General features: G+C 43.5%; 9 protein-coding genes, 4 long non-coding RNA genes, 2 other non-coding genes and 1 pseudogene across 42 annotated transcripts; 8 read left to right on the forward strand and 8 right to left on the reverse strand.

The window, feature by feature from the left end:
* Positions 1 to 779: 779 nt before the first annotated feature.
* On the forward strand, positions 780 to 29,994 carry ADGRD2 (adhesion G protein-coupled receptor D2). Of its 6 annotated transcripts, none has more exons than XM_061431280.1 (24): positions 781 to 1,380; positions 2,513 to 2,610; positions 3,167 to 3,230; positions 3,584 to 3,796; positions 4,118 to 4,759; positions 5,147 to 5,245; positions 5,600 to 5,685; positions 5,954 to 6,235; positions 7,436 to 7,547; positions 8,266 to 8,400; positions 8,875 to 8,998; positions 9,611 to 9,716; positions 17,734 to 17,789; positions 18,328 to 18,454; positions 19,859 to 19,962; positions 20,223 to 20,325; positions 20,621 to 20,774; positions 21,320 to 21,453; positions 21,541 to 21,656; positions 22,492 to 22,612; positions 26,680 to 27,103; positions 27,665 to 27,723; positions 28,017 to 28,047; positions 29,698 to 29,994. In XM_061431280.1, exons 2-24 carry the CDS (start codon positions 2,575 to 2,577, stop codon positions 29,703 to 29,705), a joined length of 3,336 nt encoding a protein of 1,111 aa, XP_061287264.1. In that variant the 5' UTR covers positions 781 to 1,380; positions 2,513 to 2,574; the 3' UTR covers positions 29,706 to 29,994. The 6 variants fall into 6 exon arrangements, with proteins under 6 accessions (XP_061287262.1, XP_061287263.1, XP_061287261.1 ...); XM_061431282.1 differs by lacking the exon at positions 29,698 to 29,994 and having other exon boundaries at positions 26,680 to 26,721; positions 26,857 to 26,910; positions 26,989 to 27,103; positions 27,665 to 28,107; XM_061431278.1 differs by lacking the exon at positions 29,698 to 29,994 and having other exon boundaries at positions 780 to 1,380; positions 28,017 to 28,385.
* LOC133256473 (uncharacterized) lies at positions 24,343 to 31,451 on the reverse strand. 5 transcript variants are annotated; one of them, XR_009739225.1, is made up of 6 exons: positions 29,147 to 29,704; positions 28,966 to 29,068; positions 27,251 to 27,391; positions 25,530 to 25,621; positions 24,613 to 24,886; positions 24,343 to 24,493 (listed from the first exon to the last, which is right to left on the reverse strand). It is a non-coding gene; the product is annotated as an uncharacterized LOC133256473 (long non-coding RNA). The 5 variants fall into 5 exon arrangements; XR_009739227.1 differs by lacking the exon at positions 29,147 to 29,704 and adding an exon at positions 30,269 to 31,451 and having other exon boundaries at positions 24,343 to 24,886; XR_009739228.1 differs by having other exon boundaries at positions 24,343 to 24,886; positions 27,251 to 27,358.
* A 1,582-nt stretch (positions 31,452 to 33,033) lies between these two features.
* On the reverse strand, positions 33,034 to 57,935 carry NR5A1 (nuclear receptor subfamily 5 group A member 1). 3 transcript variants are annotated; one of them, XM_061431300.1, is made up of 7 exons: positions 57,714 to 57,935; positions 53,598 to 53,714; positions 53,306 to 53,447; positions 50,530 to 51,155; positions 43,384 to 43,503; positions 41,415 to 41,562; positions 33,034 to 34,776 (listed from the first exon to the last, which is right to left on the reverse strand). In XM_061431300.1, exons 2-7 carry the CDS (start codon positions 53,697 to 53,699, stop codon positions 34,529 to 34,531), a joined length of 1,386 nt encoding a protein of 461 aa, XP_061287284.1. In that variant the 5' UTR covers positions 53,700 to 53,714; positions 57,714 to 57,935; the 3' UTR covers positions 33,034 to 34,528. The 3 variants fall into 3 exon arrangements, with proteins under 3 accessions (XP_061287284.1, XP_061287286.1, XP_061287285.1); XM_061431302.1 differs by lacking the exon at positions 57,714 to 57,935 and adding an exon at positions 55,371 to 55,605; XM_061431301.1 differs by lacking the exon at positions 57,714 to 57,935 and adding an exon at positions 55,132 to 55,212.
* A 9,060-nt stretch (positions 57,936 to 66,995) lies between these two features.
* On the reverse strand, positions 66,996 to 297,227 carry NR6A1 (nuclear receptor subfamily 6 group A member 1). Of its 6 annotated transcripts, none has more exons than XM_061431296.1 (10): positions 294,076 to 297,227; positions 261,597 to 261,638; positions 105,415 to 105,645; positions 95,491 to 95,546; positions 88,929 to 89,083; positions 87,359 to 87,586; positions 85,697 to 85,951; positions 78,495 to 78,616; positions 73,911 to 74,063; positions 66,996 to 72,198 (listed from the first exon to the last, which is right to left on the reverse strand). In XM_061431296.1, the coding sequence occupies exons 1-10, from the start codon at positions 294,173 to 294,175 to the stop codon at positions 72,110 to 72,112; spliced, it is 1,431 nt and encodes a 476-aa protein (XP_061287280.1). In that variant the 5' UTR covers positions 294,176 to 297,227; the 3' UTR covers positions 66,996 to 72,109. The 6 variants fall into 6 exon arrangements, with proteins under 6 accessions (XP_061287280.1, XP_061287281.1, XP_061287278.1 ...); XM_061431297.1 differs by having other exon boundaries at positions 87,359 to 87,583; positions 294,076 to 297,225; XM_061431294.1 differs by having other exon boundaries at positions 105,415 to 105,657; positions 294,076 to 297,225.
* LOC133256475 (uncharacterized) lies at positions 143,181 to 169,114 on the forward strand. The gene is made up of 3 exons (XR_009739230.1): positions 143,181 to 143,264; positions 165,943 to 165,976; positions 169,026 to 169,114. It is a non-coding gene; the product is annotated as an uncharacterized LOC133256475 (long non-coding RNA).
* LOC133256472 (uncharacterized) lies at positions 192,435 to 239,217 on the forward strand. 4 transcript variants are annotated; one of them, XR_009739221.1, is made up of 4 exons: positions 192,435 to 192,525; positions 225,539 to 225,644; positions 237,056 to 237,188; positions 237,997 to 239,217. It is a non-coding gene; the product is annotated as an uncharacterized LOC133256472 (long non-coding RNA). The 4 variants fall into 4 exon arrangements; XR_009739223.1 differs by having other exon boundaries at positions 237,061 to 237,188; XR_009739222.1 differs by lacking the exon at positions 237,056 to 237,188.
* On the reverse strand, positions 262,550 to 276,931 carry LOC133256468 (large ribosomal subunit protein eL6-like; annotated as a pseudogene).
* Positions 297,228 to 300,181: 2,954 nt separating the features above from the next.
* On the forward strand, positions 300,182 to 328,864 carry OLFML2A (olfactomedin like 2A). The gene is made up of 8 exons (XM_061431292.1): positions 300,182 to 300,432; positions 307,669 to 307,932; positions 314,616 to 314,723; positions 317,563 to 317,772; positions 319,825 to 320,071; positions 322,223 to 322,447; positions 323,513 to 323,698; positions 324,586 to 328,864. The coding sequence occupies exons 1-8, from the start codon at positions 300,307 to 300,309 to the stop codon at positions 325,188 to 325,190; spliced, it is 1,971 nt and encodes a 656-aa protein (XP_061287276.1). The 5' UTR covers positions 300,182 to 300,306; the 3' UTR covers positions 325,191 to 328,864.
* Positions 301,080 to 307,740, reverse strand: LOC133256474 (uncharacterized). The gene is made up of 2 exons (XR_009739229.1): positions 307,653 to 307,740; positions 301,080 to 305,709 (listed from the first exon to the last, which is right to left on the reverse strand). It is a non-coding gene; the product is annotated as an uncharacterized LOC133256474 (long non-coding RNA).
* Positions 328,865 to 331,441: 2,577 nt separating the features above from the next.
* On the forward strand, positions 331,442 to 331,514 carry TRNAG-ACC (transfer RNA glycine (anticodon ACC)). The gene has a single exon. It is a non-coding gene; the product is annotated as a tRNA-Gly (tRNA).
* A 5,171-nt stretch (positions 331,515 to 336,685) lies between these two features.
* Positions 336,686 to 336,790, forward strand: LOC133257865 (U6 spliceosomal RNA). Its single transcript, XR_009739726.1, has one exon. It is a non-coding gene; the product is annotated as a U6 spliceosomal RNA (small nuclear RNA).
* A 28,613-nt stretch (positions 336,791 to 365,403) lies between these two features.
* On the forward strand, positions 365,404 to 370,454 carry WDR38 (WD repeat domain 38). The gene is made up of 8 exons (XM_061431308.1): positions 365,404 to 365,927; positions 366,496 to 366,616; positions 368,165 to 368,281; positions 368,398 to 368,495; positions 368,832 to 368,912; positions 369,139 to 369,270; positions 369,392 to 369,541; positions 369,887 to 370,454. The coding sequence occupies exons 1-8, from the start codon at positions 365,859 to 365,861 to the stop codon at positions 370,094 to 370,096; spliced, it is 978 nt and encodes a 325-aa protein (XP_061287292.1). The 5' UTR covers positions 365,404 to 365,858; the 3' UTR covers positions 370,097 to 370,454.
* Positions 370,340 to 374,605, reverse strand: RPL35 (ribosomal protein L35). Its single transcript, XM_061431312.1, has 4 exons — positions 374,422 to 374,605; positions 373,877 to 374,013; positions 372,725 to 372,806; positions 370,340 to 370,530 (listed from the first exon to the last, which is right to left on the reverse strand). The coding sequence occupies exons 1-4, from the start codon at positions 374,422 to 374,424 to the stop codon at positions 370,381 to 370,383; spliced, it is 372 nt and encodes a 123-aa protein (XP_061287296.1). The 5' UTR covers positions 374,425 to 374,605; the 3' UTR covers positions 370,340 to 370,380.
* Positions 374,606 to 379,562: 4,957 nt separating this feature from the next.
* ARPC5L (actin related protein 2/3 complex subunit 5 like) lies at positions 379,563 to 386,898 on the forward strand. The gene is made up of 4 exons (XM_061431311.1): positions 379,563 to 379,852; positions 383,989 to 384,061; positions 385,028 to 385,204; positions 386,346 to 386,898. Exons 1-4 carry the CDS (start codon positions 379,704 to 379,706, stop codon positions 386,406 to 386,408), a joined length of 462 nt encoding a protein of 153 aa, XP_061287295.1. The 5' UTR covers positions 379,563 to 379,703; the 3' UTR covers positions 386,409 to 386,898.
* An 869-nt stretch (positions 386,899 to 387,767) lies between these two features.
* On the reverse strand, positions 387,768 to 431,804 carry GOLGA1 (golgin A1). Of its 6 annotated transcripts, none has more exons than XM_061431286.1 (24): positions 431,675 to 431,803; positions 431,225 to 431,325; positions 430,818 to 430,867; positions 429,651 to 429,949; positions 424,406 to 424,496; positions 422,317 to 422,391; positions 421,286 to 421,383; positions 419,544 to 419,576; positions 417,327 to 417,455; positions 416,668 to 416,837; positions 416,109 to 416,220; positions 409,903 to 410,028; positions 405,505 to 405,600; positions 402,862 to 402,957; positions 401,845 to 401,994; positions 401,196 to 401,291; positions 396,664 to 396,753; positions 395,625 to 395,727; positions 395,366 to 395,520; positions 394,822 to 394,968; positions 391,735 to 391,794; positions 391,024 to 391,194; positions 390,421 to 390,507; positions 387,768 to 389,975 (listed from the first exon to the last, which is right to left on the reverse strand). In XM_061431286.1, the coding sequence occupies exons 4-24, from the start codon at positions 429,783 to 429,785 to the stop codon at positions 389,895 to 389,897; spliced, it is 2,301 nt and encodes a 766-aa protein (XP_061287270.1). In that variant the 5' UTR covers positions 429,786 to 429,949; positions 430,818 to 430,867; positions 431,225 to 431,325; positions 431,675 to 431,803; the 3' UTR covers positions 387,768 to 389,894. The 6 variants fall into 6 exon arrangements, with proteins under 6 accessions (XP_061287270.1, XP_061287268.1, XP_061287272.1 ...); XM_061431284.1 differs by having other exon boundaries at positions 430,743 to 430,867; XM_061431288.1 differs by lacking the exon at positions 431,225 to 431,325.
* Positions 431,805 to 435,855: 4,051 nt separating this feature from the next.
* Positions 435,856 to 560,791, reverse strand: SCAI (suppressor of cancer cell invasion). 4 transcript variants are annotated; one of them, XR_009739218.1, is made up of 19 exons: positions 558,525 to 560,791; positions 557,760 to 557,804; positions 499,959 to 500,090; positions 486,498 to 486,593; positions 485,878 to 485,964; positions 484,327 to 484,425; positions 481,037 to 481,133; positions 479,795 to 479,893; positions 479,489 to 479,641; positions 478,501 to 478,602; positions 477,478 to 477,579; positions 476,101 to 476,179; positions 474,155 to 474,254; positions 472,039 to 472,120; positions 461,342 to 461,414; positions 458,176 to 458,349; positions 457,886 to 457,986; positions 444,883 to 445,081; positions 435,856 to 444,228 (listed from the first exon to the last, which is right to left on the reverse strand). XR_009739218.1 is itself a non-coding variant. In XM_061431289.1 (18 exons), the coding sequence occupies exons 1-18, from the start codon at positions 558,740 to 558,742 to the stop codon at positions 444,935 to 444,937; spliced, it is 1,986 nt and encodes a 661-aa protein (XP_061287273.1). In that variant the 5' UTR covers positions 558,743 to 560,791; the 3' UTR covers positions 435,856 to 444,934. The 4 variants fall into 4 exon arrangements, 2 of the variants coding, with proteins under 2 accessions (XP_061287273.1, XP_061287275.1); XM_061431289.1 differs by having other exon boundaries at positions 435,856 to 445,081; XM_061431291.1 differs by lacking the exon at positions 558,525 to 560,791 and adding an exon at positions 500,720 to 500,806 and having other exon boundaries at positions 435,856 to 445,081; positions 557,760 to 557,789.
* Between the last annotated feature and the right edge of the window lie 891 nt (positions 560,792 to 561,682).

A 561,682-nucleotide genomic window follows, 5' to 3' on the forward strand; every position in this document is an offset into this window, starting at 1 on the left:
CATAAAGCCAATGAATGGCTCTTGGCTGCCCGTCAGACAATACCCAGGCTCTGGGGAGGTGAGATTAGGCAGGGCCACTGTCCAAGCCAGTCCCAATGGCTCAGGATCCACGAGCACACACCCCCAACCCTACAGTACTGGGTTATCTCCAAGAGCAACTCCTGGGAAATGTGACCCCAAGGAAGGGAGGGAGTGAGATGGGAGCCCCAGGGGTGGGGGCGTTGCCAAGGATGGGTAAGGTCATAACTTAGATTACAGGGGGGATTCGGGATGGGACAGGAAGGCCAGGAGGACCAGAAGGCAGACAAAGGAGGCTGGGAGGGGTGTAGTGTAGTGTTAGATGTTCAGCTGCATCCGACTTTGCAACCCCATGGACTGTAGCCTGCAAGGGTCCTCTCTCCATGGGATTCAGAAACCAAAACCCTTCTATTCCCTTTCTTCCAAACAGGGCTTCTCCCTCTCTCCCTGTTTCCCATGTTACCTTTTCCCCCACTCTTTTGTCTGCATGCCTTGTGGGATCTTAGTTCCTTGACCAGGGATTGAACCAGGGTCCTCCTCTGGTGAAAGCCACTGAGTCCTAACCACTAGATCACCAGGGAATTCTGCCTGTGTTACCCGTTGCATGACCTGGATGAAGGGTTCCAGGCCAGCTTCTCCCACTGGCCAGCTGTCTAACCTGGGATGAGAGCTCTGAGTCCTCATCTGGAAAATGAGCATGACGGCCCCTCCTCACATGGGGTTGAAGGTAAAGGGGATGAGGTCTGTAGGGGACCAGTTCAGGACACGCAGGAGGTGAGGTGCTGGATGCTCCCTCCTCATCCTGCCTGAGATGCAAGTGGGGAGTCCAAGATGCCTCGGGTTTCCACAAACTTATCCGAGACTCACCAGGTGCCCTTTCTAATAAGAGTGACTTTACCTGTGTGTTGTGGGGAGTTGTGACACGGTCCCGTCCAGAGACTGATCCCCTCCTCCTCCATGACTCACACACCTCCTGCCGGCCCGCGCCTGCCCAGTCCGGAGCGCACAGGCAGGGGAATCGCCGCAATGGAGGGCTAGGGCCAAGGGGCGGGGTCTCCTAGCGCCGCCCCGCACCCGTTGGTCCTGCGGGAGCTCCTGGAGGAGAGATCGCCGACGCCAACCTCTGGTCCCTGAGACCTCGCAGAGATTGAGCAGATCCCAGGCACCAGGCGAAGCCGGTGAAGACCCGGGCTGTGAACAGGGGCGGGATCAGCACAGGTGAAGGGGAGCCCTTTGCGCCCCCCCCGCCCCCCGCCGGGGCCCATCAGCCTACGAGGGACTCCCCACTGGCCTCTTGTGAAGAAGGGACGTGCAGTGGGGCGACCAAACTTCGCCTCTCTTTTGAATGCCAACGAGTGTTCGGTGAGCAAGGAAGGGGGGTGCCAGGGAGTTTGTGGGGACAAACACGGACAAATGTGAACAGAGGGGCGGGCAGTCAGCAGTTATTGAGTCACACTGTGTGCCCAGACCAGACTCTTAAAATTCCCCAGCGACTTGGGGTTGGGAGTGGGACCCTGGGGGACACAAGTGCTGTTTAAAAGAGGGGAGGAAAGTGACAATAAGTTTGGTGCTTTTCAGAGTCCCAAAAGTGTGACTCTCCGTGTCCTCCCGGGCTGGGGTTTGATTTTCATGCTTACAGAGTTTATCTGGGAAAGGAGAAAGGGAACGAATTATCATTGGTGATGGCTCTAGACTTCCAGGTGACCTGAGGCCGGATGGTGGGACCCAGTGGGGCATGACTTCACTTCCAGTGTTTTCTGAGACCATTTGTGCCTGACCAGGGCTCTTTCAGACCTGAACCCCGCCCCCACCCCCACTAGGCTGCCAAGAGCAACCCCAAATCACCTGTGATTAGGGTCTCCTCAGCTAACTACAGCACCTGGCAGTGGCAGGTCTGCCGCAGGTGCTGGGTGGATGGAGTGACAGCGAGCTGATTTGTAGATGGTGTCTCCGAGGGAGTGGGAGGCCAGTCTGGGAAGGAGGGACAGCGTGGCCAAAGGTCTGGAGAAGGGATGCGGATTGGGGAAATGGGAGCAGTGTGGGGAACAAGGGAAAGGTGGCAGTGTGGGGAAATGATGAGAGCCAGAGAGCTCAGCAGAAGCCTGATTGCACAGAGCCTTGAATGCCAGGCTGAGAAGCACAAAGAACACAAGGAAACCTACAGGGTCGGGAGCTCACTCTCCCTCCCTCCCCTCCCACCTCAGGAGACCCTGCACTTGGTTTCCATCCCTCTCCAGCCAGGGGGCTGTTGCTGTCCCCACCCTCCTCCCCACCAGCTCACCAGGGATACAGTGTTTCCCAGCTGCAGTCCTGGAAGAGGCTCCTGGAGACCATCCCTTTTGTGCAAGTAAATGTCACCCCTCCTGGGGGCCATCCCATCCTGGGCTTCCAGCCCAGTGGGGTCTGGGAGCCAAACAAGGGCCAAGATGACAGAGTGGGTAGCACAGCAAGGCGGGACACTGAGCTGCCTTCCTGTGCTTTTTTCCTTCCTCAGTCTACACCAGCCACGCCCGTGATCTCTGCTGTTCCTCACCTGCTCCTCCTGCTGGATCCAGAATGGCCCCCTGGTGCTACTGCCTCCTAGCCTTCCTGGTACCTGAACTTCCGGGAGGCAGGGGGTGGAGGGGAGGAGGCCAAGGGGATTCAAAGTTGCTAGGGTTCCAAGTGGCCACCTCACATCATGAGGTAACTGCAAAGGTTAAACAAGCTAAGCCCCTGGCACAGAACTAGAATAAAGCATCCAATAGATGCTAGGGCTTCCCTGGTGGTTCAGAATCCACATGCAATGCAGGAGACTCAGATTCGATCCCTGGGTTGGAAAGATCCCCCAGAGAAGGGAATGGCAACCCACTCCAGTATTCTTGCCTGGAGAATTCCATGGACAGAGGAGCCTGGCAGGCTACGGTCCATAGCATTACAAAGAGCTGGACACAACTAAGCGACTAACACTTTCACTTTCACTTCAGATGCTAGGAACAGGCTCAGGGCAATGAAGTGACCTGCCTAAGATCACACTCTGGATGAATCCAGGTCTGACTGCAGGGCCTGCAACCTCCACTGTACCCTGCTGGAGCACACAGTAGGCATTCAATAACAGCACATATGGGTGTGGGGATCTAACTCAGACCCCACCTGTCTTCTCTCTCAGATAAGGAGTCTCTCTGGGACCCCTTCCAACTCTCCAGGTGAATTAAGGAACCCTTGGGTCACAGGTTGGTATGAGGGATGCCCCAGAGAGGCTCTCCCCTCCCCCAGCTCAGCCAGCCCCTGGTCCATGTGCCACAGTGGCCTGGAATGCAAAGGAAGGAGGATGTGCAGTTTAGTTCAGCCCCACTATACAAGCCCTGGGCTGAAAGCATCACTCATGTCCGTCTCATTCCTACCACTACACAGATGACACGACAGACCCAGCAAGGGGACAACACTTGCTAGCATAGCCAGGGTTCAGCCCCATCCAGCCCCGAATGTCTCCAAGCCCAATGTCCTTGGCCCTGTCACCCACTCACCGGGCAAGGGTCAGATGCCCACACACTTCTCCCCCATAGACCCTTCTCCCACCCTGCAGGTCCAGTGGCCCCTGGAGAGGTAGTGGAGACTGCAGATGAAGTGTGCAAGTTCCCAGGGCAGCGGCTGAGTTGGTGGCAGGCCCAAGAGTCCTGTGAGCAGCAGTTGGGCCACCTGGTACTGCCACCCCCAGATGAGCTCCTTGCTGCGCAGCTGCCTGACCCCATTTGGGTGGGCCAAAGAGAAGCCCCTCTGCAAAGACCCCCGCAGAGGCGTGAGTTTGGGCCGGGGCCTGGAAAGTAGGGGCTAGGGGGGAGAGAGCTTTGGTGACCTCGAGATAGCAGCCCACTGTGACAGGTTTGTGGTTTGAGCCCAGAGGAGGTCGAGTCGCAATCTCAGATTCCCTTGTCCTGGACTGTGAGTAGAGGGTTTAGCCGTGGGTTAGGGGCACTGGAGCCCCCATTTCTTCCTTCCCGAGGAGGGAGTCACCCGAAGCGTAAGGGGGCGGGCTTTGCAGATGTGACAATGGGCTGTCAGAGGCGGGACGATGTGTGCAGGTGGGAAAGCTGAGGCGGACGCCTGTGCATCCCCACAGGCGCGCGCTCCACGGCCACACTGATGTTCAGCGAGAGATCCGCGGACCGGGCGGCTCGACTTCGGACGCCTCTGCCAGCGCTGGGGGCGCTGACAGCATGCGCGCACGTGCAGTGGGACGCCACCTCGTCCGACCCGGCAGCACTCTTCTCTCTGGCTGTGCCCACGCTGGCCAACGCGCTGCAGCTTCGAGCCTTCGCCGAGCCGGGCGGAGCCGTGCACGCGGCGCTCGTGGTGCGCGGGCATCACGCGCCCTTTCGCGCTGCCTTCCGAGCGGATGGCCGCTGGCATCACGTGTGCGTCACGTGGGAGCAGCTAGGCGGGCGCTGGTCGCTGTTCGCCGACGGGCGGCGACGCTCTGGGGCGCGGGGCCTGGGCGCCGGCCACCCGCTGCCACCTGACGGCATCCTCGTGCTGGGCCAGGACCAGGACTCTCTGGGCGGTGGCTTCTCAGCGCGCGACGCCTTCAGCGGCAACCTCACCGACTTCCACCTGTGGGCCCGCGCGCTGAGCCCTGGGCAAATGCACCGGGCACGGGCCTGCGCGCCGCCTCCCGGTGGCCTGCTTTTCCGCTGGGATCTGGGCGCCCTGGACGTCACACCCTCGCTGCTGCCGCCGGTGTGGGTGCGGCTTCTCTGTCCGGGTACGGCCTGCCCCGCCTCCTGCTGCCAGGCCCCGCCCACCTTTGGCTCCACCCACCACCTCCTGGCTTCCCTACCCACCTCTGCCAACCGGGCCACACCCAAGTCTGGCCACGCCTTCTCCAGGCTGCCAGTACCTATCTGGTACCTAGTCACAGCAGCCTGGAGGGACTCGCCCCGCACCCCCGCCCCCAACCCCGCGGCCGCCTTGCTCCACCCAGTGCTGGTTGCGGCGCTCCTCCGGTTCCCACGTCGCCTCCTAACTCCAGGATCGCGCGTCCTGGTGCCCCCTCAGGCGTGCAAGTGCCTTCAAGGCCCGAATGGGCTGTGGGTCATGGAGTCGGTGGGGAGCCAGGAGGCGGCTCTGACACCTCTCCCACCCTGGCCAGTGCCCTCAGAGGAGTGCCCTTCGTGGGACCCAGCACCCCACACCGAGGGCTCTTTGCTCTGCCTGCAGCCGCTGCCCTTCCTCTGCTGCTACCGGACAGGTGCGCCGTCCGCCTCTGTTGAAGGGGACGCTGGGTATGGATCAGTGTAGGCTGAGAGGGGAGCAGTTGGCACAGCCTGGGAATTGGGAATCTTCTCAGCATCCTGGGGCCTCGGTGAAGTCTAGACCACAGATAAATGGGGCCATTCTGACCTGGGGGCGAATCCCAGATTGTGGGATTCACCTCAAGAAGGTGGTTTTGCCATTCTGTGCCTCAGTTTCCCCATCCAGGACACTTAAGTCTCCAGACACACCGCCATCAGTGTCCCCATCTTCTGCAGGCGGCACAGGGTGGATGGGGCACCTCTGGGGAGGAGGTTGCCCAGGGCTTAGCCTGGCATCCACTGCTTTGCAGAGAAGTACCGGCGGCTGCAGGACGCCCAGTCGTGGCCTGGCCAGGATGTTATCAGCCGAGTCAATGCCTTGGCCAACGCCATTGTGGTGAGCCCCCTCCCAGGGGCACTTTGGGTGGCCTCTGTGAACCTCAGTGTCCTCATCTAGAAAGGGGACACCCTCCTAATGTGTGTGCAGAATTAAGGTTGTTCATGTACCCATGCATTCTGAGAGCTGCGGGCTCATGAGTAGTTAGATCTGTACCCACCAAGAAGACAGGCAGAGGCCAAGCATGGGCCCTGGTGCTGGGGTGGGGGGCTGGAGGCATCCCCTTATGACAGCCAGACCCACCATCAGTGGCTCCTCTGCCCCACAGCTCCTTCCTGACCCTCTCTCTGAAGCCCACGGAGACCTGTCCCTGACGGAGGCCGCCAACTTCCTGAGAATCCTGGAGGGAGTCCTGGCAAAGGAGGCAGCTCCACTGGGGCCAGCAGCACTGCTGGCTGTCCTGCACTTTCTGAAAAGAGTGGCCGCCCTTGGGACGTGGGAGCCAGAGCCCACGACAGGGCCCTGGGAGCAGCTGGGCCAGGCCGTCATGTCTGTGGCCAGCCTGGTCCTGGAGGAGCCGCTGGCTGGTGTGTGGCTGTCAGTCAGTGAGGTGAGGCTGGCAGGGCTGGGTGCCACAGGGGCCTGGGCTCTGGTTCCTACCTTGTCACCCGTTTGTGTAGCCGTGGGCAAGTCAGCACCCATCTCCGAGCTCCATTTTGCCATCCATCTGGAGAAGCTCCTCGTTTTCCTGTTTTATAAATTGAACTTCCACAAACAACTGCTCTTGAACAACAGCTTCTGAAATTAAAAATTAAAAGCCACTAGTCAACAAGGGCCTCCCATATCCAACAATCACTGACCACCTTAAGTGGGAGGTCCTCTATACTAAGTGTTCAGCCATGGAGAATAGAAGAGACAGATAATGAGGGTGTTGGAAATCTCGTCATGACAGAAGTGGCTGTAGACCTGGGAATCATCAGCTCAGAGAAGGGAGAAAACATGGGGTTGTGAACATCGCCTTGAGAGTTCTGGGGCTTCAGAAGCAGGCATGGTCCCCTGTGACCTCAGAACAGAACTGAAACCTGGGTTTGAGGGTGGGGTGTGGATGGCACAACCCAGGAGGCTGATTCTGTGGGATGTTCACCTCTCCAGGTGGTGCTCCCCATCCTGGGGAGGGTGTAACCCCACATTTTACTGGGGATCTGAGACACTATGGCAGACTGGGGCAAACTGGACTCTGAACCTCAGGTTTCTTCCCTGGAAAATGGGGATGGTCATACCTGCCTTGCTTAGGCAATAGAGAGGAGTAGGTGTAAATTAGGTGACCTGGCCAGCACAGAGGAGGGGTCCCAGCCATGCACGATCCCCATCCCCGCTCTGTCCTCACCAGCACCATCCAGCAACACCCCGGCCCATGGCTTTCTTTAGGAAGCTAAAACTTGAGCACCTGTTATAGATCTAACACCGAGTCAGACCAAAGAAGCAAAAGGCATGGCTCTGCCTTCTGAGTGTGCCCCATTGGCAAGCAACCTACCAGCAGGCAGAGAGCACTGTGGGGCCTTCAGCTTGAGTCGAGGACAGTGTGGCTTAGGACTGGGTTGGAGAAGCCAGAGAAGGTTCATCAGGCAGGGCCTCAAATGTCAGGCTGAGGATCCAGGACTTGATCCTGATGCCCTCAGGCAGAGCCTCTGAGAGTCCAGAGCAGGCAGGCCACCTCCCAGATCCGTGAGAACGTGTTAACCCCAGCGGTCAGGGCAGGTGGCAGTGGGGTGGGGAGAGTGAGAGGGGCTGAGCTGCGGCCTCCTCCCAGGTGGCTGGCGGACCCATGGCCTTGGTGGCGAGTGTGCAGCGCCTGGCACCCCTGCTGAACTCCGTGCTGACCTCCGAGCGGCCTCGAATGCACCTCCAGCACCGCCATGCTGGTGAGCCTGCCCCAATCTGTCCCACACAGCTGGGCTGCGGGTGGGACCTGGGTTCAGACATCCTCCTCAGCCCTGGTAACTGGGAGCTCTCTGACTCCCACAGATACTCCTTTCTGTTCCTGCCCTGGCCCATGCTGTGCCCTCCATCCAGAATACTCTCTCGATCTCCTAGCAAACTCCTGTACATCCTTCAGAACCCTGCTTGAGCATCAGCTCTGCTAGGAAGCCTTCCCCAGTTTTAGCTCTCTCCCAACAGTCAGTTCCTCTCTCTGTTACCCTGGTGTTTTGAACATATCTTTTGTTGCTTTTGTGGCAATTAATATGATTCAGCCTGAAGCTCCCTGAGTGCCAGGGCTGTTTCTGAATCATTTCTGCATCTCAGGACCAGACTCCGTGAATGTTTGTATAACAGATTGAGTGGGCAGGCACTGACAGTCGAACGTCAGGCAAAACTTGGGTCTCTCAGGGGCCCAGTGGTTTCTGGCGGCTCACTGATATTCAGGGTTTGCCCCCCAGCGACTCCCCCTTCTCAGCCACCCTGTCCCCCTGGACTTGGAAATGTCAGATTTACCTCGGGCAAGTTGCTGAGCCACCATCCAGGAATGGTGGCCTCCTGGGTGTGTGGCAGGGAGAGAGGAAGCAGACCCTGCCAGCTGGGCCAGCCCAGCATGAAGACCTGCCTCCTGAGGTGCAGCCACTCAGCCCTGTTTGACCCCAGGCCTGGAGGTGCGGCGCCTACACCTGAGGGAGGCCAGTACGGAGGGCTACGTGTTCACGGTGCCCGGAGGGCATCCAGAGGGGCCCGGCCACATCCTCATCCCTGCTGCTGAAGTGAGGCGGCTCCTTGGGAAAGGTGGGCAAGGCGGACAGGTGGTGGGACCCTCTGGGGTCTGGGTCAAACCTCAGCCCTCAGAGTTCCTAGCTCTGCTCTTCTGAATAAGTCACCGCAACTTTCAGAGCTGTCTCCTCATCTGTAAGATTAGTACTCACCTCACTGGGTTGTTAGGAGCTTAAACACCTACCCCATAGTAGATGTTCACTTAGTCTCCTCCCCTCAAACCGCAAGCAGTTTCTCTGGATGCCACCTGGGGTGGAGGATTAAGATAAGGGGCAAAGGGCTGTGGAGCTGCCAGTTTAAGCACGTCAACTATAGCTGTGAAATTCTGGCTCTGCCCGCTTCTTAACTGTGTGATCTCTAGGAGGTCATTTAACCTCTATGAGCCTCGATTTCTCTGTTTGTAAAGTAGGCAGAGCTTTTCCCTCGGGACCAACCTGTGGTGCCTGCTCAGTCAGTGGGTGGGTCTCAGGCCTCCTCCTGTTCATCCAGGCCTCTCTGGAGTCACCGTGATCCACAGCTGGTTCAGCTCGAGTGTCTTCCAGCACACCCTGGGGGCCCCTGACCAGGAGCCACGGGCCCCTGACAGTTCTGAAGAAACAAGCAGAATGCAGAGGTGGGTGCCACCCAGTAGGCTGCTGAGGGCCTGGATGTCCTCCCCAGGGAAGGCCAGGCCTCTGTCCCCTCCCAGAACCCACCCCCATTCTGGTGGGCAAATCTGCCCTTGGCAGCCGAGGGCCAAACCTGCTCACCCCTGACACACACAGATTTCTAGGCCTGGCAAAGATGTGCTGGTGGGAACATGGCTCGACTCCTGCCTGGGGTCCTGGCTCCAGTGTTGAGTCTCAGGGAGGGAATAGAAAATTAAAATGTTAGTCACTCAGTCTTTGCGACCCTGTGGACTGTAGCCCATCAGGCTCCTCTGTCCATGGAATTTTCCAGGCAAGAATATTGGAGTGGGTTGCCATTTCCTCCTCCAGGGGATCTTCCTGACCCAAGGTTCAAACCCGGGAGGGTCTCCTGCATCGCGGGCAGATTCTTTACCATCTGAGCCACCAGGGTAGCCAAATTGCCAGCAAGAAAGGAGCCCAGGTGCCCTAATTCCCCGCACAGGGCTCTTGCTAATGTTTCTTTGGACTTAGGGGTATCATCTTTGATGACCTCAGCCACGTGTGACCTCTCCCCCACAGACACCTGGTGCCCTTAAAAGCTCCCTTTCTCCCCACAGATTGCTAAGCACCCAGGTGGGGTCAGCCATCATCTCCTCTGAAGTGTGGGATGAAACTGGGGAGGCCAACACAGCTGTGACCTTTCACCTGCAACACCAGGCCCAGGTACTGTGTGGTGCTTCTGGGAAACAGCCACCTGGGACAGTTATCCTGGTTTTGTGCCCTCCACACACAGACACACACACACACACACACACATCCCAATATTTGTTCACTGGAGAACCAAAGTCTAAAACTGTTCAAGAAGAATACACATCCACAAGCCATGCCATTGTCTTTGAGAGGGGGGGAAGGGAAGTAATGCATTGCATGCTTACTTTATGGCAGATGCCTTAAATAAGTAGCATTCATTTAATCTTCCAACTGCCCATTCCACAAACAGGAGCTTAGGGAAGCTGGTGTGCCTGGTGCCGAGCTGGGATTTTGTTATAGTGTTTGTTTAAGTGGCAGAGCTGGGATTTTGTTATAGTTCTTCATGGCTCAAAAAACTGGTGGTTCTTATCAGATCACACAAGGCGATGTGAGAGCCCACCGTGCAGTGTGCTTTGTAAGCATGAAAGTAGCCTGAATGTCCATCAGCAGGGGACTACTTTAAAAGCCTCGTAGGGACTTTCCCAGATGTCCAGCGGCTGAGACTCAGAACTTCCACTTCAGGGGGCACAGGTTGCATCCCGGGTTGGGGAGCTAAGACCCTGCATGCCACACAGTGCACCCCCTTCCCCAACAAAAGAGCCTTGTAGAGCTACAAATAGAATATCAGCTGAGGTTATGTAAGGAATGGGGTATTTTGCTATAAACTGACATGGAAATATCAGCAGGATATGTCATTTAATTCTTTACATGTAAAACGCATTCCTTCTTTTTTTTTTCCCCACCCCAGGCATAAACAGAAAGGATGTGCGAATGAGTCACGCAAGCAATGGAGGGTGTTGCGATGTCCTAAGTCCAAGGGCTGAAGTTAGTCCTTGCCCTGGTGCTGCTGCTACGCTTAGCTCAGCTGGAGCGAGCGGCAATCGCAAGCCTAGCAGCAGCAGGGGGTGGATAGATCGTCAACACATTCCTTCTTGCTTTTGAAACTTTAGAGCATTTCAGGGAAAGTTAGAGTCTGCTTTCCCCAAAACCACCAATCCTGGACACATGTACACACACACACACACACACACACACACACACAAATGCACTCATACACCACAGCTTATGTCTTTTGTATATCATCTCAAGACTTCTTAAAAAATCAATCTGATTAAAGTACATAAATCTACATACACTAAAGCATCCATTTTAAGTGTACAATGTGTTCAGTTTTGACCAGTGTATATACTCATGTACTGCTGCCCCCAGTCAAGATACACAACTTGTCCACCTTTCCCAAAGGCTTCTTCAAGCTCCTTCCCCATCAGCCTTCCCCACTCTGACTTTCCTAAAGCGTCATATAAAAGGAACCAAATACTGTGTACTGTAGTCTGGCTTCTTTTGCTCAAATGTTGGTTTTGAGTATCATCTCTGTTGTTGCCCGATGTTCATTATAATGGTTTTGTATTGACATCTCATTGTGGTTCTAAGTTGCAGTTCCTTGAAGATCAATGATTTTGAGCGTCATTTTATACACTTATCAGGCATTCATATATCTTCCTCCGTTAAATATAAGTTCAAATCTTTTCCCCAGTTTTCATTCATTTTTTTAATTAAAATTTTTTTGAGATGTCATTGGGCTTTTTAAAAAATAGGAAATATTCTTTATTTTTTTTCCCAAAAATGTTTACATTAGTCTGCTATTTGCTTTTCTGATTACTGACATTTCTCCATGCAAACCATATAGATCCTCTCTCTTTTAATTTTATTTTTGTACTCCCTTCACCCTTTTCTCCCTACCCCTGCCCCACGGGCACTGGCAACCAATCTGTTCTCTGTATTTTATGATCCTGACTATTTTTTTATAGAGTCCCATATAAGTGAGATCATAAGGTATTTGTCTTTCTCTGTCTGACTTATTTCACTTAATGTAATGGCCTCAAGGTCCATCATATTGTTGCAAATGGCAAGATTTCATTCTTTTTATGGCTGAATAATATTCTGTTTTATATATGTGTGCATGCAGGTATGACCTAAATCAGATCCTTTACGGTTATACAGTGGCGGTGACAAATAGATTTAAGGGATTAGATCTGATAGACAGAGTGCCTGAAGAATTATGGACAGAGGTTTGTGACATTGTACAGGAGGCAGTGATCAAGAGCATTCCCAAGAAAAAGAAATGCAAAAAAGGCAAAGAAGAAGCAAGAGAGTCCCAGAAAAACATCTACTTCTGCTTAATTGACTACACCAAAGCCTTTGACTGTGTGGATCACAATAAACTGTGGAAAATTCTGAAGGAGATGGGAATACCAGACCACCTTACCTGCCTCCTGAGAAATCTGTATGCAGGTCAAGAAGCAACAGTTAGAACCGGACATGGAACAACAGACTGGTTCCAAATCAGGAAAGGAATACGTCAAGGCTATATATTGTCACTCTGCTTATTTAACTTATATGCAGAGTACATCATGAGAAACACTGGGCTGGATGAAGCACAAGCTGGAATCAAGATTGCTGGGAGAAATATGAATAACCTCAGATATGCAGATAACACCACCCTTATGGCAGAAAGCAAAGAAGAACTAAAGAGCCTCTTGATGAAAGTGAAAGAGGAGAGTGAAAAAGTTGGCTTAAAACTCAACATTCAGAAAACTAAGATCATGGCATTTGGTCCCATGACTTCATGGCAAATAGATAGGGAAACAATGGAAACAGTGAGAGACTATTTTTCTGGGCTCCAAAATCACTGCAGATGGTGATTACAGCCATGAAATAAAAGACGCTTGCTCCTTGGAAGAAAAGTTATAACCAATCTAAACAGCATATTAAAAAGCAGAGACATTATTTTGCCAACAAAGGTCCGTCTAGTCAAAGCTTTGGTTTTTCCGGTCGTCATGTAAGGATGTGAGATTTGGACTATAAAGAAACCTGAGCGCTGAAGAATTGATGCTTTTGAACCCTGGTGTTGGAGAAGACTCTTGAGAGTCCCTTGGACTGCAAGGAGATCAACCCAGTCCATCCTAAAGGAAATCAGTCCTGAATATTCATTGGAAGGACCGATGCTGAAGCTGAAACTCCAATACTTTGGCCACCTGATGCAAAGACCTGACTCATATGAAAAGACCCTGATGCTGGGAAAGATTGAAGGTGGGAGAAGAAGGGGATGACAGAGGATGAGATGGTTGAATGGCATCACCAACTTGGTAGACATGAGTTTGAGTCAGCTCTGGGAGTTGGTGATGGACAGGGAAGCCTGGAGTAAGGCACTCCATGGGGTTGCAAAGAGTTGGACACAACTAAGTGGCTGAACTGAACTGAACATTCTGTTTTATATATATATACATATATATATATATGCCTGCATGTGTGCTAAGTCGCTTTAGCCGTTTCCAACTCTGTGTGACCCTGTAGAATGTAGCAGGCCAGGCTCTTCTCTCTTCGGCAAGAATACTGGAGTGGGTTGCCATGCCCTCCTCCAGGGGATCTTCCCAATCCAGGGATCAAACCCAGACCTCCCACATTACAGGCAAATTCTTTATCAGCTGCTTTCAGGGAAGCCTATATCTATTTCTCTCTCTCTATATATATACACACACACACCACAGTTTCTTTATTCGTTCATTCATCAATGGACACAGCTTGTTTCCATATCTTTGCTCTAGAAAATAATGCTGCAGTGAACATGGAGATGCATATGTTAATATATTTTCTTTTGAAAAAACTTTTTATTTTGTGTTGAGCTGTAGTTGATTAACAATGTTGTGATAGTCTCAGGAGAACAGCGAAGGGGCTCAGCCATACATATACATGTATCCGCTCTCCCCCAAGGCCCCCTCCCGTCCAGTCTGCCACATGACATTGAGCAGAGTTTCATGTGCTATTCAGCAGGTCCCTGTTGCTTACCCATCCTAAATATAGCAGAGTCATATATCATTTCTGAGTTAATATTTTCATTTTCTTGGGTATATACAGGAGTGGAATTGCTGGGTCATAATGCCAAAGAATGCTCAAACTACCGCACAATTGTACTCATCTCACACGCTAGTAAAGTAATGCTCAAAATTCTCCAAGCCAGGCTTCAGCAATATGTGAACCATGAACTTCCATATGTTCAAGCTGGTTTTAGAAAAGGCAGGGGAACCAGATATCAAATTGCCAACATCCGCTGGATCATGGAAAAAGCAAGAGAGTTCCAGAAAAACATCTATTTCTGCTTTATTGACTATGCCAAAGCCTTTGACTGTGTGGATCACAATAAACTGTGGAAAATTCTTCAAGAGATGGGAATACCAGACCACCTGATCTGCCTCTTGAGAAATTTGTATGAAGGTCAGGAAGCAACAGTTAGAACTGGACATGGAACAACAGATTGGTTCCAAGTAGGAAAAGGAGTACGTCAAGGCTGTATATTGTCACCCTGCTTATTTAACTTCTATGCAGAGTACATCATGAGAAACGCTGGACTGGAAGAAACACAAGCTGGAATCAAGATTGCTGGGAGAAATATCAATAACCTCAGATATGCAGATGACACCACCCTTATGGCAGAAAGTGAAGAGGAACTCAAAAGCCTCTTGATGAAAGTGAAAGTGGAGAGTGAAAAAGTTGGCTTAAAGCTCAACATTCAGAAAAGGAAGATCATCGCATCTGGTCCCATCACTGCATGGGAAATAGATGGGGAAACAGTGGAAACAGTGTCAGACTTTATTTTGGGGGGCTCCAAAATCACTGTAGATGGTGACTGCAGCCATGAAATTAAAAGACGCTTACTCCTTGGAAGGAAAGTTATGACCAACTTAGATAGCATATTCAAAAGCAGAGACATTACTTTGCCAACAAAGGTTCGTCTAGTCAAGGCTATGGTTTCTCCTGTGGTCATGTATGGATGTGAGAGTTGGACTGTGAAGAAGGCTGAGTGCCGAAGAATTGATGCTTTTGAACTGTGGTTTTGGAGAAGACTCTTGAGAGTCCCTTGGACTGCAAGGAGATCCAACCAGTCCATTCTGAAGGAGATCAGCCCTGGGATTTCTTTGGAAGGAATGATGCTAAAGCTGAAACTCCAGTACTTTGGCCACCTCATGCGAGGAGTTGACTCATTGGAAAACACTCTGATGCTGGGAGGGCTTGGGGGCAGGAGGTGAAGGGGACGACAGAGGATGAGATGGTTGGATGGCATCACTGACTCAATGGACGTGAGTCTGGGTGAACTCCAGGAGTTGGTGATGGACAGGGAGGCCTGGCGTGCTGCGATTCATGGGGTCGCAAAGAGTCGGACACGACTGAGCGACTGAACTGAACTGAAGGCAGTTTTATTTTTAATTTTAGAGGAACCACTATATTGTTTCCATAGTGGCTGCACCAACTCACATTCTCACCAACAGTGTACGAGGGTTCCCTTTTCTCCATTTCCTCGCCAACACATGTTCTTTCTTGTGTTTTTGGTAACAGCCATCTTAACAGGTGTGAGGAAATATCTCATTGTGGTTTTGCATTTTCCTTATGATTAATGATGTTGAGCGTCTTTTCATGTACTCATTGTCAGTCTGTATATCTTCTGCCTGTGTTTAACTGGATATTTCAGGCTTTTAAATATTTTTGCTATGACAAGGAACTTACCACCTATGTTTTTTTCCTAGCAGTTTTACAGTTTCGTGTCTTAAATTCATGTCTGGTTCTGTGTTGAGTTAATTTTTGTGTATGGTATAAGACAGTGAAGTGAAGTCACTCAGTCGTGTCCGACTCTTTGTGACCCCATGGACTGTAGCCTACTAGGCTCCTCCATCCACGGGATGTTCTAGGCAAGAGTACTGGAGTGGGTTGCCATTTCCTTCTCCAGGGGATCTTCCCAACTCAGGAATCAAACCCTGGTCTCCCACATTGCAGGCAGATGCTTTAACCTCTGAGCTACCAGGGAAGCCTCAAGTAGCCTTATACTACTGGTATAAGACAATAGTCAAGTTTTATTCTTTTGCCTGGAATGAAGTGAAAGTCGCTCAGTCGTGTCCGACTCTTTGCAACCCCGTGGACTATACAGTCCATGAAATTCTCAAGGGCAGAATACTGGAGTGGGTAGCCTTTCCCTTCTCCAGGGGATCTTCCCAATCCAGGGATGGAACCCAGGTCTCCCACATTGCAGGCAGATTCTTTACCAACTGAGCCACAGGGGAAGCCCAAAAATACTGAAATGGGTAGTATTCTTTTGCCTATGGCTGTCCAATTTTCCCAACATCTTTTATTGAAGAGACTGTTGTTTCCCCATTATATATCCATGCCTCTTTTGTCATAAACTAATTGACACAGAGGTTTAGTTCTGAGCTCTCTCTTCTGTTCCATTGATCTACGTGTCTGTTTTTATGCCAATCTCATAATTTCTATATCTTTGTAATATTGTTTGAAATCAGTGAGCGTGATGCCTCAAGCTTTGTTCTTCCTCAATTTTAAAATTATTTGTATTACTATTGAATTGTAAGAATTCTTTATGTATTTTGGATATAAGCATTTTTTGAGCTACATGTTTGTACATAATATCTCCTAGTCTGTGGATTGCTTTTCTTAACAGTGTTTTTGAAAGATAAGTTTTAAATATGATGAAGTCCAGTTTATCAGTTTTTCTCTTGCATGGCTTATGCTTTTTGCATCACGTCTAGGAAAACTTGCCTATCCCAAGGTCACAAAGATATTCTCAAAGGAGTTTACACTTTAGCCTTTACATTTATAGCTTCATTTCAACTCATTTATGGATATTGTGTTGGGTAGGGGTTGAACTTCATATTTTGCTATATCCCATTCCAACACCATTTGTTGAAAAGATTATTCTTTCTCCCTTGAATTATCCTGTCACCTTTTGGAAAATCAATTGTTCAAATATGTGTAAGTCCATTTCTGGGCTCTTTATTCTATTCCCTAGATCTATACACTAATCCTATATGTCCTGATTAATGTATCTGTATGGTAAGCCTTGAAATCAGTTCATGTAAGTCCTCCAACTTTGTACTTCCTTTTCAAAACTACTTTGGCTGGCCTAGGGTCTTCACATTGCTGTATACCTTTGAGACTCAGGCAATGGTTAAGAATCCGCACTTCCACTGCAGAGGGCAGAGGTGATCTCTGGTCAGGGAAGTAAGGTCCTGCATGCCATGTGGCACAGCCAAAAAAACTTTTTTTAGAATCAGCTTGTAAATGTCTGTGGAAAAACCTGCTGGGATTTTGATTGGAACTGCACTGTATCTCCCAAATTGAAATAAGATGATGGAAGAGCATCTTAACAATGAGTCTTTCAGTCCTTGATCAAAGTATGTCACTGAGCTTATTTAGATTTTCTCGCATTTTTCTCAGCAGTGATATCTGGTTGTCAGTGTACAGATCTTGAGGGTTTTTTGTTGGATATACTTAGACGTACTTCTAGTTTGTACGGGCTTCCCAGGTGACTCAGCGGTAAAGTATCCGCATGCAAATGCAGGCGATGTAGGTTCCATGCCTGGGTCAGGAATATCCCCTGGAGAAGGAAATGGCAACCCACTCTAGTATTCTTACCTGGAGAATCCCATGGACAGAGAAGCCTGGCAGCCTACAGTCCATGGGGTCGCAAAGAGCAGGACATGACTTAAAGACTGAGCGTGCATGCACCGCTAAGTAGTGGAGAATTTCTGATGGTTTTGTAAATGGTATTGTTTTCTTAATTCTACTTTAAATTGTTCATTTTAAGTTTATAGTAAGGCAATTGATTTCTATATAATGATACTGTATCCTGCAGCTTTGCTAAATTCACAATACTTCCGGAGGCTCTCTTACAGAATCCCCAAAGGATGGACATTTAGTTCATGCCTAGGATTTTGATATTAACCATAATGCCAGCCTGCAACTCTCCTCATTTCACCTTCTTTGTGCCTTCCCACTGGCATTTTTCTCCAACCCCTGCACCCGTGATTTATGCTGGGCAACCCCCAGCCCCTCAAACACAGGAGGTCACGTCTCCCTGCATCCACTGATCTCTCTCCTTGCCCACGTGCGCTCACATACCTGCCCTGTTCTTGTTGGCTGCCCTTAGGCCTTCCCTCCGAAGCTGGTGGAGCCTGTCTGTGCTTTCTGGAACTTCAGTATCAGGTGAGTTTCCAAGTTCTTTAAATAAGGCATTAAAAAATAAAAAAGACATCCCTCCCACTTGAGGATGAGGCAGGACTCAAGCGGGTTTTTAGCCTCCATTCATCAACTTCTTTGTGGGGGTGGTTCCAGGCCCCACTCAGCTGGGGATAAACTGGGGCAGGAGAAACTGTTACTCAGGAGGTAGTGAGCTCCCTGTCATAGGAGCTATGTAAGCCTACTCTATGGGCTTAGAGTAGGGAGAGACTCATCTGTGGAATGGGTGTTAGAGTTGATGATATATCCAAAACCAGGGAATGAAGATCAGTCACTGTTGCTTAGTAATTAATGCAGTTAATACTGATCACTGGTTTCAGCCCCATCCTCCCATTTCACAGATGGGAAACAGAGACCCAGGGAGGAGCAGTGACTTGCCCAAGGTCATATAACTGGATAGAGGCAGGGCACTGAGAGAGCCCAGGGTTTCTGGAAAGGCTTCCCCCTGCCCCCACCCCCATGTGCAGCCCATCTCAAGAGCCCTCTGTCCCCTACTCACCCCAAGCCCAGACTCAGGGGGCTCCTGGGCCACCACTGGCTGCTCCGTGACTGCCATGTACCAGGGCTCGACCGCCTGCTTCTGCAACCACAGCACCAACTTTGCTGTCCTGTTGCAGGTGTATGACATCCAGGTGAGTGCTGGGGAGGGGGGCAGGGGAAGGTGATGTCAGGACCGAGTTTTAAAGGATGAACAATAGTTGAATAGAAGGGCATGCCAAACAGAGGGCCACCTGAACAAAGGCAGAGTCAAAGTCATTCAGTCGTGTCCAACTCTTTGTGACCCCTGGATTTATGCAGTCCATGGAATTCTCCAGGCCAGAATACTGGAGTGGGTAGCCTTTCCCTTCTCCAGGGGATCTTCTCAACCCAGGGATTGAACCCAGGTCTCCCTCGTTGCAGGTGGATTCTTTACTAGCTGAGCTACCAGGGAAGCGCACGGAGGCTAGAAATGGCAGACCAGTTATGTTCTAGAACTTCGATGAGTCTGGAGCTTTCAGTGCAATGTCTGTGGTGGGGGGTGGTGGTAGGCAAGGTGGGCCTGGGTCAGATCACACAGACCTGGAATGCCAGGCTCACATGCTTGGATGGTGGTCCTGTTGGAGAGGATGTGTGGAAGTGGGTGAAGCATGTTTGCACGAGGGAGCCTGCAGTGCCAGGAGTGAGGCTGGGGTGGTGACAGAGGGGAAAGCAGCGAGGGGCCTAGGAGAAGGGAGGGACCCTGGACCAGGGACCAGTGGGGAGACCGGGAGACTGGGCTGAGGGAGAGGGGGTCCAGGGCCACTAGAAGATGAGAGACTCATTTCTGAGGAGGCTCAGCTGGGCAATAGATTTGGGGGACCACATGTCTGGGGTCCATGGGGCCTGTGGCCTCGTGCTCAGGGCAGGAGGGTCTTAGCTGGAAACAAGAGCTGGTAGGTAAAGCCGTGGCTGAGATGCAGTTGGAAGTGAAAGGAGCTTCGACCACAGGAGCCCTCTGATAGGTACCGGCATTTACAGACTGGGGGTGGGGGAAGCCAAATTCCAGGAGGCCAAGCGAGGTGGGCTGGCTGGAGCCAGAAAAGGACTCAGTGGTCGCTCACCAAGAGGTTGAGTGAGGTGGGCCCGAGCCCAGGAATGCTGGGGTCACTTGGCGTGTTGGGGAGCACACTAGGAAAACATGCCATCTGATGCAGTTTTCCTGTGAAAACAGAGCGTGGACCTTTGACACATCGTAAGTAATTTGTGCCAGCTCCGTACTCCCCTCAGCAGGTGGTCGTCACATGCTGTCTCCTCCCCATGGGTGTGTCGGCCACTTCCTGTCCAGTGCTGAGAAATCGGTGCAAGCCAGCCCCCCCGCCCCGTTTAGGGAGAGCCAGCAGAGGAGGACAGGCAAACACTCATTATTAAGTGCCTGCTGTGTGCAGGCCTGTGCGTTGGGGGTGGGTATGGGGAAGTGGGTGTTGTTCTGGAAGTGGCGGGCGAGCCGGGTGAGGCCTGGTCCCATCAGCGCAGGGTGGTGGTGGGCTCCTGCCTCCGAGGTCTCTGTCCCTCCCCAGAGAGGCCCTGAGGAGGAGTTGCTGCTGAGGACGCTCTCGTTTGTGGGCTGTGGCGTGTCCTTCTGCGCCCTCTCCACCACCTTCCTGCTCTTCCTGGCGGCTGGGTAAGGCGAGCTCACCACCTGCTGTGGCACCCTGGGCCCACCCCACCCCTTGCCAGCCAACCTCCACATCCCTCCTTGGAAGGGCATCCACCCTTGGTCCAGGTAGACCCCGCTCCAGGGCCCCCCCTGGGGCTTGGGCCCCTGTGGAGCCGCCCTCTCTGCCTTCATCAGCCAGCTCACCTGGACGTGGGTGGGGCTGGGGCTGAGGGGGGTGGGGGTTGGTGGTGGTGTCCCCGTTACTACCTCCCCTGTCTGTTCAGGGTCCCCAGGTCAGAGCGGGCCACGGTCCACAAGAACCTCACCTTCTCCCTGGCCTCCGCCGAGGGCTTCCTCATGGCCAGCGAGTGGGCAAAGGCCAACAAGGTGGGCAACCAGCAAGGGGGGGCTTGTGAGCTCAGGGATGGCTGGGAAAACACCTTCAGCCTTTTCTGGGTTGCCCACCCCCGCCCCCGCCCCATGTCTGCACCCGGCTCCCTTTCCAGGGAGGAGTAAGGCCTGGAGAGGAAAAACTGAGTGTTGGAGCTGGGCCCGGGGCACTACCCGGGGACCTCACCCACGCAAACTGCTTTGGGTTGGCAATGCCCGGCATGGACAGGGGACCCAGGGCGGGCCGCACCCATAACTGGCCTCAGTGGGGATCGCCCACCCTGCCGTCCAGGTGGCCTGCCTGGCCGTCACAGCTGTGATGCACCTTCTCTTTCTGGTCGCCTTCTTCTGGATGTTGGTGGAGGGGCTGCTGCTGTGGAGCAAGGTGGTGGCCGTCAGCATGCGCCCTGGCCCTCGGATGCCTCTCTACTATGCCACGGGCTGGGGTGAGGTCCCCCTGCCCCTCACTCTTGTTCTGTTCCCCTCAACCCTGCCTTGCATGGCCTCCGTTATGGCCAACACCCACCGTCCCATGCCCACCACCGTTCCACACTCACCCTCTTCACCATCACCCAGCACTATGCGGTGCCCAGCACCCGTGTCTTGACATAAACTCAGCTCCATCAACCTCCAGCTCTACCCAACTCCAGTTCTTAATCCTCCTCCACTTCGACCACCTCCGCTCCTGGCCTCCAGCACTGCCTCCCTAATCTGGGACCAGCTAAGCCCATGCCAGTCACCAGCCTCCAACTCTGCTGATTCTCAGCCCTAAGGCCTCAACTCTGTCTCAGCTCTTCCACTTCCCAACCGCTCAGGGCTCCGGTGCCACCCACAAGTATCAAGCCCACCCAACCCTACTCCTGGATCGCCCAGTGCCGCCAGCGCACCTGCTACTGTGGGACGGCTGGGGGCTGCCGCTCAGGATGGGGGCTGGCTCCCAGGGAGGACCAAATGGGTGGCGTGGTCCTGAGGTCACTTCTTATTCCCCTAGGTGTGCCTGTGGCCATCGTGGCCATCACCCTGGCCATGTCCCCGCATGACTATGTGGCCACTGGGCACTGCTGGCTCAATGTGCACACAGACGCCATCTGGGCCTTTGTGGGGCCCGTGCTCTTCGTGCTGACCGTGAGCAGAGAGGCCCAGGGGTCCTGCCGGGGTGGGACAGGTCATGGGAGGGGGAGCCCCTTTTGTGCTCTGACACCAGATCTCCAGGCCAACACCTGCATCCTGGTCCGGGTGGTGATTGTCACCGTGTCCAGTGCCCGCCGCCGCGCCCGCATGCTGAGCCCACAGCCCTGCATGCAGCAGCAGCTCAGGATCCAGATGTGGTGAGACCCCAGCTGGGGGAGTCAGAAAGAGGCGGGGGAGCCAGGTGTGAGCACGTGTGAGTCCAGGGTGGGCGTGTGTGTGGCCATGTGCGCTCATGAGTGCAAGGCTATAGATGGGGGTGTGTGTGTGCAATGTGTCCGTGGTGTGTGTGCACACGTGCTCATGTGTGTGGATGGTAATGGAGCCTGTGTGTATATGAGGGGCAGTGTAGACGCCAGCCACTGTCCTGGGGACTCACCATCCACAGAAGGTACTGTCTCTGGTGGAGACAGGTGGAGGCGACCCCTAAATGAGGCAGGCTCTAGAAGTTCAGGTTCAGAGTAAGAGTCTAGGTCTCTACCCCCGCTGGAACCCCATCACTCTATGGGACCATATCTTGCTGGAGGGCCCACCCCCCAACACCCCAGGCCTTCCTCTTTGCCACTCTATCCTCTGCCAAGGGAAGGGCAGCCCAAGCCGGTGGGGCCTTAAGAAGCATGGTCACCCCCCGGGGGCCTTGAGGAGGGCGAAGAGGAAGCCCTTTCAGATCCATGTCCCTTGGACCCACTGTCCAGGCCTCAGCCCTCCCCCTGGACAGCTGCCACTCCCTTCCCTTGAGCCAGGCTTGGGATGAGCCAGGCTTGGAACTGGGATCCCACCTTCCTAGTTCCACCACCCCTACTCCCTACCACTCTGGGTGTCTGAGCTTTCCAGCTACACCCAAGTCCTGAGCCGCGGTCCCTGGTCTGCAGCTCCGGCCCCTTTCCAGATGCATGGCAGGGACTGCCCTCCCCAGAACCCTGTGGGGACCCCCCCGGGGCCCCTAGCCTCCCCAGCCCAGCCTCTGTCCTGCAGGGCCACAGTGAAGCCGGTGTTGGTCCTGCTGCCTGTCCTGGGCCTGACCTGGCTGGTGGGCGTGCTGGTGCACCTCAGCCCGGCCTGGGCCTACGCCGCCGTGGGCCTCAATTCCCTGCAGGTACCTCCGGGCCCTGGGCCACACATGAGCTCCGCGGGCGTGGCTGGCTGGCCAGGGGGCTGGGGAGGGAGTGTCCTCTCTCTCATGGTTGTCACCAAGGCATTGGGGACATTGCTGGGGGGAGGACGGACAAGAGGGGACTGGGTCAAACCTCCAATCAAACAGCAGAACCTCAGGGAGGATTTTGTGGCCCGTTAGACAGCTGAGGAAGCTGAGGCCCAGGAGGGGGTGGCTAAGATGCCTGGCACCCTGACGCTCAAGGGCGCAGCAGAAGTCCCAGCCTCCAGGCTGTGCTCCAGCCACTTCAGGCCTCTGCAGGGAGCTGAGCGGGGCGGGGGGGGCCTCTCCCCTTGGCATCTGCGGGTGGCCTATGTGGGGCAGCATGAGCTACTCCACCAGTGAAAACAGCAGTTTAGAAAAGGTGCTGCTTGGAAGGACATGACCCACGGAAAAGTGCCATGGGACTGCGGAAACCCCACTGTGCGTCTTTCCAGTCGCGTGTCCTGGGGCCACAGAAGTGGGTCAGACCAGGCACCCGTCCTCAGGAGTCTGCAGATCTATGGGGACTCGGGCATGGACACAAACAGCCACCACCAGGGGACTGAGTAAGCGCTGGGAGGGAGGACAGTCCAAGGAGAGCCCACCCTGCCCCTCGGCCTCCCTGCTGCCTCTAGCACCTCTTCCTGTGGTCTGCGACTAGTGCTCCAGGGTCCTGGTCCATGCTATCGTCTCCCCCTGGGCCTTGGGGACTCGCTGCCCTCTGCCGACAGGCGTGGGACTGGAGACAGGAAAAACAGGTGGTGGGGGAAGCAGCAGACAGCTCGGGAAGGATGGGGATCGCGCCCGGAGTGGGGCCGGGAGAGTGAAGAAAACCTGGGGTTCCCACACTCTTTGCAAAGAAGCACGGCTCCCGCAGACGTGGCAGGGCTGAGCAGCTGGGGACACAGACGGACACGGAGAAGCCCTTACGGTCGGCCCACTTAACAGAGAGACCCTGCCCAGGTCTCTCCACCCTGCCTCAGAGTGGGGAGGGCAGCAGTTTCCTGTTGCTATGGCAACTGCTCCAGCTCCATCCCTGCCCGTGGCCCTGCAGCCACAGGGCCAGAGCCGCCCTCACAGCCCTCGCTGCCTCCCTCTCAGGGCAGGTCCCTTCCTCTCTCGGTGTCTCGTTACTTGTCTCTGAGTTTTCCCTGAGATTCCTTCTCTGTCTCTCGGGCTCTGTCTCTGCCACAGTCTCCTCTCCCTGTCCCCTTTTCCTCTGGCGTGGGTCTTACCTGGCTCCTCTGGGCCTCTCTCTACATCTCCCCTTCCGTTGGGCTCTGACCCTGTCTCTTGGTCCCTTCCCCTGCCTCTCCCTCTCTCTGGGTCTCCCTCTCAGGGTCACCCCTCTGGCCCCCCACCCCCAGCCAGCCTCAGACCTTCAGGTCTGGTGAAAGGCTGTCTTGTGATGGGTCAGAAGGCATGAGACCTGAGCCCGCTCTGATGTTCCCGTGACTGTCTCAGGGCAGCTCCCAAGTCAGCTCAGAGCCACGTTCTCTGAGTCCTTCCTGGATGCTTCCCTCTCCAGGCCTGGCCTTTCCCTCTCCTCTCTCTTCCGTCATACCTGCTGTTTCTCCGTGTCGCACTCTCCCCGCTCAACCTCCAGCCTCATCGCTTTCTCACTGTCTTGGGGCATAAACTGGGCAGGACCTGCCCCAGGTGACCAGGGAGCAGGGATGGGGCTGGAGGGATTGAAATCTGCCTGGACTCATTTATTTGCTTTTGGGGGTGATTTGTTTCCGTCTGGCCTCTCTGCCAGGTTTTGTGCTGGAAGAGCAGAGCCTCAGTCTTGTGACAGGTTGGGGCTCACACCTTCCGTGCCTGAGGGTCTTGTTGGAAGGCCTAGACAAATGGAGACAGGCCTCAGTTTCTACATCTGTATAAAGGGAATCATAATCTCCACCTCATGAGATCACTGTTGGGTTCCATTGAGATGATATTTGCAAAGACCAAAGCATAACCTGCTGCAAGATGGTTTCATTCAGCCATTCAGCATGTTCTTCCCCAGTGCCTCCCCTGTGCCCGAGCTGGGCTGCATGCTGAGACCATGGTGGGGCACAGGATCAAAGAAACCACCCTTGGAGGTCTCAGCCTGGGGGCGCAGACAGACACCAGAGCCACACAACTGCAGTACGGTGCGATTGAGACTGAGAGGCACAAGCGGCAGTCAGGGTCGTGTGGGGAGGCAGGGTGGGCATTCCCTGGAGGCAGTGGTGCTCAGCGAATGCCTGAATGCTGCATGGAGAGAGGGGAATAAAGTTTTAAGTTAGGGGAGCACAGTGGAATCAGATGGAGGGAGACATGGGGTCAGGGGAGCTGGTGAGAAATGGCGCAGGAGGGAACATGGGGGCCAGACCATGCAGGGTCCCCAGAGCTGGTGTGAGGAGCTCAGACTTCCACCCAGGCCTGGGAGGATGTTAGACAGGTTGCTGGTGTGGTTGGATTGGAGTGAATGTTTGGGTGTGAGGAGTGGCGCTAGTGGTAAAGAACCTGCCTGCCAATGCAGGAGACATGGGGTTGACCCCTGGGTTGGGAAGATTCCCTAGAGGAGAGCATGGCAACCCACTCTAGTATTCTTGCCTGGAGAATCCCGTGGACAGAGGAGCCTGATGGGCTACAGTCCATGGGCTCACAAAGCGACTTAGCACAAGGACTGAGTCAAAGGAGATGAGATGGGGGACGCCGTGCGGAGAGCTGCAGGGAGAGTACCGGCCGGGTGTGTTGGGCTGGGAGCCCCCTGGGTCTGGCTTAAGGGCAGCGTTGGGGCTGGTAGCGACCCAGTTGGTGCCTGGGAGCTGTGGAGAGTAGTAGGGCTCTGGGGCTCCAGTTCTCAGCCCTGGGAAGCTAGAGGGCCTCAAGGAACCCCACATTACCTCACCTGTGTTCCCTTGTCTGAGCCTCAGGGGAGAAACTGTTGCCTTTTGCATCGTCCAAGTGGAGGGTGAGGGAGTCCTAAGCTCCACCAGCCACCTGCAGGTGGAGGCCCACACTTAGGCCTGGGACACATTGCTCTGTCCCCACCCCCGGCCCCAGGACCCTCTCCATCAAATGGGGAGAATGAACCTCCCTCCACCCCCTGCCATGGAGCTGCTGTGAGGGTCAAGCATGCTGGTGCTTGGTGAGGGGCCAGGGCTTTGTAGTCCTAGAATGTGTGGGGAGGAGCCGCTGTGACTCCGCCTTCACACACAGCAGGAGGCAAGTCCTGGCCGCATCCCGACTTCCCAGATGAAGAAACAGAGACTCAGAGAGGCATTCAGCTAGAGGAAAGCTGAGTGCCAAAGAATTGATGCTTTTGAACTGTGGTGTTGGAGAAGACTCCTGAGAATCCCTTGGACTGCAAGGAGATCCAACCAGTCCATCCTAGAGGAGATCAGCCCTGGGTGTTCATTGGAAGGACTGATGCTGAAGCGGAAACTCCAATACTTTGGCCACCTGATGCGAAGAGCTGACTCATTGGAAAAGACCCTGATGCTGGGAAAGACTGAGGGCAGGAGGAGAAGGGGATGACAGAGGATGAGATGGTTGGATGGCATCACCAACTTGATGGACATGAGTTTGAGTACACTCTGAGAGTTGGGACAGGGAGGCCTGGCGTGCTGCAGTCCACAGGGTCCCAAAGAGTCGGACACGACTGAGCTGAACTGAACAGTCAGGATGTAGTGAGGTCCCTGCCAGGTCTGCTGTTCCTGGACCTCACTTAGCCTTGGAGCTTCAGGAGGTGGTGAGGCCGTGAGGACAGGGCAGGTCAGGGGGTGGGGCGTGGAGGGATAGAGGGCAGAGAGGCTGCCTGCTGACCCAAGACTGAAGGCATGGGATCCGGCAGGGCCAGGCCCTCCTGGTTCTTTTTACCATGGAATGCCACAACTGCCCACTCCCCATCCCGGGTTGGCGGACAGGGCAGGACTTGTGTTCACTGGCCAGTGTCTCTAAATGTCTCTGGGGCTGCCTGTGCTGTGGTGCCAGGCCAGGCAGTGGGAGATGGGGGCCTCCCAGGCGGTCACCCACCCTCACCCTGGGTCTGTCCCCAGGGGCCGTACATCTTCCTGGTCTATGCCGCCTACAACGGAGAGGTGAGTCCGGGGACCCAGGCTGCTGCTGGGGTGGGATGTGGATGGGGGTGGGTAGGGCTTACTTGTTGGGGGCTCTGCACCCAGCCCGTGGTGGTCGGGGAAGGGTCCCAGCCCTGCCCCTGCCCCATCCTCCAGGTCCGGAGCGCCCTGCGGAGGATGACTGAGAAGAAGGCAGCAGAGGCATTCACGGTGGGCAGGCCTGGGGGCCAAGGGGCGGGAGGTCCTACCTCTGGCAGGGATCCCAGCGGTGATGCCCCTTCCTTTCAGGCTCGCTCCAGTCCCACGGGCCCGGGGTTCCACTCTAGACCCTCGTGTCCCTGGGAGGTGGCCAGGGATGACCCCAGAGTCTTGGCTCCACCCCAGAGACACCTGGCTCTTAGAGGTAAGACCACAACCACCCTCCAGTCCAAGTGCTACCCGGTGCCCCAGCCTCCCCAGTGCTCAGCCCAAGCATCTGAAAGACAAGGAGACAGGCCCAGGGAGTCCTGTGGCTGCAGGGCCTGGGGGTGGCTTATAAAAGGCTCCTTACCTCCTACCACTCCACCACCAGGCAGCAGGGGTCCCTGGGGCCCAGCCCAGAGGCAGAGCTTGCCAGAGTTGCCCTCCCTGGGTCATGCAGCAGAGGTGTGTGGGGTTCCTGAAGGCAGGTAGATGGATGGGGTTCGGCGCCCTGAGACAGGGCATGGGTTGAATGACTTCAGGGTCAGGCCAGGAATTGGTATCCCAGCTCCTACTTCCCCTGCTCTGCGCCTTTGGACGAGTTACTTTCCCTCTCTGGGTCCTGGTTTCTTCAGCGCTAATTTACAAGGTGAATTTTTGACTGGATTCTTAAAGAGTTTTTTTTAATAATGAGGTCCCTGTTCAGGGTAGGGGAGCAGAGAGAGACAGCCTCCTGCCTCGGTCTCCTACAGGTTCACCTGCTCAATTGTCTTCCCCCTTCTAGGAACCCATGGCCCCAGGATCCCCACAACCTTCTCCTCCATTGCAGAACCCGAGAGACCGGTGAGGCTGGGTCAGGGGTGGCAGGGCTCAACCAAGGGGCTGGCAGTTGTGACCAGAAGGGTTAGGGAAACCACAGGGATCAGCATGGGGCTGGGGTGGGGGCTTCTCCTGGGGACCCAGGGGGCCTCCTCCGTCAACTCCTAGACTGAAGGGTGCTGGGAGCAGCTGGCAGAACCTGAATGCCAAGGCCCCTGGGGGTGGAGCAGTCATCTCCAAGGTAGCCAAGGGCCCCCAGAGCCAGAGGAGCAGAAGGAGAGGGGGACCAGCCCCTGATGGGCCTCCTCTGTCCTCAGGCCGTGGAGCTGACAGCATTCAAGGCTTCAGGTACGGCTCCCACACCCCGGGTGGGGTGTCCCCCTTTTTCCCTTGGTGCCCGGACAGTCCCTCAGCCCCACTGTGTGGAAATGGAAGTGATTTGAGAAGCAACCCCACCCGGCCTCCCACAGTTTGAGAGGCTCTTCCTGTCTCATTCTGCTCCTTGTTGGTGCCTAAAATTCCCCCACTAGCGCCCGGTGGGCTCGGTCAGTGCTCTGGGGAAAGGCTTTCTTAGGGAGTAAGTTTGGGACCCCTTCCCTGGCCAGTGCTGCTGGGACGGCAGGGAACCATTGGCCTGCCTTCCTCTGTGCGCCCCACGCCCGCCGCCCCACTTCACCCACTCTTAGCGCTCTGGCCAGATGCCTGATGGTCTGAGAGTTCTTCCAAGCCCAACGAGGAGCAAGTACTTTCCCCAAGGCCTCAGTTTCCCCATTGGACAGCTGATGGGGACGTGATGGAGTGGGGGGTGGGGGCCTGTGGGTAGCAGGGCAGGGCCGGGGCCACCTGCTCAAGGAGCACTTATCCTGGTCCGAGGGAAGCCCCTGGGGACCGTGGTCCCTGGCCTCCCACAGTCTTGAACCAGAGACAAGCCTCTGAGGGGCCGACTCAGCACTGCCCCGCCTCCGAAAGCTCGGGGTTCTTTCCAGCCAGGTCCAGAGGCAGGTCTATGGAGCTATCAGTGGGGCTGAGCTCTGTGCTAAACCTGGGCATCTGGTGGCTCCTTTCATGAGGTGACTGGGGAAAACGGGTGTGGTCACCCTCCCATTGTGCCGCTCAGAACGCTGAGGCACAGAGAGGAGCCCTTGACGAGCCAGGGGTCGGGCCCCCACCCCCACAGATGAGGACACTGAGGCAGCAGGAGTCACGTGGGGGTAAGCCTAGGCACATCTGAGCCTGGGTCTGTATGACCCCAAACTCCCAGCCGACCTGCGTCCAGGCGGATGTCCCAGTCCTTCCGTGTCTCAGCTTCCCCTTCTGCAAAATGGGCTGGAGGCGCCCCCTGCAGGCCTGCCGGGAGGGCGCAGGCGTCCTGCAGATGGGGGGCGTGCTGAGCAGGCAGAAAGGCACCCCCCACCCCAGCCTCCCCACCCATCACCCCGCTACACACCTCGGCTCCCAGCCCCCCAGCACCCGCCCCCGCAGGCGCAGCGTCTGTGGGAACAAGAGAGCGGCAGAGGCGCCTCTGCGCTCAAGTGACAGCGCCTTTGTCTCCGCTGAATGGGTGCGTTGCTAAGGCCCCTCGTAGCAACAGAGCCGCTTCCACCTCGGCCTCGGAGGGACCCCCATCCCGCTCCGCCCTCCAGATGCCCTAGGGCCCCCCACCCCACCACGCGACCCACTCAGGTGGCCCGAGCAAGAAGTGCAGGGAAGTGAAGGCTGCCTGCTGGGTATCCCTCCCAGGCCTGCTCCCGCCCCTCCCGAAAGCGCCTGCTGCCCCCCGCCACACACACACCCCGCACCCCGGCATTGCAGGTGTTCTCCGGAGGGAGAAACTGAGGCTCGGAGAGAGGCTGAGGGAGACTGCCAGGGTCACCCAGGCCAGAATCTCACCCAAAGTCTCCCCCAGCCTCAGTTCCCAGCCCTCTCCCCATCTTGGAAGGGTGGGGCCCCATCTTGCTTCTCTGCCAGCCCAACCCACAGGGTACACTTGCCTCCCAGGTTTCTAGAGACAGTGCATGGGGATTTTCCTGCAAGCTCCTCTTGGGGACCTCTGAAAGCCCACTGGGGGCCCCTGCCGACCTGCGTGTGGACCACCACCCTCTCCCAGGGCCTCAGCCTCTCCCTCCTGCCAGGGGAAACTTGGCCCCAGAGCTCCCGTGTACCCCGCCAGGTCCCACGGCTCTGTCCCCAGCTTTCTGTCCGTGACCGCCCCTCCCCTCTACCCTGCCCCTCCTGCTGCGAAGTTCTGACAGCCCCCTGGTGTCTCTGGTAATAAACGGTACTGTAGTGACCTTTCCTTCTTTGGGGTCACCCTGGCCTGGGGAGGCAGATGAGACGCCAGGCTCCCTGGGAGGAGGGAGGAACAAGCTACTCTTTGACTTTTCGACTCAAGATGGACCCCATTTCACCATCAGGGTAGGTGTGGCCAACACTAATTAGCACCTACCTGTGTACCTGGCTGGTGCTGAACCTCAAACCACCTCAGAGTTACCTCAGCCCTGAGACCACCATCACCCCTATTGTACAGAGAAGAACTCTGACGCTCGGGGAAGATCTCCATGACTCATACCTGGGTCTCCTAGGCTGGGTGACATAGAGGTGAGGGGTGGCAGTCGTTGTGAGTAGGAGCCATCCAGGCAGCCTGCTCAGAGGAGACACCACGGCAGGTGGGGTAGCTTCAGGTCAGATGTGTCAGGGCTGCGAGAGGACTTCCAACTCGGAATCTGGCTATGGGTCTAGGTCTTGGCATCACTGATTCTGTGGCCTCGGGCAAGATTCTTCTCTGAGGCCTGGTCTCCTCGTGGGCGGAACCAGTTTCAGAGCGAAGGTGAGCAGGAATGGTGAGGGCTTGGCACCTGCGTGGGCCCCAAGGTAGGGGCTAGGTGAAGGAGAGGCCCAGGGTCTGGTCTTGGGGTGCAAGGCTGTTAACAGCATCCTGCTGACCTCAGCTTGACTCCAGCACTTCTTGGGCCAGAGGCCATGGCGCAGCTGAGGGGCATCAGAGCATCCGCTGGGTGGAAGCGGGGAGGCAGCCATTCCCCATGCAGGTGAGTGGAGGTGGGGTGGGGCTGCATGAGAAGAAGCCCGAGACCCAACAAGGTACAAGCTGCTCCCGGTTCCCTCTGTGACCTCAGGGTCACTTTCATCCTGGGCCCTGCCTGCATTGAGTCTGAGATAAAAATCTATTCAGGGTATAGTTAACCCACCGCACAACACAGGGGTATGGGTATTTCATTCTGGGGCTGGGGTTTGAATTCCTGGAAGCCTAGTCCATCATCTGCAGAATGGGGGACATCAGACCCACTCCGCAGGGACATGGAGCCATCCTGTGTGTTAGTCCCAGTGCCCAGCATGCAAGGCACTCAGGAAAAGTTGGCCATTGCCAAAGAAGGATGTGACAGAGAGCATGGACACACAGACCCTGCAGCCCAGGGGCGGCGATGTCTAAGGTTCCGAAGGTCCCAGGCAGAGAGAGAAGACAGCAGCCTCGGTGGGGAGGAGTATAGTTCCTGCCTGCCCAGGGAGGATCCAGCAGGACCCCAGGAGGAGTGGCGGGCCGAGCATCACTGCTGAGGTTCACCACCAGGGCACTCAGCCTGGCCTGTTAGGCAGAGCCTGCTGCCCACTAATGTGAGAAAGGACTGAAGGGGCCAGACCCTGGAGAGGAAGCAAGAGGGTGGCGCTGAACTGGACGGGGCACCTGGTAGCCCCCACTGCCGTATTTGCAATATCCTGACTCTTCACTCCCCTCCGGAGTGCCTCTGCCTCCCCACACACTAATCATATGGGTGGGGGTGGGAGGGTGGGGGCGGTCAGGGCTGGGAACCAAGGCGTCCTTTCCAGTCTCCGCACCCCCTGCTCCACTTCCTCCCCCCAACACATTGTCTTTGCTCTTTAGCCAAAATAACCTCTTAGGTCTCCAAGGGCTTCCCTCATAGATCAGTTGGTAAGGAATCCGCCTGCAATGCAGGAGACCCCGGTTTGATTCCTGGGTTGGGAAGATCTACTGGAGAAGGGATAGGCTACCCACCCCAGTATTCTTGGGCTTCTCTTATGGGTCAGCTGTTTAAGAATCTGCCTGCAGTGCGGGAGACCTGGGTTCGATCCCTGGGTTGGGAAGATCCCCTGGAGGAGAGAAAGGCTACCCACTGCACTTAGGTCCCCACACACCGCTGGTTGACGCCCCTCCAGCCTTATGCTCACACTGTTCCCTCTGCCTGGACTGCCCCCAACTCCTGTCGAGCTGGCAAACCCCTGGACATCCTTCAAAACTCAGTTTGGAGGACACCTCTCCTGTGAAGACTTCCTGTCCTCCCAGGAGCAGAATCAACCATTTTGTTATCTTGTGCAGTTACACGATGTATCACATCAGGTTATGATCTGATTAAGACACTCTCCCCTACAAGACTAAACATTCCCCAGGGGCAGGAACCAGGGTATCTGAAGGTGCTACTGCCAAGGTGTCTGCCTCAGGCTGCCTCGCCCTAAAAGAAGTGCTTGCTCCTAATCTGCCCAGAGGCACGGGTGGAGCAGGAGTGACTCTGGGAGTAAATTAGGTTGGTCAATGGGTCAAGGATGGAAGCTTGCATCTGTGGTTGGCTTTCTCAGTGTGTGACCCTGGAGAGGACAACTCATCTTAGTTTCCTCGTCTGTAATCTGGGGCTGCCACCTACCAAAGTGACTGCGAAGAGCAGATGGGCCGGACCAATGGACAAGGCAGGTGAAGTCCTGGAAGGGCACTTGGAGCAGACCGGAGGAAGCAGTCCTCAGAGGGGGCCTTGCTCACTGCTGCCACTAGGTGGCTTGGGTTGGGGGGAGTCGGGGAATCAGTGAGAGGGGCCAGGCCCAGGGCCTGTGGGCCTCTGATGGCAGACAGAGAAGAAACGGCCAGCGCCCTGAAGGCAGGTGGGCCCCAGCAGGTGGCCGCCTAAAGTCCCTTGCCCTCTTCTGGATTATAACCCCTGCCTCACGGGGCTCCTGGAGGAACAGTGAAATGACGGGTGGCACACAGCAGATGCTCACTCAATGACTGTTCCCTCCTGCCCAGGGTGGCAGCTGAGATGCAACCAGGGTGCAACTGAGGCTGAGGCTCTGGGAAGCCCAAGCCTCTTCCAGGCCTCCCAGGGTTAGCAGGGACCCAGGGATGAGGTGGGGCCCCAGTAGTGCCTGGTATCCCCCTCCCCAGCCCCCAAACCCCATCTTGCCTCCCCCAGGTTTTGAACCAAAGGTTACCTGGGTATCTCCTTCATCCCATTTGGAGCATGGCCCTGCCCTAGATAACCCAAGCCTATTTGGGAGGCTCTGCTTTGGCCCCAGAATGTAAATAGGCAAAAGTAGCTGGAAACTAATTGCAAAATTTATTCCAGGGCTGCGAGGGTTGGGGGGTTCTTAAGGGCACTTCTCATTTGGGGGCTGGGGGATCGCCAGCCTGGCCAGGGGCACGTGTTTCAGAAGACAGGGGCGGCGACTGAGACAGGGTGCTGGAAGGCGGGGGCAGGGATGCCCAGCGATCTGCAACTGGGCAAGCTGAGCACAAGCTGCGACAGCATCGTGAAAGCGGGACAGACCGTGGACGCCCGGCCTGGAGACGGAGGACACCGAGGCCACTCCCTGGTGCCTGGCCCTGCAGAGGGTCTTTCGGGATGTAGGAGAGGAGTTGAGGTCCAGCTTCAAAGGTGTGCAGCAAGGAACCCAATGGGATGGGGCCAGTGAAAGACGGTTCATCAGCAATGTCCCTGACCTGAAGCCCCGTACACTCTCCCCCCAAGATCACCCCGATTCCCACTCACAGAGACTCTGAGCTCCCCACAGGCCATGTTGCTGTCCACCTAGTGGGGTAGAGGGACAGGCTCTTCTCTGGATTGGAGTGGGGGCTCAGGAATAATGACCCAGCACCACCCCTGGGTACTCGGTATGAGGGTGTCTGGAGAGAAACCACGGGCTGTCCTTGGTGCTAGTGCCCCCAGTCTCAGACCTCAGATCTGTCCCCTGCCCCTCCACATACATACCTTTCAAGGAGCACCTAAATTAAAATCAAATAACAAAACAAAACAAACTTCTTGACTACAGCCTTGCAGATAAATATCAGCCAGGAGGGCCAACTGTGAACAGGGCTAGAATGCCGATTGTGCCAAACCAAACTTCTCCTCTGGCGGGAGAGGGTTAGAAAGATGATTGTAGCAAAATACTTTTCAGATAACAACTGTCAAAGTTCTCCCCTGCAGACGTCAGATGGGGCAGAGGGTTTAGGGAGGAGGTCTTTTTGTCCTAACCAGTCTCCCAGTGTCCTCCAGGGCCCAACAGTCCCCTTGCCTAAGTTTGCAAACTCTGTTATCCTTAGTTTACAAAACAGAGGGCTTCCCTCCTGGTCTCCAGGAGGGTCTGGAGACCCTCTCCTCTCCTGCCCGCTGATGTCCACTTGACCTCTCTCTGCCTCTGCTCCCAGGAGAGGACAAAGGGATGACCTCTGACTCAAGGGACATTGAGGCCCACCAGGGAATCCGAACCTCCTCCCTGGGCCTGGGATCCAGACTCCAGGACAGACAGCTGGGAGCAGGGGGAGGGAAGGAGTGGCTAGCAGCCACCTCCTTGGGGCACTCTGAGTAGCAGGCAAGTGCCAGCAGTGAGTGGGGACCACCTGCCCTCAGCCAGGCCCTGCTCACCCTCGCCCACCTTCCCAAACATGGGGCTTCCCAGAGCTGAGGGGCAGCGGCCTACGTGGTGGGGTCCTGGGTCAGTGTAATAAAAATAAACCACCTGGAGGCCGCGAGGGTGCTGCGACCCGCCCCCTGGCCCCGGCCCGGTCCCCCTCCCCCGCACTGGCCCGAGTTCAAGTCTGCTTGGCCTGCAGCATCTCGATGAGCAGGTTGTTTCGGGGCATCTCGTTGCCCAGGTGCTTGTGGTACAGGTACTCCTTGGCCTGCATGCTCAGCGCCCGCACCTCCACCAGGCACAGCAGCAGCTGCTGGAACTTGTCCCCACAGTGCGGGTAGTGGCACAGGGTGTAGTCGAGCAGGGCGGCGTTGGCCTTCTCCTGAGCCTCCTTCACCAGGCTGTGGTTGTTCAGGAACTTCACATCTGCAGAGGGAGGAGCCGATCACCAGTCCCGTCACATCACCGACGCTGTCGCTGGCTTCACCCACACCAGCGTCCCTGCGATCACCAGAGACGTGGGCACTGCCACCACAGTAGTCTCCCCATCGCCGCCACGGTGCCATGCCCGCGGTTGGCAGACACCGGCACCAGCATCCCTGGTTTTCACCCACATGGTCCCTGCCGCCGTCAACTACCAAACCTCAGTCGTTCCTGCCACCACCAGGGTCGCCATCACCAGCGACACCTTGGTTGAACGCCACCACCAGCAGCAGTCACCACTGCTGACACCCCTGTGGTTGTCACACACTCGGCCACTGCTGGTCACCCAGCCACAAGCACCTGTCATTGCCGCTGCCACCACTGTCATCACGCCCACCGCCGCCACTGTCCTTGCGCCCACCGCCGCCATCACCGAGACCATCGCCAACCTCCCCCAGTCCCTCCTCGGATCTGTCTTTGAACCTCTCGATTTCTTCACTGGCAAAAAGAGCACCAGTAGCATCTACTTCACAAGACGGCTGTGAGAGTTCAGGGAGCCTGTATCCAGAAAGTGCTCAGAGGAACAAGCGTCTGGCGCTTTCCCAAGGCTCCCTGGGTTACTGTCACTGTCACTCCTCCTCTCCCCACGTCCGTGGCCAACACCATCCCCCACAGTCAAAACCATCCTGTCGCCATCGTCTCCAGGGAGTGACTATCCGCATCAGCACCCCACCACCATCATCACCCATCAGCACCATCCCAAGAGGCGAACTGTGAGTGGAGAGAGTGGCAGGCACACTGTTGATCCACCTTCTGACCCATCAAGAGGCTCCAGCACCCCAAGGAAATTCTCTCACGGGGCCATGGGGAGGGGGCCTTGGATGCTCACTGCAACAGTATTTACAGTGATGGGGAGGTGGCCCGGATGGCCGGGCGGGGGCTACACCCCCAGGAGTCCTGTGCAATAGGCAGAAGTAATGGAGCAGACACAGCACTGAGCAAATGGACAAACCCTTAAAAGCCTGGGGCTGAGTGCGGGGAGAAAACAGAATAAAAACAAAAAAGGGAGATTCAGAATGAGATCTATAAGGGAACACCATCTTTGCTGCTGTTGCTTAGTTGCTAAGTCCTGTCTGATTCTTTTGTGGCCCCATGGACTATATTCCGCCAGGCTCCTCTGTCCACGGGATTTTCCAGTCAAGAATACTGGAGTGGGTTTCCATTTCCTTTTCAAGGGATCTTCCTGACCCAGGAGTCAAACCCCTGTCTCCTGCATTGGCAGATGGATTCTTTACTGCTGGGCCACTGGGGAAGCCCAAAAGCCATCTACATAACTTAAAAATGCTTGCAAAGGACTTCCCTGGTGGCCCAGTGGTTAAGACTCGGAGCTACCAACTTAGAGGCATGAGTTCGATCCCTGGTTGGGGAACTAAGAGCCCACATGCCGCCCAGTGCAGCCAAAAACAACAAAAACCAAAATAATAAAAAATGCTCGCACAGAAAACACGGACATTGTGTAAGAACAGGGACAAAACATAAAGAGACAATTGCCGATGGGAGGGAGAGGTGGGTGGCTGGGTAGCTCTGTGTGGACCAGGGACAAAGGAGTGTGGTCCTGCCCAGAGGCCCAGTGAGGAGACAAAAATCAAGTGTCTCCAGTGTGAAATGGATGGTGGTTGAAATCCCAGCCCCACTGCTTAGAATTGGTGGCCCGCGCCCTATCCTCTCCTGACCTGAGGGCCTTCGTCCTCTATGAAAGGGGCCACGCCCCCCTTGAGGCAGGGGAAGCTGCACAGGCGCCTGGCCCCCAGGGTGCCCATAGAGGGCCAGTTTCCTGTCACAGGAGCCCTCCTCAGCTCCTGGGCAGCATCTTCAGCTGGTGCCCTGCCTAGGGGCTACCGATCAGCAGGAACCCACAGATCCTGTCCGCATCCCTGACTCCTAGCCCCGTCTGGCCTGGGATGTGGCAGCCTGTGGTTCAGAAAACAGTCGTCCATCCATTTCCCCTCGGCTCCCACTGCTCGCAGCCCAGCCGCTGCGGGGGAGTCTGGAGCCCAGCATGCGCAGCCCTTGGCCCTTCTAATCCCTCTTAACACCCGCTGCGCCAGGAGGGCTGGATGCTCCTGGCAACCCTGATCCCCAGCCGCCCCCAGCGTGCCCGTCGAGGCCTGTGTTGTCCAAAGTCGGATTTAGGGAAATCCGAGCTGGACCTCGGGCGTATGGCAGGATCTGGGCACTCCCCCGCTCCAATCTTTCCCCCATGATATTCCCCTCCCCTCATATACTAAGTGAACCAGGGTCATGTTCTTCCTGGCCTCCCCAGAATTACCATTAGCCCATAAGGCACCTTTGTGCCAGTTATACAGAAGGTCCCCCGTACCTCACAGAAAGACAGGTGAGGGGCATGCAGGCTGGGTTGCAGGCTCTACCTTCCCCTGTCTAGGCGCCCTTGTTCAGTTAAACAACCTGTCCAACTGTACATGACTGTTCCCTAGCCTGGTCCTCTCCAGACTCATTCAAAGGTCATGGGAAGTCTCCCCACCTAACTAGCCTCCCTGGGGGCAAGAGGTGCCTACCAGTCCCATCCATTTCCCAATCTCTTTTCAACCCCATCTGCCTTCAATCCCTACCATCCCCTGGGCTGGGCAATTCTCCAGTTAGTCTTCTGACAATTTACAATAGGAAGCTGGGGGTCCAGAGAAGGGTAGGGACCAGCTCAAGGCCACACAGAAGGCAAGGGGCCCAGAGGAAACAGGAGGGTGTGGGAAGGACTGGCCAAGATGCTGCAGTAGAGGCAGGAGTGGGAGGGGGCTGGGGAGGACCGGAGCCTCGGCTTTACCAGGATTTACTGTTCCCAGCAGCGGTGTGACAGGGACAGCAGGGCGGAGCACTGGGTGGGGAGGTGCAGGCAAGAACAGCTTTCAGGGACACACCCCTCCTGGCAGCTCTCAGCGGGCTGGAGACCCCACTGCCCCCCGAGGTGGACTGCAGGGCTGGGGGAGGGATGCACCATCACTAATTGAGCCCCAGCCACCACAGTGCAAGACAGGAAAGTCGTTTTCCCAGCACCCGCCGCACCTTCCCTGCCCACCTCCATCAGTTAATCCCTACAGACAGGAAGGCAGGCAGGAAAGGGTGTCCTTCACGCAGGTGTTAAGGACAGTGGAGCGTGCCTGGAGCGCACAGTGGATACCAGAGCTGGGACTCGAACCCAGATCTCTCTGGCTCCCAAGCACTATGGGTAAGCAGGGGTGGGGTCGGGCCTGGACATGGGTTCCTGGGGGATTAGATGACATGATGACCTCATGTTCCATCCAACCCAGGAGTCCAGTCCAAGGACCATCCAGCCTGGGGCCCTTGGTTTCCCCAGGGAGACTTCTGGACTCCCCCTTGGAGGGGAGCATGATCAAGCTATGCCTCTTCTCCTAGCCCCCCTCTAAAGGGACTGCTCTGAAGATTCTCTGGGATGACCATGTGACAGAGCCTACATCCCTTTGGACAACACACCCTTCCTCCCTTAGTCACAGAAACCTGAAGATGTCCCCTCCTGTGTTGGGGGCTCAAATCCCAGCTCACCAGCTGGGTGACCGGGGGCAAGTCTCTTCCCCAGTCTGAGCCTCAGTTTCCCATCATCCGCACAATGGGGGCAAATTCAGCTCTGCGTCTCAGGGCAGCCAAGAGCTGGACCTCATCTGCTGCCCCGCTATGAGCCCTGAGCCGCCAAAGGTTGGAGATGGGCCTGCTCAGCAGTCCCGGGGGTGGGTGGGTTGGGGGGGGGAGCTGGGAGATAGCACCCCCACCTCCGAGAGCAGCCCGCTAGCTCCGCGGAGCCGGGGGCCCCCAGGTTCTCAGAAAAGCCCCCTTTTCACGGTTTAATTGAATATTTGAATAATCCTTTCATTCCAGCGAGGCATAAAGAATGTTGTCCCAATAGCGGTGACTCAGGCAGGCGCCCCCGCGCACAATGGCCCCTCGAGTGGGGCTGCTATTCAGGCCGCCTTTTGTTGGCGCGAGCAGTGGGTAAATTGCAAACGCTTAAGGGAATGCTGCTGCCGCCGCCTCAATGCAAGTCAGGAAATCGAATGTTAGGTCAATCCATTAAGCTTCGATTAAGTCCTCTGCAGAACAATGCCAGCCGGGCCCATCTTCATAAACACCGTGATTGCCAGGAGAGAGGCACTAATTTTAATTAAACCTCCTTACCTGCCTTCGCGCCTGCCTGAGCCGGCTATTTAGACACCAAATGGCACCCTTCTGTGGAGGCAGGCGAGAAGGGGCCGCTGGGCGGAGGGGCAGGGTGGGAGGGCGGGGCGGTTGGAGTCGGGGGACAGTCATTGCAAGGGTTCAAGCTGAGCAGCCCAGGGAGGCGCTGCCCCGGGGTGATGCTCAGCATGCCAGCTGAAGGGCGATGGGCAAGTGGCCACCCCTCTCTTGGTTCCCAGTTCCCTTGGGGACCCCGGTCTGGCTGTCTGGGTGGGATCCTGGGAGTAGCCCCCTCCCACCTTCCAGACTCAGGGCAAATCTTGCCCCTCATCTTGCCCAGATGTATCCGCTTCTCCCAGCCCCACATCCAACCTCTGGCAGGGTTCTGGGCTGCCGTAGGCATCCTTTTCCCATGCTGCAGTCAGAAGGACCTTTCCAAAACGCAAACTAGATCATGATTCTCCTGCTGCAGATTCTTCCCAGGGAAGCTTCAAGGTACTGGCCTGGCCTTCAAGGCCTTGCACAGCTCGGCCCCTGCCTGCCTCTCCAGGCTCCTCTTCACCCTCTCCCTGCCCCACAGCTACACCCGAGCTGTCAGGATTCTCCCCATCCCTCTGCACCAGCTATTCCTTCTGTCTGGAATGCCCTTGCTGCGGCTTGCTTTGTTTCTCCCAGAATACTCCTGCTTGTACAGCAAGGCCCAGTGCAGAGGGCCCTCCTCCAGGCAGATTTCCCCAATATCCAAGCTATCGTTGGTTTCTCCTCTTGGGCCTAGCCCTGCTCACGCTGGACTGCTCAGACTCCTCCCCTAACCTAGAACCTGTCAGCCAGCAGCCTCTGTGGCTCCCTGGCTTCCTCTCACTGTGCACCCAGGAGCTCAGAAAAGCCTGGGTCATAGGTCTTCTCCCCTCAAAGCCCCAACATTCTGGCCCCCACCCGGAGGGTCATTATCATGACCCAGGTCACTCCCCACAAAGAGTGAGATAAAGAGTGAGATAAAGATGGAGAGAGACTTATTCATGCATGCATTCACTTCCTTCCCTAGCTTGCATTGTTAGAGGCAAGATCCTGCCCCCACCCTCCACCATGGTTGCTCCTACCAAGCCCTGCAGCCTTGCAGACAAGCCCCCTCCAGCTACCAACCTGTTGTGCCAGAGTCAGGAAATCCAGCCTAGGCACCCAGGCCCCTGATCACAGCCTAAGCACAGGGCTTCCCCCAGTCAATACTCCACTAATCACCCCACTCCCAGCCTTTATCTTACCCTCTGCTTCCCCAGCTGCCCCGACTCTCGGGCAGGCACACACTTGCCAGACTGTGACTATGATGTCATTTCCCACAAAGACAACGTCTCTGTCCTGCCCTCTCTCCAGGTGACAAGGCATTCACTTCCCTCTGTTCCAACCTTCCATCCCATCTATACCTCTGCTAAAAGATGTATTCCCCCTAGCAAACTCCTACTCATCCTCCAAGACCCTGCTCAGATGTCCCCCTTCCAGGAAGCCTTCCAGGCAGATCCCTTGCTCCCCATCCCGGATTCCCCATCTCTTTGTCTCAGCCCTGATGGTGCTGGGCAAAGGTGTCTCCCAGACTGGGAGCTGCCTGAGAGCGGGGGCACAGCATCACTGGACACAAGGAGGGCACTGGACATAGCTTGCTGGGTGAAGGAGGACAGAGGGAGGCTGACCTGACGAGAACCCAGAAGGAGGGTGGAGACGTGAGTGGCACAGGTTGGGCCAAGATCAGGAGGGCACAGGAGGCAGACACCAGACACTTGTGGAGCTGGGAGAACTGGTGGCCTGGGCTGCCTTCTGCCCCTGCCCGACTTTTTTTTCCTCCTTGGCACTTACCACAGTCTTCCAGGTGACACATTTTACTAGTCATTTCACTAATTTGTATAGTTTACTAATCATATTATGCTTATTGTCTCATCTTCCCTTGAAGACAAGGATTTGGGTTTGTTTCTTTGTTTTTTTGAGTGAGTGAATGAAAAAATGAATGAATGGGCAAAGGGGTCTGGGCCCCAAAGACACCCCTGGAGCAGGGAATTAGGAAAAGCAGGGAACCTCAGGACGGGAACCAGGGGTCAGAAGCTCCTGAAATCACATGGGCATTTTCTGGGGGTGGCCTGGGCACTTCCCTAAGGCTTTCAGCCAAGAATTTACCAAATTCTCAGGAGAAGTCCTTATCCCATAAACGGCAAGTCTTAGACCTATCCTGGCCCTCTGTCCTCCCACACAGAGAAACTCAGGCCCAGAGACAAAGCAGGCCCTGGACCAGGTCCCCTCACAGCTTTATTCACGAAGGGAGGGGGCCTGGCTTCTTCGAGGATGCCCATCAGAGAACCGCTCCACCTTGGGGTCTCTTCGCCAGCCCCACCTCCACCCCACCACCTGTTATCCACCTGACCCCCAGGCCAGGCCTTGCTCAGCCCACTCACCGAGGCTGAAGAGAATGAGGAACTTGAGGCAGACGAACTCCTGGCGATCCAGCTGCAGCGCGTGCAGCTGCAGCACCAACTCCTGCGCCCGAAGCACCAGGCTGTGCAGCAGCGAGCCCGCCTGGGCGGCCACCGTGGTCAGCTCCACCTGGGCGGGCACAGGGCAGGGTCAGCGCCGCAAGGGGAGGGCGTGCAGGGCAGGCACTGGTCGGAGCCTGGGGGTCAGGGGTGCCCCGCCTAGGGGCGGGGCCGGGTGGGAAGTCCTCTCTTCAAGTCCCTGCTCCCCCGACCCCTCCCAGGCTCGTAGCTCTGCTCCCTGCATGGAGCCAAGACCCCCACGCAGCAGAGCTGACATCAGGCAGGTGGGTGCGGAGGGAGCGCTGAAGGGTCCTTCATGCACGAAGAGCGGCCGCCAGATCAGATCCCGTGGTGCAGCAGCTTGTGTGCTGTGAGGTGGCATCTGCAGTGAGTGCCAGCTTGTGCTGGGTGTGGGGGCGGGGGCAGGGCGGCTGTGCCCGCAAACACGTGGATGCGGCCCCATGACTGCCCCGGGGGGCCGCATATGGACACCTGGATGTGGCCACACCTCAGCTCACGTTCACACACATGCAGGGACACACTCACAGGGCGTGAACACACACACACACACACACACACTCTCTCCTATGGTCGCATCACAGGGTAACACACATACATCCACGCGCCCATGTATATGTTCTCACTGACATGGTGAGGGGCAGATCTCAACATCCACCCACTTATGTGTGTGGAGATATCTGCACAATAAAATACAGCCGCAGGGTGCACACACACAGTCCATGGCCTTAGAGATGTCCACCCACCTGTTGGCAGGGGCCAGCACTCCTGCCTCTCACTCACTTCACGTGCACTCACAGGTGGCTAGCTTTCTGCTAGCCGTGGATGGCCTGAGACACCCAGGTGAGGACAGGGGATGAAGACAAAGGGCTTGGGGTGGAGGTAGGGGGTGGGGAGCAGGGCCGTAGTCTCCGATCTCCACCCCACCCCCACTCCAAGCACCTGTGAAACTCACTCCCCCTCTTGTATCCACGCCTCCCCCCCCACACACACACACACCAGGAGAGATGCTCCCTCCTTAGGTTAGACCCTGGGCATCAGCCTCCCTTTCCTTCCTTCCCCTTCCCTCCATTTTCCCTCCACCCTGTCTCAGCCCCTCTTTGAATCATGCCCTCCCAGGTCCCAAGTGTTCTGAGCAGGGGGTGGCTACCTTCGTTTCCTCTTCACCACCCATCCTGCCATTTCCTCAAATACAACCTGGCTGTGAACTTCCCCACTTAAAACTCTTCTGATGCCCCCTGTTTGATTTCAGGAGCGAACCCAACCCCACCATGTCTCCCATCCTGGGGTGCCCAAATTCTGACTCTGAGCTCTTTGGGGCCCAGACCCCTTTGCCCATCCATCCATCCATCCATCCATTCAGGATTTAGAACCTGCAGGCCCCTAGCGAGCCCTCCAGCTTTATCTCGTACCTCATCTCAGCCCCACAGGGCGCCTCCCCTCCAGACCCTCCTCCTAGCGGCCCCCGGCAGCTCTGCAGCCCTAACCTGCCTCTCTGAGCTTGGTTCATGCAGCCGTCTCCTCTGCATGTGTGGAGGTGGGGACTGTCCCGCCACCCCTGTCGCTGCCCGACCAACCCTTATTCACTCTTTCACTACTCAGTGCCACCGCCACCTTCTCCCAGAGCCTTCCAGAGCTCTGAGCTGCTCCCCCAGAACAGGGCTCCCAGAGGCTGGCTCCTCTCCAGGTCAAAGCTAGGGCTGGTCAGAGGGAGGTCAGGCTGGTGGGCATCCCGTGAAGCTGGGGAAAGGGCTGATATTCAGCGGTGTCTAGGGCCAGCCCTGGAGAGGCCTAGGATCTCTTCTGGGCCCAGAATTCTGGAAGGGCATGGTTGGTGGGGGGGTGGGCGGGGGGCACAGTAGGGTCTGGTCACCTCCTGCCCTGTGACCAGCAGGATGCTGCCCTCCTTGCCATGCTGAATCTGACGGTAGATGTGGTCAAAAACCAGCAGCTCGCTCCAGCAGTTTTGCAGCAGTGTCATCTGGTCGGCCACCTGCAAGGAAGAGGCACACCGGGGTCCAGGGTCCAGTCCTGCTGGAGACCTTCCCCTCGCCCCTCTCCCGCCAGCTCTGAGTTCAGACGCTCAACGGTGCACGTGACCCGGGCAAGTTGCCCAGCCTCTGTGTCCAGTCTGCCCATCTGTCTTCCTCATCAAAGTAAGGTACAGGTCTGGCAAAATAATAAGAGGGTCCAGTGGAGGCACGCTGGACTTGGCTGGGCCTGGCTGCAGGCCATGGCTTTGCCTCTTACAAGCTGTATGATCTTAAGCAAATTCTGTCACCTTTGTGGGCCTCAGTTTTCTCATCTGGAAAGTAGGCAAAGTATTAGAAGGTGGTCCGGCACATATTAAGCCCTCAGTAAATGTTAGCGCATAATGTCACCGAAACGCTTTGTGAAGGATTCCTTCAAATGCAAGGGAAAATTAGTGTTAATTTTTCCTTCTGCCCATTTGGCCTGTGGTCACATGTCTAGCAGCCTCAACCACTCCAAAAAGAAGCCATGTCAGAGGGCTTCCCCTGGGTCTTGTGCAGAACCTTCAAGCTCAAGCCTGCAGCCCAGCCCAGGGAATGAGCAGGTGGCTGGCAATGGTCTACATCGGAAGGAGGAACAGAAGGGTACACAGGGCCGATTCTGAGTCCCTAGGCTGTACTCGGGGGCACTCAGTGTGAGGGCAGGGACAGTCTTCCAGCATGGCGATCGCCACACTCTAGCCTGACAGTGACAAGTGGGACTCAGGACCATGGGATGCCAGAACCAGAAGGACCCTCGAGGAACCCCAGCCTAAACTATTTCCAGATGAAGAATCTGCCACTCAGAGAGGGCAAGGGACTCTCCAGGAATCAGAGAGAAACAGAGCCAGGCCAGGGCCACGGCCAGCAGTCTCGGCCCTCAGCTCACAGCAGGGACGACATTGAACCCTTCTGGGTGTTCAGTACGGTGCTGGGTGCAGTGTGTCCTCCTGGGGCCACACAGTGCAGACTCCAGTCCTTCTCAGCATCTGTGGCTCATGGACCAGCCACCGTCTACACAGCGGGTACTCCCTGGGCACCTTCCGGGGCCATGCCCTGCAGTGAGTGCAAACTACAACATCGAGTCGCGTTGTTACAGCTCCACAAGTGTTTGTGGTAAGTACTGCTGTTATCCCCAATCTACGGAAAAAAGGGGGATTCGCTGGTGGCTCAGATGGTAAAGAATCTGCCTGCAATACGGGAGACCTGGGTTTAATACCTGGGTCGGGAAGATCCCCTGGGGGAAGGGAATGGCTACCCACTCCAGTATTCTTGCCTGGAGAATTTCATGTATAGAGAAGCCTGGAGGGCTACAGTCCATGGGGTCACAAAGAATTGGACAACAAGGAGAAAGGACATTGAGCTCAGAGAGATCAACTAACTTACCCAAGGTCACACAGCTCCTTCTGGTTCACTTGTGCTTTTAACCACTAGGTATGGAGGAAGCCCCACCCTTGCCACCCTTGAGTTCAGGGCATGTTCACTACTGCCCCCAGAAAGCCTCCCCCTCCTCCCAACTTGGCAACTACATCATCTCATGGTGCTATTCATGGCTCTTCTTCATATCTTCCCTGGTAACCTGTGGGATCTGCCAGCAGGATTGGTATCCAGCTCATCTCTGGGCCCCCAGAAGAGGGGTGTCAGTTTTGCTTGATGAACAAATATGTGTTCCTCAAGACATACACAGACAGCCCAGAGGAACCACCCTCAACCTGGAGGCCAGAGGCGTCCAGGCAGCCCCCGGCCTGTGGGGAACTGGCCCAGACCTGACCAACTGCCCAGCGGGGGGCGGGGCGTAGAAGCCCCTCTTCCCCTCTGCTCTGCTCTTCTCCTGGGGGTGGCCCTGGAGCCAGTCCTCAGACAGACAGGAGGAGAGAAAAGTGGACAAAGAACAAAGCAAGCTGCCAGACACACAGACAGGTTCCTCCCGGACTCGCCTGCCCAGCCCTTCCCAGCCCGCACAGCTGAGAATAAGAGGAAGGGTCTGTCGCTACCCTGCTCTGCCTTCCCATCCTCCTGCCTCCCCTCACCTCCATGTCAAGAACCTACCACTCCCCCTCCTCTCCCAGCAGAACGTCCGTCCTAGAGCCTCATAACTGTCTGAACAACAACAAAAAAAAACACCCGGGCCGGGGGAACCCCAGGCTCAGGCAGAAGTAGCTCTGAATGGGAGAGGCCAGGAGAGACAGCAGGCGGGGGGCACCTGGCCTTATCTCACCTCAGGAAGTGGCCAGCCCCTGGAGCGCCTGCCCACCCCTTCCAAGGAGGGAGGCGAGGCTCAGCAAGCACCTCAAACAGGCCCCGTTCCCCGTCACCTCCTGCTCGGGGAGTCACACTGGCCGTATTGGCCAACCCAGATGGAGACAGAGGGTGTGCAGGGATGGGCTCTGCCCGCCCCGCCTCCCCACCCACTGGGGCCCTCGAGAGCAGACACCCTTGTGGCTGAATTAAGGGAACAGAGGGTGGGGAGATGGAAGCACATGAGATAAGGGGGAGAATTAGGAGATAAGCTGTGTGAGCTTTGGGCAGAAAGCAGAAGGGGTCACAGTGACCTGGCTGGCCAAGCCCCGGGAGCAGACTCTGTACCCAGACCTCGGACCCCGGGAGTGGGGGCAGCCCTGCCACGGGGGTGGAAGGGGCGCAGGCAGAGAGATGCACTTTGGAGGCTGGGCGTCGGCGCCCTGTGTCTTCTGGTTCCCGCTTAGCCACACACTCGGCCCTGATTTCCTATTCTGAGAGATGGGAAAAATAAATCCTCCCTCTTTTGGTTACAGAAAACAGCGGTGTCAGTCGTGAGGGTTCCCAGGTAAGTTATTCCAGAGACACTGCCCACCTCGCCTGGGTTCCCCTACCCATCAGCTAAGCAGTTGCGCCTTCCAGACGCTTCACTCTCACTTTGCCTAGATGGACACACAAAGATACCAAACACCAAACATTCCTCACACAGAGGAAAGCGCACACACACACACACACACAAGCGCACGCACACACACTCCCCCTTTCATTAAAAGGAAAACCACAGGGCCAGTTCCTCTCCACAGGAAAGCAGGTGGCGAAGAGGCTCATTTAAGCAAAGAGGGCTGGTCTTCACCTTCCATGGGCTTCTCCCTAAGCAAAAGGTTCTTCCTCTACCTTCGCCCTGGCAATCAGGACATTCGTAGTCTCAGCCCTGGGGTCCCTCATCAGCCGGGCCTGTCTGCTGGGCCCACCAGCCGCCCACCCCTTCTGCCAGTCCGCCACAAATCTTCCTGGAGCCTTGACACTTTGCAGCCTGCCTCAGAGACTGGGTATTTATGGGTGCTGAGATGACCTCCCTCCCAGCAGGCCCCCCTCTGGAGTCCCCTGGGGTCTGATCGGTCTGGCGGTCGAAGGCCAGCGGGCTCTGTAATTCTCCAGTGGCTGACAAGCCATGGGCTGGCCGTGGCGCTGTCCCGGCTGAGTGGTTGGCGGGCTGTCATTTGTCAGCCCAGGACTGACAGAGTTACTGTCACTTAAATGAAACTATATATCTAAGCAGTTAAATGTGTTGCCGATTGAGGGCCTCGGAGCAGGGCGTCAAGGGTGCACTGATGTCAAGATGGGTCATTAGGCGTTCTTGGCCCTCGTCTCCACCACCCTGATTGCTGTCTCGCGTCCTCCCAGCTGTCCCTCAGGGGGACTGTCCAGAGAGGCTGCCTGCCTGGGCCCTGCCCCCACTGAGCAGTGCGCACAGGTGAGTTTCTGCTACCTTGCAGGTACAAAGCTGCTTTGGAAGCACAGGGCAAGGTGGGCCCTGTCTTCTCTTAGAGCCCTAGCATGCTCAGAGGAGCATGGACACAATATATCTTTTCTCCTTCTTCCTGTCCTGGCCTGTCCGCCACCTGCAAGGTTAGATTCAGTGGGACAGCAGCAGGGGGTGAGGGAGAGAGCTGAGCCCCGACTCACTGAACACTTCCTGTGCACTGCGCCCTGTGCTAAATTCTTTAACCTGCCCCTGCTCACCAAGCCCTTCCAACAGCCCTATGAGGTGGCCATTATGTCCACTGCCCCCTTTTCACAGATATGGAAAACTGAGGCCCAGAGGATAAAGTCACCAAAGGCACACAGCAGATGAGTGGCAATCTGGAGGCTACACACAGGCCTCCTTGCTTCCAGTCTGTGTTTCTAATCTCTGTGCCACATCATATTTAGCACAACGCAATTGCATGAGATGGAGCATCATGCAGAGACAGAGGGACATCAAAGCTGGGAAAGAGGATGGAGGAGGGGAAGCCCAAGAGGGCATCCGAAGCCCCCAGTATCAGCTCAGCAATGACCTCATGCCTTGCCCTGGGCAGCGAGATGTCATCAGCATCACAGGGGACTGAGTGGGTCTTTCTAGGGAGAGCTCTGGCTCTGTGGTGGGAGCCGGCCTTCCCTGGCTGGCTGTCCATCACCCACCACTGAAGGACCTACTCCTGGTTCAGGCTCTGCTTCCCGCCCTCCCTGCCTCTCCAGCCCTGCCTCAAGTACTGCCTGGGGTTCCCTGACGCGTGATGCCTTTTTGCATTTCTGCACCTGATGTTGTTCCCATTTCCTGGAACACCCTTAACCTTTTCAGACTGCTTTCTGGAGAGGGGCAGATCAAAGAAACCTCTCCTAACTTTCTAAGACAGAACCATTTGCTCTCCTACTGGGCTCCCTTGGCCCCTTTCTTTGGCTCTCAGAGACCTGGGCACCCCGTGCCCTGTGTTGGCGTTATCTATGTGCATGTCTGTCTCCTCCTCTGGCCTGCAGCTCCCTGGGTCCCATCCATTTCACTGTCCCCATGCACAGGCCACGGGTGGCCCCACTCTCAGAGCACCCTCTCTGCTGGCTGCTATGATGCGTCCTGCCCAGAGGTGAGAAATGAAGGGTCAAAGGGGAGAACAGAGTCACTCGGCTCCCCTCCCACTTTTCAGCTTCCCTAGCTCTGGCTCTGCAAACACATCAGCCCAGGACTTATTGGACCAGTGGAAAAGAAGTTCCATATGGCTGATAAGAGGCCCTCTAAGGGCTGGGCTAGTACTTATCTGCAAGTCTCCTTTACAGAGGTTGGTAACCTGGGCTTGATTCAGAGACTCTGGGAAGGGGAAGCAGGAAGGTTTGGACCACAGAGAAGCCAGAAGCAGGAAAAAACACTCAGCAAAGCTGGGACAAAAGCCCTTCCCATCCTGCGTGAAAAACCCCTGAGAGACCAGGATGGCGGCCAGAGGAAGTGCCCTGCCCCTGGATCCAGGGTTCTGGAGGGCCAGGAAGGCTCCGTTCCTCCTCCCCTCTGCACTGGGGGCTCATGGGAGGCTTGGAGGGAAAGCTGGCAACCAATCCAAGGGTCTTGGGACCCTCATCCCCCACTCAGGGCCTCCAGGCATGAGTAGAAGGCAGATGGGACTGTTTGAGGCCCTGCCTCTTGTTCTGTCCATGAGGTCGGCCTAGAGAGGGGGCATGGGTGAGAAGTCCCACCCCACAGCAGACACGCGGCACATCCCCAGACCTCAGACACGACAGAGGCCCTCCATAGTAGAAGCAGAAGCCATCGCTGCCAACTCTTGACTCCCAGAGCAACCCAGGCCCCCGGCCCCACAGTGCCTCATGGGTGCACAGTGCCCAGCCTTCATCTCACCCCTCCCCCACCCCACGTCCAGCCCAGCCCCGGCAGGCAGTGCCCCCGGCCCATCCGGCCACATGCCCCTGGAGGAAGCCCAGGCCTGCGTGGCGTCAGCACTGACAATGCTGCTCAAGGCTGCAGTGGCTCCGCAGGGAGGGCAACAGGCCCTGCTGTTTACAGCCAGGCGGGCAGACCCGAGAGCTGCAGACAGCAACAGGCCTGGAGTAAAGGCCCATCGTGTCTTGGTCTAAGCCTGGGAGGATGGGCTTTGGCTAGGCTTGGGGGTCTCTGAGGTTGGCAGGACACCCTGGTCAGAGGGAGCCAGGGCACTAAAGGGGCAGCTCTCAGCCTTTGAGCGCTTCAAACCACTGGGCGGGATGAGTGGGATGTTCTTCCATGTCTGGCCTTAGTTTCTCCTGCTGCTTTTCTGCTTATTTTAGCCACAGGTATCCCAATCCAGGGGAATGGAAGACCTTGCAGCCAAAGTATCTGGAAGATGAGAGGTGGGCCCTGCCATCCCCTACTTATCCTGGCACCTAGCTCTCCCTGTACACGCACGCACACACATTTACACCTAGGACCAACCACCATAGGGCTTCCCTTGTAGCTTAGTCGGTGAAGAGTCTGACTGCAATGCAGGAGACCTGGGTTCAACCTCTGGGTGGGGAAGATCCCCTGGAGAAGGAAATGGCAACCCACTCCAGTATTCTTGCCTGGAGAATCCCATGGACAGAGGAGTCTGGCAAGGCTATAGTCTAAGGGTCACAAGAGTCGGACACGACTGAGTGACTCAGCATAAGCACACCAACCACCATGCATGAGAAATGCGGGATAGTAAGATGTTTCACCTTAGGTAGGAAGGAGAAGCACCCCAAACTGAGATACTAACACCCCTTCTATGATATCTGAGGCTCGTGGGGAGTGGTGGCCTCTCCAAATGAGCGGACAGGAGGGCCTGGACTCTCTTCCTGATGCTGGGCTGGGACAGCCAGAGACAGCTTCCCCGGGACTCAGCTAGTCCTTTGGGAGAATCTAGAGAAAGAGAAGTGTCCAGAGAGTCGCAGACTGGGAGAGAGAGAGACTGAAGGGACTAGAGAGAGACAGGGAAACAGACAGATAGCACACCAGGGAGAGAGACAACAGAAAGAGGCAGAGATGAAAGAAGCAGAGGCCGTGCGAGATAGATACCCAGGAAACAGAGAAGGGGAAAGAGGGAGGGGTGAGTGGGGAGGAGGGAGAGGGGCAGGAATACTCCTCGCTTCCCCAGGGTGGCCTCCCTGTCCCCTGACACACCTGAAGCCAGTGGGTAGGCTAGTCCCACCCAAGGGGTGTCCAAGACTGAGACTTAGACAGCTGAGAAGACACCCCAGATCCAGCGGCCAGCCAGGTGGGAGGAGGGACTCACCTCCAGCTCCTTGAAGACCATGCACCTGCGTGCCCAGTCCACGATGGAGATGAAGGTCTGGTCGGCCATCCTGCACAGGAGGCTGAAGGGTGCAGGCTGGTCGGGGCGGCCTTTGGCCGGTTCCTGCAGGCAGCCCACGATGCGTGCCCGCACTTGGTCCTCATCTGGCTCCAGCTGCAGCAGCTGGAGGATAAGCTCAGGCACACCAGGCCCCCCCGAGAAGGGCTCTGGGTAGCCGTAGGGTGGCCCGGGCTGTGGGGGGCTGGCATAGGGCTCTGGGTACTCAGACTTGATGGCGCGGCCAGGGAAGGCAGGGTAGAGGTAGCCAGCCAGTGGCCCGTGGGCGCTGGGCACAGCCATAGGCAACGCTGGGGCCCCAAAGTCGCCCAGTGGCCCAGCTGGTGGACCTGAGGCCAGGCCCTTGGGCTCAGATGCATGCAGGCCATGGGGCAGCATGTAGTCCGGTGGGGGAGGGGGCGGCGGGGGCACCCCCACTGGGGGGCCTGTCTCCAGCTTGAAGCCATTGGCTCGAATCTGTGCCTTCTTCTGCTGCTTCAGGGCCCGGTCCCGCTTGTACATGGGCCCAAACTTGTTCCGGCCGCCTCGCATGCGGTCAGCGCGCACAGCTGTGGGCAGAGGCAGAGGGGGGCAGGCTCATCCCCTCCAGGCCACCCTCCCTACCGCTCCACTCACAACTCTTTCCCAAACGGATCTGATTGGGCCTCTCCCCAGCTCCGCACCTCTCATGGCTCCTCCGGTGCCCTTAACCTTCCATTCACAAGAGTCAATCCCCTAACCTGGCATTCAAGGCCCTGGTGCCCTTGCCACGTTGTCTACCCCTCACGAGCCCCAGTCTCCTTTCCTTTCCACCTTACTATCTCTCTGCATCTCTGCTTGGCGTGTCCCCAACCCTGCCTGTGATATTCCTTCTGTCTCAAAGCCTTTCCATCTCTGGTGCTTTACTAAACACCCAAAGTGTTCTGGGTTCACAGGCAGCATCCTCTTCTTACCCAGATGTCTGGCCTCTCATCCCACTGAGTGCTATCATACCCAGGCTGAGAACTTCCAGGGGCCCAGCAATGGGCTCAAGTGCCCAGCACAGGGCCTGGCAGGGAGGTGGTGACGGGAAGTGGACTCTGGTCAGCCTCATTCCAAGGTGGGTTCCCAGGGTCCAGCTGCTTCTTGACTGTCTGCCTACCTCTGTTGAACCCCTGTTGCAAAATGACTCAGGCTTCCTCTGCTGCCTTCAAATTTGAAGCTGAGTTAAGGGCTGGCTGGGGCTCTGGGCTGGGGGAAGGGACCTCCCTTGCTGACCAGATGTCCCTCCGCCTGGCCAAGAATGTGTCACCAGCTGGACCCAACAGGTGTATCTCTGCAGCCGAAGTGTGGCCCCTGCCCCTGCTCAGACAGGACCCCACCCTGAGCTCCCAGAGAAGGGAGAGGACAGGAGAGAGAGGCCAGTGCTCAGCAAGGAGGGTGTCCCGGGGCCCACCCGGCCAATCTTCCTGCCTTGGGAATGGGCAGCCCTGCTCCACTCCCTCTGGCCCAGGAGCTGGGGACCTGGGCTCTGGGGGCAGGACAGGATATCCCCCTTCCATCGGGAGTCCTTCCTCTAGGTGGCAGGACTTTTGGCCCCGGCAGCTTTCAGAGCCACCTTCTACATTGTTTAAAAACTTTAACCAACAGCTGCCTGCTCGGCGCACAGCCCGGCTGGGGCCAGCAGGGTAGAAGCCTATGACTGTCCACCCTCAAAGAACGTGAGTCTTTCCTGCTGAAGCGTTTTTCCTCCCCTCTGGACAGACAGTTAGGGGTGGGGGTGGGGAGACAAGGATGGGCCTGGGTTCTCTGGGAGCACTTGGTCCCCACTGCCCGGCTCTCTAGGGCCTGGCTAGGGACCTGCTGAGTGAATGAACTGAGTGAACCTTCTGGCTGGATGGACGGACGAAGAGATGAGTGGTCTGGGTGAGTGAGGGCTGCACAGTGATGCTGGATGGATAATAACATCAGTAAGGATAACAATAACAGCTAACCTGTTGAGCATTTTCTACATTTCAGGCACCATGCTAGGAGCTTTTCATACAATTCTCTCACTAGCTCAAGGAGGAAGGTACTACTGAAAAGCCCCTTCCCTTGTGGTAAAGAATCCCCCTGCAATGCGGGAGACCTGGGTTTGATCCCTGGGTTGGGAAGATCCCCTGGAGAAGGGAAAGGCTACTTTCCTTTCTCCAGTATACTGGCCTGGAGAATTCCATGAACTATATAGTCCATGGGGTCACAAAGAGTTGGACAGGACTGAGCAACCTTCACTTTCACTTCACATGGGGAGTCTGCAGCTCAGAGGTTAAGGGACTTGCCCAATGTCACCCAGCCTGTAAGTGATGGCACTGGGACTTAAACTCCAGTAAAGGTACTGAAAACCTTGGCTCTGGCTTGGTGTTGGATGTCAGTGGGGGTGTTACAGAACTCACAGAGGGAGGAGCTCTGTGGGGCTCTGCCCCCAAGGGCTGGGGAGAGGGTCCTCTTTCTGGGGTTCACTTTTGGATACTTCCCAACCCCACCCCAGGCTGGTCCTATGCGCATCCCTTCAGCTAAACCGGCATCGGTTCTCACCCCTCCCCCATAGGGAGGATCGGCCCTGATTTCACGTGAAGGACTAACTGCCTGGCCGCAGAAACATCAAGAAGACCTATGGTACCCTCCCCTCACCCCTTCTCCCATCTCCACCCCCTGCCCTCTCGCCGTCAGAGGTCAGGGGTAGGAGGCACGGCACTCGCACCTTCCAGGCGCATCCCCACCGTCAGGCACTTCTGGAAGCGGCAGAAGGGACAGCGCTTGCGCTGAGTCTTGTCGATCTTGCAGCTCTGGCTCTCGGTGCACGTGTAGTGCTTGTTGTTCTGCACCGTGCGCTTGAAGAAGCCCTGGGAGAGAGGGGAGTCAGCGCAAGAGGGGGACAGGCTCTGTCTCCCCTTCCCTGCACCTCCCAGCCGGGCTTTCCGCCGCGTCCCCGCTCGTGGCTCACCCGCCGCCGCCGTTCGCGCCTGTCCCCTGCCGACCAGCTGCCCGCTCACCTTGCAGCTCTCGCATGTGAGCAGCCCGTAGTGGTAGCCGGACACCTTGTCCCCACACACGGGGCACAGCTCGTCCAGGTCCTCGTCGTACGAATAGTCCATGCCCACGGCGTCCGCCTGTGGAAGGAGGAGAGGTTCATGGCAGGGCTGGACGGCCGCTGGTGGTGCGGGGGGACCTGGGCGGGGTGGGTCCTGCGTCCCCGCGGCCGCGCGCCCCTCGGCGCCCTGCTTACGGGCCGGCCCCTGGGCCCCACTGCAGCGCCGGTGGTCAAGGACGCCTGTTGCAGGCCCCCAATGAGAGCGCCATGAGCAGCCGACAGCAGCACATGTGTCCGGATCAGCTCCCGTGCGTGCGGGGCCCTTGCTGGCCCTGTGTCCGCGCTCCTGCCGCGCCCTCTCCCCACCCTCCCAGGGGCTCCTCCTGAGTGGCCCCCCACCGCGGCCGATCTGGGACTGTCAGATTAAATGCGCTTTGATCCGGATTCGTTCATTTAAGAACAAAACCCCGATTCTGAGAAAACGCGATGAGCTCGCCAGCCGGGGAGATGCCATTGAACCCCGGGTGGAATGGGGCCCAAGCGTTCTGGGGATCGGATGGGGACGAGGGAGACAGAGGCAGAGTCTGGGAGACCCAGAGATGGGCAGAGAAGAGAGCGAGAGACACCGACCGTGGCTACTTAACTGAGAGAGTACCCCCGGGACGACGGAGACAACGAAAATCCGAGAGTGACAGAGAGGCATTGATGCAGAGTCAGAAAACCTGAGGGAGACAAGAAAGGTGAAGAGACAGCGAGACAGAGGTAGAGACAGAGAGCAGTGGAGATAGAGAGATGAGAGAACGAAAGAGACACACACAGAGGGCAGAAAAAGAGAGATCGGAGACACTGGGGAACAGAGGCCCGGAGAGAAAACCTCGGAGAGACAGCTGCAAAGCCAGAGACACAGTTGTAGATGAGAGACAGACCAAGACACCGGAGAGACAAGAGAAACCTGGGAGATACCCAGGCAGAGAGACAGAGACACTGAGAGAAAACCTGGAGAGACGGAGGAGCCCGGCCAGGGGTTCGGGGACGGGGTTAGCGGTCGGACCCCGGCCCGGAGCTCAGAGGCGCGGCCCGGCAGAGTCGGACCCGGACAGGCGCTCGAGCTGAGAGGCGGACAACGACGGCACCCGGGAAGAGAGCCCGAAATCGCGGAGCTGCCAGGCCCCCAGGCCAGAAGAGACAAAGCCCGTGGGCGGCAGCCACCGACACCGAGACCGAGGCCGTGCCACCGAGACGGGGACGTCGGGCGGAGACCGGAGAGGTGGGCGCAGCGGGGACAGCGGGCGCCGGGCGTGGAGCTGCAAGCCGGGCGCGAGGCGCAGAGACCTCGGACGGAGACCCCGCGGGCCCCGAGAAAGAGGCCGAGCCCGAGGCGGGGGAGCGACCTCGGGCGGAGAGTCGAAGTCCCCAGGAGGGAAGCGCGGGGAGCCTCGATGGATCCGGCCAGCGCAAAGGGGCGCGACGGCGGCTACAGCCCGCCCGGCGCCCACCTGGCGGCTCCTGCGAGCAGCAGCGCCCCGCGTCCGGCCACCGCGAGCCCCGCACCTCCTGGCCGCGCCGCCGCCGCCGGCGATGAGCCGCACCCGGGCGCAGCGCCGCCCGCCCGCGATGACGGCCGCTCGGGCCGGGGGCGGGGAGGCGGGGGCTCGGGGCTGGCGGCGCGGGGCCTCGGCGCTTCCCCACCCCGCCTCCCCGCCCCCGCCGCCTCCAGGGCCGCTCCGAGGCGCACCTGGGACCCGGGCCCCTCCACTGCCAGTGCGCGCTGCGCGAACCCGCCGCGCCGAGACCAAGGGCCGGCCCCTCTATATGGGCTCTTGCGGTATTCGGGGGCGGAGGCCCGGCCCGCGCCCTCCAACGCCACCGAGACGGGTTCGTGTCTTTCCTCTCACCCTCTCGGACTCCCATCCCCATCCCGGCCCCCGGAGCCCGGGCGCCCGGGAATCTGAGCAGGTGCTGGGCGCCTGGGAGCCTTGGGCCACACTCCTGTGGTGAAAGGAGGCGAGTCCCTGTTTGCAAATCCTGCTTAGTCTTGGTGAGGGCCACGCTGGGGGCGCTGGCCGTTTTGCAGCATGGAAACAGGTAGGGCAAACGTAGGGGACCATGGCCAAGATACCGGCTCAAGGCTAGAAACTGAGTCCCCACCCCACCCCCACCCAGGCACGTTTTCTCAATGGAGATTTAAGCAAATCTCCCAGCCCTAGTTTCCTCATCCGTAAAGTGGGAGTGATGCCTGGACTTTAAGGGTGGCCGTGCGGATGAACGGAAGCAGTGTTGGCAAAACACACGCCTGGCACTGCGGAATCGCTGAAAGCATCCAGATGGGAGATCTGGGGCAAATTCTTCTCCTTGAGCTTCGGTTTGCTTGGCTGGAAATGGGAGTCGTAGTAATTTCACCCTGAGAGTTTTCCGAGGTCTGGTGAGGACTCAAAACCACCGAGGGCGTGGGAGCTGGGAGAATAGAACCCAGGGGCAGGAGAAATCTCTCTCCAGTCCAGTTCTGCGCTCTTACTTGGGCTGGGAGCAGGGCAAGAGAGTGCCCGGCAGCCCTAGGAACAAAAGTGTCCTAGGGACCTCGAGCCGAAGGGCTGAGCCATTGCTCTGAGCTGGAGGGGGTGGGGGTGGGGGGAATCTATTCAGTCACTCTCATTTTTCAAATGTAAAAAATTGAGACCTGAAAGAGGAAGGTGCCCGCTTGCATCCTGCCCCTGCCCCTTCGGGGCATCTAGGGTCCAAGAAAGTGTTGCAAACAACGAAGCCAAAAAGGCATGATCTTCAAGCGGGCAAATACCACAATTAGGCATTTGCAGCTTCGCAGCCGCCCAAAAGGCTCAAATGTGAAGGCTCAGACCCTTGGCTGCGGTCAGCTTCGTCTGGGCCTGTGCCCCGAGGCCTCTGGCTTTAGCTGGAGCTGGCGCCTTGGTCCTGCGAGCCAAGGCCTCAAGACCCCACGCAGACCACCTCCCTTCTCGCTCACCCAGCTGATGAAGGACAGATGCTGTGGCCGACTTGTGAGGCAAGCTCGGACAGGTCACTTGGCTTCTCTGAGCCTCAATTTCTCCATATATAAAATGGAAAAGGTAGGCCCTACAGAAGAGAGTCTGTGGTTTCCGTGGGAGTCCATGGACCGGTCTTGGTGAGGAGGGAGGAAAGAGCGTTATTGCAGACCTCTCCACCCGCTACCCTAAACCCCTGAGAAACCAGAGTGTCTGCAGGAGCTGGGGCGTGGGGGCCGCTGCCACTCAACGGTCAGGGAGGGGCCCTCAGAAAGTGGCAACCAGGAGCAGCAGAGAGGGAAGGGGGTTGAGGGGGAGGGCTGGGCTGGGGAATCCCGTCAGCTCCTCTGGGATGGAGCCCACGGGGGTCTCCTAGACCTTGTTGAGCAGGACTCAGGCAGTGTAAGCACAGGCCTGAGCTGGGGACCCAGGTGGGGTGGGGCCTGGGCTCTGAGCCAGTTCTCTCCTTCCCCTTCCCCTTAGATCCCCTCTCCCAGAGGTTCCACGGTCACTGGCTGGGAGCCCTTGTGTTGACCCTCCAGGCTTCATTGCACCCACTCCTCACAGCCCCAGGTTCTAGCTGGGGAATCACAGCCCCTCACCCACCTACCCAGGGAAGCAAATTCAGACCTGGCCCAGCCACAGAACCCAGAACTGGGACTGACAGATGGATACTAGAGACAGACGACTGAATCCACACAGAGACTCAGAGACATCCGCAGAGACAGCACAGAGTCACAGGCAGGGAGACGCAGAGACCCAAAGACAGACCCAGGGACCATGGACGTACATCCAGGCTATGAGGCTTGGGCCAACGCAGTCCTGGGGACACTCGGCCATCCGGGGACAGCAGGACACCCCACAGATCCCCGTAGGCCCAGCTCCTCCCAACAGCCAGCCAGGGAAAAGAAGGGGTAGTGTGGTAGGAGCGCAGGTCTGGGGAGATCCCCGGCCCCTTTCCTGCCCAGAGGAGCGGGCACCAGTCACTCAGCAGAGCAGGCAGTGGCCGGCCCAGGCCGCAGGGAGGCACTGAGGAGGGAGGCTGGCCATTAGAGGCCTGGGCCCAGGCCCTCACTTACGGAGCAGAAGGCGAGCTCACACGCTGGATGAGGGTGGCCAGTGGGCACCGGGGGTCCGAGGGGAAGCTCCAGTGGCCCAGGTGGGGCGGTGGTGACCGTGGGCACACGGAAACTTCTTTACGCCACGGCGGGCGGCGGGCGGACAGTAGGCTGGCCCTGTCCGTCCGTCCTCCTCCTCCTCCCCGCCCTGGGTGGGGGGGCCACCGGAGGCCCAATTGGTCTCTGCCCCCACGTGACTCTGCAGGCCTCTCTCCTTCTTTGTTGGTGTTTCTCTTCATTTAGGTCTATTTTTTTTTTTTTTTTTTCTTCTCCTAAAAGAAAAAAAAAATACTCCTATCTATCTCGGGGCCGCGGATGGGGGCGGAGGCCAAGGCACTCTGGAGGCCTTGGCCAGCTGGCTGTTCCAGGCCGCTGTGGCAGTGCAGAGGCAGGGACCCCACGTAGGCGGGTAGGCAGCCCCGCTTGTTAGCGACTGGGTGGGAGTGGGGCCTGATTTATGGGCAGCTCCCCCACCCAGCCTGCAGCCCGGCCTCTCTCCCCTTGAATGGCTACCTCCCTGGGGCCTGGCCCAGCGGGGTCCGGCCTGGCCCAGACATGTGAGGGGAGTCAGGTTGGGCTGGCGTGGAGGCAGGGTCACGGATGACTCGACCAGGTGGCCCTGCTGCTTTGGCCTGGTCTTTTTACTCTTTCAGAAGATGAAGAAAGAGGGGATGAAAGGCAAGCAGGTGAGCTGACTGAACACCTCTCGTGTGTACAATTTAGTCAACGTTGGCTTCTCTGGATGTCACCATCCACAGAGGGCTGCTGATAGTCCCGGTCAACAGCTGGGGAAGTTGAGGTTGGGCTGAGACTGCCTGTGGGCCAGGTGGTTGGTTACAGTGGCTCCAGGGATAGGACAAGCGGGTAACTAGACCAGGATAAATAGGGCAGAGCAGAGGGAAGGGATTTTTTTTAAGAAGGTCAGGCCTCCCCATGCAGCTGAGGGTGTCGTCCAATCTCCAGACCCAGACAGGTCCCAGAGGTCCCAGTTGGTCTGCTCTGTGCCCCTCCCATGCATGCCTCACTCTTTTGTGTATTCCTTCATTCGTCTCACATTCACTGAGGGCACACGACGTGCCAAGCACTGGTCTAGGCACTAGAGGAAAGGGAAAGAAAGAAGTCTCTGTCCTCAGAGAATTTACCTCCCAGCCTTTTGTCTTAGGGGGTGGGGAGGGGGCACAGGGGACCATGGAGCAATAACTGGGGAATCCACACACAACCCTTTTCATTTGCGGAAACAGACAAATCACGTAGAACACTTCACTCATCTGGCTTGGAAATGATAAGGGTTTTTCTGTATGACTAAAGCCAACTATATATATATATATATATATTTTTTTTTTTGTAAGCAATTTTTTTCTGGGTTTTTTTTTGACACACCCCAAGTCACATGGTATCTTAGTTCACTGACCAGGGATTGAACCACTGCCACCACCTGCAGGAGAAGTACCGTGTCTTAACCACTGGACCACCGGTGATGGTTTAGTCGCTAAGTTGTGTCCAACTCTTGTGACCCCGTGGACTGTAGTCTGCCAGACTCCTCTGTCCATGGGATTCTCCAGGCAAGAATACTGGAGTGGGTTGCCATTTCTTTCTCCAGGGGATCTTCCCGACCCAGGAATTGAACCCAGGTCTCCTGCACTGCAGACAGATTCTTTACCAACTGAGCTACAAGGGAAGTCCTTAAAGCCAACTATATTTAAAACCTAGTGTGTCTTCCTCAATATGCCATGTAAAACATTGTCCCCCAGTTTTATTGAGAAATAATTAACACACACCATTGTATAAGTTTAAGGCATACAGCACGATGATCTGATTTACATATTGCATTAATCATATTATGAAATGATTAATGCAATAAGACATTTTATTGTGAAAATATACACAGGACAAAACGTTTACCGACAATCATAACTGATTCTGTTGATCCAATATACTCTAACTGTACTGTGATATAATTTGCAACTTATTCCCCAATATGCATGACCTCATAATTATGTCTTTTTTTACCCACAGAAGTTCTTACAGGATACACTTCTCTTGTATATGACTGAATTCAACTAGTATCTCCATTTTAATATGATTTTGTTTCTAGATTGATACCACTCATCCTCTGAATTTAAAAAATAAATATTCCAGCAAATATCCTATTATCACCAACATATTGCTTACATGTGACAACAATGAAAAAACAAGTGCAAAGTCTTTTGCGCTTCTTTTGATGGGATACTTTGTGAAGATTTGGGGATGAAGTTAAAATATTTTTTAGTTTTTACAAATCATGGAGTCATTCTAAAACTACTTGACAAAGTATCTACTACTTGACAAAGTATGAAAAGAGGGGCAAATGTGCTTTCTCCACCTTCTTAAACAGGACAAACAGTGTCTTTCAACATCACAGCACCATGGAAAGAACCAGCCTGGCTTTGCCAGTCTCCTCACAAGGCCTTGAGTCTAGAGAAGAACTGCCAAGGTGCTAGTGGCAGAGACTCAATTAAATCCCAACTCTTCTGTGTTCTTGCTGTGTGACCTGGGACCTCTCACAGCTGGGACCTCTCTCTGGGTCTCATATCCTCTCCCATAAAATGAGGACAACATGAAACAACACACATAACATACTCAGCGGCTGCCTGATATGTCATATATGCTCAGTAAATATTAGCAAAACGCAACCAAACGGACCGAAGGACTGGCAGGTCTGTCCTTAGGGGCCCTTTCTGCGTTGAGATTGCAACATCATCCTGAACACTGTTTGCCCTTCTGTGATAGAATGATTCACCCCCACTTGGGGAACCCTCAAGGAAAGGCTCAGGGCTGATTTATTTCTGAGTCCACAGCAGCCAGCACAGAGCCAGCAGCAGTGTTTGTTGAATGACTGCTTGCCGCTATACCCGCAGGCTGGCTGTGAGTGTACAGTCCTGCTGCTTGTTTCCCTACCTGCCCTCCTTCTCTGTATGCAGTCAGCTGTCACTTTCCACCACTCGGGCTGGGTGTTCCTCACCCCAGGCATGCTGGATATTTAGACATCCTCTTCCTCTATGCCACCCCCTCTGCCCTCAGCCTTACTGGATGAGGGCTTGCTGGCAGTGGCAAGGCCCTAACACAAAAGGGCCTCCTTGGTTCCCTACTAACCATTCCACACCTGTGGTCAGTCTCAGACCCTCTCTACCATCCTGGAGGTAGTTAGTGTTATATTTTCCCCTTTACCTCCCATGAGTAACACTTGAGAGATAAGGAAACTCAGGCTCAGAGAGATGAGGTGTCTTCCCAAAGTCACAGAACAGGATGTGATGGAATTAGGATTCAAATCTAGGCAGGAGGAGCTGGGAACCTGGGCTTGCAGGCAGAGTCCTCTTCACTCCGTGGGAGCCCCTGGGTGGCCTATTTGTCCTTTCCTTCCAGTTCCTGCCTAGTGGTCTCAGGCCATGAGACCCACCCAGAGGGGAAGGAGGAGTGTAGTCCTGAACCAGGCTCCCTCCCTCCGTCCCCAAGTAAACAAAGCCCAGGGTCTCTCTTCTAAGTGGGGACTTTCCCAAAGTGCCAGGCGTATTTCCTGGAGGTGGACAAGGAACAAACAAACTAGAGACCCAGAAACTGAAATGGAAAAGAGAAAGAATAATCAGGCTGGGTTTGGGGTACAGTGTAGAAAGACAGAAAGAAACCACAGAGAGACAGAAAATGAGAGAGAAAAGGGAGACCTCCTGACAGTGTAACAGACACAGAGATGGCCAGACAGAGGGAGGGAGAGACAGACAGAGACAGAGAGAAGAGGGGAAAGCGGGGTGGGGGGTGTTGAGAAGGAATGAGTGCAGAAATGGGAGAGGGAGAGGGAAAGACAAAGAGAGGGGAGAGAGAGACTGGCTGAAGCAGAGAGTGAGAAAAGAGAGAGGAGCAGGGGCCCTGAGCTGGAAGGAGAAACTGTGGATGTGAAGACCCCTCGCAGGGCAGTGGAGGGGGTTGGGCTGCTGGCAGCAGCAGAGGCTGTTTCCGCTGCACCCCTTATCAGCCTGCTGCCAGATGTTCAGATCCGATGCCAATGTCAGAGCAGTCCATAGTGCGGGGTCAAGGCCGTGGCCAGCGGGAGCCTCAGCTGCAGTGTGGGGAGGAGGACTGGGGGGACGGCAGTAGACCTGCTTGCTCTTCCCCCTCTGCCTCATGGCTCTTGGGGCTGGACCACCTGGTCAGGGTGGGAGAGACCAGGTGTCTCTGGGGGCTACTTCTCTACTCTGAGAGCAAGGACTTGTGGAGGCAGAGTGGGGCTCCTGGCAACACGTGGAAATGTACATCCTCGCACACCCCCATAAGCAAGGAAGCACATGGACACAGACTCACACACGTGCACGTGAGTGTGCAAAGCCACACGGGGGACAAGTCACAGTCCTGCTCATCGCTGTTCCACCACAGCACCCCTCTGCTGGAGCCCTGCTCTGCATGGAGAGCTTAGAGACCACCCACCCACCCCGACCCGGTCCCCCACCCCCCAACCCCCTCACCTGAGCCAGGACTACAGCCAGAGCTGGAGAAGTGACTCTGTGGCTGGCAGGGTTGCCAGGGCCCACCTTGGTCTATGAATGAGAATCTGCATGCCCTCAGGACTGGGCTGTGGGTCCTGAGACCTTCTAGACTGTGAGGCCTGGTGGAAACTCCCAGGAGGAGATGCAGGAACTGGGCGTCTGGGCAGTGCTGGGGCTCCAACCTTGGGCCCGGGCCTCTCCGCCATGCTCCTGGAGCGTGCAGCCGCAGCTGGGGCCCCCTTCCTGGGGTAGTTTATCTCACACTGCACACGCTTGGCCCTCAAGGGGTGACCCAGCCTTGCTCCCCACATTCCTCTTTAGCCATGCAGCCAGTGGGCCCCACACAGCCCTGAGACAGGGCCTGTACTTGGGGGTGGTCAGGAGCAACCACTCAGAGACACCCCACTGCCCTCTTGGCCCCAGCCCTGTGCAGCTGTGTCTTTATTTCTCTCTGCTTTTGCCTCTGTCACAGTCTATCTGTGTTTGCCTCCATCTTTCTCTGGGAATGTCCCAGCTTCTAAGATCCTTGAGTGGGACCAAATCTGGAGATACTCTGCTCTTCTGGCTCACAGTGGCCAGCCTCTATAGGAATGTGTAGCAGAAATCAGGCTGCGGGCGAGGGGACGAAGATCTTGGGCAAGTGGAGGCCTAGACTTGCAATGGGTGAACTGGGGTGGCCTGAGCAGCAGAAATCCAGACCCCCTCCCACCCACCTTCCAGGAGACAGCCCAGATGATGGACACTGGTCAGGGCCTGGAACTGGTGGGCTCCCCCATGTACTAGTGAAGACTGGGGGGTGAGGGGCAGGAGGAGGAAGCTGGGGCTGGAGGTCTCTCGGCCTGAGAGCCTCCTTCCTGTTTGTAGGGAAGTGACTGCCTCAGAAAGCTGCTCAGGGGAGGGGAGGGAGGCCATGGCGACTTCCGGGAAGCTGGCCAAGGGCCTGAGGCCACCCTCCCTGTGCCCACATGGGGCCTACTGGCCCTGGCTTAAAATAGTGCAGTTCCTCCACTGCTGCTGCCACTGACGCCCAGCCCAAAACTCAAGAAGGGCTGCTAGCTGCTGCTCATGCTACCAGCAGAGGCCTAGAGCTGAAGGGATTCACCCAACTTTCTAACCCTCCCCAGACTGAAGCCGGTGGCTGTGTCTTGACAATGTGTGTGTGTGTGGTGGGGTGGAGGGATTCAGAAAAAGGAGGCGTTCCTGGGTCAAAACCCTGTATTCAAGTCCTGCTCCAAGACTGACCATCAGCTGTAAGACTTTGGTCTGTCTTGTCTCTTTGAGCCTCAGGTTCCACTGATGTAAAATAGGGTGAGTGCCTGGCTTTTAACCTAATGAAAACACATAGGTAAGCTCCTCAGAACCTTGCCAGTCAAACAGTAGACACAAAAAACGGGAGTTCCTTTTGCCTCTCTTGCTGGCTGTGCCTCAAACTCCTCAGCCTGAGGAAGGGCCTCCTTGAAGCTTTCCTTGGTACCTACACTGCTCCCAGGACTAGGTGTTGAACAGGGAAGGTCTGTGGAAAGGGAGTTTGCAGGGAGGGCAAGGATGGGGCTGTGGTCTCCATGGTGAGACTTGTTGCCAAGGGAACAAGACTCCAAGAGCCCTGGGTCTGACAGTTGGGCACTTTCGCCATAGGATCTCAGAGAAGCTGATTACCACTATGGGCCTAAAAACCTGGTGGGCAGCCAGGCCAAGTGAGAGGAAGCAGCTTCTAGATTTCCTGGGTTTCTGCTATTGGGAGTATGAGGGGCTGCAGCTCCCTCCCCTTCCTTTTAGGGATTGACTTCACAGAGCCTCTCCTTGGAACCAGCTACAGTGAATCCTCCTTAAACCCCCAAGACACAGACACGGTCATCTCCATTTATCTCCCAGGGGCAGTGAGGACCAGAGGAGTATCTATCTGGGCCAAGGCCACACAAGGTAAAGGAAGGAGTGAAATTAGGACTCAGGTGGTGAGACCCCTGGTTGATGTGTATATTGTCACACAAACTGCCTGAGGAAATGACCCCTGGGCAGGGCTCCATGGAGTCACTTTCGACTTCATCCTAACACCCTCCCCTGTTCACCATTTCTGGGGGTTTCTGGCTCCAGACTCTGAAAACCCAGAGCTGCCAGCATACCCTGTTTCCTCCTCAGTTAAACAGAGATGATGTTACCTCAGAGGATTTGCATAAAAATGAATAAGGAAGGATTTCTGCAGATCCTAATAGTGGGCATTCAATCAGTGCTGGTTTTTATTCATTCCTGAGGTTACCTACAAGTTGTATAACCTTAAGCAAACTACTTACCTTTTTGGGTCTTGGTTTTCTTATCTGTAAAATGGGATCAACTCCATAAGACGGCCCTGAGGAATCAGTAATCAAATGCACATAAAATACTTCTCTGTACAGCACTTAGCTTTGCTCTATATATGTTACTTTATTATTCTTTACTTCCAGGTTATTGCTTGGCACTCAAAAAAAAAAAAAAAAAGTTCAGCATTAGTTAAGTAGCAATTTATAAATTTAGAGCAGTGTCCTCAATTTATTCCATGGAACACTGTCCCAATAGAATTTTACCAGGAGCAAAGAATGCTCCATGGTCGAATACTTTTGGTAGACCCTGGGAAACAAAATTAAAGCTTTCTTCAGGTAGGACTTCTCAGAGCCTTTAATAAGCCATCAAAGGTTGGGAACCAATAAGAGGAAGGTAGAAAAAGTGCAGTATTTCCCGGACTTTTGGCAGAACTCCTATTTTTTTTTTTTTGGCCCCTCCATGGAGCCATATATGGGTTATCCATGTTCTGAGAAACCACAACATATATTTGGGACAACAATGCTTTTCAGATCAATTTGCGTCTGTTCATTCATCTCTTATAGAAATTAATCCTTTATGAATTTAATAGTTTTGTTAAGAGCAAAAAGTTCAACCAAAGGCCATTCCTGAGCTTTGTTACAAACTCCAGACATTCACATTCAGCAGTACTTGAGCTGCTACGGCCGAGCAGGGAGGAAGCTTGTTGTAACTTTGGTATCAGATAGACCTGGATTCAAAAGCCAATTTTGTCACTTATTCACGTGTCATTTGGTGTAAATGGCTGAACTTCCTCAAGCCTCAATTTGCTTATGAGTGAAATGGGGTTGAGATCTAAACCTTGCAAAATTCTTGAAGATTACAGGAGTCAGTGTATGTAAAACACCAACCCTAGTGCCTGGCACTCACTAGGCTTTCAGCAAATACGTTCTCTTTCTTGCACCTCTGAATTATCTGTTCCCTCCTGTGGGGCAAGGAAGAATCTACTAATTAGTTCTGCTGCTTCCTTTATTCTAAAACCATCTCTTTCAAACCTCAAGAGCTCTCTGGTTGCTTGTGCTAGAGGAGGCTGAGGTGTGGGAAGGCAGCTGGACTTCCCCTCATTTCACACATGGGATTTAGTCGACTTTGACCAGACTCCTCAGCCTTTTACTTTTATTTCTGTATGTGTTTTTGGCTGTGCTGGATCTTTGTTGCTGCGCGGTGTCTCTCCAGTTGTGGCAAGCAGGGGCTACTCTACATTTGTGGCGCGTGGTTTCTCTTGTTGAGGAGCATGGGCTCTAGGCTGCTCGGGTTGCAGCAGTCGTGGTGCACAGGCTTAGTTGCTCTGTGGCATGCAGGATCTTCGCAAATCCTGGGTCAAGTTTGTGTCTCTTGTGTTGGCAAGTGGATTCTTTTATCAACTGAGGCACCAGGCCAAGCCCAGACTCCTTAGCCTTCATCTTTCCAAACTGAAGACCTTTCATCTCTCCCATCTGTCTTCATAAAACCCTCAAACCAAACACTGCCACTCCTCTGACTGTATGGACTGCAGGATTACAGGACAGTTGGGCAGATCTTAGGTTCAAGTCAGGACCCTGACATTTAGTGTGTGACTTTGGGCACATACCTTGACCTCTCAGAGCTTCTGTTTTCTCAGCTCTAGGAAATTTATTTTCTGGAAAAACAAGTATGAACTGGTTGGACTAGAGAGACAGACAGGCAGGTCACTCAACAGCACATGTGGTCACTGAGGTTTAATTCTTTCCTGAGATGCAGCAGGTGGCTTTCCTTCCTCTAACTCTTCAATGTGGCATTCAAGGTTCCCAAGGGCTTCTCCAGCTTCAACTCTCACTAAAACTCCCACCTGCCCCCATTCCTGCCATGGCAGCCCCTTGTTATGTCTGGGTATTTTTACGCTTCTGACTCACAGCTGGACCTTCAAACATGTTGTTGACCACTCTACCTGGTCTGTCCCCCTCTTCCTGTCTGGTGACTTTCTTCAAGGCCTGCCTTTAATACTCATCTGTGAAGCTCATCCTAAGTCCAGAGACTTTTCAAAGCCTCTATTTTCTCAACTCTAGAAAACTTCATCTATTTTCTGGAAAGACAGGGATTAACTGGTTAGACCACAGTGACATACCAGCCCATACACATCGGCATGTATCAATACATCCTGAGTTTCAATCATGATCCCACTCTGTGTGTGTTTGCCCCTCCCATTAGACTCAGTTCCTCTAGTTGTGCCACTTTCTGGCAGGTTAGTGTCCCTTCATCAGTATTTAACTTTCATTTCTTCATTTACAAAGTAAAGGTAGTAATTCTTGAAGTTCAAGGAGGTTCAGGTTTGTGAAAAGTCCCAACACATTGCTGAACACAGGTCTGAAGGCAGAGCCCACTCCTTAGAACAACCCATCGTCCTGCCTCAGAATCCCAGACATGCTTCACAGACAAGATGCCGTGTGCAGAAGGATTCACATTTATTGGTTCAAATACAGTACCTAACATTTGCTAAACATGCATTTCACACTAATTGGTCACATTTCCACAGGTAGTCAATTCACAGAAAAGGGCCCATTCCTTGCCAGATGGCAGGGTGGGAGGTAGCAGAGGGCCTGGGTAGCAGAGCCCGCCAACTATCACTTGATCATGCAGGACTGATGGAGCCAGGTTGGCGGGCAGCCCTTGGCCGGCCCTTTGGGGACAAGGGCTCAGAGACATCCTGTTTACTCGACTCCTGTACAGGACTGTGGGTAGAGGTGGGCCTCGGGTAGGTAGCCCAGGGGGAGGCTCATGGATGCACGTGCCATTGGAACTCCTGAAGGTGGTGTCATGGGAGGTGGTGCTCCCTGTGCCTTGCATCATAGGAAGGAAAAGGAGGCCTCCTCAAGGGGATGGCTAGTCCCTGGCTGGGCAGGTGGGAAGGACTCCCCAGACATGGCCCAGACATTACAATGTAGCCACAAGCCCCTATCGCAGGCCTGGGATGGCAACACAGACAAAAACACCCAACACTCCAGGGTAGGCAGGGTTTCTTTCTCCACAGAAACATGTAAACAGAGCAGGAGCTACAGTATTCTTTTCCCACAAGATTCCTCAGAGAGGAATACACCAGGATGTCACTCAAGAGGTAGTTTTTTTTTTTTTTTTTTTCATGGAAATTTGAGTCAACAACATTATCATCTAAGACATTTCAGAGAAAGAAAACAATGGTCACCAAAGGGCAAAAATGATCCTTTGGCTGGCAGGGCTGGCTCCAGGATTTGGAAGACTAGCCTCCACCAGTTAAGACAAATTTTTTCTTGGGCTTAAAGCAAGCTCTTGCCTGATTCATGGCTTCCCTTTGAGCCTGCAACTGATTCCTGAGCAGGCTGTAGCCCATTGAGGGCTGCAGGCCGAGAAGGGAGGCCAGATGGGTACTGCATTAGGCAGAGGAACCTGGCATCATGTGAGCCAGTAGAGGCAGGGTCACTGTGGTTCATCTTACAGGACAGACTGAAGTCTTCCCAAGTCTCAAGGGAGCCCAGCTCTGGTCAAAGAGGAAGCCCCACCGTGGTCTGTGGGGCCCCTGCCTCTGAGGAAACAGTCCAGGTCTGGCTCCTAAGCCCAGAAAAGAAGCTGTTGCTTGTGGTAGCCAGGAGATGGGTTTCTGGGGACCCTGTAATTAAATACACATCCCTGAGCTGTGGCCCTAGAAACCCTTGCCTCAAGGCTAACCAGTTTCCAGCACCTGGTGGAATGATTGCCGTTTCTTATCCTGAGACACAGATAAAACATCATTTCACAGACACTGGACATAGATGCATCAAGCTGAGGGAAAAGGGAGGAATGATCAGATGCAAAAGCAGAGGGGAGTGCAGGGGGACTCTCATGGATCAAGTTGGGAAAGTAAGAGTGGTGGGTTTTTAGTGGGGGTTTTTTTTTGCCTTTAAAAAAATTTTTTTTTAACTTTAAAAAATCAATAAAGAAAAATTTAAAGTTTAATAAAAGGGTTGGTCTAAAAAATTGGATTTCTCAAAACAATTGCAGAATTTTAAAAAGCAACAAGAAAAGAAGACACAGACCAGGGGCCCAGAGCTAAAGACTTGGAACCACTGCTCAACTTCCTGCCCTGCTGGGAGGCCAGTCTTTTTACTTTGGCCAACCTTGGACATGGCCTAGATGTTGCCAATACTGGGTTTGTCTGTCTCTATCTGTCCCATTCCCCAGTAAACTGAGAACAAACAAACTAAGGTAAGAAATGGGCAGCAGAGCAAGGCAGCTAGCTCAGAAAGCCCAGGGTTTTAAGGACTTGGTGACATACTGGCCATGGCAAGACTCCGTGCCCTGACAACAGGCGGCAGGTGTGAGGAGGGTGCTGTGAAGTGGGTGGCTGTCATGATGCCATGGAGACCCCTCAGGTGCCTCTACCCCTCCTCCTCTGGATCTGCTTTCCATCCCTGGAGGTTTGCCCACCTCACTATGCAACAGGCCTGGGGGATTGGGTATCCTCTGAGACAGGTGGAGTGCTTTGAGACAGGTTCTGGGGAGTCTCTCCAGACTGAGGGTAAAACCACCAAGCCTGTGAAAGACTCCAAAAGCCAACAAAGGAGCCAGAGAGCATGAGTTGTGGGTGAAGTTCCAAGATTCCATAGTTTTGTCTTGGGTCAAGAAAACATGCAAAGGGAAAGGAAGAGAAAAGCTTGTATGTTTCAATGCAGTGCAATGATTGGGATTCTCCTTTAACACACAGCTTTCAGGGTCATATTTTTATGGTGGAAAGGTTCTCACTCAAAGTGAGTGCTGTTGGTGGCAGGGGATCAGAGAGAGGACAGAAGAGAGGGGAATTACAGACAAGATGCACAACTTTTTTCTTTTCCACTAGCAAAAAGGCTACCTGTTAACCAAACATCATGGAAAGAAAGGCAAAAAACAACACATCAAACCTCCCCCTCCAACCTTTCTCTGTGTCCTTCAAACTGAATTCACAAATACATCTAGTGGCTGACCTAATGTCTCCACACTGCTAGCTACACTCCTACCTTCCTCTCATAATACCTGAGTTTGCGACGCAACACAGTCACTTTACCCTGTTTAAAAAAAGCCCACGTCATAAAAGGACTGGGTGCAGAAGACATTAAAGGCGGTCCACAGGTCAGGCTCCGGCTCGGAACACATGGCCACTTGGCTCAGAGATTCTGCAGGGCTCTCGGCAATGAATGGGCTCTTTGTTCTGTGGAATCTGCTGCAAACATTTGTAAAAATGGATTTGTACAATGGCAACTTGCAGAACCTTTCCCCACTCCACAAATTAACAACTTGCTCTGTTTAATGCTGCAGTATTAAAGAGACATGTTCCTGCCTCATCAGAGAGCAATTCCTTTCAGTACCCGACCCAACCAGTAAAACACTTAATTTAAGAGAAAAACAATTTGAAAAAAATAATGATGATTTGACCAATGGAGGTCTAGCAAAGAAAGATAAGCACACAGGAGCTGTCTTGGAGAAGGGGTCTCTGACATGTGTATCCTCCCCTACTTTGAGGAAAGTGCCTCGGAGTCTGACCTATAGCCAAAGACTGTGATCTAGTTTGGTTAAATAAAAGATCAGAGAAACAAAAATACTGTGAAATAAACAGATACATACAAATCTTCCCATTGACATGTGAAAAACATTCTGGTTGGAGCTTTTCCTGAGGAACATGTCTCTCCTTTCCTTTTTTTTTTTCCTTTTCTCAGAGCAACTGGAGAAACAACATTCAGAAGAAATGCTCTGAGTTTTAGATCCATCAAAGGACAAAGTCTTCACTTTCTGTACCCGTAACAATTCACCGGAAAGAAAAAATTACAATCTGACACAGACTACCTGATATGCACACAGTGTGGTGGCCCTCTGAGTAAGTGTACTAGGTTGGGCTGGGAAGAGAGCAAACGGCCTTTGACTAAACAGGCAAAAAAAAGAGGTCCTGTAGGCCCCTCAAGCCTACCCAGGGATGTAACCAGCTAAATGGCCTGTCTGCTGCACTGGCTGTGGGAGGGACCTGGGTTTAGGCAGGGACAACTGCTGCAGTAAGGCAGAGAAGGAACAAGCGCCTGAAAGAATTCCACGACAGACCTGGTGCGGCTGCTGGCCAAAGCCAAGAGGGTAAGGGACGTTTCCCGGGACTAGGTGGGGCAGGTAGTGAAAGAATAAGGGGTCAAGGCCACACCTGCAGAGGGGGCAGCCAGGCCTTTAGGAACATGAGGTAGTTTAAAGCCCCCCCTTCCCTTCCAGGAGCTTTGGACTCTAGGCTTCCAGACCTTGGTCAGCCAGGCCACGGATACTCTAAGGGGCAGCTGAGCCACGCTGGATATTGGGCTTATTATTCTGAGGAAACCTTATCTTATTTTGGGAGACATTAGGAGAGCCTGGAGTAGAATGTAGGGGTAAAAATTCTGGTCAGGAGATGGGTGAATGGTCCTTCCAGCTGTTTGAGAAAGAGATTGCAGTTTCTGATTCAGATCTGGAGGTGGGATGGGACGGGGTGGGGAGATAAACGGGACCTCCAAAGGAAGAGTGTTCATTCTGTTAGCAGTCTGGCTTTTGTCCCACTAACCTCTGAAGGTGAAAACAGAATAAATCAGTAGTGGGCATCAGGATTTAGAATGACATTTTGTTCAGCTGTTTTTTCAAAGGGTCAATAGAAGTCACGTTTATAAGGGAGAGGCGATGAGTGTGAGGAGAGTAAGCAAACTAGGTAGCTGTGAGTCCCAAGATAGCTTGTAGGCTAGTCCCAAGGATCGCTTATCACCAGGGCTTTGCCTTGGTGAAAAGGTGACAGCGGCAGAAATTAGTACTGGTGGTATGGATGGCGGGGAGCGGAGGCCCCAGAGTGTGATGTGAGCATAGAAACCCTTCTCCCTGAGGACTTGCTTGGAGGGTGGACACCTAACTTAGATTTGGTCACTGTGCCCAACTCTCAACTTCCATGCTTTCCAAAGAAAAGAGATGGTTAACTCCTCATCTCGTGATCTGTTCCCAATGTCTCACTCACTCTGCTTAGTAAACCTCCTAACACCACTTCCCCTTTTATGGTGTGCTCTTTTACCTGGTAATTCTGTAGCTAGAAAAAGGCAATTTGCTCTCTGACAGACAAATATATGAGTCTGCTGAGAACGTGTGGAAAAAGTAGGGTTGTTGACACCCTTCCCTTTCCACTGAGGTAGTCATCTTTGTCAACATTATGGAAATAGTCATCTCAGCCCCATCCCACCCTCTCCCTCAAAATACAAAAGAACTATCTCTAAACAATGACAACACTGTAACATTAAACATCTTCACATTCTGTAAACTGCAAGGAAATGCATTGGCTGCATTCACACAAAAGCATGTGCATCATGTTGAAGGCCATACATTCAACTCTGTCGTGAAATAAATATATAGAAAAATGAGGTTAAAAAACAAGACAAACAAACAAAAACTCTTCTTGCTGTGGAGGCAACTGGCAACGCTGCTCCACAGCCTCCATCTTGGTCTCTCTGGCTCTTTCTTCTGGAGCCTGTCCTGCCCACCCCAGGCGTTAGGGTTAGCCTGAGGAGGGGTGCTGAGGACAGGTCACTCCTTGCCCACACTTGTCTTGCAGGAATGCAGCACCACCTTAAAGAGGAGGGGCAGCTGCTCCAGGGGAACATTCACCATCTTTCCTGGGAAAGGTGGAAAAAGAAGAGTCAGCTTTGGCAGCCAGTGAAATGGTGTGTTTGCCTCCTCTTGGGCTGGGGAAAGAAGAACACTGCCTTTTTGAGTGACTGGGGTGTGGAAAGTGCCAGGACTATTACAAAGGTAAAACAGACTGGGCTAACATTCTAATATGCAGCCCCATTTCGGTGCCCTAGGGAGTCTAGTAATGGTGCAAGCTATAATTCTGGCTACTATCCAAAGAATACTGAACTCTGTGGTAAGTGTTTAAATACATTATCTCATTTAATTCTCACAATATTTCTGTATGATAGATATTATAACTTTTTATACCCATTTTACAAATGAGGATTCTGAAACTGAGAAGTATTCTTAGATGTCCTCTTAGAGAAACTTATATCCTGTTTTATTTCCTAGCAGAATCTTTAACTAGCATTCTATGAAACATTGCTCTTCAGAATGGTATAATGGGAATAAAATGTACTGAGGAAAGAGGTGGAGTTTACAGGGGAAGATAAATTGAGAAATTCAGGGTTAAAATAGGTTTGCTTGTTTTAAGCTGGAGGACTTCTAAGAGCATGCAGTGTGCTAATATACTTTGTAAATATCTGAGGCTACAGTTCTCCCTGACACAGCACTAGAGTTACCGGGGAGTTTTTTTTTTTTAAATACTGATGACCAGGCTCCACTCCATTATCAATTAAGTCAGAATCTCTAGAGGTGCAACCCAAGCATGGGTATTTATTAAAAGCTTCCCATGTAAGTCAAAGGGTTGACAACTCTGTCAGTTCTGTGGGGGAGAGTGGTGTATAATTACTAACTTCTCTCTATTTCATAAAGCACCTGATTCATATCTCGTTTGGAAGAACATAGTTTTGAAAATGCTGAGACATAAACTACCAAAACACTCCTAAAATTCTACCAGTTTATTTAGGTCCAGGTCATATCTCCTAGACTATTCCGTGGCCCAAAAGTTAAAAATTGATTTTAATAGATTGAACATTTTTTCCCTTCAAAAATACATTCCTTAATTTTACAGAAACAATCTTAGCCCAGACATCACAATTCTGAGTTGCCCCTCAGTGTGTGCAAGATAACAGTAAACAAGATTCTTTACCAAACGAAGTAAAACAACAACAGTAAAAGCCAGGATTTTATGTTGAAATGGACTTAATTAAATGTTAAGAAGCTCAGAAGGGGGTCAAGATCACAAAACAACGACAACAAAAGTTGCTTTGTGAACACAGGATCTTTGACAATTATTTTAAAGACACCACTTTAAGTGAAAGATCCTCAAAAACCTATAGGCAATTCTACTCAATAAAATTAATTTTAAAAATTGAGATATAGTTAGTTCACATGCTGTAAAACCCACCCTTTTAAGATATATAATTCAGGAAATGAAGTTAATATGAAAAACTTTGAGCCTGTTTCCCCATCCATAGAGTGGTCAACCACAAGTCTTGCAGAAATTGTTCTGAAGTTGAGTAACAGGCCACCAAGTACCCTGCACTTTACAGGAGCCTAGGAAATGTTAGATTCTCTTCCCTACAAAGAAAAAATAAACTTCTCATTATAATGTAAATTTTTCTGAGGGCAGGGCTAGTACTTCTTTTATTCAGCTGGTGATGGGCCTGGCATCAGCATCCTGAAAACACTTTCCTCATTCCCTTCACAAGTTAAGAACCCAAGGAAGGACTGGAAGCCCAGGACCCGTTACCTGCAATATAGCGAATCTCAGGTAAGCACATCATGAGGTCAGGAAAACGGTTCGGCTGATGTGTATATTTATATTCAGTGAAATCCTGGCAAATGTACCAATATCGTTTGTTCAACTGTTCCAGCTGTGAGGCACTGGTCAGACCCCTGATATCTGTGAAAAAAGACCACAGGAAATGGGAGGGACTTCCGCCAGCTCCTTGAATATGTGTATCTTTCACTGAAAAGTTATTAAACACTGTCTCAACAGGGGATTTTTTTTTTTTTTCTGACATGGAGGAATAAAAGCTCTGGGTAAGAGAAGAGAAATTAGATAAACGAAAAAATTGTCAAGGACTATCACTAGACTGAGCTCCTTGAGGGCTAGGCTGTCATCTTCCTCAACTTCATACTCAGCTCCCAGCACAGGGTTTGGCACAAAACTAGTGGATGCTGAACAAGAGACTGAATAATTTCCCAATTTATCCTTCACAATAGCTTTAAATTTGCTCTTTGCTGGACCCATTCAGAAATCATGCTGACACCTATACTCTCATGCTTGTACACACACTCACACATGGTCTCCTGTGTGCTTCTACTCAAGACTATTCTATTCTAGTTGCCACTGGCATTCTTGGGTCCCTCCAGTTTTTGTTTTTTTTCTTCATATAAGCATATCTTGTTTTATTGTGCTTTGCTTTACTGCACTTCACAGATACTGCATTTTTGACAAATTGAAGGTTTGTGGCAACTCCGTACCAAGCAAGTCTATTGGTGCCATTTTTCCCAACAGCATTTGCTCATTTCATGTTTCTTTGTCACATCAGGTATCTCGCAATACTTCAAACATTTTCATTATTATAAGATTTGTTATGTGAATCTATGGTCAGTGATTTCTGATGTTGCTAAGTCGCTTCAGTCGTGTCCGACTCTGTGCAACCCCACAGATGGCAGCCCACCAGGCTCCCCCGTCCCTGGGATTCTCCAGGCAAGAACACTGGAGTGGGTTGCCATTTCCTTCTCCAATGCATGAAAGTGAAAAGTGAAAGTCAAGTCTCTCAGTTGTGTCCGACTCTTAGTGACCCCATGGACTGCGGCCCACCAGGCTCCTCGGTCCATGGGATTTTCCAGGTAAGAGTGCTGGAGTGGGGTGCCATTCCACTGTAATTGTTTTGGGGTGCCAGAAACTATGCTCATACAAGATGGTGAACCTAATCAGTAAATGCTGTGTGTTCTGACTGTTCCTTTGGCTGTTTCCCTGTGTCTCTCCCTCTCCTTGGTCCTCCCAATTCCCTGAGAAACAACAATAGTGAAATTAGGCCAACTAATAACTGTACAATTGCCTATAAGTGTTCAAGTGAAAGGAAAACTCACATATCTCTCACTTTAAATCATAAGCTAGAAATGATTAAGCTCAGTTTAAGAAGGCATGTCAACAGTCAAGACAGGCTGAAAGCTAGGCCTCTTGTGAGTTAGCAATTGTAAATGCAAAGGAAAATTTCTTGAAGGAAATTAAAAAGCACTACTCCAGTGAACACAAAAGTAACCAGAAAGTAAGACAGCCTTATTGCTGATAAGGAGAAAGTTTGAGTGGTCTGGATAGAAGATCAAACCATCCACAATATACTTAGGCCTAAGCCTCGTCCAGAGAAAGGACAACTCCTTTCAATCCTATAAAGCCTAAGAGAGGTGAGGAAGCTGCAGAAGAAAAGTTTGAAGGTAGTAGAGGTTGGTTCATGAGATTTAAGGAAAGACGTGGTCTTCATAAAAGGGTGAGGTAAAGAAGCAAGTGCTGACATAGAAGCTGCAGCATGTTATTCAGATGATCTAGCTAATAAGATAATTAAAGAAGATGGCTACACTAAACAAAGATTTTCAATACAGACAAAACAGCCTTATGTTGGAAGAAGATGCTATCTAGGACTTTTCATAGCTAGAGAGTAGAAGTCAATGACTGGCTTCAAAGGACAAGCTGACTGTCTTGTTAGGGGCTAATGCAGCTGATGACTTTAAGTTGAGGACAATGCTCATTTACCATTTCAAAAACTCTAATGCCCTTAAGAATTACACTAAATCTACTCTGCTTGTGTTCCATAAATGGAACATCAAAGCCTGGATGACAGGATATCTGTTCACAATGTGGTTTACTGAATACTTCAAGTCCACTGTGGAGAACTACTCCTCAGAAAAAAAGATTCCTTTCAAAATATTACTGCTCACTGACAAAGCACCTGGTCACCCAAGAGCTCTGACGGAGATGTGCAGTGAGATTAATGTTGTTTTCACGCCTGTAACACATCCATTCTTCAGCCCATGGATCAAGGAGTCTTTTCAACATTCACGTCTTACTATTTAAGAAATACATTTCCTAAGGCTATAGCTGCCCACAGATAGTGATTCCTCTGACGGATATGGACAAAATAAATCAAAAACCTTCTGGAAAGGATTAACCATTTCAGAGGCCATTCCTGAGTCACTGAAAGAGGTCAACATATCAACATTTACAGGATTTTGAAACAAGTTGATTCCAACCTTCATGGATAACTTTGAGGAGCTCAAAACTTCAGTGGAGAAAGTAACTGCAGATGTGGTAGACATAGCAAGAGAACTAGAATGAGAAGTGAAGCCTGAAAATGGGACTGAACTGATGCAATCTCATGAAAAAAATTTTAACAGATGAGTTGCTTCTTATGGATGAATGAAGAAACTGGTTCCTTGAGATGGAATCTACTCCTGGTGAAGAAGCTGTAAAGACCGTTGAAACAGTAACAAAGGATTTATTTAGAATATTACATAAACTTAGTTGATAAAGCAGCAGCAGGGTTTGAGAGTACTGACTCCAATTTTGGAAGAGGTTCTACTGGGGGTAAAATGTTCAAACAGCATTGCATGCTATACAGAATACATTGATGAAAGAAAAAGAGAATTCATGTGGAAAACTTCAGTGCTATCTTATTTTAAGAAATCACCACAGCTACCCCAATCTTCAATAACCACCACCCTGATCAATCAGAAGCCATCAACACTGAGGCAAGACCATCCACCAGCAAAAAGATTATGACTCACTGAAGGCTCAGATGGTGGCTAGCGTTTTTCAGCAATAAAGCAATTTTTTTTTTGAGGTATATACTCTGTTTTTTAAGACAAAATGCTACTGCACACTTAATAGACCACAGCATAGTATAAATATAAATTTTATAGGCACTGGAGTCAAGAAATACATGTGACTCACTCTATTGCAACACTCACTTCACTATGGTCGTGTGGAACCAAACATGCAATACCTCCAAGGCGTGCCTGTAGATGTCTTTCTCATGTATGTGTATATATTATATAGTGTGTTCATATACATATAAATACACACAATCCCCTTTCTTCATACACAGAATATATTAATAAATATTCTCTATATAAATCTTACCCTGCCTTTGAGGCCCTACTATCAGATTTCTCTTTCTCCAAGTAGTTGTTACTGATCTCTTCCCATTTAAGCAGTAGAGGGTGTTTTTTGGTAAGATTTTTTAAAAATGTGGACCATTTTTAAAGTCTTTATTGAATTTGTTACAATACTGCTTCTGTTTCACGTTTTGATTTTTTGGCCAGAAGGCACGCGGGATCTTAGTTTCCTAACCAGGGATCGAACCTGCACCCCCTGCATTGGAAGGTGAAGTCTTAACCACTGGACCACCAGGGAAGGCCCTCTACCCTCATCTGAGGCTCAAGCAATGTATCAAGTGCCATCAGAATGTGTACTTCTTGAGGCCAGGAGCCTGGGATCTAATTTATTGCAATGTCTTTAATGCTTGACACAGGGCCTGGCCTAAGGGAGGCACACAGAACACCAGACAAATGCATAAAAGGTGCGGAAGCAAGAGGAGGAGGTTCAGTTAGTACCAAGGGAGGAGTTGGCAAAGAGGAGGGGATCAAGAGTCTCTGGACTAGGAAACTGAATACAGGAATAGACCACTTTCAATGTCACAGGCAGCAAAATAGCCCAGTTCCACTCTAAGCAGCTTACTCACATGCTATTCTGGAAAAAAGGGAACACAAAATTCTCTTGCATATTCTGGTTACCAGCAGCTACACGATGCCACTTCGCAGGTAATACTCTATGTAAATCACAATCACCACTCTTCTAACTAAAGCCATGCTTGATATGGGCGTGAGTTTTTGTGCACCTCCACTCTGCCCTGAAGGGGCCCGTCAGAACCACTGCCAGCTTGTCACAGATTCCTTATCTCCAATAGTTTCATCAGTCACTCTGCTCTTCTTCAGTCACTGGTAAATTTGTGCATATTTTAAATGACGCATGTACTGTCCTTGGTGTCTGTGTTTAAATGCACTAAAACTGACTAAACAAAGCAAATCCTCTTCCTTCCTCTATGAGTTATAGAGGCTGTGGCATTTAGGTTTGAAGAAAAAAATCCAAACCATGCCCTGCACTACAGTGGGGCAGGGTGATGAGGAGGGCAGCGCAGGACTTCCAAGATCAGTACCTGTATGATGCCACAGGCCTGAGGGTAAAGGGGGTAGGGGGGAATCATGAGGGCAAATATCTGCTGGCCAAAGAAAACTAAGTCCTTTCTTCCTATCCTCAGTTACTCACCTTGATTTAGGAAGTTAATTGCTTTCATGCAAGCATACTCCTCATTGCTCACTTTTAGCTGATGGAACTTGTGATACAGGTAGATGAGCCGCTCAATCACCTCCATCCCTTCATCACTAAATCTGGAAAATAGACACAGGTGTTAATAGTGGGCTCTGACTACCAGTGGAGGTAATGGAAGGGAGACAGAAGTCTCCTACAGCTCCTTAAGGCAGATAAGACAGGAAAGAGGTTAAGCTTGGGGGAAATGGGAATCCAGAAGCACTTGTGAAGGACAGGTGAATTCATGGTTTCTCTAGAGGCCAAGGCAGCTCATACAAGCTGCTGTTCTCAAGGTCAATTAGGGTCAGTCAAATTCAAGTTCAAATCCTCCTCCATCACATACAAGCTCTAAGACTTTGGGAAAGTCCTTGGACCCCTCTAAGTTTTGAGGATCTCTTCTGTAAATAACGCTTGCCTGCCTGGGGTGCAAGGCTCAATGTAAATGTAGAGAAATACATCATTAAGATACTGCTGCTGTGATGCAGCCTTCAGTAACAATGGCAGCTACCATGAGTTGTGACTCTATGTGTGCAACTGCCACAATGAAGAAAAAAGCTGCTGACTGTATCTAAGTTCACTGTTTCCAGCAGGGCTACTGGCAGGCCTGACTTCAGCTAGGGAGGGAGGGAAACATAAATTGAGCCTCCATGTCATGCCAGTCTCTGTGCTGGGTACTTTATATGTATGATCTCATTTAATTTAATGTTCTCAGTCCTATGGGCTAAGTGAGATTACAATTACCACTGTACAGATGAGACACTGAAGTTTCAAGGAACAGAGGAGACTGGTCCATAAGCACATGGCTAGCTTGAAACAGACTGAGAACCCTGAATCTGGGCCAACTCCCTAAGATCTTGTTTTTCTCAAAATCCGAAGTGCCCTCCATTAGCAGAGAAAACTCAATGCTGACCATGCTGCTTTCTTTGGATGAGAAGTTAGTTCCTTGAGGCAAAGACCAAGTTTTAGGCAAAGGAGCCCTGGGCTGGGGGACTAATATTCCAGGTCATAGTGGGGAATATCTTATACCAAAAATGGAGATACTCCCAAACCAAGAAGGCAAAGACTTAGTGGGGAAATAGGAGTCTATAAAAGCTGGGTTCAGGCCCAGTGTCTAGTCTTCTTGTTCCAGACAGCTGAGTCACAGAGAAGGTGCTTAGCTACAGAGCTGCTTCCTGGCGACATGTTCAGATCTGGGTACTGTAGCCCCTTGCCAGGCAAGAAGGCCGTGTCTGGGTAGGGTCCAGAACTCCTGGGGATATTCTACTGCTGTCTGGGTCCTATTGCTTTCTGTGCTGACTCTGAAGGCTTTGCAAGGGCTTGGCTTCCTGGGCAAGCAGGACATTTTCTCTTCCCTGGGGAAAGTCTGGCTCTAGTTGGGGCCAGAGGCACCTGCACTTCTCAAGCAGCAGGGGGAGCTGCAGCAGCAGCGACTCGCAATCCAGAGCCCCGCCCCTCTGCCTCAAGGCTTGGCTCCCAGTCAGTTCACTGATTTGAACCAGCATGGCTGACTCTGTTTCTCTCTGGCTCTTGGCCCAATGGCTTTTACAACTTTACTAATACTTTCCCAGATTGGTTGATATATTTATACTTAATAACCACTATAATAACCATATCTACTCTTCTACCATTTGTTGAGTGTTTGCTACTTGCCAGATACTTAGTTAAGTATTTTACATACATTATTTCACTGGATATTCCCAATAAATTCACAAAATGGATATTATAATCCTCTTTGTTCACACATGGAAACAACGGCTCAGACAGATTGTTTACCATACCTTTATTGTGGTCTTATATTTTACCTTCTTGAAAATCTGATAATCTGTGAGATAAGTAATACCACCTTCATGTTAGGGATGAGGATGCAGAAGAGCTGTCTTCCCCAACGTTGCAAGTGAATAACATAAGTAAGTGGTGGTGGGGCCAAGGCTGAACGTTTTCTCATCCCAAGCCTGTTGCTTTCTCAGCATTATGTTGTCCATCTCCTGACCGTCTTGTTCTTAACTGGCAACTGGGAAAGGCCACTGCAGGAGGTCTGTGTTCCCAGAGCAACTCAGTTCAGCGCCCAACCCAGAGTGGGTGCTGCACTTGCTGCAGTGCACAGAACAGCCCCTCCACTGCTTCCAAGATGCTGAGACCTGCAGCAGGCAGTGTGCCCGGGGGGTGAAGATCACTCCTCATCACAGTACTTTGCCAGCTACTTCTGTTCTTGAGACGTAAAAGGCCTTTACTGAAAATGCCCACTAGTATCTGTGTGGAGGGGTAGGGAGGAGATGGGATGGGGTAGGGCATGAAAGAGGAGGATGCAAGTAAAGCAGCAGTGTCAGCATCTGTCTGGTGGCCAAGCAGTGTAGCAAGCAAAGATAACGCGCTCTCCCCTCATCAGTAACCTCTTGCCCCAAGTGCTCACTCTGGCTCTGCAGACCCTGCAGGTGTGTGGCTGGCAGCCAGTCCCCCAGACAGCAATGCCAAACCTATTCCTAGTTGAGTCTTGACCTGAGGGACACAAAAGAACTCCCACATGCCTGGCTTGGGTATATGACCCAGCTCTGCCCTCTCGCTTGGGGGGAGCACATACCCATTTTCCCAAGTTTTCTAGGACAGGCAACCATCATGGACCCCTGGCAGTCATGGTGGGGGGCTGGCAGCCAGCCCGGCAGCCCCCACTCAGTCTCCACAGCCTGACTGCGAAGCTTTCCTCCACACCCCGCATCCCACCCCCTGATAAACAAATTGTTCTCTGTTCCATGGGCCTGCTTTCTCCTGCAGCCGTGCCTCCTCCACATCTGCCCACTCCACAGTTCTAACGCCCCTGTATTCCCTGTCTACAAATTATCAGCACTCAAAGGCAGAAAGCAGGACAAACACACCCATTCTTCTTCTAGGTTACCATTACACAAGCATGCTGGGACAAGGAAAACACGCCTGCAAGGATCCCCCAAACCACTGGACCATTCAGTCAGCAATTGAAGCTGACACTGTGTAAGTTATGTCCCATTAAGGGAGCTGAAAGGCCCAGTTGTCTCTCTCTCATTCATCTAAATGCACCTACTCCCAGAGGCAGTCATCGGCCACAGCCTTAGAGGAACTGCCATCTCAGCACTCATACAGACTCCAAGATGAGAAGACAGACTGTGGCTGCAGGACAGAAAGTCAAACTTTTGAGAAGGCTAAAAAATGTAGCAATGGTAGAGTCTGGGCTTTGGAGCACAACAGATCAAGGTGATAATCTCAACTCCATCTCTTTTAGCTTTGCAGCCTTGAGTTTTCTCTCTTTGAACCTTTTGCTCCTCATGTGTGGAACAGGGATAATATCAGTATGGTCCCTTACGGAAGTGGTGAGGACTAAATAAATAATGTTTGTAGAGCACTTAAGGTGGATTTTGGCACAATAAACAGTCTCTAATCGTTAGCTATTATTATTAACGGCAGCAGCAGTAGCATCACTTCTGTTATCACAACCAAAAGACAAGACTGAGTTTCCTTGAACCTACAGCTAGGGCCTTAGCAAGGAAGCTAGGAGGCAACTTTCCAGAGATCTAGCAGAAACGGAGCTAGTGCTCACAAGATAGACATGCCCATTAAAGTCCATCTAGTGCAAGGCATCTTCTCCTAAGAGTGAAGGAGTCTTGATTAGGGCCAGGAGCAGTCACTGGCTGGTGCTACAATCTGCTTTAAATCAAATTCACCCAGCTCACTGTCTGATAACAGCCTGATTAAGGAAAATGGGCACCATAAATTTGATTCAATATTTGAGAAAAGAAAAGGAGGTGGTCATGTATCATCTGAGAAAAGTCTTTTCATGACAGCAGGAACTCACGTGCATTCAGCAGTTGTGAAAAACTAAAGGCATTTTGGGGGAGTGGGAGTAATGCTGGAGCAGGCAAGGTAGGAAAGAGCTATGGCCAATTACAGACTCCACAGTCTGGGTTTCCGCAGAGTGGGGACTGCCTTACAGTGATGAGCCCGATTCCAAAGGTTCTTGTCCTTCTATTTCCTCTGGCCTCCTGGGCAGTTCCACATGCATCTCAGACTCTGAGTCAATCTCAGACAGGCGCATCTCTCTTTCCAGGCTCCATTATCTTGGTTAAGAGAACTGGTGCCCACTTGCCTGGCAGTATCCCAACTTCTTCACTCACTGAGGTTTACCTCCCACTGACTTTACCTCCCTGACATCTCTTAACTCTGTGCTGCCCTCTCTAATCCCATTGTCACTGTTGCCTTGTCCAGGACTTGTTGACTTTTCCTGGGCTATGGACCAGCTTCTTACACTATATTCTAGCCTTATCCATGCAACCCATCCTGAACTCTATAGCCACAGCAATCTTTGTAAAATGCAACCTGACACGCAATTGCTTCACTTTAAAATGTCCTATGACTTAATACCACTGACACAATAAAATCCAATTTTTTTTTAGATTAGCATTTGAGTACCACGATGACTTGTCTTTCCTGTATCTTTCTCTCCTGTCATTCCTCCCCTCATTTCTCTCACTCTCAGATGTATTCTCCCTATACTCTAATCCACAGGATTGCATTTTGGTTACATGTTCAAACCACTCACTCAGAATCTCTCTAATTTTTAGGACTCTGTGTTATTCTCCTGCCTGCCTCCTATTCTCTATAATCTGCTTACAAAAATTCCTCTACAAGATGCAGCTCAAACGTCTTCTCCTCTTTGGCAAGCATTCCCTGATCATGCAAGTAGAGGTACTTATTCCCTAGTCTATGCTTTCACAGTCCCTCATACGCCCTCCTCGGAGAAGGCAATGGCACCCCACTCCAGTACTCTTGCCTGGAAAATTTCATGGACGGAGGAGCCTGGTGGGCTCCAGTCCATGGGGTCGCTAAGAGTCGGGCACGACTGAGCGACTTCACTTTGACTTTCCACTTTCATGCATTGGAGAAGGAAATGGCAACCCACCCCAGTGTTCTTGCCTGGAGAATCCCAGGGACGGGGGAGCCTGGTGGGCTGCATCTATGGGGTCGCACAGAATCGGACACGACTGAAGCGACTTAGCAGCAGCAGCATACGCCCTCCTCAATCTCCACTAGTATCACCCTGAACTGTAGATTCTATCTGCTTCTATTTGTCCCACAACCCCCTAAATCAAGAATATGAGCTTTCATCTCAGAGTCAGAAAGCATGTCTGCACCATCTGTTATCTCAACACCTCTCCTCCCAGCACACACAAAAGGTGCTCAATAAATCAGCGTCACATCAGAAATGACATGCTGACGTTTAACTTGTATTTTTCCACTGAAGAATTCCATAGTGGAGTGGGAGTACTAACAACGAATCTATTTCTTATCCTCAGAACTCACTTGAGAGCTCAGCTGCAACTCATGTTTCAGAGTTAGCACTGTTCAACAGAACTTTCTATGATGATGGAAATGTTCTATTGTGTATCTGCAATTGTCCGATACAGCAGCCACTAGCCACATGTGGCTCCAGAGCTCTTGAAATGTGGCCAGTGTAGAACTAAATTTTTAATTTTAAGTAATGTAAACAGGCACTTGAGGCTAGCAGCTATTATGCTGGATAGTGGAGCTCTAGATTCTCTCTGCTAAAGGCCCTTTGTAGAAAGTAAAACTTCCCTCACTATTTCAGCTGTTACTGGTCCCTGCCTTGTTCTTTCAGCTCAAGGGATTGGAAAGAGTGGGACAGGGTGTTTTTTATGAAGCATAAAGCCAGGGAACCCCGCACAGTCAGTTCAGGGTCAGTGATCCCTGCCTACCTGAAGAGGGTTTGAGAAAAATCATCATCCCACAGAGGGCAGAAAACACTTTTTAGACAGCCTCAGACTGCACTGGTGGATTCCAGGCAAACAGGGAGGCCAAGCTCACTGGGCCAGCTCTGCAAACTCTGACAATATTAGAGCTGGCTTAGGCTATCCAAACACTCAGCTGGCCCAGAGCAGGAGACAGGAGATTGATGGAAACGAGTGAATTAGAGGCTCAAGACAAGAGGTTAGGTTATCTGCAAAATCAGATAGCTCTGTTTGAGGACAAAATGTCAGCTGGGTTAAAACTCCTGTCATTTACAGATTACCATCAAGACAGTAAGCATCATTAATAAGGAAATATTAGAAAACTGGTGGAGAAAGTACCCAGACTCTTCTATCCCTCAGCTATGCAAAGGGCCCTTGAAGGTGTTGGAGCTTTGTTCCCAGCCCAAGTCTCAGCTTATTATGATGAAGTGGCAGAGGGAGACGTGCAGAGAAGTTTGGGGGCTGGTATTCCACCTTCTCCAGCTTCCTTCCACGGAGGTACCTTTTCTTTTCTTTCTTGGTGTTCTACAATGTCATGACTTCCATTATTTTAAATTGTCTAGTAAAGGTGAAATATTAAAATAGGATTTAAACTTTGTTTTTCACATAAATAAGTCAGCAAGTCAGAAATGTATCAATGAATCATTTTTTTCCTGATTTTGGGGTGTCACCTGCTCTAGGCAAGGGGTTTAGAAGGATCCTAGTCAGTGGAAAACATCAAGAAAGGAGAGTTCAGTATTTCAGTCCCATGATCTTATCTTACTGCATCTGAGATACAGTGAAAGAGCCTAAGATTTCAGTTGGGCAGGCACAGATTCAAATATAGACACTGGGTTCAAATCTAAAACCCTCAAGGGCAAGTCCCTCCAAACTTCAGTTTTCTCATCTATAAAATGGGCATAACAACACCTATAATGCTAGCGGCTGTGAGAAAGACAGACAATAATGTCAAATACCAAGCCCAGTGCTTGGCACACAGTAGGTATTACAATAACTCCAGGGTCCTGTTCTTGGATTGTAAATGATAGTTCACAGCCCCTCACCTTACAGGAAAATCTCAGATTTCTGTTTTTTCCAGATACATTAACTCAGTAATCCAGATGTGATCAAAGTAACAGCTTAGCACTTGCTAAGTTTTGCTGCACATTATCATTTTTTCCTTGCAACTACTCTGTTGGGGCAGTTATTGTCACTACCCTACTTTATGAATTCAGAACCTGAGGATGAGAGATCTGACCAAAGTTACAAGTAAGTCAGCATCTGAGTGAAGATTCGTGCCCACCCCCAGGTGGCTTTAATGCTCATCCTGTGGAGTGCCAGGCACCCTGCCTTGCAGAGATGACAATGGTCTGGTTGCCTGAGACTCCCTCCCCAGCAAGGAGCTCTCACCTGTGTAGTTCTTCATCTGAGGGTGAGTACTTAGCAGTGACATCAGCCAGCTCCCCGAAGATCTGCTTGCTGTAAACAGTGAGGGAGGAGAGCAGGATTAATTCCTGCCAAGTAGAGCTCAGGAGGCACGTGTAATCCTTGATTGAGAGCTCGCAGAAGAAAGGCAGTTTCTTGATCCAGGCAATCTGCCTAAAAAGCAGCTCGTCAGCCAGGCGGCAAAGCAGGGCAAATAGCTCTGCTTGAGTCACAGCATATCTGGAGGGGGTATGGAGAGGGGAAAGTTACTTCAAGTGGCCAAAGCAGTGAGGATGGGGGCCGAGGAGGAGGATACTCCTAAGGGCACAAAGGGTCTCTGGCAGTGGGCTCTTTGCCCTTGACCATGGATCTCCAGCTCCATTCAATTCAGTCTAATGATAAAAGGATAGGACTGGGGCCCGCAGCAAGCTCAGGGCTGGAGGGGTAGGTTTGGTAAGAAAAGGTTACAAAGGGGAAAGGAGGCTTAGACATTTGGGCAGTTGTCAGGAGTATGACTTTTTATGTCAGTGTCCACTAATGCTTCACGTGTTACAAAAAAATTCCCAGTCATTCGTGCACCAGTTTTGGCAATGAAAGCTCCATTAGGGTACCTCTGGTGCCCACTCAATACACGGGTTGACGTAAAACTGAGCCTCGGGGCAAGATAGCTGAAAGAGAATACAACACATTCAGAAGCTTTTCTTGCTCTCACTGCACCCCCTGGTGGTGAGAGTTCAGGAAACTAGAGTTGCTCGGCCCTTCTAAGCTACTGTGCCACGGAAGGAACAGGGCCTTCCTCATCTCTCGGCTGGAGGAAATAGGGTCCCAGTTATCTTTTTCTCAAAGCCCTGTGGTGTGACTCTTCTCCACACCCCAACACCCGATATGTAAAGGTTTGATGATGGCTTCATGGGGTCACAAAGAGTCAGACACAACTGAGTGACTGAACTGAACTCAACTGATGTCTTCCCTATAGGAAGATAATTGAATTTCCTCTTCTGAAACTGGAGACTAGCTTAAGAAATCTCAGGGTATCTTGGGCGGGCGGGGCAAAGGAGGAGATCTAAGCTTAATAACACTGAAAGAGCCTATGGTCCAGGTCAAATGACTACTGAGTACAGCAATGGGTAGGCCTAAATGGCTGAACTATTATCTACTCAAGCAGAGCTGACAGGATTGAGAGTATTTCTTCCACGTACTCAGGCCTGCACACAGAGCACATGGCACTAGGCTACCCCTGAGTATGTTGACTAGGGATACAGACGGGCCACAACCAGTACTATGTTAAGAAGCCTAAACTTAAAGTATGATTATATCCAGAATTACAGCTCATCTCTGGCACAGAAGTGGTCAAACCCATTCCAAGGTCTGGCTTACCTAAATCCAATCAGAAACAAAAGCCCTTTAATCCCAGTTCCGTAGGAAAAGATAAATAGCTCCAGTACTATGAGAAAAGATGTTCAAGAGAAAAATGAAGAGACCACTGACTTCAATGATAAGCACAAATTTGTCCTCTGATGCCTGAGTCATCACTTATTATACCCTGACTCATTTCAAAGCCTGGGGTAGAGAAGCCTGGGATGAAGGTGGGGGTGGGGAAGGGACCACATTGAAGCTGCAGGGCTAAATACAGCAAGGCTCACTCACCCATCTTCAATCAACATGGGTGTGCCCAATGGCTCCAGGTCCTCGGCTGACACCAGCTGATGAATCAGACTGTATGACTGGGGATCCAGGCTTCGAGCTTGTGGGGGCAGAAGTGGCGAGTGGGCAGAATAGCTAAAAAGGTGCGGTATATATTGATAGTGTGGAGGCACAGACATCCCCATGTACTGATCCCTGAACGCCACGAATCCATTTAGTTCCACAGACCTGCTGGAGAGAAAAGTCTCATGTCAAGCAGAACCATCACAGGTCCACTGCCTCCTCAGAGAAGTGAGCCAGGAGGTGGCTCAGGTGTTCTTTGGCTATGCTCTCTGTCTTCAGTAAGCCAGGACCATAGTCAATGGTAACATGTATGTCTCCCCTACTCAATGGGGACTCTGTGCAAATGTGTATAGGCGTGGCTCACCTTTGGACACTCAGGACCTGGCAGAGTTGTACTGAATAAATATTGATTACATGATCTCTTTGCCACATTTGGGGAGTTTCACAGAATATTCATAGACTGTGATGACAAGGTGTTTATATTTTATACTGCTAGGACAACTAAGTCAGAGACAGGCTAAATGTCTTGCCAGACCACAAAACAAATCAGCACCAAGCAAAGAACTTGGCATGTGGCAACAACTCCCTGGACATTCAAAGGAAGGAACAAACTAGGGAACAGATGAATGAATAAAAACGATAATGAAATATCAAGAGAAAGGCACATTCTTATTTTCCCCCCTTTTTGGAGAAATCTAACCATTCAGTCAACTAATATTACCTAGATGAATCTCCTGTAACAGGGCTGGCAAACTATGGCCCATGGCCTGTTTTGGTAAATGAAGCTTTATTAGAACACAGCCATGCTCATTCATTTACCTATTGTCTCTGGCTGCTTTTGCACTACAATGTAAGAACTGAGAAGCAGGTCTGTAAGACCTAGACTGTATGGCCAGCAAAGCCTAAAATATTTACTATTTGGCCTTTATAAAAAATGTCCTATTGTAGAGATTTCTGGAGAAAAGAATCTTCCTTGGTGATGGTTATATTTCACACCTAACAGCTAACTTGAGATACCATTCTAGAACCAAGAGTCTTCAAAAACTGTTATTTCATGATACCAGCAAATCTGACTAACTTGAAAAGTTTTCACTGTTTCTTAAAATTTGTAATGTGAAAATCTTCATTCTTGCTGAGGCAGAGAAATGATAGCTTAGTCCAAAATAGTCAATTCCCGCCCCCCACCCCCCACCAAGTGAAAAAATAGCCAAGAGAAAAGAGCTACAATTAAAATGTCTTTCTGTTAGGTGAAGAAAGTATGGACACAAATAGTGGCTACAGCACTTTAGCAGTCTGCAAGAGAATGTCAACATTTTTCAGGTCTTTAGCTAAAATATGGCTGCAAAATGCTGCTTTGCATTATCCTGACTCCTACCCCAAAAGCCTGAGGAAGCAAGAGTACAGTGGCTGAGACAGATGGGCAGGAATATCAGCCCAGCCCAGAGGCTGCTTGCTTACGAGTCCACTCTGAGTGATCCCCAGATGATGCTGGGTTTGCCTTGAAGCTCACCTGGAGGAGAGTGTAGAGCCGGGTGAGGGCTGGTTGCTCTCTGAAGCCCTGTTCCCAGGGGAACTGTGGTCGCTGTCACCATGGTTGCTCCAATGATTGGCCTCTTCCTCAAATTCTTGCCCAGACATAATCCTTTCGATCTCTTCCTCTGATATCTTTGATAAGGTATTGATATATGTTAGACTGAGTGCTCAGGATACTCTCTGTTCCTTTTTTAGGACTGAGAACTTATTTAAACTTCATGGGGATTCCTAGAACTCTCTAGAGAGAAAACCAAATTTCCTCCCCTCCACTCCCATACTTCAGGCCTTTCTCTCATAATCTTAGGACAGCTTGGTTGCTTGCCTACCAGCACTATGGCTCACCACAGCCTTCCTTTTGCCCATTTCCCCTCCTCTCAAGACACAAAGCCTCTAGGTTCCTCATCATTCCTCTTTGTCCTTCATCTAGTCTTTCCTACTGCTGAAACACCACTCTTCAATAACAAACTCCTACTTGCCCTTTAAGATCCAATTCAAATGTCACCTTCATTTTGAATCCTTCTATTACTAACTACAGATAGAATTTTAGGTCTTTCTTCTATCCACTCATATAATTCCATGTATTCTGAGACAGAATAGCATAACAGTTAGAGAGTTTGAATTTTACAGTCAAATCACCTTTGTTCTAATCCAGGTTCTGCCACTTTCTAGTTGTACCATCTTAGAGCAAGTCATATAATTATGTAAACCTAAGTTCCTTCATCTGTATAGTGGAGAGAATAATAGTAAGTATCGTATAGGATTGTTGTGAGGATTAAATTAGTTAATATATTAATACATGTTTAGAAAAGAGCCTAGCAGATAGTAACTATTATAGAAGGTTGACAATGATATCTTCATTACCACTGGATAATGTATCACAAAAATATCCCCAATAAGACCTCAGGCTATGACAGGATCTAGAAGAAAGCAGTACTCAAATAAATGCACGATGGATAAATGAATAAATGTCCACTTATTAAGTACTGACTATACCACCTTTATACAAGTTTTCTTAGTAAGAAAGACATTTCTAAGCCTATTGAATAAAAGAAATTACAGCTCCAACAAGCAAACTGACCTGCCCATGTCTGAGCAGGAGTTTGAGGAAGAGGCCAGAGCAGCCATGTATGCAGTCCAGTGCTCTAACGACAATGCCATACAGGGAGTGGACAAACACTTCTTCCATAAAGTGTTTAACCCAGGGTTGAGGCCAAGGTGGCTAAAGTCAGCACACAGAATGAGAGTGAGTGTTGAGTAGGAAGAATCAGATGAATTTTTGCTTTTTGTTCCTAAGAAAAGCCTGGGAGGACATTTTCTCCCAAGTCTATCTGACTCAAAATTGCATACTTCTTTGTTGCAGCAGCCTATGAGGGAACCTAGAGCTGCTCCAGTCATAAACACAGGAGACATTTAGAACTGGAAGCCAGCCAACACAGAGGACTTGGAAGGAAAACAAGAAATGTTTACCTGGTGCTCAAGCTGAGTGATTGGTTTTAAGTAGCTTGGACTGCATATTGAATTAGAGGGCTTGTCTTTTTTTATTCAGTCACAAGTAGGCAGGAAAAAAAACCCCAAAACCAAACCAACCCAAATCTTTTTTCTTAGAAGTCCGTAGAACACAGAACATTGTTTACATTTTATGAGACATGCGAAGACAAATGGTGCCATCAAACTACAAAATATCTACTGAGGCTCTGAATGTGTAGCCTCAGTGATGGTGGTGAGAGCAAGACCAGAGCATGGAGGGCATGAAAGTACTTGAGTTTGGTGAGAAGGGCCAGTTATGGCGAAATCCTGCTGATTCTGGCTGGAGTCAAAGTTGGACTGTAGAGTCCCTCCCTGCGGGTCCCCTGGGACACTGAACAATACTAATGCCTTGAACAGGAGATGGGGCGAGTGGGAGTGCCTGAATCTGGGTTTAAATCTCATCCACATTTCCTGTCTGGGTACTTACTGTTGAGCAAATCACTCAAGTTCTCTGAACCTTAACTCCCTCATCAGTAAAACAGAGATAATAACACTCCCTCTTAGCTCCTGGTTCCCTCACTAGATGCTGGAGCAAACCTCACTATCTTACAGGTTTAAGTCAGATAGACTTGGAAGGTTAATCTAAGATAAAATTATTAAGTGCATGAACACAACAGGTGCTCAATAAGTGGAAATTCTATTCCTTTTTAAGTACAATTAAGGACTTGGAGATAACAGCTCTCTCTTCCTAACATACCACCTAGAAACAGAAAAAGACTAAAAGGAAAATTATATGTCCAGTATCAAAACCACAAATGCAATGACAGATGAAACAGATTTTTCTGAGCATCAGCTTCCTCAATTCTGGGGAGAGAGTCTGTAGATGTAAATGACTGAAGATCCCTTGGCATGGTGAGAGAGCCACAGAAGGTACAAAGGAACATTAGGTAATACTGAGGAAGGTTTTCATTGAGGAAATGCTTAAGAATTCTTCCCAATGGATAAACTTTCTATTGTATCTAAATATAAAATGAACAAATACAAATAAAGACTATATGTGAAAAGCCCATAGCTAATATCATACCCAATGGTAAAAAATGGAAAGTTTTTCCTCTAAGATTAGGATCAAGGCAAGGATGCCCACTCTTACCACATTTATTCTAGATATTAATGGAAGTCCTCACAGAGCATTAGGCAAATTTAAAAAAAAGAAAGAAAGAAAAGCCATTCAAGTTAGAAAGGAAGAAGTAAAACTATTTCTGTTCACACAAGACATACAGTCTTTCTATGTCTTAAAGATGTCACCAAAAAGCTATTAGAACTAATCAAAGAATTCAGCAAGGCTGTAGGACACAAAGCCAACACGGAAAATTAGTTGCATTTTTATATACTAACAATGAATTACCTGAAGAGAAAATTAAGAAAGCAATCTCATTTACAATAGCATTAAAAAAGAATAAAATACTTAGGAATAAACTTAACTAAGGAGGTGAAAGAAATTAAAGACACAAATAAATGGAAAGACATCCTGTGTTTACAGACTTAACATTGTTAAAAACTCCATACTCTCTGAAGTGTCCTATAGATTCAATGCAATCCCTATCAAAATTCCAATGGCATTTTTTTCTGCAGAAAAAAAAAAAAATCCTAAAATTCATATGAAATCACAAAGAACCCCAAACAGCCAAAACAATCCTGAGAAAGAACAACAAAGCTAGAGGCCTTGCATTTTCTGATTTCAAAACATATTACAAAGCTAAAGTAATCAAAACAGTAAAGTGCTGGCACAAGGACAGATATACAGATCCCCCAAATAAGCCCAGACATACAGTCAAAATATCTTTGACAAAGCTGCCAAGACTACACAATGGGAAAAGGAGAGCCTCTGGGAAAACCAGCTATCCATATGCAAAAGAATGGAATTAGAGTTTTACCCACACTATATGCAACTCAATGGATTAAAGACAAACATAAAATTAAAAAAGCTCCTAAAAGCAAACATAGAGAAAAAGTTTCTTGACACTAATTTTTTTTTTACATTGAAGTAGATGATTTACAACATTGTGTTAGTTTCAGGTTTATAGCACAATGATTCAGTATTTTTGCAGAGTCTATTCCATTATAGGTATAAGATAATGTGTGTAATTCCCTGTGCTATAAAGTATTATCCTGTTGCTTATCTATTTTATATATAGTAGCTCATATGTGTTAATCCAATAAGCCTAATTTATCAATGAATTTGTGATTATGACACCAAAGCAAAAACAGACAAATGGAATTACATTAAACTAAAGATTTCTGCAAAACAAAGTCAACAAAGTGAATAGGCACCATCCAGAAAATTTTTACAAACCACGTATCTGATAAAGGTTAATATTCAAAATATATAGGGAATTCCTACAACCCAATAGTCAACTAAACTAATCAGCCTGATTAAAAAATAGCAAAATACTTAATAGGTATTTCTCCAAAGAAAACACATGAATACCCAAAAGGCATAAGAAAAGATGCTCAATGTCACCAATCACCAGGGAAATGCAAATCAAAGCCATAATGAGAGATCACCTCATACTTATTTGGATGGCCAGAATCAAACAAACAACTATACAGACAAACAAAAACCCCCAAGAAAACAAGAAGTGCTGGAGAGGATGGGGAAAATTAGAACCCTGTGCACTTGGGTGGGAACATAAAATGGTGTGTAACTACATAAAAATAGTATGGAGGTTTCTCAAAAACTTAAAAACAAAATTACCATATGACACAGTAATCCCACTCAGGGTATTTATCCAAAAGAGTTGAAATTAGGATCTTGAAGTGATATTTGCACTCCCATGTTCATTGTAGCCAAGGCCACTGTCACTACAAGCCAAGAGGTAGAAACAATCTAACTGTCCATCAATGGATGAATAAACAAAATGTGCTACATATTACTTACAATAACCAGGCCATGGAAGCAACCTAAATGTCCATCAACAGAGGAATGGATAAAGGTGTGGTACATATATATGGTGGAATATTATTTAGCCATAAAAAAAGAATGAAATAAAAGAAGAAATAATGCCATCTGCAGCAACATGGATGGGACCCAGAGATTGTCATACCGAGTGAAAGTAAGCTAAAGAAAGACAAATATCATATGATATAGCTTTTATGTGGAATCTAAAAAAAATAGTACAAATGAATTTACGTAGAAAACAAACTTATGGTTACCAGAGGGGTAATGGGTGGGGGAAAAATTGGGAGATTGGGATTGAGAATCTCCTATACTACTACTATCTATAAAATAGGTAACTAAAAGGGACCTATTCTACAGTACAGGGAACTCTACTCAGCACTCAGTAATGGCCTATAATGGGAACAGAATCTAAAACAAGAGTGGATATATGTGTAACTAATTCACTTTGTTGTACAACAGAAACACAACACTGTAAATCAACTATACTTCAATAAAAATTAAAAGCAAAAACCATAGAACAAAACCATAGAGCAAAAACAAAAAACCCAAAATGTGCTATATACAAAAATGGAGTATTACTCAGCTTTAAAAAGGAAGGAATCCTATCATGTGCTACAACATGGATGAATCTTAAGGACATTATGCTAAGTGAAATAAGGCAATCACAAAAGGACAAGTACTGCATGATTCCACTTATATAATGTATCAAAAGTTGTCAAACTCTTAGAAGGGGAAAGTAGAATGATGGTTGTCAGGGACTGGGGGGAGGGAGAAATACGGAATTACTATTGAAGTTTCAGTCACAAGCTTAAAAAAAAAGTTCTAGAGATTTGCTATACAAAATGTGCATATAGTTGACACCACTGTATTGTACACTTAATTTGTTAGGGAGGTATATTTCATGTTATATGTTTTTATCACACAAAATAGAGCAGATATGAATGGAGAGTGAAATATATTAATTTGCAAGACATATACATGATTTGAATAAATGAATAAAAATGTTTGATTAAAAAGAGAATCCAACTGATTGCATATGTATACCAGGCTCAAAGGACAGAAAACCCTCCCATACATCATCAGTGTATGTCTTAAGACAACTCTGAATTCCTGTCTTTCTCTCATTCCCTCACATTCAACTGGATAACTGCTATCAATTTTACCTATTAAATATTTCTTGAATCTATTCCCTTTCCTCAATCTGCACTATTACTGCCCTACTTGAAACCAGTCTATATCTCTTGCCTGGACTTCTGTAACATTCTCCCCCCGCCTCCCGCTTTTTTCTTGCGGGGGCGGGGGGGGGGGGGGGCTCACATGGTATGTGGGATCTTATCTCCCCAACTAGGGATAGAACCCACATCCCCCGCAATGGAAGCATGGAGCCTTAACCACTGGATCACCAGGGAAATCCTATAAAATCCTTTTAACTGCTTTTTCTTTGCCACCAGTTTCACCTACCTTTAACCCAGCTTTTCAAAAACATGTCTTTCCCACTAGACTGAGTTTACAGTACAGGGGGTCTGGTAAACAGTAAGTATTAATTGAGTGAATGTTTGTGGGACTGAATGTATTACCTTCCTCACTTTACAAATAAGGCAATGAACTTTAGGTGGAAATACCTTTAACAACATTGAATAGCTAAGTAGTCTTGCTGATTTCTGCCAGACTAACTACAACCTACAACCTTAAGTGACTGATATAAAAATCCTCTGGCAAATTCCCTGGAAGTCCAGTGGTTAGAACTCCATGCTGTCACTGCTGAGGGCCTGGGTTCAATCCCTGGTCAGGGAAGTAAGATCCCATAAGCCATGTGGCCAAAAAGTTAACAAATAAATTATCCTCCGGATGCTTTAGAACCAGAATTGGGTTAACCTTCTGTAAAAATCCTTTAAGCAAGTTGAGGGATCACAAGAACTTTAATTATTATCTTTATATATTTAAGATTTTCAAAACACATTCATACCCAGGTTGTAAAAGCAGTTTAACAGGAATGAAAGTAAAGCTGGCTCCCCACCAGAAGCAGATAAAAGGATCAAGGTGAGCAGCTTCAGGAGCGTCTAGAGGCTTCAGCTTCCAGGGTGCACCACACAGAGTAAGACCCAGAACTCACCTGGACTGGCCCAATGCTCTTATTCCGGCCTCCGGGCATGCCATCTTCTCTGATTGCTGGAAGTAAATATAAAATAGTAAGAAGCACGCCCACAAGAGAGTAGGCACAAAGAGAAAACTTATTTGGCCAAGAGCACAAAGTAGTAATTGGTGAAGCTAAGATTAAAACACAGGTCTTTCTGGACCCGAAGCACATATTCTTTCCATCATAGGAAGATACTTTTGGACTCCCAAGGCACTGGATACACACACTGTATACATTCAATATGCTCAAAAAACATGATGGCATTATTAGTAGTCCTACAGCTACAAATATCCCACCAGGATGATGAATTTGAAAGCCTTGATAAATTCAAGAAGGTTCAGTTCAGTTCAGTCACTCAGTCGTGTCCGACTCTTTGCGACCTCATGAATCACAGCACGCCAGGCCTCCCTGTCCATCACCAACCCCTACAGTTTACCCAAACTCATGTCCATCGAGTCGGTGATGCCATCCAGCCATCTCATCCTCTGTCGTCCCCTTCTCCTCCTGCCTCCAATCCCTCCCAGCATCAGAGTTTTTTCCAATGAGTCAACTCTTCGCATGAGCTGGCCAAAGTACTCGAGTTTCAGCTTCAGCACCAGTCCTTCCAGTGAACACCCAGGACTGATCTCCTTTAGGATGGACTGGTTGGATCTCCTTGCAATCCAAGGGACTCTCAAGAATCTTCTCCAACACCACAGTTCAAAAGCATCAATTCTTCAGAGCTCAGCTTTCTTCACAGTCCAACTCTCACATCTATACATGACCACTGGAAAACCATAGCCTTGACCAGATGGACCTTTGTTGGCAAAGTAATGTCTCAGCTTTTCAATATGCTATCTAGGCTGGTCATAACTTTCCTTCCAAGGAGTAAGCCTCTTTTAATTTTATGGCTGCAATCACCATCTGCAGTGATTTTGGAGCCCCAAAAATAAAGTCTGACACTGTTTCCACTGTTTCCCCATCTATTTCTGGAGACAAAAAGAATATTTCCACTTTTAAATATAGTATTTTTACTTCTAGGCTAAGTTATCCAATCTATAAAGTCCTTAGGGCATGGTTGGTTGCCTGTAAAGGTAAAGGCTCCAAGCCTAACAGTTACCTGGGATAATTGAAAGGCTGACAGGAAGTTCATTTTCCTTAAAGTAGAAATCATTCTTGGTCCTAGAAGAATACACATTCCAACTTAGACAAGCTTGCATCTAAATCCTGTTTTTGCTAGGTCTGAGTAATTACAAACAAGTCTCTTCATCTCTCTGAATTTCAGTTTTACAGAAAAACAGAGGAATATTGGAACATGTCTTATGGGGAATTGTGAGGGTTACATATAATTTAGCTAAAGCTCTAAGAATAGGGCTTGGCATTTCCTGGTGGCTCAGAAGTCAAAGAATCTGCCTGCAATGCAGAAGACCTGGGTTTGATCCCTGGGTTGGGAAGTTCCCTGGAGAAGGAAATGGCAACCCCACTCCAGTATTCTTGCCTGGGAAATCCCATGGACAGAGGAGCTTGGTGGGCTGCAGTTCATGGGGTTGCAAAGAGTTAAATACGATTGAGTGACTACTTTCCACTTATGAAGTAGGAGGTAACAGTCTACTTTAAAAGGCTACTGTGAATTGGGGGCAAGAAACATATACAGCTAGATATATATTACCTAGAGACATAATGGTTGTTCTCTTTTAACCTAATTTCAAGTTCTAAACATCTTAAAATTACTTGCTGCTGTTTCAGGGCCAGTGACAGTCTTTAGACACTTCTATTTCCAATACTGATATCTCACATATACCTTTGCTTCAGCTCACAGGTACAGAACAAAAATCTATCATTGGCAGGTATAACACTGAATATTTCTCACTTGATATTTCACTCTCAATGTCTTGGAGGTGAAGAAGGAATTCAACATGCTTTCCTTCTTGTTTAAAGTGCCATAAATTTTAAAGATTTACATCTTACCAATTTCTTGTTCTGTTATTTAAAAACTTGTGTTGTCCCTCAACCCCACCTGGAGTAAGAAATGCATATACATGTTAGGTATTGTCATGCGTAAAGTTAACCCACGATTGAAGTATTATTAGTATTATCACTCCCACTGAACAAATAACTCTAATGCTCAGAAAAATATTTTCCTTTGGGTGATAGAAACTAAATATTAGAATCAAGATTTGGAACCCAGGCTATCAGATTAAGACCAACTTTCTTTCCACCACTATAATTTCCCAAAATGTGTGTGCACCCCACTGGAGAAATATAATTTTAGGTTGTGCATAGATAATCTCTTAATTATACATTTATTCTAATGTGCATTAAAAAATACTGATTTTCCATTCACTGAAGTGCTAAAAACTGTTTGAAAATTCACTTTGATATTTTCAAAAAGATAATTTAAAGAAGAACATAAAATAAACAATAGTACTGGTTTAATCAGAGATGGTAACATTTGTTAAAATGGTATGAAACTGCCTGAAGTGTGGGCAACAACATTATGTCATAGTGCCTCTGTTAAAATAAAAATTTGGCTCATACTTTAAAACTTATATCATACTCAGATATACTGATCCTCACAACAACCTTAAAAAGTATATATTAAAAGTCTGTTCTTTACATCTGTACCTCCTTTGCTACAGATATAAAGAACAGACTATTGGACTCAGTGGGAGAAGGCGAGGGTGGGATGATTTAAGAGAACAGCACTGAAACATGTACAATACCGTATATAAAACAGATGGACAGTGCAAGCTCAATGCATGAAGCAGGGCACCCAAAGCTAGTGCTCCGTGACAACCCAGAGGGGTGGGGAGGGAGGGTGGGAGGAGCGTGGCTCAGGATGGGAGGGACACACGTATACCCATGGCCGATTCATGTTGCTATATGGCAAAAACCATCTCAATATTGTAAAGAAATTATCCTCCAATTAAAATAATTAATTAAAAAATAAAACAGCAGCGCGTGCACACACACACAAAGTATACGTTAATATCCTATGCAGTTTAAACAAAAAGGGACTTGTTCAAGGTTACTCAGTTAAGAATTGATAGAACAGGGATTTCAATTTAGGTCTTCTTATTCTAAAGCTGTACTTGTTCCTTGATGCTACACTGAGTTAAGAGCAAGTTTTTCAGCAGGGCTGAGTCTTTCTGGTAGTGAACTTAACAAAACAAAGGGCATTTGGGTAGGATCACAGAAAGAGTTATGCTGCACTTCTCATCTAAACCTAAAAAAATGGCATCAGCTACGGTTCTCCTATCTGCTTAGAAGAAGCACAAATATTTTTCCTGCTCTAGAACGCATTCCTCACCTGCTTAGGGGTGGGCAGCCAACGAAACCAACGAAACCAGAAAGACGGACACAAAGCTAACTACATCAAACCCCTGCTCAAAATCCCCTGGGTTCATTGTGGTCTATGGGTTAATTAAATTCAAGTTCCCATGCTTGGCATTCAAGATTCTCTGGGATCTGGTTCTTATGAGACTCTCCATTCTCATCTTATGCCACAAGTGTTACATTGTACCTATAGAGAACTGTTAGTTCCTGAATATGCCATGCTGTTTTACAACACAGTTTGGCAGAAAGTGAAGAGAAACTAAAAAGCCTCTTGATGAAGGTGAAAGAGGAGAGTGAAAAAGTTGGCTTAAAACTCAATATTCAGAAAACGAAGATCATGGCATCTGGTCCCATCACTTCATGGGAAATAGATGGGGAAACAGCGGAAACAGTGTCAGACTTTATTTTTTGGGGCTCCAAAATCACTGCAGATGGTGATTGCAGCCATGAAATTCAAAGACGCTTACTCCTTGGAAGGAAAGTTATGACCAATCTAGATAGCATATTCAAAAGCAGAGACATTACTTTGCCAACAAAGGTCTGTCTAGTCAAAGCTATGGTTTTTCCAGTGGTCATGTACGGGTGTGAGAGTTGGGACTGTGAAGAAAGCTGAGCGCCGAAGAATTGATGCTTTTGAAGTGTGGTGTTGGAGAAGACTCTTGAGAGTCCCTTGGACTGCAAGGAGATCCAACCAGTCCATTCTGAAGGAGATCAGCCCTGGGATTTCTTTGGAAGGAATGATGCTAAAGCTCAAACTCCAGTACTTTGGCCAGCTCATGCAAAGAGTTGACTCATTGGAAAAGACTCTGATGTTGGGAGGGGTTGGGGGCAGGAGGAGAAGGGGACGACAGAGGATGAGATGGCTGGATGGCATCACTGACTCGATGGACGTGAGTCTGGGTGAACTCCGGGAGTTGGTAATGGACAGGGAGGCCTGGTGTGCTGCAATTCATGGGGTCGCAAAGAGTCGGACACAACTGAGCGACTGAACTGAACTGAACTGAAAGAGACCTAAGAACTAAATACAATGTGTGATTTTGGACTGGCTCCTGGATTAGAAAATAGAAATTGCTACAAGGGACATTGGGATAACAAGTGAAACTTAAATATGATGGGCAATTAATTAATAGTATTGTTGCAGTTCAGTTGCTAAGTCATGCCCGACTCTCTGCAACCCCATGAACTGCAGCATGCCAGGCTTCCCTGTCCTTCACTATCTCCCTGAGTTTGCTCAAACTTATATCCATTGAGTTAGTGATACCATCCAACTGTCACCCCCTTCTCCTCTTGCTCTTTATCTTTTCCAGTATCGGGGTCTTTTCCAATGAGTTGGCTCTTCACAGCAGGTGCCCAAAGTATTGCAGCTTTGGTTTTACCACCAGTTTTTTCAATGAAAATTTAGGGTTGATTTCCTTTAGGATTGACTGGATTGATCTCCTTGCAGTCCAAGGGACTCTCAAGAGTCTTCTCCAGCACCACAGTTCCAAGGCATCAATTCTTCAGCACTCAGCCTTCTTTATGGTCCAACTCTCATATCCATACATGACTACTAGAAAAACCATAGCTTTGACTATATGGATGACTTGTCAGCAAGTGATATCTCTGCTTTTTAACACACTGTAAAGATTTGTCATAGCTTTTCTTCCAAGGAGCATACATCTTTTAATTTCATATTAATAGTATTATGTCATGTTAAATTTCCTGATTTTGATAACAGTGCTGTAATTATGTGAGAAGCAAAGGGGAATCAATCTTCAACTTACTCTCAAATAGTTAATAATACACATTAAGGAAGAGTGACTGAAGCGGGAATCATTTTTACAAAGCTCTTTAAGTTTCTAAGGAGTTTGAGCTTCTTTTCCTTTAAGATTTCTGCTCAAATCTTTTCTCTCTTTCACGGTACTCTGTGTTTATCCTGGTCAAGTGACATGGCAATGCCACAGCATCACTATCTCACAATGTCTTTTACAAACACCAACCTCCTCCAAGAAGGTTGACTTGGAGGACTTTTGAACTAGTTATCTAGCAAGTTATGAGACAACAAAGTTAGGGGAATTTTATATTTCCACAAAACTACTTAATTGATATGAATTTCCCATGTGGATCAGTGTAGTTTCCTCTTGCCCCCAATGATTTTAACAATATTCCCCTCACCCAACTTCCTATCCAGTCTCCCCTATCCCTGACCAACCACAGTCAATTCATCAAACCAGGAAGCATCCTACACCAAAAGGGATATAAGAGAAAAGTAAGACTTGGTCACAGCCCTTGAAAGGATCACTCAATAATGGGGGGAACAGACAAAGAGCACAAGGTGATCAGTACTGTGCAGAGGGCAAAAATGGGTTACGGAAGTACAAGAAGGTCATCGGGTGAGTGCGGGGTGGTGTCAGAGAAGGCTTCTTAGAAGATATTACAAATAAAAACTGAGTGAATAAGTCAGGTGAAGAAAAAGGGGGTAGAATATTCCAGGAAGATAAAACCAAATGTGCAAAGCTGCCAAAACATGAAACATCCTTGAGTTCTTAAGAGAGCTGCTTTATGTGGGAAGAGCACATAATTCTTCCCCCTATATGGAGGGGAGGAAAGGGATGCCAGAGTAGTCTTAAAAATTATTCTGAGGACTCCTGACTTTACCTAAAGACTGCAAGATGTGTGAGAAGAACGTGTATTGGGGGCACTCAGGTAGTAGTGGGGATGAAAAGAAAGGGTCCAGCCTCTACTTTCCACCATTATTTAAATCTCCCTCATTGATTTGTTAACTAATTTCCTGACCAGCCAATTCTGAGTTCTGAAAAGATATCTGTGTCAAAGATGGGGGACATAGCCTGAAGGTACACATGGCAGCTGTATTTTTAAATAGTTAATCTTTAAAATTTGAGGCCAAGTTTAGATTTATAGAACACTGGTAAAATAATACAGAGAATTTCCATATACCCTCACCCAGCTTTCCCTTCTGTAAACTAAGCTTACATAGCCACAGACCATTCATCAGAACTAGAAAATTAACTTTGCACAACACTATTCACCAAAGACTTTATTCAGATTTTCCTAGTTCTACTAATATCCTTTTCCTGTTTCAGAATCCAACCCAGGATCTCACAATGCATGTAGTTGTCATGTTTCCATAGTCTCCTCCAGTCTGTGACAGCTTCTTAGTCTTTATCTTTTATGACCTTGACACTTTTGGAGACTTTTGTAGAATGCCAGTTATTCTGAAGAATATTGCTTGATTTGGGCTTGTATGTTTTCTCGTGATTTGATTGGGGAATGACTCTCTCCATCCCTGTGTGTGTACATGTGCATGTGTGCCCTTCTTAGTGATCATACTGGGGATCCATCATGTCCATGTAAACACACTCATGTTACTCTTGATCTCTTGGCTAAAGAATATCTGTCAGAATACTGAAAAGTACTATTTTTCTTTTTGTAATTACTAAATATTCTGAGACTTTTAAATATTCTAATTCTGTTTAAATCTATGGCCTTTTATTTTAGCATCCATCAGTAGATCTTGCCTATAGCAACTACTATGGTGCTCTAATGGTGACTTTCCATTTCTCTTATTTTCTCTACACTTACTAATTAGAATTCTTCAGTAAGGAAGAACCATCATTCCTCTATTTATTCAATTCGTTTTATCAGTATGAACTCATGGATATTTTATTCTTTGGGTTATGAACTAATATAAACTAACATATATCTATATCTATAGCACATTCTTTTTGGCACCACAAGATGCTCCAGACTCATCTTATATATTCCCTGCCTCAGTCCTAAAGTCAACCAGTTCTCCAGGGAGTCTTGATTCCTTTTACTGATAGTAAGAAACCAAGGCATGGATACTAGGTGTGCTCATTACTCTTGGGGTTGTAACTGCTTCTAGCTCCTCACAATGCCTAGAGTCGGGCAATACATGTATATATACCAAATCCATGTATCTACATACACAACTATTTTTTTTTAATCTATCTAAACATGAATCCATGTTACAACAACCTCTGAGTCTAATCTAGCATCTGAGGTTTCATTCTAGCCTTCCTCTTTCCTGATTTATAACTTCTTTCCGTTTTGAGAAACTCAACTCTCATTATCAACAATATATTTACTTATGTGTTCAATCCCAGTATACAAAGTAGTGAAAGAATTCCTAAACCATAACCTTGAGAGAATCAAATTTATAAATCAGAGTGCTTTGTTTATATACAGTTCTTTTTGTCTTAATAGTATACAATCAAAATGCTATTTTCCAAGGCTAGCTCTTTTCTTCTTCATTCTCTTCAATGAGTCTTTGTGATTTAGTTTTATTATTAGTTAGATTCATTTGCCATAGGCTACAGTTTATCTCCTCCCCTTTCAATAATGGTTGCTCAAAAAAATTATATACAGTAAAATTCACTTCTTTTGTGGTGTTCAGTTCTATAGGTTTTGACAAGATACATAAAATTATGTGTCAAACACCATAGTTCTATTGCCCCCGAAATACTCCAGTGGCAACTGCGATTTTAATTCTGCTTTCTCAGAACCAACCAGTAGGTGGCAGGGTTTCTCTCTGAGACAAAGCCTTCACTGTGCAACTGAGCCTGCCTGCTTGGCATGCAAATAAAGGCAGCTTTACATCCCTCACACCTCCTGTGTCCTTTTCTCCGAGATATGGTTAGACGGTTTCTGTGGATAAGCTTCTTCTTCTCTGAAACAGGCAAATTTGGCTGGAAGCCTCAGAATCTTAACACGCTGAATAAACAGGATGGTTCATCAGAGAACAGTCAAGAAGGCAACCCATAAACATGCTTTGATAAAACTCAATGAAGGCCCTGGTGGCTCAGATAAAGAATCTGCCTGCAATGCAGGAGACTCAGGTTCAATCCCTAGGTGAGGAAGATCCCCTGGAGAAGAGTATGGCAACCCACTCCAGTTTTCTTGCCTGGGAAATCCTACAGAGGAGCCTGGCGGGCTAGTCCATGGGGTTGCAAAGAGTCGGACATGACTGAGCGACTAACAGTCCCACTCTCTCAATGAGGGCAACAAAGGAAGCGGAGAAAACTGGAGACCAAAACCAAATTAGATAAATATGAGACAGATGAATGACCAGACTCTCTCTTCAAGACATTACTTGTTTGGTACTGGGGGATTTCTATAGGATAAACTGACAGTGGGGAAGGGAGAGGATTTTCAGGGAGAGGAAGGACCCCATGGACCAGCGTTTCCTCCATCAGCCAGTGAATTCTTCACCACTCAGCCACCTGGGAAGCCCGTTATCTCTCACCTTTCTTTGTAATAGGCAAGTTTACAATTTTAGAAACATATACAATTTAAAAAATCAGTCTGAAGGATATCTGAGTGTATCTACAAAACCAAAAGTTGAACAATTCATTAAATCTGACTAATCCCCACCCCATACTACTACTATGAGCTCCTAATAACTTGCTGAGTATTTTATATACACTGTCATATTTAACCTTCTAGAGAGCTCTGAAAGTATTATATCACTATAAAGGTAAAGATTATTGAGCATTAGAGACATAAAACAAACTGTCCAAGGTCACAGATCTAGTCTGTCATCAACCTCTGCCTCCTGAGTCTGGGCTCTTTTACTGAACTACATTGCACCACTCTCCACCCTCCATGAGAATATTCCTACAGTTCTGACACTGGCTCTCTCTTTTATATCCAAGTTTTCTCTGTGGGTGATTTCTACCCACTAACAAAACTTTACTACTCTATGCCAACAGCTCCACAAACTTCTACTTGTAGGCAGGGCTTGTCACCTCAGTTCCAATCCAATTTATAGATCCAACTTCCTTAGTGGATGTCTATGGGTGTCCTTCTCAGGTAGTTCAAATTTAGCACCTACAAAGGTCAACATTTTGCCCCACTCTTTATTAATTAATTTACTATTAATTTGAGTCTTCAGTTTCAATTTCTGGTGAGGCCAAATACTCAGTATGTCACCATCCATGCCATTACTTTCCCCTTCTGCTTCTTCTGGACCCTTCTAAAAACTCTCTAGGGGTTTTTCTGCTTCCATCAGCCCAATTCATTCTTCAAAGCTGCCCTCCAGGCCAACTCCCTTAGAATATTGGTTTATTTGTGTCATTTTAAGCTAATGGCTCTTGGAAAACTTGCCAATAAATCCCCAATTCTTCACCAACTTGGATGCAGATTTCTGGGCATGTCTAACCTGAGTATGCCATGATTCTACCAAACAGAATGACAACACATTCAGGGGACCTACAGCTTTCTTGTCTTTTCATATAAAATTCCTACTTCTTTTCATCATGCCCTGAAAAAACTAGTGGAGTATATTAATCCTAGTTATTATCACCTGATTGTTGATTGGGGTCTTGCCACATGGAGCCTGTGCACTCCTTTTCACAGGATCCTTAATGCCTCATCTGTCTTTTACCCACCTAATCTGGGAGATCCTTGTAGGCAGATTCACTTTTGGATTATGAGTACATACACAGTACAAGGCCTGGTATAGACTGTAGGCGTAGGAAATGTCTAACTCCAAGGCTTACTAGCTGACACTGAAGATAAAGTGATGGGTGAAGGGTGGGCAGTAGAGCTGCAAGCACCACTCACCTTTCCGGTTCATCCCCATCTGGAGGCATTTGAGCAGGCGGCAGTACTGGCACCTGTTCCTCTGCTTCCGAGACATGACACAGTTCTTGTCACGACTGCACCGGTATACCCGCTTGTTGCAAATGCTCCGCTTGAAAAACCCTTTGCAGCCCTCACAGGAGATGATTCCATAGTGTAAGCCTGTGGCACGGTCCCCACAAATGAGACAGGTTCGTTGTTCAGCGCGATCATCTGGAACAGAAACTGAACACATGAAAGTTAGAACATAGTGGGAATGATGGCTTTAAGCCTGCAGTTCTAAAAGAAGCAACCCTGGGTAGATCCTGAACATAACCTCCAGACTAACTGGCAGAAGTGGCATCTTGCTGTAGGAACAAACTCCTTCATCTACCTGTAGATTCCACAAACAAAGCCTAACTAAAAAAGACCTCATGTTCTCTGAGTTTCATCATCACTTAGAGTATCCAAATCAGAAATGTGGAAGGCTTTTCCCTCTCCCTTACTTTCTTTAGCGGTAGCCTACCACCTACCCTGTAGGAAGGTGATAAGGATTACTTATCATGTATGTAAGTGTCTAGCATATGGTATACACCCAATAAATGATAGTTAAAATTATTAACCAGTGGAGAAGCTTCCATGCTCAACTATACATCAATTAAAACAAAAAACAGAAAAAAAGAAACCTCCTGGAAAGATTCTGATCAGAGGACAAGGCAGAAGACCAGAGATATGAACCGCACTCAGTCACAAGCAAGGTATAAGGACACAGCCCTCAAAATTAAAGGTTCTTAGTTGTACCCTAGTTCCAGCACTTAGCAGGTGGGTGAACTTGGGCAAATTAAGTTACGTCACCTCTCTGAGCTGAGTTTCTCTCATCTGTAAAATGGGGATTTTACTGTCATCTATATAACATGGATAAAATACTCAAGCACAGTTATTTTATAAAACACTGTGCGTTTTTATAAAATACTCAAGCATATATTTATATATATTGAGTTTATATTGTATAAAATACTCAAGCACAGTATATAGTGCCTGGGCTACCATAGACAGTTAATAAATGATAGCTATTATTTTCATTATCATCCAAATAGGTTCACTCTTAAAGTGATAGTAACATTCCAGAAAAGTATGTGAAAGCAATGTTAAAGAAGGGCATAATGGTATATACAGAAAGGATATAGAGAAGGAACGAGGCTAGCATTTATACAGCCTTTATTATTTGCCAAATTTGAGATATGTCTTTATGATCCCCATTTGTAGTAGGCTAGATAAAGGCCATTCAAAGATATCAGGTCCTAATACCTAGAACCTGTAAATGTTATAAGAAAAAAAAGTCTTTGTAGATATAATCACATTAAGGGCAGATTATAAAAGTGGGCCTACTTGCAATTACTTTTTTTGTTTTTTCCTGCACAACATGGCATGTGGAATCTTCATTCCCCAATCAGGGATCAAACCCTCATCCCTTGCACTGAAAGTGCAGACAGAGTCTTAACCACTGCATCACTGGGAAGTCCTCACATGGTTTTTTAAAATTTATTTTATTGAAGTATAGTTGATCAATTTTGTGTCAATTACAGCAAAGTGATTCGTTATACAGATGTACACTCTTTTTCACATTCTTTTCTATTGTGATTTGCCACAGGACATTGACAATAGTTCCTTGTGTTGTACAGCAGGACCTTGTTTACCCATTCTCTATGTAGTAGTTTGCATCTGCTAATCTCAAATAACCAATCCATTCTTCCCCTACCCTCCCCAACCACATGTCTATTCTCTATGCCTAATCACATACGTTTTTATAAGAGAGACTAGAGGGAGACTTGATATAGATAGCAGAGGATGTGCACATGCAGGAGCACACACACGTGTTCAGGGGAAGGTGATGTGAAGACAGAGGGAAACACTGGCCACAAGCCAAGGACTAACCAGCAGCCACTACAAGCTCAAAGAGGCAAATAATGGATTTTTCCTCAGAACCTCTAAAGAAAGTGTGGCTCTGCCCACACCTTCATTTCAGCTTATTGACTCCGGATTTCTGGCTTCTAGAATTGTGAAAGAACAAATTTTTGTCATTTTAAGCCACCCAGTTTCTGGTAGTCTTTAACAGCAACATAGGAAACTAATGCATTTTTTTTTCATACAAGGACACAGACCTATTAAGAGTCTTGCTCAGAGTCACACAGCAAATAGCAGGTATGCAGAGAAAAGCAGACATATGAGACCACACAGCTAAGGAAATAGGGAAAGACAAACAAAAAGGGGAATTGCCTAGGTTTTTTGAACAGTTCCTAGTTATAGACCTTTCTAAGTCTTTCTGAGATCTGTATTCACTTCCTAACTTTGGTCAAATTGATAAACATGGGAATATCAGTTTCTATAACACAATCCTTCCTTAAGCTAACTTAAATATGTTTATGTTATTTGCAGCTAAAAGAAACTTGGCTAAGATTTCCTATAAAGTGGCACTGGTATAATAAGCATTCCTTTTCTTTTCCTTTAAAAAATTCAAAGGAAGCTCAAGGAAAACATTAGCGCAAAGTTACAATAGCAAATTAAAAAACTAAACCAGGCAAGGCCAAATAGGCCAATGAATGGCGTGACAACAGCACTATGTGTGAGATGAAACCTCTTAAAGTGCTGGGCTTGAGCTGCTGAAGGGGCTTAGAAATAGGACATGGAATACTGTCAGGAAATCGTGATTGGCTCTGGAGAATCTAAATTTTCTTTTTTTTTTTTTCTTGGTTTCTTTTTTTTTTTTTTCTTCCAATTTTATTTTATTTTTAAACTTTACATAATTGTATTAGTTTTGCCAAATATCAAAATGAATCCGCCACAGGTATACATGTGTTCCCCATCCCGAACCCTCCTCCCTCCTCCCTCCCCATACCATCCCTCTGGGCCGTCCCAGTGCACCAGCCCCAAGCATCCAGCATCATGCATCGAACCTGAACTGGCAACTCGTTTCCTACATGATATTTTACATGTTTCATTGCCATTCTCCCACATCTTCCCACCCTCTCCCTCTCCCACAGAGTCCATAAGACTGTTCTATACATCAATGTCTCTTTTGCTGTCTCGTACACAGGGTTATTGTTACCATCTTTCTAAATTCCATATATATGCGTTAGTATACTGTATTTATGTTTTTCCTTCTGGCTTACTTCACTCTGTATAATAGGCTCCAGTTTCATCCACCTCATTAGAACTGATTCAAATGTATTCTTTTTAATGGCTGAGTAATACTCCATTGTGTATATGTACCACAGCTTTCTTATCCATTCATCTGCTGATGGACATCTAGGTTGCTTCCACGTCTTGGCTATTATAAACAGTGCTGCGATGAACATTGGGGTACACGTGTCTCTTTCCCTTCTGGTTTCCTCAGTGTGTATGCCCAGCAGTGGGATTGCTGGATCATAAGGCAGTTCTATTTCCAGTTTTTTAAGGAATCTCCACACTGTTCTCCATAGTGGCTGTACTAGTTTGCATTCCCACCAACAGTGTAAGAGGGTTCCCTTTTCTCCACACCCTCTCCAGCATTGATTATTTGTAGAAGTTGTCAATATTCTATTATATGCATACATTAAAATATATACAAGAACTCTGCGAGAATAGACTTTAAAATGGTTATAATTAATCAATATCTACAAGAACTACACCTCATGGATATGATTTCACTGAACACCTACAACTAGGCAGTGTGCTTTCTTTGTGTTGTGTCATGTAATTCTCATAATCCCATAGATGAGTACAATTGTTATCACTATTTTGTAAATGAATACATTTAGAGATCTCAAAAAAAGTTAAGTAACTAGTCCATTTAGGAAGTGGCTGAGCTTAATCTGCCAGTCTCAGGACTGGTGATCAATAACGTCTTCATACAGCACTTGTAGGCATTCTGTGCAGCATCTCGATGGATCAAGGAGCAAAGGCCCCCCCAGAACAATCAAATACAGACCTTTTAAGAATCTGCTCATGTCTTGTAACATGCTTGCTCTTTTCATAAGCATTAAAGAGGCCACACTGACATCAAAGACTAGAGGGAGATACTTCTCCACTGATGGGTGCAGAGACTAGATTCTCTTGGGGTCCTCTGACTGCTTTCTTTGGCCATAGCTATTCTTATTGCCATGTTTTGCTTCTATAAACCCTTGTCTATGCCACAGACTAGGAAACCAACTCAGACGGAAGCTTCTCAAACATAAATGAGAAAGGCCCTCTTCCAATCAAACTTGTAGCCCTTCAAAGAAGCATTTGGCAAATTTCTCTTATAGCATGTAGGGAAAGATCATAACAGAAGAGTGAATGTTACTCCCTCAGTCCTGTCTGAGCCCACAGACTATAGCTCACCAGGCCCCTCTGTCCATAGAATTCTCCAGGCAAGAATACTGGAGTGGATAGCCATTTCCTTCTCCAGGGGATCTTCCCAACAAAGGGTCTGAACCTGGGTCTCCAGCATTGCGGGCAGATTCTTTATGGTTTAAGCCACCAGGGAAGCGGGAAATAACAGAAGAAGCTATTGTTAACTGAGCACCTGGGTGTAGGCTCTCAGCCAAGCACGTAACACATGTTATTGTGCTGAATCACCACCACAAACCTAAATGAGGTACCCTACTTTATAGGTGAAGAAACTCATGAAGCTCATGAGGTGATATCACTTTTCAACAGTCACCCAGCCAGTAAGAAAGGGAGCTAGGGCTGGGAACCCCAAAGTCTATGCACCTAACTAACATACTCTGTGGCCAAAGCAAGTCAGGTTTATTCAGTCTATGCAAGTAAGTCAGGCCTTTCTCCTCTTGAAAAACAAACATACAAAAGCTAAAAATCCAATGTTTTACTTTGTAAATGAACAAACATAAGCAAAATGTCCCTAAATGGTTCTTGGCCAGATGTCAGATAGGTTTTTGCAACTCCTATTCTTATAAAGGACTTGAAGGGTATTTAAAGCATGTTTACATTCCTTATCTCACCTGTACCAAGACCCAGGCAAGGATTATTTTTATCTTGTAGATATGGGAAAAAAAAATTCGGTCGTGTACCATGCAATGTTCAAGTTTTTACATGTACTATTTATTCATCACAATGACTGTGAGAGGTATCATTATCCTCATATAACCAGGAATCTTGGAGTTAGAAGGGGCCTTTAAAGTTGTCTTGAACAAGTTGACCTGAGGCATGCATTCCCTCTATGATATTCCTAGACAAGGGGTTAGTTACCCCATACTCTACTTGCACATCTCCAGTGGCTCAATAAGGTACTTCATTCCATTCATTCCATTTTAGATGGTTTTAATGGTTCAAAAGTTTTACTTTACACTGAGCCAAAGTCTGTTAACCTGAAGCCTTCCTCATTGCCTTGAGTCATGTGCTTGCGGGCAAAAAATATATGTATAACCTAGCCTAATTCATAAACCAATCATTCACTTAAAGATAAATGGAGTTCCTAACTGTGAATTCTTCTATTTCTTAGTCTTAATCATACAGTATCAAAATTTCTCATAAAACCAAGTAACCAGAACTGAATGGTTTGTTCTCCTTAATTTAAGGCTCAATTAGTCTTATATATTTGCAGCTATCAGCAAACACCAGTAAACACATAGTATTTTATAATTATTGATGATATAATGCTATAAAAATGATATACATTTTATAATGGGAAAAATGAAGCTTAAAGAGGTGAGTGAGTGAATGAAAGTCATTCAGTCACCAGTAAACACATAGTATTTTATAATTATTGATGATATAATGCTATAAAAATGATATACATTTTATAATGGGAAAAATGAAGCTTAAAGAGGTGAGTGAGTGAATGAAAGTCATTCAGTCATGACCAGCTCTTTGCGACCCCATGGACTATACAGTCCATGGCATTCTCCAGGCCAGAATACTGGAGTGGGTAGCCTTTTTCTTCTCCAGGGGATGTTCCCAACCCAGGGCCGAACACAGGTCTCCCGCATTGCAGGTGGATTCTTTACCAGCTAAGCCACAAGGGCAGCCCAGCTTAAAGACGTAAGGAAATTTAATTGGTTATATAGCCAGGAGTGAAACTGAAATCAGAATTCAAAAACTTTCTAACACCATACACAAAAATAAACTCAAAATGGGTTAAAGATCTCAACGTAAGACCAGAAACTATAAAACTCCTAAAGGAGAACATAGGCAAAACACTCTCCGACATACATCACAGCAGGATCCTCTATGATCCACCTCCCAGAATATTGGAAATAAAAGCAAAAATAAACAAATGGGACCTAATTAAACTTAAAAGCTTCTGCACAACAAAGGAAACTATTAGCAAGGTGAAAAGGCAGCCTTCAGAATGGGAGAAAATAATAGCAAATGAAGCAACGGACAAACAACTAATCTCAAAAATATACAAGCAACTCCTGCAGCTCAACTCCAGAAAAATAAATGACCCAATCAAAAAATGGGCCAAAGAACTAAATAGACATTTCTCCAAAGAAGACATACAGATGGCTAACAAACACATGAAAAGATGCTCAACATCACTCATTATCAGAGAAATGCAAATCAAAACCACTATGAGGTACCATTTCACGCCAGTCAGAATGGCTGCAATCCTTAAGTCTACAAGCAATAAATGCTGGAGAGGGTATGGAGAAAAGGGAACTCTCTCACACTGTTGGTGGGAATGCAAACTAGTACAGCCACTATGGAGAACAGTGTGGAGATTCCTTAAAAAACTGGAAATACAACTGCCTTATGATCCAGCAATCCCACTGCTGGGCATACACACTGAGGAAACCAGAAGGGAAAGAGACACGTGTACCCCAATATTCATCGCAGCACTGTTTATAATAGCCAGGACATGGAAGCAACCTAGATGCCCATCAGCAGATGAATGGATAAGAAAGCAGTGGTACATATACACAATGGAGTATTACTCAGCCATTAAAAAGAATACATTTGAATCAGTTCTAATGAGATGGATGAAACTGGAACCTATTATACAGAGTGAAGTAAGCCAGAAAGAAAAACACCAATACAGTATACTAACGCATATATATGGAATTTAGAAAGATGGTAACAATAACCCTGTGTACAAGACAGCAAAAGAGACACTGATGTATAGCTCAGTCTTATGGACTCTGTGGGAGAGGGAGAGGGTGGGGAGATTTGGGAGAATAGCATTGAAACATGTATAATATCATGTATGAAACGAGTTGCCAGTCCAGGTTCGATGCACGGTACTGGATGCTTGGGGCTGGTGCACTGGGACGACCCAGAGGGAGGGTGGGGGAGGGAGGGGGGAGGAGGGTTCAGGATGGGGAACACGGGTATACCTGTGGCGGATTCATTTCGATATTTGGCAAAACTAATACAATATTGTGAAGTTTAAAAATAAAATCAAATTAAAAAAAAAAAAAAAAGAATTCAAAAACTTCTGAGACTGCTGTATTTCCAATCCCCCTATACTTAATTCACATCTGGTATACAGACATCTAAATCCTGAAGTATTTATCAAGTATACCATTAATATATGTCTTTCATAGTCCTTTCCTGAGAAAAGTAGGATTTCTTGAACTCTAGAGTTGGACTTTACATTTGTCTTTGATCAATTTTATCTTTATATAAGAAATTCCATATATCATTCTGGTCTGTGGAACTCTGGGGATCTGGCCACCCGGTATATTAGTTATTTTACCCTCCTCCTTTTTACCTTGTATGGTTAATACTAGATAATATTCATTCCTAACTTTAAAACAATATTCAACAGAAAGTGGCCTCAGGCAAGTTGTTGGAGCCTCTTCTCAACGTGACTTAAGCAAATTAACCAACTGGAAACAGCTGTTCAACTAGTTTGGTCTGTTAATTAGCCAGACACTCTAGTCTGGCCTGCATTTCTCTATCTTATACATAATGATACCATGAATGACTATTAGATGCCTCACTGAAATTTCAGATTCATTACATCTACAGTATTCGTTCACTAGTGAGCTACCATAAAGCAGATGGTTCACAAACATTTAGCACTCTTAACCTATTAATTCAATGTTCTTAACCTGTGTTAGTCTACCTGAAAATACAATGGGAAGAAAATCAGCCAAATAAGCACTTCAAAATGGAGACTATGGGAACATAACCAGTATTTTACAGTAATTTTAAATGGAGTATAATCTACAAAAATATTGAATCACTCACTATGTTGTATATGTAAAACTAATATTGGAAATCAACTATACTTCAATTAATACATACATAAATAAATAAAAGCAACAAAAACAAGAGCACCAAAGAAGAGAGTATGGTGCTTGGTAACTATAGTGCTCAGTAAGATAAGAGACAGAGTTATTGATGAAAATCTGAGGGTTTAAAATATGATAGGTATTCGAAACTCTGACAAGGGAGTTTGCTATCTACACAAATAGCAATGGGTTAAATAATAGTGTAGGAAAGAGAAGACTCTTATTAACTTACAGGGAAACAGAATGTTTGCCTTGATCAGGAATACTAGAAGGTGGAAGGGCTCAGACTGTGTACTCTAAAAATACCACTTCATGTGAACAGGAGCCAGGACTCCTAAGAAAAACATGTGATTTCAGGTTTGAGGGAGAATATATAAAAGATGCCTTTCACACTGTTCATGGGATTCTCAAGGCAAAAATACTGGAGTGGTGTGAGCAGACCTTACAATTAGCTGACAAAAGAAGAGAAGTGAAAGGAAAAGGAGAAAGGGAAAGATACACCCAATTGAATTTAGAGTTCCAGACAAGAGCAAGGCGAGATAAGAAAGCCTTAAGTGAACAATGCAAAGAAATAGAGGAAAACAATAGAATGGGAAAGACTAGATATCTCAAGAAAATTAAGAGATACCAAGGAAACATTTCATGCAAAGATGGGCACAATAAAGGACAGAAATGGCAAGGACCTAACAGAAGCAGAAGAGACTAAAAAAAGGTGGCAAAATAAAAAGAAAAAAGGAAAGAAGAAAAAGAAGAGGTGGCAAGAATACACAGAAAAACTATACAAAAAAGATCCTCATGACCCAGATAACCACAATGGTGAGGTCACTCACCTAAAGCCAGACATCTTGGAATGTGAAGTCAAGTGGGCCTTAGGAAGCACTACTACACAAAGTTAGTGAAGGTGATGGAATTTCAGCTGAGTTACTTCAAATCCTAAAAGGATGCTGTTAAAGTGCTGCACTCAATATGCCAACAAATTTGGAACACTCAGCAGTGGCCACAGGACTGGAAAAAGTCAGTTCTTATTCCAATCCTAAAGAAGGGCAATGCCAAAGAATGTTCAAACTACCACACAATTAAGCTCATTTCACATGCTAGCCTGGTAATGCCCAGAATTCTTCAAGCTAGGCTTCAGCAGTACATGAATTGAGAACTTCCAGATGTTCAAGCTGGATTTAGAAAAGGCAGAGGAACCAAAGATCAAAATTGCCAACATCCGCTGGCAAGGGAATTCCAGATAAACATCTACTTCTGCTTCAATGACTATGCTAAAGCCTTTGACTGTGGATCACAACAAATGGTGGAAAATTCCTAAAGAGATGGCAGTACCAGACCACCTTACCTGTCTCCTAAGAAACCTGTATGCAGGTCAAGAAGCAACAGAATCAGACATGGAGCAATGGACTGGTTCAAAATTGGGAAAGGAGTACATCAAGGCTGTATATTGTCACCTTGCTTATTTAATTTAAATGCAGAGTATGTCATGAGAAATGCCAGGCTGGATGAAGCACAAGCTGGAATCAAGACTGCCAGGAGAAATATCAATAACCTCAGATATGCAGATGACACCACCCTTATGGCAGAAAGTAAAGAGGAACTAAAGAGCCTCTTGATGAAGGTAAAAGAGGAGAGTGAAAAAACTAAGATCAGGCAACTGAAAAACAACAAAAAAATAAAACCACAGTGAAACAAAAAAAAAAAAAAAGAAAGAAAGAAAAAACTAAGATCATGGTATCCAGTCCCATCATTCATGGCAAACAGATGGGGAAAATGTGGAAACAGTGACAGAATTCATTTTCTTGGGCTCCAAAATAACTACAGACAGTGACTGTGGCCATGAATTTAAAAGACACTTGCTCCTTGGAAGAAAAGCTATGACCAACCTAGACAGCATATTCAAAAGTAGAGCCATTACTTTGCCAACAAAGGTCTGTATAGTCAAAGCTATGGTTTTACCAGTAGTCAGGTACAGATGTGAGAGCTGGACCATAAGGAAGGCTAAGTGCCAAAGAACTGATGCTTTTGAATTATGGTGATGGATTAGACTCTCAAGAGTCCCTTGGACAGCAAAAAAATCAAACCTAAAGGAAATCAACTCTGAATATTCACTGCAAAGACTGATGCTGAAGCTGACACTCCAATACTCTGGCCACCTGATACCAAGGGTCTACTCACTGGAAAAGACCCTGATGCTGGGAAAGCTTGAAGGCAGGTGGAGAATCGGGCGACAGAAGATGAGATGGTTGGATGGCATCACTGATTCAATGGATATAAGTTTGAGGAAATTCTGGGAGATAGTGAAGGACAGGGAAGTCTGACATGGTGCAGTCCATGGGGTTGCAAAGAGTCAGACATGACTTAGCAACTGAACAACAACAATACAAAAGATGAGTCTTGTACTACCCTAGACTAACAATAGGGTCATGTCAAAAGGATACAGGGAGCAATATAAAAGCCTCCCACTGGCCTAAAAGGAAGACTATCATCAAAAATAATGACGATGGCAATGGATTAAAACACTTCAAATATTAAAATCAATTCATTTATAATATTAAAACAGAGAACCTCATTAGTTACCACTGGAAGATGCTATGACGCCAACTCATTATTCTGAAAATTGATAAATAAGGGGAAAAAATCAAACAGTGAAGTAAAAACCGTTGGAATCGTTCTCTCTTGCTCCTTTTGCCAAGAGTAAGAGAGGAGGGTGGAAACTAAGAGTTTTTAGAAACTTTTAAGCTTTAATTGAGAAGACTGGAATTAGATAAACAGATTTGTCTGGTGTCAAGGGATCAAGCTTTGGGGGGGGAGGTATAGAGTTGAGCTCAAGGCCCATGGCAAGGTAAGTCTCAACTCAAAGATGGAAAGGAAAGATACAACTGTCAGCTCTACAAAATCTTCTAAGCAGAGGCAGTAGAACATAGAGATTAAGAACTTGGTCTGTAGAGTCAGAATCCTTGGGCTTGAATAATCTAGGGTCTGTGACTTGCTAGCTGTGTGACTTTGGAAAGCTTCTTAAACCTCGCCAGAGGTGCCTCAGTTTCTTTTCTATAAAATGTGGATCAGATTCCCTTCTTCAAGGAATTGTTGTGAGAATCAATGAATTAACAGATTACCTATAAATAACATGGAGCTCTAGCTTCCTCATGGTCTATATTAGAATGAAACAGCTTTACAAACCAACAATATTGTTGACTGTCTTTTTCTTTTTTTAACTTAAAAAATTCCACTAGCACAAAGGAGGAGTATTCAGTTAGTCTGGTGGCAGAGTAAGATAATAACAGATTTCATAGAGGAGGCAAGTTCCAATGTATGACTATCAGTTAGACAAGTGAAAGCAGAGGAGGGCATAAACAGAAGAAACAATTGGTATATAATGTCTTAACTTTGGTGCTAGACACCTCTAACTTGGGTTTGCCTCAAAACAATCTCATTCGCTTTTCAAATAGCCAGTATAGTCCACTAAGCTTCAGCAAGACTATCGAGTTACCCACAAATATCTGCAGATAAATCAATTTATGTCCTACCCTTCTATATGTAAAACAGTGACGATCTGCCCACAAATTTTTTCCTGCAAAATGTTCTCAAGGAGGCTTGCTGGTTACTCATGAGAAATGAATGCAACCACTCTTTCAGTCACTAAGTTGTGCCTGACTCTTTATGACCCCATTGACTACAGCAAACCAGGCTCTTCTATACTCTAGTATCTCCCAGAATTCGCTTAAATTCATGTCCACTGAGTCAGTGATGCTATCTAACCATCTCATGCTCTGCTGCCCCCTTCTTTTGCCTTCAATCTCTCCCAGCATCAGAGCCTTTTCCAGTGAGTTGGCTGTTATCAGGTTACCAAAGTATTGGAGTTTCAGAAACAATCCTTCCAATGAACATTCAGGGTTGATTTCCTTTAGAATTGACTGGTTTGACCTCCTTGCTGTCCAAGGTACTCTCAAAGAGTCTTCTACAGCACCACAATTTGAAAGCATCAATTCTTCCGTGCTCAGCCTTCTTTATGATCCAACTCTCACATTCATATGTGACTACTGGAAAAACCGTGTGTGTGTGTGTGTATTCTTTACCACTAGTTGACTGTAGGGAATTTTGTTGGCAAAGTGTCATCTCTGCTTTTTAATAAGCTGTCTAGGTTTGTCACAGCTTTCCTTCCAAGGAGCATGTGTCTTTTACTGTCATGGCTGAAGTCAGCATCTGCAGTGATTTTAGAGCCCAAGAAAATAAAATATGTCATTGCTTACATTTTTTTCCCTTCCATTTGCCATGAAGTGAAAGGACGGATGCCACGATCTTAATTTTTTTAATGCTGAGTTTCAAGCCAGTTTTTTCACTCTCCTTTCACCCTCATCAAGAGGTTCTTTAGTTCCTCTTCACTTTCTGCCATTAGACTGGTATCATCTGCATATATGAGGCTGCTGATATTTCTCCTGGCAATCTTGACTCCAGCTTGTGATTCATCCAGCCTGGCATTTCTCATGATGTACTTTGCCTATAAGTTTAAACAAGCAGTGACAATACCCGCCTTGTCAAACTCCTTTCCCAGTTTGGAACCAGTTTGTTGTTTCATGTCCAATTCTAACTGTTATTTATTGACCTGCCTACAGGTTTCTCAGGAGGCAGCTAAGGTGGTCTGGTATTCCAATCTCTTTAAGAATTGTCCACAGTTTGTTGTGATCCACAGTCAAAGGCTTTAGCGCTCAATGAAGCAGAGTTGATGTTTTTCTGGCTTTGAAAAGTGAAAGTGAAGTCGCTCAGTTTTGTCTGACTCTTTGCGACCCCATGGACTGTAGCCTACGAGGTTCCTCCATCCATGGAATTTTCCAGGTGAGGGTACTGGAGTAGGTTGCCATTTCCTTCTCCAAAGGATCCTCCTCACCCAGGGATCAAACCCAGATCTCCCAAATTGCAAGCAGATGCTTTTACCATCTAAGCTACCAGGGAAGTTCTTTGGCTGCACCTAAATACTGCATTTTGGACTCTTTGGTTGACTATGGGGGCTACTCCATTTCTTCTGGGGATTCTTGCCCAGAGTAGCAGATATAATGGTCATCTCTGTTATATTTGCCCATTTGTCCATTTTAGTTCACTAATTCCCAAGACGTCGATGTCCAATCTTGCCATCTCCTGCTTGACCACATGCAATTTACCTTGATTCATGGGTCTAATATTCCCAGTTCCTATGCAGTATTGTTCTTTATAGCATCAGAGTTTACTTTCACCACCAGACACATTCACAACTGAGCATCATTTCTGCTTTGGCCCAGCTACTTCACTCTTTTTGGACCTATTAGCAATTGTCCTCCACTCTTTCCCAGTAGCATACTGGACAACTTCCAACCTGGGAGGGCTCATCTTCCAGTAGTCATATCTTTTTGCCTTTTCATACTGCTTATGGGGTTCCTGATACAAGAATACTGGAGTTGGTTGCCATTTCCTCTTCCAGTGGAGCATGACTTGTCAGAACTCTTCACTACGACCCATCCATCTTCGGTGGCCCTGCACTGCATGGCTTGTAGCTTCACTGAGTTATGCAAGACCCTTTGCCATGACAAGGCTCTAAGATTCATGAAGGGGAAATGTAACCACACATGGGCATTATTACCAAGAAAGGTAACATGCTTTTCTTTGCTATAGTCTTCCAAAATTTAGAAATAATCTTAAGAATTTATTTTTAATCAGAAATTATTCTAGAGCAGGAAATAGGAACTATCATATTAAGTCTCATTTCTTCACATGTTAAATAACACTCTGGCGTAGAGAGAGAAGGGCTGATGGAGAGTTCAGTGAGGGTCTATATGGACACTGATTAATCTTTAGAAGTAGAAATGTCAAGTTCCAGATCCATAGAGAGATCTACAAAATAAAGCCATCTTTGTTGTTGTTGTTTAGTTGCTAAGTCACGTCTGCCTCTTTTGTGACCCCAAGGACTACAGCCAGATAGGCTCCTTTGTCACTGGAATTTTTCAGGCAAGAACACTGGAGTAGGTTGCCATTTCCTCCTCCAGGGGATCTTCCTGGGTCAGGGATAGAACCTGCGTTTTGTGTCTCCTGTATGGGCAACCAGGTTCTTTACCTCTGGTCCACCTGGGAAGCCCCTATCTAAAGAAATCTATACCAAATATCATACTTAATGGTGAAAAGCTTTAAAAAAAAACAACAAACCTTTTTTTTGAGATTTTAAGACAAGGATGGTACACTATCAATACTTATATTCAACACTGTACTGGAGGCTCTAATCGGCACAGTAAAATAAGAAATACACAAAAACTAACTATATTTCTATCCTAGTCACAAACAGAAATGAAATTTCAAAAGATACCATTTATAATAGCATCAAAAAATATAAAATACCTAGGATGTAAATCTAATAAAGACATCTCTACAGAAAAATTTTAATGTACTTATTTAACAAACTATTTCTAAGTTTATTACTAAATTGAAGTCTATTGAAGTTTATTACTAAATTGAAAAAGATTCCAGTAAATGGAGAGGTATACTATGCTAGTAGATTGGAAGAGTTATTATTAAGATCCACAGATTTAGTAAAATTCCATTCAACATCCCAAGCTGAAGCTCCAATACTTTGGCTAAAGAACGGACTCATCAGAAAAGACCCTGATGCTGGGAAAGATTGAAGGCTGGAGGAGAAGGGGATGACAGAGGACGAGATGGTTGGGTGGTATCACCGACTCAATGGACAGGAGTTTGAGCAAGCTCCGGGAGACGGGGAAGGACAGGGAAGCCTGGTGTGCTGCAGTCCATGGGGTCGCAAAGAGTCAGACACGACTGAGTGACTGAACAACAACATCCCAACTGTGTGTGTGTGTCTGTGTGTGTATAACCTGACAAGCAAATTCTAAAATGTGCATGGAAATGTAAACGAACAAAACAGAGCAAATATTTAAGAAAAATAAGATGACTTGACCTACCATATTCATTTTAAAGCTGTAGTAATTAAGATATGTTTTACTGGCCTACAAGTAGACAAACAGACCAAAAGAACTGAATGAAGAATCCTACAATATAATCATAAACATGTGATATTTAACCTATTAGTGGCACTGCAGAGCAGTGAGGAAAGTAACAGTTTTCAATGAACAATGTTGGAACAATTAAATGTCTATGTGGGGAAAAAAATGAGACATGATCCTACCTGACACCATGTAAAATACTGAATTCCAAGGAGAAAGCAAACCCAAATATCAAAAGCAAAATAATACACCACTCAAAAGATAAAGCACTAATATAAAGGAAAACATTGGTAACATTAGACTACAGTAAAATGAAGAACTTCAAGAGAGTGATAAGGCAAGTCACGGTATGAAAATAGACATACGTAGTACATACAACCTACAGAGAGCTTATATCCAAAATATATAAAACTTCTATACATCAATAAGAAAGAAGCAATGCAGGAGAAAGCTCGACAAAAGACGTGACCAGACATTTTCACAAAGGAGGCCAAAGATTTTATCCTACTGATAAAAGGCTACTGAGATTTTTAAATAAAGCTATGGCTAGATCAAAGCAGTATTTTAGAAATATTAATTTCACAATGATGTGCAGATTGCCACAAGATGGACGGCATGAGCATCTAGGTAACAGGAATATGGTAACAATCAAATGGCCAGACTAAAGTGAAAAGAAAGTGTAGGGGCCCTAGAGATGGCTTGTTGACTGACTAGATTCCAGAGTTGGGATAAGGACAGGATGAGATAGCAAAGTGATTAAAAAATGAACTCAAGGTGTTAAACGAAGGTGGTTGTGAGAAATGTGATATCACTAATAGAGTAAAGCAAAAGCTGAGTGAGGGACAAAAATCAATGGCTTTAGTTTAAGAGAAGATGCTGGGGGAGAGTCAAGCAGAAGTTTTCTAAAGGGAATTATTTACAGGACAAACGGTTAAGGTAAGAATGAAGGCTGTGGGAGTCATCAACACATGGGAGAGTTGACGCTGCGGCAGCAGACTAGAAATTTAAGGAGGAAAGGCATGTGTGGAGAAGCAGCTGTGCTGTGTGCCACGTCACTTCAGTCGTGTCCAACTCTTTGCAACCCCATGGACTATAACCCACCAGGCTCCTGTCCATGGAATTCTCCAGGCAAGAATACTGGAGTGGGTTGCCATTTCCTTCTCCAGGGATCTTCCTGACCCAGGAATCGAACCTGCATCTCTTATGTCTACTGTACTGGCAGGCGGGTTCTCTACCACCAGCACCACCTGGCAAGCCAGAGAAGCAGCAGGAGGATCAAATGAAGACACAGAGAGGGGAAGGTAAGTTAGGGAAAGAAAGTGAGATGACATGATCAAAGAAGAAAAGGGTAGAATATAAATCCATGATTATGAGAAATATAAGGGACAAAAAAGGTCGCACAAAGAAGAGAACACTATCAAACACAATGCCGGTCAAAAAGTGTGAGGAGAAAAGGCTCAAAGGTCATTGGTGAGAAGTTTCAGTAACTGGTTAGAACAAAAATCAGATTCAGTTAAAAACATGTGAGTGGTAAAGAAATAAAATAAGTAGTATTACTCATTCAAGAATGATGGGTCAGATGGTAAAAAGTTTGCCTGCAATGCTAGAGACCCAGCTTCTATCCCTGGGTTGGGAAGATCCCCTGGAGGAGGGCATGCAACCCACTCCAGTATTCTTGCCTGGAAAATCCCCCTGGACAGACGAGCCTGGCAGGCTACAATCCATGGGGTTGCAAAGACTCAGACACGACTGAGAGACTACGCACAAGAATGATAGAAAAAACTTTTGCAGGAAGAAGCAATAGCTTTAAGCAGATGTTTATTTTTCCTTTTTTAAAGATCCCCTGGAGAAGGAAATGGCAACCCACTCCAGTATTCTTGCCTGGAGAATCCCATGGACAGAGGAGCCTAGTGGGCTACAGTCCACGGGGTCGCAAAGAGTCAGATACAACTGAGCGACTTCACTAACTGCTTTACAATGTTGTGCTGGTTTCTGCCATACATCAACATATTTTTTTAACTAGGAGAAATTCATATGCATTTAAAGAAGATAAACGTAAGAACAAAGCCTTTAAAAAAGGAGACTGTATGTCAGACATATTTTCAAAATAAAAAAAATGAAATAAAATGTAAAAAAATTTTTTAATTTTTATTAAGAAAAAGATAAAGGTACATGTTTTGGGTCAGAAAAGAAAAGTGACTTACTCAAGGTCACATATCCAGTCAGTGATGGATCTGAATCTCAACCTTACTAATTTGCCAAAGACAGACTTCCCATTACAGCTAACTATCTCCTGCTGGGGTGGGGTACAGAAAGAGAAGCATGGCACATATAAAGACAGCCTCAGTGCTGCCACTGCCTTTAAAAAAGAAAAAACACCACCAAAGAAGCAACAAGAGTCACAACAAAATCTGTGCAACTAGATGTATTCTTACCATGCTGTGAGTGAGCACTGAGTACCTTCATATTAGCAACAGGGTCTACCTTAACTTAAACGCAGACCAAACACTGTTATCAAAATGCCTCTTACTCTCATGAGTCCACTCAGCCCTGCTGCTACACAAATACCGCCCCAACCTCACGAAGAGCATTTTACCCATTCCAGTGGCTCAGGTTACGTAAATTACATTTGGAAACTGATTTTTATCAAAACCTGCTTTTCAGACTGTGATGAAGGCCAGATTTAGGAAATGGAGAGTACAGGTGCTCACTAGACTGTGATCAGCTGCACAGACTAAGTACTGACTGCACTCAGTTTTATAGGTTACCACTATCTGAAATGCAGGCTTCAGGTGGTGTGACAAAAATGAAATTGGGAATAACCTCATATATGCAAATGACACCACCCTTATGGCAGAAAGTGAAGAGGAACTAAAAAGTCTCTTGATGAAAGTGAAAGTGGGGAGTGAAAAAGTTGGCTTAAAGCTCAACATTCAGAAAACGAAGATCATGGCATCCGGTCCCACCACTTCATGGGAAATAGATGGGGAAACAGTGGAAACAGTGTCAGACTCTATTTTTCTGGGCTTCAAAATCACTACAGATGGTGACTGCAGCCATGAAATTAAAAGACGCTTAATTCTTGGAAGGAAAGTTATGACCAACCTAGAAAGCATATTCAAAAGCAGAGACGTTACTTTGCCAACAAAGGTTCGTCTAGTCAAGGCTATGGTTTTTCCTGTGGTCATGTATGGATGTGAGAGTTGGACTGTGAAGAAGGCTGAGCACCGAAGAATTGATGCTTTTGAACTGTGGTGTTGGAGAAGACTCTTGACAAGAGTCCCTTGGACTGCAAGTAGATCCAACCAGTCCATTCTGAAGGAGATCAGCCCTGGGATTTCTTTGGAAGGAATGATGCTAAAGCTCAAACTCCAGTACTTTGGAAAAGACTCTGATGTTGGGAGGGGTTGGGGGCAGGAGAAGAAGGGGACGAAAGACGATGAGATGGCTGGATGGCATCACTGACTCGATGGACGTGAGTCTCAGTGAACTCCGAGAGTTGGTGATGGACAGGGAGGCCTGGCGTGCTGCAATTCATGGGGTCGCAAAGAGTCGGACATGACTGAGCGACTGATCTGATCTGACCCTCAAAATGTAATTTGTGAATATACAATTTAAACAGAAATAAGTAAAAATCATAGGATTTCTCCTCTACTAATATACTCTACCTCCTCTACACATACCACTATAAAAATCCATCTGAGGCCACAGATGTAGTTTCACAAAGGACATTTCTAAAAAATGACATCAGTTGAATGAAAACAAGTGAGCAATTTACAAGATTGGTATTAACTGAATGTTTGGGAATTATCCTTCTAGGTCACTGAACAAAAGATGGGAAGAGGCCTGGAAACGAAATGGTTCACAAATTACAATTAACTGAATGCCACAGAAAATAATTTAGGGAAAATATTACCCCATCACTCAACAGGTAGGGGTAAGAACATAACATTTTAGACCAAAGTCCCTATTTCCAACCTGTGTCTTATATGTAGCAATTTTTGAGCTAGGAATCAAGTTTCCATTTGCAATGAAAACAGTTTTCATGTTCATGCAAATTTAGGTTTTCCATTTGGAGGAAAAAAGCCTAGAAGAGCTAGGTTTGTCCTATTTGGATTGTTAACGGGACTCTTCGTTTTTAAGGATTCCTTGTTTATTTAGGAAAAAAGAGACTGAGTCTGAGGCGTCTTCTCTGAGGAGGGGAAAACATATATAGATAGATATTTCATTAATAGATAACTCTGATCCACACATTATACTCTAAACAAATAAGTAATTTTAAAATTGGAAGTATAAAGTAGACACTGATTCACTATTCAATAATCATTACTTCTTGCTTCAAATAATCTCTTGATATTTATTCACTAAATAAATATTTGAGAACTCTGTGCCTCTGGAACTGTGAATTCCAAAAAGATGGCCTTGTTTTAGAAAAGCAGAAGCTGCTACTGCTCATCTGTGTGATAGTGGTGGTGATGAGGGCTGGATATGAAGTGAAGCAGAGGTGTTATACCACATGGATTCATAAGGGTTGAGAGTAGTTACTACGGCTCCTGATGCTTAAATATGGCTCCCTGTAATAAAATATATTGATCTTGGGCACTTTCACTGAAGGGGCCCAGGTTCAATTCCTGGTTGGGAAACGAAGATCCTACCAGCTATGTGGTACAGCCAAAAAAAAACACAAAAAACCAACAACAAAGTAAACACAACCACCCCCCAAACCAAAAACAGACAAGCAAACAAAAAACACCATTCTCATCTTAATCAAGCTGTGGACACTGCCCGATCTGAACCAGCCTGCTGCTGCAGCTGCTAAGTCGCTTCAGTTGTGTCCGACTCTGTGCGACCCCATAGATGGCAGCCCACCAGGCTGCTCCCTCCCTATTTCTACGAAGAGTTTTGAGCCTTCAGAGTTTAATATTCCTAGTTTGCAAAACTGACTTACACAGTACATGATTTCTACTGCCCTTACCACACTGCTCATCTGCCTTCTCCTTTGGACATGTTCCTGCCTGTCAGGGTCACAGGAAAATATGATGCTCACAACAACCTAGTGTGGCTTGATGAATACAAAACACAAGGGGCCTTAACCAAGGCTTCTCCCTCTGTAGTATCTGCCAAGTTGTAACAAAGTTAAGTATGGTTATAGCACACTCTCCCTAAATTTCAGAAGCAGTCATGTCCAGGCCTCCAGTTCTGGGGTGGACCCGTGCCCTTTTCTAGCAAAGTACATTAATCTCTTCAACATATTTGCAAGAGGAACACTGAAGGGAATGTGAAGAGGGTTCTCTTCTGCACATCAAGTGCAGGGATATCCAGTCACAGACCAAGGCTCTCTCTAGGGTTTCTCTGGCATCTCAAATCAAGCAGTGCTTCTGTATATGTGGACCTGGTATCACCCGGCACCCTGTTTGGTTGTTTTGTACTCTCGTGCGTTTGCTTACACTGCTCCTTCTGCCTGGGAGTCCCCTTTCCCAGTTCACCAGCCTGACAAACGCTGACCAAGCTGTCATAATGCCTTTCTGGTTGAAGCCTAACCTGGTAGTCCAAATAGAAATGAGCACTCTTGGACTTCCCTGATGGTTCAGTCGTTAAGACTCAGCACTTGCACTGCAAGGAGCATGGGTTCCGTCCCTGGTGGGCAAAGTTCTGTGTGCTGCACGGTGTGGCCAAAAAGGAGGGGGAAAAAAAAGAGCACTCTTTCCTCTGTACCTTCCAGGATTGCTATTATCGTGCCTCACTTTGTTGCACTTGGGACTCCCTGGTAGCTCAGCTGGTAAAGAAGCGGCCTGCAATGCAGGAGACTCCAGTTATTCCTGGGTCAGAAAGACCCGGTGGAGAAGGGATAGGCTACCCACTCCAGTATCCTTGGGCTTCCCTTGTGGCTCAGCTGGTAAAGAATCCGCCTACAATGTGGGAGACCTGGGTTCAATACCTGGGTTGGGAAGATCCCTTGGTGAAGGGAATGGCTACCCACTCCAGTATTCTGGCCTGGAGAATTCCATGCACTGTATGGTCCGTGGGGTCACAAAGAGTAGGACATGACTGAGAGACTTTCACTTCCACTTTTTTTGCATTTACCTATCTTGCTCTGCTAGACTGTAAGCTCTACGGAGCAGGAAGAGAATCTTCATTTTTCTGTATCCTTATATACATAGCTCAATAACTAAACATAAGGAAACCACTAGTGAATGTCAGCTGAATGAATGCCACAGTTTCTCTACTTGCAAATTCAAGTGCACAGTTTGTAAGAACTCTAGTTGAATAACTGGTGAGCCATCCCAAAAACCTTATGCCAATGCTCAAAGCTCAGTACTTAGCTACCAAGGTTGCTGCCCAGTTCTAAGGTCCTGGTGAAAGAGAGACAAATGAGCATGCTTTAAGTAAAACCACATGTGCCACACTGCCTTACCAAAAGGCTACTTTCACCAGAATTCTGACCAGATTTACCATGCAGGGCCAGAACACAGACATGTTGCATTATGAGATTCACACTCTAACTGCCAAAAAGTCTTTTGTAACTACTTTCAAAACACTGTTCAGAAAAAGTGCTAGAGTCTCTCTGTACTCATTATTAAGACCATAAATTATGAAACTTAAATAATGTACATAAGCATTCTTTCACAATTACACTCACATGATTTTACTAATGTAGCCATCAGAACCACAGGGTTCTGCTTCCCTAAGGCCCTGGATCAGTACTTTCATAAAACTAACACTCCTTCTCCACCACTCCCCAAGACTCCCTAGACATTCATCATTCTCTTTCTTTGGTAAGACTACTGGTTGGTGGAAAAAAAGAATTAAGAAACTAAGTTCAAATATTTTTCAGCATATGACATATGATGATCTTTCCCTACTAAAACATATTCTATGATTGGTAGTTTTTCTTTGGTATCAGATTTGTAACCCTTATGGCAAGTGTTTTAGTGTATATGACTCAGAGGTGTGTGAGGACAAGAGCAGAGGTGCTGAGGGAGAATTAATTTCCACACATTCAAAAGCGACCTAGAATCCTAATGACAATGTGATGGTCAGTTTCTTAAAGTACCATTTAAATATGTGATATGGTTAAAACAGTTGCATGGACTATACCTAAAGACAAGGAAAGAAATTAATTGTAGCACACCATCACCAAACCCTTCTCCTGCCCCATCAATACAAGATATGAGGGTGGTAGATTTTCTTGCTGTCGGCAATCAACAACTATCTCGTGGCACACTTGAAAACCATGAACGAGTTTTTCACACACTTGTGAGTGTGTGCATGTATACATATTCTTATAATAGTAACAACAGCCAAGACTTCATGACCAGCAGCTACTGGATGCCAAGACTTTCATTTACACATTTCTCATTTGCACAGACTCAAGTATATGTATTTAGGGATTAAACAGCCACTGGGATGGTATTTCTTTCTTTATTTTTAAAGGTCTAAAACATGCATTTGCTGTAGAGCAGTTAGTTAATAAACTTATTTTTTACCGTCTGAGCCACCAGGGAAATCCTTAATTAAATATATCTGACATTTAATAAGTTATCCATAACTTATCAGCTCCTTTGAAAAGCAAAGCTAGGTTGCTACAGTCACCACATCCACTTGCTGAAATTTCATGGAAGTAAAAAGTTTTGCTCAATGAACAGAATGCTAACAGAGAAACAGAGAAAAAAGATTCAGTCTCTCTCCACATTTTTACCAACTGCATTCCAGGACTCAAGTTTTATTAAAAAAATAGAAAAGTATTTCAATATTCTACTTTTCACATGTGTAACAGCAAAAATGCTTCAAGAAATGTCTAACTAGTCAAAAAACTAAAGAATATAAGGCCCCAAAGTGCAAACAAAACTTACTGCCAGTTTTGAATAATGTTTTGGCAGCCAAATGTTCTTCCTCTCCCAGCAACTGCCCTCAAAACCTGGTTTTTCCCTTAAATGTTAAATATTTTATACAAGCTTAAAGGTTGCTTTCCATTTATGTGCGTGTATGTGTGCCAACTCACTTCAGTTGTGTCAAACTCTTTGAGACCCTATGGACTATAGCCTGCAAGGCTCCTCCGTTCATGGGACTCTCCAGGCAAGAGTATTAGAGTGGGTTGCCATGCCCGCCTCCAAGGGCTCTTCCCATCCCAGGGACCGAACCTGCGTCTTTTATGTCTCCTGCGTTGGCAGGCAGGTTCTTTACCACTAACACCCCCTGGGAAGCCCTATTACAAAATATAGGTTGTATTCCCACTGCTCTGTATTAATACATCCTGAGCCTACCTTATACCCAAAAGTTTGTACCCCCACACACACTGGAGATGGGAATACCAGACCACCTGACCTGCCTCTTGAGAAACCTGTATGCAGGTCAGGAAGCAACAGTTAGAACTGGACATGGAAAAACAGACTGGTTCCAAATAGGAAAAGGAGTACGTCAAGGCTGTATATTGTCACCCTGCTTATTTAACTTCTATGCAGAGTACATCATGAGAAACGCTGGGCTGGAGGAAGCACAAGCTGGAATCAAAATTGTCAGGAGAAATATCAATAACCTCAGATATGCAGATGACACCACCCTTATGGCAGAAAGTGAAGAAGAACTAAAGAGCCTCTTGATGAAAGTGAAAGAGGAGAGTGAAAAAGTTGGCTTAAAGCTCAACATTCAGAAAACGAAGATCATGGCAGCCGGTCCCATCACTTCATGGCAAATAGATGGGGAAACAGTGGAAACAGTGGCTGACTTTATTTTTCTGGGCTCCAAAATCACTGCAGATGGTGACTGCAGCCATGAAATTAAAAGATGCTTACTCCTTGGAAGGAAAGTTACAACCAACCTAGACAGCATATTAAAAAGCAGAGACATTACTTTATCAACAAAGGTCCATCTAGTCAAGGCTATGGTTTTTCCAGTAGTCATGTACAGATGTGAGAGTTAGACTATAAAGAAAGCTGAGTGCCGAAGAATTGATGTTTTTGAACTGTGGTGTTGGAGAAGACTCTTGAGAGTCCCTTGGATTGCAAGGAGATCCAACGAGTCCATTCTAAAGGAGATCAGTCCTGGGTGTTCATTGGAAGGACTGATGTTGAAACTGAAACTCCAATACTTTGGCCACCTGATGTGAAGAACTGACTCATTTGAAAGACCCTGATGCTGGGAAAGATTGGGGCCAGGAGGAGAAGGGGGCAACAGAGGATGAGATGGTTGGATGGCATCACCAACTCAATGGACATGGGTTTTGGTGGACTCCGGGAGTTGGTGATAGACAGGGAGGCCTGGCGTGCTGTGATTCATGGGGTTGCAAAGAGTCGGACATGACTGAGTGACTGAACTGAACTGAACACACTGGTAACCACTAATTTGTTATCCGTAACTGTGAGTCTGCTTCTTCTTGTATTTTTTAGATAAGTGATATCATATAGTATTTCTTAGTCTGACTTATCTCACTTAGCATAATGCCCTCAAGTCCAATCATGTTGCTGCAAATGGCAAAATTTCGTTCCCTTTTATGGCTGAGTAGTATTCCATTGTGTTTATCAAAAACTCTAAGTGAGGAATTTTCCTGGTAGTCCAGTGGTTAAGAGTCTACACTTCCACTGCAGGGGGCAAGCGCTCAATTCCTGGTCAAAGAACTAAGATCCCACATGCTGTGTGGCCAAAAAATATATAAATAAATAAAAATTAAAACTCTGATAATGTTAATATCTGTTAAATAACATTAAAATTATTTCTCCCTCTTTGTAGCTGAAAAGGGGGAGCTGCAATTCAGGTAAGGAATTATGTCTGATTCACCTGTGTTCCCAGGGCTCAATGAATGTTGGCTACATAAATTATAATTTTAAATACAGAGATAAGAAAATGAATCACTGTTACATCCTCTCAAGTACAAGGCAGAGAGACTGAAGACTCCAAAGTTAAACAGGACAATGATATGCATGTTAATAATATTCCCAACGGTATTACCTCACCAAGTATGGCCATGGCAATCATCTTGGCAACTATTTATCTCCTAAAATACATGAAAGAAAATAAGACTAACATGATTATCCTTCCTTTCCTAATAATGACTTAATCTGTTTGCTCACTCAGAAGCCATCCCTTCTTCCCAACAAAACAACTGTTTTAAAAAAAAAACACCTCTCTTAGGGAAAAAAGCTTCAAATTCTGCAGGGGGGCCCTTACTAATCATTTTTATTAGCTCAGTAATTGGATATGAGCACAGCAGCTGGATGCAGGAGAAAACTCAGTAGCTTGTCTCACTGGTTGTACAGAATTTTCCAATTTCCAAAGGTTCCTCCCCTGATTGCTCCCTACTGAATGGAGGCACTCCCTGAGGACTTTTCTGACTAGAATATAAACAGCACCAGCCATAGCCTCACCCAAGAATCCTCTCCTTTCTAATCTCCCTAAATTCACTACTATTTAAAACTCATTTCAATGTCAAGGCATGTTAAGCATGTGTTGGGCACTGTGACAGAGGTTCTCTTATTCAATTCCTGTAACAACCCTGTGGAGATTGGTATTACCATCCACTGTTGTACATATGAGGAAATGGAGGCTCACAGAGGTCAAGTGACTTGGCCAAGTGACAGAGCAGGCTGCTGAGGTTCTTAACCCAACACTGGGAAGTCTGTAGCAAACCAATGGACGCAGTCAAGTTTTTATGAGCCATCTGGGCAGCACAGGACAAGCCCTTACCATTCAGGCCAAGGGATCTGCTCAGAGGCCATGGAAGCAACAGCAGGTTTTTTGTTCTTTAGTTTTTTGTTTTTGTTTTGGTTTGGTTTCAACGGCTAAAAATCTTATACGAATTCTGATTGGCCCCAACGACAATTCACCAAGGCCCACCAGTCAGTTGACTCCTGACCTTCCATGCTTCTCATCCTAATTAATGCAAGGTCCTTGGATCACAGTGTGAGCATCAAGACCCTGTTAGAGTTAGCAATGACCTTTACATCTATCAGGCTTTTCAAAATATGTAAAACAGCTGTGCATTGAGAACGCCCCCCCCCCCAAACCCTCAACCTTGAAATATGAGTAGATGCATTTTTCCTAATTATGGTGTTTTTAACCAAGTCTTTGAGACATGACTTTTAATGTAACTAAAAAATATCTGAGAAACAGCTTGTTTTTCAAATGCCTAAGCAAACCACTGAGGCATGCAAAAAGAAGATTCTTATAAAGGGACTAATTTTCTTGGCTTAGAGAGACTCAGTAGCAGAGGACACAAAAAGAATGATCTGAAAAAATTTGGGGGGAAGGGAGAATGTTTGGCTTTCATACTTGTGCCTCTGATATCCTTTTGTTCTCCCACCTCATTGTATTAAGGATGCTAAATCAAACATGATTGCAGTGATGTTTGTGTGTGAAAATGACAAAAGCGATGGCCTAAAATCCCAACCTCATCTTGAACCCTGAAGACTTTTATGGCTTTTCCTTCACTAGGCCCTCCCCCTAAAGCACATTAAAGACCACATTGTTCAAAGGGTCATGGTAGGTTTCATACCCCATTTTAATACAAAGTAAATGTAACTGAACTTCCAGATTTTGTTAGTAATATTTGTATTTCTCTGGAAAATACCCATTAAAAGAATTGATCCCTTCTGCGATTCAGAATTACAATGCATCAGAAAGGCAAAAACAATGTTTTTGTGATGATTAAAATTTTCTTTTCATATATCATTTCCCCCAGAAAAGGTGTACAGGTTAGAGATGTGTTAAAAACACCCGAATGATCTTTTGAAGTGTTGATATATTCTCTCAAGCCTCAAAACTGTCCAGGAGAATATGTCAGGTCTCAATTAAAGAAGCATAAAATAAATTAAACTTGGGGCTCTTTTCAATACAGGTCTTCTCTCTCCCCTTACTGCATTTGTGTATCTGCAAGTCACATTATGGACCCCCAGTTAGCTTATGTATTTATTCCTGGGAGATTTTTAACTGGAAGAAGGACATTAGAAGTTCTTTATGATTCCATTTTCCACAGTCGTTACCATCAGTTGTCAACAATAATTTGGGAGTTTAGCAGAAGAGAAGCAGCAAAGACTCCATTACTCTTTCCAAGTGCCATAAAGAATTTGCATCATAAAAATACCTACTGAATTACTGTCTTGGTCCTCTGAAAAAGGATACAGTAAAACAGGAATGTTACAGTTGGGCCTGAAAAATGGGAATTCGAAAAATGAAAATGTGGGCTGAAGTAAAAGAACAAACTTGGTAGTGCTTTTAAAATCATAACTTCATTGGCAGAATTTGCTCACTTTCCCAAGTATTTCAGGTATTTCTGTTTAACATCCATATAATGTGCATTAGGATGTAGCATATCACAACTTCAGTGTATTTTAAAACAAGACCTATGATTTTAGTAGATTTCGTGCCTACAAATCTGGTTTAAATGATCTCAAAATAACACTTAAGAGCATCTGTTTAGCTCAGTTGAAGTTTCAAGAGCCAATACCAGCTGTTGGGGAGGGGAGCAGGATTCCACACATGTGTTATTCAAATCCTAGCCAAATTTTTTTTAAATTCTTTTAATGATGTCTCCAATATCAAGAAGGTAAAACAAACGTTAGAATAAAAAAGAAAAAAAGAGAGAGAAAAAAAAGACTACTTACTCAAAGCTTTGATGCACGTGACTAAGACCAAAATGATCACCCTCTCCAATTCAATACAGTATTAGCATACGGACAAAAGGCATTTAAAAATCAATTTGGAGTTATTTCTAGTGGGGGTTGCCTGATCCCAGCAAGTTGAGGAATGAGAATATTCCCAACATTAAAAGGGCACTCAAGTACTTTTCCTCTTTTAAACAGCAATCTTATTTTCACAGGGAATTCATTCAGTGGCATTGTTTTGGTTTTAGGTGTCTGTCTTGCCAGGCAGGGGCCGTGCAAAAGGGCTACATCTATCTTGAAGTGTGCACAATGGCCTCTCTGCGGCTTGCTCTCTGTTATTGATCCTTACAGATGCTCCAAGGCCCTTCCCCCACCCACCTTTCTCCAAATCCCAACCCCCCATTCTGAAAGATAGCTTAAGAAATAAGACTTCCTGCCTAGCGACTGGCAGGGCTGAAAGACCAGATTGTATGACTCCACAGATCAGGCCTGCCACAGTGAAAGCTTGAATAGAGTTAACCCTCTGTGAACTAAAACAAAACATTTGTATGCCCAGCTGTGACAAAGGTTAATTTAAATGGACAAGGGCCCAATATCTAAAACCAGGCAATGCTTTTTTTACAGTAGCATTTTCACTGATTTCTTTTTGCTTTTTAAGCTTTCAAAGACCTCCTTCAGTAGGGTTAATTCATTATACCTTATTAGAATTTTGTATGGATGATTCAGGTGACATTTTAAAAATTCACTTGTTTTATAAAAGTTCTTGTTTTAGTACCATAGTTATTTTCTGCCAATGAACAGCTAAGAAAAATTGAAGTTTCAATATTTAATTAAGAACTGAGGGAGAACTTTCTGTTCAAACATTTTTTCTCTTTCAGAATGGGTGGACTACATACTGCTAACAGATTCAAACTGGTAGAAAAATATCCAAATCCTTCAGACCTATTCCCTCCAAACTCATATAACTATTGCTCTGGTATCTCTACTTACCCCTAAGCTACTCCAAGGATTGAAAGCAAATCTTCGTAAACTACTCCCTTCTGGAAAAGCTAGTATATCCAGATTAGTTTAACAAAGAATTTCTGTGCCTACTGGGGGAAAGAGAGGAAGTTGTTCAAGATAAAAAATATCAGATCATGCATGTAATTGATAATTTCTGTAAACTTTATTGTTTCCTCCAACTTATAATAAAAACCAATGAAGCAATGCTGGTAAAGTGTTGGGGGAGAATTTATAAGGGAGCATTACAATAAAGTATTACTATAAAGAAGAATTTTGCTGTGAGATAAGTTCCCATTTCTCCAGAGTGGGCATCCTCAGAGTAAGAATTAAACTGCAAAGCTGCCTATGGCAGATGTTAGGCATGCTGCAAGGGGGTGGGAAGCTTTGCTAAGAAAGCATTTCATAGATGAATGTCATTCCTAGAAATATACCAGTGCCTCAAAGAATCTGAAACTCTTTTGGCTATAACTCAGTAATGCATATGAGAAACCAAACTTTTGGTAAAGTCTTAGGCTCTGTATAAACACAGCGAACAAATACAGCAAATCTTTAATACTAAGATTCATTTTCTAGCTGTTTCTTTAGCTGTCTATGTCTTTTCTGGCTCAAATAATAAAGTTTTGGCACACTGGGGTTTCTCACACAAGAGCCTATTCCAAACATACAAATTCAACACTACTTGCTATTAATGAGAGACAGCAAGAGGGATTGAGAGAGAGAGAGCGAGAATATATCCATTTTAAAATCAGTCCACTTAAAAAGAAATTAGCAATGGCTTAGTCTTATACCGTAAAGTATCTAAGTTCCCCCAAAGGAAATGAGGTTGCCTTATCAAGGCCTCAAGACCCCAATACTATCTATAATTAACAGTACTAAATAAGGCTTTGGCAGATGGTGAACTGGATTAGGGAATTTAAAATATAAACAAAGTCTGTCAAGAAGTAAACAGAACAATTTTTTTAAATGTAAACTTTACCTAAGAACTGTGATGTAAAATGAAGTTAAGATTTTTTTCAAGTTACTTAATTTCAATCCATTTTTTCTTTCCTTTCTTCTGCTCATTAAAAAAAAAAAACATCAATCACAATAACCAATTTAGTACAGTTTTCTCTTGTTTTTCTCTTATTTCAAAACATTTACAGTCAGTTGCTATTTACATAAAACTTGTTGGCTGAATTCTGCCAAGACACACACAAAAAAGAACTGGACTGCCTCTGTCTTCCCTCAAGGCTACTATCTGCTCTAAACCTTCAAAGAAAATTTCTAAACCTTAGATTTGAGCTCAGACGGAAACAGTCCGCTCCCTTACCTTCCCATGTCTCCATTTCATGCTTCTCGGAGTCTGTTGGGAAGTTCTATTGCAGCCATGAAGAAAAGGAGATTACAAGACAAGTCCAGCCTGATGACCACTCTTCCGACACTTGGCCAATTTCTCTCTCTTAGCCCGAACTACAACAGTCATCCTCACAGGTCAGTTTACAAGCCAGTCATGTGATTAGAAAGTTCAGGCGCTAAGGTCACAACGTGTACGGAGTTCGTTTATTACCAAAGGTTATCTAAGTGGAACTGATAGACTTATTTTCTTTAGTTAACAATACTGCCTACCATGTCTCTGAAAACTATTATGGAAACATTTAGTAGGAAATACTCCTCCCGTCTTTTTTAAAGCTGAGATTCTTAACTTAAAAGGCAGTACTCTAGAAGGACTTTGTTTTCATTTAAAAGAGTTCCAGTATGTAGGGTTTTTTTTGTTTTTTTTTTTTTAATTTTATTTTATTTTTAAACTTTACATAATTGTATTAGTTTTGCCAAATATCAAAATGAATCCGCCACATAGGGGTTTTTTTATCCTTTCTTTTAAGAGCTATTTTATGTTATATTCTTTTGTAATTTGAATTAAAAGTTTAGAGTTAGAACCTTTGGGAGAAGAAAAAGAAAAACAAAGACTCCGTGTTACGCATGTGTTGGGAGGGGTAGGAGTGGCATCCCCTGCTTTTTGTCATTATAATAAACAATGACATGGCAAATTCTTCTGAGAAAATTAAAATGTGAAGCTCTGAGTTATTTGCAGGGTTCACTTTAACTCCGGCCCTTAACTTTCATGCTGTGGCTATACACACTAGTTTGAAATAATGTGGAGAGAGGGAACTAGGTCTGCAAAATCCTTTTGGAAAGTAAAGGTTAGAAATTTCATCCCCCATTCCTAGTCAAGAATGTAAATCTTGAAAGTAAGCTTCTTGCTTCATTCCTGTAAAACTCCTAAGACATTAAGCAATCATTATGCTATGCCTCCTTGATTTGTGAACCATACCAGTAACACATGGCAGAGCACATCATACCAGGTGTGTGGATACTTGCTCAAACACTGCCACAGATCTGCAGAGGCTGGCAAATCAGAGCCATATGCTAATGACACATGATGTCAAACATTCAGCTATCCATTCAGATATCAGAACACAACATCAGGGCAAGTTCCACTGAGAAGGTGGGATGATCAAAGAGAGACCAGTTGCCAGGGATAAATGCTTTTTTTTTTTTTTTTAATTTTATTTTATTTTTAAACTTACAATATTGTATTAGTTTTGCCAAATATCGTAATGAATCCACCACAGGTATACCCGCGTTCCCCATCCTGAACCCTCCTCCCTCCTCCCTCCCCTCCCCTCCCTCTGGGTCGTCCCAGTGCACCAACCCCAAGCATCCAGTACCATGCATCGAACCTGGACTGGCGACTCGTTTCATACATGATATTATACATGTTTCAATGCTATTCTCCCAAATCTCCCCACCCTCAAATGCTTTTTAACTTTGCAGTGTTTCATCCTATAATCTCCCAGCCTTGGAAATAACTTAAAGGCTAGGCACAGTTTATAGCAGTATTCCATAAAAAAGGAGACTTTTTTGGGGGTGGGAGTGGAATATGTCACTGGCAAATATTGCTACCACTATCACTAGAGGGATTTCCCAACCAAGAGAGAGAACACTAAGTCACCCTACAGTGTAGGGCCTAAAGGGAAAGTGACCAATGATTTAGAGGAGAAAACGTTATAATTTGTCTGCCTAAAAATAAATTTTCTGCCACTGACATCATGCACCTCACTCCAACAGAAACACATCAACCAGCTTTCCCATTCCTATTCTCACTCAAACAAGAGATTAAGTGTAGTGAACCTCTGCTTTACTGCAACAACCTTTGGAGGAAAATATAAAATGGGGAGCTATTGGTTAACCTACTAATATCAGGACTGAAGCAGCATTCTTGATTTTAAAGGGTGTGAAAGTTAGTCACTCAGTCATGTCTGAATCTTAGCCACCCCATGGATTGTAGCCCACCAGGTTCCTCTGTCCATGAAATGCTCCAGGCAAGAACACTGGAATGGGTTGCCATTTCCTTCTCCAGGGGATCTTCCTGACCCAGGGACTGAACGCGGTAGTGGGTCTCAGTAATAATCCTTGATGAACAAATCTTTAACATAGTTTAAGGCAGGTAAGTTTTATCTTTAGATACAGAGTCATATTTCTTCAATATCTTCAGTCCCACAAGTTTTTTGAGAGCCCTTTTTAAGTTCTACTGGGAGGAAAAGGCAGAGAATATGCACATGCACCTTAGTCACCATGCAAATGCAAAAGACAAACCTTAAATCTAAACTCGAGCTCCCAAGATTGTTAAAACAACTATAGTCAAGAAAAAGCATTTAAATAGATTAAAAGGATTCATGGAATTTATCAGTGGGAAGGAGAGAAAAGAGTAAGAAATCAGCAACATTTTCTACTTGCTAATACTAGCTTTGTAATGTAGAAAAAAATTCTACATCCAACCAACACCTGCAATATTTGCATTCTGCATATCTAACAGAATTCAAAAGCTGAGTTCAAATTATGAACAGCAGAACCTCAGTTAACCTTGCAAGAAACTGGTTCAATTTCATTTTAAAGATGGGGAAACTGAGGCCCAGGAAAAGGAAAAAAGCAAGTCATCAGACCACTTGAGAAGAAATCCAAATATCCTAGGTCCCTCATTTCCTCCATAATGCCACGTATCTTGGAAAGAAAACAACAAAGCCTCTTTTTAGATGCCACTATTCAACATTATTTTCATGTTTGTTTATTCAAATGGCAACTTTCAAAGAAGATGGCAGATTTCTAAGCTGAAGGGGGTAATCAAGATGTATTATGTTCAGTCCTTCAAAGTAAAACAAAAGATAGCAATTCTAGTGACTACACAATCACTGGAATCATCTCAGCCTTATTTGCCTTCAAGAAGTTTCAATGATAGTCTGATGCAAAGTGAAAGCCATGTAAGTACTGATAGAGAGGGACTAGTTAGAATATCTCTATCCATTTCAGAAAAACAGAATTATGCAGAAAATATATTAATTTCTTTTTAAACTTGAAAAACCACACAAAAAAACAAAAGCCCAAGGTCTCTAGTTTTCATCTGTCAGATGCTTGATTGCAGACATTTCTTATGGCAAGGACAGGAGTTTAATTCAACTAAACATGAATAATGAAACACAGCCAAATGAAGACCATACTAACTGAGACTAACAAGCAAAGCTCTCAAGTTCAGGAAAACAACAGGAGTAACCAAGAACATACTTAAATATGATTTCTACTTTTGCCATCTATTCCTGGAGTTGGAAAGAGGAGTCCATAGTTCAGGGGAAAAAAAAACAAAAAATAATCCAGAGCCACAAACTAAAAATATTTTAGAAACTAAGGACTAAGGGTTTTCATCCAATCCTACAAACATTCATTGAGTGTCTCCTATGAACTAGGCACTATGCTGACTGAACTGACAGAAATGAATGTTATGAGATTCTTACCTTAGATCTATGTATCAGGGAAATGGATGAAGGAAAATTGATTAGATTGGAGTGGTATGCCACAGAAAGGGAGCTGAACCTTGGTGTTCAACATGTAGACAGGCAGGAAAGGTATTTCAGGACTTGAAGGAAAAAGAATCACAAAAGACTTTTTAATGCTTATGATACAAAATCAGGAACTAAACCTATATGAAGAAGAGTAACATGAATGGCTAGAAAAAAAGACTGCAGGGTGTAAGAATAATCTTGGACTTCCCAGGTGGTCCAGTGGTTAATAATCTGCCTGTCAATGCAGAGGACATGGGTTTGATCCCTGGTCCAGAAAGATTCCACATGCCTCGGGACAACTAAACCCATGTGGCCACAACTACTGAGCCTGAGTGCCTAGAGCCTGTGCTCCACAACACGAGAAGCCACCGCAGTGAGAAGCCCACGCACTGCACCTAGAGAGGAGCCCTCCCTCGCTGCCACTAGAGAAAGTCTACAAGAAGCAAAGAAGCCCTGGTAATATTTTTTAAAAAATCAAGGGCAATTTTAAAAAAAGAACAGCCTTATAAGTATAAGCAAATGCAATGTATGCACCTCGTAAGTACTTTGTGATTTGAACAAATCGATTGTAAAGACATTTTTGAAACAATCAAGTAAATTTAAATATGAGTCGAGTTTTTAATTAGATCAGTTTTCCACCCACAAACTGAAGACCGGGAAAGAGTGAGCCCTCCTTTAAAAAATCTCCGTAATTCTCCAGTCAGGATCTTGTACATAAATTTTTAAAGTATCATAGATCATAGTATGACTAAATCAGTCCCTTTGAAAAAAAAAAAGAAAAGAAACAGATATACAACATATAAGCATAAACACAGCCAACTATTCTGTCTCTTGAGAAGCCTAAACTAGTTGCGACTTATTCAACCCATATGGAACCTCTGCCTACCTTCTTCATAATTAAGCCTAGAGTTTAATGCAAATAAAATACTGCAGCTCTGAATATAGCAACAACTCAAACTGCTGTTAAGCAACATGTACAAATGAAGTAAAAAAGATCACAGAGGTAAAAAGCAAGACTTAGGGGCTGGGCAAATGGCCAGACAGCCTTTCTTCTTTGGTACCCCTAAAAAGGAAGACCACTTGAAACCCAGTAGTTTCTGGATAGACTCTGGCCTAGGCCCTGACTTCAAGTTGTTGTTTCATTTGTCTATCCATGTATTTGTCTGACTGGATGAAAAAAAATGGTCAGATGACACAGGAAGAGTTTTCTGCCTACGAGTAACTCACTTCTGTGTAAGTGAGGACTGTGGACAAAGGTATGCAAGATAAAAACTGTAGCATGAGCTGTGACTAGTCAACGGCTCCCAGGCTCCCTGTAACATAAAAATCCACAATCCCAATGCCCTTTACCATCTAGCCCCTGCTGATCTCTCCAGCTTCATTTACCACTACTTCCTACAAATACCCATCACTCCTGCCATACTAAGCCACTTGTAGTGCAAATATGCTAAGCTATAACATTTGCCTGGAATAACTCCCCTTGCTACTTTCTTATAGCTTCCACTAGCAATAACTCATCTTTCTGGACTCAATTTAAATATCAGCGCCACTGTGAGGTATTCTAACACTCCATCCTCCTAGCCCTCAAATCAGACAGAGTCAAACCACACTCTGTTGCCATGCTGCCTGGATCCCTGGGGCTTCCCTGGTGGCTCACAGGATAAAGCGTTTCTGCCTGCAATGCCAGAGACCTGGGTTCGATCCCCGGGTCAGGAAGATCCCCTGGAGAAGGAAATGGCAACCCACTCCAGTACTCTTGCCTGGAAAATTCCATGGATGGAGGAGCCTGGTAGGCTACAGTCCATGGGATTGCAAAGAGTCGCACATGACTGGATCCCTAAAATATATCATGATAATACAAACTACCTACTGTTTTTACTTCACAGTTCTATGGGGTTGGCCAAGAAGTTTGTTCAGATTTTTCTGTAAGATATTTCAGAAAAACACGAACTTCTTTGCCAACTCAGTATCTTCATTATTAGTCTGAATATAACCCCAAAGAGTAAAGCTTTGGTAATTTCAGAGCACAGTCTTGCATTTAGCATGTATCACATAGCAGGCAATTAGAAGGCTTTTGGTATGTATATTGTGTAGGTGAGCAGGTGGCGTGCAGCTTTTTTTTTGTTTGTTTTTAATGAAACTTAAGAGTGCATTCACAGTCTACTTTCATTTTCACATTTTCTACCTCTTCCATCTTTCTTCAAAGGAGCTTTTTTTTTTTCCCCCTAAAACTCCATTTCAAAGTCCTTATGTGTCAGGCCTTTTGTTTTAAATATGTTTTCTCATTTGTAAACTTGACACCTTATCTTCCAATAAAGAAGATCCAGCACTGGTAAGAAAAGATTTCTGGCCAATATGTCCTATTTACTGAGTTCCTGTATTAGTATGGAAGGATATGTTGCTAATGATCTTCTGATTAACATATGTAATATATATATGTATCTCCTAGATTCCAAGCTATATAAAGGCAGGGACTGTGCCCCTTATTCTTGTTCACCATTGTATACCCAGTGTGTGACACAAAGCAGGTGCTCAATGAATATTTTGTTGATTAGAGAAAGGAAGGAAAGGAGTCGCTTCAGAAAGCAGGAACATGGGAGAGGGAAATAAAATCCTTCAGGAATACAAATATTCACAATAGATTGCCCTAGGCTATTCCTGCAAAGCCAAAACCAGTTCACCCAGCCTCAATTCCAACTCCAGTAAATTCTACCCATACACAGAGCTCTCCTCTAATTGAGGGACTGGTTGTAATAAATCTGAAAACCAAAAGGACCGGTTGTAAACCGGACAAGTGGCAATCCTCCCTACAACCAGTTCTGTCCTTTCTGCTCTACTAGAGATTGAACCTGACTCTCTAAAGATAAGCACACAGAAAAGAGAAGGCAACAGGGCTTAATAATCTTACTTTGGGGTACAGTGTCGTTTCAGCTGGCAGAGGGACTGATTTCTATCAAATAAGATATAACACACATAATCAAATGAGTCAATTCCACATAGCAATTGAGCTCTATCCTGGGTCCTGGACTCATGGACTGCTCCTCTGAGCCTCACATCTTATTATCCAACTGCCTTCTGGGCATCTCCAAGATGCATCGATCATATGCACCTCAGACATGTCCAAATATGTCTGCCCTTTGAAACCTGCTCCTCTTTCTCAGTTTCAGTGTGTACAGCCTCAACAACCCAAGCCAAAACCTGGAACTCTGACTCCTTTCTCCCTTTTACCCCACTTACATTCAAAACCTATCATTCCTGTCTCCTCAAAAGCTACTAAATCAGCCACTCTAACCAAACATGAAACAATCTGAATATCGTTTAAAAAGAATAACTAAAATTAACTGAACACTGTCACCATTGAAGGATGCCAGGGAACTAACACAACCTTTTGAAAATTATTAAATACTAAAAAGGTAAAGAATCAAGTATTTACCCTGCTTTTCCTAAACGAGATACAGCATAGGGTAATCAACAGCAATGGAAAAATTTCTCTTTGTAGAAACATTCCAGCTAATAAGTGAACAAGAAATACTGGAATTAGAATGCTACTATGAAATAATGGGTCCTAGATACTGATCATCAACAGCTACTAACATAACAAAAAGAGAAAACAAGAGATACATATCTTCTGATTGAAGAACTCAGTATCTTGCCCGGAAAGCAGAATCTGAAGATGATCAAGCCTCTATATCCAACTACAAAAATAAAAGTACTATAGACTTCAGAGAAACACACTCATCTACATCAGAAGGATGCCAATCAGCAAAATCTGGGTTGTGGTAAATTCAACAAGACAAATCACCCAACCTTGTAAACTTTAGAGAAGGGAAAAAGAGATTGAGGAGAAATCTATAGATTAAAAAAAGAAATCTTCTAGAGATACATAACTGGAATGCTTATGGATGAGATGATACTTTGGAATGCTTCAAAGTAACATGGCGAGGCGGTATGCCTTCCTAGTGAGACTGTAAACCTTGAGGATATTCTGCCCCGCCGAATTTTTGCATCTCAGAATCAAGCAGCCGCAATCGCCTCTTAGGGGAAGTTCATCAGATTCACCGCTGCTCGGAGCGGTCCTTTCTTTTCCATTGGAGCGGAGAGAGTGCTGCCATGACAGCCCCTGCTCAGCCCAAGAAAATCGTGGCCCCTACGGTGTCCCAGATCAACGCAGAGTTCGTGACCCAGGTGGGCTAGGGCGAGTCTGGTGTGTGTGAAGGGATGAGAACTCTGAGGCCAGGGGGTGGAATTTTCCTCGGGAAGGGAGCACCCAGGAAGCATTTGTTCATCGATTCATTAACTCAAGTCTTTTTACTGAAGTGTATGTGCTGTGTGCCAGCCACCGCACTAGCTCTTGGGGAAACCATGGTTAAAGAGCCTCTGCCCTGAGGAGTTCACATTCCGGGGGATACAGATACATGAAAAGAAAGCTTTTATGTTAGAGTTTGTCGCTCGAGCGATGAAGTCGCAGAAGGAACACCCCAGTCTACCTGAGACTGGCAAGATTTCGTAGCAGAGGTGATGCTGAACTGAGTGTTGAAGGAGGAATAGGTTTGTTCTTATCCTTAGAGTAACCTCGATCTTTGAGCGGAGCGATGAGAGTCAGACAAGAGACTTGCTCCAAATAAATGCGTTTAGGAAGAGCAGTCTCCGACGCTAATGCGTGAGTGCTCCTCTAGAACCCGTTACTGTGTTTTATTGTGAACCGCGGTTGGCTTTGAACAGGGAAATACAATCCCCGGTAGCTCTTAGCAATATTCCTATCCTTATTTGTTGTTTGGGGTATTGACTAACAGTGCAAGTAACTCAAGGTAGAACTTACTACTCAGCAACTTCTCTGTGCCCTGTCTCAGCAGATTTGCCAAGGCAGAAGCATAGGAGTCACTTTGAGTCCTTCTTTTCCTAGCCTGCACTTTGCTACATTCTAAATGTCTCCTAAATCTGTCTGCTTTCTGTGCCCTAAGCCAAGTTTCCATGGTTTTCTTCCTGAACCTAGGTATCCTAACCTGTGTTCCTGTATTTCCACTTGCTCTCCTCAGGCTCATTTTTCATATTGGTTTTTTTTTTTTTTTCATTTTTCATATTGTTGTCAGAGTGATTTTACCCAAGTACAAATCTGATCACCTCACTTATCTTCTTAAAATTTCTAATAAGTTCTAATTGCCCTTAGGATAATGACTGGAATCATCCAACGCGTTTTATAGTCTAGCCTGTGCTTATATCCAGTTTTGTCTGTTATTTCCCCTTTTCTAATTGTGTTTTAGCCATACTAAAAAAAAAAAAAAAAGAAAAAAAAAAAAAACAAAGTAACATGGCGAGGTGAGGGAGGTAAAGACATGGATGGGATAAGATTAGTCACTGGATGATTATTGTTGAGGCTGGGTACATGGATTCATCATACTACTTTACGTATTTTCTGTGTATGCATAACAATATAAAGTTGCTGTTGTTCAGTCACTAAGTCATGTCCAACTCTTAGTGATCCCATGAACCACAGCACGCCAGGCTTCCCTGTCCTTCACCATCTTTGGGAGTTTGCTCAAACTCACGTCCACTGAGTCAGTGATGCCGTCAACCACCTTATCCTCTGCTGTCTCCTTCTCCTCCCCAACTCATACATTTATTTTCATCTCTACCATCCTATTCTTGGCCATCACTATTTCTCATCTGGCTTATTTTGAGAGCCTCCTTATAGGTCTGTCTTGTTGGCTATTTTTTTCTACCTTTCCACTTCGTGTGCATGCAGGCAAAGTTGCTTCAGTCGTGTCCAACTCTTTGAGACCCTATGGACTGTAGCCCGCCAGACTCCTCTATCCAAGGGATTCTCCAGGCAAAAATACTGGAGTGGGTTGCCATGCCCTCCTCCAGTGGATCTTCCCAACCCAGGGCTTGAACCCACGTCTGTCTCCTGCACTGGTAGGTGGGTTCTTTTACCACTAGTGCCACCCGGGAAGCCCTCTTTCCAGCGGGTGTGTGTGTGTTGTCACTTCAGTCCTGTCCAACTCTTTGCAACCATGTGGACTGTAGCTCCCCAGGCTCCTCTGTCAGAGGGGATTCCCAGGCAGAGTACTGGAGCGGGTATTCCACTGCCCTCCTGCGCGCTCTCCTCCAGGGGATCTTCCAGGCCTAGGGATTGAATCCTCATCTCTTAAGTCTCCTGAACGGGCAGGCAGGTTCTTTACCACTAGTGCCATTTCAGAAGGTCCTTTCCACCTCTCCCCTCCCAAATTCATTCTCTACTCTGGCTGCTTTCTAAAACTCAAATCAAACCATACACTCCCATTTAAAAATCTATAAATCTGTAATTTCTTTCAGAATAAATCACCTTCCCAAAGTTAAGAGAGCCTTCCTGATCAAACCTCTTGTCAACTTCTCCATTTTCCCTTCTCATATTCCCAATGCTCTCAACGAAGTGCTATTTGCAATTTCCCAAATGTGCCTCTGCATGCACTGTTTTCCTTCTACCTGGCTAGTTTCCATGAACTATTTAATTCTCAGCTAATTCAGATATATCTTCCAAGAAATCTCCAATTCTTACCTGCTCTAAAGGTTCTAATCCTATGAATTTCTGTAGTTTCATCACGTTGGATGCCTGCCTGCCATGGATCTGTAACCATTCTAAGAACAGAGACATAATTTGATTCATCTCTACATTCCTGGTACCTACTACAGAATCTAGCACAAAATGAGTACAGTCATCCATCCCTAAGCATCCACAGGGGATTGGTTCTAGGACCTTCATAGACACCAAAATCCATAGATGCTCAAGGCCCTCATATAAAATGGCATAGTGTTTACACATAACCTATGTACATCCTTAATACTTGAAATCATCTCTAGTTTACTTCAGTTCAGTTCAGTCACTCAGTCGTGTGCGACTCTTTGCGACCCCATGAATCACAGCACGCCAGGCCTCCTTGTCCATCACCAACTCCCAGAGTTTACTCAAACTCATGTCCATTGAGTCGGTGATGCCATCCAGCCATCTCATCCTCTGCCGTCCCCTTCTCCTCCTGCCCCCAATCCCTCCCAGCATCAGAATCTTTTCTAATGAGTCAACTCTTAGCATGAGGTGGCCAAAGTACTGGAGTTTCAGCTTTAGCATAAGTCCTTCCAATGAACACCCAGGACTGATCTCCTTTAGGATGGACTGCTTGGATTTCCTTGCAGTCCAAGGGACTCTCAAGAGTCTTCTCCAACACCACGGTTCAAAAGCATCAATTCTTCAGCGCTCAGCTTTCTTCACAGTCCAACTCTCACATCCATACATGACCACTGGAAAAACCATAGCCTTGACTAGATGGACCTTTGTTGGTAAAGTAATGTCTCTGCTTTTCAATATGCTATCTAGGTTGGTCATAACTTTCCTTCCAAGGAGTAAATGTCTTAATTTCATAGCTGTAATCACCATCTGCAGTGATTTTGCAGCCCCCCAAAATAAAGTCTAACACTATTTCCCCATCTATTTCCTATGAAGTGATGGGACCAGATGCCATGATCTTAGTTTTCTGAATGTTGAGCTTTAAGCCAACTTTTTCACTCTCCTCTTTCACTTTCATCAAGAGGCTTTTTAGTTCCTCTTCACTTTCTGCCATAAGGGTGGTGTCATCTGCTTAACTGAGGTTATTGATATTTCTCCCAGCAATCTTGATTCCAGCTTGTACTTCTTCCAGCCCAGCATTTCTCATGATGTACTCTGCATAGGAGTTAAAGAAGCAAGAGTGACAATATACAGCCTTGACGTACTCCTTTTCCTATATGGAACCAGTCTGTTGTTCCATGTCCAGTTCTAACTGTTGCTTCCTGACCTGCATACAGGTTTCTCAAGAGGCAGGTCAGGTGGTCTGGTATTCCCATCTCTTTCAGAATTTTCCACAGTTTATTGTGATCCACACAGTCAAAGCCTTTGGCATAGTCAATAAAGAATGGATGTTTTTCTGGAACTCTCTTGCTTTTTCGATGATCTAGAGGATGTTGGCAATTTGATCTCTGGTTCCTCTACCTTTTCTAAAACCAGCTTGAACATCTGGAAGTTCACGGTTCACGTACTGCTGAAGCCTGGCTTGGAGAATTTTGAGCACTACTTAACTAGGGTGTGAGACTTACAATACCAAATATGGACACAATGCAAATGCTATGTAAATAGGTGCTGGTATGCAGCAAATTCAAGTTTTGCTTTTTGGAACTTTCTGGAATTTAAAAAAATTTTGATATTTTTAATCCATGATTGGATGAATCCATGGATGTGGAATCTGCAGGGCCAACTGTACTTGATTCGTATTTGATGAATCAAAAATAAAGTTAAAAGGCCTAGACTTCCAAGGAATCCATAACTCTACAGAAACAGATAATTACAATAAAAGGCAGCCTGAAACTGGATTGTTTTACAGGTATATGTGTGTGAAAGTATTGGTTGTTTAGTTGTGTCCAGTTCTTTGCAATCCCATAGACTGTAGCCTTCCAGGCTCCTCTGTCCATGAAATTTTCCAGGCAAGAATACTGGAGTGGGTTGCCATATCCTTCTCCAGGAGATCTTCCCAATCCAGGAATCAAATTCACATCTCCTTTGTCTCCCGCACTGGCAGGTAAGCTCTTCTCCACTGGGCCACCTGGGAAGCCCTTCTAAGTATATATTTGTCTCTAAACTCATCAAGTTATACACATTTTTTCATACATCAATCATACCTCAATAAAGTGATTTTTTAAAAAGATCATTCTCCCTTCTTTTGTCCAGAAGTAGAGACAAAGAATTAAGCATTCTGAGCAGGTCAACAATGAGCAATTTCTGTTCTCTGCCAAGCTAGATGAGAGTGAGTCAAAACAAATGAGTCAAAGTTCTGTCCTTGAGGAGCTCAAGCCAGTGGGAGAAGAAAATACATAGGTCTTAAAAGAGGGGCAAAATATAAGGTGTGCTCAGAAGAGATGTACTTGTTTTTAAGTACATCTTAAAACAAGATGTACTTAGTTCTTAGTGCCCAGTATATATTTGATTATTTGATGAACTAAACAGAAAGTTGGAAGGGCTTCCTGAAGAGAGTAATAACTGAGTTGTGTAGCTGTATTGTTCAGCTAATAGTATCACAGAGACTTTTGCTTTTTCAGAGATTTTCAAATAAATCTAAAGAAGGGATTAAAACCAGATGTCAGGTAAAGAGAAAGAACTTCCATTTGGTGAACTGGATCACTCCTCTCTTCTGTCCCTAACTCTCAAGAGTCCATCCCGATTCCAGGGAGTGGACCTTAATTTGGAGAGAAAGTAGTGAATTACGCAGAGCCTTCACTGACTTCAACGTGGAAGCAGCTGTATGAGGACAAACCAGTACAGAAAGCTGAGAAAGGACCACCCCCCAGGCCCACAGAGACCAGAGACTTCCGGAAATGCTTTCCTGGGATTTGCCAAGCATCTTCTCTTGGTGCTTGGACCAAACACTAGCATCTCTGCAGGACTCAAGCGGCACTCTAGCCAAAAAGAACAGTATCAGGGCTATAGGTAGTAGGAGTCATATCTGAACACTTGCATTAGTAAACTCTTCTGAGTTATTTAACTGGGTTAGCAGACAGATCTGTTTCAAATCACATCAATGTAAGAATCTGCCTGCCAAGAAATATCCTTAGAAATTACCCAATTCCAATTTCTTTATCCTATAAAGAAAGCAAGTTTCTCCATGTATCCTATCAGTGTTAATGCAAAGTAGTTTAGGTGATTTTTTTTTTTTCACATCTTCCATCATACACTCATAAATTTGTACAACATTTTGCCAAATCACTTTTGGCATTATTTATCAAAACTAAGTCTATTCTTTAAAAGGCACATATCATTTTTTAATCTCTTTGTGACCCCATGGACTTGCTGCCCGCCAAGCTCCTCTGACCATGGAATTTTCCAGGCAAGAACACTGGAGTGGGTTGCCATTTCCTACTCCAGGGGATGCTGCTGACTCAGGGATCGAATCTGCATCTCTTGTGTCTCCTGCACTGGCCGGCAGACTCTATCGCTGCACCACCTGGGAAGCCCTATTTCTTTTTTTTAATAGCAATTTCAATTCTAGAAAAGTATCCTACAGATATACTTGCTCAGGGATGAGAAAACATTCACTGTAGTACTGTACATAATAAATAAATAAGAAAAGAAATTTTATAATCTAATAAACCCATTAGATATATGTAGCTATTACCAAAAATGAGGTAAGTCTTCACAGTATTGGCATGTAAAAAAGTTTGCAACTTACTGTTAATGAAGAGAGATCAGTTTGATCTCTTTTATGAAAACTTAAATATATTTAAAAATACATAAAAGTTACAAATGGACTTCTGCCTCTGGCCAAGATGGAATGATGGGAACTAGTTTGGCTTCCTGACTAGAGAAGACGGAACTGGACAAAGTATATAAAATAATGGTTTTCCTCTATTGATTTGAGATAACAAAGAACAGTGATTCCTAAGGGGAAACAAGGAAACACCTGTGAACATCCCACATAACTGCCTGATGGGGTTCTAGAGTGAGCATCTTGAGAGCTCACATGGTGTCCAACAATCTGCGGCTGGGAGTCCAGGCGAGGTGGCTGGAATCACCAGGGCAGAGGGCTGGAAGAGAGAGCACTACGTGGAGAGAGCATGACTGAGATCTGCAGAGAGTTCTCCTGAGTCTTCAGCCGAGGAAAGATGATTGCACATGTGTGAGGGAACTACCCAAAGCTAGGGAAAGAGCCACCCAAAAGGCGCAGGGAAAATTATTTTCAGGGCTCACAAAAAGCCAGGAATAGTTATTGTTTTCACCAGCCAGAGCAGAAAATGCTCAAAATTACTGAATTTATTTCCTGAAGTTCCTGATTAGTATTTATATATATCATCGACAACTGGCCTTCAAGTATCCCCCTAAAAGCACTGACTGTCTTCTCAGGTTAGCTGCTGCTGTATTGAATTCATACAGGATAGAATCTAAGAGAGGTTGTGACCATTGCTTTGGGGAATGAGAAACCAATTACAAAGTTGCTGCTGCTGCTGCTGCTAAGTTGCTTCAGTCGTGTCCGACTCTGTGCATCCCCAGAGACGGCAGCCCACCAGGCGCCCCTGTCCCTGGGATTCTCCAGGCAAGAACACTGGAGTGGGTTGCCATTTCCTTCTCCAATGTATGAAAGTGAAAAGTGAAAGTGAAGTCGCTCAGTCGTGTCGGACTCCTAGCGACCCCATCGACTGCAGCCCACCAGGCCCCTCCGTCCATGGGATTTTCCAGGCAAGAATACTGGAGTGGGTTGCCATTGCCTTCTCCGAATTATAAAGTTAAGAGGAGCCAAAGTGGTAAGTCCAATAACTGGAGAGAGCAGATCCTAAAAATAAATTTTGCCTCAAAACCCTGACTTTGACAAAATTCACGAATACAAGCAGAAGTCCCCTCTGTAAATTTGGTTTAGTACAAAAATGACTGTAAAGGTAACAATATCATAACCCCTCTTAAATGAACTTAAATTTCATATTGAAATTCTCCCTTTTTTCTTGGATGTTTTTCAAGCCTCTACAACTCTGCCCAAAGCTTGCCTGCCCATTCACCATGTCTTCTTTGCAAGAGACACCCAAATGCATTAACACAATCCTTTTGAGCATATTCCTGGAAAACAACTCTGTACAATAATACTTGTCCTTTTGGTATTAATGATATAATTATGAATTTGAAATGTGATATTGCCCTTTTAATGGTGTTTTCTCAGTCTTGGTGAAGTTTATTTTGCATAAAAATAATATACTTGAATTCCATTGAACATCTCTCTTTTGGTCAAGTTAACTCAAAACTGGGAAACTTAGATGCTTTATCATGTAACACTGAGAACTCTCAAGATAAATGCAGCATAAAAGAATCTTCTGAACTTCTAGGCTAAGACACTGCAATGCCATTATTTTAATGGCTAAAAAGAGAAGTTAAAAAGAAAATGCGTACTTTTTACAGTAAAGGATTCATTATAAGAGTCCCAGTAATCTAAAAGTCAACACCCAGCAGGATAGGCCCCACAGAAGCTGCTGGTGGCAGGCATGTAGCTGGGGTTCTGGAATGAGAGCCACGGACAGAATCAGAGATGAAAGCCTGGTCTATGAAAGGCTCACTCAGCTCCCTTAAAACTCTGAATGTTTTAGAGTTTAGAGTATATGGAGAATTCTACAAAGGCAAGGCACTGGAAACTGTGAAAGGCCAGCAGCAACAGAGCGTTTATTCCAGCTTCAGCAAAGCTGTATTTCATTAAATTCTAGTTATCCCAACCGTCTTCCAACCCTCTCTGTCCTCTCAGAAAACACCTAAGAAACATTTGTGAGGCATACTGAGTTTCTTCTCTTTTTGTTTATTTCAGGAGGATGCAAAAATTTCCACACAGATACTGAGCCATAAATCTTTTTTAAGGAGATAAACAACAGACAAGCGATACAGGTTAAGAGTCAGATGTTCTTAGAATTTGGGTAACTAAAAAGAACCGTAGCAAGAATAACTGGAGCCAGAAAATTCTCTGCAACTTGTTGCTTATATAATCTCAGTTTCTTCACCCATAAAATGGGGATAATTATATCTACTGTTCTAGATCAAAAGTGTTCTGAAGAACCAACCAGAATGTGTGTGGAAACATTTTATAAACAGAAGTGTCAAACAGTTATTATTTTTAGTAAAAATAACATATACTTTAAAAAAAGATAGTTAAGAAAGGACAAACACAATTGGAGCAGAGCAGAGAGGAGAAGGAAGGGCAGCCTGGTCCCAAGTCTATAATCCCAAAGTAATCATTACCAAAAGGGCATACATAGTGTTTTTGTTTTTATGATCTTTCTGAATTAAAACTTCATTATTTTTCCTTTGGCAGTAAAATGGGTTGACAGCTCATGAAATAAGAATTTCATGAGATATATAAAAACTAATCACATATATAAAGTAAACTAGAATATTATTAAAATAAAAAGTGAGAATATATATATATATTTTTTTTTACTATTGAGGGGAGGGAAAGTCTAAGCATAACATGAAACCCAGACATCATTAAGGAAAAGATGATTGTATTTACATTTATATAATAAGTTCTGAAAGGCAAAGCCACCCAAACACACACACACACACATTTACAAATATGAAGAAATCCTACAAATAAGGATTAAGAAAAAGGTAAGCAAACCTTCCAATGGGGAACTAATATGATGAAACAAAGATGTCCTAAAATGACTTCAGTGTCAATAAATACTGAAAGGTCACTAATAATAACTCAAGTTAAAACAACTATTATATACTACTTCTTATCCATCAAATTGGCAAAAAAATTTAAAATGCTGAGAATATTTCACTCGAAAAGGCTTGAGAAAATGAGTATGCTTATACATGTTGATAGTTGATACACAGACTGAATATAGCTTACAGTATCTATTAACATTTAAACTTTGCACACTCTTTGATCCAAAGACCCTTACTACTCTATCTTACAGAAATACTTATGTTCACAAAGATGTATATATATGGATGATCAATGGAAAGTTATAATTTTTTTTTTTTTGGAAAATCACAATTTTTAAAACCTGGAAGAAACTCAAATATTTTTCAATATAAAAAAAGCCAAGAAACAGGGAAATGATTAAGGAGATAAGAAACCTGACTATTTTAGGCCTTACTTGGTCATTTTGCAAGATTCATTCTGGATTTTAGACAGGCTGTCATTAGTGGGCTACCCCTTCTGGGCTAAACCAACAGCTAAAAGTCAAGTGGTTGATCAAAATCTGCTCAACCAGACAGCTGCTTCCAGAGTGCAGGGGCCCTAGGCTCTAGGTCAAGGCTCAGACTAAGAAAGGATAATAAACAATCCATCACATCACATCAGGAATGATGTCTTCCCAAGAGCTGAGCAGGGTCTGACAGCGATTATTTGAGAAATAGGGCTGATCCTGAACTTGCATGACCCTGAGAGTGACTGCTGTCTTAAATTTTGTATTATAGGTATCTCATTTGCTTCACTCTAGTCCTGCTATTGAAAATAGCAATTTACTTGTTAAATAACAAGGATCAAGATATATAAGCCAATACTTTTTATTCTCATCCAAATGTTGTGAAATGAGGTGCTTAGTTTTAAAAAACATAAGTGGGTTTCTCAAAAGGCTCCCTTCCCTCCTTACGGTTCTTTAAAAAGAAAATTCTCAGAAATATCATAACCTGTAGTTGTCACCATCCTACTGGGTGGGGGGTGGGCATCATTTGAGGTAGAGACCTATACCAAGGAGGCAAGTCAGTCTCTCATCAAATCATACAAAGTAATATCTATACTCTATCTGACCTCCTCTATTATAAAGACACCATAGGTGAAAAGGCTGCCTAGGAACTTCCCATCACAGTTGGGGTGCCTGTTTTAGACAGTTGCTACATACGGCACCACCCTTATTGTCCTAGGAAATCAGGTCTGCAGGCGGACCACACATCACAGAAATGTTTTTCAGCAGGCTACTCAAATGTCAAGTATTTGTTTCAGGAGAAAATACAGATATACAACAATACTAAAGAAATATTAGGCACACTGTTTTACTAACTGTATTAATGAAATATCAAGAGAAATTATCCTAGCTTTGACAACTAGTCTTGAGGACTTCCGATTAGCCATTATATTACTTAAGAGGTATGTACCATGGCTGCAACTGGTACATTCTGCTTGGTGTTTGTTTGTGATACATATTTTCATTCTTTTATGTTGTTTTTTACACAGCCAATTTTAGCAGCTATAATTACAATCCCAAGTGTTGGACATCTAGGTTTTATTCTTTTGCTACTACAGATGTTTGGGCTTTCCTGGTACCTCAGACAGTCAAGAACTGGCCTACAATGCAGGAGACCTGGTTTGATCCCTGGTTTGGGAAGATCCCCTGGAGAAAGTATGGCAACCCACTCCAGTATTCTTGCCTGAAGAATTCCAGGGACAGAGGAACTTGGTGGACTATATAGTACATAGGGTCACAAAGAGTCAGACATTGACTGAGTGACTTACACTCAACTATAAATGTTACAATGAATGTCTCTGTACTTGTATATTTTCCAGTGATTGATGAATTATTTTCATAGCGGAAAGTCTTAGGATTAGTTCATGAAACTGGAGACTAGAGAGCTTGATGACTCTGGCTCTGTATAGCCTTGTCAGTTCCTCTAGTGGTCAGACCTATCTAAACTGCTCTGGGTAGCCTACAGTCCACCAGCAGAGGGCAGCATCTCCCAGAATAACAGGGCCAAGAGATGAAGACACCCATCATGGAGAGTGGAGAGGAAAAGGATAGTCAGAAGACAAAGGCAAAATCTACAAGAAAATGCTATTCATGGTTCCCAATGTCTGAAAGATGTAAGATGTGGTAGGCCCTGGCTCCTGCAAGAGAACTATCCAAAACTCTGTGTCCTTGATTCCTTTATTGGCACCAGGATGGAAAACTTACCTCCCCTTAAACAGGGGTATATAGCTCTATACTGGCCACAGAGACCATGGCAACTTGGATCCTGCCAGTAACAGAGATGACAAGAGCCTTATCTTTGGAGAGACTAAAAAACGATAGTATTAGGCTGTTGGTCTCACTCTGGTGGTTTTCATTGAAGGAAAGAATGGAAGCACAAGGATCTATCCCAGCTGTCCAGGTTCTCACCTCCTTTTCTTGGCTTCACTTTAAAGTGAGTTTAAAGTGAGTTAGGAGCAAGGCAAGGATAGTGTAGGCAGCAGTGAGGTGAAAGGTCACCAGCAGGCCAGAGCAGTTAGCGAATAGGCCTAAGAAAATGGAAATAGCTATGGCTGAAATGTCTTAAGTGTTCATTTTAAAACATCAAACAGGTAAGCCAACCTAAGTTAACCTGAATTACAGTTTGGGTTACTCCAATATTGTACCTCTTGAGAGCCCAGATAAATGCCAAATCCTGACCTATCAAAAGGCTAGAAACTACTTAAATTTAGCAGCTATTCAACAATGCCCTTCCCTGATACGTTAACTTCTCTCTAGAACACATACATGATTGATAACGTATAACCACATTACAAAGAAAATAATGCACCATTGAAATGGTTAGGGAAAATAGGCTCTCTTATATGCTTATTTAAACGGTGAAGAGGTCGGAGGGGGTTATTTACCATCTTCAGTGGAGAGATTTAACCACACCAAAACTGAAATGTACAAAGCCTGTCATTTGGAAATTTCACTTTCAGGACCTAAGGCCACAAAAGTAATACCATCAGAAAGCAAGGATATTTGCTATAGCCCTATTCATAGTAGAGGGCTTCCTTGGTGGCTTAGCAGTAAAGAATCTGCCTGATAATGCAGGAGACGTGGGTTCAATCCCTGGGTCGGGAAGATCCCCTGGAGAAGAAAATGGCAACCTACTCCAGTATTCTTACCTGGGAAATCTCATGGACAGAGGAACCTGGTGGGCTACAGTCCATGGGGTCACAAGAAGTTGGACACGACTGAGCAAATAAGCAGCAACAATTCATAATAGAGGGGGAAAAAAGCAACCAAATGTTTACTAATAAGAGATGAATTAAACAAATCCTGGCATAGCTATTCATACAATCTGTAAAAATAATGATAGATCCATAAATCCTACCATGGAATAATCTGTAAGACAAATTAAGTGAAATAAAACAAACTACAGAATAAGATAATTTTTGTTTTTAAAAAACTGCATATTCTGGAAAGTCTCAAAGAACATACACCAGAATGCCCAAGCTCAAATTCTGGCTCTGCCACTTATTAGAAGAGTGACTTAACATTTAGTCCTTAAACTTCAGCCTCCTCCTTCATAAAATAAAGAAAAATAGTATCAACTTCAATGGGTTATTTCATATATATGCTATATGACATAACTGAATTGAATTGAATATATAGGGCAGCACAATGCCTGGCATACAGTAAATGCTCAAAACAGTCAGATGCTAACAATTATTATTACTACCATCACCACCCCCTGGAAAGTGTAATTATGGAGATGACTCACTCACCAAGTTTCATACTTTCCTATATAAAAAAGCATATATACATGCTTGTTTTTCAGAACAAGCATGCATTACTTTTATAATTAAAATATACATCTTTATACTCAAGAGAAAAGAAAACACATGTCCATAAAAAGACTTGTATGTGAAGGTTTGGAGCAGCATTAATCATAATAAAAAACTGGAAATAATCCAAATGTCCATCAACTACTGAATGGATAAACAAAATGTATGTACAGTATATCTGCCTCATGGAGTGTTATTCAGAAACAGAACTATACTATGACATGAACAAACTTCCAAACCATCATGCTAAGTGAAAGAAGCAAGACATGGAGAACACACAGTGTATGCCTCCATCCAGATAAAATGTCCAAAAGGGCAAAACCTCGAGAGAAAGATTACAGGGACAGCCTGGATCAGGAGTTGGGAATAGTATTAACAGTGAAGGGACACAAGAGACTTTATTGGGATGATGATGAAAATATTCTAAAAATGACTTAAGGTAATGGTAAATTTCCCTGGAGAAGGGAATGGCAACCCACTCCAGTATTCTTGCCTGAAGAATTCCATGGACAGAGGGGCCTGGTGGGCTACAACCCATGAAGTCACAAAGAGTCAGACACAACTGAGTAACTAACACAACGACACAACAAGAATGGTAAATTTACTAAATATCACTATTTTACACAGTAAAATGTGCCTAAATGTAGTTTGTTTGTTTTTTTTAAAGTTGGAAAAAGGTATTCTTATAAACCATGCATTAGTCTATGCTCATACAAAGCTTTGCCCCTTGGAAAAAGATTTTCATATGCATTATTCTATTTGACCCTCATAAGCAAGAGTAAGGATCATGCCCTTTGAAGAGAAAAGGAAAACAACGCTCACAAAAGTAACATAACTAGCCTACAGCCACTGTTAGCAAGTAAAGCTACTGGAGCCCAGCTACTGAACGTAACTAAATCAATAAACACGGTGGTAGCAATGTGTCAGACTGCAAGGTCCAGGTATCAGCACCAAACAGTGATCACACCTTAGCTGAATATTGAAGGACAGGGGTTTTTAAATTTTTTTTTTTTTAACTTTTTGAGTAAGTGTATATTTACAAAATTTTATATAAAATGTGCTTTTCCTCCCTTATACACTCCACTAAAACTGAGATCATAACAGACTAATTCCCAGAAGCAACAAGATATATCCTTTTCTTTAGCTCATAAAATGCTCGGCACACAATTGGTTCAACATATGATTTTAACAATGATGAAAAATTATAAGTTTTAAAAGGCTTGAATTGAACATTATTCTATTAATAAATGCATCCTGCACTTTATTTTGTACAGAAAAACCGGAGGCAAATGACAAGAGACAAAATTCAAACCATAAACTACATGGAAGATTCTTTCTCCTCTCCCCCACCTCACTTTTTTTGGACAGATGGTTACTTTTCAGCATTTTGCTTAAAAGTGCAAAAGGCCACCTGCATCTGCAGTCTCCATAGGTCTTTCTAGCATCAGGCAAACAACTAAGAAAACAATGAAGGCCTAGTACAACCAACCAACAATCTCCCTATGGTTTTTTTTTACTGACTAGGTCCAGAGAACTGCAGTAGTCTAAGGTAGGAAGTTAGGCATGAGCAACAGGCATGGCAGAGCCGAAAAGGATGCAGGCTCATCTCTAAACCCCATACCAGAAACGCCCCAGAGAGCTCACAGATATGCTACAAAAATAGCCACAGAAACTTTTCCAACTCCTGCACATGTGCCCTAGGCACAGAGTGGATTCAAACTAACCACAGGAGCTTCTCCAACTCCTTCACATGTCTTCAAATAACCTTAGGCAGTTAGGAGCCAATTAAGGGTTTGTGAATACTCTATACACATATACACTGATTATAACAGATTAATTATGGGAAAGACATGCACAATAGAACCTGCTGTTACGTAACTTGCAATCGTCAATCGGCCTTAAGCATTCACCTATTTGCATTCCCTTTTCACACTGGGATTATTGCTCACTCTCAGTCCTGTCCAACTCTTTGCAACCCCATGGGCTACAGCACACCGGGCTTTCCTGTCCTTCACTATCTCCTGGATTTTATTCAAGAAAGGCAATGCCAAAGAATGCTCAAACTACTGCACAATTGCACTCATCTCACACACTAGTAAAGTAATGCTCAAAAATTCTCCAAGCCAGGCTTCAGCAATATGTGAACCGTGAACTTCCATATGCTCAAAGATGGTTTTAGAAAAGGCAGAGGAACCAGAGATCAAATTGCCAGCGTCCGGAGGATCATCGAAAAGGCAAGAGAATTCCAGAAAAACATCTATTTCTGCTTTATTGACTATGCCAAAGCCTTTGACTGTGTGGATCACAATAAACTGTGGAAAATTCTGAAAGAGATGGGAATACCAGACCACCTGACCTGCCTCTTGAGAAACCTGTATGCAGGTCAGGAGGTAACAGTTAGAACTGGACATGGAACAACAGACTGGTTCCAAATAGGAAAAGGAGTACATCAAGGCTGGATATTGTCACCCTGCTTATTTAACTTATATGTAGAGTACATCCTGAGAAACGCTTTGCTGGATGAAGCACAAGCTGGCATCAAGATTCCTGGGAGAAAGTAATTAACCTCCAATTAAAATAAATAAATTTATATTAAAAAATAAAATATATTTAAAAGAAAAAAAGATTGCTGGGAGAAATATCAATAAGCTCAGATATGCATATGACACCACCCTTATGGCAGAAAGTGAAGAAGAACTAAAGAGCCTCTTGGTAAAAGTGAAAGAGGAGAGTGAAAAAGTTGGCTTAAAGCTCAACATTCAGAAAACTAAGATCAAGGCATCCGGTCCCATCACTTCATGGCAAATAGATGGAGAAACAGTGGAAACAGTGGCTGACTTTATTTTTCTGGGCTCCAAAATCACTGCAGATGGTGACTGCAGCCATGAAATGAAAAGATGCTTACTCCCTGGAAAGAAAGTTATGACCAACCTAGACAGCATATTAAAAAGCAGAGACATTACTTTGTCAACAAAGGTCTGTCTAGTCAAGGCTATGGTTTTTCTAATAGTCATGTATGGATGTGAAAATTGGACTATAAAGAAGGCTGAGTGCCGAAGAATTGATGCTTTTGAACTGTGGTGTTGGAGAAGACTCCTGAGAGTCCCTTGGACTGCAAGGAGATCCAAGCAGTCCATCCTAAAGGAGATCAGTCCTGGGTGTTCATTGGAAGGACTGATGTTGAAGCTGAAACTCCAATATTCTGGCCACCTGATGTGAAGAGCTGACTCATTTGAAAAGAGCCTGATGTTGGGAAAGATTGAAGGCAGGAGGAGAAGGGGACGACAGAGGATGAATTGGTTAGATGGCATCAGCGACTCAGTGGACATGAGTCTGGGTAAACTCCAGGAGTTGGTGATGGACAGACAGGCCTGGTATGCTGCAGTTCATGGGGTCGTAAAAAGTCGGACATGACTGAGCAACTGAACTGAACATGTCCATTGAGTCAATGATGCCATCCAACCGTCTCATCCTCTGTTGCCCCCTTCTCCTCCTGTCTTCAATCTTTCCCAGCATCAGGGTCTTTTACAGTGAGTCAGCTCTTTGCTTCAGGTGGCCAAAGTACTGGAGCTTCAGCATCAGTCCTTCCAATGAATAGGATGGATTTCCTTTAGGATTGACTGGTTTGATCTCCTTCCTGTCCAAGGGATTCTGAAGAGTCTTCTCCAGCACCACAATTAAAAGCATCAGTTCCCTGGTGCTCAGCCTTCTTTATGGTCCACCTCTCACGTTCATATACAGCTACTGGAAAAACCATAGCTCTGACTATACAAACCTTTGTTGGCAAAGTGATGTTTTTGCTTTTTAATACACCATGTAGGTTTGTTATAGCTTTTCTTCCAAGGAGCAAGCGTCTTTTAATTTCATGGCTGCAGTCATCGTCCACAGCAATTTTGGAGCCCAAGAAAACAAAGAGTCACTTTCCACTTTTTCCCCATCTATTTGGTAAAGAATCCACCTGGAATGCAGGAGATGCCGGTTTGATTCCTGGGTCAGGAAGATCCCCTGGAGAAGGGATAGGCTACCCATTCCAGTATTCTTGGGCTTCTCTTATGACTCAGCTGGTAAAGAATCTACCTGCAATGTGGGAGACCTGGGTTCAATCCCTGGGCTGGGAAGATCCCCTGGAGAAGGGAAAGGTTACCCACTTCAGTATTCTGGCCTGGAGAATTCCATGAACCATATAGGCCATGGGTGCAGAGTCAGACACGACTGAGTGACTTTCACTTTCACTCACCATGAAGTGACAGGACTGGATGCCATGATCTTAGCTTTTTGAATGTTGTGTTTTAAGCCAGCTTTTTCACTCTCCTCTTTCACCTTCATCAAGAGGCTCTTTTTAGTTCCTCTTTGCTTTCTGTCATAAGGGTGGTGTCATCTGCTTATCTGAGGTTATTGCTATTTCTCCCAGTTATCTTGGTTCCAGCTTGTGATTTATCCAGCTTGGCATTTTGCATAATGGTGGCAGGTACAAGCCGAATTTTGCACAGGGCAGAACCAAAAGGAGGTGACAGGGAGTATAAAAAGGGAAGCCAGGAGGGATCATTGCCACTCCTTCAGGGTCATCCCACTCCCACATTTTGGGAGTGTACTATCCTCTGTTTAACAAAAGACCTGTTTTACTTGAGCTGTAACTAAGCTGTAAGCAGTCTGCTGTTTCAAATCCTTGCTACAATAAGATAGGAGCCAAGAAACCCTGTCGGCTAGAGCTGTAATCAGTCCACTGTTCCAAATCTTTGTTATGATGCAACAAGAACCAAGGGAGAGAAATAAACTGATCTAACAGTAGGAAATAATTGGTTCCATGTAAAAAATCCTGTGTCTGTACATTAAACAGGGTTGATAATGTGATTGATTTTGCTCACTCCCATTTTAAAGATAGAAAAGTAACCTTGGGCAGGCAAAATGCCAAAGTTTCTTCAGCATTTTCTGTTGATCACAACTAAAAAGAACAAGACTCCTTGAACCATTAATTAAAACACCTTGCACTTAGCCTTGACAACTGTGATAATTTTACCTAATCAGTCTCCGAAAAGAAATACCCAGAGGTAACTGGTAAACTAGAAACAATATAATATCAGCAAATTATAAATCCTGGACCATTTAATATATTTGGGATTTGTTTTTGTCTTTACACCTGACATTATATTCTTTAGGACTTGGGAACCTAAAAGAAGGTAAAGCCTATCAGAGAAAAAGCCACAAACAGGGTGTTTGAATTATGGGCAAACCACAGAAAGCACTATAAAACTTGACAAGGGAAAAAAAAACTCAGCTCAACTCTGGCTCCTGAGGTTTTCTCATGGAGACATAGGTTTGGAACAAGCAAGACAATGTAAAAATGGGCTCAATTTTTACATGATTTTATTACGCACAGAGAAACAGACCTTGGGAAATAGTTCATAAATCCATGGTTGGTGGGATGCCTCAGAAGACTCACACTGTAATATAACCACAGAATCTTAACAAGGGGGCTATGAGCCCAACACCAGACAGCATACTTCTAAAGGTCCAGAAATAGAATTCCTTTGCAACGTGCCAAGTAAGAGGTCTGTCTCTACAGGCTATGATAGGATTCTCTTTGCCCCTGTTAGTAGCCAGCCCTCTTCAGACTGTCAGGCTGGGACATGAGGCCCTTTGCTGCAGTGCTACAATGCTTACAGCCAGACCCACCTCTCCTCAAGCAACAGAATAAAAATAAACTGTATGGCACTAAAACTAACTGCATGCCTACACAGTTGGGGCAAATTCTGGACCCAAATGATACAGAGAGCCTGGAGCAAAAACAGGGTGTGAGGAGCAAAAGGAGGATACTGAGCATGTCCCCTTGTGCACACCACCACCAAAGGGGTGGGCAAAATACCCAAGCAACCCCTCAGGCCTGAGCCCTGGACACTGCCCTACCTTCACTCCATAAAAGGAACAAGCTTGCCCCTCTCCTCAGGAAGTGGAGCAAGGGAACCTGTTGCTTTTCTTGCTGCCCCCTGCTACAGCAGAGACCCCCAATTAAGCCTTGCCTAAATTTCTAATCTGGCCTCTAGTCAATTTCTATTGGTTGGGGATGGTCAAGAACCCTGGTTGGTAACAGCATGGTAAGAAAAAAAAATTATCAGAGTGACGTGACTTGAAGACAGTTAAATATATGATGGCAGAATATTAAGACTTGATTTTTGGTTGGTTCTGAGTTGTCAGAAGATTTCAGAGTGGGAATGGGAACAGGGATGGGGGTGGGAGATGGCAAGTCAAGAGTCAGGAATGAAAGGTGAATCCCTTCACATGGCCAAAAGCAATAATCTATACCGTGAGTCTGAATACTTAGAATCATAACACTGTCTTAATTTCCCCTTCCCACTGAGTAGTAACTAAAGAAATCCCAATTTAATTTTTTTAGTCTTACCTCAGCTATACTATGGGATCTTGAGGCATAACCATTTATCTCTGCTCAAACCAGAAATCTGAAGAACAGATGTCTAGCTCCCCACTGAGGCCTGCTGGGTAGACAACTTCAGACCAGCCCCACCCTCCTACACACCCTCCCACTCCATACTTTTACTTCTACCCTTACTGGTCATGACTTTATGCCTGGCATCTGGCACAGTACTAACTGTTTTAAGTGTATCACCTTACCAAAATCTCAAAAGAAGTCTGGAAGTATACTTATTATCCTTATTTTAGAAATAAAAACACTGAGTCTCAGAGAGGTTAGGTAAATTGCCCAAGGTCAAACAGCTCATAAAGAACAGAGCTAGAAAACAAACCCAGGAATGTCTGAGTACTAAAAACACAAGCTCTTAATGACACTAACATAGTAGTGGTAGCAACTAGCAACAGATTTCAAAGGTATGGTGACTCACTGGGGAAAAAGTTGATCTACTTGTGCAGATGTCCTTGCAGGCAAATATGGAAATTCTGTTTCTTGAGGATCGTGGCAGTTTCCTCATACGTGGTGGCAGCAGTGGGATCATGGACACAGGTAATCTAGGCTAGTAAATCTGTCGTCAACAGATGAGAACATTACCATCTGCCTCTCTCCAGGGTGGCTTTTAATACTAAGCTGCATTTTGATTAAGACTCCTTTTCTATTTCATTTTCTCTCTGAATAGGTAATACACTTCATATTTGGTATCTTCTCTTCCAAATCCCTGTTGACATCATGTCCCTGCCTAGACTAGACATGTGCAGGGACAAAATGCTGGGATGGGAGTTATCCTGGGACACCGACTACCTACCTAAGACCATGAGGCCACTTCCCAAAAGCCAAAATCAAGAAAGTAGGTCCCGTGACACAGTAGTTTCTCCAAACAACATGAAACAACTCTTTGAGATATCAAATACTGTTCAGTCAAACCTTGAGATTTGAGCTTTGCTACTGGCTGTGTCTCTGCAGTTTGCGCAATGCCCTGGGTTTTGCTCCAGATCCGTCACATTGCATTAGTGCCCTTCCTCCTCACTGCTTACAGAAATAACAATCTTGAACATGGCAGCACAATCCATTTGTCCTGCTCTAATTACTTTTTGACATTACTCTTTTTGCTGTTAAAGTTGTTCCTTCCTCTCTTTCTTCTTTTCTGCCTGAGGGCATCATCAGAATCATCTGAAAGGAAGATCTTTAGGTTCCACCAATATATATTTTGTTAACTTTTTATCACAAAACGGTTCCAAGGAGGAGTACAACAGTTCCAAGAAGAAAAGCCACCAGGCTCTCAAAACCATTTCCAGAATTTTCCAGCTGAAACAGAGAGAATGGCCAAGAGGAAAATGTTCAGATTTGAAGTTAAAGGATGTGGACAAACTGTAGCTCTGCCACTCTATGTGACACCGTGGGCAGGTCCCCTAATCTGTCTCAGTCTCAGAACTCCATTCAGACAAGTTGGGTTGTATCTGATAACCTAATAAGAGCTTCTATGGAGATCAACTGAGATAGGTATGTGAAAGTACTATAGAAAGAACTACAGTTGTGTTAATATTAAGAGACACGAAAATAATGATCAATGTTGATAGCAATCTCTGAGTCTTGTGTTTTTCATTAAACTTAGCGTGATGGTTAATTTTATACGTCAGCTTGGCTGGGCCATCAGATCAAACATTTGATCAAATATTACTCTGTGTATTTCCATGATGGATGGAATGAAATTTTTTGAATAAAATTAGCATTTAAATTTGTTAAGTTTAACAAATTTAATTTTGACTTTGAGTATAGTAGATTGCCCTTAATAATGTGGTTGGGCCTCATTGAATGAGTTGAAGGCCTGAAGAGAACATAAAGACCAGCCTCCACTGAGCAAAACAGAAATCTCCAGGAGAGACTCTTTGGACTTGACTGGTACATTGGCTCTACTGGGTCTCTAGCCTGCCAGCCTTTGGACTGGAATTGCACCATTGACTTTCCTGGGTCTCCAACCTGCTGGCCCACTCTGCAGATTCTGCACTTGTAAGCTTCCATAATTATGAGAGCCAAATCCTTATAATACATCTTTAGTTACCTACATGCACATATACACAAACATACACAGCCCATATTGCTTCGGTTGCTCTGGCGAATCCTGACTCATATTGACTAACCTGAGCATGTGTGTACGCTCGGTCATGTCTGACTCTGTATAACCCCAGGGACTATAGCTTGCCAGGCTCCTCTATCCATGGAATCTTCCAGGCAAGCATACTAGAGTGGGTTGCCATTTTCTACTCCAGGAATACACACCTAGGACCTAGTTTTGTTTAGGATTCATACGAACCTGGATACATTAAATCCAAAGGTTTATCTCCAGAGCTCTTTTTGCTTCAGGATGACAGATACTTTTCTATAAATTCATGTGCTCTCAAAGTCACTTTTAAGCCAACTTAAAAGGCTTTCCTCAATAATAAAATGGAGTTTAAAGACAAAGGATTGACATGCTATCCTTATAGGAGAGATTAACACAGGGATTAATACGCTTGTTGGGTTAGTACAAGATTCAGTGTTGTTCTATCTAGAAAATACTTTTGGAAGAAAAGAATACAACATTTATTAAACACTTCTCATGTATTAAATAAGCACTACACTGGGTGTTTCACATATAATGTTATATTCAACCTTAATACCTGTAATACAAAGACATTTCCCATTTCTACAAATGAAAAAAAATTGAGCTCTGAGAGAAGAGTTTGGACATAGGTTAAACACAACTATAATGTGGTAGACCTGGAATCAGACCAACTCCCCATCCACCCATTTCAGACTACAGGACAGACATACTGAATAGTCTCTATCCTAATACGGTAAAAAAAAAAAAAAAAGTAGGGGATGATGAACTTTGATAGACTTGTTTCCTTTTCTCCACTCATTCTTAGATGTGGGGTGACAAAAAGCTCAAAAGGTAGAAAACAAGAAGCACTGGGCTAAAGCAGGCTTTGGCAATCTACAGGCTGAGGGATTTTCAGCAGTATGTCAAACCAAGCACTTTCATTATAGCAAAAGATTGGATATAAAGAGCAACGTCTTGGCAGAGAGAAGGTTTTGTTTTTGTTTTGTTTTTTAAAGAAAGAAACAGAAAGTGCAATGGTCCCAGTCAACTAAATGTAGATGGGAGAAAGACGGTTTGTGAGGTGGGGAGAAGCTGTTTGGTCTTTGTTATTAACCTTAACAAGCCAACATAGCCTCTCTGTGTTGACCGCCTCATGATCAAGTGATAAGTCAAGCCAAAGCCAAGCCAAAGAAGTCTCGTCTCCTGCAGTGCTTCCCTTTTCCCATCTCAAATGGCCTTTCAGGATCCAGCCTTAATTCACATTCTTCCTACCATAAATGCATACACTTAACAGGGAAAACTAATTTTGCATTTTGTATTGTTGTACAGAGCCTGCCAACCAAGGACAGGAACTGGCAGAATGGTAAGTAATGGAACAAGAATTGCTTGCTATTAAGCCAAATAAATTTAATTTCAACAACATTAACACAGGCCAAGTAGACCAGCTGCATGAAAAGGTATTTTCTTATAACAAAGTGTGACAGCAGGTTATTTAAATGTAGCTACTGTTGGAATTACATCACTGATAAAATGCTGCAACTCTAGTCATTTCAAAACATATTCTTTCACCGTGACTATTAAAAATGACTTCAGAATAACTCTGTAATACGGTATCATTACCCCACTTTATCAGTGAAGAAACTGAGGCTCAGAGTGGTAGGCAAGCTCTTAAATGGGCAGAACTAGGATCTGACTCTAAGTTCTGAGTGTTTTTTCCTTTCTCAAGGCAATTGCCCGAAGTTATTAAGGTCCAGTCTGTTAGGCCTATCACTTTCCTGAGGTATCCTGCTTCTAAGGACAATGTCAGATCACCACTAGTTGTAGCATCTTAGACATTCCAATCTAAAGAACAGCAAAGTCATCCCGACCAAGTTCTAAATCATTTAGAATGATTTTCCTAGATAATGTAGTCATTGGAAAAGTTAAGATTTACCTTCAAAGATACTGATTTTTTCCTCCAAAAGTTAGGGCAATTTTATCTCATTAATCATTTGTTACTTTGTAAATCTTTTGTGTACTAAAAGCAAGAGCCTTTTCCTGATGAACATTTGAGATGCTAAAGTAATAACCTACATTTTCTAAATTTTTTCATTTGTATAATCAAAAGAAAAAGTAACAGAACCTGTGAAATGACAGTTCTAAATCAAAATGAGTATTTATGAACACATAAGGTATATGTGGAGAAGGCAATAGCAACCCACTCCAGTACTCTTGCCTGGAAAATCCCATGGATGGAGGAGCCTGATAGGCTGCAGTCCATGGGGTTGCTAAGGATCTGACACGACTGACCAACTTCACTTTCACTTTTCACTTTCACGCACTGGAGAAGGAAATGGCAACCCACTCCAGTGTTCTTGCCTGGAGAAATCCCAGGGATGGGGGAGCCTGGTGGGCTGCCGTCTATGGGGTCTCACAGAGTCGGACACAACTGAAGTGATTTAGCAGCAAGGTATATGTAAATTCTATTTTATGGTACAATACCTACATAACCCCCTCCAATCATATTTTGAATTATTATACCTTTCTGTACTTAGCCCTTCTAGTTTTACCAATCAGCTTCTTCTTAAAACTAGTAGAGGCTACCTGCTGAAAGGGAAAGCAGGATTCTGACATCAGACAGATCTGGGTTCCAATTCTTGCTCTACTATTTCTATACTTTTGGCAAGTTACTCAATTGCTTGGAGTCTCACAGCTTTCTCGTACAAAACAGGGATATCATCCCTTACCTTTAATGGTTATTGTAACATAAAAAATAAATGAACCACTATATTAGGCAAGCTCAGTTCCTGGGATACAGATGGCATTCAATAAATGCTAACAGGTGCTTAATGAATGCAGCTATAAATTATTTTTAAACCCCATAAGAGGTATGTCTATTGTTCCTTCTATGACCTAGAAAGGGGAAATGAAGATCAGTGATATGACATAAAGTAAAAAACTTATTTCCACTTCTAGTATTTCTAGCATTTATTTTTCCCAAATTAAGTTAGAATACTGTTGTAACTGTAAGTGGACATTAAGATGAAATATTTGGACAAAGGGATCTACATTAGTTGATTAAATTTAAAAATTTAAAGACAGTGTACTAAATAGTCTCCAAATTGCTACAAAGCAAATCCATTTTCTACACAGCTTGCATTTCTGCAGCATAGCTTTGAAAGAAATGAAACCACTCTGTAATCCCATAGATTATGTCTAAAAATAGAATGACAGGCCAGCTGTCAGATGCATACGTTGTAGGCAAAATGGGGCCAAGAATCTCTCCCCTAAAATCACTGCAACTCTTTTTGCACTTGCTCCCATAAAAATTGAAATCTATTCAACTCTAGCAACTGCTACTTTCCTTGTGGACTAGGACAAAAGTTTGGAATTCTGAAGATTTATGGGACCTCTTTCAAAATCTCTCCAAATCTGCAAAATGCTGCTCATAACAGGCTTATAACAGAAGTCTCATGTGTGATCTGGAATTACAGCTTTAACACAAGCTCATTTTTCAAAAAAACTTTTGCTTTTTTATGAACTCTTCCTGTCACAGTTATTTAACCTAAAAAAATCAATAAAATAAAATAAAAAGATGCAATGACTGGGTTGGGTTCAAGACTCTGCCATTACCTCACTAGATAGCCTGAGGCACAGTAAGCCCTTTGTGGGCCTCAGCTTTGTCATCTGCTTAATGACAAAGTTGTGGGAGATGTGTGTGTAAGTCTATCTTTCAGCTATGATGTTCTAGGGATTTTCTGAGTCTCAAAATTTCCAGATAGGATGAACAGAAAACAAATACCCTTTTGCAGCTAACCTGTGTTTTAAGCTGCTTCAGTCCCAATTCCATAAGCAAACCAAGAATTCAGCAACCCTAAAAAGGTGAACAGAAGAATCTTCTGTTTCAGAATCTTTTCTACTGACTGTTAAAGAAGCATTGAGCAAATTATTATGGGAAAGGGTAGGAAGTGTCCTGGTGAGAAGAAAGGAAAGTGCCATCTGAAAAAAGTGGACGCACATCAAGGAAATACATACAAGCGTGTGTGCTATGCAGGCCACACATACATTCATTCTATTATACAACCGAAAGTTTTCTATTTGCCAGGGATAGATTGTGAGATAGACAGACATTTAAGAGTCTCACTTTTAACATCTGCTCAAGGCAGGCACAGATCCTGCCCAGGTCGATTTCAAACCCCAACCCTTAACAGCCAAACAGAAAGACTATAAAAAGGTACAGCCTCACATCTGGCACACTCAATACATGCTGGCTATACCTGGAGCTTACTCCAATGCCTGTGAAAGATGGGCATTTCCAAGAAAAATATTTGCATGTTCAGTTTGAGAGAGGAGTTTTTAGGTGAGACATCGAGGATCAAAATACTGTGTCAGCCATTTTGAGCATTCATTTCTTATTTTTTTGTGCTTTTCAGGGAACAGTCGTACCATTATTCAAACACCAACAGCAGAAAATGCAAGAGAAAGGAGGACTAATGTCAAAGTTGTCTACTGTGCACTGTAGAGCTCAGAACCCAAGGGATTTGTCTGTAAAGGACACAGGTTTGGCCACCTAACTATGTCACCACAAGGACAATAAATCTGATGGAAGATGTTTCTCCCACCAGATTATAGGCTTAATTTTTCCTAAACCTCACATACACTATATGTTGGGGAGACAATCTAAGGACTTGAGGAGTTCATAAGGATTCATTCATTCATTCAACAAATGTTTATTGTGTGCCTACAATCCTGGCACAGGATTGATACTGATAGGTATCAGTGCAAACAAGACCGGCATGGTCACTGCCCTTACAGACTAGTAGAAAGGACAAGCATTAAACAATTATATAAAGAAATATTTAATTATAGCTGTGATAAGTGTCATAAGTACACAAGGTATGAGTAACAATGACAGGACCAAACTTGGCCTTGGAGAAGTAGGAAAACATTTAAGTGGTGGAATAAGAGAAGAGTAGGCAGAAGCCAAAGTATACACCAGAAAAGAATCAAACTCATGATTTCTTTCTAAAAAATGGTCTAGCCTTTCTGCTCCCAAAGTCTCACACATATGTCTCTCCTCAGTGCTCTTAGCATCCTGTACTCCTCGGCACTAATGAGCTAATTTTACTCCAGTGTGACAACCAGTTTTATGATTCTATCTCGCTATATTTTTGTTCAGTCACTATGTCATGTCTGACTCTTGGCAACCCCATGGGCTGCAGCACGCCAGACTTCCCTGTCCTTTACCATCTCTCAGAGTTTGATCAAATTCATGTCCATTGAGTCAGTGATGCTATCTGACTATCTCATCCTCTGCCACCCCCTTTTCCTTTGCCTTCAATCTCTCCCTATCTCCCTTACTAGACTGCAAACTACTCCAGCATAGGGATCTCATCCAACCTACTTCTGCATCTCAAATACCTAGCATTGGGCTAGATACTCAGTAAGCCCTCAGAAAATGGTAATTGTTATTGTTGTGATTACTGCCCTTCATACTGGTCATTACACAAATTATACAGCTTTGTTTTATTAATTGAGATCGCTTCCCCCTTGGCAGAGAAACGTCAACAACTCAGTCCCAGGAATAGATCACCTACTACTGATCCCAACACATGCCATTGCTCTCAGCTCCTTTGTAGTGGTGATTTTTGCTTGTTTCCATCGATGATTCAGAGGTATCTTCTCCACTCTTCTGCAATGACTTCCAATGCAAGACTATCTATCAGCCAAGGATAGAAATGCCTTAAAAGGTAGTGATATGAAAATCACAAGGTAGGAACGGGATAGAGTGAAAAGAAGTAGGACACAGCTGTAGTGTTCTGCAGGCTAAAACACAGACTCAATGTGTCACAGAAAATTAAATCAGAGGCTGAATGTTTTTCCCAGTCTCCTGAATAAACATAAGTAAGGCCACAGTACTCCTGTCACTGGCGACACTGTGGCCATGCTAGGTCCTCAGGGACATCTAGTTTTATGTCCCGGGATCATTCTAAACTGGGGAGGCAAGGTCATTGCTCCTCCAGGCTAAATTCTACAAAGCTCCATTTGCCCCAGACAGAAAAGAGAGGATGTCAACTGCTAAATCCATTTTGATAGCTAGAGGAGGATTAAAGAAACTGCACACATGGTGATGTCCAAATCTGAGCAATGAGATTAACCTCCACGTGGACTGCCTGCATCTCACAGAGGTTTAAAACAAAGAGATCTGTCATCACGTTTTTCACATTCAGAATTCAAACCGAAAGGGAAGTCCCAAGTGAGATAGAGCAAATGCACTCTGCCGCCCCAGAATTCCACAGAAACACTAAGACAGGGTCACTGCCCTCTAGAAAGTGTTGGGGAGACAGACCAGGAAATTATCTACGGTGCCCAAGAAAATTACAAACAAGGTGCTAAATGGGAACTCACAGGCAGGAGTGATAAATCTGTGGAGTAAGAGTAGATCTGATGGAAACTTGACAATCAGAAGTAGCATTAGAGCTCAGTTTTGAAGGCGTATGCTCTCAATGGGCAGACAAGGGGGAAGCAAATAGCATGTACAAAGACATGGCAACATAAAAGCAGAGGTTGTTTTGAAAGTAAGAATACTTTCGTGGAGCTTGGATTTAAGGAACATGACAGTGAGTGGCAGGAAAAGACTAAGGGATGTTGAGAGGAAAGCCAGATTTAGAAAGATCTTACATACCAGGCTAAATATGGACTTTTTTCTGTAGGTGGGAACAACATACATTAAATATTAATACAGTTTTGGGATTTCCCTGGTGGTCCAGTGGCTAAGCCTCCACGCTCCCAATGCAGGGGGGCTAGGGTCGATCCCTGGTCAGGGAACTAGCTCCCACATGCCACAGCTAAAGATCCTACATGCTGCAACCAAAACCCAGCACAGCCAAATAAATATTTTAAAAACATATTATTACAGTTTATTTTTACTAAATACCTGCTATGAATGAGGCAAAATGGCTTATATACTTTACTGTATTTAATGTTAAAAACTCTGGTATATGGGTTATTTTTCTCCTCACTGTACACACAAGAGACTAAAGAGAGGTCAGGTAACTCCAATCAGGTCTGTTTGACTTTAAAGACTACACAAAATCTCCCCGAAAAGGATTCTTGGTATAAGAACTCCTAGACTTCTGATTCCAAACAATCTAGGGCTCCTTCCAACATACTATTGGTTATAATGTTAAGTCTCAGAATGACCTCACTTGGATGTATAGCAAACTGGATTGGTATAAAAATGTTCAAAGACCCTTGAAATCACTGGCATTAGACCAAGGGAGGTTCATCTACTCATTCTTAGCAGTCTCTAAAACACAGGAATACTAAGAAATCTAAGATCAATTTTTCCAATGGTCCTTGTCTGAAGGTTTCCTCTCTTGACATTACTGCAGTATTTTACATCAACAGCTATTTCAGGAGACAAGGTGACCAGATTCCCCAAAGCAGAAACAGGAACATAATGAGACTATGGCTTAGATACCACCAAATCTGACACCTGGCCACGAAAACTCGACACAACTCTGTGGAAACATGTCGAGGCTCTGAAGCTCATCAGCTGATTGATTTGATCATGGTACTTAAACTTTCTGAGCCTCAGGTCCCTTATATTTAAAATGTAGTAATAAATACTACCTTTCAGGATAACTATGAAAGCCAAATAAGATAAATCTGGTGAAGAAGAAAGGACTTAAAACCTAAAGCATGGCAGACACCCAAACCTTTCCTACACAAACTTATATTTAGCTAGCATTTTGTCTGCCTACCTCATATGATTTTTGTGAGGCTCAAATAGGGTGATGTCAGCGAAAGTCCTTAAGCAAGTAAAATATAACTACATCATTATAACTAAGTTCAAAACAGTGCTCAGGGCTTCAAAGGGTTAATCCTCAGATAAGGAGTTACACGTATACAAATGAGTTGAATAGAGGTTAAGAAGTAGTAAGCGCTAATAATGAGTTAAGTAGTAAGAGCGGTAATAATAGCTAACATAATTGAGCACTTATGGGCCAGACCTAGTCTAGGTGCTTTACCTACATTGTCTCGTTTAATCCTGAAATAAGCCCTAATAGAGCACATACTATTATGTGCATAGATGTGGAAACTGAAGCACATGATAGCTAGGTAATTTGATTAAGTTTACATAACTAGTAAGTGATGATACCAGGATTTAAATGCATGAATTCTGACCCTACAGCTTACACTATTAGAGATGCAGAGGTGTGAATTAAAGAAGTGGAAAATTAATGCAGTAAAGAAATTCTATTAATGGACTCCTTTAACACTCACATTGTGCCAGGCACTTCAAATGTGAGCTCTCACTGAATTTCGAAAACCCTCTGTGAGCTCAAAACCACCTCAATTTTACAGATAAGCAATAGACTTAATGAGGTTGGGTTACTTGCTCAAGGTCTCACAGCTGTACTTATCAGAAAAAACAGATCTCAAACTTGACCCTATCAGTGTGTAAAAGCACATGCTCTTAACCTCTCCGCTCTCCAGATCAGTGGCAGGCAGTAGTGTTCAGGCTGGGCCCTGGTGGCCAAAAAGAATTTGAATCGCTGATAATGAATTGTGTGGGATTCCAAACAAAGGACACAGCATGAACGAAGGATTACACAGAGGAAGTCTGGGGGCTTTAAAATAAAAATACAATCACTTTATTTTCTAATTCCTAAATCATCAGATAGGCTGGATTTTTTCTGCCATTAAAACATTTTAAATTACAACAGCAGTATATATGTTATGGAATACTGGAAAATACTAAAGAAGCAAAAATAAGAAAGAAAACACATCTTTGAAAAGAAGAGAGCTGTGAAAAATTAGTTGGAAAGGTCATTCAGGGACTGACTGCAGTAGCTCTGGCCTTAACACCCAGGCTAGGGAACCAAAACTACATTCCAAATGCATTAGAAGCAGAGAGGCAGTATAATTAGAGCCTTATGCCATGCTTAAGACAGACTTAAATGGAGAGACAAGAGGCAAGAGGATCAGGGAGGAACCCATTATAGTAGACCAGGTAGAAGTTAAAGGTCTGAGTTAAGAGCAGGCTAGGTACCATGACCAATTTAAGCTCAGACTGAGTCAGACAAAGTTTGAACTTGGCTCCATTACTTACTAGCTGTGTGACTCTGATTAACTTAAATCTCGTGAGCCTCAGTTTAATCATCTATAAAGTAGGAATAATAAAACCCATGTAAAGAGTTGTGAGGATTAAATAAGCTATGAAATGATGTGATTCAGGTTTCTCCATTTCTACACTATTGACATTTTGGGCCTAATAATTCTTTTTTATGGTGGACCTGTCCTGTGCTTTAAGAATATTTAGGAGGATCCTTGGTCCCTACTTACCCATCCCCGACCACTGACCCCAGGTTGAGACAACCAAACTGCTCAACATTGCCAACTAAACTCCAATTGATACATACCTGGCACAGTTTCTGGTATATAAAGTATCAATACATACAAGCTTTTAAAAATGATTGCAGGGAACAAATGGAAAAGGTGGTTACTCAGTCATGAAAGCAGAAATGTCAAAGTTAAGACAGAAATGAATTGTCTGGCTGACAGGATATGGAGGCCATGAAAAAAGAAGGTAGCAGAGGTGACCACAATTTTAATTCTGTGTGATTCATCCCACCAAACAAAATAAGGTAGAAAGGAGAGTGTGCAGGCGTTAGGGATCAAGGGACATGCAAATAAAGATATTTGAAAGAATTAAGAATTTTGGGTCTGTAGCTAAGGAGAAGGATCACTGTAGGTAGAAGGGTCACTGTAGGTCTACGAATCAAAATATTAAAATCACTGTTTATGTCTCTTGGGTTTTTAATGGTTTCAGTTATATCTAATAGTTCCAAAATGAATACTAGTCATATGCCTTAAATACAGAGCTCTCAAGAAAAATAAACTTAAAAGACATGTTTGACAATGAATATGAATAGCCACTGGAGAAGAAAATGGCAACCCACTCCAGTGTTCTTGCCTTGAGAATCCCAGGGACAGGGGAGCCTGGTGGGCTGCCGTCTCTGGGGTCACACAGAGTCGGACACGACTGAAGTGACTTAGCAGTAGCAGCAGCATGAATAGCCATTAAGAAAAAAAATGTATTCTAATTTCAAAAGGAAACATAATCAGAAAAAATGTAAAGCAAACTGTTGTTCAGTCGCTCAGTCATGTCTGACTCTTGGCGACCCCATGGATTGCAGCACACCAGGCTTCCCTGTCCTTCACCATCTCCCGAAGGTGCTCAAACTCATGTCGATTGAGTCAGTGATATCATCCAACCATCTCATCCTCTGCCATCCCCTTCTCCTCCTGCCTTCAATCTTTTCCACCACCAGGGTCTTTTACATGAGTCGGCTCTTTGCGTAGGGTGGCCAAAGTATTGGAGCTACAGCTTCAGCATCAGTCCTTCCAATGAATATTCAGGACTGATTTCCTTTAGGATTGACTGCTTTGCTCTCCTTGCTGTCTAAGGGACTCTCAAGAGTCTTCTCCAACACCATAGTTTGAAAGCATAGATTCTTCAGTGCTCGGCCTTCTTTAGGGTCCAACTCTCACATCCATACATGACTAATGGAAAAACCACAGCTTTGACTATACGGACCTTCGTCGGCAAAGTAATATCTCTGCTTTTTAAATATACTGTCTAGCTTTGTCATAGCTTTTCTTCTAAGGAACAAGGGTCTTTTAATTTCATGGCTGTAATCACCATCTGCAGTGATTTTGAAGACCAATGTCACTGTTACCACTTTTTCTGCATTTATTTGCCATGAAGTGATGAGACCAGATGCTATGATCTCAGTTTTTTGAATGTTGACTTTTAATGACTTTTAAGCCAGCTTTTTCACTCTCCTCTTTCACTTTCATCAAGAAGCTCTTTAGTTCCTCTTTGCTTTCTGCCATCTAGGGTGGTGTCATCTGTATATCTAAGGTTATTGATATTTCTCCTGGCAATCTTGATTCCGGCATGTGATTCATCCAGCCTGACATTTCACATGACGTACTCTGCACAGAAATTAAATAAGCAGGGTTACAACATACAGCCTTGACATACTCCTTTCCCAATTTTGAACCACTCCATTGTTCCATGTATGGTTCCAACTGTTGCTTCTTGACCTGCATACAGATTTCTCAGAAGGCAGGAAAGGTGATCTGGTATTCCCATCTCTTTTAAGAATTTCCCACAGTTTGTTGTGATTCACACAAAGGCTTTGGCATAGTCAATGAAGCAGAAGTAGATGTTTTTCTAGAACTCTCTTGTTTTTTCTATGATCCAACAGATGTTAGCAAATTGACCTCTGGTGCCTCTGCCTTTTCTTAATCTAGCTTGTACATCTAGCAGTTCTCAGTTTATGTACTGTTGAAGCATAGCTTGAAGGATTTTGAGTATTACCTTGCTAGCATGTGAAATGAGGGCAACTGTGCAGTAGTCTGAACATTCTTTGACATTGTCCTTTGGGACTGAAACGAAAACTGACCTTTTCCACTCCTGTGACCGACCACTGCTGAGTTTTCCAAATTTCCTTTCATATTGAGTGTAGCACTTTAACAGCATCATCTTTTAGGATTTGAAATAACTCAGCTTGAATTCCATCACCTCCATTAGCTTTGTTTGTAGTGATGCTTCCTAAAGCCCCCTTGACTTCCTATTCCAAGATACCTGGCTCTAGGTGAGTGATCACACCATAGTGGTTATCCGGGTCATTAAGATGTTTTTCGCTTTGTTCATAGTGATGCTTCCTAAAGCCCACTTTGCACTCCAGGATGTCTGTCTGGCTCTAGGTGAGTGATCACAGCATCGTGGTTATCCAGGTCATTAAGATCTTTTTTGTAGAGTTCTTCTGTATATTCTTGCCACCTCTTCTTAAAATTGTCTGCTTCAAAAACCACTATAACATAGTGACAGGCTTCTTTAGTTTTCCATCCTTTCACAGGAAAACTGAAAAACTGGTCTTTACTGATCCTTCTGAATATTAAAGCAATTTCAGAGCTTTCAACATGTGCCATATATTTTAGAAACATTGGTGAAAAAAATGGTGACTCTAAACCAATGCATGTTCAAATTCCAGTTGTTTGATACCTTTAGGGAAAGTCAGATCTATCTGACTCTACAGCCTCCAGGTCCCCAACAGCCCACCATGGGAACTCTTGCAATCTCTGCCAAGCCACCTGAAGCAAACAAAGACTGCATCTTTGCTTATCTGCTAGGTAGTCTATTCCAAGGCCCTTTCAAGCACTAGGTCAAAGCAGAAAAGCACTGAAACAGATCTGATTCATCTACATACAGTGCTTGTACTTGAATTTTCCAAGATAACAATATTCTGCAGTCTCTGTGAACCAATGTCCTATAAATTTCAATATTCAGGAATTTAAACTAAATCTCCATACAGAAAGCCCATGACACATTTGCCAAAATCTGCAGTATATAAAATATGAAGAGTGAACCCTCAGGTAAATTATGAATTTTGGGTGATAATACTGTATCAACGTAGGTTCACTGACTATAATAAATGTACCCTTCTGGTATGGGATGTTGATGGGAGGAAGTTGTACAATATATGTGGAAGGTAGAATATGGAAACTCTCTGAACTTTCTGCTCAATATTGTTGTGAACCTAAAATAGTTCTTAAAAATAGTCTGTTTAAAACTTGGGGGGAATCTCATATGACATATGTTGTCCTGATTTTGAATTCAGAAAATGTGATCCTTATCAATGTGCAGAGAGAGGACTTATTCTAAGGGCCAGAGACAAGGTCTGAGAAAGCAAGCTCTGATCTTCATGACCAAGATAATCACGATGGTATGATCACTCACCTAGAGCCAGACATCCAGGAACGTGAAGTCAAGTGGGCCTTAGAAAGCATCACTACAAACAAAGCTAGTGGAGGTGATGGAATTCCAGTTGAGCTATTCCAAATCCTGAAAGATGATGCTGTGAAAGTGCTGCACTCAATATGCCAGCAAATTTGGAAAACTCAGCAATGGCCACAGGACTGGAAAAGGTCAGTTTTCATTCCAATCCCAAAGAAAGGCAATGCCAAAGAATGCTCAAACTACTGCACAATTGCACTCATCTCACACGCTAATAAAGTAATGCTCAAAATTCTCCAAGCCAGGCTTCAGCAAAATGTGAACCATGAACTTCAGATGTTCAAGCTAGTTTTAGAAAAGGCAGAGGAACCAGAGATCAAATTGTCAACATCCGCTGGATCATGGAAAAAGCAAGAGAGGTCCAGAAAAACATCTATTTCTGCTTTATTGACTATGCCAAAGCTTTTGACTGTGTGGATCACAATAAATTGTGGAAAATTCTTCAAGAGATGGGAATACCAGACCACCTGACCTGCCTCTTGAGAAACCTATATGCAGGTCAGGAAGCAACAGTTAGAACTGGACATGGAACAACAGACTGGTTCTAAATAGGAAAAGGAGTACATCAAGGCTGTATATTGTCACCCTGCTTATTTAACTTCTATGCAGAGAACAACATGAGAAACACTGGGCTGGAAGAAGCACAAGCTGGAATCAAGATTGCCCAGAGAAATATCAATAACCTCAGATATGCAGATGGTACCACCCTTATGGCAGAAAGTGAAGAGGAACTAAAAAGCCTCTTGATAAAAGTGAAAGAGGAGAGTGATAAAGTTGGTTTCAAGCTCAACATTCAGAAAACGAAGATCATGGCATCTGGTCCCATCACTTCATGGGAAATAGATGGGGAAACAGTGGAAACAGTGTCAGACTTTATTTTTGGGGCTCCAAAATCACTGCAGATGGTGACTGAAGCCATGAAATTAAAAGACGCTTACTCCTTGGAAGGAAAGTTATGACCAACCTAGATAGCATATTCAAAAGCAGAGACATTACTTTGCCAACAAAGGTCCATCTAGTCAAGGCTATGGTTTTCCTGTGGTCATGTATGGATGTGAGAGTTGGACTGTGAAGAAAGCTGAGTGCCGAAGAATTGATGCTTTTGAACTGTGGTGCTGGAGAAGACTCTTGAGAGTCCCTTGGACTGCAAGGAGATCTAACCAGTCCATTCTAAAGGAGATCAGCCCTGGGATTTCTTTGGAAGGAATGATGCTAAAGCTGAAACTCCAGTACTTTGGCCACCTCATGAGAAGAGTTGACTCACTGGAAAAGACTCTGATGCTGGGAGGCGTTAGGGGCAGGAGGAGAAGGGGACGACAGAAGATGAGATGGCTGGATGGCATCACTGACTCGATGGACGTGAGTCTGAGTGAACTCCGGGAGTTGGTGATGGACAGGGAGGCCTGGCGTGCTGCGATTCATGGGGTCACAAAGAGTCGGACACGACTGAGCAACTGAACTGAACTCTTGGAACAGTCACAAGGAAAGGTTAAAAGTAGGAAGAAATGATAGCCGTATCTCAAGTTTTTTAAAAAGCAATACCACTTTCAGTTTCCAGTTGGCCATGTCAGGAGCCTAGAAGTTGCCACTCTGTCCCAATAGGAAAAAACTGAACAAAATGTAAAATCAACAATTCTTCTTAGACACAGCAGAGAAATGAGATCACATGGCAAACCACTGTCCCCAAAATGGAGACAGATACAGACAACAGAGGGGCTTCCCTGGTAACTCAGCCGGGAAAGAATCCACCTGCAATGGAGGAGACCCCAGTTCGATTCCTGGGTCAGGAAGATCCCTTGGAGAAGGGAAAGGCTACCCACTTCAGTATTCTGGGCTGGAGAATTCCATGGACTATATAGTCCGTGGGCTTGCAAAGAGTTGGACACAACTGAGCAACTTTCCCTATCACCAAAGCTGAAACTCATGAGCAGAAAGTTTCATAGCAACCTGTGCCAGGATTAAGAACACATAAGCTGTAGTTGATGAATTGTTGGAGAAGTGTGGATAACTCTGAGAGTTAAACTTCAGAGAGACCCAGTCACAGGATGGCTCCACGCTTTTGTGAGTTTTACCTCCAAGACCTCTACCAGGACCTCACAGTGAGTGTCACAGAAAAATTCCTTCTTGCTTCTGGAATAGAGAGGGGAAAACGACCCCTGAAATATACCAGAGCATTTTGTTCTTAACATGGCCCACATCTGGGAAAAATTATTTTCAGATCAGATCAGATCAGACCAGTCGCTCAGTCGTGTCCGACTCTTTGCGACCCCATGAATCGCAGCACGCCAGGCCTCCCTGTCCATCACCAACTCCCGGAGTTCACTCAGACTCACGTCCATCGAATCAGTGATGCCATCCAGCCATCTCATCCTCTGTCGTCCCCTTCTCCTCCTGCCCCCAATCCCTCCCAGCATCAGAGTCTTTTCCAATGAGTCAACTCTTCGCATCAGGTGGCCAAAGTACTGGAGTTTCAGCTTTAGCATCATTCCTTCCAAAGAACACCCAGGGCTGATCTCCTTCAGAATGCACTGGTTGGATCTCCTTGCAGTCAGAGCCTAACTTGCTAGAGTTTTATCAGAGACTAACCAATTCAGAAGAAGGTAAATACCCAACTCTAGCCTCATCTTGCTTCCCATATGAAGGAAGAATACCCACTTTCAGACCACCCAGCCATCCTGTTCCCCCAAGAGGGGAAAAAAATGAGAAGCACTAGTAAAATTCACTGTTCTGGGGCCCAGGCTCACCAGAGGACTGAGACCTCATCAAAGGACTACAGAATGCTTCCCCTTGCCCACATCTTACCACTACATTACTCAAGGCCTGTTTATAGCAGTTTTTACCTAGTATACTGCATTCAATTTTTAACAACAACAACAACAAAAAAACCCACAAGGCATATTAAACAGCAAAACAAGCATCAGATATCAGAGAAATGTTGGAATTATTAGACCAGGACTTCAAAGAACTATGATTAATATGCTAAGGGCTTTAATGGGAAACAGACAACATGAAAGACAGATGGATAATTTAAGTAGAGAGAAATTCTAAAAAAATTAAAATGAGATGCTAAAAATAAAAAATACTGTAATAGAAATGAAGAAGGCTTTGATAGGTTCATTAGACTGGGCATGGCTAAAGAAAGATCCCTGAGCATAGAGATAAGACAACTGAAACTCCCCAAACTGAAAAGCAAAGAGAAAAAAAGATTACAACAAAAGAACAGACTATCCAAGGACTGTGGGACAACAAAAGGTGTTACATGTGTGTAAATGGGAATATTAGAAGAAGAAACAAAGAAACAAAAGAAATATTTGTGGTAATAATGGCTGAGAATTCCCCCCAAATTAATGTCAGATACCAAACCACAGGGCTTCCCAGATGGCACTAGTGGTGAAGAATTTCCCTGAGAATCCAGGAGGCGTAAGAGATAAGGGTTCTATCTCTGGGTCGGAAAGAGCCCTTGGAGTAGAAAGTGATAACCAGTCGAGTATTCTTGCCCAGAAAATTACATGGACAGAGGAGCTTGGTGGGCTATAGTCCATGGGGCTGCAAAGAGTTCGACATGACTGAGAGACTCCATACCCATTCACTCACCAAACCACAGATTCACAGAAGTTCAGAGAACACCAAGCTCCCTTAAAACTGCTTAAGGAAATTACTACTTGCCATGTTATATTTTGTCAGTGGGCACTTAGGACTCTGTTCAGAATGGTAAACGTGTAAACTTCTAGAAAGCATATAACTTCAGTGGCAGTTATCTCCTGAACATGACCTCTCTATGCATCAGGCTAATAGCCCTGCTTGGAGAGACCTAGTTAGTAAGGCCAAAGCACTGGCCACCAATGGCCTGCCTCAGAAATATCCTTTGGGAGTTCTGGTACCAGCCTAGGTTCAGCTCTCTGTGACCTGAAATTTAGCTCTGGCTTCTTCCTGTAATATAATTTGACCCCACATGGGGTCCAAAGCCAAGTACCTTTTGCTCTATCACCTTCTGCCTAGTAACCATGAGGCTCTGGATCAGCAGATATTCCAAATATCAACAGCCCTAGGTCCCTCCATGTTGCAATCAGCTCCTGAAGATTTTGACAGCCTGAATTTGTAAATGATGCTGACAGCACCATAACACAACTCTAAATTGAATCTGTTTTTAAATTTAACATGCTCAAGAATGATTTTGATACTTAAGAGGAAAAAAGTCTGTCCTAAAGGGTACAATCACCACCACCATTCTCTGAACCCTGGCAATGCCCTTAAGAGGCACTGGAAGTGCTTTAGTGAATACAGCAAATAAGATAATACAAAGAGACAGCACTGGAGCCACACCAAAACAAATCAAAACCCATAAAGACCAAAAACCAAAACCCATAAAAAACACCTGAGTTAGGTTACTGGCTCTGTCTCAGGAATGATGAAGAAGAGACTTAACCTCTCTGTATCTCAGGTTTCTTCATTTGTGTAAGGAGGAAATGACCATGCCAATTCAATAAACATTATAAGAATTCAAAATAACAGTTTTGCAAAGCACCTACCATCCGGCTTGGCCCACTGTGGTTCTCAAATCTTTTTTGTTTTTTTTCCCACTCTACTTTCCCATCTTTACCCTTGGTGTGATCCACGGGAAGACAAAATGGGGGAGGAAAAGTAATTTTATCATATACTGAAGAAATTATCCAAAATTCCTACTTTAATTATATAATCAATCACTAACATTGGACCAGCCTCTTAAAAAAAATGAACTTTCTTGGCAGCCATAAAAGTAATGTTTTATGGCTCATGCCTTCAACCCAATCCTACCCATGTGATTTTACTCTACTCCCTAGCAGACATTGAGGTACCTGACTATTTTTGTCTATTCAAGCAAGAAACTGCTTCAGAAGCTTTGGAGAGTCAACTCCATTTAAGCCCGGCAAAGAAAAACACCTATGCCCAAGTCATGGCAGAAGAAAGCAAAAACAAAAACAAGACCCAGCTGGTTACTAAAGGACATAAGTGGAAGATTAAACTTCTATTTTTCATTGAAAAGCTACTCCATGAAGACAAAAACATGAATCTGTACTGATTAAGTGTTGGAGGTATACAAGGCAAATCCCACACTACACAGGAATAAGAAAGGAGCTCTATTTCCACAGTGTTGGGTTTTCAAAGGCTTCCATCTTATGACATAACCCTTTATTCTTTAAGCCTAGAAATGTCCACTTCTACAAAGTCTCATCAATTCAGAGTTACAATTCAGCTCTGATGTGAAGGTATGATTTGCAAAGTTAGGTACAGTTTAGTTTCCGTCCTAACCTCAGTCACTACCTGACTTTCTGACTGTTTAAGAATCATTTCCTCTCTCTGAGTCTCAATGTTTCTTCTCTGTAAAATAAGGGTAATATGCAAAATAGTTTTGGGGCAGGGGCACTGTAACTGTTCTGTGTCCTGATGGTAGAAGTGGTTACATAAATCACACATGTGTTGAAATTCAAAAAAAGATATAACCAACAATCAGTTTTCCTTTATGCTAACTTGAGAAATAAAACAAATGAAAAAAGTAGGGATAATAACTTTTCTCTCATGGAATTGTCAAGAGAATTAAATTAAAACCTCTGTCAAAAGGGCCTAGAGTAAACCACGTGACTCACAGTAAACAACAAATATTAATTCCCTTCCCTTCCCTTATCCTCCAGGGGAAAGGAGGACATGATTTCTCCTTTCTTTAAAATTAATTCAACCAGTACTACCATAACCAGGTCAGAAAACAGAAGGGCTGGACTCAGACACTGGATATATCCTGTCTTGTAGCTGAGCACTGACTACAAGTTACGTTTCAACAGCTCACTTTTGAGAGGCCATGTTCTCACTCTCAGAAGCTAGGTCTCACACAGCTATTATTTTAAGAAGCCAAGATTAGCTCAGGGCTAGGCTGAGTAATGAGATACAAGTGCTTTGGGAATCTGCTGGTTCCCAGTACAACTAATGAGTAATATCAACTGCATTCTGTCCAAGATACAGAAGACAACTCTAAGTGGCCAACAGCTCTTTGAAAAAGGCAGAGGACATGATCAGAAAAAGAATATTTCTGTCCCACCCTGCAGCCTCTGTTTTAGAAAATTTACATTTTATATAATCATTATTGGGCTTCTCCTGGTAAAGAACTCCCTGCCAATGCAGGAGACAGAAGAGATGCAGGTTCAATCCCTGGGTCAGGAAGATCCCCTGGAGGAGGGCATGACAACCTACTCCAGTATTCTTGCCTGGAGAATCCCATGGGCAGAAGAGCCTGGTGGGCTGGAGTGCACAGGGTTGCAAAGAGTCAGACGTGATTGAAGTGACTGAGCACAGGCATGCATATTATTATCAAAGATCATTATCAAAGGTCATTTATGGTGTTTTAGTTTTGTTCAGATCGACTGAAGGTTATCACCACTAGAAAAGTTATACAATGTACCAAGTAAGGGCTTTAGAATCAAGCTATGGTTTAAGTACCAGCTCTGATATTTCCTTGCTATGTGACACTGGACAAATTATAACCTCTCTGAGCCTCAGATTTCTCCTCTATAATATTTTCAAAGTTCAGGATGCCCCTTAAGTGGGTTTTAAAATCAATTTAGTGGTTTATAAATAACATTTTTAAGTAAAAAGAAAATCAAATGACTATAAGTAATAAGGATAAGTATATTCTGGTTCAAGATGGCGAAGTAGAAGGAAATGCACTCATTGCCTCTTGCAAGAGCACCAAAATGCAAATAGCTGTTAACCATCAACAGAAGGATGCTGGAAACAACCAATAAAAGATAAGCCACATCCAAAGACAAAGAAGAAGTTTCAGCAAGATGGTAGGAGGGGCGCAATCACGATTAAACCAAATCCCATACCCGTGGGTGACACACAAACTGGAGAACAATAATACCAAAGAAGTTCTCCCATTGTTAGTGAAGGTTCTGAGCACCATGTCAGGCTTCCCAGCCCTGGGATCGGACAAAGAGACTGGGAATCTCCAGGGAATCTGACCTTGAAGGTTCAGTTCAGTTCAGTTCAGTCGCTCAGTCCAACTCTTTGCGACTCCATGGACTGCAGCACACCAGCCTTCACTGTTCATCACCAACTCCTGGAGCTTGCTCAAATTCATGTCCATCGAGTCAGTGATGCCATCCAACCATCCCATCCTCTGTTGTCCCATTCTCTTCCAGCCTTCAATCTTTCACAGCATCAGGGTCTTTTCCAGTGAGTCAGTTCTTTGCATCAGGTGGCCAAAGTACTGGAGTTTCACTTCAGCATCAGTCCTGGCAATGAATATTCAGGACTGATTTCCTTTACGGATGGACCGCTTGGATCTTCTTGCAGTTCAAGGGACTCTCAAGAGTCTTCTCCAACACCACAGTTCAAAAGTATCAATTTTTTGGCACTCACCTCACTTTACAGTCCAACTCTTATATCCATACATGACTACTGGAAAAACCATATCTTTGACGAGATGGACCTTTGTCAGCAAAGTACAGTCTCTGCTTTTTAATATGCTGTCTAGGTTAGTTATAAGTTTTTTTCTAAGGTGCAAGAGTCTTAATTTCATAGCTGCAGTCACCATCTGCAGTGATTCTGAAGACCAAGAAAATAATGTCTCTCACTGTTCCCACTGTTTCCCCATCTATTTATCATGAAGTGATGGGACCAGATGCCATGATCTTAGTTTTCTGAATGCTGAGTTTTAAGCCAACTTTTTCACTCTCCTTTTTCACTTTCATCAAGAGGCTTTTTAGTTCTTCTTCACTTTCTGCCATAAGAGTGCTAGCATCTGCATATCTGAGGTTACTGATATTTCTTCTGGCAGTCTTGATTCCAGCTTGTGATTCATCAAGCCCGGCATTTCACATGATGTATTCTGCATATAAATTAAATAAGCAGGGTGACAATATACAGCCTTTACATACTCCTTTTCCTATTTGGAACCAGTCTGTTGTTGTCCATGTCCAGTTCTAACTGTTACTTCTTGAGCTGCATACAGATTTCTCAGGAGGCAGGTCAGGTGGTCTGGTATTCCCATCTCTTTAAGGATGTTCCACAGTTTGTTGTGATCCACATAGTCAAAGGAAGTCAAAGTTTTTCTGGAATTCTCCTGCTTTTTCGATGATCCAGTGGATGCTGGCAATTTGATTTCTGGTTCCTCTGCCTTTTCTAAATCCAGTTTGAATATCCGGAAGTTCATGGTTTGCATACTGTTGAAACCTGGCTTGGAGAATTTTGAGCATTATTTTCCTAGTGTGTGAGACGAATGCAATTGTGCTGTAGTTTGAACATTTTTTGGCATTGCCTTTCTTTGGGATTGGAATGAAAACTGACCTCTTCCAGTCCTATGGCCACTGATGAGTCTTCCAAATTTGCTGGCGTCAAAATTTCAAATTTGCTAGCATATTAACAGCATCATCTTCCAGGATTTGAAATAGCTTAATTGGAATTCCATCACCTCCACTAGCTTTGTTCATAGTGATGATTCCTAAGGCCCACTTGACTTCGCATTCCAGGATGCCTGGCTTTAGGTGAGTGATCACACCATCATGATTATCTGGGTTGTGAAGATCTTTTTTGTACAGTTCTTCTGTGTATTCTTGCCACCTCTTCTTATTATCTTCTGCTTCTGTTAGGTCCATACCATTTCTGTCCTTTATCAAGCCCATCTTTGCATGAAATGTTCCCTTGGTATCTCTAATTTTCTTGAAGACATCTCTAGTCTTTCCCATTCTGTTGTTTTTCTCTATTTCTTTGCACTGATCGCTGAGGAAGGCTTTCTTATCTCTCCTTGCTATTCTTTGGAACTCTGCATTCAGATGCTTATATCTTTCCTTTTCTCCTTTGCTTTTCGCTTCTCTTTTCACAGCTGTTTGTAAGGCCTCCCTAGACAGCCATTTCGCTTTTTGCATTTCTTTTCCATGGGGATGGCCTTGATCCCTGTCTCCTGTACAATGTCACGAACCTCCATTCATAGTTTATCAGGTACTCTGTCCATCAGATCTAGTCCCTTAAATCTATTTCTCATTTCCACTGTATAATCATAAGGGATTTGATTTAGGTCATACCTGAATGGTCTAGTGGTTTTCCCCACTTTCTTCAATTTAAGTCTGAATTTGGCAATAAGGAGTTCATAACGACAGAATGATCTCTGTTCGTTTCCAAGGCAAACCATTCAATATCAGGGTAATCCAAGCCTATGCCCCAACCAGTAACGCTGAAGAAGCTGAAGTTGAATGGTTCTATGAAGACCTACAAGACCTTTTAGAACTAACACCAAAAAAAGATGTCCTTTTCATTATAGGGGACTGGAATGCAAAAGTAGGAAGTCAAGAAACACCTGGAGTAACAGGCAAATTTGGCCTTGGGGTACGGAATGAAGCAGGGCAAAGAGTTTTGCCAAGAGAATGTACTGGTCATAGCAAACACCCTCTTCCAACAACGCAAGAGAAGACTCTACACATGGACATAACCAGATGGTTAACACCGAAATCAGATTGATTATATTCTTTGCAGCCAAAGATGGAGAAGCTCTATACAGTCAGGAAAAAAAAAAAAAAGTATTACTGAGCAAGGCCCAAACTAAAGAGCCTCTTGATGAAAGTGAAAGAGGATAGCAAAAAAGTTGTCTTAAAGCTCAACATTCAGAAAACTAAGATCATGGCATCTGGTCCCATCACTTCATGGCAAATAGATGGGGAAACAGTTGAAAAAGTAACAGACTTTATTTTGGGGGTCTCCAAAATCACTGCAGATGGTGACTGAAGCCATGAAATTAAAAGACACTTACTCCTTGGAAGAAAAGTTATGACCAACCTAGATAGCATATTCAAAAGCAGAAACATCACTTTGCCAACAAAGGTCCGTCTAGTTAAAGCTACGGTTTTTCCAGTGGTCATGTATGGATGTGAGAGTTGGACTGTGAAGAAAGCTGAGTGTCGAAGAACTGATGCTTTTGAACTGTGGTGTTGGAGAAGACTCTTGAGAGTCCCTTGGACTGCAAGGAGATCCAACCAGTCCACCCTAAAGGAAATCAGTCCTGAATATTCATTGGAAGGACTGATGCTGAATCTGAAACTCCAATACTTTGGCCACCTGATGCAAAGAACTGACTTATTTGAAAAGACCCTGATGCTGTGAAAGATTGAAGGCGAGAGGACAAGGAGACGACAGAGGATGAGATGGTTGGATGGCATTACCGACTCGATGGACATGAGTTTGAGCAAGCTCCAGGAGTCAGTGATGGACAGGGAAGCCTAGCATGCTATAGTCCATGGGGTCACAAAGAGTCAGACATGACTGAGCAACTGAATTGAACTGACCTATGAGACTATCAGGTATGTGATGTTCAATATTTTTCAGAATATTTGAAAAAAATCAAGTAATATGGGAGAAATGTTAGCAATTAATTCTACTAGAGTCAGAATATCTAATTACAACTTTATTTAAGAATACTGGGAAAGTTCCTGTTTATTTATCAATTTCAGATTCCTATCAGTATGACTTTAAGTATATTACATAAATTAAACAATGAGTCATCAACATGTGTGAAGGAAATGCTTTTTTAAATTACTGACACTGAAAGATCAAGTGTAATTAAAATTGAATTTTAGCCTAAATTAACACAAAAAAACAAGCATACAAAACCCTATCCAAACAGCAATGTTGTGAAAACAAGAGACTCTTGTTGATGTGGAAAGAGCAATGCAACCAATGGTAGTAGCTCTAGCACTCTTCTAAAGAGGTATCATTCTGCTAGGACAACTAGAGCTGGCCACTAACATACAAAAGCCTTGGCAAAGTCTCCAGCCTGGGAAGGACTCCAGTTAAAGGTATTGTCAGCAGAATTCACTGGTGTTCCAGTAGTTATAACTCTGCATTTCCACTGCAGAGGGTATGGGAATTAAGATTCCATGTGCTTTGCAGTAGTGGCAGGAGGACTCTTCTGCTTAAAACCTTCCAATTTCCCACCATTTGGGGGAAAAAAAATCAAATTTGGGAAAAAATCCAAGTTACTTATCACAGCTCTCAAGACCCTACATGATAGGGTCCCATCCCACCTTTTCAACATGACCTCCTCCCTGCATTCACTCCACTCCAGCTATTCTACTCTTTCTGCTCCTCAAACACACCACACTCAATCCTATTAGTATCTTAGAGCTCTTATATCTCATTCTCATTGCCCAGATCACACTTCTTCAGAATCTTTACACTCAAGGATTCTTCTCGTCATCATTTGTCTTTCAGCTTGTATATTCACTTCCTCAGAGAAGCATTCTTTTTTATTCCTGACTCTTCTTAGAACCTAGAACAGTACAATATAAATATATATATGTATATATATGAAGAACATCGACACATTTGTTTTAGTGCATTCATTTAACTGCAATTTGAAAATAATGTAAGAAAGAGAATTTACATACACAGGAATATCTGCAAACTGAGTTCAACAAGGGATTGTTCAGCCCTATTGAAGGTTCAAGTAATTAACTGGCAAGCTTTCCTCCAAGTATCCACTCAGGAATCATATCTATCACAGGGCTATAGCTCCTGATGCCTAATGAAAGAATAACTGATTTCGAATCAATGCATAGGCTTAATCTGCATTTAAACACACTGATCATCGTCTCACTATTAAGTTTCCATTACAGCTCAGGAGCCAAAAGAGACAAGGTTCATATCCCATTTTTATCTTTTAAATGCTGTGAAGCCTTGAACAAGTTATCTTACTTATTAATATTAAACAAAGATAACAGTACTTATCTCAGAGTTGTTTTGAAAGTTAAATAATGCATATAATAAACATCTGTTAGAGTCTTGCACATAATAAAAAACCAATAAATTATTCTATTATTAATTCACACTCTTCCAACTAATTTTTATTGATATAAAAGGCACAATTCAAAAAAAATTGACCATAGTCCCTGCCCAGGAAGAGCTCACAGTGTAAAAGGAAAAGAGAGTGAAAAGTGAAGTTGTTCAGTTGTGTTCGACTCTTTGCAACTCCAGGGACTGTAGCCTACCGGGCTCCTCTGTCCGTGGGATTTTCCGGGCAAGGGTACTGGAGTGGGTTGCCATCTCCTTCTCCAGAGGATCTTCCCGACCCAGGGATCAAACCCAGGTCTTCTGCATTGCAGGCAGACACTTTACCCTCTGAGCCACTAGGGAAACTCAAAAAAAGGAAAAGATAACCCCATAAAAAATAAGCATAGAAGAATTATATATTAACTCTCATCCAAGAAGCCTGAAAAGAATCTGCCCTGTTCTAGTAAATTTGATATTAGGATCTAGTCAGTCGGAGAAGGCAATGGCACCCCACTCCAGTACTCTTGCCTGGAAAATCCCATGGACGGAGGAGCCTGGTGTGCTGCAGTCCTTAAGAGTTGGACACAACTGAGCGACTTCACTTTCACTTTTCACTTTCATGCATTGAAGGAAATGGCAACCCACTCCAGTGTTCTTGCCTGGAGAATCCCAGGGACAGGGGAGCCTGGTGGGCTGCTGTCTATGGGGTTGCACAGAGTCTGACACGACTGAAGCGACTTAGCAGCAGCAGCAGCAGCAGCAGCAGCAGCAGCAGTCAGTCTAGAGTTAAAAGGCACACCAAAACGCTTCCAACTTATAGAAAGGAATAGCTTTTAAGGTGGTCAGAACAGCTCTGTAAAGAAGCCCTCTTAAGATAACAAGAAGAATGGTCAAGAATGATTGTCTTTTTTAAAACGTATTTTTAAAAATTTGTTGTATTTATTTGGCTTTGTTGGATCTTAGCTGGGGCATGTGGGATCTTCATTGTATCAACTGGATCTTTAGTTGCAGAACACGGATTTTCTAGCTGTGGCGAGGGCTCAAAAGGGCATATGGGATCCTAGTTCTCCAACCAGGGACTGAACTTGAATTCCCTGCACTGTAAAGCTGCAGATTCTTAAATCATTGGACCACCAGGGAAATCTGCGAGAATGACTGTTTTAATAGCCAAAAGGTGGAAGCAACTAAGTGTTCATCAACAGATGAAAGGATAAACAAAATGTGGTCTATACATACAACTGAATATCATTCAACCTTAAAAAGGAAGGAAGTTCTGACACATGCTACAACATAAATGACCCTAGAGGACACTAAGCTAAGTGAAGTAAACCAGTCACAAAAAGATAAACACTGTATGATTCTACTTTTATGAGGTATCTTGAGTAGTCAAATTCATAGAGACAGAAACAATAGTGGTTGCCAGAGGCTGGGGGAGGAAGGACTAAGAAGTTAATGTTATGTTAGGTACAAAGTTTCAGTTTGGGGCAATGATGAAAATGCTCTGGAGAAAATGGCAGGGATGATTGCACAACAATGTGAATGTACCTAATGCTACAAAACTATAGACTTAAAAACGGTTAAAATAATAAATATTACGTTATGTGTATTTTACCACAATTTAAAGAAAAAAAAAGGAATGACTGCTCTGTAGTTTACAGAGAGTGAACATCCCTTTTCTTTGACTTTGATCACTGTTATATCCCACAGTGTATCAACTCAGCTTCTCCAGGTTAAGACAAGAGAATTCCTAGGCAGTCACCATATATAAGATACTACATGACATCTAAGAAATAACAAGTCCTTAAACACCCAAACCTAGAATTTACAGCAAAACTGACAGATGTTACACACTGCCCGTGGATTTATTTCTAAAAGTCTAAAAAGCGCAGAAAATAAACCAAAGTATTTTTATGTCTAAATACCAGTTTAGGATTATATATAAGTTAATTCCTAAAGAGACAAGAAAGTCTCCGGGGTTGGGGGGGCGGAGGGGGAGATCAATTGGTCCATGTAGGGTAGATTTCCTATTATCAGTGCTAAGCTCCCATAAAACAACTTTATTCAATTTTTTTAATGTCAATTTACATTAAACAAAGCAACTTTCATACACTAAACAAAAATGTCACAACCAACAGTCCAAATAATGGTCTTGTTTCCTAGTGGCCCAGAAAGACAGAAAATAAATCCCAAGGACCCTAGTTCAGATAGACTAGAGAGAGTAGACTGTGGTTCTTGCATAATTAACGACTATGTCACAGTTCAATGGGGTAAACACTTCAGTAGCTTCCCCCCAGCAGCTGCCTATGTGATTAAGGACTAGGATAAGAGTGACAGCTTCACAAAGGCAATAGTAAGAGATAAAGCGTCTTCCTAGCACATTCAAAGACTCCAGAATCCCAAACTTCTCTGCTGTCCTTCCATCCAAGAACAATTTATATCATCTAGGAAGCTTCAAAGTCAAATGCTACCTTTATTTTTACCTTATCAAACACATAAAATCACAGCTGGGGTGTGGTCTAGACATAAGCCTTGGTTAAGATCACAAAAATTCTCAAATCAAATAATTGGGCTAAGTTAGAACAAAGTTCATCAACAAGAAGATGATACAGAATTCAAGCCAAGTTGGCTTCCTTCTGGCATTTCAGAAAGACTAGCATTGCTCCAAATACTAGTACATAGGTGTAAGTAGCCTCTGAGTGGGTAATGTCACCAAACAAAAGCAACACCTTCAAAGTCTCTCTCAGTGACTAGAGGCAGCCAGACACTCAAACTGCCAGTCCTGAATTACGGCCTCTGAATGGTGAGGGCTTCACATTTCACTGATCAGGGCACAGCCCAATCAGAAGACAAACCCCAACACTGCCAGGGACCAGCAAATCCGCTTTCTTCCAGTGTGCACATGACTGAATGTGCTTCTGTCCATCATCTGGGTCATATATAGTTCAATGCGAGCTGAGCAGACAGGGCTGCAAGGAAATCTGGCGCGGTTCAATACCTCGTCTAGTCTGGGTTCCAGTACCTTTTTTTTTTTTTTTCAAACTGACAAACTCATTTCTCTACCGGGACAGGATGCTGTGCTGGCTGGGAGTTCCATTTCTGCAGCAAGAATCCTATCTGGAAACACAGAAGTTGTCCTCTAAGCCACAGCAGCTCGAACTTTTTTGATTGTTGTTGCTGCTTTCTCCCATCACCCCCACCCCCTTTTGACAAAGATCCAACTGTAAAAAGTCTTACGTAACAGTTCAGGACTACTTCGGTTCTTTTACTGGGTAAGCACTTTCAATTTTTTTTTTTTAAACTAAAAACCATTTTAACATTGAATCTGTTGAGAGTCTTGACTAAAATCTTTTAAGTAATTTGTGTGGTGAAATACTGTCAGTGGATTTTTTAGTCTCATTTCTGCACGTGCTCCTTTGTTCTCAGAACAGAAGCTTTTTATACACACCCCATAACGCAGCTGGAGAGAGTTATGAAGTCAGTTATTATAAGGAACACAAAGGTTGCTTTGCATTCTTTGCCTTTAGATAATTAATTTCGTATGTGTTTTCTTAAAATGAAGTATTAAAGAAGGGAGAAATTGAATAAACGAAAGAATAAACTGTTGGAAAATCTAGCAAAGTTTGTAGTTTTTACCACCTTTTCTATCTGTAGTTTTGTGTGGCCAAACACTTGTGCCGCCTGGGGCGGTGGGGGTAGAGGCAAGCGTAGACAGAGAGGAACTAAGCCAGACATGGACAAAGGCATGAGCCAAAACCAGACAGTCCTGGCCGTTCGATAGGCCAGCAGTGGGTGAGACAGGTCAGCCAGCTGCAGGGGCGGGAGAGGGGGGGAAAGGGGCATGGATGTGTGAGGTGCTCATGCGTGCGATCGTGACTAGATTCTGAAACTGCCAGCCATTTTCCCAGCTATGCTTTGTGCAATCTAAAGGAATGCATCTTCTCTGAAGCAGTCTTGCCAGGGCCCAGTGATAGCAAAGGAGTGTGATGAATACCACAACATATGGAATCAGAAAATACTGGGATCTGGGGTGGGCAAGAGGGAAACGCAGAGGGTGTGGAAATTTTTTAGTGATCTGGAATGTGTTGAGTGACAGGAAGTGCCCCAAGCTCTCCCCCCTTCAACTCTTCTCAGTCGCGCCTGCTTTTGTCTAACTCTTGTAATCTACACACTACTGCTTACAAAGCTGTCTGAGTTTAAGACAAAAAGAAACATAAAAGGCTCTCTCGTTCCATAGTACCTACAATATGGAAGGAATGTAAAAAGCATGGCCCTTTAAGCCTGTGGACATTTTTTCAGGTATACAGGAGAAAGATAACATAACAATCTTCCAAGGGTAATGAGAATTATGAATTATAGTCAAGCTTCCAACCTAATTTTAAAAAATCCCGATTCTGCTATACTTACAAATGTTTACGATGGTTCCTAATTTGAAGGAGGTTTGCTTGTTTGGTTAATACATTGCATTTGAAGTTGTTTCTATTTTCTTTGTATAAATCTGTGCTTTGGGAGGAAAAAAAAGCAAAGAAGTATTCAGAATGCACTGGAAAAAAGGAGATTTTCCCTTCAATGGTTAGAAAGCACTTTTGCTTGATTTCTCAGAGAAAGCCACTCTCTCTCTCTCTCTCTCATTTTTGCAAATATGCTACAAAGATAACTTTATGTCAGTTAGATGTAAAGTAGAAAACTTTTCACAGAAAACAACAGTACTCTACGTTAAAAACAACTTAGCATTTTCCCAAACTTCCATATTACCAATAGAAACACTACCACTTGAGAGAAAAGTGCCCAAATAGTTGAATGGCTAACTCTACTTCTGGAAGATGAAATGGAAAATTAAGTATGAATAAAATGATACTTGGGAATGTTTCTACCTCCTATCACAAAAAATGTTAGTGGTCAGCCTAGGAGTTAATCTTTCCTAGTATGGCTCTGAGCCTTCATGCCGAGCAGACGTTATTCACATGACGATTCGAAAAGTCCATTCATATATCTCACTACCTGGATTTGAATAGAAACCAGACAGCAATTCTTTAGTTCCAGCCACCATTCGCCCCACTGGACAATAGCGATTTGTTAGCACAGAGTCACAGGCTGTGGGACACAAAGCTTGGAGCTGGAGAAAGATGGGGGATTCAGAGAACAGGAAATTACAGGCCCGATGCACTCCTGGCAGCTCTAAGAATACAAAAAAAAAAAAAAAAAGGGCAACACGGCAATGCCATGTTTAAGAGCTACTTCTAGCTTTTTTAACCACCTCCAATGTCATAAAAGCTCTATTGTTGGAGTACATAAAGTCACGAGTCCCATGTGCTCTCTTTTCTCACTACAGGGAACTTCATTCAATGCCCTGGCATAGTCAGAAAAATCAAAAGCACCCAGAGTTGATTAGTTGTGAACTCTGATAGAAAGGAGAAGGGTATTTTACAAATAAAATGACAGCAAAAAAACATACACTAAGTAACACAAGTGACACATAACAAAATTAATAGGGTCTACAAATTATTTCATAAGACCAAGCAAGCAAAATGAAGCTGGATCTATCAAAACTTCAGGGAAACAAATTCATTTTCAAGTTATCATATAAAATCTATTATTTAATTCCATCCAAAGTTTCTTTGGAAAACATCAATTTAAAAACTAATCTTAGGTAGAATATTTCTGAGTTCTGGGTCGTATTTTCCAAAACAACTAAAATTGAAGCCCTGAGGATTTACTTTGAAATTGTAGAAAGGAAAACTACATTTTCTTTTGTTGGATATCAAACTATTATAGCTTGCTGGCTAAATAAAGAAACCATCTCCACTTTCTCTTTAGATATAAGAAATGACATTACTGGTAATTCTAGGTGAGGGGAGAGGGATATTCTTCGATCTCAATGAGCAGAAGAGAACAGTACATGGGTTTCTCTGCAAGCTCTCATGCTGCAACCTGAGCACCAAGGGGCCAGAATGATGTCCATTTCAAAATGAGGGGACACGGCACAACAAAGTTGTAAATGGTTTTGTTCTTCTTTCTTCTGTGATCCATTAGCAAACACAAGTCCCAAATGATAGCATACCTGAAATACTCATCAGATGAGATTGTGAATGATCAAAAAGTGCTTTGGAAATATGAACTGTTGTACTCTATTTGGTTCTATGGCTTTAGGATAAACACATACCAAATTTTATGTTGTTGAAAAACCAATATGCAACTTTTAAACTACTACTAATTGTTGGATTTCTTCAAATTCTATCATTACTCACCAAACACAAGGATCAATTACAACCTCAAACTATGCTATAATTACATGTGGCTATTTTTATTTGAATTTAAATAAAAAGTAAATAAAATTTAAAATTTCAGTTGCTCAATCACACTAGCTGCATGCATTTCTAGCACTCAATAGCCCCATGTATGTAACTAGTGACTATTATACTGGACAAAGCAAAAAATTGTATTTCGAACCGCAGAAAGTTCTGTTGGACAGTACTGATCTAGAGCATATGCTTGCTAAGTCACTACAGTCATGTCTGACTCTGCGACCCTATGAACTGTAGCCCACCAGGCTCCTATGTCCATGGGATTCTCCAGGCAAGAATACTGGTGTGGGTTGGATGCCCTCCTCCAGGAGATCTTCCCGATACAGGAATGGAACCCACATCTCTTATGTCTCCTGCATTGTCAGGCATGTTCTTTAGCACTAACACCACCTGGGAAGCCCAACTAGACCATGCTTATATCCAGAACACGTTTTTAACTGCACATCCAGCTCGACATGAAAGAAATTGATCTCTAAGCAAAAGCCACAGTGACAAGGTAGTGAGTACTATGATACTTCAGAGATGTCTAAAACAGACATTTTGAAACCAAAGATTTCATTTTTTCCCTTGGTCTATAATGAAGGTTATAAAGAATATTAAGACAGTAATGACAGACATGCAGCAGTGGCCACAGTAGAATGTTCCAGAATGGCATTTAGTGTCATGACTACATGTCTTAACCATCAAATTTACCATCAAATAAAACAGACTTGATAAACATGAATACGAGGTTCTTCAATTTGGATGCATTCTCAACCCATTCTATTCCTGCTTGGTGCAAGAAACTGGTTTTTAAGGTCAGGTGGACATTGGTTGGATTCTTGGCTCTGCCACTTATTTACTATGTGATCTTCAATAAGTCACTTCCTCTCTTTGTCTCAGATTCCTCATACATAAAACGCAAATATTAATGCCTTCCTGACAGTCATTTTAAGGTTCAAGGATCATATATATAAAAGATCTTGAACTCCCGGCACATTAGAAAATACTCTGGAAATGTCAATTCTGTGAAAATACAGTAAGGGCTTAAGGTTCAATTCACTGTCTGAGACTCTTCCCAAACACAGAGAATGGAAATAGAAGGGTCAAGGCTGATATACAGCACAGACAATTCTCTGTTTAAATTTTAATTAAAACAAACATATGAAGATGAAAGCTGTCAACACTGCACAAAGAATTTCACAAAGTCTTAGAAATATTAAATGGACTGAATGAATATAAGAAAATTATCATTTGAAAAGGTAGGTGGAACAACAAATTTTAATATCATGAGGTGTTTTTAATACTAATACTAATTTAATGCTATTTAGTATATAAGAATCATTTCTTAAATTAAGAAATAATATTTCCTGGAGATATTTTTTGAATAACATTTCTACTAATTCTTGGTGATTAAAACAAAAACATGAAAATTCTAATATTGCCCATGACTAAGAAATTAAAATAGCTTCCTGCAGGTATGAGAAAGAAAATTCATGTCTTTTAAAAATCAAAGCCATACATCTAAAACTAACACAACAATGTAAACCAACTATACTTCAATAAAAACTTTAAAAAAGAAAATAAAACCAGTCATAGAAGGAATTCTTGGGCAAGAGCTGTACTATATCTGTACAATCATTTTAATGTTGAAAATAATCTAGCAGAAACTAGAAATAGTAGGTGTTTCTTAATGATGATGCCAAATAACTGAAGAATGTTGAACATGTCACAAAATCTTTTCAGAGCATGAAAAGCAAGAGATTTTCAAAAGCAAATAGCAGAACTATGTTTAGGGGAGATAATGTGCTATACTGTAAAATCCAAAAACCTAGGTTCACATCCAAGAAACTGGCTGGATTAGATACAGCATGAAATTTTAGCTCTGCCACTATCTAGCTAGGTGACTTTTAACAAGTCACTTATAAATCTTTGTTACCAGTGGTGGTTCAAAAAATACATCTAATACTGGAGGCTAAATGACAGAGCACTTGGGAGGTGAAAAATTTTGATCTGCCAGAGACTATTCAAACATGTATCATGCACAGTGCTAGACCCAGGCTGAATGATGAACAAAACAGATATAGAAGTTGCCCTCATGGAGCTGCTAAGTTATTAACTGAGATAACAATTGCTAGGAGTCTCCTCATTTAAAAAATAGTAGGCATGTGAGTTTAGAAACTTTGAGAATGGATCCAATAATTTGGGGAATCTGCCCTGCCATCCTTTGAAGCTGAAGTTCATAAGAATATGAAAGAGGGTACACCCTTAGCTCCATTTGATTCAAGGAAAAAGAGATGCTAAACTATAAGATCTTAATGGATTTCAAGCAATTAAGGAAACACCTTCAAATACACAGAGTGGTTTCACAGTGATCACTACTCAGATCTGTGGCAAACCACTATCTCATACAAAAGCTCAGCTCCTTTTGATAGATGATGATGAAGAACAAGATAATTTCTGCAGGGGACAGCGTAAAGGTGGTCTGAGTTAGGACTGTCTAATTTGGGAAAAGACCATGATACACTGGAGCATTAAATGTGATACATATTTCCTTCACTCCCTCTCCTAAGACTATGCTCTTAGAACTTACCACTTCAATGGTGCATACTACGACCATCATGATTACACAGCTAGCTGTTAGCAACCAAAAATATCTGAGACATGGATGATAAATATAAAGAGAAGGCATGGCTAGGGCTAGTCACAAGTGGGCTTCTGTACAAACTAGAACCATGTCTATGAGGTAACTAAATATTAACTGGATTAACTCTTTTCCAACTGGAATTTAGTCTTTGTTGTCATAGGACTATATCAAGAGTTACTGTTAACAATAGATAAAGTATATCCATATACCACAACAGCACAATGTTATTTCCACAGAATCTGAGGCTCCTGCTATCCAAATCCCAATCAAGAAATACCATTCTAGTTTCTCAATATTTACAGAACTTGGATTTCCAAACAGATTTTTTTTCCCCACCAGCAAGGACCCAATATCAGGTGGTCTTTTGCCTTTTCTTTGTTCACTGAATATCAAAGTCAAGTGGAAAAGAGATCTGGCAAATGTACGTAGAACAAATTTGACAGTTAAATAAAAAAATAGGTTCCCAATCTGTCATATGTTACTGTGATCTAGATTTTGTTAGAAGTACCTCCATTTGGCTTTCTAATAGCATTACATTTTGTCAGGCTCACTTCTCTATATAATCCTGTATTACTGGAACAGACAGTCTCTACTTCTGCTTGGCCACTTAAAAGCTTCTAGGTATACAATTCATTCTTTCAAAGGCTATCTGTTGAATGCTTAGTACATGCTAAGCCTCATTCTAGGCTCTGAATATACATACAATAGCAAACAAAACAAAGATCCTATCCTTCAGCATCACAGTCACAAAGACTTGAACCCAGTCTCAGCTTAAGCACTCACCAACTGCATGACCCTAGACAAATCTGCTTCTCTGGGGCAGGCAGGTGCAGGGCGGGGGGGGGGGTTGGGGGGTGGGGAATGCGGAGGGAATACTACTACTTCAAAGAACTGCTGTGAAAAGTAATTGTCAGTGCCTAGCATAGTGCCTAGAATACCACAGATGCTTGACAAACATAGCTCAAGTTTTACAAATAGAAGATATTACTATTATCCATCCTGCTTTCACATCCATGCATCTGAGAATTACTCTAGTTTTTTTTTTAATAACAAAAGGTTTCAATGGCATATATGTACCTAAAATACATATTTCAGGTGTTAAGAGATAAGCAGAATAAGAGTCATTAATGGATGAACTACTATTTCTGGTTATTAAATAGTTTCTGGTTGCATATGCTAAACACAAGACAGCAAGAATATATGAGAAAAAAAATACTTTGAAGTTAGGATTTTAATGGTGAAATGGATCCTTGCACTCACACAGATTTTAAAGGGTAGGACATTTTATTTCTAGTAGTACACTATTTCAGTCAACTTAATCAGAAATTGTACAGATGAAACATAACTAAAAGATCTGGATTCTCAAGTCTACCACAGACATAAGGCAGGGCAAAGAAAGTATATCTTTTCCTTTAAAGATCATTATAGATAAGCCTCATTGAGAAAGGAATGTCTCTGAAAGAAAATTCCTGGTCAACTATAGTGATATACTTTATAAAATAACTTATAAAATGACATGGAAAATTGTAATGATAATTTAGGATGCACAAAATCGGTATTTTCACATCTGAATTAGTTTCAAATTTTAGGAAGCAGCAAAGAGTATTAAACATGGAGATAAATTTTTGGTTTCCCAAATGCAATAAAATACTATAAATTCTTAGCAAAGCAAGAAAATAACCAAGAATATCACTTATTCAACAAAGCTTTATTGAATGACACCTTTGTTTCAGGTATATGTACAAGAAGACATCTGAAGTCCTTAAGTTCTTTCCTGGAAACACAAGCCTTTAGTATGCTTACCAGTCTGGCCCTCCTACATTATGAAACATATGCCCTGCCTAATTGTTGCAACACTAAATACTTCATACCATGGCTAAAAAAAAGGAAAACCTTTCAGGACACACAATGTACTGAATGATCAACTTAAAAATCAAAATTTCTTTAACAAAAAAAAAAAAAAAGCCCAAACCCAATACAATCTAACTGAATAGATTCCACTTGCATGACCACTTATCGGCACAAAATAATGTTTATCCAAGTACCTAGAGTCAAGAGGAATTCAAATAATGACAGGAAGAAAAAAAAAACTATCACTTCCCATGGACTAATAAAATTACTACCATTTTCATTTCTTCATAATTTTCCCTGTAAATGCTTATTTTCAATCTGAAAAGAGGGATTTCTCCTTAGGAGAAAATGATGATCCAGGTTTCCTGTAGATATTTTAGAGTATGTGTATGTAATAGAAGAGAAGTTGTCACAGTAACTGCCTGCTCCAAAAATGAAAGCTGATCAGCTCATGTGAAAGGACAGATTTCTGGTAAAGTTTTGCATCTGTTAGGACTCTGTTATCTATACATAACTAACATGTTTCAAAAACACACACTTCCTAAATAATAACAAATAATTATTAAAGGTCTACTACGTATCATTTGAAAAGACCCTGATGCTGGGAAAGACTGAAGGCAGGAGGAGAAGGGACGACAGAGGATGAGATGGTTAGATGGCATCACCGACTCAATGGACATGAGTTTGAGTAAACTCCAGGAGTTGGTGATGGACAGAGAGGCCTGGAGTGCTGCAGCTCATGGGGTCGCAAAGAGTGGGACACAACTGAGCGACTGAACTGAATCGAACATATCAGAACCTGTGTAGTGTTTTTCTACACATGCCATTTAATAAGCAAACCACCTCAAGAATCCAGTACTGTTATTAGCACCTATTTTATTAACGAGGCTACTGCAGCTTGGAAAGCTTGTCCATTGTCAAAAGTGCTAGGAAGAAGCAGAGTCCAGATGAGTGGTTCTTGGGAAATTGCTCAGTTCCCTTCAGCAGTTTGATTTTCTATGGTTTGCTGGCACATTTACCTCCCTTTAAAATGTTTTCCTGTCAAAAACTGGGTAAATTTTTTTCTGCTTCTAACTTTGAAAGAACTAGCTTCCAGGATCACGAGAATATGGGACAGTACATTGCAATTTTACATATGATGAAAATAAATTCCTGAATGTCAGCAAGTATATAGTCTAAATTATGCATGGAACTTTTAAAATAGCTAGATATCATTTATTTATAAGGTTTCAAGTCTCAAGAAAAAGTAGAAAGAACTATATGATTTCTCAAAAACTTACTTAAGTATAAACAATATAGTCTAATTCGGGGAAATCCAGTGTTTTCAAAAATAGATTAGTGTCCACTGTACCAATGCTCTATGATTATACTTTAATGTTGTTTAAATGGATATATAATATCTTGAAAGAACGGCATTTCTGGATTACATGTGAACGTGAAAGCCTGTTGTTAACAGTAAAGCAAAATTATCATTAACATTATTTTGAGGTACTTCAGCTTTAATAGTTCCTAGAAATTCTCATTTACTTTTTGATAACAGATAACTAGAATTCTTAATTTTGGGCAGGTAGCAAAATATAGAGAAAAAAGCACAGACAGTGTGACAAAATGCCAAACCATCCCCAAGAAAAAGAAATGCAAAAAAGCAAAATGGTTGTCTGAGAGGGCCTTACAAATAGCTGAAAAGACAAGCAAAAAGCAAAGGAGAAAAGGAACGATATATCCAGCTGAATGCAGAGTTCCAAAGAATAGCAAGGAGAGATAAGAAAGCCTTCCTAAGTGATCCATGCAAACAAATAGAGGAAAACAACACACTGGGAAAGACTAGGAATCTCTTCAAGAAGATTAGAGTTATCAAGAAAACATTTCATGCAATGAAGGGCACAATAAAGGACAGAAATGATATGAACCTAACAGAAGCAAGAAGGTATTAAGAGGTGGCAAGAATACAAAGGAACTATACAAAAAAGATCTCAATGACCCAGATAACCACAATGATTAGATCACTCACCTAGAGCCAGACACATCCTGGAGTGTGAAGTCAAGTGGGCCTTGGGGAACATGACTACGAACAAGGCTAGAGGACATGACAGAATTCCAGCTGAGCTACTTCAAATTCTAAAAGAGGATGCTGTTAAAATGCTGCACTCAATACAGCAGCAAATTTGGAAAATTCATCAGTGGCCACAGGACTGGAAAAGGTCAGTTTTCATTCCAATCCCAAAGAAAGGCAATGCCAAAGAATGTTCAAACTACTGCACAATTGCACTCATCTCAGACTCAAGCAAAGTAATGCTCAAAATTCTTCAAGCTAGGATTCAACAGTGTGTGAACCAAGAACTTCCAGATGTTCAAGCTGGATTTAGGAAAGGCAGAGGAACCAGAACAAATTGCCAGCATCTGCTGGATCATCGAAAAAGCAAGAGAATTCCAGAAGAACATCTATTTCTGCTTCATTGACTACACTAAAGCCTTTGACTGTGTGGATCACAACAAACTATGGGAAATTCTTAAATGGGGTGAGAATACTAGATCACCTTACCTGCCTCCTGAGAAATCTGTAAGCAGGTCAAGAAGCAACAGTTAGAACTGGACATGGAACAACACACTGGTTCCAAATCGGGAAAGGAGTACGTCAAGGCTATATATTGTCACCCTGCTTATTTAACTTATATGCAGAGTACATCATGAGAAATGCCAGGCTGGATGAAGCACAAGCTGGACTCAAGACTGCTAGGACAAATATCAATTAACTCAGATATGCAGATGACACCACTCTTAGAGCAGAAAGCAAAGAGGAACTAAAGAGCCTCTTGATGAAAGTGTAAGAGGAGAGTGAAAAAGTCAGCTTACAACTCAACATTCAAAAAATGAAGATCATGGCATCTGATCCCATCATGTCATGACAAGCAGGTGGGGAAGCAATGGAAATAGTGACAGACTTTATTTTCCTGGGCTCCAAGATCACTGCCAAAGGTGACTGCAGCCATGAAAAGACATTCGCTCCTTAGAAGAAAAGCTATGACAAACCTAGACAGCATATTAAAAACCAGAGACATACTTTGCTGACAAAGGTCCATATAGTCAAAACTATGGTTTTTCCAGTAGTCATGTATGGATGTAAGAGCTGAACCATAAAGAAAGCTTAGCACCAAAGAACTAATGCTTTTGAACTGTAGTGCTGGAGAAGACTCTTGAAAATCCCTTAGACTGCAAGGACATCAAACCAGTCAATCCTAAAGGAAATCAGTCCTGAATATTCATTGCAAGGACTAATGCTGAAGCTGAAGCTCCAATACTTCGGCCACCTGATGCAAAGAAATGACTCACTGTAAAAGACCCTGATGCTGGGAAAGACTGAAGGTGGGAGGAGAAGGGGACAACAGAGGATGAGATGATTGACTGGCATCACCAACTCGATGGACATAAGTTTGAGCAAGCTCCAGGAGTCGGTGATAGCAGGGGAGCCTGGTGTGCTGCAGTTCATGGGGTTGCAAAGAGTTGGACATGACCAAGCGACTGAACTGAACTGATAACAACATGGGTTTAATTAAAGCTTTACTACTAAATTTCTGACTAACATTCTCTGAGCCTCAGTTGCCTCAGCTGTAACATGGGAAAATACTAAAGTTCTTCATACAGCTGCCTTAAATGACAAAGTGCCCAGTGCCCATCAGAGTAGTGTTCAATTATTAATAGTTCTCTTCCTTTAGGAAGTTTTTTTCTTTGAAAGAGCCAGACAGAGTTGTTCCAAGTTTGCTGGTGGATATGATCTAAACAAAAATAGAATTGCACCGCTCAAAATTTGTGGCTGGAAATCACAAATTTAAAGTAAGTTTAAAGTTGGTCTTTTCTTATTCATTCAAATATTCTTATCAAACATTCAATAACAGTTCAATTTATTCATCCAAAGAGTCACTGAAAACTTACCCTATAGCATGTTAAGCACAAAAACGCCTTCATCTTGTGCAAAAGGAGCTCACAATCTAGTAGTAGAGACAAACCTTAAACAGATAACATGGTGTTCTAAGTGCTATATTAAAGAGAAGTTCAGGACTATGGGAGCCCAAATTAAAAGCACGTAACCTGGTAAGGGAAAGACAACTAGGAGGAACATCTGAGATACGTACTGAAAGATAAATGTAATTTGTAGAAAAATAGAGAAAAAGAAAAGGTGCTTTTCAGGCACAGGAAATAGTGTGAGCAAAAAGCACTAACATGAGAGACCAACCTGTGTATTCAAGAAACCACATGTACAATGTTGGTGGAGCTCAAGAGGAATAGAGACAATTGATAGGGTAGGCAGAGGCTTCCTCTGTCAGGTTCAAATAGTGAAATTCATTCCAACCCTATGTAGTAATTCACTAAACTTGTATAAAAAGGGTGACTTTAGTTCAATTTTACAGCTTAATATGTTAACTGTCACTCAATCTGATAGCTTTAAAATATACACACACATACAATACACACACACTTGGTTTTGTGGTGGGTACATGCACTCCACACACTTGTCATTTTCCATCTAGATCAGAAGACCCTGCTTGAGAAACCAAATAAGTTATCTGAATTGGGTAATTACTGAAATATGTATAGTCATTCAAGATATACAGACTTCTCTGGACTTTTGTTGACTCACACAACTGAATATACAACAGACCCTCAATACACACTAAATGGATTAAATTCCAGTGAGTGAGAGAGAAACCTTTCAGATTTCCTGTTTTAAAAAGCCAAGTGGAACAAAGACTTTATAATAATTTCCCCATCTTTTCCGCCCCCTCTAGCCTTCCCCTCACAGGAATTTGGTTAATATGTTTCTTAAGATTTTTGCTTGTTTGTTTTAGATCAGACTATTTTTAGTTGTCTAAAAGTCTAAATACCTAGGAAATGAGAAGTATTATTTTATTACTAAATTACATACTGACATTAACACACTAGGTTAGCTCCATGCAAAAGCATCTGACAAACACCCTCACTAAACCCCACGATTCATTCAAGATTCACTGTCAATAAATACAGACTGGGAACAGGAAATAATATGATTGAGAAAAAAATTAAGATGTATATTTAGTTTGGGAGCCAAGGGTGTACCAAGTTTAGGAGCAATGAGGAAACAGATGTGACTTAAGAATCACTGTATTAGGGCCCCACAGTGAAAGCTTTTGTCAGGTTAAAGTATTTAGACTTTATCTAAGTTGGGGCATCAAGATTTTAAGTAAAGTCAAATTTGCATTTAGCCACTGGGTTAAAGATGAATTAGAGGTAGGCAAGACTGGGTTTCCCTGGTGCCTCAGACAGTGAAGAATCTGCCTGCGATGCGGGAGACCTCGGTTCAATCCCTGGGTTGGGAAGATCCCCTGGAGGAGAGCATGGCACCTCACTCCAGTATTCTTGCCTGGAGAATCCCCATGGACAGAGGAGCCTAGCAGGCTATAGTCCATGGGGTCGCAAAGAGTCAAGCTCAACTGAGCAACAAAGCACATGACTGGAGGCAAGGAAAATACTTGGGCTATTGCAGTAATTCAGATGAATAGATGATGGCTTTGACTACAATGGTGGCAGAAAAGATGCAAAGGCTGTCACATGCTATAACACGGATGAACCGTAAGGGCATTATGAAATAAGAAGCCAGACAAAGACAAATACTGTATGCTTCCAATAATATGGTCTATCTAAAGCAGTCAAAGTTATAGAAACAGAAAGCAGAATGGTGGTTACCATGGATGGGGCTGGAAGGGAAAACGAGAAGCTGTTTAACAAATACAGAGTTTCTGGTCTCCAAAAAGAAAAAGTTCTGGAGATCTGCTGATCAACAATGTGAAATTACTTAACATTACTGAACTGTATATTTTTAAAAGGTTAAGAGACAAATTTTACATTATGTGGGGTTTGCCACAATTTTTCTTTTTAAAGATGTAAACAAGAGACCAGGGCTTGTTTTACTTTGACATTTTGCTCTGTTCAACCTCTGAACAATTCCCTTGCTGTTTTACTGAATTATAAAATAAACATGGCTAAATGAGATCTGATTTGCAGGGCATCAGAAGTTCCACATGATCTCAAGTATCTAAAATACTTTACCTGTCATGCTACTTACTTAACATTTCCTTCATTAAAGTTGCTTTTTAAAATATTATTGTTTAAAGCATGTTTAAAATATTATTGAAAAATAACTCAAAATGTGAGAAATGCTAACTGAATAAAAAGCAAAACCCCACCAATTCTCTCAAAACCCTACCCTTGATCCAAGTATTATTGGTTTGGTATGATTCCTTCCAGCTTTCTACTGTAAATTTTAAAAAGTCATTATTTAAAGCCACTTTTAAGTGACTAACCCCAAGTCATTAACTAGAAATGATCTAACACATAAGTCCTTGAGCCTTATGCTTCTCCTCAAACTTTTAAACCAAGCTTCTGCCTGTTTTTTTAAAATTTTGTTTGTTCAAGAGGAGAAGGGGGTGACAGGAGATGAGATGGTTGGATGGCATCACCGACACAATGGACACGAGTTTGAGTAAGCTCCAGGAGTTGGTGATGGACAGGGAAGCCTGGTGTTCTGCAGTCCATGGGGTCGCAAAGAGTCGGACACGACTCAGCGGCTGAACTGAACTGAACACACTTGTGAAACCGACACTCAAATCAGGATATAGGATATTACTAACTTCTCAGAAAACTCTTCTGCTCCCCCTCACAGTAATTATATCCTCTCAGTAAAGGTACTATTATGACTTCTATCACCACAGATTAGTTTAGCCTATTTTTGAACTTTACACAAAGGTACTGTTGTTCAGTCACTCAGTCATGTCTGATTTGTTGTGACCCCATGGACTGTAGCACAGCAGGTTTCCCTGTCCCTCGCCAACTCCCAGAGCTTGCTCAAACTCATGTCCATTGAGTCATTGATGCCATCCAACCATCTCATCCTCTGTCATCCCCTTCTCCTCCTGCCTTCAATCTTCCCCAGGATCAGAGTCTTTTCTAATGAGCTGGCTCTTTGCGTCAGTGGCCAAAGTACTAGAGCTTCAGCGTCAGCCCTTCTAATGAATATTCGGGATTGATTTACTTTAGGATTGACTAATTTGATCTCCTTGCAGTCCAAGAGTAATCACATATTATATAATCTTTTATGTCTGGCTTCTTTTGTTCAACATTTTGTATAGGAGATTCATCCATGCTGCTGCATACTGTCGGTCTGTCCATATCACTGCCATACAGTATTCTACTTTGTAAATTATATAATTCATTTACCCATTTTACTGGGTTGTTTTTTAATATAATTTTTTAAATTTATTTTTTGCTGCCCTGGGTCTTCACTGCTGTGTGTGAGCTTTCTCGAGTTGCAGTGAGAGGGGGCTCTTCTCTAGCTGCGATGCACAGGTTTCTTGTGGTGGTGGCTTCTTTTATTGTGGAGCACAGGCTCTAAAGCTTCACCAGTTGCAGCTCCCGGGCCCTAGAGCACACAGGCTCAGTAGTTGTGGCACACAGGCTTAGTTGCTCCACAGCATGTGAGATCTTCCCGGACCAAGGATCAAACCCCTGGTCTCCTGCATTGGCAGGCAAATTATTTACCACTGAACTACCAGGGAAGCCCCCATTCTACTGCTGATAGATATTCAACAGTCTCCAGTTTAGTTGTTGCCAGTTTGGGACTACTACAAATAATGTTATTATGAACATTCTCGTAAATGTTCATTCAGCATATACTTTATCCACTATTTGTTGGGTATATGTCTAGAAATGGAACTGCTTATGTTCAACTTCCAAAGATGTTATTACTGAAGAGTTTCAAATGTTTGTACCAGTTTACGCTCTACTTCTGTTGGTAAAGGGTGTTACAGCTGTTCTCTCCAACACTTTACATAGTCAGGGGTTTTTTTGTTATTTTAATTTTAGCTATTCTGGTGGCCATGTAGTAGCATATCATTTTTAAAATTTTTTCATTTTTCTGATTTCTAGTGGTGTTGAGTACCTTGAACCAGAGTTTGATGGGTATTTCGGAGGTAGATTTAATAAATCATAGTGAACAACTGACTGAAGATAAAGAAGAGAAAATCTAGAATGACAAGAAAGATGAAAGCTATTTAGCAAAGGAAAAAGGGGCAGAAAACACACTCCCTTTCTGAAATTATTAGTTCTGAGTTTGCCAATGGGAATATGTGAATTTTGAGATTCAAGACTTGAATGCAGCTAAGATTCAATGACCATATAAAGGTTCTCATGTTAAAAAGTAATTTAAAACAAAAATCTTCAACACCACATGTTAGGTTGTAAAGAAAATAAATTTACAATCCAAAGGAAGCAAAATAAAGATAGACTAAAGTGCTGTATTTAAAAACAGAGCCTTATACATGCTTAAGATTCCTCCCACTATAACTTCTAGGAATGCCTGTGAAGATAATGCAAAGAAATCTACAGAGAGATGAGCCCAGTAAATGGAATTAAAGAAAAATTCAAAGCGTTAATAAAAGACAAATTCACTAAATCAGTTAGACAAGGACCTCCTGTGTTCTTACAAGAAGGCCATCTCTGACACTTCAAGTTTCTCTGTTATGAGAACAAGAAGAAGACGAAAAGCAAGGCTTACAATTAATCAACAAACTATGTGAGGATTATAGATGAGAAACAGATTTGGAGCTAGGCTCTGTCTTCTGAGATTCTTCTCATCACCAGAACATCTATAGCTAATTATTGCTTCACATTATTATGTGGTATCAAGAGCTTGGGGTCTGGATACAGACCCTGTATTTAAATCATAACTCTATCTCTCAGTAGCTATCTGTACATATTTGTACACATATATGTACATACATATGTGTGCATACATATATCTTAAATTTTTTTAATATTGGAATATAATTAACAATGCTGTGCTAGTTTCTAGTATACAGCAAAAATGAGCAGGAGACCTCCTTAGCTATTTGACTCTAGGCAAGTGCACATCTCCAGCTTCAGTTTTCTCGTATCCAGAATGAGAACAGTAATTATCCACAGCACTACTATGAACATTAAATGAGATAATACAAAGTAAAGCAATTAAGTACAATGCCTGACCCATATTAAGTGCTCCATAAAATTTGATATTATCATCTGCAAAATGGGGCCAATTCACACTTGCATTAAGACTGAAAAGAAGTAAAATGACATGTATAATGCCTGTACAGGAGGCACTCAAATGGTAGATATTATTATTACCTCCTACTTTTAGGAAACTGTGTCATTCAACATCAAACTGCATATGAAATGGTATAATGCACTGGTTAAGAACATGATGGGTTTGAAACTCTTGAGTTCAAAGCCTGGCTTTGCCACTCATTAGCTATGTGATCTTGGGCAAGTTACTTACCTTACTGTGCCTTTCAGTTTTTACCTATAAAATTGAAATCATAAGTATCTATCTCACTGGACTGTTGTGAGGATTAGATAACTCTTTTTAAGTGCTTTATTTATAAAGCTCTAAAGACAAAACCTGGAACATAAATAGCATATAAGTATAAACTGTTATTATTTTAATAGCAGCGGTATATATGTTTTGTCTGAAAGAAATGGGAGGAAATTAGCTCAGTTGGTAAAGAATCCACCTGCAATGCAGGAGACTCGAGTTCAATTCCTGGGTTGGGAAGATCTGCTGGAGAAGGAATAGGCTACCCACTCCAGTATTCTGGCCTGAAGAATTCCACAGACTGTATAGTCCATGGGGGTTGCAAAGAGTTGGACACGACTGAGTGACTTTTACTTTCAGGGAATTCCCTGGCAGTCCAATGGTTAGAACTCTGCTTTCACTGCTGAGGGCCTGGATCTGTCCCTGGTTGGGGAGCTAGGATCCCATAAGCTATGCAACACAGCCACAAGAAAAGGGGGGGAGGTAATAAGTTTGGACATAGGCAATTTAATGTTCTTCTTAGAGATAAGAGAAGCCCAATGAAAACACTCATCTACTCAGCCTTAAAAATCGGGAGGAAGGCTGAAAGAATAAAAAGTTAAACACAAGAACTGTATCACTACTAAGGAAATATGACCTCATCTGTCCAGAAATAGTTAGGGGGTAAATGTGCTTTCTGGCTCCGCCCTCACTGTGCAACAATTCAGACGAAGGAAGCCTACATTCCACAGAGAGAAGGAAATTACTTTTCCCACTTTCACCTTACAACAGCCTGATAACCTACACAGTGAGCTAGAGAGACTGGTGCATCTTCACATCTTTTTAGATAAGGGAAGATTGCTTAGAACAGAATAATCAATCCTAGAAGCCATCTCAGAAATGTCTTTCTGCATTATACTAATATTTTCTTTCCACACTCCACAAATCTTCATTCCTGGGCAAGGCAGAAGAGGTATCTAAAGAGGCAAAAATGCCAACAAGTAGCACACTTCAGAATTAAAAAGAAATCCCATGCTTGTTCTTAGGTTATGAGGTCAATCCTGTGTTCTGGTTTTTGTAGCTGACTCACAAAATGAACAAAATACTGAACTGCGTCAACAAATAAAATTAGTGATTTGCAATTTATCTGTTTAAGTTTGTGCCTCCAACCAGACAGATCTTTGAAAAAAGATCTTATTCAACATCAGCATTCGGTACATACAGAAGGTGTTCGATAAATGGTGACTGATTTTAGTCACTGAGCACCTCCCCCTTGTAAAAGGTACTATGGTAGATGCCAGACAGCCCAAAACAGTTCACTTATGTTTATGTCAAAACATTTTAGACTACTTAAAAATTAAACAAGGCCAGATTTGATTACGGAGAAGGCGATGGCAACCCACTCCAGTACTCTTGCCTGGAAAATCCCATGGATGGAGGAGCCTGGTGGGCTGCAGTCCATGGAGTCGCGAAGAGTCCACAACTGAGCGACTTCCCTTTCACTTTTCACTTTCATGCACTGGAGAAGGAAATGGCAACCCACTCCAGTGTTCTTGCCTGGAGAATCCCAGGGACGGCAGAGCCTGGTGGGCTGCCGTCTATGGGGTCGCACAGAGTTGGACACGACTGAAGCGACTTAGCAGCAGCAGCAGATTTGATTAAGGAGTGTCAGCTGCAGTTGCACCTGCTGTCATCCCAGACCTAACCCCAAAAGCAAGGCTACCCTCCTCTGCATGCCTGCTGAAGCAAATCAAGTATTTCTCTCAAATGATGGAGAGCCTCTTCCCATACAGCTCAAATGTGCTGTTCTTTCTGCTCAGCAAAGGAGGCAAACTCCAGAATCTCTGGTCATAAAAATGTGATGTTAGCAAGAACAGATGCTGAGTAAGTCTGGTACACTTCCAAGTAAAGTCTTGCCATCTAGAATTCTGAATTAAGGATGCCAGATTCAAGAACATCTGGATTTGCTCCTCTGGCTTTGAGCTTTCTCTAAGAGAGGCCAGGAAAAAGTATGCTGTTGCCAGTATGTGTAATTGCATACTCAAATACTGTACTTTGGACAAGAGTCCAAGACTTGGCAAATGGATGGAATGTAGCACATGAACCATGCAAAGGGACGGGTTTCCTTGCAAAACATAAATTAGGCAAGGTGTGAACTGCTCTCCTCTGTCACATTTTGGAAAAATTCACCCAGGAGAATAAATACTTGGGAAGGGGGTAGTTTAGGTGGGAGGGAATGCTCAGAAGTATGTGAGAGGCAAAACAGCACCATTACCTCAGAAAGCAGTAAGTTTGTCAAACAGTAATTATTTTTCCTCCCTCAATGAGATAAATATATGTGATTATAAATTGGTATGTACAGAAAAAAAATATCAAGCTGTGGACGTTGGCAGACACACGGTGTTGAAATTAAACAGTGTGAGCTTTGGCAGCTGCACTGTGTACTCTTTTCAAGTTCTTACATCATTACTCTGGTAAGGGCCCTGTACCAAGTTGGCATGGGTTCTAATGTGGTTTAGAGAGAGAATTTCTGGCCTTAAAAAAAAAAAAAATGACCTACAAATAGCCTTTTTCATACAACAGGGTAATAAACACTTCCCTTTACCCCAGATTTTGTTTTAAAGGACAAAGCCATATTGCCAAGATATTAAAAAGTGTTAGAAATGATTCTGAGACGTTAAAGGCCACTCAATACAAGCTCTAAAAGGACATCTCAAACAGTACATGGATGTCTCCTAAACCAGTGATTATCCTTTGTGGCAACAGAGTCAGTTACAAAGGATGCTAATTATCTTCATATTTCTACTCTGACATCGGCAACTTAGGTATCCTTTGGAGGCCAAGAACAGGAAGCCCCCTCTATTTCAGTCATGAGAACTTGGAAAAGTTACTTGACCTCAGAGCTTCAAATGCTAAGTGAAATAGTAACATTACCCCAAGACAGTCCTCACAATATCAAGTACATGGCAAGTCCTCAGTAAGTATTAGATAGACTTATGAAAGATAGAGGCTTTATAAGTGATGTTTAATTACAATTTAATAGAGCTAAGTGGTCTTGGCTTTTCTCTACTCAGATTCAAGAATAAAAAGAATTTACATATAATCTGGTTTTAAGGTCAAGACTGGGTTTGTCATCTTTTAACAAGTGACAGCACAAAAATAAGACTTCATTCTCCTCTCCAATAACACTCAATAAAACACAAAATTCCAAATATGAAAAATGATGACAGGTTAAAGAAGAGAGAATAAAAAACCACCTGTACCTTTCTTAAAGTAGATACAATTTTATTTGTTTAGTGATAGGATTTTTTTATTTCATTATGTTCAAGATTTTGCCACATTTCCTTCAGAAAAGATTACTATTTAGGTTACATACAGTAAGGTGAACAAACCTTAAGTTAAATAAGTCTGATTCTTACATATGTATACATACATGTAATCACCACCCAGAACAAAATTATGGTTTACAGCAGATCACAAATTCTCTTGTGACTTTTCCTCTTGATGTATCTATTATTCTGAATTCAGTTAGTATTATTCTTAACTTGTTAGGTTTTCCTTTCACCACTACTAATCTGATCTAGGCTTTACTTTTCTGTTTTCTTAAATAGTTCACCAAAGTTTACCTCAATCAAACATATTTTGGCTACATTAAACATAAGAAATTTATGCAAGACTCAAAGTAGTAATAGTAGAAACAGGCAAAAGACCTAAAAAGTATAGTGGGAAAAAAGTCTACATATTTAGAACACCCATAAGACCCTCAGCATTTTAAAGGGGTCAGAAGACTGAGAATGTTAGCATAAAAGTGACCAAAACGAAAAGTGGAATTCATTTTGATTTAAATAAATCCTAAAGAAAACACACTAGACAGTTTTCTAAATAAGAAAGTTTGTACATTTCTAAATAGAATATTCAACTGAAATTTTAAACCTTTCATATGTTGATTTTTATTGCCTGTCAGTGTCTGAATAAATCCCACTCCAATTACAATTATATATCCTTTAAAGTTCACAACCATTTTAAGGTCATGCTCTCATGCCTAGAAGCTGACATTCTTCCTAAATGGGCCAGATCCCTATATAATATTATACCTAATACACACACAAATTTAGAGTGCCCTAATAAACAAGATTATTCATTGAGTAAAGTCTTGTATTTGGTAAGTACATATCACCACCCCTCGGTTACTGTAGAATTTAGTATTTCAATCAAATGACACAACTGAGTTGATCCGATCTATTTTTACCAATAATCATCACTGTTAAATTAACAGTCATGTGATTGGAGAACATGTATATTAAATTACTTTGCTACATGCAAACCAAGCAATTCTAGGGTCAACTGGAAAACAGTGGAGTAGGCCAGATATCTCAGTACAGGGAATTATCACAAGTGTCGCTGGACGCATTAACTAAGACAACACAAAGAAAGGGTGTTACTTCTCTCACCTCCTCAGCACTCCTCACCTCCTTAGATTTACACTGACTAAGCTGTGATCTAACAAACGCCCTCTCCTCAGCTCAACGTCCTACAGCAGCACAAATATTCTACTTCAAATAGCCATAATTTTCAAGAATTCATTTTGTGTAACCAAGTATCTCTGGAAGACTTAAGAATGGAACTTTGTGATAAAATCCTTTAAACAGTTTGCTTTCATATATCTTAGTTAAGACTCCACTGTGGAAATAAAAACTTGAGAAGGTATTAAGAAAGCCCTAGAGCGAAGAAATAAAGCCCTAAGTACTTCCGAGAAACAAAAAGAAGCTGAGGGTTTATTAGAAAGCAAAGACCCAACTGCACGTGGTTTACAAAGAACTGACAACTCATCTCCCTCCTTTATCCATACCTCAAGTTTCCACTCACAAAGCTAGCTAAGCATTTATGGTTAGTCCTGTACACAGATGTTACTATTTAAATAATCTTTTTATAGAGTGTACAAAAATAGAACAATTATCATACTGGCTGCTTCTGATCACTATTAATTTTGAAGACATAAATAACCCCTGCCAGCTACTGGTCTTATCGTGACTGACATCTTATGGAGGGTGCTTTGATCTCCAAGTTGATTTATGAAGCTGCAAACTATTTCTTATGTTAAAAAGATCAGCAAGCTGGACTTTTATAACTTTCTTCCATCTGCCTTCATCTGAAAAGTAAATATAGTATCTTATCAACTCAAGTCAGCAACCTCTCTCCAATTATCATAGAACCATCTCTCAAGAGCCAAAAAGTATACTGCTTAATCAAAGGTAGCAATATGAACAAAAAAGTTCATATTTTTCATTGTTCTTCAAACCCAGGAATTAAAAATAAAACATTTGAACACACCTCCTCCCATCAAAATAGATGCATACTTCAACTTTTAGAATAGACAGATTACAGGGTTATTAGTCACATCTCAGAAGGAAATACTGAGTATGTTTTTTAAATTGACTTAATATATATTTGTGAATGTCAGTCATGTCCAACTCTTTGCGACCCCATGGACTGCACAGTCCATGGAATTCTCCAGGCCAGATTACTAAAGTGGGTAGCCTTTCTCTTCTCCAGGGGATCTTCCTGACCCAGGGATCAAACCCAGTTCTCCTGCATTCCAGGTGGATTCTTAACCAGCTGAACCACAAGGGAAGCCCAAGAATCCTGGAGTGGGTAGCGTATCCCTTTCTCCAGGGGATCATCCCAACCCAAGAGTCACACCAGGGTCTCCTGCATTGCAGGTGGATTCTTTATCAACTGAGCTATTAGGGAAGCCAATTTATATTTAAATTATTTCATTTATATAGTGTTTAAATAAACAATGAATTAAGTTTAATTCACTGTTAATGTTTATAAACATTTATCAAGTGCCTGACATATATCTGAACAAAATGTTTTTCACTGAGGTACATTATAGTAGAAAAGATAAGCCTTGCAAACAACTCCAGTAGAAGGCACACCATGAGAAATGTTATAGAACCAAAGAGGAAAGAAGAGACACTGGGGAGAAGTCTGGGAAAGATTAAGTAAGAATCTGGCAGTGGGAAAATAATTAGTTCTACCCGGTCCAGCCTGTACTCCTTTCATCACTCTTAAGCAGGTATGAATTTACTAAAAGTTTACACCAGACAGACCAAGATTCTATGATTTTGAGAAAATTACACCCCCTATTAGAGTCTCATGTATAAAGGGTTAATACCAAATACCTGGTGGAACTGTCATGAAGATTAAATGTGAATGATTTACATATTTATATAAATTTATAACTATATGTACATGCTATGCTAAGTCACTTCAGTCGTGTCTGACTCTGTGCGACCCCATAGACAGCAGCCCACCAGGCTCCCCCGTCCCTGGGATTCTCCAGGCAAGAACACTGGAGCAGGTTGCCATTTTCTTCTCCAATGCATGAAAGTGAAAAGTGAAAGTGAAGTCGCTCAGTCGTGTCCGACTCTTAGCAACCCCATGGACTGCAGCCTACCAGGCTCCTCCATCCATGGGATTTTCCAGGCAAGAATACTGGAGTGGGGTGCCATTGCCTTCTCCGATATGTACATATATAATACATATTTATATATTGTGTCTATACAAACTTTACTGTAAATATATACTTACATATATGTGTTACGTTGAATATATATATATATATATACAAAGTCACAATGGATGGTGAATGTTAATTAAACCTATTGTGGTAATCATTTCACAATACATGTAAGTCACACCATTATGCTGTACACCTTAAACTAATACAGTAATGTATGTCTATTATTTCTCAGTAATGCTAGTGGGGAAAAATAACAATGCCTGACACTGAAAGAAGGCTCAAGAAAAGGAGATATTTATTACAAATACCTTCTAAACACTGAATTCTATGCCAGGTACTATTAACCTCTTCATCTGAACAGCGCTTGGTATGTTGTTTAACTGCTTATTTTCCCCAAGATCACAAAAGAGTAAATCCCATGGGGTTTACTTTTTATCCACCCAAAAAGAGAAAACAAAACACATATAGGACACATGTCCATCTGATAATCTGGTAAATAAATTTAACTTCGTTATAAAAAGATAACTTTGAACAAACCGAAGACTCAGCAATACTTAGAAAATGCATGCTGTTTACCACAAGAACATTTAAAAACTGACATTTTAAGTATAGCAGAAAAAAGAAATTTCTAGAAATATTATTTAGGCAATCTATACTGATAGATCAACCTTTACTGAGATCCACATGTATAAACTAAGCCCTCTGGGGATACCAAAACAGTATGCCAGGGGTTGTCTTCTCTATAGCAGCCCCCTGATTCTGAACGGATTAAGGAGGTTTCCAACATTTGCCTACAGTTTCCTAACATTTGAAACTCCACAGTAGTGGTTCTCAAAGTGCGGTTCACAGACGTCCCCAAGACCTGTTCACAGAGTCTGGAAGATCAAAACTATTTCTGTACTAATTTGCCTTTTTCGCTTGACATTTGCATTAATGGGATGAAGCCAATGTTAAGTTTAATTGCTTAATTGTAACACTCATCAAACCAGTGGCATCAAAATACACTGACAGTCACTACATTCATCATTGCCACACACGGGGGTTGGGAGGGAGGAGAGGACCTCATCTAGCCACTTTAACTGAATGCCCTTGATGAAGCAGTAAGATTTATTGGTTATTAAATCTTGATGCATGAGTACACAACGTTTTTGTATCTTGTGTACAAAATGGAAAGTACACATAAAGCAATTCTACTGCACACTGGTTGTCCCCAAGGAAACGCACTTTGAGCTATTGTTTGAACTGTATACTGAACTAGTCAATTTTTTCATGCATCACCAATTTACCTGAAGGAACAACTAACAGAATATTATGGTAATTCAGATGTGGATGTTTGACAGATATTTTCTTGAAAATTAACAAAATGAGCATGTCATTTCAAGGAGAATAACTTAATAAATCCTTGTTGCCAATGAAACAATTCAAGCCTTTAAACAAAAATTAGAATTGTGGCTAATTTATATCTGCCACTGTGTGCTTCACATGGCTTCCCAATATTTAAAAGTTTTTTCAATGAGATTGGGCTTCTTCCCTTGTGGCTCAGCTGGTAAAGAATCCGCCTCCAATGCAGGAGACCTGGGTTCAATCCCTGGGTTGGGAAGACCCCCGGAGAAGGGAAAGGCTACCCACTCCAGTATTCTGGCCTGGAGAATTCCATGGACTCTACAGTCCATGGGGTTGCAAGGAGTCGGACATGACTGAGTGACTTTCACTTTCAATAACATTAGTGGTGATACTAATGAAATTCATTTGATTTATATAATGAAATGTGTCAACGTTCAGAAAATCTGCATAGCTCAGTGAATTAATATTTTCCAAATGGCCAATGCATGATGTCACAAAATCATTTATGGGTATTCAAAGATCCATGCAAAGTATAAGATGGACCGGCAGATTTGAACAGAATAGAGTATAAGAAGTTCATGTATGGTTTCAGATGCCAAATTGGAACTAACTTTTAAGAAACTACCAACTACTAGATATATTATTATTAGATACTTTTAAGAACTACCAACTTTTAACTTTTAAGAAACTACCAACTATTAGATATAGTATCAAAGAATAGTTAAGTATAATTATCTGAAGAAACTACAAAAATTCCCCTCCTTTTCTATATATGTAGGGATTTTTGTTGTTGTTGTTTAGTCACTAAGTCCTATCTGACTTCGTTGCGACCCTGTGGACTCTAGCCCACCAGGCTCCTTTGTCCATGGGATTCTCCAGGCAAGAATACTGGAGTGGGTTGCCATCTCCTTCTCCAATATGTATGGACAGATGCCAGATTTTCTTCATATACCTCAGGCAAAATAACATATTGAACAGATAGAAGGCAGATGCAGAAACATGCAGATATGAGAAATCAGTTAACTTACATAAAGCCAGACATTAAAGAGAGCTACAAAAATATAAAATAATCCCACAGTTCTCACTAAGCTTTCTGGGTAAAATATAACTGCTTTTAATACTTTTCTTATTTTAAACTGTTATTTATGTTGAAAAGTAATGGGTTTATTCTTTTATTTCAAATTAATAAATACCAATTTCTCAGTTTTAATTTCTAATATAGTAAAAAATGACGGCTATAACCCAAATAAAAGTTCCTGGAAACTTCAGTAATTTTTATAATTTTTACAAATGCAAAGATTTTTTGTATGGCAAGAGATCTGACCTTGTGTTTGGTTGGTATAATTTTTCTTAATGGAAAAGTACGAAAACTGAAGTAAAATACAGCACAGTCAAGACTGGGTCTCCAGACTTCAATTTCACGTTCATTCTAGACCACAATTCATGTATTCACTAAGACAATAATTTAGAAACCCCTCATTCTATTTTTCTCAGTAAGTAGAAAATCATTACAATAATAACAGAAACTGAAATTCGAATGTTATGTCCTGCTGCTGCTAAGTCGCGTCAGTCGTGTCCGACTCTGTGCGACCCCATAGACAAGCCCACCAGGCTCCTCTGTCTCTGGAATTCTCCAGCCAAGAACACTGGAGTGGGTATGTTATGTCGTAGGTATTGTATATTGCTGCTTTCATTTAATTCTCACAACCCTATGATGTAAGTATAATTAATTACTAACCTCTAGATGAGAGGCAGAAGTTAAACCAGAAGTCACAGAGCTACTAAATGGCAGAGATGGGATGTGAAATTAACATTTCTAACAGAGAGATATACCAGCAAAAAAAGATTTCTCATAACTGTCAATCAAAACATTTGTGTGGTCATTGGTAGTGGCATTTATGGAAAAAGAGGACCTGTGACTCTGGCCCAATACACCTTCAGATGTAGACAGACCAATACACCAGACTGGCATATGGACACACAAATTTAGTCCTACACTAAGTGGCAAGAAAACAAGCAAATTGGGAGATGTGCCAGATACATAACCAAGTGCCTCTCTTCTTTAGCCACCCAGCAACTTTACCATCACCCATTAAAAAGAAGTGACAGGAGTCAAGGGTGAAGGATTTGTTACTGACACACAACTGAGGCATTGAAATCTCTTGGCAGGTGTTCTCTAAGCTATAACTCTTCTCTTATGCAAACTAACCCCTAAGCTGAGCCCTCCTGGCTTTATCACACTGAGCCTTGACAAGAACCATCATTAGTGTCCAAGCTCCACTTTTTCCAGGCTGATGACATGTGTCAGACCTTGATTCCTGATGCTACTTCTGCCTGCCAACTCAGGAAAGACTTCTGTAATGGCTTTGGGTTTTTTGAAATACTAAAGTCACATGGCAGCAGCTGACACCAACTCCCTCCTGAGGATGGACACTTGGCCAGGAGCCCAAGCTGAAGTCGATTTGGAGGTTCTTGATCTTTTTAGAAATAATTCCTAACATCCCACTGGCAATTAAAATAAAATCCTCCCCAGAGAACAGCCAGAGGTTGGGCAAGCCTCTTCCATCCATAAAATAAGTCACCTCTGATTAGAGAAAAGTGTTAAAGTATAGCAGCAACTGATAAATGTCAGAGCCTGGAGGGCCTTCACAGAGTTTTGATACCTTACAGCTATTTCTCATTTCATACCATGGACGGTTTTAAGCCAACACCACTCAGCATTGCTTACTTAGTCAAATGGGGCAAGTCAGCATACCAAACTCAAGTCAATGGTCCTGTTTGCACTAGTTCTGGGTTCATCCCTAAGGCTAAGACGTTTGACCTGTCAGGCAAATGACCTGAAGTGCCCTGCAGATGCCCAAGAGGACATTAGGAAACGTCTGCAAAAAGCTGGCTTTTTCACGGTGGAGAAGTTGTGTGAAATAAATAAGCGAACACACACGTGCAAGCACACAGACAGAGTCAAGGATTTCAATTTTGATCTGCTGTGTGACTTGGGGTTGTTTCCCTTCTACATCTGTTTCCTTATTTGTTAAAGACACATTGTGGCCTAAATCAGAGACTACCAAATGTCTATGAAATGGTTACATCAGACTGCTCTGGGGACTTGATAAAACTACAGAACCCATCCCTAAGGATCTGATTTACTATGTCCAGGGTGATACGTAGGAGTCTGCATTTTTAGCAATCTATATTCCCTACCAATACCACTTTAAATTCTGATGTAAGGTCAGGTTTGAAAATCATTCAACTAAATGACCTCTAAGACACCCGATAGCTTTGAAAGTTATAAAACTATGGACGGGAACGTATTTTCTATTCTTTCATCACAGAATTTTTTCCCCTATTCACTATTAGCATTCCCATTCAAATATCAGGATTATCTAATTTCAGGTTAACAACGAGACGTAAAGTGTAAAAGCCATTTGTCAAGTATTAATATATTAATAGCTTACCAAACATAGTACACTACTATTTCGTTTATGAAAGTAGATCTAATTAATAAGCATAGCTTTTCTAGACAAAATACACTCAAAATTAAAACTTTTAAGACACCATATTTTAAAAAAGACTCAACTATTTGCTGGAAATAGTCAAGAAAAGCAACATTTAAAAAGCATTTTCCCTAAATGTTATGAATAACTTAAAAGCTATGGAATGAATATACTTAATTAGTATTTATATTAATAACTTATGATGTCTCAATATAAAGGTTATAAAAATAGATGTCAAGTTTTTAAAGCATAAAGTACCATATGAATAAATTTTTAACCCAATAAACTAAAATAGGCTAGAGGAGAAATCAAAGTCTTATATTACTGATGTATCAATAGGATTTCATTATAAAAAAGGATTTTGAGTCTTCTGTTCACTGTTCTTATTTATTTCACTAACTGGTTGTTGCAAAACACATGCTTGTTACTCTATATGACTTTTAAAAATCTCTGCCAACACTTTTCACACACTGAAATAAAATCCATTATCTCTCCAACTAATTCCTTAATTCCCATGAATATTAGCTACTACATGATTTGGGTTTCTACTTCTTTTACAACTTTATAAGCCTAACTCATTTATGTACTCCATTATTTAGCTCAGCTTGACAACAAACCTTGGTACAGAATTAGACTGATTACAGATAGCCTGTGAATTAATTTACCATGGAAAAACAAAGTCTTGTTTCCAGTGGGTTTTCAAAATAATATAAAATAGTAATACCTCAAAACACATGAAATCACTGCAATGAGGTGATGGAGAATTCAGGTGGTCCTTATAATATTTTGATAGGCTTTGAAGTATGCATCCCATAATGCCTCTGGCACTTGGCCAATTTGCTATCTCACTGAGTTGGTCTCTTACCTCCTTATTTTCTAGACTCATCTAAAATAGCTGAAAAAACCTGTTCCTACATCTCAACTCCCTGGTAAAAAATTCAAGGAGGGCAAATACAATAAAGAGCAATAATTACATATACATCCATCTGCAATCCCTGGCACATTCTTTCCCCCATTCCCAGACATTGAAGTAAACACTCTGAATTCAGCAGGCTCCTTTATAAGCTTTGCCTTGAAACAACACAATTTTTCAGCCTAATTTCGAGTCGGAATTAGTAGTCATACTGCTGGAATCAGATCCAAACCAAATGGTTGCTGGGGAAGTAAGGGGAGGGGAAAGATGGGGAACCGTTGCAAGATAAATTCATTCAAATATTTGTGTTAACTTCTCACCCAGCAACTTCTTGCTAATTTTATAAGCACAGAATTACTAGTTAGTGATTTGTACCTGAAATTAGCACAAAACAATGAAGTCAAAATATCCACTTTCCCAGAAAACCATCATCACATTACATCTTTACAGTTACCACTGTCTCAGGTTACACTGCACAGGTTACACCACAGGGAAAGGTGTGACTAGATGATGGTGAATCTACACTACTGCTGGCATGTAGCCATCCTAATAAGATGAAGGCGGAGACTTCCGAAACTAGAGATATTATAGCAAAGACAAGACTAGACTGCAAAACCTTGGTCTAAAAACTCCGGTCAGAATTTCTCAACCTGAAGTTCATAGTGAGTCTATGGATGTGTTCTTAGATTCCATAACTGAAACTCCTTTTAATTTTTGTGTTTATATGCATGTATTTAGGTAGAGAATCCATAGCTCTCCAGAGAGGTTTAAATTATATTAATATATCTAACTTAATCCTCACAATCAATATGAGACAGGTACTAACATTCTCATTTTTACAGATTAAGGAAATTGGAAGTTTACAGATTAAAAACTTTACATAAGGTCAAAATGAAAGTGGTACAGCACTGTTTTAAAAAATGTCTTTAAAACACACATACACATATGTATACTAACGCATTAGCTAGTCAGACATTATATTACTTATAAAAGAAGGTTTTTACATTAGTATATATGCACGGAAACCAAATTCTGAGCAAAAAATGTAATTTTATTTAGTAACATGTAAATAACACTTGAAAATGATTTTTAACAATTTAAATCATTTTGCAGTAACATAAAAAATACATATAGTTTTTAATATGTACCGTGTGCTTTCACAGATCTGACATACATCATCTCATTTAGTCCTCAGAACAGTCCTATGACATAGATACTATCATGATCTCCATTTTATAGATAAGGAAAGAGAAACAAAGTGGTTAAGTATGGTCACATAGCTAGTAAGTTGCAAAGTCAAGGTTCTGGCCCCAAAGTTTGTGCTCTTTTAATACTGCTTCCCCAAACAATATATAAAAAATGTAAACTATGGTCACTTTATGCAAAGATGGGCACAATAAAGGACAGAAATGGTTTGGACCTAACAGAAGCAGAAGATATTAAGAAGGGGTGGCAAGAATATACAGAGAACTGTACAAAAAAGGTGTTAATGATCTGGATAATCACAATGGTGTGATCACTGACCTAGAGCCAGACATCCTGGAGCATCACTGTGAACAAAGCTAGTGGAGGTGATGCAATTCAGCTGAGCTATTTCAAATCCTGAAAGAGGGTGCTATTAAAGTGCTGCACTCAATACGGCAGCAAATTTGGAAAACTCAGCAGTGGTCACAGGACTGGCAAAGGTCAATTTTCATTTCAATCCCAAAGAAGGGCAATGCCAAAGAATGTTCAAACTACTGCACAATTGTACTCATTTCACATGCTAGTAAGGTCATGCTCAAAATCCTTCAAGTAAGGCTTCACCAGTACTTGAACTGAGAATTTCCAGATGTACAAGCTGGATTTAGAAAAGGCAGAGGAACCAGAGAGCTCAAACTGTCAACCTCCGTTGGATCATGAAAAAAGCAAGGGAATTCCAGAAAAACATCTACTTCAGTTTCATTGACTATGCTAAAGCCTTTGACTGTGTGGATCACAACAAACTGTGGACAAGTCTTCAAGAGATGGGAATACCAGACCACCTTACCGGCCTTCTGAGAAACCTGTATGAAGGTCAAGAAGCAACAGTTGGAAATGAAGACGGAAAAATGAACTGGTTCAAAACTGGGAAAGGAGTATGTCAAGGCTGTATACTGCCACTCTGCTTATTTAACTTATATACAGAGTACTTCACGTGAAACGCCAGACTGGGTGAAGCTGAAGCTGTAATCAAGACTGCTGGGAGAAATATCAATTTCAGATATGCAGATGACACCAACCTAATGGCAGAAAGTGAAGAGGAACTAAAGAGCCTCTTGATGAAAGTGAAAGAGGAGAGTGAAAAAGCTGGCTTAAAACTCAACATTCAAAAAATGAAGATCATGGCATCCAGTCCCATCACTTTATGGCAAACAGAAGGGGAAACAATGGCGATGGTGACAGACTTTATTTTCTTGGGCTCCAAACTCACTGTGAAGGGTGACTGCAGTCATAAAATTAAAAGACACCTGCTCCTGGAAGGAAAGCCATGACAAAGCTAGAGAACATATTAAAAGGCAGAGACATCACTTTGCTGACAAACGTCCATATAGTCAAAGCTATGGTTTTTCCAGTAGTCATGTACGGATGTGAGAATTGGACCATAAAGAAGGCTGAGAGTCAAAGAATGGATGCTCTTGAACTGTGGTGCTAAAGAAGATTCTTAAAAGTTCCTTGGATTGTAAGGAGATCAAACCAGTCCATCCTAAAGGAAATCAGTCCTGAATATTCATTGGAAGGACTGATGCTGAAGCTGAAGCTCCAATACTTTGGCCACGTAATCTGAAGAGCTGACTCATCGGAAAAGACCCTGATGTTGGGAAAGACTGAGGGCAGGGGAAGGGAGCAACAGAGGATGAGATGGTTAGACGGCATCATCAACTCAATGGCCATCAGTCTGCACAAACTCCAGGAGACAGTAAAGGACAGGGAAGCCTGGAGTGCTGCAGTTCATGGGGTCACAAAGAGTCAGGACACCACTGAACAAACAACATGGTCATTTTAAAGGTGAAAAAAAAGAAAGCCAAATATAAATCCAGTTGGAAAAGTCTATCATGATAAGGTACTTCATTTATTCTATTTTAGCACATATGAGCCAAGAGCAATGAGAAGACAGACCAAGCAATTTCATTTGCATGCTACTTTCAGATACATAACCTCCTGTGATTTTCACAGCTGTGTGCACAGCAAGAGCCAGTACTATTTGTCCTGCATCTTAAAGATGAGCTAACTGATGCTCTGAGGGGTTACTTTCAATACTATTCTGCATTATCTGAACTTTCCTGCCTCTAGGATTTCCTGTGCAGTTTTCTCTCTATTCGACTATCCGTACTTCTCTGTCTAGTAAAAGTTCTACTAAACTTTCATGGCCCAGATGAGACATGACCATTTAGTTATACCTTTCCTGGCACTCCTAGGCAGAATTAACCGTTCTTTTCTCTATTTTCCCTTAACATATTCATACCATCTCGGCAACATATCCTGTCATCAGCTGTGTCTATGTCTAGTTCTCTGGGTAGACACTGGGCTCCATGATGGCAAGGGCTATATGTAGAGAAGGAATTCCTAGAAAAGATTCTGCTGTTGAGTTAGCAAACGAATGAAACAGAACACTGGCACCTTGGCTAAGAGGAACATAGATTCATGCTGACATTTTGTTGTCATCTTTATAACTTAAGACCTTGTCCTCAAGAACAGCAACACTCGACATTTCTAAGACATATTCCCTGAATAGTGCTTGGGAAGTGTATGGGCAGAAAGCCACCTAAGACAGTGACTCCTCTTCTATGCTACAAATCTCTCAAATACATATTGTTCTAACAAGTTTATGCTTCTTGTTTCTTTCAAGTATATCAAGAGGCCTCAAGAGGACTATGAAAACATTTACATCTCCAAGCCAAAGCATGTGGGTTTTACAATATTTCATAGTATCTCTGGAAAAGGAATGAAAGGAGGTAAGTGAAACACTAAAGGAAGGCATAGTGAGTTTTGACAAACTACTCAAAACCAGTCTAAATCAATTTATTAATTTGGACTAAACTATCAAATGTGTACTATAAAAGTAAACTGTAAAAAGTATAGCTTCTATAACCTGGCTAATTTAACCCTTATCTGCTTTTAACCCCTAGACTTTATCCTCACACTGAGTACACACATCTCTTAGCCAAACACACTGAAAAGATCCAATCTGTGCCTTAGACTTGCTTGATGATAAAAACTAAACATAAGGATTTAAAGTAAATTGAAGGAATGAAGATAATGAAGGCCTTTACTGCCCTGAAAATTAATTATCTCAATGGAAAACACCCCTATGTCACTTTAGAAACTTACCTTTTACTCTTCTCTAGTTTTTCAAGTCTATGAAAAGAATTCCTCTTAGAATGTCATGAATTTAAGAAACGGTATTTTATACATGTCTAATAGTTTGGGGTAGCAGAGGTATTTTTTAAAATAAAGCCTGATTATTTATCAAAATGAAATAAGGCACTGACTTCATATTATCAGCCCAATGGGAAGACCATTCAAAATAAACCCATTAAAGAGTTTTTAAAATACTACACAGTAACAGTTGCTTGATTTGTCTCTTTTTTTTTAATGTAAATTTATTTTTATTATTATTATTTTTTTAATTTTATTTTATTTTTAAACTTTACAATACTGTATTAGTTTTGCCAAATATCGAAATGAATCCACCACAGGTATACCACAACTTACTATCATACCACTGAGGACTCAATAAAGCTGGCTAACTGAAGTATTTTGACAGAGGGTGAAATAATTAAACTGATGTAGAATGTAAATGGAGAAGGCAATGTCCCACTCCAGTACTCTTGCCTGGAGAATCCCATGGACAGAGGGGCCTAGTAGGCTGCAGTCCATGGGGTCGCTAGGAGTCGGACACGACTGAGCGACTTCACTTTCACTTTTCACTTTCATGCACTGGAGAAGGAAATGGCACCCCACTCCAGTGTTCTTGCCTGGAGAATCCCAGGGACGGGGGAGCCTGGTGGGCTGCCGTCTATGGGGTCGCAGAGAGTCGGACACGACTGAAGCGACTTAGCAGTAGCAGCAGCAGCAGAATGTAAATAGCTTATATTCAAACCAAATTCTCAGTGGTTGACATTTTTTAATGTCTACCATTTGGCTATTTAAAAATGAATTTGAGAACAGTCAACCTTTAATACTTAAACTTAAAGCAAGTGATAATAATTATTCCTGATTAAAGATTAACCTCAATTCAGTCGGCAGTTCTGTAAGCCCTCTTTTCTACAGGGCATGTCTGGATCCTTCCTGTTATAAATCCTATACTCTGAAAAAGTCTATGTAATTAATTCATTTTCCAAGTTTTTCATCAAGGATATTCAACAGGTAATAAAAAATAACCAATATGTCTACAATGCACTGACAGCATTTCTGCCCAAAGCTAAGACACCTGACATTTTAGTTACTCTCTATGACCTTACTAAGGAGAAATTCAGGCTTTCTACTAGGTAGCAGTGTTTATTTTCTTTGTTTTTTCATTATTGAAAATAACTTGAAGACTACCCCTGAACCTCTGTGATAACTTGGTGATTTAGGATCAGCTAGAGATCATCAATTATAAAGGTCAATTTTTTTTTTTCATCTTCTTCTATGAAACATTCACCTGCTATTACTACAAGCAAACAAGAAGAGGATTCCCTTCTCCAAGATCTCTTCAACCCAGAGATCCAATACAGGTCTCCTGCAGGCAGATTCTTTACTGTCTGAGCCACCAGGGAAGTGTTGGGAAAATTGAGAAAGGAGTACATCAAAGCTGTCTACTGTCACCCTGCTTATTTAACTTACATGCAGAATATATCATGAGAAATGTTGGGCTCAAGGTGAAATCAAGATTGCTGGGAACAATATCAATAATCTCAGAAATGCAGATACCACCACTCTACTGGCAGAATGTGAAGAGAACTAAAGAGCTTCTTGATGAAGGTAAAAGAGGAGAGTGAAAAATGCTGGCTTAAAACTCAACATTCAAAAAACTAAGATTATGGCATCCAGTCCCATCACTTCATGGTGAATAGATGGAGAAAAAGTGGAAATAGTGGCAGATTTTATTTTCTTAGGCTCCAAAACCCATGTGGACAGTCACTGCAGCCATGAAGTTAAAAGATGCTTGTTCCTTGGAAGAAAAGCTATGACAAACCTGGACAGCGAAGACATAACTTTGCCGACAGAGGTCCGTCTAGTCAAAGCTATGGTTTTTCCAGTTGTCATGTACGGATATGAGAGTTGGACCATAAGGAATGCTGAGCCCAAAGAATTGATGCCTTTGAACTGTGGTGCTGGAGAAGACTCCTGAAAGTTCCCTGGACTGCAAGGAGATCAAACCACTCAATCCTAAAGGAGATCAACTCTGAATATTCATTGGAAGGACTGATGCTGAAGTTCTAATACTTTGCCCATCTGATGCAAAGAGCGACTGACGGGAAAAGACCCTGATGCTGGGAAAGATTTGAGGGCAGGAAGAAAAGGGGGCAACGGAGGATGAGATGGTTGGATGGCATCATGCACTCAATGCATATGAGTCTGAGCAAATTCCAGGAGATCGTGAAGGACAGGGAAGCCTGGCGTGCTGCAGTCCATGGGATCGCAATGAGTCAGACATGAGTTAGCTACTGAACAATAAAAGAAGAGGATGTTTACTTGTTTAACTTAGATCTCACTGAAAGTACTGACCCCAGATATACAACAGCTAAGTTTTGAGGTGGTCAATGGAGTAAGCATCATGATAGTTTTCACTATCATAAAGTCCAGTATTCAAGTTCCAGCTTGTAACGTTGACTCCTCGCTATGTAACTTTGGACAAATTGCTTGATTTCTCTAAGACTCAGCTTTTTCACAAGATCAAATTGGGTTGATAATTTACGGAGGTTAAAAATATATAAATCCCAGTATACATTAAATCCTCAATATGTATGTTAATTTCTTTATTATCCGTGCCCTTCAATAATTAAAGTACTGCTATAAAACGGGATACTTGATATTTTCAGAATTACAAAATAATACTATTCAAAGTTTTTTCTCAGATGTCCATTTAGTCTGCTTATAAGTAAATAACTGCAGCCTCACAATCCTGAAGTTCATTAGCTCTGGGCTACACACAAAGATTTCTTAAATACTATCACCTTGGAATGTGAGAAGCTCCATCACCAGTGGTCTCTCGGCTCACTGGCTCTTGGAACATGGGTGCAGGCTGAAGAAGGGCTGCCAGGGCCAGGACCCAGTCTTCAGAGGACTCCAAGGAACATTCAACGCTGTCGGTGAGTTTGGGATTTGAAAAAACCACCGACCGTTGACTGTACCTTGGGTTCCTTACAGACAACACTATATTTCCTGAAGCAAAGAAGCACAGTGTACCTTCACACGTCACGTGAGATCACCAAAAGCAGTTCTGCTCCCCAACCCCCAAAAGTGGTCCAGTTAATTTTTTAAAAGCTCTCCTTTCTCTTGCTCATTGTTCCTTGCTTTTTGTTGTGGTATTTCATTTCAACAAGATAAGAAAAGCTCCGTAATGCTGTTTTTAAATGTCTCCTAAAAATAGGCCATTCTGATGAGAAATAGCAAGAAGAGATTTATTAAAAACATGTATTTCATTTTGAAGTGAAATCCAATTAAGTACTTTACAGCCATTTCTCCCATGTTCTCTCAAAACCTTTAATTAGGAACAAGAGGAGGATTTAATAAGCAAAAATAGCACAAAACTGTCCAATGTCTGCACAGCTCTTAACACATTCCACCTCAATTATAGTTAATGTGGTTAAGTTTTGACAGTCCCATTAGAATACGAGCTGTTTGAAAGCAGTAACTGCCTCACCATTTCCATCCACATGAGCTTATTTAAATGTTCATTAAAGTCAAGTAAAAAGTAAGGTCAGGAGTCAGAAGGATCTGGGATGAATCTTGCTTCAACTCCCTAGCTGTGTGACCCTGGTGAGTATCTGAGTCTCGATTTCCTCAGGCTCATGGGAGATAGTAAGTACACCTACCTTATTAGAGTTTGAGATACAATAATATATACAGTGCTTTGTACCATTCCTAGCAAACAACAAATGCTCGGTATATGTAAGCTATTATTATTACTTAACCTAAAGCATAATCTGTGCTAATTTACTTTGAATGGCACTAGTATTTCTCAGTTCAAAACACAGAGGAAGAACCAGGTTCTCAACTCTTGTTACACCTACCAGTATGTAAGCACTGCCTGTGTGGTCACAGAGGTACCCATGAGCTTTTCCAGGAGCTCCTTCCATTCCCTGAACCATAGTTTCTCACAGCCCTACCATCAGTGTCATCTATAATTATGTGGATTCTCAATGGTTGGTTACTAAGAGAGATATCAGACACACACCTCAAAAACCTAGAGCAGAAAAGAAGAGTCAGGAGTTGGGATGGGCCAAGGTAACCCCACCAACTGAAAATACTGATGGCTGCACTCAACATTCATTGCTGTCGGTGGGTTTGACTTTGAATCAACTCACTGATCAATGAATGTAAACTGCGGACCAAACAACCCAAGGGAAGCAAAAAGGATGTGCAGAGAATCACCCAAGGGTATCTGCTACTATGCTGGGTGGGAGGTGCTGCTATTTCCAATACACTGTCTAAAGGCTCTCTTTGATTCTAATATGAAATAAACCATCTAAATTTCTAATACTTTTCTTATATCTTTTTTTCTTTAAAGATGTTCTGAGTTAAGGAAATATTTTATAGAAAGAATGAACATTACACCATAATTTAAAAATGATGCTTTCATAATTTTTAAATTAAAAAGAATCTATGCTCATTATTTAAAATTCAAATATAGAAACATTAAATAAAAACTGAAAATTCATTTTCTCATCATCTGCAATCTCTTTCCTTAATGGAAATCACTATAAATATAATAAATCAGTTTAATAATTTATTTTAAATAATAAATGTAATATAGTAAACAGTATTTACTTGTTGTATTATCTATTACTAAAATAATAAATAAATACCATGAGCAAACTATTTAATTTCCTTGAAGACCTTTACCCATGAACATACAAACAGCATAACTCTGTGGTTTCTTGGAGGGTGGCTTGTAATAGAAACAACCTCATTTTATTTTATTTTTGGCCACGCTGCATGCCTTACAGGATCTCAGTCCCCTGACTGAGAGGGATTGAAAGGAAGTGAAACCCTAGAATCTTAATGTCTAGGCAACCCAGGAGCTCCTCAAAACGACTTCATTTTACTCCCATGTTGTTGTTCAGTCGCTAAGTTGTGTCAGACTCTTTGTGACCCCGACTGACTGCAGCACACCAGGCTCCTCTGTCCTCCACTATCTCCCAGAGTTTGCTCAAATTCATGTCCACTGAGTCAAACATCTAAACATCTCACTAAACATCTAAACATCTCATCCTCTGCTGCCCGCTTCTCCTTTTGCTTTCCATCTTTCCCAGCATCAGGGTCTTTTCCAATGAGTTGGCTCTTTGCATCAGGTGGCCAAACAATTGCAGTTTAAGCATTAGTCCTTCCAGTGAATATTCAGGGTTGACTTCCTTTAAGATTCACTGGTTTGATCTCCTTGCAGTCCAAGGAACTTTTAGGAGTCTTCTCCAGCACCACAGTTCAAAGGCATCAATACTTTAGGGCTCAGCCTTTTTTATGGTCCAACTCTCACATCTGTATATGACTACTGGAGAAACTATAGCTTTGACTATACAGACCTTTGTTGACAAAGTGATGTCTCTCCTTTTTAATACACTATGACTAGGTTTGTCATAGCTTTCCTTCCAAGGAGCAAGCGTCTTTTAATTTCATGGCTGCAGTCACTATCCTCAGTGATTCTGGAGCCCAAGAAAATAAAACCTGTCATTGCTTCCACTTTTTCCTTCTACTTGCCATGAAGCAATGGGACTGGATGCCATGATCTTAGTTTTTTGAATGTTGAGTTTCAAGTCAGCTTTTTCATTCTCTTCTTGCAAATTCATCAAGAGGCTCTTTCATTTCTCTTCACTTTCTGCCACTAGAGCAGTATCATCTGCAAGTCTGAGGTTGCTGAAATTTCTCCCAGCAATCTTGATTCCAACTAGGGATTCATCCAGCACGGCATTCTCCATGATGTACTTTTCACAGAAATTAAATAAGCAGGGTAACAATATATAGCCTTGTCGTACTCCTTTCCCAATTTTGAACCAGTCAGTTGTTCTATGTCTGCTTCTGTTGCTTCTTGCCAACAGGTAAAGTGGTCCGGTACTGCCATCTCTTTAAGAATTTTCCACAGTTTGTTGTGGTCCACACAGTCAAAGACTTTAGCATAGTCAATAAAGCAGACGTTTTTCCATAATTCCCTTGCTTTCCCCATGATCCAAAGAATGTTGGCAATTTGATCTCTAATTCCTCTACATTTTCTAAATCCAGCTTGACAATCTGGAATTTCTCAGTTCACATACTGCTGAAGCCTAGCTTGTAGGATTCTGAGTATAACCTTGCTAGCATGTGAAATGAGGGCAACTGTACAGTAGTTTAAACATCCTTTGGCATTGCCCTTCTTTGAGACTGTAATGAAAACTGATCTTTTCCAGACCTGTGGCCACTGATAAATTTTCCAAATTTGCTGACATACTGAGTACAGCACTTTAAAGCACCCTCTTTTAAGATCTGAAATAGCTCAGCTACAATCCCATCACCTCCACTAGGATTGTTCATAACTTACTCCCACAGAATCTGCTTTATTCACTAGCTATACAATATAGGCAGCCTTCCAAAACAATCTTATACTGCACTCATTCTTTTAAATGATTATGTAGTATGCCTTAGTATGAACACCTTGGTTATTATTGTTCAAATATATATTCTCTATTAATTTATTATTTTTGGTTGTGCTGAGTCTTTGTTGCTGGATCTTTGTGCAAGGGTTCTTCTCTAGCTGTGGCAAGTGGGGACTACTCTCTGTCACAGTACTTGAGTTTCTCATTGCTGTGGCTTCTCTTGTTGCGGAGCACAGGCTCAGTAGCTGTGGCACGCTGCTTAGCTGCCCCATAGCATGTGGGATCTTCTCGGATCAGGGATCAAACCTGAGTCTCCTGCACTGGCAGGCAGATTCTCTACCACTGAGCTACCAGGGAAGCCACAAATATATTTAAATATTTTCTTTTGACCAAAACTATAAGGTCCATTCATTCTGAATTTTGCAAGCCACATTCCTCAAGTTAAGAGAAAAAAACAAGTGAGATGGGAGATTCACATTTCTCTTAACAAAAATTGAAATGTACTATAACTCTGAATTCTTTAAAATGAGATGAGATGAGCCACTAAATCTTTCATGATAATGACAGGAAAACAAGCACTTTGATCATGAATAGTTTATCATACACTTAAGTCCAAGATAGAATCTCATGGTAGTGGTGGTGGTCAAATAAAATAAGGCAGTAGGAGAAGAGGCTTGTCAACTCAGCCTTCTGAAATTTTCCCTGCCATGGGTAGGAAGGAAGGAGAAATGCAGATGTATTGAGATAAGAACTAAAAAGAAAAATCAAAGCCAAAAGAAAACTGGAAAAAATTCAGGAAAAATATGAGGTTCAGGCCAATGTTTCCTAAAATTGGCTGTATATCAGAATCATCTATAGTTTCTTTTAAAAATGCAAATCCCTAAGTTCTACTCCAGATCAGAAGTAGGGTCCTATAATCTGTATTTTATTATAACACATTCACCAGGTATTTTGCCCCATGGAAAGCTGGTGTGAAGCAAAAAGCCAAGCCCACCAACTTAACATCGGCTTCCAACCACCACACTTCATGTCACCCACTTTTCAACTACTGCCCAAACTTCTCTGCTGCCATTTGATACTGCCACTGGTCTTCTGAGTACAGAAAAGGTATACTTATGTTGCTATTGAGTATCTCTTTTCAGAGTAAATACAACTTTGTACCATGTCCTGGCAGCCAAACACATCAAATTGTGTCTGATATTTTATACAAACAGATACATTTACAAGCTCTCAAAAACTAAAACCTAAGTGAAAAACCAAATGAATGAACAAAGTTAAATTCAGATTTAACTGTCCCTCCCAGGAAGCCTTCATAGAAGTCAAAGTTTTCTTTCTTTCATACTGGTGGTCACATAAGAGGTAATTCACATCCTGCTGCTTTTCAGGATGCCATGCATTTTATAGGCATTTACTTTCAACCATCAATTATTTCCAAAGTTTCTGAAAATGTTAGAAAAGAAGGTCTGACGTGTTCTTTGAAAAATGTACAACTAAACAAGCATGCTATTTATTTACCCAGAGAATCAATTGTCTTTACATATGCCAATGAAAAAATTGCGTATTTTAGTCACCAAAATCCCCTATTAGTTTCTATTGGATAAAACCAAGTGCTTCAGGAAGGGAGGGGCTTCCCAGGTGGTGCTAGAAGTAAAGAACCCATCTGCCAGTGCAGGAGACATGGGTTCAATCCCTGGGCCAGGAAGATCCCCTAGAGAAGGGCATGGCAACCCACTCCAGTATTCTTGCCTAGAGAATCCCATGGAAAGAGGAGCCTGGCGGGCTACAGTCCACAGGATCATGAAGAGACTGAGCACACACACACATAATCATTATTAAAGGTTATTTAAGGTGTTTTCGGAGAAGGCAATGGCACCCCACTCCAGTACTCTCGCCTGGAGGGTCCCATGGATGGAGGAGCCTGGTGGGCCACAGTCCATGGGGTCGCTAGGAGCCGGACAAGACTCAGCAACTTCGCTTTCACTTTTCACTTTCATGCATTGGAGAAGGAAATGGCAACCCACTCCAGTGTTCTTGCCTGGAGAATCCCAAGGACGGGGGAGCCTGGTGGGCTGCCGTCTATGGGGTCGCACAGTGTGGGACACGACTGAAGCGACTTAGCAGCAGTAGCAGCAAGGTGTTTTATTTTTGTTCAGATTCACTGAACTTTATCATCACTAGAAAAGCTATACAATGTAACAAGTAAGGGCTTTAGAAACAACAGTTTAACTACCAGCTCTGATACTTCCTTGCTATGTGACACTGGACAAATCATAACCTCTTTGAGCCTCAGATTTCTCCCCTATGTATCTTTCAAAGTTCAGGATGCCCCTTCAGTGGGTTTTGAAGTCAATTTAATGGCTTATAAATAACATTTTTAAGTTAAAAAAAAAAATTAGATGACTACATGTAATAAGGACAAGTATCTTCCGGTTCAAGATGGCGGAGCAGAAGGACATGCGCTTGTCTCCTCCTGCAACAGCACCAAAATAGCAACACAAAGAGCTGGACACAACTGAGCACACCCCCACACAGGAAGAAAGACAATTATGTGAGTCTGAGGGTGCTTCCTGCAGATGAGACTTGTAAGTAAATATCTGCAACAGAGAAAACACGCAGCATCTGTAGGGGACAAGAGGAGAATAGTTCAGAGACTATGTTAAGGTGTCATGAAGAGCAGCACTGAAAAAATAAAAGGATAAATTACAGCCAGCCTTGTGAGCCAGGCAGAAAAGTTTAAAACTGGCGCTATAGGGAGCCACTTTAAGTGTTGAGCTCTGAAAGGCAATAATGAAAGCATGACTTTCGGAAGATTCACTAAGCAGATGAGGTAGGAGAAACGGAAAAGACTCTGAAAGAGACAAAAAGAAATAGAATATTTTGCACAAAAGAACTAAGCTGAAAGTGAAGCAGCAGAAATAGACAGAATGAAAAGGATATCTCAAAAAGGCATTTAAGCTGTTGGTTTAGGTTGCTTTTTGTTTTTCAAATAGGAATTTTTTTTTTTTTTTGGTCCTACAGAGTCACTGAAAATTCTACAAAAGAGAGAAAACTAAGGTCCACAGGTTTGCCCCTTCAATCATTCTACTCAGTGTATTATCTTTCCAGACGTCTCAGAGAGATTTAAAATATATGTAGTTCTGTTTAGAGAAAATATCACAAGTTATATATAATTCTCTGTAACCTTCTTTCACTTAAAATGATATGGCTATCTTTCCAGTTCAAAGGACATGAGCCACCTTCCAAGGAACTGGCTCATACAGAAAAAACTGTGAGGAGCCAAGAATGGTGCCAAACTTTCCTGACTATAATAGGAGCCCGGAGTACACTAAGAAATGAGCAATTTCAGACTAGAAGGAAGAGGAGTTCATTTTTTGAACAGAGGATTCAAATTTGTGATTTACAAGCATGGAGTTGAGAGTAAATGAGCCAAGCACAGAAAGAAAAACATAGGTAACAAATTTTTATTGGACATCTACCATGTACCTGGACTGCAAGAGAAGCCTGGAGACACAAAGGGAACAAAAGTGCAGAGTGAAAGTGGCAAACCAAGTTCTAATGAACAAATTATTCTAATGGTGAAAAGTTCTGCAAGCGATAAAAACAAAGTACTACGGGAGCAAATAAGAGACCAAGTCAGCCTTAGGGGTTAGAAAGGTCCAGAAAGTGACCTCAAGGAAATGATGTGTAAGTTAAGACTTGAAGGATAAATATAATTACCTGGGTACGGTGACCATTCCGAGTAGAGGGAACAGGTGGCATATGTTCAGGAGCATAGTGCTTTCAAGAAACAGAAAGTGTGGCTGATGCACACAAAAGAGGTCATGAGACAAGGTTGGAGAAGAAGGCAGGAACTTTGAAAAATTACCAACATTCTTGGAGAGTAGAATTTTAGAGTGACAGTCACGGATGAAAATAGATTTCTGAAAAGGAGTGGTAAAGTCCTTAGGATAAATGAGAGGGAAAACTTCAGCTCCATTACTTATCAACTATGTGAACCTGAACAAGTCACTTATCCTCTTTAAATATATGTCATCTGTAAACAGGGGTCAAGATTCCCAGATGTCACTAGTGGTAAAGAACCTGCCTGCCAATACAGGAGATGTAAGAGACATGGGTTCGATCCCTGGGTTGGGACAATCCCCTGGAGGAGGGTATGGCAATCCACTCCAGTATTCTTGCCTGGAGAATCCCATGGACTGAGGAGCCGTCAGACATGACTGAAGTGACTTAGCACACGTGCATGTAAACATGAGATATGGTAATAGCATTTACTTCAAAGGGCTACTTGAGGAATAAGAATACATATAAAACACTTCACACAGAGCCTACCACAACAAAATGCTAACATCTTGTGTATGTATGTGTGTGTGTGTGTTCGTACTTGTGTGTATATGTGCAAGTGTGCACTGGTTGATAGGAAGTAAAAAGCTAGAAGGAAAAGGGTTAACAGTTGAAATCTCTTAAGCTGTGGAATAAAGGTGATTTTTATGTTTATTATTTATAACTCACCTATGTCTTCGAAGTGTTTAACAATAAATATGCAATATTTCAATAATTAATAAAATTTACTTGAATGTCTTTTTTTAAAAAAGCACAGATTTCTTTTAGATGCAAGATCTACCTACGTTTGGCTGAAAAGCATATGGAAGAATCCACAGTGGGAAAGGAAGAAAAGACGGACTATTTTTACTAAGAAAGAGTACCTGCAGAAAGCACAGCTGCAGGGTTAGTAGAAAAGGGCACCAGGTCCACAGCTTAAGTGGTCACCTGGGAGGGCAGACACATCAGCTTCAGAGAATGAAAATGACAAAGCACATTCCAGCCTGCTTCTGTATTCCTCTCCTACTGAGGCTGTATCTCAATAGGATTTAACTGGACCTTGTGATCTCAAATCTTGAAAGGGGCCTGTCATGGAATAAACACTCAATAAATGGATACCAAATGAGTTCCCTTTTGACAATTAACATTTATAACTTAGGAAGCTCCCTGAAGTAAGCACAGGGTACCTTCAAGACATCTGTGCCACAAACTAGAGTTTCAACACAGGTATAATTTTAGTATCCACCAGATATCAGCAAGATTATACTTGGTATAGAACCTCTGAATTTACACAATAGCCCAACTTCCCTCTTACTCTTCAGACTAACTAAATCTACTGAAAAGTACATGCAGTCAAAATCACACACCCCTTTTTCTTCTCTTTCCGGTACAGTGGGTCCTCCATATCTAAGATATGGAAGACCAACCATACTACACCATTTTCTAGAAGGGATTTGAGCATCCTCAGATTCTAGTGTTCAAGGAGGGTCCTAGAATCAACTCCCTGTGGATACTGAGGGACGACATTAAAGAGTTGAGGCAAACAGTACAGTTAAAAAAGAAATAGATGGTTTGGGATAGTGTGGAGTTAGAAAATCTGATTTTAATTCCAACTCTTCCATGGTTATGTGTTCTTGGACAAGTGAATCACATCTTAAGCCATACTTAAGACTTGTACCTACAGAGACTAAATATACCTCTCCTACCTTCACAGGATTGCTGTGAGGCCTCCGAGAGAACACAGTGGAAAATGTGCTGCAAACAGCACACAGCAGTACCGCCCAATGCATCCTGGTCTTTGATGGCACTACTCCATGGGTTATCCCTACTTTCAGCAGATAAGATTCCCTCATTCCCCAAACTCTCATGTACTTGTTAATCAGAAGCACATATTTGCAAGTTGTCTAGCTGAGGCTATTAACCAGTAACCTGGGTCTGAATGCAGGTATTTTTCTGTGTATTAAGTGTCACCAGCCTAGACAGTCCATCAGAGCCACACTCTATGTTTGCATGCTCAGTCATGTCCAATTCCTTGCGATCCCATAGACTGTAGCCTGCCTGGCTCCTTTGTCCATGGGATTTTCCAGGCAAGAATACTGGAGAAGGTTGCTATTCCCTTCTCCAGGGGATCTTCCTTACCTAGAGATCAAATTGCAACTTCTGCATTGGCAAGCGGATTTACCACTGTGCCACCCGGGAAGCCTCTCTTATTTATTTAGATCTTTTAAACTTCCCACAGAAATATTTTAGTTTTTAGTGTACATATTTTATACTTCTTTTGTTAAATTTATTCTTAAGTATTTTATTCTTTTGATGTAATCATGAATGGAATGATTTTCTCACTTTCATTTTTTAGATTGTTGACAGTTATGAAAATACAACAGATTTTGGTATATTGATCTGGTATCCTGTAACCTTGCTAAACTAAATTAACTCTGTTTTGGGGCTTTTTTGTGAATTGTTTAGGATTAAACATAGGATTATGTCATCTATGAATAAAAACAATTTTAATCCTTTCCAATTTAGATGCATTCCTCCTTAACCCTCACCTTACTGCACTAGCTAGAACCTCCAGCGAATGATGAAAAGAAGTAGTAAGAGCACATTGTTACCTACCTTATTCCCAATCTTAGGGGAAAGACGTTTGTATTTCACCAATTAAGTATTATTAGCTTTAGGCTCTTCATAGACGCCCCTACTGAAGCTGTGGAAGCTGCCTTCTACTCCCAGTTTGTTGGGAGATTTTATCATGATTGAGTATTGAATTTTGCCAAATGTTTTTCCTGTGTCTACTCAGATGATCAGGTAGGGCTTTTTAACCTTCACTTTATCCGAATTATTTTATGGCCCAGGATACTCTTAGAAACAGCTCCATGTATACTTGAAAACAATGTATATTCTGCAAAGTATATTCAATAAACATGACCTATGGTAAGTTGGCTGATTACTTCTCAATTGGTTATAAGCTTATGGTGGTGGTTGTTATTGATAGTTTTATTCAGGTTTATAGTTGCTTTTCTGGGGACAAGTTTCATTCACCTTTTTACTCACTTATGCCAGAAATGAATCTCTTCCTATGTTTTCACAAACCTCACAAGTGATAAAATCCTAATCTTGATGAAGCCAAACAGTTAGCTTGAAATCAAGTCTATTTTCCTGGAATTAGACCCAACTGCCATAACAAACTGGTCAAATATAACTCAATCCCAAAATACACTTGGGAGGAAAAACTTCCTGAGGAAGACAGAGGAGGAAAGTCACTCTGGACTACTGGAACGGTTTTCAAATTCCAAAGGCAACAATACAGAAACTTGAATACCAAAGACTTATCTTCATTTCCCACTTTCTTTTCCTTTTTAATTTAAATTTACTTTAATTGGAGGCTAATTACTTTACAATATTGTATTGGTTTTGCAATACATCAACATGAATCCGCCACGGGTGTACATGTGCTCCCCATCCTGAAACCCCCTCCCACCTCCCTCCCCGTACCATCACTCTGGGTCATCCCAGTGCACCAGCCCCAAGCATCCTGTATCCTGCATTGAACCTGGACTGGCGATTCATTTCTTATATGATATTATACATGTTTCAATGCCATTCTCCCAAATCATCCCACCCTCTCCCTCTCCCACAGAGTCCAAAAGACTGTTCTATACATCTGTGTCTCTTTTGCTGTCTCCTATACAGGGTTATCATTACCATCTTTCTAAATTCCATATATATGCGTTAGTATACTGTATTGGTGTTTTTCTTTCTGGCTTACTTCACTCTGTATAAAAGCTGTATCTGTGGGAGCCACTAGTACCATCTATGTGTATATACAATCTGAACCAGCCCCAGAGCCAATCATGGCTAAGGCAAGAGAGCCTGGACAGCCTCAGATCTTATCAGCAGGTAGGTACCAAACAGGTGGTATGCAATGAGTTACACTGAGGGCTACAACCAGCCCTGTCCACTGCAATTAAGTCCATCATATTTACACACCCAGCCAATAACAAGGTGGTTTCAAAGTATCTTTTCTACTTGCCAAACTTCAAGCACCACCTAATGCCTGGGTTTTCACTGTAGTTCCCAGATCCCCATCCTCTCTCACCCCAGGGCTACCAAATTCCTAATAAACTATGCCCCTGCATTTGCCCTCTCTTTGCACTGTCCCTCAAATATTAATACCAGACTTAATGGGAAGTTTCTACAATCTCCATGCTACCTGTTTCCTGACTGAAGCTATCATATCAGAAATTTCATCTGCTCTATTAATATTTCCTTACAATTTCTGCTATTTCTGCTGAATAGTCAGTGGCCATAGTCCCAGGTAAACGGATACCCGGACTCAAAGTTGGGTTTAACCGCTTTCCTGAGTATTTAAGATATGAACACAAATGTCAGCCTGTGTTGAGCACGGGTGCTAGAAAGACAAGTCAAGTCAGGGCAGAAAAGGGGCAGCCATTTTTCATCATGGACACAGAAGCAAAGAGTTAGCAGTCTGAAGGAGAAGAGAAATGTGAAACAGAAGTACCAGAGAAACAGAAATAAGCCTCCACAGAGACATTTGAAAAGAATCCTGGTCTTGCTCCTTCATGAAATCCAATTGAATGCTCCCTCCTTTGTCTCCAAGAGAAACCCTGTATTTTCCACCAATATCCTCATTTTAAACTAGCTTAAGAAAAGTGTCTTTCTTGCAATTTAACTACTCCAGTCAACACCCCTAGTTATCCTCCCTTGTTACCAGTCTATATTTCCCAGACACCAACAATTGTTTACACGTTAGTGAGTTACTTCGCCATAATACAGCTCTTTGTGTTCAACTCTTATTTTTCTGATTCTACCAAGTTTCTTTACAACCCCCTAAGATGAGATCATATTCTCTAAGCTCTAAAGTTTTCTCTGCTTATGATGAAAAGGGCAATGAAAGGCAGTGTGGTCCTAACCTTTTAGTCTTAGCTTCTCATCTGGGAACTACCATCTACTATATAAGGTTGTGATGGAAATTATATAAGGTGAGAATAAAGTGCTTAGTACAGAATCTGACATACAGCAAGCCCCACTAAAGGAGCTCTTTTCTGCAATACCTTGATTGAACTTGTGCATACTGAACAATAGGTAAAAATCACATCACTAATAATTAGGATCTAAATGGCACCAAGTATGTCAAGAAAACTAATGGAGAGTAATTCCTGCTGGGCAGCATTCTTTTCACATGACAGCACTACATCACTAACGTGTGAGCAGCCATATCAACTCCCAATCAACATCTACTTCTTCCAAACTTTCTTCCAGTCCCACTGTATTTTTGAAGCTTTTCAAATTACCCTGCTATCTTTCACCTGCATTTGTAGGATCATTTCCACTAATTTACAAATGGTGCTTATGAGGCTTGTTTTTTCAGTAATATTTTTTACCCAAGGTATTTCAAAAGAGAAAACAAAGGTCAGAAGTTGAAACTAACTGGGCAGACTTAACTAATAAAGCTTAAGAGAATGTGACATATTTTTGGTGAAAGATTAAGAGTCAAAATTATCATGACTACTAGGAAACAGGGATTAAAGCATTTTAATTTTAAGTTTTTGTGTAATAAAACCTCTCACACAGAGAAAAAGACAGAGAAACAAAGGGATAGAGACAGAGACTAAATTTCACAATTAAGATTATTTTGATGAAAATGATATTTAGAGCTTAGCTTTTACTGCATCTTAGTTATGTTGAAACATTCCTGAACAACAGAGATGCTAAATAATGCAGACACCAAAAAAATCAACAAAAATCTCAGCACAAAATAATTTCATAAAGGATTTAACTTCCTTCTCAATTACAAAGGTCTACTCCATCCAACATACAAAAAACAATTCCTAGAAGAATCAGTTGTTGTTACTCATGTAGCAAATAATTCTGTCAATAGGACTGATCACGAGTAGTAATTCTATCCACAGTATTAGAGTCACTATTATAAACATCTGCATACACATAGTGAAAACACAGATTTTGCTTCAAGTCATAGAAGACATACATTTTTTAATATTTCACACCTAGCTCCAAAGGCCATAGCACTGAGGCCTCTTCTTGCTAGCCTGTGGCTGTTTTCTACCTTCTCCTCTTCCTTCTCAATCTTGTAGGCCCATGATTCTCAAGGTATGAATTTAAAGAATCCTCTTGGTATATTAATACAACTTTCATCCATCTTATGAGTGACTGACGTCCCATTTATTTCTACTTATGAAGAAAGGCTATTAGTAACTTGTTAATGGACTGTCAACAAAATTTGGTGTTTATAAACTAAACGTAACAAGAGATTCTTTAACATTCTGCTAATAAGCCTGGCAGATAATCCTCTCTGCTAATAAGGAAGAGAAACCCAAGCAAGACGGTAAGTGTTGCGAGAGGGCATCAGAGGGCAGACACACTGAAACCATACTCACAGAAAACTAGTCAATCTAATCACATGGACCACAGCCTGGTCTAACTCAGTGAAACTAAGCCATGCACTGTGGGGCCACCCAAGACGGGCGGGTCATGGTGGAGAGGTCTGACAGAATGTGGTCCACTGGAGAAGGGAATGGCAAACCACTTCAGTATTCTTGCCTTGAGAACCCCATGAACAGTATGAAAAGGCAAAATGATAGGATACTGGAAGAGGAACTCCCCAGGTCAGTAGGTGCCCAATATGCTACTGGAGATCAGTGGAGAAATAACTCCAGAAAGAATGAAGGGATGGCGCCAAAGCAAAAACAATACCCAGTTGTGGATGTGACTGGTGATAGAAGCAAGGTCCGATGCTGTAGAGAGCAATACTGCATAGGAACCTGGAATGTTAGGTTCATCATTCAAGGCAAATTGGAAGTAGTCAAACAGGAGATGGCAAGAGGGAATGTCCACATTCTAGGAATAAGAGAACTAAAATGGACTGGAATGGGTGAATTTAACTCAGATGACCATTGTATCTACTACTGTGGGCAGGAATCCCTTAGAAGAAATGGAGTAGCCATCATCGTCAACAAGAGAGTCCAAAATGCAGTACTTGGATGCAATCTCAAAAACAACAGAATCATCTCTGTTTGTTTCCAAGGCAAACCATTCAATATCACAGTAATCCAAGTCTATGCCCCAACCAGTAACACTGAAGAAGCTGAAGTTGAACGGTTCTATGAAGATCTACAAGACCTTTTAGAACTAACACCCAAAAAAAGATGTCCTTTTCATTATAGGGGACTGGAATGCAAAAGTAGGAAGTCAAGAAACACCTGGAGTAACAGGCAAATTGGCCTTGGAATACAGAATGAAGCAGGGCAAAGACTAATAGAGTTTTGCCAAGAAAATGCACTGGTCATAGCAAACACCCTCTTCCAACAACACAAGAGAAGACTCTACACATGGACATCACCAGATGGTCAACACCGAAATCAGAGTGATTATATTCTTTGCAGCCAGAGATGGAGAAGCTCTATACAGTCAGCAAAAACAAGACCAGGAGCTGACTGTGGCTCAGATCATGAACTCCTTACTGCCCAATTCAGACTTACACTGAAGAAGGTAGGGAAAACCACTAGACCATTCAGGTATGACCTAAATTAAATCCCTTATGATTATACAGTGGAAGTGAGAAATAGATTTAAGGGGCTAGATCTGATAAAGTGCCTGATGAACTATGGACGGACGTTCGTGACACTGTACAGGAGACAGGGATCATGACCATCCCCATGGAAAAGAAATGCAAAAAAGCGAAATGGCTGTCTAGGGAGGTCTTACAAATAGCTGTGAAAAGAAGAGAAGCAAAAAGGAAAGATATAAGCAGCTGAATGCAGAGTTCCAAAGAAAAGCAAGAAGAGATAAGAAAGCCTTCCTCAGCGATCAATGCAAAGAAATAGAGGAAAACAACAGAATGGGAAAGACTAATTTAGAGATCTCTTCAAGAAAATTAGAGATACCACAGGAACATTTCATGCAAAGATGGGCTCGATAAAGGACAGAAATGGTATGGACCTAACAGAAGCAGAAGATATTAAGAAGAGATGGCAAGAATACACAGAAGAACTGTACAAAAAAGAGCTTCACAACCAAGATAATCACGATGATGTGATCACTCATCTAGAGCCAGACATCCTGGAATGTGAAGTCTAGTGGGCCTTAGAAAGCATCACTACGAACAAAGCTAGTGGAGATGATGGAATTCCAGTTGAGCTACTTCAAATTCTCAAAGATGATGCTGTGAAAATGCTGGACTCAATATGCCAGCAAATTTGGAAAACTCAGCAATGGCCACAGGACTGGAAAAGGTCAGTTTTCATTCCAATCCCAAAGAAAGGCAATGCCAAAGAATGCTCAAACTACCACACAACTACACTCATCTCACATGCTAGTAAAGTAACGCTCAAAATTCTCCAAGCCAGGCTTCAGTAATACGTGAACCGTGAACTTCCAGATGTTCAAGCTGGTTTTAGAAAAGGCAGACGAACCAGAGATCAAATTGCCAACATTCGCTGGATCACCGAAAAAGCAAGAGAGTTACAGAAAAACATCTATTTCTGCTTTATTGACTATGCCAAAGCCTTTGACTGTGTGGATCACAATCAACTATGGAAAATTCTGAAAGAGATGGGAATACCAGACCACCTGACCTGCCTCTTGAGAAATCTGTATGCAGGTCAGGAAGCAACAGTTAGAACTGGACATGGAACAACAGACTGGTTCCAAATAGGAAAAGGAGTACATCAAGGCTGTATATTGTCACTCTGCTTATTTAACTGCTATGCAGAATACATCATGAGAAACACTGGGCTGGAAGAAGCACAAGCTGGAATCAAGATTGCCCAGAGAAATATCAATAACCTCAGATATGCAGATGACACCACCCTTATGACAGAAAGTGAAGAGGAACTAAAAAGCCTCTTGATAAAAGTGAAAGAGGAGAGTGAAAAAGTTGGTTTCAAGCTCAACATTCAGAAAACGAAGATCATGGCATCTGGTCCCATCACTTCATGGCAAATAGATAGGGAAACAGTGGAAACAGTGTCAGACTATTTTGGGGGGCTGCAAAATCACTGCAGATGGTGACTGCAGCCATGAAATTAAAAGACGCTTACTTCTTGGAAGGAAAGTTATGACCAACCTAGATAGCATATTCAAAAGCAGAGACATTACTTTGCTAACAAAGGTCCGTCTAGTCAACACCAGTAGTCATGTATGGATGTGAGAGTTGGATTGTGAAGAAAGCTGAGCGCTGAAGAATTGATGCTTTTGAACTGTGGTGTTGGAGAAGACTCTTGAGAGTCCCTTGGACTGCAAGGAGATCCAACCAGTCCATTTTAAAGGAGATCAGTCCTGGGTGTTCTTTGGAAGGAATGATGCTAAAGCTGAAACTCCAGTACTTTGGCCATCTCATGTGATGAACTGATTCATTGCAAAAGACTCTGATACTGGGAGGGATTGCGGGCAGGAGAAGGGGACGACAGAGGATGAGATGGCTGGATGGCATCACCGACTCAATGGACGTGAGTTTGAGTGAACTCCGGGAATTGATGATGGACAAGGAGGCCTGGTGTGCTGCAATTCATGGGTTCGCAAAGAGTAAGACACAACTGAGCAACTGAACTGAACTGAACTGAAAAAGCCTGGATGCCACAAAATGGGTGACAATGTTTCAAAGGTCCTACTGCAAACACAAACATAAAATCACTTGGAAATCTTGCAGTTCTCTGAACCCCATTATCACTGTTAAGGGAATGTGGCAGTTTCCAATTACTGTTATTCTAACTTTTCAATCTTCATTACAGTTCATTGAGCATCCTCATTTTCAAGTTAGTTTGACACATGTTGTGTATGCTAGGTAGTACATCAACTGTATCCTTACTCTAAAATTTTCTAGTACTATCATTAGACTTTGACATGTATATGCCATTTCAAATGTGAACCATACCTCAACCGCTAATGCACACTTATCATCTTCCCTCCAAATTTATTTGTATGTAATAGTTCATGGTCAACGAATTATTTTCAACTGGAAAGCAGGAATAGAAAGGTTAGGTAGATAATGGGGTCATGCCTAAGTCAACTGTGTTCATAAGCTAACTAAGTCACTGAGGTCAAAAAAGCTGGCATCATGGCCATTATCAAGCACGCTACAATAGGTCAGATTGCTTTCAGCCTAGCTGTCGTCTCAAATCTCTTCTCTTCTTAACTACTTCAGGGAGCATTAGAAACTCACTCCACGTATTACCTTTCAATTTTCACAGCCTGATAATTCTACCTATGAGCTTCTTAGAATCTTAAATCCCTTTAAGTGACCTTGTTCTTTCACTACTACCTTAAACAAATCCTTGTCCAGGAAAATTTCTGTTCTCCCAAGTTCCATTTTTATAAGGAAAACCCACACCTTCAACTGTAACATTCAAAAAAAAGTCTTTTCATACCCTAGGAAAGACGTCTTAGACCCAAGGGATGGCAGGGAGCTAATAACACCTCTTCTTGCAGCCTCCATGGAAGTAGATTGTCAGCTCTTGCATATAGGAGCACATCCTTCTTACTCTGACTCCCCAAACTCAGATCCCTTTGCATTAATAGTCAGCTCTATCACATTCCTCTTCGTCTCCCAATATTACAAAAAAAAAAGCAACTGTATAGTTATTGAATAAGCTAAGATTTTGAAGTTTTAGAAGCAATGGAAGTCAGGCAGCAAAATGGATTCCCATGATACTAATTAAAGAGTTTCCACTCCAAGTAGTTTCTTGGAATGAGCTAAAGGTTCATTCCTTCTCTCAGATCTTGAGGACTAGTAGTATTACTTTAAAGAAAATCTTGGTTTTCTGTTCCATTTAACTACGAGTTCTACAAGCATTGTTTTCTATTTTTCAGTCTCGTTCCTTGCTCTTGGCTCTTCAGTTAGGACCTGTTGCCACCTAGCGGACAAAGTGGGAATAAATGCCAATGTATTATGCCAGGTTCTCACCACTGGGCTTGCAGAAGGGACCACTAGGTGGAGACTTCAAATCTGAAGAAGAGTGCCTACACCAAAACCAGTTGGTTTAAGCTTACACAAAAAACTAGTATAAATTCACACAAATAAAAGCGACTGTGTTCAAAACAATGAGTTAAATAAAGATAAAAAAATGAGAATACATCATGACCATAAGAGGTTTATCCCAGTACTGCAAGGCTGGCTCCATTTTCAAAAATCAATCAGTATAATTCACCATATGAACAGACTAAGTATCTAAACAGATGCAGAAGCAGTATTTGAAAAATTTGACAGCATTTGTGCTAAAAACCTTTTGAGAACTAGGAATACAAAGGAATTTCCTCAAGCTTATAAAGGGCATCTCAAAAAATGTGTAATTTCCAGATTTCAAAACTTACTATAAAGCTACTGTACTCAAAACAATGTGGAATAAAGACAGACACATAGACAAAAGAAACAGAATAGAAAGCCCTGAAATAAGCTCTCGCATATATGTTCAATGACTTTCAACAAGGTTGCCAAGACCATTCAATGAGGAAAGGACAAACTTTTCAGCAGTGATGGAAAAATTGAGTATTTACATGCAAAAGAATTACTATGAACATTACCATATTATACAAAAACTAACTCAAAACAGATCAAAGACCAAAATGTATAAAACTTTTAGAGGAAAACAAAGGGCAAAGATTCCTGGCATTGGACTGGGCAATGATTTCTTGGCTATGACACAGACAACAAAAGAAAAAATAAGTAAACTGTACATCAAAATTTAAAATCTTCTGTATATGAAAGAACACAATCAACAGTGAAAAGTCAATCCATAAATTGGAAGAAAAACATCTGCAAATAATATACTTGATAAGGGATAATCTACAATATTTAAAGAACTTGTGGAACTAGTAAAACAAAACAACAAATGCAAATCAAAACCACAATGAGATACTCACACCCATAACATATCTGTGATACTATAAAAAAAACACAGAAAATAGGAGGATGCAGAAAAATTAGAACCCGTGGCACTTTACATGGTAGAGCCACTGTGGAAAAAAGCCAATACGGTGCTTCCTCAAAAAAGTAAAAATAGAATTATAATACGATCTTTTAGGCTATATACCTAAAAGAACTGAAAATACAGACTTGAAGAGCTACTTGTACACTCAATATTCATAGAAGCATTATTCATAATATTCACAATAGCTAGGAGGTACAAGTAACCCAAGGATCCATCAATAGATGTATGGATAGACAAATGTGGTATATAACGAACAATGGAGATCAGTCAGTCTTAAAAAGGAAGGAAATTTTGACATGCTAGAACATGGATCAACCATAAAAACAGTATGCTAAGTAAAGAACTCAGGCACAAAAGGACAAATACAATATGACTCCACTTATATGAGATACCTGCTGCTGCTAAGTCGCTTCAGTGGTGTCCGACTCTGTGCGACCCCATAGACGGCAGCCCACTAGGCTCCGCCATCCCTGGGATTCTCCAGGCAAGAACACTGGAGTGGGTTGCCATTTCCTTCTCCAATGCATGAAAGTGAAAAAGTGAAAGTGAAGTCACTCAGTCATGTCCGACTCTTAGCGACCCCATGGACTGCAGCCTACCAGGCTCGTCCACCCATGGGATTTTCCAGGCAAGAGTACTGGAGTGGGTTGCCACTGCCTCCTCCTATGAGATACCTAGATTAGCCCAATTCACAGAGACAGAAAGTAGAACAGTGGATGCCAGGGTCTGGAGAATGGGGAAATACTGTTAACAGTTACAGGTTCATTTTTGCAAGATAAAAAGAGACCTGTGTTTGGGTGGTGGTGATGACAGTTGCATAACATTAACCATCATGAGTGCAGAAATGACGCTAAACTGTACATTTAAAAAACGGTTGACAGAAAACAACAAAATTCTGTAAAGCAATATTCCTTCAATAAAAAAGAAAAAAAATGTTAAGATAATAAATATTTTGTCTGTATGTTTCACCACAATTAAAAAGAAACAAAACACTATAGCTAACATCATACGTGATGGTGAAACACTGAACTCTTTTCCCCAAAGATCAAAAACAAGACAAGAAGGTCATTCTCAACATTTTTATCTACTATTGGACTGCAAATCTTAGCCAATGCTATAAGAAAAATAAAAGTCATAAACATCAAAAAAGAAGTAAAACTGTCTTTATTCATAGTCACACACATAAAAAGTCTCAAAGAATTTATTTTTAAAGTTATTAGAAGTAGTAAACAAATTTAACAATGTTGTATGATAACAATCTCAATATACAAAAATCAATGCACTTCTATACACTAGCAACACAAATGGAAAATAAAACTTTAAAATAATATTTACTACAGCATTAAAAAAAATAATACTCAAGGGTAAGTTTAAAGAAAGAGGTACAAGATCTCAACGCTAATCTTTTAAAACATCACTGAGAAAAAATAAAGTTCTGAGTAAGTGGGAAAATATACTGAATTAACAGACTAGAAGATTCAATTCTAAAATGACAAGTCTCTCCAAATTGATACGATCAATGAAATCCAAAATCTCAGCTGCTGCTGCTGCTAAGTCACTTCAGTCGTGTCCAACTCTGTGTGACCCCAGAGACAGCAGCCTACCAGGCTTCCCTGTCCCTGGGATTCTCCAGGCAAGAACACTGGAGTGGGTTGTCATTTCCTTCTCCAATGCATGAAAGTGAAAAGTCAAAGTGAGGTCGCTCAGTCGTGTCCAACCCTCAGCGACCCCATGGACTGCAGCCCACCAGGCTCCTCTGTCCATGGGATTTTCCAGGCAAGAGTACTGGAGTGGGGTGCCATTGCCTTCTCCGAAAATCTCAGCAGGCTTTGTTTAAAAAAAATTTTTTTTGATGAACTGATTCTAAAATGTATAAGGAAATTAAAACAAAACCCTAGAATAGCTAAAACAGCTAAAATAACTCTGAAAAGGAAGAATGGAGTTGGAGAATTTTAAGATTTACTATACAACTATAGTATTCAAAATATTGTGGTATTGTAAATAGATTATTGAAGAAAATAAGAGTCTACAAGTAGATCATACATAAGAAGATCAAATTATTTTTCAGCAAGCATATCAAAAACTCAATGGGAAAGTCTTGTTAACAAAAAGTGCTGTAACATAAATATTCATATAAAAAGACTCTAATTCCTATCTTATACAATACCAAAAAAAAAAAAAAAAAAACTAACCTGAATAAAGCTAAAACCATAAAGTTTCTAGTAGAAAGCAGAATAATACCTTAGAAACCCCAGGTTAGGCCAAGATTTCTTAGGGAGGATACAGAAGGCATTAATTATAAAAGAAAAAAATTAATAAACAGAACTTCATAAAAATGTAAAACTTTTACTAATCAAAAATCATGTTTAATAAAGTAAAAGAGAAAGCCACAGATTGGGAGAAAAATTCACAACATATATACTTGATGAAAGACTTGTATCATAATAAAAAATATCCACAACTCAATAACAGGACAAAGAACATGATTTCTTACATTATCAAAAGATTTTGAATAGACATTTCTAAAAAGGAAACACGAATGGCCAATAAGGGTGTGAAAAAGTGACCAACATAGTCATGAGGGAAATGCAAATTAAAAACACATCATTTTTGCTCACTAGAATAATTAAAATTTAAAAGTTTACAACACCAAACACATGCAAGGATGTGGAACCATCAGAACTCATACTAATGGAATTGCAAAATGCATACACAATTTGGAAAACTGACAAGTTCATAAAAAGTTTAACATAAAGCTACCATCAGACCCAACAATTCCTAGGTATGTTTAAGAGAAATAAAAATATATCCACAAAAACCATGTACAAGAATATTCATAGCTGCTTTATTCCTAGTAGCCCAGACCCAGAAAGAGACTAGGTATCAACAGATGAATAGATCGACTATGATATAGACAATTGAATACTACTCAGCAATAAAAAGAATTAGTAACACCTGCAACAATGTGGATGAGTCTAAAACATTATGCTGAAAAACACTAGACACAAAAAAGCACATGTTGTATGATTCCATGTATAAGACATGTTAGAATAGACAAACTCATCTATCATGACAGAAGTCAGAAGTTACTGCTTCTTAGGGGCAAAAGAGTATGATCAACAGAAAAAAGCCTAAAGGAATTTTCTGAAGGGATGGCAGTGTTCTACATCCAGATGAAACATGAATTTCAAGGGTACATACATTTGTGAAAACTGCCTGAATCTTGCACTTAATATTTCACTGTAAGTAAATCATACCACTATTTTAAAATGATAAAAAGTACATTGGCTTTGGAATCACATTGGCTTCAGTTTTGCCACTTAACTGCTGTGTGATCTTGGCAAAGTGTTAAACTGTCAGTTTCCTTATCTATAAAATGGGGAGAACAAAAGTTGAAAACAACTTCACAGAGTTGAAAGAAAAAGGAGACAAAGTTTTAAAACCATAAGCATATAGTAAATGCTCACTAAATATTAGCCTAAAAAGTTAGAAACTCTTCATATATTTCAGCAGTGAAGAAACATTCAAAAACAGCTGGAGCAGCTAAATGCTGGGCAATTCACTTGTATTATCTGACTTATTTTTAAAAAAAACAACCCCTAACAGGGATTATTACTGTTTTATGGATGAAGAAACTGATCTTCAGAGGTTGCCCATGATCACCTAGCAAGGACTGGCAAAAGCCAAGATACAAACTCTCGTATTTTTTCCACTACACCATGTCCATTAGGGTCACTTTTAGCAACATAACCCTGCAACTGCCAGGGCAACACAACTCATATGAGAAGCTTACTTAAGGCTCCCTACATTTTTGACAGCAGGATAAAAAGTAGGCCAATTCTGATGCCATGATTAGTGAATGAAGGCAAGGCTGAAAGCAGAAGCCTGAAAATGCTGCTCTAAGCTTTTACCCTGTTGCTGAGTTTCAAGACAGTTCCTGATACTTGAGGATACTGATCCTCATTCCTTAGAGCAATTTCAAGATAAGAGAATTCTGAATGTAAAATCTGTGATCTAAATGCGAAACTGTAGCCTGGGTGGCTCAATTTGGCAGAACAGCCTTAGAAACTTGGCAGCTGAAATGAGAGCCAGTAGATTTTTTAAAAATCTGTATCTCATTTCTTAACATAAGAACCTCATTTTTAAAAAATTAAAAAATTAAGGTCAATTCCCTGGTGATCCAATGCTTAGGACTCCACACTTTCACTACCGAGGGCCAGGGTTTGGTTCTTGGACTGGGAACTAAGATCCTGTAAAATACGGTGCAGCCAATAAATAAATTAAAAAAAAAATTAAAACACAGTAATAGTGAATATTACTCTGTGATACCATTTGCCCAAAGACATCACTCTTAACAGTTCAGTGTATCTTCTTCTACACTAAAATTTACCTTCTCCCTAACAATTCTACAGTATTTCACTACATGGATAACTATAATCCATGTAACAAGTCCCCTATTAAATTTCTGAGCTATTCTTTTTTTTTTTTTTTTTTGCTATTATAAATGCTGAAAAGAATATCTGTGAATATACATTTTGCACACCTGTCATTTCTTATACGATAAATACCCAGATGTGTTAACTGCTAAATCTGCAAATTTGAATTTAAAAAGTTTAAATTTTAAACTGCTAAATCTGCGAGAATAAACCCAAACATTTTTAGTGTTGACAGATAATATTAGATTATACTCATAAACTTATTTTCCCACATCTTCATCTGCACTGACAATTATTTTTTAACGTAGGAATTGCAAACTCAAATGCTTACAGAAGACTAGAAGGAAACGTAATTGTATCAAAGAGGTCATGCAGGTTTGTGACAAACCTGAGCACATGCTCATTTAAAGAGGCAGCCACTACTCTATTCAAGCCAATAGATCACATGTAGAAATCTAGGCCTACAGTTGAACCATCCAATTTATCAAGAAGGCCAGAAATCCAAATTTTCACAAAATTCTTGCAGGTTTTAAATGTTGACAACTAATATGTTTTTATTTAAACATCCAATTAGTCAAACAAAATAGATCTTTAGGCCAGATTACATTTAGCTCATGGAATTTCATGCTAAGGTGAAAACGATATAACATTTTCACTTTGAATCTTATTATTCATGCAGTTTATCCTTCCCTATGTTTACCAACAGAGGGTATACCTATTAAAACTTAATTTTGGCTCATATTGTCAGCACCTTTTAAAGAAAGATGCTTCTTTTCTTCTTCCAGATTCACATCTCCAACAAATACTGGACCAAAAAAACCAAAGAAATATAACTTCAGGTATGGAAGCTAAGAGTCATCTTAACTAATCTCTGCCCAGAAAAGACTTATAAGGACTAATTTGGGATTCAATTGCTATACTCTCCTGAACATAGAGAACCACAAGATTTTTAGAGAAAACACCAATTTGTAAACCTCTGTATAACTCTGAAAAAGGAGGATTTAATAATCCAAGGTTTGCCTCCACTACCTAACACATTTGCCTAACACAAAAAATTTTCTCTTCGGTGAGACATCAAAAAACAAAGAATTCCCACACATTCTCTTTGTTATCATATACTGAATTTAAACACTCATCTTCCACTTTTTTTTTTTTTTGGTTAAAACAACAACAGGTTTATAGAAATCTTTCTCTGCTCTCAAAATATTACTGCAACACTGCTCCCACAGAAATAATTTCAGCAACCTGTCTAATTTCAGAGTTTCTTCTCATTCCTTCTTAGTCATCTATTACAAATCTCCAGACCCAGATGTTCAAGCATTCCCTGAACCCACCAAAGATAATAGCAGAGATCCATGACTCTCCAAGGACCCAAAAACAGCCTTTGAATGCAACTATCTTTTCATCAACTGTAAACAAGTCCTCAACTGTTGGCTCCATAGGGAGTCCCTACCAAGTCAGTATAAACTCTGAAAAAGGGGCAGAGGTCAAGGGGATGAGAGCTCAGCCTAAACTCTGGATCTCATCCCACCCCCATCCTATTCAAAAGAATCCTTATCAGAAAGGAACTCCCCAGCAAAAGGCCACATTCAGGAGACGTGATCTTGCAGTGACCTAGCAGATTCTGCTGAAGCTTTAGAAGCAAGGCTCTTGGAACTGTTATGAATGTGAAATACCAATATCACAACCAGAATGTTCTGAAGGAAAGGTGACACAAAGAGGGAAACCAAGGGAGATTTGTGAACTTATCTTCATTTGTTTCAGGAAAGAACCCATTTGATAATAAATGATGCAAATAACCCTGAACTACAGAAGAAATCTCTTTGGGAACCTATTTCATAGAAAATTACTTTACATCCAAAATAATTCTAATATATGCAAAAGAGCCCAAATGACACTTAGAAAATAGTCTTTATTCTGGACACAAAAGGCCCCATTATATGTTATAAATCATTATACTGCCTTAAACTCTTCCATTAGCATCTGAGACTTGTCACAGTCAAGAGAGCCAGAAACAGGATAGAAGATTCATTAAAACAGCAGCTCTGAAGTCCCAGATATTTCTCCACTGTGTACTTTGGGGTGAGTCATTTAACCTCTCCAGGCCTCAGCACTCTGGTCTGTAAGACAGGAATAGTATCTTTTCAATAGGTTTCATGAGTGCTTAATGAAAAATGCACATGAAGCATTGAGTGTGTAACAAATATTAGCCATTATTACTATCATTATCATTATTTTTATTATTATGGAGTAAAAGCCACAGATCATGTTTTGTGTTCGCCATTCCTGATCAAATCAGAGTCCCTTGAGGGCAGGAACTGAGTCTTAGCTTGGCACACACATCAGAGGGAAAAAGACAAGTGGGAAGGGAAAGAAACAATGGGGTAAGTATCACAAAGTCAAACTTAAATGTAGGTAATTTTAAATGCTATAACCAACCCTCCTCACTCCCACTGAACATGTTCAGAGTACCTGGTACATAAGGAACACCCAGTAAATGTTCATTTTCTTTGCTCTCTAACACCCAGCCTTAAGTTCATTATCTGCAGACCACACTTGGGCTTATATGAATTGTTTTCTGAGATCAAAAATTGTAACATACAGTTTGACAACTAGGAATAGACCGATAGGACACAACACAGAATGTTGTAATTTTGGAATGAACCTATTCCAAAACTGGGTATTCTAGCTGAGATGTACATTTCTCTCTTATAGCCTGAAGAATCCACAAAAAGTCTCCTTGGGACCCCCAAACACTTGACAGATGAACATGAAGCCAGAGCCAACTAGTATTATTAAGTTGTCTCACTCTGAAGCTGTGCTTTAAATTGCCTGTTCCTCCCACATCACTCATGAATCTCTGCCTGGTGGGAATCTATCAGTATGGTAAGAGAGTGCAAACATTAATTTAACTCTCAACTCTCTTCTAAAATGCTCATTTATCCAGGTGTTTAATCAGTAATGGGGGGATATATATGTGTGTGTGTGTGTGTGTGTGTGTGTGTGTGTGTGTGTGTGTTAAAGTTTGTGTCAGGAAGAATCCGAACTATGCAGTCCTTTTAAAATGGTAATGGTAGATCTTTAATGATACAAATTTCTTCCTCAGCATGCTCTCTATAAGACCTTGCTACTGACCAAAGAGCAAGTGCACAATCTGAGTATTTATTTTGAATAAACAGAGGGTTAACTTCTTTAGTTTCTTTCCTAAGAGGTTAAATAAATGGGCTGGCAGATGGGTCATTTGGGTTACCTGCTGCTGTTGGAGGAAGGGGTCCAAACACCCAAATAGTCAACCAGATGGTAAAGAATAGCCTTGGCCAGCAATACATAAGCTCTGCTCCTTGGAGGAAACTACTTACTTGAAGCAGTAACTTACACCTGCTAACATCTGGAATGATTTATCTTTGTGTCATTAAGAAACACAGGCTACTTTAATTGAATAAAGTGGTTGTAACAGCCATAAGTACAAAGAGACTGAGACTTTCAACATTATGCTACACAGAAAAACATCTACTCGAAAGCCTTTGACTGTGTGGATCACAACGAACTGTAGAAACACTTAAAGAGATGGGAATACCAGACCACCATACCTGTCTCCTGAGAAATCTCTATGTCGGTCAAGAAGCAACAGTTAGAACCCGACAAGGAACAACGGACTGGTTCAAAATTGGGAAAAGAGTAAGACAAGGTTATACATTGTCACTCTGTTCATTTAACTTCTATGCAGAGGACACCATGCGAAATGCTGGGCTGGATGAAATCACAGGCTGAAATCAAAACTACAGAGAGAAATATCAACAACCTCAGATATGCAGATGATACCACTCTACTGGCAGAAAATGAAGAGGAACTAAAGAGCCTTTGATGAGGCTGAAAGAGGAGAGTGAAAAGCTGGCTTGAAACTCAACACTCAAAAAACTGAGATCATGGCACCTGATCCCATCACTGCATAGCAAATAGAAGGGGAAAAACAGAAGCGGAAGATTTTATTTTCTTGGGCTCCAAAAACACTGCCAATGGTGACTGCAGCCATGAAACTGAAAGACACGTTCTCCTTGGAAGGAAAGCTATGACAAACCTAGACAGCATATTAAAAAGCAGAGACAACACTTTGCTGACAAAGGTCCATATAGCCAAAGCTATGGTTTTCCCAGCAGTCATGTATACATGTGAGAGTTGGACCATAAAGACTGAGCACTGAAGAACCAATGCTTTTGAACTGTAATTCTGGAGAAGACTCTTAAGAGTCCCTTGAGCTGCAAGGAGATCAAAGCAGTCAATCCTAAAGGAAATCAACCCTGAATATTCATATCTGAAGCTGAAGCTCCAATACTGTGGCCACCTGATGCAAAGAGTGAATTCACTGGAAAAGATCCTGATGCTGGGAAAGACTGAAGACAAAAGGAGAAGAGGGTGACAAAGGAGGAGATGGTCAGATAGCATCACTGACTTATGAACATGAATTTAAGCAAACTCCAAGAGATAGTCAAGAACAGGGGAGTCTGGTATGCTACAGTCCATAGGGTCACAGAGAATCGGACACGACTTAGTAACTGAACAACAAAAACAATAGTGTTTATCATTTACCAAGCGTTGTTCCAAATGCATGTTATTACTTCATTTAATCTTCACAACAGCCTTGTCAAGTAGAAATACTTTTTCATTGTCCCCATACAATAGAAGAGAGTACTGAGGCACAGAGAGGTTAAATAACTAAGCCAAGATTACAGAATTCAAGCAATCTTGAGCTGGAGTCCATGCTCTTAATTCGGAAGAGTTCTGGCTTATATTAAATAAAAAGCTAAAGGGCTCACTTAAAATGCAGACAAAAAATTTATATAAAATTATGTTCATTGTGGCATTACTTATAATGAAGAAAAAACTGGAAACAACCGAAATGTCCAACAGTAGGAAAATGGTTAAATAAACCACAGTAAAGTTATTCACTTACAAAGAAATATTATCTTGCCATTAAAAAGATTTATGAAAAATTTTTCATGACTTAGAACAATGTTCCCAATGTAATGCTGAGTGGGGGAGCAATAAATAGTAAACAAAATTGTATATATGATTTCTAACCATATAAAAAGTTCAGACACAAACTGGAAGGACATATTCTCAAATAAGAAGCAATGGTTATTTCCAGGTGGTGGAATTAGGGGCTTGTATTTTTCTTTTAGTGTTTTCCACAATGAACATGCATTATCCTACCAACAGTTTAAATAAAGGCAATTTCTGTCTTTTAATCAAGCTACAAGAAAATCCTCAAGCAGATGGTATAAACAGCTAAAAAGCTACTAATCTGTCTAAACTTCAAGTTGTTACTTTCCTTGGGAAACACCCTTTGAATACCAAACAACCACAGTTAGCACATACCAAAAAGAATGCTCACCTTCAACTACAGAAACTGAATTAAAATATCAGTATTTTCAATTTTGGTCAATATCCATTCTCCAATTATTTATAGGATTATTTTTATAAGAAGAGGAATGGATTTAACTATTCAGAGGCCAAAAATCCAGGAATGGATTTGCTAAAATGTAATAAGGGACAAAGTCTGACTAGGGAAGAAGAACAGCTGTTGCTAATCCAACTATTTACCCTTTGACCCTCTATCTGGCCAATAACTGAAGAGTATCAATTGTTTTCCTGTATTATGTGCTGTTTACAATCCCTGAGAGGCATGAAAGGAATTAATAATTTAGCCTAGAAAGCTGACAGCCTTTATTGGGGAGCCCCTTGTCTGTGGGACAGAAATCAGAGCAAGTAGCTGTCCTGAAGTCATAGGTCCCTTTACTGTTCCTGTTTTATAGCCTAATTGGCCCCCAAACATAAATCAATTATTTCTCCTGTTTTAAGCAACAATGACTTCTATTCTCTAACTTCCCTTGTATCAAGTCAGTCGTTGTTCTCTTGAGTTTTACAACTACACAGTAAACATGATGGCTGAGAAAAAAAACTTGGGGAGCAGGGCAGACTGGGGTTATTTGGAAACAGAAGCAGAGAAAGGTTATGCTGTTTTGAACTTCTCTTGACCTTTGACTGCCCTTGTCCCTAGCTTATGCTAATAGGCAGGGTACAGAGATGCTTCTTGTAGAAATGAACTTAGCCTGAACCTGTGCCGTAACATTGGACTCCAGGAAGCCCAGGAATCATAGGAAGGCGGCCAGAGTGTGAACAGCTGCCCATATTCTAAGCATGGCTACCCATCTGCTCTACCACTGAAAAGGGAGGCGGAGGCCATATGAATTGGACAAAATTGGTTTTCCTCATCCAGTTCCAGTACATACCACATGTCCCAAACTTGCTGTCTACAACCACTGACAAGCAAAATGGGAAATCAGCAACAATGGTATTTCTTGGTTCAAAATAAGCCAGAATGAGCAGGCCTTCCCTATCAGGAATTTGAGGAGTAAGGGAGAAACTGGAGCCTCTAAATTCCAAAGATTCATCACAAAGAAAACCCTACTGTCCTCCATCTAATGCGCAAAAGTCATGAGGTATTAACATAGGAGACTTTACTCCTTCCCAATCAGAAGCCATAGAATTTGTAATATCAACAGCCATAACCAACACTTTCACTTTCCACTTTCATGCACTGGAGGATGAAATGGCAACCCACTCCAGTATCCTTGCCTGGAGAATCCCAGGGATGGGGGAGCCTGGTGGGCTGCTGTCTACGGGGTCGCACAGAGTCGGACACGACTGAAGCGACTCAGCAGCAGCATAGCCCATTTCAGTCGAGGTTTCCTATTATTCGATAGGACTGAGCATGCTCATTTGAACCCCAAGACTGATTCAAACAGGATGATAAACTTCTATTTCTGCCTACTCATTATTATGTCAGATCTTTACGTATTTCAAACAGACACACCAAAAACACTAGTAACTTCACAAAAATAACATGGGGACTACTGAAAATATTGGCCACATAAGCTAAGTACAATTTTTAAAAGAAAAATGATTTTTTTAGGTAACTCTCATTCCATACTGACATATATTAATAAAATTATGATTCAGTATCTGTTCATTCTCATGGAATGGAGAGATCTATAAAGCACAAATCTAGACAGGGATTCTATGCAGAAATGTTAAATGAGTTAGAATTACTTGGGCCAGCAGGAAGAAAAATCCAAAAATAATCTTCCTAAGAATATCAAGTACCTTTCCTAGAAGATGGGCATGAATATTTCTAATTGCTACTAAATGAAGAATAAATTTGGCTCCCATATGCTTAAAAAAGAGTATTTTTAAATAATTTCAGACTAGGAAAGGTTTTCTGATAGACTGTTAACAAATGAGAATGGGACTTAGATTTATTTTTGTATCCCTGGAGCCTAGAACTAGGCCTGAGCAGAAAACATTCAATATTAAATTGAGTTCTCAACTATCTGGCTTGTTTTATGTGTAGTTCTATCTGAAAGATCACAAGGCATGTCAGTATCTTTCCTAGTGTTAAAAAATTCTTCTAAGTGGGGCTTCCCACTGGTGGTCCAGAGGCTGGGAGTCTGCCTGCCAATGCAGAGGACACAAGTTCACTCCCTGGTCCAGGAAGATCCCATGTGCCACAGAGCAACTAGGCCCAGTGCCACAACTGCTGAGCCTGAGGGTTACAACTACTGAAGCCTGCATACCTAGAGTCTATGCTCTGCAGCAAAAGAAGCCACTGCAATGAGAAGCCCATTTATTCCAACTAGAGAGTAGCCCGTTTGCCACAACTAGAGAAAGCCCATGCACCCCGAGGAAGACCCAGAGCAGCCAAAAACGACAAGTTCTAAAAAGTGCTTCTAAGAAAGGCCCATGACTCAAGAATTTACCTTTTCCTCCTCCTAAATGACAGCTATTCATAAAAGAAAGACAAAGTGAAAATAGTGTGTTCCCTCATAGGTACTGGGATGTGAGGTAGGAAGGTGGGGTAAACCAAACCTATAATCCAAAGTTGGATATCCAACTTTGTAGGTAATATCTGGTATTACCTACAAAGCTGATTCAGAACTTTATAACTTCTAGAAAGAAAAACCTATTTCCTTAATGTTTGATAATCATTATGAGACTTACTTTTGTTTTGCAATTAGTAACTATTAGTTGAACAAACATGAATTTTATACTATTAAGGTGTGTGAGGAAAATATGAGAAGGTCCACAGCTGTTAGTCAGGATGGTGAGAAGGTGAACTTTATCGCTTAACTCAGCAACAGAATGGTAACAAATAACCAGCCCCATAACCCTAAAAAATACAAGAACTAGAAAAAATAACTCTAGATCATTTCCTAGAGTCTCAATCTAAAGTACCATTTGACCTTTTAGTATTATGGCAAAATAATATGTGTATACACTGAATATTCCCATGTCCATAACCCAGAATGGTGTCTGTGACATTATGAGAGCACTATAAACACAGATGAAAAGCATCATTTAATTAAGACTTTGAAATGGTCATTCTCGTACCTTAAACTTAAGAATGTAGATGAAAATGCTTAGAAATTAAACTGTGGTATGAAGGTTATCATCTATAAATATCTAAACCTGTACCTAACCCTTCTTTGAAAGAAATGTCAAAATTAGTCAATACTTTTAAAACGTGGCTGTGGTACATACACATGCTTGTATGTGTACACAAATGAAAGCACAATTTTTGTCAGTGGTACCTTCATGGGATGATGAAAAACAAGACTAGCATTAAACAGAAATTTTCAGCAAAAAATTTTCTATTAAATGGCTAGAGTCCGACCACCAAAAAGTATTAGGAGAAGAAAAATAAAATATAAGTAGAAAAGAGAATGTCTTCCCCATAATCATAAAGTGAAATAAAATCTGTGAATAGGCCTATAAATGACACCTTAAGTTATACATTTAAAAGTACACACACACATACTTTTCTTATCCATTAACACTGGGGAACATTTAGAACTTACTAGTGCTTGAGTCGAGCTCTGCCAATTCATCCTGACAAAAGCCTGAAGAGAAAAAAACAGGAAAAAAAGATTATAATTCATGAATTACTCCAAGGTGCCTCCAAATATGAAAAGTATCATACAGTGAAAAAAAACATCCAGACTCATAAGTCAAATTTGGATTTGAATCCTGGCTCTATAACATTTAGCTACTGTAGATCCTTCTTTGAGCCTCCATTTCATCATTTTTATATTAAAAAATGGAGATGGTACAGCACTTCTCATGGAGCAGTAATGAGGATTAAGTGAGATAATGACATAAAATGCTTATTAGTTAGCACAGTCTCTGGCACAGAGGAGCTCAATAAACAACAGTATAAGTAACTATGAATAAGCATGCCAAAGTTAGTTACAATAAAACATGTGCAATATGCATACATATGTAATACACATGTTGAAAGTTGCTCTGTCATGTCCAACTCTTTGCAATCCCATGGACTACACAGTCCATGGAATTCTCCAAGCCAGAATACTGTGGGTAGCCTCTCTCTTCTCCAGGGGATCTTCCCAACCCAGGGATCGAACCCAGGTCTCCCGCACTATAGACAGATTCTTTACCAACTGAGCCACCAGGGAAGCCCAAGAATACTGGAGTAGGTAGTCTATTGCTTCTCCAGGAGAACTTCCTGACCCAGGAATTGAACTGGGGTCTCCTGCATTGCAGGTGGATTCTTTACCAGCTATCATATTTCGTAGTAAATTTACAATGCATTTAATATTTGTCATGTTCTACTTATACTATCAATTATTTTCCAAAAGAAAGCAAAATATATGAACTTATAAAAACAAAAAAAATGAACTTATAAAACATCAAACAGGGTAATTTTACTTAAAATTTTCATAACTGCCAAAGAATTTTACCTATACACACAAATAGAAGCAATTCTTCCATTAATGTATGCTATTCAGGTTGGAATAAACAGCCCTCAAAGCACATTTCAGGCCCCAAAACTCTAAGCTACATCTTTCCGATTGGTGTACAACTATCACACTGAAGAGAAAAATCAAGCACAGTGAGTGCCAAATAGACAACAGGGGTTCAATACACAGTTGACCAAAGTTCTGTTTTCCTGGAATGACTGCTTACTCTCTCCAGTTTGCTTTTGACCCATCCTCAGTTTAAATGTTTCCTCAGAAAAGCTCTTTCTTGCCTCCTTTACCCTCACCTCATACAAAAGGTCAAAGCTCCCTATAATAACTATCTACAATGCTTTGTACACTCATCAACAAAGAATTACTTGTTCAATGTCTGATGCCACTATGAGGCTGTTCCACTAATAACGTTCCACCATCCTAGGGGAAGGAACCTGGCCTGTCTCGTTCACAGCTGTATCCCCATTATCTCTCACAAGCCTAGTACAAAGCAGCTGTTCAATAAATATCAACTGTAGTATCTCAATGGTAAACTCAAAAATAATGGTGCAAAACTAGGACTAGATGGTTACAAGAGTATTTTGTGTCATCAGAGTCAGGCAACCAGAAGCCAAAAGAGCAACTGGGAGTCATGTGGAGAAGGATTCAAATAGCAGACTGTTTAAACACCACTTTCAAAGTCCTTGCAATCCTAAACACTCACCAAACAAACCACATTCCTTGTCTTTCTGCGCTTCCTCCTCCTTCACTTGGTAAAGAACTACTCATCATCCTTCAATGAAACGTGGAAAACAGGAGATGCTTCTCCCATGCTCACAACTTAAATAACTGCCTCCTTCACAAGATAGTGAATTCTTCAAGCGTAGTGACAGTGCCTCATCCATCCACAGAACTGTTTCTATGCCCACAACAGTTGCCACTGATACAAAATGTAAGGTATTCAAATGTAGGATGAACAAAACAGAAAACACTACCCTGTCTCTAGATCAAGGGAAGAAAGTCACAGGATCAGAAAATCTAAGTCTGGCCTGAAAAGTGTGTGGAATGTCTAAGTGAGGAAATCTGATCTGGAAAACCAGAGTTTGGAAGGTGCTAAAGTGACTGATATGCCTAAAAAGGATCACCTTAGAGCGATTTTAAATCTTCTCTATATAAACGCCTGGGGATCAGAAAAGCTGTAGAGAGATGCCAGGCAATAAGGAAATCACTCATTATTACACATGGGTCCAATATTGAACATTCTGCCAGAAATGAAACTGAGAATAAGCATACACTTAACATAAACTGACTCAAAAATAGGACAAAAACATGGGAAGGTAGAATAGTATAATGGGAAAGTTATAGTTCAAAAGCCACTTTTGGTTTAGTCATATGATGTAGGCAAGTAACTGCTTATATTCTGGACCTCAGATTCTGGACATTAAGTGAAAGAACTATACTGGGTTTCAAGAAAGACAAAGTCTAACAACATTTTCTGAAAACAACATTTGGAACTCAAAATAACTAGATCAAACACAAATAAAGAGGGAGTGACTAAAAAAACAAAGGCAGTACTAAGAAAAACAGTTAAAGTGGGCATCTATTGCTTTTACCTGCCTAGCAATCACTCCCCCTTCTGTTAATGGCATTCTGATTTTCCTTTAGAGACTTAGCCCTTTTACACTTTCAGCTGATACGACCCAAGTAGGATGGACCCTAGCCCTGCTATAAACTGAGATTAACAGCATTTACCTGATAGGTCTGTTAAAAGGATTAAATGAGACAGTGCATGTAAAGACTTTACACAGTACTTGACAAAGTCAAAGCTCAATATATGTGAGTTGCTACTAACTAACCCCAAGGGTCCAAGACAAGGCTGTATCTATGACACCAAAGAGCAGATTATAGGAGAGTTAACTATTAATTCACTCATGACATCATCCTCAAAGACCTGGAATGGAATCCCCTAACGTTACTAACATAGTTTAGTTACTTGCTGTGATTCTTGAACCTTTTTTTATATTTTGTGCCTATAAACTGCTTGATACAATAATTCCAGAGGTAGTATGTTACTCCTGAGGAAAAGAAGAACTCTTTATATTTGCCTTAAAACAAATTCCTCCAGTGGTCACAAAAGATCCCTGATTATGAAATTCAGTAACCATGTCTATATATTCCCTCTATCCAGCCCTGAGACCACTGGCTAATAATGTTGTCTCTGGCTTTACAGATCATTACTAACAGAGGAGGTCTGAGGAGATACAGAGAACAATGTTAATCCTACCTCCTGACAACAAGTCAATGGAATGGCTATATCTGGCTACCATTCTCAAACAGTCTTACCCAGATTCTCAGAAACCAGATCTGGCTAGCAAAAGAGTTTCTAGCTACAAGAACCCAAACCACTGCTAGAAGTAACCCCTCTATGTGTTGAATTCAATTCAACACAAAGGCAAAGAAAGGATATCAGAATTGTTCAGTAAAAAGCAGACTCCTAAGCCACCTAAAAACACAAAAATAACCCCCAAACCTCCTGCCTCACAGAATATAACACATTAAACAGATTAGGGAAATATTCTGAGAAATCTAGAGCCTTTGGCTGGTGGCTTAAATTGCTTTAAAAAGGGAGAGTCAAGAAACACAGATTGGGGGCTTCCCTGGTAGTCCAGTAGTTAAGAATCTGCCTTGCAACACAAGAGACACCAGTTCGATCCCCGGTCTTGGACAATCCCACATGCTGAGAGGCAACTAAGCCCATGCACCCCAATTACTGAGTTGGCATTCTAGAGCCAGAAAGCAGAAACAACTGGGTCTGCATGCTGCAACTACTAAAGCCTTCATGCCTAGAGCCTTGTGCTCTGCAACAAGAGAAGCCACCACGGTAAGAAGCCTGTGCACTGCAACAAAGAGAAGCCCCCACCTGCTGCAAAGAGAAAGCATGCATGCATACAGCAACAAAGACCCAGCCAAAAATAAAAAAGAAACAGACTGGCTCCTAAAATGACAGATATACCACTCAGTCAGCATGTTCATAAGCAATCTGAAATTTAGAGCAAGGTTTGTATGTTTTCAGTTGTTGTTTTTTGTTGTTTAGTTGATGTCGCGCTCGACTCTGTGACCCCATGGACTGTAGCCCACCAGACTCTTCTGTCTGTAAGATTTTCCAGGCAAGAATACTGGAGTGGATTGCCATTTCCTTCTGCAGGGGATCTTCCTGACCCAGGGATCGAACGAACCTGTGTCTCTCGCACTGGCAGGCAGATGCTTTACCTCTGAGCCACCAGTGAAGCCCATATATTCAGCTACCGCAGTTCAGCTTAGAAGCATAGAGAAAAAGGGCATGGGTCTGAGTTGGAGTCAAATCCCAGATTTGCCACTGTTTTTGTTTAATTAACTACCCAAGAGCTAATTCCTGAAATGGGGATAAAAATAACCATATTGTTCAATTGTTGTGAGTCTCATGGTGCAACAGAGGCTTGGATCTTGGTCAGGATCCTGCCAGTCAACAAAATTTGGTAAGTATATATAAATAAATAAACTACTTTATGGCAAGAGCTCCAAGTTTAGGAATTTTCTTTAATACAAAGGAAGAATACAATTCTTTAATACAATCTCTAGCTCCAAGTCTAGGAATTTTCTTTGAAACAAAGAAAGATCCAGTTCACAAGCTTTTCTCCAATAGGAGAGAATTTGGCAAAAAGAAGTGACTCCTCAATCTATGATTGGCTACCGTTAACAGATTTTTTAAATATTGATTTTTTTAATTTATATTTTTGGCTATAAAGTTACACATTTACCACAAAAGGATCTTAAATAAACTCTGAGTATTCTTTTTTTTTCCAAATGTGAACAAACAAAAGCTTGTGCAGTTAATAAATTCAAGCCCAAACATCAGCTAACTATAATCTACTGTGTCTTTTACAAAAGCAAGTTAAATATTACTCTAGGAATGTTTCAATTTGACTAGAGGAAAGCAGCATGGTGCAACAGAGACTTGAATGTTGGTGAGGATTCTGCCAGTCTATTTTGAAGTCCACAGGCAAAAATTAAGGTAAGGCCCTTAAAAATGCAAAATTCTGTAATTCTAATCCAACATCTCACCTTTCCCCAGAACAGAAACCACATACTAATATCAGATTAAATGTTTTAATTAAATATGAAATAACATTATTTCTCCTGGTCAACTGCAATTCCAAGTTTCATATACCTTAAAATGTGAGATATGAAGTGAAGCAGAGCTTCCAGAAATCAAGGATCTAAAAGGATTTTTAAACTCCTCTGCTTAATTAGGTTCCCTACCCTATGATCTCAGTTCTCTGATTTTCACACCAAATTATGGTCATGGCTACTGACCACGAATTCAGGTTTTAGAAAATTTTGTTTTCCATTCTCCCCATGAAAAAAGCTAAAAATCTCTACCCTGGATTTGTACTGATACACAAGAGCCATTTTGCTCCTTTCCGGACCAACATTTAGTCATTTATATCAGTTTCCCATCTGTTTTGTGCCCCACCCACCCCACCCCCCATCATGATTAGGTTCCCAATGAAACTGTGTCCTTCTCTCAGTCAAATCTGGTCTCACCCCTAAATATCCCAAGCCAAAGGCTAAGGTATATCCCAGGATCCCAGGAAAGGTAGCTTAGTAAATGCTGAGTAACTACTTCTTTCTCCAGAAAGCAATGGTATTAAATCACATGCCACTACAATGCAGTTCTTGCCAAAATATCAAGTTCTAAGAGAAAATAAGTTTTACTATTCTCTGCCTTTAAAGTCTAAAGCAACAGTGTTGAATTCAAATAGCTAGTGATGAAAAATGTTGTCTATCTTCATTGCACAAAATGATAGCCACTAGCCATGTGTGGCTATTAAGCACCTGGAATGTGACTAGTGTGACTGAGCAACTGAATTTCAACTTAATTTTAATTAGTCACATAAGGTCAATGGCTATTATAATGGAAAAACATAAGATTAAAAAAAAATCTCCCCTCTTCTAAATTTTTTTTTTTTGGTTGTGCTGGGTCTTCATTTAGTTGCTTTTCAGATGCAAGCGGGAGCTACTCTTTGTTGTGGTGCAGGGGCTTCTCACTGCAGTGTCTTCAAACAAGCTGGCGCTTGTTACAGAGCGCCAGCTCTAGGTATGAGGGCTCAGTAGTTGTCTGCACGGGGCTTAGTTGCTCCTAGGCATGCGGAATCTCTCTGGACCAGGGAGCAAACCTATGTCCCCTGTCTTGGCAAGTGGATTTTTATTCACTGCACCACCAGAGAAGTCCTTCCTTCTTCTAAATTTATCATGACACCTTTTGGATTCTGTAGCAGCTTTAAATTAAATGAAATAAGGAAACACTTACACAAGTGTTATTTACTAACCAATTCATAAGTTCATCCATTGTTATCAGAAAGTAATTCCATTAGCCTAGCAAATATAGTCACTTATTCCTTCAAATGTTATTAAGTACCTGCCCACACTGTAGCAGGTCCTAGGCCTGGAAGATACAGGTATCAGTACAACTGAGCCTGAGTGAGTGAGTGAAAGTCGCTCAGTTGTGTCTGACTCTGTGAGCCCATGGACTACAGTCCACCAGGCTCCTCTGTCCATGGAATTCTCCAGGCAAGAATACTGGAGTGGGCAGTCATTCCCTTCTCCAAGGAATCTTCCCAAGGATCAAACCCAGGTCTCCCACACTGCAGGATTCTTTACTGTCTGAGCCACCAGGGAAGCCCAAGACTGAGCCTACTGTCAGAGAACAGTCTAAAGGGGTACAGAATAAAAATTATAGAGCACAACAATGTGAATATACTCAGTGCCACTGAAGTGTATACTTAAAATTATTTAAATGGTAAATTCTGTTATATATATTTAACTACAACAAGAAAAAATTAAAGCCAAATGAAAGACAGGAACTTCCCTATCTGGTGGTCCAGTGGTTAAGACTCTGTGCTTCCACTGCAGGGGATATGCATTCGATCCTTCATTGGGGAACTAAGATCTCACATGCTGTGTGGTGCAGCCAAAAATAAAAGATAGTGAAGTAAATAATATTTTAAAAAATTGATGGTAGGAGAGAACAATGGACAGACAGATTGGGACAGATGGACCTGATGAAACAGAAGCAGTGGTAAGAGCATATATTTTGACATAAGAATAGGTATGAGTCCTGGCACCATCACTTACTACTGTTAACTGAGGAAGTGACTTCACCTCTCTAAACCAATTTCCTCATCTGTAGGCTATTGTGAGGTTCAATGAAATGATACACTTAGGTCAGTGGAAAGTGCTTAGTAGTTGTAATCAATATTAGTGAGAACAGAGCAGCAACCATGGGGCCAGGGGCATGTGGAAGAGATAAGCATTCACCAGATAAACAGGGCTATTTGAGAAACGTATGCAGAGGAAGCCACATGTACGAGGCATGAACAGAAAGGGAATAATGTTACCTGATAATGTGATTTTACTGGAGCCCCAGCCAGGGCCATATCATAAAGAACTTTACTGCCACACATGGGGAGTTTTAGGCTTTTATTCTATAGGTAGTAGAGTCACTGCTGCTACTCCTAAGTCACTTCAGTCATGTCCGACTCTGTGTGACCCCACAGACGGCAGCCCACCAGGCTCCCCTGTCCCTGGGATTCTCCAGGCAAGAACACTGGAGTGGGCTGCCATTTCCTTCTCCAATGCATCAAAGTGAAGAGTGAAAGTGAAGTCACTCAGTCATTTCTGACTCTTAGAGACCCCATGGACTGCAGCCTACCAGGCTCCTCCATCCATGGGATTTTCCAGGCAAGAGTACTGGAGTGGGGTGCCATTGCCTTCTCCGAATAAAGTCACTAAGGAAAGGAAATACATGGATATACCTATGAAGTTTGTCAACACCAGCAGAAAGTAAAAGTTAAAGTCTCTCAATCGTGTCCAGCTCTTTGTGACCCCATGGACTATACAGCCCATGGAATTCTCCAGGCCAGAATAGCCTTTCCCTTCTCTAGGGGATCTTCCCATCCCGAGGATCAATCCCAGGTCTCTCGCACTGCAGGCGGATTCTTTACCAGCTGAGCCACAAGGGAAGCCCCAATACCAGCAGAACTCTAACTTCAATATAGTGGTTCTAATATTTTAACCAAGTAATTAAAAAGTGTTAAGGCTTAAAAGGAGGAGAGGGAAGCACTCTGAGGGGGTAGTCAAGATACACATGGCAAACCATCCACAGCTCCTGAAATTCTAGCAACTCTTCCCATTTTTCAGAGCCCCTCCCAACTCCATCTCCTCAGCTCCTTTTGGTACAAAAGGTGGCTTGGATAGAGGCTGAAAAGGAATAAATGTAGCTGTTTTTTTGGTAACAAACATTAGCTAGCCAGACCATGGCCCACCTTACAGCCTTGCAGCCTGCAATTCAGCACCAAACCCAAGCAAATACAGAAACACTTTTCTTTGGATTGGTTGAGCATTAAATTCACATCTGCCTCTTTCCTTTCTATCCAGTGAGTGGGATGCCACTTGGACCATTAGCTTTTGTTTCTCACAGGCAACCTGATAAACTATACTTCAGGAATAAAAGAAAATGCTTTTGAATACAAAGACATAACACCACAAGTCTGCACAGCAAAATCCGGCTGGCAGAGCTTCAAGCTGTACTTCCCTTTTCCACCTACAAATGTCAAGGTCACATTTTAAAAACTGCAACAAAAAACAAAGCCTTCTCCCTAATGTCATTTTCTTAACATGAAATCTTAGGGGTAGAGAAAAAAGAGTAGGGGGAGAAGCCAAGGATTCTCAGTTATATAATCTATTGTGCCCATGTATTTGCTCAGCTTAAATGCTGCTTACAAGAAGTGTCTACATTTCTATGGAAACAATAAATTCCATCTGATCAACCTACATCACCTTTTATACAGTTTTTCAGGCTTCTAGCTTTGTAACTGCAGCCTTGAAACCAAACTGAAGGCAGAAAAGCCAGCCTAAGATTATGACATTTCAATTTTAAGATTTTTTTTAAAAGCAGTACAGAGCTTCAAGGCTGCGGTAAGAGAGAATCAGAAGGTGAAAACAGTTTAGGAAGGCAATTCGGTTTGATGAGTCAGAGGTCATTAGTGTTTCTATGGAAATATAGTACAGGCATTTCTCAGAAAACTGCATGTACTGTGAGCCTCTAACATTTTTCATTTACAATTTCTGGATGTCTGGAGTAGCAAAAGAGATTGTTGATAATTCTTCATTCACCTCGGAGGTTAAATAAATTTCAAAAGGCACACATGCCATGAAACGTAGAAAATAATCTGTCAGCTGTCATTTTATTGAATCTTTACTATATGCCTGGTACTGGCTTGATTCTTCACATGAATTCTACCTGAAAGGAGTTCCTATTACCTCCATCTTGTAAGTTTAAAGAAATAACTGTAATTTGTTACATGGAAAGAGCCACAAAAGTCAAAACAAGAGAACTTCTATTCAGAGCAATTTGGCTAATAAAACACCACCTTTGCAAGGTATATATGCTCTGCAACAGCCAGATGGAAACTTGACGTTATTTCAAAAAACAAACCCTGACATTCCCACAAAAGCGGGGCCTTAGAGTCCAAGAAACAAGTAGATGAGTCCATTTATAAACCTCCTTGAATAATCCAAGATGTCCACGTCAGAAGCAGCTACAGTAACTTCACTAACCAGATCAACAAAGCAAAGTATAAAACCTTACATGAATGAATGAATTAAATAATTAGACAAGAACTAGCATCTTTTGAAAAAAATATATGTTATTGCCAGCAGGAGTAGGGAGACTGAAGATTTTTTTTTGTTCATTGTCATTTCAAAGACTAACTGAAGAAGAGTCTCACACACCAAAGAGTTTGTTTGACCACAGACACAGAGTTTCCAAGGTCATTTCAGAACCATCTGCTGAGGGTGATATTTTTTTTTCCTCCTTCTACTTTTTTGATTGAAAATATATTGCTTTTACAAATGGAAACTTGCACATTTAAAAAATCCTAAGAACAATGGAAAATATTTTTTAGAAGAAGAATGTATATATACATATAACTGAATAACTCTGCTGTACAACAGTAATTAACACAACTTTATAACTATACTTCAAAAAAAAAAAAAAATCCTAAGAACAAAACGATTTGTGTTATTAGCTCTCTAAAATTGACCAGTTCAACTGAAGGGAAAAAAAATCTCCCAGACATTCTCTAAATGACTTTTAAATTACTTCTTATTAGAAACATAATTCTGGGCACAAATCTTTCTGTCATACTAGTTAATCATTAATGCTAAAGCTCAGTACCATCTCTTATGTCTGTTTCAGAAATCCATTGTGTGGCAACAAAGAGATACAACATCTTTAACCTTTCACCCCAGAATCTTTCAAATCCGAAGCAAAGCTAGTAGCTGGTTAGTCATATCTACAAAATAACCCCAAAAGAAATTTTTTTAATTATTCAAACTGGAGTCAAGATACAAGAACAACAAACAACATATGTTTATTTCACCACATAAATGTAAAAGACACTCCATAAACAGAATTAAGGGTGAAAAATTCCAATTTTTTTAATGGATTATTTTAATCAGGTTCTTCTTAAAAAGTTTAGAACAATATTCTGTGAGGATAAATTCCAACTGTAATAGCATACACAGAGTGGAGACAGCCCTGGAACTGAGGAAAAGCTATGATTCTTCCAGAATTTATGAGTCCACAGCTTTCTGATCAACCTTGCACTGCTGCTGCTCTGTAATTTCATATTTCTCTGTGTCCCTTTGAAGGGCTTGCCTTCCTGATACCTGAGCTTACATAGCTTCGTCTTCTTGAAGTAAACATCAGTGAGATGTTCTGGGATTTTTCACACCATTCAATTTCGGTGGAGATGACAATGACAAATTTCTGGTGTGAGGGACAGAGCTCAGCCACAAGTAGCAAGCTTCAGGAAAATGACCCTCCTGCCTCTGTGGTGCCCAGTGAGGAAGATCAGAATCATCCCAGAAGCGATGTTAGTGCACATGCGGTTTTCTCACATGTGAGAAAAAACTTAGAAGGGTTTTTTTTTTTTTTTTTTTTGCCATGACATAACAGCTTGCCAGGCACACCTTCAGTAGGATAATACCTAGGCATTTTGGGAAATTTAACCACTCAAGTACCACCCACCATTCTTGTCACCACCACCTGATTTTGTGACAGTAGCAAGAACCATCACCTTCTTTTCCTTTTCAACCTTGCATTTAGCTGTTGAATACTTCATCTTATGAAAGGCCTTTCTGGACTACATAGCTGATTAGGAATATCTGCCAATTCCTCTGACCACAATAGTATTTCAGCTGCAGTGGGGTTCACCTTTTTAACCTTTTTAACTCTGCCACCAGCATCAAACTGCTTGGCTTCTGGGCTTTTTCTCCTTAGTATCTGGCTTCTGGGCTTTTTCACCTGCCGTCTTCTAAGATGAGAAAACAGGTTTAGCCATTATTAACATCATTAATAATCATATCATTTGAGGCTCCCCTAGCAGCTCAGATAATAAAGAATCTGCCTGCAATGCAGATTGCATTGTTCGATCCCTGGGTCAGGAAGATCCCCTGGGAAGGGAATGGCTACCCACTCCAGTATTTTTGCCTGGAGAATTCCATGGACAGAGATGCCTGGTAGGCTACAGACCATGTGGTTGCAAAGAGTCAGACATGAGTGAGCAACTAACACTTTCACTTTCATCATAGGTAGTAAAGTTATTCTTATTTTCATCCTCCAAGCCACGAGTTTAAGTATACGTGTGAAACAGACTTATTTAAAAAATAAAAACCACTTTTCAGAAACTCTAGGTTTGTTGCTGCACTCTGTGCACACACAGAGAATAGGATCTTTTATTAAGTCATCACTCAGTGCTATTATTAAGATGTTGGCTTCTTGATGAAGCTACAGCATTGACCTCTGGGTCAACCATTCAGATCTTGAGATCTCGAATCAACAGACCAATGAAATAAATGATTGAGGCATGTTTAAGAGTCACAGATACTAGTCTACCCTGCCCCACTAAAATCATACTCTACTTGTATAAGACATGCTTCCTTTTAATTTTTGATACCTGTTTTAAGGTCTGTCAGCTTAAAGTTCCCCTTCCAGCATTAGTAGGCATTAGCACTAGCAGAAACACAATGCAGCATTCTTACTTCCCAATACGTATCCCAAAACTCAGTGAAATACAAAAAATGTCAGGCTTCCACAGTGGGAAACCATTACTTGGTATACAATAAGCACCTACACCTACAGAATGAGCTCCATTCTGAGAGCACATTCATAAGTACAATTTGTTCAGAAGTCCAACAAAGTTAGCCTAGGTACCCAACTAACAGCAGCATCATCTGTATAGTACTGTAATAGGTTTGTAATACTTTTCCCACACTACATTAAAAACAAACACAAAAACTGAAAAAACACTTTAAATCTTACAGTACAGTACCTTGGAAAGTACAGGGTACAGTAGAACAGTTGGCATACAGGGGCTGGCATCAAGTGAACAGGCAAGAGTTACTACTGACTGGAGCAGGGAGAGGAGGTGGGAGATGGTAGAGTGGAAGGATCGTCAGCAGCAGGAGACGGAGGGCAAGCTGCCATTGCACCCACGCCTGACGCTGATGGCACAGGTTTGGGTTCCTTGCTGGATTCAATTCTATCTACTCTCTTGAGAAAAGATGCAGTGATGTCTGGGTAGAAACACGTTCCAATCTTTGAAAGTTCACAGCTTGAAGGTTCATATGTAGGAGACTGACGTACAACACTTATGTGACTTGACTTTAGCAATCCTGTTTCTGGATATGCTTCACATTCCTGAGTAAGTCAAAAGTGAAAGTCTCTCAATCATGTCTGACTCTTTGAGACCCCATGGACTATATGGTCCATAGAATTCTCCAGGCCAGAATACTGGAGTGGGTAGCCATTCCCTTCCCCAGGGGATCTTCCCAACCTAGGGATTGAACCCAGGTCTTCCACACTGCAGGCGGATTCTTTACCAGCTGAGCCACCAGGGAAGCCCTGAATAAGCTGAAATGGCCATAGTTTTTAGAATACTATAACTAGTTTTTAGAATATTAACTAGCGATGTCAAGACGAGGAGTGTACTCGTAAGGTTGAGGCAGACTGAAATGCAAGCTGGCCTGGAAACTGAAGCTGTGCTGACATAGTTACAGCCACTACCATGTCACAGTCTTCCTGTTTCCAGTTTACATTATTCAATTTTTAATCCTGCTCCACATGGTATTAATTACCCTAATGCCATTTTGCTTTATTTCCTAAAAGGCATTAAGTATTAAAATTTCCTCCCGTTCCCCACAGAGATCTACTTCGGTAGATCATGCTCAGGGCCAGCATTGCCTCCCTGTTTGCAAGGCCATGTCCTCAATGGCAGGCTATCGTCCACAGGGTCACAAAGAGTTGGACACGACTGAGAAACTGAGCTCGCACACACTGTCTCCACTGGAACAGGATGCAATAAAATGTTAATTAAATGTAAATTGTTGTAAATGTAAATTACAAAACTACGAAAGACTACTACAAAATCAAAGAAAATACATTTTATTGTACTTGAGATGACATCAAAAACTGCTGGCAGTTTTTTTTTTTCAAACTTACTTTTCCAATATTCCTAACTCCTAATTCCTAACATAATTAGGAATCAAAGGAAGGTCTGTGGTGTCATTATAGCTATTTAGTTATATAGTTATTTCATAAATACTTTATGTAGGAGTACAAATACCTACAAAATAACTGAATATTTTACGCCTTCTGGAATTACAGTAAGAACCAAGAAATGCAATGTTTGTAGAAAGACTTGAGTTTCTTAAGAGGAAATCCTATCTCAACAATTGTTAAACAAATGAAAAGACATCAGAAATATGCATCAAAGAATCTCCTTCTCAAACTACCTTGGAGTCAGCTGAATTCTCCTAGAGGATGGGGAAGAAAAGAAAAGCATGATGGTAACAATAACCCTGTATACGAGACAGCAAAAGAGACACTGATGTATAGAACAGTCTTATGGACTCTGTGGGAGAGGGAGAGGGTGGGAAGATTTGGGAGAATGGCATTGAAACATGTATAATATCATGTATGAAATGAGTCGCCAGTCCAGGTTCGATGCACGATACTGGATGCTTGGGGCTGGTACAATGCAACGACCCAGAGGGATGGTATGGGGACGGAGGAGGGAGGAGGGAGGAGGGTTCAGGATGGGGAACACATGTATACCTGTGGTGGATTCATTTCGATATATGGCAAAACCAATACAATATTGTAAAGTTTAAAAATAAAATTAAATTTAAAAAAAGAAAAAAGAAAGAAAAGCATGGAGAGAAGGAGGCAAGATGAAGGGTGAGAAGGGAGGTGACAGAAGGAAAACCCAGGAGTAGCAGGGTGGCTTGGACAGTAAGGTCTGTGGAACCAGTAGCACTACATTGAATAGACTTTCTCCTCTCAGTTTATTCATCCGGAAAATGAGAACACCTTCGGCTCTATCCGTGTTTCCCCAAGTGAGGAGACTACTGGAAGATTTGAAGTGAACCAAGAGAAAGCACTTTAAAACATTTCAAAGCTGTTACCTTTTCACTTCTCTTTCAACCCTTCTAATTACATCAGAAGAAAAATCTCAGTTTGATACTAGTTTCTCTATTACCCCTCTAATGCTTGCTAATCTCCCTTTGTAACTAGAAGGCCTGGTCATACAGACTTGAGCAGGCAACATCTTAACTAGAATTTAACGCAGTATTTTTTCATTAAATTTATTTTTATTGTTACCTTCTCTACAGCATATAATTTTACATATAGGATAATAACAAAATATCCTTTTAAAATAAATTTTGGGTTGCAAAGTTTTAACAATTCAATATTTAATATATTAAATACATAAATATTAGGAAATGACAAAAATCATGATAGTGATACAGAAAAAACAAAAGTTTGGAAATACTGATTTAGTGGAATAGTGGCATAAGCCATGGTAAGTTATTTTCAACTTCAAGCTTCAGTTAACTCATATGTAATATGGGAACATCACCACCTATCAAAAGAAAAGTTGTGGAAAGGATTATTTTGGATAGTTTAGCAAGAACCTGGCACACACTGAACATTCAACAACCTCTTTTTAAAGATTTTACCAGAAAGCCCTTTTAAGAGACCTTCAGAAGGCTTTGGGTGAGGGGGTGGTGCAGCCAGGTTTCCTGTGTATTAGAGACAGGAGCATTTGCTCTGGTTGTGATACTTCCCACCAAGAACCTCCAGGGACTTGGCCTTGCTTCTTACCCTGATAAAGCTGCAGTTTACTCTCCTAAAGCTCATAATTCTAGTTACAAGTGTCTGGAAGTAAATGCTTCAGAAAAGCGGTACATATCTAAATTCACTGAGAAGTCTAACCCCAAAGGGTACCAGGGAAGGCAGGGCCATTTTGTAACAGTTATCCAAGATAAAAAAAAAAAAAAAAAAAGGTACTTCATTTGGGCACTTTTAACAATACTATAATGAGGGGGAAGTCACAGGGTGGTCTATAAACCAGCCTTGATACTTCAGCATCAGATACTGTGCAACTAGATAGCCCAGGTGAGAAAATCCTTGAGTGAGAGTACAGGGAGACTGTTCCCAGTTTCCTGAGTAAGAGTACTTCAAGAAAAAGAACACCTGAATACTGACTTTAATCCAACAACTGTCTGGTAATAAGCACTTTACATGATATTGCCTAATTTCTCCAAACATACCTGAGCGAGGTAGTTTCAAGTCTATTCACCAAATAGGCAAAACTCCAAATAGTCAATTCTCTAAATTTACTAAAAATTTATTTTAACTATGAAGACAATTTATAAAAACACATAGTGATGGGAGAGTTTAATTAGCTTTTAAAGATTTCTGCCAAATTAAGACAGACAGGATAGCAGCATTTTCTTTTTTTTTAATATAAATTTATTTAATTGGAGGTTAATTACTTTACAATATTGTACTGATTTTGCCATACATCAACATGAATCCGCCAAAATGTTCAATTTGTCTCTGCTGCTGTTGCAGCTGCAAAAAGTTAGGGCAGAGAGGGGACCTCTGCTGGTGAAAAGATACGGTCTGGTTTCGTCTGCAGGTAATGGGGGAAGAGATAAGGTACAGGAAGAGAGAGAGAATAAAAGAGTAAAAAATGATAAGGTAGCAATTTAGAAGGAAACTGACAACGAATTCTACAAATTAGATTCAGCAAATTGACTTCTGTTGAACTGAACATTAGGTAAATTGGATATTTACAAACTAGTTTCAATGAGCTGCATTTTGGTGAACTGGCTTGCTTATCTATGAAGTAGGTCTATTAACCTTACTTACTTTAGTTGCTAAGTCATTTCCGACTCCTTGCAACTCCATGGGCTGTAGCCTGCCAAGCTCCTCTGTCCATAGGATTTCCTAGGCAAGAACACTGGAGTGGGTTGCCATTTCCTTCTCCAGGGGATCTTACCAACCCAAGGATCAAACCCGCGTCTCCTGCATTGACAGGCAGATTTGTTTTTGCTGAGTCACCAGAGAAGCCCTTACTTATAGAAAAGGAAATTGAGAAATGTTAAATAATCTTTCTACAGTAACGCAGCTACACTCCAGGTTCTTCACACACTGCATTAATTCATTCTTCAGTAAGAAATTCTGTGTGGTGATTCTACATCCTTTCAGCACCACTACTCTCCAGGAGAGAGAGGTTTTAAACCCAGGTCCAACTAAAGCTAACACACGTAGTTAATCACTGTATCATAGTAACAGTTTGCTGAAATAATCTTAAATTGCCACTCACACAAATGCAGTTTGTCTACCATACTACAACGACTATTTATTCTACCCTCCTGAAAAAATTTGTACCTGCTATTCAGAGGTCGAGTGGCACAGCTGCCAGACTAAATTGGAACACTTTCAAGGCAAAAGTCAAGATTTTAGAGACCTTATTACTTCATTTAGGCTGGACAATCATGATTTCAGATCAAATTTTGCACAACTAGAACTTCCTGAGAACCCCCACTACCATCTTTAAAGATCCCACACTGACAATCCCTGATGTGTGTGACACACACACAGAGGTATATAATTTTATGATCAATTATTTCGATCAAAGTGTAAGCTAATCTTATTAAATAAATGTAAAAACTAAAATAACCCTAGAGCCTACATGATCTATATAAGACATCAGTGCTTGCTCAAACTATTTGTCTTACTGCTGGGCTCTTCAGGGATTTATCACATTTATGATGCTAGGAGAATGTCCTATCTCACCTATTGATGCATAAAATCTGACTTTTCTTACATTTTTAACTTTCCTTCTATTAATAAGATAGTAACTCAAGGCTCTCTAAACAACTGAAAATATATTCTGCCCTTTTTGGTAAGCAGACAAATTCTCTACTCATAGATCTTATGACATAGCCCAAATATAAAGCACTTCTGACGTGACGTGAAGTCGCTCAGTTATGTCCGACTCTTTGTGATCCCATGGACTGTAGCCTACCAGGCTCCTCTGTCCATGGGATTTTCCAGGCAATAGTACTGGAGTGGATTGCCATTTCCTTCTCCAGGGGATCTTCCCAACCCAGGGATCGAACCCAGGTCTCCCGCATTGTAGACAGACACTTAACCATCTGAGCCACCAGGGAAGTTTTGTCTGAGGATAAATAGGAACTTTCATTAACAAAGCTACCACTACTGTAAAATATTTTAAGCATGAATTAATAAGCTGTTACTTTTAAACAGCATTAAACGTTTATTCTGATTTCCCAGCTGGGTTCAAAAATCTCTGTGTTAAAATGGGGAAAAGAGATCTTTACAGCAAATCTGAATACTGCAAACTGACACTTTGAAAAATGTCACCCTACTTTAAACCTCCTCAAATACATATTTTGAATGCTCAATGAAGAAATGACAAATCTAATTTTTTTGTCCATTCCAGGTTTCTCTTCTGTACTTAAAAGTGCCTCTCATTAATTATTTCTGATCTTCAACGTACACCCAAGGCTATCCTTAATGTTTCAGCAAACAGAATATGATTCTTTCTAACCTCTTTTGAAATCAACAAAGACTATAAATTTAACTCAAGACAGCTTTTGTAGTTCAGTTAGATTCAAGGTCATCTCAAGGCTTTTAATTACGAACCAGGATTTGAGGAGCTCTGCAATTGGTGTAGTCGAAGGAAAGAGCAGCTGGCTTATTCACTTTCTTATTAAAGAGCCTTATAAAAACTGTCTTGGCAAATAGCAAATTCTCTTACCACCAGTGGTGAACATAAAGAAGCAGAGCAAATAATCTTCAAACATTTGTGTTTACTCTCAATCAACAAATTTTTTAAATTACCAGAAGACTCTGAGGTCTTCATTTCATATGATTTATAATTTAATTCAAAACTTGTAGATAGCCAGACTCCAAAAATATTTCTATTTCCATTCTGAAACCAGCTCTGCTAAAAATTATGAATGTCCTTCAAATTAGCATAAAATTTATTTAGGTTTTCACTATCAAACCCTGTGCAGGATCAGTTTTTCAGTCACTGAGGAAGGAAACCATGCAAAGTATGCAGATATCTAAAGGAATGTAAATTTAACTTCTCTCTCCATGTACTTAATTTCCAATCAAATTCAGTTGTAAGTTTCAGGACATATTCAAGACTTTGAGGCAACTGATACAGTTGTATTTGAAAAGAGACATACAGACACACACACACACACACACACACACACTAATCCATCCTCCTAAGATTTTGAGAGGCAACCAAAGAAGGCTCCAGAGTGTCTTTGTGACCCACTCACCCATAATCTATAAGAGAAAGAAGGCAGTCTCAGAAGGTCCATAAGCACTGCTCTGACTAGGCTGGAGATATCGGGGTAGGCAGCAGAAGGCAATGTGCATGCTTCCGGGGGGTGGAGGCGGGGGGCGGGGGGGGGGTGGTGTACTAATGCCAGAAATCTACAAGATTCAGAAAACAAAAGGCATTGGGAATGATTCCACATACCCCTCTATAACATGAGACTAGAGGAAACAGCCTACCTGTGTCTCAATTCTATCTCAAGCATCAGGCATTTATTTAAAAATAGTAATAAGCCCTAGATGTTAATATACAAGATGTATTAGTGTAAATTAAACTGGTTGTTGGTGATGGTACATTGAGATAGACACATACTTCTAAAAATCTGGGCCCCCACAAAATAAGCCAAAAGAAAGCACAAGATAGTCTAGGGAGTACCGTTAAAACAATGAGAAACTACAAACTGTCTTAATGTTCAACAATGAAAAACAATGAGATATCACATGGCTGTTAAAAGTTTCAAATGAGTTACTGTTGAATCAGTAAAGCTTAAAACATGAGGGAAAAAAGTAAAATCAAACAAAAAGCATAAAACAATGGTATATACTGTAAGACCACAACAATAAGCAAAAAACTAGGATTTGAAGAAAGACTAGAAGAAAACATAAGAAAATGCTAATAACAGTCACCTGGAAGGAAAATTATAGGTAATTTTCCCTTCAGTTTCCATATTTTCTACAGTGATGACACACTCCTAATTTTAAAATCATTAGATTCCTAAGTAGCTCAAACCTAAGGAACCTAAGGGCCACAGGCAATTCAAGTCCAGAATTCAGAGATCACACCATTTAAATCTAAATACAAGATACAGCTAAATCCCTCCTGCTTTTATTGATATGCAAGCACTTCCAACTGAGTTCCCCAGGAAGTGTCCCTAAGACAACACTCTAAACTTGCTTTCCAAACAAAGCATTGGAAACACTAGGTATTCTTCAGCCAAAAGCCCGTCTATGCTCTGAATACTAGGTTTGGAAAATAAATTTACAGTACTTCACACACTTCATATTACCCATAAATGCTCAGCAATTGTTAATATTAATGGACATACTACATGAAAAGTACTTTACTTGAAATATTTTAAAAGGCTCATGGCAGATAGCACATTTTATCTTCAAATGTTAAATACATTTTTTCATCACAGTAGTACTTTCAGTAACTGAGCTGCTCGCCAGCAGTTAGCTCTGAATTCCAGTCAGCCCAACTATCTTTCAGATTTAAACTGTCAGCAAGTAAGAGAATATTTTTTTGCGGGAAAGCAATTGTAATTTCCAATTTTAGGTGATTGATTAAGTTCTCTCCTCTAAAAGGCTGATTGGTTTCCTGGTGCCAGTAAAATGATTGATGAATATTTCAACTGCAGCTCCCTTGCTAACCCCCCTCCACCCCTCCCCCATGCACTGCCGCCCCTTTCCTGCTGGGTTCCCTTTTTACTGACCAACAGCATTTAAGGAGGGTTTGCAATTTTCCTTAATGAATCCAAGTTCTCAAACTCAGGGCATTTAAGTCTTAAGAGGACAGGACTCTTCTCAGTGCTGAAGGAATATTGCAGGTAAAAATTCCTTTACAAGGAATAAGGGAAAACTCTGAAATTAACTATGGGTTTGACTCAAGAATGAAATTGTCCTTACAAAAGAAAAGTGTGGCATGGTTGTGGGGGAGGAGGTATAAGAATAGTGATCATCCTAAAAAAGAAAAAAACACTGAATCTCGAGTTTACATTACAAATTATCATAACATCATAACTTTATCTGCATACATTTCTATAAGACAGACCCAGAGAACTGAATTTACATGTAAATTATGTGATTCCACAGACCTTAATTTAAAGCAGCCAGGTGTTCTAATAAGGAGACAAAGTATGGTAAGCATTAAGAAATGTAAATATGCCTTGAGGGATGACTGAACAGTATCTAAAGTCAAAATCATCCCAATGAATCCGTGCTGTGAGTACCACAGTTATTTGCTTTCCTAAATTCCAACTTCCTGTTTTATCCAACTCATTTCATCATAAAGCTGGGAAATTCCTTCAGTGATTACCTAATTTAGCCCCTTCATTTTAAAGGTAGACCCATAGAAACATGCTTTTATAAGAGAGCTAAAATCAGAATCCGGGCAAAACCTAGGCCCACCAACTATTTCCTGAGCCTCATACCTCCTCAAATAATGTGGCTGCTCTCCTCTCTCAAGTCCTTCCCTGCTCAACACTACATTACTACCATATCTATTAATCCCCACTGTCACACCGTTCTCACTATCTCCTTGCTAGAAAACCACTTTCTGTATTTTACAAGCTTTGGACAACCAGTTCTTCTATTTCCACTTTCAAAGGGTCACATCAATCTTGGATTGGTCCTCTTTTCCATATAGTCGGCTTTTGTGTGGCAGAATTTTTTTTAAAATGTACAGGGGACAAAAGCTACCTTTTCCTAAATGGCATTCCCCAAAGTACTCAAGCCAACAACCAGGGATCTACTGACCATCTCATCTTAATCTGGTGTATCTGGTCATTTTAGTTATAAGGAGTGCTGTATTTCCAAACAGAAATGTACTATATTCTGGTTCCAGGAGGGCTTTTCAAACCTTGGATTTAGCTTCAACACTCAGCTTGACTTACATACTGCCCCAATTCTCTCAAGTGACTGAAAAGCATATTCTCTTCCCTTGTGTTTTGTAGACTTTCTCTGACTACCTGCAAAGAACTCAGACTCAAAGGACTCTGACATAGGAAAAGACTCAAAATTCCTGACCTGATTATTCTTTCATTTATCCATTCATTCATGAAACACCAATTACTTGTGTTTTTAGTGCTACAGATGATAATTTGTAATGTAAACTCGAGATTCAGTGTTTTTTTCTCTTTTAGGCTACAGATTCAAGATATGGTATCACTGCCCTGAATAGCGCAAAATCCCCTCTTTCCTTACCAGTCAAAGATAGTCTCTGATTATATCAAAACTGTTTTCTGGTTGGCTTATTAGAGCCAACATGAAAGAGAAATAAATCACTTGCAACTCTAACGGTGGATCTCTGTGACTCTATTCTATAGGAAGTTGAGTTGTGTATAATCCTCAACAATTATAAATCGCCTGGATTCACAAGTATCTGCTTTGAGGCAAACACTATGCTTGGCACTCTACAGGCTTTATCATGAGTCCTAATAACACTACCCTTAATTTCAGAAACATTATAGTACATGGGGAGAAGGGGAGTGGAAGGAGAGATTAAACCTAGGAAACAAATGATTAATGGTGTTACTAACTGTAAAAATATAAAAACTAGGGTTTAATCTCTGTGGGCTTCAGTTTCCACATCTGCAAAATGCAGGAGACAGTCGAACACCAACCTCACAGAGTTATGAAAATAGAGTGAGTTAACATATGTGAGGTGCTTAAAAATTATATAATAGCAACTATATAAATGTTAGCTGCTATTATTGTTCAATGAGAACACTAAAGTTCAGAGAAGTCAAGTGACAAAGTCACACAGCTGTGATCTTTGTACTGCCACACTCCAGAGTCCCTGCTCTTTCCCTCTCACATTATCTAACCAAAATCCTTCCTCCCTTACTGAAACTACTGCCACTTCCAAAAAAACAAAGCCCTCTAAACAGATATCAGTGGGGGGTTTCCCCCAGGTGGTTTATTATCCTGCCAAAAAGGCATTTTGGAGGAAGGATTGTAAGGCTAAAGAGAAGCTTCCAAACAGGTTAGATTTCAAAGTACAGCAAAAATATGGAAGGGAAAAAAACACACAAATCTGCCTCAGTTATTAAGCTTAGTAATTAACATCATTTAGCTCCTCTGAAACTTGAAATAATATCCAAGCATTAAAATGAAAAAGGAAAAGCTTTTATTTTCTCATTACTAAGCTGCAACCCCTACAGAACACAAAAACGCTTAGAAAGGTACATTACACGAAACTCCAAGAACATCAAGATGACTACAGAGCTCTCAGGAAGGTAGCCCAGATATCTCACTGATCTTTCATCACCCACCAGGGTTTTCACCTTAAATTCTGATCCAGAAACTCCTTATTGTTATTCACATTGTTCTGTGACATTTCTTTTGCCAGCAAACTCACTTCAGAATGAGTTCTACCTAGCAACTACCCTAAGGAGTAAATCCCTAACTCTTTAACAACACACTAATTGACTTACACTAAAATGTTACTCACACTAGGAAAAGGTATTCTTACATCAGCAGAGGAGATACTTCTCCTATACAGACTTTATTACAACCTCCCTCAGTCAAAACTAGGTTAAAGGAAAACCAATCTACAAACTGACACTGCCAAAATCACAGCTTTAGAAGGCTCAGTGAAAGCCAAACACACCTACTGAAAGCAAACAAGCAAAGTATTCTTTTATGTTTGTAACTTTGTGTCCTTTTATTTTTTTTAATTGAAGTATAGTTGATTTAAAATGTTGTGTTAATTTCTGCTGCACAGCTAAGTAATTCAATATATATACATTCTTTCTTTAATATTCTTTTCCATTATAGTTTATCACAGGAAGCAAACTATTCTTGAAGGAAATTTTGAAAAGATAGAGGGTTTTATCTCATAAATATTTAATTTTTTATAGCAATGACTCTTTATCAAGTAATAAAGTATTTTTTGTATAGTCAGATTTATTTCCACAATTATAAATCCACCCTTGGGGAGGAAGCAGGTTCTATTGGAAATTTTCTAATACAAATAATTAACAGTTAAGCAACAGGTTTCACATGGCAAGTAACAAAAGCCTTATCAGAGAACTCAGTGAGGTGAACTATGACATACTTCATTTAGTCTCAAGCAAAGAAAACTTAAAATGAACTCATTTTCATTTTTTTTTCCTCTATAGCCTCTTTACAGAGGTTTTTTTTTTTTTTTAAGAGAAAGAGAAGGAATGAAAAACCCAAAGTAACTAAGTGCTAACAATAATACTTGGCAAAGTCACCATTTTCTTACACATTAAGTCAGTCTGTTTAGAAAAGAAGTTCTCTCATTACTGTGGTCTGCGTGGTCGCAGGACCCCTTTTACACCACTAAAAATTACTGAGGACCCAAAGAGCTAACATTTACACAGGTTATATCTAGTGATATTTACCACAGTGTGAAATCTTTTAAAATATCTATTAATTCATCCAAAAGTAACAAGAAACCTGTTATATGTTAATATAACCTATTTTATGAAAAGTAACATAATTTCCAACAAAACAACAAAATTGATGAGAAGAGTAGCACTGTTTTATATTTTTACTAATCTTTAATATCTGGTTTAATTCTGGCAGTTAAGATTCTCCTGCATGCTTCTGCATTCAGTATGCTGTGCTATACTGTTTTGGTTGAAGTATACACAGAAAATCTGGTCTCACACAGATTTGTAATTGGAAATGGAAGAACTATTTCTTAATGAAAATAATTGTAGGTATTTTCCTTTGATAATATACCAAAATTCAGTAAGTAGTGGTTTCTTAAAGGTCAGTTCAAAGGGAAATCTAAAACCATGTCAATGAACTTTGTGTACTCTGTTACATTAAAACCCATTGGTCTATCTAGCACTTTGAACCCATCTTTTCTCCATTCAGAATTTTTTAACATCATACACTGGATAATTTGGAAACTGCTCCTTCACCAAAATGTGATCTTCAAAATGTTAACACATTTCATTATATAATATTTAAAAAAAAAATCAGATTTATCAGTAACATCAACATTAGGGCTCATCAGAAAAGGCTTTAAGTACTGGGAAGTTGTCAAGCTCAAAGTGGCAAGTACAAGTTTTCCAAAATTCTAATTGTCACTTGAAAGTTCAAATTTTATTCACCATCAAGAAGCATTGTCAGTTTTCCCTGGCCTAACAGGCTCCCTGTTCGTTTTCCAAAACATGGTCTGCCAAACACCCAATCTGAATATGGTCTGTCAATTGTTCTTTCAAGTAAAACTTGTGTTTCATTAAAAAAAAGCAGCTAGTTCCGCTCACAACATAATTGCAGAAGCACTTTTCTTAAAAACAATTATTCTATTTTGGTAAGCAGAAGAAATGCTTTGTGCATCTGCCATTTCCTCACACAGAATATCAAAAACATCTGTACTCAAGGGTAGAGATTTAATAAAATTAATCATTTTTACTACTTCATCCAGGACATTCTTAAGTGAAAATAGCTTAAAAAAAAATACAAGTGACTAGAATTGAAGAATATAATGACTACTAGTACAGTTTGATGCTTTGATCTCTGCTAAGGTGCCAATAATTTACCTACCACCGTTTCTCAACATGAGCCCAAATGTCAACATCGCAAAAAAGGCAAATAATGTCAGCATTATTATAAAAATAGCTCTGACCTCAAGAACCTCCTGAAAAGGTTTCAGGGCCCACTCTTCCGTGGTTCATGGATGACACTTTGTACTGGTTTACACCATACAGTAAATTATTAATAACAAATTTAAGTACTCAATCAATAGGGAGAGATTAAATCTGAAACAAACAATCTAGTAACAAATGATCAAGAAACCACTGACAAAAATACAATCCAACTGTGTATTATTTCATTACTCATTTATGAATTTTTAAAGGCAAGATATGAGGAAACAAGATAAAAAGTGTGTAAGACTTCAAGTGTCCTCTTCTTTCTTGTGAGAGAAAAACTAAATTATACAAACTGGAGTTAACTGTGGTAAAAAGAACTCTACACTGTATCTGATGCAGTGTGCGTGTGAGACTCACTCAGTCACAACCAACTCTTTGCGACCCCATGGACTATACAGTTCATGGAACTCTCCAGGCCAGAATACTGGAGTGGGTAGCTGTTCCCTTCTCCAGGGGATCTTCCCAACTCAGGGATCAAACCCAGGTCTCCCACATTGCAGGTGGATTCTTTACCAGCTGAGCCACCAGTAGAACACAAGAAATTAACAACAACAAAAAAATCAAGACTTTTTAAAATCCTTCCAAGACAGTATGGCTTCAAGACTGAAATGAATGCAAGAATTAATTTTTTAAATGAAAACTAACACAGGTTAAGGTAGTCCCCCCAACTCCCCATCCTTTCACAGAACCAGTACATCCATCATTTTGGCACAGATTTGTTACTGAAATGTTTCCTAAATCTTAAACCATGAAATTATACCTCTGGACCCGAAGTATAACAGGAAATTTAAAAATCTGTTTAATTATGTCCTTTTTCAATCAATGTATTCAGAGAGAAAATTAAAAACAGAGAATTTAACACTACAATGATGGGTTGGAAGAGCAGGCACTCATAGATCTCTGAACTGCTTTTATAAAAAGATACAAAATTCACTGAAATATAAGGAAGAGCTGGAAATAAAAAACTGAGAAAGTTATCTACTTCTGCTACATGAGGAATTTAGTTGTGCATTTCACTCTCAAAATTACAATTCTCAAGTTTATTTTCTAAATAATTACAAATTGTTTTCAATGCAAACTTGTTAAAGCAAATATCTGTTTGATATATCCTCTACTAATACACAGTGCAATTCCAATGTGATATAACTTATCACTCAAATAACTCCCTCTATCGTTATTACCAGCTTCTCTTTATGATTTCTCACTCTTAACAATGGGAGCAAAATCACCACTCTGGTTCAAACCACCCACAGAGTATATCTTCAAATCAAATGCCCGGATTTGTTTCCAGAATACATTACATGTTGCTGCCTAGGGAATTGGTTTTGGAAACATTACACTTGGCAGCTGACCTATCAACAGTGCCAGTAGAATTGACACCAACTTAAAGGCCAGAGTCCCTCTAGAAAACAGAAAAATATGCTGCTACTGCCATCTGTGGTTTATGGTTGAATAGCTTCTCCTGTATAAACAAATTGAAAGGTATGTACAGTTAGCAATTAGGTTCCAAAGATTTCATCATTTGAAGATACTTTTTAAACTCTGAATGTAACAAATTATAGAGTTTATTAAGTGTATGACATTAAGAACTTGTGATTCCTTATTCGAACTTATGAATATAATGCTGATGGAGAAACCACAACTACTTTGAAAATTTTTCCATTGCATAAAGGCTAACTTTTGTTTTCCCCAAACACACACTCCTAAAGAAACTCAAAACACTTGAATGCCTCTGTGAACTTAAAATGAGAATAATTTCTCTTTTGAAATAATGACTATCAATACTACAACATCCCCCAAATTTTTAAAGCAAAAAAAAAAAAGTATTTTTAAAGAAATCCAGGAATTTTCTATTCAGACATAAGAGTTTGCACCCTTCAAAATAAATTTTAAAGACTCAATTATCCCTATAATTTTTTTTTAAGAACAAAACATCCAAGATGCAAATGAGGCTGAAAGTAGACTATTTTCAACTTATTTTCTCTCAGTTTGCTTTCTCAAATGACAACCACTGTAGCTTAGGGATCAAAAGATTTGGTGTAGCTGGGGGTGGGGAAAAAAGCAATTCAGGTCCCCAGCAGCCAGCTGAGGAAATCCTGGTTCGCTCCCCAACTAAATCACTGTTAATTAGAATTACCGGGTTACATAGTAAAGTCTTATTTAAATAATCGTAAACAGCAAAAAAATCTCTTTTCTTGAGAAGCTGTTCTCCCCAGGCTACTATTTAACAGCAGGTAGTAAGGGAAGAATGAAATAAAGTAGGAAATGTTTTAATCTTTCACATAAAGTTTTCTATTTATAGCTATTTCTAAACCACACTGAAAAAGCAGGTTAGACATCTCACAATGGTTTTCTTCTAATTTTCCGATATCTAAAATAACAGCCTTATCTTTCTCATAAAGACAACCCATGTCGGAAAAGAAGCAATAAACAGAAGCCTGGGCCTGATTCTAGAAATAATATATATATCAAAGTTAATCCAGAGTTGGTTTTTCTGTTTGTTTTTTAACATAGATTAAGCTCAGACAAATCTGAAACTTCGGCTCTGAGAGGGACTCAACACCCAAAAAAGAATTAGCTGCTTAGCACTTCTTGCTGACTTTAATAATTCTGGTATTTCTGAACCCTAGTCATTAACAAAGGCACCCATAAACCCTTAAGAAATTACCTGAATCAGGAAAAAGTTGACCTTAAGAATGTAAAAGTTTGACAGAAAACATTTTCCTTCACAACTTGTTGGTCTCAGAAATACTTTTAAAGTATTACAAAGTTGGGTATATTAGATCATCACCTGTGTGGACATATTCAATAGCTACTTTTTATTTAAAATTGTTTCAAGGACACTTTTATTCTTTGCTGAAAAGCAAAATTTATCTGTTGATTCAGAACTTTCTATTTTCCTGATTGTGAACCTTTTTCACATATAAGACAACTGGTACACATAAAATGAGGCATTTTTCTTGTCCTACTTTAATAGAATAGATTTGACCAACATTAAAATTTACTCATAAATGGCATCTTACCAAATTTAACTTTCAATCTAATTATATAAAATACTGCAAAAAATACTTAAATGGAGAATGTAATTTAACTTGACTACAACACAAAATTAAATAATAACCAAAACTTATGAAAAGGCCCCAAAGATCTAAATGAGCTTGCTGAAAATGAAGTCTCTTAATTTTGGAGACTATCCCAGCTAAGGCTATCCCAAAGCCAGAAGTTACCATGTGAACACAATTCATTAATGGGCCAATTTATTCAATACAAACCAATAAATACTTAGTTATAAAAACAAAATGATGATGTCTTAATACAGGATGAAACTCCAAATACAGCCCCAGGCCCCAGAACATGCAGGCATCATTAGCAATTTAAAGCCAGCTTGCACAACAGGCACTAGTTCTGAGAAATTTCACCACATTTGCAGTTGGCATTTCTATCCTCCATTCTCCACTAAACTAAACCTAGATATTTAAACCTAAAACTATTTTCTAACCTTTGCTCCACAATCCCAGGAAAAGGGAAAAAATGAAAAAAAAAAAACAAGAAATTATTAATAAAATATGAAATACAGGATTTAAGCATAGTTTAGGAAATTCACCAGCAGTTTTATTCACTAGCTCATCTCCCTCCTCCCCATCTAACTCCTCTTCACACTAATTCATGCTTACACACACACACACACACACACACACACACACACACACCTTTTTGCTACAGAATTCACAATGATTTATGGGTTTGGAACATGTTCATACTTAGATTACATGAAAGAATATGGTACATGGTAAATCTGAGATTGGAAATGTGGTCATCTCACACCTCAGCTCACCGATGAATCTGTTCATTGTTGCCTTTCAGTGTTCTTTGGAGGTCACAGAACCCACTAAAAAACACCTGTTTGCTGTTTGGACTAAAGAACAACAGTACTATAGTATGCTTTTTTGCTTGTTTGTTTAATGGAGGTAGAAAATTCTGGACTGACTCAGAACTAACTTGATTTTTAAAGTCACAGAACTGAAAAGTTACACCGTCATTGAAAATATCTGCTAAAGTATTTTCAGGGATAAACATTCAGATGGCACAGTCTTAACAGAAAAAGGGCATCAGGTTTATCTAGTGAACTTCTCTCCAATTCCTCTAACATGTAATTATATAAAACATGCTTTTAATTACTTATAATGGTTTATAAACTTCCTTTGCTTGAAACATTTAGAACTCCATTATTCTCTCAAAATAAAATGATCAAGTGCAGTATTGACATATACTTCTTCAAATCATTCATCTTCCTTTGAAATTCTGATTGAGTTCATGTTTGTCATCAAAACCTAAAAGCAACAACTGAAACATTTAGTGCAGTGAGCACAGGAAATTCTTGGAAGGGTAATGGTGCATCAAAAGACTAGCAATTCTGTTTGGATAGAATAATAAAAACCATTTAAAGGACTGTAAATTCATCATCAATGGCGTTTCCAGCAGGAAAACATTTCTAAAATTTCACTTTCAGTTTATTTATTCATGATACAAACCAAAAGATCTGCTATCTAGATGACTATCTACTGCAAATAATTCGTATAAAATAGAAATCAGCCACCAGGATAAAAAGCCAGGAGAATTCATTTTCTCTGCTTTGACTGTAAGCAGTTTCATTTACTTTTGGAGAAAAACATGAATTAGGAAGTATATAACGGGGAAAAAAAAAAACACCATTCCAAAGATAAACTTTTTTTCTTTTTTGGTAATTCTTCTGTGAGTATGTTAAGTTGTAAGAGATAATGAACATACACTGTTAAACAGTACACAATACTCATTTTTACACTGGGAAATAAAACTTTCCACAACAGTCTAATGTTTCATGTATTTTCCTTAGAGCCCATCAAACTGCCAAAAGTCCCATTCTGTTTTCAACAAAAAGGAAATATTTGTAGCACTAAATTGGGCTGATGTAAAATACTAAAGCCACCTTAGCCTAAATGGATTGCTTGGTAACATTCTTTTAAATGGTCCTGACCGATTGAGGAAATGAGACTGTGAAAGGGAAATTTGATTAAGAGTTAAAATTACCGCTGAGTTCTTTAAAATGTACTAATGAATAATTAATAGCAAATGCAGTTCCTAGGCTTCCCTTACAACAATATTCTCAAGTAGAACTTAAAGTATTGACTGTAGTAAAAATCCATCAGCTACGAGTCGCACAGGTGGGTACAGGAAGCATACACACATAGATAAACATTACAAAATTACACACACTAATATGGGCCATAATATAGATCTGAGCTTCTATAGATCTGGCTTAAAAAAATCAGCATGGTAAAATTTAGATCAAAATTTACAACTTTAACACATTAACACCAAACCAAATCACCTCTTAAAAAGCTTAAAAGTCAAAAGCACTAAAGAAATCCTTTGTTCCTATGATACTATCTCCTTCTACCCTAACTGGATTCCTGCCCCTTCCTTTGTGACACAGGATTTTATTGATCTCAAACATGTTCACATTCAGAAATTAGTCTCCAAAGACAACCCAAGGGACTGCAAGCCACCTAGATACTACACATCACAGACATCTCAAAAAAAGACAAGAGCTTTGAAAACATATCACTATTTGGTCAGCAACAGTAAATGAAGCTAACCAGGCTCTCTTCGAAACCGACTTTTTCCTTAACTGGTAAAAATGCCAGATCTACTCAACTGGCAATAAATGTCTGACGAGTTCATAAATTTATGAAGGCGGAGATACACCCCAAAATTGCTCCCCATTCGTTCAGCAACTGAGCGCCTAAGTGACCTATTTTCAGGTTACTTTCCTCACACCTGCCACGCCACTGTCCTGATTGAGAAACTTCTTGCTGAAGCAATTAATTTTTAGTGCCTACTAACTGTCCCGGGTGTTTGCATTCAATTTGAAATCTGTTACTTGTTAGACACTGTTCGGTCCTAGATCTTTCAGAGAATTGCGCGTTTATGGCGCAGAGAGGGGAGGAGGCGCGGATCTCCGAGAGCCTGCCCTTTATTCGGAAATGAGGAGATGTGAAAGGTGGAAGGCAGGGCAAATAAATAAATAAATCGGGTTTGCCGCCGAAGCGTTTGCCGGCCGGTACGAGCACCCTTTGTAATGCAGGCCTCCCGGGGCTATCGCCTGCGCTAATTGCTCCAGGGCGCTTTCCAAGTTCAAAAGTTCACCTTTTACGACCTCACAAAAGCTCCTTACACGTTACCAATAAAAACATTCCGCGGCAAACACTATGGGGGGAAATATCAAACAGATACAAATAAAACACCCCGCGGGGGCAGAGCGCCGGCGGGGGCGGCGGGGTGGGGGGGGGAGAGCGGTGGGGGCCGCCGGGCCCAGCCGCAGCCCCGAGGAACCTGAGGACTTGGCCCGGACATGGGGGCAAAGCGGCGCGCGGAGGGAAGGGCCGGGCCAGGTGAGAGTCGCCCGGGCTCCGGGAGCGCCAAAGGGAAGAGGAGAAGTAAGGCTGGGCGGGCGCGGGCCAGGACCGGCGGGCGGAAAGAGGAAAGAGGCAGGTGTCCCGGGCCCCCGGTCGGGCAGGAGCGCCGAGGCATCGGGAGACCGGGCTGAGCAGGGCGGGCAGGAGAGCGCGGGGCAGGAGCGCGGAGAAGCGGGGTCCGAAAAGGAACCGCTGAGCCAGGAGCTCTGGGACTGGGGGGTGGGCGCCGAGAGGGAGGCGGGTGGGCAGCCCGGGAAGCGCGGCAGAACGGAGGGGAGAGAAAGAGGCTCCCAAAAGGTGAGGGGCAGAGAGAACCCAGGGGACGAGGGTGTGGCGGCGGCAGGGCGCCGAGGGAGCGTCCGCGGAGGGAGGAGGGACCCGTGAGGAGGAGCGCTGAGGAGGTCGACGGAGGAAAAGAACTCGGCGCTGAAAGGACCCTTTGGAGGAAGAGATCCTCGCACGGGGGTCCCCCGGAGACCGGGAAGGGGACGGTGGGAAAGAGGGGACCCGAGGGGCAGGGGACGCCCCCACTGACGGGACTGGAGGTGAGGGGGGCCGGTGGAGAGGGGCCGGTGCGGAGGGGATCTGAGAGGGGGGGTAGGATTCGCGCTGAGGGACGGGGCCGGGGGGAGGGGAGGCCTGTGGTGAGGGGACAGAGGGGAGGGGGAAACGGAGGTCGGGGTGGAGGGAGCCAGGCAGGAGGAGGATCCGCGCGGAGGGGAGTCCGCGGGCGGCGGCGGCGGCGGCGGCGGGGGGGGGGGGGGAGGCGAAAGAGGATCGGCGCTGAAGGGGGACCGGGGTGAAGGTCCGCGCTGAGGGAACCCGGGGCCGCCGCGGCTTCCCAGAGAGAGAGAGAGAGAAAGAGTCAGCTGAGAGGAGGGGACTCCCCGGGGTAAGGGGACAGAGGCCCGGTTCTAGCCGGGCCGAGACTTTGCACGCCCCTCACCCACCGTTGCGCGGCGGCGGAGGGAGCGCGGCGGGCGGCTCCAGGAACCCCGCCGAGCCCCCGCCGCCTCCCCCTCCGCTAGGCGGCCGTTCGTCCCGCTCCATGCGGTGGAGCTCAGGGCCCGCGCTCTGTTCGCTGCTCCGCCATGACCGGCGCCCTCGTCGCCGTCGTCGTCCGCCAGGGGGAGGGGGCTGTCAGGGGCCAGCGGGCTCCCGGCCGCGGCGCTCTCTGGGCCCCGAGCCGCCGGGCTCCGCGCCCCTCCGCGCCGCGCCCCCTCAGCACTGGCCAGCTCCCACCCCCGACGTCACGCGCCGCTGCCACGCTCTGCCCTGCGGGGCACGCTGGGAATTGGAGTCCGCCGGAGGAGGCCGGCCACGCTGGACCCCACCAACTGAAGGGGTGGGAGGAGGGAAAAGCAACCTTGAGAAGGGGAGGCCAAGGCCTGTTAATACCACGAACCCTGATGAAGACTTCCGGTACAAGTTGAATAAAGGTTACTTCAGGACCTTCTCTTTATTATGACTTGTCCGTGTATTCAACCTTCCCTATGACGCCTCGGATCCCCCCACTCCGAGAATGAGTCTTTCCTAGGAGGCGGATCGCCGAGGAGCCGGGTGAGCACGTGCAAAGAGGCCCAGCCCCGTAGGCGGGTCTCAGAGGGGGCGGTGTTTGTAGGTATTCACGAGGGCCTTCCTCCGCGGCTTCGGGACAAATTGGACCCGAGATTAAAGGACCGGAGTTTAACTCGAGGTGACCGCGTTCGTATGCAAATGGAATCTATAAAACTCTGCTTTCCGGGGTACTCTTTAAAGCCTTTTTACCTCCGGGTGGGCGGGAAAGACTGAAGTTTCTCTTCCTCCTCTTTCATTTTCCCCCTGCCCAAGGAACGGAACAGAATGGCAAACTAAGCTTCAAGCCATTCGTGCTATTAAAGAAACTCAGGCTCTTTACTCCTGGGTTCTTGAAGCCCTTCGTTTGAGAGCGTCCTTCCTCGGTCTTGGTCGCCTTCCTTGCTCCTCAGTTTTCCTATCAATAAAACGGGGTTAGACTAGAGACGGGGTCAAATTGGAAGATCCCAACCTCCCCCACCCGTGCTCCTTGCCTCAGTTTCCCAGAGCACAATCCCGGATTTTGCAGTGTCCGCTGCAGAGCCCACCTACTACTGCCACCAGGTGGCGCGCGGCCATCAGCGTCTGGGCTTGCCCCGGGAGTCCGCCTTCAGCGACCGTCTCTGTAAAGGGCTCATCGTGGCCACCTCCCAAGGTCTAACCAGGCTCTACCTGGTCTGTTCCAAGACAAAGAACAAGAACACTGATTCCTTGCCCGCCTCTAGTCTCCCGGGTTATGCCGCAGCTTCTTCACTGGCTGCCCACTCCCCAGCTTGTCTCCCACCCTGACTCCCACCCCGCCTTACCAATCCGTCGGCTTGTCTACGTCATTGCTTGCTTATTAATTTTTAAGTCCTTATACTGGCATTCGCACTCCTGCCTGATGTGACCCCTTCCACATTTCTCATCACACTCCTTCCCTCACCTGCTTGGCAGGATGTTGTGTGATCCGTCCCTGTATTTACGGGTTGAGTGGCTGTACCTTACCAGCACCGGTTAACCTGTACTGCATCCTTAATCTGTAACTGCTACTGTTCTGCGGAGAAGGCAATGGCACCCCACTCCAGTACTCTTGCCTGGAAACTTACGTGGATGGAGGAGCCTGGTAGGCTGCGGTCCATGGGGTCGCTAAGAGTCGGACATGACTGAGCGACTTCACTTTCACTTTTCACTCTTATGCATTGGAGAAGGAAATGGCAACCCACTCCAGTATTCTTGCCTGGAGAATCCCAGGGACGGAGGAGCCTGGTAGGCTGCAGTCCGTCGGGTCTCACAGAGTCGGACACGACTGAAGTGACTTAGCAGCAGCAGCAGCAGCTACTGTTCTGAGAGTTTGACATTAACTCCGTGTTCTCTAAACCTCACATCTGCTTTATGAGGAGCTTTAGCTCCAATATTGCCCCTATCATATACTGACGAAATCATCCGTCGGTGATGGGGATTCCAAACCCAATCGGTCAAACACCAGAACTTGAATGCTTGGCTCCTTGAATGTTGGCTTCACCCAGTCCACTCCCAAACTCTTATTCATCTTTCAAGATCCTGTTCAAATATCCTCTGTTGGATATTCATATCTCCCACCAGGGTACACCTAGATCCCCAGTTTGTCCTCTTACTGCTGTTGAGTTCTCTGTGGACTGTGACAAATGATCTCTGTGTGATTGCCACCTCACTACTATTCCCCAGCTCCAGAGGGGAAGGGGAGTCCTTAGAGTAGGGGCGGGAGGTGGGGGTGTTGAGCCGGGGAAGGAGACAGAGGAGATGGGTCTTCTGGGCCATTCCTTCAGCTCTAGGTTCTAAGATGAGTTAGGATCAGATGGCCTTCCTAGAGCCAAAACTTCCCTTTGTCACAGACTTCTGGAGGTAGTAACTTCCCCTTCCCTGGAGATCCAATCAGGAGCTAAGTGGCACTGCAGAAACCTCTGGAAGGCCTCTGAAAGGGGTTTTCTAAGTTGACTGTCAAAGATGGACAGAAAAGTTCAGTCAAACTCTCAGCCCTTGGAAGCAGCTCCTCCTCTTCCTTCAGAGTCCAGCTCCGTTGTCAACTGCCACACAAAAACCTTTCTAGATCTTGACTGGTCAAATCCCTGTGTTCTCACTCTCATCATTATAACCCCAACTGCTGAGGGCAATAATCGCTGAGGGGGTGAAAGAACAAATAAAACATATCTAATCTTTTTACTTAATAACTGTGACCTTGGTTACCTCCAAACCTCAAAGTCCTGGTTTCAGGCTTCTCTTGTGGCTCAGTGGTAAAGAATCCATCTGTCAATGCAGGAAACATGGGCTTGATCCCTGATCTGGGAAAATTCCACATGCCTCAGAGTAACTAAGCTGGTGTGCCACAATTATTGAGCCTGTGCTCTGGAGCCTGGGAGCCGAAACTACTGAGCCCATGTGCTGCAACGACTGAAGCCCGTACACCTAGAGCTTGTGCTGTGTAACGAGAAGACACCACAGTGAGAACCCTGTGCATGGCAAAGAAGAGTAACCCCCACCGCCACATCACGACTGAAGAAAAGCCCTCGCAGCAATGAAGACCCAGCACAGCCAAACATAATTTTTTTTTTTTTTTTTTTTACAGGGCGGGAAAGGGGGAGGATAAATAGTTACTACCTCACGGGTTGTTATGAGAATCAAATAAGATGATGCATGCAAAGCAATTAACAAAGTGGCTTAAGGAATAGAACTTGTTACTAATGTTATTTAAAAAGTGGTCCTAAGTCTCAGTTACTTCTCTTCTGAAAATGCTTCTTGGGAAGAGTCAACTAACACAAAACTGAGAAGGGTGAGGGAAATGACTGTGTACTGAGACCCCAGCCATTGTTCTAAGCAGATAGGGTCCTGTGAGTTATGTCCTTTCACCTACATTGCCCCCCCACCAACAATCCCAAGAGGCCAACACTTTTCTCCACAAATTAAAAATGAGGAAACAGGCTCAGAAAGATGAAAAGACTCCCCCCCACACACATATACACACCAGCCGGACAAATGACAAAAGAGAGGAATAAAATTAACTAAGAAGGATCTGTGGGGGGAGTGCTGAGGCCAGAGGTAGAAAACCAGTCAGAGCTATCACTAAGAGCAAGGCAGGTGTAGGCTCCATCATTAGGGACTTGTCCTATGTGGTAGAGACAGACACTTATCAAAATAATCACATACCCACAGTTATGACAGAATACACTTAGAAGCTCTGGTGCTGTGGGAGTGTGTGTGACAGGGTTTATTTTGGTCAGGGGTGGTGATGGAGGGATCATGAACCTTGAAGATGAAAGGATGAGTGGGAGTGAGTCACACTGGGCGAAGAGAGAGTGTTTCAGGGGGAAGGAACAGCCTGTGCAAAGGTCCCAAGGCCCTGTTGAAACAGAAAATTCACTGTAACTGGCCCACCCACCCAGGGGAGAGAGGGCAGGAGACAAGGGTGAAAAGGAGGAAATCATGGGCTCAGGTAGGAGCCTGCCAGCAGGGGGAGCAGAGTTCTCTCGATGACAGCAGCCTTGTCCGGGACCTAACCAGAGTCCCATCCAGGCTGCATGGGGAGAAAGGGCTGGGTAAGAGAAACCCCCACCAGGTTCTGTTTGTTTTCAGTACATTTTGTCTATTTTTTGAATAGCTAGGACACACATTGCAAAACTCCCAGGTTGCAAAAAATTATTCAATGAAAATCCTTTCTCCTTACTGCATTCCTAAAGGCTGGCTCCTCTCCTTATCCATTAATTGTGTCCATTCCCAGATTTTCTATGCACCTAAAAACACACACCGTATTTATTTTTTAAGCTAATCTAGCCCTCCCTAGGGAATCTCTAGTTATGAAAGAAGCCAATTTGTACTGAATGCCTACTGCACATGATTCTATCATTCAACTGAAAGTTAAGGAGCACCAGACCTTGTACTGAGGCAGTGGTTCTCAGATTTTAAATCCCCGTGGAGGGTTGATTAAGGAACACAGATTGCTGGGCCCCACCTCTAAGAGTTTCTGCTTCCTTAGGTCTGGGTTGAGACCTGATGTTTGCATTTCCAACAGGTTTCCAGATGGTGAGGCCGCTGGTCTGGGGACCAGGGACCACACTTTGAGACCTCTGAGCTAGCTGCTCTGTGGACAAAGCACATGGTGTGGGGAGCCTTACTCCTCTCTCAAAAGGGAAAGCATGAACAAACACATCCCAACAATATAGTTCATAAAGTGATCAGTTCTACAAGGAAAATGAAGAGGGTAGGGGAGTGCAGGAAGGGGAAGTGCTGGAGAGTAGGGTTGGGGTAGCAACATTTGAGGGCACAAGTAAGTGGCCCTTTTTGAGCAGTTGACGTTTACAAAGCCAGGCAAACACAAGAGGAGTCCTGGGCTCAGGGGAGGGGAAACCTACAAGAGACAGTATGCAGAGACCAGAAAGGGGTCTCCACCCCCGCCACAGCGTCCACAGTGCCAGAAGGACCTGCAAAAGTGACTGTGGAATTCGGAATGAGATGCGAGGGGGAAAATCTGAGACAGGAGACTTGGAGAAGGGGGCGCGATCGAGAGATGTGGTCTCTGAGGAGGTAGAGAGGTGCCGCCTTGGTTTCGGTTACAGAGATCCTAACAAGGTATTTCCGTAGTGAGACCGAAGACCCCTGGAGCGAGGGGATGGCCAGGGAATTTGAGGAGTGGCGAACACAAACTGCTGCTCGGGAAGTTTTGTTGCCTAGGAAGCGGAGAATCCAGGCGCTTCCTCAGGCGGATGCTGCTGCTCCTGCTAAGTCGCGTCAGTCGTGTCCGACTGTGTGCGACCCCATAGACGGAAGCCCACCAGACTCCTCTGTCCCTGAGATTCTCCAGGCAAGAACACTGGAGTGGGTTGCCATTTCCTTCTCCAATGCAGGAAAGTGAAAAGCGAAAGTGAAGTTGCTCAGTCGTGTCCGACTCTTAGCGACCCCATGGACTGCAGCCTACCAGGCTCCTCCGTCCATGGGATTTCCCAGGCAAGAGTACTGGAGTGGGGTGCCATTGCCTTAGGAGGGTGTTTAAATGATTGGAGCTACAGGAGTTTAGTTGGGGGTTGACGGGAGGGATCTCGCAGAGGGGAAGAACTGGACCTTGCAAGAGAGAGAAGTCTGAGCCAGGAGAAGGGTGGAGCTGGCACGGTCGGGGTGTTTGGAGATCTACAAGACTCGCGTGCCCTGGAAACATCCCTCCTCTGAACTTTACAACCAACTCCAAAAGGGAAGCACTATTTTTCCCATTTAACAGACGGGAAATTGAAGGTCAGAGAGCCGAAGAGACACTCCCAAGATCCTACATCTCAAAGAACAGGACCTCACTCGGTGTGGAGAGCCTGCGCTCCTTCACTGCCCCAGCTGCTACTGCGGGTTCCGAACCAGACCCTTTTTTAGTGTCCTTGCAGGGATGCCCTTTGGAGAGCCGCCCAATGGCAAAGAGGCCCGGCTGGGAGCGGGCCAGAAGGGTGGGGTGCCCCCCTCCATCCCAGCTCCGCCCCCAGCGGCGCGGGAGGGGTCGCGGGGCGGGGAGCCGCGGGCGGACTGGGGGCACGCCGCGCGGGTAGAGCTGACCGCGGCGCCCAGCTCGCAGTGCGGCCCGCGCTTCCCGGCGTCCGCGCGTGCTGTCGGTGCCCGCCGTCCGTACCCGTCTCCGTATGGCCGCAGCCGCCCTCCCCACCAGGCCCAGGTCCCGGCCTGGGCCCCGGCCGCTGCCTCTGCTTCTGCTGCCTCTGCTGCTGCTGCTGCTGCTGCGCGTGGGCCCGGTGCGCGCCGACAGTAAGGTAAGCGCTGCCCTCCGATCCGGGCGCAGGTCGGTAGAGCCGAGCGCGAGGGGGCGCTGTGGCTGGGGCTGCAGACCAGGCACTGTGTGAGGCCGGGAACCGAGGACCAGGACAGGCGAGACCCGACCTCGAGCTTAATAGGGAGGCTGCAGGGACCGGGACACCAGGACAGGAGCGCATGGGGAAGAAGCACTGGAGATGGTAGGGGTGTTTGGGACCCGGAGCATCAGGAAGGGGCGCTGGACACAGTCCAGTGAGGGCAGAAGTTCAGTACTGAAATCCTGAGCTAGGGAGAAGGGGCGCTGGGAGCTTGAAGGGGGTGCAGAAGGCGATGGAGTCTCCAGCCTAGGGAGGTGATTCCCAAGAGCGCTGGGCAGGGGCAGCCTAGAGATCTGGCTCAAAGTTTCCGTGGGAGGCTAACGCACGTGGGACAGAGCCCTGGTAACTGCTACCTAGCGACTCCAAGGTTTGTAGCAGGCCCTGGGCCAAGGCTTTCAGCCCATACTGAGGACCCAGAGTCCCTCCCCAGTGAATCCAGCTGGACTGGTCCTTCCTGCCTTCTGGTGTTCCTGCCAGAAATCTGACGTACCCTGTAGAGTGGCAGTCCCAACCTTTTTGGCACCAGGGATGGATTTCGTGGAAGATAGTTTTTCACATTACATTAATTGTGCACTTTATTTCTATTATTATTAATTATAATAGCTTCACTTCATATCATCAGGGAGTAGATCCTGGAGGTTAGGGATCCCTGCTCTAGAGGACACCATGTCTGCAGAAGTGATCAAGATGTTCTCAGTTGTGGCTAAAAGGTTCTGCTCTGATGTCAAGCAGATCTGGGTTCAAATCCCATCTTCACCTCTCATCCAAGTGACCTTGAGCCTTTACCTCTCTGAGCCTCCAATTTCCTGACCTGTAAATATGGGAATAACAACATAGTTCTCACTTCCTGCAGTCGATGATCTCTACATGAGAGAGATCAAGCCTGGATAATGCTTAACACCACTTTGGCAGCTAGTATGTGCCCAGTAAATGCTACTGTGATTTTGAAATCTCACCACAGAGACCCCAAAAGAGGGTGAGATCCAGAATGTAGACAGGAGAAGCACTTTGAGTCAGTCAGAGCAGGGACCCCTTGAGGATGTTTTAGAAACGACCGGGTGAGGACTGAGTCAGGGCTGGGGAAAAGTGAGAGGTAGGAGGGAGGTAGAGCCCTTATTCTTGCAGAGCATGAGAATAAGACTGACTTCTCTTGATGTCCCTTCAGCCCCTTTCCTGGGTAGGAGGTGAGGCTGCCCTGTCCACAGGCAGGTAAAGGGCAGAGGCCACTAGCCACATGGTAAGTATATGAGCAGTAGGCACTGGCAGACCCTCCGCCTGAAGATTCAGCTCAGGGTATATAAACAAGTGAGCTGCAGTCTTGAGCATGTACTCCAAAGATAAGGAGGGAATGAGTAGCATTCCCATTTTACAGATGGGAAATTAGGGTGTGTAGAAAGCTGGTTTGTGAATCAAAAAACCTAGGTTTCTTTGGCCCTTTGTTGTTCTTAGACTGTGTGACTTTGGGCAAGTCACTGCCTATTTCTGGACCTCAGATCCCCCATTGGAAAAACATCTTCCCAACTTTCTTTCCATATAGCGCCTTCTAGGATTCCCTGACCTGGGTCAGGTCCAGGAACAAGTGAGCAAAAAACCCCAGATAACCTGATCAGCACTTTGCCATCTCTTATTTCTCTAGCTGGGAGGGATATTTGGTCTTGGGCATCCTCTGAGCCATGCCGAGGACTATAGAGCTTGTGGGGGAGGGCTTGCATTCAAAGCAAAGACAAAGAAAACCCAACACCCTGTTTATGTAGTGAGTCAGCCAAACACTTGCTAGGGTGGGTGTGTGTGCGTGTGTGCGTGTGTGTGTGTGTGTGTGTGTGTGCGCGCGCGTGCGCGTGCTGTCCCAGGGCAAGCTGGGGCTGGTGGGGCGGGGAGGCACATCCCAGAGTGTGGAGGATGAAGCAGCTGGGGGACTCAGCACAGCCCTCCCCCGGACACCTCCCACCCACAGCACTCACCCAGCTGGGAAAAATAAAAATCAAGTGATGGGTGAATTTACTCTGCATTCCTCAGCACAGCCAGACTCCTGCTGGCTCTGAGAGAGAGCTGTTTTCATTATTACCCTCCCTCCCCCAACAATCCTCCTTCCTCCAAGCCCATCCTATTTTCTGAGGGTGAGGGGCGAGCTCTTTGGAGGGCCAATCTGGGAAGTGAAGTCTGTCTAGGGCCCTAAAGGGTTAAGTTGGCCCTGCTTCAGACTTCCTGCTCTTGGGAGGTCTGGCTTCCCCTTCTGCCCAGGACTTTCAGGGGTGCAGGGGCAACGTAACCCCAGAACGCCTGTGGCCAGCTCCTCGCTTGGCATGTTTTAATTTTGTGTTTATAACCAGGTCTCTCCTAAACAGGACTTGGGGTTTCCATCTAAGGAAGAGTTTTGTCCAGTGAGAGGCGTTCACAGCTTCCTGGCATTTCTGAGGGGCTGCCCAGTGAGGAGGTTAGGCTGGATAGACAGGTGACCACGTGACACCCAGGCACAGTACCAGAGGCCTCCAGGAACCTGCTTTTTTGCTGTAGGTCCTTGGAATGTGGCTGAGAATTCCACATCTCTTCCTCAGTCTCCCCATCTGTGAAAGAGCTGCTGACACCTCATTTCCTCCATGCATTCAGGAGTGGGAAGGGGATCTTTGGGCAGCCCTGCTGCTGATCAGAGGCCTGAGGAGAGGGAGGAGGTACCAAGGCCTGTGGGAGCTGGGCCAGGGGAGCAGGAGGGGCTGGCACAAGCAGCCGGTGGTATCCCAGGCTGGATCAGATGTTCCAGTCCAGGCCGTACTCAGAGGCTTAGGTGTTGCTGCTCCTCCACTCAGGGAGTTGCCGCCTGTGGGTGTAATTGGAAACAGGCTCCATAGCCGGCCAGGGCTGCACAGTGATGGAGTCCTTCTGCACAAAACAGAGCGTGGGGCCAAGCCAGGCCCCTCGGGTCTCTCTGCAGGAAAAGTCTTGCCCCATCTCTCCCACTGGCTGGGGCACGTGAAGAACATCCTGGGTGCCAAGCCCTCTGCCTAGGGTTTACATTCAAGATCTTACACAACATTCAGGATTTCCCCATTTGACAGACTTGAACAATGAGACTCAAGAGAGTCAGGTAGGGGCTGCTCAAAAATCCAAGACAGGGAACCTGGGGAGTTTGGAGATTCCTGGGGCTCCAGGATTCTCAGCCTTTAGTGGGCACCCAAATACCTGAGAAGCCTGGGAGAGTCTGAGTCAAGGTGGAATAAGGACAGGGCATCTGCATTTTCCAAGTTATCCCATCCCAGGTAATTCTGAGGCACATCTCCCAGCTGAGAACTCATGGAGGTTTGTGGAGCAAGAGAATAACAGATCATCAAAGAGGAGCTTTGGAAGATTAATCGAGCAGAGAGGCGGCTCCCTATATTGTCTGTTGTTTAGTTGCTAAATAGGTCTATTAACCATACTTACTTTAGTCGCTAAGTCATGTCTGACTCCTTACAATTCCATAGACTGTAGCCTGTGAGGTTCCTCTGTCCATGAGATTTCCCAGGCAAGAATACTGGAGTGGGTTGCCATTTCCTTCTCCAGGGAATCTTCCCCACTCAGGGATCAAATCCGCAACTCTCATGTCTCTTGCATTGGCAGGCATGTTCTTTACCACTGAGCCACCAGGGAAGCCCCATGTATTCTCTAGGTAGCAGTTGCATTAACTAAGCAGTTAATGCAACCTGAGCTTAGGCTGTGGCCAGGGAGTGGAGACCATTGAGATAGAAGATATTTAGGATGAAGCATTGGAAGAACAGGCTTCTTATGTGGCACAGTGGTAAACAATCTGCCTGCCAATGCAGGAGACACAGGTTCAATTCCTGGGTCTGGAAGATCCCCTGGAGAGGAAATGGCAACCTATTCCAGTATTCTTACCTGGGAAATCCCACAGACAGGGGAGCCTGATGGGCTACAGTCCATGGGGTTGCAAAGAGTTGGACATGACTTCGCAACTGAGCACTTATGCACACACATCAGAAGAATATGACTGGTGGGTTTGTTCTGGTGAGAGTGGTGAGAGCAAAGAGGAGGCTCAAAGATCTGAGTTGTGCAGGAGGGTAGATAGACGTGGGTTTGGGAGAAGATGGTGGGCCCAGTTTTGAATGGATTAAGTTGGGGTGCCCGTGGGGTGCATCTGGAGGCGGTGTCCAGAAGACCATGGGCTCTAGGGGAGATCTTTGCCTGCAGAAGGACATGTGGAAACTGCCACTTGGTGAATCTGGGCTGGCCATGAGAGAAGAGGGAAGCTTCAACCTCCAGGTGACACAATCTGTTCTGTTCCTAGAACATTTTCTAGGTTGAAACCCCACTTCTCCATTCTGGCCAGATTTATCCATCTCTCTTCAGAAATATCAAACATGCCTTCTTGGCCTCTTACTGTGGGATTTCCTTGCAAATAGCTGGGGATCTTTTTAAGCACAAGCCACCCACACTCCTGGGGGCTTTAGCAGCAGTGTGTGCTGAGTGAGGCTGCAGGGAAAGATGGGGGCTCAGGCAGGGACTTTCCTGCTTGGCAGTAACCCCAGCCTGCAGACTGAGGGCAAAATGGATCAGATCCATTTCCCCTGCCCGACCGAGGCCTGATCCTTCCAGGGCCACCATCTCTCTCCCAGCTCAGTTGCTGTGGAGAAGCCCTTGCCTGGTGACTTGCATGGGAAATACATTTTGGAGTCAGGCTGTGCTGTGCGACCCTGGGCAAATCCCTCACCTTCTCTGAGACTCAGATTTCTCCTCTCCAAGATGTGTGGTTGTGGTGAGAGCACAGAGGTAGAAAACTACGTACAAACATGCAAAAGGGTTATTGGCAGCAGCTTCAGTAGCAAGTAGAGAGCAGCTGTTCTATGCTAGGTGCTCCACATGCATTGACTCATTTCAGCCTCAGGACAAGCTTATGGGGAAAGGACTGTTATCCTCCCCATTTTACAGAGGAGGAGGCTGAGACTCAGAGGGGTCAGGGCCATGCGAGGAGGACATGTGGGAGCTGGGATGTGAGCCCAGGCCTGGCTTCTTTCCATGAGGCTCTGCTGCTTCCAGTCAAGCACCACAGGACACTGTGACCACAGGAGGCGGGCCCCTTGCCCCAGGCTCCTGGCAGCTGGGGCTGGAGTGGAGGTCCTCTTCTGACTCCTGCCTCCTGGCCTGTGTCAGGGCCTTGGCCGCCCGCATCAGGACGTAGCACCTCATCTGAGGAGGGAAGGAATGTTGCAGTCATGTGGAGGCCGCTGCTGGTGGGGATGGGTGTTGGATTATGGGTGAGTCCCCAGGAAGAGGCCTCTTTGGCCTGGGCCACACAGAACACACCCACATCCACTTGCTGGGCTCTTTGCCCCACCTGTGGGAGTGGGTGGGGGTGACTAGGGGTTCCAGCAGAGCTGGGAAGGGGGCCCAGAAGTCTCAAAGCAAAGGCAGGCTTACCGCATTAGCGGCGATCTAAAGAATGTACATCATCTCAGCCTGACTGTCAGTGCTCATGGGCGCAGAGAATTGCCCAGCTGGGCCCAGGGCACACTTGCCCCACAGAGGACCCCGGACAAAACTTCCACCACAGCGCCCCCTTCCCCACCCTCCTCATCCCCTGCGGGACAGCAGGTCTACCTGTGTTGGGCTCTCATCCCCTTGAACAAGTTATTTGCTGGCTCCAGGGCTATTATCGCATCTGGAGAACGCTGCTAAGAATGTCTAGGAAGTTCCTTGGTGGTCCAGTGGCTGAGACTCCATGCTTCCAATGCAGGGGGCCAGGATTCAATCCCTGGTCAGGGAACTAGATCCCACACGCCGTTACTAAGGGTTCACTTGCCGCGACAAAGATCAAAGATCCCAGGTGCTGCAATTAAGACCTGGCACAGCCAAACAAATAAATAAAAAGAATACCTACCAATGTACCCACATGGAGAAATATAGAGGGATAAACAAGCCCCTGTCAGGATTATTGGTGCTAATAATAACAACTACAACATATTCCCGGTATTCTGTCTCTCAGTCCTCACAGTCTTTTGTTCGATATACTCACTAGCAGTACCCTCCTTTTACAGGTGAAGAAACTGAGGCACGGAGAGGTTAAGTAATCTGCCCGAGTGCACACAGCTGTAGGTGGCCCATGGCTGTGTTCCTCACCACCGCCCCACGCCTCCCCAGTGCTCAGTGAGTTCTCAATAAATGTCTCCTCCCTGGGCTCCGCATCCCAGGCTTGCCTCCTCCATCCACCGTCTGTCCACAAAGCAGGCTGACTGAGTGCCCTGCAGACCTGGCCCTGGCTCTCTCCTGCTGATAACCCTTCCATGACTTCCCAGTGTTTTCAGGAAGAAGACCAGATCCTCAGCCAGTTTTAAGGGCCCTCCATGGGTCAGGCTCTGCCTCCCTCAGCCTTACCTCCTACCACCAGGCTCTCTGTAGGCACGAGCCAGAATGAACCTCCTCCAGGCTCCCAAGGTGCCCAGTCCTTGCTTGTCTTTGCACATCTGACTTGCTCTCCCTGGACTGTTCTACTCATGCTTAGAAATGTCCCCCGGGGTGCCCTCCTCCGAGCAGTCTTCATGGGTGTCTTTCTCTGGATCTCAGGGCTCACTGCATCAACTTCTCCCATGGCTGAGAAGGTCAAGGATGCCCCTCTGTCTACTTCTTCTGCACCTCCAGCTCCTACCCAGAGTCTGGCAGAGGCCAGGGCTTCAAACAGGTGTCTGAGGGCTCAGAGCAGAAATGGAGTGCCTACTGCCCTTCCCAGAGGACGCTGGGATGCTCATGGGGGTGGGCTTGGCAGAAAGCCCAAGGGGGCCTTGAATTTGCCTGGGTCCTGGTGGCTTCAGTGAGAGCTCAAAGGTGTGGGTTTGTTGACTGAGTCATAAATAGCTGTACCCTGAGAGCCTGGAGCCCAGGATGGGCGGGCTGAGCCAGCTAGGGGAGTTCTGGCTGGGACTCCCAGGGCCCTGCTGGTGTGTGAGGGCAAAGCAGGCTGGAGCCTGGTGCCTGCCACTGATCTCACCCAGCTGACTCCTGAAGGCTGAAAGTTCTGCTGCCCCCAGTGACCACACTTAAGACATCGGGTGTGTGGCCTCTCAGGGCGGGCTTGAAGGAAAAGGACGGAGGGAAGGGGAACACTCCCCTCGCCCCAGCCCTGGCCTTCAGCTCACCACGGCCTCTCTGCAGGTGTTCGGCGACGTGGACCAGGTGCGCATGACCTCGGAGGGCTCCGACTGCCGCTGCAAGTGCATCATGCGGCCGCTGAGCAAGGACGCGTGCAGCCGGGTGCGCAGCGGGCGGGCGCGCGTGGAGGACTTCTACACGGTGGAGACGGTGAGCTCCGGCACCGACTGCCGCTGCTCCTGCACGGCGCCGCCCTCCTCGCTCAACCCCTGCGAGAACGAGTGGAAGATGGAGAAACTCAAGAAACAGGCACCCGAGCTCCTCAAGGTAGACCTTCTGGAGGAGAGGCGCGATGGGGCCCCTCCTACACCAACACCTAGCCTGGGCTGGCGGGCCGGCCCTCCAGTGAGAGGGCCGCACATGTTAGGAGAGGGGTTGTCCTCGCCCCATTTCACAGGTGAGGAAACAGAGGCTCCCTGGGAGGCAACCACATCTTGCCTAAGGCCACTGGGCCAGTCAGCGATGGAGGCAGCCTGCTCTGGCGAGTTTACCTGGAGACAGCCCTTTACTGTCTCATTACCATCCAGCCGAGTGTCCTGGTTTTCCCCAAACCAGGTCATCCATCGTCACCTCCACATAGCATTTGAAATTTTGTGGCACCTGATTGTTTCATGTCATAACTTTTCCCGTATTCATGTACCACCTTCGTGCCAGATGTTGTGCTAAGCTCTTTTTCTCCTCTACATTATTTCTCTAAATTCTTAATCCATTCGGTGAAATGTGGGATCTTTGCCGTCATTTTATAGGTGAGAAAACTGAGGCTTGGACAAGTTAGGTAACTGGCCCGAGTGCTCATATGACATGCAGCCTTAAGTCTACACCCTGTTTTTATGTGAATGTTATAACTACACACCCACCACAGGAAGATTAGAAAGAGGCGCCACCTCTGGGTGACCCAGCCCTGTGCCAGGCCCACCACCAGGACCCATAGCTTGGATAGACGTGGACAAGGAGATCACAGCTACCCAGCCAGCCAGGCACCCACGTACCATTCACACCATGCAGAACTCCGTCCTTGGAGGGCCTGGTGGGGCTCAGATTTGAACTCAGATCCATGTCCAAAGCATGTGTTCTAAATCACCCTGCTCTCCTATCTTCCTTTTTGTAATAGCCCAGATAATTTGATGGCTTTTTCTCAAACTGGAGGACAATTGCCTTACGATGTTGTGTTAGTTTCTGCTGTACAACAGCGTGAATTAGCTCTAAGTATGCATGTATCCCCTCCCTCAGGAGCCTCCCTCCCATCACCCCTTTAGGTCATCACAGAGAATTTGGTGGCTTTTGAGAGGATCTATTTCTTTTATAATTTCTTCCAAACGTGTCTATTTTGCCCTTTTCGTGTCAAGAACTGTCACGTTCGCTGAGATGTTGCCCTACGTGTAAGCTAACAAGTTAGCCTGCCAGTTTCATGGACACTGGCAGAAGATGTGAGCCAGAGACAAAGGGCTTTATTACTCATGGTCACCAGAGTGCCTCCACTTTCTTGCACTGGTTCTCCCACTCACTTCCCGTGGGGTGATGCAGTGGGGGCTGGATAGCACGTGCACATTCAGTGGGATGTCTTCCAAGAGAAGAGCTCCTACGTAGAGAATCCAAATCTCTTATGAGGAGCATCAAACCCACCTTCCCTGCTCTGGAGGGAAACATTCTCTGACTGCTCCGAGTCTGTTCACTCTACAACAAGGTGGCCTGGAACAAGAACAGTCAGCGTGTCTGCAGGCAAGACACACAGAAAAGCAAGAGGCCCCGGGAAGAATCATCTCCAACATTTGGCTCAAAATATTTTCTTTAAATTTAACTTTAGTTTTATTTTTGTAACAACTGGATGGATACCAAAACTCTCAAAGTTGCAGGGGGCAGGGGGGTGGGGTGAATTTTAGGCCAAGTGGCTTATTTTTTTTTAAAGGAACGAAATGCTTTCTTTATTTTATTTTTGGCTGAGATGAGTCTTTGTTGCTGAGGGGGCTTTTCTCTAGTTGTGGGGACTGGGGGGCTACTCTTTGTTGCAGTGCATGGGCTTCTCATTGTGGTGGTTTCTCTTGCTGCAGAGCACAGGTTCTAGGTGCTCAGGCTTCAGCAGTTGCAACTTGCAGGCTAGAGAATACAGGCTCAGTAGTTGCGGCACATGGACTTAGTTGCTCTGCGGCATGTGGAATCTTCCTGGACCAGGGATTGAACCAGTGTCCCCTGCATTGACAAGCAATTCTTATGCAATGTACCATCAGGGAAGTCCCCAAGTGACTTCTTGACAACTTGGCAGTTCCTGGACCACAGTGTCCCCCAAATCCACTAGCACCCTGCAGACTCCAGGGACAGAAGCCAGAGGCCAGTCTTCAGTCACAGGGACAAATCCAACTTTTGCTTATATCCACTTCCCAGTAACCCGATTGTAAGCATACTGGACACGAGGATAGACAAAACCTTTTTCTAAAGGCTAGCTGGTTTAATCCTTGCTACAACCCTTTGGAGAGGGAACTTATGTTCCCAGCTTTACTTGGGGGAGGAATCTGAGTCCCAGAGGGGAACTGTGACTTGCCTAAGATCAGAGCAAGAAATTGGCAGCACTAAGATTTGAACCCAAGAATTCTCTGCTGTGTCCCCTTGCCCAGTGGAGAGGTCACTGGGCAGTTCTCTTAGCCCGGAGCTATCCCATAGGCCTTTCAGTGCACAGCAGCCATGGGATTTTTTATTCAGCCTTAGAGGACTAGAGTGGGGCAGTGGTGGGATTAACCCAACAGGTGGGATTGCAGGAAGAGCCCAGAGAAGATACTCTGCCTCCTCGACACCTTAGGAGCAAAAGTGAGGGCCTGAGAGGTACCCAGAGAGCCCCAAGAGAAGCCATGGCAGAAGCAGTACAAGACAGGGCTGAGGCCTCTCCTATTTGGTGTGGCTCCGCCTTCCTCCGTGGGTTTCCCCCACCATCCCAGGAGAAGAGGTTAGGAGAAGCCACTGTGGAGGACAACAGAGCATACCCACCTATACCTGCCCCTTGTCTCTACCTCAACCCTTCCCCTCAAGCTAAGAACTGCAGCTGTTACTTGACCTTAGTTGCATGGCTCCGAGGAAGAAGAATGGGATTCTAGATCCCCTTTCTTGGGAAGGTTGGCTGCAGGGAGGAGCAGTGTTTCTCACCTCTTCACTCCCTTTCCTTCTGGACATGAACTAGATGTGGCCCCACCCTTGAGAAATCCCAGTCCTTTGGGGACACAGCTCCTGATCCCAATAATGGCTAGGTAGTCAGTGCTAGACCAAGCAACATCCCAGGGACTGTGGTAGTCCTGAGGAGGAGGTAACATTAGAACTGGGCATTGAGGGATGTGTAGGAGTCCCTCAGGCAGAGCAGCAATAAAGACAGGCTAGGTGAGAGTAAGTAGAGTGGGTATGACCCAGGGTGCCTCCTCGCCTTTGTCTGTCCCAGCCTTACTAGCCACCGGTCAGTTCCATATTGTGCTTCTCAAACTGTATGTGGTGAAAGACCAGTTTTTTAAAAATCTGTCAAGAGTCAATATTTTGTAAAATACTATAAAATTAGTTGTTAGACAAATGAAATGGAATATAAACAAAAACACTAAATACAAGTCCAGTGTTGGATTAGTAGGGTCCACAGATACAAAATTTCTCTGTCGAACGGCTCTGAAATTTTATGAAAGTCTACTCTTGCTTTGGGTAATTACTTAATCACAGACTGGTAATGAGCGGCTTGGACTGGGAATGGTGCTGGTCTGCAGACCACACTTTGAGTAGCTCAGCTCAAACACGCCATGTGTCTTCACACCTTCAGCTCTTTGCACGAGCTGTTCCCTTGGCCTGGAATGTCTGTCTCTGGCCATCGTTGCTCAATTTGCGCTTGTCCTTCAGAGTTCAGTTCAGACTTCCTCCTGACAGACTTTACCAACCCACACCCACTCCCAGACAAGTCAGTGCCCCGCCGTCAGTGACCTGGGCACCTGTGTGTGTTTCCGTCTGTGTTTCCTGATCCGGACACCTCTGTGTCACTCTGCACCCCTTGACAGCCTAAGAAGGATCACGGAAGCTCGTGTCTGTATTGTCATCACTGTCCTTAATGCCTGGGCCACAGTGAACATTTGCTGAGGCCAAAGAAGATGGCAGGGGCAGATTGAAGAGACCTTGAGTGCCAGGCTTAGCAGATTAGAAGCCCCACCTGGGCAGTGGGGAGCCACAGCGAGCCATCTGGCAGGGGAGTGACCCATGGTCAAAGTTGTGCTTCAGGAAGCCAGTTTTGGTGGCCTTGAAGGCAACAGAAATGAAGCTGGGAGGTCCCTTTTAGCCTCCTGGAATGGTACTCATCACTGATATTCATGAAGCCCTTGCTATGCACCCACTCTGAGCTGAGCCCTGTCCAGACTGTGCTGCTGTGCACCATACCCCTGCTGCCCGCCTCCCAGAGAGAAGCTGAGACCCAGGAGCGTCTAGTTCTGAAACTGCACAGTTCTGAAACTGAACTCCACAGAGCCCTGGGGTTACCACGCAACCCTTCCAAGGCTGAACAAGGTTGTGGGGAAGCAGAGGAGGCTCAGGGCCCTTTTCCTGCTTCCACCAGAGTCCCCCTTTTTCTGTTTTCGAGATCAGAGTCTACTCAGAGAAGAACTGCCTGGCTTAAAACAGCTTGAACACCCCTGGGAGAGTGGGAGTAAAACTGTTGGAAACAGCTGGCCAAGGCCAAACAGGAGCACCGGCCTGCTCAGGCCCTGAGAATGCATACAGGGGGTGGACTGGAGGAACTGCCCACTAGAGGCAAGGGAAAGCTGATTTCCCAATTGGCCCTTTGTGCCAAGGTTTCCCTGACAGTCTCACTGGCATCCTGGCCATCTGGAGGGAAGGGTCATGTCCTGATGAGGTGTGACGGAAAGGGGATGGAGTTGGGCAGCTGAGGGGAGAGCCGCGAACTGGGCGAGGGAGACGTGGCATCTGCTACTGACTGGTTGTGCAAGCCCCTCCCCATCTCTTGGCCTCAGTTTCCCCATCTGAACCCAGACAGGCACAGTAAAGCATGATGGGAAATAGGTTTTGGTTTATACCAATCTGGGCTCTGCTTCTGGCTCCACCATTTAACAGCCGGGGGCCTTGGCTTCACCTCTCTAAGCAGCAGCTTCCCGATCTGCACGACCGAGATAAAAGACCTCCAAACCTTATCACAGGTCAGGTGCCCAGAAGCAGACTCTTGTGCAGATGACTTATTATGAAAGGGCTCCCAGGAGGAACTGATACTGAAGCAGATGAAGCAGCAGGAGGACTGGGGAGGGAGGGGGAAGGAAAGGAGCCCAGTAGGGGCATGGTTTCAGGCCAAGTGCCAGCCCCAGCTGCAGGGGACGCTGGAGTATGAGTGGCAGCTCACTTGTCCTGCGTGGCTAGGATTCTGACTTCTAGATGTCCACACCAGTCAGCCCTTGCCTGCAGACTGCCCCAGGAGGACATACACTCCCAAACACTTTGAGGGGCAAAGTGGCTCTTTGAAGAGAGTCACAGATACAGGCTGTTAAAAGGTAGGCATGTGGAAGCCAGGGTTGGGCACGAGAAACAGAAGCAGGGATCCAGGGGGTGTGGATAGAGCTCCTTCGGTGTCCACTGCTCCACTGTCCTCGGGGTTGTTATGGATTAAGTGAAGTGGTTCATTCAGGCCCCGGCACAGCGCCTGCCATATGTGAAATATGCTTAGTCGTGTCCGACTCTTTGTGACCCCATCAACTGCAGCACGCCAGGCTTCCCTGTCCTTCACTATCTCCTGGAACTTGCTCAAACTCATGTCCATTGAGTCGGTGATGTCATCCAACCATCTAATCCTCTGTCATTCCCTTCTCCTCCTGCCTTCAATCTTTCCCAGCATCAGGGTCTTTTCCATGAGTCGGCTATTCGCATCAGGTCACCAAAGTACTGGAGCTTCAGCCTCAGCATCAGTCCTTCCAATGAATATTCAGGGTTGATTTCCTTTAGGATGGACTGGTTTGATCTCCTTGCAGTCCAAGGGACTCTCAAGAGTCTTCTCCAGCACCACAATTCAAAAGCATCAATTCTTCGGCACTCAGCCTTCTTTATGGTCCATCTCTCACATCCATACATGACTACTGGAAAAACCATAGCTTTGACTATACGGACCTTTGTGGCAAAGTGATATCTCTGCTTTTTAATATGTTGTCTAGGTTGGTCATAGCTTTTCTTTCAAGGAACAAGCATCTTTTAATTTTATGGCTGCAGTCACCATCCACAGTGATTTTGGAACCCAAGAAAATAAAGTCTCTCACTGTTTCCATTTTTTCCCCATCTATTTGCCATGACGTGATGGGACCAGCGGAGAAGGCAATGGCACCCCACTCCAGTACTCTTGCCTGGGAAATCCCATGGACGGAGGAGCCTGGTAGGCTACAGTCCATGGGGTCGCTGAGAGTTGGACACGACTGAGCGACTTCACTTTCATGCCTTGGAGAAGGAAATGGCGACCCACTCCAGTGTTCTTGCCTGGAGAATCCCAGGGACAGAGGAGCCTGGTGGGCTTCCATCTATGGGGTCGCACAGAGTCGGACACGACTGATGTGACTTAGCAGCAGCAGCAGCAGCAGCAGCAGCAGCAGATGGGACCAGCTGCCATGATCTTAGTTTTTTGAATGTTAAGTTTTAAGCCAGTTTTTTCACTCTCCTCTTTCACCTTCATCAAGAGGGTCTTTAGTTCCTCTTTGCTTTCTGTCATCAGCTACGTATCTGAGGTTATTGATATTTCTCCCTGCAATCTTGATTTCAGCTTGTGCTTCATTCATGCCAGCATTTCACATGATGTACTCTGCATACAAGTTAAATAAGCAGGGTGACAATATACAACCTTGACGTACTGTTTTCCCAATTTTGAACCAGCTCATTGTCCCATGTCCAGTTCTAACTGCACTTCTTGTCCTGCCGCGTGCTCTGCCTTTTCCCTAACTCTCACCCTTCCCCGGCAGCTGCAGTCCATGGTGGATCTCCTGGAGGGCACCTTGTACAGCATGGACCTCATGAAAGTGCACGCCTACGTCCACAAGGTGGCTTCCCAGATGAACACATTAGAAGAGGTAAGGGCAGAGCTCAAGCCAGTGGCCAGGCTGCTGCCTGGGCAGTTCTGTCTGGACGCTGGTGGCTATAGGAAGCTGGATTCCAGGAGGGAGCTGGACAAGGAGATGCAGGCCACAGGGTTCCGCCTTTGAGCAGGAGATCCGACTGGGCCTCGAGGGCCCACAGGAAGCTGGAGGCCTGGGTGGAGAAACTGAGGCGCCTACTAGTTGTGTGAAAGGGGTGTGGAGGGGGCTGGAACCTGTAGCCACCCTCAGTTCACCAAGACCAGGGCACAAGTCTGGGGCGGCCATTCATATGAAACACGAGTGTTGTGAAGGACTGGCCAAGCCTCCTGGGGCCAGGCCCAAGGCAGCATGGCTGTTCAAGGACCCACCTACCTGGAGACCGAGGTGCTAAGTGTCTTCTCCTGCTCAGGGCAAATGTGCCGGAGGGCTGGTGGGTGGTTGACACCGCCCCCTGAGACAGGGACAGAGCTGAGTGGGCGTGGGGGTTCAGGTCTGAGGTCTGCATCTCTGCTGGCACAGCCTGGCCTCCACCTTTTCCTGCATCCGGTCTGTGCTGGGCTGCTGAGAGCACGGGGATATGCAGCTGCCAGCAGGGGTGTGAGGGGCTTCCTTTCCCGGCTTCCTTTCCAGCGGGAGGGGGCACCTGGGCATCCTGTGCCCCACAAGGGGAGATTAACCTCTTGTGTGCATGCGTGCTAAGTCATTTCAGTCATGTCCAAAGGTTTGCAACCCTATGGACCATAGCCTGCCAGGCTCCTCTGTCCATGGGATTCTCCAGGCAAGAATACTGGAGTGGGTTGCCATTTCCTTCTCCAGGGGATCTTCCCCACCCAGGGATGAACCCGGGTCTCCCGCATTGCATGCAGGTTCTTTACCACTAGCACCACCTGGAAAGCCCCTATTAACCCCTACGAACCCCAAAGTCCAGGGTCACTTAACTATTCGAAGATTATTTGGTGAGTATCTCTTTTGTGCCAGCACGGGAGAAAGATAATAACAGTTGTTGAATTTCTCCTGTGCCCAGGATTTCCTGTGCATAGTGCGTGCCAGGCCCTCCTGTTGTTGGTTCTACAGTTCTGCTTTGACCTTTCTTTCCTCTTGTAATCTTAGGAAATGTTAACTCACTTCACATAACTGTGAGCCAGGCAATCTGGAGGAGCCAGACAATGATTTCCGCAGCCACGAAGAAATGATTTTTAAATTATCTTCTGTTTTGCATTATCTTTGCTTTGCTTCTGTTCACTAAGTGATAGCTGTGGAAAACAAAAGAAGTTTTTTGCTAACACTGGGAGGAGACAGAAAGAACAGCCTCAGGAGGAGCTGGCTTCCTCTGCCTAAGGGAAAAACATCACAGGAGGGACTGACCTCCTGTGATGTCAGGCAGCACTTTGGAGTCCCAGCTTCCCTCTGCTTTCTTCCCTTATACCAGTGGTTCTCAGCCCTATGTGATTTTGCTCCCCAGGGGACAGCTGGTGTATCTGGAACCATTTCTGGTTGTCACAATTTGGGGGAAGTGGGTGGCGGATGCTGTTGGTTCTAGTGGGGCAGTGGTTGGGATGCTGCTAAACATCCCACAATGCAGGACAGTCCCACAACACACAAATGTCAATAGTGCTGAGGTTGAAAAAGCTGCCTTACATGGTTTGCCTCCGTCTTCTCTGTGATCCAGGTGGGAGTGGGGCTGTGTGTGTGTATGTTAGTCGCTCAGTCCTGTCTGACTCTTTGTGACCCCATGGACTGTAGCCCACCAGGCTCCCCTGTCCATGGAATTCTCAAGGCAAGAATACTGGAGTGGTTTGCCATTCCCTTCTCCAGGGGATCTTCCCAAGCTAGGGATGAAACCTGGGTCTCCTGCATTGCAGGCAGATTTTTTACCATCTGAAAAACCAAGGAAGCCTATGGGGCTAGGGGCTGCTAAAGCCAGGCAATGTCCGCAGCAGGCGGGAGACAACAAGGCAGGGCAGGAGAAGCAGAGTAGGGGTAAAGATGGGGCTTGGTGCTGCGGGTGGAGCCAACAAGACCCAGGAGAAAAGTTGGAGACTTGGAGACTAGGAAGGGATCAGAGGCCATAGCAAAACCCCAATGAGTTTATGTTTATTTTATGAAAAGGGAATATTTATGTATTACTTGTGAATTTAAAAGGTATTTTTAAAGTAGCAAAAGATGGGTAGCAACTTAAAAGATGGATCCATAAGGGACTAGCTAAATACATTTTGGTCCATCCAGACAGTGGCCGGCCATGTGGTCCATAGAAGGTGTAAGAAGCACTATATACAGAGATGTGCAAGAATTCCCAAAACAGACTCAAGGGAGAAAGCAAAGTGGAAACGAAGGAAGCAAGGGAGGAAAGGAGGGAGGGAGGAAGAAGAGGAATTCCCTCACAGTCCAGTGGTTAGGACCCTGAGCTTTCACTGCCAAGGCTTCGATCCCCGCCAGGGTTCAATGTCTGGTGGGGGTTCAGTATCTGAAGTAAGATCCTGCAAGCCATGCAGCATGGCCAAGAAAAACAAAAGAAAAAAGAAGGCCATCACAATTAACCCAGAAACAGGTGGATGGGAGACATAGATTTTCTATCCATTTATATCCTTTAATTTAGTACTATGAACATGTTTTCTATTTGTTCATTCATGCAGTTTTTAAATTAAAGTTAATAACCACAGGGTCTCGAGCAGCATGCTTTATTTCACTGCTGCTCTTGGGTGCCGCCCCACCCATTCCTCTGGGCCCTGGGTTGGGAGACTGGGTTGGCAAAGCCTGATGGCAGAAGCCGGGGTGTGCCCCAGGGTGGGAGACAGCCCAGGGACTGGAAAGACCTCAAGTCCCGCCCCTACAGAGCATCAAGGCCAACCTGAGCCGGGAGAACGAGGTGGTGAGGGAGAGCATGCGCCACTTCAGCGAGCAGCTGAGGCACTACGAGAACCACTCAGCCATCATGATGAGCATCAAGAAGGAGCTCTCCAGCCTGGGCCTCCAGCTGCTGCAGAAGGACGCGGCCACCGCACCCGCCGCCGCCCCAGCCCCCGGCGCCGGCAGCAAGGCTCAGGTGAGACCAGGCTCTGGTGACGGGACCAGAGGTGGGTGGGCTGGGAGCACAGCGTGCCGGGACCTCGGCCCTGAGGGCCAGCTGGGTCATGGGTTGGGGTCATAGGTTGGGGCTGAGGGCTGGCCCAGTGGGAGAGTCCCTGGCAGGGTGGGGGCAAGGGGGTGCCTGCTGCGCAGTAAGCAGTCAACACAGGTGAGCTGGGAGCAGACATGGGGCTCCTGAGCCAGGCGTTTGGCGGTATTCTCATTCCTGGTTCCAGACTAGCAGGGACAAGGTTGCAGAGATGACCCTCCCTGCCTAGTCCCGGGGGAACCAGGTCACCTGCAGCACAACCACTTGAAACTTCATCTGCTGTGGCTGGGCCCCTGGCTGCATCAGTTCTGGTAGGGGTGGGGGCAGGGGGTGTATGTGGGCAATGCCTCCGGGACCCGAGCCAACTAATACCACTTCTTCATGCAACCAATTGATCGTGGGGTGGAGACCTCCTGCAGCAAACACCCAGCCTTCCATCTTCAAACTCAGCTCCCAAAGTGAGCAAAGGCACTGCTTTTGTCACCAGGCAGAGCCATCCATGACATACAACACACCTTTGGGCAAATTTGAAAAACGCCCTCCTCTAGCCAGACAGATTGCAGAAAAGACTCTCACCACTGGTCAGATAAATTAGAAGGGGGAGGGACCTCGCTGCTGGTCCAGTGGATAAAACTCAGCTCCCAACGTAGTGGGCTCGGGTTCCATCCCTGGCTGGGGAACTAAGATCCCATATACTGCAACTAAGCTCAAGGACAGCAACTAAGTCCTTGCACAGCAGTGAAGACCCAGGGCAACCAAAACAAGTTAAAAAAAAAAGGGGGGGGGGCCTCTTTGGGTGGATAAATTATCTGAAGGCTCCTTCCTATGACCAACACACACCAGGATGTGTGCCTTGGCAGATGGAGCACAGACTAGACTTTACTTCCATTCGCTCCTTTGACCAGTCACCACGTGCAGGACACAGCCCGCACCGCTCCCACAGCAGCCTCGTTTTCTAGTGAGTGGGGTAAGAAGGCAGCTGACTTCTTCACAGACATGGTCTCAGCGAAGCCCACAACGACCTGCGAGGGCGGATGCTCATTGCCGGTTTGGCAGATGAGGAAACATGGAGCAGGGTCACTGGGAGAAGGTGGCCTTGATGGAACCCAGGCCTGCGTGACAGCCAAGCCCACTCTCTTCCCCTCCACCCCTCAGCCTCCCGTGCTGACATTTTGATGATGGGACCATCTGTGTCTGCAGCAAGGACCACATAGATGCTGATAAAGCAGGGAGGAAGCCCGGTGCCTTGGCCCAGAGCTGGCTTCCTGCTCATTCCGTGCCAGTTCCAGAGCTGGAATGAGTCCTGTTGGGGCAGTGGCACAGAAAGTCTAGATACCGTCCTTGCTGTATCTCCTGGAGATCCTGCCTAACAATGGGTAATGTCACAGGCCCAGTGTTCGCGTGCCAAGCCAGCATCAGAGGCATTTAAAAGGAAGCCAAAATAACAGAATTCTTAAAATATTAGAAACAGCATGCCCTAAGGTCAATGCCCTGGTGACCAACCATCCCAGTCTGCCCAGGACTGAAGGGTTTCCCAGGATACGGGACTTTCAGTGCTAACTGGGAAAATTCCAGGCACACTGAGATGAATTGGTCAGGAGGGCCTGAGAACCTCTCCCGGCTCACACACAAAGACCAGTGAGTGAGAGAGACGGATGGGAAGCTGACCTCCCCGGGGAGCTGACCATTGCAGTCTACCCCCCAGGCAGAGTGAACAGGAATTGGTAAGTGGAACAGGATCTAACCTATTAGACTGGGCTTCAAGCCTACCGGGGAGCTAGAGAGCTAAGTAGGGAAACCAAGGCACACCCTGGTCATGGATATCACCACGATGGGAGGAGAGATGTGAATTCAGGAGCTCCTGGGACACAGGGCCTGGAGCCACCTGACTGCTACCAGCCCCCAAATGCTGAGCCTCCCTGACCCCCTGAAACATCCCTTCTACCACCCTCCAAGTCTGAGACTCCCCTTCTCCCCCAGGACACAGCTGGAGGGAAAGGCAAAGAAAACAACAAATACGGCAGCGTGCAGAAGAGCTTTGTCGACAAGGGCCTCTCGAAACCTCCTAAGGAGAAGCTGCTGAAGGTGGAGAGGCTGAAGAAGGAGGGCAAAGGCAGATTCCCCCAGCCCACAGCCAAGCCCCGGGCCCTGGCCCAGCAGCAGGCCGTGATCCGAGGCATCACCTACTACAAGGCAGGCAGGAAAGACACGACCGAGGCCATGGCTGGTGAGTTGAAGGAAGACGGGAACCTTGGGGAGTAGGAGTCCTACAGGGACCCAGGATCTCTTGTGTAAACTGCCCCAGACCTCAACTCCGTGGTTTACCTGCCGGTGCCCTTTGCTTGTCCACACAATGGGATAACCCCCTCCTGGGGTTGTTGGGTGGGGCTGAAATGATAAAATCAACGCGGAGCAGCCCTGCAGTATTTCTAGCTGTCTCCACTCTCACTGGACTTTTCCTCCTTCCTTGAAAGATTTGCTGAAAGTTCACTATGTGTGTGCTGTATCTTCCAGACATTCTGCCTTACATGAAGCTCATAGTCTAGTGGGGAAAAGCACACGCAGAACTAAGCAGCTGCCTCTGGTGGCAGGGAGAACGCAGGGGCCGGGCCAGGGTTCTGGGAAGTGCCCTGGGGCCTCTGCGGCACCTCCCATGCCCAGATTGGCATTGGAGTGAATGGCCTCTCCAGCACATCCCGCTCTGTTCCCCCCCAAAGAAGAGCCCACAGACTCTGGTCTCTTTCTTAAAGCTCCCTGCCAGATCACGGTGAAGCGCAACGAAATAATTAATCGAAAAACAAGAGACAAAAGTTCCAAGAGTTCCCAGATTTCTGGGCCATCCCCACTGGTGTGGTCCTGATTCTCCCTCTGAGCTCCTCCCCAGATGCCTGCTCTCCTCTGATGTCCCTGAGAGGTGTCCCCAGCCTGCTTCCCCTTCCTGGGTCCTGCTGATCACCTCCTCCACTGAGGCTTTCTGCCTAGCCCATGCCCAAGGGGGCCAGGAGTGGAACTGTGAGGGACCAGTCTCCCAAGAGCCCCTCAGTTCTTGGTCTCTCAGATCTCAGGGGCCTCTTCTCCCAGCTCCTGGTGCCAGCTGTCAGCTCTGAGTCCTGCCAGTTCAGCCTGGCCACCGTGTAAAGCCGCTGACCCCTGGCCAGGGCCCTGCCCATGAACAGCTGCAGGCATCTGACTCTTCCAGTGAGGCCTGTGGGAACAAGCCCTGCCCTGGCTGGGTACCAAGGTTGGGCCCGGCTGAGGCCTGCTGGCCAGAGGGTGTGCCTTCATTCCCTAGAGACCCCAGGGGCTGCTCCCCAGTGGGGCCTGGCTACACCCTGAGCAAAGGGGAAGCCCAGCAGGAAGAGACAAGGTAGAAGTCACATGAGCCTCAGGACATCTCTGGGAGCCCTGCCACTACAGCAACGACAGCACGATTCCTCTGTCTCTGGTATCACAGCTTTGAATCCTTGCACACATGCTGTCGCAGTTGATCCAGGAGAGGAAACAAGTTCGGAGAGGTGAAGTGACCACCTCCAGGTTTTGCAGCGAGTTAATGGGACTAGAGCCCAGAAGCTGAAGGATTTTTGTTCCCTGCTCTGTGCCACGGAGTCTTACTGCTTTCCCTGCCCATTCCAACTATTTCCCTGACCCCAGCCATTCCAGCCCAGGGGAGCGCAGGTCAGGGATGACCGGAGAGGGCCCCAACCAGTGCTATGGAGCTGAAGAAGTTCCGGTCAGTACAGCCCATGCCAGCAGGGGTGGAAGAAGAAGGGAGGGCAAGCAAGCTGAGAGATGGGAGTTAGGAGATGAACAAGGGGACAGAGACCTGGGGTCCAGAGGGGATGGGAAGCTGGCCACACCTGGCCTGCCCTACCTGCGGTGTCAAATCCCGGATGAGAGAGACTAGAGGGTGGGTCCAGACAAAGACAACGTCTGTAACATGGGAGCAGGGCTTTCTGCCTCTGGAGATTGGATCCAGGAAATGAAAACACTGGTACAAAGTATTTCTTTAGGAGGGAAAGGGGTCTCAGGTCCGGCGCCTCATATTTGCCAGGATCTGTGCAAATGTCTCCTATACATTTTTCTCTAATCCATACAACAGCTTGACATGGTAGACCTCACGACTCTCATTTCACAGAAGGGGAAGCTGAGGCCCACTGAGGCAGGGGACTTGACCGAGGCCACTCGCCTGAGGGGCTTACAGCCAGTCTGCCGACCAGGAAGCCCTCTCCACTTCCTACTTTGCAAGGCTTTTCACTCTTCAGGGGCCAGCCCCTCCTCTCCCCCATGGCCCCAGTGCTGGCAGCCCGGTGGGCCTGGGGAGGATCCCGGGCAGTGGTGGGTGCTGCTTGGATGTGAACACGGGGTCTTCTCTCCACAGACAACGCCCTCAAGGGCACTTCCTGGCTGGAGCAGCTGCCGCCCAGGGTGGAGGGCCGGCCACCAGAGCCCAACTCGGCAGAGCATGAAGAGGCTGAGCCCCAGGCCCCTGAGGGAGCAGATTTGGCCCCTGGCACCCCTGCCTCGGATCCCACCCCCACCCCCACCCCCACCACCAGTCCCCTGCCCACCGAGCCACCCCCACGCCCGGAAGTCCCCAGTCAAGGTGAGTAAGCCTCACAGGTCAGCAACTACTGCCCGTAGGCCAAATACAACCTGCAGCCTGCTTTTGTACAGCCCTTGAGCTAAGAATAATTTTTACATATTTTAAGGGTTGTTTAAAAAAAAAGAAAATGAAACAGAAATATGTGGTCTGGAAAGTCTAAAATGTTGGCTATCTGATCTTTGTAGGAAAAGCCTGACTACATTTACAGGGAAACAGATAGTGTTCTCAGCAAATTCTTCTTAAAACATCACCTAGAATCCCATCATCAAATCCAGCAACTATTTTTACTTCCCGATTTCTTCTGTCCAGTCTCTGGCCCTGTTTTTTATGTTCATGTTTGTAGTTTCAGCTCATATCTTAGGTAGAAATCTTCCTAATTAAGTCATTGAGCCCATCCTTCTGGAGGGCATCTTGGCTGCCTGTGATAACAAGCCTTAAAACCATCCCCTACTTTGGTCCATGTGCATCCCACTTCTAGGAATCTTTTCCTAAAGGATTCATCAGATATGTGGACAGCAGCTACAGCTTAACTGGTTTCCTTGTGGTCTATTTCTAATGTCAGAAAACTGAAAATAATCTCAAAGTCTAACTGAGGGGATTGGTTAAATTAATTCAGTGGCACAGCTGTCTGGCGGTCTGGTGGAACCTTGAAATCACATCATTAAAAGGCCATTTAATGATGTGAGAGATTGCTCAGTGGAGGGAAAAAACAGGATACATAAAACTGTATATTCAGAAGAATGATGGTGCTTTTTAAGTATTTCTGCATGACTGTACATGCAGAGAAAATAAGAAAAGGAAGGAAATACAACATGTTTAAACTTTTCTTTGAATAACAGAATTTTGAATGATTTTTATTTTCTGCCTTTTCCTTTTCTGAATATTCTGTTTTCTACAATGAAGGGACATTGCTTTGATTATGAAGAAAGAAAAAATAATAATAATGCTACAAACAAAATCTCAGAGGGGATTTAAGAAAGATTCAGATAACATTCCCAGGACTGTTGCTTTGGCTCAGGGCCTGTGGGTGTGTGTATCAAATGCTGCGCCCCTCGCTCCCCACAGGCAGAGAGGCGAGCTGTGAGGGCACCCTCCGGGCCGTGGACCCCCCTGTGAGACACCACAGCTATGGGCGCCATGAGGGAGCCTGGATGAAGGACCCCGCTGCCAGGGATGACAGGATCTATGTCACCAACTACTACTATGGAAACAGCCTGGTGGAATTCCGCAACCTGGAAAACTTCAAGCAAGGTGGGGGACCCCCGAGACGGGAAGGGGGGACAGGTCTGGGGAGCCTAGAGAGGGTTCCCCTGGAGACGTGGCCCTTGTTTGCCTGTGGTATCCTGTGGTCCAGGCTTCCCCAGCCTGGCCTAGCCCTGACTGGTCAGCCACCCCATGAAGGGGAGTCTAGGGGCACCCCCTAAGTGGAAACTCTGAGTACTGTTACCCTTGACAGTAAATGACACTCGCGAGGGCAAGACCACGTCCATCTTGTTTGCAGCACTTGCTGAGTGCTTATTATGTGCTAATCACCTGTGTGTATCAACTCATGGTATCTCCATAACTCCACGAGGTGGGGGGTTATCACCCTGTCTTACAGGTTAGCAGAACCCCAGGCCTTACCGGAGCTTCAGGTCTGGACAGGGAAGGGCAGAAATTTTGTTATCACATCTGGAACATGATGGGGAGAAAGGGTCAGTTAGACATGACCTGCCCTCCAGAAATGCACAATCTGATGTGCGTGGCAAAAGCTTTAAGAAACAACTTGGATATGGTGCTCGAGGGAGGCCTTGGGGCTGTGGGAGCCCAGCCTGGAGACCAGGGAAGACTTCCCAGAGGATGTGATGCTGAGGCATTCCCCAGGCAGACAGGATGGGAAATGGCAGTCTAGGCAGCAAGAAGGGCATGGGCAAATGCCCTGGTATCATCCTGGCCTATGCTGGTCCACAACTGGTAACCTTGAACCCTCTGAGCCCCCATTTGCTCCATGGCAAATGGGACAATGTCTTGAAGGGGCGAGATAACTGGCCCAGCCCCAGGCCCACAGCTCACTCCGTTTCCATTGCTTGCTGGTCCCTGGGATCAGTTGAGGCTTTTTCCCAGAGGCTCTGGTGTAACCATCCGCCCCCTGCACGCAGGCCGTTGGAGTAACATGTACAAGCTGCCCTACAACTGGATCGGCACAGGCCACGTGGTGTACCAGGGCGCCTTCTACTACAACCGCGCCTTCACCAAGAACATCATCAAGTATGACCTGCGGCAGCGCTTCGTGGCCTCCTGGGCGCTGCTGCCGGACGTGGTGTACGAGGACACCACGCCCTGGAAGTGGCGCGGCCACTCGGACATCGACTTCGCCGTGGACGAGAGTGGCCTGTGGGTCATCTACCCCGCCGTGGATGACCGCGACGAGGCGCAGTCCGAGGTGATCGTGCTGAGCCGCCTGGACCCCGGCGACCTGTCAGTGCAACGCGAGACCACGTGGAAGACGCGGCTGCGGCGGAACTCCTACGGGAACTGCTTCCTGGTGTGCGGCATCCTGTACGCCGTGGACACGTACAACCAGCGGGAGGGCCACGTGGCCTACGCCTTCGATACGCACACGGGCACCGATGCCCGCCTGCAGCTGCCCTTTCTCAATGAGCACGCCTACACCACCCAGATCGACTACAACCCCAAGGAGCGGGTGCTCTACGCCTGGGACAACGGCCACCAGCTCACCTACACCCTCCATTTCGTGGTCTGAATGGGAACCTGGGGTCACAGGAGAGGAGTGGCCATGGGCATGGGGGCTCTCCACAGCGACTCCTGCAAGGGACTCCCTCAGCAAATATTTACTGGGGGCCAGGCCCAGGGATAGGTGCTAGGCAGGGGGCTTAGCAAGGATCAACCTTCCTTAGCACCCAGTGGAGTAATAATCGCTTCCACCTGCAGAATACTGTCAAGAGCTTCACGTGCACTAACCCGCTTAATCTTGACACCCTTGGAGGTAGAGGCAGTTAAGCCCATTTAACAGATGAGGAGACTGAGGCCTCAGTCTGGATCAGGCTAGCCCACTTTACAAATGAGACCTGACCATGCTCTCCCCTACCTCCAACCCTCTCCCCTCTCCCCTGGTTTTTCTTGTCCTCTCACGTCTGTCTCCCTTCCCAGGGGCTACGTGAAACCTTTGGGACCAACACACTAGTGTTGGGTGGAGGCCGGCTCTGCATGCCATTCCAGGCCCCTGTTCTGACTGAGCTGCTGGTGGCCCTGGGGCTTTGGACCCTTTGGCTAATGTCCTTGCTCCTTGCCTTTGGCCAGCCCCCCATCCCCACCCGCTGTCTGACCGCATTCCAAACCTCCACAGTCACCCAGCCACTGAACAGAAACCACACCCCAAGAAAAAAATACCAGCCCCCCTTCCAAGACCCCCTCCCTCTGTACTCATTTTTATTTTCTCTTATTCTTCATCAGCACCGTCATTTGTTTCAGAGGCAGCAGCTGAGAAGGCTGCAGGCAGCTGCCTGCCAGCGCGACTCTACCAGAGTGGGGAACTGGGCCAGGCCCTGGGGCTCCCTCTCCACCCAGAAGTGCTGACTCCAGCCACATACCCAGGCTGTGGGACCTCTCCCCACTACCTCCCAGAGCCTTTGGGCCGGGGTCCACCTTGTCCTTTCTCTTTGGGCTTTTGAACCCACAACCTATGTGTACTCAGGGATACTCCAGGTCTGCCGTGAGCAAGACCCTAAGCCTGAGGCTGGGCAGTACCAGGCTGAAACAGGTTTCCTCTTTCTTGGCAGTCCTAACCTGGTCTTTAGGTGAGCTGGCCTGGGAGACGGCGGGGAGGCTGAGATCTGGACAGCCAGCACAGAGGAGGTTTTGGACCTTCTGGTGGCAGGGAAGAGCCAGGGAGTGGAAGCTGGGAGGGAAGGAGAAAGGGGTCTGTGGGTCAGGCTTTTCCTGGCTTCAGAGATATTGGGGCAAGGGTGCCCGGAGTCCAACTTGGGGCTGAAAATGCACAGGTGGGCTCCCCTGAGCCTCAGTCCTGGGCAACCCAGAGGATCAGACCTTCAGGTCTGTCCCTATATGCTTTGAACAACATTTTTAGAGCTGGAAGAAGTTCTCCAGCCTGACTTCTTGCATCAACAAAGGAGAAAGGGCTCAGGGCCACTCGGGGAATGGGACACAGCCGACCTCCCTCCAGAAGGGCTTTGTCCAAATCCTTTATTCTCCAGGCTTGGAGGCACTAGGCCGTAGACCACCCAGCACCCAAGCCATCCCAACACGTTTGAAGGGTATTTACAGCTGATCTCGACACAACCCCAGACCCTGCTGCTTTCATTCAGTCCCCATGCCAGCTCCCAGGTGTCTGTGTATATGCCCTGTTGGGAAATTCAGCTGCATACCCTGGAGTGTAAGGAAATGCATTTTGTGCAGAATACACTTCTTTCAGACATTGTCAGGTGACGTTATTTTGTTTAAGCTGTAACTCACCCCCGAAATAAAGGGGAATGATGACGCCCAGCCGAGCCAGGCCTGACTCATAGTAGCAGACTCATCCAGGCGCCCCCACCCAGCGAAACTCCAAGGGCTGAGCATACAGACTCTTTGGGGGCTGCAAGTCCCAGCACTTCCCTTGGCCCTGGGTGTGGGTCTTAGAAGACTCAGTGCTTTGTGATATCACAGCCCAACCATGTGAGAAGTGTTCAGGCTCCTCTCTTCCCATTAGTCTTAGAAAAGGGCAAGTTAAAATGGACCGATTTTGAAAAAGGACAAGCAAAATGGCTTTCTCGGGGACAGGATGCTGGTTGCAGCCTCTAAACTTTCACTGATCCCCTTCTGCTTTCAGGTCCTTGTATGTGGGTTACGTTGTAGGTACAATTATTTTCCTCATTTTACAGGTAGTCAGACTGGCGCCCAGAGAAGTTAAGTGGAGGCAGTTAAGTGGAAAGCCAGGTTTCCAAATCAGGTAATATGCCGTGAACATCAACAGTGGGCTAAGAAAGTCATATGTTTATCTTCACAACAGTGGAAGGTATATACTCTGTGTGTGCCCATTTTATAGATGCGAAAACTGAGGTGAAGGGACTTACCAAAGCAAGCAGTTTACTCTGTAGCAGAGTCAGGTTTTCACGGCTGGTTAGTACGTGTTTTTTGTCAATTGTGTATCTCTCTCGCAGCAGCTCCAGAATTAGTGCTTGTTTCTTTTAAACCAGTGTAGCCAAGCCATGAATTGCATCTGCATAGGAGACCCAAGAAGGAGGTTGGGGTCCGCTCATAAAGAGCCTTGAATGCCAAACCAAAGAGCGACTCCCTCCAATCATGTTTGGAATGAAGTCGAGTATAAAGGAGAGGAAAGGAAATTCTAAGACAATTGGATTTTGTCTTATCAGTGACGGGAGGCAGGGAAGAACTTTTTTGGTGGGATTTACTATGTTTGACAGCAGGTACTTAAAGGAGAGAGCCAGCTTTTCCTGCCGACCTCGCTGTGAAGGCAAAGGAACCCGTCTCTGGTGTTTCTGAACAACATGACACAGGAAGGGGCTTTGACTGCTACCTTTGATTCCTTGTGAGAGAGTTCTAGGCCTTAATATTTAATTTGCTCTGTCTGGGGAGAAAAGAAGGAGGCCTCTGCCTTGGGAGGCAGCCCTAAAGGTAAGGCTCAGGGGGTGGGATGGGGTTTCCTGGGAATGACTTGAGGGCTTCTGAAAGCCGGTTTGTTCTAAAACATCTTTTCCTCCTTGACGACATTGGAAACCACTCTGGTGACAGGAGGACCCGGCCCAGGATGGTTGTCAGGGAGCCCTGGGTAAGGAAGGGTTGGGAAGTCCTAGGTTCGAATCCAGCTGTGCTTCTCACAGGCTTCACATTCGGGCAGGGTAGGGACTGTCAGAGGGGACAGATGTCAACTCCTTTTTATGGCTGAAGACTTGCAGTTTAGTGAGGACACAGGGCAGCTGGGGGCCCAAGCAGTGCCCTCCGAGAGCTAGAAGGCACCTTTACCTACAGTACCACTAATGCACCCAGGAACCCCATGGATGGCATTACTTTTCCCCATTACAGGGGATGAACCTCAAGTTCAAAAAGGTTAAGCAACCTGCTCAGGGTCACGAATCTAACAAGAAGTATAGTCAAGAGTTGAACCAGTTCTGTTTTTACACCAAAGCTCAAAACTAACTGTTGTTAAGAATTTTGTAACCAGTCCGTTTTCTTCTTTGCTTTGGCTACTGGGAAGCTTAAAGTCGAACTTGAGATTATTTTTAACAGTCGCTGTATTGAGTCTCCTACTGGACTCTGGCTTCATTCTAGCTTTCTGCTTTTGCCTTTACCCCGATCTCTTTATTATATTGTATTTTATCTATTTTTGTAAATTGCCACAGTATCTTTTTTTGCACCAAGGTGGACTGTACCGAAATAAATACATGATCAAAAGTTTGATTTATAAGTCTTGATTAAATGTTATGATCTGCATCCTTACTGTAACACAGACATTTAATAACTTTAAAACAATACTTTAGATTGCTATGAGAATTGGCCTTGTTACTGGAAACTGATCTGGAAAATGAACTAGGGCAGAAGAACCCAAGTCAGGCTGAAAACCAGGCCCTTCCCAGGGGAGAGGAGAAGCAAGCCATTCCCAAAGGTACAGACATCACCTGCAGCCCCCACCTTAGCTGCAGAGAGAGAGAATCCCAGATTAGGGGACATGGGGCTGAAGGGAAGGGAAGAACAAAAAGAAATGTTTTCCTGGGAAAAAGGCAGTATTGTGGAATCGGGGAGGGGACCCTTGAGCATCACTGACTGATGTTTCTCAAACTTCAGTCATCCACGTGACTTGTGTCACATTTCCCTTTACCATCTTCAGTATGCTTTATTATTTCTTTTTTCGATCATTTCATTCTTTTTACTAATTTTATTTCAAAGGGAAGCTTTATAAGCTGTTAGCGAAAATGAAAACAAAAAAATCTTAAAAAAATCTTTTTAGGGATGAACTTTCTTACAATAGTAAAAGATAGCCAGTGACCACAAACACAAGGATCAGAATGTGATGCTGAGAACACGCAGTCTCGCCAGACACCGTGCCTGTGAAGCAGGCCCAAGGTCTTTGTGTAAAAAGTAAGATTAGCAAATGTTCAGGAGATGTAAAGGGCAAACGAGCAGAATGGGGACATGTCCTTGATGTAATCAGAGGGATGAGATTGAAAGAGAATAGCTTCTCCCATGTGACTTAATGGCCTTCACATGGTGGCTTAGGTACCTCCAAGGAGCAATCAAACCACCGATGGGTGATTTGGATTTAGACTGGCTTCCCAAACACACACATACACGCACTTGTTCAGCCCGGTCCCCACAGGACAGACAAGTCAGAAGCACAGTGCCTCAGCCATGGCAGAGGCTGACGGGGACACGTCCCTGTCACCACTCAGACCCCACTGGGCCCGAGCCTAGTCCCAAGCAAGCCAAACATGGCTGGGTTTTAGGTAATCTGGACCATGACCTCCCACTCCGGCTCCTCACCAGCACCAGTCCCATCTGTTCTCCGCCCCATCCTCCCCCAACTTTGCATCAGCTTTGCGTTACTCTCCCCAGGACGGTGGTCCCTGCACCTGCACATGGCCGCCTCCCTCTGGTCATTCAAGTCTCAGCTTCCCCAGGGAAACCGTCCCTCAATGCTGAGTTTAAAGTTGTTCCCATCACAAACTTCCTTGTATCTTCACTGGCAGGTATTTATTAGTGTTCCTTCTTCAGGCCTATCTCCTGTCCCTGGAGTCTGAGTTCTATGAAAGCAGAACTTGCTCTCTTCTTGTTGATCAGCACCCAGGAGACCCCAACAAATGTCTGCAAATAACTGAGTGATCCATCTCAGAACCTAGAGTCAGGTTCCAGGCAGGAATCTCTAGAGTGTAATCTCAGATCATTAAGGTTGGAGAGCAGATGGGATATTTCCAGTAATTCTCTCCATCCTGAAGTTCTATGAAAATGAGAAAACCCATCTTCAGGGGAAAATACCTGCCTAAACACTCCACCCTGGTCTGCAGCCAGACACTTGGCCAGCAAAGAAAGCTGTGGTGTTTCTGTCGTCTGTGGCAATAACACTCTCACATGCCAGACACGCAGCTCTGAACCCCAGTTTAGTGTTCAGGGCAGCTCAGTGGCCCACAGAAGCAAGAGACTGTAGAGCTCAGTGGGCTTGGGGGCCAGACTGACTTATCTCTGACCCTTACCAGCTTGCCTGACAAGTCTTGTGCAGTTTTATAAACCCTGAACGTGATGCCCCATACACTGTGGGCATTCAGGAGGCAGTAACTCCTGTTAGCATTGTGACCAGTTAATTCCCTGCTCAGAGGATCTGCCAGCTCTTCCAGCAGAGAGCTGTGGGGCATCCAATGTGATTGATGTCTGTGTGCCAGCCTTGGGGGCACCAAGCTGAGCAAGTCTCACTCCTCCCCTTGGGAACCTGCTGGGAGGTATGGAAGCTTTTCGTAGACGCATCACGTGGTGTACTTGGTGCTTTGAGAACCAAGAGTCTTTAGGGGCTCCCTGTGCCTTGCCAAGGAGTGGGGCCTGCTCCTGGAGCCATGGAGGTGCCAACACCTCCCAACCTACCTCCCAGTCAGAGAGTGAAGAGCCTCCTCTGGTCCCTTTTTGATGCTCTCCTCAAAGGGGATGACCTTCTCCTGCCCTCTAGATTTTTTCACTAGGACTTCAAGCCCTAGAATTTCCCCTTCACCGAGTGGAGAAGGAAGAAATAACAATAACCGTCTATAGGAACTACACCGGCCGGGTGTGTGCTCCGTGCCAGGCTCAGTTGCCGAGTCTACAGCATCATCTCATTGAATCCTCCCCGTGACCCCACAGAATAGGTACTTTTGCTGTCCACGCTTCACAAATGGGGAGACTGGGGCACCGACTGCTGTGTAAATTGTTCAAGGTCACACAGCCATGAGGACCGAGCTGCAGCACCACCCCCTCAAAACACCACACTGGTGGTTCTCGCACCCAGCTCCCAGGACTTCTCTGGTGGTCCAGTGGCTAAGACTCTGTGCTACCAATGCAGGGGGCCTGGGTTCAATCCCTGGCCAGGGAATTAGGTTCTACATGCCACAACTAAAAGATCTCACATGCCACAACAAAAATCAAAGATCTTGCATGACCCAAATAAGAGCTGGCACAGCCAAATAAATATAAATATATACATACATAAAAAGCTTTGAGAAAAAAATCCAGTTCCCATCAGAATCACTGCTGGTGCCCGGGTGCTACCCCAGACCATGGTCCCTGGGGGCGAGGACTGAGACCTTCCCAGAAGATTGTGCCATGGGTGTTGGGGGCCCCCTTGTCCTTCACTCTCCCATTGCTCAGAAGGGGCACCCCAAGAGTGATGGGGTGGATCTGTCAGTTGCCAGGCTGCACCTATGAAAGCACCCTCCTCCGGCTGCCCCAGAAGAACAGCAGAGGGAGCAGGCCTTAGCCTGGCGTGTGGGCCATTTCTCCCCAACAGGGCGACTATGAGTGGGGGTGGGGTTCCTGGGGCACAGAGCACAAAGACACCCTCTGCCCCCAGGCAGTGCCCAGATGCTACCCTACCCACCGGGTCCAGTCTGAACTCTGCCCACATCTGGGGCCAGTCCCTCAAGCCCCTACATTCCAACAGGGACTCTGTGAGGCAGAACAGACAGGGCTTTCAGGATGCCTGCCTGCCAGGGGGTATGAATTATTACCGAGAATTATCTGCCATGAGCTCAGGGTGCCATTTCACGTGCCAGAGGTTGGCTGCCCTGCCCTGGCCCTGGCTGCTTGGCTCCGGGGCCCTCATTCCAACTGTGCAAGGACAGAAACTTTATTCTCTCCCATGGCAAGAGGTCTCCTCCCCTCACCATCTGTGCAGCACCCCTTCAGCGATCCCCACACCCCCACCCAGGGGCCAGGGCCCCCCTTCTCCATGGCTCAACACAGAGCAGATTAGATAGGGTGATTCCAAAGAAAAGTTTCCCAGGTCTTTTTAAGCCAGGGATTTTATTGACAGGGAAAGTCATTGTTACCAAAATGTCCCATCCCAACCTGGCCTGGCTCTTTTGCACGAGGCCTTGATGGACTTGAACAGCTGCTGCAGCTGCAACAAGCTTCTAGCGGAAGGACCCGAGGCTGTGGGGGCCAGACAGCCCTTGATTTGAATCTCAGTTTGCCACCTACCACCTACCACCTGCAGAACATGGGCACTCTACCTGAAATCTCTGTTCTCAATTTCCTCATCTTTAAAATGGGAATGACAACCTCGATCTTCACAACCAGGAATGTTGCAAGGTTGAAATGAGCTAATGGACAGCAAAAGCACTAAGTGGGAACACAGAGGGTGCACGGCAGGGCGAGGCACGGAGCACCATGAAGGACCTCGAAGACTGACTTGGGCGCCACTCTGGGTCTGATCACGTGAGTTGTCAACAAGTGCCAGCATATCCTCAAAACTGATTGTCTTCCTTGCCTTCTCTAACAGAAGAGTGGGGAGGGCACATTTCTTTCATCCAGTGAGCCCACTTGGATTGACTGGCAGTAGTCATCTATGGGAGCTGCCCACCTGGCCCAGGGCAAGGGAGGACAGTGAAGGGTTAGCAAGGTTTGCCATGAGAATAAGAAGTCTGGCTGGTGAGATATATGCTGTGTTTGCTGTCTCTGTTATGGAACAAGGTCTAAATAGAACTCCTCACTATTTTGGCCTGGATTTGTGTAACAGCTCCTACATTGATCTTTCTGCTTGTTGTCCCTTCCCACCCTCTGATCTTCAACTTCAGTTGCTAGAGTGAATTTTCTAAAATGAAAAGCTGACCATTTCACCCTATTACCTGTCACTGTCCCACGGCTCCTCCCATTGCTCTGAGGATCCCAGGGGTGGCTTTCAAGGCCTCCATTCACGTTCCCAGCCCCACCCACAGCCATTCATTTCCAAATATCCCAACCGGAAGCCCCATCGACCTGCAGGCCTTCAAGAACCGAGATGTGAGGATCTAAGGCAGCTTGGAAAGTCAAACCCCAAACCCTGTGCCCAGACTCACAAGATCAGGTTGAGATCAGGGACAGCCAGAGATTTCACTGCATTTGCCAACAGTGAGTTTAACGAACCGGAGGGAGCTGGTAAACTTCCAATGAACCCTGAAGTGCAGTTTAGCAAAGCGGTCACCTGCTCACCCCTAACCACACTGATGGGATTAGTTCTGCGTCACTCCTGCAGAGGGGAATTTACCCGGCTCTCTTTTCCTGATCGCCCATTCCAAGACAAATCTTGGCAGCCAGATACAGGGTGGAGGCTTCCAGCCACTGCTGTATCCAGAGATTTCTAGTCCAGGATCCAGGCATGTATGAGGACCCTTATCCCACAGGAGGCCATTGAGGTTCCTCCTCATTCCTTCTCAGTCCTTGCTATTCCCCTGAAGGCAATCAGATATTTCAGTCTTTCAGTTTCACAAGATCCCACCCTACACTCCTGCTCTGGTCAGGTGCAGAGATGAGCCTTGGTGATTCAGCGATGGTGCAACATGAAAGTATTCAATGGACATTGTCAATGAGCTGGACAGGAAGGGTTGATGGTCAGGAAGCATAACCCACACCACATGGCTGAGGAATGAGGAACTCAAAAGCAAATCTCCATTTGTTTCTAGAAGATTGGGATGTTCACTGAAATACTAGGGAAGAGTCTAGACTTGCTCAACAGGCAAGTATATGAATGAGTTCCTTGAGGGAAAATAGCTTCTTTAAAGAAAAGAATCCAAACAGGTTTGTTTTTTCTTTTTTGTCTTCAACTTTTTAACTTTGAAATAATAACAAAGTTATGGAAAAACTACAAGAATAGCACTGCTGCTGCTAAGTCGCTTCAGTCGTGTCCGACTCTGTGCAATCCCATAGACGGCAGCCCACCAGGCTCCCCGTCCCTGGGATTCTCCAGGCAAGAACACTAGAGTGGGTTGCCATTTCCTCCTCCAATGCATGAAAGTGAAAAGTCAAAGTGAAGTCATTCAGTCGTGTCCAACTCTTAGTGACCCCATGGACTGCAGCCCACCAGGCTCCTCTGTCCACGGGATTTTCCAGGCAAGAACAGCACAAATAACTCCTAAATACTTTTCCCCTGGATTCACCATTTATTCATATTTTGTGACATTTGCTTTCTCATTCTCTCTATAGAGAGCTTTTTTTTGGACATTTGAGAGTGAGATATGATGCCCCTTTCCCCCTAAATATGAACATTCACATAACCACAGCACAATTAGAAAAATCAGGAATTTAAGCATTATACAATATTATACCTAATCTAGAACTTTCTTGGTGGCTCAGACAGTAAAACGTCTGCCTACATCACGGGAGGCCCCGGTTCAATCCCTGGGTCAGGACGATCCCCTGGAGAAGGAAATGGCAACCCACTCCAGTACTCTTGCCTGGAAAATCCCATGGACGGAGGATGGGACCCTGGTAGGCTACAGTCCATGGGGTCGCAAAGAGTTGGACATGACTGAGCGACTTCACTTTCATTTTTCTTTCACTTTTTCATACCTAATCTACACTTCAGTCGTGTCCGACTCTGAGCGACCCCATGGATTCCACCACGCTCCCCCATCCCTAGAATTCTCCAGGCAAGAACACTGGAGTGGGTTGCCATTTCCTTCTCCAATGCATGAAAGTGACAAGTGAAAGTGAAGTCGCTCAGTTGTGTCCAACTCTTAGCGAACTCATGGACAGCAGTCTACCAGGCTCCTCCATCCATGGGATTTTCCAGGCAAGAGTACTGAAGTGGGGTGCCAGTGCCTTCTCCGACCTAATCTACAGGTCTTATACAAATTTGGTGAAGCTTAGGACAATTTTCTCCAGATCAAGATCCAATCCAGAATAACACGTCGCATGTAAATAAATCTCCCTTAATTCTGGAATGGATCTCCAGCCTTTTTTGTTTTCCATGACATTACTATTTTTGAAGAGTACAGGTCATTTATTTTGTAAAATATTCCTGGACTTTGTCAAATACTTCCTCATGATTAGTTTCAGGCTATGCATTTGGGGCAGAGATGCCACAGAACTGATACTATATCCTTCTCAGGACGTCGTACTGAGAAGCATGTGTACTCAGTCACTTGGCAACCCTGTGGACTGTAGTCAGCCAGGCTCCTCTGTCCATGAGATTCTGCAGGGAAGAATACTGGAGTGGGTGTCATGCCCTCCTCTACGGGCCCTTCCCCACCCAGGGTTCAAACCCACATCTGCTTCATCTGCTGTATTGGCAAGTGGATTCTTGCCACCTTGGAAGCCACCTAGAGGCCCCATATTAAGAAGCACTTCATGTCCATTTGCCCTATTACTGGTGATGGTTACCTTAATCACTTGATTAAGGTGGTGTCTACCAAATTTACCTACTGCACAATTATGATTTTCTCTTTACAGTTAATAAGTAATTTGTGGGGGAGTATTTTGAGACTATATAAATATTTTATTTCTCATCAAACTTTCACCCTCTTAGCATCTTCATTTTTATCTATATTAATTTCTCAGATGATTGCAAAATTGTGACAATTTCTATTGTTATGACTCAGCATTCTACTGTGGAGAAGAATCTACAGTTATAGAAACATACAGGGGATGATGAGCGCATAAATTCTTATCTTATTCAGTGGGTTATAATTAATCATTATTATGATTTACTTGCTAATCAAATTGTTGCAGATGCGGCCAGTGAGAACTCATCCAAGGTGGTGCTGTGTCATTTGGATGTGTCTCTCATATTCACTGAGCAATTCCCGATTTTCTGACACAAGAGGGAAATAGACTCATCCTATATTTTCTCTGGTCTCATGTAGGAACCAGCCATTTCTTCTAGGAGCTCTGGTTCCCCTGTGGAGGCTGATATTACGGTACTTAGAAGGTAGGAGCTGGGCACAGCTGGGCTCACTGTTCCCAGGGTATCACTGCTTCTCGGTCTTCTCAGTGGATAGAACTAGGAAACGCATACGTATATAAATATAAATCCAAGAGTTCAGACCTATGCCTCAGTTCCAATCATTTCCTGAATGTACGTCTCTTCCACAACAGTGAGAAACCTGGCTCTCAACATGCTTAATACATTTCACCTTTTACTCAGTCTGCCAGTACACAGAGACTAGTTTCAGAATTAGTCACTGTGAAAAAGAAGACCATTAGGTAAAGTTCAGTATTTGTTTGCAGTTCTTTTCATGTTTAAGCTGAGAGTATATATCAAAGTCGTGTGTTCAAAAGTTACTTGGGGTGCTTGCTTCAGCAGCACAGATACTAAAATTAGAACGATATGGAGATTAGCATGTCTCCCGCATAAGGATGACCAAAAAAATGCCACTTGAATTAGTCCTTTTCCACCTCAGTGTGGTTTGTTATTCATTTGAAACATAATTCAATAAATTATAAATACAGACATATTTCACTTGAGATTTTTTCTCTCTATGGCTTGTTTCAGTTCTCTTATGAGTAGCATAACTAAATTTTCTTTTCTCCACTTTTTTTTCAGCTTGTCTTATTGTTTTTGTTTTAATAAAGGAAATTAAGCTTTTTACAGTAGTGAAAGCTAATTTATCCGGTCTTTTCCCTGACATTTTTTGTTGTTTCTTTGATACGGATGGGAGAGAGTTAGGAGCCCCTCCTCATATCTGCTAGAACCCAGCACCTGGTCTGGAGCATAAGAATGCTCAGCAGACATGTGTGGAATGTTGGCTGGAGGCCTAACAAGTGACTTCCCCTTGTACCTGGATAGATAGACCCAGGGTCTTGACCTTATGATGATTATAACGATGATTATCACAGTAGTTACCATTAAGTTGAATAATTATGAAAAGTTTTAGCAAAGGGCATGGATGAGGTAATCACTGATTAAATTGCACCTGCTACTGAGCACTAAGAACCTGGCATGGTGCTCCATTATCTTATTTAATCCTTCCAAGAATCCCATTTTACAGATGGGGAAACTTGGGTTTTAGAGAGTCGTTTGTTCTCATAACTAGTAAGCAGTGAGTTGGGACCTGAATCCAGACCTGACTTCAAAATCTACACTTTATCCACAATATGTCCCAGGCTTTGCATTTCCAAAGACAAACACATACTCAGTCAGCTAATTCAAGGAACTCTGAAGCTCTTGCTTACAAGGTCAAAGATTCCTTAGCTACAGCCAGCTGCCAGCCAGTTCCCAGACTGAATAAAAATGAGTCTCAGGAAGTTGGGTCCATAAAGGTATAAGGACATTCTCCTTTGATGGCTTAGAAATCTACCATCATATTATGTCCTCCCTGTCAAAAGTCAAAGTATGGGAAAATGAACATTCTCAGGCCCAGGTGTTGGAAGTATGATGACAGCCAACATTAATGAGCTCTTACTCTGAGCCAGCCCCTTTACCCTGGGATTCTTCACCCTCAGCACTGTGGACTGTAGGGACTGGACCACCCTTTGCTTGGGTGGGGAGCATTGTTCTGTGCATTGTAGGGCAGTCAGCAGCATCCCTGGCCTCTACCCACCCGATGTTAGTAGCACCCCTCCCATCGTGACAACTAAAGATCTCTCCAGACATTACCAAAAAATCCCCTTTGGAGGACGCACAAATTCACCCCAGCCAAGAACCACTGCTTACAAATATTACACTACTTTCATTATCACAACAATCTGATGAGATTGGCATTTTCATACCCCATCTATAGACAAGGATACTGAGGCACAGATATGTTAAAGTCCTACTGCCAACAAGCAGGAGAGAAGGGACTAAAAGCCAAGCAGTAGGAGTCCAAAGGCCACAGAGCTTCATTGTACTGGCCAGCCCATCTGATCTGACCTTTCCAGAAAGCAGTTCGGCAGAATATTAAAAAAAAAAAGTAAATATGCATACCATTTAGCCCACAGTCCCAAGTCTAGGACTTTAAAGAAATGTACACATGAGGCTGTTAATCTCATTCTTTACAGTCATGAAAAGCTTGAAGTGGAGTAAAGACCTGTCTGGAGGGGACTAACCAACCTTCCTCTTGGCCTGAGCATGTGGGCACTAAGCTTGAGCCAGAAATAAATTTTTTAACCATGTGATTTTTTCTGCAGACACTAAAAAGAGTTATACAGATCTGTACTGACACAGAAAGATGTTCTTGATACTGGATTGAATTTTAAAAATGTAAAACCTACATGTATAATATGGTTTTACTTCTATAAAGTTTTCTGTATATATAGCAAGGGAGGGAAGTACCATTTTTAACAAGAGGTGATTACAGCAGCTCTTGCACTCGTTTGGAATATTATCTGATGGGATGCTTGGCGTGAGAGGAAGGCGAGTCACAAAAGGCCACATATTGTAGGATTCCATTTATATGAAATGTCCGAATAGGCAAATCCATAGAGACAGAAAGAACAGTGTTTGCCAGCACTAAGGGGAGGGGGACGGGGGAGTGACTGCTAATGGGTATGGGATTTCTTTATGGGCTGACAAAAATGTTCTGGAATAAGATAGTGATGATGATGTTGGAAGGACTGATGTTGAAGCTGAAACTCCAAGACTTTGGCCACCTGATGCGAAGAACTGATTCATTTGAAAAGACCCTGATGCTGGGAAAGATTGAAGGCAGGAGGAGAAGGGGAAGACAGAGGATGAGATGGTTAGATGGCATCACTAACTCAATGGACATGAGTTTTGACAAGCTGCGTGAGTTGGTGATGGACAGGGAGGCCTGGCGTGCTGCAGTCCATGGGGTCGCAAAGAGTTGGACATGACTGAGTGACTGAACTGAACTGAACTGATGATGGTTACACAGTCTTGTGAATATACTAAAAACTGCTGAATTGTACACTTTAAAAGGATGAATTTTATAGCATGTGAATAATGCTTTGGTAAAACAAATTTTGACAGAACTTCAGGGAGAAATAGACAAATCCAAAGCAATGATTGGGAAGCCAGTGACACCATGGAGAATCTATCCCCCCAGGAATCCAGAGGACTGTGGTAGGGGGCATTTCCCCAGTTCGTGGAAGGAGGAGCTGAAGTCAGTTGAACGTTGAAGGGCATCTTGACAACTTGGGGCAGCCAGGGCTGACACATGGCTTCTGCATACACAGATGTGTGCCTGCTTCTCTCGCCTCTCTCTCCATTACTCTTGAGTTCAAGCTCCAATAATCTCTTGAGAGTCTAGATTAGTCCCTTTAATAGACTTCAGTGGAGTCAAAGGATAAAGCTCTAGCCCCCTGTCATCAACTCCACCAGCTCCCACTTCCACCCTAGGAAGCCCAGGGTCCAGGTAAAAATAGTGAGCTCAGCTTGTTACACAATCACTGCAGAACAAACCCTTCACCCTTTACTTCCTACTAGACCGACACTCCCCAAAGCCCAGCTCAAAATCACTGCAACAACATGGGGGCTTGTTTCCCTGCACAACAGGAAGTCCTGGCAGGGTTATTCATTCAGTGGCTCGGGGACATCATTAAGGACCTGGCTTCTTGCTCTTTTTGCTCAGATGGCCTCTCATGTTGTCTCATCCTCAAGGGTGCAAGACGGCTGCTGCAATTCTGGATCCCACCTGCAGCATCAGTGTCCAGAGGCAGAAAGGGGTTGATTTGATCCTCCTCAGAAGGAGGCTCCTTCCTTCTCATAGTCAGGACTGGACCATGTGCCCTGGCCCTACCCAACTCCTGGCAAGGGGCTGAGGACCACCATGATTAGCTTAGACTCATCAGGATTTACCTGAGTAGAAAAGCAACTTAGTGACCAGAGGGGCAGACACCAGAACAAAATCTGATCTCTGCAGCATTGGAGGAGGGGAAACTGGCAGTCAGCCATGGTGGGCATTCCTTCCCCACAGGCCTTGCCCTCTGCCTGGCATGCCTTTGTCAATCTCTCCAAGTTTATGCTTTCTCTTCCTTTTTAAAAAAATATTTATTTATTTTTTTGGCTGCACTGGTCTTCATTGCAGCCTGTGGGATCTAATTCCCTGTTCAATCCTTATCGAACCTGGGCCCCCTGCACTGGGAGCATGGAGTCCTAGCCACTGGACCACCAGAGAAGGCCCCCCCTCCTCCTCCACACCAACAGGGGCACCTTCTCCAGAAAGCCCTCCTTGTCCTCATTGCCTAGGTCAAAGAACCAGCACCTTCTTGTAGCTCTGGCCATGACTGCAACTAAACAATTTCACATGTCATTATTTGAACAGATATAGTCTGTCCCACAGAGGCAGCTCCACACTCTTTACCCATAGTTCAGTTCAGTTCAGTCACTCAGTCGTGTCCGACTCCCATCACCGACTCCCGGAGTTTACCCAAACTCATGTCCATTGAGTCGGTGATGCCATCTAACCATCTCATCCTCTGTTGTCCCCTTTTCCTCCCACCTTCAATCCTTCCCAGCATCAGGGTCTTTTAAAATGAGTCAGTTCTTTGCATCAGATGGCCAAAATATTGGAGTTTCAGCTTCAACATCAGTCCTTCCAATGAACACCCAGGACTGATTTCCTTTAGGATGGACTGGTTGGATCTCCTTGCAGTCCAAGGGACTCTCAAGAGTTTTCTCCAACACCACAGTTCACAAGCATCAATTCTTCGGTGCTCAGCTTTCTTCACAGTCCAACTCTCACATCCATACATGACCACTGGAAAAACCATAGCCTTGACTAGATGGACCTTTGTGGACAAAGTAATGTCTCTGCTTTTTAATATGCTATCTAGGTTGTTCATAACTTTCCTTCCAAGGAGTAAGCATCTTTTAATTTCATGGCTGCAGTCACCATCTGCAGCCATGATTTTGGAGCCCAGAAAAATAAAGTTAGCAACTGTTTCCACTGTTTCCCCATCTATTTGCCATGAAGTGATGGGACCAGATGCTGTGATCTTAGTTTTCTGAATGTTGAGCTTTAAACCAACTTTTTCACTCTCCTCTTTCACTTTCATCAAGAGGCCCTTTAGTTCTTCACTTTTTGCCATAAGGGTGGTGTCATCTGCATATCTGAGGTGATTGATATTTCTCCCGGCAATCTTGATTCCAGCTTGTGCTTCCTCCAGCCCAGCGTTTCTCATGATGTACTCTGCATAGAAGTTAAATAAGCAGGGTGACAATATACAGCCTTGACGTACTCCTTTTCCTATTTGGAACCAGTCTGTTGTTCCATGTCCAGTTCTAACTGTTGCTTCCTGACCTGCATACAGATTTCTCAAGAGGCAGATCAGGTGGTCTGGTATTCCCGTCTCTTTCAGAATTTTCCACAGTTTATTGTGATCCACACAGTCAAACAGGACACAGTCAAAGCCTGGCACAGAGTAGGTGCTCAAGCAGCTTAGTGGCTCGACATGTGTATCAGTATGCTACAAGAAGCAGATGTGAGGTCTGGAAGATGATATCAAGGGCTTTCTGAGTAACCCAAAACAGAGTCCTCACATATTAGACATACCTTGATGACTGTACAAATGAATACACTAACATAAGTAGGTGGGGGTCTCCCAGGTGGCACGAGTGGTAAAGAATCTGCCTGCCAGTGCAGGAGACATAAAAGACATGGGTTTGATCCCTGGATCGGGAAGATTCCCTGGAGGAGGAAATGGCAACTCACTCCAGTATTCATGGCTGGAGAATCCCATGGACAGAGGAGCCTTGGGCTACAGTCCATAGGGTCGCAAAGAGTCGGACACGGTGGAAGCAACTTGACACGTAGGCACGCAAGTAGGTGGGAGGTGTGATACAGAGTGATTTTATTTTCCTCTCTGTCCTTTTCTGGGTCATTTAAATCTTTTTCAGTCATACAAGGGGCTGAGTCATTTTTACAAAAACAAAGCCTTTATTAAAAAAAAAAAAACACCTGAAAATATCATTTTCAACTATTTGGATGTGGAAGGAACCCATGAGGGTGCTAAGAGCTTCTCCTTCCCTTATTTTGTTTTCCCACCCTCCTTTCCCTGGGGCACCCTCTTTGGCAACCTCTTCCTAATCTCTGGGCTTCCCTGGTGGCTCAAATGGTAAAGAATCTGCCCGCAGTGCGGGAGACCTGGATTTTGATCCCTGGGTTGGGAAGATCCCCTGGAGAAGAGAATGGCTACCCACTCTAGTATTGTGGCCTGGAGAATTCCATGGACACTGTAGTCCATAGGGTCACAAAGAATAGGACATGACTGAGCGACTTTCACTTTCCTATCCTCCAGGGATAGACATGAGTTTGTTACAAAGGCCCAAAGGCTGTGCTGGGTCTAGGAATAAAAGTGAGGCAAAAAGGTAAATTTCCATTTAAAAATTATGCAGGCGTTTGTGTTTTACTTATCTTTTTCTCCAAAAGCAGGAATTTGGGAGATTCAAGACATCTGGCTCTTTTAGTAAGAAAGTAGAATCTTTTCTCATAAACACCCAGGTTAATTATTTGTATGTGATGAAGCATTCATTCATTCATTTGTTCACCCATTCATCTGTTCACTGGTACCTTCCTCTGCTCTTGGCCCATCCTGAGAGCGGGGAATATAGAGATGGATTAGATTTGGTGCCTGTCCCCAGGGAGACAGAAGACACATTCACCACTCTCACTGCAGCTATGGCATTCTATGGTGGGTAGGCACAGTGTCATACAAAGACTACCATCCAAGGGAAGGGGCATTTGAGATGTTTTCAAGATCACATAGAAGTTTGTGAGGTAGAGGAGTGAAAAGGTATCCCAGAGAGAAGGAACAGCTGAGCAAAAGCACAGCAGCTGGGACAGCTTAGTACATTGAATGCAATGGGCAAGAGCAAGGATGTGTAGCCGGACTGCCTGCATTTGAGTCCTGCCTTACCCATTTTTTGGCTATCTTGAGCAAGCTTTTTACTCTTTCTATGCCTCAGTTTCTTCATCTATTAAATAGAGATAATGAAAATGATAGAGACAGGGTAAAGGGGACAAAGTAGGTGATTAAGCAGCTAATCCCACTAGGAGGCTGTAAGTAGAAAAAGTCTGGGAGACCCCTAAAAGTTAATGATCACTCAAGAAAGCAAGTTTGCTTTACCACAAAACCAAACAGGCTTGCTTAGCAACAAACCATGCCACAGAAGAATGGGACATGTGCCCAAACAATAAAACAATGGTGGCATGAGCCCCACATCCTGCCCAGTGAGCTCAGTAAGTTAGGGCATGCTCTCTGTATTCACAAAACACAATAATTTTTGGGCCTACCTTGACCACGTAGAGACAAGAAAACTCCCCTGCTTATCTTTTCTGATCACAATGCAGTAAAATTAGATGTCAACTACAGGAAGGAAATAAACTATTAAAAATACAAATATATGGAGGCTAAACAACATGCTTCTGAATAACCAACAAATCACAGAAGAAATCAAAAAAGAAATCAAAATATGCATAGAAGCGAATGAAAATGAAAACACAACAACCCAAAACCTACGGGATTCAGTAAAAGCAGTGCTAAGGGGAAGGTTCACAGAAATACAAGCTTACCTCAAGAAACAAAAGAAAAATCAAATAAATAACCTACTTTACACCTAAAGCAACTAGAAAAAAAAGAAATGAAGAACCCCAGGGTTAGTAGAAGGAAAGAAATAATAAAAATTAGGGCAGAAATTAATAAAAAAGAAACAAAGGAGACTATAGCAAAAATCAACAAAACTAGAAGCTGGTTCTTTGAGAAGAATAATAAAATAGACAAATAAAATAGACAAACCATTAGCCAGACTCATCAAGAAAAAAAGGGAGAGGAATCAAATCAACAGAATTAGAAATGAATATGGAGAAATCACAACAGACAACACAGAAATACAAAGGATCATAAGAGACTACTATCAGCAACTATGGACAGTAAAATGGACAACTTGGAAGAAATGGATGAATTCTTAGAAAAGTATAACCTTCCAAAACTGAACCAGGAAGAAATAGAAAATCTTAACAGACCCATTACAAGCACGGAAATCAAAACTGTAATAAAAAATCTTCCAACAAACAAAAGCCCAGAACCAGATGGCTTCACGAGTGAATTCTGCCAAAAATTTAGAGAAGAGCTAACACCTATCCTACTTAAACTCTTCCAGAAAATTGCAGAGGAAGGTAAACTGCCAAACTCATTCTATGAGGCCACCATCACCCTAATACCAAAACCAGACAAAGATGCCACAAAAAAAGAAAACTATAGGCCAATATCACTGATGAACATAGATGTAAAAATCCTCAACAAGTTCTAGCAAACAGAATCCAACAACATATTAAAAAGATCATACATCATGACCAATTGGGCTTTATCCCAGGGATGCAAGGATTCTTCAATATTCACAAATCAATCAGTGTGATATACCACATTAATAAATTGAAAGATAAAAAATATATGATTATCTCAATAGATGTAGAGAAAGCCTTTGACAATATTCAACATCCATTTATGATAAAAACCCTTCAGAAAGCAGGCATAGAAGGAAAATACCTCAACATAATAAAAGACATATATGATAAACCCACAGCAAACATTATCCTCAATGGTGTAAAGTTGAAAGCGTTTCCACTAAAGACAGGAAAAAGACAAGGGTGTCCACTATTACCACTACTATTCAGCATAGTTTTAGAAGTTTTAACAACAGCAATCAGAGCAGAAAAAGAAATAAAAGGAATCCAGATTGGAAAAGAAGAAGTAAAACTCACTGTTTGCAAATGACATGATCCTCTATACAGAAAACCCTAAAGATACCACCAGAAAATTACTAGAGCTAATCAATTAATATAGTAAAGTTGCAGGATATAAAGTCAACACACAGAAATCCCTTGCATTCCTGTCCGCTAACAATGAGAATACAGAGAGAAACTAAGGAAACAATTCCATTCACCATTGTAATGAAAAGAATAAAATACTTAAGAATAAATCTACCTAAAGAAACAAAAGACCTATATATCAGTTCAGTTCAGTCACTCAGTTGTGTCCAAGTCTTTGCAACCCGATGGACTACAGCACGTCAGGCATCCCTATACATAACCAACTCCTGGAGTTTACTCAAACTCATGTCCATTGAGTCAGGGATGTCATCCAACCATCTCATCCTCTGTCGTCCCCATCTCTTCCCGCCTTCAATCTTTCCCAGCATCAGGGTCTTTTCAAATGAATCAGTTCTTTGCATCAGGTGGCCAAAGTATTGGAGTTTCAGCTTCAGCATCAGTCCTTCCAATGAATATTCAGGACTGATTTCCTTTAGGATGGACTGGTGGGATCTCCTTGCAGTCCAAGGGACTCTCAAGAGTCTTCTCCAATACCACAGTTCAAAAGCATCAATTCTTTGGCACTCAGCTTTCTTTATAGTCCAACTCTCACATCCATACATGACTACTGGAAAAACCATAGCTTTGACTAGATGAACCGTTGTTGACAAAGTAATGTCGCTGCTTTTTAGTATGCTGTCTAGGTTGGTTGCAACTTTTCGTCCAAGAAGCAAGCATCTTTTTATTTCATGGCTGCAATCACCATCTGCAGTGATTTTGGAGCCCCCAAAATAAAATCTGTCACTGTTTCCACTGTTTCCCCATCTATTTGCCATGAAGTGATGGGACCAGATGCCATGATCTTAGTTTTCTGAATGTTGAGTTTTAAGCCAATTTTGACTCTCTTCTTTTACTTTCATCAAGAGGCTCTTTAGATCTTCTTCACTTTCTGTCATAAGGGTGGTGTCATCTGCATATCTGAGGTTACTGATATTTCCAGCATGTGCTTCATCCAGTCCAGTATTTCACTTGATATTCTTTGCATATAAGTTAAATAAGCAGGGTGACAACATACAGCCTTGATGTACTCCTTTCCCGATTTGGAACCAGTCTATTGTTCCATGTCCAGTTCTAACTGTTGTTTCTTGACCTGCATACAGATTTCTCAGGAGGCAGGTCAGGTGATCTGGTGTTCCCATCTCTTGAAGAATTTTCCAGTTTGTTGTTATCCATACAGTCAAAGGCTTTAGCATAGTCAATAAAGCAGAAGTAAATGTTTTTCTGGAACTCTCTTGCTTTTTTGATGATCCAGCAGATGTTGGCAATTTGATCTCTGATTCCTCTGTCTTTTCTAAATCCAGTTTGAACATCTGGAAGTTCACGGTTCACATACTGTTCAAGACCTATATATAGAAAACTATAAAACACTGATGAAAGAAATCAAAGATGACACTAATAGATGGAGAAATATACCATGTTCGTGGATCAGAAGAATCAATATAGTGAAAATGAGTATACTACCCAAAGCAATCTATAGATTCAATACAATCCCTATCAAGCTACCAACGGTATTTTTCACAGAACTAGAACAAATAATTTCACAATTTGTATGGAAATACAAAAAAACCGTGAATAGCCAAAGCAATCTTGAGAAAGAAGAATGGAACTGGAGGAATCAACCTGCCTGACTTCAGACTATACTACAAAGCTATAGTCATCAAGACAGTATGGTACTGGCACAAAGACAGAAATATAGATCAATGGAACAAAATAGAAAACCCAGAGATAAATCCACACACCTGCTGCTGCTAAGTCACTTCAGTCGTGTCCGACTCTGTGCAACCCCATAGACAGCAGCCCACCAGGCTCCCCCGTCCCTGGGATTCTCCAGGCAAGAATACTGGAGTGGGTTGCCATTTCCTTCTCCAATGCATGAAAGTGAAAAGTGAAAGTGAAGTTGCTCAGTCGTGTCTGACTCTTAGCGACCCCATGGACTGCAGCCCACCAGGCTCCTTTGTCCATGGGACTCTCCAGGCAAGAGTACTGGAATTGGGTGCCATTGACTTCTCCATCTTTGACAAAGGAGGCAAGAATATACAATGGAGAAAAGACAATCTCTTTAACAAGCAGTGCTGGGAAAACTGCTCAACCACCTGTAAAAGACTGAAACTAGAACACTTTCTAACACCATACACAAAAAATAAACTTAAAATGGATTAAAGATCTAAATGTAAGACCAGAAACTATAAAAATCCTAGAGGAAAACATAGGCAAAACACTCTCTGACATAAATCACAGCAGTATCTTCTATGACCCACCTCCCAGAGTAATGGAAATAAAAGCAAAAATAAACAAATGGGACTAATTAAACTTAAAAACTTTTGCACAATGAAGGAATCTATAAGCAAGGTGAAAAGATAGCCTTCAGAATGGGAAAAAAATCAACTGACAAAGAATTAATCTCAAAAATATACAAGCAGCTCATGCAACTCAATACCAGAAAAATAAATGACCCAATCAAAAAATGGACCAAAGAACTAAACAGACATTTCTCCAAAGAAGACATATAGATGGCTAACAAACACATGAAAAGATGTTCAACATCACTCACTATCAAAGAAATGCAAATCAAAACCACATTGAGCTACCATCTCACGCCAGTCAGAATGGCTGCTATCAAAAAGTCTACAAACAATAAATGCTGGAGAGGGTGTAGAGAAAAGGGAACCCTCTTACACTGTTGGTGGGAATGCAACAGCCACTATGGATAAAAGTGTGGAGATTCCTTAGAAAACTGGAAATAGAACTGCCATACAACCCAGCAATCCCACTGCTGGGCATACACACTGAGGAAACCAGAACTGAAAGAGACATGTGTACCCCAATGTTCATAGCAGCACTGTTTACAATAGCTAGGACATAGAAGCAACCTAGATGTCCATTGGCAAATGAATGGATAAGAAAGCTGTGGTACATATACACAATGAAATATTACTCAGCTATTAAAAAGATCGCATTTGAATCAGTTCTAATGATGTGGATGAAACTGGAGCCTATTATACAGAGTGAAGGAAGTCAGAAAGAAAAACACCAGTACAGTATATTAACTCATATAGATGGAATTTAGAAAGATGGTAACGATGACCCTATATGCGAGACAGCAAAAGAGACACAGATATAAAAACAGGCTTTTGGATTCTGTGGGAGAAGGCGAGGGTGGGATGATTTGAGAGAATAGCACTGAAACATGTCTATTACCATATGTGAAACAGATCACCAGCCCAAGTTCAATGCATGAAACAGAGCACTCAAAGCCAATGCACTGGGACAACCCTGAGGGACGGGATAGGGAAGGAGGTGGGGGGGTTCAGGATGGGGGACACGTGTACACCCATGGCTGATTCATGTCAATGTATGGCAAAAACCACCACAATATTGTAAAGTAACAAGCCTCCAATTGAGATTAAAAAATTAATTAAAAGGAAAAAATAAGAAATAAAATTTTAAAAATCGTTGTAATATAAAGAGGTGATCAAAGAATATACAGTCAAAAAATACAGGGAAAAAAGTAATAGAAGTTTGTTGTGCAGTTAGTTAATAAAAATATTATGTCTTTTTTTCCAAAAAAAGAAAAGAAAACTCTCCTGCTTAACCTGGAGGAAGACCTAATGGTAGAAGAATGATGCCTATTCAAGAAAGACAAAGAAAGTCTTCTCCCCCTCCCCACTTTTCCTTTGATTATAACACTGTATCCCAATAAGTTCTCAGGGCACAGCATCCTCTCAACCAACCTCTTGTAAACCTCACAAGGTTTCCTATTCTAATAAATCACTTCTTATCTATCACTTTGCCTCTCAGTGAATTCTTTCTGCCACTGAGACATAAAGGATTGGAGTTCTTCAGAGACCCCAAAACAACACTTAACAGTTTTAATAGTACCTACCCCCATAGGGTTGATGAGGATAAACTCAGATAAGCTACTTAAAGAGCTTAGACCAGCCCCTATGCAGGGTAGCCTTTGGTAAATTGCTAGCTCCTAGTTTTGGTATTGGGCATTGGGGGCGGTGAGACTGAACTGAGACTGGGGAATCTGGTGGGAGCCAAGGTGAGTTCACCAGGAGAATGACACGATCAGACCAGGGTGCCTGCAGGGGAGAGGTGGGCTGGAGTGTGAGTAGAGAGAGTTAACACTGTGGTCAGAGCACAGTGGTGAGGCCAGGCCTGGCAAGAGCTATGAACACAGGGAAGGTGGAGGATTTAAGACTGTCTGTTGGGGATGAATTGTGTCCTCTCAAAATTCAGATACTGACGTCTTAATTCCCAGTGCCTCAGAAGGTAACAGTGTTGGTGGAAAGGGTTTTTAAAGGTCATTAGGTAGAATGAGGTCATTAAAATGGGTCCTAATCCAATATCCACTGGTGTCCCCATAGGAAGGGTGTCCCCACAGGACAAGACAAGAACACAGGGAGGACCATGCAAAGACAGAGGGAGAAGGCAGCTACCTACGAGCTAAGGAGAGAAGCCTCAGAAGGAATCAACCCTGTGACACCTTGATCTCAGACTCCCAGCCTCCAGACTGTGTGAAAACAAATTTCTGTTGTTCACATTCCCTAGCCTGAGCTGTCGAGCTGTCATGGCTGCCTGAGCAAATAGTTGTCAGCATCCAGCCACAGAGTGGAGAGACCTGGAGATTGCCTGGAAATGGGAGCTAAGGGACAGACAGGACAACCCCTGGACTCTGGCTGACCCAAGAGATGGAAAGAGCTATCATCACTGAAATGGGGCAGGTGTGGGGGAGGAGGAGAAGTGGGCCACGAGCCAGTGTCCACCCTGTCCCATCTCCTGCCTCTTGGGCTCTGGGAACCCTGGCCCCAGGCCTGCTATGGCTCCACCAGTGCTTCAGGCTTGCCATCTCTATGCCGTGGGACAGACACTGTCACACCCAGCCCCTGTGCAGCCTGGGTGGGGTGAAGAGCATGGATGAGGCATTGCACAGTGTGAGGAAGCAGAAGGATGGGAGGGCCAGCAAAGGCCAAGGCACAGAGACAGGGCCAAGGGCACCCATCCTTCCAGGAAAACAGTCTGGTCACCAGGAGCCAGCTCATCACCTTACAGAGGGCCGAGCCCAAGATGTAGTTTACTTGGGTGTACTGGGATACTGGGCATCTCTTTCACTCCTGGTGATAAGAACGCCCACTACCCAGGCTCAGAGAGGTGACGTGATTTGTCTGGAGACATGCAGCTGGAGAGACAGGCCTGCCTCACGGACAGGAGCCCATGCCCTTAACGGTTCTGACGGCATATTTCAAGTTTTCTTTCAGAGGGGCTTGGGCAATCAACATCAGACTTTGATAATAACGTCCAGAGAGTATGGATATTACAAAAAGAGATGTCATCTCTGAATATGTGTTTATGAATTTTATGTTTAAGAATATTTTAAGGAGGTTGCAAGGCCCAGCTGTTTAAAAAAATTAAATGTAAGAACTTGGAAGCCCTTGGAGGCAGGAAACAGTAATTACTGCAAAACACTCGGTCGACACAAATGCCCGCCAACTCCTGGGCCATCTGGGGAGTCCAGGCCCTGCCCCAGCCAGGCCCCTGGGGAGTCCTCCACCCGCTCAGGGGCTCCATCCAAAGCCACTTCCTCGGACTCAGCTGAGCTCGGAGCCCGCCTGGAAGCTGGCCTGCTTCCGAGCTGCGGTTTCTGCCTTGATGTGCTGGGAGCCATCCCATGGTCTGAGGTCTGGCTTTGTTTTACTTCTTGCCTCCCAAGGGAGGCTAAGGGAGCACTGGGTCCTGAAGGCAGTAGGTCCTGGGTTCAAATCCCACCTCTATCTCCCAGAAGTCCACAGGACTTGAGTGTGGGCTGTGGAGTCAGACCCTAGGTTAGAACCCAGTCTCGACCATGTCCCAGCCACATAGCTGTGGGCAGCTCATTGCCCTGCATACTTTAATTTCCTTACCTCTCTCATGAAGTTTAGAATGGTACTGACCTTACAGGATTGTGGAGAGCATTAAATGACCCAGTATGTATAAAGCCCTTGGAACAATGTCTGACACAGACTAAGTGCCCAGGAAATGCAGGATATTACTATTATTGTGTCTTTGAGCAGTGCCCTTTCACCTCCCTGAGCCTCAGCTTCCTCATCTATAAAATGGGAATAATGCTGGACCCTACCTCAGAGCACTGATGAGCAAATTAGATGAGATAATACAAGGAAAACACTTGGCACAGTACCTGGCAGCTAGTGAATATTCAACAAATTGTTTGGAATTATATTTATTATCTCAAAGCCCTACTGGGAGGCTCACACTCTGGAAAAGTTGCCTGAGAAGGTTTAAGGATTAAAGTAGTGAGAAGAGAGATGAAGCCATGCCATTTAACAATTTCTAGAGCAAGGGTGGCCAGCAGCCCTGGGGCACAGTAAATGCTTTGGTAAGTGGTGCAGGATGGGCAGGGAACCACGGAGGGGATGGAAAGCATCTTGCTTGGAAGCTGGGGCTGGCAGCTGGCAGCAGGGAATTCTGGGAGTAGGATGGGCGGGGAGGATGTCAGTTGTGGGCCTGAAGGACGGGACTAGGGGAGCAGACTGCCAAGGCCAAGGGTGGGGCCGGGTGTGGCAGCCTGGAATCTGAGCCTGTGGGTGGGAGCGGGGCATGGTTCCAATCTGACCGCAAGCTCAGGCATGTCCCTGCCCCTCCGAGCTGTACTTTCCTCATCTGTTAAGTGGGGCCCAGTGATGCATTCAATGACTCAAAGCACACGTGTGTGCTCCATCGCAGGCACATGTAGGGGCTCAGTTGCAGGGCTGTTAACACAATCTGGAAGCCTGCTCAGGTGTAGGGGAGAAGCTAGTGACCGACCCACCTGATGTTGCCCACAGACAGGTGGCAGAGGGTGCAGGACCCCTGAGCCTGGCGTCACAGCATCTTGGGTTTCCCTCCTCCGCTCCCTTAGCAGACTAATGAGACCTGGGTGGTTTCCTTTGAGTCCTAAATGAGGAAGCAGACTTTCCAGCTTAGGGGTGGGCCTGGTCCTGATGCCAGTAGGCACTGGAAAGGGGCCCTGTGTGTGAGGCTGTCCTCTAAGTGCCTTCTGTACAGCAACTCCCCATGCCATGCAAACTATGTCCTGAGGCTCACCAAGCTCCCCCCACCCCCTAGCTGGTACCAAGATCATTGCACATTCCTCCCCAGGGCCCAGGCTGCAGGTCTCACTGTGCTAGGAGTTCTACCAGCAGCCTCACTCCCCTCCCAGCTCTGAGACCATGACCGCCAGGCACAGGAGCCCTATTGGGACCTGGCACACAGTCAAACTTTGTCCTCTGCAGGGATTCATTCTGGAGACTTTTATTAATAACAATAATAGTTTTGCACTTTCTATGTGTCAGGGGCTGAACTAAGCTCTCACTTGCATAGAAAATGAACAATGACCATGTTGTGAGGTGGGCTCCATGATCCTGTTCCTTGGCTCAGAGACATCCCAGATCTCACCCAGCATCACACAGTGGAGGGTTCAACCAGGACAGACTAACATCAGTTACTCCTTACTCAGGAACCACACTGTCTTTGACTCTGGAAAGGTTTAGGTGTCTATAGGCCTGAGCTCTGCCTCCCATGGGTGACCTTGGACAACTCTCCAACAGCAGAGATGAATAACAAATATTACCTCCATCACAGTCATGGTTCTTCAGAGAAACAGGACCAATAGGATAATATATATCTAGGGTAATATATATCTAGGATATATATATAGATAGATAGATAGATAAATGCATGCATGCTAAGTCACTTCGGTCATGTCTGACTCTTTGTGACCCTATGGACTCTAGCCTGCCAGGCTCCTCTAACCATGGGATTCTTCAGGCAAGAATACTGGGGTGGGTTGCCATGCCCTCCTCCAGGGGATCTTCCTGACCCAGGGATCAAATCTGCATCTCTTATGTCTTACTGCATTGGCAGGTGGGTTCTTTACCACTAGCGCCATCTGGGAAACCTATATGTGAATTGGTTCAAGCAATAGAAATTCAGAGTGCAGGCTGCCAGACTGGTGGTGACTCAAGTAGAATTTGATGTTGCAGTTTTGAGGCAGAATTTCTTCTCTGGAAACCTATTTTGCTCTTAAAACCTTCAACGGATTGGATGAGGAGCACCCACATCATTGAGGGTAACCTTTACTTAGAGTCAACTAATTGTACAAGTTGATGTTGACCACATCTACAACACACCTTCACAGCCATACCTAGATTAGAGTTTGGTTACATTACACAGTCCTACAGCCTAGCCAACTTGACACATAAGATTGACCATCACATCCCCAATTCATAGCCAGGGCTCAGAGAGGTGAACAAGCAACCCGGCTCCCATATATACAACTGGGAAAGTGGGAAATAGGATCCTTGTCCACATATATAATATGTCTATGTTAACATCTCTAGGGAGTAGGATTTCAGGTGATTTTTACTTTTTTCTTTATAGCTTTCTTACTGTTGAGTATTTTTTAATTGTACATGCATATAATCATGAAAAAATTAATTTTCACTTTGAAAAAAGTGAGACTTTCTAAGGCTATAAAGAAGTTATTAAAAAATAGTTACAAGTCTACAATTGATTGTCCAAAGACTAAGAAAAAAGCACAGATAGATCAAACTAATGTGAGCAGAGCTTAGCTGTTGGTGAGTCTAGGTGGGAGATAAATGTTCACTGTATTATACCTGGACATTTTCCATGAGCCTTATTGTTCAAAATAAGTGGTTGGTTGGAAGGGGGATTTCCAAATAACCATACAGGAGAGTCAGTGTTGATATAAGTGGGTCACATAGTCATTACTATCCTAGGTGATGGATATATGGGGGAAGACTTCAGAATTCAAAAAGTAAGAGCACCGGTTGTGATTTTTAGGGCAACCACTAAAAGTGCCAAATTTCCAAATGACTAGAAAGAAAAACAGATGATCAGCGTAAGATAAGAAAGGAGAGAAAAGGAATGTGTAACAAAAAAGACAAACAGAAGGCACAAAAGGAAGTCGATGCAAATCCCCGAGCAACTCGGTACTTCAGTGTGCATGGACTAGACGACCCAACTGAAAGAGACACCTCCAAACCTAAGGACAGGACATCCCTGGTGGCGCATGAATCCCTGGTCCGGGAAGATTCCACACGCCAAGGAGCAACCAAGCCCAAGAACCACAACTACTGACCTCCGGCTTGGAGCCCGTGAGCCCAGTTCCTGAGTCTTTGAGCTGCAGCTACGGAAGACCAAGCACCCTGGAGCCCGAATGCTGCAACTACTCAGCCAATGTGCCGCAGCTGCTGAAGTCTGCAGCACACAGCCTGTGCTCCGCAAGAGAAGCCACCACAAACTAGAGAAGGCCCGCGCAAAGCAACCAAGACCCAGTGTGGTCAGAACTAAGGTTTTTTAATAAATAAATAAAACCAAAGGATATAGGAAGGTTGAAAATAAAGATACACCTGCAAATAACAACCCCAAGAAAACTGCCATAGCTATATCAATAGAAGACAAAACAGACATTAAGGCCAAAATCATTACTAGTAATAAAGCCATTTTATAATAACAGGACAGGTTTCATCTGTCCATAAAATTAGCAATTTAAAACTATATACACCTAAACTTCAAAATACATAACACAAACAGTATTAATAGAAGCAATAGAAGGAGGGTCGATAAACTTCACAACCATAACTAGAGATTTTAACATATTTTCTTTAGTAATTAATAGAAAAAGTGGGGGGGAGGGGGGGAGTGAGAATCTAGAAGATTAGACAAGATTTAGAAACCTGATCTAATTGACCCATTTGGAACCCTGCAGCCACACTTACAGAAGACACTGCCTTTGCCAGGACAATGCAATATTTGCCAAAAAAATGACCACATACTGGGCCACATAAGTGAGGGGCTGAAATCATTCTGAGCATGCATTCAATCTAGAAATCAATTACAAAAAAGATAACTAGAAAATCCCCACACATTTGGAAATTAAGAAACAGATTTCAAACACGAAATCACAAGGAAAAATGCAAAATCAGGTAAAGGTAGAGAGATCCACTTGGAGTCTGGGGAGGGGGAGCTGCCTAGGAACCTCATCTGTTTTGTTTGTGGGATGTGTGGCCATCTCGCCTCATTGCTCCTAAGTGGCTTTTCAAAGCCAGCCCTTACTGAGCACCTACTGTGTGCCAGGTCTGTGTGCTCTCTCCTGATTTCTCACCTGGAACATCCACAGTAGGTCCTCACTCCAGAGAGGACAAAGCTGAGGCTTGGAGGGGTCAAGTGACTCACCCAGTCACTCAGCTAAAAAGCAGCCCACGGCTGTCAGTTCCCATGATTGTATACCTATGAGGCTGGTCGGAAACACTCCTGTTTTTCAGATGGAAACTGAGGCTTATGGCATAAAGCCAATAAGTGACAGGATCTGAACTGGGGATTTGCACCCAGGCGGTACAGTAGTAAAGAATCTGCCTGCCGATGCAGGAGACGTAAGAGATGAGGATTTGATCCCTGGTTCCAGAAGATCCCCTGGAGTAGGAAATGGCAACCCACTCCAGAATTCTTGCCTGGAAAATTCCATGGACAGAGGAGCCTGGCGGGCTACAGTCCATGGGGTCACAAGAGTTGGACTTGACTGAGCAAGCATGCCTAGGTGGGTGTTACAGAGTGGGAAACTGAGGCTGAGGGCCACTGGGACTTGCATGGGAATGCACGGCTAGGGATGGCAGGACGCTGGGATTCAGGCCTCAGCTTCTAGAAAGGGAAACAAGTCTGAGAGGAAATGACCACAAATGCCTCCCATCCTGACCCAGACAGGAAGGGAAGGACAATGTCCCAGACAGACAGAAGGAGAGGGCTTCTCACCCCGCAGCCCTCAGACACAGGGGCCCCCGGGGGCAGACAGGAGTCCATTATCATGAGGTCTCAGGGGTGGGGCAGCTGAGCAAACAGCAGTCCTCTGGCAAAGACACAAAATGGCCATTGAGGAAGGTTGGGGCCCGGGGGAGCGGGCTGGGGGTGTGGGCAGCTGCTGTGAACAGCCCCCAAGTGGAGGAGGCAGCGGCTATCTGCAAGGCATCCCAGCCACCAACCCTCTCAATGTACTGATGAGGAAGCTGAGACACAGGCCTGGGATCTCACCGGCGGGCGGTCAGCTCCCAGCACTCTGGCCCTGGGGTGAAGGATGTGGTGGCACCCCGTGGGGCCCAGTGTGCTGTTTCAGGCATGAACAGATGAACCCAGGAAGCCACCAGTTCCATGTAGCTCACCCTGAAGCCCCAGCTCCAGGTGGCTCAGAGCAGCCCTAGCCCAGAGAGGCCTGACAAGGAGCGCAAGGTCACACAGCAAGTAGAGGCGGCTAGTCTCTCCCTGCCCTGCCAGAGCTGCTTCTGCTTTCTGGCCCCCACCCTACTCCTGTCTCCCAACCCCCACCTTCCAGCTGTCTCCTTGGAGGGCAGCACAAGGCTGGTCAGAGTTCCACAGGGTATATGCGTGCCAGGTGTGGCTGAGACAGTTGGGAGGGCAGGTGGGCAGAGGGGGCTCTAGCCGAGATCGGATCCCATGGCAGCTGCTCCACAGCTGCTCTGGGCTGCCTGGGGGTCAGGCACTCCAGGGTACACCAGACCCCGGGTCTGCATCCTGACTCTGCCCCTGATGCTGGGTGGTGACCCTGGTTTGGAGTCTCTTCCTCTCCCGAGCCCTCAAGCTCCCCACCGGCACAGGTACCCACTCCGCCTGATGAGGTAACGCAGTGTGCTGGCACTGGGATGATCGGGTTGCTATTATTATTATTATTATTACCTCCTGGTGACGTGAGGAGAAAAGGTCAGGAGGCCTGTATGAGCCCAGTTCTTCCTCTCTGGCAGCCAGCACTCGCTTCCTAAAGCCCAGGTGGGTCTCACGCCCTCATCCCGCTGAATGCCTTTCACTGCTTCCCAAGCATAGTCTGTAAATATTGTGAAATTAGAGTCATTCTGGCTGGAGTGGGGCCAGGGGCCCAGAATTCCACCCCTGGGTCTCCTCCTCCTGACCTTTCACCCCTCCAAGGAGTTCTGAGGCTCCTTCTTGTACCCTCTGGGTTCCATGACATCTACTTGGAGAACCACTGGTCTGGGCATGTGAAGCCCCTTAGCCTGGCATTTAAGGCACATTTCCTCACCTCTTCTCAGCTCTCATTTCTGTTTCCTGTGGATGCCCCCCGGGTGGTCCAGGGCCCCCGACACCCCATTCCCCCTCCCAGATCCTCTCCCTGTTTTGCATTTGGCAGATACCTCCTTAACTCCAGAGGCCTTGAAGCCTGCCTAGAAGACATCCCTGATGGCCGGAGGGGGCCAGGCCCTCCTCCCGGAGCTCTCAGACCCGGCAGAGCCAGGTAGCAGGCTGAGCGGGTGGAGGGGCAGGATTCAGCCAGAGCCAGAGGGAGGGATGAAGGTGAGAGGAAGGCAGTGGGGGTGGAGGGCAGAAACAAAGAAGGAAGGAAAGGGGAGAGGGTGAGCAGGCGGAGGCTGGCCCCTACCTGAGGCCAAGCCCATGGCTCCCAGCGCAGGTGGGGAAGAGGATTCTAGGGCCCCCAGTTTTGACTTCCTGAGCAGGGCAGGGTCATGTCCCCCCAAAACCTCAGGAGGTGGGAATTCGTCCACTAGATGCCAATCTTGGTCAACTGCCTTCACAGATGCCTCAGGACCTGAGCAAGCCCCACCCTTTCCTCCAACCCTTCTCCCTCAGAGCCAGGAAGGACACAGAGAGACCAGAGCTGGGCGTCCACTTCTTCTGGAGCCTTCCTATGCAGGGCTCCAGGGAGACCAAACCCAGCTGGGATAGGATGGGCATCCAGGAGAATTTGGGCAAGTATCCCAAAGCCCATCATTCACACGGTCCTGAGCAGACAGGCCCCATATCCCTTCCCCAGGCATCAGTGCAAGCGCCTAGTGTTTCAGCATCTATGAGCACTTAGTTTAGTCCTGACCTATGCCATTTTCTGGAGAAGGAAACGGCAGCCCACTCCAGTGTTCTCGCCTGGAGAATCCCAGGGACGGGGGAGCCTGGTGGGCTGTCGTCTCTGGGGTCGCACAGAGTCGGACACGACTGAAGCGACTTAGCAACAGCAGTAGCACGCCATTTTCAGGAGCTCCCAGGGCTGGCCCCGGCACTGTGGAGAGGGCAGCGGGGCCAGTGGAAACGGCTCACGTGGCCTCTGACTTCAGCCAACTTGGGCTTGAGTTCCAGCTCTGTCTCCTTCTCATGCTAAGGCCTGGGGCCAAAAAGAAAAAACAAACCTATTTCCCCATATGTGAAACAGAGATGAAGCTTCCTAGCAGGTAGTATTACTGTTAAAAAATCACGTGAAATGAGGGATGTGAAAAGAAAACCAAAGCTGTACAAGTGGTAACTATATATGATATTCATTGATTATTGATCAAGTAGCCGTTGATTCATTCATTCACCTATTCTTTCATTCAAAAAACATTTTCAAGATTTCCACTGGGCCTATCCTAATACAGGGATTTAGGATACTGAATTACTGACTTGCCATCAGAGTGGCTTGGCAGAAGGGACCTACCTGCTTGGTATCCATTCTGGCTCTTGTGCCCACTAGTCAGGTGGTCTTGACTAAGTCACTTCCACACTCCAACCCTGGTCTCCTTGCCTGCAAAAAATGGGATTGTACCCCATGCTGAAGACAGAGTGAGATCAGTCACCCCAAGGAGGCCATTAAGTTCTGGGAGTTTCGTCCCTTCCTCTACATCTCCCCTGATTTTTTGGGCCAGAACTAATTTCTTCTGGATCCAGTGAGAGGGCAGTAAATGGGGTTTGACCCTGGGCTGCAAGCTGGGGAGACTGAGGTGGGTGACTGAGGCTTGAAGGGGCACAATCACACAAGGAGTTATTGGTAACCGCTGAAAAATAAGCAGCCATTTCCTGCACACCTATTATATTTGAGATCCAGGCCAGGCACTCTGTTTACTTTGCCTCTTTGGACTGAGCAACACCTCCCTTCACAGAGCCCCTTGGACCAAGCATCACTGTTTACACTTTACAAAGGGAAAATAGGGTTCAGAGGAGAAGTCACTAGAAGGACACCCACCCCTAAACTGTTCACAACCAGTCCCTGTAAGGAGTGAGGCTGGGGGCAGTGGGTAGTAAGCAGACGCTTATGTCTTATACATATACATATATACATACCCAATTTTGCAGTCAGCATGTATTTTAAAGCATTTTTTAAAAATTAAAAACATTGGTTCATGTGTTAGGAATAGAGCTAATTAGAGATGTAACAAGGCCAGCAAAGGCGCAGAGAAGTCAGACCCAGCTTCAGTGTCCTGTGCCTGCCTCATGACCTGGGCCTGTCCCTCCACCTCAGCAACAACCCTGGAGTCGTGGTGGGACCACGTGCCACCCCAAACCGGCATAAGTGCAAGCACAGGCCTCAGCCGAGGAGGAACCGCGGCCGCGACACTGGGGGCTCGGGACAACGAGTGGCCGTCCTGTCCTCAGGCAAGTCCTTTTAACACTGTTGTGTTCAGGATGTTTTAAGAATTAAAAGAAAAAAGAAAAAGAAATTAAAAAAATGAAATGCCATAAAACTGTTCTTTGGCTGGGCTGTGGCCCAGACTCCACAAGCCAGAAGGGCTTGTCACAGAGGCCCTGCCGGCTACAGTCCGTCCTTGTCTGGGTCTGGCATCAGGAGGCTGGTGAGTTCGAGACCTCCCTGGGGCTTGTCCCAGGGCCCCAGAGTTTCTCCCTCTCTGTGAGAGTCACTGGAATGACGGAGAGGCCCACAGGGCCTGTGGGTAAGCGTCCTTGAACCTGAGAGCTTGGAACGCAGGCATGAGGTCACAGCCCACACTGGGGCCAGTGGGTGGTGGTCAGGCCCCCTGAGATTCTCGGGTTCCTTCTGGCGCCTGGGTCACGTTGCTACCCAAATGGAAAAAGTCTTAGAAAAACCACACTAAAAATATTACAAAGTAAATAAATAAGACCAAGTCTCTAGGTCTAGCAAACTACCCCAAGAGAGCCCCAGTGGAAGGTGTGACTAACTCTATAGAGGCCAGAAGTCAGGAAAAAGAAAGCACCATCATCTCACTTTTCTAGGAAGGGTGAGTCCCCAATCACAGGCCAGTTAGCCCGTCATTAATTGCCAAGAACTTCTGGACAGATCATTTGGTAGTGCTTTGAGGGGGCTCAGAAAAGGAAGTGTGACCAGAAATGCCAGCAAGGGTCACCGGGAATTCAATCAAATTGCTCTTGCCTCTCTGCTTTAACAACAGGATGCTTTAATAACCCAATCCAGATACACCTGGGTTTCTGTAAGGCCTGACAGCTCATCACATGCCTTTGGGACTACAGCGGGAAAATGTGGACTTGTGATGCAGTACTGCTTTAGCAACACAGCTGACCAGCTCAGAGCACTTACTATACACAAGAAGCTATCCCGAGCACTTTGCGTGTATTAACACATACACGCAATACATGCAGAGGGTGTGCCTCAAAGCAAACCTACAAGAGCAGTATTAGCTATCCTCCTTGTAAATATGGGGAAAAGGAAACACTGAGCCGTTAGGTAACTTGCCTGAGGTCACAGCAGGTAGGTCGTGAAGTCAGATTTGAAAGCAGCTGTCTGACCCCTGAGCCTATAGGTGCATAGCTGGTTTTAAACCAACCTGGAGACCCCCCTACTGTTTAACAGGCAAGGGTGGAGGTGGGGATGGAAGTCCAGATCTCGTGGGGATTGACGATCAAGATGTCCCGCACTGGCTGAGGAGTGGGCACATGATGCCCGCTGGGTCAGTCACTCTCTCCAAAGACCTGGAAGCATCCAGGCTTCACCCTGAATTCTTGGCCCTGGTTCCTATCCTTTCCCTCTGATTTACCACTCCCCCCAACCTTGCCATTCATCCCCTTCTCCTCTGGTCCCTTTTGGTAGTCGATGGTTCTTGTTATTTACAACCAGAGACCTTTGGTAGAGGCAGGATCACATAGCTCCCCTCTCCACTCAAATCTCCCTCTAAGGAAAGCGGGTGCCAGATGGGTGCCAGAAAAGTGAGAATCCAGTGGTAGACCACGGGGCTCTGTCCTTATCCTTATCTCGCTGACCATCATGTTCACAGTTTGGACTCAGAACACAGAAGGCCTACTCATAAAGCTCGCAGCTGCCACAGTGGCAGAATTAATGCTTTGTGCAGTGGCAGCCAGACTTACAATGCTTTCAAGACCAGACTGCTGGATGAGATCCAGAAAGATGACATTTAACCAGCATAACGTAAGGTCTTTCGTGTTTCCGAAGAATCCATTGTGTAAGTAGCAGATCAGGGAGAGTTGACTGGAGAGTAGTTCATGGGAAAAAGCTCCCCCTGCAAACACTGTGAGTCACCAGATTCGTGCAGCTGTTAAAAACAAGTGATTCTAGTAAGGCAGGCTGCGTCATGAGGGTTTGAGAAAACTGGAGATGACAGTATATTTCAACTTGGCGCTTGTCAGTCCCTCCAAAGAGCATGTTTCCTGTTCTGGCCTTCACACTTTAGGAGGGACAATGACGAGTATGGTGCATTCCAGCAAGGGTGGTCCAGGTTGTGGGGAAAGGACTGAGACTGGAGGTGTTGATCACCCCTAGGTGATCCCCGTGTGCAAGGGAGTCCCAGAAAGGAGGTCCCAAAGGCATAACATGGGGGACCAGCTGTGAAAATTCCAGAGATATTTTAATCAAAGCCCTTCAGGTGGCAAATAACCTAAACCACACTGGAGCTCACTCAGCAAAAAAAAAAAAAAGGAACGTATTTTAAGGAAACCTGTGTATTTTAGGACAAGGCAGCCTCGAGACTGGAGCTAGGAGCTGGAAAGCTGGCAGGAAGCAGGGCATCTGACTCTCCACCTCTCTCTCCTGCCTGCTCTTCTGCTACAAAAGTTTTCTCTGCTTGCTGGGGCACTTTCTGAAAGTTCACAGTAGCCCTGACACCACGTAATCCACCAAACTGCTCAGGACTGGGGGTGATGGGGACAAGAAGTGAGGGAGAAGGTGAGGAAGCCAGGAGAAGCCAGGAGAGGTGGTGGTTGTTGTTCAGTCTCTAAGTTGTGTCTGACTCTGCGACCCCATGGACTACAGCCCACCATGCTCCTCTGTCTATGGGATTTCCCAGGCAAGAATACTGAAGTGGGTTGCTATTTCCTTCCCCATGGGATTTTCCTGACCCAGGGATCAAAACCCCAACGTCTCTGGTGTTGGCAGACAGATTCCTCACCACTGAGCCACCAGGGAAGCCAGGAAAGGTGGGCAGGGTCAAATAGGCAGAGCCAGTTATTAAAGAATAATCCAAACGACACCTGGGTGCCCACTGCCCGGCTTCAGTCCCAGATATTACAGGAGCAAGTGCTCTCCAGGGCAGCTGAGTCCCTTCCTTCTTCTCTCCAGTCAGCCCCTCTGGAGGGCTAGGAGTTCCCTACTCCGCTTTTCTTTGTAGTTTCAGTGCACATGGATGTGTGCCTGAGAAACGGAAGGCAGCCTCTGGTGTGTTGATTTTTACATGAGGGGGTCCTCCTTGTGGTGCCTTCTGCCATGTTGATTTTTTGCTGAGTGTTTTGTCAGATGGCTCTTCAGGTCGTTTCCAGCCTTCCAGAACTACAACACCAGCAGTACTGGATGCGTCCCCGGGAGGAGAAATGCAGAGGCGCAGCCGGGGCCTATCTTCCACTCCGTTAGACGGTGCAAGGCAGATTCTGACTCACTGAGGACTTTCTGACAGCATGATGGGAGAGGCTGTCCTGCAGGATAGTGAGATCTCATTTGCAGGGGGTGAGGGCTGGGTGTTGGGGCAGAGGCTCATACCCTCAGCTCCCCAAATTTTATTGAAAGAGTGTCTGGTGCCAGAAATGAGCTAGGGGCTTAGGGGCTATTGGACATGGGTTTGAATCTCAGCTCTACTACTCTCCAGCTGTGTGATCTTGAGCAAGTCATTTTCCTTCCGGAATCTCCAGTTTTCTCTTTAAATGACTGGGTATCTACAGCAGTTTCAGAAGGAACTAAGGAGCCTGGGAAGGCAGGTACTTGGAGGAAATGAAGAGAAGTAAATCTGGTCCCAGAACCGTGGGTTATTTTTAGGAGATGGAATGAAAGTGGGGAAGCTCAGCACAGAGCCCCCTCCCCAGGCAGTTGGGGCTGAGGGAGGAGAGAACATGGCAGGCTCTAGGAGAAGAAAGAGACAGTCAAGGGGTGGAAAATGTCCCCGAAGACTCTCCTGGAGAGGCTAGATTCTGAGTGACTCAATGCCACTGAGCCAGTGAAATACTTCTGCTGCTACCATAACTTTGACCCACTTATGCCTGCTCCTTTTCCATGCTGCAGACCACATCTGTAGGTTCAGCCCCTGCCCAAACCCAGGGTTTGCCATACCTTCAGACCCTGCTGCACATGAAGCCAGACAGCTCCTGATTACAAGGTCTCCCCTACATCATGAGGTGTACCTGGGCTGTGGGCCCTTCAGGTGATGACCGAAGGCATTGGGAGCCTGACAAAGGGCATTTGGAGCTTTAGCCTAAAGCATCTGAAGCTAAAGTGACAAAGATGGATATCAAGATCCCTTCCCCTTCTCTGAGCACTTTCTGCACACCAGGCACCCTTAACAGGTACCGTGTCACCAACTCCCGACAAGGCAACCACTGTCAGCACTTCCATTTTACAGATGAGGAAACCAAGGCACCAAGTGACCAGTTAGCTTACTCAAGGTTGCAGAGCTAGTAGCTGACAGAACCTGGATTTAACCCAGAATCATGGCTTTAGTGCCCCATCTTTGGGGCAGGAGCTCTGACTTAATCTGGGAGCTGGGCAAAGGATGTCCATCCAGGGGAAGCAATGATCCCAGGGTAAGCATCAGGCCAAGAGGGTGGGAAACCCCGTGTGCACAGGCCTAGGGTGGGATGCAGAGAAGGAGAAGGGCCCCTTGTGGATAAGTTCAGGGAGTTAGATGTGGCAGGGGGCCGGGGAACAGGGGCAGAATGAAGCAGGAGAGGTGAACACGATGCTTGGTCCAAGGGCCCTGGAATTCACTGTGGGTGATTCCAACCACAGACTCCTGGGTTAAGCAGAAATGTTTTAACCCCAGCCACACTGCTACAGGCTGAATGGTTGTGGGGCCTGGTGGACAAGGTCTATCCAGAGAGCTCTGGGAGTGACGGGCTGAGCTCAGGAACTTGTGGTTCTGGGCACTTCAGGTAAAGCAGGAGCAACTAGGTGGCTGCAGCATGGGCTGCAGGGTGCCTAAGCAGAGACAGGGAGGAGAGGGTCCGGGGAGTCAGTGATGGGGGAGCCGTGTTCAGGACCCAAGTCTGGAGCTGGGGCGGGGCTGGGGCAGAGGTGGCCCTATGGGCCCAGATGGATCCCTGGGGAGCCAATTCACTGACCTGGGTCCTTTGGGAGTTAGAGTGGGGGTGGGGTAGCCTCAAAGCCACCATTGTTGCCCCCTTGTCCGCCTGACTGTCTAGGACCTAAAATAGAGCAGGAGAACAGCAGATCTCCGTGAGAAGAATTTCTGGCAAAGAGGTCTGGGGGGAGGGGTGTGAATCACCACTGGGAACACTTCACTTGAGTTTGAAACTCTCAAAGCCCAGCTGCCCCAGCTTCACCCTCAGGGAGCCTGGAATACACTGGAAAGTGGGAGAGTGGGGTATCTTAGTCCCACCCCTGTCCAACCGTGGGGAGAGGGCTGGGTTCTGCCCCCAGCTCTGCCATGGAAATGCTGGATGACTGAACCAAGTTTGTCCCCCCAGGGCCAGTTTCCCAGATGTACCAGGAGTCAGATGCTTCATCTGCTGTGAGGCCCCTGGAGTTCATGGCAGGTGGTCCTAATATAGGCCTCAGGGTCAGAGAGACATGGATGAGGTCCCAATTCCTTTCCTATTGGCTGAGTGACCTTGAGCAAGTCCCCCCACCTCCTGGAGCCTCAGTTTCCTCATCTGAAAAATGCACATTGAAACCAAGTCCTGTTCTTTCTGGTTTCAGCTGAGCTATCCAACAAGGATCTTGACAACTCCTGGGGCCTCCCTCCACGTCCTCAGATGGAACACTTCGTGCTGCTGGGAATGTTATCAGAGACTTCACTTTTTAATGTCCTGTGCTTTGCATACTGCCTCTGGCTCGTGGAGAGCCAGAGATCCCGGAGGGCCGAGATGAAGATCTAAATATCATATCGTTTCCAGAGGTTCCATGGGGGCATTTCAGTCAGCCCCGGTACTGGCCACTCCTGGAGGAAAAGGGTCTTTGGTCCAGGGTGGGCCCTCATGGGCACCTATCTTGTGTCATGCTGGATCCCTGAGGGGCAGGGATGGGACTCCCCATTAGGCAGATGGGGAAACAGGATCCTCTCCAAGAGGCTTATGTGCCCTTAGCACTGTGCCTGGGTTCGGTGCAGCCGCAGAGGCTGACGCAGGATGTGGTGCTGGCGTGCCCTCTAGCGGCCGCCACGCGCCATCCCCCTCCGCGGCCAGAGCTGCCCAAGGTCCGACTGCCAGCGGTTAGGGCAGGGAAGTTCCTTCTTGGAGCCATCCGCGGTCCAGCCTGCTGGTGTCCCACTTCCCCCCGGGCTGAGAACAGTCTCCCAGACTCCCTTCTCATGGCTTCCCAGAGACCCCAAAGCGGCTGCGCGCCCCTCCCCGATTGCCATGGAGACCGCTTGTACACAGTTTCCCCCTTCCCCTCCACCTTGTCCTAAGTCAGGTCCGCAAGCCGGACCCAGCGCCCGCCTAGGAGGGAGCCCGCCAGGGCGGGCGGCCGCAGGCCCATGAACAGCAGGCCCCGAGGGAAGCTGGCCGTGGGGAGAGTGAAATTCTTCGGCCGGCACCGCGGGGAGGTGAGGTTCTGTCGACCTTTCCCCAGACAGACTTTGGGCTTCCTGACTTTCGAGTAGTTTCTGGTTCTGCGTGGTTCGGGAGCTCGAGTGTTCCCTGAGCTCCAGGTGCAGAATGGGGTCTAGAATTCTAAACTGTGGTTCCAGAGAGGGTTCAAACTCCTGGCTGATTCCAGTGTTCTCTGGACTCTGGCTTAAGAGGGGACGACCCAGAGGGAGGGTAGGGGAGGGAGGAGGGAGGAGGGTAAAAGAAAAAAAAAAAAGAGGGAACTCAGGGCATAGAGCAGATTTTAAGCTAGTTCTGGACTGCAGTTCTAAAACGGGATCTTGGCTTCTAAAGAAGGCTAGCTCTGAGCCTCAGGCTCTGGTTTTACAAGACAGCAGAGAAGGCTCCAAGCTCTTGACTCTACTGCAGAGTGGTTCCTGGGTTCTGGCTGTTGAGAGGCCTGAAGTCCAAGCTCTAACCCCAGGCTCTTGGGACAGTGTTTAGGGCTGGCTCGGGAGTCTGGAGTTAGGCATGAGCAAAAAGTATTTCTTGCCCCAGGATAGGCCTTTTTTACTTTCTTTCCAGGTCAACTCTTCAGCCTTCTCTCCCGATGGCCAGAGGCTGCTCACGGCCTCTGAGGACGGCTGTGTATATGGCTGGGAGACCCAGAGCGGGAGGCTACTGTGGAGACTGCATGGCCACAAAGGTGAGGCTCTTCAGCCCAGATGGGGAGACTGAGGCCCATTGACCTGTTCTGCATTCCACAGAGTCTACCAGCATTTGAGCTGGGCATTCCAGCAAGATAGCACCGGTAGGGCTGGGGTAAGAGGGCAAGGAGATGGGACCTGGTCCCTTGGGTCCTGAGCCTGACTCTTGACAGACCTGGACTCAAATCCTACCACTTAAAACTCGGTAATACCACATTCAGTTCAGTTGCTCAGTCGTGTCCGACTCTTTGTGACCCCATGAATCGCAGCACGCCAGGCCTCCCTGTCCATCACTAACTCTCGGAGTCCACCCAAACCCATGTCCATTGAGTCGGTGATGCCATCCAACCATCTCATCCTCTGTCGTCCCCTTCTGCTCCTGCCCTCAATCTTTCCCAGCATCAGGGTCTTTTCCAGTGAGTCGGCTCTTCGCATCAGGTGGCCAAAGTATTGGAGTTTCAGCTTCAACATCAGTCCATCCAATGAATACCCAGGACTGATCTCCTTTAGGATGGACTGGTTCGATCTCCTTGCAGTCCAAGGGACTCTCAAGAGTCTTCTCCAACACCACCGTTCAAAAGCATCAATTCTTCTGCGCTCAGCTTTCTTCACAGTCCAACTCTCACATCCACACATGACCACTGGAAAAACCATAGCCTTGACTTGGCAAAGTAATGTCTCTGCTTTTTAATATGCTGTCTAGGTTGGTCATAACTTTCCTTCCAAGGAGTAAGCATCTTTTAATTTCATGGCTGCAGTCACCATCTGCAGTGATTTTGGAGCCCCAAAAATAAAGTCAGCCAGTTTCAGTCATTTTTAAATGTACAGTTCAATGGCGTTGTTTACTTTGTTGTGCAGCTGGTCTCCAGAACTCTCATTTTGCAGAACTGCAACTCTGTACCCCTTGAACTCATTTCTCCCTTCCTCAGCCCCTGGCAACCCCTGTTCTGCCTTCTGTCTCTAGTTTAACTAAATACCTGGTGTAAGTGGAATCTTCCAATATTTCTTTTGCTGACTTCACTTGGCACAACGTCCTTTATATTCATCTCTTTACCCACTTTTTTGACTGTGATTGAAATCAAGTCTTGTCACTTTCTCTGTGCCTCGTTTCTTTAGAATGGGGATAATAGTTGCTATCCTATAGAATGAGATTAATGCAAGCAAAGCGCCTGGCTCCCAGTAAGAACTCAGTAAATTATGATTAAAAAGACAAGGGAAATCTGATAATTATAGGGCAAATTGGTTCATGTTATACTAGGCAAAGTCCAGGGGCTGGGGAGTCAAAGAGGATAATGTAGAACCTAGGCTGGGCTGAAAGGAGGTGTTTGATTTGATTTATTCATCTTCCAGATGGGCAAACCAAGTTTGCCATTTCAGACCAAAGGCATGGAAGCCCAGGAATTTTCCAGCTGGTTGGAGGATAAGGGTTAGAAGGGAGTGAGAAGGGAGACAGGCAATGCAACTGAAGAAATCAGCAGGGGTTTAGACTGCAAGGGCTGGAGGTGGAGGGTAGCTCCCCATTGCTTGACCATGGCCACCCGCCCCAGGCCCCGTGAGGTTCTGCCGCTTCTCCCCTGATGGCCGCCTCTTTGCCAGCACCTCCTGTGACCGCACCGTCCGCCTGTGGGATGCCGCAGATGCCAAGTGTCTGCAGGTCCTGAAGGGTAAGTGGGCTGGGGGGGAAGACTGGGAGCCAAGCAGCCAGGCCTGGGCTCCTGTTCAGACCTTGCCGTGTCCTATGCCACCTCGCCTCTCCTCAACACTTGGCGGGTGTCTACAGGTCACCAGCGGAGTGTGGAGACTGTCAGCTTCAGCCATGACTCCAAGCAGCTGGCCTCGGGTGGCTGGGACAAGAGGGTGATGCTTTGGGAGGTGCAGGTATGTGGAGGGGCAGCCAGAGGCCTGGGATCCCAAGAGGCCCTCCACACGGTCACCCTTTCCCAACCGGGAAAGGTTGTTCCATCTTCGCCACTGCCCGTACGCACACCTGGTGTTCCACTTCCTTGCATCTAGCTGCAGCCACCTCCCCAGGTCCCCTCCCACCCACCCTTGTACCCCAACTCCTCTGCCATGAAGTGCTCCCTCTTCTGTCAAGGCCTTGGAAGCCCCTCCAACCCCTACGCAGCATGACACTACCCAGGCAGGCTTGCAGAGGGCCCGGGGTCTGACCCATCCGAGGTGGAGCTCTCCAAAGCTTAGGGCTCTCTCCTCCAGTCAGGCCAGGTGCTGCGTCACTTTGTGGGACACCGAGACTCTGTCCAGAGCAGTGACTTCGCACCCAGCTCAGACTGCCTGGTGAGCCATCTCTGCCCCGGCCCCAACAAGATGAGGCAACTGGGAGCCCACCCCCATTTCCATTTCCCCACTTGGGCCAGAGTGGTTAAAATCCCACACCTTGACTTAGCTCTTCTGAGTCTGTCCCCTCTATAAAATGGGGATTCTGCAGGTGCAATGGTGCCTGCTTCCTGTGGGCGTGGCCAGCTGAGGAAGCAGGCTCCACACTCAGGGCAGCTGTCTGCAGGCCACTGGCTCCTGGGATTCTACCATCCGCATGTGGGACCTCCGGGCAGGGACCCCTGGGATCTTCCACCAGGAGCTGGAGGGTCACAGAGGGAACATCAGCTGCCTGTGCTACTCACCATCTGGCCTACTGGTGAGCTGGGCTGCCTGAGTTCTGGGGTGGCTGCCAACTGCAATTCTGAGGGTCATGGGCCACTTGGGGGGCAGAGGATGCAGTCCCCAAACCTATATGCTTAGAGCTGTCTGCTGTCCAGGCATCTGGCTCCTGGGACAAGACCATTCACATCTGGAAGCCCTCAACACGAAGCCTGCTCATCCAGCTCAAGGGCCACATCACCTGGGTGAAGAGCATTGCTTTCTCCCCCGATGGGCAGCAGCTGGCCAGTGCTGGCTACTCCCACATGGTAACCCCTCCAGGCCTTCCTTCCTGCCAACTCCCACCTCACACCTTCCCTCCCAGAGCCCTCAGCAGGTCCAGAAATGCCCAGTTCCCTATCTGCCCTCAGTAAGCTACCAGGGGTAGAACCCAGATACCAACCACTTCTGTACCTAATGCCTGGCACTCATGTCTGCACTGGCCCAAGTATCACCGCTGCTGACATTTCTGACTCAATTTCAGGGCAAAGAATATACTGCACCGAATGTCTGTGTATTATGCAGCCCTTGTTAAACACACCTCACAGACAACAAAATTTTGTCAAAGACACCAGCCTGTAAGACTTCCCTACCCGTCACCTTTTTATTTCCAGGTCAAAGTCTGGGACTGCAATACAGGAAAGTGCACCGAGACTCTGAAGGTAAGGTCCGTGGCCGAAGCAAACAAGGGTGCAGTGGAAGGTCTGCTGGGGAGGCCTGCACCCCCAGAGCCCAATATTATGCTTTTGGCAGGGGGTTCTGAACGTGGCCCATGCCTGTGCCTTTATGCCAGATGGGAAACTCTTAGTGTCTGGAGCTGTTGATTAGACAAAATGTCAAGTCCACCACAGATCACCTTGACTTGCTCAAACCGAACATCACCATCTACAGCTCTCACACCTTCCACCCCTGCCTCTCCATGCCCAGGGGGCACAGGCCCAAAGTAACCATAATAGAGCACCCAACAGATCCCTATGGCCAGGGCAGCAAGCCTGCTGGAATCCATCGGGCACCTGGTAACCATAGCCACTTCCCCAACAACTGAAGCCCCTATAAACACAAAGCAATGCCAGCCAGTGGTCTGTCTGTTTTATTGACAGCTGGATGCTCAAGCCTTGACTGCGTACTTCCGGAGGGGGTACAGCCGCTCCTTCCGCTGCTGCTTCTTGGTCTTCAGGTTCTCTTCATGCTTGTTGAGTCGGCGGCGCATGGCACGTGTTTTCTTGGGCCGCAGATCCAGGGGCTTGTACTTCTTGCCCTGGGTGAGGGGAAGCAAGGGGAGCCTGAGGACTAGGGTTTGGGAGCACTGCAATACCTAAGGCACCCCGGAGGTTGGAAATGAGGTGCCAGGAAGTGACTTGAGGGAAGTGTGTGTCGGGGAGATGTCTGCCAGGTGCCTGTGGTGACAGTAACACTGAACACATGCATCTAAGGAGAAGATCTGGCATGGCCAAGGCCATCCTGCTATGAGGGGCAAAGTTCCTACCTCGGCTCCTGTTCTTGGGCCTTTAACAGGAGATGGATCATCTCTCCATCTCTGCTCTCACTCCACTTCCTCCCCTGTCAGTTTAGGTGAAGCCAGCTCTGATGGCCCCCTTTGTTCTGCCAAGGCCCCTTGGGGCCTCTTTCATTTGAAGCGCTGTCCTGTGTGCTGGCTTAGCCACAAATGAGACCTGCTCCCTGCTCAAGGAGGTCCCAGCCCACCAGAAAACAAGTGGTGCGCTGGTGTGGAGGAGCAAAGAGACTGAGGAAGGCTTCACCTCACAACTGACAACAGCCTCAAAAGCGAGAAACCAGAGTGGGCATGAAAGCCCTGCACAGTGACAGCTCAGGTTGGGAACTGCCAACAGCCTGGAGGGGTAGGCACAGGGCAGGTGGGTGTGGGGTTCAGGACATGAACAGCCTTGGGGCAGAAAACTGCAGGGAAAAAGCTACACAGGAGATGAGGGCAAGCTCTGGGGGAAACCTGAAAGTCTGCCCATCCACACCCCTCATACCGCTGATACAGGTCAGGGCTTCCTGCTTTCAATCTGCTAAGCACCTAGAGCTCTGCTTGTCCAAGAAAGTAGCCATAGCCACACACGCTGTTTACATCTTCCAGTCCCTATAACCATGTAAGTGCTTATAACCATGTAACAGGCACAGGGGACCAGAGGTTAATTTATCAAAAAGTGCTGATACAGAGACCTCATCTCTACCTCCTGGAGCCCTGCCTGGCTTGTATGATGGAGTGTACTCACTGGATGGTCATGGAGGCAGTTCTTCCAGGCCATACCTCTACACGGTTCCCTCAGAGCCTGATAAACGTTCCAGACCCAATTCACAGACCCCCCCCCCACACACACAAACGTAAACATGTCCAGGGATGGCAACAAGCTCAGCACACAGTGGCAACTTTGACATGTCAAACCCTCCAGTCATTCAAACACTAATTGGGTGTTGATGTGAAACCATTTTGCAGTCAAAGCCCCCTAATCAGTAATCTTTAAGAGATTATAGAGTAATCTGGGTGGGCCTGCTTTAATCAGCCCAAAGGCCTTAAAGGCAGGGATGTGGCTTTCTCCAAGAAATCCCACTTGAGGGCAGCAGCTTCAACCAAATCTTTAGCTCTCCTTGCTCAGGATCCTCCCTTTGAGACAGAGGGCACCTCCTCCACAAACAAACAAGTCATTTCCTTGTAGTAAACCAAATGTGTGCATGAAGTGAAAGTTGCTCAGTTGTGTCGACTCTTTGCGACCCCATGGACTATACAGTTCATGTAATTCTCCAGGTCAGAATGCTGGAGTGGGTAGCCTGTCCCTTCTCTAGCTGATCTTCTGGACCCAGGAATTGAACCAGGGTCTCCTGCACTGCAGGCAGATTCTTTACTGAGCTATCAGGGAAGCCATGTGTGCGGACGCATTCTATAAAATCTCTCACTGGTTCAGCTTCATAGTTTAATACTAGTTTTAGGCACAAGCCCCAGAAAACAGTTGTTAAAAACTCTAGGCTGTGAGGGACAGGCACCTGTGGCAATCTCCTGGAAGCACTCAATCCACCCCCACCCTATGGGTTGGAATCTAAGCCCAATCACTCCATTTACTGCATGTCAGTGATGCCAGGCAACTTAACCCAAGTCTTGAGGTCCTCATTTGAAAAATGAGAATGCCAGATACTTGGTGGTGACTGACACACCAAGACAAGTAAAAACATTTAAACAGTCAATCCTCATAGACTCCCCAAACTCACCCAGCTGGTGAGGTTTTATTCAAAATCCAACTCTATCCAGACTCCCACACCTTTGATTCCTTGACAACTGCAGCCACATGCTGTCTGCATGTCATATGCTAGAAGGCTCTAGAAAGCCCAGTCCCAAGCACCCCAGTGGGAGCTCACCATACCACCCTTCGGGCCTAGGGAGAGCTGGAATTTTGCTCCCTGTAGCCCAGCACCGTTATCCCTTCTCCACTAACCTTATAGAATTTCCTGAGGTTCTCTTTCTGAGTCTGGTTAATGACGGTCAGTACACGGGCGATGGATTTACGAACCACTCGGCTACAAAACAAGAGACAATCAATGAAGATGTGTAAGACACAAAGCACTCCCCAAGGTATCTATTTCAGGGCCTGACCAAGATGTCACAGGGCAGGGGCACTGCCCATCAGCTCACCCACATTGACCCAGGAGGTGCCTAACCCAGCCCAGGAGGGTGTTCTGGAGGCAAGAGAAACAATACATGAGCATCCTAGGAAAGGGGACATGAAGCAGCTGGCACAAACAGTGTTTTTGAAGAGCTGTGAAGTGTTCAGTGAGGCTTAATGAGGGGAAGTGAAGGACAGCCAGGAAAGACCTTTCATCCCTGGCTATATATCCTAAGGGCTACAAAAAAGACCTAAGCAATGTGGATCTGAATAAGCTCACTGGAGGACCTTACTCCTCAAGCTGGGCCACTGGGAGGGGACAAGGCTGAAAACAAGAAAAAGCTGGGGATAAGTGAAACATGTCCTCATGCTGAATGAGGGCTGATCAGTAAATGGCTGTAAACATCATTTTGATTCAGCATGCACCACCATAAGAAAATTACTGGGGGCCCATTTTATAGGAAAGGGGAAAAACATGGGTGGTGTGCCAACCTGCACATCAGGTACAATGTGGCAGAAGTGGAATTTATGCCCCAGCTGACTAACTCCGAACTTATGTTCCTTTCTCAAGTTTTGATTCTTGCCCCCCATACACCAGTAAGTTACACTACAACTAAAATAAGGGGTGCAAGGGATGCCTCAACCAAGTGAAAGAGGCTGAGGAAAAACATCAAGTGCTGGTGGGAGACAGAGGAATGGGGTCAATTAGTCACTCAAAGGAGGCATTAAAACGGGACGTCGGGGGCACTTAATTCTTCCTCTAGACAGTCAAGCCGTTACATCAGGAAAAAGGATCACAGGTCAAAAGCAACGGGTCACCACAGGCCTCGGCGTGAGAAAGAGGCACCTAAAGAGGCTGAACAGAAACGGCGCCACGTTCTGACCCACGGAGCCATGGAAAGGGCAGTTAAACGGCCAACTCCTTAAGCCCACTTCGAAACTCCCCTACGTGTGTCCCCGTACTCTGGCCGCCAGTTCACTTACATCTTGGAGAGTTTGGAAGCTGCGCCGCCTGTCACTTTAGCCACGCGCAGCTGGGACAGCTCCACCTTCAGGTCCTCCAGCTGTTTCAGCAGCTCCTCCTTCTTCTTGCCGCGAAGGTCTCGAGCCTTAATCTTGGCCTGCCCGACAGGGAAGGTCTGGGTCAAACACCTCCCCTTCACCTGTGTCGCAGCCCGCCCCTCGAGGCCGAGCGCCTTGCCCTGGGCCAAGAGCGCTCTGGAGACCCCAGAGTACCCGCCTCGGGCAGGGCAACCCAGACCCCAGGAGACGCGCCCTCGCCCAGTCCTGCTGCGAGGTTGGTCCCCTACTCCCATTCCGCAGACGGACAGACGGAGGCCCCGGGAGGGCGCGCGTACCTCTCGGGGCCCAGGCCTGAGGTGGGGGGAAGACTGAGGTGGCGCTAGGCCACTTCGCAACGCGTCCCACAGGTCAGGCTGGCAGATGGGTTCTCAGCTCTCGCTACACGCTCTCCATCCCGGCCCCTAAGCTCCACAGTACGCGGATGGCGGCCGATTCCCCACACTCACCATGGCTGTATAGTCTGCCTCCGCTGCCTTCTCGGAGGGAAAGAGGAAGAGGCGGGGCTGACCTTCACAACTACTGCCGGGTGGCGGCGGGCGTGGTCAATAGAGGGGCGGCGGGGGAGCCCTGGCTCCGCCCCTACCATCCCGCGCGGGCCCAGCCTCCCCACCCCACGCCTCGAGGAGCGCTTTGGTACCGCCCACTCAGCCCCCGCCCGCCCTGAGGAACCGAGTCCCCGCCCCGAGGAGCCGGAGTCCCGCCCTGCAATGAGCCTGTCTCTCTCTTGCGCGCTGAAAATTACTTTGTTGTAGTTCAGTCACAAAGTCCTATCCGACTCTGCGACCCCATGAAGTGCAGTTACGGCACTCTTCCCTGTCCTTCACTATCTCCCCGAGTTTGCTCACTCATGTTCACTGAATCGGTGATGCTATCCAACCATCTCATCCTTTGACATCCCCTTTTCCTCCTACCCTCAACCTTTCCCAGCATCAGGGCCTTTTCCAGTGAGTCGGCTCTTCGCATCAGGTGGCCAAATATTGTAGCTTCAGCTTCAGCATCAGTCCTTCCAATGAATATTCAGTGTTGATTTCCTTTAGGATTGACTGGTTTGATCTTGCTGTCCAAGGGACTCTCAAGAATCTTCTCTAGCACAACAATTCAAAAGCATCAGTTCTTTGGTGTTCAGCCGTCTTTATGGTCCAACTCTCACATCCATACATGACTACTGGAAAAACCACAGCTTTGACTATATGGACCTTTGTCGCAAAGTGAGTGCTCTGCTTTTTAATACGCTGTCTAGGTTTGTCTTGGCTTTCCTTTCAAGGAGCAAGCATCTTTTAATTTCATAACTGCAGTCACCATCCACAGTGATTTTGGAGCCCAAGAAAATAAAATCTGTCACTGCTTCCACTTCACTCTTTCACTGCCATCATAAAGGCTCTTTAGCTCTTCTTAACTTTCTGCCATTAGAGTGGTATCATCTTCATATCTGAGGTTGTTGATGTTTCTCCTGGAAAATAACTTAGATTTGGTCTGTTTCCTACAGGGCAGTGGGGAAATTTCACCCTGGGGTGAGAGGCAACCTGTTTGACTAGTAAGACTGGAATTCATCCACTCATTTATTTGTTCTTCATTCATTCATTTGTTCATTCATTCATTCGGTACGCTTTTGCAGGCTGCCCAGTCTGGGCTACTCCGAGCTGGGTGCCAGTGTTCTGGGTGGGTCCAGGGGATGAAGGTTGAGGGTTTTAGAAGATAAATTAACATGGCCTCTGCTTTGGAGGAATTTAAAGTCTATGGTGGGTGGGGAGGGGTGGGGTAGACAGCTATAATGACAGCATGTGTTATTTAGGGGAAAAGGCATTCATGGCCTTTTGTTAGTGAACCTGACCGGGTTTCAAATTCTTACTCTGTTGCTTAGTGCCAGCTGACTCTCAGCAGATCCCTTCCCCTGAATCTCAGTTTTCTCACCTGTGAAATGTAGTGTTTAGGAAGATCAGGAAGATAACATGTAAAACTCTTTGCACAAGACCTGATGCATAACAACTGCTCAGTATTATTGATATTAATGTTCCCAGTTGAAATGAACACATAAATTGGCCCTGAAAGTTAAAGGGGGGACTTCATAAGGCAAAGTGCTCAGGCTTTCTGATTGAACAGTTGCATTTTGCCCCCAGCAGCAAGCATGAATCCATGCCCTAGTGTCACTCCACTACCATTAACAAAGGCACACCCACGTCTTAGAGCTCTATTTAAAGGCAGGTTGCCCCCTTGTTGCTGTCAGATGTCACCTCCAGGAAGCCTTCTCCCACCCTCTTATGGGTTTCTGTTAATGAATCTTTAGCCTTGGAGTAAATTGGGACAAAACCTCCCCTTGTTGATCTCTGTGCAATCAAACCTCTCTAACCCCAAATATATTGAATTAGAATGAAATTTATATGTCTGCCCCCACATTCAACCTGGAAGTTCCCCAAGGAGCAGAACCATAGCTGACAACTGGTTTGGTTTCTCTCGCCTCCAGACCCAGCACATGGATACTTGTTGGATGAATTGAATTGAGCTTTGTCTCAGATCACAGTGAGGCAGGCTTCTAGGAAATGGAGGGAAGGGTGTAAGAGGAAGCAGAGGGCATTCTTGGCATGGATTAGTCATAAATGGAGGTTGAATGGGGCACAGGAACGTGGCTATCATATTTTCCAAATGCTTATAGTTCTATTAAAGTTAATAATTGTGTACAGCTTTTCTGAACTTTATCTATTGTTGTTGTTCAATCGCTCAGTTGTGTCCAATTCTTTTTGACTCCATGGACTGTGTCTGTCCTTCACTATCTCCCAGTTTGCTCAGACTCATGTTCATTGAGTCAGTGATACCATCCAACCATCTCCTCCTCTTTCGCCCCTTCTATGACTACCCTGTTTCTCTTACATGCCACATTCAACCCACCCCCAAATTCTATAGCTTCTGTCAGTGGCTCAGACAGTAAAGAATCTGCTTGCAATGCGGGAGACCTTGGTTCGATTCCTGAGTTGGGAAGATCCCCTGGAGGAGGCATGGCAACCCACTCCAGTATTCTTGCCTGGAGAATCCCTATGGACAGAGGAGCCTGGCAAGCTACAGTCCATGGGGTCGCAAAGAGTCGGACACGACTGAGCAACTAAGCACAGCACATCTTCAAAATACCCAGCCTCTTCCCACCACCGTTATTGGCACCTGCTGGACATTGAGCCACCGTTGCCTGTCTCCTGGACCATTGTTGTCACCTCATAAATCACCTCCGTTTGCTCTGGTTTCCGTTCTCAGCAGAGCTGCCAAAGGGACCCTTTTCAAACTGAGTTAGATCATGTCTCTTCTCTGCCCAGAACTTCCAGGGCTGTCCTGAGTTAAGACCACATCCTTTTCTCACCTTCAAAGTCCTACAGCACCCGCCACTCCCCCTTCCCTCTTCCACGTTGTCGTTTCTTCTCGTAGGTTAAGATTTCTTTGCATTTCAGAAAGTGAAAGTCGCTCAGTCCTGTCTGACTCTTTGCAATCCCATGGACTATACAGTCCATGGAATTCTCCAAGCCAGAATACTAGAGTGGGTAGGCTTTCCCTTCTCCAGGGGATCTTCCCAACCCAGGGATTGAACCCAGGTTTTTCGGGCAGATTCTTTACCAGCTGAGCCACAAGGGAAGCCCCATCTTGTTTCTTCTTACTCTTCTGCTCCAGTATGGCCTTGCTTTTTCTGGAACACACCAAGCTTGCCCTGTGTTTGAGCCTTTGCTTGGCTCCATCCTTCAGATCCACTTCAGCATCACCTCCTCAGGGACATTTCTCTTAATCACTTTATCCAAGGTGCTCTCAGAAACTGCATGTTTTTTTTTTCCCCCTCCTCAAAATGCAGTCATCCCTGACATAGTGTGGATTTTTAAATTTCTGCCTCACTGACTGGAAGGCAGATCCATGATCATAAACAGTGATATTATTTCATTTACTAGTTTACTTGGGAGCTATTTCCTTACTTTTAAAATGAGCATTTCTGGTTTGAAATTCCTTCTGATCAGAATGTTCTGGGGATATAATTTCTGTTAGCTTGTTGCCTGCCTCGGTCACAGATTTCTTCCAAGGTATGGAACTGATAGGCAGGTCTCCCAAGACCCTTGAGACTTTTATTCAGCACCTGTTTCACTGTAGGAGTCTATCTTTAGCACCCAATATTAGGTAGCACCTAAGCTGGGCAATATTTTTTGATCTGTAGAGAGTTCAATGAGAAATGTTTGAAAAAATGAAAACCCACGCACATTTCATTAACTACTGGTCTTTATGAAAAGGAATACCATTATATAGAAACAAAGATCCAATGTAGTCTCAGGCTAAGGCTCACTGTGGCTTCCCTCATAGTTCAGTTGGTAAAGAATCCGCCTGTAATGCAGGAGACCCCTGGTTCGATCCCTGGGTTAGGAACATCTCCTGGAGAAGGGATAGGCTACCCACTCCAGTATTCTGGCCTGGAGAATTCCATGGACTGTATAGTCCATGGGTTTGCAAAGAGTCCACACAACTGAGCGACTTTCACTTTCACTTTGTGGCTCAGCTGGTAAAGAATCACCGCCCCCCCCCCACCCCCCACCCCGGGCCCAGGCAATGTGGGGAACCTGGGTTCGAGCCTTGGGTTGGGAAGATCCCCTGGAGAAGGGAAAGGCTACCCTGGGATGGTGGGTGGGAGCCTATCCCTTCTGGCCTGGAGAATTCCATAGACAGTATAGTCCAGGGGGTCGCAAAGAGTCGGAAACGAGAGCAAGAGCCCCTCAAGCAGCAGCCCAGGCACCTAATCTTGACACCACAAAGTTGTCCTTGACTCTGCCCTATTTCTCCCCACCCCCATTTCCCCCACTTCAGATTCTGCAGATTCCTTTTCTTCCAGGATATGCCTTTCCAGCCAGTCAAGATTTCTCAGTCCCCAGGACCTCGCCCTTCCTGCCAGGATGGTGGTCACAGGGTCATCCCCCTATCCCCGCCCCCTACACTGCGGGTCAAGGAGACTGCTACACACGCGGGACGCCGCACTCAAATCCAAATGTCTTCACTGTCTTGTCAGCACCCTCGATACATTTTAAACGTCTTGAAAGTCTCCCAGGCCATTAACAATAGGGTCACTACAACAATAAGGTCAGATGCAACCTCCTCTGAGCTCCTTGTGGTGGCGTCCTAAGGTCTTCAAATTCGAGACTTAGGCTCTCCCATTCAATCACTCTCGGGGCATAAGAACTACTACTCATCCCTCAGGCCTCAGCTCGAAGCTGTCTTCTCCCAGAAGCCTGCCAGCACTCGACAGGCAGAGCAGGGCTCCTTCTTCTGGAGGCCCCGTGCCCCCTCAGTCTGGGCAGAGATGACACCCGGAATCCGCGACTATGCCCGCCCTGGCCAGGGGTTCCTCGGGTGCAGGAGGGAAGCCGAAGAGTGCAGCTGTGGCATCTATGTGCTGGGCCTGCGGAGGATTGGCCGCCCGCTTCTCAGAAGGGTAAACTGAGATTCCATGAAGATTACTAGCCCCGCAGTGGTCCACAGGTTAGACTGCCAGGTCCGTCTCAGCGCTTCCCAAAGCGACGCACCCCGCCCCTCCCTCCCACCAGAACTTCCGGTTCCGGCGAGAACCGGAAGTGGGCGGGCGGCAGCGGCTGCGCGCGGAGGAGGTGGAGGAGGTGCCGGGCGGCCGCTTCCCGCCCCCGAGCCGGAGCCGGTTCTGAGCGGAGTAGAGTGGAGGTCTGCTCCGGAGCATAGCCGGTTCAGCGGGCGCTGAGTCCCCGCCATGGCCCGGAACACGCTGTCCTCGCGCTTCCGTCGGGTGGACATCGATGAATTTGATGAGAACAAATTCGTGGACGAGCAGGAGGAGGCGGCGGCGGCGGCGGGCGAGCCAGGCCCGGACCCTAGCGAGGTGGACGGGCTCCTGCGGCAATATCCTTCCCCCGCGCGGCGGCCCGGGCTCCCCTGTGGCCCGGCCTTCCTACTTTCCTCATCCCTGGCTCTGGCCCCTCAGGCCGGCCTCTCCGCTCCTCTCACCCCAGGACCCCCCAGGTCAGTCTCCCAACTCCCGATCTGGCTCTCCTCGGGCAGGCATCCTCAGTTCCCTTTCATCTGGCCTCCCCACTCCCCTTGTCCTGGTCTCGGGCCCCCTTGTCCTGGTCCCGGGCCCCTGGACCCTCCCTCAGCAGTGCGGCCCCACGCGGCTCCTGGATCCTGGTGGGCTGGCTGGCTCGGCGGCCCCAAGAGCATGCCGGACGGACCTCCAGCCCCGCAGGCCCTTCATTGCCCCGGGAGGCCTCCCCTCTTTCCTCCCTCCGTCCCCTCAGGCTGGCCCTTGCCTGGGCTCCCGATCACTCCATCTCTCTCATGCAGGAAACCCGGCCTTACTCGGGCTTGATCGGCGGGAGGGGCCAAGGTGAGCCACCGCTGAGTAATTGAGAGGCCAGGGCGGCTCCCAGGCACAGTCCTTTCGGGCTGGATCGCAGCACCACTTGAAAATAGGTGGTAGATGGCAGTCTTTGGGAAGAAAGGACCCAAGGGGGAGCGAAGGCTGCAGCCTTAGTCCAGCCCTGAGGTCTGAGATTTCACCTCGCACCTCAGAATCGTTCTGACCCTTCAGCTTAGTGCCACTCTTCCTCACCTACTCTTAGTTTCCTGTGACCATTGGGTTTTGGACCTCAGTGGTCTCAGCCACGTTCAACAAGTGAGTTTTGGCTCCCTCCCCCCATAGCCTTCTTGTGCAGGAAGCAGTGGAAAAAAACGAGTTGTTTAGAGCTAAGAAAAACCAAGCAGCATAAAGTGAGATGTAAAAGTAGAGCCCCGCGACTGGAAATGACTGTTTGTGGTCACAGAAAACAAGCATTTAGAAAACAAGATTAAAAATAGAGGTGGTTGTCACAGCCTGCTTGGTCCTTTAGCACTTTGAGCACAGGAAACTGACTTATTCTCACAGGAAGGATTTTTCTTTATTCAAATGGTGTTACAGGAAGTGCCTCCACCTCCCCCTTACTGGCCAGGACAGGGTTGGAGGCTCAGGCTGTACTGTATATAAATCAGGTTCTGGGTGTTTTATCAGTTGACTCAGCTTGGGAAGTTGAACCCATTCACTGCCTTTGGGAGGAGTCCTGCAGTGTTCCTCCAATGTGCCTTTGAAACAAATACCTTCAGCCTTTCTTTGTTTGAACAGAAATGTATTTTCAAAGGTGGGGATTCAAGCTTGTTATTTCCTGCCCCGTCAGGATCACCATGCTTTCCCCGTTGGTGAAGTGGGGTCATGAGAATGGCCCCCATGAGGGAAGGTTGATTCTGCACTGTGGTGCAGAACCCGGCTCATGGGCAGGTATTGGCAAAAGGACTCCAGCATCAGACCTGTGGCCCAGATCATCCACAGAAGGGGAGCGCAAGGTCTGGTTATCTGCTGTCTTGGTCCCATGCTGCAGGGACTTGTTGAAGGTCACCTCTTGGTACACTCCTGACATGATAGGTTCCTTGAGGCTGCTTGGAAGCCTAGGCTTAGCACATCAGGGGATGGTAGTTTCTCCACTAATGGCAGTGTCAGAAACCTTGTTACCATGGAGAGTGTACCTCTTGGGATTGGGGAAGGAGAGGTTAGCAAATGAGAACTGAGCAGGGCCCAGGAAGGGAGGTGGAAGGAGCTAATATTTGCTCAGTCCCTACCATGTGCCAGGTATTGGATTTAGATTAGATTATTGAACTATGGAGCAGGCTTCTAGGAGTCTTAGAACAGAGGTGGGGGGAGTAGGGATAGGGGTTGGTTGATTGGAGTGGGAGAATGTAGGGAGTAGGCCCATCCTAGTTCTGTTACAGGGAAGCAAGTCATGGATGAAATAGAGCATGGGCTGTGTACCCACACAGACCCAATTCAGTCACGTTATAGCTGTGTGACTTTGAGTAGGTCAGTTACCCTCTCTGAACCTTGGTAGCCTCCTTTGTTAAAAGGAGAACCAAGCTGGGCTTACAGGTTCCATGGGAGCATTACTGCATCGCATCCCAGAAGGCTTCAGAACAGTACTGGACCCACAGCAAGTATCCTGGGCATGCCACTTGGGTCTGCGGGGGAGTGGCTGCAGAGGGTTGTAGAAAGAGCTTGACTTTGGAGTCAGGCATGCTTGGGTTTAAGACCAGCTGGACAGCTTAGCTTTGTGACTTTGAGCACGTCATTTTCCTTCTCTGAGACTCAGATTCATTGCCTTTAAAATCAGAATAATGATTCTTGTCACAAAGAACTGTTAGCAGTAATGAGATGACACGTGAAAACACCTGGGCACATATCTGAGACTTGGTTCTTTTTCTTCCTGCTTAGGCACCTTCTGGTCCTCTGGAGTGAGGATCTGTCCAGAGCAGAGTTTTGAGTGATTTTGCAGTATCTGCTGCCCCTGAGGAAATTTGTCCATGTTTGGAGATACTCTGATTGTCAGTTTGGTATGTGGTGGGGTGTGCCACTGGAAAACTAGTGCGTGGAGGCCAGAGGTGCTGCTCAGTATTGTCAGATGCACAGGATAGACCCCACATCAGTCATCCGGTCTAAAATGTCATTAGTGCTGTGGTTGAGAAACCCTGATCTAGAGGAGACTAGGAGCTGGGCACCGTTCCCCAGCTTCCACAGCCGGTTTTCTGGAAGGGCCTAAAACTATCCTAGACAGAGGCCAGTTTGATAGATGGTATGCTCCTCCCTGCTCCCTAGTGGCCTCAGCTGCTGAAGGCCCTTTCAACACTACAGTGAATGATAGGCAGAAGGATGCTGCAGAGATGAACTCCAGGGTGGTGAGTCTTTTTGTCTCTGTGGACTGGTTACCCTACCCTTACCTGTTCATCTTCTGAAGTACTGTTTCCCAACCATGCTTGGTTAGTGGAGTGCCAGTTGTACGGTTCCTCTTAAGCTTACTGGGACTCTGCTTATTGCTCTGGGATGCCAAATTCATAAAGAGTTCTGAGGTAGAACTTTTATCAGTGACTGATATCAGACTGGCCCGTGCCTGGCTGGGAGAAAGGAATTCCAAAGCTGACAGGTACAGGGTGTGAGTGGGCTGCCTCTCACATTGCAAGGTGGACCACAGCCCCGCAGGGTGCTAGGGGGCTCCACCCTGGGTGTGTGGGCCCAACTCACTCAAGATGGAGGCCACAGGGGGGCAGACGGGGGACTCGGCTGTGCTCGGGAGGCTCTGGCTGTTCACACGTGGGTATGGCTGCATGAACAGGAGTAGAGACCCGATTGGGCAGAAGCCACCTCTTGTTCTATTTTTGAAGCTTTTTGGCTGAAGCTGATGTTTCGGATGAGGAAATGAAAGTCAGCTGATGTAATTCAGTTTAAAATAGGTGTCACCTTTAGGGACCTAACCCAGATTGTAATTTTCCTTTGCGTGCTGGATATTCAGAGCTCAGCAAAGAATGTGTCAGGACTCCTGCTAAGGTTTGGGGAACAAGAAGGGGAGGGTTGGTTCGTTTTCTTGGCAGAAGGTTCTTTGAGATTGTTAAGTTTCCCTCCGTTGGGACCTGACTTGGGTAGGTTTTGGAAGATAAAAGTTTTAGCACATCTTAATTTCTTTAATGGTTTAACACACTGGATTAAGAATTAGGGACCTCCATCTGTGCCTTCGTTCTTCCCTTTGGAGAATGCGAAGATGAAAATGATAACCTCATACAGTGGTCATGAGGGTCTAGCAGGGCAGATACGGGGCCCGGGGCTAAGCAGATGTCAACCAGCTTTGTCAGATAGTGCTGCAAGTCACCCTGCTGGGGCAGCAACTTTATTCCTCCTCCCGGGAGGGAGCGAGTCCATGTCCAAACTTGCTTTGAAGGGGAAGGTTTAGGGGCCGCAGAAGGAGAGGTATGGCAGAGGTGCCCCTTCTGCCCTCTGCGTGGCTCAGGAGAGCTATAGACTGCCCTCTATTAACAGGTTGTGCCCACCCAGAAGCCACAGTGGGTGGGGGGTTAGATGTGAATAAGATGGCATTTGTCTCTGCCCCCTTGAGCTCCTTCTGAAATGAGTTTGTTAAGAAAAGCGCGGACGTGCTGAGGCGAGCTGTCCTTAACCGCTGCTGGTGCACAGGGGACATGCTCCGGGCATTTCACGCAGCCTTGCGGAACTCTCCTGTCAACACCAAGAACCAAGCCGTGAAGGTAAAGGGGGTCGAGCTGCAGCGCTGCTGGGCGGTGTTGGGACCAGGGCGTGAGCTCCCCGGGGCTCTGGACAGCATGTGTCTCACTCTGCATCAGTGAATCTCTACCAGGGAAGTGAGCTGGCAGCGGGCAGTGTTTCCACAGAAGCTGCCTGGCGCCCCTGACACCAAAGCTGTCAGTGTTTGTAGTAAACACTCCCCAAAGAAACGTTCATTCCTCCCCAAAGCCTCATGGGGTGAGAAGTCAGCCCAGCCCTTCCTGATGAACAAAGTTATAAATTAGCTTGCCACATGGGACTTAGTGGTTATGCTTTTATAAGCTATCGAATAGGCTTTATTTGCATAAGGATTTTCAGTGTTGTATGATTTCTGCCTCTTAAAAACAGGTGAGATGAGACACTTGGGCAGACTGCATCGGTTAGGCTGCCTAAAATCTCATCAGTGAGGCTATCTAAAATTTGGTCCAGGGGAAGGGGTCTCTTTAGAGCTGGGTTTTTTCCTATGTTGTGATGATATCTTGATTTAATCAATGGCTGCACCTCTCAAACGTGGAGGGGAATGGCCCCTTTGTTCCACTGGGAGTGAGCACAGAAGATACGGCCAAGGAAACTCGCTTTTTGCTATGTGGGGGGTTTGTTGTTTGTTTTTTAAATATGGGAGTTTAAGGCCTTGCTGGTGTCATCAGAAGTAGTGATTCTTCTCCCCAGTAAACTGCTTATTTCCCCTCAGATAAGTGGAATAAATCATTGGCTTTGAATACTTTGGGATACTTTGAGACTTAATAAACAAAATTTCACTATATATATATATATATATTTTTTTTAAGCATTGCAAATGAATTAGAAATTGGGCAGTGTTCCTAATGAGTTCTGACTACTTGCTTTGGTGTTTCAGAGCCTGCAGTGCAGGATGTGGGTATGCCTGGGCCATGGCTCTAGACCCCATTCCCTTTCTCTTTCCCCTGTAGGAGCGGGCCCAGGGCGTGGTGCTGAAAGTGCTTACAAACTTTAAGAGCAGCGAAATCGAGCAGGCTGTGCAGTCGCTGGACAGAAATGGCATTGACTTGCTAATGAAGTACATTTATAAAGGGTTTGAGAAGCCCACAGAGAATAGCAGCGCAGTGTTACTCCAGTGGCATGAAAAGGTACGTGAACACATTGCCCACTGGCTCACCCCCAGCCCAGGGTTCAGATCAACAGGCCAGGCAGTCCCAAACACAGACAGGATGGGCTGCCTGTGAGAATGAGGGCCACGCCTCAAGCAACCTGGGACATCTGAGCACTTACCTCTCCCAAGGAAGCACTGGTAGGGGTCCACCATCTCTGGTCACTGCCGTTGCTTTAGCTGCGAGTTTTGCTGGGCAGGCCTTGGGGCCTGTAACTTGGCTGGGGAGGTTCAGGCAGGCTTGCTGGTGGCAGGGCTTTTGATTACTTTCTTCAGGCTGGCGGAGGTGGTGGTCCTGGGCCTTAGATGCAGGCTGAGCCCTCTGGTTAGCTCTGAGGGCTTCCTGCTCCAGCCTCGCCTCACCTCACCAGGCCACACACAAACAGTGGTAGATACCTTGGCAGTCTTTTAATAGGGCCTTCATCCTCCTGAAGCTGGAAAAGCTGGGCCTGTCCTTTGCTTGTTTTAGTACAAGGTGTTGGGGGGGGCACCTCTTGTCAAGCCAGTGTCCCTCATGAAAGGCTCTGCCGAGTACTAAGGGAGCGGCCCTTAACTGAGGGGTCAGTCACGTGGCCGGCCTCAGGCCTGGGCTGGGTTGTGGCCTTTGGTCCCGCTGGTGGGTGTTCTGCCTGCTCTGCCAGAAGGTGAGCTCCTGGGCTTCGTCACGGAGGTGACCATGGTGCTTGGGAGCTGAGCAAAGACCTCGGAGTGGTCTGGGGGGCCACGCTCTCTGGTCCCTTCATGGCAGCCAGATGCATGAGCCTGTGGACATTTCCACTGCAGTGGGCTAGTGTCTGTTTTAGGGCCTAGGGCTGTGCCTGGGTACAGTGAGCTTGTCAAAGGGAAGCTGGGGGGCTTGGTATGAGCTTGGTGACAGTGTTGCAAGCCCAGTTCTCTTACCTTAAAGAGCCAACGGCTTTTGGGGACCCTTTGTTCCAGGAAAGGGCTTGATCCCTCGAATGCGGGCCCTATTGGCACCTCTTATGTGCTCTTGCAGGAATGCTTTTTCAGAAGATCTGTGACATGGTCAGGAGTGTAGTCCCGTCTCCCCTGGCAAGAAGCGAGGAGCCCCTTGGCCAACCAGATCTCAATTGACACCTTTTCTTTTGCTGCCCCTACAGGCATTAGCAGTAGGAGGACTAGGCTCCATTATAAGAGTTCTTACAGCAAGAAAGACTGTTTAAAAAAAAGAGAGACTCATGTTACCTCGAGAATTTTGGATGCACAGGCTATCGAAGAAGGGATTGACAATGGGCCGCCTGCCTTGGAACTCCCAAGTCAACTATTTCAGGACCTGCATCCGCTGAAGTGTGTTTTATTTTCAAGGTGGAGGGAGAGATCGTCTTAACTGTTTTCATAAATCCTTTGCAGGATCTGATAGTCTATGCCTTTGTTCACGAGTAACGCAGAACTGACATTGTGACCGTCTACCAGAGTGGCTGGCCTGCCTTGGTCCGGGGTACCTGTGTGCACTGCCTGTTTAAAAGGAGGGAGGGGTGATTTGGGCTGGTGCAGATCCAAGGGCTGCCGTAAAAGGGAGAGCTTGGTTTTTTTTTTGAAGCGGAAACCCCCTAGGGTTTGTACAGACACCCCGACCTCCCAGAGAAGGCGGGCTCTCTTGGGTTCATTGTAAAGTGCCTGCTGCATCAATAAAGCTCTTGGCTTATTAGTATATACTCTGCCGTGTGTTTCACGTGTATAAAAGGAACGGGAAATAAATGGGATGGTCATGAATGAGAGGTGGCCTGTTCTGGAAACTGGACGTGGAGGGGTAGACAGACAAAAGTCCCTGCAGGGCTGCCCGGGAGCGAGCGTGGCTTCCTCACAGTCTGGGTGCAGCAGTCCCTCAGCCTGGGCCACAGTGCTGCTGGCTGCTACACAGACATGTTTTGCTGAATAACTGTTGTTTTTACTCCTCTGATTTGGACTTAGTTTCGGAGCTTATTTAACAATCCTCAGTTTGTGTGACTGCACTTGGAGTCCTGGGAGTGCACTCAGGTGCACCCATCACCCGCTCCTGACGCTGGGCTTGGCGGTTTGCCAGGAACACTGTGATGCTGAGGGGTTTTCTTTACAGGAGGAAGAGACAAACAGGTAGGAACAAGCCTGTACACAGACAAGGCACATTTTGTTCCCTGTAACCGCTGACGGTAGGCCTGTCTGAAGAGCAGATGCTTGTCTTTCCTTTTTAGCACATGGAACTGTAGTCTGCATTCTGTTATGGTAAGGACCCCATTCGTATTCCTGAAGCTCTCCCCAGTCATGCGGGCCTTGGAGATGGATGTTGACCAAAGTGACAATCCTCCCAGCTCCTCTGCAGAACCCCCACCCTTCCTGGGAGGTAGGACTAGGCTGCTGGCTTCATTAAACTACAAATATAATATTTACTCACCCAAACCTAACCTGGGAAGGTTCTTTCTGCAAGACAAATGCTCTAAGGCCCTTGAAGCTAGCCTTGAAGTTTTCAAGTGAGACACAAGGTACTAAATTTAACAAGTCACAGAGGAGATGCTGACACCAACCGATAAGTAAAATGCACTGCATCTGGATTGAAGGGCTTTAATCAAAAGTGTATTGCACCACAAATGAATTTTCTACAGCAGTTTTAGATAATACAATCCCTATTTACAACATGGAGGGTGAGATCAAGATCCGATGCTCATATAAAGGGCTCTATGTACTGTCTAGCACAGAACGTTCTATACAAGTAAAAGTGCATTAAATCACTTAAGAGTATTTACTCCACTCTTCCTCTTAAAGCTGAAGGAAATTCAACATGCAGGAGGAAAGCCTAATCAGAACGAATCCTCCCTGTGCAAGAACAGACCTAACGGGGCCCCACAACTGTGTCTAAAACTGCCGGCGGGTGTTGGGGCGTCGAGACCAGCTCAAGGGCTGGAGAGGCCACGGGAGTCGGCGGGGCCTCCCACAGCTGTGCTGGGATCGCCCTAACTACCCAATTTAAGGAACTCTTTCCTGGAACAGCTGGAAGAGCTACTTCCTACTTGTCAAAATGATGGAACAGAAGGGAGTCCTGGTTTGTGTCCCCACCAGATAATGGGAAATGGGCTCCTAGACGCGGGTCGCATCTGCCGGGGGAGCCGCAGGAGGAGGTGGGTAACAAGCGTCACTGGGCAGCAGAGCCCGAGCTGGATGTGGGTAATGCTGCCCTTGCTTGGTACTTCGAGGGCCATGGGACTGTCTTACGTTAATTGCATATCCTTGCTTTCCTGTGAGATATATTTTATATATATATATTAGCCCTAAACAATTGAGAAACCTAACATCATTGGGTAACTGATGATAAATCTAGGAGCTCCAGTTAGTAACTCAGTTTTTTATTTAACCAATAAAACTTTCATCAAACTATACAGTTTCCCTTTAGATCTGAAAGTGTGGCTTATCCAGGGCAAGTGTTTCCCTTTCTTTAATGATGATGAATACGAGATTTCATCAGTCACTCCCAGAGCCATCTGCGTGTTGTCGAGCACTGCAGCCAGGCAGGGGCCGCCTGGACGCCACACGTGAATGTAGTGTCATCGTAAATATCCGGGGGTGGGTGCGGCGATGGGGAGATGGTGGCTCCACTTAAAGGGCAGTCCACCTCCAACGTTTTGGTCAAGGCTGGGGGGAGGAGAGGAGCAGCTGCGGCTTCCTTTGAATACAGCAGACTGTCCTCAGCAGTAGAAAACATTGATTAGCATTTGCTCAGTGTTATAACAACAGAATTAAGATCTAAGCAAGTGAAATACCACCACTGCTTCAGAGGGAGGCAGATTGGGACAAGGATCCCAATCTTAGAAATAATTTCCTCTTGATGCTCTGATTTTCCCTTAAGAACACCAGTTAAATGGATTTTATAATACAGAAGACATGTTTATAATAGCGAGGAACTTTAGCTATAAAAAATAGTTTAAAATGGTTTACCAGCAACCTATCCACCACAAGTACATTCATTAAAAAGGCAATTGAGTGTATTTGGTACTAAGAATCTTTTTACACATTTGCTAGTTTTCTTCAGTAAAATGAGATACTGTCAGAAAGGTGCATATATTCATTAATCCACACTGGCCCCAGAGTACCTTAGAGATGGACACATCTGAAGTTCTAGGATGTCTGAGTAGCAAGGTGAAATAATGTTTCCTTGGGCGGAAGCGCTCAAAAGCCTCTTCTAACTCACCTGAACCCAAACTTACGAACAGGGAAAGGGAGCTGAAAAAAGCCAGCCTCACTGAGTTGGCTCTTCACGGCAGAAGCAGGTGGGTCTGCCCTCCTGGGCACCGTTTCGAAGGCCTGTCTGTCCAGCATCATCACCACATGATGGATTGGCTGCCTCCCCTCTGACACAGGCTGAGGGCTTCAGCTTTAAGTGCTAACTGAAAGAAGATTTAGGTGCAGGTGGGTGCTGGCCAGAGCTGGGATTTTAGCAGCACTGTGGCAATGTGGGTTGTGCCAGGGCTCTCCGGAAACCAGGATGTCAGGATCAGCGACCTCCTGAGATTCGTATCAGTCTGCAGGAGTGGGCCTTAAGTCTTGTAAACAATGTTCAGACGCTTGTACAAAATACTGCAGTTACAGTGATTAAAAACCCACCAGGACTGTGGTGTGTCAGTGTTCTTTTCACAGAAAAAGTGTCAGCCCTTGGAGCCCCCATCCCTGGGTAGTGCCACCTAGGACCACGGTGTCCGAGGGTTGGAGATAGATGGCCGGATGCTGCCCTTGGGAGCTGGCTTGGACCCAAACCACGACATCTGTGTTTGAAACAAAAAAGGCTCCTGAGATGAGGAGCCAGGACTGGGTGCAGAAGGAGCTGAAAGATTCCCCTCCCATCCTGCCCTCCTGGCCCTTCCTCCCCTCCACGATCCTGACTCTGGTGGGAGCAGCTCAGTGTTTTCTACTACAGCTTTTATGCAGGTCCTTTATGGGTATTTTTCACTTTTTTAAAAAGTCTGGGTGCTAGCCAGACCTGAGCTGTTGATGAAGTGATACCAATGGGAGTGCTGTCACAGGCCTGTTAGTCAAGTACAGCAGAGACCTGTGGGCACAGAGCGTGTCCTCAGTCAGCACTGCCCCATCAAGTTCATCATCCAGAGGCACCTTCCAAGCTAATGATGCAGCCGTGCACTGCTCTCATCTGCCAGGGCTGGGACGACTGACTAGTTGTTGGAAGGCAGACAGCAGACCAGGAAACCCTACCTTATACTCCAGGGTTTCTTTGAGCATGTTCTCCTCCTCTTGTGAAAAGTTCAGCAACACTGACACAGCTTTTATAAGATGAAAAGCCTGAAACAAAGTAAGTTTTGCTGCCATGGGCCTCGATGGGAGTTAGCAGGCGGTCAGCAGCTAACTGGTAGCCATCTCCCGGTCCTGCTCCTCCGGTGCACTCCCGGCTTGGTTGGCAAGGACCACATAGAGGGTGGAGGTGGGCATTCTGAGGGCTGCTGGCTCTTCTCCCCTACCTCTTACTTGGGGACTGGCAAGATCACCAGGACGGCCATGGCAGCTCCCTGCTCTTCAGCAGGAGGCAGGACCGCTGGACAGATGCAGCTCCCTGGACCCTGGCCTCGGCATCCAACCCGTATCTCCTCCCAGGAGCCAGTTCCCTACTAGGAGTCCCCTGCGGGCTGCTCAACCAGCAGGTCAATGCCAGCTGGAGACATGACTAAGTGTCCACACTTGTGGTCAAAGTGGACTGTGGGAAAGGAAGAAAGAAATGGAACTGGTGGGAAGCCAGGTGAGGCCCAGACAAATGAACCAGGTGGAACTCAGTACCCAAAGGGCAATTCAAAAGCCCTTTACCTCAGATTCGCGACAGGACATGAATTTTAAAACCACGTGTTTGAGGTACTCGAAGTTGATCTCACGAGCGTCAGTCAGGTCAGCATTATTTGTGACCGAAGGTGCCATGTTTGACATCTCAGGCCCAGGCTTCTCTCGGACTTCAAAAAGCTCATTATCAGGTCTAATTTTCTGAAAAAAACCAAAGATGCTACATTGAGCCCTTCAAGACAGATCTGAAAATGACACGGGAAAGTCACCTGGCCTAGGCTGTGATCACCTGAAGCTCTTTGCCACACACAGAACACAGCAGGGTGACAGGGGCTCAGCTGGGAAGGAAGCGCCAGCACCTGAGAAGGTAGGGTGCTGGCTGGGAGGAGGGATAGAGGGACATGAGGAAGTTCAGCCATTTCCTTTATCCGGGTCAGGACTCGTCTCCTGGGGCAGTGAGCACCCGACCTGGCCTTCTGCATGCATGCGTGCTACACACATCACCTCACTGACCTCTCAGAAAACACACTGGCTCACAGAAAGAGGGCTTGTGCCAGGGGTCACAGAGCCACTTTCCAGGAGCACGTTCAAGGTGGCAGGGCCACTGTCCCACCAGCCAACATCTGACTTCCCAGAGATCTGCGGTCCCGGGGGAGGAAGGGAGCACCATCAGGCAGTGAGGGCCCTGAGGAGGACCACGCAGCCAGCAGGGCTCGGGCGGCGGGGAGAAGGGTCACTCACCAGTTCCTTTTGCAGAGTCTTCTTGAGCTCCAGCATTCTTTGCTGCATCTGCTTTATGGTCTGTGATCAAAGTCCCACCCCCACAAAAAGCCATCCATTAAATGCACGTTTCACCATCTCTAAGGTGCCAAGGACCACAGCACAGACAGAAAACCCCTTGGGTCCGCATACACCTGTCAGATGCCCCTGCCTTGTCTCCTGAGAGGCTCGTGCTTACGACACACCCGCCGCCGTGGCCTCTCCCCTCACATGCTGCTGCTCTGCACGCACTTGCTCTCTGGGCCCTGCCAGGCCACGGCCCAGTGCTGCCCCCACTATGGCCTGGGTCCTCAGGACTGCTTCAGGCACTTGCCCCTGTAGGTGGCAGAGCTCAAAATGCCTCTGCATAGTACATTCTGTCCTTCAGAATTATATTTACGTGCTATCACCCCAAAAGAGGATACCTGGGCCAAAACTGAACAGTTCTCACCACCACCACTGATCTCCTAGAATACTGTAAGAATTCTCAATGCTGATCTGGAACAGTGTAAGAGATCACAGCTTTTTGGCATAACCCAACAACGCTGGGTTTTATAGCTTTCATTTATTTTCCTATTTTTGGTGAGTTTAATTATTAGTATTACAGGCCTTAAATATTATTTATTACACATTTCATTAATAACCAGAAAGGCTGAACTTTGTTTTCCAATGAAAACATTTACTGTATAAACAATATAGGGAAGAATTTTAAATAAAAATTTCTCCAAAACCTCACAACTCTAACATATCAAAAAGAGTTTTTCCTATGAACTTCTAGCCCATGTCACCATTCTTGCACTGAACAGCTAGAACTCTGAATAGTATTTTGCATTTATCAGAGTTTCCACAGCTTTAGTTTTCCTAATAATAACTTTTAATGTGACAGTAACTCTAGGGGATGCCCCATGTCTTCTTATATAGCCGAATTTCCTTTTTTTTTTTTTTGACCACACTGCCTGGTCTGTGGAACCTTAGTTCCCTGACCAGGGACTGAAACCACTGGCATGGCAGTGAAAGCGCCAAGTCCTAACCACTGGACTGCCAGGGAATTCCCTGAGTTTCCATGTTTAAACAAAGCTGTAATAAGCTTCATTTTCTCAAGAGTGGTATGTCCACAGTCCTCTAGAGAACAAGATGGTTGGGCTGGGGACTGTGTAAGCGCCTCCAGCTCCTGTGAAGCACGTCACACTGCCTCCAACACCTCACTGACAGAATGGTGAGATTCTGTTTCATTGTGTATTCTCTGGTTGACCACGGGGCTGGGCATTCCCCCAAAAGTACACTTGCTATTTTATGTTACTTGATTTTCTAGGTTTTTGACTCATTCATTAATTTGCTCAACAAATACTGAGTCTCTACACTGGTCTAGAGACTGAGGAAACAGCGAAAAAAAAAAAAGGGGGAAGAAAAAGGAAAGAAAAAATGTCTGCCCTCTGGAGGGAAAAAGTTAACCAGCAAATCTACAGTGTATCACAAGGTATAAGAGGCCTGGAGAAAAAGAGGAAGGTGGGGGGACAGGAGTTCTGGAGGGGAGGGTCGGCAGAGCAGCAGGGGAGGCCTCACTGAGAAAATGACACCACGGAGGAGGCGAGGGGACTGGGGGAGGATCTTCCAGACAGAAGGCTCAGCAAGTGCAAGGGCCCAGGCGGGAGGGCGCTTGGGATTCACAGAAAGGCGAGGCTGCTGCACGTGAGGAAATGCAGGGGAAGCGGAGGGTGCGGGGTGAAGGGCAGCAAGGAGCCAGACCACTCAGAGGGTGCGGGGTGAAGGGCAGTAAGGAGCCAGACCACTCAGGCTTTGTGGCCACTGTAAGGACTTGGGCTTTTATGGGAACAGTGAGTCATCAGAGCGCTGGAAAAAACAAGCACAGGGGAACCAGTTAGAAGCCCATCCCTGTCCTCCAGGGAAGACAGGGTGGTCACCAGGTAGCAGGTGGCAGCAGGGGCGGGAGGAGAAGCAGCTCCTTCCGCGTATAGTTTGAAGGGAGAGCACGAGGGATTTCCTAATGATCTGGACATTGGCTGTGAGAGAAACAGGGGGTCAGGGATGGCTGCAAGGTTCTGGCCACTTCCTGAGATAGAAAAGATGGCAGCGGATGCTAGAAAGTGCGGTCAGTCTGAAGTCTGGCTCTGAATGTTTCCGATTTCAGCTGCCTTTCAGACACTGACACAGAGAAATACGGTAGATACAGAAGTCTTGAGTTCACAGGCGCTGTCTGGACTGGAAGCGTGGTAAGGTGCCAGCAGCACACAGGACGGGTGAGATCACCACGGATGCGAGTGTGACCTGGAGAAGCTGAGTGAGGGCAGGGCCCAGGGACACACAGTGTGTGTGTGTCTGTATTGCCCAGAAGAGATCAGTGGGTGTGGGGAGGGGAAGGGGGAGACAGGGAGGGAGCGAGGGAGGGAGGGAGGTGGGGGCAGGGAAGAGAAAGAAGGAACCCCTTTTCCCGTGTTAAAGAGCAACCACACGATCTGCAGGCAGAATTTCAGGCCAGAGCACTAACCAGGCCGTACATTAACTTCACAGGACACAGTAAACCCAGGCTCAAATGAGCCCCTGCATTTACAGGTGCAGAGGCCAGGCAGGATGGGTGGAATCATGACATTTATTAAGCCTCTATCAAATACCAGAAAACTTACAGGAAATTAACAGTTTCAATTCATCACCCAATACCCGCCCCCTAAAACCCCCAAACCGCTTCAAGGCAAGCATCAGCGCTCTCATTTCACAGCTGGAGAAGAAGGTGCAGAGGCCAGGGGACTGGCTAGGACTGGCTGGCGAGGGCAGAGGGGGCGGGGACACCGAGGCCTGCTACTGCCCCAGCCCTGACACTCCGGACGCCACCTCAGGTCAGGGCTGGAGACGACTTGTGGAGTGAGAAAGCAGAGGGCCATGCACGAGGCAAGCAAGCAGAGAAGAGCCAGGAGGAAGGCCTTCTAATGGGAGGTAAGACCGCCCCCAAGCGCGGCCCAGGGGCATCAGCACAAAGCCTGGAGAAGGGGCTGGAGGGTTTTAGGCACAAAGATGGGAAAGGAGACATAAACAGCTGAGGTGAAGCATCCTCACCTTATTTTTCTCTAGAAGTTGCTGCTCCAAGTCCTGTTTTTCCTTCTGTAGCTGCCCCAGATCCGTGGCTGCCCCCATCTCTCCGTTTGGTATTCCCTCCACAGCTGGAAGCTGGTACTCGGGGTCTTGCCTGGCCCTCGAGGTCACCTACAGGGTGGTGGCAGCACAGGTAACGGTCAAGCTACGCCACCGACCTCCTGGGGCGGGGCCAGACTCACTGCAAAGGGGACGACTGACGTGTCCGCCAGGCACCAGCAGGAACCAGACTATGGAGATCCCCTCAGGGCCCTCCGGGGGGGACAATTAACCTCCCATACAAGGAGCCGGCTGGGAAGGAGGGCTTCAGCACTTGAACGCGGACAGGTGTTGTCGCATCAGATGGGCTCCTCAATGCTCACAAATCCCTCGTCAGGGAGGTGCCCTCCCGTTGAAGAGGAAGCTGAAGCTGCCCAGCGCCCCCCAGGCCTGCCCACTGCCTCCGCCCATTGGTGACATGCTGCCCCCCCACTGCCCCCACACCCTGAGCAGCTCAGGTGGGACTCACATGGGGCTTGCTGGCTGACAGCACCAGGGGCCGCTCCTGGCCCGTCAGCCTCAGCAGGTCCTCCCGCGTGGCCGTGGCCTCCTCGGCCCTCAGGCCCTGCAGGGCCTCCAGCTCGCTCTGCAGCTGGCGTGTCTGCAGCAGCGCAGAGTCGTGACCTAGGCCAGGCACAGAAGCAGTGAGCACACTGACTGGGCCCCTCCAGGCTGGGGTCCCCAGCAAGAACAGGCGAGAAGGCTCAGCCGGGGGCAGGGGGCCTCACCTTTCTTCAGCTGGAGAATCTCCTGCTCTTTCTGGAGAATCACTTCCATTTTCTCCTGCAGACTCTGCTCCTTCTCGCCCATCATGGCTGTCAGGTCAGCGGCCTTGGAGAGAAAACCCAATATGAGAGAAGGCTAGGAGTAGCAATCACATCTTCCTTAAAGGAGTCTCCACTTTTCCGTTACCCAGGGTCCTCCATGAATCCCTCCCTGAAGGCCACAGCCTAGAACATTTCCCAAGCTAACCTCTGCACCTATTAACAGAAACACGCGCAAGTCAGTTCTCTTCGGCAGGCACAGGGGCCCCTGCCCCCACGGCCCCCTGCCTGCAGTGGGCCCACCACAGACATGGCCATTAGCCCAGCCTTCCCACAGGCTGTCATGACTGTAACTTCATGTCCTGCGTGCCTGTGGCATGCCCAGCACTGGATGCACACGACTTCACTGTTGTGGTATTCATGAAGGTGTGATTATCACAGGGTCTTTTCAGAGGCAACTCCAACAGACCTGTTAAGAACCTACCACAGCCTCAGAGCCAGTTACCCAGACCTGGGGCCTGAGCCTGAGCCTGTCCTCAGAAGACGGCAGCTTCTCCCACCCTTCTGGCTGAAAGCTCAACTGTGGTCTCTGGGGCCTGCAGCCAGTGGGGCCCACCTCCCAGAATCAGAACCTGGGTGTGGACTTGCCTCCAGGTAACATTTGTAACAGTAACCAACTATCAAAATTTTAAAAGGTTATCCCATGGGGTGAGAGTTTCTTTCCTTTTGTCTTTTTTTTTGGCCACACTCTACGGCATGTGGGATCTAGTTCCCTGACCTGCGATCAAACCCACACCCCCTGCATTGGAAGCACAGTCTTAACCACTGGACCACCAGGGAAGTCTGGAGGATTTCTAACGTTTTCTCCTGCCTTCCTAGAGACATCAGGGAAACCAAGCAGCTGGCAGCATTCCTAGACCTGTGTCCACCCCCTGCTCTGAAGAGATGGGAGGTAGATCAGTCCTGGCTGGGACTGCTGGGGGCCGCATCCCACGGGCCCTACCTGCTGCTGCAACTCTTCCCTCTGCTTCCGCACCTCCTCCAGGGCTTGAGCCATTGCCACACTCACGATTTCTCTTTGGCTCCATTCTTCCTACAATCCAGAAAATGGGTAGGAGATTTGAGTCCCAAAACCCAGTTCCCACTTTCTTCACTGCACACACCAGGTGAAGCCCACAGAGAGAGGACTGTCTCACAGGAACAGACGAGTGCGTCTCCTGCTCCCCGAGGTTCCCAGGCTACCTTCTGGCTGCACGGCCTTCTGTTCCTCTGTGAGAATTGTCCCAGTGCACAGCCCACTAACCCCTCTAGGGACAGGCATACCGCTGAGGGTTGGTCATCCCATGAGCATGCCAGTCAGTACTCAGGCCAAAGGCTAGAGGACCCAGACTTGAAGAGCTGCTCTAATGAAATCAACACAGAACCACATGACTCAGGCCCATGTGAACGGAGCAGCTGATTGGAACAATTTGGTTACAGAAATGATAACAAGCAACTACTAAATTTTAATAGAGCAAATGTCAGATTCATCAAAATCATCCATAGTACAGGACAGAAAACTGAAGCTCTGAGAGGTCATGTAATTTGCATGAGGTCTGAGAGCGAGTAAGTGGCAGGGCCAGGTTTTAAGCCAGTGCCTGAGCTCAGAGCCAAGGCTCTGGCTGCTACACTCTACCACCCAGGCCTTTCTACCTCAAGCAGGGCTGCCCCACTGGCCCTTCCCAGATCACGGCGCCTCTTTCCTGACAAACACATCAGCCCTCTTCCCTGACATGATGCTGTGCTCACTCATCAACCCCCAGATGAATAATAATATGGCTTCTCAGGTGCCTGCACACTGGTCAGGAATGTCTGGTGTTTCTATCTACCCACAATCACCCCTTTTGGGCGTAAAAGTCTCATCACTGCTATTCCCCACTGCCGCCCTGCAATTCCACATGGTTCTGGTAGGGCTGCCAATAATGATGCCCCCATTTTGTGGCTATAGGAATAAGCATGTTCATCAGGCCTGGTCAATCATAGTACCTCATACCCATGGCCAAATCAATCTGTCCAAGGGTGGCTCTGTCATCCAAGATGAACCAATCAAATCCTTTTTTATATCAAAATCCCTTTTTAGTATGGTAACGTTGAGCGGGACATGTCTTTGTTCCCCTGGGGTTGCTAAGCTGGAATGTTATCAGTGTGGAGTTGCTGAAGTGATGTCCTATCATCCATCATGGAGGAATGCAAGGACAAGCTGGGTGACACAGGGGAAGTCAGGTGAGGCAAGCTAGGAGACCAGAGGCCTCCATTCTAGTCGGACAAGCCTTTCTGGTTCTGTGAACTGCTCAGCTTCACCTGTGAAATCTCCTTTTCCACTTACACAAGCCGGGGGGTGAACGGAGGGAGATGCCAACCTCACGGCCTGTCCCTTCTGATGTCTACCGGGGAGCTGTCAGAATTGGCTTTCCATGAGTCCACCTCTAGTAGAGAAGGAAAACTGGTGGTGGAACTTAAGAGGCTGACAGTGGGACCCTGAACTACCCCAGACAATCCCCCGCATAGGAGAAGCTCTGCTGATACAGAAGAAGGAACAAGGGGTTTCAGGCTGAGCCGAGCTATGAGATCCTGGCCCTGCAGGCCCAGGTGCTGGGAAGGGGGACAAGAGCGTCATATGCCTACAGGAGCCTTTTCTGGGGAAGTTCAGGAGAGACACTACAACTGACGCTGTCTTAAGGGGACAGAGGCAGGCTGTGAGCAAGAAAACAGGAAAGCGTGTCAGGGCAGGAAGCAGAGGCTCAAAGCACCTCCATGCCAGGAACTGCACTTGGCACTTTTCATCCATGGTCATGCTTTATCCTCACGGTATCATCCTCTTGAGGTCAAGGGTCATCACCTTCAGTTTGAAAAAAGAAAACTAGATTCCCTCAAGGAGCAGCTCGTGAGGGGCCAGGGTGGCACCCAGAACTGAATCTGTGTGGTTCTAAAGTCTGTGCTAGTGCCACAGAAACACACACGACCCAGGATCTGAGGCTGAGCTCAGGGTCACTGAGCAAGTCAGCAGGCCACCCACACGCACAGTTCTCTGCACCTGGAAATGATTTTCCCAGAGGACTGTTCTGAAAAATATGGATCCAAACAATACAAAAAAAAAAGTGTGTACCTAAAATAATGTTTCAAAATACTTGAAGCACAGATTGACAGAGGGAGAAAGAGACAAATCCAGGATCATAGTTGAAGATTTAGCACCCCTCTCAGCAAGTGATGAGGCACACTGACCAAAACAAACAGACAAAATCAGAAGACCTACAGAAGATGTGGACAATACTGTTAACCAATCTGACCTCTTTAGCATTTGCAGAACGCTCTCCCTAAGAGCAGACTATACATATTTCTTCAAGTGCATTCAGTTACTTACCAAGATAGGTTGGGTCATAAAATAAGTCTAAATAAATATGAAGCACTGAAATCATTCAGAATATTATCTGACCATAATGATATTAAACCAGAAATCCAAGACACTGAGAAAATTCACCCAAACGTTTGAAAATTAACCACGCTCCGAAAAAGCCTGTGTGTGCTGTTTTTCAGTTACTGCCTCAGCCCACACCCAATATTTCATATTCTGCTCTTAGATGCTGAACCTGGGATTCTGCAAACCATGTTTCTCCCTCCGGGTCCAGCCGGCTCCATACTTAGATATTGATCCATACTCAATTCTGCCAGCAGGGGGAGCTCCAGGGAGACTGGAATGCAGGAGGAGGGAGGAAAAGACTCCTCCTTTTGGTCAGATTGCAGTTTCTGCCAGCAATGCAGCTTGGCCCTGGCAGCAGCAAGTTCTTCCTGAAGCAGCAGCTGCATCCACTCTGCAGTCTTCTGACACCTGCAGCTGAATTCACTCATGGCCCTATCGCCCAGCACACACACCAGCACCAACTGTAGTACAGAGCCCCCTCATAAGAGGTCTGACTGGCAAATCTGTGGAGCTCCTCTTCTTAATTCCTAAGAAGAGGACTTAAGTTAATTGTTGGAATAATAAGTTGGAATTTAGTTAATTCCAACTTCTTCACTTTCTTCTCTTAGTCCTACAGTTGGAAAGCTGAGTCCTACACTTGCTACCTTTGTGATATCTTTTAACTGTTTCAGTGCTGGAGAAGAAACTTTACCTTAGAACATAAATTCTCACTCAAATAACTGGGGTGGTTCTTCTCTCCCAGCTGGGCCGTGAACAGTGTGCTGTGCATCAGATTTTCGTCCTGGGCACATACTTGCAATAAGCACTGCTATCCATTCGTTCCTCTCTCTTTACGTCTTCTGTACATCTAGAATGTTCCTTCCAGTACTTCCTTAGTGCACGTCTGTTATCAACTAATTCTTGGTGTTTTGTTGCTTTTCTTTTAGCGCTACTACAATACGGTGTCTGGGTATGGATTTTAAAATTTGTCCTGTTTGGATCTGGAAGAACTCTTAATACCTGTCCCTGTGACTCGACAGCTTTCATCAGTTTGAAAAATTCTCACCCATCATCTCTTGAATGCTTCTCAGTTTTTTTCATTGCCTCTGAGTTTCCACTGACACACGATAAAGCATCTCACAGTATCCTGTCTTTTATCATTTTTTCCCTGCATTTCATTCTGCCCTTTCTTCCATTACTTATCTCTTGAGTTCTAATCTGCTGTTAAGCTCATTGTTTTTTAGGAGCTTTACTTAAGTATAATTGACAATAATAAACTGCACATAATTAAAGTGTACAACTGATGAATTATGATGAAACCATAATTCAAAAAAAACAGTGAAAATATCTATTCCTCCAGAAAGTTTCCTCAGGTCCTTTGGAAATCTACTGCATTTTTACTTTCAGCTACTGCACTTTTCAGTTTTGAAATTCTTATTTAATTCCTTTTCAAAACTACTTTTATTATAATTTCTGAATCCCTGCTAAAATGTTCACTTTTGCCTTTTATATTCTTAAACAGAGCAAGCACAGTGATATACAAGCCTCCTCAAAGGTCTTCCTGCTTCTGTACTTGCCTCCTTTACGGAGCATTCTTCACACAGAGCCAGAGTAATCCTCTTAAAACAAAACTTCTCACATCATCCCTCTGCTTAAAACTTCCAGCTGCCTCCTCGACAACCCCCTAACCATCCACAAATGCCAGTTCCGCTCCTTCTCTACTCACAGTATAGAACTCTCCCTCGGACACTGCAAATGCACACATAGAGACATGACACCTGGGCTTCCCTCATGGTCCAGTGGTTAAGAATCTGCCTGCTAATGCAGGGATGCAGCTTTGATCCCTGGTCTGGAAGACTCCACATGCAGCAAGGTGGCTGAACCCATGCGCTGCAACTGCTGAGCCCGCACACCTAGAAGTTGTGCTCTGCAGCAGGAGAGGTCACTGCAATGAGAGACCCTTGCACCGCAATGACAAGCAGCCATCACTCACCGAAACCAGAGAAGGCCCACATGCAGCAACAGAGGCCAGCACGGCCAAAAATAAAAATGTTTTAAAAAGACATGACTTTGTGAAACTGACGCTATTAGATAAATACCTTCAGCTTCTTTAGTTCAAGCTGGTGATGCTGTAAAGAACATTCACATTCATTCTTACTTTCTTTAAGGGCTGCATTTTCTTGCTCCAGCTTTCTCTGCAAATTGAGGAAAGTATACATAAAATAAAAGGTCTTTACGCTATTTCCCCTGGGTGTAGGCCTATCTCTTTGACATGTAACCTTTAAAACTGCCCCCTTCCCTTTTGTTGCCACTGCAGGGGTGGGACAGGAGGATAGGGTTTGGGGTCAGAAAGGGAGAGTCACCTGACACTCTCCTCACAAGAAGAACTGAGGCACTTGATTCTGAAGCCTACGGAACAAGGAAGGAGACCAGGGAAAGGCGCAAGAAATTAGGGGTGAGCAGTACACATTTTAGGAAGACAGGAAAGCAGCTGATGGGACCGGTCAGGAAGTGCCAGGAAGTCCACGTGCAGCTCAAGGAAAAGGAAAAACCATCTGCTTGGGGTTTTTGTAAAAAGCAGTCTTTTTACAACCAGTCTCATGAGCAGGTGTGCTGTTAAAAGAGAAAAACTCCGCTAAAAGTGGTGCCCGAGTTCAGAGGCAGGCTGGTCTTCCTCCTGTCAAATGGCCTGGCAGCCTGGCTGCGCGTGAGCAGGGCACTCCCATCCCTGGTCCTTCCCTCACTCACCAGCTCCTGCTCTGCGGCTGTCAGGTCGGCCACCCGCGCTCTCCCCAGGCCCGCCAGCTGGGTCTCCAGCGCGTGGATCCGCTCTGCCTGCTGCTGCTCCAGAGCGAGGGCCTGCTGCTGGGCACGGCTGCTCTCCGTGTTCGCGGCGGCCTGAGGGGGCAGCAGAGGACAGCTATTCCCGGTGACACAGGCCCTACCCTGTCCTCCAAAGAAGAGTGTCCCGTAGAAACAGCTCTCCTTCCTGACCTTCTCCAGCCTGGGTGCTGATGAGGTCCCCTGGCCTGCTCAGGAGCTGGACTCTGGGACTGGTCTTGGTGCAGGGCTAGGGGACAGCTCTGGGCACCAGTCCTAAGACACAGCCCTCCTTCACTCTACTCAGTGCTGCCCTCTATGGCTGAGGCTTCCCTAGGGAGGCACACGACACAGGGATGAAGAGCAGGGGCTGTGACCTCCGGAGGGTGCAGGTTTGGCCATTTACCAGGTGGGAGACCCTGGGCTAGTGTCCTGGTCATCTTTCTCAGCCTGCTTCCTCTAGTGAATGAGAACAGCAGTGCATGGCTCTGAGGTCTGCTGCCAGGACTAAATGAAAACACATGTGGGAAAGAGGCAACAAATGTTTTCACTTCTCTAGTTTCTAGCTCCACACCCAACCTGGGGCTGTGACTACGGGCTGAGCCCTTGCTGTCTTCTCCCCAGGGCCTGGAGCTGTTCTCCACAGCCCCCAGCTGCAAGATGAGGTTTGACAGCCAGTGGTCACACAACACTTAACAGTTCCAGAATTAGGCAGAGCCCTGCAGCCAGCTGTTACGTGGGAACTAGCCAGTCACCACTTCTCCTGGTAACTCAGACCCTCCAGCAGGTCCTGACTCCCTCTCTCTGCAACTGCCTGTCTGCCCACAACTGTATCTAAGGTCCAGATGCCATTCCAGGAGCTGGGAGTGAGTCCGGGGACTTCAAGGGCATAAAGGAAAGGAAGAGTCAGGGGCCTAGAACACAGCAGGCATGATCGCCACTTACGAGCTCTCGAATTTGAGCTTCCCGAGCTGCCACCAGGTCACCACTCCGCTTCAGCTCCTCCTCAGAGGCCTGCAGGCTCTGCTCTAGTTCTTTCACCTAAGAGGCAAAGAGAAGAATCCTTTTGTTCAAAAGAAGCTGAGCAGTAACAAACGGCTTTTAAAGTCAAATTTATTTAAATCATAAAGCAGGTAAAGAAAAAATTTTAATTAGAAAAGATGCTCATAAGTCAATCATTATAAAACACTATCATTCTAACACAGTTTCATTTTTTGACTTTTTTTTTTACAACTTTGTATACAATTCTAGTAAAACTGTGTATTTTTCGTCCGTGCTCAAATTTCCGTCTATGTTTCCATGTAGCCTTCAGACCTTAGATTATTTCCTCAAAGGATGTTGTATAATTTCCTGAACTGCTGCCTACTGTCCAGGTAACTCAGCTGTTTTCCATTTTGCAGATAAAATGAGGCAGCAGTTGACATCTTCATGTAAATATTGTTGACCTGGTTTGAATCACTTGCTTAGGATACATTTCCAGAAGTGGGATTACTGCCCATGAGACAAACTTAGGTTTCCCTCATTCCACACATACTGACCGAGTCTGACTGTGTCTCTGGCACTGCCCTAGGACACGAGGCCCACAGGGTGGACAGGATGACACAGCGTCCAGTACTGAGCGAGACTCGGCCTCCAACATGATCTTTTCATCTGACTCCAGCGAACTTTGCCAATTTCTCTTACAAAGTTTTTGCTGAGTAAAGTCTTCCTTGGGGTATCTTTATTATTAAAATACAAGCACATAGAAGGCTGCAGCTTTGTCAAGGAGAGGGAGGAGCCAAATGAGAAAAGAAGGTTTTTAGGCCTCACGGTTCCTCATATATGTTCAGAGGTAAGTTTTCATGGAAACAACCCAGCAAGAACAGTGTGAGCACTTCCACAGAAGAAAATAGTTATGTTATTTGCTCATGATCACAAATTTTATCAGTGCAGAGCCAGGACTGAAACTTGCCTTTTTAAACTCCTGGATTTAGCAAATATCTATGCAAGTTCCAATTTGCAGGCAGAACTCAAGAACGATTCAGATCCTCAAAAAGCTACGCATGGAGTTATCATATGACCCAGCAACTCTACTCCTAGGAATATACCCAAGAGAAATGAAAGTAAAAGCCCACACAGAACCTTGTTCATACACTAACATTCACTGCAACAGTATTCAAAATAGCCACAGGGAGGAAACAACCGAAGTACCTATGGGCAAATAAATGGATAAATAAGGTGCTGTATCTAGAATGGAATCAAGGTCTTAAACAAGGCTTGTTCAGTCTTAAAAAGTAATGAAATTCTGACATATGCTATAACATGAATGAATTTTGAAGACATTACGCTAAGTGAAGTAAGCCAGACACAAAAAGACAAAAACTGTATGATTCCAGTTTTTGAGGTACCTAGAGTCATCAAATTCATAAAAACAGAAGTTAGAATGGTGGGTGCCAGGAGCTGGACAGAGGAGAGAATGGGGAGTTATTGTTTTAATTGGCACAGAGTCGTAGTTTGAGAAGATGAAAAAGTTCTACGAATGGATGGTGGTGATGGTTGTGCAAAAAATAAATGTACTTAATGCCACTGTACACCTAGAAATGGTAAATTTTACATTTATGTGTATTTTACCACAATAAAAAAGATAATTGAGAAATAGAACTGAATTACAATAAAGCTGACAAAGCTGTAGTTAGGAAAAAATATAGCTTTACATATATTAATACTGACCAAGAAACAAGAAAGACTTTAAAAATGAGTTAAGCATTTGCTATGGTCTGAATGTTTGTGCCCCCCAAATTCCTATGTTGAAATCCTAACGTTTGATGTGATGGTGTTAGGATGTGAGGTGACTGGGAGGTACTTAGGCCATGAGAGTGGAGCCCTCATGAATACGATTAGTGTTCTTATACGAGGCCTCACAGAGATCCCCTGCCACTTCTACCACTTCACACTCATGAAACTGGCAAGAAAACGAAAAGGCTGAGAAATGCCAGTGCTAGAAAAGACAGAGATGCATCGATAGGAACTCTCTTGCATCCTGGGCAGCCCTCTGGGAGCGTTCCTATCCTACCGAGTCACGTTAAGTCATACACACTCACTATCCTTCTTAAGGCAACAGAAATGAGGGTAATCTGCAGTGACAGAAAGAAGGTGGCAATCGGGATATCTAGCATCCAGTAGATAACTATGAAGTAGAGGCGGTAAGAACAATGAAGTGGATACAGACGATGGAGCAGTGGAAAGTAAGAAGGAAAATTCATGTACAGCTGTATCATTTATCTAAATTAACATACACATAAAACAATGTTAGCTGTTTTAAGATTATCCAGCAATAAAAGGATCTCTATTTACCACATTAGAATGGTTTCCTATGGGAGGATGGGGAAAGAAGATAAAAGGGAAGAAACAGAGAAGAAAACAATCTTCTGTGGAAGAATGATGCTAATGTGGCAAGAATGGAGAATATGACTACCTCAGTTCTCTACAAGTAAAACCCAAAAGAGAAACCCTTTGGAAGAAAATCTCTGACCCAAGGGAAGTCTCAGCCACAGCCATGTCATCTAAGGGCACCAGGGCACCACCCAGACACAGGACTGAGGTTAGTACCCGAGTCTCCAGGTTGTTGATGGCCTTGGCCTGGCTGCTTCTGGCTGCCAAGAGCTGCTGTCTGGTATCCTCCAAATTCTGCTCAGCAAGTGTTTTCTGTAAGTTGAAAGAAGAGAAAAAAGAAACAGTCATTTCTCCATTGCATATACATTTACTGATATCTACAACACATTATGATTTGTGCGAGGCACGAAGGACATGAATATGCACAAAAAACTCCAAAACAGTAGAGAGAAAATTCACATATTGTAAAGTATACAAAGATGAATTTCACAGGTTTTTGACTGAGCCTGCGGCAAAGACTAACCCAAGAGAGTATATAACAGAGTGTAACAGTGCTCACAAAGTGGCAGCAGAGACCAGGGGATGCTCACTGCCTCAGGAAAGGAAGAGGCTTTACTCTTCATAGCTGGCCAGGGCCAAACCAGAGCACCTGGGCAGAGGGAGGACATGCAGTTCAGTTCAGTTCAGTTCAGTTCCGTAGCGTATGACTCTTTGCGATCCCACGGACTGCAGCATGCCAGGCTTCCCTGTCCATTACCAACACCTGGAGCTTGCTCAAACTCATTTCCATCGAGTTGGTAATGCCATACAACCTAACCATCTCATCCTCTGTTGTCCCCTTCACCTCCTGCCTTCAATCTTTCCCAGCTTCAAGGCCTTTTTAAGTAGTTAGTTCTTTGTATCAGCTGGCCAAAGTACTGGAGTTTCAGCTTCAGCATCAGTCCTTCCAATGAATATTCAGGACGGATTTCCTTTAGGATTGACTGGTTTGATCTCTTTGCAGTCCAAGGGACTCTCAAGAGTCTTCTCCAACACCACAGTTCAAAAGTATCAATTCTTCAGTGCTCAGCTTTCTTTATAGTCCAAATCTCACATTGATACTTGATTAATGGAAAAACCATAGCATTGACCAGATGGATCTTTGTTGGCAAAGTAATGTCTCTGCTTTTTAATATGCTGTTTAGGTTGGTCATAGCTTTTCTTCCAAGATGCTTGTCTTTTAATTTCATGGCTGCAGTCACCATCTGCAGTGATTTTGGAGCACAAGAAAATAAAGTCTGTCACTGTTTCCACATCTATTTGCAATGAAGTGATGTGACCGAATGCAATGATCTTAGTTTTCTGAATATTGAGTTTTAAGCCAGCTTTTTCACTCACCTTTCACTTTCATCAAGAGGCTCCTCAGTTCCTCTTCACTTTCTGCCATAAGGGTGGTGTCATCTGCATATCTGAAGTTATTGATATTTCTTCAGGCAATCTTGATTTCAGCTTCAGGTTCATCCAGCCCGGCATTTCACATGATATACTCTGCATGTAAGTTAAATAAGCAGGGTGACAATGTACAGCCTTGATGTACTCCTTTTCCAAGTTGGAACCAGTCTGTTGTTCCAGGTCTGTTGCTTCTTGACCTGCAAACTGATTTCTCAGGAGGCAGGTAAGGTGGTCTGGTATTCCCATCTCTTGAAGAATTTTCCAGTTTGTTGTGATCCACACAGTCAAAGGCTGTGATGTAATCAATAAAGCAGATGTAGATGTTTGTCTGGAACTCTCATGCTTATTCAATGATTCAGCAGATGTTGGCAATTTGATCTCTGGTTCTTCTGCCTTTTCTAGTTCTGGCTTGAACATCTTGAAGTTCATGGTTCATGTACTATTGAAGCCTTGCTTGGACAATTTTGAGCATTACTTTGCTAGTGTGTGAGATGAGTGCAATTGTGCAGCAGTTTGAACATTCTTTGGCATTACCTTTCTTTGGGACTGGAATGAAAACTGACCTTTTCCAGTCCTGTGGCCATTGCTGAGTTTTCCAAATTTGCTGGCATATTGAGTGCAACATTGGATTTTACTTCCATCACCAGTCACATCCACAAATGGGCATTTTTGCTTTGGCTCCATCTCTTCAATCTTTCTGGAGTTACTTCTCCACTCTTCTCCAGTAGAATATTGGACACCTACCAACCTAGGGAGTTCATCTTTCAGTGTCATATCTTTTTGCCTTTTTATACTATTCATGGGTTCGCAAGGCAAGACTATGGAAGTGGTTTGCCATTCCCTTCTCCAGTGGACCATGTTTTGTCAGAACTCTCCACCATGACCCGTCCAACTTGGGTGGCCCTACACGGCATGGCTCATAGTTTCATTGAGTTAGACAAGCCTGTTCCAAAGAATAGCAAGGAGAGATAAGAAATCCTTCCTCAGTGATCAATGCAAAGGAATAGAGGAAAATAACAGAATGGGAAAAACTCGAGATCGCTTCAAGAAAATTAGAAATACCAAGGGAACAGTTCATGCAAAGATGGGCTTAATAAAGGGCAGAAATGGTATGGACCTAACAGAAGCAGAAGGTATTAAGAAGAGGTGGCAAGAATACACAGAAGAACCATACAAAGAAGATGTTCATGACCCAGAAAACCACGATGGTGTGATCACTCACCTAGGGCCAGACATCCTGGAATGCGAAGTCAAGTGGGCCTTAGGAGGCATCACTATGAACAAAGCTAGTGGAGGTGATGGAATTCCAGTGGAGCTATTTCAAATCCTAAAGATGATGCTGTGAAAGTGTTGCACTCAATATGCCAGCAAATTTGGAAAACTCAGCAGTGGCCACAGGACTGGAAAAGATCAGTTTTCACTCCAATCCCAGAGAAAGGCAATGCCAAAGAATGCTCAAACTACTGCACAATTGCACTCATCTCACACGCTAGCAAAGTAATGCTCAAAATTCTCCAAGCCACACTTCCACAGTATATGAACCGTGAACTTCCAGATGTTCAAGCTGGTTTTAGAAAAGGCAGAGGAACCAGAGATCAAATTGCCAACATCCACTGGATCATCGAAAAAGCAAGAGAATTCCAGAAAAACATCTACTTCTGCTTTATTGACTATGCCAAAGCCTTTGACTCTGTGGATCATAACAAACCGTGGAAAGTTCTTCAAGATATGGAAATACCAGACCACCTTACCTGCCTCCTGAGAAATCTGTTTGCAGGTCAAGAAGCACTAGTTAGAACTGGACATGGAACAACAGACTGGTTCCAAATTGGGAAAGGGGTACATCAGGGCTGCATACTATCACCCTGCTTATTTAACTTATATGCAGAGTACATCATGCGAAATGCTGGGATGGATGAACCACAAGCTGGAATCAAGATTGCCTGAAGAATTATCAATAACCTCAGATATGCAGATGACACCACCCTTATGGCAGAAAGTGAAGGAGAACTAAAGAGCCTCCTGATGAAAGTGAAAGAGGACAGTGAAAAAGTAGGCTTAAAACTTAACATTCAGAAAACTAAGATCATGGCATCTGGTCCCATTACTTGATGGCAAATAGATGGGGAAACAATGGTAACAGTGACAGACTTTATTTTCTTGCACCCCAAAATCACTGCAGATGGTGACTGCAGCCAAGAAATTTAAAGATGCTTGCCTTTTGGAAGAAAAGCTTTGACCAACCTAGACAGCATATTGAAAAGCAGAGAAATTACTTTGCCAATAAAGCTATGGTTTTTCCAATGGTCATGTATGGATGTTGAGAGCTGGACTATAAAGTAAGCTGAGCACCGAAGAATTGATGTTTTTGAACCGTGGTGTTGGAAGACTCTTCAGAGTCCCTTGGACTGCAAGGGGATGAAACCAGTCAATCCTAAAGGAAATCAGTCCTGAATATTCATTGGAAGGACTGATGCTGAAGCTGAAACTCCAGTATTTTGGCCACCTGATGTGAAGAACTGACTCACTGGAAAAGACCCTGATGCTGGGAATGATTGAAAGCAGGAGAAGGGGACGACGAAGAGGATGAAATGGTTGGATGGCATCACCGACTTGGATATGAATTTGCGCAAGCCCCAGGAGTTGGTGATGGACAGGGAAGCCTGGCATGCTGCAGTCCATGGGGTCACAAAGAGTCGCACACGACTGAGCGACTAAACTGAACTGAACTGAGTGCAGCCCTTTCACAGCATAATCTTTTAGGACTTGAAACAGCTCAGCTGGAATTCCATCACCTCCACTAGCTTTGTTCATAGTGACGCTTCCTAAGGCCCAGTTGACTTCGGACTGCAGGATGTCTGGCTCTAGGTGAGTCTGGCTCTAGGTGAACCAGCCAGGATGTCTGGCTCTAGGTAAGACACTAGAGGTGTGAAACAGCAGGGGACATCTGGGGAACTACAGCTTCTTGAAAGTCACAGTGATGACGGGTTCAGGTCATGAAACAAGACTGGAAAGTTAAGCAAAGGGCCAGATCATGAGAAAAGCCTTTTATGTTATAGAAGGAAGCTTGAACTTAATTCTGTAGGCAGTATTTTTCAGGGTGGAGTCATTCAGACAGTGGCATTTGACTTATCTGGGTTGGGGTGGGGGATTTAAGTTTGAGGTTTACTCCAGACTAGTTACCTCTTTCAGAAGTTCCTGCACATGTTCTTCTCCTGAGAGATTCTGCTCTAGTCTCTTCTCCAGGGATGCAACCTTCTCCTGCAAATGTGTGATGAGTTTTTCTTTCTCTTGAGTTTCAGCAGTGACCTGCAGGTAAAAGCAGAGATTATGTTACACTCACTCTCCCTCCCTAACCACCTCCTCTAGAATCATCATGTTTCTCTGAAATTCTGTTTCCAACTGCATTCTAGGAGAACATACAGCCAAGAAATCTTCCCTGAAAATGGAACAGAAAAGATACAAGATCAGAACCCAACACCACTTGGGTATCTGTTTCAGGCCTAGTGCAGTAAGCAGCAAATGCTCCCAATTTAAGCAACTGACGACTGGGAAGGAAGGATGCTATTGCCTCTGTGGAATCTAGCCAGGACGCTGCAAAGATGTTCCTCCTCTCTAAGATAACCTTTGTATTGTCATGATCTACCAGCTAAAGGAATGCTCCTCCCACTCCCATCAAGCATAGATTTAACTCTACTAATCTAGAGTCCAACAGGACCTACAACTTTATACCAGATGCCAAGAACCAGCGGAGGTAATTCCACTCAAGCTCCCAGCCAATCCTATAATGACCTACAGAAGAATATGCTTGGAAACAGGGGGCTAGATGAAGCCTTATAATGACAATGTAGCTGCCTTCAGGTTGAAGAGAGAATTGAAACAACTGGTGGTATTCACCCTGGCTCACAACACAGGAATCACAGGTGAACCACACACAGCAGCACCTTACACCATGGCCCAGGAACACAGCTGCCCACGTATTTATTGCAGTCTACCTCTTCAGCAATGATGGCAGTGATGGCGGTGCTGGCTGGGACTAACTTTGTCCCTTCACTACTGCCCATCTTCGATGCTGCACAACATCAAAACTGAGGATCCAGGAAGCTTTCACTGTATCATTTCTTAGCTCCTCACTGGTCCTTACGTTCACTGAAGATGCCCATTCTTCACTCCAAAATAAGGTCGTACAGCATCAACATTTCATTGTGAAGACTAGATCCTCCTCATATATAATTCACTTCCTCAAATTCCCTCACTTTATGCTCTGCTGCTCCAACTCAAGCCACAAACTTTAGACTGCAACTCAGCCAATTCTCTCCTCAGAATAAGATGCAGCTACTTGGGTACAAGGTTTTAGAAAGAAGCTTCTGCCATTCTGATTTCTCACAGGGGCGACAACATATATAGTAGAGCAGAAGTTTGAAGAACGGTTTCAAGACTGCATAATTCGATAAACTTTCATCAAGCCTATACTCTTTGTGCTGTCTCCCAGGGATATAATCAGCTACAGCTACTGACCCAAAGAAGCATGGAGGCTGGTGGCAGAGATATACACGTAATTAATTATAAAACAATACAATCATGCTGCAACAGAGGGACATATAAGGTGCCATGAGACATCAGAGGCAGAAGGGATTAACCCAGCAATCTGATCAGGCCTCCTAAGCAGGCAAGTCCAGGTGGAAGGTGGGGAAGAGGAACAAGCTTTCTGTGTAAAAGGCAGTATGTGTAAAGGAGTAAAGAGACAAGTTCAACATGACCAGGAGGCTGGGTGGAGGAAGAAAGAAGCGAAGACAACTCCCAAGTCTGTGGCTCAGATGCCTGGTTGAATGGTAATATTATGCAAGGCAGAGAAAACACAGGTAAGAGGGAGTTTGATAGGAAGAAATGCAGTTTTGGTCAGGCTGACCTATCTTTAACGGGTCTCTTCCTTCTAATGTTGACAACAGGAGTAAGAAACAGTATGGTGCAGGAGCAACTACAGTTTGCAGAGCATGTGCAAGCACTTTCCACTCCTCTAGTCCTTACAATCACCCTTTACTTGACCATTTACAGGGAAACTGAAGTTTAGGAACTAGCCCAATAGCACACACCGTGCTGACAGAACAAGGATTCAAAACCCAAGCCTTCCTAATCCAAAGCCTGTACTACGTCCACTACACATCAATATGAACTTGAGAGATATAGCTGACCCCTTCTAGTAAAAACCAAAAGACCAAATAAGTCTCATATAAGTCACTGTGTAGGGCAGAGTCAGGGACAGAAGAAAGAATCAGTTGCCAATTTCCAGTTAGTTTTCTTGTGCACTATATCCCACATGGAATGATTCCCCACCTCTGGATGTGCTACTTCAAGCCCTCAGCACTTAATGTGCTACAGCTAACACCGCACTTAATGGTGAGAAACTCAAAGGTTTCCCACTAAGATCAGATACAAAGATAGGATGTCCCCTCTTCCCACTTCTTTTTAACATCATCTGGAAGTCTTTGCTAATGCAATGAGGCAAGAAAAAGAAATAAAAGGAACGGAGATAAGGAAGGAAAACATAAAGCTGCTTTTGTCTGCAGATGATATGATCATCTGTGTAGGAAATCCATATGAATCAACAACAACAACAAAAACCCTGGAACTTAAAAGTGAGTATATCAAGATGGCAGGATATATGGTTCAGTTAGTTCAGTTCAATTGCTCAGTCATGTCTGACTGTTTGTGATGCCATGGACTGCAGCATGCCAGGCTTCCCTGTCCATCACCAGCTCCCGGAACTTGCTCAAACTCATGTCCATTGAGTTGGTGATGCAATCCAACCATCTCATCCTCTTGTCGTCTCCTTCTCCTCCCACCTTCAATCTTTCCCAGCATCAGAATCTTTTCCAATGAGTCAGTTCTTGCATCAGGTGGCTAAAGTACTAGAGTTTCAGCTTCAGCATCAGTCATTCCAGTGAATATTCAGGACTGATTTCCTTTAGGATGGACTGGTGGGATCTCCTTGCAGTCCAAGGGACTCTCAAGAGTCTTCTCCAACACCACAGTTCAAAAGCATCAATTCTTTGGCACTCAGCTTTCTTTATACAAATGCAAAACTGAATTGTGATAAAGCTGGCATTTCAGATCAGTGAGAAAACAGATTTTTCAATAAATGGTACTGAAACAATTAAAAAAAAAATGACACGGCTCCCTTTCTCACAGAAAACCACATTTCAGGCATGTTAAAGACCTAGAAACAGAGTCAAAACTATAAAACTTTCAGAAAATAATACAGGAGAATAATGTTATGATTTTGAGTGAGGAAAGATTCTTTTTTTAGATTTTTTTAAAAAGACAAAAGTATAAACTTAAAGGTAAACAATAAATTCAACTATAGTAAAATGAAAAGCTTATATTCAACAGAAGAAGCTGCAGAGTACGATGACAAGCTCCAAACTGGAAGAAGATATTTGCAACCCGTACAACTAACAAAGGAGCATGGTAGCCAGTATATATATAAAGAATTCCAACAATTAATGAGAGAAAAACATAAATGCAATAGAAAATGGGCAAAAGATTTGAACCAGCACCTAGATAGACAGTTAAACGAGAGATAAACACATAAAAAGATGCTCAACTTTATTAATAATCTGAGAAAAGCAAATTAAAATCATGGTGAGAGGGAATTCTCTGGCGGTCCAGTGGTGAGGACTCTTTGCTTTCACTGCTGAGGGCCTGGGTTCAATCCTGAACTAAGATCCTATAAGACGTACAGTGTGGCCAAAAAAAAAATCATGGTAAGAAAATCTGAAGATGCATTTCATGTTCACCAGACTGGCAAAAATTAAAAGACTGACCATATCCCACCTTGTCAAGGAAGCAGAGCAACCCAAATTTTCATACTCCATTGGTACAAGTTTGTAAATAACTACCACTACTATGGAAAAAACTGGGCATTATCTAATAGAGTGGAAAAGCACAAATCTTTTGACCCAAACTTTTCACATCTCAAATAGACCCCAGAGTTAACTCTTAAAAACATTTTTTTAAAATTTATTTGGCTGTGTCAGGTCTTAGTTGTGGCATGTGGGATCCAGTTTCCTGACCAGGGATTAAACCTGGGCCCCCAGCATTGGGATCGTGGAGTCTTAGCCACTGGACTACTAGGGAAGGCCCCAGAGTTAACTCTTTCAGAGGCAGACAAAAGTTCACAACAGCCTTGTTTGCAAAAGTAAAGAAGCAGAAAAAATGTTCACTGTCAATAGAACGGATAAATAAACTCTAGTAATTTCATACTATACAGTTGAGAGAAGATTAAATTATAGCGGCATGTGTCCATATGAATGTGTCTCAGAAATATAATCTTGAGCACAGAAAGCTAGTTTTAGAAAAATACCTACAGCATTTCATTTAAGCCTGGTGAGCTGCAGTCCATGGGGTTGCAAAGAGTTGGACATGACTTGGTGACTGAACAACAAGCATGATACAGGAAAGAAGATGATGTTTAGGGATAAAATTATAAAGCAATGTAATTTCTGACTTAAGAAAGAAATGGGATAGAATAGAAAGGGCACACTGAGCATCTCAAAGGTAAACATTCCTTTTCTTAACATGGCAGGCGGGAATAGTAGCTGTGTGGGGGTTCATTAGCTTGTTACGCTTTTGATCTTACTTACGTGTCATAAATACTATTTCGTACCTACTCAGTGTTAACAAGGACAACGCAGAAGCTGACTCTAAACTCATTTTCATGAGAAAACTGCCCTTCCTCTAGTGCTCTCTTAGCCTGATGACTGACAACATTGGCCACCTAGCTGATTAGGCTGCTGCTGCTGCTGCTAAGTCACTTCAGTCGTGTCCGACTCTGTGTGACCCCACAGACAGCAGCCCACCAGGCTCCGCCATCCCTGGGATTCTCCAGGCAAGAACACTGGAGTGGGTTGCCATTTCCTTCTCCAATGCATGAAAGTGAAAAGCGAAAGTGAAGTCGCTCAGTCGTGCCCGACTCTTAGCAACCCCATGGACTGCAGCCTACCAGGCTCCACCGTCCATGGGATTTTCCAGGCAGGAGTACTGGAGTGGGGTGCCATTGCCTTCTCCGAGCTGATTAGGCTAGAAACCCAATAATCACCCCTAACACCTCCTTTACTCTCGCTCTTCTCCTGTATTTACCACATACCAAGTAGGTCCGTCTCTTCACTATTTCTTATGTTTGTCTTCTCTCCCATTATTTCCACCGCCCACTCTTGTCAAAGCCACCATGTTATGCCTGGACAATGCAAGAGCTTCTAGCTGGAAACCCTTTCAGTGTTTCCTCTAACAGCCATGCAACTCCGTCCCTTACTGTGTGCCCCTTCCAGCCTTCTTCCACTTCCTTGAAGGTGTCACTCATTTTGCTGCCTCCAGATGTCTGGGTTTATGGTTTGTGCTATTCTCTATTTAAAATTCTCTGCCATCACCACCCCCCACCACTCCGCCTACCTGCTTCAGCAGTTCATCTCAGTTCAAGCATTACTTCCTCAAAGGAAGTGTTCTGTGACTTCAACACTAGACTTGATTTGATGCCCTCTTAAAAGATCTCACAGCATCCTGCAGTTTTCCGTCAGAGCATGCATCATAGTTTGCAATTATCTATGTGATTATTGATTAATGTCTCACTGCTCCTCTAGACTAAGTTCCGCAAGGGCAAGGGTGATTGATATCTGTTTTGCTCAGCACAGAGCACAGTGCTTGACACATAATAAAGCTCAAATTATAGTTTTAGAATGAATGAGGTAACTTAGTGGGACCAGAGTCTGGAAAGTTAGTTTTTCCAATTATGAAATGAGTGGATGGTTCTAATTGATATCAAACAGTCCCACAAACCCCAAAGCTTTATGTCTGTTATCCTCTCCACCCTCAAAGTCCCAAATGTATTCTGTACCCTTCTGTCTTTTTTGCTTTCGGGCTGTCCTACCCATCCTTGAAATTCCAATTACTCCAGGAAAAATTCCTTGATTACTGCACTGGAAATGCACTCTCCGTATGGCACACATCCTGCATTTGAAAAATCTAATTCACTTATTTGGGACTTCTTGAGATGTGAATTTTTTTCTTGTCAAACAGAAAGTTTTGAGTTCTATAAGGAAACAGTAAGCTTCTGAGACAAAACACTATAGGTATCTAGATTTTTGTTTGATGTGGAGATGAAACTTGTATCACAGTCATTCATTTACATAAGACCTATTTATCGGGTGCTCCTTGTTGTGAGGCAACTAAGCCCATGTGGAGGCAGACTTGTTACACCAGGAACTAGGGCATTGTGGGCTGCACGAGAAACAGAAGTTTTACCAGATACTCTGATACAGAAATTTTTTCAGGTTTAGTTTTTACCCCATTCATGAATCCTAGGAACTTGGGTCCATTCCTAGTACTCTTCTTACCTTTTGCAAATCAATGGAAAGTTGCTGAATGAATGCTTGGAGCTCCTGTTCCTTTTGCTCCAGGACTGTGATCTTATTTTCTGCACCTGTTTTCGAAGCTGTCACATGATCTCTTCATTGAAAGAAAGCAGATAATGAACAAATTTGAATACCCCATCTAAGACACATTCTTCCACAGGAAAAATACACATGGTTCTTTACATGTCAGGGCTGCAAACATTAGCCATGTGAAGATTATCCATGGATAAGACTCCCTGACTCTCTCTGAAGCAGAAGTCCCAAGAGAAAAATTCCACCCAGGTTTGAACAAGAAATCCTGATCTGCCTTTAGCTACTCAACAGTTTAGCAACTAAAACAATCTAAATTGCTTGGCAGGGTTGGAGGTGTTCTGAGCTCGACAGGTTAGAGGAGTGAGGGTTTGGGAACGGACAAATCCAGAAGACTTTGTAGGAACTAAGATCAGAAAGTGCCACAGTGAGCAATGGGGAAAGATAGGTAGGCTCAAGCCAGAGCTACACTAACACCGCTTCCCATGGGCCCCACAGACCAAGCAAGAACCTCTGCTCTTCCAGCGCTGAGTAGTGTCTCTGCAGTTCTTCCAGCTTCTGGCTTAAGTCTAACGAAATCTGACTGGAAGTCACCAATTCCTCCTGGGTGCGACTAAGTTCTCTGGTTCGTGCCTCCAATTCTTGCTCCATTTTCCCCAAGCTTTCTTCTTTTTTTAAAAGCTGATACAAAGACACAAAGTTTCACTGGGCTACTACTAAGAAATACCCTTGCAAAAAAAATCTGGACCACGGACTTCCCTGGTGGTCCAGAGGCTAAGACTGCGCTTCCTACACAGGGCATCCAGGTTCGATCCTTGGTCAGGGAATTAGACCCCACATGAAGCAACTAAGAGTTCACAAGCCACAGCTAAGACCCAGCGCGGGCAAATAAATAAATAAAAATTGAAATTAAAAAAAATCTGGACCAGTAAGGCAAGTTTTTATAACATTTTTGTGAGCTTAGAAGGGATCTTATAGGCCCAGTAGTTTAAAAAGAAAAAGGAAAGACATATCAAACAGAACTTCTCCATTTTAATAAATTGAAAGACATACAAATATGATAAATATCAAAGACAACTAAGGTACATTTATCAGCAGTTAGAGTCATGACTAGCAAAGTCAGAGTAACTAATCATCTGAGGATGTAGCTTCTAAGACAAAAATGCGCACCATGTGCTTTACTTTACTCAGTTCCTGTTGCTGGAATCCCTCTAATTCATCCATTTCATCTCTTCTTTGGAAAAGATTCAAACTCTGGTTCTTCATTTCCTGTAACTGAGCTGTCAGAAACCTTTTATCCTATGCAGAAGAAGAAGACATCAGCTCAGGCAACCAGGACATGAGAAATCTGTATTATATAATCAGAATTCGTAACAATGGAAAACCTTAAGGCAATTTCTTGTCAGTAGCAATAATACATGGATAATGGGAAGCTTTACGGTAATTATCTACAAAATCATCTACAAATTTTTTAAGGTAGAAATAGATTTTTAAAAAAATGATAGCCGTGGAAAGAGGAAGAAGAGCTACAAAAGCTTAACATTTGAAAAGTGCTTCCATTTGGTTAGCAATTCCAGATATCCATTTGACAAGTCGATCTCAGTGACATACTGAACTGGGTAAATAACATGCATAACTGGAATAAGACTGATTCTCTTAAAACATTAGATGCATTTACGTAGAACTGGTTTCAGTTAGTACATTCAGATAGCAAGTCAACAAAAATGAGACATGACTGGTGTTGGAAAGTTACAATTTACTAAAGAATAGCTTCCTAAGATGAATTCTCTTCAGGACAAACTCTGGCTATTGCAGTTTCCAATTCTTGATTGAAAAGACATTAAAACACTCTAAAAATAACTTTTCCAAAAATCACTATGGCTTAAAAGACCTACATAGATGTCTCATTACTCTTTCCTGGTCTAAGATCTTTCCTGGTCTAAAATCTCCTGTGGCAGTGGGGGAGTGGGGAGAAAAAAGCTCTCAGGAAATCGAAGTAGATTTTATTTACTTCAGTCCTATATGCATCCCCCTTTACCATAATTTTAAAAGATGAAAAAATAGTTTAATGAGAATTTAACTGCTACAATCTTAAGAGCTTCTTTTAAGACAAGAAAACTTTAACCTAACCCATACCTTTATATTTAAGAAGACCATCATTAACACCACGTCTATACATATGTATGTATGTGTATATATACATATTTCTTTTAAGCACAAGTTTCTTTGGGAGATAGCTTGACTTTTCTGTAATTCTTCCCTTACATAAATATGTTAAGGCATTCTGATAGCTTGTATAATCAGATTTCTTTAGAACACACAAAGAAAACTTCTGGTTTAATTGGCGTTTTATCCCAAGAATGGTGCAATAATAAAACTCATTCTTTTAATAAAATTAACAGTAAATATATTTTATAGTTGAATATATCAATCTGAGAAATCATTTTCTATCATAAAGAGTAAGTTAGTACTCAATGAAAAGACGGAATGAATTAGGAAGCAGCATATAATTTGGGTTGAGCAAACTGACAATTGATTATTTTAAATTAAAATGTGTTTCTAATTGTAGGTGTGAAATTTCATTTTCCTGTTCATGTCTCAGAGCCAGGAACACATTACATAAGGCACCTACACAGTGTCATGGTGCTGGAATAATCAATTCTTCTCATCTATGTCTAGCTAAGAAGTTCTATTATCTGCTCAGCATTAAGCCTTCAGAAATGCCCTCCTTCCCCAATGCATCCTCAAAAAGTATTCCCAGTGTTAACACTGTCGATCAGGGCTCTAGCAGGAAACAGACTCAAGTTAGGGATTTTGAAGAGTCTCACAGAGACTTTTCAAAGCTGTGGGTGGGGTAAGAAAATCCCCAAGAGATAATGTGCTAGAAGCATTGGGCATAAAGGGGGCAAAGGCATAGACAAGAAACACAGAAAGAGAAACCATAGCTGGGGGTGAACCAAAGGTAAAACTGAAGCTGTGACCTTTGGCCATGGGATGCAATCAAATAGAAGGGACCTCACGTGGAGATGGCTGGGGGAATAAACTTCTGATCACACTCTTCCACCCAGTTCTTTTGGTGTTCCCCACTGGCGCCCTCAATTACAAGCCAGAGGGCAATGGAGCCCTGCTGATGCAGTCCCTATGGGCCTTCAGACACACAGAGAAAGGCAGGGGATGGGTAGAGAGTACACCAAGAGGGGCAAACAACAGACATCCAGCACACCCACCAAGAAAAACGAAGACAAGAGCTTTCCAAGTCAGTGTCTAATCACCTGGCACCCTGCTGCCAAGAAGTGGTACCAGTGTACTAGGTACTGGAGAAAGCATTTTCCAAGCCCCAGAGAAGAGGCCAATATTCACAAGGAGACAAAAATAAGATGAACTAACCTTTTCAAGCTGATCCACTTTTTCTGACCATTCCTAAAACAAAACAATAAAGAAGTACAGTTTCCAGGCAAGAGTATCAATAAAATCAAGATTTTCAGAAAACAAAATAACCCTCCCACCCCACCCAAAGCAACATATCAATCAAACAAAACAGCACATTAAAAAAACCACGATGTTGGCTTAACAGTAAGAAAGCCAAGAGTCCTAAAAGGAGAAGAAAATGAATTTTATATAAAATTCTAGAGCACAAATATAAGCCAGAAAACTTCTACCAAGAGCACATAAAGCTATATAGCTCTTCTGATGCAGCTTTCAGCTTCTTTCTGAGTCTCTGTCTCTGAGTACTATTATTATTTCTTAGGAGTTGGTAGCAGGGAGCAGCTGAGTTGGTAACTCTGCAGTTGATACTTAAAAATTAATTTACTGAAAAAGAGGTGAACAGGGTGGTCTTCAGGACTCCCTGATCATTATTTTCCTTCTCATTTTAATTTTTACCAATATCCTTCTTGCCATCTGGTAAAAGTTAAAGAAGAAAGGATTATGCCTCTTATTCACCAATCACAGAAGAGGGGAAAAAATAACCACTGGGACAAAAGGCTGTATCCTAACTGCCTACAATCAAGTCCACCAATGCTAGATTATTTCTTCATTTACATTCACACCACAGTTATTCACTAAGTATTGCTGAATGATGTTTTCTCCTAGCTGGTTAATGTCTGAGATGACTACTACACACTGTAAAACAAGCCAACCAACCACCCCACTTACTGAAGATGAAATAAATTATGTGTTTTCTTCAATGCAATGTAATATAATACATTGACCCCGTCTTAATAAATCAAAATTATCATTATAATGCAAGCATGCTAAGTCGCTTCAGTTGTGTCCGACTCTGTGCAATCCCATAGACGGCAGCCCACCAGGCTCCTCTGTCCCTGGGATTCTCCAGGCAAGAATACTGGAGTGGGTTGCTATTTCCTTTTCCAATGCATGCATGCATGCTAAGTCGCTTCAGTCGTGTCCGACTCTGTGCAACCCCATAGACGGCAGCCCACCAGGCTTCCCTGTCCCTGGGATTCTCCAGGCAAGAATACAGGAGTGGGTTGCCATTTCCTTCTCCACAATCATTACAATATTTGATGTTTATCTTAAATTTAAAATGCCACTGAACAAAATAAACTTTATAATTAATAACCAGTAGTGGTAGTATTTTCCTTTTCTACTGTCATTTATTCAGCATCTTTCAATGGATGGTTCTATTGAGGTTACAGAAGTTCCTCTCAGTCTAGCTGGTTGGGGATGAAGAACCTTGGGACAGAGGTTGTAAGAACTATGTACATTATGGATGACTGCTAGCTTAACAGCACCTTCTCCACTATATCAAGGTAAATGCTTGGGACTAGGCTTTCAGACAGGTTTTTGGAGGGCAGAGACTTTTTTCCCCTTATCTTGGGGCTCACCACCAGATTATGGACACACTACTTCCTTTCCTTGTCTATTTTACACAGCTACACAGTTGGAAAAGGATACTCTCACATATGGACACATTTCACGATCACAACTATAAAGCTTCTGGATAATTTCCCACCCTACAGCCAAACGAACTCTCAAAGAACTTACATAGCACAACCCTTTTCTCCTAGACTGTAAATATTTGCTACCAGGTTTATGGCATGAGTTTTGAAAGCACGTCACCATGTGAGACTTCCCACCAGTTCCAGGCAGTGCCGCGCGTAAAATACCTGGTCCTTTCTGGCCAACGCCAAAGCCAGTCCTTCTGCCATCCTGGCTCTGTTGGCCTGGAACGTCTCATTCTGCTCTTGGAATTTCCTCATGGAAGCTGTTAATAAAGAGGCTCTATTTGAGATATGGAGATATTTCAGAAACAGCATGACAAATAGCCCATGTGGTTATAACTGTCACCTAACAAAAAGGCCACGGTCACAAAAGTGGATTATGAGACTGGGAAAAACCTGACCCATCTTGACTTTCCCAGAAGCTTTTGGCCTTAGTAATAAACCTCAGTTCTGTTTTAGCTTATTTCCTGTTGGTCGCTGTTGTTGCTGTTGTTATAGTCAAGTATACACATGTAGGAAGATGTCAAAGGGTACTTTTAAAATGATACAGTGATAGAACACTGAGTCAGGTAGCCTGCCAGGAAATACCAGTGCTATTGCTAAGTGATGGCTACTACTATTCAACAGAATTAAAACAAAAGTCAAAACAAAGCAAAACAAACCTTTCTTTCACTTTATTTTCCTTAAAAAAATATTTTTTTAGCATATATTATACCCATAAAAAATAACTTTCTACTTCTACTAGCATCTTTCTTGGATTGAACCCAAAGGAAAACATATAACTTAGGATGAACTAAACAAAATGTATGTCCATTGTTGGAGGAGTGATGACAGAGATTTCCCCCAGTTATTGAACATAGCAGCTACAAAGCTATGGCTAGAACCAAAGTTTCTTAATCTAGGCCCATGGACAGGCACTAGATTTTCCTAAAATCTAAGGGCAGCCCATAAACCAGTTAACTGGATGATACACATAACATCCTTCTCCTAAGAAACATGCCCATAAGACAACATAAGTATGAATTATATGCTTATAACTATCAAATAAATGTTATATCAACTCAATTAAGAAGTATGCTACTCATATAATAAAGACTTGAGCTATGATGAAAGGCAAAGTTAACCACACACTACTGTTTTGTTTCAAAAAACTAAACCCTGGAAAAATTGAAAAAAGCAGGAAAAAAAATACGTACAATCCTGGTGTTTTTCTAAGGCAATTTCAAGCTTCTCTTTTATCTTCTGCAAGGTGCGGACCTGTTCAGCATAGTCTTGGGTGAGGAGTGTGACGCACATACCAGGCATGGACAAACATCAGGAAAGGAAGTTAATTAAACAAAACAAACAACAACAAAAAAAATGAATGAAAATGATGATGATTTTCTCAACCTGAAAACCATTCCTGTTAAGGAGCGCTGGGTAGACAGCCTCCCATTAACAATGAACAACACAGGCAAACAAGTATAGTACAAACTACCCACAGTGTAAATGTTGACTACAGACAGGCAGGTTTGTTTAGCATGGAGAAAAAACAAGAATTGGGCCTGGTCTGGCCATCACAAATGCCCTGCCACAAAAACCACTATTCTGTCATTACTGAAATCCAAATCTCAGTTTGCACTGTCCTTCCCATTCTTGGCAGTAGGACAGACAAAGGAATTCACTGAACAGCTCACTTACAGTCCACACGACTGAGTGACAGTGGTCAGGACAACAGCAAAACCCCCACCACAGCAGTGCCTGTGCAATCAAAGCACTGAACTCCCTAGAATCAAGTCAGCCACAGAACTGAGTGGCCTATGCCATACTGAAGGTGAAAGTCAGAATTAATTACCTGGGTAGCCAAAGAAGATAGTATGGCATAGTGGAAAAGTAGACAGGCTCTAGTTCAAATCCCAACTGAGTCAGTCCTGAGCTGAGAGACCTTAAGCAAATTACTGATCCTAAGTATTAGTTTCTTCATTTATGAAATTATGGTATTAACTGTATCTACCACAAAGGATGTATTAGATAATAAATGAAATGTTCTATTGCCTTAATTAGATAATAAACTAAGTGCTTTAGGCAAGTGGGATACAATGCTCAATAAAGGGTAGCTGCTATTGTGGTTGTTCTTCTTATTCATACTGAGCCTAGAACATAAATGCACTTAATTACTGTCAGTCTTCTTGCCTGTCCCTTCTCTAACATCAGTCAAGCCCAAACAATTTAGGGAAGATGCATATTACCTTACAGCTTTCTCCCCAACACTGAACAAGTGTAAAGTTATTTCACCTCTGTTACTGATACTGCTTACAGGCAGAGGTCACAGGATAATGACACTTGAGTTTCAAGCAGACTGTAGTGAAAAGCAGGGACTCTAGCATCAGGCAAATCTGGGTTTGGATTCCAGCTTTACCACCTACTACCTGTGTGACCTTAATCTCACTAAGTCTTGTTAGGCTAGAGTGAGAACAAAATGAGATAATGGGCTGTCTAGTAGCTGTGAGTTACGCTACGGGCCTTGATAACTAGACACACACAAATATCTCACACACAACTTGGTGAATTCAGTAGTCTGGTGCTTTCATTCCAGTCAAATGGGCCTAAGGCCAAGGGACAAAAACAAACACAGAAACCACTGACCACTTCACAGGCTGAAGCTTTCAGAATGTATCCACTGGCAGAAACCAAAGTAAGAACTCACAACTCTATCAAAGACATGCCCTGCTCAGGCAAAGACTATAATGGGAGTTGTGTACATTGTAAACTGCACACAAAAGACATAATGAGAGTTACAGCTTCTATACAGGCACTGAAGTCTGAAATACCACTAAAGAGCAGCCCAAAGACCCAGAATGATATTACACAGGTGATATGTATCTGAGCAAGTGGCAATGGAGCACCATACCATGTCTGGTGCTGAAGAATCCAGTATTTATAGCCCAAACCATGAAAACGCCAGCCCTAGCCCTTTCCACCTGAAGCAAGCTCGGCCAATGGGAGAAAGATGGCTAAATCTACATATAATTTTTAATACATTTATATCCACAGCTAGAAATCTCAGGAGCAGAAAAACATAAGTTTTTTTTTTTTAACTTTAAAACTTCAGTTTTGGATTTACACTATTCAATACACTAACAAAAGAAGGAAACAAAGGGGGTACAAGTTGCTCCTTTTTGACTAAGAAGATCAAAATATGTTAGAATAACTGTAAGGTTATGCTATGTGGCTTTTTAATGGGGAGAGAGGGTCAGGTGCAAGGCAATTTTCCCTTGGTTGCTTCTTATGAGTTCCTGGACATACCAGAAAGTCTGGCCTCTAATTTCCGTATCTGTTCATTCCTTCTCAAAAGCTGGGATGAAAGATCTTCTCTGGAGCTGCTTCCATCAGAAGCCTGTTGAGACAGAGACGCTGTATTCATATATGGATTTTTAGCAGCGTGAGACCACATAACCAGAAATCGACAACTCTTATTTCAGGTTTGGTTACCCGTTAAGTGATCACTAAAAAGCTTCTCTACCTATAAAGAAGAAGCAACAGTCTCTCCATCTATAAAGTGAGGAGATATAAGATGCAAAATAGATAAATTGTGTGTGTATGTGTGTGCACATGGTATTGGAATACCTGGTGGGAAACAAATCCATTATCTTCCCGACCCAGGAATCGAACTGGGGTCTCCTGAACTGTGGGCAGATTCTTTACCAGCTGAGCTACCAATGATCATACTGTACCAAGTACATAACACAAAAAATATATTTTCAGATGAAAAAGTAAATCACTTTATTTTCCCAAAGGTAAAATCCTGGGGTAAAGGGAGGAAGGTTCTTTAGCAAGGGATTGAAGGCTGGGTGGTCTGTCACTGGGACTTTACTGGTGGTCCAGTGGTTGAGAATCTGCCTTCCAATGCAAAGGCTGTGGGTTTGATCCCTGGTCCAGGAACTAAGATTCCACATGCCCCAGGGCAACTACGCCTGTGTGCCACAGTGAAGGATCCCAAACACCACAACGAAGACCTTGCATGACACAACTGAGAACCAATGCAGCCATAAATGAACAAATATTTTAAAAAAGAATCTATCACTGACATTGATAAAGTTTCAGTATCTTCATCTATAAAACAAAGGGATATCAATCTATGGTTCTAAAATGCGTCAAAACCTTTAGCAGAAAATATATATTCAGTTAATTATTATATTAATGAGACATCAAATTTTCCCAATAATCTAGATTATTAAAACATATGGGCACTATTATTACTTTGGGCAATGTTTACTACTGCTAATAAATAAATCACTTTATCTTCCTACATTTGATTATAAAATTTTAAAAATACAGAAGAGTAGGGAGAGTGGTTTACTTTAACAACTGCTGATTTTTCACATATTTGTTTTATCAAATTTTATTATAGTACTATAAATCACTTTTGACAAACACTTATAAAAACATTTTCCTTTATAGCCACAATACCATTATTACACCTAACAAAATTAAAAATAATAGTATCTAATATCCAGTCCTCAGTCTTCCCCATTTATTGGCAAAATAATGAGTGGTTCAAAAATTCATTTTAAATATTTATTTATCCATCTACCCATTTACTCATCCAACATTTATGGAGACCCAGTCACAGGAATGGTTAAAGGGGGTTTCAGGAGGTGGCAGGCCCAGGCTAAAGTTACATCAGCATCACTTATAATCTATAAGAACTTGGACCAGTTGGTCAACTTCTCTGTGCACTGGCTTCCTCACATGTAAAATGTGGTTAACAGACATAATCAGCATCACAGAGCTGTGACGAGGAGGTAAACAAATCAAAACTTGTCAGGTCTAAAACAGAGCCTGGCACATAATTAGCTTTAATACACAGCAGTAGAAACTATGATTATTATCAGCACTGAGACACCTATTCTTAGTATTGTTGTCCACACTGCGAACAGTGATGAAAAGGAGTCCCTGTCTAAGCAGCAGCAGCTGCAGCAACTACCAATTACTAAGTGCTTAAGAGCCAGGCACTACTAAGTGTTTCACACACTGTGCAGAAAAGAGCTCATGTCGTAGGCCTGAGACTGCTGTCCTTGGCAAAGCCGGCTTGTAAGGTGACCCCCTGGCTAGCCCACAGGAACTTAGATTTTACAAGGGTTCTCACCATTCCTGGTAAGAATGGCTCATGGTACCTAAACCAATTGTACAAAAAATGTGATTTATGCCTAACATGTGAAAGGTTGCTGCTACGAGCTGTGAATGACGCTGGGATTCATGGCCTCCAGAGGAGATGAATTTGATCTGGGACCAAAGACGAAGCTTGATCACTCAGAGCTTTTGTGCAGCAAAGTTTTATTAAAGTATAAAAAGAGACAGAGAAAGCTTCTGACATAGACATCAGAAGGGAACAGAAAGAGTGCCCCCTTGTTAGTTTTCAGCATGAAGTTATATACCTGCTAGCAAGCTGCAGAGTTGCACCAGGCCCCTCACCCCCTCACTCCAACATGCATTTTGAGATAGCACTGGCACAGGTGAGTCACCCCCCCATCCACAATAAAACAATGGATATGAATCTTGAAGAAAGGCAGATTTCCAAGCAAATACAAAATTCATTAACATGGCTTAAGAAAGACATTTCCATGAGAAAAAAAGCATTGGTTAGCTCAAGGTTTGAGATAAAGTTAAGTTCAGGCAGAACCAGCTGTCGCCATGATGACACAGGATTAGAAGAGAAAAGAAAAAGGAAAAAAAAAAACGTTTGCCACTTGTAGTTTATTTCCTCCTGCCACTTGGGGACCTCTGGCCTCCCTACTGAGGCTATTAACCCTTTCACGTGTCTTCCTTCTAGAAGTCTGGAATTGTGGTAAATGCTAGGCAGAAGGTGCCTGTAAGACTAGCCTCCAGTAAAATTCCTGAGCGCTGAGTCTCTACTGAGCTTCCTTGATAGACAACATCTTCTCCTGTGCTGTCACAGTTCCTTGCTGAGGGAAACAAGTGTGCGCCAGGCAGCTCCCCTGGAAAGGACTCCTGGAAGCCTGTGCCTGCTTCCCTCCAGATTCTGCCCATGCACATTCTCCCTTTGCTAATTATGCTTCGTAATAAATGTTTTCCCTGTGATAAATGATAGCAGTGAATAAAACTATATGCTGAGTCCTGTGAACTCTTCTAATGAATAACTGAACTTAGGGGAGAACCCTCCCCCCACGACTCTGCAACACACAGACTTTAATAAAGATGGGTATTGTTCTTATTTTATAGATGAGGAAACTAAGGCACAGGAAAGTGAAAAAGACTCGCCCAAGGTTACACAATAACGGAAGAGCCATCAAACCCAGGTCTGCCTCCCTAACCTCACCTGGGCTCCCAACCACTACTCTATTGCCTCTCAAGCAGCTCCCAGTTTAGTGGAAGAGACAAAGAAGCAAATCATCAGGAACAATGCAGTGTAATAGGTGCTATTACAGAGGATGAGAGGGTCAAGAGACAGATTCAGCCAGGAGGGATGAAGGTTAGAGGGGGTGAGGGGGCAGGTCAGGTCAAAAGGGCTTCCTGGAAGCAACATGTGAGCCAAGTCTTGCAGGATGAACAAAATCTGCCAGAAAAATGCAGAAGTGAGAGGAGGGGAACAGGAGAAGTTCCAGAGAGGAGACAGCATATGTGAACACTTGTAGGCATGATGCAAAGTTGTCTGTTCCATAAAGTACAGTAAGTTCAGTATGGAGGGAGCACAGGGTGTAGGAATGTAGAGTGAGATAAGGTGGATGGGTAAGCTGTGTCACGACCACAGGGGTTAACCATTATACATAACAATGACTTTGCACTTCATCCTGAAGATGATGGGAAGCCACAGAGAAGTTTGAAGCATTGGAGAGACATGAACAGATCTGTTTTGGGGAGTTAATAGAGGCAACCTACTCCAGTATTCTTGACTGGGAAATCCCACAGACAGAGGAGCCTGGTGGGCGACAGTCCATGGGACTGCAAAGAGTCAGACACGGCTTAGCAATTAAACAACAATAAATGGACTACTAGTAAGTGGAGTACAAAGGGTAAGTCTGAGACAGGAGATGGAAACCAAAATACTTGCTGACAGACTAGACACCAAGAAGTGAAGAAGAGTCTAAAATGTTGCCAAGCTTTCTTGCTGGTGACCTGGGGGACAAAGGTGCAAAGGTGGAAATAGAGTTAATACATTCAGGACTTGAAATACCAGAGGAAAGGTGCCTGGTTGGAGAGAGATATGTAATGGAAATCAAGGGTCTGGAGACAGGGAGTGAGGATCAGAATCAGAATTTGAATAAATTCAAATAGATAACTTCAGAAGTCACACAGCAAAGTATTTCCTGGATTCAAGCCAATTTCTATATCTGGAATGCATTTGAGATGAGAGACTTCACTTAGCGAGTCAGCATGATGCCAAGGCAAGTACCTCTGCCAGAGAACTCAGCATTAAAACTACGTCCTTCAGCCTGGTGCTCAAATGTGCATTTATATTTCCTCTTCAATACAGGAGCCAGTAATTTAGATCTGGTAATCTATTATTCCACCCCAATAACCTAATAGCTTCTGCCATGTAATCTGACCTGAACAGGTAGTATAAGAGAGGAGGTCGACTCATCTGACCATGGAAACAACTCAAGTATCTATCACCAGTAAAAGACAGAGACCCACTGTGGCCTTTTTCAAATGCCAGGGTGTTACACAGCAGTAAAAATAAATGAGCCACGCGCAGTGCATTGTTCTTACAAAGTCTGAAAATAAGCAACAGGTTGTTTATGAATATATATGTATCTGGCAGGATATTTTAAAAAGCAAAGGAACAATATACACAAACTGTAGGATGGGTTATCTGAAGGGGAGGAAAGGGAAGGGAACCAGGAAGGAACACACAGTATTGACAAAAATCTAGCTCTCTGCCTAAGTGACAGACTTAAAAAGCATTCATTTTATTTTTATGCCCTATACAATATATTTACATTATATACATTCTTTTACATATATCAAGCTTTATAAATAACTTCTTTTAACTTATCTGACTTTAAGAAGATCCTGTCATATGCCACAGACACAATTTTAATCCCAAGGCATGATACTTACTTAACACAGTAGCATTCTCAAATCTTTCCAACTACAAAGATACTTTACAAATAAGGGACAAAGTGCAGCCATCAGTGCCATCTTTTCATCAATTTTCCCATAAAAACAGTGGTAATTCCCTGGCTAATTCCATGCCAAATGCACAGACTTCACTAAGTAACAATGACGTAAAGTATATATACGTGCAGAGACAACAGGCCAAAGTACTCTGAGAAACAGAATACAGAAGATGATGCACAAGGTTTTATATAGATGGAAAAAAGAGTACAAGAGGAGAAAGTAGAGAATATGGAAAGAGACCCGGGAAAAAAAAAAAGAAAAGCACCTCAGAGTAGGAAGAATCAGATATAAACTACAAATCATCTTTGCAACTTTAAAAGAAAATACTTACCGGAATGATTCTGTGAAATACTATTTTTTAAATATAATGAGGCTGTACCAAATATTAAGAACTACAGAAGGTACTTACAAAGTCATCTCCTGAGTCAGCTCCCATGGAGGCAACGGACTCTTTGCTCACTGATCGTGGGATCCTAGTAGCACCTCCTGGCCTCTGAGCGACAGCAGTCTCTTCTGCAATTTTCTTCTTCAGTTTTGCAAACATTTTGCTGTGTGGCTCTCCTACACTGATGACCAGTGCTTGATCGCTACAACAATTGTTAGGCCAGCAACCAGGAATTCCGAGACAGGTGCCTAAAAAGGCCCAGTTATCCAAACTAGCTGCATTCCCACTGAAATGAAGGCCAAAGGTCTGTGGCACAGGAGTATCTATAAATCAGATGAAAGAGAGCTCTAAATTAAACATCAGAGAAATTTCCTATCTGGGTTGCTTTGTTAAGCTTTAGGTTTCAAAATTAAGTTTCATAATTTTACATGCACACTTACTAGGACACAATTACTAAACATTTACAAAGCACTCAGGTGTGACAGATGCATATACAGATAAGAAAATCCAGTTTTAGGGAGGTGAAGTAATATGCCAAAGATTGTGTGGCTAAAGTGCAGTGCTTTGGAACCCAGGAACCCACAAGTCTTTACTCTTTTTTTACATTACATCACATTGGCTGTGGCATACAACACATTAAGCAAAATTTCCCAGGGGAAACATTAACATAATGTTTTTGAATTCTTCCCCTAATAATATTAAGTATGACTACAGTTTAGACAAAAACATGTAACTCAATACAGGGAAAAGATGTAATGTTCTGATGTTCCAAGATGGTGTGGAATCAGCTGTTCACTAGAAAATGTTGACAACTTTTTTCTAAAAAAAACAGGAAAGCCAGCCAACTGCACTGTATCAGGAAACATCCTTAAATGTTTCCTGGAAATGCTGTGTGGTTTTCTTAAAGAGTGATTAAAATTACCTCGTTAGTTTCTTTTTTTGTACAATGTGTTCCATGATACTACACACCAGATTCAAACATCTTTTCCTCCCATCATGCATGAAACATTAACATTCTGGTTCCAATCTTAACTTCTGATGTTTTCTGGCAGATATCTAAGCTCTGCTCTAAGACCTCTAATGAGGAAGCTCTAAGATCTACAAATGACTGCTTACCACTTCTGAGCATCCATTTAAGTCTGTGCAATTCTTCAAAAGTTTGCCTTCAGTGTCTGTAAACCACCTACTCACCTGGCTTATCTATTAGATTTAAAACAGCTTGGAGGTCAAAGCTTTCTGTCCTGCATGAAGACAAAGATAAAATGCATTGGATATTTCCTCTCAAGTGTAAGGTCAAAATGTTGGGGGGACGGGCAGAGTGGAAGAGGAGGCAGGAAGGATCAAGGTGGGGGGTGGGGGGAGAGAAAACCTGTCATTACCATAATCCTCAGTGGTCTACCCTCCCTCACCCTGGTCTTTGCATTTGTGATTTGCCTGAGAGTTTCACTTAAAGGCACAAAGAACAGAATCTCTCATTGTAGTAAGCGGGTAAACTCATTTCGCCTTGGGAGCCCTGAGCACGACAACTTCAATGAGATTAAGGTTTTCCCAGGGCCAGTATTTATTTCAGTTGATTCTGACAGTCACACACTATTTACCTGGCCAGAACCCCAGAGCCTTGATTCACATTCAGAAAATCGCTGAGAAAAAGGACGGCAAAGTTGGAAGACGACTGCCAAATGCTCGGGGGGCCAGCCACCTGCCACGGCAGTTTCGATCCCAATCACTCAGGCTCCTCCCAGACCCGCCCGTACGTGGACTGTCAAAGCCAGGAGGGACCCAATGTCTCTCCCACTTGACAGCAGGGGAACTGAGACCCAGAAATGAGGAGTGACTTGTCTAAGGTCGCGCAGGTGAGCGGTGGAGGGGGGGAGTTCCGGGACCCCAGGTTCCAGATTCCCAGGCCGAAGAGCCCGCCTCTGCCCCCACCCTCGCACTGCCCCCCCGGCTTGGGTCCTGGGCAACCCAGTCGGCGCCTCTTTGGGGGCACACCGAGGCCACCGAGGGAAATAGAGGCCTGCTCCCGTCTCCGGCCCCTGCCCGCCCACCTGCCGCTCTCTGGGCAGCCGGCAGAGCCCCGCCTCCGGGGCCTCTCGTGAGCGCCGGCCCGCGTCACCAGCCCCCACGGCCGGCCGGCGAGCAGAGCAGCGACCCGGAACCGCACTTCCACCAGAGCGCCGGAAGTGGCTGCGCGCGGGGCTGGCCCACCGCGCGCATGCGCCTGAGCGCGGCCTCCGCGAGCTTCGGGATGGCGGTTGGACCGGAACCGCTGGAGGGCGCGGGCAAAGGCGCGGGGCTGGCCGCTCGCTGAGGCCGGCCCGCCACGTCAGCAAGCGGCCAGACCTGCGTAGGAAGACTGGGTAGCAGAAGCCTTTCTTTTCCTTTTTTTTTCCCCAAAATAGGGGACGGTGCGGAGCGGGGGAGTGGTAGGAGCCTGGTGGCAAAAGGGAAAGAACCGATGGCTGCGGTGGTGCCAGCTTGTCTCATAGAAACCTCAGGTCGTGGCTGCGTTGGGCCGACCCAGAGTTTCATTTCCCTTTCTGCATCCCAGTCTACACCCTGCATGTCCCTGTCACCTTCCTCACGCGGGAGCCTGTGGCTCCATACATCAGTCAGTGTTGGGAACTCGCGCTTTGTCACTTGTGTTTTGTGCCTGTGATCTACTGTAGGCTACACGTTTTATATTGCAATCCAGGTCACTGAAAGAAAAGTTTTAAGAATCTAAAGTCAGTTCAGTCGCTCAGTCGTGTCGACTCTTTGCGACCTCATGAGCCGCAGCACGCCAGGCCTCCCTGTCCATCACCAACTCCCAGAGTCCACCCAAACCCATGTCCATTGAGTCGGTGATGCCATCCAACCGTCTCATCCTCTGTTGTCCCCTTCTCCTCCTGCCCTCAATCTTTCCCAGCATCAGGGTCTTTTCAAATGAGTCAGCTCTTCGCATCAGGTGGCCAGAGTATTGGAGTTTCAGCTTCAACATCATCCCTTCAATGAACACCCAGGACTGATCTCCTTTAGGATGGACTGGTTTGATCACCTTGCAGTCCAAGGGACTCTCAAGAGTCTTCTCCAACACCACAGTTCAAAAGCATCAATTCTTCGGCGTTCAGCTTGCTTTATAGGCCAATTCTCACATCCATACATGACTATTGGAAAAACCATAGCCTTGACTAGACAGACCTTTGTTGGCAAAGTAACGTCTCTCCTTTTTAATATGCTGTCCAGGTTGGTCATAAGTTTCCTTCCAAGGAGCAAGCGTCTTTTAATTTCATGGCCGCAATCACCATCTGCAGTGATTTGGGAGCCCTGAAAAATAAAGTCAGCCACTGCTTCCCCATCTATTTGCCATGAAGTGATGGGGCCAGATGCCATGATCTTAGTTTTCTGAATGTTGAGCTTTAAGCCAACTTTTTCACTCTCTTCTTTCACTTTCATCAAGGGGCTCTTTTACCATATAACAAACACCCTCTTCCAACAACACAAGAGAAGACTCTATACATGGACATCACCAGATGGTCAACACCGAAATCAGATTGATTATATTCTTTGCAGCCAAAGATGGAGAAGCTCTATACAGTCAGCAAAAACAAGACCAGGAGATGACTGTGGCTCAGACCATGAACTCCTTATTGCCAAATTCAGACTCGAAGAAAGTAGGGAAAACCACTAGACCATTCAGGTATGACCTAAATCAAATCCCTTATGATTATACAGTGGAAGTGAGAAATAGATTTAAGGGCCTAGATCTGATAGATAGAGTGCCTGATGAACTATGGAATGAGGTTTGTGACATTGTACAGGAGACAGGGATCAAGACCATCCCCGTGGAAAAGAAATGCAAAAAAGCAAAATGGCTGTCTGGGGAGGCCTTACAAATAGCTGTGAAAAGAAGAGAAGCGAAAAGCAAAGGAGAAAAGGAAAGAAATAAACATATGAATGCAGAGTTCCAAAGAATAGCAGGAAGAGATAAGAAAGCCTTCTTCAGCGATCAATGCAAAGAAATAGAGGAAAACAACAGAATGGGAAAGACTAGAGATCTCTTCAAGAAAATCAGAGATTCCAAAGTAACATTTCATGCAAAGATGGGCTCGATAAAAGACAGAAATGGTGTGGACCTAACAGAAGAAGAAGATATTAAGAAGAGGTGGCAAGAATACACAGAAGAACTGTACAAAAAAGATCTTTACGACCCAGATAATCACGATGGTGTGATCACTGACCTAGAGCCAGACATCCTGGAATGTGAAGTCAAGTGGGCCTTAGAAAGCATCACTACGAACAAAGCTAGTGGAGGTGATGGAATTCCAGTTGAGCTATTCCAAATCCTGAAAGATGATGCTGTGAAAGTGCTGCACTCAATATGCCAGCAAATTTGGAAAACTCAGCAGTGGCCACAGGACTGGAAAAGGGCAGTTTTCATTCCAATCCCAAAGAAAGGCAATGCCAAAGAATGCTCAAACTACCGCACAATTGCACTCATCTCACACACTAGTAAAGTAATGCCCAAAATTCTCCAAGCCAGGCTTCAGCAATATGTGAACCATGAACTTCCTGATGTTCAAGCTGGTTTTAGAAAAGGCAGAGGAACCAGAGATCAAATTGACAACATCTGCTGGATCATGGAAAAAGCAAGAGAGTTCCAGAAAAACATATTTCTGCTTTATTGACTATGCCAAAGCCTTTGACTGTGTGGATCATAATAAACTGTGGAAAATTGTGAAAGAGATGGAAATACCAGACCACCTGATCTGCCTCTTGAGAAATCTGTATGCAGGTCAGGAAGCAACAGTTAGAACTGGACATGGAACAACAGACTGGTTCCAAATAGGAAAAGGAGTTCGTCAAGGCTGTATACTGTCACCCTGTTTGTTTAACTTATATGCAGAGTACATCATGAAAAACGCTGGACTGGAAGAAACACAAGCTGGAATCAAGATTGCCGGGAGAAATATCAATAACCTCAGATATGCAGATGACACCACCCTTATGGCAGAAAGTGAAGAGGAACTCAAAACCCTCTTGATGAAAGTGAAAGTGGAGAGCGAAAAAGTTGGCTTAAAGCTCAACATTCAGAAAACGAAGATCATGGCAATCGGTCCCATCACTTCATGGGAAATAGAAGGGGAAACAGTGGAAACTGTTTATTTTTCTGGGCTCCAAAATCACTGCAGATGGTGACTGCAGCCATGAAATTAAAAGACGCTTACTCCTTGGAAGGAAAGTTATGACCAACCTAGATAGCATATTCAAAAGCAGAGACATTACTTTGCCAACAAAGGTTCGTCTAGTCAAGGCTATGGTTTTTCCAGTGGTCATGTGTGGATGTGAGAGTTGGACTGTGAAGAAGGCTGAGCACCAAAGAATTGATGCTTTTGAACTGTGGTGTTGGAGAAGACTCTTGAGAGTCCCTTGGACTGCAAGGAGATCCAACCAGTCCATTCTGAAGGAGATCAGCCCTGGGATTTCTTTGGAAGGAATGATGCTGAAGCTGAAACTCCAGTACTTTGGCCACTTCATGTGAAGAGTTGACTCATTGGAAAAGACTCTGATGCTGGGAGGGATTGGGGGCAAGAGGAGAAGGGGACGACAGAGGATGAGATGGCTGGATGGCATCACTGACTCGATGGACGTGAGTCTGAGTGAACTCCGGGAGCTGGTGATGGACAGGGAGGCCTGGCGTGTTGCGATTCATGGGGTCGCAAAGAGTCAGACATGACTGAGCAATTGATCTGATCTGATCTCATATAGTGCACTCTGAATCATTAGAAAAACCACGCTAGTGTCAGCACACTACGTTCATTTCACTAGTCACGAATGGGCCTCCAACTTTTGACAGATGAAGGAAGTCCAGACAGGTAAAACTGCCTTGTACAAAGGTACAGTACAAATTGGTAAACTACATCGGGTCTCCGGACTCAACGCCAGCTGAGGCAGACGTTCCACACTGAAGCTCTATGTGTTTCTGCCCAAACCCAACACCAGCCGGAGCGCCAGCAGCTTTATCTCAATTCCCTGAAACAATCCTGCCCTCAGCATGTCCCAGTTCTGACCACGAGGAGCAGGGCAGGGAAAAAACCAAGACTAGGACTCAGAAGAAATTTACTGCAACAATACCAAGGAATCCTAAACCTCAAATGGTTTCAACTGTCTGAAGAATTATCTGAAAAGAAGCAAACCCTGTCCAGTTTAGCGCTTATGTTGTTAGCAATTCTGAAGAAGTAACAAAAACTTTAAGCAAATAATTTTAATGTTTATTTTTATATTGATGATACACTTAATATATATGTGAATTCAAGATACAAAATTCATTTACAAGAGTTCACACCTGATGAATGTAATCACATTCCTAGAGAGAACATTTATCAATGCAAAAATGTCTTCAATACACTGATGACAAAAATCAAATCTTCTGTAATCTTATTCAATAAACATCAAAACAATGTTTAACTCTTCATCCTCTAGTATTTAAGTGCCCCTCAAGGTGGTAGGCACCATGTAACAGAAGAAAACATTGGAAAAACAAGGGCCTACTGAATCCTCTGCAGAATCACAGTGTTTACTCTGAAATTCATTTAGTGAAGTAGTAGAAGGCTTGCTATCCTTTATGACAAATCACATATCACACAAGAGTCAAAAGTGATGATCAGGAAAATAAAATGTTTTGGTAACTTCTTAATTTCTAAAATCTATGACATATTAACCATAACAGACATAGCAGAAAAATGCTGCTGAGAAGGAACACAATAAAAAAATCCTTAAGAGTATGTATGGCTTAAGCAATTTAGAAACACAACAGGTAAGACTTTTACAATACCACAATTGTTCAAGTCAAATGATATTGACAATGTAATTTTCCCCCTTAGTCACTGGTAGTAAATAGCCCCTTCAAATGTAATTCTATTGAGAACACATATAAAACTAGTGAATCCAAACGGTTTGTTGGGCTCACTGAGCTGAGCTGATGGATTTTGTTCTAAAGTATTAACCCACAATACCCAAAATTTAATACAGATGAGCAACAAGACTACATTTCAAGGATTACAGTGATTTGTGAATAGCTAGATAGGCAACCAAATAGTTTCATCATTTGCACGACAGATTAGCAGCACTTGGTAAGTACGGTTACGTGAAAATTATTGTGCTTCAATCTCTCAAAGAGAGCTAATAAATATAACTCTAGAATCCTTATAGTGTACAATTCTATAACATTTCAGTTACAGACAAGCACAATTTTTGAAAAGTATTTCACACCACTAGAAAATCAAATAATTATATTTTCCAAATGTAATTTCTTCTATGATCGAAACAAGTGCATTTCTGCCTAATATCCATAATATAGACAATAGGTTCACAATTATTTTCAGGGAAAAAAGATCAAGTATAACATTTTAATTCCTATTTGATTATCTTAACCCTTAGTGATGATATAAATAAAAAGATATTCAACCTTACAATGGAAAACTACTCAGAGAAAATAATAATGTGGCCTGAAATGACAAAATTCTTTAGTGCTAAGTAGGAAATGACTTAAAACTGCTTTATCACATTCAATGATTAATGAAACCACTACTTTTACTGGTGCTACACAGTGAAGATAACCTATTTGAATAAATTCTTTCACTTGTAAGCTCTACTATGAAAATGTAGGACATTGCATCTGCCTTTCCTATTACCTAAAACCTTTCTACTTTGACAGGAAGAAGCCTCCAAAATATATCTGATTGTTGAGTGGCAAGGTTTATTAAAAAACAATAAATAAAAAACAGCTGGAGAACTAGCCATATGATCTATGGGACAAAAGGAATGTAACCACATAACTATAAAAAGCCACAAACATAAAATCCTAAGATATTTTACTGAACCATTGAGTTCTTTTTAATAAAAGGTAAACAAGAGTTTTTTCTTTTTTTAAAAAAAACTCATTCTGCAAGAAATAGGAATAAAAATTATTGCCCTAAAATATTTTAAGCAATTTTTCCTGCAGATTTTTAATACATCACAACACATAATCTAGAAAAAAGTAACATGCAAAGAAGGGTAGGAATAAGGTTTTTGTATTTAGAGTTTATTTTGATATCGTTTGGAAATGATTACTTTGGGTTAACATATATGACCAGTTTGTATTTTACAATGGTTGATCTCACTGATTTGATGTTTCAGAAGACTTAGGGGTCAAATCGTAATGTTTACAAATGTTAATTTTCAATCATGGATAAGTGGACATTCACAACAGTTTCAAAAGAGAAAAGAATATTAGTGATATAACACAAAATTTCAAATGTTTACTGCACGCCTAAAGGAAGGCTAGCTATAATTTACCATCTCATTCTGAAAAGTGACATAAACCCTCAGGCTATTAACTTTTATTTCATAAGCCTATCAGAAAAGTAAAATAAAATCTGAACCCTGAAATTACCAACATCTCAATAAACAATACTACATCTAAAAAGATGATTGTCTTACGATATAGACAGGAATTAACCACCAAAATAGGAAAATATTCCCAATTTATAGTTTGTTCTATGACCAAATTCCAGCTTGATGATTAAGTGAATCTGGAGTGCAGAATTACTATATCTCAAAGTACTAAAAATCTCTGAAGTCTTGTTCAAATATGTTTTTTTTAAAAATCATACTGCTTAGAATAGTTTGATAATTAATTTAAAAAATAACTTTAAAAAACACAAATTAACAAAAATATTTTTAAATTAAGAAATGGTGCTTCAGTTATTAAGGAACAATGTTATACTAAATGGAATTTTTCTCAAAAGTCAATAGTACACCAAACCAATAAAGGGAAAAATATCAATTTTAGCTTAAGAAAACAATTCATATCTATAGAATTCCAAAGGAAATATTTCTATGGCATCAACAAACTAGTTCCACTTATTACATTTGTCTTTATACTCATTTAAGGGCATGTCCCTCCAGCATCATTCTGACATCCTTCCCTTCAAAAGGTGATTGTTTCCATTCACATACCAGTTATTCTTCCTTAAACACAAGGCATGTTTAAGAAATCTCTGTGTTCAAAAATTCAGTGAAGCTGGAACACAGTATAATACTATGTTTTGAAATTCTAGTTTGAGTAAGATGAATTGCCTTAAAAAAAAAACAACTTTTTTTAAGGTAAAGTGGTCACGGTATCCAGTGACAGATTGGAGGTACAGCACGAACAGGTATAAAGTATCGATGTCTAAGACAGCAGGAGAACAGGGGGAGAGGGCGTGGTTTTCTAAGCAATTTTTTATTTAACTGCAAAGTAACTGGCTTGACAACTGTTAGAGAGCCAGAGGTCACAGTCATAATGTCAACCTCATCTACTACACTTTCTGTTGCTGCTGCTCTTCTCAAATCAATGTCCACGTTAAGCGTGAGTCAGTTCCATGAATTTTAAATAGCATAACATCTGCTCTGCTACTCTCCAGTTGCAATAAATAACTTGGTTACTAAAACATCAGACACTATGAATGTTTTCACTGATTTTCTCAGAAATAGGACACTGCCAAATTTTATGTGCTTAAGAAAAAAGTTATTATAACTATTTGAAATGTAATATTTTAATTGAGAAGTGTTATGACTACTTGGCTGTTATATTAAAACTACAGTGAAGAGGCAAACATAACATATTGGGGGATGGCAGAATTGATTTCTGACTTTTTAAGATAATTTCAAGTTGGATCAGATGGATTTAATCTTCTGAAGAACAATAGGGTAAACAGTTTTTTGCAGTTATACTTTATCATGCAAAAAAAAAAACCCACTTAATTTTTGTGGTGAATATATTCAAGTGTATATTAAAACATCTCCTACACTCTTCCATGCAAATGAACATGCCTAGTGAAGACAGGAGGAGCCGAGCACTGATCTCCGTGATTTTCCATAGGTTCACATATTGGCACTGCACATACAAACTACCCTCTTATCCTCCCGTACCTGTCATTCTTGGGAGAGGTTTGAAGGCCCTGCTTTTATATATAGCACGCCACATACCTACTGTTAAGAATCCTGCTTCACGCGTGAATATATCAATTTGCAGAACACAGTGGTCTCACAGAGACAAAGAAATACATCTGGAGGCATTTTATTCACTGGAAGCATTTTCGCAGATGAGTGGACTCATCTTTGATATGCAATTCCAATTAAGAAAAATCTATAGCTAGAAATGCCAAGACAGAACTTAATCACAGCTGCTGCAAATATACAGGTTTATCAACCTCCTGTTCCTCATTAAATTCGACCCCACCTAAGTAAAGCCTTCTTCCTAATGCCCCCTTTTTTGCCTCATAGAGACATATAAAATGAGACACACTAGTGAAAAAAAAAAATTCTTCCAAAATTAAACTGTGGTAGCAGGTATTAAAATGGCAATTAGGAACATTTCCCTATTTCCTATCTATTTTGAAATGTGATCAAAGTAGTATTTTCCATTGCCCCTTGAGTCTCAATATAAATACATGTGTTACTAAGTAATAATACCCAACTACAGTCAAGAAAATAAAGGACTAATATAGCTTAAGAACCTGCTGGTGTCTCAGTTTCACATACTTAGGTTTTTCAGGTTTATATCACAATTTATCATCAGTTTAAATGAAAACTGGCAGATGATTTTTAAAGCTAAGAATATCCAGCTTTCTGTTAAGATCTTCATATCCTAATTTCAACTCCAAAATAGCCCATTTTACCCAAACACAAGCCCCTCAAAATAGAGGCTCATGATTGAGATACAGCCACAACTTAATACAGCAGCATGAACAATGCCACTATGATGTCCTCACAGAACTTAAATAAATTCAGCCCACAATGGGTATGGGTATATAATATACACACACTGTATCATTGCATACCATATATTTACAGCTATGTACATATATACAAAAAGTATACACAGAGATTGCATTCAGCATCACCAAAATATATACATGCCATTGCAAATAAAATAAGAATTTAAAATAAATAAGGACAACAAAAGAGCCCTCAATGTAAATATCCTTAATACTCTCCAAACACACATACAGGAACATAAACACCCAAAATATCACCAGGAGATTCATAACATTCATATTCATATCAAATCTGTTTACTCACTTAGGGTGGGGAGGTGGTTCTGAATCACAGGCAGTAGCCAAGTTTGCGGACCTTGGTACCTTACTATATTTCCTGTCTACAATGTTCTCTATCAGACTGATGACAAGTCTCTGTGGATAACTAAGTACAAGATTTTTCAACTGAGTCCAAAACCCTTCTAAGACACAGAAAGTTACTAACTCACACAGGTCAGAGATTAAACTGGGAAAAGAATACCAACAAAAGCTCCCCTAATTGATATATAAATCAGGTTTGTTGCTTTTCCCTTTACCTCAAAGAAATTCAGTTCAATAACCACCTAATGTCTTACAGGGAATTCTACTGCAAGAAGAAAACAAAGCATAGTAGCCACAGTGAGAAAAAAATAAAACTCAGATCCTTTACTAGGAAAATTTCAGTCATGACTAGATTGCACTTTCCTTTTATAATCTCAAAACATTTCAACTTGGTAAAAATATAAAGAGAACAATAAATTCTATGTGCTTTGAGAGGTTTTTGAGAGCACCACTTCCTAGGAAGAAAACACACATATATACATACACAACGAATATATCCTGGCTAAAATCAAAGATAAAATGTCTGACTTGTGGATTTTTAAAAAATAATTAATAAATAAAATTTTGCTAGGGCTGGACTGATTTACTGGTTTCAATATTTGATATATTAAACAAATACCATAACTTTTGTGCCAAAATCTAAATCTCTAATTATTTCTTTCTTGTTTGTCATAGAAAGTAACCTGAGCTACCGGGAAAGACTGGGCTGAGAATAGGAGATCTGAGTTTTAGTTCTGGCTCCATCTTTATGGAAAAAACTGACAGCTTTTGAGGGTCTGAGTTTTCTCTTCTGTAAAACAAAGAAGACAGTTGCTTTACCAACTTCAGAAACATATAGATAAAGAAAACAATTTCATTGTGCTTAATTTTGTTTTGTATTTAATTTTCACTTTATTTGTACATAACTTACTTCTTGCACTTTTACACTATTTTGTTTATAGTGATTCTTAAGTGAGGTGAGAGTCTGTATCAGAATCTCCAGGAGGGGAGTTTGTGTGATTTGAAAGCAAAAAAAGTGTTCTTTCCCATTGCTTTGCTTTGTTTTTCATTCCAAAATTTAAATTTCTATGAATTCTAAAAATAAATAAAGGATTTGCCATTTTAATATTCATAAAGGGGGGGCAGGACATTGAAAAAAATGAGATTCTTCTCTGCCACTGCCATCTTGACCTTACCATTAAGTGATTGTCCTTTTTCATTTCCTCTTCCTTTATTAAAGTAAGGCCTTAAAATGTAGAGGCTGGGGGACTTCCCTGGTAGTCCAGTAGCTAAAACTCTGGGCTCCCAATGCAGGGGGCCCAGGTTCGATCCCTGGTCAGGGAACTAGATCCCACATGCCTCAACTAAGACTCAGTGCAACCAAATAAATAAATATATATTAAAAAAAAAAAATGTAGAGGCTGGGTAATGGGTCCAAGAGCACTCATTAAACACTGTGCATGTTTCAAATTTTAAAGATAAAAAGTAAAAAAAAAAAAAAAAGAAAGAAAGAAAAGACAAAGGAATATGACATGTTTGCACAAATGTCACCTTTCCAAGAAGGCCTACCTTGATCGGTCTTTGAAATTTTATTCTCTCTCTAAAAACAAAGGAAACATTTTCCTTAGCACACTCTTAAATTTTCTTCATACTGTTTAAAACTTTCTAACATAAATTATGTATTATATTTATTGCCTGATTTCTTCTACTAGAATATAAGCTCCATGAAGACGAGGATGGTTAAGTCTACTTTGTCTGTTTGACTAATGCCTAGGACCAAATCTGGAGAACAGCTGTTGCTCAATACATGTGAATGAAACAATAGTTTAGAATTTTCTTGTATAGCTTTCCTCTCAAGATCAGTTCACTTAAAATTTTTCACCACTGGTAAGGAATTACACTACTATTAGCTTAAGGAGGAATGTCATCATCTAAACACTGGCTGTGATTTCTAAGATCCCTTGTTCTTAGATAAACGTGTTTCTACTAACATAACCTCTAATTTCTTTCCGGAAAGTCTCTGAACTACTTTCTACAACCAATAAGTGGGACTCAAATATTTTCTTGAACAAAAACTAGGTAAAAATGATCTAGGAAAGGAAATACTGTGTACATCATAATAAGGGAAACCAATTTTCCAAGCGGCAGGGGTGGGAAAATCAGTCTTTCAGAACCAAGAATTCAAATTACAGAACCAGAGAACTGGATTGAATCTTGGGCCAAGGCCTTCATTTAACAGGCCAGAGTGCTAAAAAGCAGACATGAAGACATTTGTCAAAGGACAAGCAGCTAGTTAGCAGGAAAGCCAGGATTAGAACTCAGATCTCCCAGTTCTCAAACCACTGTTCTTTACGTTAATCAGGTGAGGATAAAGCTCAGGGTGATAAATATTATTTTAAGCATCAGAGAACAGGACAATATGTGTTGTTAGGAACATTACTGGCACAGAACTTCAGGGGAATTGAAACAAGAGGTCAGATAACTAAGGATAATCTATTGCTGTAGTCCAGGTGAACAGTTATGAAAAGAAAATGATGAAGTTTAGTAACGTACTGGGGGAAAAAACAGGAAAGTAGTCCTTATCTGACAATGAAAACCCACTTGCAAAGAAAATCTCTCTTTGGGGCTTTTCCAAAGACTTCTGAAATAATGTTTAAAATAACAAACAAAATTGACTTTTAAAAAGTTAATTAAAAAGCCCACAACGTCCCCCAACCCCAGAACAATAGCTTTAAGACTTCAGATGAAAAATCAACAAAGTGGAACAGGTATATGCATAACTTAGATCCAAATAATTCTCTATGTCAGAAATAAAAATCAAGTTTAAAATATTACAGTAAAATTTCCCTCGGAACATAGTAAAGAGGCACCAACAGCACACACCTCATTTCCCCTGGGACTGCCAGAGGTAGACTGTGAGCCTGTGTGGAAAATTAGGTAGAAGGGCTTCTGATTCATAGATGTCTCAATCTGAAAGCTGTGGAGTCAGAAGAGGGGTAAGAAATCATAGCTAGTGCCTGTGAATTTTATGAAGGGGATAAAAAGGAAGAAAACAACTAAAAAATCTTTATAAATATTATACACCGAGTCCTATACAAAATAATAAAAAAAAACTTGTGCATGAAGTAGAAAATAGTGAATATATGGAGTTTCTAAAAACTTCACTTCCAAATTGTCAATGCAAAAGCAACTTCCATTTTAGGTTAAATAATAAATTCAGTTACCCTCAACTAATATTAATAACATCTCTGACTTACTTTGAAGTTTCATCAATCTGAACCAGGCAAAAAGATGACCAACTCTGCAGTGTATGCCACAAACTTCAATCTATATAGCCTTCAAACTTGATCTCATTAATAAGAGTTTAAATGGAATTCCTATGGAAACACTGGATCATGAAACCAACAATCTGATTTTTTTGACGGAAAGATTTAAAAGCTGCTCTTTTTCACTTCCTTTTCACTTCCAGCATTCAAAAACTACAAAGAAAACAAAATATGCAAATATATATCATGATAGCACAGGACTCACACATTCCAAATGATATTTATCATCTAAAGACCCCAATTAAAGATTTAGCTTTTCAGACACAAATCAATGCTTTACAGTTTCTGAAATTTTGACAGCATTTAAACGAATTAAATACTTTCAAGAACTATAACTTGATTATGCTTCAAAGAATCACACATTTTTCTATCTATTGATACTAACTTGGAATGAAAAGAAATATTATGGAAGGGCTATGATCTTGATTTTGAGTAGTCCATGCTGGCTAGTTTCACTTCTGTGAACAATTATGTATTTTCCAAATCCACACATATAAGGTCCAAGTATAAGAGTTGGATTTTCCTCATTATACAAAAATAAATGATTTACTCTTCTCAGGGTGAGAACAGTAACTATTTGAGTGCAGAATTAGATGTTAGAGGTAAGTACCCATACCTCAAAACCAAAAAATAAAAATTCCAAGATTAATCGAGGTTTTAATAAAACACCTGAAAGATTGTATTTTAAAAGTTACCCTAAAAGTTTGAACGATTTTTTCAGTTTGTTTTTAAAATGGTGGTCCTAAATTGAAAAATAAAAACTAAATAACACCACTATGTATCTGTCATCACATTAGAAAACTGCACCATTTAAAATCTGTGGCAAATGAAAACGTGTTTCAACAAGAGGATTTTTGCTTTAATAGTCGTCTATGGTATTCTCAAGGAACACGTTTCGCACATCCAGAATGGATGCTAATTCCAAAATGTGCTTCTGGAGATGAGGGTTCTCCACTGTTTCATCCCTTGGCAGCTGTGGATATGATTCTGGATAATTCCGTGTTTCCTGGTAAACAAATAAGAGAAAAGTCAAGTTACATAGTTTGAAGAAAGAAAATTTTACATGTTGATATTACTGTTAACATTAATTATACACATTAATATTACTGTACACGTTAATATTACTGTTAACATACTTGAACTTGTCATTAAGTTACTATTTAAGAGTAACTTGATATGTATTTTTCTCCTTCATATCAGAAATATTTTTGTTGAGTATACAAAATTGCTGACATTTGACCATTTTGACCCTAGAAAAACAATAATTTCTTATGGTTCAACCCAATATTTTCATTTAGCGAGTTATTTCACAAGTATTTAATGGGACCTATCACTTCTATGTTAAATTATGGAAACCACATAATTCCTACTTGCTGGGGGGCAGAAATGCTAGCATATATAGAATTTGAACAAATGTTTATTTAACGAATAAATAACTGAATGTTATAGTGGAAATCTGAATGAGAGAAAAGACATGAGAAAGCTTGAAAAGGTCAAATTAATGGACCTCTGCATTTTAATTATAGGAGAAGGAGGAGTCAAAAATGACTAAGATTTCAGGAAAGGATGACTCGAAACAAGAGTTGAGATCTACTCAGAGAAAAAGAGATGTAAAGGAGGAGATACTTTGGGGATAGTACATAACTTTCAGGTTTTAGGTATATTTTATTTAAGATAATGGGCTATACAAAGAGAACTGCCCATCAACCAGAATTTGAAAATTCAGGGCTGTATCTCAGAAGACAGGTTTGAGCAGTCTGTCATACTATTTTGATATACTATTCTATATGCATATATATTATTCCATATGCACATATATGTATTCATATACTATATGCACACATAATAAATACACTGATATAATCTGTATAAAGATAAATATTAAAGCTATGAAAATGGCTGGGATTTCTGAGCATATTAGCAAAGAGAGTGGAATAAAAAAAAAAGAGTCCCTGGAAAGAGAGATGAAAGATCATGGGGAAAAAAAAAAGGACAGAAAAGGACCAACGTAGTTTTTGTAATTAAATGGAAGCAAAAGGAAATAATTTCAAGAATCAAGTGATTCTCACTTGGAAATTCATCTTGATTTGGTACTTTGTATTGTACAGGAGACAGGGATCAAGACCATTCCCATAGAAAAGAAATGCAAAAAAGCAAAATGGCTGTCTGGGGAGGCCTTACAAATAGCTGTGAAAAGAAGAGAAGCGAAAAGCAAAGGAGAAAAGGAAAGATATAAACATCTGAATGCAGAGTTCCAAAGAATAGCAAGAAGAGATAAGAAAGCCTTCTTCAGCGATCAATGCAAAGAAATAGAGGAAAACAACAGAATGGGAAAGACTAGGGATCTCTTCAAGAAAATCAGAGATACCAAGGGAACATTTCATGCAAAGATGGGCTCGATAAAGGACAGAAATGGTATGGACCTAACAGAAGCAGAAGATATTAAGAAGAGATGGCAAGAATACACAGAAGAACTGTACAAAAAAGATCTTTACAACCCAGATAATCACGATGGTGTGATCACTGACCTAGAGCCAGACATCCTGGAATGTGAAGTCAAGTGGGCCTTAGAAAGCATCACTACGAACAAAGCTAGTGGAGGTGATGGAATTCCAGTTGAGCTATTCCAAATCCTGAAAGATGATGCTGTGAAAGTGCTGCACTCAATATGCCAGCAAATTTGGAAAACTCAGCAGTGGCCACAGGACTGGAAAAGGGCAGTTTTCATTTCAATCCCAAAGAAAGGCAATGCCAAAGAATGCTCAAACTACCACACAATTGCACTCATCTCACACGCTAGTAAAGTAATGCTCAAAATTCTCCAAGCCAGGCTTCAGCAATATGTGAACCATGAACTTCCTGATGTTCAAGCTGGTTTTAGAAAAGGCAGAGGAACCAGAGATCAAATTGACAACATCCGCTGGATCATGGGAAAAGCAAGAGAGTTCCAGAAAAACATCTATTTCTGCTTTATTGACTATGCCAAAGCCTCTAACTGTGTGGATCACAAGAAACTGTGGAAAATTGTGAAAGAGATGGAAATACCAGATCACCTGATCTGCCTCTTGAGAAATCTGTATGCAGGTCAGGAAGCAACAGTTAGAACTGGACATGGAACAACAGACTGGTTCCAAATAGGAAAAGGAGTACGTCAAGGCTGTATATTGTCACCCTGTTTATTTAACTTATATGCAGAGTACATCATGAGAAACGCTGGACTGGAAGAAACACAAACTGGAATCAAGATTGCCTCAGATATGCAGATGACACCACCCTTATGGCAGAAAGTGAAGAGGAACTCAAAACCCTCTTGATGAAAGTGAAAGTGGAGAGTGAAAAAGTTGGCTTGAAGCTCAACATTCAGAAAACGAAGATCATGGCATCCGGTCCCACCACTTCATGGGAAATAGATGGGGAAACAGTGGAAACAGTGTCAGACTTTATTTTTCTGGGCTCCAAAATCACTACAGATGGTGACTGCAGCCATGAAATTAAAAGACGCTTGCTCCTTGGAAGGAAAGTTATGACCAACCTAGATAGCATATTCAAAAGCAGAGACATTACTTTGCCAACAAAGGTTCGTCTAGTCAAGGCTATGGTTTTTCCTGTGGTCGTGTATGGATATGAGAGTTGGACTGTGAAGAAGGCTGAGTGCCGAAGAATTGATGCTTTTGAACTGTGGTGTTGGAGAAGACTCTTGAGAGTCCCTTGGACTGCAAGGAGATCCAACCAGTCCATTCTGAAGGAGATCAGCCCTGGGATTTCTTTGGAAGGAATGATGCTAAAGCTGAAACTCCAGTACTTTGGCCACCTCATGCTAAGTGTTGACACATTGGAAAAGACTCTGATGCTGGGAGGGACTGGGGGCAAAAGGAGAAGGGGACGACAGAGGATGAGATGGCTGGATGGCATCATTGACTCGATGGACGTGAGTCTCAGTGAACTCCAGGAGTTGGTGACGGACAGGGAGGCCTGGCGTGCTGCGATTCATGGGGTCGCAAAGAGTCGGACACGACTGAGCGACTGATCTGATAGACTACAATTTTGTCAAACATTTAAAATTTACTGAAAAACTGAATAACTACTTTTCGATACATCTGACAGTCCATATATTCTAACGTCATTTATATTTCTATCAGTAGGCATCAGTAATTACATATTACAGAGACCAAATTTTCATTTTACCACACTAAATACTATGAGGAGTAACAATAATGAAAAGTTCAAAATTCCCCCAAAAAAACCAATAAAACCAGGAACTGGTAGGGGGTTACTGTACTCTCAACAATTCTCCCAGCTTGCACAAGGCTCAGACACATCTAAATTCTGACCACACACCTCTAGAGCGGGGAATACGTATTGAAACATGGATATATGAAAGAGAACGCAGAGAAATAATAGGCTGAAATAAGCCTGCACCTGTATGCTAAACATCACTTTATTAAAGTTCCCCTTAAAAAGCTTAAAAACAAGCCATGGAAATATCAAAGAAATGTTCAAGTAATTTAACTCCTGCCAGAACCAAAGCCCAACACTCTAAAGAAAAACAACAAAATCCAGAATTCAACATTAGAAAATTTACAGTGCTCACAGTCTAACAAAAATTACTAAACATACAAAGAATTATAAATATGAGACTCCTGACTAGTTAAAAAAACAATAAAAACAAACCTATAAATGATAGAGAATATAGTATTAGAAGGTAAAAACTTTAGCTATTCCTATTCATTTAGAGAACAAAAGAAAAGATAAATATGAGGAGGAGAAAAATGGAAAATATTGTAAGAACCACAAAGAACTACAGATGAGAAAAATATAATCCCTGAAATGAAAAACTCAAAGGTTAGAGGATTAAAAGAATATCAGTTACTGCAGAAGAAAACATCAGTAAAGTTGAAGACAGCAGCAGAAACTTAGACAGAAAATAGACATTTTTTAAAAAGTGAAAAGCATCTAAATAGCCCTGCTTTCACTTTAAAAAAGAAAAACTGAAGTGAAAATCAGGAACTGAAGGACTATTAGGTCATTTGACATGTATGTAATTGATGTCCCAGAAGGAAAGAGAGGAGTGAAGAAAAAACGTTTGAATAAATTATGGCTGAAAATATTCCAAATATCTTGAATAGGTTGATATTTAGACAGCTTCAAGATGCTAAACAAACCCCGAGCAGGAAGAAAACAACAAAGAAATGCATATCCAGGTAGTACATCATAATCAAACTGTAGGAGACTAATATAAAACCTTAAAAATAGCCAGAGGAAGATACACATTATATGTTGCAATAATAGAACAATTATTCATAAAATCAGTATGGATATAAATAGCTCAAATAACATAAACCAATGTGATCTAATAGATATTTATAGAACTCCTCATATAACAGTAGCAGCATATACATTCATTTCAACTGTCCCTAGGGAGGTGACTGGGGACTTTATTGGCAGTCCATTGGTTAAGATTCTGCTTCCAATGCAGGGGCCATGGGTTTCATACCTGGTCAGGGAACTCAGATTGCACATGCCGTGCAGCGCCTCCCCCCCGCCACAAAAAAAAGAGTAGGTGCTTGCATTAGAAGATAAAAAAGGTTTTAGATCACAGAAATTAAAAGATCTAATTAAAATCAAAGTAATCAAAAAGAAAACTTATAAAGTATTAATAGAAATAAATTAAATAGAAAAGAGACAAATAGTAGTAAGAAAGAATCAATGAAAGCAAAAGCTTTTTATTTGCAAAGATCATTAAAATAAAAAATCCTTTAGCTAGACTGAAAAAGAAAAAAGAAACTTAAGAAACATTACCAATACAAGGCATGAAAGATCACTAGGGATTCTACAGAAACTAAAAGGATAATAAAATATTACCAAAAACTTTTTAGCAATAAACTAGACAAATGACTTGTAAGACATAAGAGATTAAAATTGACTATGAAGAAAAGAGAAAACATGAATAGTCTTTGAAATTGAATTCATAATTTAAAACATTCCCCAAAAGAAAATTCCAGATCCAGATGGTTTTACTGATGAATTCTATCAATTGTTCAAGGAAGAAATAATTTCAGTCACAAACCCTTTAAGAAAGACAAGAGAATCAAACACATCCCAACCTAATTTATGAATCAGCACTACCTTGATAACAAAATCACATTAAGACATCACAGGAAAAGAAAACTAAATGCCATAATTATTCATAAAAACAGACACAAAAATCAACAATGAAGTATTACCGAATTGAATCCAGCAATGCAAAAGGATAATACATGACCATAAAATATGTTTAGCTCAGATATACAATGTTGATTACTGTTAGAAAATCAATCAATGTTATTCACTATGTTAATAGAATTAATATATATCAGAGTAATGCAGAAAAAAGTATCTGACAACCTTTCATACCCATTCCTGGTAAAAAAAAAAAAAACAAAAAAACTCTCAGCAATAGGAATAGAAGTAGAAAGAGTGACAGATTTTCTCAGGCTCCAAAATCACTGCGGATGGTGACTGCAGCCATGAAACTAAGACACTTGTTCTTTTAAGAAAAGCTATGACAAACCTAGACAGTTTATTAAAAAGCAGAGACATCACTTTGCAAACAAAGGTCCATATGGTCAAAAGTATGGTTTTTCCAGTAGTCGTGTATGGATGTGAGAGTTGAACCATAAAGAAGGCTGAGCGTCGAAGAAACGTTTTTCAATTGTGCTGGAGAAGACTCTTGAGAGTCCCTTGGACAGCAAAGAGATTAAACCTGTCGATACTACAGGAAATCAACCCTGAATATTCATTAGAAGGACTGATCCTGAAGCTGAAGGTCCAATACTTTGGCCACTTGATCCAAAGAGCTGACTCACTGGAAAAGACCCTGATGCTGGGAAAGACTGAAGGTGGGAGGAGAAGGGGACAAGAGGATGAGATGGTTGGATGGCATCACCGACTCAATGGACATGAGTTTGAGCAAACTCTGGCAGACAGTGTAGAACAGGGAAGCCTGGCGTGCGGCAGTCCATGGGGTTGCAAAGAGTCAGACATGACTTAGCGACTAAACAACAACAGTCAGTCTGAAAAAGGATATCTACGAAAAACTAACAATTAACATTATAATTTATGGTAAATGATTAAGCTTCCCTTAAAATCATGAACAATGCAAAGCTAATCATTCTCATTACTTCTATTAACCATTTTGCTGTAACAATGAAATAAATAAAGCACATGTATACATAAAATAAAACACAGATTGGAAAGGAGGAAGTAAAACTGCTTTTGTCTGAAGATGACATAATCATGTACATAGAAAAATCTTAAGGAATACATTAATACTTCAATTTAGCAAGACGCTGGAGAAGGCAATGGCACCCCACTCCAGTAATCTTGCCTGGAAAATCCCATGGACGGAGGAGCCCTGGTGGGCTGCAGTCCATGGGGTCGCTAGGAGGCGGACACGACTGAGCAACTTCACTTTGACTTTTCACTTTCATGCATTGGAGGAGGAAATGGCAACCCACTCCAGTGTTCTTGCCTGGAGAATCCCATGGACAGAGGAGCCTGGTGGGCTGCCGTCTATGGGGTTGCACAAAGTCGGACACGACTGAAGGGACTTAGCAGCAGCAGCAGCAAGATGCAGGATACAAGGTTAATTTACAAGACATCAGTATGTCTATTTCTTAGCAACAAAAATTGGAAAGTGAAATAAAATATATAATTCTACTTACAAATCATCTCAAAACTTAAAATACTTCAGAATAAATTTAATGAAACACATATAAGACCTATATGATAAGACCCACAAAATATTGCTGGGAAACTAAAGAAGACCTAAATAAATAGGGAGATATAACATATTAATTAACTGGAAGACTTAATATTATTAAAATACAACTCTCCACAGATTGATTACATAGAATAAATGCAATCTCAATCAAAATGTAAACCTAATGCTAAAATTCACATAGATATGCAAAAGATCTAGAACTATTAAAACACTTAAGGCGTTTTGGTGGTAGCAGGGACTTAGATTATAAGGATTTCAGCACTTACTGTAAAGCTGCAATTATCAAGGAAGTAGTATACTGGAGAAAAAAATGCTAGTGGTCAATGGAACAGAATTTAGAATCTAGAAATAACGCTATACATACATGGCTGAATGATTTTCAAAAAACAAAATTATCTCAATGAAAAATGGATAAGCTTTTCAACAAGGGACACTAGAAAAACTCCACATACATACTGAAAAAAAAATTTAACCCTTACTTCACATTGTAAACAAAAGTTAACTCAGAACTAAATATAAAAGCTAAGACTATAAAACTCCTAGAAAACATAGGAGAAAAATCTTTGTGTCTTGGAGCTAAGCAGAGATTTCTCAGATAAAACACACCACAAAAGGAAAAAAAAAAGATCAGTTCAAATTTCATCAGAATTTTAAAAGTTTGATCTTCAAAAGCCACTGTTAAGAAAACAAAAAGGCATACCACAGAATAGGATAAAATATAACTAATAAGCACCTGAAAAGATGTCTAATAGCTTCATTCATCAGTGAAACGCAAGTTTAAACTACACTGAGATACCACTATAAATCCACCAAACTGGTTAAAATTTAAGACTGACCAGAAAGAGAAAAACCAATATCATATACTAATACATATATATGGAATCTAGAAAGATGGTACCAATGAACCTATTTGCAGAGCAAAGGAGACACCCTGCTTATTTAACTTATATGCAGAGTACATCATGAGAAACACTGAGCTGGAGGAAGCACAAGCTGGAATCAAGATTGCTGGGAGAAATATCAATAACCTCAGATATGCAGATGACACCACCCTTATGGCAGAAAGTGAAAAAGAACTAAAGAGCCTCTTGACAACGAAAAGAATAAAATACTTAGGAATATATCTACCTAAAGAAACTAAGACCTATATATAGAAAACTATAAAACACTGGTGAAAGAAATCAAAGAGGACACTAATAGATGGAGAAATATACCATGTTCACGGGTCGGAAGAATCAATATAGTGAAAATGAGTATACTACCCAAAGCAATCTATAGATTCAATGCAATCCCTATCAAGCTACCAACGGTATTTTTCACGGAGCTAGAACAAATAATTTCACAATTTGTATGGAAATACAAAAAACCTCAAATAGCCAAAGCAATCTTGAGAAAGAAGAATGGAACTGGAGGAATCAACCTGCCTAACTTCAGGCTCTACTACAAAGCCACAGTCATCAAGACAGTATGATACTGGCACAAAAACAGAAATATAGATCAATGGAACAAAATAGAAAGCCCAGAGATAAATCCACACACCTATGGACACCTTATCTTTGACAAAGGAGGCAAGAGTATACAATGGAGAAAAGACAATCTCTTTTACAAGTGGTGCTGGGGAAACTGGTCAACCACTTTTAAAAGAATGAAACTAGAACACTTTCTAACACCATACACAAAAAGAAACTCAAAATGGATTAAAGATCTAAACATAAGACCAGTAACTGTAAAACTCTTAGAGGAGAACATAGGCAAAACCCTCTCTGACATACATCACAGCAGGATCCTCTATGACCCACCTCCCAGAATATTGGAAATAAAAGCAAAAATAAACAAATGGGACCTAATTAAATTTAAAAGCTTCTGCACAACAAAGGAAACTATAAGCAAGGTGAAAAGACAGCCTTCAGAATGGGAGAAAATAATAGCAAATAAAGCAATTGACAAACAACTAATCTCAAAAATATACAAGCAACTCCTGCAGCTCAATTCCAGAAAAATAAACAACCCAATCAAAAAATGGGCCAAAGAACTAAATAGACATTTCTCCAAAGAAGACATACAGATGGCTAACAAACACATGAAAAGATGCTCAACATCACTCATTATCAGAGAAATGCAAATCAAAACCACTATGAGGTACCATTTCACACCAGTCAGAATGGCTGCAATCCAAAAGTCTACAAGCAATAAATGCTGGAGAGGGTGTGGAGAAAAGGGAACCCTCTTACACTGTTGGTGGGAATGCAAACTAGTACAGCCACTATGGAGAACAGTGTAGAGATTACTTAAAAAACTGGAAATAGAACTGCCTTATGACCCAGCAATCCCACTGCTGGGCATACACACCGAGGAAACCAGAATTAAAAGAGACACCTGTACCCCAATGTTCATCGCAGCACTGTTTATAATAGCCAGGACATGGAAGCAACCTAGATGTCCATCAGCAGACGAATGAATAAGAGAGCTATGGTACCTATACACAATGGAGTATTACTCAGTCATTAAAAAGAATACATTTGAATCAGTTCTAATGAGGTGGATGAAACTGGAGCCTATCATACAGAGTGAAGTAAGCCAGAAAAAAAAACACCAATATCATATACTAACGCATATATATGGAATTTAGAAAGATGGTAATGATAACCCTGTGTGCGAGACAGCAAAAGAGACACAGATGCATAGAACAGTCTTTTGGACTCTGTGTGAGAGGGTGAGGGTGGGATGATTTGGGAGAATGGCATTGAAACATGTATAATATCATATAAGAAATGAATCGCCAGTCCAGGTTCGATGCAGGATGCAGGATGCTTGGGGCTGGTGCACTGGGATGACCCACAGGGATGGTATGGGGAGGAAGGTGGGAGGGGGTTTCAGGATGGGGCGCACATGTACACCCGTGGCGGATTCATGTTGATGTATGGCAAAACCAATACAATATTGTAAGGTAATAATAATAAATAAATGATAAATGGTTAAAAAAAAATAAAGAGCCTCTTGATGAAAGTGAAAGAGGAGAGTGAAAAAGTTGGCTTAAAGCTCAACATTCAGAAAACTAAGATCATAGCATCTGGTCCCATCACTTCATGGCAGATAGATCGGGAAACAGTGGAAACAGTGTCAGACTTTATTTTTTTGGGCTCCAAAATCACTGCAGATGGTGATTGCAGCCATGAAATTAAAAGACGCTTACTCCTTGGAAGGAAAGTTATGACCAACCTAGACAGCATATTAAAAAGCAGAGACATTACTTTATCAACAAAGGTCTGTCTAGTTAAGGCTATGGTTTTTCCAGTGGTCATGTATGGATGTGAGAATTGGACTAGAAAGAAAGCTGAGTGCCGAAGAATTGATGCATTTGAACTGTGGTGTTGGAGAAGACTCTTGAGAGTCCCTTGGACTGCAAGGAGATCCAACCAGTCCATCCTAAAGGAGATCAGTCCTGGATATTCATTGGAAGGGCTGATGTTGAAGCTGAAACTCCAATACTTTGGCCACCTGATGCGAAGAGCCGACTCATTTGAAAACACCCTGATGCTGGGAAAGATTGAGGGCAGGAGGAGAAGGAGATGACAGAGGATGAAATGGTTGTATGGCATCACCAACTCAATGGACATGAGTTTGGGTGGACTCCAGGAATTGGTGATAGACAGGGAGGCCTGGCATGCTGCGGTTCATGGGGTCGCAAAGAGTTGGACACAACTGAGCGACTGAACTGAACTGAAAGGAGACACAGACATAGAGAACAGATTTATGGACAATTCTGGGTGGGGCAGGAAGGAGAGGGTGGGGATGTATAGAGAGTAACACGGAAACATACATTACCATATGTAAAATAGATAGTCAATGGGAATTTGCTATATGACTCAGGGTTCTCAAACCCGGCTGGGTAACAACCTAGAGGAGTGGGATTGGGAGGGATGTTCAAGTGGGAGGGGACATGAGTAAACCTATTGCTGATTCATGTTGATATTTGGTAAAAACCAACACAATACTGTAGAGCAATTATCCTTCAGTTAAAAATAAATAAATTTTTTAAAAATTTAAGACTAAAAAAAAAAATTTAAGACTGACAACATCATGTGTTGGCAAGGGTGCAAAGCAACTTTTATATGCAGTTGCTGGGAAAAGAAAACGGTACAGCTAGTTTGAGGAAAAGATCTGGCAGTTTCTTATAAAACTAAAGACATACATATCCTACGGCCAAGAAAATTCAAAACAGAAGTCTTTGGAAAAAAGATTTCTATGGGAACGTTCATGGCCACTTTATCTATAAAAGTCAAAAGTTTAAATCTGCCCAAGTATTCATCAAAAAGAGAGGGCTTAAATAAACTGTGACACATTCAGAAAACGGAACTACTCAAAAGAATGAGTTACTTCTGCATGAAACAACACAGATAAATCTTAAGAATACACTTCATCAAAGAAGTATTACACAGTTTAATTCAAGTACATTGTGTAAATAGCTGACACTAATCTGAAATAAAAATAATAAAAACAGCACTGCCTCTGGGATAACCGGTAGCAGGCTAACTAGAAAGGGATATGGAGAAAGTTTTCTGGAATGATGCTGTTGTAAAACTTGACTGAAGTTTGAGTTACAAAGGTGTATGTATTTAAAAAATTTATTTATTTTTATTGAAGTCCCAAGATATATATATTTGTTAAAACTCACCTAATGGTACACATTAGTTCTGTGTATTTCATTATATGTAAAGTTTACATTAAAAAAAGAAGTAAAAAAATAAATACATAACTATAAAATCCAGTTATTTATTTGCATGATGAAGTGTTGAGGGGTAAAGTCCACAGTTTACTTCAAAATGCATCAAAAACTGAGATGAACTGATGACTGAAAAAAGAGATTGATAAATGTTACAAGTTAATAGTTACACGACTACACAGAAACCAAACTACTTAGAGCAAAACAGACCAAAATCTTGAACACACTCTTCATAAAGAACACATATGAAAAGTTGTTCGACTTCAACAGTCATCCCAGAAATGACACCTGGAACCACAAGGACCTACTACTTAACAGCCACCAGATTCACATGAAACATAAGGAATAACAGCAACAGGTGTTGGCAAGGATTGTTATCTAGTCGCTCAGTCGTGTCTGATTCTTTGCAACCCCATGGACTGCAGAATACCAGGCTTCCCTGTCCTTCACCATCTCCTGGAGCTTGCTCAAACTCATGTCCATTGAGTTGGTGATGCCATTTAACCATCTCTTCCTCTGTCATCCCCTTCTCCTTTTGCCTTCAATCTTTCCCAGCATCAAGGTCTTTTCCAATGAGTTGGCTCTTTGTATCAGGTGGCCAGATTTGGAGCTTAAGCTTCAGCATTAGTCTTTTGAATGAATATTCAGGGTTGATTTCCTTTAGGATTGACTGGTAGGATCTCCATGCAGTTCAAGGGACTCTCAAAGTCTTCTCCAGCACCACAGTTCGAAAGCATTGATTCTTCAGTGTTCAGCCTTCTGTATGGCTCAACTCTCACATCCATACATGACTACTGGAAACAACAACTCTTACACATGGCTAGTGCAACCGTGGACTGGTGCAGCCAGGCCTTTAACTAGTAAGGCTGAATACACCTGCAGTGTCTGACCCTGTAATCCACTACTAGGTACATTCCCCAGAGAAAATCTGTATGTGTGCCAGGTAACCGACGGAAGATTTCACAGTGGTGTCATTTTTAACAATAGCAAACCAGACACAACCCAAAGGGCCATTATCAGAAGATAATGAGTGACATGTGACAAAACTATAATGACAATTACAAAATTCAGGGTTTTAGCTTCATTTGAGAGGGAGATAAGATCAGGAAGGCCCCTTGAGGGGCCTCAAAAGTAATGAAAACTTCCCGCTTCTTAAACTGAATGGTAGATACTCAGATGTGCCTGATACTGTTCATCTTCATACCTTACATATTAATGTATGAATATTATTTTGGATCTATTCAAAGTTTACTTAATACAGGTAAAACATGATTCTTAAATACCTAAAATGGCAAGATTGATCTTTAATGATATTGTTTGCCTACCCGAAAAATCTTGTGCATCCTCATGGTGGCTGAACAAAAGATAAATCTCGTGAGAAGCAAGCGAAGAAATTCATCTCCAAAAAACTGGAGAAATGCCTGATCTGCAAAAAGGAGAAAAGTGATAGTAAAAGGATACTTAAGTGGAAAATACACTTCAAAAGGGAAGAAATGTTCAGGAAAACCTTCTCAACTTTCCTACCTTCAACAAATACCATTACATCAAACAATTTAAACAATTTTAAACCAGGATAGTACATTTTGTTAAGTGTGCAGTTGTAGTAGTAGGGTACCTATTGAACGTGAATGGGTCAGTAGCTGGGCAATGTCACGGTTGATTTTTCGAAGATATTCTTGACACTTTTCCCATAGGCCTCTACGCATGCTTGACAGTCCAGAGACAAATAGGAAGGCCATTAGAGGATTGTTCAAAAACAGAGTGAACAGGCTACCTCGTTGAGATTGATCTGTAATAACAAACATGTTAAATATATAGAAAACAGTTTCACAAAAGAGAGGCATTTGAGGAACATTTTAATATATATGTATAAAATTAATGTTAATTATAATAATGTTAACATTATAATGTTATATATAACATTCATAATATATATATGTATATCATTAAATTATAATTCAGCCAGGTAGATTTGGCTTAGAACTACAAAAGCAAAGCCCAAGTATGTTGCTTTCTGCTAAACAAATTTAAGATAGAACCTCATCAACTTAAAAGAGAAATAGAAAACAAACATATTCCTTTGCTTTTTCCCCTCCAGCTAACAACTTCCATGCAAATATGGCAAGTGCTGGATCATGGGCAGTTCCTGATGGAACCTCCTGAGGAGCACTAGAGCTGCCAGTCTCCTTCATTCTCCTTTGTTAGCTGCTCTTTCTTTACCTATCCCATAAACATCAGTATTTTCTCTCTACACGTTGCTGATGTCCCCTATGCACATGATTTTGGTTATCACTTATGTGCCTACTAATTCAGAGTTCTCTAGCTGCAGCCTAACTGAGCTCCTTAGGTCCAGAATGGCACTATTCCACAGCAGCCACCAGGCACTTCAAAGAGTGTCCAAACTGACACTCACTGTGAAGTGTAAAATATACATGGGATTTCAAAGCCTCAGTACAAAAAGATGTACCACTAACCTTAATTTCACCTGTTTGTCTCTAAAGACTTTAAAAAAAGGTATTTCTAGTAGCTACTAGAAAACTTAAAATCATACATGTGATTCCTATATTTCTACTGGACACAGTAGCTCCCGACTGTGACATTTAAACTAACTCTCAAAGGTAACCTCAAACTCAACACATTAAACTTGACACTCAGAAGCAGATTCTTTCCCCCTATTTGTTCTCTTATAAATCTTATCCAGGATTATCATTGCTACCAGCACCTAAGCCAGAAACCTGGAAGTCCATGTTTCCCTCCTCTCCTTGATTCCGTCATCCTGTCTATCACCAAGTCCTCTTGGTTCTCTGGAACGATTATCTTCTGAAGCCAGCTAACAAGCCATTGAAGCCAGCTAACAAGCCTTGAAGGCCACCTTTTGGTCACTTGCTCCTGCTGCTGCTGCTAAGTCACTTCAGTCGTGTCCGACTCTGTGAGACCCCATAGACAGTAGCCCACCAGGCTCCACTGTCCCAGGGATCCTCCAGGCAAGAACACTGGAGTGGGTTGCCATTTCCTTCTCCTATGCATGAGAGTGAAAAGTGAAAGTGAAGTTGCTCAGTCATGTCTGACTCTTAAAGATCCCATGGACTGCAGCCTACCAGGCTCCTCCGTCCATGGGATTTTCCAGGCAAGAGTACTGGAGTGGGGTGCCATTGCCTTCTCCGATTTCTTTGCTAAAACACTCTTATTCAACCATATTTCACTCCTATCTACCTGTCTAATTTTACGCATCCTTCAACTTCACTTGGGACATCATTTCATCTACTTTCATAGCACACCAGATAGGATTCTAGACTAAGACACGTTAAGGACATATATTTAAATTAAGCATATTACAATAATGACACTAGTTAACACATATTGAATACTTACTGTGTACTCAGAATTCTTTAAGGAGGTAGGTACTATTATTATCTCCATTTATTAGCAAAGAAACTGAGGCACAGAATGCCTGAGGAACTTCCCAAGGTCACACAGCTCGTAGGGGGCAGAGTTGGGATTCAAATATGATCAATTTGCCTTTAGAGTCTGTGTTTTTACCCTCTTCACAATAAAACCTTTCTGATTAAATAATCGGTATTAACCCATTTGTTCATGCAATTTAAAATAAAGCTGTTTCATGATAGGAAAAAAGTGATAGCAAAAAGTACTCGCCATTGGAAGGGGTTACATTTCTTCAGAAATGGTAAGAAACAGGTTAACCAAGTCCTCAAAGCGGGAGAGTTTTACCGTTGTTTGAAGGTAAGTTCTATTCCTTAGTGATTTGTCTTCTAGATACATGAACTTAGTATGTCTACACGTTTTTCCCTGTTAAATAGCAGAACTTACCTTAAAACAACGGTGAAAAGTCTCCAGCTTCTCTCAGGCATTCAAATGCTGACCATCACCTCCTGTGTCAAACTATATCAGCAGACAGGACTTCTGGCTGGGAAGTAGCAGTAAAATGCCATCCCCCACAGAGAGACACCAGCACTGTTCACGGTTAGGAAGATAGTGAAACAGTGACAAGTACTGCTAAAACAGGAGTAAGGTTTGTTTAGTATTTTACCTAGCTTAGTGACTAGGCGTTAGAATCAGATTTTATGTGTTGCTTACTGAGGACAAATTATTTAAGACAAAAAAATTTTCATTTCTCAGCCACTTGAGAAACGGCAAAACACTGACCTGTCTCTCTGGCACATTGAGAAGAGGTTTTTTTAATGTTAAAAATACAGTGATGTAAAAATGTGAATAAAAGAAACCCTTTAAGTTGTGCCAGCTAGGTTATCCTAATCCTTGGGCATGGATTAAGAAGTGTCCTAGACCAGATTTCTCATGGTCTTAAAAGATACTTAAAATATACAGCCAGACATAGAAGAAATCGTACTATGTGGATGAAGACAAGCACACCCTCAAAAAAAATTTTTTTTTTCTGGCTTTAATTAACAATCTTTTTTTTTTTTTTTTTATTTTATTTTTTAACTTTACAATATTATATTGGTTTTGCCATATATCAACATGAAGTTCCCCAACAGCAAGGGAACCAAAACCACTCTCTTCTCAAGGATGTTTTATCATTTCTTTTAGACCTATCTCAAGGCCTGACTGTAGCCCATTCAGGAAGTCTGATTGTTGGCAAGACTTCTGGGTTTATTTCAGACTGATACTTGCCACATTCAACACTATAAACCTACAACTGACCACTATAGATGGGGGAGACGAAGATCAGATCAGCATTATTCAAGATGAAGACATAAGGTGATTTGCGACCTATGGATATAATAGGGAATGAAAGAACATACCTTGTAAAGCTTTTGGGTAGGCTGTAGGAGAAAGCAAGCAGACTAGTGGCTGTCCAAATAAGTTTGTGAAATTCTGTAATATACAACAGTTTAAAACTTTCATTAAAGATTTGACCAATGACAGTTACTCAGTAATTTTCCAAAGCATATCACTAGTGTATAGATCAGGTTCTTTTACTCTTAAGTAGATGCAGAAACATCAGTAACGGCTGAAGAGGCTGTCGTTCAAGTATAACTAACATGCGTAATAGGCTTTCTTAAAATGGTGACATTTATTAAATGAACTATTGATTTTTAAAGTAAAGGCACACACATGGTTGCAGTGTTACAGGGAGAGGTCACCTGGCTGTTTAACAGGCCACTCCATTGAGCAGCACACCTAGGATTTACAAGGGTAGATTTGCCAAGATCTAGGATCTGGCTCTCAGCCTCACAGGCTATAAAACCTGACTTACAGGTATGTGAAGGCTGGATTCATCTCTTGCTGTGAATCATGATAATAGATTGTACAGAATGATGCATAAAACCAGAAGGTCAATGTGTTAATTTACGGTGAGAATTAAACTGACACTCACTACTGCTGCATGATTAATACTGTCCTTTCCATAACGGCAGAGCTACATGAGAAGTAGAATCATAAACTGTATGGTAAAACAACAAGAGAGAGAAAACTCCTAGGAGTAAACTTAAGTGAAAAAACACCAAAACAACTAAAAAATACTTTTGAATGATAAACATGAAGACTTGAACAAACAGAAAGACATACTATGTTCTTAGAGGGAAACCCATTCTAAAGATGTCATTATACTAATTTATTAAAATTTAAATCAACCTTAACAAAAATGGCCACAGATTTTTTTCCCCCTGCAATTCCAAGAAATTATAAAGTGCATTTGGATAAGACACATTAGCCAGGAAATTCTGAAAAAGAAGAGCAGGGGGACTTGCTTTCCGGTCCAGTGGTTAAGAATTCCTGAATAATGTGCTTCCATTGCTGGAGACACAAGATCAATCCCTGGCTGAGGAACTAAGATCCCACATTCAATGTGGTGTGGTCAAAAAATAAATAAAAATAAAGCTAAATAGAGTAAAGAGGGGAAACTAGACTTATCAGTTATTAAAACATACTTTAAAGCCTCAGTAATTAAAAATATGTGCCTTGGCATAAAAGGAGGCAGAAAAACCAATGGAAGAAAATGAAGAGTTCAGAATTAGACCCCGAAATAGATGAGGCTTAAGGATATATGATATGGATGATGGTTGGGACTGGCAGGAAAAACTGACATCTATCTAGAAAACTCCATACTTCATACCAAAATCTAGGATGAATTTCTAATATAATCAATTTAAATGTAAAAAATTAAATAGCAACAGTGCTGAAAGAAAATATAAGAAAATAAGGGTAACTTCTCTAATGTAGAAGATCTTCCTGACGGTTGTAATTAAGATTGACAAACCCATTACAAAAACCAAAGGCTTGTGAATTGTAAAATACAGCATAAACTAAAGCAAAAGCAAGAAGCTGAACTGGGGAAAACATATGCAACTCACTTTACAAAGGATTAATCTCCTTAATATAGAAAGAGCTTTTCCAAATCCATAAGAAAAAGACCACTGTTCAATAGAAAAATGGGTAAAAGGTAACAGGGAATACAGTACTGACTGATTTTCATATATGCAATCTCCTTGCATTTTTCAGATAAACTCTTCTGGCAGATTATGCTATTAGTAGGTGTATTTGCTGCTGTTCAGTTGCTCAAGGTCATATAAATGTCTTCTGGCCTGTTATAGAATGAATTGGGTATTTCTGACATTTTACACTGCTCTAGAATTGTATAGATTATAAAAGTTTAAAAGAGCTTATTGGTCAACTCAACTTTACAACTTTAAAATACTACATAGTACCTTTTCAAAGATCTCTTTTCTTCAAAAGATACTCATTGAACCTACAAACTAGATACTGTTGTAGGTGCTAGGGGTACTGCAGCAAGAAAAAACAAACCAAAACAAACAAAAAACAGATTAAAAAAAAAATCCCGTCTTTCTGGAGCTGACATTTAGATGGGGGTGGAGGTGGCAGGTAGCAACCTGCAATGAACAAAATAAAGTTATATAATATTACAGAGGTTGACAAGTGCTACATATGCAAAGACAGCAGAGTACAGCTGGCAGTAAAGCAAAGATTCATAATCAGACTGCATTTCAATTCCAAATCAGCCATCTTGTGCCTTGGTTTTATCTGTAAAACAGGGTTAACAGAAATAACACATTGGGTTGCAAGGATTAAATGTATTAGATGTCCTTTTCATCATAGGGGACTGGAATGCCAAAAGTAGGAAGTCAAGAGATACCTGGAGTAACAGGCAAGCTTGGCCTTGGAATACAAAATGAAGCAAGGCAAAGGCTAACAGTTTTGCCAAGAGAACGCACTGGTCATAACAAACATCCTCTTCCAACAACACAAGAGACAACTCTACACATGGACATCACCAGATGGTCAACACTGAAGTCAGATTGATTATATTCTTTGCAGCCAAAGATTGAGAGGCTCTATACAGTCAGCAAAAACAAGACTGGGAGCTGACTGTAGCTCATATCATTAATTCCTTATTGTGAAGTCAAGTGGGCCTTAGTAAGCATCATTATGAACAAAGCTAGTGGAGATGACAGAATTCCCACTGAACTATTTCAAATACTAAAAGATGACGTTGTTAAAGTGTTGCACTCAATATGCCAGCAAGTATGGAAAACTTAGTAGTGGCCACAAGACTGAAAAAGGTCAGTTTTCATTCCAATCCCAAAGAAGGGCCATGCCAAAGAATGTTCACACTACCACACAATAGATTCATTTCACAGGCTAGCAAGGTCATGCTCAAATTTCTCCAAGTGAGACGTCAACAGTTCATGAACCAAGAACTTTCAGATTTAGAAAAGGCAGAGGAGCCAGAAATCAAATTGCCAACATCCACTGGATGACAGAAAAAGCAAGGGAATTCCAGAAAAACATATACTTCTGTTTCATTGACTACACTAAAGCCTTTAACTGTGTTGACAAACTGGTGAAAATTCTAAAGAGACAGGAATACAAGATCACCTTATTTATCTCCTGAGAAGCAAAAGTTAAAACTGGACATGGAACAACTGACTCGTTCAAAATTGGGAAAGGAGTACATCAAGGCTGTATACTGTCATCCTGCTTATTTAACTTACATGCAGAGTACATCATGCGAAATGCCAGGCTGGGTGAAGCTCAAGCTGGAATCAAGATTGCTAGGAGAAATATCAATAACCTCAAATACGCAGATAACACCACCCTAAAGCAGAAAGCAAAGAGGGAACTAAAGAGTCTCTTGATGAAGGTGAAAGAGAAGAGTGAAAAGGCTGGTTTAAAAATCAACCTTCAAAAAACAAAGATCATGGCATCCGGTCCCATCACTTCATGGCAAACAGATGGGGAAACAGTGGCAGACTTTATTTTCTTGGGCTCCAAATTCACTGCAGATGGTGACTGCAGCCATGAAATTAAAAGACCCTTGCTCCTTGGAAGAAAAGCTATGATGAACTAGACAATGTATTAAAAAGCAGAGACATCATTTTGCTGACAAAAGTCTATATAGTCAAAACTATGGTTTTTCCAGTAGTCACGTACAGATGTGAGAGTTGGACCATATAGAAGGATGAGCACCAAAGAATTAATGCTTTCGAACTGTGGTGTTGGAGAAGACTCTTGAGTGTCCTTTGGACTGCAAGGAGATCAAATCAGTCAATCCTAAAGGAAATCAACCCTGAATATTCACTGGAAGGACTGATGCTGAAACTGAAGCTCGATACTTTGGCCACCTGATGCAAAGAACTGACTCATTAGAAAAGACCCTGGTGCTGGGAAAAATTGAAGGCAGGAGGAGAAGGGGACAAGAAAGGACGAAATGGTTGGATGGCATCATTGACTCAATGGACATCAGTTTGAGCAACTCCAGAAGATGGTGAAGGACAGGGAAGCCTGGCGTGCTGTAGTTCATGGGGTTACAAAGAGCTGGACACAACTGAGCAACTGAACAACAACAAAATTACAGAAAGCTCTATTAAGAGGCTTCAGTTGATTAAACATCTGGAAAACAAAAAGTGTTCTTTGGAAGAGGATTCACGGTTGAAGGAACAGAACACAAAGATTCTAAGCAGAAGACTGCCAGGTATGTCTGAGGAAGAGCAAGGTCTGTGTGGCTAAAGAGAACTGTGATAAGGAGACCACAAGAGAAGATAGAGATGCATTTGGGGGGTGGGGGAGAAGCATGAGAGCAGAAAGCATGAAGCCTATACCCTTAGTGAGATGAGGAGCCTTCAGAGCAGATAAGTGACATAATCTGATTTACAGGCACACCCTGTAGGGGAGCAAGGGCAGGAGGAGGAAGCCTAGTTATGAGGCTACTGCATTAATTCAGGGGAGAGACGATGGTGGCAGTGAAGGTAGTAAGATTCTGGGCATATTAGTTATAACCAAGAAAATATTCTGAAATGGATGTAGGTGTGAGGGAAGGAAAAGTTCATAATGAAACTAAAGATTTGAGCTAGGGCAACTATAAAAGGACAATAGTCATTAACTGATATGGGGAAGTTGGACACAGAAGAGGTCTAGAAACTGTCCTGGGCATGTTAGCTTTGCAATCTCTATTAGAGTCACCAATGAGAGATGTGGAGTACGTAGATCATATTCAAGTCTGGGGTTAACTGAGAAAGATTTGGGCTGGTGATATAAATGTGGAAATTGTCAGCACAGAGATAGTAATTAAAGTCATGAAACTATTAAGGGCATCTAGGGAGTCAGCTGTAGCTAGGAAAGAAGAAGAACAAGGATGGAGCCCAGGAATACTCCAGTGATAGGTCAGGGAGATGAGGAAAAACCAGTAGAGGAGACTAAGAAAATAAGCTTGACACCAGGCCTTTAGGATTGATGCTGAAACTGAAGCTCCAATGCTTGGGCCACCTGATGTGAACAGCCAACTCTTTGGGAAAGTTCCTGATGCTGGGAAAGACTGAAGGCAAGAGATGGGGACAGCAGAGGATGAAATGGTTAGGTAACATCACTGACTCAATGGACATGAGTTTGAGCAAATTCCAGGAGACGGTGAACAACAGGGACGCCTGGTGCGCTGCAGTCCATAGGGTCGCAGAGAGTCAGACACAACTTAGCAACTAAAGAACAACAAGGCCTCCCCTGCCCTGAGGCAATTGAGCCACTTGAATTTAGACTTTAAAGGCCTTACAGAGAAGGGGACAGAAGTCAGAGCTCAAGGTCTGTCTAAAATGAGAGTCTAATAGAAAACCAGCCCTGCTAAACCGGAATCCCAAAGGGCTATACTTTTACTGTAGGTATGTATGTGAAAGTCGCTCAGTCGTGCCTGACTCTTTTTGACCCCATGGACTATACAGTCCATGGAATTCACTGTTAGGGTGAACAAAAACCAAATTTCACACTTTCCCTACCCGCCATGACCAAGCCTCAACAGATCACAAGGAAAATTTTCCTGGTGCTGAGCAGAATAGAGAAAGAGCCAGCAAAGGAATCAAACAGCCCTAAGGGTTTTAACTATAAGCCAGCCCTCTTGCATGTTTGCAGCCCAAATTTATACCACCTAGGTAATCCCAAACACATGGTCCCCAAGCTGTGCCTCTGTAGCAGAAGCACATGCAGATCCTCTCTAGATGAAAATATCATCATTCTAGGGTTCAGTGAATTTATTGCAGAGAATTTTAAGGATACAACTATAATCGAATCAAAGATAATCAAGCATACCGGGATACAGAAACAGCAATGGGCATCTTTGGGCAGCAAAAGCACATTTCAGGTGTAAGAATTACCAGATGGATAATGAATAATATGATAAATAGGCCTATTAAGTTTAAAGAAATAAAGAAGAAACTTGAAAACAGAAAATAGGGAACTATAAAAAGGGCAATAAATCACTTGAAAAAAGAACCAAACAAAACTTTCTGAAATGAAAAATACCACAACTAACAAAGAACTCAATAAATGAGTTTAATATCCAAGTTAGTCACAGCTGAAAAAAAAGGAATTTGTGAACTGAAAGCTAAATTGAAAGAAATCATCCAAGTTTCAGCCAGAGAAATGAAAAGATGGAAAATATAGAAGAGAGGTCAAGAGACGTGGATGACACAGTGAGAATGATGTATGTAAAATCAGAGGTCCAGAAAGAGATGAGAGAAGCCAGAGTATGGCCAAGGTCTGAAGAGATAATGGCTAAGAATTTTCCAGCAGTAATGAAAAACTCTAACCTACAAATTTAAGAAGTCCAGCAACTCCAAATAGGTTAAATATAAAAGAAACAAAACCCAGGTAACCACACAACACAAATGAGGAGATGGTCTTTCAAAGTAGCAAGGAGGAAATGGAGTGAGTGAGGCTGACTATCAGAAGAACCCTTACGTAATTTTGTGTGTACGCCTTCATAGACCACAGCAACGTACAGCCATCAGCCAAACACTTTAGGACAAAAACTGCTGAGATAAATATGACTGTTTTGACAAATGTATAAGTCATGTTCACTGGCAGGCATCCAGCTCTGTCATAAATAATTAAATACTCAAAGGATTTTCTTCTTCCAAAGGGAGGAAAAAAAAAGCAGAACTGAAAGAAATGTTGGACAAAATGATAGTTGTTTTTTTTAACCCCACTAGTACTACATCACTATAGATGAGGCCTAGACCCTGATGGAAATTTGAGAGTCAACATGTGGGACACACTTGTTCTGTTAAGAGATCTTAGCATTTCAATCCATCTCCTCTGAAACGAGACTCAGACTAGCATGAAAAGCACCTCTCTTTCCAAATGTAGAAACAGCCTGAGCACTGAAATGAGAAAGACTGCTGGAATCAATCAGGCGAGATATTTAAGCTCCATGGGCAGTTTCCTCAACTATAAAATAAGGATAATGGTGCCTATCTTCAAATAATCATTCAACATACATTTATTAAGAATTTTTAAAGTATGAGGCACTGGGTATATAAAGATACATGTATGCTGCTGCTGCTGCTGCTGCTAAGTCGCTTTAGTCATGTCCGACTCTGTGCAACCCCATAGACGGCAGCCCACCAGGCTCCCCCGTCCCTGGGATTCTCCAGGCAAGAACACTGAAGTGGGTTGCCATTTCCTTCTCCAATGCATGAAAGTGAAAAGTGAAAGTGAAGTTGCTCAGTTGTGTCTGACTCTTAGCGACCCCATGGACTGCAGCCAACCAGGCTCCTCGGTCCATGGGATTTTCCAGGCAAGAGTACTGGAGTGGGGTGCCATTGCCTTCTCTGAGATACATATATAAGCAGATATTAATATAAACTCACATAGACTTCAAGGAGAACAGAGCATAATGCTAATAGATCTTTACATTCTGGGCAGAACAGTTGAGTCTGCTCCAGTGAGTATGACCAGACGAGGAAGAAAGACCTCAAGATACTGACACCCGAAATGATTCAATGAAAAGGCCCAGCTAGACCAGCGGTCTCCAACCTTTTTGGCACCAGGGACTGATTTCGTGGAAGATCAGGGGTGCAGAGATACTTTCGGGATAATTCAAGAGCATTACATTTATTGTGAAATTTATTTCTAATTTTAATGCTGCTGATGATCTGACAGGAGGTACTGGTCCATGGCTCCTGAGCTAGATTGTCACACTGAGCAGCTCACTGTGACGACCCTGCCTTACAACCTCAGAGATTCCAACCATTTTGCTAGCTTCCATTCTTAAATCTGATCGGAAAAGCAAAAATTATGAGTCTCTAAAATGAAATATGAAGGAAAAGCACTAGAAGCAAATCATAATGGAGGAGAGAGATACCATGCAGAGAGAACTTTAAAAATGATCCTTGACATTCTCAAAGGAAAGACAGTGTATTTCAATCAGGATAAAAACCAATTATATATGTGCACGTATATATGTTTTACACACACCCGTCCATGTCTTCATGAAAGAAACATCCAGAAAACAAATGAAAAGCTCAATAAAAGGTTTAGAAGATAAAGGCGAAGGAATTTCCTAAAGAGCAAAAGACTGGAAGTTGGAAAATAAAAGGCAAAAAAATCTGAGGACTAGACCAGAAGGTCCAATACTTGAATGACAGAAATTCTCAAAAGAAGAAAACAGAGGGGAGGAAATCACTGAAAAAACTCAAGAAAATGAGCAGAATTTCCAGACTGAAAGGACTCACGAAGTACATGCCAAGTACCATAGTTAAAAGTAAAGCCAGACCAGGGCACTCTGTTAAGTTGAAAACCCTAGTGACAAAGAGAAGAGCCTATATGTTTCCAGGGACTGAACAAAGGTTAGATGAAAGATCCAGAATTAGAATGCTTTGTACTTCTTAAGAAATACTAGGGAAAAAAAAAAGAGAGAGAGAGAAATACTAGAAATATTGAAGATAGAAAGCAATGCAACAATGCTTCCCAAATTCTGAAGGGAAATAACTTCTGACACCAAAACCATCGTTCAGGTGTGAGGGTAAATCAAAGACATTTGCAGAAGTGTGAGACTTCGATTGTTTTATCTCATATTCATCCTTTCTCAGAAGGCTCGATTTTGCTAGAGATGCTGCACCAAAATGAAAAAACAAACCAAATGAGACAGTAATAGAGTGTCCAAGAGGAAGATAGGGGATTCAGGAAACAGGGGATCCAATATAAAAGAGAGAGAAAGAATTCCCAGAATAATAATAAAAAGAGATTCTGGGATGAGAGCTATGTAGTATGTGTAGAGGGTACCGGTCCAGAGGCTCTGGGAGATAATTTGTTACAGAGATAAAATGATTCATCTGAACAGCTGGAAAGATAAGACGACTGGTGAGGAGCTTGGGGTTGAATCTGTGATAAGTTCAGGGGAAAAAAAACCAATAAGGAGCAAAGATAATATTATTTGCTCCAGGCAAAGTAGAAAGTTGCACAGGAAAGAAAAACTTTACTGTGTGGCTTAGCTGTTAAAACCATTGTACAGGACTTTCCTGGCAGTCCATTGGTTAAGACTCTGATTTGCCCACTGTATATGGGCTCCCCATTTCATTTCTAATGATCAGTTTGTTCTCGATAATTTAATTTTTTAGAGAAGTAATAGTGCATGTGCCATCAACACCAAACAAACACAAAAATCTTTCCATTATTCCACTGTTATCCTGGGGCTAAGGATATAGAAATCTAGAATCAAATCATGATATATAATTCCAATTATGCACAGTGGTGTTTTTTTAACAATCAACATCCAATACTCATTCTACATCCAAACTACACTGGAAAGAACAGGTACATAACATGAATGATATTCTTGATATTATAAAAGATGGTATCAAATAATGTCCAATTAAATTAAGTAGAAATTAACAGACTGCTAAAATACTTTAAATGCACATTAGATCATAGTAAGCAATTCACTTGATCTGGTGCATCAACATACTCTGTTACATTATTAAACTGAAGCAAATGACTCCGTTTCATTGACAAAGAGACAGAACACTTTTTTGAACACATTTTGAAGACACAAAATGCTTGGACTCCTCTGGCTTGTATGTTTAATTGGGGTAGTGAATAAACCTTTTCCTTCAGCAACTTACCACTCTCTCAAAAAGATAAAAAATGACAACAGCACACACAGGATTTCAGAAAGTACATAGCTAATTTTCCTAAAAATCAAAAGCTGTAATGTTAAACTGGATGGAATGGGTAGCAGGAAACATACTGAACAATTTAGGGAGGATTGGATGCTCCTGGAATTCAGACTTTAAAAAGTGAAACTAAGCATGAAAATTCGATGGAAAACATAAGCATCGGGTCGGCTTTCTTGGCTAGCAGACATTTCTACTGCTCCTATGATATAAACCTATTAATGTTTGCTTCTCCATTTATTTATATGAATACCCACAAAAGAAATAACTTTAATTGGCATATCAGTGTTTCTAGCGTATTTCTGAGCATACTGACCACTAATGAAATATTCTAACTACATACAAAGGACTCCAAAAGCTCTTGTTTTCATTTTCCTGTAAAATATATAGTTTGAATTATAACATCCAACTTTAAAGGGTCTTGCTGCTGCCATTCTTTACACAACCACTGAAAACCTGTTTCAACAGCAAAATACAAAACAAGGAATTTTCACATTCGGTCCCTGCTACTTATTTCAGCATCCAGGGTCATCATTGTTCACTTACTGTCACAAATTAAAAAATAAATAAATAAATTAAGTGCATCTAAAACAATCTGTGTAGATATTCAGTGACTCTAACTACATAACATGGGATAGAAATTTCACTTAAACTATAGTAGCTCAGTGTGTAGAGGGGAAAAAGTATGAAAACTGGAAAAGAAAATTTGCCCATATACTTCCACCTCTAAAAAAGAAAATTATTCTGCATTATATAACAAAAATAAACCTCCCACCAGAGATCTTGGAAATCTTGCATATTTTTTTCCTGCAGGAGGATTTATTAGTTTCCACTGAGTGTCCATTCATGCGTTTTCTTCTTGTTTCTAGTCATAGCACCAGATCCTGACTAGCATGCACAACCTCAAAAGAAAAGAAAGACTAAATACAAATTGTGTAAAATTAAATAAAATAAAGCAAAATAAAAAGGCACATGTTCAGGCTGGTTACCTCGGGGTGGTGCCGTAGTGTCTAACGTGCGATGGAGTGCACGGAACTTACCTTGTAAGCAACACTGTTGGATGAATCGACAATGATGAACAGCGGCTTCCTTGTGAAGGGGTAGAGGTCTCCAGGATGGAGGCTGGGGAAACAACAACGACGGGAACAGTGAATGACTGTACAACTCTATCGGCCGAGCCTCAGAAATCTTATTCTTCAGTTTGGTCTACTCACATCTCTTTTTCATCACAGCACTGAGAGAAAAACAAAGGTTAATTAAGCAGAAGACCAAAAAAGTCTGTATCTATTGGGGTAGACAAGTGAGCAGTTTTATTTGGGGGAAAAAGAAAAAAAAAAAAAAGACATAATAATTATTCAAGAATATTCAAGCTAGGGACTTCCCTGGTGGTCCAGTGGTTAAGAATCCGCCTTCCAATGCAGAGGACGTGGCTCTGACCCCTGGTCAAAGAACTAAGATCCCACATGCCACAGGTCAACTAAGTCCTTGTGCTAAACTGCTGAGCCTGCCTGCTAGAGCCCACGAGCCACAACCAGAGAGACGCCTACGTCTCACAATGAATGCTTCTGCTTGCTGCAAGAAGACCTGACACAGCCAGATGAATAATAAATAAGTATTTTTAGAAGAGAATATTCAAGCTAAAGAGAAGTCTATACATTTAAAGATGGATTAAACACACATGAAAATCTCAGAAGTCAGCATTTAGGGACTTATCTAATATTTTTAAAAGTTCCTCCTAAGAACAGGTGAAAGTGAAAGTGAAGTGGCTCAGTCGTGTCCTACTCTTTTCGACCCTATGGACTGTAGCCTATCAGGCTCCTCGGTCCATGGAATTTCTAGGCAAGAGGACTGGAGTGGGTTGCCATTTAACACAACCAGATTTCTATTTCAATGAGTCTTTCAAAATCCATATCCAATTTAAATATTTTTAATGTTTTAAGCCACGGGTCCCCAAACTCTGGGATCTAATGCCTAATGATCTGAGTTGGAGCTGATATTATAATAACAATAAAAATAAAGTGCACAATGCATGTAATATGCTTGAATCATCCAAAATCCATCTCCTCCACCCTGTGCCGTGGAAAAACTGTCTTCCACAAAACCTGTCCCTAGTGCTGAAAAGGTTTGGGACCGCTATTTTAAGCTATATCTCAATTTTGCAGACAGTAAGTGACGGCTCCCCCTTTACTATTGCCTACATTTCCCCTGAACATTTGCGTTGGAATCAGCTGGGGTGCTTGTTATAGATACAGATTCACTGGTCCACGGAAGAACTACTGGACCCAAAGTCCAGTAACATGCATTTGAGGGTCACTTCTTTAGATCACAATATCGGTGTGCATGCTCTTTCCCCGGGTTAGCGGACAATGCATGTATGTGTATAAATATTAATGTAAATGTAAATATACAAAATGATGTGTCAATGAGCAGTATCATCAAACCCCAATATATCTCAAATACAGGTTTTTCTAATATAAATCACTTACAAGTAAGGTCAACTATAGCACCAACACATGGCTTGGGGAATCTTTCACTATTACATGTATAATAATTGAAACATTTCCCTCTCTGCCCTTCCTTAGCCACTCTTTAATTTGAAGAGTTATGTTTTTATGTAAAGTGTTATTAGAAACACAGTTTCAAGCAAGTCCAGTTTCCTCTGTAATAAAATTGCTATCTCTCAGCTAGAGAAATCCTAGAGCCAAAAACAGCCCAAGCAGTGAATGTGTTGAGCAAACATTCATGGATGAAATTTACCTGAAATCATACAGCTAACTTCAGTTTTGCTGTATTATACCAGAACCTTATAAGGTTTATAACAGAATCTTATGTTAAAATGTTTATGTTGATATTAACATGGATCATGTCCTGAATTATTATTTATGTACATATTTATTGCCTCTTCCAACTTGAATGAATAGATATCCAGTGACTTAATGATGCCTGACATATAACAAATAGGCAATAAAAATTTTTTAAATATAAGCCAACAATTCTAAATGCCTAAGATAGTCAGAGCCTGAAATATTGCTGGAATCCAGATAAGTGTTATGAACAGTTGTCTGAGGGGACATTTCTAGTACTAGAAAACAGTCCCCACTTCACTTAAGATAGAACTTTCATTTTTATAATAGGGAAAGACACCTGAATACATACCAATGCATTTCCTTGTGGGACTGATTTCGTTTGTGGATGGCATCTCCATTTATAATATCTCGGTTACTATTAGTAAGTACCCCTCCAAAATCATAAGGACCTATAAAAACAGAAGGGAAGAATCCTAGACTTCAGTTGGAAAGTAACACTAATATGATGTTCAAATACAAAGGTACCGGGTGAATCTCTCACTGATACAAGTGGAAGATAATTTTAAAATTTTTTATTAATTTAAAATTTAACACTTCAATTTAACACAGAATTTAAATATTTCAGCATGTTGCCTGTTTCAGCATTTTAAAAGATCATTGTCATTAGTTCTTCAGATAATAATGAGAAACAAAACAAAAATCTACTGTATCCCATTATTCTGGTTTTTTTTTTTTTTTTTTTTTTTAGCAAGGAATAGGATTTATTAGAGAGAAGGAAAGTACAAAGCTCTCAGCATAGACACTGAGAGCAGGGCTATTCTGGGTTAAAAAAAAAAAAAAAGCGATGGAGATCTGGGATGTTCAAAATGATCTTTTCATTACAAGCAAAATTAAAATCTCAAGTTCAACAAATAAAATTACTTAGATAAAAGAGTTGCAGAATGAAGTCCTAATGATTTTTTAAAATATAATTTTAGGGCTTCCTTGGTGGCTCAGACAGTAAAGACTGCTTGCAATGTGGGAGACCAAGGTTCAATGATTTCTTAAATTTAATTTTAAGTGAGTCACTAATTGTAAAATGTAGGGGAATCTTTGAGTACGACTTGAAAATTCTCATTGACAAAAACTTCATGTAAAAAAAGAACTGTCAAATATCAGTGTAGGGGGAAAATTCATTATCATTACTATTTTATCAACCACTGTAATTCCAGTTCAGGAATTAGCCTTTTCCCACTGGTGCTATCAGTTAGTTAAACTCTTGTGTAAATGGAACAGCAAGTATGAGATGTGAGAAAAAATCTCTCTCAAAGGCCCATTCAGTTAGTACCTACTGTACTTTGAAAAAAGCAAAACAAGAGATATCAACGTGATAGGTGGGGGTGCAGAATATTTGATTTAATGCCATGTTATAAGACATGGAAATAATTATTTACAAATAAAATCATTAACTTCATTACCAAAAAACTAGTTCATGATTTTGCAACACTTTTAATATTAATGTTATGCTTTACCCCTTAAAAAACTACTGCAGTGAAAATACTGAGATTTATTTTGTTTTGTTTTCATTTTAACACTTTAAGAGGATTTGTAGGTCATGCAAGGAAGATGGCAGGGACATGCATTGTATAAAGGAATGCAAATTTCAACAAACAAATGAGGAGGAAAATGCTAAGGATGTTAAGAAAAAAATTTCTGTCCAGATAAAGATTTAACTGCCTTGTTTACTTCCAAGTTACTCATCAATTTCGACCAATTTCATATATTCTAAACTCATATGTTCTGGACCATTTCACGGTTTTATTCTGAAATAGCATCCCAATATTCTACAGATTAAATTGGTAAGACCAAAGAAAGGACACAAAACAAAATCATGTCAAGGACTTGAACTTTCACAGGTACAAAAGTGCACTGATTTCTACAAGACTGTCAGCCACAGTGAAGCCTCTGACCAGATTCTCTAACGCACAAAAGGCTCAGAAAAATTCAATGATGTGAAGCAGTAATTGGTTAGTCCCTGTATAATATAAATATATATATGTTTGCTTTTAGCAAATTTGTTAGCGACTTATGTATGCAACATGTGAATTTACTGATGATTTTTTTAACTTCATGTATAAGACTTCAGCAAATAAAATAGGTATCTACAAGACTGCCAATTCAGCAAATAGACCAAGTTTCAAATTCAGGAGCCTCTCTAGAAAGCGTGAGACGGTTCGTGGGCTACGGGCCATCGCCTTGTAGAAAATAAAGAGAATTCAAGCCCTGCTCACAACAGGGAGCATTCCTTTATTGTACCTTCACTATCAGAACGACCTGTGGGGAAAACGCCAGTGGCTGACAGGTAAATCAGAAGCACGCTATTGGCAGGCAGCTCCTGAAATGAAAGAAAATCACACATACAAAATGACAAACAGAAAACAACAGTTTCATTGAAAGTTCGTGACATTTTAAAGTTGTGAGGAGGGCTTCCCTGGAGGCTCACAGGTAAAGAATCCACCTGTCAATGCAACAGACACAGGTTCGATCCCTGGTTTGGGAAGATTCCACGTGCAACTAAGCCCGGGGACTTATTAAACCATCCAATCGGCAGTAGTGACGGGCGGTGTGTACAAAGGGCAGGGACTTAATCAATGCAAGCTTATGACCTGCACTTACTGGGAATTCATCATTCATGGGGAATAACTGCAATCCCTGATCCCATCACTAACGGGGTTCAACAGGTTACCCACGCCTGCCAGCATACGGTAGGCACACGCTGAGCCAGTCAGTGTAGTGCGCGTGCAGCCCCGGACGTCTAAGGGCGTCACAGACCTGGTATTGCTCAATCTTGGGTGGCTGAACGTCACTTGTCCCTCTAACCACAACTACTGGGCCCGTGCCCTCTAGAGCCTGTGCTCCGCAAGAAGAAAGGTCACTGCAATGAGAAGCCCAAGCACCCCAACTAGACAGTAGCCCTGCTCACTGCAAGTAGAGAAAAGTCCGTGTGACGACAAAGACACAGCACAGCCGAAAATAAATACACGAGCAAGTTGTGGGGGAAACGAGGACCTAATTTAACATATTATGGTCTTCTTCAAGAGAAAAATCATTCTTGTTACTTCCAACTTGCAATTGTCTACACAGCAGAGATTCATTAATCTGTAACTACAGCCCAAACTTTTGAAGATATTCTCTGCTTCAAAAACATCATTTAAAGAATGTTCTCTGAAAACTTAAATCAGAGACATAAAGATCCTGACTACAGGTCTAAAAGACAAGCTTCCGTCTGTGCCTTTCTCTATACAAACTGAGCGGAATCCCCTACTCCGTGGTTCTTTCAGATGACCAAAATGTTTCCCAGAGTAGCCTGAATTTGGAACACACTTACACAATCTGCTCCTGCTTTTCAGTTCTGCACTGACTGTTAGGCCTAAGCAGCTGAGTAAGAAAAATCCAGATGAAGTAGAATAATAATTAATCATTATTCTCATTAATTAATGGTAGGGATCATTCCTAATGTCATACGCAATTTCTACTCCAAAAATAGCTATGATTAGGATACTCTAAAGGCAGTTTTCATTTTCATATTTCTCCTAAATTCTTGACTCAAATATTCGAGAGAAGAGTGACTCTCAGGTTCCATTTAAGCCATATTTTTCCCTTACATAGTAGGAAGTACTGGATGATATATACCTTAAAAGATGCTGCTAAGAAAGTGTATAGTTGGCTGAAGGTTGGCTTGTAGAGCAGATACTTGTGGGGGTTTTCTCGCCTGGTAGGCTTGTCAGCTGATTCCTATATTTACACACAGAAAACAATGCAAACACAGTTGGTCTTCTGCATCCGTAGGTTCCGCATCCATGGATCCACCCCACCACAGATTAAAAAATATTCGAAAAATATTTTCCAGGAAGTTCCAAAAATCAAAACTTGAATTTGCTGTGCACCACCAACTATATACATAACATTTACATTGTATTTACAGCTATTTACATATAATTTACATTCTGTTAGATGTTATAAGTAATCTAGAGATGATTCAATGTATATGGGAGGATGTGTATAGGTTATATGTAAACATTATGCAAAAACTTTATATGAGGGACTTGAACATCTGAAAGTTTTGGTATCCAGAAGGTTCCTAGAACCAGTGCCTCGTGGATACAGAGGAATGACTATACAAAACACACCTGACGTGTGGATTATCAATGTTTACTTTTACCCTCCTCTTTATCAAATATCTTTTTTTAAAACTGTCATTATGCTGATCTTTCTCTCCTGTGTCTCATCAGAGTTCTTTATTCACACTCGTGGCATTTGCTGAATAATAGCATTCCATGGACTGCAAGGAGATCCAACCAGTCCATTCTGAAGGAGATCAGCCCTGGGGTTTCTTTGGAAGGAATGATGCTAAAGCTGAAACTCCAGTACTTTGGCCACCTCAGGCGAAGAATTGACTCATTGGAAAAGACTCTGATGCTGGGAGGGATTGGGGGCAGGAGGAGAAGGGACGACAGAGGATGAGATGGCTGGATGGCATCACTGACTCGATGGACGTTGAGTCTGAGTGAACTCCAGGGGTTGGTGATGGACAGGGAGGCCTGGCGTGCTGCGATTCATGGCATCACAAAGAGTTGGACACGACTGAGCGACTGATCTGAACTGAACTTATGAGGAGCAGAAGCAGCAAACTGCAAATGTAGGGAGAAAAATCACCTGCATTCCTGGTTTATTCATCTGGGAAGCTAAATTCATTGGCTCCCTTTCCAGGGCTTGTAACATCCGGAACATGTCAACAGTTAGTTCACTGAACTTAACCTGCAAGGAAAACAAGTCTGACCGTTAATGTAGTACACAGACCTTAAAGTGTTCAATCACATTGTTACTTTTGACTTTCATATGTACCTGATGACACTGGATAGTTTATTCTCCAGCATTTTATTATGAAAAAATTTAAAAGATAGAAAGTTGAAAAAAATTATACAGTGACACCCAAATGCTCAATAGCCAGATTCTATAATGTTAGCATTTCTTTATATTTGCTTTGTAACATCTTGCCCTATCTATTAATCCATCAATTTCCAGTTTTTTGTTTTTTTTTTCTGGCACACCATACTGCATGAGGGATCTTTCCCAACCAGGTATTGAAGTGGAAGTGCAGATCTTAACCACTTGGACCACCAGGGAAGTCCCCCCACAGGCAGATTTTTTCTTTTTCTTTTAAAGAGCAGTCATATAAACACAGAGACCTATATTATATCCCATAAAACATGCTGGCTGTTGGCAAAACAATGAGGCTGAAGTACGACCATGGCCCATTTTAAAATCACTGTATTACATTTTGGCACCACATAATGTTTAAGTCTGTATCCTGGGAATACCCTGGCAGTCCAGTGTTTAGGACTCAGAGCTCTCATAGCTGAGGCCCTGATTTCAATCACTAGTTGGAGAACTAAGATACTCACAAGCCACATGGCATGGCAAAAAAACAAATATCCTTTTTCATATTAAATAATACTTCTACAGAACTTTATGTAGGCAAGGTTTTAATTTTTGGGGGGTTTGGGCGGTCTTGTGGGATTAAGTTCTCCAACCAGGGACTGAACAGATGTTAGGATACTTACAAGGAAATCATAATTCTGTAACAATCAAAAGTGCTATTTTTAAGGTGAATTTTAAGCATAATTCCTTCACAATTCTTTACCTGGTTATTACAATTACCAATAATGAGTGCATCAGCCAGAGACAACTGTCCCACAATCATGCCTTGTTCCAGCAATGGGGCTCCTGTTTCAGCAAGGCGATTAGATGTGATAACAATGGTATTATCATCATTTAATACCATTACAGGGTCCGCCTGGAGAACAAGCAATACTGTAAGTGGTTTATAGCCAAGACAAAACATCAATGTAAGAAATTATTCCTTCTTTTTTACATATACAAATAAATATGTACACCACATATACATTTACTTAAATAATTCTGACAACCTTTCTTGCCAAGAACTGACCTCAATGAAAGCTGCTACTTCTTGAAGTACCAGGTTCCATTCCACTTGATCTTCAGTATTAAAGCGGTGAGTATAATCTTCAATTTCATCTGACAGTTCCTGATTTCCCAGTATCACAAAGGAAAAATGGTTACAGGAAAAAAACACAAAAGATAGCTATATTGTACTATAATCCTGATGGAAACTGTTATAGTTAAGAAGTTTGATTATTATCAATATACAGTACCAATTACAACCAAAACAAAGAGTGAAAATTACATGAACTTGCTTCAAAATCAAAAATTCCAAAATGATACACATCAATAAGATCTTCATAGACACCTAGTGACACACACTACTCAGTGCTAATCAGCAATGACTTTATTAAAAAGAAACTCTTAAAGGTAAACCTCCCAATTTTTAACATTAAAAAAATGAACACAAATTCTTTGGATTCACATCATACTGTTTCTTTTGGAAACAGTCCTATGAGTAACTGGCGATACAGGAAGAAAGTGTGTCAAAACTAGCACGTTATACTGAATCACTTTGCTAGATACCTGAAACTAACACAGTACAGTAAATTAACTATACTTCATTTAAAAAAAAAACCAAAACATTAGTATGTTATACTGAATCCCTCTGCTTTATACCTGAAAATAAGACAATACTGTACATCAACTGCACTTCAATTAAAAAAAATTAGCATGTTATACTTAAGCACCAAAAAAATCAAGACATATACCACTGAAATCACTAACTGAATACAGAGTGTAACCAGAACGTAGCAAGGAATAATTACAGAGATTAAGTGAATGTAGAATGCAGTTAACTCTGATTACCTGAATTACTGAAGGACAGAATGAAGAACACATACTAAAAGAAGGAATAACCAAAACTCATTCATACAACACCTTTATAAAACATTCTGTACTTGTTCTTAACCTAATTTTTCAATTATTTTATCTTAAACTAAATATTTTAACTTTTGTTTGCATTTGCCAACCATTCATTAATGAATGATGAAATGTAAAATGAGCTGAGGGGACAAAAGCAAGAAATTAATACAATTATCTCTGGTAAGTGTGTTTGAAACATGAAGAGAGTTGCAAAAATTTTTTGTCATTACCCTTGTCAGAAGTTACCATGCTCTGAAAGTTGTAATGATTTAGATTATCAAAATTATTTTAACCTTATCTATTTTAAAAAACAAAATTACCAAAAAATAATTAGAAAACAGGATTTTAATTAAAATACATTTACCTTTACCAGATCCTTCACAACATCCATTTTGTTGAGAAGAAGACAAACTACTATAAATCTTGCATAGTATCGTAGCTTCTTAACTACCAATTCAGGTCTGTGGTAGATAAAAGGAAAATTATTCATTACATTAAAAACAAAATTATGTGACTTGATTTTTCTAACTTTCTGATAGTTTTTAAACTCTTTTGATCCTGTTTTGCACAGTTATAAACAGTTTCATATAATCTATAGTTTTTAAATACATTTTTTACCAATGATTCATTACATTGTTCATTCATACATTAATTTATTCAACAACTATCTACTGAAACTTAGATGCACCAGGTACCATGTTAAATAGTAGATTAAAATTATTAAAAAAAGAAACGATATCATAGTCCCTTCCTCACAGATCTTATAGACAGAAACGTATGTAAAATATAGAGGAGACAGATAAATACTTAAAACAGTGGAATAAATATTACAATGATAGCGCTGCAGTGAAAAGGAAAAGAAGAGGAATGCGTTTTTCTTTTCTTTCCTGAGAATGAAGAAAGAGAAGAGGGGGCAGGCCTGGTCACATCTAGTTTTTATTTTATTTTAACCATTCCTAATCTGCAGCCTGTAACTAAATTTGCTTTTCTGCCCCAGATTCTTCACGGGGTGGGGGAATAACACAGTTCTGGAGGCAGAAGCCTACTGTGTTGTCCCCTAGGCTGGCTGAGGATTTTAAGCCACCTTTCTATTTCCTCCAAACTCTGTCTCCATATTTTTTTAATTCGGCTTCAGAGGGCAGAGAAAGTCAAGATTTTGGCAGCATCAATAGGAGAAACAAAACATGCTATTTGAGCCCACAGAACTGGATCTTGGTGAGAGAAGGCTTCCCAGAGAGAGTAATGTTTATATTAAGACAATAAATAGGAAGACAAGAAGACAGTAGGCAGGAAAATACGAGGTCATCCACTCAATACACTTGAGAGGCAATCCTATCAAGCCTGAAAACTTGAATGACGGCCCCCAGCCCTGCCTGCTGCAGAAGAAGTCCTCATGTGAATCTCAGTGGGAAGGGTCCACATCAAGTCCTCCTCATAAGCATCAAGACTGGGATGCGGCCAAGTTTTCAAGTTCAGATCCACATTTTCCACTATCAAACAAAACTCCAGTACTGTCACTGCCAGAGGGGCCATCAAGACTCTCTCTGACAAAGTCCTTCTGGCATGCCAGAATTGCAGCCTTGTCCAACCTGCTAGGACCACTAATTGTAAGATGCTGACTCTTGACACATCTGCCTGAGAAACTGTTTTTCGAGACTGCAACGTCTCCCTCCAGCCTCTGTACGCTCAGAAACTTCACCTTCTCCATATCTTAACTCTAACCAGGTTCAGCCTTCGTCCTTCATAACCATTGGGGCTTACAGCTCGGACAAGTGATTATGTGCAAACGTCTCCTACACTCAACAGGACAGGCCGTGGAACAGAGACATTCTGAGAGCTGTCTGTATTTGGTGACAGGCAGTCACCGTGGTGATCGGTGGAATGTACCACTCCTCCTGGCTTTGACATATTCCTTCGGTACTGAGACGATGCAGGGAAAACTTGACCTCTGGAGGAGAGATGCCTCTTAAAGCAACTGTGAAATTGTGGAATACTTTCTTACTTAGTTTTAATCTACCAGCTGTTGGTTTTAGCAGCTGTCACCAACTGCTACCTTGATGGCCCCCAGCCCTGTGTGAACTAAGAAACAACCAATTTTACCAACTGAACAAACTCCTTCCTAAAGTATAGGGAACAAAATCAAGATTTTATATACTGAAGTGTCCTTTGACTCTAAGTTAGTTTGATTCTGAGCCTAAGAGATTTCATTGTCCTGGTTCCAAACAATTCTAGCTCAGTTCATCTGCCCAGCTCTAGGAGGCAGCACAGAGAAACAAGTCATATGAGCTGGTTTGCTCTTAGGACAGTAAGTGATTTTATTAAGTCAAACTATTGGGTTTTAAGCCAAGGGACCTAAGACCAATTTCCCTTGTGTCAAATTAGAAAATGCATAAAAGTGAATTATGCAAGGTATTTTACTATTGCTTAAAATAGGTCTTTGCTTATATGTATTTTTCACTCAATAAAGTGTTACATACCCCTTCTGTATTTTTGAGAGATAATTTATCTCATCAAGAATTCAGAGAAATTATACAACATGAATGCAAAAAAAAAAGGGGGGGGGGACTTGGAAGAAATGTATCTGTAGTGAAAATATGTGAAGCAAGCCATAAGAAATTCTGAAAGAAAAGTAACTGATGCAACTTCATGAAGTAAGGCAAAGCCAAAAAGACCTGGGGGGAAAATGTAGAATTCAGCGTCTACATACCTTGTTTCAAGCAAATTTCTCCAGACAAGTCTGAACAAGATTTGCAAGGGAATGAAGGGGATTTACCAGAGTGGGGCTTTCCCCCAAATGTTGCTATTTAGCTGGAAAGCTTATGACAGCCAACCACAAAGTATTCTCTAGAAAAATGTCAAAACTACATTTTATTCTTTTTCTAACAGAATATAATCTTTTCACTTAGATAATGACTGTGAGTTCTGTTACTGGGAGTAGGGAGAATATTAAGATCTTTCAACAATTCTTGAATCCTAGCAACAAAGATTCTCCAGCAGATTCCTGATTTCAACAACTCTATCCTCATCTGAATCTACCTGTACCCCAAATGTGTCTGAGACTCCCATGAAAAGGTAATCATCTAAAAAAGATGATTGTACAGCTTCTTTTCATTTTCTTCTCCCACCCAAGCCGGACACATAATAAGTGGGGATGAATAACTTTAACATGACTTTTTTTCCATAACAGTGAAGCTACATGACTGTAAAATGGTATTGGATTTATAAAAGAAAAATCAAACACCATTATACATTTTTCTTTAGTCCCTATGTGGCAGTTTCCAATAGGTTTTGAACGTATACAGACTAAGATGATATAGGCTACAGAACAAAGGTATCAGCTAAGCCTCATTTTGGAGCTGTTTCTTTTCTATGAAACTTCATGTGACCCCAATCTCTGATAAAGAAATAACCCACCCTTCTTTGGGCTCTGACCCTAGCCTGGTATTGTGACATCTCTCACAACATCCATGATATTTACTGCTTTTAGGTAACACACTTCCATATGCTTAAGAAGGCCTCATATATAGCAGGCACTCAATAAAGCCCATTAAATGAATAAAAGTTATAAACAAATGCGTGCTTTTCTGCCTAATTTCCACACACTAAAAAGTTTCAGTGCTTTATCTTCCTCTTTCTAAAACAGAAGGTGCATACCTGTCCTCTTTATTGACTTGAGAATAGTAAGATCTCTGTCTGATTGCAGAATAGAAGGAGAAAGCCTCATTCAGATAGCTGGTCTCAGATGTGCGTAGGCTATGAGAGAGAAAGAAAAACTTAAGTATGACAGTGTCTCAGACTCTTCACCGTGATAAATACTTGTTTTGTTACTCCTCTCTTCCTCTACTGGAAGGGATGGGAACGACTACACTAGATTTGAATCACCAAAGCAATAATCGTACTACCCATAAGATGTATGAAAAGAATAATAATTATAATTTAAAAAAAAAAAATACCTCCCCTCTGCTCCCAAGCCTTTTTTGATAGCAACCCAAAGTACACATTATTCTCATTCTTCGAAGGGCTTCTCCAAACAGCATTCTACTCACTTAAATCTTTCCTAGGATTAAAGGCCTGGGACCAGTGGACTGACAAATGGACCCTGATCCGTGTTAATCTTCATAGGATGCTGATAAGTTGGATTTTTTATTCAACATTTCTAGTTTGTTTGTTTTTTAATTGAAGTATAGTTGGTAGCTCAGCTGGTAAAGAATCCACCTTCAATGCAGAAGACCCCGGTTCAGTTCCTGGGTTGGGAAGATCTGCTGGAGAAGGCATTAGGCTACCCAATCCTGTATTCCTGGGACTCCCTGGTGGCTCAGACGGTAAAGAATCTACCTGAAATGTGGAAGACCTGGTTCAATCCCTGGGTTGGGGAGATTCCCTAGAGGAGGGCATGGCAACCCACTCCAGTATTCTTGCCTGGAGAATCACCATGGACAGAGGAGCCTGGCAGGCTATATAGTCCACGGGGGTGCAAAGAGTTGGACATGACTGAGTGACTAAGCACAGCACATAGTTACACACAATAACATCGCTAGTTTTACAAGGGATTTCTTAAGAAAATATCCTACCAGGAAAAGTGATTTTAATGGTGGGAATCTGAGTGGCATGCCAAAAGACAGGAAGAGGAAGGAATTTTCTGGCCAACTAAACTACAAATGGTCCAAGCCTTTTATGAAATGCCTGATACAACTTAATGATAACACGATGTCTGGATCCTAAATGGAGCTCTCTTCTTTCATTGACACATGGGTGGGACTATACAGACGTAGTCAAAATATCTTTATTGACTTCATGTACCTTTCAGACATAGCATACAAGGATTGGTTTTAAAGTATCCTCCTGAAAACCACTCATTCAAACAAACATACCAGTTATGTTATGTCTCCGGAAAGGATCAAGATTCAAGTGAAGCCATTAAGAACCATAAATTCATTTAGTATTTTTCTTATCTAAAACCAAGGGTCATACAAATGAATCTGACCGAATGAACTGTTTGGAAGGTGAGCCTTTGAAGCAAATAATGTCACTTTGATTATAGAAGGTCACTTTAAAATGCTGTCTTAATCAAGATGATCTGAACTATTAGAATTTCAAGTGTAACTCGTCCGCGTTCCCTCCTGCTGGATATGCACTGATGCATACTCCTGCATGCTGTGTTTGAATCCGGAGCGCACTTTATCTCCCCACTCGCAGCTCACTTACTAATAATGGTAGTAGAGCTGCCCGATCTTAGAAGCGATTTCCCCTATTTGCCACCGCTTCAAGCCGTACCGATTATCCAAGACTTGTCTGTTTTACACAGGAGATAAGAAAATAGAAATGAGAGACTATAAATTTCAAAAATAACCAAATGTGTTAATTTCACAGGATAGAGTATCACCCAATTCACCATGAAATTTTGAATACATAAACTGAAATTCATGAATTTTTCATGAGATTTTAACATAAGCACTCAAATTCAAAAACCATTTATAAAGTGTCTATTTAGAGTATACTGAAATACAAAAATAAACTTCTCTGAGCTACATTCATGGAAATTAGAAGCAACCCCCTCCCCCAATAGCTTTGGCCAATAAACAATACCTATTTCAGGATGAAATCATGAATCTGCCTACCTACTTAATCTGAATCATTTCAAATATGATATTGTCTTTAAAAGTCAGATACTATTACACTTGAAAAACTTAAATAAATAGGGGGAAAAAATCAATTTATTTTCTTTTGGTAACAAAGATGAAATGAGATACACAAAGAGATAAAAAGCACTGAGGTAGTAACAGTCAAAACTGTGACTAACAAAAAAAACTTTAAAAATTCTTTACCGATGCTGCTGCTGGAATTTCCAGAGTTTGGTGTAAACATCAAAAGTTCTTCCAAAATAGGACTGCCACTGCTTCTGTCCATATTGTGGCAAATCTCTGTAATGACAAGTAAACATCTATTAATTTTAAAACTCGGATACTCCTTGGAAATTAAGTCTTGTGATGATACAAACTGGCCCGATTTAAAGCATTTTCAATTCAGGCTTATTTATTTTTAAAAGTTACAATTTTTAGAGCAAAAACAGTTGTATTGTGGGGGTCCAGGACACGTTCTTTCTTGTTTCTCTTTCCTGCCTCTAACAGTTCATTCTTCATCTCCTCTGTAGATCCTCTCCCCTGACCTTGGGTGATCTTATATACTGTTAACTTCCACGTCTGTCTTCAGCTAAGAACTTAGCACTTGGGAAAACACTGCGTTCGGGAGGAAATCTAGAAGTGGATATGCAGGTGGTGGTGGTGTTCTCAACTGCTCCCGCCCCTCCCAAACGTGAAACTATACATCCTTGTCCTTGGGCTTGCTTATATAACTTGCTTTGGGCAATGAAATGTTATCTACAACATGTCTGAGAAGAAGATATAAGAAGTATTACATGATTCAGCATTTTTACTTTTCTCTCTGAACTAAGACCAAGATAAGGCTGTTCTTCAGCCTGGAATACAGAGTTAAACACATTTAATGGGGCTTCAGAACTGCAGACAACTTATAGCTTAACATGAGAGTCAGAAAGAAATCCCTAGTAAGGTACTAAAATTTTGGAGTTATTACAGCAGCCTTCTTTAGGAAAAGCTGCTAAAAAAGAAACCAGAACCAGGACTGAGTTATTGCCCTAAGAAATAGTATGGGACACCGGCACTGGGATTGAAACTGTTACTGAAGGCTAACATATAATACAGAGGCAAAATGCATTTGCCTGCAATAACTTGGAAAGTAGATAACGTGACTAATGAACTTGTGGATTTATACAAATACACCAGGGAACAGTATGTTATTAGACACACTTCACAAAATACCAGAAAGATAAACTCACTAAAGAACTAGCTGCAAGTAGGGCTGAAAAGGAAAAGAGGAAATCCACAAACTCCAGAACTTTCAATACTGAAAAGCACAATTTTTAATGTGTTAGATGTAAAAGACCCAACTGAGAAATGATAGCTATAAATGCCACCTAAGACAGTCTCATCCCTAGGGGAAAACCTCTTCATGAAAGCTTGTGAAAACATTTATGAAAGTGGCCCCAAGTACATTCTTTCAAAGGGACAAAATAGATGTGGAGAAAGAATCAAAGGATTTGGCTGTCTTGTAGAAGCCTGATAAACTCAAGGTATTTGTAACAGAGTCTACAAGAGAAAGAGGGAAGTGTCTCAAAATATTGTAGGTTTAGCTATTGGTACATGGAGGCTAACCTAAACCAAACAGATAGAGCCAACGAAATCTTGAGAGCATTTCATGTCAAAAAGGAATAATAATCACTCACTGATTAGAGCATGGTACACTTATCTCACTCATGCAACTGTGGACAGCCAGTAGTGGATGGTCTCCCTTGAATGTCCAGCCTGGCTGGTGGCTAGGGTGCCGGGCCACGTGTTTCTCATCATAAAACAGGCTACCTCTGTTTACACGAGGGTGGTTGCAAGGATCCCAAGAGTAGCAAAACAGAGGGTGGCTCTGTTGTGCAATTTTCTTTTCAAGTCTCTGCATCATATTTGTACTGTCCCATCAGCCAAAGCAAATTCATGGCCCAGCCCAGTGTCAGTGTGAGACGGAGATAACTCATAGGCATAGACAAGGGGAAGGGAATGACTTTTATAAACAATCTGTGAGAGACTTTTTCTTTTATTTCAATTTTGAAAATAAGTCTCTTAGAAAACAAAAATACTATACAGTGTATAAAACAAGAAATAAAAAAATAAGCTTATTGCTTTTTCCTTCTAGTCCCCAGAAATAACCACAATTAAAAATGCATTTTCTATATACATTTAAATATGTCAGTCTTTCTATTGTTTTACATAAGTGGGATCACACTAAATATAATATTCTGTAACATGCCTTTTTAATTTAATATATCACATGTTTCTTTAATGCAGATAGAGTTATATCAATATTTACTGTGTATAATATAGTATATAATGAATCAATTTACTCAACCAATCTCTTCCTGATGGACATTTACACTGCTTCCAGCTTTTCCCTGTCATAAAAATGCTGCAATAAACATTATCCTACTAATAAACTTGAAGAGTTATATGATATGAATAATAGGCAAATTTCTGTAAGTGGAATGAGTAAAAGAAGATTTGCATTTCTGTACCAGATGTTCCCTGGTGGCTCAGATGGTAAAACATCTGCCTACAATGCGGGAGACCCGGGTTCAATCCCTGGGTCGGGAAGATCCTCTGGAGAAGCATATGGCAACCCACTCCAGTACTCTTGCCTGGAAAATCCCATGGACAGAGGAGCGTTGTAGGCTACAGTCCATGGGGCCGCAAAGAGTCGGACACGACTGAGCGACTTCACATACATACATACATACATACCAGATGTTAAGACAATGAGGAAAAAAGCAAAAGGTTTTTCTACCCAAACTTTTCAGATACTACAAGAGTGAGCTAGTAACTTCAGTTTTAAATTTATTCCCATTACCCTATTAGGATAAGGAGAAACTCATTTCAGATTACAGAACAGGTTAACTATAGATACTACTGATAATTTCTAAATTCATCCCAAGTTTTTATCTTTTTTACATCTCCATGGATCTCTAGTGAGACGTTGCATTAGGAAGAGCTAATAAGTTATTTTTAAATTGAAATTGCTGCTAGAATTTTTAAGACTCTTATCAAGTAGTTACTGCTAGGAAGACTGTATTTTATATAAAAGCTTTAGACAACATTAACTTCAGGGAAACTGACAACCCTTGAGTGTTGGTGAGATACCATGTAAAGTCTCCAGGCAAACTTTCAACTAGGCATTTGCCTACAAGTTCTTTTGCATTTTCAAAACTGACAGATTTAATAAACCTAAGTAATACATCATATTAAGGGAGAAAACAGAATTAGAGCTCAGTATTTTATTTCACGACTACATAATTTCAGGTGTTTAGTGGAAATGGTTTTAGGGGAAGGGACTTCTCCATGAAGGCTAAAAGCACAAAAAAGTGGTCTAAAAGATTAGAACAAGGTTCCAAACATAAGTTGTAATGTACAAGTATTTTCTGATTTATAGCTGTGAACAATGTTGACTAGATTCTATACTATTTTCATTGAAAGAATTTACAGCATCTACCACTCCAATATGAAGTATCAGCTATAAAGACAGCAATTTCTTTTTCAAAATATGGTTTAAGTTTTTTAAAAAAACCTCCTAAAGGACAAGTCCCATGGTCACCCTTTTTCTAGTGAAACATACCATAGAAGCTAATATTCAAACAACTCTCATACGATGAGTCTAAACAAAATTAACTAATATACCTTATAAAGAGTTTTAGATAAATTCCTCTACTATTCAGAGCTTGATTCTAGTTTTAAACTCTGAATATATCATTTGGTCATTATTACTGTCAGTAGAGATGGGAAATTAATGGTCCATGGAATTAAATTAAATGGGGCTGTGTGAATTAGCCCATAAGCTAAATGACCTTATATTTCACATTTTGCAAAAGCACCTATGTTATAAATTGGCTGGTCATATTCTTTTCACAAGTCTTGAGAGGAAACTGAAAGTATGACACTAATCTCACTCTCTTTTAAAATCCTCAATTCTATCAACAAAAAGTTGGGAGAACATGAGAAGAAATGTAGTGGAGATGATTAAACCTACTTCTGAGAGATGATTCAAATGTAAAGTTGAGATGTCAAATCATAGGAACTTTCTTACAAGTTTCTACAAATCAACCATCTTTACTAAAGTGAATTAGCTAGGATCACTGATACCTGTAGCATGTGTGTGTGCTAAGTCACTTCAGTTACGTCCGACTCTTCGCAACCCCATGAACTGTAGCCCACTAGACTCCTCTGTCCATGGAATTCATCCACAATGATGCCTACTGACACCTAATCCAACAGCCACTTTCTAGTCCTCAGATCAGTCCTCCTTAGAGGGTCACCTTCCTAGAGGTTCCCTATTGGCTCACCACTTCTTCAGCATCTTGTAATTCTTTCTTCTTTCTGTTCTAACGGTCTCTTTCATTAGCTCCTCTTTCTTTAGTCTGGTCCTAAAATGCATGGCTTCTTCAGCAAAATATTAGTCGCTTCAGTCATGTTCAATTCTTTGTGACCCCATGGACTGTAGCCCTCCAGGCTGTTCTGTCCATGGAATTCTCCAGGCAAGAGTACTGGAGTGGGTTGCCATCTCCTTTTCCAGGGGATCTTTCCAACCCAGGGACAGAACCTGGGCTGCTGCTGCTGCTGCTAAGTCACTTCGGTCGAGTCAGACTCTGTGCGACCCCACAGACGGCAGCCCACCAGGCTCCCCCGTCCCTGCCATCTCCTGCACTGCAGGCAGATATGTGCAAATATATGTAAATACACATACATACTACAATGAGAAGCAGAGAGCTTAAATGGGTTGCCCAGGAACTCATGGCCAGTTAACTGTTGAGCTATGACTGAAATTCATAACCCCTTTGAGTCTGTAATCTAATACTCTCTCCTTTCTGCCATAGAGAAAAACAACCCAGATTTTGATTCTACATTAGTGAAGTCCTTCTCTGGGAGCTCACTCTTGGGATGCCATTGACAGCAACATTTTGACTTGTTTTGACAACAAGTTGTGTCCTAATAAGCAGGAGATTAGGGCTCACAGAGAGTCACCCAGGATGCACTTGAGGCCAGAGCAAGAAAATGGCCATTTGCAAACCAAGGAGAAGAGGCCTCAGAATGAACCAACTCTACCAACATGTTGATCTTGGATTTCCAGCCTCTAGAGCTGTCAGAGAATAAATTTCCGTTGTTTAAGCTACCTAGTATGTGGCATTTTGTTATGATAGCCCTAGCAAACTAATATAATAAGTGATAAGGAAGCCTTCAAATCCCAAAATACAAGTGGGTGGGAACAAATTGCCAATAGCCAAAAGACCTGAAGGCTATCAGCATCTGTGCAGGAAGACAGACCAGAAACCATGGGGACAGAGGATGGACCGTGAAGAAGAAAATCCCCAAAACAGCCAGCATGTATTCACCAGAAAGCACAGTGGACCATTCTGAGGACAGAAGCTAAAAGGGGGAGGAATTTTGCCTGGGCCAATAGCCACGTGTGGCTACTGAGTACTTGAAATATGTCTAATTTGAACTGAAATGTGTGAAAGTATAAACTATTCAGTGTACTTCAAAAACTCGGTATAAAAAAAAGAGAATGTAAAAGATCTCAATACTTTTTCTATATCGATTACATGTTGCAAGAAAATATTTTGGATATACTGAATAAAATAAAATATACTGTTAAAATTAATTTGAGCTTTTTTCTTTGTTTTACATTTTTAAAATCTGGCTACTAGAAAAACTTTTAACCACATCTGTGGCTCATTAAATTTTTGTCAGTCAATGGTCTTCTAGATCACAGGATGACAACATCTACTGCACCCTGGTGGCCGTCTACCTCAACTGCAAGTGCAACTGTTCCCAGGTAGCAAACCATACCAAATAAAAGCAGGTATCACAGATAGTTTAGGGTATTACTTCTGAAATAACATGCATTTTACTATTGCCTGTCCGTGGAAATTTGCCTCTAGGAAAGCATTAATATTGTGAAGAAGGAGGAGAAAGAGGAAGAAAAAGAGAGGGAAGAGAGAGGAAAGAGCATGAGAGGGGAGAAAGGGCACGAACTTATCCTTTCCTACCTACACGGCAACCAAGGCATCCTAAAAATAGGCTGTTGAAGAAAGCACTGGTGATGATTTCTTCTTTATTCTGAAATATTAAGGAGCATGTTTAATACAAATTTCTGCCATAATTTTTATTTAAGACCAATACACTTCACTTTGGTGCACTTCTTTGCATATGTATGTATGTTTGTTTGTTTATAGCTTCCAACATTTATTTTGGCTTTGGGCATTTGCTCTCCTGGGGACAAATACTTAGTGACTGCGGGCCTGTGCTGTTTCAAAAGTCAAGGACACTACTGGTAGACACAGCTGCATATCTGAAATACATGTCTCAAGACGCTGCCTTATATAATCCCACCAAGTATTCCATCCTGCTTCGACAGTCTTAGTCACCATGGTAACTAGAACCCTGCAAGCGCTTAGGCTTTTAATCATTTTCTGACAGTCTTCAAAGCTATTTCTAACATCATTCTCACTTCATTACTACTGTAACTACATGCAAAAGCTATTATAAGCAAAACACCATTCATTTTATCCATTTCTCACTCTCTGGACTGTGTTTTCTTACACAGTGAGTGGATAGAAGAGATTATTTACTATGTACATATTACAAGAAGGTACTTTCATTAAGGAAAAATACTCCATTAAGATATTCATGGCTGGGAAAATGAAAAGGCTCTGACAACTTGGATGAATAGCTTAATATGTACATGGCAGAAAGATACACCTTCAAGAGTAAAGAGAAAGTTTATTGTATCCCAATAAGACAATATATAGAAACTCTAGCCTTTCATGCACTAAAATTCACTTTTTCACTCTGCTCATATACAGTTAAAAAGCCCAAAGGAAGGAATATAAAGGGGTTGCTGCTGTGCTATATGTTCTATCATGCAAGTACAAGCCCCATGAAAATGTTCAGTTTGCAAAAATTATACTTATAATACATGTACTTTTCTGCAAGTGTATTACACTTCAATAAACAAACTCAAGAAAGAAAAGAAAACACACAAAGGAAAGTTAACCAAAAGACAAGCACTAACAGTGATGGGGTGGGGGGTGGCGATCACAGGTGCCATGGTAAAGCTGATGCTGTTTCGACTAGACTCCACCTCACTGTTTTTTCCCAAGTTCCAAAGCTGGTACAGAACCACTACCAATATATTTCTTGTTCTCTGTAAGCACTGTGATCCTGTTTTCTATTCAGACCAACACAAATATGGGGGGCAGGGGCAAAAAAAGAACCTTTCTTTTAATTATTCCCAAAGAATCTCTTCTATTTCAAAAGAAATGCACAAAAACTACATCAACACTTGAAAGCAGAAACATTTAATTTCCATAAATCAAAGAGCTTCTCTGGAGACTAGTGTGGGGAAGAACGCCACACAGTCCTCCACGCCACCACCACGGGCAGCCAGCACAGACCTACAGAGCTGATCAGGAGAGACCTCCCAGTCGCTTCAACTGAAGCCGAACACCAAACAGAACACTTGCATTTACACAAGCAAGCACAGGAAACACACACACTCACACGCACCAGACACCGTGAGAAAATCAGTACCCTAGAAAAGAGACCAAAAGCTGAGAGCAGAGAGTCCCCACTAAGAGTTAGTATGACTTACAGAATGTAATATTGACAGAGAATTTCTGATAAAACAAGATAGTATGTAAAACATACTCTTTTCACAATTTGCTTTTTTAAATTTAACCATATAGTGTGGTCAACTTTTCCTTTTTATCTCCACCAACATCTTTTTAATAGTTCTAGGGAATTCCCTGGTGGTCCAGTGGCTAAGATGCCACAGTCTCAATGTAGGGGGGCCCAGCTTCGATCTCTGGTCAGGGAACTAGATCCCAAATGCAACTAAGGATCCTATGTGCAGCAAATAAATTAAAAAATAAATTAAAAATAGTTCTATATTATTCTGTGTGTGTGAAATGAAAGTTCTTTCAAATTGAAAAGAATATTAATCTTCCAGTAAACTGCAGGCCTGCACTGCCACTAGCCACATCCCTCTCAACAGAACCCCAGGAGCACAAAGAGAATATATCTATGTTACTCATCCAAGATATAGTTTTTGTAGAAATAATTAAGGCTTGTTTAAAATGGAGGGAACCCTTCACACAAAACACTGCAAATAAATCCCTGGTGAATTTGCTTACCCACTTTTCTCAGTCAAAATGATACCATGAAATGATCACAGTAAGTCACAATAATAACATCCATTACCTTAACAGCTACAAAATTGTTTTCCTTGTGATGAGAAGCTTTAAGATCGACCATTTTAACAACCTTCAAATATTCAACACAGTATCACCAACTAAGAGCCAACTCATTGGAAATGACCTTGATGCTAGGAAAGACTGGAGGGCAAGAGGAGAAGGGGGCAAACAGAGGAGGAGGTATTTGGCTAGCATCACCGACTTAATGGACACGAGTTTGAGCAAACTCCTGGAGATAGTGAAGGACAGGGAAGCCTGGTGTGCTACAGTCCACGGGGTTGCAAAGAGTCAGAAAGCTTAGCAACTAAACAACAAAACCATTAACTATAGTCTCCATGCTGTACATTACATCCCTATGACATATTTATGTATAAATATAGCTGAAAGTTTGTACTTTTCGACCTCCTTTCCCCACTGTATGCATGCCCCCATCTCCTGTCTCTGGCAATCACCGTCTGTCCTCCTACCCATGAGCTCAGTTGTTTCTTTGGCTTTTTGTCCTGGTTTTTGCTGTTGTTGTTTTTAGATTCTACATAAAGCGAGATCGTATGGTATTTGTCTTTCTTTGTGTGACTTACTTCACTTAAGCATAATGCCCTCAAGGTCTATCCAGGTTATCATAAATTCCAATGTTTCCTTAATTTTTAATGCTTGAAGAATATTCACACACACATATATATTCTACAATTTATTTACCCATTCATCTGTTAATGGATACATTATTTCCATAACTTAGCTATTATAAATAATGTTTGAATGAACATGCGGGTGTATATAATTTTTCAAGTTAGTGTTTTCATTCTCTTTGCATATATGTCTAGAAGGAGAATTGTTGGATGCTGCGGTAGTTTTACTTTTCAAGGAACCTCTACACTGTTTTCTATGGTGACTGCATCAATTTATACTCCCAGCAACAGTGTACAAGGGCTCCCTTTCTCCACATTCTCACTAACGTGTTATTTTTTGTCTTTTTGTAAGCCATTCTTACAGGTGTGAGGTGGTATCCCATGTGGTTTTGATTTGCATCTTCCTAATGATTAACAATGTTCAGAGCCTTTTCATGTATCTGTTGGCCATCTGTATGTGTTTTTTTGGAAAAAGAACAAGTCAGATCCTCTGATCATTTTCTAATCGGATTGTTGGTTTTTTTGATATTGAGTTGTATAAAAAGATAAATCCCTGAATTCAATATTGTTTTAAGTGCTCAGGTGTTGCAGGAAGGGGGACCCCTTCCAGGGCCCAAAAGGGGGCTCTTGTCTAACACTGGAAATGAATTGTCTGAGGAGACACACGTGTTGAGAAAGCAAGAGACTCTTATTGGGTAAGGGAACCCAGGAGGACTGCACTGCTCTGCCACGTGGCTTGCAGTCTCCAGTTTTATGGTGACAGGATTAATTTCTGGGTTGTCTTTGACCAATCATTCTGACTCAGAGTCCCTCCTGGATTGCTCAGCCAAGATGGATGTCAGCAAGAAGGATTCTGGGAGGTGGTAGGACATGTGGTGTCCCCCTTTTGACCTTTCCTGAACTCTTCCAGTTGGTGGTGGGTTATTAGATCATGTTCCTTACTGGGACCTCCTGTCATTAAGTAACTCATGTAAATGGTTACTATGGTGCCTAGCCAGGGTGGGCAGTTTCAGTGTGTTCTCCCCCTAACACAAGAACTAAATTGAAAAAGGTATCCTAAGCATTATAATAAATTTCTCTGACAGTGAATAAACAGCCCTAAAGATTAGATCTCACACAATTTTTCCATGTATTAAGGTTTCCTCCTATTTCCACAGATACAAGTTCACTCTGCAGTTAGTTTAAAAATAAATAAAACCTGTGTTATAGTTAAAATGGCACTTTAAAAAAATCAAAATGAGGGAACTCCCTGACAGTCTAGGGGTTAAGACTCAGTGCTATCAATGCCACAGGCTGGGGTTCAAGCCGTGACTAGGGAACTAAGGTCCTAAAAGCCGTAAGGTGCAGTCAAAACAAACAAACAAACAAAAAATAAAAATGGTAACAGATTTGAGCTGGTAAAATATATTTACATAAGCAAAACATTGAAAAAGAAGGTGAAATAAAACAATTCATTTCTAGGCAACATATTTTTGGTATGTGGCCAAAGGATAAAGATGCAGCTGAAAGAGATTTATAAACTGTAGAGTGCTGTATGGATATGTGTTCTGTCATTACTATTTCGGCAGCCACAGGGTGACTGAGTGCAGCAGAGTCTCCAGCAGGAGACACTTGAACTTTATGATTCATTTATGATTCAGAATCAGATTAGGAAAATAATTCTAAGAAGAGAAATGCCACTGCTAAATTTAATATGCTTCTCAGATATACTAAAAAAACAATTTCCGTTCACAAACACATCAAAATTTTTAGTGTCTGTCTTATTTGCATATATAGGTAGAAAAGTTAGTAAACTTTGGATCAAATACACAATATCTGGTTTTTTTAAAAGCAGTCTAACAAAAACCACTGATACGAAATGACAAGTTGAATGTGCTGGGCGTATTACAGGAAAATTGAAGACATTTTCTAAAAATGCTGAGAAAACAAATAGAGATGAAAATCAAAAGAGGGTAGAGGTTCTAGAGGATTTAAATTGGAAATTCAATCTAAGCATTACAAGTATGAACAGGTAATGAGAAACAAGGAACAAACAAAGAAAAAAGAATGAAAGAAATACAATCAACCATAAAAATATGTTTTCTCACAAAGAAATGCCTACGATCTCATATCATATACAAAAGCTAACACAGAATGGTTCACATATCAAAGTGTAAGAGCTAAAACCACAAAACTATTAGAATAAAACATTTCAGTGACCTCAGGTTAGGCAATGATTTCTTAGCTGTGACACCAAAAGTACAAGTGATGAAAGAGAATGACAAGTTGGACTTTATTAAAATGAAAGCATTTGGGCTTCAAAGGATACCATTAAGAAATTGATGAGATAACCACAGAATGGGAAAACATATATCTGCAAATCATTACACATCACAAGGGAGCTGTATGCACAATATATAGAAAATGACTACAATTTAAAAATAAAAAGATAAATCTATTTGAAAAATGATCATAGGATTAGACTAAACATTTTCTCCAAAGAAGACATAAAAATGCCTAATAAGCACATGACAAGATGCTCATATCGTTAGTCCTTAGCATGCAAAACAAACCCATAAGGAGATACCACTTCATACACAGTAGGATGGCTATCATCATAAAGACAGACAAAAACAAGTGTTGGAGGACGTGGAGAAATTGGAACCCCATACATTGCTGGTGGTACAGCCTCCTTGAAAAACAGTCTACAAGTTTCTCTAAAGGTTAGTGTACCATATGAGCCAGCATTTTCACTCTGAGGTATATGTATTCAAGAGAACTGAAAACACATGTCCACACAAAACCTTGTACTCAAATGTTCATGTGGTATTACTCATAACAGACACAAAGTACAAAATAAATGTTCAACAACTCATGACTGGATAAACAAATCTGTACAAGGGTATATTAATGTCTAATAAAAGGAACACAGTACTGGTACATGTTACTACATAAACGAAGGTGTCAGAGTTATTGTAAAAATGATAATGTTTTAAGAGTTGAGAATAAGGAGTTTGAGAGGCGCATGTCAGAAGTTACGGTAGGGATTTTCATGCAAATTTTTAAATGCTTTCTTATTCCTTAAAGCTACCAATGCTTTAAGTTTTCTTACTGCCTTAAGAAACAAGAACATGGAGATATGCAGGAAATTTGCTTAACAGATAGGGTAAATCTGAGGCTAGCATTGAGTAGAATGTGGCCATGGGCTTGAAGGGTTGGTTGTTTTTTGTTTTTTTTTTTTCTATTTTGTATTTTTATAATTTCCTCACAGATTATTTGAGGGCAGGGACTGTCAGTTTTATTTTCAAATTATCTATACCTAATATAGAATATGGTACATACTGGAGGCTACGTAAATGTTGGAAAAACAAGATATACCTGGATAATGAAGTGGAACAAAGAAAAAAAACTTTATGCAATTTAAAGTTCTACAACATTCTAAGAAAAAAAAAAGACTTAAAACCTGGGCCTACAGGGGTTGTTTTTTGAATTATAATAGTGAAAGAAAATAATTATTTAAAAAGATGTAATTAATCTATAAAGCAAAAGAAAAAGCTGATCCCAAGGACCTCTTCTGTAGCACAAAAAGGAAGCAGCAGAGTGTAGGAGTTAAGAACACTGTCTTTGGAACCCTTCATTTAACAAATATTTGTGAAACACCTGTAATGGGCAAAACCCTGGCTTAGGTAGTAGAGAACAGTGACACACAGTGTCCTAGGGACATTTCATTTTAGCGTAAAAAAAACTCATAAGCAATAAATAAGATAACTTGAGGTAGTGGTGACTTTTATGTAGAAGATTAAATGAATACAGAGATGAGAGGGCAGTTGAAAGCAGAGCTTTAGACAGAGTGGTCATGGAGGACTGATTAGATGACCCTGTATTATCTTTTTGACCATAAATGTTTTCTAAAGATAAATTCTTTAAAATAAACTCCTCCAGTACAATTCCAAATAGCAGAAAACAATGATAAACTATGTGAAAAGACTGCAATTTTATTCAGAAATAAACTGCAAATTAAAAATACCTCACTAAATACAACACTGTAAATCAACTATACTTCAACAAAAAATAATTAAAAATAACTCACTATCTTTAAAATTATTCACTCCCATATAAAGTTTCCCAAAAAACCCCACAACTATTTATCCTTAGTATTTTACCTATAGAATGAAGCTTTAAGTCTGAAGTAAATCAGTATCTTAAGAATCTCATGAACTGAAAATATGGCTAAACAATTTAAATAATACAAAATGGTACAAAATTATTTACCTGCCACCCTCAAGAATACACAATTAAAGTCACATTTTGACAAAAATGCATATAGCTTCTGCTACTAGTCAGGGTATGCACAACTAAAGAAAGACACTGTCTTGAAAAACTCCATCATTACTTTAGTCATCATTACTTTAGATACTTTATCCTAAGAAAAAGAAAGGATAAAACAAGTAAGCAAATAACCAAGTACACAAAAAAGAGGTAACAAAAGAGAGGCCCCAGGTTCACTTGTACATGCATCCCAGGCTCCTTAGATATCACAAAGTGTAAAATCAGATGTAAAACAGGTATGATGTGGAGTAATGCACACAAAACCATCTTAAAAAACAGCTCACTCAATTTGAGTAAAACAATATAAGATATACTCTTCTCCTATTGTTTTTTCATTTGAGAAACAACCACCACCAAAAACATCATCATTTCTAGAACAGATATTTATATAACATTTTATCCATAATTTTCAGAAACTTACCACACATCAGCCATGGGGAAAAAAAGATACAGAACTAGATAAAAGTTTAAGGCATCAAGAGTCCACTGACCTTAACCCATTGAACAGTTGCTTAGATTTATCCAGAAGGTAACAAAAATCTGTCACTGTTTTCCTCTCTCCCTGTGGGATGTCATCTTCAGCACCTCCAGAGGACATGATTTCTTTAAGAGCAAATTCAGTTCTGCAAGAAAACATGTGTCCATTTATTGAGCAGGCAAAAATAAAAAAGAAACAGACCTTACATACATTATCTGATAGCAGTTTTTTTAAAAGATAGAGACATCTTCTGATTACAATCAAATCATCCAAAAGTTATAGGATGGTGCAGAACAGAAAATGTCATCTTATGTATGGGGATCAAAATTGGTACATCCATATTAAAAAGCAGTTTTTATAATATTGTTCCATCCAATAAACATTATTTGAATGCCTAACATGTTTCAGGCACTCCTCTACATGGTTAAGAATAAAAAAATCCTTTAACCTATTTATCTATTTGATCCATTCTGTAATCCATCCTGGAAAAAAATCCTATTAATACAAATGGAAAACCCTTTGTCTATAATGGGTTTATCTCAGTATCATAATATTTAAAAGCTATTAAGAAACTTAAAAAAAAAAAAAAGAGGGAAATGGCTAAGTGCGTCACAGAACATCAGTGACTACACTCTATACCCTATCACTAACTTACAATTATACTTAAGATGATAAGGCAATAATTTATATATAGTTCATTATAAAAGGGATATAAAACCAGACACACACACATACTCATACACTTATACATACATATATTTTAAAGCTATTTACCCTTGAATCCAAGCTATTTTCCTGTGTAATCAATCATGTAGCCATTTTAAAAACAGCAAGTTGCTAGATCATATATATTGCATGAACCTATTTTAAAGGAAAAAAAAAAATCATTTGTGTTCACACACAGAAATCCCTGGGACAACAAAGGGAAATTTGGTCCCAGTACAGACTGAAAAAATAGGCAGGGAAGACAAGGACCCGACACCAGAGATGGGAGTTAGGGTGTGGTACAGTTATTTTGGCAAATATTTTTCCCTCCAACAGGCTCAGACAACTGTGGCTGCAAGGCAGGAAAACCGTCAGCAAGCCTAGATCTGCCGAGGGGCTGCAGGGTAACATGTGGGTGGCCGTGGAGTCAGCTGGTGGAAAAGTACTTTAGAACCTTGTGGACCTCACTGGGTGGTCCCTACATGGTCACAAGTTTCCTCTTCCCACCACCTCTTTCTACACTCCGTGCCCTAGGTGGTCTTAACAAAGGGAAATAGACCCGGAAGAGTGCAGAGTCTGGGAAGGGATTCCACACTGTGACCCTTGGTAAGTCATCTCCCCCAAGCGACTCCTCGACCCTGGCTTCACTCTTTAAACCCAGAAAATGATGCACAAATGAGGCGCAAATTAGACTTTCTCCACCCCTCCTCATAGAGTTCATGAGCTAAGGTGTCTATATCCCCAGGACACAGGAGTTCACAAGAGAAAATCAGAAAGTAAAACTTCAAAATAAATTCAATATGAAAGGATATTAGATACAAAGCAAGAAGAAAATATCACAATTAAGCAAATAAAAATACTGTGTATGAAAAATATAACCAAGGAAATGCACTTAATAGATCGAAGAGCAGCAAGGATACAGCTGAACAAATTAATAAGCTAAAATAAAACATTTAAATTAATAAGCTAAGACACCACCATGTCTTCTACTCTGCTAGAAGACATCAGAAAGAGATAACATACACAAAAGAAAATTGAAGAGATAAGGAATAGAGAAATGAAGGAATCAACATCCATATCACAGAATATATAGAAGAGAAAAAAGTATATGAAGGTGATGAAATACTTGCAGAGATAAACTTCTATAAACTTTCCAGAATTAGAGAAAATATAAGACCTCAAACTAAAAGGATGTGAAGAATGTTAAAGGAAAAAAGAAAGAAAGAAAGAAAAAACCCCACAGCCAGAAACATTAAAGTGAAACTTAAGAATCTAGAGAGGCCCTCACCCATTCCCAGATGGTCCAGTCCTACAGCCCGAGGTAGGGCAGAGGACAGCAGATGACCACACAGAGGGTGGCCTGCTGGGTATCAGAGCACAGACTGTGAGACTATCCACATCCATCCTAAGGGCCGGCCTGCATGAGATGGTGGAGACTGGGAGCACCGAGGAGCGATACCGCGAGGGGGGACTGGCCGGAGGAATGAGAGCCTGAGCAGGGTGAGGAGGGCATCTCCACATGGAAGAGTTCAAAGGTGGAAAGAGATATGTCGTACACAGGGGATTCATCAAATAAGAAAATCTAGGGACTTCCCTGGTGGTCCAGAGGTTAAGTATCTGCCTTGCAATGCAGAGGACAATGGTTCAATCCTTGACGAGAGAACTAAGGTCCCACAGGCTGTGAAGTAACTAAGCCCGCGTGCTGCAACCAGAGAGCCCGGGGAGGCCGGAACAAAAGACCGCACGTGATGCAGCAAAGGTCCCTCGTGCTGCCACTGAGATCTGACACAGCCAAATAAAATTTACAGAGAAAAAAAAAATCTATCAGGGAAAAGGGGACCCAGAGTTCTCTCTGTAAGACAAAGGAAACACAAACATGGAAAGGGAAAAGGTTACAATAAACTGGGGGTTGAAGCTGGAGGTACGGGTGAACTAATGGATTTTTAAAAGGAGAGACAGATCTCTGGTCTTTGCTTAATCACATCCTGTGTGTGGTTTGCGTGCTTTCAGAGAGAGAGGAAGGCCCTTCTAATACACGACAGACTGGCTGTACAGACAGATTAGAGAATAATGAAAACGAACACACTACAACCACCTGCAATAATATAGATGGATCCAGCATAATGCTGAGTGAAAAGAAGCAGACCCAAAAGAACACCTATCATATGACTCCAATACGCAAGGCACAAAACAGATAAAACTAGAATTAAGGTACTGACACGCTGATCAAGAGAGTTACTTTTAGCAAGAAGGGAGGAAATAAGAGGGATGCTAAAGGTATTTTATTTCTTGACCTGGAGTTAACACTGTGAAAATTCACTGAGCCATACATTTATTATGCACAAGAAAAGGAAGAAGGAGCAGAAACACCTGACTCAGGTGGTTTCAAAAGCGAAAGTGAAGTCACCCAGTCGTGTCCGACTCTTTGCGATCCCATGGACTATAGCCTACCAGGCTTCTCTGTCCATGGGATTTTCCAGGCAAGAGTACTGGAGTGGGGTGCCATTTCCTTCTCCAGGGGATCTTCCTGACCCAGGGATCGAACCCAGGTCTCCTGCATTGCAGGCAGACGCTTTACCCTCTGAGCCACCAGGGAAGCCCACTGGTTTCAAAAGTAAGTTTTAGCAAATGCTTAAAAAATGTAACACTGAATATACTTCCCTTCCAGCATTCATTTTAAGAAAGCTAACACAATCTTGACACCAAGCGTTTACAGAAGAGCAATACAAAAGAGCAAAATTATAAGACAAAGTCCATATGATATAACCAGTTGTCATTGTCTCCAATGTTTGTGATATTAATAGACCATGGATAATTGAAATTTTAATATAAAGTACTGAACACAATTTCACTGGTTTACTACAAAGTAGATGGCAAATTCAGACTTATGAATGAAATATATACATATCTATATCAATTATGGGAGGGAAAATCCACATGGTAATCTGTAAATAAGGCTAGTTCTATAAATGTTTATGGAAGCATATGTATAAACATACATAGGTAACAATAAAAGCAGAGACAAGAAAAGGACATATTTTGTTATGGGCTGAATTGTGCCACCAAAGATATGTTGAAGTCTTTACCCCTTGTACCTGTCAATGTGAACTTATTTGAAAACAGTGTGTTTGGAGATACAATTAAGATGTAAGTTAACATGAGGTCCTATTGGAACAGAGCGAGCCCTTCATCCAATATGGCTGGTGTTTTTATAAGCTGAGGAAAAGAGATGCAGAGACAGACACTCACAGAGAGGAGAATGCCATGCAGAGTCACAGACAGAGGGAAGAGAGCCAAATGATGAAAGAGACAGAGACTGGAATTACACAGCTATTAATACAAGCTGAAGAACTGACGCTTTTGAACTGTGGTGTTGGAGAAGACTCTTCAGAGTCCCTTGGACTGCAAGGAGATCCAACCAGTCCATTCTAAAAGAACTTAGTCCTGAATATTCATTGGAAGGACTGATGCTGAACCTGAAGCTCCAATACTTTGGCCACCTAATGCGAAGAACTGAAAAGATCTGAAAAGACCCTGATGCTGGGAAAGACTGAAGGCGGGAGAAGAAGGGGACGACAGAGGATGAGATGGTTGGATGGCATCACCAATTTGATGTACTTAAGTTTGAGCAGGTTCCGTGAGTTGGTGATGGACAGGGAAGCCTGGCATGCTGCAGTCCGTGGGGTCGCAAAGAGCTGGACACAACTGAGTGACTGAACTGACTGAATACAAGCCAAGGATTCACCAGAAGTGAGGCAGGAGGCATGGTACAGATTCTCCCTCCGCGCTTCTACAAAGGGACCTGTTTTGCCAATACCCTGATCTTGGACTGCTGGCCTCCTGCCGTGTGAGAGCACAAGTGCCTCCTGCTTCAAGCCACGAGGTTTGGAGGTGGTTGGTTACAGCAGCCCTGGGACACCAATCCCTACACAGCACAGTCCTAACATATGACATCATGGCGCAGGAGCAAAACAGCACCAGGTGCTCAAAGACCTAAGCACAGAGCATCTGGCAAATTATGGACCTGCTTTGTTTAAAATTTCTTTTTATAGGAAGTCTTGACAAAGCTACAAGAGAAACTGCTACTCTGGATTTCACTCTAAGTAAACGGTAGGCAGTACAAAAGCTTGAAGGAAACGTGGAGAGAAAATGGCAGGAAGCAACAGCAGTGGAAGGGCCCCAGGCTCAGACAAAAGAGGCATTCCTGTTCCAAACACTTCCCAGTTTTGTGACTGTAAACACACAAGTAACTTTAGCTAACACTTAGAGTTGCAGGTTTTTAATCCACAAAAACAAGCAATTTACATTTGTTCTGCCTACCTCAGATAGCTGTTGTGAAAGACAGGTGTGAAAGAAGTCTGAAAACACTATATAATGTATAACATCACTATCATTATTATTCTGCAGCTTAGTGATGTTTCAAAAAGATATGAAATGACCTTGTGATTAGACTTAATAGGGACATAGGCCCAGAGGAGAATGGAAGTATACAGGAAGTGAAACCAAAATATAATGAAAAGATTCATTCTGACAAAGTAGAGAAGATACTTATAGAAATCACATGGTAGGAAAGCGATCATTTTCTTATGCATTCAGATTTTTTAAGAAGGTAAAAGGGAGGAAATGGCTATATAATTAAGCATCAGTATTTTTCTGATGTCTGAGAAAACAAACACACGTACATTTTCTCGGCTATAAAAATGGAATATTAATAATTGCTTCCTCATAAAGCTGTTGGACAATAAAATGAACTAATGGATATAAGATTGCCCTGTGAATTATAATGTACTGTAAAATTGTTACACATGCACTCAAAACAGAGTATAAATTGAAAAATACCAAGTACAAATAAATGTTGAATGTGTTTATGTGGGGGCAATGATGGTTTTGAAATATTCAATGAAAAAGGAACAAGAGGCTTGGTGCAGACGGCATCTCTCTATATAATAGGAACCAGGGTGCAGAGCACTTTCATCTATCAAAGAGAACAGAAAAATATCCTAAATTATATACAGATTACTTTCTGAGAACTATTTTTTCTGACTTATTCCAACATGTGATAGCAGTTATGTTCTAAGCTATAATAACAACTTTAAGAGAAATGCCCAGGTACCAAGCTTCTCATGGTTCAGTACAGATAGAAATTGGATGAACTGAGGGCAAAGAGAGGTTAAGAAAAAAAGCCAAAGGAGTGCGGGCATGGAACAGTGGTGATACACTTACACAAAACCAGGAGGCCATTTGTAAGATATTGTCCAGGAGGCTACAAAGGTATCATTTTGCCTACCAAATGAGAAACAGAAGTGTTTACCTAATACGTACGCATACGAAAATTCCAGTACTTGTTTAATTGGGACACAGCACACAGCCTAACAAAAAGGAAAGGAAGTCAGTAGCTCAGGAGGCCATCTAAAAAGAACAACGATCAAAAAGATACATGCAAAAAATTATTTGTGAAGCTAATGGGGCAAGAAACACAAAACTGTACAAAATGAAAGAAACAAATATTTATACTCTGGAGAATGATGTGAGGAAACACAACTTGAAGCAGCCTGAGGCTAATAAATCATAAAAACTGTCTTGGGTGGAAAACCGAAAGAGGCAGCAGTCAGATACAACGTAGCTTGATGTTAAGGGTCATTTAACCACAACACAAAAACTCAAGAGGGAGCAAGACGTTCAGGCAAGAGTCCCAATCACTGACCAATGTACTACTCCTAACCAGGGCACTACTCTTGTTCAATAGGTAAAGAAGTGCAGGCTACACAGACTTTTCCTTCTTAATCACAAAGCTGGCAGGAGTCAAAGGTCATGGAGGTAGGAAGCTGAAAATGGGTACTCTGGAGATCATTTGAGGCTACCCAAAACCCAACATATCAGTATATTCTGAGAGAAGTCTGTAAGACAAGCAAACGTTAGTGATGTCTACCTGATCTGTATTGTAACATGAAGAATTTTTTAAAAACATCAAAAGATAGTGGTGATTTATACTGTAACAACTTTGCTTTCCTAAATTGCATTTTTTACCCGCAATAAGCTAGAAGCAGAAGAAAGAAAATAATAAACTTTTCAACAAAAGAGGAAGTTATTGTTTCTTTCAGCAATAACTGGAGATATATGTATAATAAATATGTTACAACTTTACTGAGTTATGACTTTAGTTATCTGATCATCACATCAAAGAATGAGTGTAATTCCTAGACTTTTGAAAAGGGAAAAGTAGAAGCAGTGACATTTTATTTTCTTGGGCTCCAAAATCACTGTGGACAGTGACTGCAGCCGTGATATTAAAAGACACTAGCTCCTTGGAAGGAAAGCTACGACAAGCTTAGACAGTGTATTAAAAGCGGAGACATCACTGATAGAAGTCGCTCAGGCAGCCATCTAGAAAGAACAACTAGCAACAAGTGGCTAAGAAGAACTATGAAGAAAACACAATGGAGAGTGTGACGGGGGGGTAATATTTTAGTTGGAGTAAGTGAGATGACCTCTGAGAAGGTAACACTGGAAGGGAGACCCGGATAAAGTGACACCATGTACCAAGTGAGGATCAGGGAGGTTCAGGGTCCTGGGAGACGGAGCAGCACAAGGTGCTGAGGCAGGAATGTACTTGGTAGACTCGGGAACAGCCAGAGGGCCTGTGTATAAGCACCACACACACACACACACACACCCCCCACACACACACAAACACACACACACACACTCAGGAACAGCTAGAGGGCCTGTGTATAAGCACCACACACACACACACACACACACTCAGGAACAGCCAGAGAGCCTGTGTATAAGCACCACACATACACACACACCTCCACAGCAACACCCCCAACACACACACAGGAAGAGCAAAAGGGCCTGTCTGTAAGCACAACACACACCCCACACACACATACCAAATCACTTTGTCTGTGTTAGTTGCTCAGTTGTGTCTGCCTCTTTGCAATCCCATGGACTGTAGCCCGCCAGGCTCTTGTGTCCATGGGATTCCCCAAGCAAAGATACTGGAGTGGTTTGCCACGCCCTCCACCAGGGGATCTTTCCAACCCAGGAACTGAACGCAGGTCCCCTGCATTGCAGGCAGGTTCTTTACCACCTGAGCCACCAGGGAAACCCCAGCTCCTCATAAATAAATGTAAATAGGATTCATGGCTGCTGCTTTTCAAGCACTACATAAAAGCACCAGAGCAGAGACTGAAATCCAGATACTCAATTCCCAAGGCCAGGATCTGGTGGGCACTGAACTGCAGGCGCGGCATGCATTTTTCTGATTGACCATCTACCCAGAAAGACAACTGTAAGAGAAATGCCCCCAAAAAAAAAATTAAAAAAAAAAAAAGAAATGCCCAGGTACCAAATTTCTCAGGCCCTTCTTCCAGACTAATGACAAACCAAGACAGCATATTAAAGAGAGACGGGTTTTTTCTTTCTTTTTGGCCATGCCACATGGCTTGTGGCATCTTAGTTTCCTGACCAGGCATCAAACCTGGGCCCCAGCAGTGAAAGCTCCCAAGTCCTAACCACTGGACAACCAGGTGATTCCCAAGACTGCCTTTTTCTAATTGCACATAGGTTCCAAGGAAGCCCCTTGAAGCTCCTCCTATAGGACTTTCATTTCAGAACAGTTTATTGGATCTACAATCATCAAAGTGGTGTTAATAAGCCTGTCAACTGAAAAACGGAAATAGACTAATTATGTTGAACTAGATTCTATAATGACATTTATTAACAAAGAGTTATAATGTGAGATAATCGCAACTTTTGTTGTTCTTCTTCATTTTGATAAAAATTTTAATCTAGTAAGTTAAAATGAGGCTGGGTGATATATACTGGATCTGGACTCTGAAGACCCAAGTCTCAATTGTGCCATTTTCCCCAAGTCATTCAGCTGACAGTTTAACCTAACTTCAGATTACTCACTTGTAAGGTAAGGATAACAAATATTGCCCTATCTCACCACTGTGAGAAATTCTATTCAAATGGAAATACTTTTTCTTATTAAGACATCAAGTAAAAAAAAAAAGCAAATACAATTATATTAAAATAAAAACAGACACTGGTTTTATTAAAGAAAAAAAATCTTGTATATATCAATAGACAGTAAACTCTAAAGGTTTTTTTAAAAAAATCAAATAACACCAGCCTTCCATATTTTAAAAAAAATCAAATTCTTTGCTGCTGAGGTGCTCCATCTGTTCTCACTGCTTCCAACCCACCTAGAGGGTCCATGTGCCATGATGATAGTGATGTCATAAAAACAGGGCAACACTGCTGACTGAGGGTTTCCATGAGAGGATCAAGTGTCAAACTGATCCGAGTCCTCTCATTTGGGCTGATCAAATCTTATTCTTCTACAGCCCTCTACTCTTGCCAAATTTCAGGTCTGGATGCAGCAATTTTTTTGTTTTTTTTTTTAGCCAATTTAGAAGTCATTAGACTGACTTATGTGTCTCCATCTTCTCAAAATGTTCCTGATCAACACTGTCAGAAAATTTTTTTCTTTGAACTCTAAATTACTCTCATATTATAGCTCAGCTGCCATATACCAGTTATTCATCTACACTTACTAAATTGTAAGGGACTTGAAAGCAGTCGCTGTCTGAAATCTCTTTCCTCAAAGCACCTTGTGCAACGGCTTTGAATATTGTTCCCACCCAACTCCAGAAAATGAACTGATCAAAGGTAGGTGTATGCCATATGTCAGGCCCTGTTCTGGGTGCTGGCGGTAGTGTGTGTGTGTGTGTGTGTGTGTGTGTAAATTTAAGATACCCAAGATGACCAGAAGAAATAAAAAGATGACTGTTGCAGAGACTTAAGAATCTGCAAGAGCTGGAGTTGTTCATCACGTGAGCATCTAGGAATGCCAAACAGTTGGCACCCAGAGAATGAAGGTAAGTGTTCACTCTTCTGAGAGAAAGTTTATAATCAGATTGGGGTAGTGGTACAAGTATATTGTGAAGACAAGGAGATCCCTCCAATTCCCTGATGCTTCAGCAGACTTCTGATCTAAAGATACGCAGATGAACTATCAGGAGACTGACTTCTGATACATCAGCATGTGTTCTACAAAGATATATCTGGGTCCAGCATGGAGGTGACATAGTGGAGCGGTTAAGGACATTGGTGCTGAACTGCCTGTGCTCCAGTCCTGGCTCTGTCACTAAGTAAATAGAGCTTCAGGATACTAGCCGAGTTACTCAACCTCTTTGTGCCCCAACTTCTCCATATGTATAATGTGGATGAAAAAGGATCTGCCTCTTCAGGATTTCATGAAGATTAAATGAGAATGCATGTAAATAAAGTGTTCCAAAGAGAGCCAGGCACACATTAAATGCCTTTATCGTAGGATGACCATTTAACTTACCATCTAAACTGGGACAATCTGGTGAATGAAAAGGGACGACATCAAGACTGTGCAATAACTTAGACTGCATCAGGCGAACTGGGACATATGGTCATGCCATGAGTTAAGTGTTAAAAGAAACCAGAGACTGTGGCTGGAGGAAGCAGAGCTCCTTGCTTCGCCTCTTTACATGGAGGTCGCCCACAGACGCAGATATCAAAGATACCTGGATTAGAGTTACCTACACTCAACATGCACATTATTGTTTAGCTGCTAAGTCATGTCCAACTCTTTTGTGACCCCATTGGCTGTAGACCTCCTGGACTCTTCTGTCCAAGGGGTGTCCCAGGCAAGAACACTGGAGTGGGTTGCCACTTCCTTCTCCTGGGGATCTTCCCACTCAGGGATCAAACCTGCATTTCCTGCATTGGCAGGTGATTCTTTACTACTGAGCTACCTCCCTGCTTCACCTCTTTGCATGGAGGCCGGCCACAGATGCAGATACCAAAGGTTAACAACTGAATTAGAGTCACTGATAGTCAACATGCACATATGTTGAAGCTAAATGAGCATACTTAGTTTTTCATTGTAAATGGTTTCAATGGTAATATACCAATATCGACACAACCCCTCAAGATGAATAACAAGCATCCAACAAATACCAAGGACATGATAATGGCAACAAGCAGAAAGGTTACCTTGCTTGTTAGGTTAGGTAAGCTGTAAGGTAAGACTTGCTCCTAGCCCTCAAGAAGCTAACCACCAGTTAAATGATCCCTGCAGGTAGCTTCCTCCACTCGTCCCCAGAGGCCACCGCTATAGCAAACACATCAAGGCGGGAAGCAATCTCAGAGAAATACTGAAAAAGATGAAAAGACGACTTGAAAAAGAAACACAGCAGAAAAGAGAAATAAAGTATTTCATTATTTTACATGGCATTGCCAAATAGTTTAAGACATTCTTCAAAGAAAAAACAAAACCCACAAAAACCTGTTTGTGGCAGACAGCTTATGTTTTTGCCTACGCAGCACCCACTTCTTTCTTTGCACAATTACTGCTCTTCCATTACATGTGATCTCATTAGAAACAAAAAAACCCAATTTGGAAGAAAAAATAATTCAAGAGAGAGAAAGGAGGAGGAGAGAAAATAAATCAGGGAAATTAACTATCTGATGTCTAATGTCTCAAAAAAAAAAAAAAAGAGTTCTCATGTTTTAGAGACAGGTATTGAAACATTTACAGATGAAATGATGTGCTGTCTGGGATGTGCTTCAAAATATGCAGGGTCAGGGGAGTGGATGTGGATATAGATGAAGTAAGATTGGCTATGAATTCATCATTATTGAAGCTAAGTGATAAGTATACTGGAGTTAATTTTCTATTCCATTTAATTTTCTCTAGATTTAAAATTTTTCAAAAGAAAAAACATTTAGTTCATACACAGTATGGCCTTAATTTTATAAAAGCATGTCTCTTCTGTATATATGCAAGGAAAGCTATCTGGGCTAATGTTCACCTCGTGTCAATAAGGTGTCAACACTTTCAACCTTGAATTTTCTACACTGTTTGAACTCAAAGTAGTAATTATGCATTGCTGCTACTGCTGCTAAGTCGCTTCAGTCGCGTCCGACTCTGTGCGACCCCATAGACGGCAGCCCACCAGGCTCCCCGTCCCTGGGATTCTCCAGGCAAGAACACTGGAGTGGGGTGCCTTTCCTTCTCCAATGCATGAAAGTGAAAAGTGAAAGTGAAGTCGCTCAGTCGTGTCTGACCCTCAGTGACCCCATGGACTGGAGCCTTCCAGGCTCCTCCATCCATGGGATTTTCCAGACAAGAGTACTGGAGTAGAGTGCCATTGCCTTCTCCGAATTATGGATTACTTCCCCCCAAATTTCATAGGTAACTGACCGGCGTGCTAAGAGCGGCCGAGAGGAGCTACCCTACGTCCAAGGTCAGGGGCAGAAGCCGGGAGGACCCCATGCCCGAAGGGCAGTGGCCAGGAAGAGTTACCCCACGTCTGAGGTCAGGGGCAGCGGCCGAGAGTGTCAGGCTGCGACGGCGCAGGAATGGCCGAGAGGAGCTACCCAAGTCCGGGGTCAGGGACTGTGGCCGGGAGAGGCTACCCCACGTCCGAGGTCAGGGGTGGCGGCCGAGAGGAGATACCCCGTGAACGAGGTGAGGGGCGGCGGCCGGCCGGGAGGAGCTACCCTATGCTGGAGGCCAGGGGCAAGCGGCCTGGAGGACCAACCCCACGACTAAAGAGCAGTGGCTCTGCGGGCGCAGGAGGGCCTAGAGGAGCTATCCCACGCTGAAGGTCAGGAAGGGCGGCGGTGAGGAGATACCCCTTGTCCAAGGTAAGCAGCAGCGGCTGCGCTTTGCTGGAGCAGCCGTGAAGAGATACCCCACGCCCAAGGTAAGAGAAACCCAAGTAAGATGGTAGGTGTTGCAAGAGGGCATCAGAAGGCAGACACACTGAAACTATACTCACAGAAAACTAGTCAATCTAATCACAGTAGGACCACAGCCTCGTCTAACTCAGTGAAACTAAGCCATGCCCGTGGGGCAACCCAAGACGGGCGGGTCATGGTGGAGAGATCTGACAGAATGTGGTCCACTGGAGAAGGGAATGGCAAACCACTTCAGTATTCTTGCCTTGAGAACCCCATGAACAGTATGAAAAGGCAAAATGATAGGATACTGAAAGAAGAACTCCCCAGGTCAATAGGGGCCCAACATGCTACTGGAGATCAGTGGAGAAATAACTCCAGAAAGAATGAAGGGATGGAGCCAAAGCAAAAGCAATACCCAGCTGTGGATGTGACTGGTGATAGAAGCAAGGTCTGATGCTTTCAAGTGCAATATTGCATAGGAACCTGGAATGTCAGGTCCATGAATCAAGGCAAATTGGAAGTGGTCAAACAGGAGATGGCAAGAGTGAATGTCGACATTCTAGGAATCAGAGAACTAAAATGGACTGGAATGGGTGAATTTAACTCAGATTACCATTATATCTATTACTGCGGGCAGGAATCCCTCAGAAGAAATGGAGTAGCCATCATGGTCAACAAAAGAGTCCGAAATGCAGTACTTGGATGTAATCTCAAAAACGACAGAATGATCTCTGTTCGTTTCCAAGGCAAACCATTCAATATCACAGTAATCCAAGTCTATGCCCCAACCAGTAACGCTGAAGAAGCTGAAGTCGAACAGTTCTGTGAAGACCTACAAGACCTTTTAGAACTAACACCCAAAAAAGATGTCCTTTTCATTATAGGGGACTGGAAGGCAAAAGTAGGAAGTCAAGAAACACCTGGAGTAACAGGCAAATTTGGCCTTGGAATACGGAATGAAGCAGGGCAAAGACTAATAGAGTTTTGCCAATAAAATGCACTGGTCATAGCAAACACCCTCTTGCAACAACACAAGAGAAGACTCTACACATGGACATCACCAGATGGTCAACACTGAAATCAGATTGATTATATTCTTTGCAGCCAAAGATGGAGAAGCTCTATAAAGTCAACAAAAACAAGACCAGGAGCTGACTGTGGCTCAGATCATGAACTCCTTATTGCCAAATTCAGACTGAAATTGAAGAAAGTAGGGAAAACCACTAGACCATTCAGGTATGACCTAAATCAAATCCCTTATGATTATACAGTGGAAGTGAGAAATAGATTTAAGGGTCTAGATCTGATAGATAGAGTGCCTGATGAACTATGGACGGAGGTTCGTGACACTGTACAGGAGACAGGGATCAAGACCATCCCCATGGAAAAGAAATACAAAAAAGCAAAATGGCTGTCTGGGGAGGCCTTACAAATAGCTGTGAAAAGAAGAGAAGTGAAAAGCAAAGGAGAAAAGGAAAGATATAAGCATCTGAATGCAGAGTTCCAAAGAATAGCAAGAGAAGAGATAAGAAAGCCTTCCTCAGTGATCAATGCAAAGAAATAGAGGGAAACAACAGAATGGGAAACACTAGAGATCTCTTCAAGAAAATTAGAGATACCAAGGGAACATTTCATGCAAAGATGGGCTCGATAAAGGACAGAAATGGTATGGACCTAACAGAAGCAGAAGACATTAAGAAGAGGTGGCAAGGATACACAGAACTGTACAAAAAAGATCTTCACGACCCAGATAATCACGATGATATGATCACTCACCTAGAGCCAGACATCCTGGGATGTGAAGTCAAGTGGGCCTTAGAAAGCATCACTACGAACAAAGCTAGTAGAGGTGATGGAATTCCAGTTGAGCTCTTTCAAATCCTGAAAGATGATGCTGTGAAAGTGCTGCACTCAATATGCCAGCAAATTTGGAAAACTCAGCAGTGGCCACAGGACTGGAAAAGGGCAGTTTTCATTTCAATCCCAAAGAAAGGCAATGCCAAAGAATGCTCAAACTACCACACAATTGCACTCATCTCACACGCTAGTAAAGTAATGCTCAAAATTCTCCAAGCCAGGCTTCAGCAATATGTGAACCGTGAACTTCTGATGTTCAAGCTGGTTTTAGAAAAGGCAGAGGAACCAGAGATCAAATTGACAACATCCGCTGGGTCATGGAAAAAGCAAGAGAGTTCCAGAAAAACATCTATTTCTGCTTTATTGACTATGCCAAAGCCTTTGACTGTGTGGATCACAAGAAACTGTGGACAATTCTGAAAGAGATGGGAATACCAGACCACCTGATCTGCCTCTTGAGAAATTTGTATGCAGGTCAGGAAGCAACAGTTAGAACTGGACATGGAACAACAGACTGGTTCCAAATAGGAAAAGGAGTACGTCAAGACTGTATATTATCACCCTGCTTGTTTAACTTATATGCAGAGTACATCATGAGAAATGCTGGACTGGAAGAAACACAAGCTGGAATCAAGATTGCCGGGAGAAATATCAATAACCTCAGATATGCAGATGACATCACCCTTATGGCAGAAAGTGAAGAGGAACTCAAAACCCTCTTGATGAAAGTGAAAGTGGAGAGTGAAAAAGTTGGCTTAAAGCTCAACATTCAGAAAACGAAGATCATGGAATCGGTCCCATCACTTCATGGGAAATAGATGGGGAAACAGTGGAAACAGTGTCAGACTTTACTTTTTTGGGCTCCAAAATCACTGCAGGTGGTGACTGCAGCCATGAAATTAAAAGACACTTACTCCTTGGAAGGAAAGTTACGTCCAACCTAGATAGTATATTGAAAAGCAGAGACATTACTTTGCCAACAAAGGTCCGTCTAGTCAAGGCTATGGTTTTTCCTGTGGTCATGTATGGATGTGAGAGTTGGACTGTGAAGAAGGCTGAGCACTGAAGAATTGATGCTTTTGAACTGTGGTGTTGCAGAAGACTCCTGAGAGTCCCTTGGACTGCAAGGACATCCAACCAGTCCATTCTGAAGAAGATCAGCCCTGGGATTTCTTTGGAGGGAATGATGCTGAAGCTGAAACTCCAGTACTTAGGCCACCTCATGCGAAGAGTTGACTCATTGGAAAAGACTCTGATGCTGGGAGGGATTGGGGGCAGGAGGAGAAGGGGACGGCAGAGGATGAGATGGCTGGATGGCATCACTGACTCGATGGACGTGAGTCTGAGTGAACTCCGGGAGCTGGTGATGGACAGGGAGGCCTGGTGTGCTGTGATTCATGGGGTCGCGAAGAGTCAGACATGACTGAGCAACTGAACTGAACTGAACTGCCCCCAAATAATGGAGTGATAGTGCTTAAATTGAAAGCCTAAAGTCCAATATGACAACAAATATGTTAACACTGGTTAAATTTGGTGTATGGATCATTATATTCTATTTGTATTTTCTATATTATTTTTAATGTAAACATTAATCAAGTACTTGTGAAGATTCTCTAACGTAGGTTTCTCAACCTTGGCACTAACAACTGGGGCCAAATAATTCCTGGTTGTGGGCGGCTTTCTTGTGCACTCTAGAGTGTTAGCTGCGTTCCTGTCCTGCACCCACTAGACACAGTAGCACCCCTACCACTCTTCCTGTCGTGACAACTGCAAACACCTGCGAAGTGAAGTGATGTGAAGTCGCTGAGTCATGTCCAACTCTTTGCTACCCCATGGACGGCACCAGGCTCCTCCATCAATGGGATTTTCTAGGCAAGACTACTAGAGTGGGTTGCTATTTCCTTCTCCAAGGAATCTTCCCGACCCAGGGATCGAACCCAGGTCTCCCGCATTGTAGACAGACGCTTTACCATCTGAGCTGCAAACACCTGTGGGCATTACCAAATGTGCTCTGGAAGGTAAAACCACCCTTAAGAACCATTGCTCTAACATACCATATAACAGCCGAAGCATTCTCGATTCTGTAAAACACAAATTTCCCAATCCTTAGATATAGCCTGCATTTATCTAAAAATAATTTTCAACACTGTATCACTTGCTCTCTTACTCTAAATACTCTACTTGTAGTTCAGACTTCTTCAAGTAGATAAACCAGTTTTGCTGCTGCACATTTAGCGATTCAGTAAACATTATACTACTTTTGACACTTCTTTTATTTAGCTCCAAAGCCTGAAATTAAAAGCCTCAGGCTATATATAGTACTAAAACCTTCAAGAATATGGGGGGAAAAGCATTAAAAGGTTACATAATCCAATCTTCTTAAAATTGACTTCCCAACCTTTGGTCAAACTAAACAGTCCCCAAACATGCCCCAAAGGAGAGTAACTCACACAAAGATGAAAGCTTAAAGAATAATACAACTATCATCTCGCTTCTTACTACTCAAATAAGATCTGCAGACCAGAAACATCAGCATCACAGCACAGCTCGTCAGAAATGTAGAATCCCAGGCTGCCTCTCAGACCTACTAAATCAGAATCTGCATTTTAAAAAGCTCCCCAAGTGATGTATACCCACATTAAGTCTGAGAAGCAGTGGTCTAGCTTTATACCAACTTTCTCAAAGCTGAAGCTTAGAAGGCTATATTCTTATAATACAGAGAACAAGTTTCTTACACTTAGGGAGATGAAAGAAGAACTGTATAATTACACAACAGTCACAGGGTAAATCCTTCCCAGCAGCAGGGTCTTTTCCAGTGAGTTGGTTCTTCCTATCAGGAGGTCAAAGTGTTGGAGCTTCAACAGAAGGGGGCATCAGAGAATGAGATGGTTAGGTAACATCACTGATTCAATGGGCATGAATCTGAGCAAATTCTGGGAGACAGTGGAAGAGAGAAGAGCCTGGTGGGCTGCAGTCCATGGGGTCGGATATAACTTAGCAACTGAACAACAGCAACACAGGGTAAAAGAAAAACGAATGGAATCCACCTCCATCACTCCCCTCAAAAAAAACCTATCTGGATTCTTTATACTGAGCCACCTGGGAAGCCTAATCTCATGAAACTAATCTCAAAGCCTTATTTTAAAATCAAGCTGAGAAATCCAAATAGTAATCTATAATGGAAATCTTACATTAAGAAAGAAGAACTTTGTCCTTGAAAAGAGTAAAGCTCATCTGAATAACATAAAGCTATATAGTTCCTAAACCTGGCTGATTATCCTGGAATATTTATTTTTTAAAAGATAAAGATTTCTGGGACCTACTTCCAGATATCATGATTAAAGACAGCTGGGATTTCCTTTTTTTGTTTGTTTGAGCCATTTCTGATGATTAGTTCCATTTAAAAATCACTGTCTTAGGAGCTTTTTTTTAAAAAAGATACCATTTTCTTTCTCATTACATTTTTAAATAATGCATTTGGCCTATTTCAATAACCGCTAGATAATAAAAGAACAAAGAAAGGGACTAATGAGTCCTGGGGAAAAAAGTTTAGATGAAAGTGAGATTCTGCTGCTGCTGCTGCTAAGTCACTTCAGTTGTGTCCGACTCTGTGCGACCCCATAGACGGCAGCCCACCAGGGTCCCCCGTCCCTGGGATTCTCCAGGCAAGAACACTGGAGTGGGTTGCCATTTCCTTCTCCAATGCATGAAAGTGAAAAGTGAAAGTGAAGTTGCTCAGTCATGTCCGGCTCCTAGTGACCCCATGGACTGCAGCCCACCAGGCCCCTCCATCCACGGGATTTTCCAGGCAAGAGTACTGGAGTGGGTTGCCATTGCCTTCTCCGAAAGTGAGATTAAGTGATGTCAATTCACCACACCTAGAAAAAAGGTTGGTGAGCTCTTCAGCAATTGTGTAGTGGCCTGGAAGAAAGGAATCATTTCTTGAGTGTCCAGACGTGAACTCACTTCTAGAATGACTAGAGCTAGCAACCTCCTTTAGCAACTCAGTGTGCGTAGTGGAGCTTAGACAATTTTTCTTAATGAATTAAGGATTTTATGAAATACCTACTAGATTTGTTACACTACTCTGTGCAAGATAAGACTGCATCAAAGCCTCTAGAAAGGCCTGGAATTTAAAAGAAAAAGAAGGAAGAGAAGTAGGAAAAGAGGTGGAGAAAAAGGGAGGAAAAGGGACAAAAAGGAAGAATTTTTCCCCAAAAAAGAATTTCAATAGCAGCCGAGTGGGCTACTTCATGAATCTGTCCATTTCTTTTTCTCTCTGTTGTCACTATCCTAATCTAAATCAATATCATTTATACTGCAGTCTCACAACTGGTTCTCCCCACTTCTACTACTAAACTCCTTACTGCCTTCTTGATCAAAGAGCCAGAGTAATCTTTTTAAAGTTCCTTGAGATAGAGCCAGACCCAGAAATCACTAAGTTCAGAAGTCATTCCTGCAACAGATGCACAGGCAGAGTTCAGAAAGGTGGCAGCAGCATCTGTCTTAGTCCATTTGGACTCCTATAACAAAATATCAGACTGGATGGCTTATAAACAGCAGACATTTATTTCTCACAGGGCTGGAGGCTGGAAGTCTGAGACAAGGGTGCCAGCACGGCTGGTTGAGGACTCTCCTGGGTGCACACTTCTTGTGGTATCCTCAAACATGGAAAGGCACTAAGGGATCTCTCTCCTGCCCCTTTTACAAGGCACTAACCCATGGGGTTCCACTCTCACGACAGAGGCACCTCCCAAAGGTGCCACCTACTCATACCACCTCTGGGGGTTAGGATTTGAATGCATGTATTTTAGGGGAACACACTCAGATTGTTACAGTATCACTAAGCATACAGCTCTCTTCAGGTGGTATGACTTTGGCAGTAATTCCAGGCCTTTTGACAAAGTCTCTTGTTCCTGCCTGTTTTCTGAACCAGATCCTCCAGTCTTTTCATCAAGTGCTATGAAGTACTTGACAATCTTCCAATAAATTCCTTTTTTGCATAAGCTGGCTGGAATCAGAACCTGTAATTCTCAACCAAGAAAACTTTTTGTAACAATGCCGTGCCTTTTTCCTTTATAAAATGACCTGTCACTAAGTTTAGCCTTCCAAAAATGGGTATAATTAAAAAGCTGACATTCTAAATACCATGCAGGTCACTAATCTCCTGAAAACAGCTTTCAAAATGAACAATTCCCATTTTATTTCTTGATTAAACATCTCCTCTGAGCTTGCATCTGGTCAGCTAACTATGGCTGAAGAAACAGACAATCAAGCTGACTGGTCTCATTTTCAATTTATGACCTCAAACCAGGCACTCCACTAGATTTCCCGAGTCCATTCACCATTTATCTCTCTACAGCATTATGCCACACCTCCTCCTTGCTCCTCAACATCCAACAGCACATCCCCATCCTCACTTTGCAGCTGATGGCAGCTGTTCTGTATTTCACTGAAAAAAGAGGCAATCAGGAAAGTATGGTTCCACAGACTTTCAACCACATCTGCACCAACCTACCTGCACCTGTAACCATACACACTTCTCAGTCTTCTATTACCTTGACTGAACTGCACTCATCTCTATTTATGTGTTAGCTCTCACATCCCTATTATTATTTAAGGACATCAGCCCAGCAACTGTTCTCTTTCTGCAGCATCACCAATCATCTCTTCTATACTGCAAAACTGTTATCATTATCTCCCAACTTAAAAATTCTCAGCCAAAGCAATCTAAAGAGAGAAGAACAAATTTGGAGCATCATGCACTTCTAGTTTCAAACTATGTTAAAAATCTATAGTAATTAAAACAGTATGGAATTTGGCATAAAAACAAACACATATGTCAAAAGAACAGAGAGCCCAGAAATAAACCCACACACATATGGCGCGCGCACACACACACACACACACACACACACACACACACACTCCTTATGACAAAGCAGCCAAGAGTGAACAATGGGAAAAGAACAGTCTCTTTAACATATGGTGTTGAGAACATTGAACAGCCATATGCAAAAGAATGAAACTTGGCCACTACCTTACACCATACACAAAAATCAACTCAAAATGGATTAGACTTGAACATAAGACCTGAAACCATAAAATTCCTAGAAGATAACATAGGCGGTAACTCCTTGACATAGGTCTTGGTGGTGATTATTTGAATCTGACATGAAAAACAAAAGCAACAAAACAAAATTAAACAAGTGGGACTATATCAAACCGAAAAGCTTCTGCATGGCAAAGGAAACCATTAAAATGAAAAGGCAAATGGGAGAAAATATTTGCAAACCATGTATCTGCTAAGGGGCTAATATCCAAAATATAGAGAGAACTCATACAACTCAATAGCAAAAAAAAAAAAAAAAAAAAATGTTGATTATAAAATGGGCAGAAAATCTGAACAGACTTTTTTCCAAGGAAGACCATGGCTAATAAGAATATGAAAAGATGTCCTCATCAGGGGGAGAAGGAAATGGCAATCCACTCCAGTATTCTTGCCTGGAGAATCCCAGGGATGGCGGAGCCTGGTGGGCTGCCGTCTGTGGGGTCGCACAGAGTCAGACACAACTGAAGCGACTTGGCAACAGCAGTAGCAGCCCTTATCAGGGAAATACAAATCAAAACCACAATGAGATACCACTTATCATCTGTTAGAATGACTATCAAAAAGACAAGAAATAACAAGTACTGCTGAAGATATGGAGAAATGAGGACCCCTGTGTACTGTTTGTGGGAATGTAAATAGGTGCAGCTACTATACAAAACAGTACAGATGTTCCAAAAAATTAAAAAATAGAACTACCATATTATCTACCAATTCCATATCTGAGTATTCATCCAAAAGAAATAAAAATACCAACTCAAAAAGATATATGCACCCCTGTGTTCACTGCAGCATTATTTACAATAGTCTAGATATGAAAGCAACCTAAGCATCGATCAATGGATGGATGGATAAAGAAACTGTGGTGTGTATATATACACAATTGATCACTATTCAACTGCAAAAAAAAAGAAAGAATTTTGCCATTGGTGACAACATGAATGGACATCGAAAGCATTATGCTAAGTGAAATAAGTCAACCAAAGAGACAGCCCAATGCAGAACAATTCCAAAAGGCCACTTTAGCACCAGAGCTCTCTGGGGAGTCAGCCAAGATGTGGTTTACGACTACATCACAGTTCAACTTCTCTACTTGCCAAATCCTAACTCTTTCCTATTTCTTCCACAGGTGCTAAACATCTGGACACTCCTTAACATCCCATAGATTACATTCTGTCTCAAATTCTGCTTCCAGAAGACCCCAACCTGTGACAGTTAAAAGAAAAAACAGATGCTTGCTGCTGAAACTAAAAAAAAAAAAAAAAAGTCAAAAAACCACATCCCTATGAAGTAAAAATGAACATCCTTGTAATAGGCCTATAATATGCATTCTCTCCTACAGAAAAGGCTGCATAATAACAGACTGCTCTATTTTCAACAGAGCATAAGGTCAACTGTAAAAACTACTATTCTGGGTATCCAGTTGTAGCCAAGTAATCAAGTTATGGCCAATCTGATTTGAGCTGAAGTGATGTGTATAACTTCCAGAACTTGTCCTTAGAAGAAGTAAAGTGCCCTCTACATCTGATCTTTCTGCTTTTTGTGAACAGGAATATGGACAAAATGTTCAGCATCTTGGACCGTGCAGATGCAGGCAATAACCCAGTGATGCTAGAGCAACAAAGCAAAAGGAGCCTGGAACCCTGTGGAGCCACCACACTAGCCCTGGACTGTTTAAACTGGATTATTATATCCGAAAGAACTCTCTAGCTTGTTTAAACTTCTATAACTTGGGTGACAGCTCAACTGCTTTCACTCCTCTATTTACATCTCCCCCTAACCCGGTGCTCTCATTTCCAACAGCCAGCACCTGCAGGTCTTGTAGGAGGGCTACTCTCAGGCTGCCAGCAGGTTTATCCCCCTCTCCCCATCAGGAGGGGTCCTTCAGCAATGACGGACAGGAACAGAAGTATAAAGTCTCTGCTTTCTTTCTTTGTCCCCGATAGTGGCAGCACTTAGGTATAAGCTCCAGAACTCCCCGGAAAGACTAAGCCAAAGTTGTCCTCCTTGGGGCTTTGCTTTACATTTGCTTAATAGCCTCAGCTTCCTTTTCCTCACTCTCTACCAGGTTTCCCAGAAACTATTTCTAGGGAAGTCACTGTCCCATGAAACCTCATCCAAAGTTCTGCTTCTGGGGAATCCTATCTAAGGCAGTAGTCATTGAATATTATCAATGAGTACCATCTCAATTCTCTAGGATGACAACTGTACACCATTTCAAATCTTCTTCTTTGCATGATCAAATATATGGTGATTCTCTTAAATGAAAATGTAATTATATGGTACAAACTATTCACCTTGCCTTTTTCATTTAAAATATTTCATGGATCATATTCCATGACAGTAAAATTTATATATACTTCAAAAATTTTAAAGATGCATGGGTTGCCTATAAAGTATAAATCAGTATCCAAAAAAAAAAAATATTTGGGGGGGATAGAAGTAAAGAAGGAATTTGTAAAGGAGTGGGGAGAATTCTTTGGTTTATCTCTGTAATTCTGCTCCTCAATAAGAAGAAAAACTGCTAACTTTTAGGAACAGTGAAAAAAGAAGCAATGCAAAATTTGCTAAAAATAGGTAAATTTTATTTTCTTTATTTTACATTTAATATATGAATATTTAATATACCTAGATATATATATGCTGCTGCTGCTGCTAAGTCGCTTCAGTCGTGTCCAACTCTGTGCAACCCCATAGACGGCAGCCCACCAGGCTCCCTCGTCCCTGGGATTCTCCAGGCAAGAATACTGGAGTGGGTTGCCATTTCCTTCTCCATATATATATATAATTCATATTAAAAATCAGGATGTTATTCCTTTGAGTCTTGTGACTTAAGGAGGCAGGAAGAAGAGAAAGAATTGTGTGAATTGTATGTGTATTGTTAGTCTACTCTAACTCCTATTTGAAGTTTGGTCCCCCAAGGAATAGTCTTTTCTTATTGGCAAAAAATATGCTGGATATTTCAGAAGGATATGTTGCTTAAAATATACCTACATTTCAAAGAAGAAGAGATTACAGATGCTTCATAAGCCTTTAAGTATTAAATAACAGTCAACGAGCAATAGAAATTTCAACATTTCAATATCAACATTTACGCATATAAACATATTTAGAACATAACTGAAAATACAACAATAAAAATGATCTCTTATTGGATGTTAAATCTGGATTAAAAGAGACTTACTAAAGCACTGTAACATTTATTTACTATGAAATAATTATACTAGTGCACAAAATCAAACATAAGCCTTCAAAGATAAACTCTTTCAATGACAAGATTGTTTTAAAATCATCTGGCACTGTTCAATGTTATAACCAAAAAAATTTGGTGGGCCAATAACCCAAAATGCTATAACTGAAAGAGAGGCATGGTGGTGAGATGCTGGTAAATTAAGAAATAGAGGATGGGGGAGGGATACACTGGGAGTTTGGGATTAGCAGATGCAAGCTATTATACACACACACACACACATGTATATATATATGTATGTGTGTGTATGTATCCGAATCACTTTGTGGTACACGAGAAATTAACACAACATTGTCAATGAACTATACTTCAATAAATTTAAAAAAAAAGAAAGAAATGGAGGTCAGATGTGGGAGAGAACTTTTTTGGTGGTGTTTTTCCTATTTGTTACTGCAAAGGAAACCTCCAATCTAGTTATTAAACTTTCAGTCTATCTGAGGTAATAGCTATTATGCCAAAAGCAATTACAGAGGCTAGAACTGGAGCTCTGAGGGTTTTGTTGTTGTTGTTTTAGCTGAAGTAAGATAATTCCTGGGTTTGTGTACTTGTGCTCTTAGCCCTTAATCAGTAAACACATTTACGATGTCAAAATTCTCACTACTTTTTCCCATTTCTTCTCTATTGGAAAAATCACAGATTAAGAAAAACCATTACCCTGGATAAATATTCAATATTACTTTTGATGTAAACATTGTTAGACAATTTTTAAAAAGCAGATCGAGCAAATGAACATGGTAAGATTACATGCATGTTAGTAAGGGGTGTTAAATTTATATTAATCACTGGTAAAAAATCAATTATTTTTTGTTTGTGAGCAACTGTCTGATTGGAACAGTATCTGTAGTTTAAAACCAGTCTCTAATGACCTTTGTGAAGCTCTATAAAAACCATCGGGCTTCCCTAGTGGCTCAGATGGTAAAGAATCCAACTGCAATGCAGGAGACCTGGGTTCAATCCCTGGGTTGGGAAGATCTCCTCGAGGAGAGCATGGGAACCCACTCCAGTATTCTTGCCTGGAGAATTCCCATGGAGAGAGGAGACTGGTGGGCTACGGTTAATGGGGTCACAAAGAGTCATACATGACTGAGTGACTAAGCACAGCATAAAACCATCAGTAAAGCCCTTGACTGCTTTGTGGTAACTGTTAAATATTCTAATGTGAGGGTTTTTTTTTGTTTTTGTTTCACTGTGGCTATACAGAACATAAAACTCAACTATTTTAACCATTCCTCAGTTATACGGTCCAGTGGCGTGGCATGAAGGTCATTCACACTGTTGTGAAACCACCACCACCATTCATGTCCTAAACTTCTCCACTTTCGGAACCAAAACTCTGTACCCACTGAGCAACTTTCTATTTCTCCTTCCCCAGCCTCTGGCAACCACCATTCTACTTTCTGTCTCTATGTATTTGACTAATCTAAGTACCTCCTATCAGTGGAGTCATACAGTATTTATCCTTTTGTGTCTGGCTTATTTCACTTAGCATGATGTCTTCAAGGTTCATTTATGTTGTAGCATGTATCAGAATTCAACCCCTATGACACTGAATAACACTCCACTACATGTGTACAACACATTCCGTTTATCCATTCACTCGTACATGGACATTTGGGTGGTTACCGCCTTTTGACTATTGTGAATAATGTGGCTGTGAACACTGGGGTCTATAAGGCCCTGCCTTCATCCTTTGATGAAAGTGGAATTATTATATCACGTAGTGGAATTATTATATACACAGAAATGGAATTATTATATCACGTAGTAATTCTATGTCTAAATCTTTGGGGAACCACCACACAATGTAAGATTTTAAAGCACAATTATTAGTGTATTCTACAGACATATGAGAAGCAGCTCTTATTTTTTGTGTTGATTGCTCACATTGCCTATATTTACCTCAAAATTTCAACTTGTAACACTTGTCAGAAGTGGCCCAGGATTTCACATTTGAAAGGGGGGAGAAAACAGTAATAATAGCAGCTATCACCTGCTGATAGATTGTGAGCTAAGAGCTCTAAGTATAAGGATGAACACACAGTACTAGCCAGACAAGAATTAAAGTACGATCTTTTCCTAAATGTCTCAGAAGGTTAACAGTCATTGTACTAGAGGTTTGGGGGAGTCAAGTTGGTCAGTTTAGATTGTCTCCTGAGGATTTTTCCGACTTTAATACATCCTGTGACTTTCTAAGAGGGGATACATTGAGCTGATGTTCAAGTGTTTTGCCTTTTGTTGAAGATCACGCTGCAGAAACGTTCTGACGTAGGGCAAGGTTTCCAATGGCAGCACTCTAAGCACTCTGATGGGGGAGGCTGTCCTGGACATTGCAGCAGGCCAGCTGCGTCCCTCTCCTCCACACACTAGATGCCAGGGGCACATCCCCACCTTAGGATGATCAGCAACGTCTCCTGGACCTCCCTGGTGGCGCAGTGGATAGGAATCCGCCTGCCAGTGTAGGACATGTAGGTTAGATCCCTGGTCCAGGGAGATTCCACATGCCTCAGGGCAACTAAGCCTGTGGGCCACAACTACGGAAGCCCACGCACCCTCAAGCCCATGCTCTGCAATGAGAGAAGCCACTGCAATGAGAAGCCCGCGCGCTGCAACTAGAGAGTAGCCCCCGCTCGCCACAACTAGAGAAAGACCATGCACAGCGATTAAGACCTGGTGCAACCAAAACTAAAAAATGCCCCCAGACATGGCCAAATGTAAAACCATCCTGGGTTGAGGGCCACTGGTCTGTTATAATGTCAGTGAATTTACCGTCTGTTTCCCCATTTAAACAGAGGTCATCAGACAGGAATGTCCTCTCTGCCTCCTGCCTCACACCTCCCCGTGTCCCGTCTTCCTCTTCTGCCAAAGGACAGCTGTTCCTCTCAGCCTCCACCCGTGTACTGGATTCCATTCCTACCTGCCTCACACCACCACCTGCCCACATGTATCCTCTGGACAGTATGTTTAATTTCTCCCTCAGACTCCAAACATGCTCACTTTTATCTTTCCTAAACAAAAGAAACAAACCCAAATCCTTTCTCCTCCCCCTCAAGTTGTCTCCCTCCTCTATGCAACCAAATTTTCGTAGGATCCCTCTTGTACTCATGGGCTCCACTTCCACTTTTCCACTTTCACTACTTTTATACGTTTACTTCTCTACCCAAGAAAATCTGGGTCTACAGCTGTTTTTCTATTTTCTCAAAGATTCCACCTTCCCTTAACTCACATCACAGGGTGTTTAAAATATTTTTGAATGAACTTCTGGAGAAAATCTTTGACCTGGGGAGCAATTTCACCACGATGTTATTCTCCTGGCTCTCTTTCCCCTTAGTGACGGCTTTCTCTGTTTCTTCTGCATCCCTAAAGACAGGTACCTATGGGGATGGTTTTCATTACTACTCTTCTAAATGATCTCCATGACTCCAAATACCCCTAGGAATTCCCTGTTCATCTCTGAGCCCACATTAAATCCTGAGCTCTAAACTAAGATTTTTTAATGGCAAGGTGGCTGCTATATATTCAAAATTATAATTTTGAATAAAAGGAACAAAAAGTAGTTATTACCATAAACAGTTACTGCCACCAAGAAATGACTTCTACACACAGGCACTGAAGAAAGTGCTTTATAAATACTATTAACTCATTTAATTTACTCCTCTACAATCCTATGAAGTCGGCTTACTATTCCAACATTATAAATGAGGTTACGATCTCAAAGAAGTAACTTTCTCACATAGCTAGTAAAATTTAAGTATAGCATGGGAACTAGATTTTACTTCAAAGCCAGTTTTTTTAAATCAAGTATATTGTTTCATATTATCTTTTAAATCTCTCCTCAAAATTCAATTCTCTTAGCTCCTCTTGATTTTTACAAACTTACAGGATAATTTAAAATCAGCGCTGGAAACTGTATACACCTGGACCTCTGGATCAAAGAAAATAACTATTTTTCTAAGAATCCTAGGGCTGAAAGAAAGTCTGCGTTATATAGTTCATCCCCAAGCCTGTAGGCAGAACTGTATCTAGACCATTCCAGACAGATGGGTATCTTCTATTTTTAATGACATCTAGGAAAGGAGATTCTCGCCTACCAAATTTAGGTTGTGAGCCAAAGGAAGGAAGTGGATCTAATTTTATGCTCCATATAGCTACACCTTCACATACAATTGGCAATATGCATCCTAACAGGATATTAGAACAAGTAGAAAGGCACACAAAAATCTACAATCAAAAACTAAGGCCAGTCACTAAAAAGGGCTTCGGCTAGATGTCAAGTTGACAAGGGACCAAAATCATTCTAGTCCAAAGTACAAAAGAACTGACATCATAGTCTTCCTATTATGTTAAAACCCGTCTGGCAGAGTAACAAGAAAAATGACAAAGGAGTTTCCAGCAGGCAGTATACCCATTACCTGACTCTAACTAATTACAGTTAAGTCCAAATCTTAATGAAGCACAGTCATGAATGCACCTTAACTGAGTAACTTTTTAAGGCTTCCAGTTTTACCCTTGCCAACACATCTTGAGGCTCCAGGCTTGAGGATCCAAACATTTCACAATTCCCCCCAAAGATTTCCTAATTCTGCATATTACAGAAGAAAGTTAAAGTCACTTTAGGATAATTATCTCAAAGATACTGACTAGAGCCAACACAAAAGTTTAATTGGCCCTGAAGTCAAATACTTTCCCAAATTAACCATTTGGACATGCATCTTCACAAAGTTAGGAGAGTTTTGGCATTACTTCAAATATCATAACCCCATGGGTCAAATCATACTGTAAAACTAAGTTCATTTTTTTTAATGATTAAAGGAAACAAAGTGGATAATCACAAGAGTATAAATTTTGAATTTCACTATCATTAAAATCTAGTACAGACTAGCAATAAATGAAAGTTGATAAAGCTCAGGAAATGCCTGTATAAAATTACAATAGCAGAGTTGGTATAATTCCAAAAACTCAGGTCACTGCTCAACCATATTTTAAAACAAATACTCATCAGAAATAGCAAATGTCAAAGATAAAAATAGCGGCCTGATCCAATCAGGCAAATCACCAGATATCTTTTTGAAAATAATTCAAGTTGCTTCCCAGAAGACAGCATCTATTTCTACCTATGCATTAATGAGGTAGGACATTTGTGACCAAAACAGTTCTTTCTCTCATTTGTTTTAGTGAATGATTTGACAACAAAAAGAATTAAAAATACAAGGTTTCAACTGGTCGCATAAAACACTGGCATCATTGTTTTAACCCACCCAAAAACCTCTTACAAGCACAAAATATGTATTTCAAACTCCGAACTGTTTTCAATTTAGATAAAAACTGCCTATCCCTCAAAAGTCTAAACTAAACAACAAAAATGCTACCTTATGTTTTACCAGACAGCAGCTACTCTATAATGCCAAGTTTTATTTGGGGTCTGCTGGAGGCTCATGCAATTTTTTTCTCAGCTGCTTCTCAGTCATCACCTGATCTGGAAGTGGTAAGTGGTTAACAGCTTTATGATTCCAATTCACATTCTATCATGAGCAATCTCTGATTAGTAATTACAGTAAGCTATTTATAACACTCAGGGTATTTTTAATAACAGCTTACATGAGATATAATCCACTATGCCATATAGCGTAACTCTTTAAACTACCCAACTCATTGGTTTTTAATTTTCACAAAAATTCTACATCAGCCATCACTACTTAATTCCAGAATATTTTCAACACCTCCTAAAGAAATCTCACACCTGTTACTCATCACTCTTCACTCTCCCTTACTCCTAACCCTGGCAACCATAATTTACTTTTTCTCTAATGATGTGCCTCTACAGGGCATTTTATATAAATGGAATCACCAATGTAGACTTTAATGACTGGCTTCTTTAACATAATGTTCTGAAGATTCATCAATACTGTAGTATGTGTCAATACTTCATCTTTTCTATGACTGGGTAATATTCCGTTGTATAGAAATACCATATCTTATTTCACTATTCATCTGTTGATGAACACTCGAGTTGTTTCCACTTTTTGACTACTATGAACATGCTGCTTTGAAAATCTGTGTACAAGTCTTTGTGTGAACATAAGTTTTCATTTTTCTTGAGTATTTACCTAGAAGTGGACTTGCTGGGTCACATGATAACTCTATGTTCTTAACTTTTTGAGGAACTGCCAAATTGTGCCAAAGCACCTACATCCCTTTACAATCCCACCAGGCCTGTAGTGTGGGTACAATTTTTTCCTATCTTCACCAACCCTTGTAATTGTCTTTCTTTTTTATTATAGCCATCGTAGTAGTATGAAGTGGTATCTCACCATTCTGATTCAAATTTTCCTAGCGATTAATGATGCTGAATATCTTTGCATGTGCTTGTTGGCCATATACGTATCTTCTTTGGAGAAATGACTCAAATCCTTTGTTCATTTGTGAATTGGATTATTTGTCTTTTTATTGCTTAGTTGTAAGAATTTTTTAATATTCTGGATATGTTCCTTATCAGATGTATGCTTTGCAAAATAATTCCCCCATTCTGTGAGTTGTCTTCTCAGTTTCTTGAAGGTGTCTTTGAAGCAAAAAAAAATTTTTTTAATTTTCACACAGTACTAATTTATCTATTTTTCTTTTGCCATTTGCACTTCTGGTGTTAGATCTAAGAAACCACCGCCTAATCCAAAGTCACAAAGATTTACTTCTACGTCTTCTTGATAGATATAACACCATTTCAACTCCAATTTCTCCTCACACTCCTATTGAAATCAGAGATGTACAGGTTTCATTTCTGGGCTTTCAATTCTATTCCATTGATTTATATGCCTATCTTTATGCCAGGACCACACTGCTTTGATTACTGTAGCTTTGTAGTAAGTTTTGAACACTTAGGTTTTTAAGGAATACATGAAGAGTATGCAGAAACTCCAATTACAGGAAGACTTCTTTTTTTCTGATTTCAAACTTAACTCTCAGCAAATTTCAAAAGAAATCAGCATGTTCAGCTACTTACATAACACATTTTCAGAGGTATGTGTTCAGCATACTCAGTTTCATATACAGGACTTTACTTCTTTTCCATTTGATTTCATGCAATCACTAGAATCCTAGCTGCTCTGCTGTACAGGCTATAATACACCTGCCACCTGAGTTTAAAACAAAACTTTTTTATAAAAAGAAAATTTTCTCAAATTAAGTGACACTTTTTTGGGGGTCTCTCCAAAATTTTCTTTAATGATGTTATGAGTTGAATATATTTCTTAAATTATTAATATCAATGTTCTATGACCCAGAAGTGAACCAGACTGATTTTAAGTCTTGCCGTAAGGAAGATTTCAACATACAATAGTCACAAAGACTGCATATAACTGAAGTTACAGGACCATCTATATTCCTTTTAGTATATACATATATAACCTGAGGCTAAAATCTATCTGTGAACCTCAAGGCGCACACATAATTTAAGAGAGAAGAGTGTGTCACTGGGGGAGAAGCAGCCTAGAAAACTTAAATAATTTCATAATAACTTACTCTCAATTCTAAGAACTTAAAACTACTCTTATTTAAAGTATCCACACTGTTGCTATTTCCTAAATGATAACGACCTTCAAAGTGGCTTGACAGTTTTACTTTTGCTGGCAGTGACTAAAAGCAACACACCAACTTTGAGAAGCCATCTGGTGGTGAGAAAACCAAGCCATCACCTCACATATAAAATTTCAAATAACTCACTAACACATCAGTAATTAAGGAAAAGTTCTATTTCCCCAAGTGCTAAAACTGCTCTGTTCCCTTCATGACACTGGGTGAACTACGTGGATCTCAACAGACCTGCCTTGTTTCTCCTCCCACAAAATAAAGCAATCCCAACAGATGTTCCTTCAAAGTCTTTTAGGCTCAATCATTCTGTATAGTAGTATATCTGAATGTGTACAGTGGAAATAGGAAATGTTGTATTTTAGAAGTCGAACCACAGATAAATACTTTGGTATAAGTGCCTATTTATGTTTTCCGTATTTCCATTTTTGGCACAGAAAAGAAAGCTGCTTCAACTACTTACTCTATTTTATCCCCAGGAACTTAAAACCCCTCTCTTAATGCATTTCCAAATCTTAATCTCCAAAAATTAAATAACTCATTGGAAAAAGATATAAATAAGATAATATTTATTCAATATGATCTTAGAAAACCTTGATTTAAAATTTTTAAACAGTTTAAATTACTTAAGTGTAAGTAAATCTGGTTGTCTATTCAACGTAGAAGACAACGAAAAATACAAGAATTGGAAGATTCATTTCCAATGGCCTAGCCATCCAGTGAAATCTTTTTTAGCATGATAAGCTTTATTTCCAGCCTGACATCCTCAGGGATCTAGTCTGACAGCTCTCCTGCACAATTTCTACTACAATACTCTTCTGGCCTCTCTTGGCGCATGTAAACTGCTGTTAGGTAATATTTCTTTTGGCAACAGACTACATTCTTCATAGAAACAGACCTTCAACTGAACCCTCTCCACTTCAAACTCATATTCTTCCCTAACAGGTGAATCTTAAACTAGATGTACTATAAAAAGATGGACACATTTTAAGGTATTGAAATGTCAGATAGTCACTAAATCTTCCTGATAATAGAATTCAAGTTACAATCTCTCTTGAACAGAAATAAAAAATGGTTCTGGTAAATCATATTCTGAACTAGAGTTAAATAACTAAAATAATATAAACAGTACTTCCAAAATTTAAAAACTATACTTTCAATTCATTATACCTATCTTTTTATTCAATATATACTCTATAAACAACATTACCCACAGAAAAAGAGGTAAAATGTGTATTTCACAGACTGACAGAGCACAAATGAAGTACTGAAACAACCACTTAAATAAAGTTCTCTCCATTTAAAATCCAATAACCCCAAGTATGCTTTAACTTGGGCTTCCCAGGTGGCGTTAGCAATAACCTGCCTGCCAAGGCAGGAGATGTAAGAGACATGGATTTGGTCCTTGGGTCAGGAAGATCCCCTGAAAAAGGGCATGGCAACCCACTCCAGTATTATTTCCTGGAGAGTCCCACGGACAGAGGAGCCTGGAGGGCTACAGTCCATAGGATCTCAAAGAGTCAGACTTGACTAAAGAGACTTAGTGCACGCACACACACACACACACTTTAATTTAATTCAAATATTTATTTGGTCCAAAGCTTCAAATGACACTGAGTTTTACCAGAGATAGAATCAGCTTGCTAGTTTACTATCTACTGGAGAGGATAAAAAAAAAGTATCCAAATTTACAAGTATATATTAAGATGATATGACATAGTTTGAAAAAGCACATGATTGCAAGGTTTATTCATTTTTAGATGTATGACCTTGAAAGGCTCATTTGTTCTCCTAGAAAAACAGCTGACCAAAACTGAAATAAAAATTTTAAATCTCAATTAAAAAGATATAAAATCTCAACAGTCCTATATCTATTAAAAACACAGATTTGTAATTAAACAGTTTCCCAAATAAAATCACCACATTGTTTCACCAGAGAATTTGTCTAACCATATATGGAAGAAAAAGCACCAATAGTAAGCAAAGTTTTCTACAGAAAAAGAAGGAATGTTTCCCTACCCATTTCATAAACCAGGATAGCCCTGATGTTTAAGGAAGGGTAGTATATGAACATAGACACAGAAGCAAAAGTCCTAAAAATATATTGGTAAATTGAACACAGAAATATATTAAAAAGGATTACATATCATGAGGAAGAGGAGTTTATTCCAGAAATGTGAAGTTGATTTAACATTGGGGGGAAAAAAATCAATGTAATTCAACACACATTAACAGGGGAAAAAAAGAGAGAAAAAAATCAGACACAGAAAAAGAATTTGACAAAATTAAACACCCACTGAGGATTTAAAAAAAGATTTCAAATACTGGCCAAGATGTAGTAACAGGGACCAGATTTACCCTCCTACATTAAACAGTCAAAAGAAAGCAGACAAAATAGATAAATAATGGTTTTTCAAGACACTGTGCATTAAGCAACAACAATAACAAAAAAAAAAAACCAGTGACTTCTGAGGACAAAAAAAGTGAGTCCTATACTTGCCCCCAAATCACTGCCTTGAAAGCATTTCCAGGGTGTGGTGCAGGGAAGGGGAACCCAGGCAGAGCCCAAGGGATAACATCAGGGGAAAAGACAGACCTGAGAGTCCAGGGAGACCAAAGGAGCTAGAGTTTACAGGGCAGCATATCGCACAGGGGAGAAAGTGCTGGAGATCTTCCGGGAGTTCCTCTCCAGTATTCCACTGAACACACATCAGCCCAAGAATGGAAGAAAACCACCAGAGAGAGAGGAAAGAATCATCAGAGAGCATTAGAAGGAACAATGCCTGGAGCTTACACAGGGCCAACAATGGTGTCTGTTCCCACCAGCAAGACTTGGAAAACCTTCTAATTCCCAGGTGGAGTATTCATAAGGGTCTTGCCACAGAAGTAGAGAATGATAAGCCATAGTGACAACAGCCCTAAATGCTGTCTTGGTCCCACTCAACAAAGCCTAAAACCAAGACCCAAATGGGTCAAGATAATTCCAAATAATTTAACTGCATCTCTGGGAAAAATCTTCAGAAATTTTTAAGGAAAAAAAGAAAAAAGCAACAGAACAGAATTTCAAACCCTCCACAATGTATGGCACCAGTCAAAGATTATCAGGCATTCCCAAAGATGCAGGAAAATACGACCATCACTGATGAGAAAAATCAACCAATCAAAACCAACCCAGAACTGACAGCAAAATAGTTTTCATAACTCTAAAGGTATGCAACTTGTCCTATAAAGGGCTTGATAGTAAATATTTTAGGTATGTGAGTCATACACTCTGCTACAACAACTCAACTCTGCAGTTGGACAAAAGTCTTGAACAGGCTTGTTACATAACAAATAGGATACACAAACAACCAATAAACATATATAAAGGTACTTGACCTCATCAATCATAAGAGGAATGCAAATTAATTAATACTATATGTACCCCAGTAGCAAATACCATCCTCTAATAAAAGGAAACAAGGCTCCTTGGAGAAATGTCTGATTGTACAACTGAGCCAAGAAATACACAGGATGAGCCTGGAGCATCTTGTACTGCTAGACAGTAAGAAAGTGATCTAAAAAATTTTATTTCATTTTATTAATAAACCCACAATGGCAAGAGTATGTCAAAAGGATACAGCAGCCAACTGAAGAGCTCTCAATTGCCAAGCTGGAACTATTCAGCAACAACAACAAAATAAAACAGTAATGGATTATAACCCGAAGTATAAAAAAAAAATTCATGAGTTCAATTATATAAATAGTTGAATACATAAACAGATAAGTAATAAATAGATAACTGGGAGAACAGACAAATCTCCCACAAAGAAGAATTTAACATAATTTATGTACTTTGCCTTCAAGGAAGTGAGGCATGACACCCATTCTTTGAGTGTGGACTGCAGGTAGTGACTCCCTACCAGAGAATACAGTATTAAAGGGGAGAATAAAGGAATAATTTTACAATGGAGAACTCTGATTCTCAGCCAGATGTCAAAATTACCATTAACAGTGATGTTATGTGGATAGCCGGGACCATGGATAGCATGAACCCTCAATATGATATGATAAGAATGGCATTTTACCCCTGTGGTTTTCCCCAGTTGAAAGACAGCTGAAAAAAGTACTTGACTGATATGCTTCAAAACTGTCAAGGTCATCAAAAATAGGAATGACCTGAAAACTGTCCCTGTCAAGATGCCTGAGGAAACATGATGACTAATGTGGTATCCTATGTGGAACAGAAAAAGGGCATTAGGTAAAAACTAAGAGGAAAAAAAAATATAGACTTTGGTTAATAATTTATTTTACAAACAGTGCACATATAATGTCTTTCCTGATGTCTCTTAAGTGTTATGTGCTCATTATAAAAGAGGTACAGAAAACCCAGAAAGTAAAAAAAGTAAGCAAAACTCCTACTCCCTAAAGATAACCATGATTAATATTCCAAGGCCATGGTTCTCAAACTGTGCACTCACACACCTCAGGGCACCACAGAAAACACACAAGGATGCCATGGGCTATTTTAAACTTTCAAGGGAAACACAGTGACATCTGTTGGATACTCCACAAACTACAAGCTCAGGGTTCAGCAGCTCAGTGTTAACACTGTATCGCTTTAGGTTCCTTTCCATAATGCCCTTTCTTTATGAAGCTGTTTTGTTTTTTAAAAATTAATTTATTTAATTGGAGGCTAATTACAATACTGTAGTGGTTTCTGCCATACATTGACATGAATCAGCCATGGGTGTACATGTGTCTCCCATCCTGAACCCCCACTTCCTACCTCCCTCCCCATTCCATCCCTCAGGGTCGTCCCAGTGCACCAGCCCTGAGCACCCTGTCTCATGCATCAAACCTGGACTGGCTATTTGTTTCACATGATAGTATACATGTTTCAATGCTAGTCTCTTAAATCATCCCACCCTCGCCTTCTCCCACAGAGTCCAAGAATCTGTTCTTTACATCTGTGTCTCTTTTGCTATCTCATATATAGGATCATCGTTACCATCTTTCTCAATTTCATATATATGCATTAATATATTGTATTGGTGTTCTTCTTTCTGACTTACTTCACTCTGCATAATAGGCTCCAGTTTCATCCACCTCATTAGAACTGATTCAAATGCATTCTTTTTAATAACTGAGTAATATTCCATTGTGTATATGTACCACAGCTTTCTTATCCATTTGTCTGCCAATGGACATCTAGGTTGCTGAAGCTGGTTTTTTCAGAGGTTGCTTGTTACAAAAAAATAAATACCACATGAAAATCATGTGGTAGAGGAAATGAAGTGATGGTGTCCAGTATGACCCCAAGGTTGGAGAAGCAGTGAGATGCCCAAGAAGTAATTGTGGTTAAGAATGAAACAACAAATGTTTTCTTAAAACACACACACACAGAGGAATATTATTATACACCTACCACAACAGTTAAAATTTTAAAACACCAAGTGCTGGCAACAAAGTAGAGAAACTGGAACTCTCACAGAAGTATAAACTGGTATAACCACTCAGGAAAACGACGTCAATGCTGAGTTGACAAAACCCAGTGACTCAGGAAGTCTTTAGATATTTACCCTAAAGAATCGCTTTCATATGTACATCTAAGTTCATTAACTTAGAAGCAGTTCAGTTACTCGTAGATCAGAGAATGGATAATTGTGGCACAGACATGTAGTTGAGTTCTACATAAGGTTATCCATCTATGTGTGTCAATATGAAAGAATCTCAAGCTCCTAATTCTGAATGAATGAAGCAAACTGACAAGAAAACAAGCAGTATGATTTCATATATTCATATATACATATATATATACACATATATAGAGGTCGCAAAGAGTCGGACACAACTGAGCGACTGAACACTATCATCATATATATATATATATATATATATAAAGTTTAACAAATCTAAAACTTAGCAGAATATTTACAAGTACATTGTTGCTGTTCACTGTTAAGTTGTATCCAACTTTTTGTGACCCCATGGACTGCAGCATGTCAGGCTCCCGTCTTCCACTATTTCCCAGAATTTACTCAAATTCATGTGCATTGAGTCGGTGATGCTATCTAACCATCTCATCCTCTGCTGCCCACTTCTTTTGCCTTCAATCTTTCCAAGGATCAGGAATGAGTGAGCTCTTTGCATCAGGTGGCCAAAGTATTGGAGCTCTGGCAACAGTCCTTCCAATGAATATTCCGGGTTGATTTCCTTTAGGATTGACTGGTTTGATCTCTGTGCAGTCCAAGGGATTCTCAAGAGGGATTCTCCAGCACTACAATTTGAAAGCATCAATTCTTCAGTGCTCAGCCTTCTTTATGGCCCAACTCTCACACCCATACATGACTAATGCAAAAACCATAGCTTTGACTATATGGACCTTTGTTGGCAAGTTTACATCCATATATGTAAAACCATGAAGAAAATTCAAGAGAATAAAAACCATTTTAAAGCAGTGATTGGGAAAGGAAGCAAGTGAATGCCACAAAAGAGAGGCATAGGAGGAACTTTCAAGAATATTGACAATGAACTATTTTTAAAGTCAGTCAGTGGAAACAAAGGTTTTTAATTTATTATTCTTTTTTAAAGTACACATATGTCATATATGCTTTTTGTATGCATATTAGATTTCATTTTAAAATACTTAAACATTATTTAGTAAACAAAATATTTCTTGAACACCTACTATGTTCTGGATATTTTGAGTGCTCTTTATTTTATTCTTGCCCTCACAGAGCTAATATTCTATTATATGATAGCCAAGGAGGAAGAGAGAACATAAAATGCAGAATGAATGAATGTGTATCCCCTGCCAACACGTACACATTTTTTTAAATTGTAAGAACATAGAAAGAGTAAATGGTAGTAGGCAATACTCACTGGATTTCACCTGGGATGTTAAAAAGAAAAAAAAATAGCTTCTTCCTTTCTATGTAGGGAAAAATCCAGTTCTTCCCTACTATTTCTTTCCTATGAATCTCCTTTACTGTTCACACAAAAACTTCATTTCTGGTCACCAATTGTGTGGAAGTTTGCCCCCACACCACCAAGCAATTCCCTGTCACCTGCAGGAATTCCACTCAATTCTGACACTGTCTACCTGGAGCAAGCATCAGATTGCAGAGGTGAAGGGCTCAATCCCAAGAGACTGCACAAGTCACCCCCCGTGCTTCTGACCAACCAGCTACAGACTAGGGGTTCCAATGACCCCTCTCCTTGGGTTTGATTTATTTGTTAAGCGTGGCTCATAGGACTCAGAGAAACATTTTACTTACTGGATCAAGTTTACTGTAAAAAGATACAACTCAGGCCAGATGCAAGAGATGCACAGGTATGGAAAGGGGTATGGAGCTCCAGGCCCTGTCCAATGGCTTCCACGCCACTCTCCCGCACTTCCCTGTGCTCACCAGCCTAGAAACTCTCTGAACCCCATACTCGGGATTTCATGAAGGCTTCATCATGCAGGCATGACTGATCATTAACTCTATTTTCAGCCCTACTCCCCTCTCAAAGGAATGGGAGGCAGGGCTGAAAACACCAAGCTTCTAATCATGGCCTGTTCTTTCTGGTCACCAGCCCTCATCCAGGAGCCCAACCAGTCACTTCATCAGAACAAAGACACTCATCATTCAGGAAATTATGAAGGTTTCAGGGGTTCCATGTCAGGAACTGAGGGCAGAGACCAATAGATATTTTCTATTATTATCTCACAGATGTTTAAAATTTTTATCACAAATAAAAACTCTTAGATTTGCACCAGTTTGTAAGAAACTAAGAGATGAAACCATCGACGATATATTAAAACCATTCTCCATTTTCAGGATTCTTGAGAATGTCAAGTAAGTTAGTTACCCATTAAAAGTTCTCAGATGTAAAAAAAAAATAAGAAAAAAAGCCTGACATATCTAAATACTTTGAGAGTATCTATTGAACAAATGATTTTCTGCACATGAAATCTGTCTTAACTGTCTCATTTTCTGTGCTAGTATTTTTCATAAAATAAAGAAGCAAAGTTTTTAAGAAAATGGCTGAATTCTCATTTACTCTTTCACGTACTGTATATATTTCTTTATCTGACGTCAATTTCAAATAGAACAACAAAAAAACTGAACATGCTACAAAGAATAAAGAGATCTAAATAAAATATGAGGGAAGAAAGAAAAAGCTGGGCCATTCAGGAACTTTAGGCTGACTGACTTAGAGACTACACTTTTGTACCTAAAGATGTTCCTCGCCCGGTAACATGGCAAATTACTTGTCCATCATCCAGTCTCAAGCATGAGGCTTTTGGCTGTTATCCAGTAGAATGAACATCACTTAAAAACCTCTGCTTTTAAATCTTGTATCTACAAGTCCTGCAATAGCATGAACTGTCCAGGAACAAAATTCTTTTAGTTCTTAATGGTCTGTACTTTCTCTGATACTTGAAAGTAAAAATGCACTAAGTTGCCCACAACTACTTTAATCTAATTACCTGAACCACTGGAGAGGAACACTTGCTAAAACTACACTATATCAATTATAAAAATTGGCAAAATAGAAAATAGCAGTTTTAGAAGCTTTAAGGAAGTCTGAAACATCTGAATCCAAAAGACATCCACATCAAGAACTGTTTTCACTTTCTTATGGGACTTTAATAAACCCTCATAGGAAATTACCTCCAGCAAAGTTTTAAAAAAACAAATTCCAATGTCACTGTTTCAGTCTGTAATAGCAAAAAAGATTTATAGAGTCAGACAAAAACTATTCTCCCTTAACTGTGCCACTTTCTAGCTATGATACTTTGGGTAAATCACTTTATTTTCATGAGCCTCAATTTCTCTATTTATAAATGGGAATGATAACATCTGTCTTCTAATGAAGAAAAAATATAAACTTGATCTGCTAATAAGCACCGGAACCTTAGGGATTAAGCTATCCTCCCTAGGTCTCCTTCCTCCATTTAGTTCATTTACTCTACTCTGTAATCAACCGAAACACTAAACAATTAAGAATTGATAAAAACACATAGTGAACTGAACACTTTCCATCTATACATTTTATTGCATGCAAAGTATCCATCAATGAACTGAAAGGGCTTGATAAAAAATAAACTAATGACTACAGGTAATATATTTGAGACATCACTGCCTAATCACTAAATGCCAGTCATTATCAAGAAGCCCAAAAACCAGCATCAGTCCCTCACCATTTTTGAAATTTCTCTACCACTGTCTCTCATCAATTTTCCCAAAGGTCATTCTGCTCTTCACCTTTCAGGTAAACCTTTAAGCCTTGAAAAATCTAAAACATTTTAAATAATTCCCAAGTCCCTTCAGGCTTCCCAACATCCCTCTGTCCCTAACTTCTCTGGAGTATTCACTTCATCATTTCAGACTGAAATCTTTCTGCTGGTTATCCTTCCCCTCCCTAGTCTAAAAATAGTAAGGCCAATAACAGCAGTAGTGATGGGCATAGTAATGAACAGCCAGTATTCTATGACAGGCACTCTCACTGCATGTGTATAAATCACTGAAGTCTCTCGACAACCCTATGAAGTAGAAACCATTTTATAGATAAAGAAACTGACTCACAAAGAGGATGTTGCTTTCCAAGGTAACACATCTGACCAGAGTCATTTCAAAGTCACTGTACATTATTAACATGCCATAACCTTCTGAACTACAAGGACACGAGAATGGAATTATCTGGGCAGGGAGATTATTCAGTTTTGCTGTTTTGTACTACTTACTAATTTTTTAAAAACCAAAATACAATAAACATATAAAATGAAAGTCAATGAGATAAAAGTCTATAAAGAAAGAAGATAAAGAATCTGTTTTTCTTCTGATACTGACAGTGCTCCTGAAGGTAGAAATGTATCTTACTCTTAAAATTACTCTTACTTTTAAAATATATACAATTTATATAGTTATATAAAATTAATATATATAAATTAATTATATACTATATAATACATGTTTATATATAAATTATAATATATATAAATTAATAATATATATTAATATATAGTATGGTCTCTACTCCAACCTCTGGCAAAACAGAATGCCAGTTATCTTCTGTTATACAATCTAGTGCCTTAAAACAATCCTTCATTGTGGTTGTGAGTTGGCAACTTGGGTCGGGCTTGGCAGAGACAGCTCTTCTCTGCTCTCTGTGGGCGCTCACTGGGGCACTGGGATGGGGATCTGGAGGATTACAACCCGCTTTTAGGACTGATGCTGATGGCAGCTGGGAGCTCAGCTGGGGCTGAGGGCCAGGAGCTTCAGCCACTCACTGGGGCTGGAAGCCAGGTTCTAAGCCCCTATCCCGAGAGAGGAAGGTGGAGGTACATGGCATTTCTATAACCTTGCTCCAGAAATCACATAGTGTTGCTGGAGCCACGCTCTGTTGGTGGAGACAGTTGCAAAGGCCTGTGCTGGTTAGGAGACGGGGACATGGACCTCATCACTGGGTGGGAGGCAGGTCAAAGTCACATCATAAGAGCATGTGGGATGAAGGACGTGCCTGCAGACATCTTTGGGAAACACTGTCTACCACGCTAACGGAATGGTTATGTTCAGAATATACTCAAGTGGACTTTTTGTTGGTGGTTATTGGTTTTTATTAAGTAGACTTTTCCTGCAAAAAGCAATGGCTAAGAAATTGAAAATAACCTTGAGCTTCTCCTCTGTGATGAAATGAATTCAGTGGCCTGCGAGTGACCATCTTCAGGGCCAAATGATATAGAAAAAGAGAAGAAAAGATGCGTAGCTACTTCTAAGAATTAAAAAAAAAAAAAAAAGATAAAATAAGGAAACTGAGCAATTGAAAGTTAAACATACGTGAGTGGGAACACACTTTGACATCACTTAGTCCACTGCTTTAATTCTAGCAATTACCAGAAAACTGAGCTTTTCTCATGTACCTTACAGTGAAGATTAGGGGAATCTCGTCATTTTAGTAAAACTCTAATTCAAAAATTCATAAGTTTTTGTGCATTCAATCCACTCCCTACTGTCACTGAGAGTAAAACATCTGTAAAAATGAAAATGCATCAGATACGTTCCGAGTAACAGGGTAAGGGAAAAGCTGAGGTACCTGCATCCTGTTTCAAGGAGGGTTTGTGGGCAGAGAAAATAATACATTACATAATAGTTGGGGGTGGGGTGGGGAGGAGATAAATCCCTGAGGTAGGCAAGGAAAAAAAAATGAAAAGGGGTGGGTAGAAACCAGGCAAAGATCTGGGGATTTCACCAGAATGCTACAGTATATACTCTTTGAACACATTTATACAAAGACTCCATCCCAGAACCACAGTCCTTTCTCCACAAACTAGAGCTAGAAATAGCTCCAGAGATACTTAATTCAGTGGTTTCGAACATTTTCAAGTGTAAGAACTCTTTTTTAAAAGTAAAGCTTCTGTGGCCATCCATATGAAAATGGTTGTGATTTTTTTATCTGGTTATTGAGAAAAATCAATAATGGCAGAAGTACCACGAGTTCACTAACACCGCTACTGAACGGAACTGGTCTTGTTACAAGGGCATGAATATGCAAGACCACGTACATGAGACATTCAGGTGATTCGGGTGAAAATCTCAGAAAACACTGAATACATGTCCGGTGTTGGTAAACACCAAGTAAACCATATTTGAAGAGACTGAGGTATTTTTCAGGACTTTCTTTTCAGGTATGTTATGGTAGGATTTCTCCTGCTGTGCTTATGGTTGGACTCAATAACTAATCTCTTACAATACAAATTCTAGGATTCTTTTATAAATTATTAAAAGCATTTCCCTTCTTTTTAACTTATATCTTGAAGATTTAAAAGTGGTTTGGGAAGGACTTCCTTTGTAGCCCAGTGGTTAGGCATCCGCCTTCCAATGCAGGGGAAGTGGGTTTTATCTGTGGCTGGGAACATGCAGATCCCACGTGCAGCAGGGCAACTAAGCCAGCAGCACAGCGAGAGAAGCCGCCACGAGCCACAATGAAGACCCAGCGCAGGCAAAAAAAAAAGTAAAAACAAAACTGGCTTAGGACAATACAGATGCATGTTCCTATTTTACAAAAAAGCAAGAATCCTCTTACTTGTGGATGACACTTTTATTATCACCAGCCAGAAGCTACTCTAATAGGTAAATGGCTTGATATCAATTAACAAGACAGGCTAATGGCAACAATGCTAAATCTAAAATCTTTAGTTTTGACAGCTGTTCTCTAAAAATCTATATGTAATAACTCTACAGTTTGGAAATGATCACAATAGTTTAAGAGTTCTGACAGCCACTTTGCAAGCTTTTGGGAAACCATGTGTGAGCACTTTCAACATGGGCCGCCCATCCAGGAAGAACTCTCAGGATACTGCCAACAGGCACATATGCTTTCAAGGCCCATGGAATTCATGGAGGGAACTTGACCGAAAGAAACCCAACTGTAAAACGAGAATATAAAGAATGGTGCCTAGCCTGAGAGTGAAATGCTTCCAAAGCAGCAGCCATGTTCATGAAAACACAAGCTTAGTCGTGGTGAAGATGACCATTTCATGGCAGACTGCATCCATGAAGAGAACCCACAGCTAGTAACGCAGAAGCTATGACAGCTTAAGGCGCATTACAGAAAACCGGGTAAGAAGGACATAAAAAAGACTAGGTTTGTGTATTAGCCTGGGTTTTCCTGAGAAAGAGAAATAAGAAGGGGTGTGAGTGTGTGCAGATAATAAGGAATTGGCTCACACAATTAGGGAGACTAAGTTCCAAGATCCTCAGTCAATAAGCTGGAGATCTGGGAAAGCTGATGGCATGATTCCACTCTGAAGGCCTGAGAAACGGGAGGGCTGATGGTTTAAATTCCAGTCTGGGAGCCAGCGGGCTCGAGATTCAAGAAGAGCAAGGTTCCAGCTCACATCCAAAGGCAGGAAAAGATTGAGGGCCCAACTCAAGCAGTCAGACAGGAGGAGTTCCTTCTTACTCAGCCTTTTGGTTTCAGGTCTTCAGTCGACTGGATAAGGCCCCCCCCCATACTGAGGAGGGCAGTCTGTACCACTTAAGACTATGGTTCAAAAGTTAATCTCACCCAAAGACAACCCAACACTCCAGGAATAATGCTTGACCAACTATCTGGGCACCCTGTAGGCAAGTCAAGTTGACACATAAAATCAGCCACCATCACAGCTTACTTGACATTGATTTGCCTGCTCTTCCCAGACAACTAAGAAAGAGCTGAAATAGAGTTCAAAATCCAGTGACAGGTACCAGGCAGAGGAAAACTGACCCCTTCACTGGGCAACTTGGAGAAGGAAATGGCAACCCACTCCAGCATTCTTGCCTGGAGAATTCCATGGACAGAGGAGCTTGGCAGGCTGCAGCCCATGAGGTCGCAAGGAGTCAGACACGACTGAGTGACTAACACACACACTTTCACTGGACAACTACCTTTTGCTCTTCCCTTAATAACAGTGAATGTGAGCAGGGGACTACCTCTCAATCTGTGGGACCAAAGTCCAGGGAGAGAGCAAAGGCTCTGAAGACGACAATGCACAATTGGCTGGACTGCCTGAAAGTAAACTATCCTTCAATGCCTTTAATCAAAAGACAGCTGCTTCCAAAACACACACATGCCCCACCCCACTCCACATCAGAGACCTATCCAGAAGAAGAAAAAGCTTGAGAGAGAGACTAAGGCCCTTTGGGGTACGATAGAGCCAGTGCTGGAAGAGACTCTTTAAAAAAAAAAAAAAAATCATGGACTCATGTAATTCAGCCCTTGTGACACCAGGATAATAAGTCAAGCTGTTGGCGAGGGCTGTAGTCATCTCAAGGCTCAACTAATATAGGATCCCCTTCCAAGCTCACTCATGTGGTTGCTGGCAGGCCTTGCTTCCTTAACATGTGGCCTTCCCCATAGGCTGCCCGAGTGTCTCCACAACATGGCAAGTAGCTCCCTCTCAAGATGGCAGCCAGCGTCCACCAGAGGGAGTGAGCCAAGAGCAAGAGGAGGAGGAAGGAAGGAAGGAAAAAGGAGAGAACACCCAAGAATGAAGATAAAGACTCCTTATAACCTGATCTGGGAAAGGACACCTCATCATTTCTGTATTCTATTCCCTAGAAGTGAGTCACCAAGTTCACCCCACACTCCAGGGGAGAATTAAGCTCCATCTTTTTTTCTTTCTTGGCCATGCCGTGTGGCATGCAGGATCTTAGTTCAATGCCTAGGGACTGAACCCACAGCCCCTGCATTGGGAGTGTGGAGTCTTGACCACTGGACCACCAGGGAAGTTCCCAAGCTCCATCTTTTAAAGAAAGGAGAATTAAAGAATTTATATACAGTTCTTTAAAACCACCACAGGGAGTAAAAGAATTATTGAGAGGAAAAAAGAAAGAAATTAAGTAGCTGGATAAGTTATTAAGACACCAATGGATGTTTTACTCTCACTGTATTCCTCAATCCCTAAGAAACAGTCCCTGCCTCAAGGGAGGTTTGTGTTTGTTTTCTGAAAATGTGAACTCCTTGAGGAGATTACGCTGAGGGAAGGGTGGAAAGAAAGAAAGTGCCTTTGAGGGCACAAAGGTAGAAATAAGAAGAAAAAAAGAGGGTAATTTAATTGGGAAGGGGAAGAGCTTTGGGACTCACAAAAAGAGACTTGCAACTCCACTTCCTAGCAATGTTCTAGGAGTTGACAAGTCTTTACAGGGAATCGGGTGTGCACTGTACCTGGGAAAGCTGAAGCCTTTACACCAGATCCCCCATACCCAGCAAAGATTCTTCAAGTCAGTCATAACCATTAGAGCCACCAAACTTGAAGGACCCACACCCACCTAGATGACCACCACTCACAGCCACAGTGGACTGAAAACTAACCTTCCGCTCTTCTCCTGGTTCCTCCCAAGCTTCTCAGATGCTGTACAGCCCTGAGGAGGGCTGGATGCCATTCTTAATCCCTGAGACTGAATTTCTCATGAGTTTGAGAGTTGGGGCAGAGGGGATGTCTCAAGGTTGGATTTAATTTCATTTAAAATAAATAATACAGAACTTTCCTGGTGGTGCAGTGGATAAGAATCCACCTGCCAATGCAGGGAACACAGGTTTGATCCCTGGTCCAGGAAGATTTCACATGCCATGGAGCAATTAAGCCTGCTAGCCACAACTGTTGAGCCTATGTGCCATAACCACTGAAGCCCACTCACCTACAGACTGAGCTCCACAACAGAAGCTACCGCAACGAGAAGCCTGAGCATCACAACAAAGAGTGGCCCCTGCTTGCTGCAACTAGAGAAAGCCCATGCAAAGCAACGAAGACCCAGCACAGTCAAAAATAAATAATATATATACAGTAACGATTCATGGTTACCTGATTTTGTGAGATAAGATTCATACTGACTATGCTGCTGCTGCTAAGTCGTTTCAGTCGTGTCCGACTTTGTGTGACCCCATAGACGGCAGCCCACCAGGCTCCCCCGTCCCTGGGATTCTCCAGGCAAGAACACTGGAGTGGGTTGCCATTTCCTTCTCCAATGCGCGAAAGTGAAGTCGCTCAGTCGTGTCTGACTCTTCGCAACCCCATGGACTGCAGCCTACCAGGCTCCTCCGTCCATGGGATTTTCTAGGCAAGAGTACTGGAGTGGCTTGCCATTGCCTTCTCCTGACTATATGGTCAATTAATTCACTACCTTATAGATATCTTTTACAATTCACTAATCTTGGTGGTTTCAGAAAAACTCCAGACAAGTTGCTCCATCAAAATACTAAGATTTTTCTATCACTAATACATTACTCCCAAAATTTTCCAGGTTACACTCTCCTAATGTATAGAATATTAAGCAATTAGTTACATAACCATGTATATCTGCCTGAATTCATTATCCTCCCTGCAAAAATCCTGGTCTTGTGGGAAAGCCACCCATTTAGATTAGGGACCCACAATTTCCACAGTAAAGAAAAATCAAGTCTACTGCATGATTCACAAGTCATTTACTTAATCTCTCAACAGATCCAACCATAAACAGCATTGAAGATTACCTATATTTCAGGATCTTAACCTAAAATATGTCCCAATTGTGTGCTAGTCAACTTTTATCAAAAAAATCTAAACGAAAAAATACATTTCTGGTAGATTATGAAAGAATATAGTATATAATCCATTCTTTTGGATTTGTTGTTTTCAAAACTACTTGTAGTTTCTACAATCCTTTCTTTCAGATAGACTCTGAGGATATAAAACAAGGAGTCAGAAGTTGAGAGATGCTAGAAAAAATAGGCCTCTCTGTGGAATGGTTGATTATAGGCCTGAGCAGAAAACATACGATGGGTCTGGAAGGAAGCTACCAAAGTCTACTGGATTCTTCTCAAAAGAACCCAAGAGCCAATTTAGAAGAGGCTTCCACTGGTCAATATGATCATCAAGAAAAATAAGCACAATGGGTTGAAATTCACTGAAATGTCTAAATCCATGAGTTGATAAGAAGAAAGTCAGTCACCTGTGAAGCATGCCAGGAAAGCAATTCATATTGAAATCTGGTGTAAATTATAAAAAGGAAGGGGTAAGGGGACAAGCCTTTATTCTGCTTTTCCTTTTACAAAATGTACCTAAGGAAAATTAAACAGTCAATGAAGAACGGATCAGCTGCCAGGGAGCTGGGGGTGCAAGGAGGACGTGGCTCCGATAATACAGCAGAAGCAAGTTCTGCGGGTAATGGGAATGTTTCATACTCTTCTTGCAGTGGTTACAGGACTCTGTACATGTGTTAAAATGTCATAGAACTTTTCATTTGACTGTATGTTAATTTCAAAAATAAAATTAAAAAAAAAAATTTAAGAGAACTTCTTTTTATAAAAGCATTCCAGCTAGCAATGAAGAAGGAATGAAAGATTTAGAATGTCACCATCTGTAACCTCAAATGAAATTACAGACACTGATTACTATGAGTTCCTAACAGCAAAAAAAAAAAAAAAAAAGAGGCCCTGAAAGAACTACATACCACCCCTATTAAGCATTCTTTAAAAAAAAAAAAAGAACCAGCAAAACCTGAATCTATATCATCAAGTCTCTAGAACTAGTTCCAACCACCAATTTATAAGACACACAGGGAACAGAGAAACATGCTAAACGATACCATGGGGACCGAATCAGCAAAACTTCAGACTGTGAAAAAACTGGTTGGTGGTTGCCAATTGGTCAATGGGGACAGAAAGGAATTTGGGGGAGTGATGAAAATGCTCTATATAATGACTGTAGTGGTGGTTACACAAGTGTGTGCATTTGTCAAAATTTACAAAGCTGAACACTAAAATAGGTGAGTTTCATCATTATAAATCATACCCCAACCTTTTAGAAAATTGAAAATTCTGATTGTGGTAAACTCTTAATAACAAGCATGTTTTCTTTAACAAATAAATAGCACAGGAGAAAAGAGATGGAGTGGCCAAACTATAGATTAAAAAAAAAAAAAAAAACCTTAAGATCTAATCAACAAATTGCAAGTCCTGATTTATTTAGATCTTGATTTGAATAGATTTTTTAAAAATGATGTCAACCATGGATATCTGAACACTGATGAGATATTTAATGATACTAAGGAAATACTGCTAACTTTTAAGTTATTGTTAATAGAATTGCAGTTATGTGCTTGAAGAGTCTTTATCTTTCAACAATACATACTAAATCATTTACAGATGAATATGTATAGAATACGCTTCAGGTGGAATAGTTAAGTATACACATGAAATAGGATTGAGCTGATATTTGTTCAAGCTGGGTGACGAACAATTCAGGTTCACTGTAGTATTCTAAGATTATTATTCTAAAGATTATCTATTGTTATTTGAAATTTTCCATATTAAAAATATATAAGGACTTCCCTGGTGGTTCAGTGGTTACGAAACTGCCTTCCAACATGAGGGACACAGGTTAAGCCCCTGGACCAGGAAGATTCCACATGCCACGGGGCAACTAAGGCCATGCACCATGACTACTGAAACCCCTGTGCTCAAGAGCCCGTGCTCTGCAACAAGAGGAGCGGCCGCAATGAGAAGCCCGCACGATGCAACGAGACAGTAGCCCCGCCTGCCACAACTAGAAAAAGCCTGGGTGAAGCAGTAAAGATACAGCACAGCCAAATAAATAAACACATAAAAATTTTAAAAATATATACACAGACATACAGAAAAGTAGATGTAGAGTCTTATAGGCAAGCTGGCCTGCTTAATCTTCTTCTGCCTCCTCCTGGCACTCTTACCCCCAGGAGCCCTTGAATCACCGCCAAGGAACCTCTGGGCTCTTTACAAAAACCCTTGAAAACCACTGCTTAAGCTAGTCTAGGTATAATTCTTGAATAAAATATTACCATGGAAATACTGACTACTTTGACCATCCACTCTTAGGCACCCCCCGACCCCGAGTGTGCTTTCACAGAATTTAATTCTGGCACTTCACCTTAGGTTCTCACAGACACTTGCCCACAAGAAACAGCCTTACCACGGCCACTGCCTTTCCTGGGGATACTGCCTAGGCCAACATCAGCACAAAGAAACTCCCTAATATTCCTGCATTTCAATGTAGATTGGAAGACATCCCCCCAGTTTTCCACATAACTACCTCCAGAATGTGTTTCTCACCAAAGAGTGTACCCTTTGTACAGAGATCTGTCTCCCAAAAATAGACACTCCTCGTTTGATGACCACCTACAGAAGACTGCAGTGGACAGATAATACGGCAGAGAGACAACATCTAAGAGACAAAGCCGTCCGGTCTGTTTCCTCACCGTGCACTCACTGCAACTGTCTACTGCCGTCTGCACACCCCGCTCCACATGGTCTCTCTGGGTTATCTCATTCCTTCCCATGACTCGGATCACTAAGTATCTGCTGCTGACTTCTGAATCCGCATCTCAAGCCCTAAGCTCTCCTCTCAGCTAGAGACCCCTGTTTTCATTAGCCTGTTAAAGATGGCACACTGCAGCACTTAATGCTCCACGTAGCCAGGATAAACTCATGCTCTTACCCGAATGTAATCCTGCATCTGCTGTCTCAATTAAATGTGTTCCCATCCAACCTACTATTCAAGCTAAAAGCTCCTCAAGATACAGTGAAGAAAAGGAAATGGCAAGCCACAGACTGGGGGAAAAAATCTGCAGAACATATACCTGATGAAGAATTTTCAGTACAATATAAAGAACTCCTATAACTATATAAGAAGACAAATAACTGACCAAAAAAATGGGCAAAAGATCTGAACAGGAAAATTACAAAAGGACTTAAAGGAAAATGCCAAACAAAAACATAATGATGTCACTACACATCCCCAGAATGGCAAAGGGGACACACAAATGCCAAAATTTATCACTGTACACCTTTAAATGCACACAGCTTAAAGAAAGAAAGAGAAGTGGCTCAGTTGAGTCCAACTCTTTGCAACCCCATGGACTGTAGCCTACCAGGCTTCTCCATCCGTGGGATTTTCCAGGCAAGAGGACTGGAGTGGGTTGCCATTTCCTTCTCCAGGGCATCTTCCCGACCCAGGGATCGAACCCAGGTCTCCACACTGCAGACAGATGCTTTACCATCTGAGCCACCTGGGAAGCCTTATATGCAGCTTGCTGCTGCCGCTGCTGCTGCTAAGTCGCTTCAGTTGTGTCCGACTCTGTGTGACCCCACAGACGGCAATCCACCAGGCTCCCCCATCCCTGGGATTCTCCAGGCAAGAACACTGGAATGGGTTGCCATTTCCTTCTCCAATGCATGAAAGTGAAAAGTGAGAGTGAAGTCGCTCAGTTGTGTCCGACTCTCGCGACCCCATGGACTGCAGCCTACCAGGCAACTCCGTCCATGGGATTTTCCAGGCAAAAGCACTGGAGTGGGGTGCCATTGCCTTCTCCATATATGCAGCTTACTGTATGCCAATTACATACCTCAATATAACTAGAAAAAGAATACCAAGTCCTGACAAGGACGTGGAGCAAATAAAATCCCATACATTCTGTTAGTGGGAATGCAAAATAGTACAGCCACTTTGGAAATTTCTTAAAAAGTTAAACTACACTTACCATGAGAGCCAGCAAGTCCACTCCTAAGCATTTACTCAAGAGAAGTGAAAACATATGTGTGCACAAAGACTTTAACTCAAATGTTCGTAACAGTTGTATTCATACTAGCCAACTAGAAACGAAGCCAAATGTCCATCAACTGGTGAATAGTAAGTGTAGTAAAATCAATGAAATGCTCCTCAGCAATAAGAAGAAATTGACTACAATTACAAACAGTAACACGGATGAATCTCAAAAGCATTATACAAAGTGGAAGAAGCTAGACACAGAAGACCGTATACAGAATGATTCACTTACATAAAATTCTAGAAAAGACAAAACTACAGGGACAGGGAAAAAAAGACCAGTGGTTGCCAGAACCATGACTGCAAGGAAACATGAACAAATGTGAGTCGTACAAGAAGAACAGGATACCAATGTTCTGTATCATAATTGCAATGGGTGGTTATGCAACTGCATACATTTGTCAAAACTCCTCAAACTGTATACTTAAAATTGGTGTATTTTATCATATGTAAATAATACCTCAATAAAGCTGATTTTTAAAAACACTGGAAGTGAAGGCAAAATAAAGATACTTAAGCTAAGGATAGACACAGCAATCATACTGATTTCTTAATGGATGTCAGGAATGGTATCATGTATTTTACACTCATTACTTCAATGAATCCCCTCAATAAGTCATTCACTGAATTATCCAACAAAGAGTGACTGAGTATCTATTACACATGAGGCACTGTTCTAAGTGCTGGGAACAGAATAGTAAGGAAAACAGACAAGTTTATTTGTTATTAGAGGAGGGTAATAACTCCACAAAGTGGGAACTATCATTACCTGGATTGGGCAAAACAGCAAACAGGTTCAGAGGTTAAATACTTTATCCAAGAGCCCAAAGCTAGTATTAGGAAGAGCCAGGATTCAAACTCTAATTCAGGATTTCTCAGCATCAGACAATGTGAGCAGGACAATTCCTTGGTTGGGAAGCTATCCTTTATGCTGGTGTATTTAGCAGTGTTCTTCAACACTAAATGCCCTGATTTATACAACTAAAAACGTCTCTCAGTTCAGTTCAGTTGCTCAGTCATGTCTGATTCTTTGTGACCCCATGGACTGCAGCACACCAGGCTTCCCTGTCCATCACCAACTCCCAGAGCTTGCTCAAAGTCATGTCCATTGAGCCAGTGATGCCATCCCTACCTCATCCTCTGTCGTGCATTGCCAAAGGCCCCTCGGAGAGAAAATTGCCCCTCAAGGAGAACTACTGCATAATTTCTAATTGACATCACAGTCCAAGCATTTAAAAACTTTTTTCCCACACCTGACACTTGTTCTGAATTCATCTCTCTTAAGACTTCATCACTAGGGCTTCCCAGGTGATCAGTGGTAAAGAATCTGCCTGTATCTCCTGCACTGGCAGGAGATGCAGGTTCAATCCTTGGGTCAGGAAGACCCCCTGGAGAAGACAATGGCAACCCACTCCAGTATTCTTGCCTGGGAAATCCCATGGACCGAGGAGCCTGGCAGGCTGCGATCTGTGGGATCACATGACTGAGTGTCTAAACAACACTGAAGACTGCGTTATACTCAGCCTACATCCTAGCTCTAGCTTGTCATTTTCAACAGTCACACTACTGCCAAAATTTATCCTCTAAACCTTCACAGCTTAGATGAAATGTCTGTAGAAACTGCCCTCATTACCAATACGAAAAATTACTATAAACTCTTTGGATATATACAAAGTCAATTACATCATCTCATTTTTGTGCATCTGTCTCCCCCACTAAGATATGAGCTTTTCCTCAGCAGGGGCCAGATTCATGTCTATATCCCTAGTACCCAGAACTAGAAAGCATTTAAAGGTTTTGTTTTCTTGTGTTTTTTAATTCAAATGTAATTTAAACAAATTACATACACCTCCAAAATGTATGGATCCTTTTGCTTTAAATACATCACACACACAAAATCCGAATCACACAATAAAGCTTAAATCAACATGAATCTTATCCAAACAAATGGGTCCTGTTCCTAATAGGATCTGAAAGGATTCTCTAATTCATAATCCAAAACTTATTAACAGATATACTGAAGCCTTTGGAACTTTTCAAAACCAGATAGAGATTAAGTTTCCTAATCTTAAAACTCCTTTCAGCCTAGTACAGTTTTTCAGGGGCATTAAACAGTATCACATTTTTTTGACCACCAAAGCCCCATCCTGCACTAACTCCCTCTTACCACCAACTCATCTGTTACTTCCCTAAGTTTTTATTGAGCACCCCTCAGTACTAGGGGTACAAAGATGAACTAAAACAAGGAAACAAGAGTTTTAGTTGGGGGTGGTGGGCAGGCAGAATGAACAAAGAAATGGCAACAGTGGGTTATGAGGTGCTTATCTCAAGTCATCTGAAGTTTTTCTCCAACTGTCTTATAGTTTAGTCTACTAGGAATGTTCTCAAAAGATAACTCAGCCACTAACTAATGTCTATCAAAAAGAATGACTTCACAGCAACTATCCTAAAATAAAAATCACACTTGGCAACTGTTTCCTAAAATGGGATAGGATATACAGTGTAATAGTCCACAACTCAACACAGCAGGCCAACTCAAAGGAATACTTACAGCTACATTCAGCAATTAACTCATATTGAAATGTTCACCAGGAAGTTCCATCATTTGATATTGAGGATTTTATGGCCACAGTATACAACTCATAAAAACAGCTATAAATAATTTCTGGCTACAACCATTATATCCTCTCTCTATAATCTATCTTTAGAGCTTGTCTGGCCATTATTTTTTCTACCTTTAGAGCAATCCCAGAATTGTTTTCTGAGAAAAATCTTGGTCCTGCCCACAGGATGTCTTTAGAGATATATACTGGCAGTCTATTCAGGTCAAAATGCTGACTCGATCAGGATCTGACTGACCTCAGATATGCAGAATGTGCACCCTCAGGATTCCTGACTGAGAATAAGAATTTAAAACTCTGTGCTGCCTGATGCTTACCAAAACCTGGTTACAAGAAAGAATAGTCATGAAACCAATTATTTACAGATTCATTCATTCCATAATTCAATCAAACATTGTCTAGGTGCCAGGAACCACTCTGGGTGCTGAGGAGAAGCAGAGTCCTGGTAGTTCACGCATCCCTCCTTGTCTCTGAACCAAGCCACACCATCAGCAGGCAGTACACTAAACCCAGGGGCTTTGGCTCTCTGCAGGATGTTCACTGCTGCTGCTGCTGCTGCTGCGTCGCTTCAGTCGTATCCGACTCTGTGCGACCCCATAGACGGCAGCCCACCAGGCTCCCCTGTCCCTGGGATTCCAGGCAAGAACACTGGAGTAGGCTGCCATTTCCTTCTCCAATGCAGGAAAGTGAAGAGTAAAAGTGAAGTCACTCAGTCGTGCCTGACCCTCACCGACTCCATGGACTGCAGCCTTCCAGGCTCCTCCGCCCATGGGATTTTCCAGGCAAGAGTACTGGAGTGGAGTGCCATTGCCTTCTCCGAGAATGTTCACTGGTATCACCTAAACCTGGACTGAGCAGCGTTATAAGAAGCAATCTTTAAAAAAAACTCTCTAGTATATTTATCACTGGGGGTTTTCCCCCACAAAACCAGTGTCCCCATTATAAAAATCAATGAGAGAAATTTTTCTCTAAGAGTCAAAAAAAGTGTGCCTCCCTTGAACATGTTTTTGATTTTACAGATTGCATGAATCTGGAAGTTGAGCCTTATTTTCTTCTTAGCTTTGTTCTAGGAAACTGAGAGCTAAATACGGAACCAACCTTTGGGAACTGTGAAATACTTTCTAGTCTATATACTAACTTCGCCACTGATTTAATTTTATTATTCTTCTCTCGTGTCTTCTTTGCCTTAATATCTTTATTTTCAATCCTTTTACTATATATGTTTAGAAAAGAGGTGGGAAATGAAAGGCATTTAATGTGCTTTTTAACCTAAAATTTATTGGATACTTTCTATGTGCCAGGCACTATATTGAACACTTAATGACCCTATTAGGGTTGCTGCTGCTGCTACTGCTGCTAAGTTGCTTCAGTCGTGTGTGACTCTGTGCAACCCCATAGACGGCAGCCCACTAGGCTTCTCTGTCCCTGGGATTCTCCAGGCAAGAATACCGGAGTGGGTTGCCATTTCCTTCTCCAATGCATGAAAGTAAAAAGTGAAAGTGAAGTCACTTAGTCATGCCTGACTCTTAGCGACCCCATGGACTGCAGCCTACTAGGCTCCTCCGTCCATGGAATTTTCCAGGCAAGAGTACCGGAGTGGGCTGCCATTGCCTTCTCCGTATCAGGGTTGAACTGTTATTATTTCCATTATACAAATGAAGAAGCTGGGGTTCAGAGAGGCTTATTAACTTGTGTATCATCTCAAAACTTGTATTTGATAGAGCTAGGATTCAAATTCAGCCCAAACCATTATACATGGGTGTATCTACAGGCTATCATAGGAATGAACTAAGCAGAGAAGAAGGTGAAGGACAGGGTAGAAAGTCTGCGTGGAAGACGCGATGTTTGAGGGAAGTCTTAAAAGGGGGGAGTTTGCCAAGGAGCAAACAGAAAGTATTCCAGAGAGAAAGAGGAATCGTGCAAAAACCTAAACCTAAGTTCTGGGAATGGCGAACAGAACACAGAGTTATATTCAGCAATTAATTCATTGTGAAGGGTTCACCAGAAAGTTATTTAATACGAGACGTATAGTAGTTCCATTACGGAGAATTTCCAAGGCCACAAAACTCAACTGTGGCTGGGAAGATAGGGAGGAGTGAAATAAAGGCAGTCTCTTCTTTTTTTTTTTTTAACTGAAGTATAGTTGATTTACAATGCTGTGTTAATTTCTGCTGTACAGCAAAGTGATTTAGTTAAAATTATATATATACACACACATATGTACATACACACACTCATTTTTTAAATATTCTTTTCCTTTATGGTTTATCATAATACAGGGCAGTCTCTTTTCATGATGATACTAAAAAGTCTGAATTATGTTCAGTAAACAAGGGGAACCACATAAGGACCTTAAGCTTGAGAATTACAAGATCAACTTGCACAGTATGTGAATCAATTACAGATTCAAGGTAAGGAACCCAGTCAGGAGGCTACTCTAAGAGTCTGGCAATGGGGTAATAAGAGTTAAACAAGGGTTACTGAAAAGAAAGTAAATGTAAGCCATATTTGTGATCTTTAAATTCCCAGTAATGCTAGAAAAAGTAAAAAGAAAAAACTGAAATTAATTTGAGTAATAGTTTATTTAATCCAATATATCTAAAATATTATTTCATGAAGTAATCAACATAAAAATTACTAATGAGAAATTTGCCATGCTCTTTTTGTACTAATCTGAAATTTGGTGTTTTTTAATACTTAAAATATATGCCTCACCTTGGACATTAAGTTTTTCATTGGATAAATTTGATCTGTATTTAGATTTCATAATTTACAGATGAAAAAGCAGATTCACATACCCAAGTTGTTCCAGATATAAACATTTTCCAATAATTAAGTATCCATTTTTAAATTTAAATTAATTACAGCTAATAATATCAAAAATTCAGGTTCTCAGTCATGTGAGCCACATTTTGAGTGTTCAGCGCCACACATGGCTACCATATTGCCCAGTACAGGCCTAAAGAGTGACAAGGGAACTTCGGCTACTGACGCCTTCCACCATCAGCATTTCATATCTACTTACTGTTAAGGTTTCCAGGTATTAACATGGATAACTTAGCAAGTACTATTACAGCGGTCCTACTGGTCACATCCTCACTACTGCAGCTTTCTTTCTCTAGGCCAGTGCCAACATCTGTGAAAAAGGAATCTTCAAAGACTACACAGAATTGCTATCAAGTACCTGACACGTGGAATGTGCTCAGAAAATGGAACCGACGCACGCACGGAATAATGCACTTGCTGCGGACTATTTTGTATCTATTTTCCTGTGGTTCAGCTGTTTATTACACTCTATGTACAATGAATTTTTTAAAAGTTACCTATTTTCAATTATTTATTTATTAGAGGCATTATAATGTTAAAAGCTTCAGCTCTGGAGTCAAGACTAAGAGGACTCAAATCCTGGTTCTATCATTGATTAGATGTATGATCTTGGGGAAATGCCCAGTTTCTCTTGTGTCTCAGTTCTCTCCTGTGTAAAACAGTGTACACACGTCCTTGGGGAGCTTCAAGGATTACAGAAGATAATACAAATAATCACCTGCACATCGTACCTGGCACATAGTAGGTGTTCAATAAACCTTAGCTTTTAAACAGAGCTGGTGAAGAAGTTGAAATTACGGCTAATGTAAAAAAAAAAACTAGGACTTCTCAATTATCCACATCTGTTTGCCATATAATCTTAGATACAAAAAAAAGGTACAGGTAATACTTTATACAGGTAATACTTTGAGGTCCTCAGAAGAGAGATCCTGCAGACAGCTACATTCATTAAGAAAGGAGCTAAATAAAAAACTTCATCTGACAGTGTATAATTATGCAGTATAGCACAGGTGCAGCCAAGCAAATGGAAAAATACGAAGAAAAATTAGGAAGGCATTTTGCCTTACCTGCTTTTCCGTTTTCGGGGTGGTTTCTCCACTGTGCCAGTCAGTCTACAGACCAAACAGATAAGATGGTAACTAAAAGTAACATACCAGAACACATCTGCGGGCCATACTATGCCAGTCAACAACTCAACGGACCGCCCTCGAGAACCCTAGACTCGCTAAGCCCATACCTGACCTTACAAAATGCCTTATGCTGTGTTTCCCTATTAACCCGAAACCCAGCGACCCCGGGACTCACCGTTCCCCTAATATCTGCTTTGCCCAAACCTTGCTCTGTCTCCTGGTCTCTCACTCATCCTCATCCTTATTCGTCACAGCCCATCTCCCCAAAACCACCCACCACCTCCTACTCATTGTCTGCCTCATCAACCCCGCAAACCCCTCCGCTTCCCCTTCCCCATGCCCACCCCCTCCCGCCCGTGCAGTGCCCTCCGAGCCCCGCCCCTCCAGGCCCGGCGCCCCCCGCATTCCACGGCCCCCTCCACCGGGCGCGCGCGTTCCTGCCCCTCCCGGCCCAGCGCACCGAGTCTCACCCATCGGCGCCCCTTCCCTCACACACCCCTCTCATCCGGCCGGGAGGGTGCGACCGCCGGCCAGCCCGCTCCGCCGCCCCCTAGGCGACCCCCGAGTTCCCCGAACCTGAACCCCCCTCCCCACCAGTCTCGGCGCCCCCGAATCCCTCACGGCCCCAAGCTGCTGCCCTGGGCCCGCTCCCGCGCCCCCGCCCCATCCCCAAGCCCGACCTCCATCCAGCCCCCGCCCCACCTGGGGGCCAGGCGACTCCGCGGCTGCTGGGGCTGCCGGGCTCCTCTGACCATCCGGCTCCTGCTCCGCCGCGGGAGCTGCTCCGGCGGCCGCAGGGCTCGCTCGGGAAGCTGAGGCGGCGGAGGCTTGGAGTAGGCGGAGAGGCGGGCGGAGGGCCTCGCGCCTCTGCCAGGCTTGCCGCGAGACCCACCTCCTCCGCGCCTCTCCTCGGCTCCCATTGGCTAGAGTTGTAGTGTAGCCGAAAACCTGGCGGTCGATTGGGCTCTCGGGCCGTCACATCCCGCCACCTAGAGTTTGGTTGAGACTGCAGGTGGCGGCGGAGGTGCCTTAGAGACTGCTAGCAAGGCCGGGGATATCTAAGCGCCACCGTGCGGTCGAAAGTAGAAACTGCGTCTCCGGCGCCAGACACCTGCGGGCAGGTTCTTTTGGCTCAGGTTTCTGCATCCCACACACCTGCTGGCGCCCCCCCCGACACTGCGCTCGCTACGCCAGACCCAACAGCCAAGCGCTGCAGTTTCCCAAACTCCTCTGGCAGGTGCGACAGTGAGCGAAGTCTCCAAACTGAGCTTCATTTTGAACCACCTCATATCCGGTCCCTGACTACATCATGCTGTAATGGTCAGAACTCAGAGGCGCTTCAGAGAATCCAGCAAGAAAACTAAGAATCTTATCAAAATAAAGCGTGGTTTATGTGCTCAGTACTCTGCAGAAAAGATCACAGGCTTGGGTGCAGGCTTCCAAGAAAGCAAGAGGTTTATAAAGTAAATTACCAAGAAAGGAAAATCAACCCTGCAAACAGAATTGATGCCATAATCAAAAGCAATGGGCTCCGTTTTCAAATGCCTATACAGAATTGACCCCTGAATGTGTTGCTAACCATCTTGTGATACTGAAGGTAATTGTAACCTCTGCTCCAGCTAATCGATTTAAAAATAAATTTCTTTGTATTTTTAGTGTTGTTGCTAGACCTAAGCATGCAAGACTACCAGCACATCTTTTCTGCTTTAACAAGACCATCCTTCAAAATAAGACCTAACTCATTAACATATTAACAAAATTCTTCCTTTTTGGTGGAATCCCCTTCCCCTTGCTGCATTCCTCTGTAATTTTTGTTTGGTAGATCCTCAGAATCTATTTGGAGCTGAGAGGAGGTATAAAACTCTTAAGCTACATCTGTTTTAGTGGAACATGCTTTTGTGCATCAATAATATAACAGCTTAAGCCTTTTGTCCCAAAAGGCTTGGGACAAATCTCTTATCTCCACAAATGGCAAAAATAAGAATACTAATTTTTCATAAAGTCAAATTTATTTGGTGTAAAGGACTGTCCTTTATTCTGAGACAGCTCTTTTTACATACTTCCTTCAGTGAAATAATGGCAAATTGTAATGGAATCTTTAAAATGGCATTGTCAAGGAAAAATTGACATGTTGGCTTCCCAAATTAGTATTTTACATGATCCTCAAATTACAGAACCATAGTCACCTAATTCCCAACCAGTAGTATCCACCCTATTACCAAGCCAGAAAAAGGAAAGAACCCCAGAATAATTTGTCAAAGACTGGGGAAGATGGGGTAGGAGTCCTGGTAGGATCAACTTACTAGGAAGACTAATTCTGAATGTCATTCACTATTTCTCAAAACATGATTTAAAACTATCCTGCCTGGTTTTCAAGGTTTTTCACAATTAGCCAATGCTTCTGTAACACACAGTATTGTCAACAGAGCTGCAGCTATTCATTTCTTAAGCTTTCCCAAGAAGTACGTACCCTCAATTCTATCTCTTAAATCGTGTCCAAGTTCTAGTAATCCCTGTTTCTGTGCTTCTACTATATGAAATGCATGGCCCATCATTCTGGTACACGTTCCTCTTTTAATTCACACTTCCTCTTTTAAGCCTTCCCCAACTACTCCATCCTAATCAAACATTTCCTTCTCCAAATTTATTGTACTTATATAAACTACACTATGTCAGCAATTATATATTACCTTGGATTACTCTTACTTCCTAACTACAATGAATTTGGGCAAATGGCATTAAGTGTGCTCTCAATAAACTGCAACTTTGGGTCAGGGACTGGGTATTTTGAGTGCTGTTTTTAATCCTGAGACCAACACTGTACGATATTCTTAGACACAGAATTTTTAAGATTAGAAATCCAACTTGCCCGAGGGTCACACAGCTACAATAACTAACATTGTGTAAGATGTACTACTCCAGGATGCCCTAAAGGGGTTCAAGTTCCAGCTCTCCTGCGCAAACTTGGGCAGGTTACCTATGATCTGTTTCCGCATCTGAAGAAAAAATGAACAAAGAGGTAATATAGTCATCAAGCCATTTTAAGGATGACACAAAATAGGGCATGTACAGTATTCAGTTAAGTGTGCTCAATACAGGTTAGCTATTCTTACTGCCTGGCAGACCTGGGGTTCTTAACCTAGACTGATCCCAAAACCTGTATTCTTTCCACTATTCCATAATGCCTGCATTCAGTCTTTGATAACGCATTTCCATTTATATAAAAAAGAGCAAAGTGCCGAGAACAGTGGATCCCCAAGGACTGAGTGGAATACACTTAGGTAGTATTTCTGTTGACACACATGCAAAAAAAAATTCATAAACTTCATGCACTTTTGAATTAAGAAAACATCTGAATGATCCAAACCAGCATAAACTTACTATCACAAGGGTGAAAAAGGCACATATTCACTAAGTGATTAACAGGAAAACTAGTAAGAGGGGAACAGGTTCCTTCCCCAAGCATCCACTGTGTTTGGTTTCATGCTAGGGGACTTTCCAAATGCTCCTGTTCGGTGTTTCACTACTGTATATTTCATCAGCATGACTTCACACGGTTTAACTACGCAAGTGAAAGAGTTGTGACGATCTCATGAAGCAGGGTTCTGGGCAGTGGATCCAGGACAGAACAATGAATGTTGCTTTTAAAGAACTGGGACACTTGGAGTCAAATGCAGAACAAGAAAAGTTTCACTTCTGTTTACTAGTCAAGCAACCAAGTAAAGGAATAAGCATTTTTAAAAACTGTGTTATATAAAATGCTAACTTCTTGTTGGGACATACTACAGACTGCATTAGATAAAATTTTTTGACAAACTTCCTATAATCTTTTTATTAATTTACACTGAGAGAATATAGCA

Source organism: Bos javanicus, chromosome 11, assembly GCF_032452875.1.
Source record: "Bos javanicus breed banteng chromosome 11, ARS-OSU_banteng_1.0, whole genome shotgun sequence".
In the NCBI taxonomy this organism is placed as follows: Eukaryota; Metazoa; Chordata; class Mammalia; order Artiodactyla; family Bovidae; genus Bos; species Bos javanicus.

Excerpts from the sequence above, each read along its gene's own strand:
- ADGRD2 (XM_061431277.1), top strand. The coding sequence starts at position 2,575 with ATGGCCCCCTGGTGCTACTGCCTCCTAGCCTTCCTG. Across the intron at positions 8,999-9,610 it reads GAAACAAGCAGAATGCAGAG|ATTGCTAAGCACCCAGGTGG; the intron begins GTGGGTGCCACC and ends TTCTCCCCACAG. Across the intron at positions 19,963-20,222 it reads CTGCTCTTCCTGGCGGCTGG|GGTCCCCAGGTCAGAGCGGG; the intron begins GTAAGGCGAGCT and ends CTGTCTGTTCAG.
- NR5A1 (XM_061431300.1), bottom strand. The coding sequence starts at position 53,699 with ATGGACTATTCGTACGACGAGGACCTGGACGAGCTGTGCCCCGTGTGT. Across the intron at positions 51,156-53,305 it reads GGTGGGGATGCGCCTGGAAG|CTGTGCGCGCTGACCGCATG; the intron begins GTGCGAGTGCCG and ends CTCTGCCCACAG. Across the intron at positions 34,777-41,414 it reads CCTCATTCTCTTCAGCCTCG|ATGTGAAGTTCCTGAACAAC; the intron begins GTGAGTGGGCTG and ends CTCCCTCTGCAG.
- NR6A1 (XM_061431294.1), bottom strand. The coding sequence starts at position 294,175 with ATGGAGCGGGACGAACGGCCGCCTAGCGGAGGGGGAGGCGGCGGGGGC. Across the intron at positions 89,084-95,490 it reads AGAGCATTGGGCCAGTCCAG|ATATCAGAGGAAGAGATCGA; the intron begins GTGAGTTCTGGG and ends ACCTTATCAAAG. Across the intron at positions 85,952-87,358 it reads CCCATGTTGATTGAAGATGG|ATATGCTGTGACTCAAGCAG; the intron begins GTGAGTGAGCCT and ends TACCCCCTCCAG.
- OLFML2A (XM_061431292.1), top strand. The coding sequence starts at position 300,307 with ATGGCCGCAGCCGCCCTCCCCACCAGGCCCAGGTCCCGGCCTGGGCCC. Across the intron at positions 314,724-317,562 it reads AGATGAACACATTAGAAGAG|AGCATCAAGGCCAACCTGAG; the intron begins GTAAGGGCAGAG and ends CCGCCCCTACAG. Across the intron at positions 323,699-324,585 it reads CCTGGAAAACTTCAAGCAAG|GCCGTTGGAGTAACATGTAC; the intron begins GTGGGGGACCCC and ends CCCTGCACGCAG.
- WDR38 (XM_061431308.1), top strand. The coding sequence starts at position 365,859 with ATGAACAGCAGGCCCCGAGGGAAGCTGGCCGTGGGGAGAGTGAAATTC. Across the intron at positions 368,282-368,397 it reads GTGTCTGCAGGTCCTGAAGG|GTCACCAGCGGAGTGTGGAG; the intron begins GTAAGTGGGCTG and ends GGGTGTCTACAG. Across the intron at positions 369,271-369,391 it reads ACTCACCATCTGGCCTACTG|GCATCTGGCTCCTGGGACAA; the intron begins GTGAGCTGGGCT and ends TCTGCTGTCCAG.
- RPL35 (XM_061431312.1), bottom strand. Across the intron at positions 372,807-373,876 it reads GCTTCCAAACTCTCCAAGAT|CCGAGTGGTTCGTAAATCCA; the intron begins GTAAGTGAACTG and ends CTTGTTTTGTAG. Across the intron at positions 370,531-372,724 it reads ACCTCAGGAAATTCTATAAG|GGCAAGAAGTACAAGCCCCT; the intron begins GTTAGTGGAGAA and ends CCCCTCACCCAG.
- ARPC5L (XM_061431311.1), top strand. The coding sequence starts at position 379,704 with ATGGCCCGGAACACGCTGTCCTCGCGCTTCCGTCGGGTGGACATCGAT. Across the intron at positions 384,062-385,027 it reads CCAAGAACCAAGCCGTGAAG|GAGCGGGCCCAGGGCGTGGT; the intron begins GTAAAGGGGGTC and ends TTTCCCCTGTAG. Across the intron at positions 385,205-386,345 it reads TACTCCAGTGGCATGAAAAG|GCATTAGCAGTAGGAGGACT; the intron begins GTACGTGAACAC and ends CTGCCCCTACAG.
- GOLGA1 (XM_061431283.1), bottom strand. Across the intron at positions 424,497-429,650 it reads CTGACTCAGGAGATGACTTT|GCTTCTGATGGAAGCAGCTC; the intron begins GTAAGTACCTTC and ends CTGTCTCAACAG. Across the intron at positions 389,976-390,420 it reads AAGAAACCCTGGAGTATAAG|ATGTCGTGGTTTGGGTCCAA; the intron begins GTAGGGTTTCCT and ends TTTCAAACACAG.
- SCAI (XM_061431289.1), bottom strand. The coding sequence starts at position 558,742 with ATGGGAGCCGAGGAGAGGCGCGGAGGAGGTGGGTCTCGCGGCAAGCCT. Across the intron at positions 479,894-481,036 it reads TTGTGAAGGATCTGGTAAAG|GAACTGTCAGATGAAATTGA; the intron begins GTAAATGTATTT and ends CTGGGAAATCAG. Across the intron at positions 474,255-476,100 it reads AGGTCGTTCTGATAGTGAAG|GTCCTTATGATTTTGGAGGG; the intron begins GTACAATAAAGG and ends CTGTTTTTATAG.